Source organism: Homo sapiens, chromosome 1, assembly GCF_000001405.40.
Source record: "Homo sapiens chromosome 1, GRCh38.p14 Primary Assembly".
Classification (NCBI taxonomy): Eukaryota; Metazoa; Chordata; class Mammalia; order Primates; family Hominidae; genus Homo; species Homo sapiens.
The window spans coordinates 176,845,952-177,422,667 of NC_000001.11; the positions used below are offsets into that span (position 1 = coordinate 176,845,952).

Consider the following 576,716-nt stretch of genomic DNA (forward strand, 5'->3'; position numbering starts at 1 on the left):
ATATGATCTGACAGGCAGAAATGGGGGTTGGGAGAGGAGAGTCCAGGCAAGGTAAACAACATAGTTGAAGCTGTGGAAGTAGGAATGGGATAGGCTGTGCATTATGGAACATCAGTGAGGCATCCAGCTTAGCTGGAAGATAGAACTAAGCTAGCATGTACCATACATTTGGTAAATACAGAATCTTACTTAATTCTTACAACAGATCTGCAAATAGCATATTCTCACTTCACAAATAAGAACGCTAAGCCACAGTCTGGTAAAGAAAGTTCTTCAAGGTCATATGAAGGGAGTTAACCTGGTTCTGTGGGACACCAAGATGTTAGAAGGAAAAGAAAAATGGTGATTAATAGGATGGAGAGAGGTGAAAAGAAATGTCAAGGGATGATGCCTCTGCATTAAATACACAATCTGAAAGCTTATCAGCCCTAACAGAAGAGGGAAGCTGGCAGGAGCAGGCTTTTAAAGAAAGAGTATTCATTTGCTCTTTCAATAAACTTGGGTTGAGGGCCAGATAGGAAATGCCATCTAAAGCAGTGTTCAGAACCCTAGAGGAGGCTTCTGCAGTTGGGGCCGGTTTGCAGAGTTTTCTGGCCACACCAGTCACCACCTGGCTACTGGAAGGGCTGGGCAGATATCTCAGCACACCTATGAGCCATTTGGAAAGAACTGTGGAATGGACAGTTGGAAATGTGAGCTTGGACTTGGGAGACAGGTTTGTGGTTAGAAATAAACATTTGAGAGAGAAAAAAAGCATTTTCTTTATGGTTTACAAAGTGCTTTCATATGATTTATGGCTACCCACAGGTTAGGCAGAGCAAGGACAGTTTTGTTTTGTTTCTTTTCATTTTACAGATGAAGAAACTGAGTGTCTGTGAGGTTATAGGAAAATTTAAGTTCACATATCTAAGTGCAGGTTGGGGTGGGAATCCAAGATCTCTGTCCTCAAATGTAATCTTTTCTACTGCACAGTGTTCAGCCTGCTAGGCCCAAGAGTGAACCCAGATCCATTTGCAGTGGGAAAGTTTAATGTCTTTTTACCGGTTTATGTTTCAAGGTGCTCATTGCTTTCCTTATGGCTTTCTTAGTAGCTAAGCCTATTTTCTCTCCTGCCTGTTGTACATAGCAAATGGTAGGAAAACTGAGGGCAAACCTTCTTGAGCACCCTTCCAGGGCCCTCTCCTCATGCCAGGCCCTGAGTATAAGCAGATGCCCTTGCACATACCAGTTAGGCCAGCTGGACAGAAATGTCTGGCAAGGCAGCTTTTTCCTTAATAGCTTCCCTGGGGAGAGTCCTGGACAGAGACTTTGGAGCTCTGGTTTCCATTGACTGACAAACTTAAATGACATGATGAGTCATCTGTCAGCTGGGAGACTCTCTCTACGCTTAGATTCAGGCCATCCAGATGATGAAGGGCTTAGGGTAGGGTTGGGTGAGGTAATGAGAAGGGCTCCAGGGCATCTCTGAAGCTGACTTTGGGTCATTTCTTTCTATGTCACTCCAGAAGGACCACTGAAATACTTTTAATATTTCAAGTTTCCCAGTGGTTAGCTCAGAAGAAAAGGGTGGTGGTGGTGAGAATCTCGTATCCCATAACGGTCCATGCCCATAAAAGCTTCTACATGTGCCTGGGATATTTGGCCTGGCAAAATACAAGACTAGTTTAGAAAATAGATGGTTATTCTCAAATCTCCCATAGTGTGAGCCTACCTGAGACTGAGTACATCTTTTCTAGTCAGAATTGAGTCTGGTAGTTAATGCACTATGGTGTGTGATTTGCCACATTTGGCTCCTTGCTGAAGACGGTTGGTTTTTCATTTTTAATCTGGTCCTGCCACTCAATCTTTAGGTTACATTGCTATGAGTTAGCAATGATGAAGTACATTCTTGAAAGAAATCTACAAGTCAAATTTATATTCCAAGTGAGTATAATAAAAACATCTCTAACCCCTGAAAGATAGTTCCGAGTAATAACAATAGTTCACATTAATTGCAATTTGCTAATGTTCTACAAATTCAATGTTCTTCTAAGGATAATTTAATAGGGACAAGCTTCCTTTCCTTTGTCTTTGTCTACACAAAAGTCAAATATTCAAATGTAAAGAAAAAATAAGTTAAAAAAGGGACAGTGTTGACTTTTTAATGATTACCAATTATGTTGCGTCAATGTGACCTTCTGAAGGCAATTGCCAGTTTAAAAATGTTTATACACATAAAAGGCTGTTAAAGTTAGAGAATTTCCCCATACCACAATTTAATACGTGCAACTCAAAATGCTTCCTGAATAGTTAGGCAAGTTATCTTAGGGTACAAAGGACTTCCAAGTAATGACTTTGTAGGTAGCGAATCAATAACTATTAGAATAATCTGTAAGAAAATTTCTATAGCTTTTTAGAATATCCAAGTGGTCTTCACAATGGGGAAATATTACTTATTAACTCAACATTGTTCATGCTTTCTCTACCTTGATAGGTGACCTGGCACAGGGAGGCTGGGGGCAGGGATGACTGAGCCTGGACCTAGAAAGTCAGTATGTAAGATGTATTGGTGACTTGTGATCCATGGGCAGCAACATAATGATCTGCAAGGATGACAACTACAAAATTTCAAGGCTGACAAATCTGAGTTTGAATTCTGGGTCCATTACTCACTAGATAAGTCATCTAGTTACTGAATCTCTCTGGGCCTCAGTTTCCTAAATATCTACTTTTGCAGCCCCATACCCAGCATAGTGTTTAAGAAGTGCCAGACAGAAAGGGGTTAAAGAGTGATTGATGGAGATTATATGTATAGATTATTCTCTCAAAAAGTTTGCAGTTGGGTGTGGTGGCTCACACCTGTAACCTCAGCATTTTGGGAGGCTGAGGTGGGCGGATCACTTGAGGTCAGAAGTTCGAGACCAGTCTGGCCAACATGGTGAAACCTCCTCTACACTAAAAATACAAAAACTGAGCCAGGCACGATGGCACACACTTGTAATCCCAGCTACTCAGGAGGCTGAAACAGGAGAATCGCTTTAACTTGGGAGGCAGAGGTTGTGGTGAACTAAGATTGCACCACTTCATTCCAGCCTGGGTGACAGAACAAGACTCCATCTTAAAAAAACAAAACAAAACAAAACAAAACAAAAGTTTGATGGTGAAGAAAAGGAAGTCAGGGGGGTGGGGGAGTGGAATTGCCCTTTTGTGGCTTCGAATTCTCAAACACCATGCTTCTCTGACATTAGAGAGACTAAGATGTGTGCCATCATTAGTTACGTTCTCCAGGACAGTTAGAACAGATGGAGACTCCCAAGTGGTTTGGCTGCCAGGAGATGTTCTATCCCACTGATTCAGAGAGAAGCAAAATGGATCTGTAGGGTAAAGGTGGTAAAGCATGGAGCTGAGGAAAAGGAAGCGGGCTAGGGGAAAATTTTGGAGTTGGCGGGAATGTTGGTTAACTCAGATGGAATATGCCTGTAAAATTGCATTAGCTATGTGGAACACTGGTTATTTTCTTCAAAAGACAATTGAATTGCTGAATTTATCCAGTTACACAATAGCACAGTCCAATGCAACTTTCAACAATGATAGAAATGTTCTACATCTGCATTGTCTGATGTGGTAGCCACTAGGTACTACAGGTTGCTATCTAGCCTTTAAAGTGACCAATAAGACTGAAAAACTGAACTTTAAATGTTACTTAATTTCAGTGGTTTAAATAGCAACATGTAGCTAGTGATGTCACCGGCCAGTACAATTCTAAACTATTACGCACATATATAATTCAATTTGCTTTTTAAATCCTGCTACTTATATCTCATGGCTACTGTAATGTTACATCATGCTTGGGTGGATATTTTGGGTTATATTATTCTAGTTTGGAAAAGTATGTTTAATAAATCATCTACAAATTATACACCCAGACACCTGAAACCATAAATTAAAAAAACAAATAAAAAGATCTCTTACTGGCTTGTAGCTTTCATAAAGCCATTTTTTAGTGGCTGAGATAGGTAGTCATGCCTGGGACCCTAACTTTGGGAGGTCAGACAGTGACTGGAGAGCAGTGCAGCACTTAATATAAGTGAGACATGAGAAATATTGAGAGAGGCACAAAGAAGTCCAAGATGGAACATCCAGTAAGTGGCAGAGCCAGGATTTGGACCCAGTAGTCTGGTTCTAGGGTTTGTGCATTAACCCACCATGCTCTATTACGACACTCCATTTCCTGAGAAACCACACGTATAAAGCACCATACTTAGTTTTGCAGGTTCTTAGGCTTGAAAGGGTCTCCAATAGTCCCTTATTATTCACTATAACATTCCTTCCAGTGAATTGTCCTGCTTCATTATGAATTCACCTCGTATCAAGAAACTCGCTATCTCCCAAAGCTGTGTGTTTTATATCTGGCCTTTTCTGACTTTAATGAAGTTAAAAATACTCACATAGCTGATAATATCATTATTTTAGCCAATATATTTTTGTTGAACAACTATTACATCCCAGGCATTAGGGATACTGTAGTGAGTAAAACAAAGTTTCTGTCCTCAAGAAACTTGAAGTTGAAGGAGACAAATAATAGGCAACAAATATGTATGCCAGCTGTTGAAGATTGCTATGGAAAAAAAAATGCAGTAAGTTGGGGTAAGGAGTTTCAGGGCTGGAGAGGAGCTAGTTCACATAGGGAAGGTCCATGGATGCTTCTTGGAGATGTGAAGGGAGTGAGGAAATGAGCCAAGTGACACCTGGGAGGGAGAATGAGCCAGGCACAGGGAACAGCAAGTGTAAGGTGGGAGAGACCTTCGTGTGTGTGAGGAAGACCACTGAGACTGGTATGGCTGGAGCAGAATGAGGGAGAGAGGTGAGGTCAGAGAAGTATGGAGGGGTGGAGGGGACCATGGAGGGTCTTGTCAGCTATGGTAATGACTCTGGCTTTTACTCAGAGTAAAATTGTTTTCTACAGCAGTTTCTCTGTACTTGTACATAATCCATGCATATCCTTCACGTCTTTCACATCCATCATCTTCCTTTCCATCTGCTGTGCTCTCACTCTGGCTGGGGCTGGCATCGCTTCTGGAACGGGCCATGGTAAAGTCTCCAAGCAAGTCCTCTTCACCTGCCTCGTCCCCCTCTGATCCATTCCAGCACAGTGAGTCCACACTGTTCCTCTGAAAGCACAGGTCTTGTGGAGTCACCCATTACTCATGGAAAGAGTTTGCTGTCTCTGTGTGCCCTTAAGGTTTGAACCTTAACAGACCTTTTACACTGCACAGCCAACCTTTTACACTGACCTCCCCCTACTTCTGAACAAATACTCCATTCCTTTGCCAAAGGTGATACATCCCCAGTCCCTGAAGTTCCCACTTTTGTGCTCATGTTATTTTCTAACCTGGAGCGCCTTCCCTTCTACCTTCACATGGCAAAAAACTTGCTCATTTTTTTCAATTGCTTCTCACACATCTCTAATCTCATGAAGACTTTCTTCATCTTTCTGTTTGATGAGATTTAAGGTTCCCATAACCCCTATTGTCCTCTTCTAGGATAATCAATATATTTGACTGATATTTTATTAGATGTGTGTTCTTGCCTTTCCTCACTATTCAATTGTAACCTCTTTAACAGCAGGTGAACTTGGGGCTCCACTAGGCCATTTGATGCCTTTTGGGAGAATTGGAAAAAGGCATCCTTTTATCTGAGTAAATGCAAGTCAGCATCAGAGACTATGGCTTGACAATCCAGGTAGCAGGGCTGGATTTCTGGACATATTCACTCCTTGGACCAGGCAGCCTTGGGCAGGACACAACCTCACACCTTTATGTGGTGGCTCTGAAAACACTGTATTACCCATTTTTGGATCTCTGGTACTGCCTTATATAGTGTCCTTTCCTGCCCTAAATAAAACCTTGAAATATGTTGAATTGAATTTCAACTCTGATTTGATGCATGTGAAAACCAAAAGAAAAGAGCATGTTGTATTTGTGCATTTGGGGTTGATGGGTGGGTTCATCTGTGGACACTAGAGCTTCATGTTTTGATCACTTCTCGAGCAATAGTTCAAGAATTGATGGTAGTGCAAGGCCAACATAGAAGACTGTGGATTTGGAGTACACAGCAGCAAAATGGCTCATTTTCAAGTTGATCATTGTATTCTGGACTTGAAGGTCAGTTTTATGTTGAGGCATGCTTTTGCCCAGCTAATAGATTAACGGGTGTGCATAAACATGTCAGGTGTAAGTAGTTCACGTGGATGGGGAAAAAGTAGCAACTGTCGATCAAGCAAGATAGAGGGTCTAAGAGGCAACTTGTCCTGAGATCAAGTTGGGAGATCTTGAGCAAATTAGTTAATGGCTTAAGACTCAATGTTCCCATCTGTGAAATGGCAAGATATTAATAAATTCACAACTTAAAGAATTGTTATGCAGACTTACTACAATTAATGTGAAGTGCCTATCCTGGAGCTGGCACTTCAAAAATAGTTGTTCTATGTATCAATACCCTAAGTAAACAGAAGTATCCCTGGTACAGAAAGAACCAAGAAGAAACAAAGTAGTGGAGATGGTTATTGGTCAGTTTTTGAATTCCTGTGCACTTTCTGTCCTGGGATATGCATTGTTTTAATAGGCTGGTTAATGTTTCTCTCTCTCTCTGTCTCTCCCCCTCTCTCACACACGTGCAGGCTCACATACAATTAAGTGTTCTATGAACTTTTGGCTACGCTTTAAGTATAATTTCATTTAAAGCCATGCCATGTTCCAATTTGAGGCCCCAGATTTAATAGAATGTGACCTTGATTCCAAGTTTTAAGGGAGGAAAAATGTTTTACAAACTATGCCAGCGAGAGTGCAATTTCTCCACCATTTTAGAGGGTCACGCTAATGCCAGAGCATGTCCCGGGGCTCTGCCTGGGCAGCACGCTCACTAATGAGCAATCCATAGCCACCCTTCATAATTTTAGAGTTAGACAGTTTACCTTCATGTAGGGAAGAGTGCCCCAGGCAATGGTCATTGCTTGGGGAGAGTAGCAGAGCTTCTCTCTGGGTATAAATGAAGTCCCTGGAGGTAACAAGGCATTTTTGTATTTCAGGCCTTGTCTCTCTCAAAGTGATCTTTGGTAGACATTGCAGGCACTTATGTATTCATGTGTGCTCATCCAGGGAGTACAGACTTCAACATCAAGACCTAGTTGGAATCCTAGCTCAGGGAGATCTTGAGCAGATGACTGAGTCTTTTAGGGCCCATTTGTAAAGTTGAGGGATAAGCTTAAATTTTCTGGGATGTTACACATATTCAAATGGGCAATCTAGTCATCCTTGAAGGCATCTGGCACAAAACTCTCTGCACAAGATTCTTTCCCTAGTATAGCTGGAGCTAAAAATATACTTATTAATACATATTTGATTACATTTTAAATTCTTAATTAAATACTTAATATTTGATTACATATTTATTAATAAATGGATTTTGTTCCTTCTTCTTCAGTGAAGTACCCTACATCACCTTATTAGCATTTCATAAGTGCTCAAAATCTCACCACTTGTTTCTAGTTTCCATTCATGCCACACGTTAGACATGAGTTCTCCTCTAAGCTAGTTAAGGCTTAGGGTATGATGAAATGGGACAGAAGAGTTAGTCTGGAGAAGGGAACTTAGGTAGCAAGACTCGGTGGTGAAGTGAAGTTGAGATTTCAGCAGTATCTGTTTTCCAGGCTCTTCAGGGGGCCTCCAGATCTCCTTCCTCATTGGCCTCCTGGCCAGCAGCTGATCTCACTGTTACACTCTTATCAGAGTTTCTAGGAATCTCCTGGCTAGTGAACGCTTTGTTCAACCACTGGGCTCTGACACCCGACTCTGCCTTGACCTCAGGCTTTTTTGTACTCCCTAAATCCAGTTGCCTGTGCCATGCCAGCCCCAGTCCTTCCATGTATTTATGGTCTTGTCCTTTCTGGATCCAGCATATTTCCAGACCTGCCTCTTCAACTTACTGTCATCTACAGTCCCACTGCTAACATATGTCTTCTGTTTGATCAAACTGTGAGGTCTCTGAGACCCCAGGGCCATTGCCACAGTGAAAATACCATCTTAGAGGAGGACAGGGAGCAAAGAGAAAGCCAGAAGTAAACTTCTGCAAGGAAGAACTTTCAAAGTCCCTTCTCATACCCTGAAGAATGTGAGTGTCAGAGTTTTTAGGGAAAAAAATAATTTGTAGATCAAGTCTCTTTTGGCTCTTTGAGGAGTTTTCCAAATTTCTTCTGGGAGGCCCCAATTTCTGTGGCTGGAGTATGGAAACCCACACCTGGGAGGCCTGCTTGTCTTTTCCGTGGCTGTCTTTATCCTGAGCATTCCTGAGAGGTACGGATAGTCCCCGCTAGTGGCCTGGCCCCAGGTTCTGTGGGAAGGAATGCAGCTACACTCAGACATTCCAGTTGCTGCTCAAACCCAGTGGCACTTCATTAAGTCCTGGGCCACTCCTCTCTTTTGAGTGTTTGCTGGCTTGCCGTGGCAACCAGATACCCTTTCTTTATGTTCCCCCCACTTTGCCCTACTCTAGTCAGCTCCATCACCAACACCTCTATGTGGGCATTTTCTGATCTCCTAGTTGCCAAGGGACATAGAAGCTACAGGGTGAGGATCCAAACATCTTCCTTCATCGGATACCCAAAAGTGAAACTGTCTGGAAGATGCAGAAGTCTGAAGTGCATTACACTGACCTTCCTGGTCAGGAGTTACCATGGTGTACATCTAAGTGAGTGTGGTAGAATGTGTCTGTCCTCTAACTGTATAGACATCCCAGTAGCTGGGATGGTCTGTCTGAAAATATGGCCAGGCCAGGATGATAGTTACACATTGTAGGTTAAGCCAGTGTAGGTTAAATTTCAGTGAGCTCAGAGATGGGAGGAGTTCTGGAGTTTCTATTTCTACCTATGCCAATAAACACATATCACCAGGAGCCTTGAAAGTGCACAGGCCCAGAGCCATAGTTGCACCTCCTCCATGGCAGGGACTGCCTCTGTGCTAATGACCCGGATGCAGCAGCAAGGCTGGGAAATATAAAAAAGATTGCTATGTCTTGTTTGTTGGAAGGCTTCCAGTTTTGCTGTATGCAAGAACTGTGTGCATTGCCCCCCTCCTCCTAGATTACAAAACAAACAAAAAAAGCATTTAATCAAATTTTGCTGTTAGTTCAGTTCACTCACCATGTTGAACTAATGTAGAAAGGAAGGTGATTTCAGTGAGCAACATGGCAGCATTGCAGAGTGGTACAAAGGGGATATCCTAGCCTCCCATGCTTAACGGGAGCTCCCAGCTGTATGGTCTTAGACCAGTTAATCTAAGTCTGACAAAAAGGAACTGAAGTTTGCAACATCTTATCTGTAACATGTAGATAGTGGTAGTATCTTTTCATAGGGTTGTTCGGTGATTTAGACAAGAGATACTATGCAAAAGTGCTTATATGGTGCTTGGTACATAATTAGTCATCAATAAACATTAGTTGCTGTTAAAAACAATAGCATCTTCGGCAACAAAGAAACCTCACATACAATAATCAAACCTCTTAAAGGAAGTTCAATTTCAGATTCAAAAGATCTTTGGCACATAAAAAAATGATGAGCAATGGAAACTTGGAACATATTTTCTTGCTACCCTATCTTGTTACGAAGAGAAAGCAACTGGGGAAGGATAACGTTGGTGAAACATGTGGTCTCGTTTCAGTGTCTAAGGAACACTGAAGGGGATTCTGGAGTGATAATATTAGTTGAACACCTACTAGGCATATTCTTGCCACTGCACTAAGTAATTTCAAGAGTCTTATCTTGTTCCATCTTCAGACTGCTTGTTGCAGTTAGTAAGCTACTGTGTCATGGCTGAAACCCATCCTCTGTCCTCTGCTTCGTGATGCTGCTTTTGGAACACAACAAACCAGTTCCTTTTTATCAGTCAGTCCATGTTAGATTTTGTTGATGGGGGCATCAGAGGGAGACTGGAAGGAAGAAGGGAGAGGGGCTGGTGCCTTCCTGTTGGCTGGATGTTCAACTCAGCAGCTTCCAACCAATGGCTTCTCACAGGGGTGACAGCAGTGTATTCCTGTCTCTTTCATCTTTGTGCATTAAAGAACCAGCCTGTGCCAGGCACGGTGGCTCACGCCTCTAATCCCAGCACTTTGGGAGGCCGAGGCAGGCGGATCACTTTAGGCCAGGACTTCAAGACCAACCTGGCCAACATGGCGAAACCCTGTCTCTACTAAAAATACAAAAATTAGCCAGGCATGGTGGTGCCCAGCTACTCAAGGAACTGAGGCAGGAGTATCACTTGAACCCAGGAAGCAGGAGTATTGCTTGAACCCAGGAAGCAGAGGTTGCAGTAAGTCGAGATTGTGCCACTGCACTCCAGCCAGGGCAACAGAGTAGGACTCTGTCTCAAAGATAAATAAATGAATAAATAAACAAAATAAAATAAAGAACCAGCCTCACTATATTCTTCCAAAGAAGTCCCAGCACCAGGCAAATGACCCCTCCTTTTTGAGGGAATCTAGTTTTTAGTAAACCAAATTCCTCCCTTTGCTCTCCCAGCCCTAAAGGTTGTGGCTGCATCCTGCAGTTATATTAATACCTCTGTAATTTCTCAGTGTTTCAGATATTTTTGCTTTGTTTGGCTCTCCAGAACCTTTTCACCAATTCCTGATATTAAATTCTCTCTGCCAAAGTCTTGACTGGAGCCTTACTGATGCATTGCTCAAGTGGCAGAAACAGATGGAAACTGAAATTTTTCATTTTCTGCCATCTAAGATACCAAATCAACACTGTTAGGACTTTTAAAAAAATACTGATTTACAAATAAAAATGGCAGCTCAGAAAACATAAGGGAAATGCCATGAAATTGATGTGTAAGTAGTGGGGTTAGCAAATCTCAGACATGTAGTTTGTTCTCACTCTATTTCCATTTTCAACATGTAATTAACTTATGTTCCCCTTTGTATATGCCATAAGTTATATACAATATGTGATGCATACATAATAGATTTTCCTAAATAGTCTGAACTTTGAGTATTCCACACCTATTTTGGCCCTATAAATTATGCAAGACAAATGCATGGCACGTATCTTGCTATTTGCCATTTCAATATCTGTATGAAGTATTGATCATGCATCTCATCACTCTTTCTGGCCAGGTACAGATCCATTCTCAGAATCTTTTTCAAGTCAGTTTTCCAGGCAGCCACTGCTGCTTGATCAAATTTAGCACTCAAGTGGAAACCTATTTGTCACCCCTGCAATCAATCTTAGAATTCATAAAAATGTACTTACTTTTGGCATAAAATTGTTATCTTCCAGATTGTTTTTCAAATCCTAAAGAGTTACAAAATTTCTATGTCAGACGATATGTACTAACTTTTAGTTTGAAGTATATATTAATCAAGACCTAGTCAGGAAAGCAAAATACATTTTAGGTAATTCCACAGAGGAAGTTCAAGATGAGAAACCAATTAGGAAGACTTTGGGATTATAGAAGGACAAATAGGAGCAACCTATCAGATTAGCAACATCAGGGCGCAGCTCCTGCTTTGAGGGGATGGAAGGTCACACGGAGGAGACAGAGGTCATGAAGGAGATGCTGGAGATGCCATCTGAGGCAGGGAGAAGGGGAAATACCCTGGCTGCCGTCTTCTTCCTTTCCTCCAATCATCTACAACTCCTCTGACTGTCCCAACACGCTGGAAGCCTGTTGACAAAGGAGTGTGGGAAAAGTTTCAATAGTTTATAAGAGTCAGCACTATGTGATACAGAACAGAACAGTGGAAGGTTGGAAAATGGATGTGAGAACAAAGAGGCAGTGGCTGATTAGGAGTATGTGCTTTACTGTTATTTTCAGTGGTCATCAGGACAAAACGGCATGTAAGGCACATTCAGCCTTAGTTTTATCTGTGGGCACTTAAGTCCTTCCAAACCACAGGGACAGGGCGTGAGTCGGTTTCATCTCTAAGTTGGTATTTCAGAGAACACTGCCTGACTCATTGGACACCAATAGCCTCAGGGGCACTTGACATTTGAATTATTTGAAACAAAGGAAGTTGCTCCTAATTATTAAGCACAAAATATGGCTAAAGTTCTCCCACTGAGAAAGATAGTAAGGAATCCATTACACTAATTTGTACTCCCATGTGAGCAAGCATATCATAGACTCTAACAAAAGGCAGATTTGGTGAAGAAACATGATGTCAAAACCTGTCTCTAGGGGAATCAATCCAATTACAGCAGACACTGCAAACTACCAGAACAAAGAGTTTTATTTATTTATTTTCTCACTTTGGAATAGTGCAGACATGAGCCAAGTCCTGGACTCCCACATATGTCCACAGAAATTGTAAAATTTTATTATATAATGTTGAGGTTTCATTTGAAATCAAACTGCTCATTAACTGCTCACTTGATGTGACAATAAAATAGGAGTTGCTGGTGGGAGCAGGGTTAGGAGGCATTAGGTTATCAAAACATATCAAGCTATGCTGTCCTCAGGGCAGTAGGCATTTGTTCCCCAAGTTCTCACCCAAGCATTGAGTGTTACCATGGATGCATGCAGAAAACAGAGACTGGCACAAAAAGAACCATTAAAGCATAGTAAAAGGCAACATTGAACATACGGAGTGAGAGTCACAATTTCTTGGCTCTGAATCATCCTCACGTGACAGACGGAAAATAAAATAAAAAACCCAAACCAAGCTAAACAACTAAACAAACAAGAATAGACAATCTGCTCAGCTTGTGAAGGTAATCTATGTGCCCTAAGTTGATTTCCTAAAGGCATTACTGGGTTTGCACTGGCCAACCACACTCTCTCTTATTGTCTGACATGGGGTAACTGGGCTGTGACTTGCAAAAATCTCAGTGGGACGAGTCTTTCCCTTGTTAGAGAAGCAAACTCATTAATCATGATGGCAGTATAGTGTAAGGGTTTGTGTCAGACAGCCCTTGGTCAAAATGACTGGACTTCCATTTAACTGTGAACTTGGGCAAGATATATAAAGATACTGAGACTCTGCTTCTTCTTTCTTAAGAGTATTTACTTCAGACTTGCAATGAAGATTGATGAATATTATGCAGTTCAAGTGTTTAGCACAGTGCCTGGCACATAATAAGTATGGGGTATGCACATTTGCATCCAAAAAGTTCCAAATACAAAGGGACAGAAAAACAAAGTAAAATTGGAAGAAACCCTTCTCTTCCAATGTTTTTTCCTTGTCCCAAATTGTCCACTCCCTTCTCTGTCTTTCTTTTCCCAGCTCTGGAACAATTCTCTTCTTCTCCTGGAATTCCTATCTGGGCTCTAAGGTTTACCCCCTCAGAAGTATTAGGATACAGTGCCCCACCCTTCTTCTTGCTCCCCTCCATGGAGGCAGAGACCCACTTCATTGGTGATGGGGACATTGTGGATGTAGCCCAGCCTCCATAAGTTCTCATCTCCTTTCCACAGTGAATTCATGCCCAGGGCAGGGCTTACCTAAATATTCTGTCACTGAGTGGATGGAAAGGCACTGTTGACCCCTGACTGGATTATTTTTATTTAAAAGACCCCTGGCCGGGCACAGTGGTTCACACCTGTAATCCCAGCATTTTGGGAGGCCAAGGCAGGTGGATCACCTGAGGTCAGGAGTTCGAGACCAGCCTAACAGGGCGGAACCCTGTCTCTACTGAAAATACAAAAAAAATTAGCCAGGCAGTGTGGCAGGCACCTGTAAACCCAGATACTTGGGAGGCTGAGGCAGGAGAATCACTTGAACCTGGGAGGTGGAGGTTGCAGTGAGCCAAGATCGTGCCATTGCACTCCAGCTTTGACAACAAGAGCAAAACTCCGTCTCACAAACAAGCAAACAAACAAAATCCTTAGTGGCTTAAGGCAATAACCATTTTATTATGTTACATAATTTGGTGAGGGGGACAGATATTCAGGAGGAGCTTGCAGGGTGATTATTCTCTTTCATGTGGTATTGGTGGAGGTTGCTTGGTGGTATGCAACTAGGATACCACCAGTCTTGGGGTCTCAATACAGCTTCATTCACCTGTTTGGTTCTTTGGCATGGTTATCTGAGCTGGGACTGTGGACCAGAGTGCTGCCATGTGACCACTCCAGCTTGGTGGTCTCAGCACAGTGGCCTTGAATTTCTTAGGTGGTGGCTCAGAGCTCCGAGAGCAAGAGTTCCAGAGAAGCAGGCAGAAGCCCTAAGGCCTTTTACGACTTAGGCTTGAAAGTCACATAGTGTCACTTCCATTACCATCTGTTGGCCAAAATAGTTATAAACCTGCCCAGATCCAAAGGGAGAGGCAGTAGATCACACTTTATATGGGAGGGGTGTCAAAGAATCTGTGGCCATGTTTTAAAACTGCTACAGTCATCATCTTCTTTTAATTGCCCCTGCTTGGGCAGGGACTTGGATTCTGATCATTACTTTTCAAGAGGACCTATTAAGTCCAGGCACTTACCACCTGATTGTTGAAGAATTTAAATAGAATCACATATTTTGATGGTAGCTGAGATAATCTCTATTTAAAGTGGCATTGTAGAGAGAAAGAAAGAGATTACGTATTTTGGGCTACCCACCATGAAGCATTTCATAAGTCAGTCTTCCTCAAATGCTCCTACACAGTGCAAGACAGGAATGTGTCTGGGAGGGCCTTTTGCAACATTTTTCTTCAACATTTTTCTTAAATGGCCAAAGTATAAATTTCAGCAGTTCTCATAGCATCCTGTGCTTCTTTATCATAGTCCTCCTCACCCTTGTGGTGACAAGTTCAATGCCTAATTTTCCCCATAGGATGCCACGCTCTCTGATAGAGAACAAGCCTGTACCCTCTGCATCATTCGTAGTGTCTAGAATATAGCAGCTGTGCAACAAATACATTTCACCGGCTACTTATTTGGAGAAGGTTGTAGAGAGAAGATGGGACTCACTACTATTATTTAATGATAAGTTTATAATTTGCTATGAAATATTTGATTCTTTTTTTTTCCAGTTAGAATGATGACTATAAGGCCCATTATGTCTGGAATCTGAAGTGTAACCTTTAAAACCTTAACAAGTTCCCTGATGAGTCTAACCAGTTCACTCAGATTACTGAAAGACACAACATCCACATACCCAATGCTTACTAATAGCTTTGTTTTATTATTCAGTTAATTATTTCATCTTTTATAATCATACAATAATTCTCTTTTAAACAACACTGTTATACCTGAAGATGGTCATATTATATTCTTTCTTCCTTCTGCAGTAGTAAAGTGTTTTTCTTCATACTCAGTTTTTTTAATAGAACATTTGAATATCAAGAAGTGTAGTTAACTAAAAAATAATGAACGGACCAAACTCCATGGAAAACGATTGCACACTCAATTAAAAGTCTAATGCTATTACAGTGGTTCATGTACATTCAAGAGGAAACTCCAGAGGTCTTGGGGACATGGGAGCTGGGAGAGTGTTGGTGGGATATAAGCACCTCCCTTAAGACCTGTTTGGCAGCTTGAAAACTCAAGGTTGAATACCGGTCCAGTACCATCACCCTTTCTAGCCAGGATGGGTTCCTTCAGGTAAGCATTAGGAAAAGTCAGCAGGTTGAGATCAATAGTGTCTTCCAAGGGGAAAAAATCCTCCAGTCAATTGTACAACCATCCTAAGATTTTCCCCTGCCCTGTTCATATCAGCCTTTTTAACTTGAATGTAAGTAGGAGCCAGTCATAGGAGTTGTGTGCATTGTGTGTGCACACGTGTGTGTGTGTGTACATACATACACACATTCAGTGGGGAGAACTCAACGAGAAACAGGAGGAAGAAAGTCTTGGGGAAAGAGGAGGCCAAAAAAGGAGGGTCACAGAAAGAAGAAGTAAAAGACAAAGATAAAGAAGGTAGAGGAACTTGGGAGACTGAGGGAAAGATAGGAGAGAGGAAGATAGTGTGCCTAAAATAAAAACAGAAGGAGAGGGTACAGAGGAGTGACTCTGATACCTGCTTCACCCTCTCCCTGGCCTGTCAACTCCCACATCATCCACTTCTGGGCAGGAAGGCATCGGCAGCCTCACCCTCCTTTCACTCAAGCTTAAAACACCGTGTTCTGCACAGATATGAATAGAAGGATGGCAAAACAGTAGCAGCAAAGAGATGCTCTGGGCCCTGTCTGATTGGCCTGTCACATCTTCTCTGGCAATGGTGAAATATTTGCCCCTTGAGGCACTTTAACTGAGGCTCCAGCATTTGCCACAGGTGGGACAGCCAATTTTTCTGCTGATCTTTGCTTTGAAAGTAGGGGAATCTCTGAGGCAGGTGCATTAGAGAGTTTGAAATAAATCCTTCAGTGTTTGGAAAGAAGGAGAGAGGAGAGTGAAACCACCCTGTGCTTTATCTCAGCCTCATCACAGGCTTCCTTCCCAGTCATGAGGGTGGGGAGGAGGGCCATGTGCAGTGGAACTAGGGGTCCCAAGGGTGCTCTAGCTCCAAAGGCTAAGGGCGTACTTTCGCCCCTCCTCCTTCCACTGCACAGAGGACATGTCCATGCCACAGATGCTTGGGAAAGGTAAAGCTCTCTGGGCAGGTTCCCTGTGGGGCTGAGAGCTTGGACAGTTGTGTGCCAGATGATACTGAAAACAGAACTGGGTATCCCAGAGTAGCTAAGATCCTGTGCCCTGGAGACCAACAGCCTGAAATCACACTGAAACTCAGTGTGAGTTACAGTGCACAAGGGATTTGAGGCAAGTTGTATAACCTCTCTTTGCCTCGTTTTCCTCAACACTAAAATGGAGACAAGAATAGCACTTTCCTCAGGAGTTGCTGTGAGAATTCAATGATACCTAAAGTGCTTACATCAGCGCCTGGCATACAGCAAGCACTCAATAAATGTTATCTGTCACTACTACTATTTAGAAAAAAAACCAATATAGCTCAATGACTAGCCTTATAGGTCTTGCATCTGTTTGCTGACCTTTCTCATATGTTTCCAGATGAGGAGCCCTGGTCAAAGGCATGGTGGCTGAAGGTGTGTGTTCAGGCCACTGAGTTGTGTGGGACAGCTAAGGCCATTGCTAGTCAACAGGGCCTTGCCAGGCTCTTTCTGAAAGGCTGGGCTTCCTGTTGGCTGGGCCACCATTCATGACCATGCCAATGCTTGGGCAGTGGGATGGAAACAACACTCTAGATGTTAACTGCAATCAGTGGTGCTTCCCTACACAGAATCCCTGTGACTGGATGGGCAGTGACCATGGTGGAATCCTCCTGCTTATGGTCATCAGAGAAACGATTTGCAAAACTAGCAACACAAGCAAATTTAGCAAGGTGGGGATGAACAGAAGTTTTTTGTGATCAATAATAGCTTTAGTTCACTGTAACACTGATATGAAAGTGTTGACCCCTCCTGGTCCCAATCAGACATCGGCCAAGCCTTACCTGTCCAAGGTAAGAGGTGTGGGGGTTAAAGATAATCCAGGCACATGGATATATATTGGTAGGCTGGAGAAGTCTATCCAAAGGAAGCATGGTTTTTTTAAAAAACAATAAACTCCAAGTCTCCTCTTGAATGTGGACTGCTAACTAGTCTCCCAGGTAGACTTTTCTGAAGGTGCAGTTGACAGATGGCATCTTGTTCCCTCTCAAAGATCATGTTGTTCAGAGGAAGGGACAGAGATCTGACAGAGGGAGATTTAATCCCAGTCCTGGCTTAAAATAAGGAAGGATCTCAAAACCCAAGTGGCCCACTGGGGCCTATAATGAAAGCTGGTTTCACCTTTCGGGTATGGAAATAGTGATAGCAAGGCCTAGGAAGAAAACCAGGAGACACAGACAAGGGCCACCTTCCTCAATTTTCTATTGTCTCTCTCTGTGAGCAGGGCCAAGGCTCCCAGAGTGAGACGCTTCCTGAGGAATGCTTGAGGGTGGGGCCTGCGGCAGGCCTAACAACTTTCTGGCCTCACCTCTGCTCCCAGTTGCAATGGATTTAGGAACTGAGTGAGCACAGGGTGCCTACTTAATAGACTTTTCATGGGGAGCACGGCAGAGCTCTTGAGCATTTTGGTAAACTTCTCAGGGAAAAAAAAATGAATGGAACAAATTAATGGCAAAGCAAACCCCAAAGTAATCCTCTAAAGAAATATGGCACTGCATGAAGCCACTGGCTGGCAGATTTCCCAATCATGCAGATGGAGAACATCATACTGAAGAAGTTCTGCAGGGAGCAAGGATCACTTTCTCCCTGGTTTCGATGTTGCTGTGGAGGTTTTCATGTTCCATTAAAAAATATTAAAAATCCACAGACCAACCCAGATGGATCCCTCCTCTTTCCTACTTCATTCTGGCAGCAGCTCCCTGGCCTTATGGTGCTAGATCTCTTTGCTGTCCCCATAGTCGTTGTAGGGGATACTCAGGGTCTGCTCCTCACACGTCTTCCTGAGGTCCCGGCTGAGCTCCGCCCAGTCAAGTCCGTAGGGTTTGATCTCGCTGTAGCGGCACCCCAGGTACTTGAGTGAGCTGCGCCGCAAGCTTATCTTGGGTTCCTGAAGGAGTCCATTGCACCAACTGCTGAGGTCCCCAAGCTGGGAAAGGATGAGACCAGCTTTCCTATGGATCAAGCACAGAGGATACTTAAGTTAGAAAGAAGAGAGGGTCTGGATGAGCACAGCTACTGTTAGTGTGAGACTCTAAACTTCAAGAGGGAAGAGTGTGGTGTGTTTTGCTCCCTATTTTATCTTTGGCACTTGGAACAGTGAGTCCTCCAAAAATATCTGTCAAGCAAATGAATGAATAAATGAATGAATGAATGAATTGGATAAATGTTCAAAGTGAGCAAGCACCAAAAAGAAACAGACAAAATGCATAATATTTTAGTGGAAATGCATGGCTTTTAAAAATCATAGAGTTGGCAGGTTTGAAAGACAAATCAAATCAAGTTTCTTTAAAGCTAGTCATTTATCATCACTAAATGACAAATAATATGCTTGACTGGATATTTCCCTTTCCAATGCCGCTTCTGAACTGGTAGAAGCAGCCGTTATGTTGAACTGAAAAGGATATTAGATGTGACCAATTATGCCTGGATGGAAGTAGCCATAGTGTAATAAAGGCAAGGACAATAATGCCCTCAGTTCATGTTGACACAGGATTAGCCTTTGGGAATATGCAGACTGTCAGTTGCACACATCACCTGATTAACCTCCAGGTGAGCTCATGCTCCATTTCTCCACCTCCCTCAGAAAGTCAGGAGGCCATTATCATTGTCACTTAGCCCCAGTCAAAGGAGAGGGAAAACAGAGAAGGTGATGAAGGTCACCTGAGCCATTGCAGATTCCTGAGAGAGAAGGGAGAGAGGACAGCAAGGTGCCCCAAGTTGTACACACTGGAAAGGAGTGAACCCCCTGGGCCAGAGTGTGAGAGCCTCTGGCATCCAGCTTGGGGGAAAGGACTGGCAACACCATGTCACTGGTGCAGACCAGTGGCACTCACTTCTGGTGTCATAGATAAAGAAAGTGTAGAGCCAGTTCTTAGACCTACTGGATTTGACTCTGAATACAGGAAGAGTAAAAGATCAGGATCCTCTCATTCAGTTGTGTTTTTCTTATTCTTTAAAAATGCAAGTAACCAGAGACCCATGAAGGAAGACACTCTCATTTGAACAAGGTCTTGTGACTTGGAAAACTCAATGAAGACTACTGACTTGGAAACCTCAATAAACACTATTCTTTGCAGCATTTATTGACTGCTAGTCTAACTCATGGGCAGAACCACTCTTTTCTAGTTCCATCAACAATTTGTATTAGTCCGTTTTCATGCTGCTGAGAAAGACATACCTGAGACTGGGCAATTTACAAAAGAAAGGTTTAATTGGACTTACAGTTCCACATGGCTGGGGAAGCCTCACAATCATGGTGGAAGATGAAAGGTACATCTCACATGGCAGCAGACAAGAGAAGAGAGCTTTTGCAAGGAGACTCCCATTTTTAAAACCATCAGATCTCATGAGACTTATTCACTATCACAAGGATAGCATTGAAAAGACCTGCCCCCATGATTCAATTACCTCCCCTGAGGTCCCTCCCACAACACATGAGAATTCAAGATGAGATTTGGGTGGGGACACAGCCAAATCATATCACAATTCCTTCCAGAAACTGAAATTTTATTCACCTTATTCAGAGGGAGGTTTCAAAGAACAATAGCCACATTCCTTTCATTTCTCTTCTACTGTTCTGGCAGAGAGCATCATCAAGAGATGACCTCCCTGCATTTCTAAAGGGTGAGCTGGGAGAAGGGCAGAGATTGCCACTGGAGGAAGGATTTGAGCTTCAGCAGCAAAGTCAAGGGCTAAGAGTAAAGTGAGGTCATGGGAGGGATAGTCATATTTTCTCCAACTTCAATGGTGGGTCAGAAGAAATCAAACACTCTGCCTGCTGACTAAATCATCTGGGGCAGATGATCTGTACTTTCCCTAAGAGCCTCTGCAGTTTGGCCAAGCAGGTTTTCCAAAAGTTGTCATCAACAAGAACTCTGGTGTCCCTTCCTCTCAGTCTGTCCTACTGTATGCCATTAGTTGTTGACAAGTTCATGGGAGGTGAAGAAAGAGGGAGTGGCAGAAGAGGGAGGGACAACATCAGCATCATCTTCAAGAAATGAACAAAGAACTTACATCATCCTTCCAAAAGAATGAATTAAATTAGTCCACACAGCCTTCGTTGCTGCTTTCAGTGCTCACTTTAAATAATAATAATTAATTTGGGATTGCCAAATTAATTTTGGAGCCTGTGACTTCCTTTCTAATTAGTGGTGCAACCAATGTTTTTCTCAAACTATTTTCAACCCTCAGCTCAATCTGGAGGCGTCATCAAGTTTTAATGAAATTGGGTTGTGGTGAACTGAGGGAATCCTCTGTTTGCTCAGAGGAAGTAAGTAGCCATAGACCCTTTTCTACTCATCTTCACAATTAACCCCAAAGTGGGTTGATGTATTTCAACACAGAGGATTTTTCCTTTCCTGTGGTTCTCTCTGAGATCCATGACACTAAACAGCCAAATTTTATTTCCTGCAGACTAATGAAACTACACAATGTTTTCTAATATATAGCCATGAAAGACTAGTATTACACATGAAGGAACCTCCTGGGAGGAGAGTGTGCAGTCAGCGGTGGCCTTACTTTACAACAAGATCTACATTTCTTCCCCTGCTCACTTTCTTCATTAACCAATTTTCTTTCTGACTCTTGAGTCACAAAAGAGAAATTTTAAAAGCACTCCAAATGCCCTTAGAAATCAAGATGATATATGCAATGTTAGTGCCTTTCAAATTGTGACATTTATGTTCCCTGAAAAAGAACGGTATATATACACTCAATAAATGTCAGAAGAGAGAAGGGAAGGGAGAAGAAGAGGGGAGAGGGGAGCAGAGAGGAAAGGAGGGGGTGGAGAGGGAGGTAGAAGGGAGTGGAGAGGAGAGGACAGTTAGAGAATGGAGTTGATATTAGGAATGAGTAAGAATAAGGTAAAGATAAAGATAGAGTATGAAGTGAAGACAATATTTCTTAACATGTATCTACTTTCTAACTCTGGGTTTGTCTCTTATCAAAACTGAGACAAAACAAATTAAAAATCCCTTACATTTTTCTCTCTGGTCTGTAGTGGTGGCTCTCTTTGTCCAAGAACTATCACCCTTTATAAACAGGAAATTATTTATGGATTGTAGAAAAACCCTGCCAGATCTTACACATAAAATCATTTTATTTCAGGAGATAAACCTAATTTTCCTCTTTCCTTCAAAAGTAAGAAAATAGAATGTCCTCAATGATGGTCTTCTGGGAAAGTTTATAACTGCAAGTCACAGCAGGCCAAATGAGGATGATTCTCTCTCCAGTTTAGTCAGAGGTCAGATGGATGGGATGACTTTTGTATGGTACTTTCATTCTGCCCTGTTGGCTGGAGTGAAAGAATTCTTTAAGGGACAGAGGATTCTATAGTGTTGATTTTCTTCATTTCCTTCCTTCCTTCCTTCCTTCCTTGTTTGCTTCCTTCTTTCCTTCCTTCCTTTTAAATTTTTTCCTTCCTTCTTCATTTTCTTTCTCATTCATTCTTTTTTCTATTCTCACAGCTCTTCCCCTATTTTTATTTTTTCTTCATGAGCACCTAAATAATTTGGGGACATATAGGTACCAACATTCCATATGAAAATCCTTTTTATCATATCTATCCAAAAATTTCAGTCTTTCCAGGGAAGTCTGTTTTCTCAAAGCAGCAATATACAGTTATGATTAACAGAACAAAAGAAAAGTGATACATCTGCAGATTCTTCTCATTTCTTACTTTCCAAGCACTCTAATCTGTCTGTGCAACCTAAAAGCAGTGGGTGTGGGTATTAGGCAGTCATGGCCCCTGGGGCCAAGAGAAGTTAGCACACACTATGCGACCCTAGCTCCGGCCAAGATTGATGTCAAGATGGGTCTTTGGCTACTCTCATGTTGCATTTCAAGAGATGTGGAATTTAATTCAAAATAAGTATTTACAATGGATGTAACATATGAAAAACCTAAATGCAAAAAAAATTTTTAGATATCCTCTTTAATAAAATTCCAAATTTCCTTTCACAAGACCATGCTTTTGACTCTTTGAGTTTTAGGGTTTGGAATGCAATGTCAACATGATAAAAAAGGAGGGCAAAATAGGTCAAGAGCAAAATTTTTTTTCAGAGTTCAGGAAAAGCATTCATGGCTGGACTGCTTAAATAGAGCTTATCCAAAACTAATCTGCATGGACTGAACTGTCTTAAATCAGAGGACTGACTTCTCTGATTGCCTAAGCTCATCCAGGAAATCTCTACAACTTCATGGATGCAGTATTACGGCACAAGAGGTACAAAATTTCAAGAAGTCTTTAAAAGGGTTGACTTAGTTTATTGATTACCTGGGACCTAACTCATCCTCACATCGCCAGGTGAATTCCCCAAAACTCTCATAGTGCTGGTTATAGTGGTAGAGGACCCGGTGTAAGGTGGGGGAACCCAGATCCAGGAGGGTGTTGTAGGCGGTCTGCTGCTCCTTCCCACTAGTGTAGCCATTGAAGAGATTGTAGATCTTGTCTGCTATTTCTGAGGAAGGAGGAAAAGGAAAATAAGTTATTTACATATATATAATAATGTATATATATACACACATTATATATGATCTATATCATATAGACATATCACATATAAACATATGTAGATCATTTATAATGTATATATAATATGCATATATATCATATAGTATATACATACACATATATGTGCGTATGTCAATGTGTATGTATATACATATATGCATGTTTACTTATGTGTGTGTGAGTATGCTGTTACAGAAAGAGCATTGAACCCAAGGCCTGAAGAAAGTGATTTGAGTAATTCACTTTGTGTCTGCCCCACCAGGCTTAAGTTTTCTATTCTATAAAATAAAAGGCTTTGACTAGACTCTCTCTAAGGTCTGTTTCAGTTACAATATTCTTTCTTTTACTCAGGTTTTCTAAAAAGACCTAGCTTGAGGAAAAAGCTCATATATTAACACTTTTTTGGAAAGTGCAATCCCAGAGAAGCAGGAGCGAAGATAAAGGGAAATGAAGCAAGAAAGAAGAGAAAGTAAATATAAGGGAGAGCATGAAGGAGCTGGCCATGCCTTCCTGATGAGCTGACTGCTACATTTTGCAGGAGAGGATGTATGAACTGCTGGATCGCCACTGGGTCATTCAGGGGTAGAAGGAAAGAATTTATCTCCAGCTTCCATCCATGATTGGTCTGAGTGTGTTCCCATGGGGCATTAACAACCCTGCACTTCTAGGTGGCATGTGCTTGAATACCAGGGTTCCTGCCAAAGTAGCAGGGCAGCCCTGGCAGTGGGTGGTGCGCATTCGGCTCAGAGATGAAGTGAGGCACTGTCAGGCAGTGCTTGCGAGTGATGTGAAGAGTCTGGAGTGGCCTCAAGACTGTGGGAAAGCAGAACCCTTGTTAGGACCACCTAGACCAGGTGCAAAGGCAGATCTGTGGAGACCCAGAAATGGAATCTAGTGTAAATGAGTAATCTTTCCATTTAATTTATGTCTCTGATATTTCTTCCTCAAAGGCATAAATTACTAAGTCTGAAGTTGGTGATGTGGCAAAGTGGAAATGATTTTGTATAGACTTGGCATTTTTTTCTTACAGAGCTCAAAGTAGTTCATCATTAAATATTTTCTCTTTTAATTTGTCCAAAAGGAGATGTATTTACATTTTTCTCTCTAAACAGCTTGGAAACTAAGATCTGGAGAGCAACGTTTTGTCTTGGATGCAGTGTTAATTCTGGGCATGAAGAAATGAAGTCCACAGGTTCCTAAGCCACAACTTGGCCAGTGTGACCATCTGTTAGCTCGCAGCCATGGTAGCTTGATTCCTGGTCAAACTTCCAAGTGACTTCAGCACTGCTGGTCATGACAAAGTCATCCCTGTAGCAGTTTCCAGAGTTGGAATGAATAAAGTTTCTACCTCTATCCTGCCCAGACACTGCAATTATTTCTTTACTTTTTTGTCTTACCTGTTGCCTATGAGGACAGGAGCCAGATTGTATGCCCTTACTATCCTGAGTGGCTAGCACAAGGCCAGACAATCTAGTAGATCCAAAAATGTTACCTGAATGAATAGAACTTAAACCTTTGGAAACAATTTAAATTTACTTTGGGGAAGAGTTTCTCACTGATATCTCTTGATACCAGGTGACACCAATCCTGTAGCAACCAAACTTGCAGCCAGCATATTTAGCTGCATTGCAAATAACTTTAGTATAGAAGTCCACTTAGATTTTCAGGTTGTTAAAATTCTCATATTGTTAAAAATGGAATTAAGAAATAAAGAAGATAGTGATTTAGAAAATAAATATCTATGGTATCTCCAGTTGTTTATCAAAGGCCTATGATTGCCAAGAACTTTGCACATGTGATTCCCAATCCTTACACTACCACTGAAAGATGAATACGAATGTGCCTGTTTTATAAATGAGAAGATTTGGGAAAAGGCCAAGTTACCTACCTGCCCAAGGTCACACTGCCAGGGTGAGATGGAGTCAAAACTGAAAACTATGACTATCTGCCGTTGCTATTGTGTACTGATGTGTGGGAATAGATGATGTATAATCAATTTAAGGTACAGGAGGCAGAGTCATGGGATGGAAAATCTGGGATGACTCTCTCTAGTCATGAGCATTGCACTGATTGGGCCCCAGATGCCAAGAAAGAGGGAATCCTAGTAGCTGTGCAGGGGGTCTGTCATTTCTGAAGTTGAGACAAGAAGAGGCCAAGGGACTCTTCTAAGAGCTGTGTTGTATTCCATGGGAAGCAAGGAGCGCTTGCTGAGAGAAGAATGACCGGGGGAGGAAAAATGCTGGTGATAAGACCAGAGCTGAGATAGGCAGATCTGGACTTCCTCTCCCACCCCTGCACTGGTGCCAATCTGTGCCTACTTCTTGTGATAAGAAAGAACAGTCCACACGCCAGGCCCTGGTTGTGGTAGTCTTTGCGGAGGAGCAGTGATGGCTGAGGAGGTGCCTATCATTCTCATAACATAGTAGTCATATCCAGCTAGGGAAGACTAAGGGCTCCCAGCTTTTGCAGCACGTGGGATGAGACCAGTTTCCACCACCAATCTCCTAAAACCACGATATTCTAGCTCTTGGGTGTGCTTAAGAGCCCACATCAGTAAGTCAGACGCTGTCTTCAGAAAGATCTATGCTCCAGGCTCCTAGAGCATGAATATTTCTGGCTCCTCCTATTTCCACAGAAAGAATTGAGAGAATTTATTTTGTTAGTCTTCATAGCATCTCAAGAATTCACTAACTTAAACAATGGAAAATAGTATAGGTATTTTTAGTTATAATTTTACTCAATTGCAGGTTCACAGAAACCTTGAGTTATTCAAGACAGATACCTGTCTTCTCTCTCTTTAACATTCATGATGTTCAGAAATAGATAAGATGCAGGTGAAAATATGGCAAAGAGCCTGTCTACACAGCCTCATCATAAAAAACATGATTAGAAAAGAACTGAGATCTCTCAGGCAGCCGGGTAAATTGGCTGAGACTGAGGCTCTCAGACCCAGACACCATGGCATCAAATGGAGTTGGGCCACACCAGCTGTGTGGCCTGGGACAAGTTACTTAACCTCTCTGGGTGTTAGTTTCCATGTCTGTTCAATGATGGTTAATAATACATACCCTCCAAGATTCTTGTGAGAATAAAAGCTATATTAAATGTCAAACCTTTTTTTTTTTTTTAAAAAAAAGCACAATGTTTGGACATAGTAAGCTTGTATTTATTGATTTATCAACTAAAATTGTTTTCGAGTGCTTACTATGTGCCTGACAGTTTTCTATGTACGTGCACTACGTTGGACAAAAATCCTCACCCTTATGGCACTTACAGTCTGGTGGTAGGAGACAGTCAGGTCAGGTAAGCAATAAACATAGTAAATAAGTAAAATATAGTGTGTTCAAAAGTGGGGAAAAATAAAACAAGATGAAGTTCCTCCTTTCACAGCCTCTATATTTCTGTGAAATCTATTCTCCAATAATGAAAAGGAGAACCGAAAGGATTTGCCAATGGGTTGGATGTAGAGCATGAGAGCAGGCAGGGGCCACTTCACAGTCCATCATGTCAGCCCCTTGCTCACAGTCCTCCAGGGCTTCCCATTCCAATCCCAGGCAGAGTACAGTGCCCTATTTTGATGACCAGGCCCTGTGGAATCTTCCCCACACTCTTGGAGCTCCTCTCCTGCTCTTCTCCCTCCCACTGTTCCTCCTTCCTCTTCTTCAAACATGAGCCAAGAATCTCTGTACCGCTGCTCCCTGATCTGGAACGATCTTCCCCTAGATTTCTGCACGACTTTCTCCCTCACCTTCTTCCCAAGCCACTCCAGTTAAAATTCTACCCTCTGCACCTCCTATCCCACAGCCCTCCTTATGTATCTCCATAACACGTATCGCCATCTGAAATATTATACACATTACTGTTTTGCTGTTGTTGGTCATCCTTACTAAGATATAAGCTCCATGAGACAGGAGGTTTGGCTCCTACTGCCTAGAACAGGTATTTAGTAAGGGCTTAATGTGTATTGAATGACATAATGAATTCATGAAATAGGATTATAAAATTCTTGAAAACAGATTTTGATTCTAATTGCTTTTGTGTGTAGCATCTAATAGCAGGGTTCGATAAATGGCTGTGGAAAGAGCAAATAAAGGGATGGATAAACATTTATGTCTGCATCAGGAAGACAGAACAGGCATCAGGGAGGGGTGGATGAGAACTAGCCTTCCCTGGATGAAGCTTCATGAAGAACTCTCGGAAGGCCATGGCCTGACCTAGAGTCTAGCCAAGAGGGTTGATCTCATTACTCACATGAGCTTGAACCTACTGGGGGAAGGCTGGTTTCAGCAAAACATCGGTAGAAACTTATTTCCACAGTGGCTTTAGTGTCATGATGCAGGAAAATTCCTCAGAGAAAGTATCTAGTTTAGGATAAATCTTCACATAAGGGATGAAGTCTGGCTTTTAGGTAGATAATGAGGAGCTGAAGTCATGCTCCAGGTCACTTAAAAGGTAATTCCCATTTGTTATTGGATTTAAACTCAGACCTGAGTGCTGCGAGATCATATTTATGATCACCATCTGGGTGTGAGGAAGACAAAGCATATGGTATTTTGGTAGAACTGCTAGAACTGTATTAATTAGCAAGGATACCCTCAATTAGTCTAAGTCATTAATTCTGGATTTACCTGCACAGGACACCTTCCTGGCTGAAGGATAACAGGCCCTGGGAGTGTTATTTCACTGTCTCAACACTAAATTGGCTCTTCTGCTCCCAGCTCGTCTGCTGGGATTTCAGAAACTCCCTTTATTAAGAAGCACAAGCAGGCAGAGCACATCTTGATGTACTCTGGAGGGCTTGGGTTGACCCGAAGGAGCCCCGCATGGAAAACTGTGTAGTTGTCTGCTCCCAGCAAACTTCCCTATATGGGCCACTCTTTATTCTAGAATTACTTTCTACCTATCCATCCCTGTAGGTAGCATCATGCTGCATCCCCTCCACCTGCTAATCACCTCCCTGATGTCCCACCACCTGCTGCCTACTCCCTGATTTCCCACTACTCACTGCAGGCTGTACTACCTGCAAGGACACCAGCAAATGCTCCAACACAGGAATAGCAGAGGCACCTTCTCGCTACCTGCCTCTCTCTGGCTTAGAGGAAGAAATCAGCAGACAATGAAATAAGGGTGTCATGGGTCCTCTGCAGACAGTCTCTCATCTGGGAGTTTTCAATGCCAGTTTTCCTCATCAGGGAATTGCAGAGACCTTCGAAAGTCATTCAGTCTATACCCTATAAGCCAGCAGCACTCACTCCAGAGGGTCTAAAAAGGGAGAGTTTCGGTATGTAACTTGAACAGTCTTTTAAAATGTGAGCCTTTTCTTCTTCACCAGTATTTAAAGACAAGGGGGAAGGGCTTCAGTCTTTGACATAATAATTCTCTAACCATTTTTTGGTAACATGGACAAAATGGGAATTGGGTAAAATAACAAGTGTGAGTGCTGGTTCTGCCAGATGCTTTGTGATCTTTATCACTTTACTTACTCCACTCTGAATCTCAATTGCTGCATCTATAACATGGGGGTATTGTGCCATTCCTTCAGTAAATACTTATTGACTTCCTAGTAGACAGCAAGCTCTATGGTTGGTTACTGATAATAATGGCAGCTAACTTTTACTGAATATTATTATATGCCAGGCACTGGGTGGTTTTTTTCTATTTTAAATTAATTAAGTCATTCAATTTTCACTAGAACTTCATTAGCTAGGGTACTATCTCCCTCATCCCCAGTTTACCAATAAGTAAACTGAGGCACGGGGTGAAGTAACCTGTTGAAGATCAAGCAGTTAGATGGGAGGCAGGCATTTGAATTTGGGATGTTGATTCCAGGTTCTCTGCAATGAGTTGGTCAACCATGCTGCCTCCCAGGTGTTAGTGACCTAACAGTGGACAAAAACAGACTGGGATCCTGCTCTCATGGAGCTCACTGTCTAGTGAGGTAGAAAGGCATTGAACATATCATTATAATAATAAATATGATGAATGTTCTGAAGAATAAAACATGGTACTGTGAGGATACCTTATTATGGCTCCTGGCCCTTTCTGCCCTGAGGAAGGAACACTTGATCTGAGATTTGCAGAATAAGAGGTGTTCATCAGTTGACAGGGTAAGAGAATTCTAGGTAATGGGACCAATGTGTGCAAAGGCCTCATGGTAGAATGAAAACGGTTTTGGAAGAACTGAGGAAGGCAGTGAGGCTGGAATGCAGAAATTGGCTAAGGGAGGGGGCCGAAGTGCTGGAGAAGTGGGCTGGGGCCACTCCATTTAGGTCCTAATTTACCTGTTTAATATTTTTGTCACAAGAGGAATGGCAATACATGAAAGAGTTTTAAGAAGGGCCCTTGATATGATCAGGTGTCTGTGTTGGAAATAACCCTACCTTTAACATGCTCTGCAGATTAAAGATGAAAATCTTTTCAGATGTTGCATAGTGCTACAATATTAGTGGTTTTAATTAATGGGAATCTAGGTCACTCTTTCCCCTGTGATTTTGCATCATCACAGTGTCACCCCTTGGACATTCTGGGATTATGTCCCTCCTGTCAATCTAATACACCTGGAGTCAGGAGCCATATATAAGATGATTTAAGGGATGTCAGCAAATCAGACTGGACACAATATTTCTCTTACTGAAACTTGCACAACCTAAAACTTTCAGCATCAATGTCTTTGTTAATATGCAAATGCTATCCGTTCAATACTACCACATTAGTGGTTGATAAGATTACTTAAATTAGTGCTGGAGCCCTGAAGAAGTGGTGACCAGGATGATTAAAATTCTGGTTATAAATAGGGTGTAAAAACCTTAGAACAGGGGATGATGTCAAGACCAGCCCGGTATTGTCATGAGGAAAAGGTAAGCTTTGTGCAATGGATGTTGACTGAAGTCAAGTTTTTCTTAATTAACAGGGACTGATCCTGCAGGGGAGTTTGTACTAAAGACAGCCAGCTATTTATCAAAGAACTGGCCCACAACTTCAAAATATACAATTAAAAATTTTGATGTATTTTTGCCAGGGATGGGAGGATTTAGCAATTAACTGCAAATCTGCAGCCTTGCTGTATATGTTAATTCAAAATAATCTTTCAGATGTACAAAAACCTATAGACAGAGTGAGTGACCCTATCAGTATCCTGAGGGCAGAGATCACAGGTACTTCACTACATACGTCAGCACCTGGCATACAATCGTGTATGCTAGGGGGCTTCATCAGTGTCTCCTATGGGCTCCCTGACTTAATGACTGTGTGGAGTAATGCAATACGATGAGGACTTTTGCCAGCGGCTGAGTATTATTTCTGGAAAGGCAACGCTCCTGTACTGGGCCTTGAATTCTCCTTCCCTGCTGAACTCCAGGTTGTTCTATTCAACTCTCTTGGTCCTTCTGTCCTCATAGCAAGTGGTGGGTACCTGGGGCATCCCTTCAGAAACACTGCTAACTTCGATGTCTCTTACCTTGAGCCTTGACATCATCCACCACGGGGCATGGGGTCTTCACGATCACGTCGCTTGGCCTGGAGCGCCGTCCTGTGTTGTCCACTCCCCACAGCGTGAACCTGGCAGGGAGTGGGAGGGCATGGTTAGCAGAAACAGTGTGGCTGGAGGCTAGATCTCTGTGGCCCTAGCTCATGGCCCAGCTCTGCCTGAATGGGTGGCTATGGACCCAGATACTCTCGTCATCCTGGGTCACGTTTACTGCCACCATCCCAGGCAGAAAGATGAAGCCTAGAGCCTCTCACTGCTTCCTAGTGGGTCTTGGGTTGTAATTTGCTGTCTTGGGTATATTTTTTGGCAGAAAGCATCTGGCATCAGGCACCGGTTCTCAAAGTCGGGCCCCCAGACCAGCAGGACCAGCATTACCTGGGAACCTGGGAGCAGCAGACCCTAGCCCAGACCCACTGAATTAGAAACTCTAGGGATGGGAACCAGACCTCTGTGCTTTCCCGGGTGTTCCAGGTGACTCTGGTGCCTGTTAAACTTTGACAACCACTCAGGGGAAGAGTTTATATCTTTGGAAACAGACAGTCAGAACTTGGGTCTGAAGCCACATAGTTATAGTGAATGCCTGTGAAATGGAGATGATAATAAGACTACTTGTAAGCCACTGTGAGAACGAAATGAGACAACAATGTACAGAAATACCTGAAAGATAATATGGTTCATGACATTGCATATATCACACTAGTTCTCTTCAGTTCCTTCCCATGTGCAGTCAACACCTCTATGCAAAGGACCGGGGACAGCTTCCCTCTTTAAAGTGAGATGCAAAACAGCCCTAGTGGAGAGTCTCTTGGCTTGCCTGTGGCTAGACTCTTCATTCCCCACATACAGCTCACTCTGTTCCTCTGAGATACTGCCCACTGTGGACCAGGAATCCAGAGTGGAAACATCGCAGTCTCCATGACAATGTGAAGACATGATTCTAAGGAGCCCCTTCCTAGAAGAAAATGAAAACCTGGCTATTAAAGGCTGAAAGTAAAATTTCCCCTTGGGTGATGGAGCTAGATGGAGAGGAAGAAGAGGAATTCTAGGTTCTGCCACTGAAAAGGGAATCTGAACACAACCATGGCAATCAGCTCTGGTGTCTGTGCCAAGGGCCTCTGATAACCAACCCAGTCGGTCTAAAGAAAATCATTAATGTCGCCTTTCTTGTCACTTTACTTTCTGCTGTGTCACCACAGGAGGCTGCATTTATTGGCAATTATTTTGTTTTCTTTTGGCACAGTTACAGGGAGGGAGAGAGGTGAAAAGGAGAGAGAGGCCCCAAGACACAGTGGTCCAGTTAAATGTCAGCTTGGCATGGAACAGACGTGCTGGTGAAGTAGAAAAGATATAGATAATTGCTTAATGATTCTGGCAAGAAATATGCATTTCTCTCAACAGAGAAAAGACAACCATGGCCCACCACTCCCTCCCCACAAAGACATCCACAGAATGGTCAGTGTGAGAGCCTGTGTGCCCCAATACGCCATTTGCCTTCCCTCTACCTTCTCCAAATTATCATGCTGAATTACGGGGGCCTCACACAGGCAGCCCCCATACCACCTGAACACTGGTCTGCTGGGACTCAGAATGTGACGATCTGCCTAGATTCAGGACACAGCAGGTTGGGCCACACCTGCTGGCCTCCTGCAGGACTCCTGCCCCTCCTTGCTGTCAGACCAGGACCAAGTGTGCAGCCCTTCACTCCTGTCTACAACACGGTGGCTCAATCCACTTCACTGGCCTCTGCCTCATCCCCTGTTCCTGAGTTCTTATAAATGGTCTTACCTTGTACTCAACCCCAGCCTGACCCTGATTCCAAACTCAAGGTCTTCTCACCCTTGTCTCCTTGCCATTCCTCTCCTCTAAGCTCAGAGGGGAGCCCCTACAGCTTCTCGGTGGCAATGCTAGGCTGGCTGGACCCCTAGCAGTGGCAGTCATGAAATTTTGCATCATTTGGCCCCACATGCCATATGCTGATGTTTCATCAGCTTCTGGTACTGTTTCTAGAATTGTGAATGTGGCCACCAAACCCAGCAGCTGGTGTATCTGACCAGCCCCGTGTAGAACTAGCTCTGTTCCTGGTTCAATCCCACAATCCAGTCCCAGGTCAGCACCAACTCCCTCCTCTGCCCACCTGCTCTAGACCATCTTGACCTTCCCTTTCAAGAAGGCGCCCAAAGGTACCACTCTGCAGATTTCAGACTTGTACCTAGTAGTCTGGGACTCCCACAAGGCGAAGTTCCCCCTCATACCCGTGTTTCCTCCATAAAGTAGCAAGTGAGAAAGCCCCAGGATTAACAATGTCATACAAACCTCGGTAGCACTGCCCTCTAGGGGCCCGAGTGAGCCCCCTTCTCCCACAGAGGTCCTGACACCAGGGCTCTTGTGCGTAGGAAGTCCGTCCTCTGCCCAGAGGTGGAGTGGCTTTATCCTTGTTGCAGACTGTGCCCTAAGCCCAGTTCTGGCTATCAGTTCTCATCAGTGTCAGGAGATAGGAAGTCCTGTTCTCTCCCAGGCTGATGCTCTCAGGCCAGCATGGTCACAGGGCTGGGGCATGGGCCTGACCCGGTCCTCTGGTCCTCGCAGTTCGCTCTCCCTCTTCCTACAGGGCCTGCACCCCTGACTGTGTGTCTGAGTCCGTAAGTCTAGGCCCCTGTTCTGGTTTCCATTGCTGAGGTCCTGCCTGCCCAGTGCCCCATCCCCTGTCATTCTGGCCCTGCTCTGCCTGTTCCTGCCTGACTACCAGAGCCCTGAGCATGGTGTTGGAACTCAGGTCAGGGCTGCAGTCTGGCTATGTGCAGCTCTGGGCCACATGATGCTGCCTGCAATATGTTAAAATGTCACCTGCCCTAGACCGTCTATGGCTGCATTCCAGCCACCTTTTGTAGCCCACCATTCCTTAACCCTGGACCCTTAATTTCTAAGTGTCCTTGGACTATAATGAGAAACATCCTACTTCGTTGTCAGATGGACCCCTTCTCTCTCAGTCAATCCCCACCTCTCCCCCCGCCCCCAAGCTGGCCCAAGCTCTGCCCTGTGGCCTGCCTTGCTGTAAGTTCCAGCTAAACTGTATTGGATGCTGACCTAGGATGAAAATACCTGTCCTCACATTAATTCTCACATTACCCCAATGGGGCAATCAGTGCAAAATTTAAGTTCTCCAGCTCTTTCCACTTTTAGTAGTGTATTTTATTTTTAACATGAAGCAGGTATTAGAAAAGGAGATACTTCACTTAACCTTCTGAGGAGGGTCCAGGCTTGACCTAAGGGCCATTCCTCAGTAGTCCCAAATCCCTCAGTTTTGGAGGGCCCACTGAAAGAGCAGTCAGTTTATTTCATCATCATGGCCGGGGGAGCACTTTACACATTTCATGTGGAAATGCCATGTGCGGTCATCTCAGAAAGGCCTCGGCTTACCGTTAGCGTTATCGTTTCTACCACTGAACACTCAGCACCCTCAGAGGGTTAGATGGGATTACTGGGCAGAAGAGATAAGCCCTGCTCCCAGTGGGAAGGCTCATGTGTTAGTATATTTACTGCTTTGTCCAAAACTCCTGGGCTTCTTCCACTGCTGCCTGGCTGGGATTGTTCAGCCCACAGCTAGAGACTTGGTGATGACCCCAACGGAGGCCTGTGTGAGTGCGCACCGACACAGAACAGCTCTGCTTCCAAAGGTGGGTCTTAAAGGCCTGAAACTTGATGTGAGTGGAGGACTCGTAAGCCCCCTGCTAAGGACTGGCTCTCTTGTCTGATACTTTCCCACTTTCCTTCTCCAGTCATGGTGGTTTCTGCCCATCCCTCTGATCTGCCTCCCTTTTTTCTGAATTATCTGTCTGCTGTCACACGTCCGGAAAGAGAGCAGCTCTCCTGTGAGCATGCATTGTGATGATGGGGCAGTAGGTTGAAAGGCCTGTGAGTCACCTCCCTACCCTGGCCTCAGTTTCTTCATCTGTAAAATGAAGAATGCTGGACCAGACATACTTTAAGGTCTCTTTCAAGTAGGAGTTCTTCGCTGTTTTTGGGCCATGGATCCTTCTCAGAATAATGTTTTAAAAAGCATTAAATAAAATATAAAAAGTGACAAAGGAAGCCAGCTAAGCAGAAATGCTGTTCCACCTCTGTGGATCCCAGGTGCAGAGCCAGCGCTCTGCTTTAATATGAGGTAATGAGGTCATGCTCTGAGATTCTCACAGTAACCTAGAGCAGCAGGGAGTTAAGATGCAAGGCTTGCATACCCGAAGCAACTAGCTGTGTGATTCTGGGGCGGTTACTCCGTTTTCTTGCACCTGTTTCCTCAATTAAAAAATGGAAACAATACCCCTAATCTCACAGAGTCAGAGGGGATTCTCAGAGTCAGCACTCCATTAATGAAGGCCGCCCTCCTCCCAGTTTATAGAAAGAAAACTTAGTTGGAGAAAGTTTCAGTGTCTTGCTTACAGCCATTTAGTGGTTAGGAACAAAAAACCAGGCTTGCAGCCCATGTATTCTTAACTCTTAATCTAGGGCTCTGTCCCTATCCCAAGGGCTGAAGCGCAGCTCTCCTGGATCCTTCCGGGAGAGGAATGTCACTCCTGGCCTCCCACACGGCCCTCTTCTTGTGATCTGCAGCGCCACCTGGTGGAGATTTGCTGTTTCTTCCTTAGCCCCCTGCATTGGCTCCAACTTCTCAATAAACAGCATTCACAGTTCGCATTTTATAAGATGTAGGAGGGACATAATGGGAGATCAGCAAAGACAGCTGGAGTGAGAGACGGTATTGGCCTCGGTCTCTGATCAGAAACGCAGCCAATCAGGCCAACATGAGGAGGGTCGCAGTGTGGGTAATGGCTGCACTCCTAATACCACTTCTTGTACATTGGAACTTTGGAATTCCTAAGTAACAGTGTGATTTAGTCACAACTGAAGGACTACTGAGCCTTTACTATAAATGATAGTTCAAGTTTCACTGAGTTTGAGATGCCTTACAGCAGGTTAGGTGGTCTGCACTCCCAAATCCTTGTTCCTTTCACCTGCTCCCCTCCAATAAAGGGCCACAACTGCCCCCTATCAAAAGAGCCAACGAGAATCATGGCATTGGTGGAATCACCCAAAAAGTGGACCAACATGGTCTTAGTATTCTCATCTGTGTCTATATATACTGTCGAAATCCTCTAGAATGTCACTTGTGTTTATGTACTTTACTTTCATCATGCATAGCCCATAGCAACATCCCTTTTTCCTATATTGAAGACATTCAGCCTGAGCACTGAAGTTCATCTTGCAATCAATGCCACTCAAATTTCTAGTGCTTTTCATCTCTGAACTCTTTAACTGTGGAAATAGACATGATTTATTCTGGAAACCTTGACTCTATTCTCGTGATCTCCTCTGCAAACTGTTAAATGTTTTTCATACTGATGGGGTCACGAAGTCCTACAACGACATCACTATGAATTCTGCCTTAGCACCCAAATTTTTCCATCATGATTTAGATTCTATCATTATCTCTCCTTTTCTGGCATCTTTTACATCTCTGCGTCACAAACATTTTACAATTGTTTCCAGAGCACAGGGAGAAATGGGGAAGAGTTCGCAGAAAGAATAGGGTCATTCCAATGGCCATGATATAGTTCGCTGCATTTCTTTGAAGAAAAGTGCTGCCCATTTCTAACATTTCTAAATTACTTCAATGCCATTGGAGCTAGCTAGCTTTCTAAAGCAGAGTTCTTGGTATTCTATGCCTTTCCTCAAAAATGACTCCTTGGACTTATAGCATTCTATCTTTCCAGTCTCACTTTCTTCCTTTCCCTTTTACTCACCGTCTGCCTCTGCCCTACTAGACTACTTGCTACTCACCTTCATGCTTCTTCACCTTTGCCTTTGCAGCTTCCTGAGCCTAGTATACCTTTTCCAACATGACTGTTGGTTGAAATTCTACACAACACAGTTTAGATGACATCCACTCTAGTTAGAATTAATCACTTCTTTCTTCTCTTTTACAATTTTTTTTTTCATTTTTTGCTTTTCTATCTACATTTATTTAATTCTGCCTTAAGTTAAAGTTAGTTTTTTATATCTTTCCCCTCTATGTTGCAAACTCCTCAAGGGACAGGACCGTATTATCTTTCTAGATCCCCCCATTCCAGTGTCTAAGTACTCGAGAACATTCTCTATAATGCCACCTGGGATAAGACTTCAGAGACTCAACATGTTTTGCTGAGTCTCTAAAGGAACTCAAGTAGCAAGAAGAAACCGGTAAGAAGCCTTGGGACTGTCAGGGTAAGAAGTCACTAGGTAGGTGTGTGTTACTCACATGTAAATGGTGTCAGGTTCCAGGCATCGTATGATCAGAGAGATGGTGGTGAGCTGCTTGTCCGGCACCTGAGATGGCATTGCACAAGGAGACTTTGCTCCAGAGATGATGTCGTCCACAAAGCTCAGCACTGTTTCTGCCCAGAGGAGAAGGAATGGAAAAAGCATGAGAAACAATGACGGCCAAGCAATGAGGAGATGGAGTCAACTCAATGAGAACTTAACATGACAATGATTTGGTCCTCAATCTCTAGAGTAGAGAAGGAGACTTAGAAGGAATGGCCTTTTCTATTTCATATTTAACCACTCAGAGCTGTCTAGAGTTAGTTCAGACACAACTAGGGCAAGGGATACACATCACACCTGAGAGCTTCTTTTTTTTTTTTTTTTTTTGAGACAGAGTCTAGCTCTGTCACCCAGGCTAGAGTGCAGTGGCGCGATCTTGTCTCACTGCAACCTCCGCCTCCTGGGTTCAAGCAATTCCCCTGCCTCAGCCTCCCAAGTAGCTGAGATTACAGGCACATGCCGGGGTTTCACCATGTTGGTCAGGATGGTCTCGAAATCCTGACCTCGTGATCCGCCCAGCTCGGCCTCCCAAAGTGCTGGGAATACAGGCGTGAGGCACAACGCCTGGCCTGGGCGCTCCTTTATAAAATTTTCTTGGCATGGACAGAGATAGCATTCTGGTCAGTGGTCCCTGCCGTACCTCAGCAATACCTGTGCGCATCAGGCAAAGGGCCTTGGAAGAAGCGGTAGGCAGCTCTCTATGCCTGAAGCAGCAGCTGCGTATGTCTCTAACCCTCAGTGGCAGGCTCACCAGTAGCTGTTTATTTTGAATTAGATTGTTGGTGCCATCATCCTGCTGGTGACCACATCCCATGCATAAGTTTTTGGGATTATGAATGTTGACCTTTCACTGTGTGCAGGTAGTGAAATACTAAGGCAAGGAACATTTTTCATGGGGTGTTTCCATTTTGTTAAGGCTTCCCTCTTACTAGCTGGACCTGAGAAAAGCAGTTTGCTTCAGGAAAAGACATGGGCCAAACACATCTGTTTGCACATGCTTTTGCCTGGAAGGGGGTTATTAGCAAAGGAATTTTTTTTCTGTAATCATGGCAGTGGTTAGCAGAGAATTGTTTCCTAATTGTGGGCTAGGATAACTAGTGTATTGTATTGTTGTTTCTTTGTGAGTGTGCCTAGAGGCAATGAAATGGACACCTCTTTTATAAACAAAAAACAAAATCAAAACAAGGCTTTGTCAGATGCTCACCAGGCAAAAACTCTTAAATGGACAAGATGGCTGCTGCTTGGAAGAACAGCTGCTTCCTGGAGAAGAAGAACAGCTTCTTCTTCTCCCTGCTCCTCCTGCATTGCCCTGGGATACTGGGGACCTGGAGCAAAGCCATGAGGCAGGGCATTTTTCTTTGTTTTAGTTTTATCACCTTGGATCAAGACAAGCCCATGAAGTAGAAGGTGCTCACCTGTCTCCACTTTGGAGTGGTCCATCCTGTCAGTGACTTTCTCTTGACGGAGGAGGTAATCTACAATCTGCACCCCGATTGGTGGCTCTGAGTGTTCCCACTCCAGGACCACAAGAGTGCTGCTGGGCTCGTGAACCGTGGAGAGTCTCAGCCTGTGTGCAGACAGGAAGGAACATGAAACAGGGACACAACTGTGACTCACTTTGGGCACTGACTACCTCAATTGTGATACTGTAAGCTTTTCTTTCCCAACCAACTACAAAAATGATCTCTTTGAGGGCCTGTCTCTTTCAAAAGATAGTAATGTTTTTGAGGACTCTTGAGATCTATGTTTTATGTATTAAATGCCTGTTACATATTATAAACTCAGCCAATAAGTGTAAATAAATAAATCAGTAGGTGAGTCAAAGATTAATGAATGTCTGCATATTACATGGGTCAGAGGATAGGGCTTTTGGAGTAGTACCATTTTATATGGCTGGAAAATATCATAATTTCTAGATTTTCTCTTGAAAAATATCAAGAGAGTGTGTGTATACTGCTCATATAAAGACGTATTGAAGGTGATGTCCAGAATCTCAAATTAATAAGGCCACAGTTGGTTTGGCTTCCATAACCTTATCAGGATCTGCCGTGCTGGTGGGGGAAACCCCAGCTTCCCTTCTTGCTATGGGAACTAACCTATCCTTTTCTCCAGGCCATCTGCTAGCTGGACCTTGGAACAGGTTCAGTTTGGAAGTAATATTCATAGGGGGCTTTACTGGACAAGAGAAAGTTGGCCACATGTCAAGTTCTCCTTGGAGTGATGTCTTCTGCCTGCTTGCCCAGATTCTGATTTCAGTTTCTGTCTTTGCTCTTGGGTTTATATGGATATCCTGGTTCCTGATTCCAGCCTTTCCTTGCTTTTCTCACTTCATACTCTCCTTATTCTTTACAAGTTGTCCACATTTACCACTGTCTTGCCTTGCCAGCTCATACCTCTCTGTACCTCGCAGAAACTTAATAATCCTTGTTGGCATTCACTGGTATGGATCTCTTAATTATCCACGTGGTTTCAATTCACAGCCACCTTCTGATTTCTTGTATGTGCCTCAGGTTTCCCCTCTTTCTTCCAATTCTGTGTTTCTTTCAAGATGACTGGATTCTGGGAATGTTCCCCATTCCTGCTCACTCCAGCCTCCCTCCCTTACAAGTATCCCTGCCATTTATCTCATCCTTGGTTCCCAGATATCATGATCACTCATATTCCTGGCCCTCCTTTTCTCTGCTTGGCTCACAGGTGCCTGTCGGTCGTCTCAAGGATCACTGTGCAAGGTACTAAGAATGAATGACACCAAACCATCTGCAATCTTCAATTTCAATTCAACAGATATTTGTGAAGCATCCATTTGCTACTGGGGATGCAGTGGTGCACAAGCCCATCCCAGTCCCTTCTTTAAAGGAGCTTAGTGAGCAATAGAAGCATATAATTATACATGTGATTATAATAATATGTGATAAGAGTTTCAAAAATAAATTATAGTAGACTGTGGACACAAAAGTAAGGAATTCAACTAGTGGGAAAATAATACAAAACACATGCTCTTCTGTTAGTGAAGGAGTGCATAGTTTGCATATGACATTGAAGATGGAATAGACCCAAAACTGTGCAGATATTGACAAATTCATTAATTAGAGTCATATGCAGAGTGCTGTTTTGAAAAAAAAAGCATTAGGAACGTTAAATAAGTTAGATTTCTGAGAACACAAATTCTGTGAAAATATGGACTAAACCCGGCCTCTTCTGAGAAATAGAAGTGTATATGATTTACACAGACTTGTGTAAAACTAAAGTATATTTTCGTTTCCCACTGAAACTAAGGTTTGCTACTGAAGGAGGTGATCAGTTGTCAAGAAAAGGAAAGTCCTTAATAGACATTTACTGTTTATGAAAATTTAGCCCAATTTAATCTTTTGCAATAAGATTTAGTAAACACAGGTTTAAAAACAAAATAAGCCCTAGGACATTATGGCTGGATCTTGTGTCCACCTGATAACATTTGGTAGCTTCAGTATTGTTTCAGAGGTAGCTCTCTTACCTGGTGAATTAGTGTAACAGCAGCAGTTCTCCTAGTGGCTCCCTTTATACTAAATGAAGGAACTTTTATTAATAATGAGCTTGATTCTCTTTTAACTCAAGAAGTCCAATCATGACTATGAAGAACAGGAAGCCAAAGGCTAGTGTATCTACAGCCAAAGGCTGTAGGTATCTAAAACCACCTACAGAGAGAAGACAGACTGTGGACAAGAGAAGAAATTGGCTTGTAATGACCCTCTAGTGCTGCATTCTCCTCCTTCCTCTGATTTCTTCTTGCTCTGTCCTGGCCCTTTAGTGCCTACCCGCACCTGCATGAAACAGGCCAGAGGGCAGCCTCTCAATTGCTGCTTTCCTAAGCGGTCTGTTGCTCCTGCCTACTCAGCCTTTCACTTTTGCAGGCCCTGATCTTTACTTCAGGATTTCTTTGCCTTACCAGCCCCTGGGGTCACTCTCTTCCAGCTTGTCATGCCAGCAGTCTTTATTAGATACAATATTCCTGTGGCTTCAGTCCCATGGCAGATGCCATATTAGAGGCTACAAGGGATTCTTGTCTCAGGTCCTGGCCCTCAGCTTGGCCAGTTCTGTTTCGTCTTCCATTGAGGGGAAGGAAATTGGGCATGTCCATTCTCAGACACCTTTGTAGCACTTCATCCTCTTCACCCCTCAAATGCAGACTCTCCTATTGTTCATCCCCAGCCCTCTGCTCTTCCCACTTGATTATTGTTCTGGAGCACTCTTTCTAATAGCTGTGGTTTCATCTCCCATTTCTCTGGGGTTGACTGAAATCTCATCTCTAGTATTTACTTTTTTGCAGAGCTCCATCTTTCTTTCTGCACACTGAACATCCCCACACACTCAACTACCCCATGACAGCTCCAAGGCAAGCCCAAATGAAACTGGCTTCCTCCTCAAACCTGCCTATCCTTTGATTCTTCTTTGCTCACTGGTGGCCTATTCATCTTCCCAGCCACCAGGGTCAGAAGTCTTAAGTTCACTTTCCACTTCTCCTTTCTCCTCACCACTACTTCAATCAGTCACCAAGCCCTGTTGGTTCTGCCCCAGATCATCTCTCAATTTTATCCTCTCCGTACTATAATGGCCAAGAACATGCCTCTTAACCAATTCTGCTTCCTGCTCTACCACTTTGGAAAATCATTCAATCCATTTGAATGCATTTTTTTTTGTCTATTAAATGAGCAGTATCTAACTGCTCCATACAATGCCTGGCACCCAGTAAGTGTTCAATGAGTGGTTATGTTTTTGGTCTAGTTAAGCTCTCAGTGTAGATCTCTAACTTCTTCCATTACAATGGCACTTTTCTCCCCATTGTCTTCTAGTTATGCTGTCCTACTTTCTCCACCTTCAAGGAGAAGTTCAAGCGCCACCTCCTCCACAGAGCCGTCACCATGGCGTCAGTTCAGACTTGACCATTCCCTCTTCACACTTTCTTTAAATGCCTCTTGTTAACACTTGTCACACCCTTTCTCTACTAAAACCATCTGTGCTGCCTCCCTTGGTAGATTGAAAGCTCTCTAAAGGCAGGTATTGTGTCATATTTTTCTTTGTTTCCCAGTACCCAGCCTATTTCTTTGCAAATAGTAGACGCTCATTATCTGTTTCCAGAGTAATGCTGAAAGAGAGAAAGAGAACCATACACAGGCTGTGGGAGAGGCGCACAGGTGGGGAGTCCATCAGCTCCAAAAGCAGTGGAGTCACATCGACACCAGTCCTCGATGACATCTCCAGTCCCTGAGCACCAGAGAGAGCTCATGGTAGCCTCCTGCAAGAGCTGCATAAGAGAACAGGGAAAAGATTGAGTGTTGAGAAGCCAGGGCTAGGCCATCAGAATCAAGAGGCAGAGTGTCAAGGATCTGCATGGCCCTAAATTACTTCCAGCAGCAGGTTGTGTCGCCACTTTATCATTGTCTCAAATTCTGATTCCAGGAGATTGTTTCTGGGAAGCCTGAGCCTCTTAGAACCTCTAGGGTGTCCATCTCCCTTTACCGTAACAGTTCCTCCTTGTGGTAATGGGCTGCCACTTTGGCAGCAAGTCATATTCCGCCCTCCATCTGTCTCATATACCACTCCATCATTCCACAACTTAGGCTCTAGAAAAAAAATTACGCCTCTACCACACATCTTCTGGGTGGCTACTCTTCCCTCTGCCCAGAGGCATTTGCCTTTTCCCAAATGCTTCTCTGTGCATCCTTATCTACCTGCCCCAGTATTCCCTTTGCATTCCTTCAGCATGCTTTCTAACCTGCTTGCAATATTTTTGCAATGCTGCCTTGGGTTGTGACTTGGCATTAGGCATTTCTTTCTTAGTAAATCATGAACAGGAGAAGCAATGTGGCACACAGGCTAAGAGCTGGGCTCTGGAGCTGTCAGCCCTGAGTGAGAACTCCTGCTTTGCCAATCACTGCCATGTGACCTTGGGCAAGTTACATAAGCTCAGTTTCCTCAATAATAAAATGGGATAAAAATAGCACTTTCCTAATAGGCTTGCTGTGATAATTAAATCTAATAATATGTGCCAAATGAAATAATGTATGCATAGTACCTGGAACACATTAGTCACGAATAAATGCCAGCAATTATTATTGCCTTTGAATAACAGGGTTGAGTCTTAGATAGAAATTTGTAACCATCACAGAACCTAGCAGAATTCTTTACATGCAGAGGGTTCATAGAGATATTTACTATTAAGTAAAAGGACAGAAGAATAAAATTAGACCAGTGAAGTAACAGAACCCGTAATAGGGCCAGTCCCTGGTGGCGACGTGGATCCTGATGGAGTACTGACCCTTCAGTGGGGCGCTGCTGCCTCAGCCCTATCCCAAGGGGAGGGAGAGGGTGGGACTGGCTGCAGGGAGCATGGCTGGTCCAAGCTAGCCAAGTCAGGACTTTCTCTCTGGGTGAGCTCAACATCTGCAGCTTTGGCTGTTTCTTATGATTCTCTTCTCTTTGTTTCATTCTCACTACATTCACACCTAATCAGTAAATTAGAAAAGTGAAACCTGGCTATCCTTGAAAATTTTAGACCAAAGAATTCAAAAGAAAAAAGAAAAAAGAAAAGAAAAAGAGACAAACGGAAAACAGGAGATAACTCTCCAAAAATCAGAATGTCTAAACCTAAAGCCAGCAGCCTATGTTCCATTCTTTCAGAACTTTACATTGGCCACCTTAGGTTAGAATAGTTAGACTAAGGGTCCATCCTGCCCCCTCCCCAGATCGGAAGCCTCTAGGAAACAGAAACCAATGAATGATTATAACTATCATTTGTGCAGAGATTTATAATTTACAAGGCCCTTTTTGATGCTAACACTTTGATGAATGGTTATCATGATTTACAGTGGAGAAGACTGAGAGTCAAAGAGATGAGGTGACTTGCCCAGGGTCATAGGGTGGTGAAAAGGGCAGTGCCAGAACCTGAGTTCAACATGACTCACTGGACAACTCAGGCTCCCAGCATGAAGCCTGGTGCATAAGTGCCCACTTTATGCTTTGCCTGACTGATCCAAACTCAAAATTAAAAGGTGCATTGCTTAAAACTAGGAAAACAGATGTCCTTTGAGATAGGTAGAATAAAGGCAACATTGTGACTACTGCCTTGCAGAGCCTTCAATCAACAATTATTTGCTAAGCACCTGCAAGGGGCCATTTTCTACGTGAAGCATTAAGGATACGAGGATGCACAAGACACCTGTGGCCCCTGTCTGCATAAATCTTAAAGTCAGATGACAAACAAACTAGCAAAGTTACAATAACCAAATCACCACACCTGTGGTTAGAACCTCAAAGGAAAAGGTTGAGCTGCCATGAATGCATATGGTGGCAAGAGAGACAAGGAAGGGTAGATAAGCTTACAGAAGGGTACGCGGAGGCCTCTATGAGGATGCAACTTTTTATCTGAGCTCTGAGGGCTGGATCAAAAGTTATTTACTCATGAAAGTTGAAGTAGTGTTCCAGGTTGAAAAAACAATGTCAACAAGACCAGCCTGGATGGAACTTGACTTCTAAAATCAATGGAAAAAAAGGTGGGTCTGTCTGTAAAAGACAGCCTGAGGGAGAAAAGACATTCTCAGCAAGTGGGAGGGAGACAGGGCTGAAACACAGAAGCCTTGTGGGTTATGGTGAGGCAGGGGGCCACATTTCAAGAGCGCTGGTAAGTAATTGCAGTATTTAAAACAGTGGAGCAACATGATCAGATTTTCAATCCAAAAGAGAAAGGACAAATACCTGTGATGACAAATAAGCTAAATGTCATTTTGCAAAAGCTGTCACTTTCCATCTTCAATTCACACCACTCCATAAGAGTTCCTACTCTGGGCAGGGTATGGTGGCTCATGCCTGTAATCCCAGCACTTTGAGCGGCCGAGGCAGGAGGATCACCTGAGTTCAGAAGTTCGAGACCAGCCTGGCCAATGTGGCAAAACCTCATCTCTACTAAAACTACAAAAAGTAAGCTGGCCATGGTGGCGGGCGCCTGTAATCCCAGCTACTCAGGAGGCTGAGGCAGGAGAATCTCCTGACCCTGGTAGGCAGAGGTTGCAGTGAGCTGAGATCATACCACTGTACTCCGGCCTGGGCAACAGAGCAAGACCTGTCTCAAAAAAACAAAAATTAAAATTAAAAAAAAAAAGAGTTTCTACTCTCTGAATCCTGGGCTGCAGGTAACTGCAAACTGTTGGATGAGGATAGAAGAGAGGAATTAAGAAGGAGCCCATTTGGAAAGAAAAAGAAAGGGAAATTACATTTGTCTGAGTATCTACAATGTACCCAGCATTGCATAGGGAATCCACATTTGTTATCAGATTTAATTCTTATTCCAGGAAAGAAATAAAATTTTCCAATTTTTGTTATTGTTGTCTCTAAGGAGAGTGGTTGAACTTCAAGCTAAATTCATCTATCCATTCATTTATCTATTTATGCATCTATTCATTCATTTATTTAGCAGAAAATGAACTATGCATCAGCCACTTGCTAGGCACTGGGATTCTGGAGAAGAAAAACATCCTCATAGTCTAGAGGGGAGGAAACAACTATGTCAACAGCTGCGATAATAGGTGATGCATGCTATAAAAGATGTAGATACAAGCCGGGCACGGTGGCTCATGCCTGTAATCCCAACACTTTCGGAGGTCGAGGCTGGCGGATCACCTGAGGTCGGGAGTTCGAGACCAGCCTGACCAACATGGAGAAACCCCATCTCTACCAAAAATACAAAATTAGCTGAGCATGGTGGCACATGCCTGTAATCCCAGCTACTCGGGAGGCTGAGGCAGGAGAATCGCTTGAACCCGGGAAGAGGAGGTTGCAGTGAGCCAAGAACATGCCATTGCACTCCAGCCTGGGCAACAAGAGCAAAACTCCGTCTCAAAAAAGAAACCCAGAAAAACAAAAACAAACAACAAAAACATACAAACAACAACAATAAAAAAAACAAAAAGATGTAGATACACACACAATGGGAATTACATGAAGGGATACATGGGTTGGCCTAGGAGTGTAAGGAAGGGCTCTTGGCAGCTGGTGATCTTTGAGCTGAAACTGAAGTAACAGCAGGACTTTTCCAGTGGTAGAAATGTGGGCAAGAACATTCTTGGGACAGAGAGTTTGAAGTCTGAAGGGCCATAAGCATGAGAAAAAATGTGTTTGGGGGGTAGAAAGAGTTAAATATTGGAGTGCAGAGTATAAGATATAGAGTGGTAACAACCTAAGTAAGTGAAGACAAAATTGGATCATGAGCTGCCTTATAATGATGTTCTGAGGACATTAGATTGTATTCAATAGATTCTGTGGAGCCATTAAATTACTTTGATGCCAAATTATCTGAAGTTCATATTAGATATATAATTCTGGGTGGTCTGTTAGGGAGACCAGTGAGAAGATTACTTTAATGGGATAGTAGCCTGATATCACAAAGGATGCTGGAAATACGTTGTGATGGGGGTATCATAAAAAGAGAATGAATTCAAGAGGTATTTGTGGCTCTTGGTGATAAAATGGATGTTGGGAATGATGAGGAAATTCTAGGAAGTGGCCCTAGTCTCCAGTTCAGGCAACTTAGTGGAATATAGTGCCATTCACTGGCATGGCCACACAACAAGTATGAGTTTGTGCTGGAAGATGATGAGTTCAAATGTGTTGGGTTTGAGATACCTGGTTCATTATATGGTTTGACCTATTTGCTTGTTTCTTTATGATATTCACAGATTAGACTGAAATATAGCATCAGAGATTATTTAGTCCGACAGGAGGACAATGAGACCAACAAAGGTCAGAAAATGGACCCAATGATATGCCAGAGGTAGAAATAAAAACACACATTGAATTATATTCTAATGTTATGATTTGGCACTCCTCTACTCTTAGCTTCTTCACTCGTCATCTCCATTCTTTAGGAAAGGGCAAAATTAGAAAGAAAAACAGAACAGCGGATGGCAAAGACAAAATATGTCTAAGGAAGAAACATGTGACAGTGACTGAACTCCAGCTAGGGCCACTTGTCTTTGTGTTTAGAAATTAAAGAGTTCAAAAGATGGCCAGATGGAAAGCATTTCTCAACCCATCTCTTAAAACTGGTGCAGGGAGAAAGGGAAGGGGCTGGGGTAGGGCCAAGTAGGGGATCCAGAAAGGGAGTTGCCAAAGACAAACTTCCTTCAGCTTCCCCATTTTGCTTGCAATCATACAAAGAAAGCACGATGTACTCTCTCATCTCCCAGCATGCTTTCTCCATTCTGGAGCTCTGCACGCCCTGTTGCAAGGATGGTTTTGCATGAACTCTCTGATCCCACTGCTCCCAGGCAAGTGGCCCGGGAGCTCTTAGGGTATCAGCAGCAGCAGCCTTGAGACAAAGAGGGGCAGGTAAGGGAAGAAGAAGAGGGCTGGGCATTGGCTTAAAGACACTGCAGCTCTGGGTCTCTATGGTGACCCAAGCCCTCTGCCTTTCCTTTATCCTTTCAGACCCATCCTTCCGAAGGTCTCTTTTCTACCACTCCTCTTCCTGTAGCCACCTTTATCAGATTGAAGACAAACGTGTAGGCCACGAGAACAATTTATCTTTTTGCTCCTGTGAAAAACCTTATTTTCAAACACTCGGTGAAATATCTGTGGCTGAGGCAGGTAGGCGAGAGAAACACACACACCTACAAAATCCCTCCTGTTGGTCTGGGCATTACCTATGAAACAAACACCAGGTGTTCCTTAAGGAGAAAACAGAAAGCAATTATCACCCCACCTGGATGGGCACACCTCTCAGGCAGGTAAGCAGCTCACTGCTGCGACTCCTGCTGCCTTGTCCCCAAGGCTGCCTTTGCCATAGTTCCAGAAGTCCCACACCCGGCGTCTCCTTGTTTTTACTTTTGTTGTTGTTGCTGTTGCTACTGCTTTGTGTTTGGACTCACTCTAATCTCTATGTCCTTGAGGACGTTGGAGAGCTAGGAAAGGGGCTGAGCTATGGCTTCTGACACAGTTCTCCAGCCCTTCTTTTTGGTTCCATCCATTTTCTCCTGGCATCTTTGGAAAGGGAGAGGCAGAGGCAAAGGAGGAGTGGTTGGGAAATGTCATGGCCCAGCAGCATAATAGAAAGGCAAAAAGATTTGCCTGGATGTGGCGTTTTGTTCTTAGAGCCAGAGTGATAGGCAGAAAACCAACCCCTTCCAGGCTGAGGCTGCCAGATCCTTCCCTTTGCAACCTGTGCCTGATATGCTCCTTCTAGTCCAGCTGCAGCTGGGCCAGGCTAAGGGATCAGCGAGGGAAGCTGGCCCACCTCCCAAGCCAACCAGAGTGAGGCAGAACTGAGCATCCTCCCCACAACTGTCCCCAAGGCACGAGGGTTCTCTGAACAATGATTTTGATGATGGCAAATGTTGTGCCTCCCTACTTGCTTTCTTCCAGCCCTACACAGGTGCTCAGTTGTGACTCCTGAATCATATTATCGTGGGTGTTGTAGATGCAATGATTTGAATTAATATGCAAGCATGCAAATTTAAACAAATTAGGTGCCCAGATTAGCTAAACAAAAAGCCTCACTATCCATATTCTAGCATGGCCCTCAACCACACCCTGTCACTTCCTCACACCATTTGGAAAGCCTTCTGTTGTGGTTGACGCCTCCCAGAGCCAAGAGTCCCAGGCCTCTTACCCTCTGGGTCTGGTTGTTGGTCACTAGTTCATAGATGGGGGCTGCTTTGGTCACCTCCAGCAGAACCGGCTCAGCAGGGGTGTCAGGGCTGGATGTCACATGACACAGGGGGCAGGACGAGGGGCATCGTCCCTTGCTGTGGCACTCCATGCGGACTCCAGCCGCCATGTGCTTGGTGCCGGAGTCTGACAAGCTGGTGATGTATTCTGGGAATGTCAGCACCTTGGGGTCTCTTTCCCGCTCCTCAGACTCATCTGATGGGGAGTTGCCTGCAGACACAAAATGGAAAGAAACAGTGAAGGAGTCAAAAAAGTAAGGACTATCATGACCTCGTGGCCCCTGAGTGCTGGGGTCCAATCTTTGGGATCAGAAACAGCCACTGAAGGGGTAAGAATGTGATTCTGCCATCCCACTTAATTTGGGGCACCCAACCTCCCAGCGACACACAGAGTTGGAAATGGCCCTTTTCAGTGAGAATCTAGGTTGTTCCTTTTCTGAGAATCATCAGCTCCACTGAATCTCTAGAGGGATCGGGCTCCATGCTGATGACCCTCAGCAAGAATACAAACCATAACAGTGATTGTTCTATGACTCAATTTCTTCATCTATGAAGTAAAGATACGAATAGTATCTATGTCTAGCATTGGGTAATGAATGAATGGCAATTCCTTTTATAAAGCACATAACACAATGGCTAACAAATGGCAAACCATCATCATAATAGTTTTAATTATAAATATAGCTAAGATTTAGGAAGCCTGTACTATAAAAGTGAGATCCATTCAAGGTCTACTTTAACCTTTATGATAACTCTCTGCATGGCGTTCTATCATTATACTCAGTTTATAGATGAGGAAAATGAGGCCAAGAGCTTCAAGGTCCCACAGCTAGTAGATTGTGAGAGCTGGGATTTGAATCCACTTTTGTCTGATTCTTAAGTCTTTTAGGTCAGAGAGGAAGAAGAATAGAACTCTGCTTCATTATTAATCAATGTATTGAAGATGGGAAGGGAATTTTGACTTTTTCAAAAAGATTTGCACTCCAAAACTTGAGAGATGGGTCCACATCAATTTTGTTTGTTGAGTAAAGGATAGTTAAAGAATCTTTTGGTCTACTTTTGGTGACAAACATAGGAATTGCCTACCAGAGAATAATGGTTTGTTCTTTATACAAGAAAGCACTGCTTGGCATTTCTCTTCCCAGTCCTCATGATTCTCCATTTAACTTATTAATTCTAAAGGAAGATTGAAGTAGTGTTTGCTGACAAAAAAGCACTGGGTTTCTGAGATTCATCACTTCTTTTTGCACAGTTGTAGTCCTGAATGTGAAACAGCTTCAGAGAGACCACTAAGCTTTTGGACATCCTGGATATATACAGGACATTCATTCTGGCCCTCTCAGACTCATGAAGAATGCAATGGACAATGGGCTGGACCTTTGGAGGCACTGGTTGGAAGGATTTTTAAAGTGGTACCCGAAGGTGATTGTAGATATGACTCATCGACTTTATAAAAGAGTTCTCTCTTATGGGGTCCAGGGAGCTCTTTGTGATTCCCTTCTTGTTTGCTATGTAATATGAGCCCATTTAGAAACATCACGAGGCATTTCAGCATTGTTGTTTCCCAGAGGAAACAATGAGGAAGTTTTACCTAGCACGTTAAGGCAAAGGACTCTATGACTATAAATATGGCATATAATTCATCGCATACTTGCATTTTGTTTAATAATCGACCCAGAGCCAAGCTCAAACCCTTCCTTGATTATAAGAGAACTGTATAACTACTCAAACCAAAAATAAGAATGACGGCTTCAAATAGAACTAGCCCTCAAATCACTTCACCCATGACTAAATTTTCACTGACAGGGAGGCTTACGCAACCCAGTCAACTGTGTGGCTACGGGTATTTGCAAAGTGGCCACAAGCTGACCCAAGACTCCCCCCTCCTCCAGCCCCTCACCAGGCCCCCAATCTTTTTCAATATACTGTACGGATTGGGCGGAGCGAGTGCGGGTGGGGTGAGGTCTTTGATCCTTGGTGTGATTTCTGGGCAAACAGCCCTTCATTAATGCCTCATGGCATTTCTAAATGGGCTCATATTACATAGCAATCAAGAACAGAATAGCAGAGAGCTCTCTGCACCCCATAAGAGAGAACTCTTTTTATGAAGTCGATGAGTTGTAGCTCATAATCACCTTCTGGAACCACTTTGCAAATCCTTACAACCAGTGCCTCCAAAGATCCAGCCTATCAAGCATCACATTCTGATGAGTCTGAGAGGAACAGAATGAGTGTTCTGTGTGTGTCCATCATTCCCCAAAGCCCAGTGGTCTCTCTGAAGCTGTTTCATGCAATGTATGGAAAAGGGCTCAAGCATTTCAGAAACCCAGTGCTTTTTTGTCAGCAAACTCTACTTCATTAAGAAAGTAAGTAAAGGGCGGACGTGGTGGCTCACTCTTGTAATCCCAGCACTTTGGGAGGCCAAGGCGGGTGGATCACGAAGTCAAGAGTTCGAGACCAGCCTGGCCAACATGGTGAAACCCCGTCTCTACTAAAAGTACAAAAATTAGCTCGGCATGGTGGCGCACGCCTGTAATCCCAGCTACTCGGGAGGCTGAGGCAAGAGAATCGCTTGAACTCGGCAGGTGGAGGTTTCAGTGAGCCGAGATCACGCCACTGCATTCCAGCCTGGGCTACAGAGCAAGACTCCGTCTCAAAAAAAAAAAAAAAAAAAAAAAGGCAGTAAGTAAAATCCCGGCCCCCCCACCAAAAAAAAATCAGTAAAGATACAGTTTCTTTTCAAAAAAGATTATTGAAATTTCGCCATGCAAGTCTTGCCAGAGGGCTTGAGGGTCTCCTGGTTGGCTCTTACCCACCTTCTAATTATACGCATTTCCTAACTGACCCGCAGCCCTCCTTGTTGAGAATTTGTTCGAGTCTGGGAAAAGAATTTCCACGACATGACCGCTAGATGGTGATATAAGTCTAAAATGACTTTCGTGAGCGGGAGGAAAAAAAAATGGATAAATCTCACTTTGGCACTGTAGAAAATAAACTATGAAAAAGTAACACACGGCTACTTTAAAAAAATGTTGTGGAGGTACAATTTTTCTTTAACCGGAGAATAAAAAATTAGAGACTAAAACAATTCCGTAACATTTACCCGACAGAGAAAAATATAGAGGGGCATAGATGATGACAGGATAATTAAAGGAAAATTAAATTCCGAAGGGAAAATAACCCCTACCCCCAATATCCTTAACATGGAGTAAACACTACTTCAAAGGGGAAGTAATATGCCACCAGTGCCTTTTCTCGCACCTTAAATCCCCAAATACCCAGGCATGCTCCCCACGCCCCCTCCTCTCATTACTAAGCATGTACCGTGCTCATGACAAATGCGGCCACTAGAGGGCGCTGCGACCACAAACACTCCGGAGCTGAGGGTCCGAGGGCCTTCCTGCCCTCCAGCTGGCCATCGCTGGGTCCTGTCATAGCTGTAAACATCTGAGGGGTTGCTCCCCTTGCTACTGTTTTCTGGCGATCCCAATTAAAATCAAGATGCAGCGAATCCCCCTCAAAGCCCTTCAGTTCTAGATACCTAGCAAGATTAGGGAGTAGAGAGGAATGGGAAGGATGTAGAAATCCGTGGAGGGAACCCACCAAACTCTTGTTTTAATTCAGAATCATATTTTCTGTCTCCGGAAAACCTTCAGGTCCACATAAAAAGAGCCCCGCCGGAGGCCAAGACCCACTGCCTTCTGGTCCCCTCGCCAAACAGGATGGGGCTGTCTGGAGAGGAGCTGGATTTGCACAGGAGTGATGAGCAGCAAGCTCCCAAAAGCTATCTATTCAGTTTCCAGCAAAGAATAGAGATGTGTGTGTGAGGGAGATTTTTCAAAGAAGAAATGCATTTCCTATGTTCAGTTAAAGATACAATTGGGAAGTACTCTTTAAAATGATGGAGTCCAATGGTGAAAGCCCAGATAAATCTCCCTTAGCCCAAAGAGAGCACCTATAACCATCACGTCTGTGGTAAGTGAGAGTCGTTCAGGTCCTAAAAGCTTCAGGAGAGGCTGATCTTTGACCGTTGCTTTTAACTCCTCCTGTGTGGGAGTGAACAGTGGGGGAGGTTTGTGTGTGGAGTGTTGCAGAAGAAGACCCTGCCTTACTTCCTTGTGAATCAATGGCTCACCCCCTCCACTGCCCACACCTATTACAGTTCTTTAGGGCATCTTCCCTCTTCTACCCTCTAGAGTCTGAGTAGAACTGCTCTAGAGGTTGGAGACACTATGCTGTCTTTTAGCAAAATAAATATTCTAGTCCAATAAATACACTGCCTCTCTGGACAGAAGAAATAAGCTACAATTAAGGTCTCAAAATCTTATAATTGACAAAGGTGCCTTTTGATAAAGAATACCCAGGTGTGGCTCCCTCCCACCTCTGTTTGCAGAATTCACTCCACTGTTGTCAGGGAAGGTCCGGAGTCCAGTCAGGACACTTCAGTTTCTTACAAATAGAAGAACATCCAACCTGGAATGTAGTTAACAATCCTAAAACTGCAAAGCATTTTGCAAATACAGCTTGCTATAAATAAATGTCATTTGCTTTAGGCTAAATCTGTATCCTACAGCATACAGTGGATGAGTTTCCCCAATAGAATATTGTGGTATGAGAATATCGCGTCCTTAAAGCTCAACATGTCATTGTGGATGTGCACATGGCCTTAGGCATGTATATAGTGGCCCACCTAAATTCAGGAGCACATGAGGGTGACAAAAGTGACCGGCCCATTCTCATGCAGGGTCTGCTCTTCTGGTGGTAACTGACAGGCCATGAGGTGAATTAGTTGTTAGGAAGTAAATTGGTACAATTCCTATAGGATTCTGAGGCTGCTTAAGAATCTCTCTCCTGAGTTGCTGCCCAAGGCAATGAGATGCTAATGACATCACGGCTAGAATGACAGAAGCAGTTCATTAGGCAGCAAAGAAATCAAATGCAAGCTAATCAAATCCCAGCTTTTGGAGACAGCTTAGGATCTACAGGAAAGAAGGCTTGATGTGGGGCAAATGAAGCACAGCCACCCTGAAGCCCACCAAAACCCTGCATTCCAGGATCTACCCCAACCCCCACCCCAGTCTACTGCTCAAGCCAGATGTCCTCGAGTCATCAAAATTCACACAGAAGTCTATCCACCCAGTCTCTAATCAGTCTCTTGGGATGTACAATCATGTCTTTGGACAGAGAGATCACTATGGACTTAAAATGAACTGCTAGACCTGCCATGATGACATACTCTCTGAGCTCAAATAAAACACAATGCAATGGATTAATAATTAGGGAAAAGAAGATAGGACATAAACTGACCATCTTTTTCTCCACTTCTACATGAAATAATAAGTGCCTTGGGGTCAGGAACTATGTCTTTTTTACCTTTGAAACGTCTTTGCCTAGTTTAGTTCTACATATCTATCTCCATATATCCATGAACATATTGGAGTGAATATATTAAGTCATGATCTTAGGTTCACATTTTTACAAAAAGTCAAACACAAAGAAGAAAACCAAACCATTTGTAAACAGTTCTCTAGTCCTTTACTAACACATCAAACAGTAAAGAAGAAAGGAGAAAGCATTATTCTGATGACAGCCAAGTCTATATACCTGGCCAGGATCTCTCCCACAAGTAACAAAACCTCAATATGCTTGCTTGGACATCTACTTATATGTCCTACAGACACCTCAAACTCAACATGTCCCAAACTGTGGTCGTCATTTCCTCCGTACTCTCCTCAGCAGCTATTCCTCGTCGTGCAGGTCCTAACTCAGCAAAACGCACTGCTAACTTCCTAGTTGCTCAAGTCAGAAATTACAGCTTCCTTGCTGGTGTGTTTCTCTCTCTCTCTCTCTTTCTCCCCACCCCATCAACTAATCTTATGAAATTTACATTCATTTTAGCCCCACACCATCCACTTCTCTTGCTCCATGCCCACGGCCACTCAAGGGCTGTGTAAAGTGTGTGGCCTGAGGCAGACTGCCTGGGTTTGATCTCTGACCTTACCAGTTGCTAACTGTGTAATTTGGGGTGAATTTCTTAATCTTCCTGTGTTTGAACTTTCTCATACATAAACTGGAGATAATAACTGAACTGATTTAGTAAAGGTGTAGGAAAGGCTAACTAATATAATTCGCAAAGACAGTTTAGAACCGAGCCTGGGATATATTGAGTGCTTTCTAAATTTACTTATTCTCTCAATGCCTGTTCACTTACCTGCCCTGCTCACCACCAACACCATCGGATGGCAGGTGCCTTGAAGGACAAAATTATGCCTTGTTCTCCACTATAATATCCCACATGCCTTATATGTAATACACACTAATGTATTCAACAATTCATTAAACAAATATTCATTAAATGACTACAAGTGTTTGTTGACTTAATAAATCATGTCTAAAGACTTGCATACAAAATGACTACACTATATATTCTGCAGGTACAAACTAGATAGGATGGGTTTAAATTCGTCTGGGGCATTGCTGTTCTGGGTTCTTTTGAGATGCTCTGGGTTCTTTTAAGAAGAGGGGCATCAATCCAGAGTGGGTTCTACTACTTTTGGGTGCAAATAGGAATTCTTCAAAGATAACCTAGTTGCAGAGATTTGGGGAAAGACTGCAAAAAGTTCATTTTGCAAATTTTCTAAAACATACAAACACATCTCAAAGATCATTAATTCCCTTGGGATGTGAGCACTTAAGCTTAAGAAAGGGAGCAGCCAGGTCTTGTGCTGAAGGGCAGACAGTGTGGTTCAATATGGTGAGAAAATCTGGGAAACTTGTAGCCAATAATGTCACAAAGTGGCAAAAGGGTATATCTGGTGTCCTGGGTCAGTGAAACCACGGGTACCAAAGAGCAGCTGGGGTGAAAGGTAAACTTCTCCCTGTGGGAGCAGTTGGATGTAGCTCCGGGAGGAAAAGTACTTGCAGTCATACTGGGATTTGGCATATATGCTCTCCATCACCAGCAAAAAAGGCAGTGGCTGTGGTAGCAAGAGAGTGCCAATCTGAACCCAAGGATGGTCATGTGATGGAGCATGAAACCCTGCGTCTTCTGCAGTTTTGCTATGCTGCCCAGTCTCAGTCTGCACACAAGGAGCCCTTCCCAGTCTCCAGCCTCACATTCAGCTACTCATCAACTCAGAGTAAACACACCTTTCTTTGGGATTAAATAATGGAAAAACTAGTGGTTCACAACTGTCCAACACATCCAGAAATAGTCCCGAATCCAAAGGGTTTATGTTCTTGTCCCTTCTCACAAATGAATTTGCACAAGTTGAAAACAAATCTTTTGTCAGAATGTACCAGTACTTTTTGTTCCAAAATTAAGGTTACTATATGCTTCAGACCCTGTTCTTTGGTAATTGTTCAAGAAGTTTCTGGAACTAGCAAGAAGTCTTTGTCATAATCATGCCCTGCAGCCGGTCCCTCAAGAGCAGTATCTATAGGTACTGTAAGGTCCACTGAGATAATTAGCAGCCATCAGATACCCACAGGGCACCTCCGCAAAATGTCATTAACTGGAATGTTCGAGAAAAGATGTCTTTCGGAAAAATGAATTTTTTGTTTAATTGATACTTACCCAGAAAATGCTTACGTTCCCTCCAATCCCTGTTGACGTTTTTCTTTTCTAAAAATGCAGTTTTCCAATTTCCTGCCTGCCTCATGAAGCGTTGCCTACCAAACAGCATTAAACCTTTCCCCAGGGAGCCTCCAGGTGATGGTTTTATTCATCAATTATGACTATGCGGATTTGGAAGCTGTAGGAAAAATGGTATCTATACCCCGAACAGCTTTTTAAAAATTGATCGATAACATACGGTGGTATTTTCTGAAGATTTTCCCTCTTAATAGGCATGTTGTCAAACAAATAACGGTCTGGTTGAGGTTCCCGGCTAATTAGGTTTATGTTAAACTGAGGTTTTGGTGTAGATGCCGTGGTTTGCCTTTGCCAAAAGGTGTTAGTCAGCATTGGCATGGAACAGTGAATTTAATAACGAATTGACTAAACAGCCTCCCGTATGCTTCTTTCTGCTCAGTAATGGTCAGTTCCATTTGGAATGAGAGGTTGGGTCAAAGAAATGATGGGATAGTAGAATTTTCTAAGAGATTAATAAAACACAAAAACAGCCTTTGAAACTTAGCTGTGACCCCAATTGCATCCCTTTATGAATCACAAACTTAGTGTAAAAAATAAAGAACAAATTGCTCAGCGAGGCAGACACCTCTGTAAGGATTCCTGAGATCCAGCTCTACACAGCCCATGCATCTTAAGAGGAACAAGAATTAAATCCAAGAACTGCTGGGAAGCCCTAAAGCTTTCACTCCTCAAAGGAAGTCTTCTAATCAGCTAGACTGTTAGTTCCCAGTGGGCAAGAAGCTGCCTTATGCTTGAGTTGCCATGGTTCTCACCCAGTGCTTTACACTTGGAAGCATTCAAGAAATACATCAGGATGGAGAGAAGCAAAGGGGATTTAGCCTAAAATTCCTCAAATGACAACCCAAAGCCTCATGACAACTCACCATAGGCAAGGCTGGGAATGTAAGGCACCTCCATGGGATTTTCCTAAAGCATCTGCTAAGCACATATACGTGGGGGAGTATGGGAGACCAAGCTGACACCATAGCTGCCTCCACCTTTGCACACCCTATAAAGTGTTTCCTTCTCTCTCTCTCTCTCTCTCCCCATTTCTTCCCATATATTTTTTGAGAGCTACTCTGCTCCCATCATTCCTTGCAGAACTAATTCTACTGGTACTTTGTGCCTGAGTCCAGAGGAGCCCGGACCTCGCTGTGCCAGTGCTTGGCTTTATGGCCTCTGTCCCACTCACTCCCAGGGCGAAGTGAGGATGTACCCCTCTGCATGTCCTTAGAGCCTAGCACTCGGTACTCTGCAGGAGCTCCCTCTGTCTCAGCTGAATTGTAGTAAATTTGTGTGTGCATTATCTTATACCTACATTTTGAAACCTTTCGTATGGCAATTTTAAGTGTACTTGATTCCGTTTTTTCATTTGCCTCCTACACTCCTCCTTTTTGATTCACCAGATGCCTTTCTTGTGACTCAGAGCTAATCACCAAGGCTCTTGTTCTTATCAAATCCCTTCCTCTTAGTTTCCTAGGGCTGCTATAACAAACCGTCAGCAATTGAGGCACTTAAAACAACAGCATGCATTCCCTTCCAGTTCTGGAGTCTTCAAGTTCAAAATCAAGGTGTGGTCAGGGCCATGCCCCCTTTGAAAACTCTAGGGAAATATCCTTCTTTGTGTCTTCCCAGCTTCTGGTGGCTCCCAGCTGTCCTTGGCACTCCTTGGCTTATAGCTGCCTCACACTAATCTTGGCCTCAGTTATCACGCGGCTTTCTTTTCTGTGTGTCTGTGTCCAAATCTCCCCCTCATTTCTCTTATAAAGACACTAGTCGTTGAAGGTAGTCTAGGGTCACCTCATCTTAATGTAATTACATTTGCAAAAACAGGTCACATTCTGAGGTTCCGGGCAGGCATGAATTTGGAAGGACACTGTTCCAGCCACGACAGTGTCCATAGCCTTTAACATTGTGGCACTGGCGGGAGAGCCCTTCCCTGACCCACAGCCTGTGAGGACTCACTTATTGGCCATGTAGGGGCTTGCAGTCCATCCCCTCAGCTTCCTCCCAGGGCTTAAGGGCAGTGGGAAGTGAAAAGAAGTTCCCGGCTCCATCGGCGTCCTGCTGTCCTGCTGCCGAGCAGCAGCTGTGTGCAGCTTCTTGTCAAAGTCAAAATAAACCTGACATAGAGATTCGGAGTCACAGCTCCGGGATGTGGAGATCTGTGCTGGATTATCCCTGCTGTGTCGCCACAGACAGAGCAGCATGGGGAGAGGGAGTGCGGGGAGAGGACGACACTGAGAGAGAGGCGAAAATGAGGAACACCTGCGGGATTTGCTATTTCCAAATCTCCATTAGCAGAAAGACAACGTGAATGAGTGGGCATGCTCAGCACGCTGCCAGGAAAGAGCCTCCCGTGCACTTGTCTGGAGATTAAGGCTTCCTCCGCGCCCCCAGCCTTGTTCCTGCTTGGGAGGCTGAGCTGAGAAGCCAAGTGTGCATCCCCAGACCACTCAGGAGCAAATGCTTCCCATCTTTCCTGGTCCTCCCAAAGAAGGAGCCTGGAAAGCTCTCAGGAATAGCCCAGGACACGGCAACTGTGGCAGAGCAAGACCGAGGCAGAGAGCGTGCTGAGGAAGGGGCGCCCAGCATCAGCCTGGACCTCGGCTGATGTTGAAGGCCCCACTGAGCTACAGAGTGGAATTAGTGCTGCTTTTCTCTATCTACCCTGCGGCATTTATTTCTCCAATAGGGAGTGCACATGAGTCCCTTGAGTTTGGGCAGAACCATCAGCCCAGCAATGCTCTCTTTATGACTCCATTTACCTCTCAGAGCACCCCTGCGTGCTTATCTGTTCTCCACCTCTCCTTCCCTATAAGATCCAGCTCCTGCCTCAACATCTCTCTTTTCTTCCTACCTTCAAATCTGGACAAGAAGAGCACAGGGCAGGGAACACCTGGATAGTTCTACAAAGGGTAAAACTGACAAACTGCCATTACTTGCCCCAGCTCCACAGTACAAACACTCAGCTGAATGTTACAACATGACCTGTGTCTGTGTGAGGGTGCCTGATATGAGTCTATGCAGGCGGGTGTCTCTCACAGCTTAGGCAGCACCATAGCGGAAAATTCAATGCCTTGCTGAGATGCTGCAAAGGCTGGCTCATAAATATCTTTAACTACCAAATGGTCTAGAAATTTTTAATAAAAATATTATTCAATAATAATACTACTCCAACCGGCAAGGGAATGTTGTAAGAGTCTCCATTTTCCTCTGGACACTCATCTGGCTTCTGTTTTTAAAATGGATTTGGATGTTAAATCCTCTTGCTGCCCTGACCAATTTATTCTGCAAATTAACTATATCTGACAGAACTTAAAGTCTGTTACCATTTAGCTTTGCCTCACTGAAATTTATGCTGCTTCCCTGCCTGCTGGAGCCACAGGCCCAAATAGACATGGCTCTTGGTGGCGATTTGGGATTCTGCACGGTTCTCTCACCGCTTAGTCCTCATCTCTTGAGTTTTAAAATGTGCTGAGTGGATCAGGCTCTTTTCACCTCTCGGTGACCTGTGCCCTCTGTTTTAAAATACTCTGGTCTCTGCAGCTGCCTCTCCCAGCCTTAATGAAGCTTTCATTACGAGATGTGGTTTCACCCAGAGCTGCAACCCAAACTGGTTGGTGAGGGAGATTCATGTGGCTCTGACTGGGTTGCAGTACCATTCGCAAATGGTACAGACAGCTGGACATGGGAGGAAACAAAGGGGACAAAAGGAAGAGACCAGTGATGTGAGGGCCATGGCCACTAGGCCGAGGGATGGATCTCAGATTGAATTAAAAGAGCCTGGTGACTAAGGTGACACAGAGAAATGGTGCTGTGGCAAGCCATATACCAGCAGTTGGTTTACCTCTGGGTGCCTCAAGCTGAGAGTGACTCTGGCAGTGAGGATTGTAGGGCATCTGGAGCCAGTGCTATATGAACAATGGTTGAAGGAACTGGGGGAGTTTAGAATGGATACAAGGAGACTTGGAGACAGACTTAGCAGCTGTCTCTTTAAATATTTGAAGGGTTGTCACATGGAGACAGGACCACATGAATTCTGTGTATTTTCAGAGAGCAGAATTAGGATCCAAAGAGAGAAATGATGAGAAGAGTTTACTGAGCCACAGGTTTTCACTGAGTGCCAACATGTGTCAGAAACAGTGCTCAGTGCTCCATAAGGAAAGTACTCTGATAAATAAGAAATAATGCTCATTTTCCAGTTTGCAAGGCGTGGGGCAGACAGAAGAGTAGACAATGATATGATAAGAGGTGTTATTAGTGGCATGGGACAGGGGATTTTGCTTACACAGGAGGAAGTATTAAAATCTACTTTGCGATGGGCCTCGTGGTTCATGCCTGTAATCCTAGCACTTTAGGAGGCTGAGGTGGGCAGATCGTTTGAGGTCAGGAGTTCAAGACCAGCCTGGCCGACAAGGTAAAACCCCATCTCTACAAAAAATATGAAAATTAGCCAGGCGTGGTGGTGTGTGCCTATAATCCCAGCTATTCAGGAGGCTGAGGCAGGAGAGTCACTTGAACCTGAGAGGCGGAGGTTGCAGTTGTGCCACTACGCTCCAGCCTGGGTGACAGAGTGAGACTCTCTCTCAAAAAAAAAAAAAAAAAGAAAAAAATATTCTACTTTGGTGGGGGAGGTAGGCTAAAGGAAGATGTGTGATTTCTTTCAGGATAATTTTTGTGATAGTTTATAGCTGGTATAAATTAGGAGAGATGCCTTAGAGATGGTGAACCCTTGACTAGCACAAGTATTCATGTAGAAGCATTCATATAGAAACCAGTCAATCACTTGCCAGGGATGCCAGAGCAGAGGGAACATTCCAGAGAATGAGTTCTATTTTCCTTTTAACAGGCAAATGTTAAAGTTCTATTATTGTATGACCTGATCTGCTCAGTATTTCCCTAAATCCATGGAGCTGGAGAATCTGCATTTTATCAGGCACTCCAAGTGATTCTGACTTAGGCCATCTTCAGATAACATGTTGAGATCCACCACCCTGGACAAAGGTAATTTATTAAATATGGTCAGAACGCTTTTTATAAATCTTATAAATAACCCCAATATGTAAGACAGATAAAGGGGGGAATATACTCCTTAGGCATTTAATATCATTACTGTTTGGTAAAAAGAAACAACTCCATTGTTGATGCAGCTATTCCAGCATCTACTCAAATCCCCAGGGTACAAGTGGCCTGATTTGAAAACTACTGACGTTCGTCTGAACTGTCCTACAAGTAACCAAAAGTATTACTTCACAAGCACTTTGCTTCTTGAATTTTTCTAGACAAAAAGCACTGTTCAGTCAGTCCTGCTTTAGGGGGAAATAATGCAAGTCAGAAAACTTTTATATACTTGACCAAAGAATAGATCTACATAATCATGCAAGTTCACCTTCTTGTCAAGAAGGGACTTCCTGGAGAAGTTAGAGAAGAAGGCAACACCCCTGTAGACAGCCCCATTCAATGGGATGAACCCCTACAACACAGAACACAGGGAGGGGCAGACAGAGAAGCCAGATCTAATGCTGTCCTCCAGACAATGGCTGGAAAGGCATGTATGAGTTAAGAGATTACAGTATCAACTCATCCCATTCCACTGCCATGAAGAAAACTTTATCATTATGTCCAAAAGAAGGTGCTGTGGTTTTAGGTCACCTTCCTGCACTTTTAACAACAGTAGATATTAAAACAATTACAAACCTAAAACAGCATAACTGCGTGGTCCCTTTACAGGCCCCTACTGAGGAAGGTGGAAGCTGTTATGATCATAGGAGGGCCCACTTGGCAGTTACGATCACCAATAAAGATGGCTACCTTGTTACTTTGCCCTCTAAAGCTTCTGCCACCAGGACTTCCTTTAATATCTAACTCTCTTATGCAACACACACACACACACACACACACACACAGAGTTAGCTTTTTAATTAAAGAAATTACTGGATGAAGGTTGACTAAGGAGCAACAGCAGCAGCCATAGCAGCAAACAGACAGCCAGGCAGACATACAGACCTGGCCCTGCTCAGCCAATGTGCCAGCAGAGGCTCACACACCCACTGGCAAATAAGGACATGGTCTATAAGAAGACCAAGTCTCTGAGACTCCTGAGTTTGGACAGCAGGTGATATCAGGAAAGCAGACCCACATCTGGCCCTAGAAAGAAAGGAGAAGGCAGGAGAGAGATGCAGCAGCCCCGTCATGTCTGAGTAAGCAGCCAAGGCAGAGGCTATAGCATATCATATCCCAGGCCAACCCCTCAGCTGGCAAAGATGTCTTCACCTGGAATTCCTTATCTCATGGCACAAGGCAGTCAGCCTTGGGTTCACATTCAAAGCTCTGAGACATCATAAGATGCTTAATCTCTTTGGCCTTCAGTTGCCATATCTGTAGAATGGGTTAATAACAGAACTCATCTCACACTGTTATTCTGAAGGTTAAATGGGATAATACATGCCAGGCCCTTAGCATGGCTTCTGGTATGTAAGCTTTTGATGGTAGGAGCCATTCTTCACCATTTTATCCTTATCACCTAGTACAGTCTTGGCAACCAGAAGGTATAAACGTGTGATTAATTAAAAAAAAATAGCAATGCTCAGAAAGAAAACAAGAATCTCTATACACTAGACACTGAACAAGAACATTTAGTAGTAAATAAAGGCTAAATTTGTAGGCTTCACGTCTGCAAGAATGGAGCCCACCAAGGCTCCATTGGCCAGTGAGGCCAATTCCTGCATAATAAAGGGGCCAGAAGTCTCCTACAGTGGTGGTGAACCAAAGCCAAGCCCAGAGGGTGAAAGTAGGATTAGGAAAGTCTCCACCACTTGCCCCCCAAAATGTGGCTGAAGAAGTCTTCACCCAGTCCAGGTCTCTGACAGCATCGAGTTGGGTGCCTGTGCTGGCAGGAGGGAGCAGACTATGGGCCCACATGAACTCTGCTTCAGGCCTGGAGCCACACAGTCCCCGACAGCCTCACAGGTTGAGAAAGAGGGAAGGAAAAGATGATGTTAAATGCATAACTAGTTGGTGACAATGGGCTTCCATGTAAAGTTTTGATGCATGAGATCTATCAGAAGATGTGGCTATTTTGCATAATGGTGGCATCTCAGACATTCTCATTGTTGCAGGCATGCTTGTTTAGAATGACATGATGCCTGTGGTTCCAAAGGGACCCTCAAGGCTGGCAACCATTCTCTCTAGGAGTTGGGTGATCCTTTAATTTATATTAAGGGGAAAATGGGTAAAAAAGATGCTGCTGATCATCCTGAGCTTTAGCTCCTTCAAATAAAAATGCAAAACTAGCAGAACAGAATTAAATTTTGGTCCCCCAAGCCAACCTTTTTTGTTACAAAAGATTTCTCCCTGAAATGTAACACTAGTTGGATGGTGCTCGCATGGGGTGAATGGTATATAAATGACAGCCTCTGAAGACCTCCATCCTAAATCTTGAATAACTATTTATGATACTTAGCTGTTAGTACTGAGTGCCAAGATTTCTAGATTCTTTTTAATTTTCACAGAGAAGAGAAAAAGCCTATCCCTCCTAGGTATCAGTAAGACCCTGGGCGTATCTTTCCACTGTCTAAGTCTGGAATCACAAACCCACAGAAAAATACAGAAAATAAGCCACTCAGCTACATTATGTCATGAACTCTATTTCCAAGGCTTGTAGCGATATAGGATTTTGTATTTAATTTTTCATTCCTACAGTAACAAGCCTACTAAAGCCTAGTCTAGAGTCAAACAAACCACACAATGGAATGCCTGCCTCTGCATGTATGTTTGTGCATGCAACCATCCCCCAACAAAACACCCCCAATTCCAGGAAATTAAATGGCGTTGTGAAAACTGAGAGAACAAAACCCTTCTAAATGGTTGATAAGAAAATTCACTGCTATATTTCCAAATTTCTGAGTTGCATCTAACATTTTATTTTCAGAAGCAGTAAGAAGCGAATGTTATCAAGAAGCAACCAATGCTGGAATTTTGCACGTATCCTGGTAAGCACCTATCTCAAGCTTGTTACTATTATTTCTGTTTTTGAGTGCACATCTTTTTAGGCCTTTCTTGTGCTTCCGTCCTCAGTCTCCCAGGGCTTTGTTTCCATCAAAAAGTTTGTTGACAGCAGTGAAAAGTCAGAAGACCCTAACAAACCCCACTCAATTGGGTAGAGCAAATACAAAGTTATTGAATGTCCACTCACAAGATACGATGCTGGTCTTCCAAATATGCCAATATGAATTATGTGTAATCTCTACATTCAATGGATGTAATATCTTGTTGAAGAGATAAGACAGACACTCAGAATATAAGCACAGTCACACATTGCTTAATGACAGGGACACATTCTGATAAATGCATCATTAAGTGAGTTCATCATCAATGCGTACATCACAGAGTGTCTTCACACAAACCTAGATGGTATAGCCTGCCACACACCTAGGTATATGGTGTAGCACAGGGGTCCCCAACCCCCAGGCCATGACTGGTACCAGTCCATGGACTGTTAGGAACCGAGCTGCACAGCAGGAAGTGAGCGGTGGGTGAGAGAGCATGAACACCTGAGCTCCACCTCCTGTCACATCAGCGGTGGCATTAGATTCTCATAGAAATGCAACTCTATTGTGAACTGCACATGCAAGGGATCTAGTTGTGTGCTTCTTATGGGAATCTAATGATAAATGTAATGCTCTTGAATCATCCCCAAACCATCCCCTCTGACCTGTCCATGGAAAAATTGTCTTCTATAAAACCCGTCCCTGGTGCCAAAAAGGTGGGGGATCACTGGTGTAGCATATTGTTCCTAGGCTATAAACCTGTACAACATGCTACTGTACTGAATTCTGTAGGCAATTGTAACACATGTAAGTATTTGTATGTCTAAACATAGAAAAGGTACTGTAATAACATGGTATAAAAAGATAAAAAATGGTCCACCTGTAAAGGGCACTTACCGTGATTGGAGCTTCCAGGACTGGAAGCTGCCCTGGGTGAGTCAGTGGGTGAGTGGTGAGTGAATGTGAAGGCCTAGGGCATTACAGTACACTCCTGCAGACTTTAGAAACACTGGACACTTAGGCTACACTAAATTTACTTTTGTTTTTCTTTCTGCAATAATAAATTAACTTTAGCTTACTATAAGTTTTTTACTTCATAAACTTTTTAATATTTTAAATGTGTTCACTCTTTTGTAATAACACTGAGCTTAAAACACAAATTGCACAGCCATATGAAAATATTTTTTCTTTATACACTATTGTATATGCTTTTCTCTATTTTTTAAATTTTTATTTTTTTATTTTTTTTACTTTGTAAACTTTTTTGTTAAAAACGAAGACACAAACACATACATTAGCATTGTTTTCCACCTCCATATCTTGTCCCACTGGCAGGTCTCTAGGGGCAGTAAGATGCTTGGAGCTGTCATCTCCTGAAATAACAATGCCATCTTCTGAACTACCTCCTGGAAGACCTGCCTGAAGCTGTCTTACAGTTAACCTTTAAAAAATGAGTACACTCTAAAATAATGATAAAAAGCATAGTATCAGAAATATGTAAACCAGTAACTGCCATTTATTATCAGGTATTACGTACTGTACATAATTGTGTGTGTTAGACTTTTATACGACTGGCAGCGCAGTAGTTTTGTTTACACCAACATTACCACAGACATGAGAGTGACGCATGATGCTGTAACATTACAATGGCTACATCACTCAGTGGCAGAAATTTTTCAGCTACATTACGATCTTATGGGACCACTGTCATATACGTGGGCTTGCATTGACCAAAATGTTGTTATGTGACAAATGATGGTGCTCTTTAATAAAATATCAAATAAGGACCAGATTATATCAGGAGACGTATGCAAGGGAAGAATCATTGAGAAGGAAGCTTTTGGGATAGGCTCAAGGATACAGGCATCTTTAATAACAAGAGCTACCATCTATGGTGGAAGTCAGCAAACTTTTTCTGTAAAGAATCAGATAGGAAATATTTTTGGCCATGCAGTCTCTGTTGCAACTACTCAACTGTGCCTTTGTAGTGCAAACACAGCTATGGGTATTATGTAAACAAATGCACATGGCTCTGCTTCAATAAAACATTATTTATGGATGGTAAAATTTATTTATGATGTTCATGGCACATAATATTGTTTTTCTTTCTTAGTTTTATCTTTCAATCATTTAAAAAGGTAGAACCCATTCTTAGCTTGAGGGCCATATAAAAACAGGTAGCAGACCAGATTTGCCTGCAGGTCATAATTTGCTGACCCCTGACTGTTCATTAAAAATAAATGCTTTAGTATACCCATTCTCATTGAATTCTTAGACCTGCTCTTTGAGGCAGGTATACTCATTTCCATTTTCTAGATATCCAAGATGAAGTTTAGAGAACTTAGGTCATACAGATTTCAAAGGCCTTTCTTTTAACCACTAAGCTATACTACCTCCCATAATGGTAAGGAACACAGGGGGATGGTGGAATGAGTAGGTTTTCTTTAGCCAAAGGAATTTAAAAATCTAAAAGTAGTTTTAACAAAGAATATGAGGCTTGCTATCATGGCTTTCTCATAGCAAGCTCATTTTAGATCTCTGCGATTACTACATTCTCTGTTTTCACAAGTCAAGCACAGGAAAGATATAATGTTAATAAGCTCTACTTTTCAGAATATAATATTCCCCCATATTTGAAGAAAAAAGAACAGCCTTCTAGCATTTGTTCCAACTTCTCTCCACCATCCATGATCCCACGGAAGGTCGTGCCCACCCCTGCAGGTAACAGGTATGCTTGAAGATCTTGCTCTCCCCTGCTGGAAGATCAAATTCTATCAAAGTTGCCCATTTCTCTCTTTCCTTCTCTCACTGATTTAAGCAACAATTCTCTCTTACTTGGCTTCCTTGCTTTCTTCTTGTTTAAAGGTAATTTTATGTGTCAGAGAGAATGGAAGGAAGACAGGGGTTGCCATGTTCTCTCCATTACCTATTAAGATTACAGGAGGTGGTGATTTCAATTCTTCTTTGGTCCTCTTCTTTCTCTAAACACAGCTAAAATGTCCTTTATACTGTCTGTGGGTTTTTTCACAAATGTAGGATCACATTGGGTTGTTGGCTTTCTGATGCTATTGATAGGTTCATCAGTCAGTGCACGTCCATGAATGCATGTGCCCAGCATTGGGCTAGGTACTGTGGGAGCTGTAAAGGTAGGATTTACAATCTATGTGGGATACAAGACTAACAAACATGTGATAATAGTAATAATAACAGCTGCTCACTATTAAAACATTTTCTATGCCCTGGCACTCTGCTAAACACTTTGCATGTATTCTGTCAAATAAAAAACAAACTTGGATTTAGAAGAATTTTATTCTAAGCGATTATTGCTGGGGCAGGGTAGGGAAGCCATTGAATTTGGAAGAATGCTCTGATAAAGTCTGCAAGCATCTCTAGAGTTGAACAAAAAGAGTTTTTAACTTTTATAGACAGAAGTGAACAAGGCTACAAAGAATCTGGTGTGGAGAAGCATCATGATTGGAAAGTAGATAAGAGAATGTTTTACCTGAAACCAGCCTACATTCAGTAGTCACTATACACAGCTCAGGCTAAGGGTGAGCCGAAGCTCAAGGGCTTGGGGGAAGAAGAAAAGTTTAACCAACATTTGGTTCACAAGCATTTTGTTGTGATTGATTAGAAGAGACAAACAATTTAGCTAATGACTTATAAGGCAAACAACGGGAATTTGAAGAGTGTATCTGGCTATATTTTAGGTAAACAAGGGGGGCATCATGAGTCTTATCTAAGTCTCATGGGGAAGGGTGAAATTCAACATTGTCAGTTCTCTATATGAATCTCAGTGGTTGGTGCTAAAATAGTTCCTATTTCAGAGATGACAAAACCGGGCAACAGAGAGGTTTATTACTTTGTCCAAGGTCACAGAATTATCAGTAGAAAAGTTGGAGCTTATATTCAGATCTGTCTGACTCCAGGGTAGTCAATCAGTCCTAAATTCTATGGTAGAGACTATAAGTGTCACAGGACTTTGGAGGAGAGAGGACATGAGTGAGGCCCAGGGGAGTCGCCAAAGGCCTCATGGAGGAATATGTTCTGAAGAATGGGCAGGCTTCGCTGACTAGGTAGTTAGAAACAGTGTAAATTATTCAGGGCAGAGACAATAAGGTCAAAGAAACAGAGGTGAAGGTGGCCACAGAGGTCATTACAAAGCTTAACTCTGTGTTATGGAGGTTTTAACTGGATAAAGAATAAGCATTAATTTACATAAATAGGCTAGGGTCATACCGCATGGGGTCCTGAAGAACCAGTCCAGGAATTTTGAGCCTGAAGCAAGTTAGGAAGCAAGCAGTGCCTTGCCTTGGTCAGAAGCTACACAGGAATGGCACTAAACCGAGTTAAACTGAGTCAGGCAGTGAAATGACTTACAACAAATGAAAATTTGAATGAATCGTAGACCGGAGGGAAAAATAGCCAAAAGGCTGTAACAACAATGCGACCTTGGAGGTCTGGGAGTCAGACTGGGGTAGCAACCGTGTACAGAGAATGAGGGACAATCCAGGGGGTATTTTAGAAGAAATGAAAGGATTTGGTGCCAGATATGGATAGAGGAGGTTAAAGAGAAAACTTTCCTCTTATTAGAAGATGCATAATAATAAAAACTCAGAATCTTTCTAAGTAGGTTTGTAGAACTTTTGTCTTTTAGGGTCCTTTAGTATCATTACTCAAAATCACAAATAGACAAAAAAATTTTCATGCTCTGATGTAATGGGAAAATCTAAGTTAAAATTAGCAGGTTTCCTGTCAACCGTTGAAAACCATTAAAATTCTAATATTTATTACAAGTACCCAAGGAAAAAATATAGCATACAGTGTTGGTCAAAAATAATTTGAACATAAAAATCACTTCTTGCAGATCATTTCATTGAATTAGCGTGCTACCGAGCCCACTTTGGGAAATACCCTAATAGTTACATTACTGAGGACCTACCATGGGCCAGGTGTTCTACCCGCCTTATGACTCTTAGTCCTTACAATATTCTCATTAACTTGTTTTGCAGATGAAGAAACTAAGGCTTGGAGGCTTTAAGTCATCTGTTTGATGATCAGGCAAGCACTGAGTATCTAACTACCAAACCCTCCTCCCCTCCTTGCATCAAGCCTCCTTCCACATTACAGATGTACAAGATCTTCAAAAGCAGACTTTCCCAGCAACCTCCAGAACACTTGATTATTGGATTTTTCACAGTTGTTTTCAACAGTTTCTGAAATCCTTTCCTGGATGCAGGATATCATGCATCCTGGGCCTGCTGACACCAGCTTCCAATCTATTGGCATTCACCTGCTGTCGTACACAGCTTCCGGTGGTATCATTCGGATTTTAGATTACTCCTCTCCCTTTGTTCCCCAGAACCCAACATCTATAAACATGAAAACACAGGCAGGAAAGGGTACAATGAGCAATCTCCAGCTTCTTAATGCAGGCGGTGTGATGCGGGGAGGAGAGGGAGGGCACGATAAGGTCCCGATGTCTCACATGTCCCTGGAATTGACATGCACCAGGCTAGTGCTTGCAGTCACTACCATCATAGACCGTTTAGTGTTAAATTTAGAATTAAAACCAATTAAAAGATAACAAGAAAACATATGCTTGGAATGGCAAGAATCAAACATGACTGCTAGCTACTGCAGGGAGGTATTAGAATGTTTTACAAACCCGAAACTTGCCCATTCTCAGTCTTTCACCCATGTCCCTGGTTTATCTCCACCCAAATGGCTTTCAATGGAAAAATCACTGGGATCTTTACTACAGTGAATCTGAAAACTGGAGTTAGAAAAGACTCACCATTGACCCTTTCTCTTGTGCTAGGTCAGATGACTGAGTCCATCTGGATTCAAGGTTGTGTTCGAATAACGGCTGGGGCTAGGATTGAGGTGCTTCTCCTTGGGGTCATGGTCAAACACAGGTTATTTGTGAGATAAGGATGCAGATGAGTATGTAGGTTCCCCATTCCTCCCTTATATCTCAGGAAGGTAGGTGTGCCTGCAGCTCCAGAGTTGGGGGTAGACACCCCAGAAAGGTGAGTGCTGCCTTTGGCATCCCCAGACATGTCAGCATCCAGAAACAAATTGTACTGTCAAAAAAGGCAGTAATTCTGCTGCTCAGTAATCCAAGTCAGCCAGTTTAATGTCTGGGTGAAAGATCTCTACATTCTTACTTTGCCATCATTGAGGGGGGTCCCCGCAGAGCCCACAGGTTTTCCATGTATGTCTCCCTAGGAGATTTCCACGAGTGTGCACTGCTATGGCTCAACACACCCTCACCCTCCACATCCAAAGAGTCACCTATTGGCAGTATTTCCTAAATTAACGTCATATCAACTTTCCACTAGACATTTCTTCCCTCTTCATCCAGACCCTCAGCAGCTCCCACCTGGTTTACTCCAAAATTTTCCTGACTGGTACACTTCCCTCTCATTTTCACATCTCCCAAGCATCCTCCACGCTGTCATTACATGTATGTTTCTAAAGCACAATCAGAAGATGTCTTTTCCTGCTGAAATCCTTTAGTAGCTCTCAAGGGACTTGAAGGTAAAATCAGGCAAGAGGGCATGGCAGGCTGGCCCTTTGAACCTCTGCCTCCCCGCCCCGCCCACAACCAGCCTCTCTCCAGCCTCACTTCCCCTACTTACCCCACATTAGCCAGGTGGACAGCACTTTCTCACAACCCAGGGTTGTGCTTTTTTCCTTTTTAGAACTCCTTTTTCCCAGAGTCAGCCTGAGGTTCCCTCACCCTCCTTCATTCAGTGCGGTAGCACTCCTGCTAGGAAGGTTCTCTTCAGTCCTGCCCCATCCAGATCTGGAGCCTCCTCTTTGGTGCTTCCTTTCCTCAGGTCTCTGGTAGCCCCTGTCATACCTCATTGTAATTTCTGGTTTCCTAGACTCTTCCCAGAGACTTGATGAACAACTTGAGGGCAGGCATAGTTCTTATTCATCAATGTATTCCTAATGCTTTCCATAGGGCCTGGCACTCAATCACACGTAGCTGTAGGTATGTGTGGAATGGAACGCTTCCCAGGGTGGGGTGGCACGGTGAGAACTGGGCAGAGTAAGGATTTTCTTTCGTTTGCTGTCATGTTAATATTGACTAGTAATAATAAAACTGTTCTGTGGATGACCATGCTTCATCTGGCACCCCCGTGGGAAGACGTGCTTATCCTGGGGCAGCAGTGTGGGCAGATCCAGAAGCCAAAGACATGCCCGGGCAGTGGGACAAGCCTCTGGAGTTCTCCTGGTTTTTAGCAGAAGGGAAAACAAATGCATTGCTTTGGGAGGGAAGGATGATGAATTATGAAGCCTTGGGTTCCAGTTTCAGTTCTGCCCTGTAGAGTAAGGGGTGCTGGGCTACCAGCAGGTGAGAGAGAGGGCCGCAGTGCAAGGACACAGGGTCTGTGGACAGATGTCCTGTGTGCAGACTGGTCCTACTGCCAGCATCCTCACATCTGGGACAGCACACTCACCTTGGAGACACCTCAAGGGACAAAGCTGTGTTCTGCAAGGTGCCCTTCAGGACTGGGCACAACTCACCACGTGCCTTCACCAAACACAGTCACAAATTGTAACCTACCTTCTCACTTCACAGGGTGGCGAGAAAAACAGTATATGTCAAAAATACTAATAATTTTAAACTCCTGCATATCTATTTCCATCATCATTATTTCTCAGAGCTTTTGCAGTTATAGTACTTTATTATTCTCTAAGTGAACTTGGCAATAATTAGTAGGCTTGACCTACTAATCTCACTCTGCCTCTCAGCCACACAACACACAGCTACTCACTCCTTTTGTCATTGCAGCCCTCCTGTGATCCTCCTAATTCCTGACTGTTTCTTCGTAGTCTTCTTTGCGGCACCCCCTACCCCAACCTTTCCTCTGTCTTACTTCTTACAGTGGGAACAACTCAGGGCTAGGTCCTGAGCCTACTTCTCTTCTCTGTCTTCCTCCTTAGGTAAGCTCATCTATCCCCAGGGATTTAGGTACTAGTTGAATTCACCAGAACTCACAGATTTGCATCTCCAGCTCTGACTTCTCCTCTGAGCTCCAGACTTGCAAATCCAATGGCCTCCTTCACTTTTCCCCTTAGATATCTCTATGGTAGCTCAAAATTGACAGGCCTACATGAAGCTCTTTACTGCTCACCCCCCGGCAACATGTTCCATCTCATTGGCTCTGAAATTATTATAGTAACTGGCACTTCTACATCATCAACTACTCAAGCAAATATCTAGGAACTCTTTGGTTCCTCTTCCTCTGCTCTTCCCTCCCCAAGCCCCACTCTATTGCCAAGTTTCTCTATCCCCTAAACAAACCTAGATCTGTTCTTTCTTCTCTGTGTCCTTTCCTTTCCATTGCCCAGATTACTGCTTTAGTCAATAAATGGTGTCCCTGTGTCCACTCTGGCTTCCCCTGAAGCCATTTTCCATCCAGTGCAGGAGGGATTCAAAGAACAAAAATCTAAGTGGTGCATTCCTCTTGGTGGCTTCCTACTCAGTAGCCTAGCTGGGGTCTGTGTGGCCCTGCATGGCCAATCTCAGCCTTCCCAGCCTCCAGCCAGGCCCCTGTTCCCTCACTTGTCCTGCCCCAACCCCACCAGCCTTCTCCACCACAGGTTTCTACACTGGCCATTTCCTCTTCCTGAGACACCTGTCCTCTGGCTCACCATCCACATCTTGGCATAAGTGCTACTCAGCCAAGTTTTACTGACCACCCTCTTTAAAGGGGGCCACTGCCCCTGTTACCCATCCTAGCATCCTATTCATTACCCTCATAGCCCATCCAACACTCATAATATTTTGTGGATTCTTTATTTTCTTTTTAATATTCTGTCTCCTTCACACCTACTCTAACAAAGCAGGGATTATGCCTCTCATGCGGTGTTGTTTGCCCCAAACCTGCACACATTAGATACTCAGTACATGTTCACTAAATGACTAATAAATAAGTATAAGCATTTTAAGAAAGAATAACTTATTGAATTACAAAAGAGATTTTCTTCAGTTTCATTCTGCCTTTATGTTTAACTGTAGATCATTAATGATCTCTACCAGCCTAAAGAATGCAGGACACGTGCTCAATACAGATCCCAACATATTAATTACCCCCGAAGAAAGAGTGGTGTGGGAATTTTGAAGGAATCACACTTCTTTTTTCTACTCTACCGTGTAAAAGAATTCAAAGACCAGTAAAGGTTGGGAGCTGGAATTTCCTGATTCTCCTCATCCACCTTACCATGGTCAGTGTTGAATATGAACCCACTGTGAGCAGAATCTATCACACAATACCCAGAGGGAGTTGTAAACAAGTAGAGACAGAGTCCCTGCTCTCTAAGGGAAGAAGTAAAACAGACCAAATAAAAATACAAAAAGCTGAAAATGCCCCCCAAACACATCAATATATATAGAACCAATTACCACAGTAATCGACTAGGTTTATAATAAACTGACAGGAGGGACCAGGGCAGCCTGCATGGGCAATGGAGGCACATATAAAGAGTGACTTTATAAGCCGCCTCTGCGGAATAAACCTGACTGAAGAAAAACCCCAAGGACAGAGAAGAATGTCAGGGGAGTGCCAGCTGTGGTTTTACCCTATTATGCTGGTTTCCCCTGGTACTGGCTCTCACATTTCACCTACAAAGCACATATTTTAACTGGCAGATTTATCGAGAAATTGAGCTGGAGAAATGCTTCTTTCTACTTTTCTTTTTCTTTCTTTCTTTTTAATAGGCAAAAGCAAAAACACTTTAAGGCTCGCTTGAACCTGCTTAGTTTTTGCAATTGCTCTAAACTGAGGGCTTTTGTAGTATTTAATTCTAAATGAGTGGAATGGTGCTCTCCCTTGCCAGACTTAAACACGCTGATGGGCTTTGTATGGTTATGACTTAGTGGAACCATCTCCTGCTTTCTAATTATGGTGGGCTTTAGGAGGAGATAAGGGTGACTGCTTTCTCAGCCCCAGGGTATGAACTCTGTTTAGACAGGTACTGTCCTTGCTCCAGCCTCAGTGGGCAGCCAATGGACCTCTAGCAATCTATGAACAACCCTTCACAAAACTGCAAGGGAGTGGTCCAGGCATCCCACATGACCCGGGGATGGCCTAATCTAGCTGGCCAAATCCTCTCCCCAGAAATGCTTTATGTTGCAAGTTCTTTCATTCAAAGTTCCCCATACCTCCCCACTTGTTTCCCCTTACAGTGCCTTTCGGGGTCCCTCTGAGGGCAGCTGCCTTTGGTATAGGCACTTTGGTACTTGAAAACCAAATCTTGCCCCGGAAAAACTTCCCAAGAAATGGGATGAACTATGAATGTGGGGAGTGTGTTCTGAGTCTTACAACAGTTTTTCCTGCTTCTCCCATGGGTTCCGCTGAGGGCTCAGCCACACTGTCCTATGGACACTGGCTTGCCAGCTGTCAGCTTTGCCCTCAACATCTAAAATTCCACAGTGGGTTGCAAGTCTTCTTTTATTAACCACTGCATTCCTAGTACCTAACACTGTGCCTGATCTATATATAATAAGCACTCAATACACCTTTTTGAATGAATGCATATACATCATTATTGCAAAGGAATTCATAGATTTCCCTCAAGGTGCTGCTAATTGAGGCCTATGTACCAGTGACTCTGCAGACAGCAATATGTCAACAATAAAGACAAAGTTTATCTGGAAATTTCCAAGAGAGAGAAGTTAATCAGATTGGAAAACTGTCTACTTATCAGTAACAGAGACTGAAATGACGTATTCTGGGACCTTTGACTAGTGTAGCGTTAATCACCTTCATTTCGTAGAGTAGATGGCCATTAGGGCCACATTTGAAAATGATGTCACTGCCCTCATTTTCAAAAAATGAGTTACTTACCTGATTCATTTCTTGCTGATTTCCTTAACATTAGATTTTTCTTATATATTTGTATTTTTCCTTTAACTTATATCTTCTATTAATTGAACCAACTTTCAAAGAGTTCCATGAGATTCAGGGAAACCTTGTCTCTGACAACAGAGGAATGTAAACTAGAAACGGAAAGAAAATGGCTAGTGGCCAAATGAACAAGAGCTTAGATGAAAGGGGTTCCATTATTTGTTGGTTTAGGTCAAAGTATTTTTGTGCCTTTTGTTTCAGTTTAAACACAGGTTGCATGTTATACCTAATACATACTCCCTCACCTTCTGCAAAGAAAACTTTCCTACTCACTTTGTAAAAGAAAGGAAAATACAAAAAAGGTAGTAAAAGAAAGACTATTGTTGACTCCTACAACATTAACTGGTAGCTGGAAACTTACAATAACAATCACTAATTGGAGGTACACAAATGCATCTAACCCAGGTCCTAATAATTAATTCTGGTCTCACCTTGTGTTTAATCACTTGGTTTTTATGTCCAGCCTGTTCTTTTAATGCCAAATTCCCAGACATCACATTATCTATCTCCCAACCCCAACCTCACCTCACACATACAAAACAGCAAACATGGAGATATGAAAGGAGGGATGAGAAGCTGGAACAAGACTGCCTTCAGCATGATAAAAGGGTGAGCTGGTGCCAGGAGGTTGCAGGGGAGGGTGTTTGGGGAGACACTCTCTTAAACAATATGCTATCATTTCTAGGAAAGGGAAGAAGAAGAGAAAAAATATGACATTCACTCGTTTATTCAAAAAATATTAACTGACTGCTTGCTAGATGCTGTACATGGTAAAATGCATTGCAGAAGATGGGGTAGGAGTAGGAAGAGAATTCAGAGATTTGTGAACATGGCCCCGACCTTTCAACAATTGTTGACCCCCTTATGCCCCGGAGAATATAAAAGTGTTTCTCTAAAGCAGGATTGTTCATGAAAATCAGGACAATAAACAAGCCTAACAAAAACACAAAACTACTAATGTTATCTCTCAGCCCCCATTTGCACTTCTGTTGAAACTGGGTTGTTAATGGAGCCAGAGTCCCCCTTGTGAGGAATCAGAGTTATCTGCACCTGCATTTGTATGCAGCCTGTGGAACCAGCCGTGCAGACTTTGAATCGTAGGTCACAGGGAAGCTGACACAGCTGGGCACTTTTATTTTTCCCACCTCTGGAGGATGTGCCTGACAGCTCCTTTGCACTTAAAAGGGAGTAACCCCCAGGCTGCTTATCAAAAAGCTTCCCCAGGGAGGCTGAGATGGGAGGATCCTGAGGCCAGGAGTTTGAGGCCAGCCTGGGATTCTTTTCCACAGACAGCACATTCTTACAGTGTCCACTCCAGCCCCCACTGCAAAAAAAAAAAAAAAAAAAAAAAAATTCTCACATGGGTGGGAGAAGTGGTATTTGTTTCCTGATCTTTTCCAATAAAACTGTCTACGACAAGGTCTGAACATGGTTGGCAAAGGAGGTGATCCTGATCCTAATTTTTGGAATGGAGGTTTGACCCTGCTGTTCCACTAACCACAAGTTAGTAGACGATTTGTGACTTCTGAAATATACATCAGTGTTGTACAAACAGTGAATTTTACCCAGGGCAAGTTTTACTAACATCCTTTTTAAATTTTTATCATTGCTGTTTTGTTCAAAAATAGGGAGATGAGCTTCAAATTTCATTCAAATAATGCTAATAATAATAGTAATGTAGTAATAATAATATGAGTCCCAATGCACTGAACACTTAAAAAATACTAGATATTGCGCTTTATGTATAAACCTTGTATCCAATCCTGGTACAACCTTTTAATATAAGTATTGCTAGCCCCATTTTACAGACATGGAAACTGAGGTTCACAGCCATTAAGTAAATTTCTCAAGAACCACATCTAATAAAAATTTTGATGCAATTCTGTCTAATACTAAACCCTTGCTACAAACAACTACATTCAACTACTTCCATTGCAATATCAACCAAGTTAACCTATTTAACCTTGAGTCAGGCATTATTAAGTGGTTGCATTCCCTTATCAGAAGTAGAAATCATTTGCCGAGTTTATAGAGTCACAGAACATTAGAACTAGAAGAAACTCTAAGTATAATCTAAGTTCATTATTATACAGATAAGAAAATTATTTTGAAGAGGGTTAACAATTTACCCTAGGTCAGCTGACTGGCTACTGGCTCAATTGAAACAAAGAACCCAGTTCTCCCAGATCCCAATCCAGTATTCTTTCCCTCAACATGTTGCCTTAGAGTAGAATGGGCAATACAGCAGGCCCCCATCATCATCAGTTTTGTTTTCTGCCACTTCAGCTAATTATAGTCAACTCCAGTCCAGAAATAAGTACAATAAGACATTTTGAGAGAGAGAAACCACATTCATCTAACTTTTATTACAGTATAATTATCCTATTTTATTATCAGTTACTGTTGTTAATCTCCTACCGATTTATAAATTAAACTTTGTCATAGGTATGTAGGTACAGAAAAAAAAAACCTAGTATATGTAGGGTTCAGTACTATTCAAGGTTCCAGGCATCCACTGGGGTCTTGGAAAAGATTCCCTGCAAATAAAGGGGACTACTGTATAGACATTTTATTGCTTAGGACATGAAGTACTCATCCCAAAAGATGTGAAAACTCCAATGATGTCAAGTTCAGATTCTCACATCTGATGTAGAATCTTCCCTTCCCTTATCCTTTATCTTGTGATTTTTTTTTCCTCAACACATTTCCTGCAGAGATAATTAGTGGTGGACTGGAGCCTATAACTTAATCAAGATAAAATGCCTGGTAAATATATGTCTTATACTATTTAGCCTCTAGCCATATGCTTACTTCTCCTGGGTCTGAATTTCCATGGCCAGCCCAGTTGCACATTGAGCTACATGTTGGATAAAAGAAAATGCGCTAAACAAATTGGCCCCATTTTAGCTTGGCCATAAATAGAATTTCTTCTCTACATACCCCATCCAGGGATCTAGGCTTCTCTTTTTTCCACAGTCATGTTGGTTATCATTCTGATATTTAGCAATTATCTCCTATAGGTCCTACATTATTCTAGGAGCTATGGGAATTCAGAAAACAATTGTCAGGGTTTTGTGTTTGCTATTTCATCTGCCTGGATTGTTCTGTTTCCCATCTCTGCATGATCAGCTCCTTATCTTTCAAGTCTCAGCTCAAAATCACCGTCACTGAGGCCTTCTCTGTGCTGGCCATCTGGATTTACTTCAATCCTTCAGTCAACCTCTGGTACATCAACTGGCTTCAGTTTCCTCAAAGCATCTATCAGTATCATAAATTATTGCCTTCATTTATTTGTTACTTGACATTTTCTCTCTCTTCTCACTAGGATATGAGCTCCAGAAAAGCAGGAAAATTTTTTGCATCATTCATTATCATATCCCCAGAGCCTAGTCCAATGACTAGATATAGAAGGTGTTAAATAAATGAACAGCCCATCCCAGGAAGCAATCAATCAAGTTCTGAAGACAAAGTTTACATATCTGGAGTAGTTGGGAATAGTCCAGAATATGATAAAATTAACTACTAAATTGTATGGTAGAGACAATATGTTACTATTGTCAGGCTCATAATTATATGAAAGGAGCTTTCATCAGCACTAGAATTTTCCCATCAACCAAAATACTATCCAGGTTAGGATGCAAAACTCTTCAAAAACTTTCTAGAGGGAAAAATGAGGTCCTCATCTGAATACTGTTTTAAGCAACCTAGACAGAGCTTTCCTGAGATAGTAAGATTAGGAAAATGTTGCCTAGAGTAGTACAAAGCTATTAAATAAAAAAGTCAGCTTATTGCCTTTAATACTGATTTTTGGTATGTTTCCAATTCCTTCCAGTGCCTGAGGGCTTTAGATAGTTCAGTTCTTCAATTCTGCACATAAACTATTTTCTGCACACAAGCCTAGTGATCAATGGCCTAATCAAAGAAAAGCCTTGGTCCAAAGTGAAAACCACGCAGGATAGGCCTCCTGCCTGACACTACTCTGTGGAGTTGACATCAGGACATAACCCCGGAGACCACCGTGCCATGGCTCCAGTGTCGAAGTTTCTGTATTAGACAGGATGAGAAAAGACAGTAAGAGAACACACAGCCTTCAGGTCTTCAAGATAAATATATAGACTTGTTATACAAAATGTGGTCTTGGAACTAACAGCTTTGGCATCATCTGGGAGCTTGTCAGAAACGCAGAATTTCAGGCCCCACCCAGACTTACTGAATTAGAATCTCCATTTTAACAAGATCTTAGGTGATACATATGCGTATTACATTTTAAGAAGCACTGTTGGATAAGAGACAAAAACTATTCCAACAACTGTGTCATCATTATGGATCATGGCCAAAATAAATCCCACAACACTCAAAAATACAAAAAACTAAGAGTTAATGGCAGTGGATCACCATGAAATCTACCCAGGGTTGATTTCTGGTCCGTGGTGGGTTTACCTTAGACCAGTTTCCTGGCTTCAATTATTTCTTATTCTACCTCATTTTGTCCACGAACTTTTCTACTTTGATCTGTTCTTGTGCAATTGGCAGGCTAAAAGGCAAGAAGTGATTTCTAGTTCATCTCAGTAGGTAAAGGCATTCTTTTTTTTTTTTTTGAGGAGTCTCGCTCTGTCACCCAGGCTGGACTGCAGTGGCACAATCTCGGCTCACTGTAAGCTCTGCCTCCCGGGTTCATGCCATTCTCTTGCCTCAGCCTCCCGAGTAGCTGGGACTACAGGTGCCCGGCACCACGCCCAGCTAATTTTTTTGTATTTTTTAGTAGAGACGGGGTTTCACCGTGTTAGCCAGGATGGTCTCGATCTTCTGACCTCCTGATCTGTCCGCCTTGGCCTCCCAGAGTGCTGGGATTACAGGTGTGAGCCACCGCACCCAGCCAAGGCATTCTTTTTAATCCTGACTCTATTACTTACTATTTCTGTGACCACATGCACATCATTTAAGCTCTCATTATTATTATTTCGTTATCTATAAAATGGGGAGGGTAAGACTTAAATGATATGTATGTTTGAAGATTAAATGAAAAAGGCGATATAACATGCTTAGCAAAGTGCCTGCTCAAAAAAAAAAAAAAAAAGGTAGCTATTTGGTAGTAGTATTCTTAGTAACTTTCTCCCTCAACCTACATATCTAGTTTACTCTGGACTCATTGCATCAGAGCCTAGGGACCTGGAGAAGACTCAAATTAAATCCTCACACATATGTTTAGGAAAGCTTTAGAGTGTCTTAGGGAGGCTCTGTCTATGACACCAGTGGGCTTCGCTGTGGCAGCACCTTCATCAGGCCTGTCTGCCTGTGAATGTTGTGGAACAGCTGCCTTCTCTAAATCCCCTCTCTGCTCACTACAGGGCTTTGCATGTAACAGGCCCTCAGCGAACATTTGTTGAATGAATGAATGAATTAATCATTTAGAGAAAATAACTGTATGCCATAATTGCTTTTCTACTTGAGTGCTAACTTTGTTGTTGTAAATGCATATAGAAAGATCCTTTGGAGCTAGTTTGCAACCTTGGGGTTGTAAAACATAAAGCCGTATAGAAATTTGTTGACTCTTCATTGGATTTCTATAAATTTGTGTCATTTTTATGCCATATGTTACAATGAAGCAAGTTAGCCTAAGAACTACATCAGCCTGAAATACACAAGGACAGGTCTAGGCTGTCCGCATTCACAGAGCAGGATTAGAAGGCTGATTGCTGATTCAGCTGTTGTTTTTGGTTCAGCCAAAGCAGAGGTCTGTTTACTATCCTGGGAGAGGAACCAATTTAGTCTTCCTGGGCTTTATCCACATAAAAACGTGGAAGACATGACATCTTGTCTGCTGGAAATACAATGCCATGTAGGTGGTTTACTCCTTTCTTTGACTCTGATTTACCGCTGCTTAGAGCCTGAGCGTCACCTTAGAGGATGAACTCTCAGCTTGTGCCTCAGAGGGACAGCAAGTCATTCTTCTCAGCTTTCCTGATGGGAAGGAAGCAACTGGCCAGGACAAAAAAGGTGGATTATGTAGAAAAAAAATGTGGATTACGAACGAGAATGTGCAGTGGAAAGGAAGAGCTTGCTTATTACAATTTGTCCACCCAGATAACCCCGCTGATATGCACCAAAAGTAATAGCAAGAAAAGGCGTTGGCAAAGGTCAGATCTAAAGCAACAATGAAAGTGATATTGGAAAAGGAAGGGAAGAAAGACCCAAGGAAATCCACTCCTGAATGAAGTATAAAGAAAAGAAAAAGAAAAAAAATGTACTGTGCTTAGTGCATCAGGTGAGGGTTACAATTAAACCCCTGAAAGTTCTAATTTAAAATCAGTTTCCTTTTTTCTTGGTTATTTCTCTGGGATATACAGATCTATATCTTTTTACTGGCTTCTTCTGAAGTAAGAAAATATAAAGGATCCATTCCTTTAACAAAATGTGGATGTTAATTACATGCCAGGCACTGTGTCAGGGATGAAGACTCAAAGATTAACAAGACGTGGTCATATCACTTTGTAATTCCTCCCAGACTTTGGTCCAAAGCTCAGCTTTCTGCAGATAAAAAGTATGTTTTCCTTTGTTATCAGTTACCTCAGTGATACAGTTAACTCAGGATAACATAAACTTTTCAGAATATTCTTTTCAATCTTTTAAAAGAGTTTTATTATAACAGTGGCAGATGCTTGTGGGAAAAGCAATTTGGAAGTTTTCAGTCCAAAAAATAAAAGTCCCTCATCCATATCTCTAATCTTGGAGCAAACAGATAATTTATTTTGAGATTACATGTACATGTTTCTCTATAAATATGCATGTTTGTATGTATGTGTATATTATATATATGCACAAACTCATATACATATATAATATATATTACATATAAATATCTATATTTTGAGAGAAAGGATAAAATAATTAAATATATATGTATTTATAATTTTACAGAAAGACTAGACCCTAGAATATCTATTCTTCTAAAGCTTGCTTTGTTCACTTCCATTGGCTAGGAATAGACTATCTCTGGATGGATAGACAATAAACTGGTAGCAGTGGTTGCCTGATTGCCTCTAGGGAGTGGAACAGGATTACTGGGAAATAAGAGTGGGAAGAAGATTTACTTTTCATTTTATTCTGTTTTCTGCATTTTGATTACTTTAAATAAACTTTTGAAATTAAAAAAAGAAGAGAAATATGGTAAATACTGTCAAGTCTATTATTATGGAAGACAGTTATGCAGGGAAATGACAATCCAGGGAAATGTGGAGAGTGCTGCCAAAGGATCCATATAAAGAGCTGTGAGAGCATAAAATAGGCAGCAGAGAACCCTGTCTGAGTGTCAGGGGAGGCTTGGTGGGAGTGATGTTGGAGCTAGCTCTTGCAGAGTAGGAAGGAGGAGATGGTAGAATGGAGGGCAATTTAGATAGATTGAGAATCACATGCCCCAAGGCTTGGAAGTGTGAAAAACCTTGATGCCCTCTTTCAAACTAGGGAAGTCTTAGTCCTGGACCCATGTTGGGGCCTGACACTTGGCAGGGTATTATTTAATTATTTAAGGTCTAGCAATTTATAGACCTTTAGGAGGCAATGCAAAAATGCAAGCAAGAAACATAAATCATAGCCAGGAAGACTAATGTGTTGATCGTCAGGGCCTGGAAAGAGAGATAGATGCCTCCAGGAATTAGGCAACAGAACAGACACAAAGGGACAAGAGAGTTTCAAGTGGAGGACAAGAGAAGCATTCAAGAGAGAAAATTTCTGAGTAAGACAGAGTAGTGGTGGAGACTTTAGAGAGCAAATCTCTGACCTTGGACTTAAGCAGGAAGGAAGTCTCTAGGGACCTAAACTGTACAGAAGCAAATGAAAAGGTTTTGGATTGACAGAAGATAACCTTATGTCATCAGAGTGGAGGGTACTTGGGGTAGGTAGCAGTCAGTGATGCAGTGGCTGGAGAGGTGAGAGGGGGTGGTAGGCTGAAAAATGGCTCCCATAGTCCTAATCTCTAGAACCTGTGAATGGCAAAGGAGAGCTTGCAAATGTGATTGAATTAAAGTTCTTGAAATGGGGAGATTATCTTGAATTATCTGGGTGGACCCAATGCAATCAAAAGGGTGTTTATAAAAGGGATGCAGGAGGAGTCAAAGTCATAGAGAAGGCTATGTGGCTCAGAGACTGGAGTGATGCACTCTAAAGATGGAGGAAGAGGCCGCTTGCTAAGGAATGCAAGTGGCCTCTAGAAGCTGGAAAGGACAAGGCAAGGGATTCTTCCCTAGAGCTTAAAGAAGGACCGGGTGATTCCTTGACTTTAGTCCAGAGAAACTGAGTTTGGACTTCTGGCCCCAGAACTCTAAGAAACATAAATATGTGCTTTTTTAAGCCACCAAGTGTGTGGTAATTTGTTACAGCAGCCACAGAAAACTAATACAGGGAGTGCAGTCAGCTGTTCGTGCTGAGAAGGCAGAAAGGAGTTACTGAAGGATTTAAAGCTGAGGAGTGATGTCATTAGATAGCATTTAAAAATGATAACAGACCGGGCACGGTGGCTCACGCCAGTAATCCCAGCACTTTGGGAGGCCGAGGCAGGTGGATCATGAGGTCAAGAGATCAAGACCATCCTGGCTAACACGGTGAAACCCCATCTCTACTAAAAATACAAAAAATTAGCCAGGCGTGGTGGCAGGTGCCTGTAGTCCCAGCTACTCAGGAGGCTGAGGCAGGAGAATGGCGTGAACCCAGGAGGTGGAGCTTGCAGTGAGCCAAGATCGCACCACTGCACTCCAGCCTGGGCAACAGAGCAAGACTCCGTCTCAAAAAAACAAAAGGATAACAGATGGTGAGTTGTAGAATGGAGTGGAGTGGCAGGAAACGGAAGAGGAAGAGATACACACGAGGGAACGATTGCAATAGTTTTTGAAAACCTTGAAGAAATGGAGAAGAGGAGACCCTGTTGAAGACATACTTAGGTGGTGAAAAGGACTTTGTAATGGTTGAATGTGGAGAGTAAAGAGGAGGATCAAGAAGGAATCCTCACTCCACACTGTGACCCATCAATGGAGTTCACAAATCTACCACAGTGTAGTACTTACAGGGAAGAGAAAAGAAAGCATCCATCATTGAGGTGCCTGGAGAATTTCCTGGTAGAAATGCTAAACACTCAAGAGCAAAGGAGGTTTCAAGCCTCAGAAAAAAGGAGAGAATTAGGAGCAACAGCAGAGGTAGCTGCAAAAGGACAGCGCCCAGCAGTAGGAGGGAGAGACTCACTAAGGACAAAACCCCATGAAATGACCAAGATGTACATGGTTTCTTTAGAGGAGTATGGGCAAAAAAGAATGAGAAATAAAGGCTAAAGATTTATGAAAAGAATCTGGACAGAATTACATCTGGGGCATCAAGAGAAGAGAGGATTTTCAAGAAAGCTGCCCTGGTAAAGAGGGACACAGTCTTCTGCTGAGATACATGGGATGGTCACAGGATTGACATCAGGGAATCTCTAATTAAGAAGCTGTAGGGTAGGCTTCCTTCTCCAGCGCTGTTTTTGTAGAGTAAAACAGCTGAAAGTGATAATTTGAAGAGTGAACTGGAGGTGAGGAAGTAGAGAAAAGAGGTATAAACTACCCTTGTAAGAAATGAGGTGCTAATACATTGAAAAGGTACAGCGGTAAAGAGGGGCGTGTGTTTATAAAAGGATTATTTTTTAGGAAGATACAAGTTTGGAGAAGAGAGAGTTCAGTGACTGAAGAGGTTGTGAAGATTAAAATGGAGGAGGGTAATGAAGGAGTGAGGTCTAGAGGAAGCAGGGAGGGATGGGCGCCGGCACGCAGGTGGAGAAGTTAGTCTGGAAACGAAGAACCTCACGACCTTTTCTGAGGCATGTGGGCAAAGAACGATGGGAGAAGATATGAATAAGGTTAGACATGGGGACGGGGAGGTTGAAAATTTCATTTCTGAAATGTTTTACTTGCTCTGTAAAAACAAACTAAGAAAGAAGCTGGGCACGGTGGCTCACGCCTGTAATCCCAGCACTTTGGGAGGCTGAGGTGGGCAGATCACCTGAGGTCGGGAGTTCGAGACCAGTCTGATCAACACGGAGAAACCCCGTCTCTACTTAAATACAAAAATTGGCCAGGCATAGTGGTGCATGCCTGTAATCCCAGCTACTCTGGAGGCTGAGGCAGAAGAATCTCTTGAACCTAGGAGGCGGAGGTTGCGGTGAGCCGAGATCACGCCATTGCACTACAGCCTGGGTAACAAGAGCAAAACTCTGTCTTTGAAAAAATAAATAAATAAACAAATAAATAAATAAATAAAAAGGCTTCATCAGACTTACCTTGAGCAAGATGATCCTCAATGTTGGTATGGCAAACCACATAGTGTTAGCATGATAAATAAGTGCCTGTTAAATGGGAGGCTGCCTTCTGAAGATCTGGCCCAAAACACTCATCTCTGAATTTTCCTCAGTCAGGCATAACTAAAGCAAGTTACATATCTGCAATAAAACCCACATGGAAGTCACCACCTCAGGGGAACTTTTACACCATTACTACCACCATCACCACTGTCCGTGACAACAAAGCAACAGCAACAGCAAACACCTTGAGTGCTTACCATGTGCTTGGCTCTGTGGCTCTTGGAATTTAAAGTTGAATAAGGCAAAGAACCTACTCATGAGAATTCTATGACTTTGTAGAGAGAAGGGGAGACTTTTACCAAATACCTAACCTGAGAATACATCCTATGTAAAGGAAGATTCATAAGGATTCCTAAACTGTCGGGGCTGGAGAACTAGAGAGGGCATTACAGATGAGGTCCAGATAAGTGATTGACTAAAGCAATATCACCTGGATGACTCTAGACTTCCATCCTTAAGTCCTGTGCTTTTTCCATTTCATTTCACACTGGTAAACTTCCTTTCCTATTCAATCCATACGTAATTTTAGGTATCTAGTCATAGGTACAGAAATAAGAAACAGAGAAACTCATTTTACTAGAAGGGTTTTCAAGTCAGAGTAGGCAATAACATATAATCAAAGGACTCAAATCCAAAAATAGTGTCCCTTGCATGTCACAGAAGGTATAGCCCTTGCAGCACACTTGTCATTCCTAGGGTAAAGTTCCGTTCTGTATCAGCCCTCTCAGAGAGCAGGACAGAAGAATATCTCCCTTTGTCTTACGCACGTATCATTCTTTATCAGTGACATTCCCTTTTGCTGCATTTTGGAATGAAAGGAAATTGATAACTAAGGAGGAGAAATATATTTAAAGAACCAGACTAAAGAGGAGAACACATAAACCCTATAACTTAGAGGTAAGTTTTAGGAATTAACGTGGTAAATAGAGATTGACGTAGACCTACTAAAATGTTTGAATGCCTTTTAAGATTAGTAACAAGCAAGGAGCTTAATATAGACCATATTTCAGAGAACCAAAGTCAACACTTAGACTGTGGCAAAACTAGCCCCTGATTGGCAAGAAAGGCTTGCAATCAAGATAAGTAGGGCATAATGCCAAGACCGTGGACAGAATTCCCTCTTGGATTCAGTATTTAACCTTAAGGACACTGCATTGCTTGGGAGAGAGGCAAGGCCTAGAACTAGGAGCTCTTGGTAGGGTCAGACTTTTATCTCCCAGAAATCTGAGACCCTGGCAATCCTTGAACCACTGGCAAACAGAAATAGAAGAGGATTCAGCCCTCTGGTTCAGTCCTCAGGCTCTGGCATGAAAACATAAGAAAGCTTTGCCAGCTGGAACTGGTAGTATCTACATTTGCTTATATTACATTGCTCTCTTGGCAAATTGGAATCAGAACAATGTTAAGATCCTAAAGTTTGAAGAGATAGCAGAAGCCTGTGGTTTTGTTTCTGAGTTCACAGGAATCAAGCCTTGAGGGGAATGAAGGACTGCAGCCACTGTAGCCCAGACACAAATCTCTTGTTTCTTCTGGGAGAAAGTGCCCAGCCAGAGGAGAGGCCATCATAGCTCTGCTACCTCTTCAGCAAGGCAAAACAGGAATTTGTGTGGAGCTCAGAGAACCAACAGCACCTCAGTCACAGAGACATACTTGCCCCTGTGGCAGTCCTGCTGACAACAGAGGTCCCTTGTCTCAGAGGAGACCTTCCTTGGTCATTAAGTCTTAAGATGGCCCATTTCTTGAGTTTTTATTGTGCTAATTCATCACTTGCCCTTTAGCAAGTCCCATATCTACAACTTGGCCTCATCAGAATGCCATGTGGATAAACTCAAGAGAAATTCCATGAATGGCAATTCTAAAGCAGTCTTGGTTGATCAGATACAAATATACTGGCCACTATGCCTGCTATACCAGAGGGTGAATCAAGAAGGTATAAAAAATTCCAATTTCTTATACTTACTTGAACTGAATACTAACTTGCTGTCAAGACAGTAGACAAAGATTTATTTGTGAGGCTGTTATTCAGAGCTATATAAACACTTGGCCAATAGAGATTCCCTCATAACACAAATCAGTCGGAAAAATGAGCCTATGCAGAGGGCAGGATGAAGCAAGAAGGGGTTTACTATGTATGTAGCTGCTATAAAGGGATTCCAGGCAGAGTTGGGTGTGACTCCTGGAGACTGAACCACGCTCACTGCTGCTTCTCTCCTACTTTATACAAGCAGTCTGATACTTTGTCCTCCCTAGGGTAGCAAAATGGATGGTGGCTGGCAAGAACCTTTAGAGGACTCTGTCTGTGATAACTAACATAGTAAGCTTACAGTGTTGACCCCATTCTGCATCTAAAATTCCCTAAACATTTTGATTTTGAGATTTGGTTTTTGCAACCAAACCTTGGAAATGTTACAGATGGGCACAGAGCATTAGGGGAAAATCTGATTGAGTCGTTACTACAGACTCCTTAAAATGGGTCTTATAGATTGTATGCAGGTAGCCAGTACTGGCATGAGGTATGGAATTTGCCAACAAGCATGCCACTCACCTTTACTGATGTCTTCATACTCCAGCCAGAGTCGCCGCTGGACCTGCTTGTTTGGGTACCAGATAGAACAGGACTCCTCAAAGCCGTAGATAGCTTCCTGGATGTAATGGTTGCCGAACTGGTCCAACAGCGCCACAAAATCTGCACGAGATGTAGCCCCATCCAGCGAGTGGAGAGCATTGCTGAGGGCTATGGAGAGGCATCACCCAAGGGTAAGAATGAGGGCTCAGATTTTGGGTATACGGATTCCCAGGCAATTCAGTCCCAAACATGGAAGTGCCTGTGTGGCTCAAAGTGATGTGGGAGAGCTAGCTAGAAGTGTCTGGTGAATGTTTCCATTTAGCTAAATGAGACATTTCAGTTCCTAAGTGAGTATCTTTTAAGCCAGTTGGTTGTATTAACTTTGTGCCAAGTTAAGCAAAACATTGCCAAACCTCTACTCCTGTCCCCTTTAAATCAATGTGTTTTTTTTTTTTTAAATCACAGGTCATGACATTAAATCAATTTAGTGAGTTCAAATAATAGCATTTGAAAAAAGCAGAAACAATTAGCATAGTCTAAAACAGAAACACAAATACCAGCCGAGAACATTTCACATCGTGAAGATAAGTATCGCTTCATGAAACTTCTGTTGTGTGCATGTGGGAGTATGTGTACGCGCAAGGTCACGATACAAAATGTATTCTAACTGTGGGTAGTGATCAAAAAAGGCAATTGCAAAATACTGCCTTCAGACGTAGACATGGGCAATAAGAAGACAATGACAGAAGAAAGGAAAGAAAAGTCACTAATACACTCCTATTTTATTGCAGAAATTCTAAAATAAAAGGACTGGGAAATGACAAATGGAAGAGAAAACTTGTTGGCCTCCTCTCCCCCAACCCTGCAGGCAAATCTTCTTGGATTTGCTGTCTCTCTTTAAGAGAATTACTGTATATCTGTCTGAAAGATGGCCTATGGTAAATTTTCCAAATCCAATACCTTTTGGATCTAGCTAGCTTTTCACGGTCTCCTTTTCTACGTACCTGTCTCCTATTAAGGCAAAGTAAAGTCTAGCTCAGCTTGAGACCTCAGGTGCTGAGATCCACATCACAGCGACACCATTGTGTGACTTTGGACGGCATGTGGCACCAGCGATATTTGATTGTTAACTCCTGATATGCACAGCATCTGTGCTGGGTGCACATTGACTATGTAAATGGAGTAAAGTCTCTAATATCGTATTTTCCTAGAATGAAAAGTAGCTTAGTTCTTTCTAGATGTGCTGCACCAGAAGAGTTTCTGTCAGTGAGGTCCCCATCCTAATCACTTCTTGCCAAGAACTCTTTTGTGTTAAAAAAGAAAAAGTTCTGGGTCCCCTGTGTCCTATGAAAATGTGCTATATCCTCAATGCATTATCTTTATGCACAAAACTTTACCCTTTGTGAGTTTCTGTCTCACTTAACTTCATAACTTTTCTATTTGTCCTCTACCATTTATCTTCCTCCCATTGGCCCTAAGGCTCTACCTCCCTATTGCTGACTCTGAAACCCTAAGTAAGTTTAGAACTCACTGCTGCTTAACTTACTAGCTATAAAGAGAGGGCTAATATCTATTTCTCTCTCTCTCTTTCTCTCTCTCTCTCTCTCTCTTTCTCTCAATCTCTCAGTCTCTTTATTTCACTCACTTGCTGTTTAGGAGCGTTAAGCTGCTTTCTGGTTTTCCGTCCCCCCTCTTTCTTGCTCTCTTTTTTTAGTTCATTGTATGGAGTCTCTAAATTATGCTCTTTGCATTTGGAATGCTTAATTCTCTCAATTTGTAAAAAATCTGCTTTTATGTATCCTCTCCACATACTGGATGAGCCCAGGAAAAATTATACCTTCAATGGCTCCAGTCTTGCCCTTTCCCTCTCTTCTGTAGTCCAAGATAACACATGCAATGTAATCTCTACTTAGAAAAGAATTCGATTCTAGCCATCTGCTCTTCTGGATAAATCTGAGTAAATAGCTCACACATCTCATGCAATAGCTACATTTTAGGCTGCATCTTCGACAGTGGGACCAAAGGCTTCTCCCCTTGGAAAGGACTTCTAAGTTCCAGGGAAGGTGGGCAGGATAGCCTGCAGCAGTGCTCACCCTGAGAGATGGCCACTTGGTTGAGTTTGATGTGGTACATCACAGACCGGACCTTCCAGTGCTGCAGCACAGGGTACCCAGACACTTCACTGAAGTTCACCATCCCTAAGGACAGAAGAGATGTAAGCTGAGTTCTGATACTGATTCATAAGTTCCAAATCAAAAAGCATGACCCACCTCTATGAGGCGAAGTGTTGTAATTGTGAGAAAATGATTAAATGTTCTTTGATGAAGAGAATTTCTGGAACCATAGTAACAACAGTTATCATTTATTGAACCCTTACTCCATGCCAGGCATTTTGCTAAGCACTTTGCATACATATATTAAGCCATTTGATCCTCATGGGACAGTTGTTATTATTTGAATTTTATAAATGAGAAAATCGAGGCTCTAAGGCTGGCTATGTTACTGTAGTAAGTAGTTTCAGAATGATAGTCACTTTCACACACAATAACTTCTGGTTCTCAAAACCTGACTACACTCTCTCTGGCTACCTGGCAAATAGGTTTTTGGTGCCCAGTCATTTTGTCTGTAAAGCGAGAGGCTTAACTGAGATGACCCCTTGCTTCCTTTTCAATTCGGATTTCTACCAGCTGTATGGTTTTGGGCCATGCAACTCATTTGTTCGCATTTTGATATCTGAAAAGTGGGGATAATGGTATTCATCCTATCTACTTTACAGGCAGGTTGTGAGAACAAATAAAATTGGGGGCGTAAAAGTACTTCAAAAAAAGATAAGGTCCCTAAGACACCAGGTAAGCCAGGATGGGGCTCCAGATGAGTCTGAGGCCAGGCGGCAGTTCTTACTCATTCTGCTATAATATCCCCATAGCAAATTTATATTAAACTCTAGGCTTACTGTAATACACCTGATTTTTACTCTCTTTAATGGTTGCAGTAATTGACTCAGCCCACATACCTGATAACATTGATTTTTCTGTCTCATTTAACTGATTTGTGTTCAGTATTTAAGTTTCAATTTCTCTCAGGCAGATAATGCTTATTTCTTCTTTACCAGAAGGAACAGTATCAGGGTGACTAAATCATTAAGGGGCAGGAACAGCCAAATATTGAGTGCCATCTCTGTGCCAGACATTGTGATAGTCGTGTGCTGTCTCCTTCTTACTAATGGAAAAACTGAGGCTCTGAGAAGTTAAGTTAGTTGTCCAAGGTCACTCTCAATAAACACAAACTTACAGCCTCTTAGTGATGTTATTAATGGGCTATTCTTCCTTGAGTACCTTGAAGAAAGAGTGTCACCCTGTTTGAATTCTAGCCATTACTATAAATATAAATGCTACCGAAACAAAATAATTAGGCCATAGGAAAAAAAATTGCCTTGCTAAGTTTAGAAAACCAATTTTAGCTTTATTTCTATGCTTAATCTTTGCTATATGTGTAAGTTATAGGAATATATACACACAATTGCATATGTGTGTACATATTTATATATATACAAATATAAGGGCAATATATAGTAAATTTATATATATTATGCATAGAATGTGTGGTGTGTGCACATGTCTACAAATATAATGGCAATAATACATATGTAGTGAATTATCCTGCCATTTCGACCCATGTTTCTTTCAGGCTAAATCAACTAATTTAATGCTTAAACTGGATGAAGAGTAGGTAGGATTAATTAGCTGCTTGTCAACCCTGATCAAATTAGGTGAGTAATTGCCAAATTTTCATTTCTGTGTGAATCATATGGGAATAATTTTTGGTAAGGCAAAAAGAAAAAAGGTCAGGAAAGGTGCTTAGTGAATCAATTGCTTAAATTTTATCTTAGGCAATCAAAGGTAAGCTACCTGAAACTAAGAGAAGGTTTTTAGTATTCTTTTCTTTCAAATATTCTTTCAGGGCATTAATCTTTGTGACTACCAACAGTCATACTATTACATACTTTGGCTTTTAACTTCTACGTTAACTTCAAAAGCATACAAATGGAATTCTAACTTTACAAGTTTAAGACTTCAGTCACATGCTTTAAAGGTATATTTTATTAGAGCATAAGATGTGCATCTATGTAGAACTATTTAATAACAAGTATTGTCTAGTTAGGTCAGCTCAACAGCTTTGCTTTTAGTTTGAAAAGTTTATTTATAAAAAAATAACAAGCCCACTAAATAAAAATTTTTCAAATTATTAGGCAAAGCCACCTTTAATTGAATGATTTCCTAGGGGAAAAAGAAACAGGAAAGGAATCACAAAGCCTGAGCTCTAAGGCTGGCTGTGTTGCTGCAGTAGGCAGTTTCAAAATGACAGTCACTTTCATACCCATAACTTCTTGTTCTCGCAACCTAACTATCCTCTCTGGCTACCTGGCTCAGGGATCTTTCAGTTCCCAGTTGTTTCATCTGTAAGGTGAGAGTTTTAGGTGAGATGATCTCTTGCTTTCTTTTCAGTTTGGATTCCTACCAGTCATATGACTTTAGGGAGGCCACTCATTTACTTGTGTTTTCATATATGAAAAGTGTAAATAATAGTATTCATCCTATCTGCCTTATAGGCAGGTTGTGAGAACAAAATAAAATTATGGGCATAAAAGTTCTTTGAGAAAGCTGGGCGTGGTGGCTCATGCCTATAATCCCAGTACTTTGGGAGGCCGAGGCAGGCAGATCACTTGAGGTCAGGAGTTTGGGACCAGCCTGGCCAACATGGTGAAACCCCATCTTTACTTAAAAAAAAACAAAAAACAAAAAACAGCTGGGTGCCTGTAGTCCCAGCTACTAGGGAGGCTGAGGCAGAAAAATTGCTTGAACCCAGGGGGCGGAGGTTGCAGTGGGCTGAGCTCACGCCATTGCACTCCAGCATGGGTGACAGAGCAGGACACCATCTCAAAAAAAAAAAAAGAAAGTTCTTTGAGAAAAGAGAAAGTATCATAGTATCATACACATACATGGCCTCCACAATGTTATCATCTTCACCCTCCCTACCTCTCTCTCATCATACCTAACTGCGTAAACTTGGCATTTCTTAATTGGTGCTTTTGTTATAACTTCCTCGGCTTTTAAGTCCAGAACAACAGAGGGAAGATAAAATAAAGAAACAAGCACAGATGTTGGGTGGGGAAGAGGGGAGGGATAACAGTGTTCCATATCCATCCAGAATGGGCCAAACAACCGAACTCCATTACTTAGCTGATCAACATTTCTCCTGGATGCATTTATGCCACACCATAGTCAGGGAACACTTACATAACTGTTAATGCTTGGAAGTGTTTTTCCATGCCTGCGTACAGATAATAATTCCATTAGTTAAAAAGAAAGGGGTATTTTAAAAGATATATATTTTCTAGGTGAGCCATATGACATACTTTCTCAAGGTGCCCTTGACAGGCAGTCAGGTTCAATTTTTTAAAAAATTTTTATTATTTTGGGACACATTTCTGCTGAATGACTTTTTTCAAGCAGTATCTCTGACTATGTTTTTTCAAGAAAAAACATTAATTTTTCCTACCTATGCTTGAAAAAAGAATGACTGAACAGACTTTACGGGCAATATTCAAAGCAAGAAAAAGAAAGAATGAGGAAGAAGGAAGGAAGGAAGGAAGGACAGAAGAAAGGAAGGAAGGAAAGAAGGAAGGAAGGGAGGGAGGGAGGGAGGGACGGAGGAAGGGAAGGAAGGAAGGAGGGAAGGATGGAGGGAGGACACTAGCTTTTTCTTGTTATTTTATCTGAAATGTCAGGGATATATGTATATTGCCCCAAAGTTCTGAAGCCAAGAGTCCATCCCCTTTGGATGAACTTTAAAAAATTCTGAAGAGCCCAGAGGTCTAAACCTTCACACAGATTTAATGACTGTGTCACCCAACAGGCCTATGAATGCAGCCAGCAGCCTCCTCTACCTCCTCTGGACTTCCTTCTCTTTCTCAGCTGAAAGACTGAATATACAAATGGACAATGGCCAGATTATACATAAAAATAGAACTCTGACTCACAATCCGCAGCAACCAGCTCAGAAAACCAACCCATTATCTAGAGTAACCAGCCTAGGAAGCCAGTCTACTATCTGTAAGTCAGACTTATAGGAAGTCAGACCACTATCCATAACAAACAGCCCAAGAAGCCAAAAAATAACCACTATAACAATTGACACCAAACAACCCGGACTTGATTAATAGCTGACAACTTCCCTATTTTTTTCCCAGTTCCACTTAAGTCCAACCAGAGAAAGTACAATATGCACCCCTAACTAATCACATAGGATGCTCACTTCTAGTTAAGCCACCTACAACTTTCTCAACCGACAGCCTCCAATATGGGCATACTTGAAGCCTTTCCTTTTTTCTCTCTAAAGCTTTTCCACTCCTCTGCCTGCCTTTGAGTCTCTGCCAAAATACAAGTGATGACGGCTATAGCAAACCTCCAAATAAATAGCCTTTGCCTGTTCTTATTTGCTTGGTCTTTGTTTATTTCCATACAACATATAACACCAAAAAGTCCTGTTATTTTGATGAAGAGGGAAGCCAGCAGCAAGATAAGACATGTAGTTCAGTATTTTCCAGTGTGTTCTTCAAACTGATAATTCTGCAAGATAGAAATAGGTGTTATGTGTGAAAATGATTCTCTAGTTAAATAGACTCGGGAATTGCTGGCTTAAAGTGAAAAGGATTTCTTTACTGCAGGGCTTCTAGGAAACTTCTCTAATGTCGAGGTGTTGTCTATTGCTGAGAGGAGGAGACTCTTTCCAAACATCTTTGAAGGCAGAACCTGTTTATGAATGGAGCTCTGACTTTTCATAAGAAAAACAACAAATAAAAACAAATGCTTGGAAATGATGATATAGAAGATTCTTAAGATCACTTTAGCTCTAAAATCCTCTGAGCTAAATTTATGGGAATTATGACCTATAATAGTAGATACAGTGAAATGATATAAGATTCCCTATGTAAGTCTAGGAAAGATATAATTAAAATGTTCCCAGAACTAGAGATAACATGGGGAAGATTTGGCCAAGTATCTCTTTAATAGATTCCTCCAGTTATTCTCAGCTTTAAAACAAACCCAATCCCTGCTTACATCAAAGGAAATATGTGACCTTGGCTTAACTGGTACCACTTCTTAACAAAAATAGGTTAAAAACAAACGCAAGGTAGAAAAGTAGCCAGGTCAAGATTCCCATAGTTTTAGCTTAGAGGATTTTAGGGCTAAAGTCATCTGAAGCTTAAATTTGACTGCCTCGGGATCATCAAAATAAAAGTGTCCCATCTGGGCATCCTTCTATTCCTTTTGCCTCCAATGGGCCAAATTAGGAGGTCCAATGGCATGTGCAGGAAGTACTTTCTATCGTGAATGAGCACCAGGTTTGGATCTTTCCTTGTTCCCACAGAAGGGGAGTCAACCACATGTTTTTCTGATGTTTCTCAGCTTTATCCACCCTCTCCTCCCCAAAAGCTTCAGGTAACATCCAGGACTTTTCTGGCTATCTCATAACTGAAGTAAAATCTCTTCTCTCCACCATAAGTTATATTGTGAGAGAGGTGTCCTGCAGATCTTTAAACAGAGCCACGTATCTTATTACTGGTGTGGTACCTACGCTATTTGTATGTGCCACCTCGCACGTCTTCAAGGCATTTTACACACACATGTGGAATGTGTCTGCCCAAATGGTGTGGCAACAAGGAAACTAGATTCCCTAATGCCAGAGATGCAGGCTTTAGGGATATGTCCGGAAGCTGCAAGTTAATTTCTTCAGGTGTGTGTATGTGTGCATGTGCGCGTGTGCATGTAATATTTCATAGGGCAACTGATTTTGAAGAGATTTATTGCTGGTCCAGAATATATTTAATTGTTTTTTCTCTTGCTCTTTCTTTTCTATAAGGTAGATATTACTTCATAGTTTTCATACTATTTTCCTTTTTCTTTTAAATATTTATTTATTCAACACACATAGATCCCACTATGGGTCAGGAACTGTTCTAAAAACTTTACAAATATGAATTTATTTATTCCTCATATCAATCCTATGAGGAAGATAGTATTAGAATGCCCATTTTTACAGGTACAAGAAATTGAGGCACAGAGAAGTTAAGTAATGTGTCTAGATCACACAGCCAGTGAGGAGCTAAGCCCTGCTGCCAGGCTCCAGAGCTGAGGCTGTTAATCACTATGCTATATTATATCAGACAGACCTACATCTCTTCCCATTCAGGTCTAAACTCACATTTTTAACATAACTTGATGTCTGGAAGAGACCTACCCTTAGCTGAACTCATTCTTCAGAAAAGGAGGGAAAAAGGAGAGGAAGGTGTGAAAGGAAAATATCTTGGGCCCCCCAAATCACTAAGCGAAAGGGAAAAGTCAAGCTGGGAACTGCTTAGGGCAAACCTGCCTCCCATTCTATTCAAAGTCACCCCACTGCTCACTGAGATAATTGCATATCTGATTGCCTCCTTTGGAAAGGCTAATCAGAAACTCAAAAGAATGCAACCATTTGTTTCTCACCTATCTGTGACCTGGAAGCCCCCTCACCTCTTAGAGTCTTCCTGCCTTTGCTTCCAGTTGTCCCACCTTTCCCAGACCAAACCAATGTACTTTGTGTGTGTGTATATATATATATATGTATATATATATATATATATATATATATATAGATTGATGTCTCATGTCTCCTTAAAATGCGTAAAACCAAGCTGTGCCCTTACCACCTTGGGCACATTGTTGTCAGGACTTCCTGAGGCTGTGTCACAGGTGCACGTCCTCAACCTTGGCAAAATGAACTTTCTAAATTAACTGAGACCTGTCTCAGACTTTCTGGGTCTACAAAGGTATTGAATAAGGAAGACAGAATGAATAGGGAGAAGTGTAACAGAGAAACGTACAAAGCAATCAGTGGAATTGAACTCATGTCTAGTCTTCTAGCAAGTGTTGCCAAATCTCAGTCAGCCGCCTCTCATTAGTCCATGGGACACCTTGAAGTCTCTTCCTTGGTCCGGGAGGTGCCAGCTGGGGGTCTTCAGAGACACAGGCAAGCATACCCAGAGATTCCTGCCTCTTCTAATTAATCTGTGTGTTTGTTCCACAATGAGTCTGAAGGAAGAATACTGCTGGGCTCAAAACAATACTGAGGGGCAGGCATTATTATCCCCATCTTATGATGGGGGACCATGAGGCCACATGAGACTCTATTGTCTAATGGCACACAGCTAGAAAGTAGCAGAGATGCAAACCCAGGGTCATGTGACAACAAAACTGTCATTTTCTATTTCCTCGTGATGCTTGGTAAATACTTGCCAGGAAACCCAACAGTAGCAATGATGGATATTTAGGTGAGAGTAGCAATCTAGCTTCTCTCTCTGCCTCTGTGACCTGGTCACTTCCTCTAATCCCCCAAGAACTCTAAGCAACCATTATCTTATTTGTTTTCAATGCATCTCTGTGAAACTAACAAGAAAATACACTATTAGGACCACTTTGAAGGAGATTATATGATAATATCAACAATTTTATTGAAAAATAATCCTACTAGCATTCAGTTTTATGGCTGAGCTTTTATTGTGTATGAAGGAAATCACTGGCTTAGAAACCAAAATAAGTGAGGTCAAATCTTAATTTTATGAAACTGCAGGGAGCTGCCTGTTTGTGCCAGTTGAATAAGGTTGAGAAGGCACACTCACCAGTCAGGAAGTCAGGGTCAGGGGTGGGCTCCGAGATCTCCTCTAGGCATTGATTCTCCAGGGGCACAGTGGCCACCACAAGACCATCTGGCAGTTGCTGGTCTAAACCACGAGCAAAGTTGTTTTGCCTAGAAAGAGGGTAGACCTTCATTTCTGAGTGTTCAGGTGAACCTGACTCCTTACTGAGCATTTTTTTTTTTTTTTGAGACGGAGTTTCACTCTTGTTGCCCAGGCTGGAGTGCAATGGCAGGATCTCAGCTCACCGCAACCTCTGCCTCCAGGGTTCAAGCAATTCTCCTGCCTCAGCCTCCTGAGTGCTGGGATTACAGGCATGTGCCACCACGCCCGGCTAATTTCAACCCACAATGTAAAATTATTATTTTTGTTGGGACATTGTCTCACTCTGTCACCCAGGTTGGAGTGCAGTGGCACAATCATAGCTCACTACAGCCTTGACCTCCTGGGCTCAGGTGATCCTCCCACCTCAGCCTCCCAGGTAACTGAAACTACAGGCATGTGCCACCACACCTGGCTAATTTTTTGTATTTTTTGTAGAGATGGGGTTTCACCATGTTGCCAAGACTGGTCTCAAACTCCTGAGCTCAAGCGAACCACCCACCACCTTGGCCTCCCAAAGTGCTGAGATTATAGGCGTGAGCCACAGTAAATGGCCTCCCAATGTAAAATTCTTTCTGAACCAAGAAGTTCCCCTCACCTGAACCCCACTGTAAATACATGTCGGAGTAAGACGTAATGGGTATGATTGGTGGGGTGAGGGCTGCGGAAATGGGAAATAAACCAGCTGAAAAGATCTACCAAAAGGGTAAAGACTATGCTTTCCTCTTTCCCAACTCAGTCCCTACTTCCTGACCTCCTCTCGACAAGATCTAGGCAGAGGCAGTCTCATTTCTAGACTACAGTGAAGACTTCAGCCACCACTAGATTAGTGATGACACCTCACTTCTTGCCTTTGGCAAACCAATTCCCAGGCTAAAAGGGGAAATGTTAGTAATGTCTCCTGTCTACAACAGAAAAAGCAGCTGATTCCAAAAACTGTCTTGAAAATTGACTATCAGTTTGCTCATGAGGGTCTAGGCCCAGGTTGCTGTCAACTGCTGGTCCATATCATAATACTGACATCCTCCTCCTCTTCCTCCTCTTCCTCATCATCATCTCCCAGAAAATATTTTCCCATGGGTTCTAAGAAGATGTATTTAAATAGTCCAAGGCAGAACAGGGACAGGCATTGAATGGAGAACCACCTAGAAATATTCTAAATCAATGGTTTGAAACATTTTATTCTCAGGACTCCTTTACACTCTTAAAAATAATTGAAGGCCCCAAGTAGCTTTATTATATTTATATAAAAAGGCCCAATTATGTCTATCAATATGTACAATATTAGAAGTTAAAATAGAAATTTTAAAAATTTATTAATTCACGTAAAAACAATGAATTCATTCAATATTAACATATTTTATAAAACATGAGAGAAGTAATATTTTATATTTTTTGCAAATTTAAAAAATATCTAACAATTGAAGATAGCTGGATTCTCATATCTGAATTCAATTTATGGTAATATCTTGTTTGGGAAGAAAATTCAGCTTTTCTGTAGTTGGAAAAGGCAGGACCTTGGATATGCCCTAAGAGGGTTCCTGGGACCCTTAGGTATCCTTGGATGACACTGTGAAGACTGCTGTTCTAGACTGACTCACACACTGATGCTTCCATTCATAGGGAAATGGAGCTTGAGCATTTTCGTGTGGGCTTCCATGCAAAATCTTCCAGTCCCTGCCTGGGCAAAGTAAAATCTCATTTAACACTTTACTGTTAATCCAAACTAAGCATGGTTCTTGGATTCTGGAAGAAGGAATGTAGACTTGGAGAAGACCAAGGGTAAGAATGTAGTCTATCCCTTTAGACATATCATATTTACCCTGCTCCAACATATAAAGCTTTATGCTAGTGCAAACTCTTTAGAGAAAGTCCACCAACAGTCTTGAACAATCAGTTCTATGTATATGAGGTTTACCTGAATGTTCCTTTCAGCACCTGTCCGGCAGCCACTTCCTTGGAATGGTTGTTGTAACCAAAGAACATCTCCCCAAAGAGGGTCTGGTTCATGGGAAGCTCCCTGCTTTCCCCACAGTCACTTCCCTCTGGACAGGTCTCCGTGATGAGTTGGCAAGAGCGTCCATCCACACCAAGCTTGTAGTCCTCGATGCACCTAGCACAGAGGAGAGCTCAATATAAGAAGTTATTCCATCAATGACCCATGCAGGCAAGTCAACCCCGTATATTGGGAGGAAATGCCTTTGACAGCATGTTGGATCACCAAAGATTAGATTTCCAAGTTATATTCCAATTTGATTTTGACTCATTGTTTTTTTAAGCCTGTAAACTGAGGCTCCTTTCATCATGTGATCAGACTAAATCTCTCACCTTTGCTGTGCAGAGAAGTGCTGTCAGAACTTTAGAGTAGCCTCTCCTCTAATAACTGTACAGTTACCCAAATAGGTCAGGGTAAGAATCACTGAAGATAAGCTTGCAAATGAGTTAGCACATTTAAATCCAAGATATTCTAGAGCTTTTCTTAAGAACCATCTACATGGTCAGACCCTGCATTTGTTTGAAGGGTAATAAGGCAGCAAAAGGAATGACACCATGCTTAAGAAATTAATAACTTTCTAATCTGGTCCTGTGATAAGTCAACTAAGAAATTAGAAAGATTTATCATCTCCTGGCACTGTACTGTTTGAATGTATCCAAACACAATATCAACCCATAAAAACTCCTCCTCCATTAGGAGTAGCCTTCCTGAACTAAATAGACCCTAGGGCACACAGTGTGAATGCCATGTGCACCATTAACCAACAACTGCTTCCTTGGCATCCTCCTCATTAGGATGGAAAAGCAACATCAATGTTAGTAAATATGGGTCAGCAACTCATAAGTCATTAATTGGACCTTATTTGTAGTTATAGTGAGAAGAATTTACATTTTTTAGCTAAAGTAAGAACTTTTCTCATAAGGCTGTCATTAAAAAAGAATATTGATTTAATCTGGGTCTCTCATTGGGCATAAACCAAATTTAGAATTTAAAGATGCTCATGATATTAAAGCACATCATTTATTCCTATCCACAGTCACTGTTATAATAAGATAAAGAACTCTGTCTTATGTAGAGGAACAAGGAATAATATAGCGAGAAGCAATATTGTAATAGCAGTGACTTTGTCCTTTACATGGAAACCTTGGGCCAGCTGATTAACCTCTCTGAGCTTCAGTTTCCAAAACTGTAGAAATGGGAAAAAAGTAGCTGCTTCACTGGGTTGTTGAGAAGATTGAGAGACTGCATGTAATGAGCTTATGCAGTGCCTAACACATAGCTAGTGTTCATTAAATATTACTATTTGTAGAAGTAGAGGTGCAAATGAGGCCCATGTTCATGCACCTTTAACTGCTTTTTCCATTTACCATTTATATATTTGTGTGAACAGGTGTGATTAGAGCTCTTTAATTATAAATGTATGTGATTTGGTCTTTATATAAGAATCTCAAATCAAGGACTTCTTCGGCACGCTATATATAGTACCTTAGATAGTGCTAAACACACGTGTGTCTGATTCTTATTGAAACAGGAAAGAAATCCAGTCCAGGTCCTACTACATTAGTCCAGGAAATAGATGTGACTCAAGATTCCCAGAGGATTCCATGACACCAGCTTAGGTCTGGGACAAGATAGTGAAGTGGTTCCTTCCTTGAGCAATAGCACAGTGTTTCTAGGAAGAATTCTGAAGCTGGCTGGTTCCCTCTCAGTCCACCTTGAACATCTGGACAGCTTCCCCTTTCACACTGCCTCATCTTCCTCATTCTCCTGACCATGTGTCCCACTGTAAACTCCTTTGAGGGGAAAGATCAGGTCGGGTATCCTGTTCTTTTTCCAACACCTGACACCCAGGGTTCTCTGTGCAAAGTAGGTGCTCAAATATATGTTTATTAAATAAATACATTTATATAACTTTGGCTGAATTGACCTCTATTAATTGAAATGGGTCAACCCTAATGATAACATTACAGAGAATATTAAGATATAGAGCAAGCTTCCATTTATGGTATGAGAGTTTACAAGAAACTGAATGTGAAAATGGTTCAATTACAAAGAAATAAAATGAAACACAATAAAATAACATTACATGATTATTCAGCAGGCACTGGCTTTGGGCAACAATCCAGCCTAGTTTTATGACTATAAACATTGATTATCATTGCAAGCCTATCAGACTGTGAGATCCTTGAGGGCAAGAACTATATGTTATTTATCTTTGCAGCTCAGTGGTCGGCACAGTTTGTGGCATAAAGTAAGTTCTGTCCTTAGCAGGTCGGAAGAGAGAGGGGAGGGGAGGGAGAGGGGGGAGAATGGAGAGTGGGGGAAGGATAGACAAGCTAACTATGGCTGTAGAAGAATAGCTGAATCTTTGTTTACTTTATAAATATAGCATAAAATGTCTTTAAATATAATTCCAGTCAGCAGTATAAATTTAAATTTCCAGAGAACCACAGAACTTTTGAAAAATCAGGGAGGGCCTGAATCCAGTCGTAATCTTCTCACTCACCATCTTCCCAGCTTTGAGGGAGTCACTTAACCTCACTGTGCATTAGTTTTTCCATCTGTAAAATGGGTTTGCATTGCTTGCCCTGCTCCCTCACAGAGTGATCCTGAGAAGAGATGAACTGAGGTGGGTGGGAGAGCCTGCCTGCAAGAAAGGGCTCTTCACACGGAGGAATCACTGTGCCTCAGGAGGAGTGGCTGCACACAGTGCTGGGACTTTGGGGGCAGAATTTAGAAAAGTTTCCATTTGTCCAAAGACCACCCCCCTTTTTTGAGAATTGACTAGTTTTGCACACTCTTTCCCGAGTTTTAAACAATAAAAACCTTTTGTCACAAAACACTTAATTAACATAGCCTTTCAAAACACAACTTGGAAAATGCTGGTTTAATTGGAGAATGATTTAAGTAAACCATGTAGTTAACTTCCCCTTGCAGGTAAATTCCCCAGACTCAGTTTCCCCATCTATAGGGGCTGGACTAGACTTAGGTCCCACACAACTTTAAAATGTTCCCCCTCGACTTTAAAAATGTTCCCCCCCAAGTCCTAGAGGCTCTTTCCTCAGAGACTAAGGGATGGCCTAGGGTGACCTATTCACTCACATTTCCTGGATTTAGCATTGAAAGTCCTGCGTCCTGGGACAGATGGACGCCAGGTGGCCTCGCTGGCAGCTCAACTCACCCACAGAACATGAGGATGTTATACAAGGTGGGGTCGTCCGGGAAGGGCGCCATCTGCTGGAGGCACAGCTGCTCACAGCCGCCGTTGAAGCCGTCGGAACAGTCCACCCCGATGTGGCGGTCATAGCAGCCAGAGCTGTCCTTCATGGGACTGAGTCCAGATGGGCACTGGCACAATCAGAAAACATCCACATACGTGGGTGAATCGGGGAACTGAGTTCTCTGGGAACTGAGTGTAACCACTGACACCAATTTGTAGCACTCAGCCTTGAAACTATTAACATTCGCAAGTAATCCATGAATTTCCTACCACAGCAGACTTCTTTTAAAAACAAGTGACCTTTTTTGACGTCTTTCTTCTTCTCTCTAGACACTGATCACACACATTTGCATTAAAGACACTTCCTCCAAAAAGGCTGGAAGAGAGCACTGTAGCAAGACACAGCCGAGGTGTACTGGCCTCCCAAATGGGCCTCTGGCTGGCAGGAGAGTGGAAGTGATGGGCCAGAATGAAAATGCATTTGCAAAGATTCCACTGGGCTACAGGAAGGAAGTGCTGCTCTTTGGCCTTGGTGGTACTATGAGTTTTTTAAGTGTCTAAAGCCCTTTGTCAACAATGGTACCAAATAGCAGTGTTGGGGGGAATGGACTGAGCCAGGGCTTCCAGCCTGAAGGAGGAAGTGAACATTCCCTGTAAGCTTAGAGGGGGGTTGCTCTCATAGTGGGAGTAGCTGTGTCATCACCTCCCTGTGTCAGGGATGCTCTTTGGAAGACACCTAAGACACAAGGGTACCTACTATATGGTCACCCACAGGTGCTGCACTTGGATTTGGCTGGATGCTTTTAATGCAAAATATTTAGCTTTTCAGCACTACCTTGTCCTCAGTAATATACTCCCCAAGAATTATAGCAAAGAGAATATCTAAGAAGGGATGTCTTTTCCCAGGAGAAGACAAAAGGACTTGGTGAGCAATTACAGCACTTACCCATCACCTATTATATGCCAGGCCGTGGTCTAAGGTGCTCACTAACTCATGTGATCCTCACAACACCCCCAGGAGGTAAGCAGTATGATCATCCCCATTTTGCATATGAGGCAACTGAGGCACAGAGAGTTTCACTTTCTTAAAGTCACACAGCTGCTCCTGGCAGAACCATGCTTGAACCCTTTGTAGGTTGGCTGTGGAGTCCGTAACTTAGCTGCTTCATCATTAGCACACACCACACTTAACCGTTTACACAGTAGTCACCGTTTACTGAACACTTATGAGGAGCTTGGCACTATGCTTAAGTACTTTAGGTATTTTATCTCACAATACCCTATATTATCCCTATTTAGAGGTAAGGACACCATTAACATTGCCAGTTAATTCACAAACTCTTCTCACTGCACTGGGCTCTGTTTCAAAGTCAATGACTTTTTTTCCCCATCCTGCACCTTCTGCTTGTGCAACAGATTCTGTACATTTGCATTAGAGCTAATCCTTTCTAATAGGCTGGAAGCAGGTAAATAACTTGCACAAGGTCAAGCAGCAGGAGTCGGGCAGAACTGGGGGTCTGTCCAGATCTGACTCCAATGCTGGGGCTTTTAATGACTATGCTGTATACATATCGCCAACAAGTTAACACACTCCTCCAAAACCAACACCAAACTAAAGCAAAACTTTCTAAACTCAATGAAACACAGTGTTAAACATCTCCCCTCCCTCCCTACTGCCTGGTTTGCACTTTCTCTTTGCTGCCAAGCACCTTGTCTTAGTAGCCCACAGCTGCTGCAGGTGTGCCTCTGAAAACTCACCTCTCCTTCCTCCTCTTTCTTAGTTGAAGATCATCACCAGGCAGGATATGCACTGTTTGCTAACACTAATTCTGTAACTTCCCAAACAAATGGCCCCCTGTGGGCCTGCCAGGCTCCCAGCCTGGTCCATCTCCCTTTCTCCCCATGAAGGCAGCTGGAGTGCTGGAAGGTGACAGCATTTAAAGAAGTTTCCAAGGGCTGCCTCGTGCTGTGCAAACCCAGCTGTTCCAGATGATGGTAAACAAGCAAATGAGGCAGCTGAGGATTGCCCCCCATGTTTTGCTAGCCTCCCACTAATCATATTCCTTGGCCACCCAGCTGTTAGGCCAGATGTGCCACCAGAAGGGAGCTGGCTTCAGCACTGTGCGGCTGCCCAGGCATGGATGCAGGATAGAAACCTGGAAGACATGGAAGTTTGATTGGAATTGAATGGGCTGCACTGGTTGCCATGAGTTTGGTTTATTTTTCCCTCCTTCTAGACAGCTTGCTAGAAGCCATTAAGCAGATAAAGTCAGTCCTTCTTTTATTCCCACCTCATATGGTTTCAGCCCTTGTACCACCTAGCTACCTCAGTCACTAGCCAGTAGTTTCCATCTTTCCAACCACCCGCTTTTTTCAGAGTTCTCCTTCAAGCATGATTTTTGACAAAGACTTTGTTGAATGAAACATGAGCAGGCTTTGTTTCAGAATTCCAAAACCACATCTTGCCTGGCTTTAACGTCTAGATGACCACTGCTATCCCAAATTGGACCAGCTGAAATTCATACTCTCTTAGGCAACTTGCAGAAAAGACAGTTAGCTGTCTTGTCCAGGTTTTTTATTTTTTTACTTATCAATAAAGCCAAAAATAGTATTAATAGCTATCAGAAATTAAGCAATTCTTTGTGTAGAATGGTCTACATATGTTATCTTCAACCCAATAACACAGGTACATTTCATCTTCTACAATTTAAAGATGAGGAAAATTAGACTCAGAAAGATGAGGTAACTTGTCTAGGGTCCCAGTGGTGGAAAATGGCATGATCAGACTTCGGGCCTAGATTGTCTGTCCTGAAAGCATGTGTGTTTTCCATCTACTCCGCCATGCTGCTTCTCTAGTATGATAAAATCTGGATTCATGAGAATCCCTAAAGAAACAAAGTCAATGTGTCAACAAAGCAAAGCAATCCTGTAGATTTGGTGATTGCTTTAAGGAATTCCCAGAGTGTGTTCTGGGGTCAATTATGGATTTGTAGATTCAGCCTAGTATTTTCTTTCTTTCTTTTTTTTCTCTCTCTCTTTTCAAACACACAAACACACACACACACACACGCACATGCATGCATACACACACATGAAGTACCAAAATACTGAGTGTAAATATTTTAGGACAAAACATTATAAAGTGTCCAGAGTGACGACCTTGATGGCGAGTCAAGATCCTCAATCACTGAAAAAGATGCAATTATCCCTACTGCACTGGAACTTGCTTAGGCTGCAGTTCAGAGTAAAACATTTTAGAAAGATTTCCAGAAAAAAAAAAGGCTAAAACCCAAAATAATTTTCTTCTTAACCTTTGGGAACCCGAACACACATTCTTTAAGGAGTTTCCTAAGGTATAAATTTGTTTTGTTTTTTGCCTGAATCTTCTTTCTGCTGTTGCATCCACATTCTGGGTTCCCTCAAAATCTATAGCTAAGTACAAAGAAACCAGAGTCTCCAAACCATGCCCTTCATCCTAGAAGTGTTTGTTGCCAGAGTCCTGTTCTCAGAAAGAAATCCTGCCTCCAGGAGAAGCATGCATTTTCTGTTTGCAAGGGCTGGATATTCTTTTCTCCTGGCTCTGGACAATGCCTCCACTTATTCCTTGAAAGAGAACTGTTTGATCAGGAGAGACCCCCAAGGTCATATATTAACCCTTCTTTGCATAGGTTATATTTAGCATTCCTAGGGACTTTATAAACTACAGGCTTAAGAAGAAAACTCCATTTATTATGGCAACAGCCCTCCCCTAACAAAAAGGTTGAGCAAATGAGCTCATATTTCAGTGACCCCTAAAATACACAAGGTTAATCACCTTTCGTGAGATGCTCATGGCTTCTTGACTTATTAGTGGTATAAGGCATAATTGGCTAATGAGATTAAAATGATTTTTCCCATTCAACTCCTTTTCTTTGTCATCTTTCCCCTCTTTTCCTACCAGTGATTTTTAGTTGATTAATTACTTAGGAGGCTGGTCAAATCTCAGGAAGACTCACTAAGATGCATACTTCCGTTCCAGATTATGAAGTGGGTGCTCTGTTGGGAGATGAGTATGAGAGATAAATACATGAACATATTCAGGGCCTCTGGGAGAAAAGGGATAGATTCTTGCAGCTGATCCTGCCTCACCTTACCTTAGATGATTCATAAGACATGCAACTATAATTCCTATTAGAAATGGGTTCTCTTTTACTAAATGGCAACCTCACTTCTTTTACAAATAATGATTCCCAAACTTTTTGATGGGCTCTGACATGCAGGCTCAAGCCATGCAGGACTTCTCCCAAGGGGAAAAGTTTGATGGAGTCAAATTTATATTTCAGCAGTGATAGCTTCCTGCCTCCATTTCTCTGGAAGCCTCTGAGGCACACTCTTCTGCTTACTGTCCTACAGAGAGAGAGATGGTAATCTGTGATGGTCTCCGCACATCTGTGCTCCAGTAGAGGTGAAATGACACATTTCATGGGAAACCATTGTAGATAGCATGTGGAGGGAAGGGCGGCAGGGTCACTGGGTAATTCAAAGCTCATTAGAGCATAATGCTCTGGCAAGGAAGGTCGTGTGTTCAATACATGAGAAAGTGGGCACCCGATTTCTCCCCTTCCATGGCACAGGCTGCTCACCTGTGTACATTCTTACGTCTTACAAAGCTAAGGCATTTTTTGGCCACTTTCAGAATGAGTGTGAAGTTAAAGAAGGAGCATTAGAGCATGGGTTTTCCTCTTTTTCATTGCATTAGAAATCATTTTCAAAGATTCAAACAAAATTTTATATGAAACCTCAATAGATAGACTTGATAAGGGTGAAGATATCCTGGCTAAAGCTCAGAGCAGGGAGGCTGAAGTCCTGCCAGCCAAGCCTGCTCCAATCCCCACTGCCATCTCCCATGGCTGCTCCCTCCAATGATGTCCCTGGCATAATCCTAGAAACCTGTGAAGATATCACCTCACATGGCAAAAGCGACTTTGCAGATGTGATTAAATTAAGGATCTTGAAATGGAGACATTATCCTGGATTATCTAGGTGGGCTCAATGTAATCACAAGAGTCCTTGAAAGCAGAAAGAGGAGGCAGAATTGGAGAGAGAGGGGGATGTGCTACAGAAAAATGGTCAGAAAAATGCACTGTTGCTGGCTTTAAATATGGGGAAGAGTCATGTGCCAAGAAATCTGGGTGGACTCTAGAATCTGCAAAAGGCAAGGGAATGGATTCCCCCTAGAGCCTCCAGAAAGAATTGCAGTCCTGGTGGCATTTTGATTTTAGCCCAGTGGGAACCATGTTGAATTCTCATCTATAGAGTTGTAAGTCAATAAATATGTGTAACTTATAGCCACTACATCTGTGGTAGTTTGTTACAGAGGCACTAAGATTATAAGTACTCTTGAAAGACCCTATAGGGCTCACTCAATAGACCAGAAAACTGCTGCTCTTGTATATCACCAGTAAGGAACACAGCTCTTACCTTGCACACTAAGAACAATGATTAAGAGCTGGTCATCAGCAGTGGGTAGCTGACCATGATGCTTGGAACCCTCATGAAATTTCAGCAATCCGTGGCTACTGGAGGGCCGTCTGGCTTGGAATGGTGTGACTGTGGTTTGTACAGGTCTGTGCCTTTCACAGATATTTGTTTCCTGTCCTCAGAGACTATATGAACAATAGGGCAATTAACTGTGTAGCAATTAACCCTGTGGGAGTCCATGCATAACTGAGAAACATGTCCTGCTTCCTAGAAAGAATGAAGGTTGAGCAGCCTATGCGGACCAAACAAGAATCCCACCTGTCAGGTTTGAATTCAGCCAGGAAAATATAAGGGTATATGCTCTGCCTCTGCCTACATCTCTTCTCCTTCCTTGGGTTCCTTAAGAGTCAGCGTGTTCTGAGTTTCTTATCTCTCTCCTTTCATAAAAATAGGCCTTTCTTGGGAAGCCTTTCAGTTCAGCACCCAGAGGACTAAAGGTAAACTTTACGTGGAGAGGAGGAAGGCGGGCCAATGCTCTGCAAACTGCAGGTGGTTCAGCTGATACATTTGTCCCTGGTCCACTTCCAGATGACAAGGGACCACTCTGCTGATATATCAGAGCTTTAGGACAGCACCGATGCTCACTGGAGATGGGTCAGGCTCAAGGTCAAGTTTCTGACCTTCTCAGTGGAGTCACAAGTGTCATGATGGGAATCAGCTCTCACCCATCCATCCTCCTGCCTCAGGAAGCCTATGCTTCACCAGCCAATGAGAAAAAGGAAATCGAGTGTGTCTGCCAATCCGCCTGCCCCTCCTTCTCCAGAAGCCACGTGGTCCAGTGGCTTCAAAGTGTTATGCTAATACCAAGTACTGGTATAACTGGGTGACTTTCTGCAGTGGCTCCAATTCTAAAATGCAGCAGCCTTATTGCAAATGCATATTCATCAGAACTATTCCTGCTAGCTCTGTCTCACAGACCAGTGTTAAAAGTACAAAAATCCATCAGCATAGCTACGTGCCAAGTAAAAGGGGCTAGGATCACCAACAGAAGGCATCTGACAGGCAGACCCTGAGGGGCTCAGGAAGGGACACAGAAGTGGCAAAAGAGGGAGAGCCTAACCCTGTGTTTGTCTGCTAATGCATGTGCATGCTCAAACCCATACTGCAGTGGCTACAGAGAGTAGGGAAGGAGGTGCACATATGAACACACAGTGTTTCAGCACTTAGAATGACGCCAGACAGTAATAAGAAATGAAAGGCTCAAATCTGGATGAAGAAATATAAGCTGAATAGCTTTTTTTAAAAGTGTCTCAGCTGGGAGCTCCATTAGATAGTGAAATTGTCTCCTGAGGATCCCAGCTGGGAGCACATTGCTTAAGACATTTGAGAATGGACCAGCCAAAGGGAGGGTGGCACTGTGGGACATCAACTTCCCCCTTGGCTGCCTTTGGGAGACGTGACCTAAAGAGCACTGTTCTTTGCATTTTCCTGACAGACCTTCCTGTTCTTCTTTCCCCTCCTTATCATGGACCCACAGGTTCTCCTCCTACTTGCCCCTCAGTGCTCTCTCTCTCTCCCTTTCTTTTTCTTCATTTTCTCTTCCTTCTCAGATGAATCAGCCTCCTGTCAACTGCTGCCTCATAGGTAAAAGTCTGGGGAGGCCTTAGGGCTGGGAGCACTCCACCCTGTACCAGGCACATATCCGTCTTTGATTGAGAGCAGCTCCCTGAACAGAACAGGTGCTCAGTGATGGGGAAGAGGGGAGAGGAAAGATGGCATCAGCGCAGCATCCTCACAGCTTGTCTCTGCTCTGGGTCCTCTCACAAAGCACAGCTGTCAGACTGGAAAGAGAGATGGGGCACCATATCCTCCCCAGAGCTGGAAGCTCCTGCTCCAACCGCCAATCCAGTAGAGCTACCAGTGAATCATCTCTTCCTCTCCTCTGCTGTCAATCTGAATGGCTTTCCTCCCTGCCTCCCCTGACCCATTCCCTCTCCTCTCTTGAGGACTACATCATTCTGCCTTCGAAGAAGGGAGGGATGGAAACAGACAATAGTGCTATGAGTATAAGAATGGCCCACACAAAGGAGCCAGCAGCTAAAGGCTTCATCTGCTCCTGCCTCCATTTCCCTGCATGGCGCAGTTCAGTCTTCACATCCATGATGTGGGAGATAGCTCAATCTACTGTAGCCCAAATTGTCTTACTAGTTAATAGTATCACATTTTTTTTAAGAGACAGGGTCTCACTCTGTTGCCCAGGTTGAAGTGCAGTGGCAAGATCATAGCTCATTGCAGCCTTGAACTCCTGGGCTCAAGGAATCCTTCTGCCTCAGCCTCCAGAGTAGGTAAGACTATCAGCATACACTGCCATGCCCAGCAAATTTATTCCATTTTTTTTTTGTAGAGACGAGGGTCTCACTATGTTGCCCAGGCTGGTCTCAAACTCCTGGCTGCAAGTGACTCTCTCATCTCGGCCTCCCAAAGCACTGGGATTACAGGTGTGAGTCAGCCACCATAAACAGAGTCCATAGGGCTGATAACGAAGTACTTTAGGAGCCCAGCTTTGAAGAAGCAGGTGCTCATTGCTGTGGTCACAGAGGGGACAAAGTTTTTTTTTTAATTTTTATTTTTTCACTACCATTCCTGGCATAACTTACTTCTTTCATCACTCTAGCTTTAGGTAGGTTTCTCCTAAAATTTTCTATTACATTTAGAATCAATGTCATACAATTAAGCAATTATTTAGTTCTTATCAACTAATTTTTTCTTGAATAGTTATAGTGCACATAGTAGGTACTCCATAACAACTTCTCGACTAACTGATTCATGATTACCTTCTCATCCTTATCAAGAGAAAATCCCTAATTTACACTAAATGGTGTTTACAACTGGGGATCACAGCACATTTTTCCCTATGTATCTGTATTGTGTCTTCCCCCGTGCCTTTCCTCCCCATCCTCAAACAGAAACTACTAGCTTGCAGGGCAGACCTACCACGCAACCAGTGGAGTCCAGCTTGCGATCTGAAATACAGCGGAAATTCTTACTGCAGCCCCCGTTATCTTTGCTGCAGTCGCGCACCGGCCCAAAGGAATCTAAGAGAACCTCCAGGCTGTCGAAGGAGGATGAAGTCATCAGCTCCTCTCTGTGGGGAGAAAGAGTGGGAAGCAGGGAGGAGTCAAGGAGATTCCAGATGCAACAAGTGGCATTACATTCCATGCTCCTATCTAGTCAACTGAATTGTGTCTCACTCTGTCTTATAAAAATTGAAGATCAACTATACTCCAAGCCTTGAACTAACAAACGATGGGCATTCTCCGTATCTAGGAAATGAGCCAAGGCTGTAACGCCTGGTCAAAGAAAGAGGTCTAAACTCAGGCAAGGAAATTAACATTTTATTGCTTGTCAGTCCTTAGTGTATGTGAGAAGTGCTTACAAACTCTAATTTTATGTCTTCTTCCAGTGAATGAGCCTTGGGATGTGCAATATTGACCCAGATAAAAAGCAGACCCTGGCACAACATAGGGGGAATTTGCAGGCTGCCTGCCAATTTTTCCTTTTAGCTTGTTGGGACTCCTTCCCCAGCACCTAAAACCTACAGGTAGTTTCTCATTCTGCTTCCCAAGCCAATTGCAGGCCTCAGTCCTGAAGCCAGACTCACCTGACCTCCACAGCATCCTCCATCACAGTCATGTCCGTCTTGCACTTTGCTGATGGATTGATGGCCAGTTCGGCTGGTGGAATCACAAAGCTCTTGCTGAGGGGCAACCACATGCCCTCCCCAAGAGTGTAGGTGAATCTGCAGGGACACCCAGTGCCAGGTGGTCATGACTGGGGGCATAACCACTCACCACTGGGGGATCTAGCATTCCATTACCAGTGCTTTCTTCTCACCCTTTGTAGTCCTTTTCAGAAAGACTGCCTTTTTATGGGTGCAATGACTAAGTTCTAAGGAGGCAGAGAGGCCAACCCTTGCTCACATGGCCAGGCAGCTGGAGAACTGATTATGGTGCCTACTCAGTAGTTGTTAGAAGTAGTTTTTATCAAGTCATAAAAAGCAAGTTCCAGCTTTCTTCGGATTTGAAGCTGGGCTTCCCCTGTCTTGAGTCAGATATAATTGGAAGCATTTTAATTGAAGAGAGATGCCAACCTCCCACCGTCCCCATCCCATGGCTGCACACCCACAGTGGTGGCAATGGCATCTCTCTGTGACTGGAGGAACCCTAACAAAGAAAATAAAGAAAGAAAGCACCCCTTTACAGCTTCTGTGTGATGGGAACAGAAATGACTGAAGCCAAGAGCCTCCAGGGAGGAGAGAAGAGCAGATGAACAAATGAACAAAACAGGCCCAGATTTATTCTCTGCACTCCTACCCACACCATTGGCTAAAGGTGCTAACCCTTGGGATACAGGGAAGATTTTTTTTTTATTCTTACAACAAGGACTAAAAGGAATAAAAGAATCAATCGGCATTTCAAGGGAGAGCTTAAGAAAACCATGAGAGATTATTTGTTTATTTATTCATTCATTTCATTTCAAAGGCATTCAAATGCTCTGTGTTCATAGTCAAAAATAGTCTGTGGGATGAAAGCCAGTGTGGATGGGATATGAGGAGGCTGTGGCAGTCTGGCATCCCCTCCCCACTTAATGTGCAGGGAGGAACAATGGAAGGATGCTTACAATTAAACAGAACCAAGCGCTGGCTCCATTAGCATGCTGCTCGTACAGCACCATTTCAGAATCCTGCTCCTTTCTCTTCCCATACACAACCCTCTCCCCTCCCCAGGTTGCCTGAAATTCTAGGAAACCAGATTGATGACTTCAGATCTTTTATTTAAAAAAAAAAAATGTAGCCCTCTCCAGTAAGCTGGCCACAGAGCAGACCCATTGACTAGGGCTCCTGAGTTAGAGAGCAGCCAAGCCACATGATTTCTGCCTACACCCTGAAAGAGAGTCCTGGGCCCTAGAGCAGCTGGAGAGGTGTGGGACATGTGCCAGCTTAACGCAGGGGATTTCCAGGGGCCAGGCAGAGCCACTGGTAGGAGGGAAGTGGCCAGGATATGGGGGATTTTCTCCCATTTCCACCCTGACTCTTGGGCACCTACTTCTCTGACCAGTTGGTGAACCTCTGCATTAAGCAGCATTGAAATGTCAGAGATGCTTCTGACTCTGAAAGAGTCACTCAATTCTCCCCACTCACAGGAGTATCAAGCAGTAGGTCTGTGCAGGGAGGTGCCTGCACCAGGGGAGGAAAGCTTGTTACTTAGGGGACAATAGAAGATCATCACTTCATTCTTCTGTGAAGCAGTTAGCAAAATTGGAAGCATGACAGCCCCTTCACTCACACACACATACACACACACACTCACAAACACAAACACACAGTTACACACTTCATCTGGTAAGATTAAGGAGCCCATTCAGGGCTGATTGCCTCAAGGTACCTGGAATCCGGGACTTAAGGATAATGTAGGTTGAAGAAAACAACCTCCAAGAATTTGTATAATTTCACTTTGCATTTCATAATGGACATCCTTGAGTTAGAAACATCATTATAACAGGCAGGCTGGAGTGGGGGCACCTCCGCTATTATACCATTTTAGAGAGAATGTCTACAAGTAGTTTGAATGGTACCAAGGAGGAGGCAGCTTATTGAACATAGAAATAAAATTTTGTTTTCTATTTTGATTTCAAAATTACAATATCTGCATTGATGCAGAGCAACAAATCTGTGACCTGTGGTTTACAATTTATGTAACTGATTTTAGGAAGCCGTTGGCAGTTCTGATACATTTCTGATGGTTAATTTTTCTTTTGAAAGACGAGGCTCCATGCCCATCCATCTCACAGTTTTCTCTTCCTCTTCTGAATACATTAATATTTCTAAGAGAAAAGCAAATCACATCTTCCACCAACTTAAACTGTTTATGGCACCCTGTACCTACAGAATAAAGTCCCAGCCTCCAAAGAGGTCATCCCTGATAGCTGATGGCTTCTTCTGCTTCTTTTTTCACCAAACCCTGGGTCACCCTCTGCCCTTACAATGAGACCTGACCATAGTTCCTAAAGTTGTCCCGATTTTCTCACCTCTTTGCTTTTGCTCCTAATAGTCCTTCTTTCTGGATTTTCTTCCCTCTCTTCTTTGCCTGACTTCTAATCATTTGCAGACTCAGGTAAGATCCTACCCCTTCCAGAAAGCTCCCCAGGGCCTTCACCCTCTACCCTCAGGCTGAACAAGGGGCTGAGCCTGTGCACCTGACTCAGAGCCCCTTGTTGCTCCTGAAATGATGAGTTGTGCCTGTCTCTTCAGGTATCCATCACCACTCAGAAGAATGTGCTCTCTTGGATGGCAGAGGACAGTTCTTGTCATTTTTGTATCCCCACTGCCTCACACAATTTCTGCCCCAAAGACGTCACTCAATAAATATTTATTGACCGATAAATAACGATATTTCATTAGGTTCTTTAGTTTGCACAAGTTTCTGGGGAACATAATCTCAATGTTCAAATTTAAAGGTGGAAGCAAAGGTGAAGATTATCCTCCATGTAGAGCAGGCTATAGGTTAAACTCTGGGTTTAAACGGATTTAAAGGTTAAGGTGGAAATGAATTTGATATTGTGAGAAACCTCCTATGTGCAGAGCAGCTCCTGAGACACTGCACTGGACCATGTTAATAAGAAAAGCAGCCTCTGGTAAGATCAAGGTGAAACCCTGTAGGGGAAGCAAAGTCAGGTGTTGGGTGAGACTAACCTTTGCAGAGAACTGCAAAGGGGCAGGTGCTCTGTAGCGTGGCCTCATTTATCCTTACAACAGTCCTCTGAAGCTGGTCATCTGGCCCCATTTTACCGATGTATCAACTAATTTTTAAGGCTAGTAACCTCTCCAAGGTCACCCTCTGTAAATGGGAAAATTGGGATTGGTCTGATTCTCAGGTATGGATCCCAGCAGCTTTCTAGTTCATGCTGGCTCAGGCCTATGGAATTCTAAAGTTTTCTTTCATCTGCAAAATCTACTGAGTAACTCCAAAAACCAAATATAGAACAAACTGTCAGAGAAAAGCTGTGTCCTAAAATCTCATCTGTCCCTCATTCATGCAGATTTGGCAGGAACAACTTCAAAAAGCTACCCAAGAGAAGCTGGGTGAGCATCTAGAATGCTTTCCCAACTCGGGCCTTCTCTGGAGACAGCTGGTGCTGACCAGTGCAGTTGATGGCTCAGCTGTGCACTGAGTCCTGCACACAGCCCTGTGTTCAACTAGAGCTAGAAATTCCTGTCCAGAGGCAAACACTCACCAGAGAGTGCTCTCACAGAACAAGGCTGTGGTCTCACCATGGCTTGCCATTAAATGGAATGTGAGGAAACGGATCAATTGCTCTTGACCTGGCATCTCCACGCTTCCTCAGAGCAGGCTATTCCAGGACAAGGAATTATTCCAAAGGATGCAGGCACTCACTTTGAGGGAAGGTCTCTGTGGGATCAATTTGGTCTGTACCAATCCCTACCCCCACAGTCTAGTGGAAAGGAGTGATCCTAGCCACAGTGGAAAGGACTTCTTGGACACTGGAATGGGTTTGGTGGGAAGATTCAGTCAGTAGGTTCAGGGTCCTCTTAGATCCTTTGAGTCTAGCTTTGGCCCTTCCCAAGTTATTTGGGATTGCAGATTATCAAGGTTAGGTTGAACATCAAGGTCTTTCCTTACTCTGGGTTCAAGTTTTTAGGAAATGCCTGAAATGATTATCTACATATATCTATTGAAGGCCTGCTGTGTTCAAAATTGTATGTTGGATGTTAAATATTTAAAGTGATATAAGACACCACTCCTTCCCTCAAGAAGAACATCATTTCATTGGGGAAAAATAGGCAGTTGAAAAATAAATATTAAACAAAATAATTGACAAATACATATTAAAATCAGTATATTATAGGCATTTGCAGGGGTAAAGTCATTGCGGATTGGTACAGTGAATTGGAGACATTTTAGAGCAACATTCTTCAACCTGGCTTCAGGTTAGAATCACCATGATGCTTTTAAAAAACACTCATGCCCTCGCCACACCTTCCAGAACTTATGAATTAATTAGTTTGCTCTGGGTATGATCATCGGTCATTTTTAAAGCACATTGGGGACTCTCATAGACAGCCAGGGTTGGAGACTGCTTTTTGGATGAGACTGTAAATGCTTGAAGTCAGAGACTATCTTGGTCATATTTGTTTGGTTATATGTGTAGCATCTGAAACAGTACCTTGAAATAGTAGGTGTTCAATAGATGCTGAGTTTGGTGGAGACTTGATTTGGACGATAAAAACTGGTAGCATTTATATTACGAGAAAAATGTGCATTCTTGCTAGAGGAAAGGGTATGAGCAAATGAGCAGAGTGGGAGATATTCAATTTATTGCAGATATTGGATCACTTAGAAAACAGATTCAACTAAGAACAAAAGGTTCTCTAGAAGAAGAGTGGCTCATTTAGAGGAAATTGTATGTTGGCATTCAATAGTAAAAAGATTTAAATGGAGGAATTTAAATTCTATTTCAGAGTCCAGAGAGATGTTCAGGAGCTTGGAATTCAACAGGACACTAAATCATGAGTGAGCATAGTAGCAAATAAGTAGCCAATTACAGTCATTGACCAGGTCATAGAATTTTTTAGAGTGGTCGTTGGTAGGTGGTTTACTCAGATGCCAGAGTGGTTTCTATTAAAGTTCCTGGTACCTAAAATAAACAGATTGTGACCCATTGCTTTCATTTGAGAGGCTAGTTATTTCCATGTTAGGGATAAAAATTCTTAATCACTTATTGATTAACCCACTGGCTCCTGAGATATCTGACCTCATGGGTCAAACCACACAACTGGCCCCCACTATAGTGCTTGGATAAAACATCCGGTTGGCAGCCAGCAACTTTGAAAAGAACATAAATGGTGCTTGTGGGGATAGAAACAGTTTTTGTGCAGGTTTTGCTTGAATAGCAATTTTATTAAGGCCCTTGTTTTTCAAACTGTTAGTTTCTGACTTTTAGGGAATGGGGAACTTATCCATGTCAATCAGCCAGATTCCACTAGGCTCCTCATCTGCCTTATCTTTATCACGCTTTGAAGTCCTGGAAGACCAGCAATAGGAAAAAGAGAAAAAGTCAGCCGAATGATAAATCCTTGTTGGAAAGTTTAATGCCCATGTCACAGTCCAAGGAATGGAGCTGACATCTCTTGCAGCACAAATCCTCAAAAGCGGCCTGTAGCCAACGCCATTAGCTTCCCTGGGACAGACACTCAGGAGAGAAAAGGACAAGGGAAAGTCCTTTGAGGAAGTGGTTCTGTGAATCTGCACTCTAGGTAGGAGCACGCCTAATAGAACACTGCTATGGCTAAGCTGAGTCCACCCCGAGCTACAGGAGGAGCAGTAGAAGCTTTGCAAAAGAGTGAGCTCTAGGAGGCAAATGCAGGAGCAAAAATTAACACCTAAGCCAGGAATGGCTGACAGGGATGGTCTAGGAAGGGGCTTGGAAAGGTGGCAGTGAAGAAGTGAGACTCAGCAAACTGTATGGATACAAGTCTTCCATTTGTCCTACGCTGCTCACCATTTGTCCAGAAAAGGCATGCAGTAGCTGAATTCATCAGCCGCTTATGCAGGACTACTCACTTCCTCTACTAGAGGACTTACTCAAGGAGGGACATGTATTCACGCCCATACTGTCAAGCCAAGCACTTAGAAGGAACTCAGCAAATGTATGTTAAGTGAATGATAGATTGACAAAATGAATGGATGGTAAGATCTTATTTTGGAAATAAACTGTTTCAGCTAAGGCCTAATATGAATTAAACTTTATGATAATTGAATCCTTCCTGGCTGGCACTCAAATTATTCCTCTGCTGTGGGCCTTTCTAATACGTGCTATTCCCAGGTATGTAGGTAGAAATTTGGGAGGGAGTAGAAGCATCCAATTTGATCAGCAAAGTAGTAGGTAAAAGAAAATAATAATGAGGTAGAGTTTAGAAAAGGGGAAGGCAGGGGCGGGAGAGATTCATTTTGAACAACTTAAGACTCTATGAGGAAGGTGCAAATTAGATGCAAAATGGAGAGGCAGAAACTGACATTAATTGCCTACTCTGTGCCAGTTTCTGTGCCAGGGACTTTCCCTGCATTATCTCATATATCCCTCACAATAACCCAGCCAGGCATGTAATATAGCCCCATTTAACAAATGCAGAGTCTGGTGGCTTCAAGAGGTTGAGTAAATTAGTGAGGTTCCCAGAGCTGGCAAAGAAGGAAGCCAGGGCCCAAACAGAATCTGTCTGACCTCCAAGTCCTCCATATTGTCCCTGGGCATGACTGGGGGCAAACACTTTTGTTAGCAGGTGGTCGTGACAACTCAAGGTGTTTCCTATTTTATACTTTACCAACTAGGAAAGTCAGTTCGGGGGAAGCGGAACACAGGGTTTGCAGACGTACATAAGCAAGTCCCTAGACAATCACTTACCTAAATATTTTATCAGAGGGCTGCTCTCCCAAAACCAGGTCAAAGCCTCGCTGAAATATTGTGTAAGGCCATGGCCTAAAAGAAGAAACATCATTCAATTAAATTCAACTCAACAAATACTCACTGAACACCCACTTCGTATCAGGCACAGTGCTAGGTGGTAGACACCCAGCCATCCAGGGCATAGCCTCTGCCCTCAAGAAGCTCACTAATATGAGCTCACACATGACCTTGAATCCTGGGACCTGACGAAGAACACGATAAATGTAAAAATCACTGAACTACTAGGAAAATGGAATTTAATAGCCATGACAATTGGAACTACATATAGAGTAAAACTATATGAAGATAGATGTCACATATTCATAATTCATGGTCCTTTAGATATAGATTCACAGAAACCTAGCTTGGGCTCCCTTAAGAAGAGCAGCGTGATTTCTTGGGAATCAGACAGTTCTGGATTCAAACCTCATTCTCACATTTGAATCAACTGTCTGACCATGGACCGATAATTTGCTTGCCAGTCCTAATTTCCTATAGGGTCAATAAATGATAGCTACCTAACAGACCATTGTGAAGATTAAGCAGACCTCTTAGGCCAAAGACTGCAGCTCATATAGGATATTCAACATGTTTTCTTTTCTTATTCAAAATGACAAGAGGATTCTGGGTCTTTGATAGGTTTCAGACATCTTCAAACGTTTTAATGTCACTCACTCAAACAGAAACAATTGAAATCGTGTTTGCAAATATTTCTTAACTGTAATTCCTTCTAGTGAACATCTAGGTATTGTCACATGTATTAGAAAGTAACAAGACTATTTCTTTTAAATAGTGTATATCTTTTCACTAACCCAGATCTCTAAGCCCATTATTTAATTATTAAAGCAAGACTTAGCAAAGACCAGATCTTGTGAGTACTGAGCTATTGCACACACTAGGTGGATTTAGCCCTTACACTTGTGCAACTTACAGTCTCATAATGAACCCAATTATTGACAATTTTACTGTAGACATTCCTTTTGTTTTCAAGGACTACAAAAAGTCAGGAGAATAAATTATAATTATTATTTGGGACTAATTCTAATACTAGGAGTTAATCTAGTGGTTTTCAATGCAGAGGGTATCACCCCATAGAGGGCATTTTGATAAATGTATGGCAGTTGTTCTTCAATGACACAATGACTGAAGGTCATTATTGCCCTTTAGAAGGTGGGGCTAGGATGGCTAAAATAGTGCATTGCTCAGGACAGTTCTGCAGAACAAAAATTTCCCCATGTCCTACAAGCTTTTGAATGTCATGCAAGACATTTATTTAAGTTTTGAAAACCTGCTTCTAATGGTTTGAGCATAGATGCTAATTCCATTGACACATAAGCACAAAGTACAGTTTCAATACACAGTGAATTTTCTAGGTCCATAACTACTTTATAATTTGAGCGGAGGTTACACATTGTATAATCACTTTGAATCACCAATACAGCACATGTGTATCAGTCTGTATTGCTCTCACGCATATCATAATACAGTATTGCATATTATATTATATATTATATTATGGTGAATCTGTACTAGGTACAAATGTCTATAAAATTTATTATTTATTTTATTGTAATGGAGCATTAAAATATTTATTGTAATTAGCATAGGAAGATATAATTATTAAATATTAACAGTTATATCATTATAAATTTTTCTTATTTCTCCCTTAATTAATATTGAGACACTATATTTGTTAAAATTTTGTAGATACAGGTTTTATTATTTATAAATTTTATTTACACATAATAAAAGGGGTTAAAAATATTTGTTACAAAATATTGATAGTGTTGGAAATCACCAACTTAACCCAACAAGCTAACAAATTAATTACCCAGAGTCTTTATTTGTTGCTAGGGAAAGCCATTGGAACTATATAAGGAAGTGGCTAGGATGAATGTGTTCCTTATTTAAGCTTACTATTCATAAATGCATTATTCCTGGGATTTAATTTGGAAATACCTAGAGGCAAGAATTGGCTCCATAAAGTATCCAAACAATGTACTGTGAATAACTCTTGCATCAAATAAAAGGCCCCTCCCCAGGTGTTTTTTATGTTTGTTCATCATTGTAGGTGAACCCACAGAGTAGGGTTTGAATCTGATTCTTTTTTGCTGAACAGAAAAAGGTGGTTTATGCACAGCTAAAAATATCTGTTAATTCAAGAAAAAGTCTAGAAATCATGAGAAAAAAATATTCCCTATAATCCCAGACACCTAGAAAGGGCAGTAAAAAAAGAGGGACGTGCAATTTTATTTATCTCTATTTTGGGTAGGATCATATTTTATTTACTGTCAGTTTAACATTTTAAATAACATACATTTTGCCTTCCAGCCATTTCTAGCACTCAAAACTGATACAATGTGTAATTATAGTTAATTGTTGGCATAGTTTCTAGGTTGTTTGAAAATATATTTTCAGGAGCCAAATGACTGGCATTAAATACTGTGTGAACAATTAGCTATGCAGAATGACACAAATAAATCTGTATTCAAGCCAAAGCCAAAGTTAAGGAAGCAATGAGCTTGGACATATTTATTAAGCACACATCCACTGTTGCTAAGTAGTTTAGGTCAAGGAGACCTCCTGCTCTTGAGGGGCCTGAAAATTAAGAAAATCAACTCAAATTGGAAGGATGTAGAGGAGTGCAGCGTAGACCCCACCCTGATCACATTTAGAGGCAGGAGTGCAGTGTAGACCCCACCCTGATCACATTTAGAGGCAGGAGTGTAGTGTAGACCCCATCCTGATCACATTTAGAGGCAGGAGTGTAGTGTAGACCCCATCCTGATCACATTTAAAGGCAGCAGGGCACAGTGGTTTCAGGACATGGATTCTGGAGTTAGCCTGCCTATTTCAAATGCCAGCTTAGCCACCAATCACTGTGTGACTTTGGGCAAGTTCCTTCATCATTCTGTAACCCCATATCCTCATCTGTAAAATGAGGCAGATGGTAATAACTGTATTTATTTGACAAAGTTGTTATGAGGAGGAACTAGCTAATGTAATTAAAGTGCCTAGAACAGTGCGTGGCATTTAGTGAGTGCCACACATAGAATCATTTGTTAAATAAGTTAAATTGATCAATTACATGCATCAAATATAAATACTATAAGGAGTGTTTCCCAAATTTCAATAGAGGAAGATGTGTCTTGCCCTAAGGTGCAAATGCAATGCCAACGCCAGGCTTTAACTCAGATTATAGATGTCTTCACATAGGCTGGAGAGGAGGCAACATGAGTATGGAAAGGCCAAAGCCCCGACACCCCACCTCCCACCTCCCACTTCCCACCCAGTGGTCACTTCACTGGGCAACTCACTCTACAGCATTGACATTAAACACAAAGAGCAGGGAAGTGCATATTGTGAAATGGCAAGAGAAGTCAGCGAGTAGCAAAATTGCACCAGCAAAGGAATAAAGGGGAATTTACCTAATTTCTTCCCTCTAGTCCGGAATGATCTGTCAGAGAGATGAGAAATCTTACTTGATTTATTTAGCAAATATTTGTGGAGGCCTATTGTGTGTGAACTGTGATATTAGGCAACAGGAATTGGGATAAAGAGATTCCTGCCCTCAAAGGAATCTAAGGTCTTTGTGAAGAAACACATATAGACCCAGACAAACCACTGAGAATGTTAAAAGGGAAGAGGAAGGGCTTTTTAGGAAATAAGCTAAGTGGTAATGGCTGGTGGTAGAGTTGCCATCCTGGGTGCAGGGAAGGCTGGTGTTGGCAGTGCATGGAATGACAGTGGAGGGTCTGGCAGGGGAGCTTGGTGCACACAGGTAGAAAGCCATAGATGGCCATACAGGAAAAGGCGGGGCAAAGTAATGAAGAGCTGGACGTAAAAGCACTCATAACGCTTTGAAACGGACTTACTTGAGACCCACTGAAAGAGGAAAGGCCTCTGTATTTGGGCTTTTTGAGTGCAAGTGAAAGTAAGAAACCCCCCCGCCTCCCCGCCAAAAAAAGCCTATCATGAAATCTTGTACCCAGGTTTAAATGGAAGTTGCCTCTGAGATGCCTGTAAGCAGGGTCTAAAGGCCCTTCTATGTGTCTCTCGCCTCCCTTTGCTCTGTTTCTCAGACTATGGACTTCATTCCAAACAGCTAAGACACATGGTGGAGATGGCCCCTAGCCGTATGGGCCACAGAGGAAACACTTTGTCTCCTCATTAGGAAAAAAAATAATCTGTGGGAGAACTGCCTGACATATTTTGAGTCAGATGAGCAACCTGGACCAATCTCTCGGCCGGGTAAGCAGAGGCTTCTAAAGAGACAGCAACTCCTATCTGGTTTTCTGGGCTGGAGCTAGAAAGGAGAGTGAGTGGCAAGCCTCAGCTTCTGTCTGCTTGTAATGGTAAGAGTGTTGCCTCAATTAGAAGTGAGCAGCATTATTGAGCAGACTGTGCCAATATTCATTTTGTGGAAAGGGCACTAGGCCATCGAGGAGCCCATGGATGGTGTCAGGTCAGATGTGGGGCAGGAGGTTGAACCCTGCCATCGGAAGGAACTTTCAGTCTCTTGTATCCACTTTGATATGTGGTCTCCAATATTCTCTCAATGCAGGGCAAACCACTCACATCTTTTTAGTCAGAATAGAGCATTTTTGTTTGTTTGTTTGTTTGTTTAGATCTTCATTCTAACAAATAAAGACCCTGAAGATTGTCGTCCCATGTGGGCAGCTACAGGTGGCTTCCATTCAGGCACATCACAGGAAGCACCGCAGACCCATGCCCATGCAGGAACATAGCCTGTGCCACAGAGGAGCCCATTGTAACGGATGCACAGCAGCCAGCAGGCACACATGGAAACGCGTATGCTGAGAACTAGTGGTAATCTTTTATTTGCCTTTTCTTTCTTCCTCCTGTCTCACACAATACCCACAGTCTATTCAGAGTCTTCTCTAAGCACTGGCAATTTTCAAGCTTTTGGTTTCTCTCCCAATTCTCTCTCCTCCCCTTTAGGACATATCCACTTTTGCAGGGATTTTTCCCTTAGTCTAGGTGATGTGTTGGGCCAGAGGTTGGCTGTGGCCTTGATTTGACTTGATGCTTGTCCTTCATGCTGATAGCTTGGGCATTTCTTTCACTCTGTAACCTAGTGAGTGAGTAAAGACCCTGCGTGACCAGCCTGACTGGATGCTCCCTTCATATGGGCTACCTCAGTGCAGCAAGGGACTACTCTTGCCTTAACAAGGGTCCTTTAAATTCACTTTTTGATTAAGTGCTAGTCCCAGCTTTCCACCTAACTGTGGCACTTGGAAACAGAGCTCAGAAGCTGTTGGCCAGCATGTCTGGTGATAGGATTCCTTGTATAAGACTTGCCATCCAGGGAAAGGGAGAAGAAATAGAGATAGGTAGGTAGGTAGGTAGGTAGGTAGGTAGGTAGATAGATAGATAGATAGACAGACAGACAGACAGATAGATAGATAAAAGAAAGCAAGAAAGAAGGAAAGTAGGGAGATAAGCAGAGTGAGAGAGAATATATGTATGTATATATGTATCTGTGTATATATGAATGTGGGTATGGGTGTGTGTGTGTGTGTGTGTGTGTGTGTGTATTCTCTTTGATATAGTCCAGCATAGATGGGATATTTCATTCAGAAGCAGTGATGAGTAGGGCATTTCATTAAGGGCTTTAAGAAACTATGAGCTTTTTCCGGACTTACATATTATTCTACCTGTCATAAAAGGAACATTTTACAAATGGAAATATTTGTCCACAGTTAAATGAAAGCACATCCTTTCAAGCCTGCTTCTGGCCCACATTCAGCTGAGTTTCTGGTAGAAGCATGGTTTCCAAAGTTTCTGACCAGCTACTCACAGCACTTCGGGGTCCCAGTATGGGATATTATATTTATATGTAATGTGAGAACATTTAAACAAATATTCCTTTTCTAAACTAGGTAAATAAATTGCAAGAAGGGTGTAGTGAAACAGAGAGAATAGAAGCTCATTTTAAAAGTGCTTCTGGAGAAAGGCAGTTTGCAATATATACAGGAGAAGGGTGAAGAGAAAAATGGCAAAAATGAATTTTTCTGCTATGCAATTGGCTGAACCATCACATGCCTCAATTTATCCTAATGATAAGATGGGGAGATTATTACATGTCACTATCTTCACAATCATTACTAGTTCTGGGAAAAATAAGTACTTGGAATGACCAATCCCTAGATTATCTGGTAAACCTGTGGCTTTATCAGAAGTTAGTAAGAATAATGATGAATAATGATGCCTAAAGTTTACAAAGGATGCTATAGGGCCTTGAGGCCTTTGCAGATGTTGTTTCTCTACCTGGAATACCACCCCCGACATATCCCCTGTCCCTCAACTGCTATTTACTTGGACAACTTATACTATTCTTAAAGTCTAACTTAAAAATGACTTCCTAAAATAGGCCTTCCCTGGCACTCCTAGACTAGGTTATATTTCCTTGTTATATTCTCTCATGGCACCCTGCACTTTCCTTTATATATAGTGACTATTTTCTGCTCACCAGATATAAAGGACCTTGACATCATGACTACTATACCCACAGTGCGCACAGTAGTATCATTACATAGCAGGTGCTCAAGAAAGAGCTCCACTGTGTTGCAAATGAGGTTGAGGGTTAGACAGAGCTGAATTTAAGCCCTGGATGAGGCAATCATTGAATTATATGACCTCAGATAAGTCCTTTAATTTCCCTAACCTCAGTACAATCATGAGTTGCTCAATGATGAGGATACATTCTGAGAAATGCATCATTAAGTGATTTTGTCATTGTGTAATTATAGCACATTTACACAAACCTAGATAGTATAGCCTACTAGACACCTAGGCTATATAGTATAACCTATTGCTCCTAGGCTATGAACTTGTACAATATGTTACTATACTGAATACTATAGGTAATTATAATACAATGGTAAATATTTATCATCTAAACATAGAAAAGGTACAGTAAAAATATAGTTTTACAATTTCATGGGAACACTGTTGTACATGTGGTCCATTGTTGACTAAAATGTCATTATGTGGTACATGACTGTACTTACATCTGTAAAATGCAGATAAAATGGTGCCTCGAGTTATTACATGTTGATCAGCCAGCAGTATTCAGAGCCCACATGAGGTTAGCGGTCAGGGATATTAAATGAGACCGATCAGTGTGGTGGCCAGCTGCAGTCATTTGTGCAAACACAGATATGGAGCCACAGGGTTGTTGAGTTTAACCAGTGTGGAAGTGTTTCAATGAATAAAATAAAATGGTGATAGAAGAGTGCCTACAGTTGCTAAATGAACTACTACTTTTTTTTAATTTTTAATTTTTTTAGAGACAGGATCTCACTCTGTCACCCATGCCAAAATGCACTGGTGCAATTATAGTTCACTGTAGCCTCTAATTCCTAGACTCAAGCAATCCTCCTGCCTGTGCTCTCCAAAGTGCTGGGATTACAGCTGTGAGCCACCATGCTTGGCCTCAAACTCATATTATTGTTTACCATATAAATCTCATGCAAAGAAAAATTAAATATTGATATGACTGTACTATTTAATGTCTATTAGTAGAAAACAAACTTATTTATAATTTTTTATACAGAAAAATAACACACTTGTCAGTAATTAGAAGAGTAGTTCGTGTAAGTGCAGGAGCCAGACTGAGTAGGTTTAAAACCTGGCTCTATCACTTACTATCTCTGTGACCTTGGATAAGTTCATTAATTCATGCCATGAGAGTGCCCTATCCACTTCCCTCCTTGCTACAGTCATACCTATACTGCTCTGCCCCCATCTTCCCTCCTCATTTCAGATCCTGGATCACTGTCCTCTCCCAACACTTCTCCATAATTTTTGGTAACTTAAATATTCACCAAGATCAAGTCACTCAGCTCTTTGACCTTTCTCCTCTAATGATCCTATCTCTACCCTCCTTTTCCCATGGTCATGTCCTAGGTAACCAATATCTGCAACCCCTCCCTGGTCTCAATTTCAAGAATCCCAATATCTAAGCATCATCTCCTACTTTCCCAACTTATTGTTTCTAATGCCACAACAACTTTCTACCTCCTGGATGCTTAGAATTTATTCATTCTACCACTGTTTTCCCGACCTTCACCCACCTCATGTATGTTCTTCCTTCTTTCTTCACATTAAATTATGTCATTCATTATTGTAATCATTCCCTTTCATGTAACCTCAACTCCCACGCTCCTCTATCACTTCATCATACTTGTCTGAAACACTCCAACACTGGTTAAACTCAATGACCCTGTGGCTCCATTTCTGCGTTTGCACAGATGAATGCAGTTGGCCACCACACTGATTACTTTCATTTAAAATCCCTGACCGCTAACCTCAAGTGGGCTCTTGAATACTGCCCAGTGATCAAACCACATTTTCCTCGTTCATTCACTCTCCCTTTCTCCAGATCACCTTTTCATACCTTCTTTCTCTCAAACCTCTGACACCTCCTCCCCAATCTTCTCCCTCAGCACATGATGTGCTTCCTCAATAACTGAGAAAACAGAGGTAATCAAGATGCAAAGCTTTCACCACCACATCCACCTGCCTGCCTGTCCATGCCTATTATTCAGGCCTCCTTCCAGTAATTAGGCATGAACAGTTTCCACTCCTGACTAGAGTGCTGCCATCCCAGCCCACTCCTGGCATTTCATAGGCAATGGGATATAAGAAGGGCCCTCCATGGAAGTTACCAGTGCAAACTCCCCTTTGCTCCTATGTCCTCAGGCAAATAAGAGCACCACAGATCCTCAACTTCTTCACATGTAAAATGGGAATCCTGAAGTACAGTATATGCCACAAAAACATGATATTGTTGAACACTGTGTATAAATAAATTTCAAATTCTTGATAATCTTTGGTTATTAATTTTTAATCATTATTTTGGGTAACTTCCATTCTATATTTTATGTATATGTGCACACAGGTGCTTTATATAAATTATATCATTTAAAGATAGAACAATAAAAAACTGACTTGATCCCTTCCTTCTGTGGCTCAATTTTCTCAACTATAAATTAGGGATAATAATATTATCTACCTCATCAACTGCATAGGGTTGAATACTTTTTTAATATGTGCAAATAACTTTCAATAACCTTGGGATGCAGTCAATTTTTAATAAATATTAACTGTTATTATACACACATTAATAGGAATTTTGATTCTAAATGTTGAAAAGAATTTTTTTTTTTTTTTTGAGATGGAGTCTCGCTCTGTTGCCCAGGCTGGACTGCAGTGTCATGATCTTGACTCACTACAACCTCCGCCTCCCGGGTTCAAGCGATTCTCCTGCCTCAGCCTCCCAAGTAGCTGGGATTACAGGTGCCCTCCACCAGGCCCGGCTAATTTTTGTACTTTTTAGTAGAGACAGGGTTTCACCATATTGGCCAGGTTGGTCTCGAACTCCTGACCTTGTGATCCGCCTGCCTTGGCCTCCCAAAGTGCTGGGATTACAGGTGTGAGCCACCGCACCCAGCCTGAAAAGAAATTTTATAGATATATCAAATGATTTTGAAACTGGTAATAGTGAACAAAATGTTGTACCTTTTCTTCTAGATTTGGAAACTCAAGGGTACAACCTTGCCCCAAAACATGGCAATAAAGACAAATACACATATACACACATGTAAACATAAATGTAGTGTTCACACTTGAACTTTTTGTCATCACACTCGGCCTTTTAGCCAACAAAGAGCAAGTCAGAGAATAAGAAAGTGAGGGGCACTGTCATAGGCCCCAGTTATTCAGGAGGCATCCATACCTTGACTCCCAGCACCTGTCTTAGAGGGAGAAGGGCTAGCTGCTCCTTTGATTTAAGGGTCATCATAGAAGGCAGAGGCAGAGTTCATCTGTCCCCACATGGGAGAAGCTTAGCCCAGAGAACTGTAGTTTCCCTGTATATTTTGGGATCAAGAATTGTATAAGGCAAAGGGAAGAAATCTTGAGTGGGTCAGAAAAAGCTGGTAATAGCAGCTGCCATTTATTGTGCATTTCCACAAGCCAGGCAGGTACTCTACTTGGTGCTGTCCATGTGTCATTTCACAGCTACTTAGAGAACTCTACAGCTGTGTTATTATCCCCAAGTGGCAAGGGTGAACAAGGGTTCAGCAAGGTCACATTAGTAGCCCAAGGTCACACTGCTAGTAAGGGGCAGAGGGGAGGATTGTCACGGAGCACTATCCTGGGATTTCTCCCACACCTTGCTCTGCTCTTCTCCCCATCATGGGCATAAAGCTGTTGGAGAAAATATACAAAGGCAGCATTGAGTCTACATACAGGGCTGTTGGTTGGGCATCAGCTTAGCTTGTCCATCACTGGCCTCCGGGTATAAAGTAGTGGGTGGAGCAGAAGTTATCTGTAGTGCATAAAAAGAATTACCTGTCCCCTTGCCTGTGTTTTCATGGGGCATGTATTAGCATACACAGTGTTGTATTAGAGTCACTTACTTATCTTCCTTTATAAATATTCTCTCATTAGAATAGCTACTGAATCTCATTTACCATGGCATCTCTCATAAGCAGAATTGTTCTCAAACTTTGGTACATCAGATTCACCCAACATATGGGTAAACTGGTCCTCAAATTTTGATGGCTCTCATTTCACCAATCTAGGGTTGGGTCAAACATCAGTATTTTTAAAATATTAGGTGGATGATTCTAAAGCACACAATAGGTTGGGAATTGCTGACCTAACATGTATACATTCACACCTTAGCTGATCTTTATAGATGAGTTTGGCATTCTGTATAATATAATTGCCATAGAAACAGAAATTGCAATCCAGCCTAAGAATTCACTGGAACCCATTTTTTAAATTTCTGGATAATGAGAGGTGAAGCAAATTGAGTTCCTTCCTGTCCCCTTTATTGATGAATTAAGATATCCCAAATCTCATTACAATTATATGAGATGCATATTCATTTTTGAAAAACTGTCAATCATTTCTATTTCTGAGGATCAACAGTTCCATGAAAACAGTACTATGCAGCATTGAGATTTTCCTACATTCAGAAATGCATCTACAGGTACAGATGCCCCCACCTATGCACACATACACACATGTGGTCGTGCACATGTGACACACACTGACAAACACACATGTCACAGCTGCAGCATTTTCTTTGTGGGTAGGGAGTCAGATGGCTGGTGAGACTCACGACTGCTCTCTTCCTCCTCTCTCACCCTGCTAGCAGCTGCTGCAGACACTGAAAGCAGTCAGGCAGAAAGAGCATGCTGAGAGCAGGGTCCGTCGCTGACCAACACTGACCCTGCAGTCTCCCATACAAATCACCCCAAGACAGTCTCACCATGGCTGGGGTTTTGTGGGTTAGCTCTGAAGTCAGATAGATCTCCATTCAAGTCCAAGTTCTGGATTCAAGTCTCTTGCTAACTTCATGCAACTGATACAGCTAAAGATATTTGACCTTTCCAAGCTTCAGTTTCCTTTTTCTGTAAAATGGTGATAATAGTAACTACTGTCTTCCTCCCTCCACTTCTCTCTGGTTCTGCATCTCAAGGCTCAGTTGACTTTTACCCTGGGCTCATATAGCCAAGGTCTCAAGTTCAGTGGTCCTGAAAGCTTGTTCAGCTCGCTTACTCCCGTCAATGGGCACAGTCTGCCATGTGTCCCCGGACACCCATCTTTGCTCACAAATGAACAGGACAAGAGCTTGGCAATGGACCTGTGCAAATCCATCCCTGTACAAGAAAAACAGTTTAACACATATTCACGACTGAATGTTACATCCCTGTACTAAGTACGGTGCAAACCTGGGGCCTCCTCCTCCACCACAGACGCTCACATTAAATTCCAGTGACAAGGTAGGAGAATGAACAGTACTAGCACAAGAGACAGTGAATAATAAGGGACAGGATGTACAATAGAAAACATAGCTTCCTACATTTCTGTGATTTTATGTCAGGAAAAATTGACAAAATAAGGAAACCGGGGAAGAATAAAATATCCATTAAGGAACTATATTTAGTATAGAGCTTTTATCCTTTTCCCAAAGTCTTTTTCTATCTACTAATCTGTTTAAATTCAACATATATTTAGCAAGTTTCACTATTAATTCAATCACTCATTCATTTCTTCATTTATCTGTTTACTTAAAAAATATTATCCAGTTTCCATATAAAAAAACATTTGGCTAAATACAGTCAAGGGACACAGAAATGATTAATACACATTTTCTGCTATGAAGAATGTCATTAACGCACTGATTCATTCCTCAAGTGTTTATCACTCACCTCTGATGAGACAGGTGCTATGGAGAGCACTGGGCTACACAGATAAAAGGCCGGGTCCTTGTCCTGGATCAGGAGCCGATGAAACAAGGATGGCAAGTAGAGAAACTATGGCATTTATTTTGTCAATTTTGATGATTGAACAAGTAAAAGCTATTACTTTTTATGCATTTATACTAGTCAGTGAGCCAAGTACTTTTTTTCACTTAATTCTCATAAGACCCTCTGAGGCACAGCTGTTATATTAGTCTTATTTAACAGGTGGGGAAAGTGAGGCCTAGAGAAATTAAATAACATAAGCCAAAGTCTCATAGCTAACAAGCAGCAGAGCCAGGGCTCAAGCCCAGAGCTCTCAGACACCAGAACCCTGGCAAAGACGTCTGTGAGTTATCAGTACCCACTCCTGCAGAAGAACTAAGGAGAGTCACTGGGCTGCACTGGCTGAAGGCTAATGACTTGGGGTGACATCCTCATTTCCAGGCAGGGTGGAAGAGATCGCAAGTGAAATGGGAGTGAGTGGGTTCAGAGGAAGAAGAAATCACATCCTGTTCAAGGGTCATGGAAAAGGCTCAGTCAGGAAGAGCTATTTTAGATAAGCTTTAAGCTTCGAAGGATGCACTGAGTCTAGGCATTGAAGGTGCAGAAGGAAGGGAGGTTTGCTGCAGAAATAATAGTATGACCAAAGGCATGGAGGTGGGTGGATGTGATGGAACATTACAAACAGCAAAGGTACCAGTTCATCTGAAATGTGGGATACACAGGGATGGAAAAAATAAATTAAAGCCATAACATGATGGTACCTGAAAGCAAATCTATACTTGGGTAGCGAATGGGGAGCCACTGATGGGCTTTGAATACAGGAAGATAGCACCAAGATTTTGCTTCTGTGAAAGCAAGATAAATGGGAAAGAGAAACCCAGAGGGAGAGGAACCAGTAGAGAAGCCTTTTGCAATCAAGGTAAAATGAGTACTTAGGATCTGAATTCAGTGGGAAGACGTGGATTTGGAAGAGAAGGGCAATTCTTAGGCAGAATTTCTTGGAAGATATTTTAAGCAGTGGTCGAGGAAGAGGAAATAGTGTAAGATGGCCTCAGAGTTTTGAGCTAGAAGGACTAGGAGAATGATTTTGCCATGAATAGAAACAAGTAGTTCCAGAGGATGATTTTATGTGTGTGGGGGTAAGGGGAGGGTCTAGTGGGGCAAGAAATGATAAGGTTGAACTGAAAAGGCTGAGTGTTATCTGTGAACGTCTGGCAAGGTGTGCGGCAGGTAGCTAGCTAAGCAGAGCTGACATTTAGAAGAGAGGCAAGTACAAAGATAAAGACTGGGAGTCAACATAAAGGACACAGAAACAGAAGACAGTAAAAGCAAGTCCAGTGACTGATCACTTAATATTCCTATTGTATAGATAAACTCACTGAGGCTCAGAGAGGCTGAATTGCCAAAAATCATACCTAAGAGAAATGAGGAAATATTCACTCATTTGTTCAGAAAATATGCATTCAGCAGCTGGCATGGCCAAGCTCTGTACTCTGGGGATACAGAGGTGAACAGAAGCAAAACTGATGGGGGTCTGTTAAAGGGAGTTCGTGAATATATAACCACACGTTGAGGAAAGTGCTCTGAAGAAGGGAAACAGTCCTGGAGCATGTATGGTGAAGGGGAGCCTCTCTGAGAAAGTAAGGGTTAAGCCCTGGGCTATAGGGGGATCATGGAACTTCCATGCTTTAAATCCTCACCCTGGTCATCAAGACTCCTGCATGCTCTAGCCCTTGCCTACCACACCAACCTTGCCCATTGCCTCTCTCTCCCTGTTATGATGATGTAGCAATGGTGGCTATCATCTATGATGATAAGAGCAATGGTGGCTGACAGTCCCTAGAAGGGGCCTGGCTTTCTCCCATTCCAGGGCCATCCAGGGTGCCCTAGGCCTGGAAAGCTCTTTCCCTCCCTTCTGACCTGGTTGGTCCTTTCTCATCTTTCAGTGTCAACTTAAACACACTGCCTCAGAGAGGCCCCGGTTCCCCCATTTCAGGTTAGTCCACTCCTCCCTGTCTTTTTACCCCCTTGTATTTTTCACAATCTGTAAGTACTTGTGATGTATTTATTTAGTTGTTTGTTTCAGTGACTCCCTTGCCAGAGCGTTAGTCCCTCGAGGGCAGGGACCCTGTGAGCCTTCTTGTCACTGTATTAGCAGCATGCGGCAGAGTTCAAAACACAGCAAAGCCCTCAGGAAAACAAAACAAAACAAAACAAAAAAACAAAGCCAAACTGTTTAATGAATGATTCTGGTGATTATAAGTTAGCAGAAGTGTGTGATATTAGTGTGATATTAGAAAAATTTCCATGAGTGTGCTGTTTGTATGTGTGTGTATGAGAGTTTGTGTGTGTAAGAAAGATGAAAAGAGGAAGAGGAAGAGAGGGAGAGATTGCCAAATTGAGTCTAAACTTTCAAGGTAATAATTATAACACCAGCATCAACAATCTTTAAGAAATTAACTGGTGACAAAATTAAAGACAATAAGTGTATGTATTTTTCTTAGGAAGTACAGGCAGTGAAAATAACTGAGAAAAACCATGTGGAGCGTTAAAGGGTCAAGGGATCACTTGACATTTGAATAAGGGATAGAGGATGTGTAGGTATGACCATAAAAGCAAGAAGTGGCTGACTGGGGGGCAAAGATTGGAGAAATTGAGGAGTTGAAACAACAATTTAGGGTGGAGAATTTAGCTGTGACATGAGAACACATCCACTTCAAAGAAAGGAGTGAGAGGGGGTGAACAAGAGGAGAGGTGACAGGGAGTAAGATGACAGGAAGGTGAGGGAGCCAGGTTCCCATTTCACTAAGTTAGATCTGAGGTTTGAGGCTGACAGGGAGGGTCTGGGAAAGAGCTGAGGCCTGAGGACAGTGGACAGGTTTTTGGCACATGACAAGAAATGAGTAAGAAGAGTTCGATGCTGCTGGAGTCCATGGCTGGTTTTACAGAATGCCTACCCACAGCCCGTTTCTATGAGACTCTCCCAAACTCTAGGAAGCTCCAGAGCAGCAGAGACACACACAGAAAACCAATGCAAGGCTGAGGTTGGGCCAGGCAGGGTGGCAGAAAATAAAAGGGACAGGGATTTCGAGGTGAGATCTAGGTTGAGTGGGGAGGAAATGAAGCCAGAAATGTGCCAATGGACTTGATGACACTGGGAAATAAGATCAAAGAGAGGAGTTTTGGGTGGGATGGAATGGGGCAAGGAGAAGCTGAGAGACTAGGAAACTTCAGGTTCAAATGCTAAAAGGTGGGATGCTTTTAGGAACATGACAGCCTTGGTAACTACCTAAAATAAAGAAGAATTTGAAGATATTGAAAAACTGAGAAATCTGTTAGAAGGGTAATTAACATGTATGCTTCTCCTTTCATTCAATCAGCAAACAATTACTGAGGGTTTATTATGCGCCAGATACCACAGTAAGCACCAAGGAAATAGGCTGGGAACGCTGGCTCACATCTGTAATCTCAGCACTTTGGGAGGCTGTGGTGGGTGGATCACCTGAGCTCAGGAGTTTGAGACCAGCCTGGCCAACATGGTGAAACCCCATTTCTACTAAAAATACAAAAATTAGCTGGGCGTGGTACCAGGTGCCTGTAATCCCAGCTACTAGGGAGGCTGAGGCAGGAGAATCACTTGAACTCAGGAGGCAGAGACTGCAGTGAGCCAAGATTGCACCACTCAACTCCAGCCTGGGTGACAGAAGGAGACTCTGTCTCAAAAAAAAAAAAAAAAAAAAAAAAAAAAAAGGAAGCACAAAGGAAATGAAGTCAAATAAGATATGGTAACTCTCCTTCAGGACCTACAGCTTAAGGAAAGAAACAAGTAAGCAGATGATTATTACAGCTGGCAACATGAGTTGAATTTTGTCCCCCCAAAAAGATATGTTGAAATTCTAACCCCTAGTACTTCAAAATGTTACCTTATTTGGAAATAGGGTCTTTGCAGGTGTAATTAGTTAAGATGAGGTCAGCCTGGAGTAGGGGGTGCCAAAATCCAATATGACTGGTGTCCTTTTAAGAGGATGGCCACGTGAGACACAGACACACACAGGGAGAATGCCACAAGAAGACGGAGGCAGAGACTGAAGTGATGCATCTCCAAGCCAAGGAATGCCTGTAGCAATCAGAGCTGGAGAGCTCCAAGTGATATTGAGGGAGTAGAGCAATCATGATGTGGTGATTGATTGGATGTGACGATGAAGGAGAGAGAGGAGTCTGGCATGATTCTCATAGTTCGGCTTGAATACCAGGTGGTGGTGGCTCTATTCAGTTCACTGTGCTAGGGAAGGGAGGAAAACATTTGAACTAAGAGTTTCAGTCGTTTTAATGAGGCAGCATAGTTAATGTATGTATCAAATTTGAAGTGAAGATAACATTTCTATATGAGAAATGTTATCAAGTTTTGGATTGTTATGCTGGGTAGGAATTAGCTTCATGAGAGGCAAAGAGGTGAAGATTGGTGCCTGTTACATTGTGCCAAATAAAAAAAGGCTTGCGAAGTCAACAGGAGGTAACTAACTGGAAGGGGAGGTCAGCAGGAAGACAGAAGAGTCTTAAGCATGCAGAATTCAGTCAGTAAAGGGGCTTTTACAACTAAATGTGCCCAAAGCTTCCAGCTGCAGAATAAGCAGGAGGCTGTGTCTCTGCAAATTTCCTTCTCCAGGGGACTGGCCAACCTGAAGAAAAGTCCTGTGAGTTATAGGGTTTGTTATTAATTGATTCCTGTGGGAAAGAAATAGGGGGAAGACAGAGAATCAGATTCCAAAGCCATGGCCTTAGCAACTGCATTTATCCTGGGAAGTAATGAGGGCTATGCAAACCGAGGGGCCGGTAACTCAGGATGAAGGGAATGCCTTTATGGTCCAATTCAGGGATGGCTTATTGGACGCCTTTGCTAGAGCAGCCATTCGCAAACCTCGGCGTGCATCACCTGGAGGGCTTATTAAAATGTGAATTTCTGGGCCCCACCTCAAGAATGTCTGATTCAGTAGGTCTGGGGTGGGCTGGAGAATTTGCATTTATGACAGGTTCTCGGGTCTACAACCTACCACCCTGAACGTGCTTTATCTCACCTGATCTAACAAGTTCTCCGGTGATGCCATGCTGCTGGACTGTGAATCAGACCTTAAGAACAGCCATACTATCACTGGGCACCAGAATCACCTGGAGAACTTTTGACCTTCAGAAATTTCTGATTTAGTATGTCTGATATGGGGCATGGCCATGGGTATGTTTTAACGTACCCAAAGAGATTCTAATGTGCAGCATAGAGAGAGAACAATTGCTTTACTTTGTGCCTGACCCTGTGATAGACAACCCAGGAACACAGAGTGAAAAGACCTAGCGTGAGCCTTCAGGAGTTCATGGTCTAGCAGGGACAATTATATGTCTGCACATGTTTATGTAAGGTAAGGAAGGTAAGGAATAGAGGGATGGAAAAGGGCAGTGTGAAACTAAGAGGAGGCAGGGAAATCCACAGATGATGATTGAGGGGGGATTTGCAAAAGGACACTGGAAGACAGAAAAGGTCTGATGTTTCCAGGTATGCACATGAGTAGGAGAGCAGCTATGATGTTGGGGTGGGTGAAATTCAATGATCAAAGAGGGAGGGTCCAGTCCAGGAAGGGGAGAGCTGAAGAATGTGTGAGAACATGGTTTGTTTGGATAATGTAAGTGGTTCAATGTGGCAGATGCACAAGGGTCGTGGAAGGCAGAGGCCTGGGATGAGGCTGGACAGGTTGGCAGGTTGATCTGGGCCATCTAGGGAGTCATGACAAGCCCCTGGAGATCTCTCCACACTGTCTCCAGCACTCCCACTGGACTCCCTTCCCTGCCTCGCAGCCACAGCCTCCCCCTGAAAATTATCACAAGTTTCTCAATTTTCTTGTTATTTTCCACGTAAAAGACAGATAGGAAAAAGCAATTCAGCACCTTGGTCTTGTTAGACTCGCAGTAGATTTCAATCCTCTTTACTTATTTATGGACATATTTTCCCCAAATGCTTCTTTTCCCTGGTATATTTGTAAACACCATTTTTATTCCACTTAATCCTTTTGGCAGCATTAACTCATTCTGCACTCACTTCCCTTATCTTTCCTAGGGAAAATATTCACAGACATAGTTAAAATTCACAGGGTTGTTTTCTGTTCTCTTCCCAAACTTGTTCTGATTTGGGGTGTGAGGATGTTTCCTTGCGTGGGCCATTTTTTTGCTGAAGGCAACTCACTCATCAGCTCAAAATGTTTTCTGCTTTTTGCATCTCAGTGCCCCTGTACTGTGCATACCAGCCTCTTTCTCTCTCTCAAGCCTAGAATGTATTCGCGCTGACCTTGGACTTGGGCACAGTGGTTGGGCAGCCTCAGGCCTCTGCACTAACAAAAGATTTCTGATTCCCATGGCTGATCCTCATGCATCTCCCACCAGCCTCAATCCACTCATACAAATGACAGATGCTGGGCCTGCCACTGTTTAATTGTGCTGCTGTAGAATGATCCAGCCAGAGCCTAATCCATTCTGTCAAGCCGACTGCAAGAGGAGACTTCAGGAAGTCCAGTGATTGTAACAGCCCAGCCAGAGGCAAGGAAGAGAAAGAGACAGCAGTGGAGGCTGTCCTCCATACCTCATCGATACCGTGAATGCTTTGCAATTTCTTGGGCCTCTTAGCATTCTGCAAGATGGGGCCTTTATTCTCTCTCCACACCGCTGGTGCAGCAGGCAGCAACAAAACGCTGAGGTTCAGTAATTGTTCAGTACAGACAGCAAGAAGAATGGAGTGTTGGAAAGTGCCATTCTGCAGTACATGGCTTTTGATTTCCTCTTTCTCCAATTTTAAGTGATGGGGGATGGTAAGCATTATTCTGGGAAAAAGGAAGTGGAAGGACTTTACCTCCATTAGAACCATCTAAAAACAAAAATCAGTGCCTTGTAAGGTAGTGAGGTTGCCATCGCACTGAAAGCTCACAGGCTGGACCCTTTTGCTTGTGGAAATGCTGTTGAGATGACTACAGCCTCCAGGGAAAGACTAGACTGGAGGAGATTATAAAATCAAAGGACTTAGTGGCTACAACCTCACTGCAAACCTACTGCCATGTGTCCACCGAACAGTCATGAGCCTCAGTCCCCACATTTCTTCTTCTAGGGAAGACCATTCTATTTTGAAATGGTGATAAGCAATCAATGTTTTTCTGATTTGAGCTAAAATCTGCTTCTCTCTAACTTATACTTCTTATTTTCCAGTCTGCCTTTCTGCGACAAAACAGGGCAAGCATAACTTCCTTGCTATAGTTATTAGCATGTCCTCCCTTCATTTCTTGTCCATAATAAACATCCCCTGGTGCTTTACTCATTCCTGCCAAATGACTGAGCCATCTCTGCTCACACTTGCCTGAATGTTCTCCAGTTGTCACTGAACTGCCTGGACTTAAACCTTGAACTCTGAGTGATCAGACCAACATGCCATAGAGCAACTATGAGCTACTACCTGTACCCACAAAGCTCTCCCTCCCCACAGGACTCAAGCCCAGCTTCTAAGCAGTGGTGGGAAAGCAACTTTGTGCCTTCATGTCCCATAAGTTCTCTTCTTCTTCAAATGCAGGGACTTTTACCCTCCGAATACCAGTCTGCCTTGTGGGGAGAAGTCACCTGTTCCGTGTGCACTGAAGGCCCTCTGTCACTTTCATCTGCCAGGGGTAAAACAAAGCGTAGATAACATGAAAAGTCTTTTCCTATGCCAAGGAATTATCAGTGAGGAAGACCCAGAGTTTCTTCTCCATTGACCTGTGCAGGACTCAGTCTCCACCCGCACCTCTGTGGTCTTTGAGTCCTCCCCCAGCACTGCCCCACTGCCCATGCATTGACACTCTCCTCTCCTCTCTCCCCCGCTTGTCTCCCCTCTTACGAGTCCTCAAGGTTTTTGGAGCTTCTTCTGTTCTTTGTCCCTGCTCTTGGCTGTCACTGCACCCCTCACACTCTTTGCAACTTAAAAAAAATGGAGCCAATCAAACAAAGACTCCAGGCTAAATCAAGTGGATCAGAGTGCCTGAATGGCAGGGTTCTGCTTTCATTATTCCCCTTTGCTGTTTGCTGCTACCTGGTGGCTCCCTGGTACCAGCTCAAAGCCAAGGAAGTGGGTCTGTGGGTGCAGATCCCTCGCTGCACCTCATTCCTCTGCCCAAAGCTCCAGTCCCAGATGCTAAAAGCCCCTCTACCTGGACAGGCATTGACCACTCCATCCTGTCCTTCTGAGGTATAGGTATTGAACCCTGTTCTCCATTAAGTAGGATTTTTATTTTATTTTCAAACTGTCATCTTTAGTCCTAGCTATTTTATTGGTTCTCTCTCTCTCTCTCTCTACACACACACACACACACACACACACACACACACACACACACACACACACAGACAGCCTTTTCCTCCCATCTAGGGTATTTTCTGAGGTGGCCAGCACCAGCATTCAGGCTGAAACCCTGATACACTCAGGTGGCCGGTGAGCAGGGTGAACTGGATGACAGGCTTCCAGAGGGCGCAGCTGAGAACTGCCTCCTGCGCCCGCCTCTGAAGCTGCTTCTCCAGCCTGCTCTTTTGTCCCTAGAAGCATTGTCTCCCTTTATGGACATCTTCCAGCTTACTTCATTTTTTTAGACTCATCTTCAGCCCATTTCTCTTCACAACATTTGCACTCTTTGTGGACAGAAAAACCAGGAAGATGACAGAGCTATTGCTAGGTCTAAATAAGAAATAACTGCAGAAAAGGGGTTCTGATCACTCCAGAGGTGGGAATAAGAAATCACTACTTTAAAAATGTTGCAGAGAGGTAATGATTATTAACATCAAGAGAAAAGCAACCATCTTGAGCATCCAAAATACAGGTGCATTATGCCAGATTGACGTACATTTCTGCAAGGAGGTACATGTGGCTAAGGAGTATGAGGGTAGTTGGATGTAACACCTTACAGGTACAAAGGGATATGAAAAGATTATGTGGGTGTTTGTGTTTAAAGGGAAGTAAAAGTGATTTGGAAGTGGGGGGAAGGAGATAACTCAAAATGTCTATTTTTTACTACTCTCATATTCATTAAGCCACCAAGACATAGCAGTTCCTTTTTCTTGTCACTCAGTATAGTCTCACGGTTAAGCATGTGAATTCAGGAGCCAGATGATCTGAGTTCAAAGCCTGAATTTGACACTTATGAGCTGAGAAATCTTAAGTAAATCTTCTCTCTGTGTCTCATTTCCTCCCATGTAGAACAACGATAATAATGCCATTCACCTTATTGGATACTAATAAGAAAATAATAGTCACCTTATAGAATTCTTAAAAAGATGAAAAGAATTAACACGTGTTAACTGCTTATAGTGGCAGGCACATGTTAAGTACTATATAAGTACCTGTTGTTATTATTCTCATCATCACCTGTTGCAACTGTCCCCTAAATGAGCTAATCTCACTATAATCAAATGCAGTGGTTTACAATGGGGGCAAGCGTGGATTTTGACCCCCCTCTTAACTAGGCAATATCTGGAGACACTTCTGGTTGTTACAACTGGAGGGTGGGGTGCTACATGTACACAGTTGAGGGAGTCAGGGACACTGCCAAACACCTATAAGGCACAGGACAGCCTCTCACAACAAGCAATTACCAACCCCAAATGTCCATAGTGCTGAGGTTGAGAAACCCTGATCTAATGCAGGAATCATGATACTTTTTTGGTAAGTGGCCAGACAATAAATATTTTTGGCATTGCAAGCCAAACAGTCTCTGTTGCAACTACATAACTCTGCTGCTGTAGCACAAAAGCAGCCATGGCCAATATATATATGAACAGGTATCACTGTGTTCCAATAGAACTTTATTTACAAAAACAGGTGACAGGTCATATTTGACCTGAGGGCAGTAGTTAGCAGAACCCTGATCTAATGCCTCCTGTGCTTTCCTATAATACCGTATTCATCATCCCCTCTCCTGCTTAAAATATACTCTATAGCTTCCCATTTCCTACTAGGTAAAATCCAAGCTTCTCATTTGAAGTTCAAAGCCTTCTGGCCACTGCCTATATTTCTACCCTCACCCTCTCTGCCTCTCCTGTCAGGATCCATTGCCCTGTCATGCCCACTATTCCCTGAATAAGCTATGTGCATTTCTTCTTCTCCCCTTGTACTCTGCTCATGGTAACTTTCCTATCAGGCATATCTTCCAATTAATTCCCAGGCTCTTTCTTTCTTTTCTTCCCTTCCATCTTTCATTTCAACAGATGTGCCTAATGGCAGTGAGAGCAGTTAGGAAGATGTTATCAAATTTTAAAGGCAATGGATTGTCCTAGAGTAAGAATAGCTTTGGGAATAGCAAGAAGCAGCTAGGTTTGAGAGACACATCTGAGGTGAACAAAGAGGATTTGGCAACTAACAGGATATGTGTGAACTCTGGACAGAGGATAGGGTAATTTGGGGGCAATTATGGAGAATAACCCCAAAGTTTCTCATCTGGAAAATGGAGTGGCTATTGATGCTATTTATACAGGTCAAGAATGATGGGAGTTAGAGCAGGCATCAGGGTGGGAACAGGTCTCATGTTCAATTTTGAACAAGTTAATTTGAGATACTTGAAGGAAATTCATGAACAAATATCCAAGAGGTAGTTGAAAATGGAGCCCTGAAACCCAGAAAAGAGATTAGGACTGGAGATAAAAATTTGGCAACATAATCATAGAGATCTGGGAGATGGGGAGGTCACCCAGGGGAAATGTGTTGTCTACTAAAGAAGGGAACAAAGGACCCTGCCAAAACTCCAGGAAGAGGTAGAAATTGCAGAGGATATATTGGGAAAAAAAAAAAAAAAACCTTTCCTTTTAGATCCCCAAATGTTTGAACTTTGTCCAGGACAGTTTTATTATGAGAAAAGCTGAAGGCCAAGGTCTCACTTTGGGTTATTTGCAAATTAATAGACATGAGGAAAAAATGAACTCTTATCCCTAGTTATAGTAACAAAGCAATTTCCAAATGAGTTTCTGACTCCTTCAAAAGAACTTGGCTCTGGGTCTAAACCTACATTCTATCCAAACATAAATGTGTTTGAGAGTCTCCAACTGATGTTAATTCTACCCTTGAATATGAAGCTCGGAGGCAGCATTTATTCCTTGAAAGAAACTAAGAAATACAAACCCATTTGCCTTTCTCCACTCTTCAAAGGGATTTTGGTTTAAAGATCTTGGAAACTTTTCAGAGCTGTGTTTAATAATTTTATGTGTATTCATATGCCTGGCATCTGGTACCAGGTCATGGCTATAAGTACAGGGGAAAGAGAAATAACTCACTAATGAAGGAAACCAAGATTCAGCATTAAGATGCATAGCCTAGATATAATTTAATGTTTCTACATATATACACCTCCTGTCTATTCAGATGAGGCTAAAATGATTGATTGTAAGTATAAGGAATATTGGGCTGCAATTGTCACCCATTTGTTAAAATTGAAAGGCTTTAAACAATGGAATTAGTATCAAGTCTAAATTTATGAACTGTTGACAATTATCCAGGTTGATACTTCACAAATGGAGAGGTCTTAAGTAATTAATAGGCTGAAACCCAGGAGTAAAAAGGGGCATTTCCCAACTTTGACTTAGCCCTAGATCTCTATAAAATTGGATTCGGGGAAGTAAAGTAGATTTGCCACTGTGTTACTCACATGTGATTATAAGTGTGATGGGGAAAGAATTCTGACAGGATGATTCATTTTGGTGTTTGGGATTTGTGATAACTTGTGACTGACTCCAGGTTTAGGCATTCAATTTATTCTTATTTAGCAACTTTTTATCCAGCTGTCAAAGGCATTAGATCTAATCACTGCCATTTTCTTTAGAGAACAGTAACCTCTGCAAGGAGATATTTTTTCTTCTTTTCAGTGATAGGAAAAGAGCCAATTAAGCTTCGTCCTGCAGAGGTACAATGGCCTAACAAACAAAACATAAACCTGGCAACTCCATTAAACTTTTGCATTCGTATCCCTAGAAAAACAAAATAGGGAAAAATGATGTCAGCCACTTCAGGTCCCAGAGGTTCACTTTCTTTTTTTAAATGAAGAGTATGTGGGGCTCCCTTTATTTCTTCTCCCTTCCTATAGAGCTTTATTTCTTTAGTTATTCTCCCTTCCTACAGAGCTCAGAGAGAAGACGAAGAAGAGAAGAGAAAATAAAAGAAAAGAAGGGGTCCGGCAGGGCCATGACATTTTGCTGATAATGGACGAATAATGGCTCATTCCAGGAAGACAGAGAAAATGGGCTAAATTAGAAAACATTTCATAATGTTGAGCTTCAGTATCAAGTTGAGCCAAACTCAATCCAGCACAGCAATTTCCCACCTCCCAACTGTTTCTGCTTGTGCTCAAAGCTCCAATTATCCAGCCTGAATGCTTCTTATAAGACTACTACTCTTGTCCGCCCTCCCCCTGCCCCCATCTTGAGCTCTTTCTGGCTCCAAAAGGGAGTTCTGACTCTCAGTGGATTTGGGTTCCCTCCCCTCCTTCAGCTTTCTTGGACTGCCTGTCTTTTCTCCAGTGTCCTTTATTAAAAATGCTAATACTACCATTTTCAGCCTGGATTTCCAACAAATGCAGTAAAAAGGAGCATTGCTGAGGATGGGAGGGAACATGAGAGCCTGAGATGATCTGAACCAAGGAGCGGCTTTTTATCTGGCTGTCCCTCAACTGATGTTCACAGCCCAGAAAGCAGTGAAAGCACAGCAGGGGTGGGGGGGTGGGTGGGGAGAAGAGGCTGGATTTTTTTTTTCCTTTTAAAATTAAAACCCCTAAAAAGAGAAAATGCTGTCCTTGTAACTTTGGCAGGGACTTTTAGCTTTTGTTCTCTTTGTCAGAGTGGCAAAATTCATCTTCTATTTTGGAAGAAGAAGGAAGAAGTGCAATGGCCTGGAAACCTGGAATATACCAGGTACTAGAGGAAGACAAGGAGGAAGATGAGAATGGGGGAGAATAAGTAGAGAAAAAAAGAAATCAAGAACGAGTGTGAGGCAGTGGGGGCAAAAGGAAGTAAGAGGGGGAAAAAGGAAGGAAGAGGCTGGCTGGATATAAATGAGCAGGAAGTGAAAATAATGGAAAGGGTAAGTAACACAGTAGAAGATGAAAGAGAAAATATGGCTGTTAAAGGACTCTAAAAATCACAAATAGGAGAACCTAGGTAATCCCCCCAGAGACTGGCGTAGTCTCCCCCCAGATATTTCCCAGGGTGCTTTCTCCAATCCAACTTTACATAAATCAGGCAAGGAAAGCCTTCCACTGTCCCCATCCTTCTCACGCCCATCTAATAAATATCAACATCACATTATCAGCCTAAACGTTTCTTTCTTCTTCTTATCCCACTTCCTGGCTATATTCTCTAAACAACCTCTCTTCCCTGGTCTATGACTTTTTATCATTTAGATATTAAAGATGATGGCCACATCTCATTTAAGTATGTTTAATCCAAATTATACATTGCATGTTTGTTCTTTTCATCTCTCCCTGTAAGCCAATCCCTTTGCCCTCATAATTAGCCTCGCTGCTCTTCCCCAAAGTCCCTCATTTCTCTGTACTTCAGTTAATAAAACATCTTCAACACTTAACCATAAAAATTATAGAGCCGGCCGGGTGCAGTGGCTCATGCCTGTAATCCCAGCACTGTGGGAGGCTGAGGCAGGCAGATCACCTGAGGTAGGAAGTTCAAGTTCAAGACCAGCCTGGCCAACATGGAGAAACCCCGTCTCTACTAAAAATACAAAAGTAGCCTGGCATGGTGGCACATGACTGTAATCCCAGCTACTCAGGAGGCTGAGGCAGGAGAATCGCTTGAACCTGGGAGGCGAAGGTTGCAGTGAGCCGAGATCATGCCATTGCACTCCAGCCTGGGCAACAAACGCTAAACTCTGTCTCAAAAAAAAAAAAAAAAAAAAACCAAAAAAAAAAAAAAAAAAAAAACCAACAACAAAACAAAAAGAAACGCTATAGAGCCATAATGAGTGGCTGTCCAAAGCTGGAAAGAAAGAGAATTAAAACGGAGATGAAGTGATGTAGAACCAGGAGCCAGGCGACCTGATCGCTCGATAATTCGAACACTAACTAGCTGTGTGACCGGGCTAGATTGTGAGCCGGGCTGGATTACTGCTGAAGCCTGCTTTGGCTCTGACAGTCTAAGATCTAATCTTCATAATCCTGCAGAAGGGCAACATTTTAGAAGAATAGGTTTCAGAGACTGACTATCTTGGGTTCAAATCTTGGCTCCACCACTTACAAGCCATTTAACCATGTAGTCATTCATTTGACCCTCTGGTCCTTGGTATCCTCAGAGGTAAACTTCAGAAAATGATGTCAATCTTATTGAGGGCATTAGACAAAGAGAGGTTCTCAAACTTCTTGGATCATAGTATTCAAAGTGACTCACTAATTTTCACAGCTCCCCTAGGCCAAAATAAGTATCTACTAGTTTTATGTATTAAATAGTTATGTCTGAACAATGTAATAAGTCTTTACATCTGAAAATGTATTAGTAGATAATAGAAAAAATACAATAAGTACAAATTCAAAGTCGTTAGTATGGTATCTGACTGATATTGCCATTTCTGTTGACAATTCAAAATATCTCACAGTGCCCCTGTAAGATTGCTGCCATCCCCCAAGTCCCTCAATGCAGAGTTGGGAACCATGGAAATAAAGTGTAAGTAAAGTTCTTGGTAAGCAAAAAGCAGGGACCCAACAAATGGCAGCTATTTCTGCTACCAATAGGAACATTTCCCTGGCATCCAACACAGGACCTAAATAAATAAATTGAAGTTATTTATCTGGATTCATTTACTTCTCCACAGTGTTAATTCAAGTCTGGAGGAGATGAGCGAATATTGAAGTGACCTTCTGGGTTGGATCCTGCCCTTAAGAAAAAAAAAAAAATTTGCCTTGAACGTTGTAAAAAAAAATGAGTTGAGAGACAATGAGAATTCTGCTTCTAAACTCATTAAGCACCCCCAATTGGGCCCTTGTATCCACTGACGTGAAGAAGCAAGCTAGATGAGGATTAGAAAGCATTCTCAAGTCTAAACTGAAATAGCAAAAGAAGCTCTTGTCTCCCTTCCTTTCTTTCCAAAACGACTTGGCATCTCTTCTAAGATGATTTTTATTGCAAAATCTCTCATTAGCTATTACTTGGTGGAGAATACAGGAGTACACAGAGACTCAAAAGGGCAAGAAAAATTCATTACTCTTCCCTCTCAGAAAGTGACTCCAGTGGACCCATCAATCATGTAGCACTATTTGGTCATTGATTCTATCATTGATTTAGTGTTTATTGAACAGTGCTGTGGGTTGAATTGTCACCCCCGAAACTCCACCCAAATTCCTATGTTGAAGACCCAAGTCCCCATGTGACTCTATAGAAGCTAGGGCCTTTAAAAATGTCATTATGGATAATCAGGTTATAAGAGCAGAGCTCTAATCCAATAGGATTGGCTTCGTTACGAGAAGAGGAATAGACAACGCCAGAGCTCCCTCTCTGCCATGTAGGAACCTGGCAAGAAGGCTGCCATCTGCAAACCAGGAAGAGAACCCTCAAAAGAACCCAGCAGTGCTAGTGCCCTGATCTCGACTTCCTGCCTCCAAAGCTGTGAGAACATAATGTCTGTTGTTTAAGCCACTCAGTCTATGGTATTTTGTTATGGGCAGGCTGAGCTGACTACTACAAACAGCTACTGTATGACTTAGAGAGTAAGGTATCACAAACACAAAGCCAGAGAAGGTATAGTCCATGTCCTTAAGGAGTTTACAGTCAAGTGGGAAAACAGACAGAACACCAATAGTTATACTGTCTTGAATTTTCTTATTTGGCTATATGTGGGTGCTATGGAACTCCAGGGAGAATCTTTTAAATTGTGACAGCAAAAACAAGGATGAGAACAGAAGCAAGTGTTCTGGGAAGGCTTTCTGGAATAGGAGTTAGAGTCAAATGGGAGCAGGAAGACATTTATCCTTAATCCCTCAACTCCCTTACCTCTACAAATCTAGTATCTCTCCCAAGAACATCCTCCTTTCAGAAAAACACCTGCTATAAAGTCTAGCTGCATTCATCTCGCTAATAGACACTTGAGTCACCTAATCAATGTCAGTGGAGACTCTATTAGCTTGTCATTTTGCCATTGAGATACTCATTGCCCCATACGCATTAGTACTCTGGTAATCTATGGGGTAATTTCAGGACTATTCTATTTTCTTCTACTATGTATATCTAAATCTCTCTTTAGGATGCTCCCTCCTCATTCATTTATTCATCCCAACTCATTCATTCATTCACTCATTCATTCAGTAGACATTAACAGTCAGCTTTCAACTTTCTTATATTTGACTCTCTTGTAGCCTACACTTTCTGCACTTTATACATTGATCTATGTCAAATGTGAATTTTTCATTATAGTTCCGATGGAGATTCCTCACTTCCTCAATTGAGGTTGATCCATATCAGTGACTCATTTAGATGTGAGAACTGTGTGTGTACGTGTGTGTGTGTGTGTGAATGTGGTGAATAGCCTCCGCTTCGTTCATTCTGATATTATGGAAGTACTTGAAAGTTTTCACCCCACCCCCCCCGCCACCCACCAATGAGAACTAAGAGACTGGAAAGAAAATAGCAGGTAAATTCCTCTCCCTTCCTCCCTAACCTTCACTTTCTATGGACTGTTTAGTGGTAAAAGTTGCTGTAAGGCCTGTTTATAGTACGTCCTGTGGATCTCAAACAGTCTTCTTGTAAAGCTATGGTCAGCTTCCTAATGCAACACCCTGCATTTACTTTTCCTCTTTCCTGTCTCAATTATCTTTTCCCCTCACTCTTGCTGACTTGGAATTATACTTTTTTTTTTGAGCTGTTTCCCAGACTGGAGTGCAGTAGCATGATCTCAGCTCACTGCAACCTCGCCAGGCTCAAGAGATTCTCCTGCCTCAACCTCCCAAGTAGTTGGAACTACAGGCTTGTGCCACCACACTGGCTAATTTTAGCATTTTTAGTAGAGATAGGGTTTCATCATGTTGGCCAGGCTGGTCTCGAACTCCTGATCTCAAGTGATTCGCCTGCCTTGGCCTCCCAAAGTGCTGGGATTACAGGTGTGAGCCACCTTGCCCTGTCAAGGATTTTGCCTTCTTATAAATCATTAGCTATAACCTTTGTTTCTAGGGTACTTCAGCTAAAACGGCCTTTGTGCTTCAATTTCTTCACCTATAAAGTGGAGATGGATAATGATAGTTCATATTCATAAGGTTGTAGTGAAGATTAAATGGGTTAATACTAGATGCTTTGAACAGTGTGTAGCATGTAATAAGCCCTAAATGATTGTTGGCTATTATTACTCATCTTTTTTTTCCAGGTACCTAACACAATCCCTGAGACACAGAAAGTCATCAATAAATGTTTATTAAATGAATAAATGATGGATGTATTCTACTACAGTAGTAGGTGGAACACAGATGATTTACCTCAGTAAAGAACACCATGCCAAATGTTAAATATAAAAATCTGATTTCTCTTTTGTGGATTGAGAGACCTAAGCACTGGGGAATGCACTGAGAAAGTCAAGCAGAGATTTGATAGAACTTGCACACATAACCTTATATGCAACCATTCGCTGATTCATTCAATGAACATTTATTCAGTGCTTAATAATGAATGTGACAGGAAATGACATAGGGTTACAAAGATAAATAAGACACAGCCCTGAACTTGCAGCTTGGGATAGTATGGGCAGGGGCAGACCAGTGAACAGATGATTATAGTTATCAGATCATTATAATCACAGTTTGAATACAATGGCAGAGATATGCAAGGATGTCACAGGATCACAGAAGAGGGCCACTTTATTAAGACTCGATAGCATCAGATGGGTATCTCAGATGAGACTATCTGCATGCAGATTTTAACAGTAAGTAGAAAGTAATCAGATAAGCCTGGGATGGCAGAGGGAGCAGAGTAGGAAAAGCCATTCTAGGCACAGCACACTCCTGAGCAAATGCACTGAAATGTAGGATAGCACGGCACACACAAGGGCTCTGCAAGAGATTCAATGTCATTGCAACATAAAATTTCAGGCAGGGAGGGATTGGAGATGGGGCAGAGAGGGTTGGCAGGAACCAGGTCAGGAAGCACTTGTAGTTCACCTTAGGAAACTCCAAATTTATTTTCTGTAGGGCCATATGGGTCATTGGTGGATTGGGGCAGAGGGTAAAATGGACATAAATTTTAGATAGATCTTTTGGTGGCTAGAGAGGAAGGACTTGGGGATAAATCAGGGGGCAGGAAGCCAGATGAGAAGACCATCATGGTGGTAGAAGTGAGAGATAAAATGCCAGCCCAAGAGCAGTGGTGATGGCAGGTGAGTCTGTGTACATGTGTAAGGGCAAATGTTGCAGTGATGAAGAGGAGATGCTCCATGCTGGACCCTGGCAAGGGCCCCTGAGATCTGGATTCAATGCTGTCCCCCAACTTAAGAATTCCATAATAGAACTCCACCAACTGGCCTTCCAAAAATAGAACAGGTTAGGTTAGTCTGGTCCTTGGACTTCAGTGCTGGCATCAAAAACCTAGGTTCACGCAGAAATTTAAAATCTGGGTCTAAGTAATGGCTTTGTTAAAAATTATTTCATTCACAATAGCCACAGAGCTTCAAAGGGACCAAGAAACTGAAAGTCAGGACAAAAGGAGGCTCCCCAGTTCCCAAGGTAAATGGCAAGTAAGAGACAGAGTCATATATCCTCTCTCTCTCTCTCTCTCTCTCTCTCTCACACACACACACACACACACAGAGAGAGAGAGAGAGACAGAGACAGAGAAAGAGAAAGAGATTTCTAACTTTATAGCAGATTCCTCACAGTAATTATCAAGTATATATCCAGAACTTCCCAGGCAGTTTCTTTCCCTTCCCAACCCCCATCCCATGGCGCCTTAGATTACCAACTGTAACCTCACTATGCCCTACATTCTGTACTGCTGGCCCTAGGAAGTTTAATTGCTAAATTGGTTGAAGACTGAAAGAATGGGGAGAGGTTTTGCGATAGCATCACCAGCCCTCTCTCTGGGCTTCAGTTCAAAGGAATTGCAGTTCAGGGCCAGAGGAGAGAACAGCAGACTTAATACACGTGTAGGTTTGCCTCTTCCTCCCTCTGCAATCCTCTGGTGCACAAGGGCACATCAGGGGTTGCTGGGAAACAGAGTCTTTGATGATGTGCTCTCCCTGCTGTGAAGACTAATGACTTCAAAGAGGGCATCCTGCCACGCTAGGGGCTCCCATGGAAAATCTGACTGCAGTGTAATTAGGCAAGAGGCTGGAGTTCAGGTTAGTGTGTCCAATACCACCCTCCCCTGCCCCATGGAAAATGCAATTTGAGGAAGGGAGACACAAAGCTTTAGAAGAGCAGAAGTGTGTATTTGATGCAGACAGAGAAAACGAGAAAAGTTAAAACCAAACCAATTCAAACAAAAAACAGCCTACCCAGGGACTGTTGGCCAGTGGTCAGCTGAAAGGTTTTAAATAATGCATGCAGGACTTCCCTCCTGAAAACCAATTCCCTGACAGGGGTTACAATGCATGATGCTGAATTTCTTGATTCTTACAGAAATAATCATCTGATTGCATTGCCACCTGGTATTACCAAGCACACTCCACAAGCCAGGCACTCTCACTTTCCATAATTCTTTTGTTTACTCCTCACTGCAATCCAATGAAGCAGGTACTATTGTGATCCCTAGTTCACAGGGGAGGATGTTAAGGCACAGAGAACTTATGTAATTTGTTCCCAGCAAAGTGAGTAGTTAGTAAGAGGTACAGCCAGGATTTGGACCCAGGTGGTCTTCTTATAGAGTTTTAACCCTTGTGTTCTGCTGGCTTGGTTCCCTTCAGATTCAAGTTTCGCATCTCAAAAATGGATAAGACCCTAGAGGACTATTGTGAGGATCAAATAGGGTGTCTGACACAGAGGATATCCTCAGAGGAGGTGATGGGTTGTGAGGATATCCTGTGAGGATATCCTCCGAGGAGGACACATCACATCACAGAGGAGGTGATGTGATGTGTCCCTGTGAGTCCATTTCTCATGACACTAGAAATCTCACCAGTAGCAATTATTCTATTTTTATTGAGCACCTACTATATGTACTTGAGAATGAGACTCAAAAATAAGCCCTTGCTCCAAAGTTATGGTCTAGCACAGGTCAAGACAAGGGATAGAAATAAGACAAGGCACGCTGGGACGATTGCCACAATAGATAGTCACAGGCCTGAGGCATCCCAAAGGAGGAAGAGAGGGCTTCCAATTGGGGAGTTAGAAAAGGCTTTATGATGGAGCAGGTATTTGGGCTGGGTCTTGGAGAATGAACAGAATTAACCAGGTAGGGTATTAAAGGGAAGGAACTGGAGGGAAATAAATGACCTGAGCAAAAGTGGGGAGGGGGTAAAGTAAAAGGCAAGTGTGATCAAGAACAAGCAGTTCAATCGGGCTTTGAAACAAATGCTGGGTCTGTCTTGCTAGGAGTCTTGAGTGCCAGAAGGAGTCTATCCTAATAGCTCACATGGTTGCCATACTTGTCTTCATACATCATGCTGAAAGCCAGGATTTGGAGCCAGACTATTAGGGTCACTCTATCTCCTTTTATTCCTACTGTGACTCTCAAGCCAGTTATTGCACCCCTCTGTACCACAGCTTCCTCATCTGTAAAATGTGAGGAGCAAATAATATGAATACTCATAAAGCATTTACAAATAATGCTTGTCACATGGAAAGCACTCAATAAATATTACCTAGTATTATGTAAATGAGGCAACAAATTTAAAGCACCCAGAAGAGTGTCTGACTCATAAAAGAAGCTTATGGTATATTCATCTCCCTCCCGCTCTTATACAGACCATGAGGCACCCCAAATATTTTTCCAAATGGACTTCACTGATGCCTGAACAAGTTCATTCCCCTGGGGTAAGCTCTACTTATCTTCGGGCTTCTTTCCAAGGGCAAAATCTCCTGGGACCTGGGTGGAGAGGTGGGGGTGGGGAGCTCATTAAGTCACTGACAGTGGAGAGAAGATCATTACACAACCTCTCAAAGAAGAAAAATCAGAACACCAGGTGGAGGGCAATCCTCTAGAGGGAACTTCACCCACCCGACCGCTGTGCACACAGTGAGCTCAGCTGTCTGACTCACATTACCCCGCATTTCAAAGGAGGATGTGAGAGGGAGAGCAAGACATAAAATGGGGGCCTCTTGTCACCCACAAAACTGCTTATCCATAGAGTGTACTGCCTTCTGTGCCAGGCGGCACCGTGACGGTTTTAGTGCATGGACTCCAGTCAGAATGCCTAGGCTTGAATCCCAAATGATGCCACTTTCTATGGGTGTAACCTTTGGGCAAGGTACCAAACTTCCTTGTGCCTTAGTTTCCTACCTATAAAGAGGGGATAGCCTCACATAGTTGTGGTTAGATTAAAATATGTAGAACTCTTAGAAGTGTGCTAGGCACAGAGTAAACTGACAGTAAATTATTACCTATTATTATTGTCTTCACCTTCACTTATCAAATAAAAAACTATTGAGGGTCCTGCCATCAGAACTCCTTTTAAAGCAAGACTCTAAATGACATAAAACTACATGGCTTAGAGAAAGACAAGGCCTAAGAGACACATGGAGACTGTGGAGGCAAAATCTCAACAGCTTTGCCTTCTCCAGAGAAAGAGGATGGATCAATTCTTTAAAACAATAAAGAATCCAAAGATGTCTAGGAGCTACAATCGATTCACTAACAAGACAAAATCCCAAGCTAGGGCCATGGCCATTTATGGAGACTTCTCCAGGTTGGCACTGATGTCATCTTTGATTTTTAGAAAAGCATGCACTAACTGGTTTAGAAAATGTATTAAATGCCCCTTCTGGTCCAGACAGGATGAAATCTTTGAAATGGACTAGATGGAAATATGTTCAATGATCATCAGTATACTTGATGAATTCATGTGGAATTGAACAAGCATAGCCAAGAAGTTTTGAGTAAGGGGTTAAGTTCAACCTTCAGGAAGATCTCTAAGTGAAGCAGGGCTTGATCTTGCTTTCTTTAACAATTTTGTCAGTGACTTCGAGGTGACTGAAGGTGATATGGTTTGGCTGTGTCCCCACCCAAAATGTCATCTTGTAATTCCCAAAATACACACATGTCAGTATGGGGAGGGACCCGGTGGGAGGTAATTGAATCATGGGGGCAGTTTCCCCATATTGTTCTCGGGATAGTGAGTGGGTTCTCACAAGATTTGATGGTTTTATGTGTCTGGCATTTCCCCTGCTGGCACTTATTCTCTCTCCTGCCACTGTAAAGAGGTGCCATCCACCATGTTTATAAGATTCCTGAGGCCTCCCCAGCCATGTGGAACTGTGAGTCAATTAAACCTCTTTTTGTATAAATTACCCATGCTCAGGTATTTCTTTACAGCAGCAAGAGAATGGAGTAATACGAATGTATGTTAATTAAATTGGCAAATTACATAAAGAAGAAGGGATAGCTAATACATGGGATCACAAAGTCAAGATTCAAAGGATTTCAATGGGATAAAGCTAAAATTTAATATGATTTTATATAAGACCTATACCTAGGTTAAGAAGACAATTGACTTCAGTCTTGAATACACTTTGCCTTTTTGACAACAGTTCCTGCAGGAAAGATCTTTAATTGACCACAAACTTACTATAAGCAAACGTCATGACTTTTCTTAAAGATCCTAGCACAAGCTTAGCTTAGAATTCACTAATAGAAAATACAGGGGAAGAAACAGGCATGCCATATTTTACATAGTGATTTGAACAGTCCTGGGCAACATAGTCTAAAAGGCATAATGACAAACTAGGGACATGCAAAAGACAGCTAGTAGGATCTTTAAGAGACTCATAAAACTTATGATCTAAAGAATAGTTGAAGGAACAAGCTCTATTTAGAAGAGAAGAGCCAGCAGAGACATCATCCTATACACAATTATCTGAGACATTAACATGTAGCCAGCCTGTATATAGTGGTCCTATTTGCTCACAGACGTCTATCCCACACTTTACAGTAGATGAGTATATTTTTCTAATGCACACAAAGGTACTATATATGGCAGCAGTCCTGAGCGTAGAAGTAGGAAATCAGCATATTCTTTATTGCTCCAAAGGACGGAGCTGACCAAACAAATGCAAGTTACAGGAAAACATATTTTTGCTCAGCCTAAAGAACTGTCTAAGAATCTGCATTACAATGATGGAATGAGTTGCCTCTTCAAATAATGTAGCCCACATTACCAAGAGTGTTCAAACAGTGGTTGGGCAGCCATCTGATGAAATGGCTGTAGGAGGGATTTCTACAATGGGTGGCAGATTGGATATTATGACCTTGAGGTGGGCTTCCACCTCTATGTGTCTAGAATTGTCAGCGATTCAGCTGGTATTCCTACTCTTACTTCCTGAAATTAGGGAGGTGATTCACCACTCCATGAGATAATTTAAAGATCCAATTAGGTTCAGAAAACAGAGGTCTGTGGATGTTCTGCCCAAACCACCCCCAGACTTGGTAATACTTGAAAGGTGGTAGCTACTATTATTCTTAGGTATTGCTTATGAAAGACCATGGGAAGACAAACACATTTCTTATTTAGCAAGTACTTCTGGAACATCCACTATGTTCCAGACAGTGTATTAAGGTATGACAGTGCAATTTTACATAAGAGACATTGTTTCTGCCTTCATGGAATTTACATTCTAGAAGTAGGTTACTCTAAACTCAAATGCCAAATTGACATTAAGGTTGACATCATTTGGTGAAAGTTCAAAGAACACAAATGAGGCTGTGACCAATGCAAAGCATCATCAATGTGAACAGGCCATCACTTATTGAGTACCTACATACTTCATGTAATATTATTGAGCACAACTCATCTCATTTAGGTTTTTAAAATAATCTTTATAACAAATCTATGAAGTAGATACTATTATTCTCATTTTTAAGAAATAAGGCTCATAAAGGTTATGAGGCTAGCCAAAAACACAGGGCTTTTAAGAAGATGAAATGAGATTTGAATCCAAGTCCATCTGATTCCAAGGTTGTGTTCTTCCCATTACGTTCTGCTGCCTCTCTTAAAGATACAAATGTGAGCAGGTGAACGTTAACCCTCTTAGAAGTGAGGTGTATGCAATCTCTTGAATAAGATGAAATAGGTGGTTACTCCCACACCTGCAGGGCAGAGTGTAGGGGGTGCTATAATAATACCAGGCATGCAAAGTACAATGGCTCACTGGCATTGATGTTAATTCAACTCCTCATAGGTTTTTCCTAGTGTAGAATATGTTTCCACTTGTGACCATCCAACAATGGTGAGCACTTGTTCCTTTCAAAGTCAGCCTTCTTTTGTGGTTATACACAAGGGAGTCTGTTCTATGTCACAATGGAAGACCACGCTTAGAACTGTGGTCTGGACAGCCCCATGAGGGAATTTCACCTATAGTGCTAATTGAGTTAATGCAGTCTTAGGGCCTTGAACAACTATTTACAGACCCACAGAAGTCTAGGGACCCTCTGACATCCAAGAGTCTTAAATCTAAAGGCCAACACCAATTGGCAACTCTGGTGTTGCCTATATTTCTTCAAAATAACAATGCTAGTCTCAGTGTGGAAAACCACACAGAAAGGTTAATAAACTTGTTGAGAAGGGCCATAAAGGAAGGAAAAAGTCACCCCAATTGTTGAAGTTCATTGTGGTTTAATGAAAAAAGCCTAAATGTTGGCATCAGACCGTTCTGTTCACTAACTGTGATTCTGGTCAATGTACTACCGACCCTTAAATAATAAAATGTGCCTTACACACAAACACACACACACACACACACACACACACACACACACACACATGAACAAATCAAGAGACAGAACAATACAATGTTATTTTGTTAACAAAAGTATTATAGCTAAACAAATAAAACCAGGAGTATGAGCACTCTCTAGGGGATGGTACTTTGGGTGGCTTGGATTTTCTTCTTTTTGCTGTTTTGTTTTTTTCTAGATTTTTTATCACACGCATTCCTTTTGTAAAAAAAATAGATAAAGTAGAAAACAAGATACGCAGTGGCAAAATGTTTGCTCTTAATTTTTGAAATTACATAAAGTTTAAAACTTAGGAAAAATGATTATAGTATGAGTGTTTGAACAAGAATCCATTGTACTGGCATAGGAAGAATAAACCTTAATATTATTTTTATTAGCATTGTTTTTGCAGAAATTGTAGGTGAAATAAATATAATTAATTACTCACCTTTTTTTAAAATATCCAGTTCGACCTCTATTCACACAAACTAGAAAATCTAGAGGAAATAGATTCCCGAAGACATACAACTCCTTTAGCTTGAATCAAGAAGGAATAGAAACCCTGAACAGACCAATAATAAGCAGTGAGATTAATCGGTAATAAAAAAAAAAGGCCAAAACGAACAAACAAACAAAAAAAGCCCAGGGGCAGATGCACACATATTCACAGCCAAATTCTACCAAATATGCAAAGTAGAATTGGAACCAATTCCACTGAAACTATTCCAAAAGACTGAGAAGGCGAGAATCCTCTCTAACTCATTCTATGAAGCCAGTATTACCTTGATGCCAAAGCCAGGAAGGGACATAACACACACACACAAAAACTGCAGACCGATATCCTTACTGAAAATAGACGCAAAAACTCCAACAAAATACTAGCAAACCAAATCCAACAACACATTAAAAAAAAAAAATCACCATAGTCGAATGAGTTTCATCCTAGGGATGCAGAAATTGTTCAACATATGCAAGTCAATAAATGTGATTCATCCCACAAACTGCATTTAAAAACAAAAGCCATATGAGCAACTCAATAGATGCAGAAAAAATTTGATAAAATTTCAGCAACTCTTTATGATAAAAACTCTGAAGAAAATAGGCATAGAAGAAACATAGCTCAAAATAATAAAAGCCATATATGAAAACCCACAGCCAGGCCAGGTGCAGTGGCTCACGCCTATAATCCCAGCACCTTGGAAGGCCAAGGCAGGAGGATTACCTGAAGTTGGAAGTTCGAGACCAGCCTGACCAACATGGTGAAACCCTGTCTCTACTAAAAATACAAAAAATTAGCTGGGTATGGTGGCAGGTACCTGTACTCCCAGCTACTCGGGAGGCTGAGGCAGGAGAATCGCTTGAACTTGCGAGGCAGAGGTTGCAGTGAGCCAAGATTGCCCCACTGCACTCCAGCCTGGGCAACAAGAGCAAGACTCTGTCTAAAAAAAAAAAAGAAAGAAAGAAAAGAAAAGAAAGGAAAACCCACAACCAACATCATACTGAAAAGGGAAAAGTTGAAAGCATTATGCCTAAGAACTGGAACAAGACAAGTATTCCCACTTTCCCCACTTCTATTCAACATAGTATTAGAAGTCCTATCCAGAGCAATCTGGCAAGACAAAGAAAAAAAGGGCATCCAAATTAATTGGAAAAAAAGAAGTCAAACTCTCTCTGTTTGCTGATGATATTATCTTATATCTAGAAAACCCTAAAATTTCCTCCAAGAGTCCTAGATTTGATAAACGAATTCAGTAAAGTCTAGGTTACACAATGTATACAAATTATTGGCACTGCTATAAACCAACAATGACCCAGCTGAGAATAAAATCAAGAACTCAATCTCTTTTACAATAGCGACAAAAAAAAAATACCTAGGAAAATACTTAACCAAGGAGGTGAAAGATCTCTACAGGGAGAACTCTACAAAACACTGCTAAAAGAAATCATACAAGACACAAGCAAATGGGAACACCTCCCATGCTCATCAATTGGAAGAACCAATATCATGAAAATGACCATACTGCCCAAAGCAACCTACAGATTCAATGAAATTCTGTCAAAATATCAAGAACTTTTTTCACAGAATTAGAAAAAACAATTCTAAAATTCATATGGAACAACAACAACAACAACAAAAGCCCGAATAGCCAAAGCAATCCTAAGTAAAAATAACAAATCTTGATGCATCATATTACCTGATCTCAAATTATACAAGACTATCATAACCAAAATAGCATGGTACTGGTATAAAAGTAGATATACAGGCCAAAGGAACAGAATAGAGAACCCAGAAATAGAGCCAAATACTTACAACCATATGATCTTTGACAAAACACACAAAAACAAAAACCAAGGAAAGGACACCCTATTCAATAAATGGTACTGAGAAAGCTGGATAGCCACATGCAGAGGAATTAAACGGGATCCCTATCCCTCACCATACATAAAAATTAACTTAAGATGGATTAAAGGCTTAAATCTAAGATCTGAAACCATAAAAATTCTAGCAGAAAACCTAGGGAAAACCATCTGGACATTGGCCTAGGCAAATAATTTATGACTAAGACCCCAAAAGTAAATGCAAAAAAACCAAAAACAAATCAATGGTACTTAACTAAACTAAAAAGCTTCTGCACAGCAAAAGAAACAACCATCTTATTTCATAATCAAGAGTAAACAGACAACCTACAGAATGGGAGAAAATATTTGCAAAACATGCATCTGCAAAGGACTAATATCCAAAATCTACAAGGAATTCATATAAATCAGCAAGAAAAGAAATCCCATTAAAAAATAGGCAAAGGACATGAATTGACATATTTAAAAAAAATACAAATGGCCAGAGAAACATGTAAAAATGCTCAACATTATTAATCATCGGGGAAATGTAAATTAAAAAATGAGATACCATTTTACCCCAACAAGAATGGCCATTATTAAAAAGACAAAAAACAACAGATGTTGGCATGGATGTGGTGAAAAAGGAATGCTTATACACTGCTAGTGGGAATGTAAATTGTAACAACCTCTATGGAAAGCAGCATGGAAATTTATCAAAGAATTAAAAGTAGACCTAACATTTGATCCAGCAATCCCACTATTGGGTATCTATCCAAAGGAAAACTAGTCACTATATCAAAAAGACACCTGCATGTATATGTTTGTCATAGCACAATTCACAATTGCAAAGATATGGAATTAATCTAAGTGCTCATCAACTGATGAGTGAATAAAGAAAATGTTTTTTATATATATAATACATATTCATATATATAATGTGTGTACACATATATATAAAATGTGTGTGTGTGTATAGTAGTGTTCCATGGTGTGTATGTGTATGTGTGTGAGTGCTGGGATTACAGGCGCCCGCCACCATGGCACCCGCCACCACGCCCAGCTAATTTTCTGTATTTTTAGTAGAGATGGGGTTTCACCATGTTGACCAGGCTAGTCCCAAACTCCTGATGTCAGGTGTTCCACTCGCCTTGACCTCCCAAAGCGCTGGGATTACAAGCGTGAGCCACCGTGCCCTGCCTAATGACAGCAATTAATTAGCATTATGTGAGGGATTACTCCAAGTGTTCAGTGACATTTAAGTTGTAATGCATTAAATATGGTGTTGAATGTGCAGGATGCTAGATGGTGTTCCTACAACCTCTTATTATACACAGACTTACAGAGATGTTTATATTAAAGGAGTTTCACCTGAATGCTAGGCCCTGGGCTGCTGTCTTCTTTCCTCTAAAAATAGCTTAAAATTGAAGGTTTTAACTTTGGCATTAAGAATAACACCCTCAAGGAAAAAGTTTTGAGAAAAATAATGTATCACAAACATACTTTTAATGCTTCTTTATACGTTACCCTATTTTGTGATTATGAGAGAGAACAAAAATATATACAGAATTGAGGTGGGGGTTAGTAAAAAGCAAGCATTTCATGTATAGAAACAGAAATTGGGAAGAAACATGCCAAAATCGTAATGGCAGTTTTCTCTACACATGGGATAATGAATGTATTTTTTTCTATTGATTAAAAAAAAAAAAGATAAATAGCCAAAAACTCCAAAGCCAGGAAAAATAATAGCACTCTGAAACCTAGTATTTTTAGACTGAAACCCAAGATGAAAGTCTAGGGAGCATTCCTAGTGGAATGCCCATGCATGCAGTAGAATATACAAATGCAGGACACTATCTGGAAAGCATAGGCAAGACATAAAACATTCATTTCTATAAAATTGAAACAATTTATCTTCCATTCTTGAGCAGATGAGAGGGTAAATTGAGGTTGATTTTTTTTCACCCTGTTGGACTTGTTGGAGGAAATATGAGTGTTCCCGCCTCTGGCACTGTTTAAAATAAGTCTCTTGGTGCCGTGACTGGACTAGTCAGAGACAACAGCTGACAGAGCCTCCCCCCTCCTCTGGGGGTAGACAGCACTGTAGGTGGACTCTCATCACCACGGGGAGGAGGTGGGATGAAGATGTATCCCTCAGTCTTGGGAAAGCGGGATGCAGAGAAGCAGGCTGTCAAACATAGACTGTCCATCTCCCATCTACAGCTGATCCCTGACTTTCAGAGTATTATATGCTCTTCACATTGCTCTCTCTTTTAAATCTTTATTTAACCAACTGACTTGTCTCCAACACCCAGCGGTTACTATGAAGCTTGACTACCAGCTATGTGACCTTGGGCAAGTTACTTTACCTCTCTGGCTCTCCCTTTCCCAATTAATAAAAGGTGCCAGGTGCGGTGGTTCACGCTTGTAATCTCAGCCACTTTGGGAGGCTGAGGCGGGTGGATCACCTGAGGTCAGGAGTTTAAGACCAGCCTGACCAACATGGAGAAACCCTGTCTCTACTAAAAATACAAAATGAGCCGGGCGTGATGGCACATGCCTTAATCTCAGCTACTCAGGAGGCTGAGGCAGGAGAATCCCTTGAACCTGGGAGGTGAAGGTTGCGTGAGCCAAGATAGCACCATTGCACTCCAGCCTGGGCAACAAGAGTGAAATGCCGTCTCAAAAAAAAAATTAATAAAATGCAAGGATCTTTAAAGCTGCACTCAGCCACTTGTCTACAAGCTCATTCTTATTTTCATTGGAAAAAGTTAACTGATAAAAGGATGCCTTCTCGAGGCGTCTGGAGACTCCATGTCTTGCTTAAGAAGTGTTCTTAAGTCTGGCTGTGCTTCAGAAACATCTGTGGGAGCTTGTCAAATGTACAGATTCTGGGCCCTCTCCCAGACTTGTGAAATTTAAATCTCTGGGGGTAGACGTCTGAAATCAGAAGATACTTAGGTAGCTGCTCTATGAACCGGCATGCACGAGTCACTCATTAGGGCACATTTTGTTCTTTTATCATCCTGAGTAACCAAGGTTACAATTGCCTCTGAGAGGGGAGCAAAGGGCATCATTCAAAATGACCACAGTTCAGCACTAGTTCATCAAAGGCCTTTGTGCAAATTAGAAAAAAGTACCCATCTGGACAGATGTGCCCCTTCTCTCAGAGTTGGCTTGTCTTAGCAAGCATGGGTTGGGTTTTAGCCTTCCATTGCTGGAGAGATGTCCTCTTAGCCTGATGTCCTCTACAAAGAACAGTGTATCACTGTATTCAGCTGACTGACCACAAGGGTTTTGTGAAAAATCGGTCAAGTTACATGTTTTCGCTTGAGAAAATCCCTGAGAAGGAGGTGCAGAGTTTCCCAAGCCAACTGGAGGGGACGATTCTGTTAAGTCTGTCTGTGGAGGAAATCCTGGTAGATGGAGATTTACTTTCAAGCACTCAGTTCCTGCCTGCTCACCCAAGGAAGGGTTTTTTTGTTTTTTTCCTTTTAAGGGACAATGTTTCTGCTAGAATCAGGTTTCAGCAGGGCACCTCTAGAGAGAAGAAACAGAACTTTAGGTTTAATTCCAAGAGCCCCTTTGGTCTGTTGGACACAGAAAAACGTAAGAGAAAAGGTAGTGGCATTTTCATTGACTCCTAGGGGAAGAGGAGAAGATAAAAGTAAGAGAGAGAGAAAGAGAGGAAGAGAGAGAGGAGAGGAAGGGGGGGTGGAGAGGAAGACAGAGAGGAAGAGGGAGAGGGAGAGGAAGAGAGAGAGAGAGGGAGAGGAAGAGAGAGAGGGAGACAGGAAGAGAGAGCGGGAGATAGGAAGAGGGAGAGGAAGAGAGAGAGGGAGAGGAAGAGCAAGAGAGGGAGGAAGAGAGAGAAAGAAGAAGGAGGAGGAAGAGAAGAAGAAGGAGGAGGAAGAGAAGAAGAAGGAGGAGGAGGAAGAGGAGAAGGAGGATGAATAAAATAAACTGCTGAATGAATATGCTGGAAACCCTTATTAGCAATAAGTGATAATGATGAGAGAGAAAGAGAGAGAGAGGAAGAAGAATTAAAAGAGAGCTAATGGGAAGATAATCCCATTTGTGGATGGCAAAGCAATGACAGAAGCTGGGCACAGACAATGAAGTCTGGGCTGGAGGGCAGGAAACGAGGGCACCCAGAGATAAAGAAACAGCCATAGTCTGGCCAGCAAATCTTGTTTGAGAGGTCGGATGAAGGTGAACGGGACAGCAGTGACATGGAAACCAGCAAAGGGATGGGAGAAGTAACAGCCAGATGATGAGCTAGAAATAGGCAAAGAGTCAGAAATTTCCTATGTCACAGCAGACTGTCTGACCCCACCTGAGTCACCTCAGAAAAGACTTTGGGCTGGTCAAAGAAACAAGACATGGCCTAAGACCTGGGCTTGGAATCACAGCTACAGCTCAACATGCCAGTCACTGCCCTAAGATGGTCTAAGCATTTACACTTTGATGACAGCTGAGAGGAGGTTCTTGCTCAGTTTTAGGTGGACAGGAGAAGTCAGGATTGATTTTGGATCTTTTTGAATAATTAGTGAAGGCTGGTCTCACCTCATCCTAGAACTCAGAGGCAAAGGTATCCTCTCCACCAGATGTGGTCTTTGTCTTTTTAGTGGTCTCTAAGGAACTGTTAAGAATGACATCCTTCAGGCAGGACAAAATAAAAACACCTCCTGTCAAGGACATGTTTTGAGCAAGACAGAGGAGCTGAGGCCAGTCATGATGAACACAGTCCTCATTCTTGGCTTCAAGTGGGAACTGGCTCCTATGGTTTGGGACATTTGCTCCTTATAAAGATATAGATTCCCTAAGCAGTCACTCCTGAGCGGGTGAGAAGTAGGAAGAAGTTGCAGAAATAGAAGGGAAGACAGTATGCACCTGGGACAATGAGAATGACATATTAAGGCAGCATGGGCCATGTATGAGTAAGTGAATGTGTGTGTGCCTGTGTGCACCTACTTGGCATGTCATGGTAAGTGCATTGCCTCCAGAGCAGGCAGTGTAAGGAAGAAGTACTCTGATGGGCAGGACCATTCCTGACAACAGCTTCTAACACCTTGGAGAAACACCTGTTCATTTTCCACAGCAGGTCACTTCCCATCTCATGAATGATCGCTCTGTCTCCATCCTTCAGCATTGAAATCTAGTGATATTTTATATCTCTCTAGTGGGGAATCTCCTTGGTGTTGCCCTCTGTATCTGAGATGCCAGAATAAGAAATCAGGCTATTATTTACTGGGAATCCTCACATGCATGAATTTAACCTAATTGTAATCTTCTGAAAATTGTATCTAGAGGCCCTTGGGTGTACTTTTAATTTAACAAAAAAACATGATTGTAGTCTTTCGTAATCATTTCCAAAGTAGCTACATAAATCTGTTTTTCCTCCTCTAATATTTTCATGTAAATCAATCTCTCTTGCCTCCTCCACCCTTGTTTATTGTTTTCAATTCTCTTCTGTGAAAATTTCCAATTTGTCCTTGTTGTCCTAGCAAACAAATATCAAACACAGACTTTAATAGTCTGTGTTTAATAGTCTGTGTCTATGCAGCCACAGGGATAGCAGGCCAAGGAGTTATTCAGTGAATTCATACAGGGGAGACAGAAGACAAGGTAAGCCACTGTGCAGGGCTAAGACCTGTCCACCCTGGGTCCTGTGCCTGGCAGCAGGGTCACAAGGGATGTTGTGGCAGGGAATGATTGATTTTGTTGCCAACCTCAAAGACCAAGGCTGTAACCTCAAACATTCCATGTTCTTTTAATAACCCATTAGAAATCTGTCATCTGTGACTTTGTTTAAATCTTTCTGAAGCTATTTTTACTCTTAGTGAATAGGACCTTCTTGTGCACTGAATTCAATGATCTTGTAATTTGCCATCTGGACCCTGTCACCTGGCTGAGCTGAAGTGACTAGCTTCACCACTAAGACCAACACACAAATGTTTCAACCTGCCTCATTTCTGCCTGAGCAATTGTGGCAGAACTGGAGTCACCAGGAAATGATTGCAACCTCCTCGATTCACATGCTTTCTGCATATGGTCTCCAATTCTCTGCCATTCTTGGCTGTTTGGTCTTGACTTTTATCTACAAGACAATTTTAGGAATATGTTTTACTGAGATAATCCAGATAAATAAAAGTCTAGCTAACCCCAAGAGGTTTCGTGTTTGTTTCTTTGCTTTTTAGGATCATTTAAATTTAATATGAAAGGTCCCAAAAAAGTAAAGTGTAGTGAGAGTACACCTGGAACGTCTCCCTCCCTCCTGCTAGCGGGTCTAGTATGGGAGCTTTAATGTCCACAGCCTCAGTAAACAAGACCTCTTTGCTATCTAGTCTTTTGCCACCTTACCAGCCTCTTATCCTCTCTCTGTAAAGTGAATTCTTATGCTACATTGAGCTTTTTATTTACCATTCCTGAAAAAACCATGTTTCTCATGTCTCCGTACCTTTCTGCATGCTAGTTCCCTTTGCTTAGAATGATCTTTGTTATCTGGCAAGTAGAACAGTTCACAATCCAAATTCTCCATGAAACCCTATTCCATATTTTTGACCTCACATAAGTCACCCCTTAAATTTCAATCCCACAGACTTTCGCTCACATCTTTATTTTAGTAAGTATTAGATTTCATTGCAATTACTTGTTACTCTTTCAACTGTCTACGTAGACTGTTAGTTCTTCCAGAGCAGGAACCCATCTTCTTCTATAAATAACAACCTAGCATACCCTGGACCATAATAGGTAATGGGGTGAATATCTGTTGAAAACACAAATGAGTAGGAGAATAAATGATGGAGTGGTGAGAGAATTACTATAAACAAACTGGCTTCCTGTCATGCACATACACACACACACACACACAAACACACACATACCATACAATCACACATATACCACATGTGCACACATAATGCACAGGCACCACTCACACACACACACACACCACACACACACATGCATGCACACACACACATACACCACACACATGCATACACACATGCACACACATGCGTGCACACACACAAACACACACACATGCACATTCAGGACCAGGAAACTAGAAGGAGGCAGAGGCTGGGTAAAGTTGCAGGTGCCACTCCTCCACCTCAAAAAAAAAATCAATTTGTAACTTCTTATATTAGTGTCCTTGATCAATTTTCTTCCTTGTCTGAAAGTCATAAAGGCTTATTGCTACTTTTCTCCTGGTACATTGACCTTGATACTTCACTAAAGAATTTGTTTTAACTATTTGGCCTAGGATTTGGTTGTTCTACTTCAAAGGAATGTTCAGCTATTTTAATGTACGCAATACAAGAATATGAAGTGAAAACCATTCACACATGGGCTGCTTACCTCCACTTCAGGAGAATTAAATAAAATATTCAGGAAAATCAGACATACCATTGATTTTTCCATAATACCCCAATATGTATCATTAGTTGGCAATCTGTCAGACAGTTTTCAATTCGAGTGACAGTCTTCATGTTCAAACAAATTTCGATTAATTTTGTGAGAATCATTTAAAGAAACATGGCATCGGATCCCTGATTTAAATCAAGATGTATGGCATCTTATACTTTTCACTTACCTTGTCATTTTATGAGGAAAAATACAGTCATTTGTCTGGCGCTTTTTTAATACTGAGTACATATAAACTCACACTGCTTATCACTCCTGGTTCCATTATCCTCAAGGTACTCACTTTTTTCCTCCTCCTAACAGTTGCTCCATTATTTTATTAGTGTCCAAAATGAGACCTCATAGACAGTGATGATCATAGAATAATGGAAATTAAAGATGGAAATGACAGATTAGGTCTTCTTGTCTATTTCCTGGGGCTAATGTTTCTGTCAGTCTATAACTCACTGCTTTAGCCTGTCTTGTTTTAAATGACACTTATGCTGGGACCTCAAACATTTCCCCTGAGACTCTTGTCTACATCCTAAGACTGTCTCTACATACAGCCAGAGGGAATGATGAAGGCTTATGCAATTATCAAGTGAAGTCAGGCCCATCCTCACATGATCTGTCTACAAGGCTAGAGATGTGGAGGCTTGAGTGATTAACCACCAAATCCAGTCACTACAGCGAGCCAGCCTGGATCACTCAGGGCAGAAGTGAAATATTTTGTCATTGTTTTCTCCAGCAGCAAGTCAGCAGCTAAGAGACAGAGATTGGTTATCCATCACTTTTTTACACTATTTTAATCAGTAAGAACCACAGTCCACCGCAATTCTTAGCCATCCCATTAGCTAAAATTTTGGATCCCCAGAAACTATGCAAACATTTCAGAGGCAAAGATGGTAAGGGGACTCCATAGAATGTAAATAGCCAGTGGTATTACTCATTCATATCCCACTGCACATCTATCAGCCAAACCTTCTGCCCTTCTCCCCAATCTTTCAATAACAGGCTGCCTCATATGTAGCTGCCCTTCTACAAACACCTTCCTCTAAAATTTGTGGGCTCTCTCTGTGATATGATCTCAAATTCTGCCAAAACTGAGCAATCCTTCATTTTCACGAACAGAAAAATTTCATGGCGTTTTGACTTCCCCAAGTTTTCTGACCTGTGACTCAGATTTCCTTTCCCCAACTGCATTTTCTCTTGTCCTTATCCCCCAACTTCAACCTGTTCCAGAACATTTGCCCTCTCCTAACATCTATGGGCATCTATCATGCCTTGACTTAGTCATCAGCTGGCTAAGTTCTCAGAGTTGAGTTCTTCTATCCCTTTATCATAAATCACTCCCTTGGGCTCTTCAATCATTTTTATTGCTCTTCTCCAAACGCTCACCCATTTGTCACCATATTTATTGCTTTGAGAGTCCAGAACTACATTCAGTATTCTAGGTTTGGTCTCATCAGAATCACACGGAAGGGGCAGATCATTGACCTCAGGGATGTGAGTCCTCCATGGCGATGTCTGAAATGACATTGGTTTCTTTTTTCCACCTGTCAAGCTGCAAACACATATCTAATTTGCAATCCAAGCAACCATTCTGAGATGGCTTTTGCCTTGATTTCTTTCTAGTTTTTCCTGTTCCATTGATTGCTATTATTAGTTCGCATTTATTGATCCCCTTCTCCTCCCACCCTCCTTCAGGACCCAGCCAATGCAGAAAGTTAACTCTCAACATCTAAAGGAAACTAAAAAGTTGCTTTTAAAAAGTAATAGAGGGCAGGGCACAGTGGCTCATGCCAGTAAACCCAGCACTTTGGGAGGCTGAGGTGGGAGGATGGCTTGAGGCCAGGAGTTGGATGTTACTGTGAGCTATGATCATGCCACTACACTCCAGCCTGGGCAACAAAGCAAGACAATGTCTCAATTAAAAAAAAAAAAAAGGCAATAGAAAGTGAATAGTGGGATGCTTGCATAATGTGAATTTACTTAATGCCACTGAATTGTATACTTAAAAATGGTTAAATGACACATTGTATGTTATATATTTTTTATCCCAATAAAACATTCCAAAATGTAAAAAATAAAAACAAAAAAGGAATACATGAGATAACTACTTTGTCCCACTCGTGTGTGTCTAGGGGAAAACAAAAGTCTCATTGGGAAATGGTAATTGGGGATCAAGCAAAAATACTCTCTTATTCAATACAGAGTACTTCCTGAGTCTCTGTATGTCACCCCTGCTGACAGTCCTGGTGAAAACAAATTTCCACTCATGTCAGTCTTGCAAAGCTCATCAGGCTCTGGGAGAGCTACATTGGAGTCTCTGTGGCTTCATGTGTCTCCAACAAAATCATCAGCTAAATTCTGCCTGTGGAATCCTCATGGCTGGTGGTGGTGTGAAAAGGAAGAGAGGGACAGCTTGATTTTCAGATCCCAGCTGGAAGCTGCAGGGCTGCGAGTCAGAGGCTCGTAAATGGAGAAAAAGATGATATAGACGTCACTGGAATGGTATAAATATGGAAAGGCATAGTGACATTTTTACCCATTTGCTGTTCAGAATATAGCCACCCTTTAGCTCTATTCCTCTCCATGCAGTTGCTCCACGTCATGTCTGTGTAAGGAGCAGTGATATGTGGGAACCAGCTAAGTCGTCATGCCCTCACTTACCCCTGGTTTGTCCCCCATTCGTTCCGAATGCAAAGGTGCTTATGTACTGGATCCTTCATGTAGCCTTCATAGCAGAGGCATTCCCCTTAGAAGCAGGGTAAGGAGGAAGAAAGAGAAACATGAAGGAATTGATTAACATGTCTGTGTTTGTAAAAATTAACATGAAATAGTCAGGGTAAACTCTTACTCTGATATTAGCATGAATGAGACAGTAAGTTCCATTATGTCATATACTCCCCTCTCCACCACTCACATAAATGAATACTCCAACCAATCTCTCCCTTCTCCAGTGTGTGATACTTTTCATAGAAGAGGAATCTAGTATTTAGAAAGCATCTATTATATATGTTCTGTAAGCACAAAGACCAACAATTCTTTGAGGAAAAGGACTTTTTCATCTTTATTTTCTCAATGCCCAGTATACTACAAGGCACACAGTAGATGAATAATAATGTTTAAAGACTGCATAAGTGAATTATTTCACCAAATATTTCTAGGAATCTTGGAAAGTAGGTATTATTGGCTATGTTATGCTAATGGGAAAAACAGCCTTGAGAAAATTGAAGGCTTGTAGACAGCTTGTAAGTGACAGAGTTAATGTTTGAGCCTATGTCTGTCTGACTCCAGACCTTTTTCTCCCACCATGCCAGGCTGCTAGCTCATAGAACAACTACTATATGCACAGGAGGCCTCTTACATCTATTATGGTTTTAAAGGAACTCTGGGTTTTAGCTTTTAAGTAAAAATGATTAATTATCTGGGAGTGGGTCACCAGAAGAATCATCTACAATTCCACATTTATTTAGGATATCACTACATTTCATTATAATTTGTTATTCCATTAGTATACCAAGGGACCCATGAATCTTCTGGAATTTCATGCAAAACTGTATATGTGTGTATATGCATTTTTTTTGAGGCAGGGTCCCATAACATTCATCTTATTTACAAGTAAATCCAAGATCCCCAAAAGATTAAGAATCATTGCTCTATTTACTACCGATTTTGAAGAAAATTTTTGCTGCTTCATTATGTTAATAATTCTTTATGCAATGAGATGTAGCCCAAACTACTGAGGCCAGTTACACTACAACACTAGTTCCTACTATTTAAATGTCTGCTTAATTTATACCTTGTGAAAGAACAAAGTGTGACTTTCCAAAATTTGTAAATAACAAAGGTGCCATGCCCTAGTGAAATGATGGGCATACCATTTCTTTATCTCCCCAGAAAGAAACACTTTAAGATGATATAAATAGAATAATAGCTTTGAGTGCTATTTTCTCTTTTCTGAAGATAAAATCCAGTAAAAACGAAGTGAAGGGGCCTCACAGTTAAGGGGGAAGGTATTGGATAGGGCCTGAGCAAGAGCTTTTTTTAGCATCTTAGCTTAGCCATTCATTTCAAGATTGACCTACAAGCGGCTGTCCATCAGAGCCTCACTACCAGATCACACCATTTTTGTCCCCCACAGCAGTTCAGCTCAATGTTCTGAGAAGTAGAGTGAAAACCTCTTCATTTGTAAAAAAAAAAAAAAAAAAGCCCACAGGGAGTATTTGATCAGGACATTGTCTCCTGCATGGTGAATTCTGGCTTCTACATGGGCTGGATCCACAGTAGGTTCAAGTTTATTGGCTTCAGTGGTACTGAGCTATATCTAGAAATGGTCAGGGAGCTCTGAGCCAAAAATAGAAAAACACAGCTTTAAATTAGATGGTTGACGATAAGGTTTGTGGATGAAGGCTGTTTATTTGAGAAAAGGAAAGATAAAGAAGGCAACTACTGGGGAGGGCAAAAGAAGAGAGTACCAGGAGCCTGGCTTCATTGAGAAGGCTTCACACCTTCTCAATTCCAAAGAAAGCACGGATGCTAGACTATAAGATACATAGGGCAGAAACAAGGAACGAGGTTAGTCTTCCCCCATATGAGTAGGTCTTTGACAAATACTGTGCAGTAGAAAATAAATTAATTAAAGGATTTGCCCTATATTTACAGATATTTACACCTCACCCCCAAGATGCAGATATGTAAGCCAGTTAATAGGTCAAGGTCTCAAATATACTTTTCCTTTCGGGAAAGACACTCTCCTGGTTGTCCTTCTGTGGACAATTAGCCATGGGCATATTTAGAAGCAGGAAGTAACCTTAGGAGTTTGTCAAAGCCATCACTCTGACTCTTAGAATGGTCTCGGCTAGACGCCTTGCCTAGAATTAGGGATTGACAAAAATGGGAGTTCTCTTTCACATTTGATATCTAGTTACCACAAAACATATAAAAATAAATGCAGTAACAACTCAAAGTTCAAGCCGAGCCTTATTTTCCTAATGACAGCAATACCTACCATTTGTATAGCACATTTACCTTCTGAAATTGCCTTCGTAGTCATTATCTCCTTATGAGGCTTCCGTCACTCATTACAATGTGGGGACATACTGCCGACAACCAATAAAGCTTTCCTCCACATAATGGCAGATGCAGCCCAAAGTCCAAGAAACAGAGAAATTTTCAAACACATCATGCTAGGTTTTGGGGATCTCCAAAATTTGCCTCTCACAGGATCCTTATTTCTGGAACCCACCAAGCATTCCTCGTCTGTATTCCTCCACAAAACCAGTTTGGCCATCTCCAACGAAAGGATTTCAGACTTGATGGGGGAAGTTGCTATGGCAACCAACTGCTAAATCTTGACTTTAAGAGGGGTTTCGTGAAAGCACAGGCTCCGACTGTTAGCTGTGAATTTTAAAGACCCCACAAGGGTGTTGGATGCCCTCCTAAGCTAGAAGTGTTACAGTCTCTGCATCTGCTGTGACAGATGGTGGGAACGCATGAGGCGCCGACTCCATGGTGGTGTACATAGGACTCCAACGGAGAGACGTGTCATGGTACGGAGGAGAGCCCAGCCAGACAGAGTGTGCCCTGCAGGAGCACTCATGCAACCACACTGTGAAAAAGAAAAGGCCCTGAAAGGTAGTTGGTGCAGGGTCTGGAGACAGCTGCACTTGATCTGTGCTTGGTACCCTGACAGTAGACGCCTCGAGGTACCTTGGATGATGGACAGTGCTTTTGGTCACTTCCCATTCTACAGCTGAAGGACTGAGGCATAAATCTCATTCAAAGATTAAAGAAAAACCTTGAAGCTAGGGGTCCTCAGACATGGCTGGGCTCACCATAAGTTCTCCATGAGGAAAATGCAGATTAAGGCCAAATGCCCTCAACCGCTTCTATGCTTCAGGAAGGGGTTGGCTTTTATGAAATAAAATTGGGTGTGCTCCTTCTAAAAAGGGAAATCTTTGTAAGATATCTGACTTGGGTATTATCTAATTGTTTGATCTCCCTTCCCAGCAGAGACATCGAAAGGAGGCAAGTCCAGGGTCAAATAGCCCCAAGCAACTCTGGGAAGGGAGTCAGAGGGAAGTGTGCCAAAAGAACATCCTAAAGGAAGGTGCTTTAATGGAGTTACAGAACGGAGTGTAGCATGTGTTAGCAATCCAGGTATCAGGAACAAAATCGGGACTGAGCTACCCTGCCAAATTAGGTAAAAATCCAAACCAACCAATCAGCCAACCAACCAACCAACAAACAAACAAAAACAGGGAAGGTTAGAGAGAGAGACAGCGGTTCAGAGCAAGCAAAGAAGAGGGCAGCTGGTTTGAGTCTGGGAAGTGGGTCGAATGCCCCTCAACAGGTTTACACATTTCCACATGGTTGGGTCTGGCCTATGGAAAGACCTGGGACAGAAGAGATTTCAGTGAACGTCTTGGATAAAGATTAAAACTTAATTTAGCTGGGAAGCCTATGCTCCTTGCAGAACCATAAAAGCTACATATCTTGAAAAGGGCAATGAGGGGTCTGTGGCCAGGATTGATGGGGGCTGTGAAATAAAGCAGGTGTGTGAAGCCAACAGCTGTCCATATGGCAGAATGAAGGCCAGGGAGAGAGGAAAGAGAAAGGTCACTGAAACCAGGTAGTCTGTGTCTCCATCAAAAACACAAAACCAAAACAATCAAACAAACATACAACCATAACAAAAAAACCCTTGCAAAGCGCAGGGAAAGTCAACCTCTGGCTGGATCCAGGGAGCATTAAGCCATGCAGCCCTAGTGTTTTGCTGTTAGCCCCACTTAACCAGAGGCACACCTGGGGTTACAAACCTGGGGACATATGGGAGAGAATGTCAGGGTGCAGTTGGCAAAGGGGGCTAACAGCAAAGCATCAGGGGGCTGGGGCTCTGCTGCAGCCACATAGAAGTGAAACAATTCTAAGCCTTCTGTCTTAGTTCCTTTCCTGCAGCTTGAGCAGTGGGGACAGGTTTGAATAATGGTCAGGAGTGTGAGTTCTGAGTCAGGCAGCCTGAGTTTGAAGTCCAGCTAGGTCATTAACTAGGTAAGTGATCTTGGGCAGATAAGTCAACAACTCTGTAAAATGGGAATAAGAGTACCATCTACTTCATAGTGTTACAGTGAAGCTCCAATTACGTAATCTAAGTAAAGCACAATGCTTGACACACAGTGAGCTCTCAAACATCACCTATCCTTATTTTTACCGAAAACCATTTTTTTCCTAGGTATTTCCCACTGGTCTCCCCTGACCTGGAAGGGCACACAGTAGGCTTTCTGAAATTGTCAATGCAATGAACCTAATTTACATGCATGCTGAATTACCAGACAGCCAAATGATAAAAACATAAATTGTTATAGAATGAGAACTGTTAGAAGAGGTCACAGTGCTCAGCAGAAGATTGGGAATGGCAGGCATACCTTGGGGTACCAGCCTACCATTTCTCAAGTGCATCCAAGTTCAAATTGGAAAGCCTTTGGGCACTTGATGATCTTAAGAACAGTTGCTAGTGCTGAGTATATCCCATGCATTGGGCTGAGTGCTCTAGGTATATTACATCCCTCCCAGGTAGCATGTTGCTAGAATAGAAATACAGAGGGAGGCTGGAATGAAAAACAGATCAGCAAGTATTCTCCAGCTCCAGTTCTTCCATAGATTCCTGATACATCTTTGAAAAGTCTATAAATTGCACAAGGAGGATATAAAGAGGGAGCAAAACAATGCTTTTTCTTTCTATTTTTGTATTGTCTTTTTATTCTATTTATTTATTTATTTGAGACAGGGTCTCATTCTGTCACTGTGGCTGGAGTGCAATGGTGCAATCTCGGCTCACTGCAGCCTCGACCTCCCAGACTCAGGCAATCCTTTTGCCTCAGCCTCCTGAGTAGCTAGAACTACAGGTGTTGCACCACCATGCCTGTTTAATTTTTTGTATTTTTATTAGAGATGGGGTTTATGCCATGTTGTCCAGGCTGATCTTGAATTCCTGGGCTCAAGCAATCTGCCTCCCTTAGCCTCCCAAAGTGCTGGGATTATAGGTGTGAGCTGCCACGCCTGGCCTATCTTTTCTCTCCTTCCTTAGTGTATAAGTTTTCTATTCCTACAGTAAAAGCATACCACAAAGAAAGTGGTTTAAAACAACATACATTTATTATCTTACCAGAAGTTTAACATGAGTTTCACTGGGCTAAAATCAAGGCGTCTATAGAGCTATGTTGCCTTCTGGAGGCACCCGGGAGAATCTATTTTCTGTGTTCTTGCCTTTTCCAGCTTCTAGAGGCTGCTGACATTCCTTGGCTCATGCCTCCTTCCTCCATATTCAAAGTCTGTAATGGCTGCTTGAGTCCTCCTCACATCACCTCACTCTGACCTCCTTTTCTGCCTCCCTATTTCACTTCTAAGAATGCTTGTGATTACATTTTGACCACTCAGATAATCTTCCCCCCAAATCTCCCTGTTTTAAAGCCAGTTGTTTAGCAACCTCCATTCCATATGCATCACTAATTCTCCTTTGCCATGTAACGTGACACATTCACAGGTCCTGGAGATGAGAATGTGGACATTTTTGGGAGTGCATTATTGTGTCTCTCACACCTGGTGTTCTGAAGCATGGTGCAGGTGACAGGTAAACAGAGACTCACTTGGGGATGCTCTTAGGAAGGATGCCTGAGGAGAGCTCTGGCACCAGGAGGCTGCTCCTTTGCAGTGACTGAGCATCTGTGTTTGTGTGTTTGTGTGTGTGTGTGTGTAAAAGTACACAAGTGCACTGCACAGCTCCATGCATCCATATGGGCAGACCCCTCAGTATGGCTGGGAAAGCACATGTCCCAACACTATGACATTTCCAAGTAAGCTAGCTAGAGGATTTCAAAAATAACGTCGACTTGACTTGAAGCCAATTCCCACACTCAGCTCTTTGGAGAAAGGCTCTGGGATAGAGTGTGGGAGGCGATAAAGTTTCTTACTGATGAGCATGTGGGATGACCACATCACCAATGCTTTCCAATTCCAGCATTCATGAAAATGAGAGTCTTTGCAGTATTGTTTCTCAGCTGCTATCCAAAATGAAGATGCTGCACCTTAGTTTTGTCTTGGGGTTTGGGAGATTATTTTTAGTCTTCCTCTGTGTCTTTCCAATAGGAAATTCATTCATGGTCACAGACATTGAGAAGCTATTAGCAGGGGAGGGGCTTCCCAAAGTCATTTTCAGCAGGGATTAGAAATGAGACATCTGGAAGGGACTGAAGAGTTGATGGGAGAGCTTTGCTGTAGACAAGCAGCTTCCTGGCACATGGAACAGTAATGCTTAGTAATGGTTGTTTTTTAAATAGTTTTGAATGACAACTATGTTGGATCTGACATGTCTGGGGAAATTAAGCAACCTTTATAATCCCACCTTTGCAGATTTCATGATAAATAAAACACAGACTCTGCTTTAGGTAGCTGTGGGACTTTGGGCAAATCGTGTAACTTCTTAAGGAATTCAAATGTGAATGTAAAGCATAGAGGCAGTTTATCATTGAGACCCCTCCAAGCCTAAAGCACCAATCCCTTCTTTTCACATGTAACTGAAGGTGTGCTTCCTTTTCTTTAAAATCCAAGTAGGAGCATCCAAAGCTCCCCCCGGGGATCAAGCTTCTCTCAGAAGTGAGTTTAACAACTGAGATTGTCCCAAATCCTTCCAATCCAAGCCAGCTGGAGAACTAGGGTACCAGAGACTAGCTCAGTTGCATGGAGAGCCCCCACCTCTGAGATTAGCTCTTTTTAATTTCTCCCAAGCATACTAGCTTTTGGGCATGGTACACAGCCCATCTGTTTGGTTTGGTGTTTGCCTGACAGCGTGGGAGGAGCAGCAAGTAAGCACAGTCTTAGACTTCAGATGTTTAAAATGTTGTACTTTCTCCTCCATATGGGGGCCTAGAATCTCTGTGATGGGCCCACATAAAACAACTTTAACACCTAAGATGGTGAATTTTAGATGTTTCAGTTACCTGCTACTCTCCCAGAGGGATCTAGTCATAGATTATAACAGAAGTAAGGGCTAGATATCTTAGACTCATCCTCTATTAAGATCTCTCTACCTCAGCACCTGAAGAAGATGCGAGTGTGGTGGGCTGGGGTAGAGGGGGTTGGCGGGGGGTGGCTGCACATGCTGTACAAAAAGCTTCAGGGTTTGGGCCCCAACTCCAGCAACGTTTAGCTTGGGAATCTTAGATATCACTTTAACGCTTTCCTTTGCTCTAAGGGATCATACTACTTTGGGAAGGATCTATTTGTGGTACTCAATTTACCAAAAACAAGCCATCATAGAGACTACTGTAGGTGAATGTCTTCTTCAGTGAAAGTGCAAAGCAAACTGAAATAAGAGATCCATGCTCCTGGCTTTGTTGGAACCCAAGGAGCAATGGGAGAGCTCTAATTCATGCCACACTAGAATTTGAACCCTCCCTCAGGGAAACCCCAGCTCCATTTGATAGTATAACAGACTTGAAGACGTTCCTACTCTTTGACCCAGTACTCTCTCACTAAGATTTATCTGAAGAAAATAACTTCAAATGTGTCCAGCATTTATGTGTAAAGATGTTCATTTTAATAGTATTTATAAAAATAAAAATTTAAAGCATCCTAAATGTCAAATAATAGGGGACTGTTTAAATGAGCTATGATATAGACATACAACGGAATACCAAATGGCCATTAAAATTATGTGTTTGAGGATTATTTAATGATTCTGGAAAAGTTATGATGGAATGTTAAGTGAAAAAAGCAGGAGAACTCTACTAGACTTAGTATGCTTCTAGGAAGCCCTTAAAAATCATGCATAGTAAAGAGACTGGAAGGGAGGACATTAAAATTTTAAAAGTGACTTATCCAGGAGATAGAAATATTGATGATTATCATTTTCTTCTATAAACTTTTCTAATTTTTAAAAAGTTTTCTACAATAAACATGCATTAATTTTATCATCATAAAATGTCTAGCCCCAGTATTTAAATATCCCCTGACTATGGGATAAATGGGTTATGGAAGTCATCCTAAAACTGAGTTTTCTGGCTTGGGACTACAGTTAGTATCCTTCCAAGTCTTCTGCCAGAAAATGACCACAGTTTTAGCCAATAAGCTCTGCGGCCCAACCACATGCAGGCAGTCCGCATGGTCTAGGCTCGAGATGGCAGTGGGACGGGGAGTTGGGAGGCATGGTCTGAATTTCAAGGGAGTGATTGCAAGAGGCATGATCTCTCTGACAGTTACCCGCTGCCCGGTGCTCCCGCCTACCAGTTTCGGGGTCACATTGGTGTTCACAGGGGTCCAGGAGCCGCCGGGCACAGAGGTCCATGGCCCAGGGTCCGCTGGAGTTCTGCTGAGAGAAGAGAACCACTTGGGCAGGGTTCAGCCAGTCACTGGCATCCAGCTGGCTCCCCTCCAGCAAGATGAAGCGGCTCCCTGCAGGGTGAGAGAAAGGAAGCATGCCTATATGTGCAACACAGCACACGTCCACAAGCCACCGAAGACAAGGAAATCCCAACCTGAGAATTAGTACCAATCAGAGATCCTAACTCTCACCATTCCTAGCCCATCATTAGCCCCAGAGCAAGGGATCAGCAGACAGAGGCTGGGCCATCACTTGGACCTCTGTGAGGCCAGACATTGAACTCTCCAGCAATGGAGTCCCCTGCTGCCTTGCTCCATTCCGTCTTTCCAGGGAGTTCCTAAGGAACACAGGGACAGAGGAGCCCTGTGATGGCCATGGCATGGCTCCATCAGACCCAGCCACAGGCACTGGCACTCCTCCAAAGAACAGGGGCTGCTGCCTGTCTTCACGTGCTATGAGAATTGCAGGCCCTCTAACACTGCGTGAACAGTCCCCACCTGTTTCCAGCCTTACAGCAACTCAGAGAACAGACATTAACAAGTCAATTAGGTGCTCTGGGCTTAAATGATTCAGGGACTCTCAGAACCTATATTACTCCCTCATTATATTGGGGTCCCCCTGGATGAAAGTAAATTATTACTTCTGAGTTCTAGGCTTACAGCAAGTTACTGCAATTAGGAATTTCTCACCCAGGCATACAAAACCAAAGCATGGCTAATTCTTAAACACCTCTACTACTCCACTTAGCTTTTTCCTTTTCAAAGGCTAAGGGAGTCTTGGTGCCTTCCTTCCTCTAGCCAGTGGGCTGTGCATTTCTCTCAAAGACAGAGACGTATTAAAAACAAACAAAAATGGGAGATGGCATAGAGAAGAAGAGGTGATCACTTTAGTTTATTTTTTAACCTGTGTTCTAAGTTCATCTATGGGCAATACAATTGTATCCTCATCCTTACTTATTTCAGTTTGGTTTTCCCCCGGTAGAGTAATAGGTAACAGTGACTCCTGTCTTCTCTAGCCTTTGCCCAACCAGAAAACTTTCCTTTTTGGGGGGCAAGGTCGCATCCTCAGAAGAACAGGCTCACCATCAGCAATCAGGTGCTCAGGGACATGCAGGGTGATCTTGACAACGAGAGGGCAGTTGACGTGAGAGGAGCACACGAGGCCAATCACACAGCTGGTGATGCTGATCAGGGTCAAGGTGGTCTTATTCACAGGACTTCGGGGAGAACCCACTGAAAGTGAGACAAAAGCAAGATACATGGTGGTAAAAAGCTTGGCATTGAGAGTCCAACTTGGCTTTTTGCCAATCATCCTGGCAAACAGGGGAGACAGTTGGCAAAACTAGCCCATGGAGGGAACTGTCTCTGGCTGCATGACCTCAGTGACCTTCTTCCTCACAGACACCATGCCATCAGTTGGAGTCAGAGGGGACTTGGCCAACTGGTGGCCCTCCAGGTCAATAATAGTCTGTTGGCCATTTTCACTCTTCCTGGGCCAAGTTCACAGGAGAAATCATAGAGGGGGCATTCTCTTCCCTAGTCGCCTTACTAAGCTCCAGGCTTTTGCCAAGGGTGGGCGGGATGCTTTAATCCCACACTATACCTCCCATCGCTCTTCACAGAGGGCATTCTGCACAGAGCAACTCCACCCCCATAGTGCACACTGCTGCTCCAGGAGGAACTTCCTGAGCTGGAAGAGCTTGTGCTTACTCTATGGGCAAGACTCCTACCAAGTGACTCTTACTCTGTGGGACCTGGAATGAGGAAAATGAGGAATGTCTGCTCTGTATGAGCAGACAACATTGTCACACCAGGATGCTCTCCACAGTCCTGGAATCATTGGAGGAAATAATCATTGCTGAGGATTAAGAAACACTCCTGGGGAGGTGGAAATAGGGATAGGGAGGGAAGAGTGTTTTGTTTCTTTATTTTTTTTGTACCATTGTTATTTTTTTTTAATTTTTTGTTTCTTGGCTTTTTTTTTTCCTGTTGGGGAGAAGACGAAATGCCATTAAGCAGGGGAGCCTTATGCTTATGGAAGCAGAACAGATGTGGGAAAGTAAGAAAGCAAGACGACAGAATGTGTGGGTCTTTTGGAATTTTCTTCTGCTCTGTGTTAATACTTATTATTGATAGCAATAAAAGGTTTCCATTAAGGCAGACACTGTGCTGAGTTTTTTTACGTACCTTATTTTATTTTTAATATTTGCTTTCTTACAATAAGCCTATGAGTCTGTATGGGAACCACCCACTTTACAGATAAGGAAAATAGATCTGTAAGAGTTGACGCTCCTTGTGGCAATTAACACTTATGAAGTGATGATTGTGTGTCAGGCTCCAGTGCTCAGGGTTTGATGTGGCTCGCATCATTGACTAGTGTCCCCAGTCTTAGGAGGCAGCTCCCCTGGAGGAATAGAGGGTTAGAGAGGCTGGAGAGCATGCCTAGTCCCAGGAAACTACTAAGGTGTGGAGCCAGATAAAAATGCAGATCCAGGTGAGGTTTCAGGACACAGGAACAATGCACTACTCAGTCTTTGGGCCCAGTGGTGCCTTTGGAACTGATGTCCTCAGGAACACAGGGATGAGTTTTTGGTTTATGGATATACTTGTCCTTTAGGGGAGCAGTTTCCTCTGGGTGCATGTGTTGGCAGTAGCTGGAAAGGAGAGACTTGAGGGCAGAAGGTAGTCTCTGGGTCCTCTGTCCTTGATAGATGGAAATATTCTGTGCATGTTACTATCCTTTCATAATACAGTCTATTTTCCTACGCTTACAGGTTTCCAGCCCAGCCCAGGCCTCAGATGCAGATCCACCTTCTCTCAAAACCTCACTACCTCCTCTCACCACCTTCTCTCAAACCCTGCTCCTCCAACTACTTCCATTGCCCAGCCAATGGCACTGCCACACATTTGGTTGCTCAAATTTAAAAACTCCATTATATCCAACTCTTTTCTCTTGCTTACAAGCCACACCCCCACCCTGCCCTCACCAATGCCATTAAATCTTTGTCTCTTTAGGGTATGTTCCCAGCAGTGGGATTGCTGGGTCATATGGCAGCTGTATTTTTAGTCTTCTGAGGGACTTCCAGACTGTTCTTCATAGTGGTTGTACCAATTTACATTCCCACCGCAGTGTACAAGGGTTCCCTTTTCTCCACATCCTCACCAGTGTTTGTGATTGCCTGTCTTTGGATAAAAGCCATTTTAACTGGGGTTAGATGATATCTCATTGTAGTTTTGATTTGCGTTTCTCTCATTTTGTGTCCAAAACTTATCTGGCCTCCATTCTTTCCATCCCTCCCTACCCATATCATCTTATATCTAAACTGAAGCAGAAGCCATCCACCTGTTCCCCTGCCTCAAGCTCACCCTGCTGTCACCTATCCTGCATGTTGTCCCTGGGAGGATCCTTCATGGAGCAGAGCAGACCAGGATGTTGCTCTTTTGTCAGGTCCAAGGCCCTTGGAATCAAGCTCATGTACTTTCTGGCTTCTGCTGATCTTCTAACATTATTTCCTAAGAAAACCACAAACCTGCACCCTAAGCTCTATTCTAGTAAACATTTTACTGCTCCCTGACAAGACCATCATAGTTTATGTCTCAGTGACTTTGCACAGATTATTTCCTCCTCCACAGAAGGCCATTTTGTCACCTTGTCAGCCTGGTATACACCTACTCTTCAAGTCTCAGCTCAAACAACATCTCCCTGTAAACACTTCCCTGAAACCTCCAAGAACAGATTCTCACTGATTCCTTGGTGTTCTAGCCCTTGGTGCTATAAGGTGTGATAAGAGCTGTTAGAGCTCTTATCACATAGAATCATCACTGTTTACAGGCAATTGCCACTGCTCTCATGTGATTTCAATGACTTGCTACGGATATTCCTGACTCTATGGTCTTTCTGCATCATCGACCCATAATCCAGCATCTCTACCTGGTTTCAGAACCTCCAATGGTTCCTTACACCCCACTGAGGCAAGCAGAAACTCAGTCACATGGCATGTGCATGGTCCTTTGTTAGCCATTTTCCAGCCTCATCCTTACCATCTCGTGTGCGTATATATTTATAACTTGATGACAGCTGCCATATTGAACGACTTTTACTTCCTTTAAAACACCATGTTCTTTTGTCCCTTCAAGGCTTTTTATGTGCCATTTTCCTTTACTGAAATGCCCTTATCCTAGACTTCTTCTCCTCTTTTGAGAAACCCAGTACAGTGTGTGTGTGTGTGTGTGTGTGTGTGTGTGTGTGTGTGTGTGTGTGTGTATGTGTATATATACATATATATAAAACCTAGTTCTAATTACTTTCTCCTTTTTTGCCTCCCATTGCTTTCAGGTAGGATTAACTGTCCTCTCTTCTGAGTACTCTCTTCACTTTATTTATATTATTAAATTAAGCCTTATCACTGGGCCATATTTTCATGTTTCTACCACCTATCACAAACCTGACCCACAGCAGGTGGGTTATAAAATGTTTTTGCTGCACTGATGGATATATCCAATCCAATTCAACAAACACTTACAAGCATCTGTTACAGGAAAAATCCTTCACTAGGCACTTTGGAAAAATAAATTAGGCATTCCCCACCCCTAAGAAGCTTACAGTCTGGTTAATAGCGTAAAAAGTTGATGCATTAGGAGACCTTGGTATTTAAAAGGAACAGTTTCATGCTGTCGAGAAACTAATTCATTACCATGGATTTTTCTGAAACAAGACTTTATTAAAGCAGGACACACCCTGCTTTGATTAGGCCTGGATTAGCTGGGCCTAGGTTGGGTATCCACTGTCTAAAATTTGTAATAAGTATCAAGGGAGATTGGGAGACCCTAATCCACATTCTCGCCTCACAGAACCTGGCCATTCAATATTAGAATACCCAGAGCCACAATGATCTCTTGAGAAAAATGATGGAAAAACTTTTATTATACTGATAGTAGTTAAGCCTATAGAAACTGGAATTTATAATCAAAAGGGCTTCTTCAAATCTCTGGGAAGAACACCTGTTATGAAGGGAATTCAAGTGGAGGTACGAGAGAATAAAAATGTATATGTCTTTCAGGAGACACTGGTTGACTATTGGTTGAGGAAATTGTTATGGAATGTATTACAAGGAGATGCCACTCAAATATCCTCTACTGTATCTTACAGGGACGCTGCCTAAAATTCTTTAAGATGGGGCACTGTATAAATATGGGGCTGCATGATGGAGAGTTCTAACAGCAACAATAGGGATTTCATAGTGCTTTAGCAATCTCCAAAAAGGCACATTTTAATATAATTTAATCCTGATAAAGCTCTATGTTCTACGCACAAGGTATTGTTAACTCATTTGACATGTGAGTAAACTGAAGGTCAGAGAACTTGTTGTTCTTATCCAGTACCACACAGCAAATAACTGGTAAAGCTGACCGGCGCTTGTGCTCCGAACTCCGCTGGTGTGGTGGTGATACAAGTGAAGTCAGAGGCAGTGGGAGCTGTGGCCGGAATAGCCACAGTTGAAGCCACTGATCATGACAGTGAAGTGGCACACAGTGGCTGCGTGGAAGGACAGCTCTGTCCACGTGGAGGAGAATGGATTAGCCACCTTAACCCTGCCAGGGGAAAGGAAGGAACTGGGAGGCTCGGGGTCCTGTGATTCTACCAGGCAGGGGCTTAAAGGTCAAAGACAATTACACAGATTTTCAGGCCATAGATCATTCCTCAACTACACTGCCCCCAATCCTTGCCTAGCTCAAACCCAAGGCCAATGTGGTAGAGGAAGCAGGGGTACATATAGTATCCATCTTTTCACATACAACACACTTTATTAACTTTGTTTGTCTGAACAGCAAAATATGACTCCTGAGTCTTCCAGAAGAAATTGAGAGTCATCTGACCAAGAAATAGCCTTTCAAACAATTTGGAAACTTGTTTGAGAGTGCCATTATCTGGGAGAGATGATTCTCTGAAATTTTCCACTCTAGGCTCTTCTTTCTTCCTTAGGAGGAAACACCAGTTGTGGTCCAAAAATTCTTCTTGCAGAAACTGGTTTTGTTCCATAGAGCCCACAACCCAACCCAACACCTCTTCGCCTTCCCCCGCCTCCCTCACTCCCAGATCCTTTACCACCTTCTGCCACCTCTATCATTCCTACCTCTACTACGCCTCCTGCTCCTTGAAGGATCCGTGTAAAAGGTCAGCTGGGGGTCGTTTTCTGCCTCTGTGCCAGAATCCCCTTCAGGGTTCAAGAAGGCGGAACCAGCTGTAATGAAAGCAGCATGGTCAAGAAAGCGTTTTCAGTTCTGGTTTCATGACACCAAACCTTTGGGCAAGTTCAATGGGAAAATCAACAAAAATGAAAGTAAGCTGACTGATAATCTGGGAGAAATAGCCAAGGGGGTTGGGGCTTCCTCATACACGGATATGTTGGAGAAGTAGACCATTGGGACAGCAATCACTGGAGCTCTACCCTGCCCCACCCACTTCCCTCTGACTAGGGCCATTTCTGGCACCTATCTGCCAGAGAGGACCTCCAGGGAAAGTGGGTGGAATAGGAAGAAAGGGAAATTTCCCTCATTACAGGTTATGATTCTGTTAATATGAGACTATCTAAGAGGTATAGGAAATTACATCTTTGTGTTTTTTCTGGCTCTAGAATTATATATATTTAATACAAAAAAGACAGAATAGAATAAAGGAAATGCACAAAACTATGTAAAGGGAACAATTCTAATGCCCTCTAAATCCTTTAAATCAGAGATAAACTCTGCTAACATTTCATGTGTATACTCTCTGGCTTTTACTGACACAGAAACAGGTAAAGGTTTTTTAATCTCTCTTTAAAAATGACATTATGCTGTATCTTCTATTTTATAACTTCATTTTTTTTCCCATTTAATAGATGGGTGGGCAACTTTCCATATTAACAAATATAGATCTATATTGTTTCAAATGGCTGCATGGTAAGTGCTGGACAGCAGACAGATGTGCTAGGTAGTTAACCAATTCCCTGTTGATGGACATTTAAGCTATTTCCAATTTTTCACTTGTTTAAACAATGCTGTGATGAACGGCCTTTTACACACTTCTTTGCACACTTGTCCAATTATTTCCTAAGAATAGACTCTTGTTGGTGAAATTACTTGGTCAAAAGGTTTGCACATTTACATTTTTTTGGTAAGTAGCATTTAACTGGCCTCCAGAAAGGCTGTGCCAGGGCATACCCTCTCCAGCCACGCATGAGAGAATGGGTAGAAGATATTAATGGCCCTGCCTCTACCAATATGAAGGAATCCACCCACGAGCCCTAATGTCAGACATGCATACCTCTTGCTTTGTTGTTGATCCGCTTTCTCTGGCTGCTGGAGGTGTGAGAGAGAAGGGTGGCTTGCTGGTGGTTGGAGTCCACAGGGCTAGTGGCTATAATATTATCTTTATACTTGTTCATCAGTGACAGCTTGGCATTGTCACTTCCTGTATAAGGAAAAGACGAGGCAAAAACTTTAAGAGAAAAGACCAAAAGAAAGGGAGAAGAAGGAAATCTGCATAAACCAAGAAGATAAGGTCTCACAGAATTGAAATAAGACACCAGCAAACTGAGAGACTGGCTGCAAGAAACTGAAATACTCCTTTTTTATTTCTGAGGGACTGCAAAGTTATGGGAGAAGCAGTGAAGTCAGGGAACTACAACTGAAAATCCAATTCAACTATTATTATATTATGTATTATAATATTCTGTATTGATAAGGTCAGCACTTGTAACCCTTTGGCTAAATACAGACTGCAGATTTCTTTATTTTTGGTCAGCACAGAGTTTTAAAAGAATTTGAATTTGTGTGCATTCAGGCAGAACATGCCCCTTCTCTTTCATCACAGTCTGCGCCATTCTGTATTGTCTGACCTCTTCTCTGCTTCAAATATCTGTGTTATCTGTTGGCCTCCTAAAGGCATTTGAGTTGATAATAACCCCTGAGTACCATATGTCTACTTTGTGGGCTTAGCACTACACCAGGTGTTATGGTCAATATGAAGAGATGTTGATGATATGTCCCCCATATTCTCAAGGAATTTTCAGGCTTTAAATCTCATTAGAAATTGGCTCTTCATGTAGAATGTCTTGTAGAGAACAAGCAGAATAAAAACCTCTATGTGATTCCACTTTTTCAAGCCCCACTGAAAGTCTATATATAGTAAGCAACATTCAGCATCAAACATGTCTTCCTCAAAGATAATTGGGCAGTTCTTTGAAGGATCACTGTCAAGGGTTTATCTATGGAGATTTGCTGATTCATAGAAGTTTTAAAGAGAAATAGGCAGATTACTGTAAAGGAAGAGTGCAGTCTTTCTCTCTCTGCAGTTTTTGACCCTAATCTTGTTCATCTGGATTAGTTCTTCCAGTCAGTGTCTCCATAGATACACAATGCATCTGGGGTCTGATACCATGATTGCAATCCTTCATTTTCTTTGAAGAAGTGCATCCCTTGTAGAGAGCACAGAGGCATGAGCAAGATAAACATAAAGAAAACACCCCAGGCCCAATTCTCAGGAGTCATAGGAAAAAGCAGATACCACTGTCCCCTCCGCTTCAATGGAGAATTAAATTGCCTAAGCAAGTATAAAATATACAAGAAGTCATATACACATGTTCATTTTTCTTGCTATCTCATTTCCCAGAGGGTTGCTCATTACATACTAAAATGGCTCTAACTCACTCCTCTGTTGAACGTTAAAGTATGTTGCTTCCAGTGCCTGGTGGAAGTGAAAGAAGATCCAATTTACACGGTTCTTCTGGTTTTCTAGATTAGAAAACAGCTCCCATCATCTCAGGAAACAGGTTATTCTTGCCTATCTAGGGAAGGGCACTGCCACATCACACTATGTAGGACAACCAGCTGTTGTCACACAGCTGTTCCTACCCACTCCCCAGCTCCTTGAGATGAAGGACCAAACAGCCCCTTGCCTTTCTCCCATCCCCACCTGGTGTGAGGTCCATCCCCGACTTTTCATTGCAGCCCTGCAGGGAGTCGAGGGTGCGCGTGACCTGGCTGGCAAAGTCCTCCCCTCCGTTCATGCACTCCCTCTGCAGATGGTGGCGCAGATCAGTGATGTCATACTCATAGCCGTCCAGGATAGGTGTCTCCCGGATGCTCAGGGTGCCACTGGAGTTGTGGCCCTGCACGCGGGCATTGCGCAGGCTCTCCCGTCCGTGCCCGCCGATCAGCACAGAAGGAATGTAGTGAATCTCATTGGCTGCCTCAGCACTGGCACTCTTCTGGGGCTGCGGGACCCGGCGGCGTTTGCACCAGCGCCGGCGAGTATACAGGATCATCACCAGGCACAAGATGGACAGCAGCAGAGCGATCATGCCACCCTAGGAAGAGAGGACCACAGATGGATGTGGGAAGATGGGTAGGCTCTTCCCACAAAGAGTCACTGCTCCTTCTGCTACCACCATTCATCACTTATTTATGCATTCATTCATTCAGCTGTATTAAGCATTTACAGCAAGCATCATTCAGCAGCAAAGGGAAATTCTACTGTGACTGGTATTTAGGGTGAGAGAAAAATGGAGCTGGGATGACCAGTGCATCATTTCAAGTGATCCAGTTGCTTCGGGCTTAGCAAACAATTTGAAGAAACAAGTCTGTGTGTGTGTGTGTGTGTGTGTGTGTGTGTGTGCGTGATTTCAGCTGCAAAAACAGGGGAGAGCTTTTATGTATTAAGTTAAATCTGCCACACATAACGCTGGTTTCAGGACTTTATTTTTTTTAGCAATATGGGGTGACATCTGGTTTCTTCCTGTCTCACGTCTAAACATCAATCATAGATTCTAACAGTGGTTCCACCAATTATCAGTGGGTCCTATAAATTCTAAACCTCGGATACGTCATCTGTATAATGGAGAAGACACCACTTAACCACCCAGGGTGGTTGTAAGAATTAGGTTAGCTAACTATGTAAAGTGCCTAGCATAATATATCTCACACAATCAAAGCTGTTCTCAGCATAACCTTAAATGTCTCCATCTGAATAACTGGCCCAGCAGGAAAAACCATTGACAAATCTGAATAGAAATTTACATCCATCAGGAATTTACCACCAAGTGTGGGGAGGAATCTCATCATCTGAACATGACTTTTGGGTCACAGCTTTCCCTTAACCACACAGTCCTGAGTGATGTTCCGTCTTCTTACTAAAGCTCAGGGGAAGGGATTGAAACCCAAGTCCTGGAGTCAGGCTGGTGGAGGAGTTACCTTCTGGTGCTCAAAGGCCAACACCTCGAAGGTCATTCCTTACAAATCAGGACACCACTCTGTCGACTGCCAGAGGTGAGGATGCAGAACTCAGTGAGACTGAACACATGGCCTTGACATCACCGGGGCAGCATTTAGAGGGACAGCCTTTAAGCTTGGTGCTGCATGGCACTCGGTGGGCATAAATCTTCCCGTGCACAATCTCTATTCACTCCCTTTATTTTGGTCAATATCTTTCCAAACCTATTTCATTAGGCCAGCATGTGCCAAATGGTTCTTCTCTCAACCTTAGGCTTCAATCATACCTCCCTATCAAATAAGCTAGAGATAAAAATCCGCTACTAATTCCCAGAGGGCCCACCCACATAAAGCTAGGTCAAGAGTATGCCTCCAAATACATTAAAGGGGGCTTTTCCAGTCTCATAATAATTATACCTTGGATTTATAAAATTTCTTTCCCTGAAAATCTTCCTATTTATCCTCCCCCTCTCACCATCGCTGTGAGCAAAGGAACACACACACACACACACACACACACACACACACACACACTGCCACTTTCAAGCAGGCAGCACAGAGGAGCAGAGACACGAGGCAACAGAGTCAGCTGCCAAGTGACAGCCTATATCATGTGGCTTGTTGGGGACAGATGTATGCTGACCTCCTGGTTTTCAATTATTTCTTTTTTTGCAGAACCCTTTCTCCTGGTGCAAGCTCTTATGCAAGTATAGAGAAAGAATAAACATGCTCAGGTTCCATTATGGGTATGAGTCCAAAGCCAAGTATTCTAGGTCCTTGCTAACTGCCACCTCCACTCCCATCCATCCTGGCAGCCCTGCAGACACACACACAGAGCTCCTGGGACCCCCCAGAACACTGCCTAGAAGACACAGTGCCTCCACAGTGCATGACTAAGCCCTGTACCACTCATTGACAGCGAGTATTTGTGTCCAACCTGACATTTTTTTTTAGCAGAACCTGTATCTCAGAGTCAGTGCTATCTTTTCCTTCACCCCAAATTGAAACTGCAACAATAGGTAATTAAGCCACACAGAAGGAATAACTTCCCAACTGAGAGAAGTTGTCAGACATTGAATTAAGCTAGTGAAAACGAGAGGTAATTTTATTCCCTAAGGAGCTGTAAGAGTAGCGTAAGCATCAATCTCTAAGGAATGGCTTAAACACTATGTTTTTTGCTCATGTAGGGTTTTTTAGGAGCTCCTTCCACTGTTCCTCTCTAATTCTCCTTTCAGATGATCACAACAGGGTTATGATGAGGTCTGAGGCATAGACTCATTCCCTATATTATGCAGTAATAAAACAAGATTAGCTGTCCATTATCATGCTTTTACCATGTACCAGATACTTGTTCAAAAGGTTCCTCACTTTTAACTCAATTCCCCATTTTACATTTGAAAAAGATGAGGCGCAGAGGTTAAATAACTTGCCCAACGTCACACAGCAAATGAGGAGTGGGACTGGAATGAGACCACAACTCTTATTTCACAGCCTATATTCTTAAGCACTAGCCTGCAGTCACCCAGAATGAGCATTGCTCACTGGAGAGACATCTACACCCTGGCATCTATCTTGCACAACATAAGAGGACAGAATAGGAGAGTATGGATGAATACATCCAGACCCATTGTCAGTTCTGGAAGAAAAAAAGAGTAACTATTCAAATACTCAAATTTCAAATATTCAAAATGCACATCTAGCTGACAGTGGGTCAAAGGAGGAGCTATCATAAACAAACGACCTTTAGTAAGCACCTACTAAGCATCCAAATCCAAGATTAGTTGGTAGTAAAAAGACGATACTCACATTTCAAGTTATCTGTGTTTAAACAGGACTATTTGTGTCACTACATGCCTGAGAGATACCATTAGGCCTTCAACTGAGCTGAATTTAGATGAGAAATGTGTACTTTCTTTCAACTTAGGGACCCATTGCATATCTATCTCTAGGTTCAGCCCCTTCCTTTTCTGATGAAAAAACCAAGGCTCAGAGAAACTACAGAACTAGACAGTGCAGAACTGGCTCTAGTCCCAGATCTTCCTTCACTGCTCTTCTCACAGGCCATTTTGGTAAGTTCATCCAAAATTCTCTTAACCATGTGTGGAGCCTAGACACTCAATTAAGAATATTTTATGTTCATTTTTCTTAAAAACATAACTTATAGGGAGCTAGAACAGAAGATTTGTTTTGCTAAGCCAGTATATTTAGCTTCTCTAATTTTGCTTTAGTAAAAAACGCTTCCTCTGCTTAGAGTCAGTGACTCTGGATGGGATGACCTCAGCTTTCTTTTTTTTTTTTTTTTTTTTTTTTTTGAGATGGAGTTTTGCTCTTGTTGCCCAGACTGGAGTGGAGTGCAATGGCACGATCTTGGCTCACTGCAACCTCCACCTCCCAGGTTCAAGCAATTCTCCTGCCTCAGCCTCCTGAGTAGCTGGGATTACAGGCATGCACCACCACGCCCGGCTAATTTTGTATTTTTAGTAGAGACGGGGTTTCTCCATGTTGAGGCTGGTCTCAAACTCCTGACCTCAGGTGATCCACCCGCCTCAGCCTCCCAAAGTGCTGGGATTACAGGTGTGAGCCACCGTGCCCGGCCGACCTCAGCTTTCTAATAATCAGTTACCAGGAATAAGCTTCAGCCAATAGGTAAAACTCAGCACAAGCATTTGAAAAAGGATTCTCAGGTACTCAAGTTGTGGTATGGGTTCTCTGCTTCTGTAACTCAAATTGGTGACAGATGTCAAAATACTTTGCAATGGCTTACTAATTGTGGACTATTACATAAATAATAATATACTGTAATGTGATGTGACATTAATATGTGACATTATTTAATAATATTTTGTAATAATTATTTGTAAAATCACTACACATAAATTTCTCTGAAATGCTCTACCTGCTTGAGCAGGTAGCACGTAGGAAGAAAATATAGGCCCACCACTACACTAGGAAAAGGCAGGGGTCTAGCCACTTTGGTAACTGTCCTTCTACAGTGAGGACTTGGCTCACATTCAGTTACTGTTACATTTTTCAATAAACCATAGGTCTTGGATAATTTCTTTCTTTTTTTTCTTTTTTTCTTTTTTTGAGACAGGGTCTCACTCTGTCACCCAGGCTGGAGTGCAGAGGTGTGATCTTGGCCCACTGCAACCTCCATCTCCCATGTTCAAGTGATTCTCTCACCTCAACCTCCCAAGTAGCTGGGATTACAGGCATGCACCACCATGCCTGGCTAATATTTGTATTTTTAGTAGAGACAGGGTTTGACCATGTCGGGGAGGCTGGTCTCTAACTTCTGGCTTCAAATAATCCACTTGCCTCGGCCTCCCAAAGTGGTGGGATTACAGGTATGAGGAACTGAGCCCAGCCAATTTCATTATTTTTAATCTTACTACTTTTGCAGAGAATTTTAAGCAGTTTCAGTAAATATCATGGATACTGTAGGATTTTCCTTTCAAAGAGTCTAGCGAAATGAAAAGGGGGCAGATGGAATGGAAAGAAACCCTAGGCCAAAGACTATGGCTGGAAGCATCCTGATAGCCAAGTCGAAAAGAGAAAGGCGAGATGCACATATCTCACACAGCTTATTGGGAGCAACAATTGTCCTCTGGATTCTCAGCTCCAAAAAGACCTCTACTCAACATCTGCTCATGAGCACACTGAGAAACAGAATGGGCAGTTATCACACACACAAGGCTTTACAGAGAGCATACAGAAGTTCTTCACATGCACATGTCTTGCTTTGAGTTTCTGTTTTACCCTAGCTGTGTTCAGAAAGTATTCTTCATTTATTTGTGTTAGCTCCAATTTTTATAGCCATTGGAAAAACAAAGACAAAACATTACAGTATATCTGGATTCAGGCAACAAGTAACAAGTTGTAAACTCTGAACATTAAAAAAGAAACACTGACTGTAAGCACTGGCTGCAAAACATGGAATTGCTTTGCTCATTATTCATCTTTGCATGAATTTTCTGATTATTCTATTGATTTTTTTCTCAAAACTGTTAACATTTGGTAACTAGAAGTGTGTTTGGGGTATATGAGAAACCCACATCTATTAACGAGTTCCTTGCAAAAAAATGTGGCATTTTAAAATACATTTTTCTTTTTAAAAATCAATAAATCATTTCTACTGGCTGTAATAGATACCACACAAATGAAGTCAGCTTTTATTTTATTATGAAATTGACATTTTCAGCACTTACTTAAGAGAATAGTATGAGATTTGTCAGATAATTTGTAGATTTTAGAATTTTTATGTAACAATGTGTTACATAACATTTTTGGTAATTGCCGAAGGATGGAAAATTCTAAGCAGATCTCTCCTTTATGCTTATCCCAGTCCTCTGGACCAACCACAAGACTGTCTCATTATCTGACCTGTATATTCATCCTGGGTCCTGGGTCATACCTCCCTCCTTCAGCTAACTCCTACTCATCCTTCAAAGTCAGTTCAGTGACACGACTTCAGCTAACCCTTCTCTAGTCTCACTGCACTTTCCATAGAACCCTCCACATAACTCTAACCACAAGTACATTTACCTTTGATTTTCTTGTCTATCTCATTTGCTAGACTATAGGGGGCAGGGGCCATGGGGCAGAGGCCATGTCTAATCTATCTCTTTTATAGCTCCAGGTTAAAACGCAGCGCCTGGCATAAAGCAGATGGTCAATAATTGTGGGACAGAGGAAGGAAGGGAGAGGAGAAAGAAGAAATAAAGAGGGAGGAAGGAAAGAAGGAAGGGAAGGAGGGAAGCAAAGAGGGAGGAAGAGAAGGAAGAAAAAAGGAAGAAAAGGAAGAAGCATCATCAACTTTCAATATATTTCAATATGGTCATCTTCTCTGTGCCTACAAGCTAATCTTATATAAGTCAGCTGCTTGGGTGACTCATTTATTCAATTTATTACTAAATCATTCAATAAACACTTACTGATACCTACTTTAGCAAGGCATTTTTTTTCAGTGGTCACTGTTATGAAGATAATGCGGTGAATAACACACGTATGGTTCCTGATCTCATGGAGTTTATATTTTAGTTAAAGAAATTAATCTACATAATTTGGTTTTTAAAGATAAACACAGGCATAAAAGGAAGACAAAAACAGATCACAGGTGCTGGCCCATCATTACTTCTCTTCTTCAAACCAAAGAAACTGGTAGATGAAGATATCTTGGGCTAGAGGTAATACTCTGGTAACACCCCCATGGACCAGTGGAATCCTTCTCAAATCAGTGTCACATAATCAATAAATCTTCGAATAAAAGAATCTGGATCTATTAAATGTCACCAAGTTTAGAGAGTCACCTGGGCTTTCTGAACCCTTGGCAGAGAAATGGAAAAGCTGAGATTATGCTTCCAGCTACCATCTGTCAAGAGACTACAGCCAATCAATCAGCTCACATTTCAAAGCTTACTTTTACCTTAGGAGTAAGAAGAAGAGGGAATCTGAGACAGAATTAATTACTCCTCAAGGCAACTAGACATACTGAATTCAAATTATATTCCTTGAGGAATTAAATAGTGGTTACAAAATAGGAATCACATACAAGAGTTTGGTAGCTCATGTCTCCTGTTTTGTCTAAATACCAATGACCCAAGGTCAGGGGTAAACACCCTCTCTCTGATACAGCAACAATCACTTATATGTTTTTCTGGATATCACTCATATCTTTTATAAGAGGCAGAACAAGAACAGAAAACTGTGCAAACCCACATGGAAACTCTGGGCATATCCTAATCTAGAATCAAAATGTTCCAGGGATAAGGAATGGATAAAGCAGTTGGATAACTTCTCAAGGTCCCTTCTGATCCTGTGATACTACGGAGCCTACTGGAAAACTAGACTTAAATTACTAGCAACATGAAGAACCCCAGTAAAATAACAGGGCTAAACAGCTGTGTAATTGTATGCAAATTGCAGAGCCCCTTTGAATCTAACCCAAGCCTTCATTGATAAAATTCAGTGATTGTAAGAAATGCATGACTCTTCCAATCTGAAAATTTTCTGATTGTAACACTGATCCCTGTCAAACAGGAAATGGCTCTACATTGGTAAATTAAGGGTAGATAAAATGTGCATTCTTCCTGCCCAGCAAAGTCACAAACCACAGACCAAGGAGATGATGGAGCTGGCCCACTAGAAGCAGGTCATCAACCCCAGTTAGCCAATGATCTCCTCACAAGCAGATCCGCTCTTCCCCAATTGCACACAAAGACCTCTGAAATGAGTGGATGTCATGAAAATTGTGTTAACACATTATTGACCATGAAGATCCCTTTCCTGCCAGAAGGAGTTGCCCAAACTGGAAGAGAAAATGCCCTTGCTTCTCTGGCAGGTTCTCTTTTCTGTGGTAGTTGGTGAATAGAAATCCATTATCCCCTGCCCATCTCCTTCGCAGATGAAAGGCAAGTGAAAACACTTTAAGCATATTAAGTAGCAAGTTTGATTTATAAATTATTAGGAAGATTACCTCCTCTTGGGGGTTTTCTGAAGTCTTTAATCGTGTGGAAAGGCTTTCCAGTTGCCACGGGCCACTAAGTTAATTAAGAGGCCTCAATATGTCTTCTGGGGCTCCTGGTATGAATTGCATGCCCCACTGGCAGGGCCCAGCCCGCGCTGCCTTGTTAACCTCTCACTGGGGCAGTTACTACTGCTGATTGCTGCCTCAAGATGCTTCAGCATCCCCTTCCCCCATGCCCCTAGGACCAAGTATCCAAGGCTTAGGAAAGAAATAGGATATTCCCCCAACTCTGTCTCAATAAAATGCCATTGGTGGGTAAATATAGGGACTAGGCAACCTTCCACAAACAAGAGGCAAAGGCTAAGACCAAGAGTCTTCCAAGGTTAAGTAGGTTGGTATTTGAGTCCTTCCAACCTAAAGAGGCTATGTTCTTCTCAGGAGGAAATTCAACTCTCTAGCTTTTTAATTACTTTTTAATTTAATTGTGTTTTATTTTGCTTCTCCTAGCTCTAAAAGTTTTAAGACCATTAGGTTTGATCGTCTTTCTTCTTTAATCTGGAAAGTTTGTCTTCAATTCCTGTATGAGACTTTAGGAGTTTCGTCTAATGAGAGCCTGAAGCCCTACAGGGACAGTGGTTGGAGGCTAGTGTGCTGGAGTCAGCCTGGGCTATTTCAAGTTGTACTCTTTCAGATTCTGTTTATAGAACTGCTTTTTTCCGTTCTTGAGATTTTTTTCTTGCCTCAGACCCTTGACTCTGTCATCCCAAAGAAAAGCAAAGGAGTGCATTTGTCTGTGAGCTGCTTAGAGATCTCTCATCATTAGTAGCTACAGTTACCTGTTGTTTGCCTTAACGAGAATGTTAAGGCCAAGCAGGGCTGGGTGAAGCAGGATGACAGAGAAGCAGCTCATCAAGGGCTGGGTTTTCAGCCCATAGATCCCTAATTCCAAAGACTGACCTAGACCTCTGCAGTGTAGGAGACCAGTAAGGAATCAGGCTACCTGGGGAGAGCTCAGGTCCTTCATCCCTCTGGATGTAGACGTAATAATTTTCTGAGAGATGACATCATGGATGGCACCCCAATCAGCATCATGTGTTAAGAGGCTGGCCCCACATATAACCCATGTGTATGGATATCAGTGTGCATGCACACGCACAAATGTGTGTATTATGTACAACAGATAGGCTGGAAGATAAAAGGGTCCACAAGGAAGCAGAAGCACTCCAGGTCTCTGTCTCAGCAACTCATGGGCAGAGCTGCATGAGACAGGCTCCCTCCATGGGCTGTGGGCACCAGCCCTTCAAAACTTCACAAGCCAAGCATGAAGCCAATAAATAAATATCGCCAGCTGGATAATGCTCAATGTCTATTCTGGGCCACGTTCCTTTCCTCCTTTCTTCTTTGTTTTTATGCAGTAGGTGATCTTGATGAAATAAAATAATAACAATAATCTACTCCATTAGGATCAAACATTAAGGGAATTATTGAACAAGTAACGGAAGAGGCAGCGGGTGCAGTATATGCTAATGACCATTAGACTTTATCCCTGTTTTTCTCTGATCATAAAGGAGTTGTTTAATCCCTCTTTCTCCCATTTCCTCAAAGTCAGGCAGCCCAGCTTAATGGGGGAAAAGAGGTTCTCAGAGAGCTGATAGCTCCATAGGTAGCAACTGGGGCTGAGTACATGAAAATCAACAGCATTAAAAACTAGTCACTGCAGGAAGACCTTATGCAGGGCATGTGTAGGAATTCCAGTGACTTCAGATGTAAACAGCCTATAACATAGTTAGTTGGGAATAGGAGGGGAAAGAGGGTCAAGATGTCAAGATTTCTCTGAATTTGGCACATATTCATCAGTATCACTATCTGAACCAGGGAAGACCCTGAAGATCCATTTCCTCTCCAGCTAACACTGAGATGGATCCTTAAAGGCTGCACTATTCAGAGATGCCTGAGAGTCGGGGTGGAGGTAGAAGGCCTTTCACATGGAGTGTGGCCTTGATCATATTCTTGTCCCACATATAGAGGTACAACTTGATTTTCATGAGTGCCGTGAGATCTGGTGTGACAGGATCCAGTCAAGTATTCAAGGATCCTGCCCCGTTCTCTTTTACAGTGGGATTTCCAGCAGCACAGTCCCTAGCCTGGGAGAGGTAAAGATCACACAGCTGATGGTTAGTTTTGTGATGATCTCAAAGTCCACAAACCACTATGAAAGAATTAAGCATTTCTCACCTTCCTACAGTTAATCCCATTACATGTGCTTAACTCTTCCTCCAAACTCCTGCCTCATTCTGTTAGTCTATTCACACATTGCCTTATTCCTAGAATACTGGTACAATAAAGAAGTAATACTAATGATAACTACTGTTTATTGTGTTTACCACATGCCAGACATAGCACCTAATGAATTATACTCATTATTTTATTTAGTCCTACCAATAAGTATAAGTAGTAAAAATTATAATTTCCATTTTTAGAAAGTAACTTATCCAAGTTTACATAGTAGTATGAGGCCAAACTAATACTCAACCACTGACATTAATGATGTTGTTTTATGACCGTGTCACATAGAAAGAAGCCCACCACTGTGGTCTGGGCTCTAATCACTCAACTTCCCATTTTCTTTCAATTAAACCCCAGATTTCCTTGCTTCTACAACTAACTCTCAAGGTTATGCAAGTGAGGATCCCTAAATGTCTACACTTAGTACTGTCTACACTGCCTGTCCCAGATACCTGCAATCTTCTCCAGTTAAGCTTGATCATTGGATTGGCCAAATACAACATTTTAAACAATAATTTAACCAATATGGCCAAGGAGGGTCACACTTGTCAGGTTGTCATTTTGACACAGGCAGCAAAAATTCTGTGGAGATATCTGCAGCCTTGGGTAGATGTAAAGTGAAATCAACTGTCCTCAGAGTCTGAGAGTACAGACACTCAACCATTTCCTTGAGAACAGTCTGGCACTAATGCACACAGACTCTGGTCTGTTTGTTCTCTGTAAGCCCTGTTCTGGGATGGGAGACCTAAGAAGAACAATAAACATTTTCCACAATATAACAACACACATATAAACAGACTGGGGAGAAATGTCAGACTTAACTTTCAGGGAAACTAGGAACTTCATTACAGTCAGGTCACACAAAAAACACTGTGCTAGCTGATAGATTTGGAGAAGACAGGAGAAAGCCCACGGGCCATGTTTTGCATTAGAACCCAAAAGATGACAACGGCCATTCCCAGTGCAAGTCATTTAATGCTAGTCGAAAACAGAGGTTAACAAAACTTGTATACATTGCTTTGTGCTCATAAGCTTCCTCCAACTGGTAACTGATTTGACCCACTACAGAAAATTCTAATCACAGGCCCCAAATTCTAATCAAAACCCTGGGAGAACAATGGGTAACCATGGTCTTATCCCTTGTACCATTCCAGCTGTGACTCAATCTTGGCATCCAAGTAAGATGCACATTAGAGCTCAAGAATTGTAGCAAAGGGAACAGAAGAGGAAATTAAGGGCTGAGAGGAGACGCTGACGTACGAACACGATTAGAGCATCATATGCCAATATCCCTTCCAAGCCCTTCATTCCTTGCCAGCAAGCTTTGTCTGGCATCATACAGGGGAAGGAGGAGAAACCCTGGCAGTCAAAAAAGTCTTCTTTGGGGCCCCACACCGAGTGCTGTGGCTCTTATTTCTCCCTCTTTAAAAAATTATTAAATTGAATTTTTTTCTCTGGAACTAATCAAGCACAAAATCTGAAGAAGAGGCCTGGTTTGTGAAGGCAATCACTGAATGAGGTACTGATATTCTCATTAGGACGGGCTTCGTTAAGCCACCAGCTCCAACACCAGCAGCATATTGTCTTTAGCTAATTACATTTTTTGCTGGCAAAGCTACTGTACAAGTCTTCAAATCCTTCCCATCATTAATTTTAAGAAATGAAAAAAAAAATACACACACACACACACACACACACACATACACACACACCCAACTGCCCTGTCCTACCTCCTCTCTCCCTGGCATCCCACCCACCCATAGCCCCAGGCTGTCAGCCTTGTTTTTCTGTTTTTTCAGGCTTCCTCTCTTGTACTGGCATTTGTTGTTGTTGTTTGTTTTGTTTTGTTTTTTTGAGGTGAGGATGGGGGTTGTGATTGAGTGGGGTGCAGGTAAAGAGTCTGTTACTTAGGCCTGATTTCTTCACTAGCTGACCATGGCCCCCTCTGTTCCCAGCAGAACAGCCAAATGCTGGTTACTCCCGCCAGGACCTCGGGCGCAGGCCTGGCGCTCACCAGCCAAAGATGGGCTGTAGCAAAGGGAAGTTGGAAATTGAGCGGCAGCTCTTCCCCACCTGCCAGGGAAAGTGACAAAAGGCTCAACTCTGCTATTGTTTGTCAGGTTTTGATTTGCTGATGAGTGGCTCGATCATGCAGGGAATCCATAGGTCAGCCAGAGACATTGGAGTGATACAAAGGCAGTCAGGGGTTCTTGCTTCCAAGGCAACTGACAAGGCCGACATCATCCGCTGGGCCAGTTGCCTAATTCTGTACCTGTTTTCCTGAACCCATGGGGTCATTCCCAGCCAATCTGCAACATCATTATAAATTAATTCAAATCATAGTGTTCACAGAGTTTCTTCTTTCTACATTTTAATAGTTGTGATTTATTTTTTCTATTCTTAACATTCAGTTCTGTTGTAAGGGAGAGAGGGACAGAAAGAGAGAAAAACAGGGGAGGGAGAGGAAAAGGGAGAAAGAGCAGGCATGGGGTAATAGGTCTTTTTTTTTCTGCCTATCCCTGAACCTTTGTTCTCTCATTTCCCTGAAACGTCCTTCTTTATATCTCCCCTACCTATGCCCTTTCTGTGCTTTCAAGTCCCAGCACACATCTATCTCCTTCCTGAAACCGACTTTGATTACTCTGATCCATAGACATATCATTCTATTCCAATTCCTAATGCATATGTGGACATTTCTCAATTAATCCTTAATCCCTAATTCTGTTGCTCCCCATATCATGGCTCTGACTGGACTTGCAGGCAGAGACCACATTCTAAATTCCTTCCACAGCCCCAGCCTTAGCAGAATGTCTAGCACGGGGCTGACACTCAGTGAATGCTACATGGCTTGATTAACTCCAGGGAGGCACATTCCGCTGGCTTGCTAAGGTTGACAAAACACAAACAGCATTACGTTCACACTATTGGTCAGTTCAGACTGAAGACCTCCATCTGAAAATCCCTCTTCCTTCTTTTCTGCTGGCTCCTAGATAGCTCTGAGGGGCACTCCCTTGGTCATGGAGTCCTCCCAGGAGAAAGTGAACTACAGTCAGGTGGTGGTTTCATTTCCCATGAGGATGCTCAAATGCAAGGTGCATGATACATCACCCAGAGGATACGGCTATGTTTTTAGAGCGTGTGAGGACTTCTCTTCACCCAACCTCACTCTAGCTCCTACCTTTTGGTGTCTTTAGCCAGCATTTGTGAGACAGCTGAAGGCTCACTTACAGTGACAGATTTTTTTTCTAGTAAAATAAACTAACCTGAACGTTAATCTAACTGTTCCTGCTCCACCCCTTAGAGGTCTGCAGGAATAGAGTATCATCACCAGAGAAGTCAAAACTTGTAATCACATTAAAAATGTCTATTTAGAATCTAATTATATCTACAGACATGTAGCTGCTACAGACACATGCTTTACAAAGTGAATGGGGTAAAAATAAAAGTACCTTCTCTTTGAAACGAAAGTGCTAATTTTGCATTTATATTTCTGTTTCTGCAGAGTGACTACAGGTAGGATGGAGAAGTTCTTCTTAACTTCATTCTATAATTGGGGAAATTAAATTTGGCTTAACAGGAGAACCAAACACTGTCAGGACCAACACTTTTCCATAGTTTTTTCTGCCACCACACCATGAGAGATACAGGCTACAAACCGGGTAGACCCCATTGGCACACTGAAGGCTCAGTGTTCCCCTGGCACCAGCTGTAACTCCAATTTTTTCTCTCTCTCAGTCAGCAAAGTATAACACAATGTAAGTTGAGTGAGAATGACCTTATTATAGGTCATTTATAACTTTGACTCCACTCTAATGGAGAAAAGAAAACCAGTCACAATTTTCAGCACTTTACCTATTATTAGTATCAAATGCACTTGGCACATCTTACAAATGATGCAGACAGACCAGCCATCGTGACACTGTAGTAGAAGTGTGAAAGCAGCCACTGAGGACAGGAAAATGAGGAGCTGTTGGCTTTGCCCAGAAGGCTGAGTCAGGGGCTTCCTGGACATTCGGGCTCTGGGAGGGGCCCTCTTCATTACAGAACACCATGTGGTCCCATCCCACCCTTTATACCATGCCTCGTGACACTCAAAACTAAAGTTCCCACTCTGAAAACCTTTTATAGTAATTTTGCTCAGTATCAACTTAAAAAATTATATGTATACATGCACACACATGCAGAGGGAGAGTGAGATGGCCTCATGATCTAGCCACTTCTGGTGTGTGTGACAGCCTTCCCCTAAGGTTCCTGTTCCATGAATATGTGAAGGGAGGAAGAGATGTGAGGGTTCAGTGGAGAAAAGGGAGCCACAGGACCAGAGACGAGGCCTGAAGAGAACATTTTGCTGAAGATCTTACAGGACAGAGGGGAAAGTGCGCTGACTGATCACCTGCTCCCCATCCCAACAGTGCCACTGACCAGCCATTCAGCCATTTAACCTCTTTGAGCCTCAGCTCTCCATATTATCAGACTTGCTCAGCCTTCCTTGCAAGGTTGTCTGTCCATTCCCAAAGTCCCTTTAAGCCTTTTAGCAAAAGGCCAGGCCCTTGGCTAGGATCCGGAGAAGCATAATCCCTCCCAGCAAGGAGCTTACACTCAGGGGAGATAGGCTTATGCACAGGTAAGGATGATGCAGAAATATGCACCAGGAATTGCATGAAACTTCTTCACCCAGCCCAGAGAGAAAAGGGGGTCAGAAACACTTTCCTAGAGGGAGTCATGGGGCAAAACTGAATTTTAAAAAGAGTAGAAAGAGGTGGCCTCACTCAGAGGAGAGGAAAGACATTTTCAGCCAAAAGGCCAGCATGAGTGAAATCATAGAAGTATTAAATAGCAAGGGAGGTCCACAAAATATGACAGGGAGGTCCAGAAAATATGACTGATTGTCAGGGTAGCTCACAGAGGGGAAGGCAAGGAGTGGAGGAGATGAGGGTCAGGCATGAAAGGTTTAACACCCTGGAAGTTAGCCTTCTGAATGGAGGAACCTACTCAAGGTTTTCCACTAGGGAGAGGACATAGTTCAAGCTGCATTTTATTAGATTCAGCCTGATGGTGGTTGAAGGGAATTTTTTTAAGGGAAACAAGGCAGAAGACAAGAGTGAAGAGGATGGAAACCACCGTATCAGTCCAGTGAGAGGTGAGGGGGGTCTGCACTCATAGTGGTAGTAGAGAGGGAAAGAAGAGAGGTATTCTGGAGATGTTTACAAAATAAAATGAGCAGAGCATGGTGAAAAGGAAGGCACAAGAAGAGGATCCCATGGCCATGCTGGGCATAAGGACAGTGAGTCTGCAGGTACAGAAAGTGGAAACATGGGTAATAAGAATGAATGGGAAGACTGAAATCCATCTGTCCCTAAATAATGAAAATGCGCTACTTGTTTAGAAGACCTTCAAGTGAAGTAATTTTCCTTTGTTCCTTCTCTTCAACCCTAGTGACCTGGAACGATCAGCTAGGTAAGGCAGCATTTAACACAGATGCCGATGAAAATTTCTGGATGCAAAATACAGGCCTTTGAATGCACTTACAGTATTATACAGGAATATCTACATGGCCCACTTCCCACTCTTAACTTTTTTCATTAGATGAAATCAGGTGAAAACGAACTTCAGAATCAAGCCTGATCAAAGAGGCAAAGGAACTCTCAAAGGGCGGCCGCCAGAGGGGCTCAGGATGTAGAAGAGGAAAGCAAGAAAGAGGTAAAGGCGCTGAATCTCCAGTACCTCGGACGAGCCTCTCCCTCCTAATGGCAACATGGGACTGACTTGTCCTTATCTTCCCCTGATTCAGGGACTCTCCTGAGAACCAGTGAGGCTGGCCCAAAAGGGGAGTCTGGGAGATGCCCTGCAGGTCCCAGCATTGTTAGTCAGCAAGGCAGAGTCCACCATCCTACCAGAAAGTTCCCTTCTAAAGTAAATACTTTTTCCCCCTTAAGGCATAACTGTTATCCTGGGAATGGGGCAACTGAAACAATCACTTCCATAAGAAAGAATTATATTATATAAAGGCTGGCTGGGCTAGACCTGCCAAGAATCACTCTGCCTCCGGCTTTACCTGAGTCATTTTAGGGAGGAGGATAAATGTCTCCTTCCGGGAGTATTCAAAGGCCTCCAGAGGCAATTCTGGGAGATTTCCCCTTCCCAAATCCTCCAAAGCTGGAGGCTGAAGGCTCTTCCCATGGCTTGCTCCCTAATGTGGGGGAGCCACTCCATCCTAAATCAAACCCAGGAGGCTCCTAGAGTACTTCATGCTAGCAGAGGCTAACAGTATGTCTAGAGAGACTCGCTGGAGACACAGAGGAGCAGAGCCAGCTGAAGGCAATGGCTCTGAACCAGCAATTCACAGACCAAAGGCACCTGCAGAGAGCCCCCACTGGGCCATGTGAAGGGTTCAAAGTCACCAGGCTCCCTCCAACAGAGCAGCCAAAGATTCACAAGGGGATGTGATAGCTCCCTCCCAGGATGGAACTTCTTCCTTTCAACTCAACCTGTATACAAGCCTGCCAAGCCCAGCATACTGCCCATAGACCATCACCTCATACTCGTAAATGGAAAAAAGAAAAGCAGAGTTGCTGCAGGGAATGGAAGAAAGTTTTTTCATGCATTTCTTTCTGTGTCAACCAGGGATTGCTAGTGTCCCATATGTCCTTCACTTTCACATTCCTAGAATGTGGGAGCTGAAGGCAACTTACAAGTTCAGCTAGCCCAGGACCCCCAAGGCACAGGACATAGCCCACCTATGTGCTCCTGGTATGGGTGTGCCAATTGCTGTTAAAGGGGTGGGACATGTTTATGTTATCATTTATTTGTATAAAATACTATTTGCCTAATCTGTATTGAAATAATCAACTATAACATCAAACCCCTGATTTTATTGACATATTTCTCTCAGATAAGTTTAAATTGAAAAAGCAAGTCAATTTAAATAAAAATATTCAGATAATACTAACAGAGGTTGCATAAAAATATGCCAATAAAACATGAACGCCAAAGTTTTGAGAACACTTATCTCATTCCAGCCTCTCCTATGTAGATGAGCAAACTGAGGCTCAGGAAGGTCAAGGAGCTTGCCTGAAGTTTCACATGTTTTTGAGAGAAAAAGGTCCACAATCAAAGCTTCCTGACTTCAAATCCAGTAGTCTTATCCCAACATTAGGCTGCTTGCCTCATCAGCAAGCTTTCGTCACAAGTGAGAAGAAGAAGATGTAATGCAGTCTGTGTGACGATAGCTGGGCCCACGTCACTCTGCTTTGAAAGCTACAAGCAGAGCCCTGGCTGGGACCTGTTGGTGTTGCCTTATCCGAACCCAAGGTGGAGTCCAAGGAGGGTGGTCCTGCCGTGGAAAGACTGGGGGCCTCAGAGGCCGAGGCTGTTCACTCTGAGCCACGGAGCATTGAGGAAAGAGGGGCTGGGGATGGTCACAGCCAGCTGAAAGCCCAGGGATAATGACTGGGATGTATACATTCCATGACACTTAGGAAATAAAAAGAGAATGAAAGATGGATGCTTTAACATCATAGTTGGGACACAGAGCTCTTCTAAGTTGGTTATGTGTGATAGTTTACCTCACGTAAGAATGTATCTGAAACCCACAAATGCCAAATCATGAAATGTTCACTCTTACAAATCCCAAGGGCCTATATATCTAAGTCCCGAATCCTTCCCACTTCTTCCTCAGACAAGATGCAGACATGGAGGAAATGAAGGTTGAATCCTTTCATAAGCATCTGATGATTGATATCCCATATGGATCTCTCATATAGCCCTATCTTCTTTATGGTATTAGGGTAGCAGAACTCACCTCTCAGGCCACCTTAAGCAGTTATACAAATCCCAAATGTCAGAATTGGGAGCCAAAGCCCAGCAGGCCCCAGATACGATTCTGTGAAGCACCCACTACTGTCAGCCATAGTACAACATATTAATAAACTGACATCTGATTCATCCCAAGTTAGAAGGCTACTTGACTCATCCTTTGCTATTCAGGGACATCAGCAGCAGTGATAGAGGTATCATCAGGAGAGAAATCATAAATAGCAAGGCAGCAGCAAGAGGCACCTGACTTTCCTAGATTTATTATAGAGAGAGACCCCTTGCAATCTTGGGGAAGGCTACTGACATCTGCCTCTCACACAGGTAAGCCATTTAACAAACTTTAGCAGATACTTAAATGTGTCACAGCTAATTTTATAAGGCAAGGCTAAAAATGCTTTGTTCACCCTAAACTTTATCAGCAAGACCAAGAGCTACCATAAACTCTTAAAGATACGTAACAGTCCTCACAAAAACCAACTTTATTATGACATCAATGTCTGGAAGCATAATCCTGCTTCTATTCTTACATATTTATATGAAGCATTTTTCTACAAGGGGGTATTTTAGCATATCCAGGCATGTCACACATTTCTACTGTGTACTCAAAGTTGAAACCAAGCAGGAGCCATCAGACTCACAGGGAAAAAAAACAGCATATTTGCTAATAAGTATCCTGTTTATACTTTTCTTGTCAAGTCGAAGCATAGTTTTGTTTTCATTAACATCTGTCTTTGCTAAACTCATCAGTGTCTCTCAAGAGAAGCTAATGTGCTTGCATTTCACCTGAATTTGTGAATACCACATGTCTTGAATTTCTAGCAAGAACAATTTTTGTCAGTGCCTTAAGTGACAATTATAATCAATCTGTGGGGGTCTGGCTAAAACTAGCAAATTATTGTCTTTCACACTGCAAATAGAACCCTAAAGCTTCCACTCAGTTGTTAGGTTGTAGTCTTTATGTGGGTTCTGCAGACAAAATGAGGAGAATGTACTAGATTGAGGTCAGCAAACCTATGGCCTCCAGGCCAAATGTGGCCCACTGCCTGTTTTTGTAAATAAAGTTTATTGAAACACAGCCACGTGCATTCAGTTATATACTGTGCATGGTTACTTGGGCACTACATTGGCAAGAGATGAATAGTTGAAAAAGAGCTTGGATGGCCTATAAAGCTAAAAATGTTTAACATCTGGTCCTTTATAGACTCCTGGCCTAGATAATTCCTGCCATTGTCCATATTAGGGTTTTCTCCATGGACACATGGCTGGCTACATTTACTATACCTAAATCTAATTTGTCTCCAGCCAAGGCCCATGGGTATGAGTTTGTGATCAGATTTAAAGATGACCTCGGGTCTGTGAGACAGACCCCAAACTTATGAGATGGGCAGAGGGTGGGTGAAAGATAGTGTGATCTGGAGAAAAGGTAATGGCATCAGGACTCAGAATCTCTGAGTTCTTACATCAGTGCTGGCCATGAGCATCACCCACTACTCTAAGTCTTCTTTTTCCCATTGTGAATGAGAGTAATAACAATCTTGTATGTGTGGATACCTGGGCAGTGATGGAATTCCCTAAATGACATCACGTGGTTTGATTAAAAAATAAATTAATAAATGAAGTTCTTCCAGAGAAGTTGGAGCTGAAATTATCACCCTAAATCATAAGATACCTGGTAGGTATCAGATGTCAATTATGAGATCAGACCTCAATTATCATCCTAAATCATAAGACGCCTGGTGGGAAACCCTGTAAACAATGAAACAGAAGTGACATAACAATTCCCTGAATGGACATGACTGCATCCCAGCTTTGTAATGGCCCTATTCTATTGTCCTGATATCCCTAATTGCCTCGGTCTTTTCCCTAAGCACAATCCTCTAGGACTCCTCTGAGAGGCTGCCATGATCACAGATGCTTTTCTGACTCTCTAAGCTGGTGGCCCCTGGGTCACACATTGTATGCAAGATTGTTACAGGCAGCTTGCATGGCCCCCCAAGAGTTTACTGAGCTAATATTTAATGGGTACTTCCCTATAGGCCAGGCACTACGGGAAGTGGTTTATAAGAATCATCTCATTTAATAATTAAAACAGCCCTATAAAGTAGGATTTATTATTCCCATTTTATGGATAGGGAAAGTGAGTTTAGAGTGATTAAGCAATTTGTCCAAGGTCAACAAAAAGATCGAGTAAATGGCAGAACTAAGATTTAAATTGGTCTCTCTGAGAGCAAAGCCCTTGCTGTAAACTGCCTCACTAAAATTCAATACCATACAACTATAGTCTTGGTTGGTTCTCAATGACCAGCATCTTCTCAGAGCCAATCTCAGGCTTCTTTGCAATATTTGGTCTTCTTGCCCGATCCAGCTCTTCCTTTACCTTTTGAAGCAGCTCATAGACCTCACCATGACAGCATCTTGTACCATTCTCTATGTTCCTTCCTAATCTTCAAATAAAGGGTTTCTACTGTACTAGCTAAAAGAAATAAAATTATTCCATAACCTGGAAAATTGGAGAAACTGTCCAACTCTAATACCACCAAGTAGCAGAATTGTGTAGCAGAGTCAAGTTTGGAGTCAGATACACTTGCCTTAAATCCTGGCTTCCTTTCTTACAGCCTATGTGACTTTGGGCCTATAATTTACTTTCTCTCAGTCTCAGTGTTCACATCTGAAAGATGGAAGAAATGATAGCTATTTCAAAAGGTTGCTATGGAAATTGATTGATAGTATGTATGCAAATGATCCCATACAGTGCTGGAGACACAGTGAGGGCTTAGTGAGCAATAGCTTTATTACTATGAATATTACCAGTTTCTAATATTGATTGAAACCTCATGGAAATTATGACTCCTGCTTTCAAAAGGATCTTCAGGGATTTCTGAAACTGAGTAGTTGAAAGTAAATTGCTAGCTTCTATATCAAGTGAACTAGATTGCTGAACAGAATATTACATCAACTTGTTAAAAAGACATCAGCATCCTTTTGAAAATTTGGCCTCTTAGCTATTTTTCTTGCTATCTGCAGAGATGAGGGTAGCATAAGGCCTCTGTGAACTTCAGGAAAGAGAAAAACAGATTTGCAAAGAAGATGTAAAGACTGAAAAGGAGTGGAAAAGATGATGGAAACTCTACTTGTCTCTCAGTTCTGCCAAGGGCCCTCTTCAAATAGTAAGCATTAATAATGTGATTAAATGCTCCCTGAAAGCAGAACTTTGTCTTATTCATTTCCTATCTACTTAGTAGCTAAAAAAATCTGAAGCCTGAAAACAGTGTTAAATAATCAATATCTAAATGAAGGAATGAGTCAATGATTTTAAAAAATCAATATGTCAATAATGCTTTGAAAATACTTTTCTAGTTTCTAAAAATTTCCCGCAAAAATGCAAAAGTTTGTATATGAAGAAGCTAAGTTCATTGTTACATGACTTTCACAATTTTAGAGTTAGAATTCCCCAACTACCCTTTTCCCTTCCCTGCCAATAAACCCACCACCAGCTGTGAGGTGGTGTGACTGAAGCCAAGGTTAGCAGGTGGGATTAGCCAAGCTGAACAGAGTCTGAGCTTCTGGGGTTAGCTGCCTGGTGTAGCCACGGAAAGAAAATTTGTGTTCCATCATGGTTGTTGGTCCTAGTGCTTGTAGCGTTATTAGTGTCAAAGTAAAAATGGAGTAAAGTGTCAGATGAATCTCAGCAGTCAAAAGTCAACAAAACATCAAAAGTTGGTGAAATGACACATACTAAATATATATTGTGTGCTCACTATGGGTCAGGAGAGGAGTGCTTCTCAAAGTATAGTATCTGGACTCTGTGGACTGCCTTGATTCAATTCATAGTCCTGCAAACTAATAGTTGTTTACTTTTAGATAAATCACATAGCCTGTTATGCTCAGTCCCCTTGTCTGCAAAATGAGTAATAACAAACCCTACTTTATGGTGTGGTAAGAATAAAAAATAAGTTAAAATATATTGAAAGCACTTGAAACAATGTCTAGCACATAGTAAGTGCAAAACACAATTTTGATGATGATGATGACAATGATGATGGTGTCTATGTTATATTTTGATTCTCCTAACATCTCCTAACATCTCTATAAGTTAGGTCTTAGTCTGTTTGTTGTACTGAAAACAAGAAATCGTGAAATCAGTTTTTCAGCCTCTGCTAAAGGAAACGGCTCTGACCTGTGCGTGGAGCAGGAGTGTACCACATAAGCCCACCTCCCCACTAAAACCACCAGGGGAAGGCTAGGATCACATTCACCTGTGGGATAACCTGATATGAAAGCTTTGAACAAACAGGGGCTATGGTAACAAATTAGATACATCTGCTTCTTTCACTAAGGAGTTAGAATAAGGGAGGAAGGCAGGACATTTAACAGCAGTGGGAACAAAGCTGGAAACACTGTGAAGCTGTGAAAAGTCAGGACAGGTCATGAGTGAGGTGACTTGATGAGTAAATGGAGTGTCAAACACATAAAAGCTTTGCAATTGAGAAAGATTTATAGAATAGACTAGACAAAGAAGCTAATTCATAGCAAGAGGAGCAATAGAAACAGGTGTGAAAGAGCCAAACCACAAGCTATGGAGGCTGAGGGCTGATAAAATCACTCAGATCCTCAACAACTTCCCAGTTCCAGCCTTTGTGAAAATCTGCCCTTTGAATATACTTTTTAAAATCAGGAGAGTGTTGTCTCTTTTATCTCTATATAAATTTCTGCAGTACAACTCTATTACAGAGAAGGCCTCAGTGGATCTTCATTCTCTAAAACTAAAAAGCCTGACCAGTGCATTCATTTTATAGGTGAGATAATGAAGCTTCCAAAAAGCGCAGCAAATTACCTAAAGTGGTAAAGCCAGCATATGAAGTCCACTCTTCCAACTGTAAATCCAGCGTGTCTTTCTGCTACATCTCAGCTCTCACTTTACTAGAATATGAAAGGGCACCAAACAAGAACAAAATAGATGAGCAACCCAAATGGTGAATGAATTCATGTATACCTATGCCCGACGCATCTTGACAAGAGATGCAGGGCATTCCATGGTGCCAGGTGAGGGATGTTTGTAAGCCAAACCTTAGTTGGCACTTGACATGGTCCCCAAATGGACCCTGGCATCTCCAGGCTTTTGCACATCAGCGTTTCAGAAAGAAACAAAGAGCAAAGAGGTTTTGTTTCAAGAGATCTTACTGATTATCTTAGGAACTGCCCACAGCTTTCCTAATGGAAGGTAAAATACACAGTGATGGCCCTGGCATGTGGGCAGTATGACCAGTAAGTCGGTTCAGCCCCATGAAGGATGGCTTGAATTGCAAGAAAAGTCTTCTTTGAACTGAATCAAGACTTGTCTTTTTGTACTTTCCGACTTATTACTCTATCTCTGTCCTTTCTGGTAACATACAATATGCCTAAATGTCTCCATTTGTTGCTTAAAGATGAGAAGGACTGGTCCTGATAAATTAGAGCATCCTAAGTTGAATGAAAAAAATACTACAAATTGACCATAAAGATGCAAAAGTGACCTTGATTAATGAATTTGTTAATGAGTTTTTGTAACAGATCTGCTGAAGGCAAAAGGCGCTGACAAAAAAGACATCTAGCCCTCTCTCCTGTGCCCACAGACACTTAATAAGAACCTAATAGTGTTGATGACACACAGTGACTGCCACACTTGGAACTGCTCCTCTCTACATTGGAAGCGGCTGTGCTCTAGGTATGAAATGAGGCACGGCTTCAAGCAAACTCACATGCGATGCTCAGGCAACTGGACTGAACTTGAATGTAACAGTAAGGGCAAGGATGAGGCTTTGGTAGAAAGTTGTTATGCAGCACTGGAAACATGATCCTGGAGGCTCCCATAGGTGTCTTCTGTGGGTTCTGTACTGACTCAGCCCCAAATACTACTTTTCCACACTGGAACTTTCCCACAGTGCCCATTTTATTTGCTGGACTCTGGGACTGTATAATGGCACCTGCCTCTTTTGTCTCCAAATCTTGTTCCCAACATTGTTTCTCCCAGGAGTGAACTCTGTACCTTGGGTTCACCTGGAGATCCCAGAAACAGGGAGCCTGGGGGCAGGCTAAGGCCTCTGATGGCAGCCAGCAGTAGAAGGCCATGGGGGCCTCCAGATACTGGCCAAGGAGCCACAAACAGCTGGGGCTACTAAGATTTTTTTCCCCACAACAGTGACTAAGAAGGCTGAACCACAAAAGATATTCTCTACCAGTGGGAGTTATCAATACAGAAAAATTTCATATATATATATATATATATATATACACATATCTCCAAAGAATTTTAGAAAGGCTACTTGCTGTGAAAAATGTACTTAACCAATCCATATGCATATAGGAAATCTATTAACACTGCCATCTTTAATTAAAGAGATGAAATATATAGACAATACATTTAAATTCTACTGTGCACCATTAAACTCGTTTGCGTACTTTAAGAAGAAAAATGTACACTGTATGGTAAATTAGCACAAGTACAATAAGAAAATTTAAATCCACACAGAGTCTGAATATCTGACATGAAGTCATATTGAAACCTGGTCTTCTATGGAGTAAACCATTTGCCTTTTAACTGACGAATTGCTTGACTTTTGGTTTAAACTCACACTCAGTTTTCATTTGCTGATTCTGCTTTCATTTGTTGAAGAGTTTGCAAAAGAGTATCTTTGTGTACTTTCATAGTTCTGAATGTCAACTATCTTGCAAAATTTGAAATAAATCTCTTCAGCCAAGTTTGAATCATGCAAGGAGGTTAAAATACATCATTTGACCCTCAAAGCAATAATGTAAGATTTCAGAAGGGAAATCCAATTATTCTATGCAAGGAAGAAATGGTACCTCTTTGGAAAAAATAATTCAAAAATTTTAGGATGTGATTGAAAAATAAGAAAAGCAAAAGGTTTTTCAGTTTTAAATTGCCGAGCTCCCAGCTGGGGAATTGGCTTTCTGCAAGCCCACAATTTTGCTGATGGTCGATTTATACTGGGCATGGTATAAAAGAGAACTTGCAAATTCTCATTCATACAATGCCATAAGGGTCCAAAAAGGTTTCTTTTACTTCTCATTCTCTAATTTCTTATATTTTGTGTTAAAACAAAACATAATATATGCAAAATATAGAAATAAACAGTGGTCTCTGCATTGAGGAAATATGGATAAAAAAGTATACATACAAAATGAGAGAAATGTAAACTTTAAGGTTTTCATAAAACCATTAATTCCCTCTTGCACATATTGGAAATAGTTAGGATTATTAGTTAAGCTTTTAATTATACATTTTCTTAACAGAAGAGGTTGGATGTATTCATGTTTCGATAATCGCTTTATCTTTTCTCTTTTTCCAATTATGCTATTTTGATCTAATTTGAAAACTGTATCAATATTGATCATTAGAGTTAATGAAAAAATAGTCTTGCTATTGTTATTTCATAACTAAAGGGGTTTTGGTAATAAGATTTAATTTAAGTGCATTTCACTTCTCAATATTGTTACAAATCAAAGAATTTTGCTATCTTCTGGCTTTTGTAATGCTGTCATCCAGATGCCTCAAATAGCTGCCTACCTTTCCTCCAAAGGGTATGGTATAAAGTGTGTCAAATAAAGTCTACCACCACTTGAGTCTCTTAGGAGGAAGCCATCAGAGATTCTAGGAACAACATCTTCAAACAGGATACCCTCAGGCTTTATTTCTAAGCTGAGGGCAGATACACAACTTCAGACTTTGAAATTGTTTCTAGAATAGAATCCTAAGGATGAGAAATGCAGTGTGTGGGGTGTGTGTATGGAATGGGAATTGAGGACAATGAGACGGCTAGGTGGGCTGCAGTAGGCTCCACTAACCAAACCATCTTTGACAGGGAAAGGAGCGGGTAGGGAGGAAATATTTATATCTCCACTTCATCCTGAGATTCCTGTTCTGTGGAAGTCAAAGGCCTTCCTGATTTTTTTATGGAGATGTTGGCCTGTCCACATACAAGAGGCCAACCCAAAGACAACACAAATCTTTTGCACCCTTACGTTTGCCTATGCCCTTTTGTCCTCTGTCTCTTTAGCCTGGTTAAAAATAAAAGAGAATAAATTAAAATTAAGCTGAAGGAATAATCTCTTCCATTTTATTTGAAAAATAAAATGTCATAGTGGTCTGCCATTGGTGACAAGTAGCATATGAAGGAGAGGTCTCAGAGATAAGTTTAAAGTTGACTCTTGTTCTTTCTCCATTTCAGTGTCCACTGTCCACTAATTCTTGCTCAGGGGATCTAATTTGAAAAAACACTATAATGTAGGGTTTTTCATATGGGTTGTTCTATTTTAAGGGCACAGCCTATTTCCTAAAGTCTTTGGCATTTTTGATCAGCATATATATTTTTTAAATTTTGTATTTCCATTGATTTTTGGGGAACAGATGGTGTTTGGTTACATGAGTAAGTTCTTTAGTGGTGATTTGTAAGATTTTGGTGCTCCCATCCCCCCAGCAGTATACCCACCCCCACAAACATACACAAACAAACACACACACACACACATACACACACACTTCTCTAGAAAACTTATTGAGCACCTAATTCCAGGGATAGATGGTAGGGTGCTTCCTACACTGAAGATACAATGTGGCAACAAGTACAAGCTTCAGGCTGTTTATCTTTCTGCAGATTCTCGCACTATGCCCCCAGCCCTCCCTAGACTCCCCTTCTGACATATTGTTTGTCTCAACTTCTTCTATTTAGGGTCCTTCTTTAAAATATAATCACAATATTTATTTTTGGAAATCTCTATACACCTTTCTTTACCTTAAACATTTTCATCAGTGTGACAAAGACTGGTTCTTTGAAATGGTCTCAGGCCAAAACAAAACAAAACCACCCATGACCACCATTGCATCCCACACTGATGGCAGGATGTGGATGGCTGACGAGAAATCCACCATTGTGCCCTTCTTTTTAGTCAGACCATATTATAAATTTGAAGACAATCTGGCCTCTAAATTCGTCACTCCAGTCAATGCCAGGGCCAATTCAGCTGACCTGCCTGAATCCTACCACTCTCTGGACACTACAAGCTACAATAAAGAAGACAACCTTCTCACAGAGGAAAAACACTGTTCTTTAATAAGAAGATGCAAGTACTGGAACTCCCATGCTATAAACCTTGATTAATTTGTAAATGTAAGTATTAGCAACCTCATTTACCTGCCTGACATCTGACCTTATGTGGATATTAAGGCTTAACATTTGCAATTCAGGAACTCTTTTCTCCACCATATAATTTAAACAAAGTGCCTCGTGTACATGCAGGTAACCTATCAAGCCAGTTTACTTACGGGGACATGGGTTGAGGAAGAAATAGAAGGCTTACATTTTGAGATTTTATCAGAGATTTTATAGAGAGATTTTCCATCTTTGGATAATAGGCATTCTTCTATGTCTAAAATGCACTCAGTTTCCCTCAGTCTGATACACAAAACTAAATAGCATGTAGTGATGGTACTAGAGCAACAGATGAAATAAGGTTTGAACTAAGACTCAAGCTGCTTCTGAGTTGAGTTTCCTAACAGTGAAATAATCTACACCCTCCCATATACATGGCTTATAAATAATCAGTCAAGTCTCAACCTGCTATTAGGCTACCCTAAGAGCAGACAATGTATTTGTTTACCAGTACAATATCAATACATAAAATACCAAGTGTGACAGGTTTTATTCATCTCTTCACTGGGAAATTCATTCACTTATTCCACAAATATTAATTAAGTATCAACGATGTGAATGCATTGTTCTAGGCACTGGGGACACATCAGTAAAAAAAACAACACTAAACAAAAACCCTGGCCTGCCATCATAGCACTTACTTTCCAGTGAGATTCTAGAATACAAGTTCCTACAATGTTAGAAAAAACCTTCCAACTTTTTTTGAGGCTTCAAATTTCTAAGTAGGAGAAGGAATGTTAATAGTAAAGGATCTGAGTTGAGCTAGAGAGAGGTGCAAGTGTCTACCCACATGCCCTCTATTGTAAGAGGAGAGAAAGCCAGTTTACTGGCTTCCTCCTGGCTGGGAGAAGAGAAAAGAGAACTTGGTAGTGGCAAGCAGCTTGGAGAGTCAGTCATTTAACAAACATTTGTGGAGCAACAACTTTAAGATTCTCCAATACACTAATTGGATAATTCCCATCTATGACAATCTATTAGCCTCATCTAATTTTGTTGTTGTTTGAGACAGAGGCTCACTCTGTCACCCAGGCGGAAGTGCAGAGGTGCAATCTCGGCTCACTGCAACCTTCACCTCCTGTGTTCAAGCAATTCTCAGGTCTCAGCCTCCCAAGTAGCTGGGACTGCAGGTGTGCCCAGCTAAGTTTTGTATTTTTAGTAGAGATGGGGTTTCACCATGTTGGCTAGGCTGGTCTTGAACTCCTGGCCTCAAGTGATCCGTCCATCTTGGTTTCCCAAAGTGCTGGGATTACAAGTGTGAGTCACTGTGCCTGGCTGCCCTGATCTAATATTATCTCTGGTTTGTTAAAGTTTCTTCATATCTGAGCATGTTCCTAGAGAAAACAGTTGGGGAATGGTACTGTTAGAAATAGTTGCAATTATTACTTACATCACAGGTGGATGCATTTCCCACAAATGGGAAATTTACTTATTAACATGATCAATGATCATTACAGAGTTAGGTCTGATAGAGTGATATCTATAATACCAAGACCCTTAATGTCAAGGTAACATAAGCTATGGCCTGAGAGGCTAAGGCTGTTCTGCTCTTACCATGACTGAGATGTGGAGGATCCTCAGCTCCTCTTCTGCCGACTCATGTTGGGGTTCTTCAGTGGGGTCTTGTCCAGGAAGGCTTGGGGCACCATCTTGGTGATGAATGTGAAAAAGCAAAGTGCCATTCTCCAGCCACTGCTGCCTCCAGCGCACCAAAGGGATATCCTCTGTGTTCCCTGAGATCTCTAGAAGATGAACACCAAAGGCACAGGTGAGAATTAGGATGGGACCAAGTTTTTCATCTTCTTCCTCGCCACTTGTACCAATTAGCCAGTTTCGTCTGAAGCCAACAGAAGTTTCCAACAATGTATAGTTAGGTCAGATTTTACTGCTACTCCAAACCACAAGGAAGAGGAGAGACCCTGAGAAGAAGACAATTATCTCCCGTAGGTCTTTCCACCATAAATCTAGTGAACCAGGCTCTCACCCATCGAAAAAAATATCAAGGTGAAAATTCAAGTTCTTCCCCTTATTTCTATGATCTTTTACACAGCTCAGTTTGAATACCTGATACCTCCCGAGGTAAATACAAGGTTGTTTGCCTCTTGTAAATTTGAAAGTATGAGTTCCCCAGCAATTATTCCTAGACATACCAGTAAATTTACCAAGGAGAGAGTTGGTAATTACTGTGAAGACAACTGGCATTTATGGAATAGTCCTGGGAGGTTACTGCAGAGCAACTGGGGCTGGTAGGTTATTTCTAAAACCACAATCACTTGCTGCATAGTCCACTGGAGATGTTTGCTAACTTGCTATGACAGGTAAAGTAATGTTATAATTCCTTTTAATTTTGTTTCTTCAGTTTTGCAGAGCAGAGTTGGTATACATGAAGAAGACAGTGAAGAATCAGGCCCTTATCACAGACACACTCACTTGATTCTCAGGGATGGAGACTGAGGCACGAGACTAGCATCAATGACTTAATAGCAAAATACGAAAACTGACTATGCCCCTAGCACTGTAGTTGGTGCTAAGGTAGTACTGCAAAATATGCCGTGTGTATGTTCCTCTCTTTTGCATTCTCAAGCAATATTATATCAAAGCTCTGAGACATAACACAGTAGAAAAACCTGATTAACTGAGTCTCTCCCAAATTTCTAGGGAACTAGTATTCTGCTGAACATGTGTTTAGTAAACCATTGCTTTACAAAATTTTTCTTTTTTTTTTTCTTTTTTTTAAGCAAGGGTCTTGCTCTGTCATCTAGGCTAGAGAGCACTGGTGCAATCATGGCTTATTGTGGCCTCAACCTCCTGGGCTCAAGCAATCCTCCCACCCCAGCCTCCCAAGTAGCAGGGACCACAGACACACCACACCATGCTCAGCTAATTTGTTTTTTTATTTTTTGTAGAGACAGGATCTCCATATGTTGCCCAGGCTGGTCTTGAACTCCTGGTCTTAAGCAATCCTCCCACCCTGGCCTCCCAAAATGTTGGGATTAGAGACTTGAGCCATATGGCCTGGCCTTTTTTTTTTTTTTTTTTAAGGCAAGGCTTCTTCTCCAAAAATTTATTAACTTTGGCCAAAAAATAATAATAATTTCACAGACATAAAAGAGATTTAATAAGACACACTTAGAATGTATTCTCTCATCAAGTACCACAACCATAAAAAGGAAAACAATTTTAAGTATTTATGGAGCTTACAAATATATTTCACTATTTGTGGGAGGGCACAACTGATGTTATTTATTTATCGATTGGTTTGTTTATTCAACAGGCATGAATTGGCCATGTATTATGCACAGGCACTGTCCCAGGCACTCAGATACTAATCTAAACGAGATCCTCAACAAATTCTACAAAGCAACCCACCATGAGTGAATGTGACAAGTGTGACACCAGTGGCAAAGCTTTGTGGGAACACAGAAGAAGAAAAGAGTAATCTTGTCTGGGTAGAGGGTAGAAGAGGGGAGGAAAGTAGCCTCTGAGGATGATGATACTGGTAATGGGTTTGATGGGCAAGTGGACTTCCTTTCAATAGGTAGAGAAGTAGGGGAAGTATGTTCAGGCTTTGATAGGGGAATAAGGATGAGGAAAAGGAAGAATATCAGCTGGTCCGCTAAGGGTAGGGCAATTAGAAGGTTTTATATGAGCCACAGGTCATTAGCCTGTCTCAAAAGACACTGATATGATTCTCTGTCTTGTCCTACCATCCCACAGATGAGGGATAAGGTACAATTAAGAGTGTGGGTCAGGGCTAAAAGAGAAAGGGATCAGAGCCCTCTTCCATCCTTGGCCCCTCCCTAACCACCTAGAGGACTCAGTCATCCCATTGGGTTGCTAAGCTGTCCATGAACTCAGACAAAGCATCCAGGAAGCTGTAGTGGGCAGAGGGTGTGAGGACGGACAATCCCCTGAACCCCAGTCCTGGCTTTCTATAAGCATGGCCTCATTTATTAAGCGAGGCTGTGACACAGACTTCTCCAGGAAAAGAGTCCCTCTTTCTACTAAGGAGGCTTCCAGATTTCCATGTGGGGAGAAACCTGTGGGCATGTCTGTGGGGGTGCATGGTTGGAGCAGCAGTTACCCGCAGCTCTTCAGAGGAGGCCTGACAATCACAAACTCCATTCCCCACTTGGGCGCTTATCCTTCCAACCACTACTCATGCCTTCAAATCAAAGCCCCAAAAGCTCCTCCCAAGAAACACACTCTCCTCCTGTGAGTGCCTGTCCTGTTATTGCAGCGGAAACCAAACTCTGTCTCCTAACCCTGGACATAAAAATCACAAGCTGTCATAGCTCGTAACAGAGCACCTGATGACGGAATTAAATCACCCACAGCAGGGCACCTCCAGCCTCCTGCCTGCACCCATTCCACCCGAGGGCAGGATTTATCTCATACACATCTGAGTGCCACTCAGCCCTTCCTGTAACTATTCCGAAGGATCTAGCACCTCATGCCTCTAAAGCACTTGGCAAACCAGATTTTTATTTCCCAGGAGATCCTCCTCAAGTAGGTCAGGCTTATTACCTCTGTTTCCATTGTGGAAGCAAGGCAAGGTTCTTAGACCAAGGTCACCCCAGTCTGACACAGAACAAAGGCTGATGTGGATGAACAATTTGTCCCCTCCACCCCACAACACACGCACCAGACAACATCATCTCAGAGCATGCACAGACAGACAGCACACTTGAGTAGCTAAATCCATGTAGTCATTTAGGAGCTTTTATGCTGCAGTCTTTTAAGTTTTTATACTAGGTCTTCGTATCCCATGATTTCTTTGAAAATTGAGATATAATTCACATACCATAAAATTCACCCTTTTCAAGTATATAATTTGGTGGTTTTTAATATATTCACAAAGTTGTGCAGCCACAGTCTAATCCCAGAACACTCCATCAGCTCAAGAAGTTCCATACCTATTAGCAGTCCAAGGCTTTTCATGAGGAAGAAGGTCTTCTGCTCCAGGGTCCTAGGCATGGTAGCACCAATGGAAGAACAGGTACAGTGAAGGTTTGACAAAGTACTCCCATGGGGAGGTGGGCTGAGAGCACAGCCTCTGGCCTCGGCTTCCAGGCCAACCCTCAGAACCTCTCTGTGGGTTATCCATGCCCATCTCTACAGACAGTGAGTTCATGATTCTGCCTGGACTAGACTCACCATAGAGGGCAAAGGATGGAAGGAAGAGGGCACCATGCCTACCAAGGGTGCCCATCATTTTTCAGTTTCAAGATAATTACCTAATGATAGCTTCTTCCTTGGCTTTTTTCTTTTTCCTGGCAGATCTGGCACAGAAGTGCTACAATGCTAAACCAGGAATTTATTTATGTATGCTACATCTGGCCTGGGCCAACCAATGAAAAACCACACAGGGCACAGTAAGTGTCTTGTGAGTTTCTTAACTGATAGGACTGAGATCAGAGCTTGGAACATCAATGTAATCATACTGGTCTGGATCCCAGCAGAATATCTCAAGAAGAGGAAATGCTCAGAAATTGCTTTACCAATGCAAGCCTGCCATGAGGCTCGCAAAAGCAAATTTGGGAGGTGATAGTTACGCCTGCCCAAGGCCAGCTGAGGGTGTCGAGGAGGCTCAGATAGAACCTTTTTCACAGTGTACTGAATAAGCAAAGTCTCAACGAGATCCTACTCAGTCATCTCAAGATACCACAGGTGGCAGGAGCACCAATGGCATCATCACGCTGTGGGACTGAGACATCAAGAAAGGGAAGGTATCCTGATTTCTGGTGTGTCCATTCTTCTCCTCCACAAACCTCACATCCCTCAGCACCCCCTAAATGTCTGGAACTTCCCAGAATCTATGGAAACCAGGGTGCTAGTTATTCTTGTATACAATACATATTTTTGGAGCACACTATATTTGCCACATTCAGCAAATTGTGTTACATGGTCCCTATTCTCAAAGAGGTTTCAATCTAATGGGAAACTTAAGACATGATCATGAAGAAGTACTCTAAGCAGTAATAGCAGTGCTGAATGCAGAGCGGAGCTTGGCAGGGCATAAATGGATGGGAAGGAACCAAATGGGAGAAAATGTTGGAGAGGCATTCCAGATGAAGAGAACAATGTGTACAAAGGAACAGAAGGATAACACATGTTTGCAGAACCACAGGAGGTCTTGTTAAGCTGCAGGGGGGATGAGGTGGAGAAGAATAGCCCAGGACAGCAGCAAAAAATGCAGATTGGTGACAACTGTGAACGTGGTGAATGCCCATTTAAGTAGTTCAGAACTAATGGAAAGTCACCTATGGTTTTATAAAGCAGAGGAATGAACTAGGCCACAATTTAGAATGATTACAAAGACCCCGAAAGAAAATGGCAGGAAACCAGACTCAATAAGATCTTACTATAACTCTAATCCTACAGTCTATGATGACTAAAACAGTGAGTTGAGGTGGAGGAGGCCTAGGTATGGTACGAGTAACCTTGAATGAGTTGCCTTGATTTGAGTTTTCTCGTCTGAACAAGGAGGATCTGTGTCGATGAACTTGAAAATTTTGTTGTAACTTTGACATTCTATGATTCTAAGTCCACAAGGGTGTGACTCATATAACCACCTATAAAGAAAAGTTTAATATCTCAAACCATGTCAAACCTTCTCCAAGTCTAACCCAAACTCCACTTCTCCTTTCCCTCTGCACATAGGGTGGACAGGCTTGGGAGGATTTGATCAGAGCCTTCCAGAGCCAGGCCATGTTCCCACTGGACCTCAGGCTGGTGAGAAGGGCTCTCATTCATGCTGGTACAGATGCATGGTTTCTAAGAAAGATAATTTAGAGCTTCTGCATGCAATACAGAATTGGAATAATGAGATCTTGGGCAGGGAAAGTCACAGCAGAGAATAATCAGGGATAGGGAAAGGCAGTGGGAAGAAGAGTGAGATGAAATCACTTTTAGATTAGCCTTAGTCATTGTTCTAATGTTAGCTTGTGGATTGTGAGCTTGTAGCACTTTTTGTGGGGTTAGATTAGGACACTGGAAACTTTGCTTCAAAAATTCCTCTTCCAGGGATTACAACTTCCCTATACCATCCAAGTGCCCTGTTCCCTCTTTGGGCATTCCTTCATGCTGGCAGTCCCTGAACTGAGCTGCTAAGAAAACACATCATGTCAGGATCAGGATTTCTCCCAAAATACAACCTCATTGAGGACCAGCTCCATGATGCCCTCTTTCAAAGAATTTGACAGTTTGAATTCAAATATGCATTTTAACCTGGAAAATTGTCAAAGAACTTTAATTCACTGGATGGCTTAGAGTGGCTTAGAGCAGTCTTGGTATTCTGGGACCCTTTCTCACTCCTAGCAAGGCTGAGTGCAAGCTGAATCCAGCTGAGTACTAATGAGGCTGCTGTGATTGCTGAAGTCAAGGCAGGAGGAAGCATTAAGTAGTCAATTTTTAGCCTCATGTTGAGGGCACCTGATGAACTAACCCTGCAGTCTTTCAAGGTTGAGGTTGACACTCCCTGATGGCTATGACTGACTGTTAAAAGACTTTGCTTAAATTAGGAGTTTCAAAGTTGCTGTTAGTCTAAGAACGCTTATCCAAACCAAATCTAGTATGGTTTCTGAGGGGGGGTTCACAGAGCAGAGTTAGGAAAGAACTGGATCAGTTGGAGGACAAATAAGATGCACTCCTATGAGGGGATAGGATAGGAGGACAAATAAGATGCACTCCTATGAGAGCCTTATAACCTCTATGAAAGAAATACAATGGAAAGGAAAAGAGGCATCTCTAAAAATAGAATCTAGCTACACCTCCACCCTCTGCTATCTCAGCAGCCATTATGAGCTTCCCTATGTGATAAAGATTGAGCTCCGGACTTTAGTAGTGATAAACCTACTGTCAAACACTAAGAATAACAAATGGGTCTTGTCTATCAGATACTTACTATCATTAAGGTAACCAAAGATAGGCCTATGATAGAAATACCCCCCTCTTCTGTTCTTTTTTTCCTTCTAATTTCAGAGTTTGAAAGATATTGATGGTAGGTCTAGTTTCCCACATGGTTTCAGAATGGTCTTCTCACTGAAACTATTAACAGCGGTATTAACTTTCAACACCTTTGTAAGAAAATAACCTGCTTAAGTCAGGGGTTAATAACAGTAGGGGATCACTAATTATCCTGCAAATCTTCACCTTAGTATCAAGCGTGACCCAAGTCTTAATGTCTGTGGAAAGGGATCCTCTAAAGACCCCAACTTGTTTCATAAACATAATGACAGGAGCACATTAATGTCCTGGCCATCTGTGAAGGAAGATGAGGGACAGATGAAAAACAGACAAAGGAGAAAGATGCAGAGAGGAGGAACAAAGTCAGGAAAAGTGAGGAAATGAGACTAACCCGGGAAACAATGGCCCTTGGACTGAGCTGGCTGAGCCTCCATGCCTCTCGCCATAGGGACCATCTGGTACGGAGTTCTTAAGTGCTAAAATCCCGCATCCCAGATGAGAGCCACAGAAAACAGGACACCCTGCTCGGCCTGAAGTCAGCCAGCACAGATGTCAGAAACATTGATGGTTTGCCTGAAGTTTGTGCCTATATTGGCCTGGCTAAGTGAACAGCAATATGGAAAACAGCATAGCCAGGAAACTCTTTTGCGAAGATGTTCAGAGAACAATTGGGAAAGGAGTTCTCATTGTGATTCCTGTAGTTAACTCATTGCCGTAGAGCTGCTTCCTCTCATCTCATTCTCATTCCTCTTTCTCCAAACAGGCTTGAGCAATGGCCACAGAACTATGTGGAACAAAAGCTTTAGAGCAAAATAGCTTAAAATTTCAAAAAGCTCTCATCCAACAGAAGCACAGGAGGTTCATTTTTCAAGGAACCAAAATCTTCTTGACTTGCTGGGATTTGGAATAGAAATATCCACTTGTGACTAGGAGAAGGATAATTGAATTTCTATTTCCCTGCTTGGTGACATTACCCTTAAAGGCAAAAACAACAGAGCCTCATAGCATGAGTGATTCAGTGATGAGAAACAATGGCAGGTTAGAGAAAGCACTGGACAGGAAGCCTGGAGAATGGGAGTGTTGTAAGCTCCCTGGAGCTCACTTTCTCATCTTCAAACCATGGGACTAGATTTCTCTAGGAATTGTCCAGCTCTAACCATGTTATTCAATGACACAAAACCAAACATGACACTTGGCTCTAGTTAGGCCCCAAGTCAGATGCACGCTGTTTTTTCTGTATGGCACCTGGATAAATGTCTTTGCAGAAATTTTTAGAATCAGACGTTTTCTCTTGGAGTTTGGATTTTTCTTTTTTTCCTTCTTTCTTTTCTTTTTTTTTTTTTTTTGAGATAGGATCTCACTCCAGTGCCCCGCTGGAGTGCAGTGGCATGATCTCAGCTCACTTCAGCCTCTACCTATGGGGCTCAGATGATTTTCCTACCTCAGCTTCCCAAGCAGCTGGGACTACAGGTAGGTACATGCCACCATGCCCTGCTAATATTTGTATTATTATGAGACGAGGTTTCACCATGTTGCCCAGGCTGGTCACAATATCCCGGCTCAAGCAATCTGCCCACCTCAGCCTCTCAAAGTGCTAGAATGTTTCAGCTCAATCCAGCCTATCAATTTATAAGGTAAGGAGTGGCTGTATTGAAACTCATGAGAGTGACCTATTGAAACTCCAATCAACAGTCCCCAGTAAGAAAAAGATCACCCACATATAGATGCTTCCAAATAATTTTCAATGAATTATTAACCTTTGATCAGTTTTGTTTCTGTGGATAAGAGTAGCCTGATCTCTCTCTCAGTGGCTCCCCGCTTTGTAGAACTAGACTCTAAAAATCTGCAATGTTAACTTCTTTTGAAGCTGCCCATCCACCCGCTTCTCCTTTGCCGAAAGGCTAGGATGGACTAAAACGAACCAACTGAAGAAGCAGGAGTGATGAGAGAAAGGAAATAAGCACCCTGGAGAGTCCATAGTTTGTTGTCTCTGGGGGCAGTTGGGGGTGGGAGCTGTGGGAAGCAGAGGGTGGCTTTTTAAATCAGTCTTGATGGAAAGCAGTGAAGCTTTCTATGGATGCTGCTGGAAGTAGGTCACTCTACGCTACTCTGTACTGGCATGAATAGCAATCGAGCAACTACATGAACATTCTATTTACCTAGCCATGGAGATGAAAACATTCCTGTGGGGGAAAAATGCAGCCAAAAGGTTCTGACACAACCAGACAGATGAGGAGGCATTCGAATGACTTGTGATTTCATCCAAACTGATTTGCTTGTTCCTACCACAGTGTTTCTCTGGATCTTTTCAAACCTCTGCAAAGAGTTTATCCACATGATACTCATTAAAGTCTCATTTGAAAGGATAAAGAAAAAAAAAAAAGCCCAAAGCTTTTTGAAAAAGGCAGGGTTATCTGAGCTGCAAATACACTGGTAAAAGGATTTTTTACTTATATCTATTTCTATTCTCCACTGCCACCCGACTGACTTTTGTAAATTGAGATAACAGCAGGCATTTAATGGAATCTGACATCAAGTAAGGTATGTAATAATATTTAAACTCCATAATGTTAAAATATGTATTTACAGATCATTTCATACATTGTAATGAGAATAAGTCATTTTGAAGCCTGAAGTTTCACGACTGGAATTCTGATTTGAGCTTTGCAAGTCCTTGAGGGCCACTCTCCTGCAGTGATGTGTTGGGAGCAACATGGATGCCGGAATTTTGGAAAAAGTCAAAACACTGGTCACAGGGTGATTGTAAGAAAACTGTATACTAGACCCAGTGAGAGATCTGTTCATTCCAAATCCTCTGTCTTATACTCCTGGTCTTTCATTAACAAAGAGATTAGTATTTGCTATAATTTTCTGATCCTAAACGATTTCAGTAAGGTCCTCTCTATGGCTCTTGCCTTATAAAATGAATGGAAAAAAGAATTGAAAATGACTAAATATCACCTGTAAATGAGTTACAAAAGAATAGCCTGTTGCCTGTCCTAAACTGTTTTCATTCATCTCCATTTCTAATTAGTTCTCATCCACTTGTATTTCTGTTCTTATCATCTAAGATTCAACTCAACAAGTAATAATGTATGCACTGGCTCTGCTAAGAAGCCCTTTCAGTATTCATGAACTAACTTAATACACAATGACCCTTTCGTGTGAGTATGTATATCTGTATTTTAGAGATGAGGAACTTGAGTTCCAGAATAGTCAACCTACTTGACCAAGTTCACCCCGTGAGTAAATATTAGAATGGTAGGGGTGGGAGTGGCAATTGAGTGGGGAATCTTAGGTCTCCTGGTTTTAAGGCCACTGTTGTTTTTCACTATCTCAACGTTCATTCCCTCACTTTGCAAATCTCAGTCTTGGGATAATACAAACAAAGTGCTTAGCAGTACCTGGAGTTTAACACTAATATCATCATCAATATCATTAATACTGTTTGTTGTCATTATTACTATCACTCACATAAATCCTAAAATTGAGCAACAATCTTTGACAGAATTAAGCAAATTATACCTTTAAATAGCTTCAGCTGCTTAAACGTCTTCATAAGTCCAGGAACTATAAGTCCAGGAATCAGCTCAGTTCCAGTTGAGAAGCCCAGGGCAAGTCGTATTTGTACATTTCTGTAAGTACTCATTAGCAAATTGAACAATCTTTAGATGTCTCTGATAAAACTCCACGTACACTATTTATGCTTTAAGACTTGGCTATGGGGGCTTTCACAGAGGGATGCCATGCTATCTAGGCCCATTCTAGGCTGGCATGCAAGGCCAGCCCCAGGGAGCTTGTTGTCAGGCACTTAGCAAGGCACTCATGAATTCAAATGGGCAGTTCCTTCCAGGACATCAGGGTGGTGATTGTGGTCAGGGAAGAGGGAAGGAGCAAATGGATGCAATATTAAAATAACAGTTATGCTTTTATCAGTAGTAAACTGAGTCCTTCTCTGTAGACTAGTCTGTGTGAGCACCTGTCATCATAAATGCCAAGAAGTACTGCACTCAAGTACAACCTTCCATTCTCATCCTCATTCTAGGGAACAGGCTTTCCACCCCATTCCTACAGAGGCCTAAGCTTACCTTGCTGACCCTGAGCACTGCCTTCTTGCACATACAAACAGCCAGGGAGCCCAAGCTGGAGGGCCAGTCATTTCTCTTGGCTCTTCTTTATAAGCCATTTTCTCCTACAGAAAAGTGGGCATAAGTGACCTGTAAAGCTTCTTCTCACTCTAAACCTTTCTGGTATTTTTTGTCTCTCTGTGATTTGCAATTGCCATAATGGGGGCTGGACCTCAAGTTCCTTCAGAGTAAGGCTGAGACATGATAGTAATCTTAGGTATCTCTGTGGCATCATTCAGCCTGAGAAAGTGGAGTGTAGAGGGAATTCCACAAAGACTCAAGCACGTGAAGAATACCTTATTATCATCCCTGTGTTACAACTTGCAAAGGCCTTTCTTCTAAGGTCCTCTCTTCATTCATCATTTCTGTGTGGTAGGCTTTACAGAATTAGAAACCAGAAGGCCAATGAGGGTAAGTGACAATTTCAAGGGTTAGAGCTAATAAGATGGAGATAACAGCCTTCTGACTCCTGGCACAGTGCTCTTGCTACAGACTGTGCTGTCTACCAAACCGATGTTTATTTACACTGAGAAATCATGAGCCACTATGCTTGTATTTCAGCTTAATGAATTAGGTATACAGAAGATATACATCAATAGTAAACACTGTCAGGAGTTTGAAGAGTTTGGGCTTATAGATCCAAGACTGAAATTGAGTTATTAACCTATTCACACTAGTGTACAAATCATATGGCAATCTGATGTGATTTCATTGTGACAGACTCTCCTGAAGAATCACATCTGCATAGTATTTGGTTTGTTACTGGTCTAAAGACTCTCCACACTGCCTTGGGCCCATTTCTGTAGGCTAATTTGTGTAAGGTACTCATCACTGAAGGGGTTAAGATGACCTCTAAATGACCTGACAGGCATAGCTCCATGGAAACGTTGATTTAGCCATCTAATCCCTGCTGGGAGAATGATTTAAAAGAAATACAAGGTCACTTGATTGCTAAGGTATCTTGTTGCTCAGCTGAGAATAACATACATTGACAGAACAGTTTCTTTATTATTGCCCCTTCTGTATTTTCTATCTTAATTCTAAAGCCCTCCCTCCTCTACAAGCCCTCCAAACAAAATACACTTTAAGGGGCTGGTAATAAGAAACAGGAGCCATGCATTCTACATGAATAACGTCTTTCAGAAAATAGATGAAGTCTATGCACCATGTGGCACCCATCAGTGGTGCCACTCCTCACACCTACGTGTGCTGGTCACTGTAGTGCTGCTTGTGTTTGAATGTCTGTGTTCATATTCTCATACTTCACGGTAGCACTGGCCCATTAGTTTGAGATTTTAACTAAAACAATGTTAGTTGCGTTTTGCAAAATGAAAAAAAAAAGTGCTGGGTTTTCTTCCTCTGATGTGTAAGAGCACGTCCCAAAGGAATATGGCTGTAGTTTCACATATAAGCTAGATTGTAAACAAAAGTGACAGTAACTGGAATGAATGGATGATTCACCTTAAATCAGGACACAAAGACAGAAATTAGGGAGAGGTATACAGCATTGGTAGCTTCTCCATCTACTCCTCATTCTGGAGCCAAAAAGGCACAGAGCTGGAAGGTAATTCTGTGCCAGGGGACATTCATCCTCCCAGACATCAACCTTAAAGCTGAGGTCAGTCTTAGCTACTTGGCAACTGACTCTGTCTCTTTCATTCATAAACTGTTTAGTATTTTTTTGTTTTGTTTACTATATCTGTATTTTGCGATTGTACTATACTTTGGGAAGCAAGTTTCATATAAATCATACCTTCAGGGTTAAGCAGTACTTCCTTTCATTTGCCCTAAACTCATCTTCCTTGGGTTTGAAAAACTTTGAGTCCTAGCAGTTGAATATTTGGTGAACAAGGTCACATATACTTTAATGTGATAAGCCTGGATCACATTCCTCTCTTAGTCTGCCTTGTATCAGGAGACTCATTCATATTTCTTTCATCCTTATTTGGCTATTGCATCTAGTATGTGCCAGGCTTTTTATTCTACCTTCATAGAACCACACCTACTTCCTACTGATTATTACACTTACTTTTCTGTGCATGTTCGCTGGGTTCATTAAATACATTCCCTAGAGCAGAGTAATGTGGCACTGCAGAAACAGGGAGGGTTCTAATATCAGGAAACCGAAATCTGAGGCAAGGCTCTTGCACATACTACCTCTGAAAACTTTATGCCTCAGTTTCCCTATCTTTCAAAAAATGGAGATAACACAAACATCTATCAAAGGGCTGTTAAAGTGAAAGTGCACATGGAAATGCTTAGAAATATGAGTTACCATTATTAGTAATATTAATATTATCATTAAAGATTAGTGACAAGAATAACCTTTTTTAATTCCTGGTTAAAAAAAAAAGTCAATACAGCTCTACATAAGGGTAGAATACTATTGTGTTCCTCACATCCTTCATAAAGCCACTTGTTCCCCTTTTTTAGCCATGACTTCATGTAGGGTCAGTGTTTTCAGAGAATGATTTTAATGAACTCTAAGTTATTTCCTGAATCATTAATGATATGACAAAGATCCTTTTATTTCATAACTATAGCTGGAGTCTTTACCTGTGAGGGCATTACCTTGAAGTTGGTCACAGGAAAATCATCTCTCCTTTCTGCCCTCTAACACTGATCTTCTTACAGTCTGTCTCCATTGACTTGACTTTTTAGTATAAGGTTCAGTATCATCTATATCATTTATAAAGATTGTTAATCATATTGCTTTCATAATAACTGAGTCTCCATGCCCAACAAATATAGTAACTTACCATTTTTTCAAAAAATAGATCTTAAAGGGAGGATCTATCAAAAGCTTTTTAAAAATCTAAGTCGATCTCCTTGATCACTATGTATGGCACACCCCTACAGGACACTCATTCAGGCTTGGTTTCTCTGTACAGATTCCCACTGTTACCATGTCCCCCTTCACAACTGTAATCCCTTACACTCATGCTAGGTTCCATTTACAAATCTCATCTGTTGTCATCAACTTTAATGGTCTGACTCATTGAGGGGACAGAGTCCTTGCAGACAAGAATCTTTTGCTGGATAAGGTTGAATTAGATACTTTGATATCACCTTTCCTAACTTCTCTGCAATTCTTCATGATGCACGTATGTGTTTTATGCAGCACCAGGAATTTAACTATTTTTATCTGGTTGCCTGATTTGTGGTATTCTCAGTATTCATTATTACTTATTTTAGTACTTCAATTTCAAGAGGTAACATGCTTGTTGAAATATCACAAATTCTTCAATAAAAACTGAAAATAATTATTTCATCATTATTTTTCTCACTTTTTGCCTCTGCAGTAATAAAATAATTTGGTAGTTTCTAACTGGCACCATTTTCTCATATCTTGTGGGATCTCTTATTGGTAACCCGGGTGGTTACAAATTAATTTCTATCTCACACCCATTGCTTTATATACAGTTAATTAATAATCTATTAAATTCTTCCAATTTCTTGCTTTTTTTTATTTTGAGATGGAGTCTTGCTGTGTCACCCAGGCTGGAGTGCAATGGCGTGATCTTGGCTCACTGCAACCTCCGCCTCCCAGGTTCAAGCTATTCTCCTGCCTCACCCTCCTGAGTAGCTGGGATTACAGGCATGTGCCACCACGTCTGGCTAATTTTTGTATTTTTAGTAGAGATGGGGTTTCACCATGTTGGTCAGGCTGGTCTCAAACTCCTGACCTCGTGATCCACCCACCTCGGTCTCCCAAAGTGCTGGGATTACAGGCATGAGCCACTGCGCCCAGCCATTTCTTGCTTTTTTAAAAGAAAAACTTGACTTTTAAAAGGTTTCATTCATCAAAAAAAAAAAAAAAAATACTAAGTAGCTTTGCTTTCTTTGCTGGAGGTTTCCTTAGTCATTTAAAGGAAGAATGATATCCCACTTTGTGTTGTCTTTGGTTTTTTATAACAAGCTGAACCTGAATTTGGAGGGAGAAAGCTTCAGGCACGAAGATTGCTTTTCTTTTTCTGAGCAACATTTTTTCTTTCTTTCTTTCTTTCTTTTCTTTTCTTTTCTTTTCTTTTTTTTTTTTTTTTTTTGAGACAAGGTCTCGCTCTGTTGCCCAGGCTGGAGTGCAGTGGTGCATTCATAGCTCATTGCAGCCTTCAACTTCTGGGCTCAAGCAATCCTTCCATCTCAGCCTCCCGAGTAGCTGGGACTACAGATGTGCACTGGTGAGCCTAGTTTTCATTTCTTTGTAGATACAGGGTCTTGCTATGTTGCCCAGACTGGTCTCAAACTCCTGGCCTCAAGTGATCCTCCTGCCTCATCCTCCCAAAGCACCGTGATTACAGGCATGAGCTCCCATCTGTGAACAAACCTTTTGATCTCATGTGAGAGATCCTCAAACTGCAATAGAAATCCCTCATACTGGTAGAACATGGTGGCTCACACCTGTAATCCCAGCACTTTGGGAGGCTGAGGCGGGTGGATCATGAGGTCGAAAGATCGAGACCATCCTGGCTAACATGGTGAAACCCCATCTCTACTAAAAATACAAAAAATTAGCTGGGCGTGGTTGCACGAGCCTGTAGTCCCAGCTACTCGGGAGGCTGAGGCAGGAGAATCACTTGAACCTGGGAGGTGGAGGTTGCAGTGAGCCGAGATTGTGCCACTGCACTCCAGCCTGGATGACAGAGCGAGACTATGTCTCAAAAAAAAAAAAAAAAAGAAAGAAAGAAAAAGAAAAAGAAAAGAAAGAAAGAAAAAGAAATCCCTCACACCATGCACCGTCCTCACAGAAGCAAGCCAGAAAACCTACCCTGCCTTGTCTGTGATGGGAAACAAATGAAGGGGGAAGTGCATCCTTGGTCATAATGAAGGGCCAGTCATTTGAGGAAGGATGGGAAAAGAAAAGACGTTTCTCTGCTAGAGTTGCTTTTCTTTATCTTTTCTTTTCTTTTTTTTTTTTTATGAGATGGAGTCTCACTTCATCACCCAGGCTGGAGTGCAGTGGCAAGATCTTGGCTCACTGCAACCTATGCCTCCCAGGTTCCAGTGATTCTCATGCTTCAGTCTCCCTAGTAGCTGGGACTACAGGCCTGAGCCACGATGCCTAGCTAATTTTTGTATTTTTAGTAGAGACGAGTGTTTCACCATGTTGACCAGGCTGGTCTTGAACTTCTGACCTCAAGTGATCTGCCTGTCTCGGCCTCCCAAAGTGCTGGGATTACAGGCGTGAGCCACCACACCTGGCCTTAGAGTTTCTGAGACTGCGTTATAGATGATAAAGCTAAGATGAAGGGACTTTGAGAAGTAGCTCACTCTGCCTCTTTAATTATCCTGTCTAGAAAGAAAGTCTGTCATCAGGGCCGGAGACTGGCTCTGCTGCAGATTGATTGGAGTTAGAGACTTTTTCGCCCAATCTCAATTGCTTCAGTTTTCCTGGAATTGAGGCAGGCCATAAACCTATCAGTGACTCAAGAAAATGGAAGCAATTAAGTCTGCAGGTGTGCGTATTTGTCATATTAATGATGGATCTGTGTTAATATAAGTCACAGAAGCCTTCTGCATGCCGCGTTCACTTCTGCTGGGGGTGAAACCACCTCGAGGAGGTGCTGCAACTCCATCATGCAGATATCAGGGACTTTCCCCCTCAATCTCAGCGTGACTCCCCTCCTTCCCAGTACTGGCTTGGGATGCTCTCCCACTGCTGCTCCAATTGCAGTCACATTTTTCAGGGATGCCTAATTTGACTCTGGTGACGAGCACGCTAGTTAGTTAAAGATACCTAGTCAGGTATAGAAGGAGTATAATTTGCCGGTATAATTTTGGAGTCAGACAAACCTGGCTTGACTATCAGCCTTTCTACTTCATACTAGCTTGTCTTGAACGGGTTATTTAAGCCCAATAAGGATTATAACATTTACTTTATAAAGTTGTTGTGAGGAAGAAATAAAGTAATAAATGTAAAGCTCTAAATTCAGTGTCTCCTGGTTATGGTCACTTTAACGATTTCTCCTTTTCTGACCTTGAAAACATTTTAGCTCTTAAAAAATTAATTTCCAGTCATTCCTCATAAGCTGCCAGACAACTTCAGGGTGAGGAACAGTATTAGCAAGGTTCATGAGAAGACAGTAGGCCAGTGCCTCGGATGTGTCAATCTTGGTGACTGTCAACTGCCCTCTCTGGGGTAAGCTGCCTCCTCCTTTAAAAGCCAGCCAGCCTTTCCTGAGGCCCTTCATTTCACATGCCCCCCTAGAGGTGGGCACCTCACCCAAGGGCAGCCGTCTGTGGGATGGGCAGTGATCCACAACATGGTTTGACACAAAAAGGTGAGTCATCAGATTCTCACTCGTAGGAATGTGAAATTGGGAATATGGAACAAATCAGGCATAAATAAGTGGAAGCAGAGCTCAGAGAGATGCACAGGGAAAGCACAGATGGGGAGTCTGGGCCATAAGAGCCACTTCAAGCTGGAGAGACAAGGAAATAGGAAAAAGGTGAGTAAGCAAAAGCTCTGCTGTAGAGAAAAAACATGTGGCATAGAAAGAGAAACACCAGGTACGATGGTAGGGAAAGGAGAGGAAGATGTATGATAGGAGATGGGCACATTACTGCAATGCAGCCCAGGAATCTCCCAAAGCCCTACCCCAGAGCCCCAGCTGTCCTGGATCCAGGTCCACCTGCCTTGAGGGTTGGCTGACACACAGCTCCTGTGCCTTCATCCCTGTGGGGTCACTGCCTCTCACTGACCTGTCCTCACAAACATTTCCCACCATTGAGCAACTTGGGCAAGTCACTGTGCCCTGTAAGCAACAGTGCTCACCCACTGAGATGTGAACACCCTTTGGGAGATCTGGAATGCTCAGAGAATTCTGAACTCGGGCACCTCACTAGATGGCCTAGATCATGGAATCCCACAGAGGGCTCTTCTGATCCTCTGTCACATATTATAGGGAAGTCTTTCCCTCAAAAAACAACAAGTAAATATATGCCACCCAACGGAAAGAAGTTATAAAAAATGCTTATTTAGACAATGAGAGAGTAAACTAGTTCCCAGATTTCTTCATTATTGTAAAGTCTAGGTACGGCCCTTTTTTCAGTCTGCAAAATGGGAATCATGATAGCACCAACAACGTCAAACCACAATATGGTGTATCTGTAAGGTCATAAAAACACACCAGCAGATAATGATGCTGGAAAGGACATACATTCTTTTTTATTATCAAAGAAAAGATTTTCTTTTGCCCACTCACATAACTTAACAGTCAGCAATAATGAGGAAGGAAACAAAAAATGCACTGTACATGACAGCCAAAATCAGAATTTGATAAAATATCCTACTTCTAAAGGGATACTGTCATGTAAAAAAAAATCAATTTGAGTAGAAAAAAGTCTGGTTTGTTTATTAGTTTTGCTCCTAATGCCACCAAATGGACCTCAATCTGAAATGGCTTTTGAAATCAAATTTGCTGTTCTCCAATTCTGCAACTTACTCTTTATGCTAATTTGTCTGCACCTGCAGGGACAAAGAAACTGGCAGCATTGAGCATGAGATCCAGGAAGAAAAAGCAACACAAAGATTCAGGAAATGAAACCAGGACTAAATCATATTAGGTGTATAAAGGCTGGACTTTTATAAAACAAGGAAAGAGTGGATCAAATGTCTGAGAGAGTGTTCTGACTGTAGAAAATGCTAGAGCCTTGGTGAGGAAGCTGATGTCTTCCCAGGTCCCAGAAGAAAGAATGGCAGTGTGGGGTTTGTGGAATCAGAAAGGCCAAGTGCTGGGACCAAGCGGGGTCTCTTTCAGCCTGCACATCCCTTAATTATGAGAGTTATTACAAAATGTCTTAAAAGTTTCCTGCTCAAGAACTTAGACCCTATGAGTTGAGGTTAATTCTTCCTTCCAACTTAAAAAATATATTTATTTAAGGCTCTCGTTTGAAAGAAGAAGTACCACAATTTCAAGGAACAGACTGCCATCCTTTTCCCATTGTTCTCTGTTATGTGGGCCCTCAACTCTCTCCTTTCTCCTGCTTCTTTCTGCCATGCCATTGGGTGTGGTCAAAGAGTATCTGGAGCCCAAATCTAGTATCCCAAACAATATAAAACCTGAGAACACAAGTACTACAAAGACACTTGAAAATACTGTCCTCACTTTACAGATGCCCAATTCCTTCACAACATGAACTCCACACCCCCACTGAAAAGATAACAAAAGCTCAGAGAGTTAAGTATTTTGCACAAGGTTATACAGAACGTTCGCTCATAAACAATCCAGAGAAAGAATCCCACACCAGGTCTCGTTCTGTTATTGCCTCTCAAAATTCAGAAAAAAAATTAAAAATGTAATTCTTTGTATTTCTATGTTGATTCCACTTTGAGTATTTTCTCTATCACTCTGTCCAGTATATTTAATTTTAGACTTTTTACATTTCTATATTATAAAGCACTGTTAAAATTCAAGTTCTGTCAACAGCTGGTAGCTGTTGAGATACAATGAATGCTGTGAATGTTATGTGTTTAATGCTTAAGCAACAATGTCAATTTTCACCTTGGATTTATTAAACTAGGGAAAAAAATCAATTGGGAACGTAAGATGTTCAACAGCCACCCACCTACTGTCCTTCCTCTTCCCTTCCTAAGTGTCTCTTCATTCCTCCATTTTTTTTTTTCCTATATCACCAGGCCAAAAAAAAAAAAAAAAAAAAAACCGGTATCACACTCTCAACTAAGACTTTGTTTAAAACAAAATAAAATGAGCATCAGGCTTTTGTCCACTGTTTGATTTTCATTAGAGCAGCTGCCTTATGTCCTTTAGACCAATACTAGTTTCTTGTAGAAGTAAGAGTACTGTTATGGTTAGTATTAAATAATTGCATAAAATGCATTTCTATAGCAAATGACACAAACTTATTTGTGAAGTAACTCTTTTCTGTTAACTGATAAGGAAAGTCTGTGTTTTCCGTATTTGTGAATATGAAGAATTGGAAAATATGAGGTTAATTGACTTTCTCAAAATCACGCCATGAAACAGGATTAGAGTTAGAGTTCATAGCTCCTGCCTCTTCAGTCCAATTTGTTATTGGAGTCACAGAGGAATTTCTTTTAGTGAAACTTCTTGAGATTTTATGTCCCTAATTCTGTTCTGTTTCCCTAGGGAGGAAGTGTAGTGAAGGGGAAAGAGAATGGGCTTTAGAATCAGACAGACGTGGTTAGACTCCCAACTCTGACATTTGCTAGTCAGATGATCCCAGGCAAGTTACATAACCTCGAAGCCTCTGGGTCTTCATTTGTTAGGGTAGATAACAGCACACACTTCAGAGGGGTGCATGAGGCTTAAATGAGACCACGTATGAAGCATGCTGAAGGCACTCAATACATGTGTGCACCCTTCTCTCTGTATTATTTTTCTCGGACAATTAAAATATAATTGACTCACGAGAGAGATAACAAGCTCTAGAAATTGGGGACCCATTTTCTCTTATTTTCAATTTGCTTGTGAGTGCTAACATTTCAACCTGAAAACAAGGTAACTTTTATAGAGAAAATGCATTGGTGGTACCACTCTAAAAGCCAAGGCCTTCTCATTGGTCAACACAGAGTAGAAAAAACATAACCTGGAGGAAGAAAGGTCAAGGAGCTCTTGCTTGACTTGATCACTGGTGGGCTATGTGAACTTTCTTTTATTTGGTTATTCATTCATTCCTTTAAAAAGTATTTTACTTTTTATGAATTGTATTTCATGCCAATTACTAAAGATTACAAATATGAATGAGCTTGTCCATAAGAAATTTATATATCAACATGGGCAGGGGAAAAATCAGTAATGCAATAAAGGGTCAGTTGCCAAGAATACACAGGATGGAGTCAGGGTATAAAACAAGAGGGTGTAAAACACTCTTATAAAACAAGAGTGGCCCATCTTCTTAAGAAGAAAGCATCAGGAGAGCTGAAAAGAAGAGGCAATATATGCATGAAGTTTAAAGATAAGTGAGCTATATCAACTAGCAGGGTGTGGGTGGCAAGGGGAAGACACCCTGGCCACATCTTGGCTAAGTTACAGAGTCATGCAGTGATGGCAGGGTGCCTTCTGAAGACACCAAGATGGCTCTTGGTAGGTTGTACGAAGATGGGGAGCTCACCAGAGGCCAGGTTAGAGAGGATATCATGTTCCCTGTTTAAGAGTTTGAACTTTACTCTACAGATGAAGGGGACTGAAAGACATGGCTGAATTTATGCTTTTAGAAAGATGGCTGAATAATGTAGAGTCAAGCTAAGAGTGGTTTAAGGGTTTGCTCTTGGAAAGAAGAATGGAAAACGCAGAGGAGAAGTGAAAGGGGAGGAATTAGCAGAGTAAGTCACTGCTTGGATGTTGGGGTTAGGGGAAGGGAAGACATGTGGACAACCCCAGAAGGCTAGGTCAAGGTTTATGCTAGAGAGGAAACACAGCCTGGAGGAGCAAGATTGGCTGAGGGAGCAGAGGTCTGGATATGCTGAGTTTGACATCCACATTGGATTGTCAGATAGGAAAATTTAAACGGACCTTTCAGACATTTAAATGGACATGTCAGAAGTGCATAGGAAAATTCTTGTCTAAAGGCATGCACAAGTGATGGTAAGTGGAAGCCATGGTCATGGGGATGGACGAATCTACCTATGAGTGTGCAGTATGTAAAGATGAGGACCCCAGGATGATAGCAGGGACAACACTATCTGTTAAGGGAAAGGCTTCTCTGGACCTGAGTTTCCTCCTCTATTAAATGAGAGGGATGGGCTCCATGCTTTCTTAGGCTCCTTTCACCTCTAAAATGTCTCATTCCATGCTCTTTTATTTGGCTCCAGTTTTCACTCCCATGGCTCTCTTTTCTTTCTTCCACCTTTGTTATTTTTGGAAAAAGCTGTTTGAAGCTTAAGCTCTTCTGAAGTAGCCCCTTGATCTTTCTGTCATAAGGACACTCACACAAAGGGTACAGCATGGAGACTTTGCAGAAGAAGAAAAGGCAAGTGAGAATCAGGGCAGGTCTCAGCGCCAGGATGTGGCCCTTCGCATGCCTTCAAAGAAGCCACAATAGCATGGATTTCCCTCCCACTCCTCAGTTGTTCAGGGGAGATGTTTTTGATACAAACCAGAAGAATAACACTGGCCCCTTGCATTAAATACTCCTGGCTTCCCTGTAATACTCTCCTTCCCTATGCTGGAGGGAGCTCTGCCGCCATAGATTATGCCTAAGGTATTGGTAGCTCATTACTTGCTAGTAGATTTAAAAATTACTAGGATCATAAAATTTTCATGGGCTATATCTCCATTTGTCATTTTACCCACTCATTTCCTTATCAATGCACAATATTTCCTATTTTTCTACATCCTGTCTGCATAAGGCACATGTGGATGTTCTCTGTAGAAAATACACCCAAATTCCTATTAAACCCAAGATAAAAGAGACAAAATTCAATTTATTTTTTGTATACTGTCAGTTTCTCATTAGCCTTGACTTCTTAAGCCCTCGGGTTATGGACCAGTGCTTATTTTCATGGCTGCATTACTAGATTTTATTACATTTGTACCGAGAGGCAAGATAGTCTCATTTTATATCTGGAGAAATAGGTTTAGTGACCTGGTGACAGCAACTGGCCATGGATCAGTATATTTTCCTCATTATGTGAGTCTAGGGCCATATGTTTTTGGTTGTCTGGGCAGAGTATAAAACCCACTGCTCGTCACACACAAATTCAACACTAGTGATCTATCGCCCTCTTTCTGGAACCACCCAACATCAGGAGATGATGGTCCTCAGGATTACAATTCTGGAAGGGAATTTGCTGTTCTGAAAGCAACATTCTTTTCTCTGTGCCAAATCAGGTCATGCGCCATTGAGAAAAAAAAATGCTTCATCTCATCTTTAAAAATAAAAATGTTGATTTTAGGCTTTGGAAGTTAAGAATTCCAAGTATGAAGTCAGAAATTAAAGAAATTGCAGCAACTGGGGCTTTCCCTCTATAAAGCTGTGACTAAGCATTAGGTTTCTAACCCCTGGAATAAAATACTTTTCCTCTTATAAAGGACCTTTACACAACAGGCAAGCAATAGAAAAATCTTTTCATCCTCTTTTGTAAGGATAATGGAATTCAACAAAGTACCCAAAATCCTGAATTGTCAACACACTCTCATAAGTGGACAACTACTCTCAGTGGTAACCACCTGGGGTCAGGAGATCAAAATTATAGATTAAATATAGAACTGCCAGGAAGTCCTAACACCACCTGGCCCAAACTCCTGCAGAAAGCACTTCTGCCTTTCAGAGAGAGTCAGAGGTCTCTAGGGATAGACGTTCTACATCCTCCTCCAAATCCTTTTCTGCAGCATATTTATCCTAACTTACTAAGATATTTTTCTTCTTTTGTCAGAGTAAATTCTCCCTTGCTGTCATTTAAGCCTGTTCCTTCTGGCATTGTCTTCTGTGGAGATGGAAAATAACAAGTTTGGAGGCTCCTTATAATATCTGCAAATACATGACCACCTCCCTTTGCAGTGCCATCCGCCTCTGACTCCAAGGCACAGTGCTGCTCCAGCTCCCTACTAAGTAGGAGTTAAATTCTCAGAGCCATACTTCCAAAACTCCATCATGGAGTGAGTGCTTGCAGGTACCACAGTTCGGACTTGGGAGGAAAGAAAGGCAAATGGCCACACTGAACAAGGGCAAGAGACCCATCTAGTTTTGCTTTACCATGACCCCAGCCCCTACATGTCTCCCACCAAAGGCAGAAGGCTGCTATGTGAGCTCTAGGGGTTTATGTACCTTCCCAATCACAGAGGTGCCAACGAGTGTGTCCCCCCACAAAGAGAAAATCTCCAGAGTGGATATATTCTGAGCCTAATTATTGCCTTCATAACTCAAACCTATTATCCCAATCCAGATCTATCTATAAAAAAGGTGAACTCTGTTAACTTCCTTGTTTTTGACTTCAAGATTTTTTCATTTCTTCACTTTTCATTTCATACTCTTTCCATCTTAGAGGGAAATCTATTTATTTCCATGGTTAACCCCTCTACCTGTGCCCTTGACCCCCTCCCTCACTTGCTACCTCCCGTGATTTTGCTCTATTTTTGTGTCTCTTTCAACTTCAATCTCTCTTTCCACTCTTTCTCACGGCTTGGTCTAAAATAATGATAAAAGTAATTCCCACCCCATCTCCTTACAAAATACTTTTGACCTTAATTTTAGCTTTTCTTACTGCCTTCTTTTTTTTTTCATCAATTGTCCAACCCTTAAAACATAAGCTTGTGAATTTGTTTTTTCTCTTCATGTTCCCATTCACTTCTTAACCCACTGACATCTGTTTCTGCCTCAAACAATGTAGGGTGTGAAAAGAAGGGCATTGGCGTAAGATACTGTGAACTTCTAACTGGACCAAGAGCCTGCTGAAGACATGGGTTGAGCACAACAAGTGAATGTTAAGGAATGGAGAAATGAACCCAGGAAAGGAATGGAATAACAGAAGGAAAGCATAAGAAATGAGACTTACTAAATGGCTGGTACTAGTCCATACCAGACACTATGTTAGGTGTTATAAATACTTGTCTCACTTGATTACAGATGACATTTGTTCCGAATTCAGCTCTGCTCCTAATCATCTAAATATCATTTAGCTTTTCTGGACCCTAGTTTCTTACCTATAAAACAAAGTAATTGGACTAAAGGATTTCTAGTGCTTCCTGACAACTAAAGAGATGAAGGAAAAGTATCTGGTTGTATATGTTGGAGTAGACGTTAGAAAAAAAATAGCCCCATGGTTTCTAGAGCATTTTTATTTTAAACCTGACAAGGATCCTTATATTTTGTCTTCCTGTTTACCCAGCGTTTATTGGGTAAGGATTCATGTTTTTATCTCTTTTTATTCAAAGACATATATAACTGGATCCCCTATGGTCCAGTGACAAGATCATCTATTTGAAGCTAGGTAGCATGAGTTTAAACCCCACTTTGCCACTTACTGGCCATATGACCCTGGGCAGGTTCCTTGATGATCTGAGTGAACCTCAGATCTCTCACTTGGCAAAATGCAGCCCAGGTGGTAACATGCACCTGCACAACCCCTGCCTGCCAGGGTTGTTGTCAGTTGGCCAGAATAATGCATCAATGGCCTTGTTCACACAATTGTTGGCACAGAGGAAGCATGCGTACATGTGTGGTTCCCTGGTTTTCTCCTTTTCTCTTTCTTCATGAGCGTGGGCATTGTCTTCGCCAGGTTCGTACTTTCTTGGAGGCTCCTAGGTAGGCTAGTGCCTTTTGTGGGAACTACAGACCTACACCAACCTCCTCATTATAGGATGACATAACAGAGTTTAGACACATGTCCAAGTCCATTGGGTTAGTGGCAAGGTCAAAATTAGAAATTAAGTTGTTGAACTCTTCATGGGGTTCTCATTCAAGCTCTCCACAATGCTCCTGGAAAGGGGTCTGCAGAGCCCATTTTATGTTCCCTGTGGGCCCTCAGAAAGGAAAAAGTGCTTCAAACTCAATAATTATGATCTGATCCAGGATTTCTCTGCGCTATTGGAATTGCTGGATGTCCTGGTCTTTTATAATAGCAGAGAAGCCCTCTCTCTCCCCACCCCACCACCCACCCCCACCTGCTGCCTTTCCCTAGTGAGCTTCTTTCCTCTTTCTTGTCTCTCTAGTGGCACTTTCTCTGTAGTGTCATGAATCCATTTAAAAAACTCCTTTTTTCACCTTTTAACTTTCTTCTCATTGTCAACTAGTGTTAGACATAAACTCAAGTTTCTGAAGAAGAAAAAAAATAGCAATAATCCCAAACTAAACAAATAAACCAAACAACATCAACAATTAAAGTTTAAACATATATTTATTGTGGAAAATAATTAGCCTAAAAATGTTCCTCTTTGGGTTAAACTAGCAGATGCTAGAATCCATTTAGATGCTCAGCAGAAGGGATGGATAAATGATGTTATGCACATATGATGGAATACTACGTAATACTAAATGCCAAAAACCATCACATGTTTCAAAGAACATTTAATGACATGACAAATCACTCACAAAATAGAGTCAAATGATTTTTTAAAAAACTTTTTTAAAATGTGCAAAATATGAGCTCAGTTTTTTAAAAAGAAATTATATATGCATAGAAAATTGGCAGAATAATGTTTATAGTTTGTTTCTAGAAAATAGATTTGTGGGTGATTTAAAAATTCTTCTCTATATTTTTCTGCTTTTTTCTAATTGTTCCATGTTCAATAAATAGTTTGTAATGAAGAGGAAATAATAGTTTTAATTTTGAGAATATACATTGTTAAGTATCTTTTATGATAACTAATATGCATACTTTGGGTGTTTTGTTTGTCAAACTCAGAAAGTTATTTGCATGGATACAGACTATCATAGCTACAGAGAACTAGAAAACGGCATCTATTCTCAAACTTTTTTTTTAGAATTTTTTCTAAAGAAACCTTACAGAGATGCTTACTATATCAACAAAGATAAAGAGCTGTTCTCCTCCTGGCAGGGATAATGGGCACTGAGTCCTAACATGCCCCTTCCTCCTGGCAGCTGAAGCATGTTAGTGAAATCCTTTGGACTCTGAAGAACATAATTTGCAAAGATCCTGATCTGGTACAATACCTCCATGACACAGATGATGAAGGGTCAGGCACCAAGAAGCACCGTGACTTGTGTAAAGAAAGCAGGTTTCCTGGCCATGCCTAAACAGAAAACCCTAGTTTTCAAACCCCTAAGTTGGTTGCATTAGAAACTTGCCTAAATGTGGAAATCGTCTTTCAGTGACATTCTGGAGATCCAAAACCAGTAACAGTACCTGTGATGCTGACCATGAATAGCCATCCTCAGCAGAGTGCTCAGCAAGCCATATGCTGAATTCTGCCCGTTCAGCAAGAGCCTGAACATTATTTATTATTCAGAGGTGACCATGGCCTCCTTTACAACCTTCATACTTTGTGAATCTCCTCTAATCCCCACCTCCACCCTCAGGCTGCCTAGGTTTACAAGAAATACTAGTAAATCCTTTCCCCTGGTTGCAATGAATCAATGTCCCCGTAGTCTGCTAGTCCGCAACCGTGTTTCACGCAGACCAACTTTTGGATGGAAGCATAAAACCCCAAATCTTGCTGAAGCTATTCAGAGAGCCCAAGGTGCTTGTGGGAGTTGGGGAGTGTTAATCCCCACTTGTGAGGCCGGCTCCTACTCTGGTAATTACATTTTGCCTTGAAAAAGCGTCCCCGCTGCTGCTGTTAGATGCAGTCTTCATTTTCACCTCACTGAGTGAAGTTCGGAGTTAAGGTCTCTCTGAGGGTGGCTTGCTGACACCGGAGGCTGCTTCATTCAGGAGATGGCTGCATTTCAGCACCAGCTCAGTTGAGCTCTACGTCCTGGGATTTACTGAGCTGTTTGCAAAGAGCTTTGGATTAATGAAGTTGTGTACCTGTAAGGTATTATCATCACCTAATCTTTTTCTACCTTCAACTCCGGTGATAGTGATGGGGAACCAACTTCATGTGCCTCAGAGTTTCCATTTAGTGTAGGCCTAAAGGCTTAGATTTTGAAAATATATCTGAATGCCTCAGATGTGACAGAATTGGACTGGAAATCCATTTAAGCACCTAAAGAGAATGGAAGATTTCCCACCTTACACGTGGGGATGCTTGCGTGCCTGTCGCCTCGGCTACCTTGGTGAAGCCAGACCAAAGTTCCATTGCCAGAGTTGAATAATATTCACTCCTAAGGTGCCCAGCCAAGCTCTCTTGGTGCTCTGCATTCCACAAAAGGGGAAATCGAGGCAGTTTACTTAAGCTGGGAAATCAGGCCAATAATCCAAAGACATACAGGGGTTGAAATAGCCCTGACATTCACCATGTGCCCGACTGGATACTTCCCTGAATGTGGCTAGCGTCATCCTCAGTAACAACAAAGAAGGCAAAATGTTCACAAGGGAAAAACACACTTTTTTTGTGAGTTATCAACAACCAAGAGATGCTACTTAAACGTTTTTGAAAAATCCTACCCTCTTTTGATAGAATACTACTTTAAAAATTATATTAAATATATTTAAAAACATGGCATGCTCATTCTAAGAAGGCACACAGCCCAGAGGATTTTGAAGCAAAATTTCTGCCCCTCTGCCTTCCAGTCGTACTCCCAGAATAAACTAATATTCAAGCTTGAAACATATCTTTACAGTGCTTTTTCCAATTCATATAAATATATGCAAACACATATGGAGTTTTCTTTGCTCTCTTCTTTCCTCCCTTCCTTTTCTTTCTTCCTTCTTTCCTCAATAAAACAGGGTATTAAAAATACCAAAATGCTTTCCTTAAGGTTAATAACAGTAATATTCATCTGATATGAACTACTTCACCTGGCTCGGGGGCAGGGAAAGTCATATCCCTACTCGTATTTCTCCTCTCTCTCTTCCCAGCACACTCCTCCCCTTTATGAGCAGGACAATGGCAGACAAAGGTGGTGAGCAAGCAAGAGAGGACGCTGATTTTTCTTGGCTATATAACTAGCTACAGCCAGTTATTTGCCTCAAAAGCAGAGGAGGTGACCCAGAAGCTGACGCCCTAATCTCATCAATGTGCAGGCATGGAGCAGGCTGAGCTCTGTGATGTATCAGATGCCAAGAGTCTTTCTGCTCAGCAAGGAGCTCACGATAGAGGGTAGTCCCTGCAAGCCCCTTGAGAGTGTCTGGATTATTTTTGAAAGAGGCCAGATTTGAACTTTCTAATAACAAAAGCTCCTGTGAGGGGAAATTAAAGCCATTGTTATTATTTGGTTAATGTATTAATCTCTGACTCATAGCTATAACTTGAGGGGGAGGGAGAGAAATAGAAAAAGAGAGAGAGAGACGCACTGGGACATCATACCCTGAAAATGTTTGCGACAAATAAGATCAACGTTTGCTTCTCAACTCTCAGTCCAGTTCACCAAAAACTAGAAACCTTATGCCAGCCAGGGTACACATGTTTGCACACTCATGCCATCCTTTCTCTCGCACACCCACTGCTCACACCCAGACAAATGCATGAAGGGCTGTTTTGTCTTTGTCCCCATTCTAAGGCCTCCTCCCGCACTGCCCCAGCCCCTAGCCTGCCCACCACCTGCACGTCACCCTCCCTTAAGTACTGTCAGGCATGCTGGGTCCTCTGGGTTCTTTCTCAACCCTACAAACTCCATCAAAATGGACTCTTAGCAAAGGGCTTGGCAATAGAGACACGAAAATAGAAATGAGAAGTCACTGACATTGGTCACCTTTTCTAGAGGTATGATCAGTCAGAGGTCTAGCAGTTTTTACTTCAATTAATAAAATAGGGCATCCTCTTCGGTTCCAACATCAAAACCATCAGTTGTCAATATGTTAATCTGGCCTTACTCACATGAACCTACATGTACACACATGTAAAACACACACACAACACACACACACACCCCCCTCAATCAGTGCCACCGTCATCAATACCATACAAAATAATATAAAACAAAGACCCTAGCAATTTAGAAAGGTACAATTTATATACAATTATATTGATAATCTTTGTAATTCAATTTTTACGAGAGCCAACCACCACAATATGATAATATCCTGGAATGAGGGATCTCACAGACCAGCAATCAGTTACCCACACACAGTACCCTGTTTATCTAGTATAGAGATTCACTGTATTTCTTACTGTCTGTCTTCCCTAATTTGAAAGATCCTTAACATTAATTGAGCATATGCAACATGCTAGACATAGCTATAGCTTTACAAACATTATATCATTTAATCCTTAAAATAACTCCTTGGTATTGATATTCTTATTATCCCTTTTATACTGTGAGCTTCCTAAAGAACAAGATCCATGAGAGAGCCTTATGTTTCCAGTCTCTGGTAGAGTGTCTAATGGATAAATAAACCATCAGAATTGCTTGGCAGATAATTAGCATCATAATGAAAGCTTAAAACTAGAAAAGATTGCAAAGATCATATAGACCCAATACCCATTTGATAATAAATTCCACCTAAATGGTCATTAACCTTGTGCTAACATAGCTCAGCTGACTCTCCACATTTGGATGAAGGCCACACATCTACAGAGAGCTCAGTTGAAATGCTCTCTACATTGAGTCAAAGTACCTCTTCTCTGAGGCTTCAATGTGTAAATTCCTTGTTCTACTCATTTTTCCTTTCCCATGTCTATAAGAAAACCTTCAAATATTTGAAGTCAACTCCCAAGGCTCCCACATTTTTTTCTCATCAAATAAAACTAGTTCATTCCGTTGTTCCTTGTCTTTCAACATGCTTTGGGATTCCTTTACCATTCTGTCTACATGACCTTGTTTTCTAGATGGGTGGGGGGCTGGGGGGCTAAACACAAATATTTATAAGAAGCTGAAGGGTAACATGCATATGTGAGTCTGGTCCTGCTTGATAACAAAGGAGTGATGAGGCTGGTGAAAGGGGAAGTCCTGCCCCACCAAAATGCTTTCAAATGAAAAAAAATAAACTTCTGAAAGCCAAATATGTATTTGGATTAGGTGCATGTACTGAATTAGATGCTTCCTGAAACACAGCAACCAGAACTGACCTCAAAAGTCTAGGTGTCATCTGACCAACTCTCAAAAAAGTGATGTTAATTCCTCATTGGAGTAACTATACTCTATTAAATATTGCAAACATTACATTAACCTTTTAGTACGTGACATTCTGTTGACTCACATCAGGCTTCCTGTGAACTAAAGCCTGGAATTATTTTTATAGGGCTGTTATTAGTGGTTTTTCTTGAATGCAGTTTTAGGATTCCATGTTTATTTTTACTAAATTTTACCTTGTCAGATTCAGCCCATCTTTCCAATCTGTCAAGATTCTTCTGAGTGCTGACTGTCATCTTTGCTATCCAATGCAAATACTCCCTTTGCTAGCTTCACGTAACTTATAATTATGATAAACATGTCTTTTTAATTGAGATATAATTTGCATACCATAAAATTTACTCTTTTAAGATGCACAATTCAGTGATTTTTAAAATATTCACAAAGTTGTGCAACTATCACTATTCTCTAATTCTAGAACAGTTCTATCTCCCCAAAATGAAACACTCCCATTAGCAGTTCCCATCCCCCAGCCCTCCATCCTCTAGCAACCACTAATCAACTTTCTGTCTCTATGTATTTGCCTATTATGACATCTCTTATAAATGGAGTTCTATAATATGTTTCTGATTTCTTTCACTTAGCACAGTGTTTTTATGATTCATACATGTTGTAGCACGTATCGGCACTTCACTTTTATGGCCAAATAATAATACATTGTGTTGATATAACACACTTGTGGATTGTCTCTTTTTTTTAATATTATGAATAATGCTACTATAAAATTTTATGTATACTTTTTTTGTGTGAACAGATATTTTCAATTTTCTTGGTTATGTACCTAAAATAAAATGACTGGGTCATATGGTAATTCTATGTTTAACTTTTTGAAGAAATGCCAATTGTTTTCTGCATCAGCTGAACCACTTTAAATTCCCACCAGCAAGGTACAAGATTTTCAATTTCTCCACATCCTCCACCACATTTATTATTGTTCCCATTTTTGACTGCACTCACCCTAGAGGCTGTGAAGTTGGAATCTCATTGTGGTTTTGTTTTGCATTTTCTAATGACTAAGGATGTTGAGCATCTTTTCATCTGCTTGTTGGTCATTTCTGTATCTTCCTTAGAGAAATGTCTGTTCAAATCTTTGACCAATGCTTAACTAGAATACTTGTCTTTTTATTGTTGAGTTGTAGGAGTTCTTTATACATACTGACTACAAAACCTTTATCAGATACATGATTTACAAATATTTTCTCCCATACTGTGGGTTGTATTTTTACTTTCCTGATGGTGAATTTTGAAGCACAAAAGTTACAAACTTTGACGAAGTCAAATTTACCTAGTTTTCTTTTGTCGCTTTTGCTTTTGGTGTCATATTTAAGATCCATTGCTTAATCCAAGATCACAGAAATTTACACCTATATTGTCTTCTAATAGTTTCATATTTTTGGCACTTACATTTAGGTGTTTGATCCATTTGGGGTTCATTTTGGTATATGGCATGGGGTAAAGGTCCAACTTCATTGTTTCCATGTGATAGGCAGTTTGCAGTTGTCCCAGCACTTTTTTTGACAAAATTATGATTTCCCTCATTGAATTGTCTTGGCACTCTTGCCAAAAATGAATTGTCTGTAAATATAAGGGTTTACTTCTAGGCTGTAAAGTGATATCTCATTGGGTTTTTTATTTTAGACATTCAATACTAACCCATTTCTATATATCTGTGCTTATGCTAGTACCACACTGTTTTTATTGCTGTAGCTTTGTAGGATAAACATGTCCTTGACTGTTAAAGAAGTTAGTTATAGAAATGCTGAACAAGACGGAACTGAACAGAGAGCTCTGTGCCACGACACTAGAATATAAGCTCCATGAAGTCAGGGGCTTCATTTCCTTTGGTCACTGTGCATGACCAGTACCTAGAAAAAAGTCTGGTACATGGTAAAGCTCTGAATATATATTTGTTGGCTGACTGAATGAATGATTGAATGAAAAATATAACTAGCATCCCTTTCACATTTCAACCACATAATCTACTTAGTTGGACTAGCATTCTGCCTTCTCCTTTCATCACATCTAGAAAGCTAGTGCAGAAGGCCTTGCCAAATGCCTTGCTGAAGTCCAAAAGACATTTGTTTTCAGCCTCAGTGTCAGGACACTGTACGTGATATCCATAACGTTAGAGTCATCAAAAGAATTTGCCCATTTCTGGCACAGGCAGGATTTCACCTGGTAATTTAAGAAGGAAATAGTCTATTACCCATTCCTCTAAAACCATTATTTTACCAACCTAAAAAAAATTGCAAAATTCTAGGGCACCCATACTTACTTCATTTGATCGGTCAAAAGGAACAAAAGGGCCACTATCTAGAGACTTAGTACTCTGAGGTGTCACTTTTGCCCTTTGTGTAAAAAGGGTAAGCCTGGAAAGCAACAATACAAAATCAGGAAAAAAGATCCTGCACACACCCTCAAGACTGGCTCTGCCAGGGCTTTTCCTGCTTCTGAACAGGGCCTGGGTGAGTTGAAAAATGACACAGTGTGCACATTTCATCAAAACACAAAAGAAATATCAACAAAGAAAAGGTTAGATTTCAATCATTTCCCATTGATTAATGATTCAGAGTTTGTTTTTAAAAATTCAGTTGTTCTCTTAATTGTATGTGGAAGAAGACTCTTCAATTATGTGTGTATACATGGGCCTGTTAGGTCACTGCATTTAATTGAGGGTTTGTGTTTTGGGGCTTATGTTTTGGGTTCAGATCTACATATAAATACTGATACTGATGTTGGCTCCCAAGAGCTCCTGGCTTATAGAAATGCCCTGCCAAAATTTCAGGAACTTCCAGGCAACTCCTGCAACTCAGATAATGACTTCAGCCTCATGTATTAGTGCTGCTTTTATATTAACAAATGATCACCATTGTCATTTCAGATTGCTACACAATTACCACAGATTATCTCATTTAATATTTTCAAATGAGATAGATATTATCCTCCACTGTACAGATGATAACATCAAGGCTCACAGACACTAAGAAAATTGTGAATTCATAATTAGAGGAGCCAGGACTCAAACTCAGATCTGTCTAACACTGAAGTGCATGCTCTTCATCACTGTGCCATCCTGACTCTTAAAAAGAAATAATGCCTCATGAATATGCACAGGGCAGTTTTAAGTGAAGGGAGGCTGCCTATGCACATGATTGTTTTCTATGTATAATCCAATTGCTCATCTTCCTCCAGTCCCCTGCTTTGGGCTTAGGATTAGTGTTCTAAGAAAAGAGGCTCCAAAGAGCTGCCTTACCCCTTTCACCATGTGGAGACACAGTGAGAAGCCACCATCTTTGAACCAACTTACCCAACACCAAATGTGCTAGTGGCTTAATCTTGGACTTCCCAGCCTCTGGAACTGTGAGAAGCAAATTTCTGTTGTTTATAAGCCACCCATTGTATGGCATTTTGTTATAGCAGCCCGAACAGACTAAGACAGAAAATTGGTACTGAGAAGTGGGGGTGCTGTTGTAACAAATACCTAAAAATGTGAAAGTGGTTTTCAAATTGGGTAATGAGTAAGAGGCTGGAAAAGCTTTGAGGTGCATGCTAGAAAAAGCCTAGATTGCTGTGAAAAGACTGTTAAGGGTAATTCTGATCAGGGCTCAGAAGAGGTGAGTGGTACAGAAAGCCTTCATCTTCTTAGAGAATACCTAAGTGATTGTGAAGAGAATATTGGTATAAATACAGATGATAAAGGCCATTCTGATGAGGTCTCAAATAGAAATGAGAAACATGTTATTGGAAATTGGAAGAAAGGCAATCCTTGTCATAAAGCAACGAAGAACTTGGCTTAATTGTGTTCGTGTCCCAGTATTTTGTAGAAGGTAGAATTTGTGAGTGATGAAATTGGATATTTAGCCAAAGCTATTTCTAAGGAAAGTATTGAAGGTGTGGCTTAGCCTCTCTTGAGTGCTAAGAGTAAAATATAAGAAGTGAGAACTGACTTAAAAATGGAATTGTTAATCAAAAGGAAAGCAGAATTTAAAAATTTAAAAGATTCTTAGCCTATCCATGTTGGAAGAAATGAGAAAGCCTTTGTAGGAGAGAACAAGAGTGTAGCTAAGCAACCTTTTCATAAGGAGATTAGTATGGATCTGCCATCTCAATAAAAGTCTGCTACTATTTGTTGAGATAATGGAAGAATGACCCCAAAGGCATTTTAAAGATCATTGGGTATGCCCCTCACAATAGCAGCCCAGAGAGCAAGGGCCTGGAGGGAAGAACAATTTCAAGGCTCCATTCCCCACCCTGTAGTGCAGTATCCTCAGCTGCCCTATGTGTGGCTGCAGTAGGCTCAGGGCCCTGTGGTAACCCTTCTGGAAGGTACCAGTGGTAAACCTTGGCAAAATCAGTGTGGGGACATCTCCCCTATATGAAGTGCATGAGCTGTGGAGGCATGGCTACCTCTACCTAGATTTGAAAGATGGAGACCTGGAGCCTTAGCATCACAAACCAGGCAGAGGTCCACTGTGGTGATGGAGGCACCTCAAAGACTCCCCTTCAAAGAGTCCCCACTAAGACAAGGCCTAGTGGAGCTATGGGGCAGGGCCACCCTTGCAACTCCAGACCAGTAGAGACACTAGATTGCAATTCCAGTCTGGAACAGCCCCAGGCAAGTGACTCCAACCCAGGAGAGCTGCCTCATCAGCTGTACCCAGCAAAGCCATGGGGGAATGGCTGCCAGGAGTCTTAGAGAACCAAGCCTAGCCCCAGTGTTTTCTGAAGGTGGAACATCAAGTCAGAAAAGACTATTCTGGAGACTTAATGTTTAGACTTAAAGATTTATGTTGTTTCCCCTATTAGGTTTTGGCTTGCTCAGGACTTGTCACTAGATTCTTCTTCCCTATCTATTTCTTTTGGAATGAAAATGTCTATCCTATACTTATCCCACCATTTGTATTTTGGAAACACATAACTTGTTTGATTTCACAGGTTCACAGCTGTAGAGAAATTTGCCTCAGGTTAAATAATACCTTGAGTCTCACCTATATCTGATTTAGATAGTATTTAGATGAGATTTGGACTTTAAAGTAGATGCTGGAATGAGTTAATACTTTGGGGGCTATTGGGATGAAATGAATGCATTTTTCATGCAAGAAGGACATTTGGGGGCCTAGGGGTAGAATGCTATGATCTGAATGTTTGTGTCTCCCAAACATCATATGTTGAAACCCAATCATTAATGTGATGGTATTAGGAGTTGGGGTCTTTGGAAGATGATTAGGTCATGAGGGTGGAGAACTCAAGAATGGATTAATGTTTGATATAGTTTGGCTGTGTCCCTACTCAAATCTCATCTTGAGTTGTAGCTCCCATAATCCCCATGTGTTATGAGAGGGATCCAGTGGGAGGCAATTTTATCATGGAGGTGGGTTTTTCCCCTGCTGTTGTTCTCTTGATAGTGAAAAAGTCTCATGAGATCTGTGGTTTTGTAAAGGGCAGTTCCCCTGCCACATGCCCTCTTGCCTGCTGCCATGTAAGACGTGCCTTTACTCCTCCTCCTTCACCTTCTACCATCATGGTGAGGCCTCCCCAGCCTTGTGGAACTGTAAGTCCATTAGACCTCTTTTTCCTTATAAATTACCCAGCCTTGGGTATTTCTTCATAGTAGTATGAAAATGGACAAATACAATGCCCTTATAAAAGAGGCCCCAGTGAGCTGCTTTGCCTTTTCCGTCATGTGAAGACACAGCATGAAGGCACCATCTCTGAACTAAGAAATGGCCCTCACTAGACACTGAATCTGCTGGCACCTTGATCTTGGACTTCTCAGCCTCCACAGCCATGAGAAATGAATTTCTGCTTTTTTTTTTAATAAGCTACCCAGTATACGGTATTTTGTTATAGCAGCCTAAATAAACTAAGACAAAAACCCAGTTTAGAGCAACCCATACAGAGATCTTAAGTGGTTTCCTCATTTCTTCCCCAGGCTCAACAACACTTTCATCATTTTTACTCATCACTATCATTTATTGAATTATCACCACTGCTAGGAAGAAGATGCTGTGAAATTTTCAGGGAAAGATCCCATTATTATTTTTTTCTCCAACTGCCAAATGCCTTCACTTTATTTCATATGATAATTTTTCAATATAGGTTCAACCTAATGATTCCAGCTCCCATGAACACTGAGGTTAGAACCTGGGTCTCGGGTTAGAACCCGATTTAAACTCCAGTCCCACCGTCTATTGACTATATGTCTCTATGCAATTCATTTAATAAAGTTAAGTATCAATTTCCTCATCTGAAAGTGGCTATAATAATAGTACTACGATATCATGATAAAATAAAAACTATAGAAATATATCTTTCGTCTTTATCTCTGTTCCTGGCATAAAGCTCCTAAACCCTTGGAATTTCCTTAATGATAAGGGTAAGAGGAGGAACATCTTTTGCTATTCATAATAAGGTCCTTTCAACCATCCCGGAGTTTATGCTAATGAGATAAATGGGGTAGGGGAGTTAGTTGCCAGAGTAACCAAATTGGTGATTGAAACCTTGGAACCTTCAGCCCCACCCCAGACCTTCAGTGAGAAAAAAAGGGCTGGAGATTGCACTAATCATCAGTGGTCAATAATTTAATCGATTACGCCTATATAATGGAACCTCCGTAAAACCCCTAAATGACAGGGTTTAGAGAGCTTCCATGTTGGCAAACACATTCAGGTGCTGAGAAGATAGCACGTCTAGTGAGGTCATGGAAGCACCTCACATCTTCCCCCACCCCATACCCTTCCATATCTATCTCTTGACTATTTCTGAGTTGTACCCACAATAATAAACTGGTAAATGTAAGTAAAGGATTTCCCTGAGTTCTATAAGCTGTTTTAGTAAATTATCAAACTTGAAGGAGAGGGTTGTGGGAAATCTTCCCACTCTCAAATTTACAGGCATTTGGTCAGAAGTATGAGTAGCCTGGACTTGCCATTGGCGTCTGAAGGGGGAGCAGTATTATGGGAATCTGTGGGGTCTCATGCTAACTCCAGGTAGTTAGAGTCAGAACTGAATTGAATCACTGGACACCCAGTTGGTGTCCAGAGAGTTGGCCAATTGGTTGTTGGCGTGAAAAACCCCACACATTTGGTGTCAGGAGTGTTGTGAGTAGGAACAGATCATCATAGCAGCGGGAGTACCTATATCAAAGGACTGTCATAAAGATGAGATAAAATAATACAGTGCCTGACACTTAGCAAAGCTGACATGTTAACTATTTTTATTTTTTCTTATTTTCTTTTCTGAACCCTCCAGATCAGTCACCTTGCTTTGCCTAATAGCCCCTTTCCATACAGTGACAAAGTGACTTCTCATTAATTAGCATTGGATGTGTGGTGGTCAACACAACAAATGTTGGGTGCAAAGAAGGAAGCAAGGAGAAACACTAAGCATATGGAAGAAAAAACGAAGGGGAAACAGAAAGATGAGGTAGAAAGCAGAAGGACAAAGTAAACAATGATTTGAGAAAAAAATATCGGTTATGATCTTCTGTGATAAACTAATCCCCATTCCTTCTCTCCATCTGCCTCAGGATAAGGAAATTAATATCATCTTGTAGATCATGAGAAAAATAAAGGTGAGAAAGCTCCTTGGTGACTTGTCGCTAACTGACGATCGACTGATCCCAAATCTCTTCAATAACCCCATCTGTGATTTAGGTTCTAAGAGGTCAGGAAGGAACACAGATCATCTTCTATTAATGTGAAATGAGCCTGTAAGTGCACTGCAGGCAGCAAATCAAAACTACTCTCAGCAGCTACTCTAATTCATGAGGCTCTGTCTCTTAAAGGACCAGCTGTCCTTTCATAAAGACCATTTTTTTCTATGAATAATACATATACTACTAGGGAAGAATATACATTCCCATTAAGCAACATCAATTCTCAACACACTGGATATAATCTCTTATACTGCTATAATTAAAAATTAAGGACAAAGTATTATGTTGAAGAAACTCCAAAGCTGATTTTTATGTACTCTCTTTTTTCCTCCAAAAGCATCATTCTTACCAGCTTTTTAATATAATTATATTCCAGAGAAAACAGGCTGGCAAAAACAAATACATCAATACATAATCTTTTTTAAAGTCCTCGCTTATATTTTATGATCTGTACAGGCGGTTAAAAAATCAGGTCTGAAATTTTCTATAATGAACATATCCTAGCTCCTTTTTTTTTAATTTTAGAAAGGGAAAGCACATAAAATATCAGATCAGTTGTGATTTTGGACATAAGAGATAACCACAGGCATTCATTGACTGTGAGGGCTTCTGTTAACCTATTTCTTATCATAAGTGCCTGCATTATAGCTGGTGCTTGATGAATTTTTCTGAATGAATAAATATTAATATTAAAAATTAAAAACTAAGAAGATATTTGAGGTCTGGAAAATTCAGTACTTTGCCAATATAGTTGCCTAGCAGATATTCCCCTCCTGTGCTCCACTTTCTTTGCTAAAAAGAGAGAGCAAGCCCACAGAAACTGCCATTGAGAAGCTGGAGGATTCTTCCTATTGGTCTTAATCTACTTAGTAGGAGCATTCTCATCTTGTTTATCTAAGAAGGCCCATGAAAAAGCTCAATGACATCAGAGAAGTGTGAGCATCTATCTTTCTAAGCTATGGAGAAAAATCATATATTTTATTAAAAGGAAAATTTGATTATATGCATTTTCATTGATGTATCAAAACCGCTAAAAATTCAAAGCAAAAGATTTTTAAAGCTGGATGGGCTCTTACACGTCAGGGAACCCAACCCCTCCTTTCAAAATTGTGAATGCTGAGGTGTTAAGAGTTAAGTGATTGTCCCAAGGATACAAAGCTAGTAAATGGCAGATAGGACTTATTCCTAGGCACCTAATTCCAATTCTAACACATGTTCCATCACACCACACTCTACTATAAACCCCCTAGTGCTTTATGGGCAGATAATAAAAAATTAGTTAATACAGATGATGACAATAATGAAATTTCACTGTACTGAAAACAGAAATGTGGTGAGTTATAATAGTTGGTATTTGGTGATGCTTATGTTAAGCTAGAATGTCTATTATTTTCCATCTCTCTCTGCATTTAAAAAAAGCCTATGTCCTTTGCCTTAAAAAAAAGCCTTAGGCAACTAAATATCATTCATTAAAACATTTAAGACAAGTGACAGCTCCTAGTCATACATTTCCAGAACAGAACAAGCAGGTTAAAGATAGCTTAGAAACTGCATACACATAGAATTCTTCCACTGATACCCCAGTCCCCTGAAGCCAATTTTTTAAAGTGGGTTTTTACTGTACCATAAAAATGAACAAGCTGAGGATTTGACATCGAGAGAAAGGTTGGTGCCTCCATGGAAAATATTTTGCCTTCAGGAGTTTAGGATGAGACAAAATTACCACTGGGTAAGGGTAAACTAACTATTGTGATGGAACTCAGATATTGAAATTCCACTTGTGAGTGGCACAAAAATTACAGCGCAGGGAAGATGACTCCATTTCTAAGTATAAGTTGATTACTGATGCAAACTTGGTTTCAGGATCCTTTCACAATATTACCACTAACATAACCGTTCCTTTAAAAATGTGAAGACCGGCTGGGCATGGTGGCTCGTGCCTGTAATCTCAGCACTTTGGGAGGCCGAAGTGGGCAGATCACCTGAGGTCAGGAATTGTAGACCAGCCTGGCCAACATGGTAAAACTCCGTCTCTAATAAAAATACAAAAATTAGCCAGGCATAGTGGCGGATGCCTGTAATCCCCTCTACTGGGGAGGCTGAGGCAGCAGAATCGCTTGAACCTGAGAGACGGAGTTTGCAGTAGCTGAGATTGCACCATTGCACTCCAGCCTGGGTGACAAGAGTGAAACTCTCTCAAAAAAATAAAAAAAATTTAAAAAAGTGAAAACCTAGCTTTGGAGCACTGTTTGGCAGCAACTGTAAAACCTAAGTACTTGCACTCACAATAAGCCAAAATTCCACTCATTATTATACATCTAACTAAAATGCATTTATCTATAAGTCAAAAGACATGCATAAGAATGTTCATAGCTGTCCTGTTCAAAATAGACCCAAACTGGAAACTACAAAAATGACCATCAACAGTAGGATGGATAAATACAGTGTGATTCACACAATGAAATGCTATTTTTCAGTGACAATGAACAACCTACAGCTACTCTCAATAACATGAACAAAATTTCATGAAGTCCATACTGTTGAGTAAAAGAAACCATGCCCACAAAAAGTTTGCTTTGTAAGGTAGCTTTACATAAAATTTAAAAATAGTCAAATTAACCTATGGTGTTCAAGTTACTGGTTTTCCTGGGGGTGAGGTGGCAACTGGAAGGGGCACAGGGAGGACAGGGGTGGCTGGTGCTGTTTTCTTTCTTGAAAAGGATTCCAGGTACATAGGCTTGCTATCTTTGTTAAAATCCATTGACCTATATGCTTGTGATATGCTTTACATGAATGTATGTATATGTCATTTAAAAAAATTGGAAGCCCTAAAAACTATTCTCTAAAAACATGATAGGGAGAGAGTGACAAATTAGTAGATGTCCTATCAGTAAGGCCAAGAATAATTGCACCCATAGGCAGCCTTTCCTTCCCTGCCCTTGTCTTCCCTCATCATTGATTATGAAACTGGTTACAAGCCTGCAAATGAGAATCCCAAATGTATAAATGTCACATTCTCATGCAGGAGCCAAGGCACTCACTTCTTTGTGCCCCAAGGCAAGATTGGGTCTCAGTTTTCATACACTAAAAATGGATCTATTAGGATAATGAGTGAGTTCACACCTGTCATTTTCAAATTGATTGCTGGCAGTCTGCAGTATCTGAAATGGGTCCCACTAATTACAAAGAGAAATCAGACACATTCAGGAACATACATCATTTTGGGACATGGACTAATTAGGCATTTATCCTTTGTGCTCCATCTATAAGCTCTATTGAGAGTACACAGAGGTCTATCCTCAAGGTTAAATAAGGGGAGGGAGGAAGGGGAATAAACTTTGTTAAGTATTATAAGTCAATACAGGGTTAAACATTTATATAACCTTCACAAAATCTTTTCAAGGTAGGTACTATTGGTCTATTTATACAGAGAAGGAAGCAAACTCTGAGAGAGGATAAAACCTATGCAGGTTATACTGCTAGTAAGGAAAGAAGAATTCAAATTCAGGACCATTTGACCCATCAGACTCTTTCCATTCCATCACACACCTTCCTACTGAGGTCAATGACCCTTTGCAGAAATGTCTGCATTCCCCATCAAGGTAACTTTAAACTTCACTCCAATTCTAGCCTAATATCTGGGAATATTCCAAATGCAGGGAAAAAAAACACAACCACCATCTTTCCTAATAAAATAAAACAAAGTAAAATTAAAAAGGCTTAAACAGCTGGGATAATGAGGGTGTAAAATTATAATGGACATAATTGGGTCAGACTACTTTCTTAATTCAGACTAATACTCTTTTATAAATGATGGTATCCAATGGGTAGTCTATGAGAGACCTTCCAAAAATCAGGTCTCAAAAGGTTAGGTATCCACCTTCAATGTGTCTAATTTCTTTTAGACCCAAGAATAAATTATTCTTAACATCATAGAACTGGCCAACATCCAAAGAGGAAAATGCCAGTGGTGCCAACCCAAAAGACTTCAGAGAAACCACAAACCAGATATATTGCTTTGAGTTATCAGAACTCAGACTGGGAACAGGCTATTCTCTAACCATAATGGCTGCTACTAGAAACTGAAATACGCATTTGATCTTTTATGCCTCAGTTTTCCCATACTGCAAAAGGATGATAACAACACCTACCTGCAACTGTGTGTGTTAGAAAAACTAGCTAATGTCTATAGAAAGTTTTGATGGTAAGAAGCACTAAGGAAGTGCTAAGTACCATGTGAGCATTAGTGCAGAAAGCACTGAGTGATGCAAATTGGTGTTGGTCTTATACAGACCTCACATGTTCACAGCTCCCAGCAGAGAAGGTTGGAAAACAACTTCCTGACTCATAATGAGATGCTAAGGCAAATAGATGATGTGAAGTTATATTTGGGGACTGAATAGATCTAGAAGCCAGAAAAAAACCTTACAGTGAAATTTGCCAGGCTAGAGGAGATCTACAGTCAGCCTTGCCCTTGCATACAAAATCACAGGATGAACATTTGTCCTCTGAACTCTCTCAGGCAGGATTAGCAGGATAGGGCACTGGGCGAATTGACTGAAGCCACACTGGGGAGGCTGGTAAGGGGAGAGCACCCATGGAGACTCTTTGACCTAAAACTGGATTTTACATGGGAACAGGGGAGAGGATACACTGAGCTACAGAGAAGGAACAGCAGATACTCAATCATAATCATGCAAATATAGCAAAACAATAGATAAATCAAACTTAATAGCTGGCACATGACTGGGTGACTCTCTTCTCTAAGGCTTCCATCTGGTGTCAAGCAGAAGTGAATAATAACAACCTCCTAGACCCTGAGTTAGGTTGTTTTACATGTTTATCATACAGTCCTCGAACCAGCCCCTGAAAAGTGGGTATTATCATTTTTAAAGAAATGAGGGTTAAAGTGACAAAGTAACTTGCCTAAGACAGTAACAGGCAATCACTAAAATATAGGTCTGGCTGACACAAGAGCCCCTACTGATTAAACTGGGTCCTTTTGTCTCTTTCACAGTTATTTACAGTGTATACTAGCTCTGAGCAGATCCCTAGGCCAACTCAGTAAGAAATCCAAACCATGGTGCTGCTTGGGAGTTAAAGGGTATGGCCTGGCGTGCAGTAACGCATCCAACAAGCACTTGTGGGGCCTGCTATTGGCTAGGCTTGTGCTAGACATGACTGATGCAGAAAAACAGTACCCTCGCCCTGGCCTCTGCAATGCCCACCAACATCCTAACAAGCAGAGCATGGCAGCCATCCTGGGCAAGTTCTCCCCAGCACAGACTTCAGTCACAGCTGGCAAGACATGGAAGCAACCACAGAGGTTACAGCCCCCTTGAAAGCTTTCAAGGACCCCTCAGCAAACAGAGCATACTCTTTAGTCTGCATTTTGACAATTCTTTATTAGTCTCCTGAAGATTATGGCTAAGAAACTGCTGCATATTCCTTTACTTTTAATTATCATCCTATGATTGGGTTTGGCTTTTTAAAAAACCAAACTAGTAAAATTACTGCAAAAAGAAAAAAAAGTCCCTTAATAATTTATTCATAATGTTATTAAAACAAAGTCATGTTTTATTGGACCACATGTGTTTGTGCTGTGACGCAGGAGTCAATAAAGAGGAGATAGAGTAGTGTATAATATCCATTAATATTCCCCACATACGTTCACCAAACAGTGTCTCAGCATCAATAAATAATTTCAATAATTAAAAAGTGTGATTTTCGCAGTTTAACTATTTCCTGCTCAAAGACTGCCACAGATGCTTAGACCCAAGCTTTTCCTTCCCAGCAAAAGCAACTGCACTATGTGCAGAGAATAGTAGAGTGAAATGAATGCTAGTCCAAAAAAGGGACTTGTCTCAGCTCCGACACCAGCTGCCAGTGACCTTGGGGTCTAGACCGTTCCTCCTTCTTCTATCAGTAAGAGGAAAATATTTAGATGAGATGATACCCAGGTCTTCCCACACTTTACAACTGTGAAATCACAGTCCTCTGGGCCTTACTGTTATCCTTTCTTGATCACCACTACCTTTCATGAAGTATCATTTTGAAATGAGTTCCTCTTTTCACAGACGGGCATTCCTCTACGACTACTTAGCCTGGCTCACAGAGTTAATAGACAGCGTGGAGACTCACTGCCTAGGGAGTCAAGTGGTGGTTCTCTCTCCAATTTGCCATTTGCCCTTGAACAGTGAGTCGCTTAGGAATTCTAGGCCCATCATTTCCTCACTGATGGGGGATTATATGACAACACTCAGCTACCACGAAAAGAGTGAGAGAAGATTAAATAATATGCTTGTACGGGATTTAGCCAATACCTTATGTCACACTGGATACTTGGTAGTAATTACCTTTTGAGTCTCACAGAATTCACCTGAAATACCTTCCAGATTCAAGGGTAAATGATTCCTTAAAAGGCTTTAGTTTCTTTTCACTCCCCATGGAGAACTTTGCCCAAAAGTGAAAACCTTGGTATGACAATGAAATCATGGATTTCCCTCACCTTAACATCTTCTTTCTCTTCTTAGAAACACTAAAGAATCATGGCCCACTGTACTCTACATTCTAAAATTATTTTTCCCATATTCCTCTCCAGATAGATGCTTATGAAGCTGAGAGCACAATTTGGAAATGTTCTGTGGCGATTTCAACACTATTAAGACCCCTCTTTCCCACCATAACTAACATGGTCATCCCACTGTAAATTACATTTTCACTAGGCTGGAAGAGACAATATGGCTTCATGGAAAAAAAAAAAACCTCACATTTATGCAGAAAATAGAACTTGGTTAAATGATAATAATTATTGCTGCACTGATTGAGAAATTGGTATATTCTCGCTTTGTTCTCAGTGATTTCCACTTATGAACACCTTTATTCTTCAAGACAACTCTAGGAGGTTGCTTCTATTTTCATGTCCATTTCACTGTAAAAAAGAACACACAGCACTAGCTGGGTGCGGTGGCATGTGCCTGTAGCCTCAGCTACTGAGGAGGCACAGGGTGGGAGAATCACTTGAGCCCTGGAGTTCAAGGCTGCAGTGAGCTATTACTGCACCACTGCATTTCAGCCTGGGAGACAGAGCGAGACCCCATCTCTTAAAAACAAAAACGAAAACAAAAACAAAAACATGCAGTACAGAGAGGTTATGGGCTTCTTAAGGCCACGTTTCCAGGAACTGGTGCATACCAGATTTGAGTCAGCCAATCTCATTTAGAGGCAGCACTCTTCATCATTATGCTATTCTTCCCAGAAGGTGTGATGATTTGAAAGAGTATGTGTAGAGAAATGGCCACATTGCAAGCACTCTGTAAATAGTATTTTTATTATTTAGGTTAAAATAGCTACTTTCTTAAATGTTGTTGCTTTTCCCAGTTGATGATGACACAAATGTATCCTTTATATTCCTCTCCTCTTCCTTCCCATATTTTTAACTCCACTGGCCTCATCGCTGTCTTAGCCTATGAATGCAATGTCCCAGGGGCATCCATAATCATCCCAGATATTCTATTTTGTAACTTTTCCTAAGTCCTGGCTTTCAGAGTTCTGCTGCAGCTTACAGTCTGATATAAAGTTCAGGAATAAGTCATTCCCCACCTCTGCTATACTATTTCTACTCTTTGTAGAGGCTTAAGCCTCTGCTAAACTGGTCATTTATTTTGTAAGTGCTGCTTATAAATTTTGCTGAAAGTCCATTAAACAATAGGGCCAAAGATATGTTAACATACGCAAAAATTTGAGTCTATGATACCTCACCCTGCCAAAAGGAGGTTTACTCTAAGATTATAGACTTCTCATTTCCTGCAATTCACAGATCCAATCAACAAAGCATCATCAGCTTATTTGGCTCAGGTAAACCTCAAGCTGAATGGCGTTCAAATGATAGCAACAGTGAGGCAGATAGGACTTATAAGACACCATTCTCAGATAATCATAGTAATTTGCTGTCCTAATTCCCTCCCAAGTCCAGGAAAAAGAGCAGCAGGAAATCATATACAGAAGGCAGAAATGTTGAGGCTTGGAGAAGCACATGGTACACCTGAATCCTGGGAGCCAGTGGCAAAGCCAAGAAGTAATGAAATAGCAGATGGCAGGCCATGCAGCAGTGGGGTGGACCATCCCACTGCCTCACCTAGCTAATTTGGGGCAGCTGGCAGTTTATCTAAAGACCATTTTTAAGTGGTTCAGGGCCTTGCTCTTGAAATTCGGTCCATGGACCAGCTGCATGGGCGTCACATGGGAGCATGTTAGAAATGAAGAATCTCCCCAGACCTGCTGAACCAGAATCAGTCTTAGGAACTCATCATCCCTGAGTGTAGTATTGACAGGTGCTGGTAGAGGGTTCATAGCTCAGGTTAAGACTGGCAGGTTCAATCTAGCTATACAATAATACAATACACTCCATTCTTAAAACTTGAGCAAATAAACAAGTAATATAATAACATAAAACCCAAATTAGAAAAGAAAAAAAGCTGTGCTCAGGATAAATGTGGTGGCACCAAAGTGGACATGGCAAGAGATCTATGCATAAACCTAGGAAGGATAGTCCATTTGCTACTCCAGGATTGCCACCCACTTTTTTTCTCCTTGCTCTGTGCTGAGGGAGGATGACTGGTATGGAATTCTACATGGGTCTCTTGCCATTTGGCTTCTGACTGGGTTCCCAGGAGAGCAGAGGGATGAAGAATAGTGAGATTCCCTGTGGGCTGGCCTTGAGCTGGCTGTGTCTCTCAATGAGAGTTACAGCTCTCCCCCAGACAGCCCTCACCAGCTCCGGGTTCTAGTAACTGCCTCCTTCTTCACCTCTTAGACCTAAGTCTGGCCAGAGCACCTTGCTGTTATCAGCCTCTGTATACTGCACTATTCCTTCCTGAACTTCTGTAATGATCCCTCAATAAACTCAATATATTCAATTGGAGTATATCATCTGTTTTCTTCTGGGACCCTGACGGATGAATGTAGATGAAACTGTTCACTCAAAGGAAAAAAGGAGAATGGAAAGCAATAACCTATTGTTGGGAGGATACTTTTTTTTTAAGGGATGTTACAAAAGGGAAGAAGTTGCAATCAATTTAACCAACAGTTGATGCTCCACAATGCTATGAAAAATATATTCTGAACATGTATAAAAATATGCTCACCCTTCATCTGTTAAGAAATCCTAATTATCAGCCAGGCGTGGTGATTCACACCTGTAATCTCAGCACTTTGGGAAGCTGAGGTGGGCAGATCACAAGGTCAGGAGATGGAGACCATCCTGGCCAACATGGTGAAACCCCATCTCTACTAAAAATACAAAAAATTAGCTGGGCGTGGTGGTGCACGCCTGTAGTCCCAGCTACTCCAGAGGCTGAGGCAGGAGAATCGCTTGGACCCGGGAGGTGGAGGTTGCAGTGAGCTGAGATTGCACCACTACACTCTAGCCTGGTGACAGAGCAAGACTCCGTCTCAAAAAAAAAAAAAAAAAAAGAAAAGAAAAAAAGAAATTCTAATTCTCTGAAGGGGATGTGTGTATTTGACTACTCTAGGTACCTCATATAAGTGAAATCATACAGTACTTCTCCTTTGTGACTGGTTTTTTCCACTTAGCATGTCTTCAAGGTTTCTCCATAGTGTAACATGTGTCAGAAATTCCTCTTTGAGGCTGAATAATATTCCATTGTGTGTGTATACCCACTCCCTGCCCCAACACACATATCTTATTTTCTTTATCCATTCATCTGACAATGGGCAGGTGGGTTGCTTCCACCTTTTGGTTATTGTGGATAATTGGTGATGTCATTTATTGAGATAAGAAAAACTGAAAGAAGAAGTTTGAAAGGCAAAGGGAGAAATGAAGAATCCAGCTTGGGGCATGTTAAATTTTAGTGACTGTGAGATAGATAAATATTCATATTCAGGACACAAATATACACATATAAGGCTCCCAAGCTCAGAAAAACATCTGGACTGAAGTTATATAGTTGTAGGCATTTAGGTGGCAATGGAAACCAAAAGAATGGATGAGATCATCTAGGAAGAAAAGGCAGAGAGCCTTGGGATGCATCCTGAAGAACTCTGATTTTGTAGCTAGGTAGAGAAGGATAAGCTGGAAAAGCACGCAAAAAAAGAAAAAGAAAAAGAAAGAAAGAAAATAATCAACAGAGTGCAGAGTTATCTGAGTCCGAAGAACACTTAGAATAGATAAAGGGATAGAGAGATTTTCATATATACAAGGATGTCAGTCCTCATCAGTTTGGTAAAACTAAGACTGAGAATATATATAATTTAAATGTATTAAATTATGAATACTGGATTTTTTGTTCATACGGTATACCAAAATTAAAAGAATCTGCTTGAAGCTTTGCAGGAAATATGTAGTAAACCTAAGAAACCCATTTGTTCAAAGAATAGAAGACTATAAATACCTACTAAGAAAGTGTCTATAAAATCATTGATGTTACATTTGTGATAAATTGTTAGAAGATGTTTGAGATGCACCTGATGAAACTTCAAAAGTGTTTTAAGGGAGAGAAATCACACTTACACACACACACACATACAGAGAGAGAGAGAGAGGGAGAGAGACTCACCCACAATATCTCAAGAGACAGACATTCCATTGCCGTATTGGATATAGGGATGTTCTAGGATGGCATTTTAAAACTGTGGCCCTTAGCAGTATATTATCTATAAAATTAAGTGTTAAACAAGAAACACAAGACTTAGGTTAGATTTCAGAATGAGCTCTTTGTGACTGGAAATTGTTAAAAACTGAAATGCTGATTGGAATCAAGAGACCATGGAATATCCTCCTTTCACATTGTTTAAAAGCAAAAATGGGTTCTCATCTGTCTGGAACTGTCCAAGTATGAGCATGCCTCAAGATAAAGAAGACAGACTTGAAGATCTCTCATGGGTCCTTCCTTTCATAATAGAGAATCACAATTCTCTCCACTGTTTTACTGCTTTGGGTGGAAGAGCTTTCATCTTTCCAATTTCCAATCTTCTAAAATAGATAGTTCAGCCAAGTTTCTCAGACTCACTGATTTTTCTATTCCTTGAAAAGTTCAGCTGAAGGCATCTTTCATCTTTAATTATACTTCTGAATATTTTCCTCTTATGCTACTTAATATTATTCACTCCTTATTTGTCCCCCTTTCTCCATCCTTTCCCTACCTTATTTATCTACCAATAAAACACATTAATATTTGATTCTTTCTCACGGAAGTGTGAAATTTTGAGAGCTCAAAGTTGGTGGGTAAACATAAACTATACATGATGTGTGAAAAAATATTAATTGGGATTTTACTAGGTCAGAATTTTATTGCTTTTGGCCAAAGGCCATCATAAGACATAAAGAGGAAAGATTACATGCAAAAAGACCTTTAAAATAAGTTATAAAGATCAAACAAGGACTAAGTTAGAATGAGTTCCTAAGTGTAAAAATAAGTAACATTTCAAAGTTAATTTATTGAAACGAGTCATAAGACCAATACATCATTGTACCGTTTTGGCTGGAGTGTCTAACATAACATTAGCTCTGAATCTGAAGCGGCCAGTGAGTAAGAGTATCAAAAATAATGCCTGTGTCCCTGACACACAAACCTGTCTTTTCCAGCGATGCTCTAGAATAAAGATTAGATTATCCCCAGAAATGGTTAGAATTATTTCTAGATACAAAGGGGGAGGAAATAAACATGCATGGAGTACCTACTATGTGCAAGGTACATGGGCCGTTTCAGCTGAATGTAACTTTTCACTCAATCTTCATTCACAATGACCCAGGAGATAGGGATTTATCAGCTGCATTTTCTAGATAAGGTATAATCCCAAAGAGATTAGACAATGCCTCCAGGTCACACATTAGTAAATGGCAGAGCCACAGTCGGGACTCAAGATTGTTTAAGCCCATACCCTGCGCTGTTACACCAAGGTCCACTGTAGAAAAAAGAAATGTGAAAAGTCCTCCAATTTCAGGTTACCTCTAATATAGGATCAATGGACCAGGAAATAAACCAGTATCTTACCTTTAATTATGAAGTGGGCTTGATTTAGAAAAAGATTGCTGTGAAAGCCTGGCTGAGTTTAACAGAGGTGAAATCAAACAAGCAAAGTGAAATTCTATGTAACCCTCCTACAGCTCTTCAAAACACTGGTTTCTGTAAAAGCTAGCCTCTTGGGGACAGTGGCAGGATATTTAATTCAAAAGTCCTTTAACAAGAAGACCTGGTAGTTGGGACACTAACATTTGTTAAGCCCCTCTTCTTTGCCAAGCACTTGATATCTGAGCTCACTGAATTCTCACAACCATCCTGGTGTTTCGATTTTACAATGGAGAAACTGAGTCTAAGAGAAGTTAGAATTTTTTTTTACATCATTAAGTAATGGAGCTAATTCTAGGACTAATTCCAAAGACTGTTTTTTTTTCCAAAATGCTGCCAATTGAGAGAGGCAATACCGATGTCACCTAAAGCAGTGCTTCTCAGTCTTTAATGTGCATGTGAATCACTTGGGATCTTGTTAAAATGAATGTCTGATTCACCAGGTCTGGGGTGGACCCTTAGATTCTGCATTTCTAACAAGCTCCCAGGTGATGCTGATGCTGTTGTTCAAAGACCACTCTTAAGAGTAGAAATCACTTATTTACTTACAAACGAAGCCCTTCCAGGGTATGTCTAAATACACACTCTTCTGCCAGGTGGCTTCCATGGAAGCTTAGTGCTTTCTGTTTGATTATTGCTCTAAATGATGAGATGATAATCTCTGATAGAGCTGATAAGATATAGAGTTGGAACACACAAAAGACTGGTACGAGAGTTTAAGTGCATCATCTATGTATCACCTCAATCTCTCACCTTAGTTTTGCAAACATCTAGACAACTGCTGGGCATGGGAAGGACTCTACAGCAGGAGAAAGCAGCCCCCTTTTGTATGGTGGGCTTTTGGTATGTCTCCTCTGATCTTAAGAGTCGGTAGCAGCCCTTACAATGACCGTGAATCCACCCAACAGGCCCACATCCACAGGGGTCGGCAACACTGGGCCTGGGGAGAAGGATGGCAGCTTAGAGGTGTTTGGTGCAAAGTTGTTCTGTAGCCTTTCTCCAAGTTCCCGGGTTCTGCTTTCCATTTCACACTCCTTTTCCCCCAGCTCCCTCTCAAGTTCCAAGGAAGGTTTCAAAGAGCATCCTTATCAGAGCTGAATGGCAAGTGACCCTCCTCTATATGTGCAATCTGGGTTCCAGGCTGGCTGCCATAGAATGTTTTGCTTTTTCAGTGGAAACCAACTTCATAGCAAATTGCTCTGGCTACTGTTGGGGTCACTTAGGTGTTTGCATAGTCTGTGGTAATTGCTTTATTTCAGCAGGAAAAAAAATACTTATTACCATGTTTTTGCTGCTGACAGTGGCTTTTGTGTAAAGAGTCCTTCACATCAAAGGAAGAGGGAATATGTTGAAGGCACACAAGCCAGTTATTTCCAGGACCTCTCGCTCCTATCCGCCACGCCTTCTCTGAGCACCTGGTGGAGGCTCTGCCTGCCACGAGGAGGAGTTCCTAAAGGATTCTGTGTATTCCACCCGTGTTGGGCGGGGTGGGTGCCACATGGGCAACAATCAGACCGGGGACATTGACTCAAAGGCAGATATGGGTAATGAGGTCTGATGGGAGAAATGGCTTCAAATAAAGCTTTCTGTGGTTCATCAATATTTCCACAAGGAGTAGATTTTGCTCCCTCCCAAACAGGCATCTCTTTTCTCTTCATCTCACATCCCTAATGCCTTTGGGCTTGAGATTTTAGCCTAGGAAGGAAGGTAGGGGAGAAAAGCATGCAGCGCAGACATCCCCCATTTCTAATAAGATGGCTGAGTTACCTTTTATCTGTGCCTTTCACACAGCTTAGACAGTCCCTGGTAGCCCAGAATCCTTCTCTGTTTCCCTTTTTTCAAGTCAGTCTGTTATGCCCAGTGCTCTTCTCATTAATTTTTTCCCCACATCATCTCCCGCTTCTCCCTCTGCAATGACCTCTCTCTCCTGTGACTGGTTGTGAAGGTTCTCTTTCATATTCACTGTAAGGCAATCTTTGTAGAGCTAACTTTAACTAGCTAGACCAATTCTTTCCCAACGCTGAACAAAGCATTCCATGAAAAGAAACATAAGCATGCACAGAGCCGACCTGCATGAGGTCAGCAGCCCTCCTGACTCTCCAGCCTTCTCTGCACACACTCGGCATCTTCCCAGCAATCCCCTGAAAACTGCCTCTCATGAACTCACATGGAGTTCAGGCTCAGGGAGGCACGGGGGCAGTCAATTCACCACAGGAAACAATAACTCATAACCACCACACTTGCTCCAAACCAGGCACAGACACCTAAGGTTGTTTCCAGCTTCCATACAGCAGGAAAGAGCCCACTGTCCCCCCAACCCCCAGAACAGCTGGTGGCTTCTCATGGGAAGCATATCCAGGTTGAGCAGCCCTTCCTTACCTGAACTGCTTGGAACCAGAAATGTTTCAAATTGTGTATTTTTGGATTAGGGATGTTCAATCTGTATGAGAATATGAGCTGTGGAGAAGGTGTCCTCAATACTGTCATCCCCTTGACCTTGGATTTGTTATCCTCCTTGCCTTCTTCCACTACCACCTTGTTTCCTTTAGATGTGTCAGTGCCTGAGCTGGGCTCATTTTTGTCTTTACTTGTTCTATCTTCCCCCTGCCAGTGCACCTAATTGGCACACCCTCCTTTTTGCTCTCACCTACAGTGGACTTACCAAAATATTGCCCCAGTTCCAGAAGCTGGGCTGTGCCCAGATTGCCAGTTTTGGGGCCCTCCGAACCTTGCTGCAGTCTCCCAAGTCTCGCCACAGGATTCATCAATAGTCAGTTACATGCCCTGCACAAACAGCTTATGGAGAGAAGCTCTACCTAATCTTGATAGTTAATTAGTGGGTATGGAGAGAGTGAGGAGTCTCCCACAGAAACCTAAGAGAAAGAGTTCAATTTTAAAAGACATATGTCTCTACATAGCAGGGAGTAAACTTGATATACTAGCAATAGTAAAACTGGCTCATAATAAGTGTAGTAGTTAGATAAACTCATAGGGGACTGAGCTTCAAAGGATGAAAGAAATGATGACTGGGAGAAGTCAAGACACTGCTACCTGTCTGACTTAAATATCATTCAAGGCAAACATGTTGCCTGGCAGAGCTCAAAGGGAGTACAGCATATTGACTAGATGCACAGGCTTTGGAGTCAGCTGCCTGGGTTGCTTCCTCACTTTGAAATTACTAACTGGGTGGGCACCAGTAAGCTACTTAAGTTTATTAAACCTCCATTTCCTTATGCATCAAAGGAGGATAATAAAAATACCCATTATAAGGTTGATGAACTGATTAAAAGAGAATAATATATGTAATGTGCCTAGTTATCATAGTGCCTAACATGTAATAATTTCTTAATAGATTTGTTTTAAAACCATTTGTTTTTCCTATTAGAGCAGAATCCTAAGCCACATGGGCAATGGATTTCACATGACATGAATGGTGCACATATATATATATATAGTTTTTTAATTAAATTGTTACAATTTTAAGATAATTATAGATTTATATGCAGTTATAAAAAGTAATGTAGAATTATACCATGTATCCTTTACCCCATTTTTCCCAATGGAAACATGGCAAAACAACAGCACAATATTACAACCAGGTGATAGACACTGATACAGTCCACCCACCTTATCCAGAATTCCTCAGTTTTTCTTACACTTATTTGTTTCTGTGTATGTGGTGCTGTGTGTGTGTGTGTGTTTAGTGCTATGCAATTTTATCACATGTGTAGGCTTGTGTATACACCATCACAGTTAAGATACACAACAGTTCCATTGCCACAAACATATACCTTTTTAAAATCAATGTTTTAAATGTCCTAATTTTGGTGGCCACAGTCAAAACTCTCCTTTTGCCTTTCCTCTGGTTCCTGTTGCATTTCATCAATGATGACCATGAACTTTTCCTGACCCAGCTCTTCATCCTCCAGTGCATATGGTTCAAAAGCAAGAGAGCATGAGACCATTAGGAGAAGCACTGTTAGCCAGAAGAGGAAGAGCGCAGAGAGCAGAAGCAGGAGGAAGAGGAGGAGAAATGAGAGGTAGAAGGAAGAGGAAGGGAAAAGAAGGGGGTAGGGGACCAAGAAAAGAAGAAGGGGCAACAGTCACGACAGCCCTACTCTGTTCAACAGACCAGGAGGAGCACCACCACCCATTTCACCCACAAGGATACATATCAGATAAACAGTTGTGATTTGCTCTAGTCCATAGTCTAAATGGAGCCTGTTCTGATTCAATACTGAGGTGTGGTTGTAATCACAGGGCCCAGGGGTTATAAAATTAGCCCCCTCCAAACTCAGACCCTATTCAGAGTGAAAATTAAATGAAAAGATGGATATGAGAAGATACATGTGCAATTATACTTTTGTGATATTTAAGTTGTGGTTTTAAATAATTTTATAATCATGAATGTCTGGTGCGATGGCTCACACCTATAATCCCAGCACTTTGGGAGGCCAAGGCAGGTGGATCACCTGAGGTCAGGAGTTCAACATGGTGAACCCCTACCTCTACTAAAAATACAAAAATTAGCCAGGTGTGCTAGTGCACGCCTATAATCATAGCTACTCGGGGGACTGAGGCATGAGAATTGCTTGAACCCAGGAGGTGGAGGTTGCAGGGAGCGAAGATCATGCCACTGCACTCCAGCCTGGGCAACAGAGAGAGACTGTGTCAAAATAAATAAATAAATAAATAAATAAATAAATAAATAAATAAATGTCATGAAAATAATGTATGCTCATTGTTTAAAACTTGGCAAGTATATAAAAATATAAAGAAGAAAATAATAATCTCTCATAAACCCATTCCCATAGATAACTACTGCTAATATTTCTGGGGAATAATATTCCTTCAGGTCTTCCTCTATGCCGATGTATCTACACACGCAACATTTAATTTTATAAAAATTGTATCATACTCCATAGAGATTTGTAATCTGGATTTTCCATTGAACACTTTATTGGATTTCCTCCATGTTTTAGAATACGGTTAATATCTTTACATGATGAATCTTCATGAAAATCTGGAGGGTGAGGTAAAAGGTCCAAAACCTTCTAATGTATCTCAGCATCTAGGATTCCTAACATTGTCATGAAACCCAAATTCTAGAAAAATCAAGTTCTCATCCCATCTGACCTGATTTTCTCTTGCTTGGGACTCCATAGCCAACACCGAGGCAAATGGTGAGACAGGCACAGACTGCTATATTACCACTCCTTTGACCACACAGCATTTACAGAAAGAAGCTCTGTTTCTATGGCCAGAAACTGAGACTGCCAAAGAGATAATTATTAGCAAGACTGAATATTATCTTTATGGGCTGTATTTTACACTATTATATTAAAATTGTGCACAGATGTATTATTTTATGTGTAGATGACAACACATGTTTCATAATACCTCTTTTCTCAGAATCGAAATACTTTTTCTATACTATGGACAACAAATAGTTTATCACTAAATCTTTAGGTAACAGTTTCCTTCCCATTAGCTCGTAAACATACACCCATTCATAAAAAATAAAATGTCTTTCATCAACTCTGATTTCCCCTGAAGGTACCTCCTCCCTCTCTTTTCCTTCATTGCCAAACTTCTTAAAGAAGCATTCTACATTTGTGCTCTATTTTCACATCCAGCATGTGCAATTTCCTGTAATGCCTTCTGCCTCCACCATTCTACTGAAATAATACTAGTGCCTTTTGACTACCTAACCCAGTGGGCTCTCACCAGCCTTCACCTCAACTATACTGTTACTGCTGGTCACATCCTCAGTCAGAACACTCTGTTCCTTTGACTCATTTGACCCTTGCTCTCCTAATTTTAATCCTGACTTTTCTACCATTTTTCAAGCTTTTGTATTTCCCACCCATTAAATGCAAGCTTTCCCCAGATTCTGTCTTCTACCTTTGTGAACCTTGCTTTCCACTCCTCCCCAGGGGACCCGGGCTTCCACTCCCTTACACTGCAATTATTACCTCTATCCTAATGACTCCCACCTTCATAACTCTAGTTGCATGTCTCACACTGAGCTCTACCTGCCAATTTTCTCTTAAAGTAGGTGTCTACGTGCATTTTTCAAGGCACCTAAGATTCAGCCAGTCTAGAAGCAAAGCCATTATCTCTCTCTCCTCCGCCCCTCCCCACCCCCACCGAGTGGCACCTCCTCTTTGGAGTTCTGCATCTTGTTAATGACAGTCTAGCCAGTTATTTATTTCTAGACACACAAGGAACATTCACTCAGTGACCAAGTCCTCCAGCTTTCCTCAGTCCTCCCATTTATAGTTCTGTTCCATTCTCAGAGTCACTCCCGGCTTCACTCCCACAGGTATTCTTTACAGCTACTGGAATCATTTGCTAGAATCTCCTGCATGAAACCCTTCCAGTTCCCTAACTCTCACATTATCTCCAGAAATAAGTTCCCAAAGCCCTGGTAGAATCCCACCCAACAGATATTTACCGAGAATCTACTGCGTGCCAGGCACTGGGTTGAGCTCTTGGGGTATATAAGTTAACAAAGCAGACAAAAAGCCTGACCTAGCGGAACTTAAGTTCTGCTGGGAGTAAACAGTGAACGATAAACATAATTGCAGCAGCTCCTTCTTCAAGCATCATCAGTGATTGCTCACTTCCCACCCACCCCCTAATAAAGTTCAAATTGGTTAGCATGGCATTCAATATGTCCCAAAATTAAATGCCCAATTTCCAGGTTTCCCACACCATACTACTCCCTGGACCACTCACCATTTCCCAGATAACAACCTGTAATATCCCAACTCCCAGACTTTGCCTGGGCTGTTTCTTCAGGCTGTACTGCCCTTCACCTCTATACCTACTAAAATATCAATCACCCTTTGAAATTCTATGTAAATGTTACTTCCTCTATAAAACTTTTCTGTCCTGCAAGCCCTGGATGCCCATCAAAATGAATCATTTCTTCTTTGCCTGTTTATGACATGTTTATTTATCCTATCAATCATTTTACACTTACAAAATGTGTTATGTAAAAGGCATAGTGCTAGATTATATGTATATATATTTGTATGTATAGCAATTGCTTCATTCTGCTTTGTATCATATTTATTTATACATCTGTACCCTCCCTTCCACAAACACAGTAAATTGCAAGATTCCTGGAAATAGGACTTGTTCTTTTTGATATTTATATTCCCACCACAGTACCTTCAACATAGTTGTTGGATGAATGAATAAAAGAGTAAATATATATTAGTAATAATATTGGTTGTGATGACAATCTGATTATTTAGTGAATCTAGGTAATAACAATGGTCTTTGAATAAAAGTGTACAATCACTTGAGACAATTTTCTTCTTTAAAAATGACAGGTGTTATTTTTCAATTATCACGAATTAACATGCACAGAGTGTTCATGGGATGACTGGCATTGATCCTAGGGGGGCTGTGGAATATGACTGAGGTGGGCCTCACTCTCCCGTGCTCTAAAAGAAGTAATTTATCTTCATATTCTTGGTGTCAGTATGCAAATTAGTATATCCCTAGAAGCATAAAGAAAGCAGTTAGCAAGAGTAAAGACCACTAAGGTAGTTCTGAACAGGTAGGCCCCTCTTCAAATAAGCCATTAACACAGCCAGCCAAACTAATGGTGGGATTTCTTAGGGAGAAAGTTTTCTAATCCCCAAACAAAAGTCTTTCCAAACGTTTAATTTCAGGCTGTCTTTAAAAATCAGGCCTGTCCACCCTCTCAGGCTCCATGGCATTTGGTTTGCCAATATTACATGTGTATATAATGTTAGAAATGCAGGTATATAGGTAAATGCCCCAGGAAGGCTTGGGAAATGCTGTTGGTCCACTACATCAACCAAAAGTGGTAATGCTGTAGCCACCACCTTCTAGTTGGGGGACTGTGGCTGCAAAGAGGGCAGACTTACTGGGTGGGAGGCCTTGGGAACACGTCAAGAAACAAAAATCATAATTTGATTTCTTTTATGCTTAATGATGTTATTGCCGCAGGAATTCCCTTCTTCTTACATTTTCCACCTGGAAAACTCCTACTCACTCCTTTTTGTGAGTTCTTGAATGTCATCTTCACTGGGAAGCCTTCCCAATTCCCTGCCAAATTAAGCTGCACCCACCTCTGTGCTCGTGAAACACCCAGCACCTAAATCCACTCATCTCATGGCATGGTAACTTTTTGTTTCTTTGGCTGTGTGTATTCCCCCACACCTTATCACAGACAGTGCCCTCATCAATGTCAACGACTGTGCCTCATTCATCCCTTTATCTTCATTACCTGTACAGTGCTGGTGCCTAGTAGGTGCTAAATAAATGTGCAGAATTCACAGCTTTTTAATGTCAAGGAAGAAAAACAGCATTTGCTACTGAATTCACAGATTGTTACATACCTCCATGTGTATATACTTAATGTTAATAATCCAGGAAACAAAACTTCCCCTATAATATTCTCTGGTTCGGTAGCACTAGCTCCGGAGTGGGCTGTCACAGCCCTGCAGGCTGCAAGTGGGTTGCCATGGTAACAAGGTTCTGGATGGAGGAGGCTCTGGCTAAAGAGCCCTTCTCAACTCAAAAGAAGCTGCAGAAATGCAAAGTGTATTTTGGTTTCCCTTCCTTCTCTCCTTCTTTCCTCTCAAACCTCTCATCCTTCAAGCAACTTGAGGGCCAAAATGAACTAAATTCTGGGAGAGATTTTTCCTAGGACTCCGTATACTCCTGGAGTGGCCTTGACCACTACGGACTAGTGTGAATGTGTTTAATGTCTCTGTACTTCATTTTCCTCTCCTCCTTCTGCCTTTTGTTGCTTTTGTTATTACTTCTCTTTCCTCTTTGCCTCATTCCCATATGCCCACAGAACTGCCCCAAGGATGTCCCTTAACATCCCCCTCTTCCAGATGGCTATCAACCAGCAGAGGCTGCCCCCTCAGTCCTGAAATAGCAGAGGAAGAAATGGGGCAGACTGGGGGAGAAGCTTCCCATATAGAAGCCAGGTGCCTTGTTGCATGGTCCACTAGAGTGTCAGGCTCAGGAACTTGATAAAGAATCCAGGAAACAGCTTCCTCCTCAATCTTAGCAGTAATGTTTGGCTCATGTTTATTTGTTCCACTCTACACAAAATGAAACCACAATGTGGCATCAGAGCCAGAAAATGGAGGAGCAGTGGAGCTCCTATAGCTGGTCTCAAGCTCAGAAGGCCCCTAGAAATAAGTTTGTTTGATTGTTTGATATTTAATCAAAGTATTCAAACGCTGAGCTGCAACAATCACACTCACCTTAAAACATCCTCAACTACCCCAGTGGGTTTGAATCATTGGGAAGTTTTATGTAAAAACACTACAGAAATCAAGCCTTGAGCCTGATGGGCACTGTGAGCCCCACTGATTACAAGGACACCTGCTTGCCCTCTGGTCACAGAAAGGCTTTCTCCTCACCTCACGCATCCCAAAGGGGTTTTCTTCATCTAGATTCACACAAAGCTAAAAATCCAAGGCAAAGCCCTGACAGAAACTTACTTCCACAATCAAATTGAAAAGCCCTTCCTAAGGCTAGTTCCCAGGAGTTACTTAATTCTCCCAGCTTCTGGGTTTCTTTTCCCTTCTCTTAAACAAGCCGATTCTTTTGATGCAATATTCATGACTCCCAGACACAAGGAGGGCCCTCCATTGCAAAAAGACAGCACTTTCTTCTATAATGAATTTTTGCCCTTCCTATCTCACTCAAACAGGCTGTCTCCCGGTTTTTCTGCCTACATTGGTATTCGCCTTGGCTATCCTCTGAGCTGCTGGGATTCTGAGGAAGATATCTAGGCACTGAGTCCAGGCACCAGAAAGGGGGCATTCACCTAACTGGACGATGTGCTGAAGCTGCACTGGATCCCTAGCAGCAGCCTAACTCTCTCTTCTGAACTGGACTTAGAGATCTAATACGGATATTGCCTCTGATCATCCTATTGCTTGTATGTTAGATTATTGTGAGCTGAGGTTTGGAAATGGAAGATGCTTAGAAGCATGGAGTATTTTCATCCTAGGGAAATCAGATCTGCGAATTAAAAGCACCATAGGCAAGCTTTTGTTTGCATTTTGTCTGTTGTTGCTATTGCTGCTGGTGATACATATATATATATATACATGCACTATGTAAAGTCCATGTGAGTTCTAGAAGAAGGAACAAAAGGTTTTGGGTTTCAATAGACTAAGAGATAGGACACCAAATATCATCATAATCCTACACAGGATGAAAGGGAGTGCCGAGTGCTTTATAAGATGAACACTGGGTAAAAGATGGAAAGATCTATGCCCCTAAAAAAGCTCTGTGACCTTGAACAAGTGATACACAAATGATCCATTTTCTGTTTGCTCAGCAGCAAAATGGAACGAGGGGCCCTGGGGAACTGTAAGGCAGGAAAAGGGCATTTCATGGGAGAAATGTGGCCCTTGACATCAGACAGACCTGGGTTTTCACTATCAGTTCTGCTCCTTGAGGGCTATATGATGGCGGGCAAGTTACTGTCCTCTTTCTATAGATGAGAATCCTATAGGTTTCTCATCTATAGGATGTCTAAAATGTCTAATAATACTTACGTCTACTCTTTCTGGAGCTTGGGGTAAAATAAGGTATAGAGCATTTTACTACCATTAGCACACAAAAAGTGATTTGTAAAAGTTAGCATTTCCTCCACCTCCTTCTTCCCTTCCTCCAACTTCTTTAAGGCTCTGTGAGCTCTCACATTTCACAATTCCATGATTTGCTGACCTGAGGGCCCCTAAAGTTAGTTAAAAGACCCACCTATGGAGTATATTCCCCAGGTCCCTGCCAAGAGTCTAGGTTTTGTGATGAGAACCTAGATGTGATCAGGGAGGTGGGTAACATGTGTCCAGAGTGAGGCTGAGGAAGTACTAATGGAAGAACTGAAATGGTGGCCCTGCTGGCAGTGCAGAACAGCTCAGGGATGTTGTCAACAGGATTGAAGCAGATGCAAGAAAATGAGAGGCCCTCTTGACCCACTTAGCACAAAACTGGCAGTTTCATTTCTTGGCTCGAGCAGAAGGAATAAATGCTGAGAGAAGGAAGTGCTGCCACTACCCTGGAGCACTTTGGGGTTATTGGGTTAAAAAAGAGATCGATGGGGACCCTACTGTTACCTGCCAAATCCCATTCTCCTCATGCCAAAGTGGTTTTAAAATGAGTTGCAATAAGGAAGTAGCGAGGGTAAACTTTGTGTTGCAGAGGGACTGAGAGAAAGCCCAATGAGTTAATGTGGAAGGCGGGAGACTCAGAGCAGGAAAAGACATGGGTCAGAAGTGACAGGAGCCATGTCTTGCCTGTTCTTCAAGAGGCAGAGCACGATGCCACCCAAAACAAAACCCAGAGAGTAGAACTGTCTTTACTTCCTGTCAACCTGATGAGTTGTAATATCTGAGGACACTGGAGCTGAGCAGTGATGGCTCAAACGTACTTGATTGCTGCTGGAATGTGGCAGTAGAGAAGAGCCTCAACTTCCAAGGTCAAGGATGCTAGAGGGAAGATTTTTAAGAAGCCAAATGGGGACCCTCCCTTTTCTCTCTTCCCTATCCTGCTGCGCCTCACCACTCCAGGATACTACACTCAGCTCAGACTCCTGCTCACAAGACTAGGGCGACAGTCCCGTCCTGGCAACCTGGCTGCTCTTGTCACCACCCGCGGTTTTCGCATCTGGCCACTCCACACTGCTTCTCACTTCACAGTGGTCAGCGCTCTGTCCAGACATTACCTAACTCATCAGACACACGGCCTTCCTGCAAGAGAGGTGACAGGAATTATCCTCCTTATTTCAAAGAACTGGAGGCAGAAACACCCAGGATCTAAAAGGTCTTCTCAGTGACTTGCAATAAATTATGGAAAGGCTGACAGAGAAGAGCCCTTGAGATAGTAAGCTAGGATCAGAACAACAAAGTGCATTGCCCCTTTTGGAGGCCTCTACCTTCTTCTCTCTAGGGATTATCATAACTGAAGCGCTTCCTGAGGCATCAGCCCCTAGCTCCAAGGCCAAGGCTCCTCTCAACACTCCAGGGAGTGTGCAGTGCAGCTGGTTCTGCCTCGTTTATTTTAATACCACACATAAGCCATATGCAGCGGCACTTGACCACAGGGTCAGGTGCTAGTCAGGGGTGCAGAAACACATTCTTCTGCAAGGCTTCAGCAAGAGAGTCAGGGGAACCAGTGCATGCTGAGTAGAATGGATTCATTATTAGTGGTCCCACGCAAACCCTCTCAGTACAGGTGATGGCTTCATTCCAACAATCAATCAATGGGAAATATGGAAGGTCAACACAAATTTGCACAAAAAATGTTAAGGCATTCATTAAGAAACAAAAGGAAAAACTCATCAAGTAACAGTAATTATCAAACTTTTTGCCCACACTAATGACAATTAATACCCAACAACTGCCTAGCACATTTTGTGGTTTATTGAGTTCTCAAAAATATAATACCTTAGAGCATCTGTTCCTCAGCAAAATGCCATGAAGGAGGCACAGTAGGTACTATTTTTCCCTTGTTACAGATGAGGCAGGCAACAGAGTCTACCAAATATATAATAACCCTGACTCAACACCCCAAAGATGGTGACCACAGATCATGGAAGGTGGAACCTCACATTCCTATCTGGCTACCCTAACCTCAACCCAGTGGGCTACTGGGTGGCCCCTGGGCTACTTCTTTATGCTAGGAGTTCAGGGTTCTCGATAGCAGACTTTCTCTACAGACAGCAGTTACTTACTGCAAACTGCCTCTTTCCCACCCTGGCTCTATGAGCTGATTACATTTTGGCCAGTGGTGCAGCAAGAAATTGGCATAGCCAAACCTTTGGGAGGCCTCAGGATCGATTTGTGAGCTAACCCCAGGCAGGAAGCCGAATTCAGTGGCCGATTAGCAAAGAAAGGAGAAGTAAAAGAACTAAGCCCCAGAATGGCAAGTCTATTTCCATCTTGCCCAGGAGGAGGACTGGTCCATTGTGTAAAAGGTTTGATTTAAGGGCATTTAATTCTGTTCTCTCTGATGGAGCCGTTTTTGAGGAAGACTTTCAGCCACACTTTTGATTATCACAGGGCTTAGGAGCTGCTTCCCATGGAGGGCTTGACTCTTGCTTCCAGGTATACCACATTTCTCTTTCTAAGAAGTACAGGGTGCTAGCTCAGCATCTTTTCCCCACTAGGATGAGTACATCAGCTTCAAGCAGGTAGCCAGCATTTGAAATCCCAGTTAGGATCCTCAGCCTGGCAGTGGAGCGTCTACTCTACTAATTTACCCAAGCATTTCTTATATTTTCATCTCATTTCATCCTCACAAGAAGCATCTGGAAGATAATGAAACTGAGGCTGATAGAGTTCAGTAGCGCATTTGAGGCCAAATTATTCAAGTCATTCTCACTCCAAGTCTTTCCTCAGGCCTCTACTGCAGATGAATCCTCTCCCACAAAATTCTCACCAGGAGGGATGAGATAAAGAAGGCCTATATGAGAGATTTAGTAAGGGCGTGAGTGTGAGCTTCATGGCGCTTTGGCTAAACACTGTATCATCTTAGATTTTAGCTTGGGAGGAACTTAGCCATGATGGATTTCTATGTCTGATGTATATCGCCTGAAGCATTTTGCTAACAGCTACCACAGAAGCCACTGCCCAGAGGAACAAAGAAAAAACACAGGAACAGAAAATTCTCTTCTTAAAAATCAGGTAGGAGATTAAGTTCTCTTTATTATCAATTAGTAGGTCTTTAGGATTCACCAGCATGTTTTGATAGAGGAGGAGGAGTGGGAGTAAGTTAGCACCACTAAAAGGGGCAATAACTTTTATTACTCTCAGTGAAAATTAAGGACTGCTTTCATTATCCAAATGCAAAGAGAAAGCATTTTCACATGGGGCTATAGAGAGCTGCCTACTATCTCAAGTCTGCTTGTGTGGTAGTCCGTGCTCTCCTCTCACACGCCAACCCATCACTTGGCAAGTGTTCAGCCAGCATCAGCTAAGTGCCTAGCATTGTGCCAGATGCTGGCAGAAGATAGCAGTGCTGTGAGACCTCACTTCTGATCTTAACAGGGCTTAAAATATAGTTAGAGTAATATGATCTATGTATAAACAAAGTGATTAGCAACCAATTCAAGACAGCATAAAACAGTATTTATGAGAAAGACAATAAATGCCAAATGATTTAAAGCAGTGAAAGGCCACAAGGAATGAAGTAGTTAGAGATTTTACGAAGAAATGGGAATTTGCCTGAGTCTTTTGGTGCATGGATTGGATAAACAGAGAGAGAAGGCAATCCAAGTATAGAGATTAATTTAGGCAAAAAGCTAGAGTTCAGAATGAGTATAATGAAATTAATGTATATTATATTTGTGTTTCAAATGACTATGCAAAGATTAAGTGGATTGATTGCCCATTTAATCCCTCACTGGTTTGTAGAGGAGAATTAAATGCTAATAGATGAAGTATTGACAAAGGCCAAGTAGTCTTTAAAGTGAACACCATTCCTTTATAAGAATGTAGGTTGCTTACCTAGATGTAGAGGCAAAAATTCTGATGCATCCTTCACAACCCCTCACACCTCCCTTGTGGGGAAAAGTCCCTGAAATTACTATGGATATTAATGATAAAAATAGGTATATAAAACACTGTATTGGCTCAGACCAATGATCCATTCAGACCAGGATTCAGTCATTGAAAATGACACCAAGTATATTACACGAAGGACATTACTGTATTTTGGGACCTCAATCTCAAAAAGTTAGCACTAGTACCCTAAACACCCTTAATTTCCTCATAGTTGCCGATTATGGCTCCATAAAATATGAACTTACCTCGATTATTCTTCAACCAATTTGTATTTTCTGACAACCTCTCTTCAAAGGATAATATATTCTATGTGTTTACCACCCACTATATTAAGTAATAATAATACTCTCTTTCATTTCTCCCAAATTAACTCTCCTTCAAGCTTCAAAGGATGCCCTTTATTTCTAATATTCCAAGATGTTATGAACAAATCTATATCCATTTAATTAGGACTTCTCTTGGCCCCCACCTATCTAAACTGAAGAGTGTTTAATCTGTCCTTACATTAAAAATGTCTTCCACCTATTTGGTTATTCTTGCTTGCTTCCTCAGGTGCTTTCTTGGCTCATTCCTTGCTGTCAGTGCTTTTATTTTATCATCACCATCATCATCATTATCCTATCAGATATATCTTAGGACCATCATCTGATTGCCTTGGGCTTCCCACCTCTGAGACCCTCAGCTGCTTGCTCCATTTTAGCTGCCCTTAGTAACTGATGAAGTTGACCTGAGCCAGCATGGCTTTGCTGCTTAGGAATAGCTACTTGACTGAGAGTGACAGATCCTCCTTCCCTTGGCTAGAGACATACACCAGGCTAACAAGCTGTACCCCTTGTGTCTTAGCATCTCTTGCAACTTCCAGATCAAATGAAATGCGATACTCTAGGGTCTGAGATCTGGCTTGCTGAGTGGCCACTGCAGGAGCCAGGTGATGCAACCCAGTAGCACAGGAGAGTTAATAAAGGACGAATGGAAAACAGGAAAAAGGAAGGGGCCAAGTGGATAAACAGTTGCTCCTTCCTCTTTTCCATGGACGGCCCCAAAGAGTGGGATACCTCTGTCCAAAGATTTCCCATTTGGCAAAGCAAATGTGCATACTAAGTGACTTGCTAAGTCTTCTTGCTGCCATCCTGAAGCAAAGGCCATTATGATAACGTGTCATCATGCATCACTTCTCATTATTTCCTTGCTCACTGCTCATTCTCTTCATTTTTGTGGTCCTTGCCTTGCTATTAAAAGCAACATAATTTAGTGCATGCCTCAAGCCCTGTTTTCTAGGGAACCTGGGCCAAGGTAATGATCAAGAATACTCCAAAGGTTCATTGATGATCCAGTGCTTTCTGGGCTCTGTGGTAGATTCTGGTGATACCAGAAGGAAAAATACAATGTTACTGAGCAGTCAAGATGTATATGGAAAAAGATAAATAACATTTTGAAGCTAACATATGCCCCCATGCCAAGTAGACAGCATAAACAATAAGCATAAAAGGCTTTTAGAGGGTGAGCAATCATTGGAACAGTCAGACAAATCTTATGCAGGTAGGTCACACTCACATGGGCTGCAAAAAATGAAGTTTTATTTTTTTTTAAAAAAAGAAATTATTCTTCAATTCTCTCATTTAAGCTTCTCTGATAGTTCTGAAATTTATTTCCATTGGCTTACATTCCTGTATGTGGAAGACTTTAGTGTCGATTGCACACTAAAGAAATTTCATTATGACCTCTCTCTTCTATAAAAATATTAAAATGTTAAATTAAAAATTTGAAGTAGTGGTTTCTAGAAGACCCCACGGTTAATGCTTTTTATTCCGAGAAGCACTCATTTATTCTCTTCTTTGGCATCTACACCAGTTTTTCACCCATGTCACAATACTTTCCACTATTCCACCCATGCCCATGCCTTCTCCATAACTGAGCAGCTACCATACACCTCACCCACCACGTCCATTGGGGTCTGAAGCCCAAGGCTCTAACCACCATGCTATCTTTCCACTCTGGCTATGGTTTGTGCCCATTCAGTGGTACTTTCTTGGTTAGTGCTTCACCTCTGTCCTTCAATGGAAGGTGACCTGAGGGCCCAGAGGTCCCCTCTGAAGATCCCTGGGTATTGCCGATACTTGTGCAGGGCAGCCAGTGACTCAGGGTTCTCATTCAGGAGCCATCTGACATATTTGGCCCACAGTGTTACAATTTTACTTTCAAACTCTTTCTAAACTGTTGGATGGATGGCATCGCATTTTGATGATTTATTTAAACAGTTTGTCAGGTCAACAGCGTCCTGTACGCATATGATGCAAAACGTAAATGTTTGCTGTAGATGTAATTTTTCATGTCAACTTATGCAGCAACAGAAAATGACCTTTATTCCAGAGAGATACAATTTCTTTACAAATAATAACTTACAATGCCCTAGTGAAGCAATCATCAGGTTCTAATAAAATAAAACAGTAATAATAATAATATAAATGTAAGTTTCCATTAACTAGCAGAAGTGGTTTGGGGGGCTTCATCTTTTCTTAATTACAACCCTGTATAGGAATTTAAAGGTTATTCACATAATTTTCTGTCTTTAGATGAATTAGGGAAAACAAGATAATTTTGAAAAGGAGTCATAACTTAGAAGCACTGTATAAAAAAAGAAAACAAAAGAGTATCCATTTCTTTTTCTCACAAGCCTTTCTGAAGATTATTTTTTAGCTTCATAGGCTATCCTCACCCCAAATTTTCTTATTATGCATCAGACAGACTCTACGCCTAGTATTAGACTTTTTATGGTGAGTTCAAAGACCCAAATTGCATTTAATGTTTGCTTAATTGAATCAAAATTCTAAAAGTCAAAACATTATTAGAGTTAAAATTGTTACCCTCAAATTCTCCATATATTTCTTTCAAAAGTCAAATGAGTTACTTTTGAACAAGCTCACAATTTTAAAAATATTCTTACCCTTCATTTGGAGAACTAACAGTACTACTGCTATTTTTGAAATTGGTGCATGTCTGTTCATGTGTATGCACCAAATATGAGATCTCTAAGTGACTCCCAAATCAAAATCTAGAAGAAACATCTGTGAGAAAATCACTCTTCCCTTTTTTCTGTGATTTCAAAAGTGTGTTTATGGTCTTTGGGTATTAGACAAGAATCTAAAAGACTAATCTCCTATGGGGCAACTGAGGGAAAGAGTTGTTTAATTTTATAGAATGCATTGAAAAGAATTTGGAGAAGTCGGTAGAATTAGCAACCTGACCCAGCAAAGCCTGGCTCAGCCACTGGCCTGAGGAGATAGCAATCACTTATCTCCACTCTGTATATGACATGAGCATTGAAATTTCTTATCATCCATGACATAGGAATATGATAAACAGTCAAAAAAGAAGTATGAATGTAAGAACAAAGAGGGAAGTAGCCTGTGGTTGTCAAAGGTGCCAACGAGCTCCAAGAAAGGATGGTGTTACCATCAGGATTATTTTAAGAAGACCAGGTCAGTATTCTAAACCAGACCAATAGATGAAGATGATAAACCAGACTGATAGATGAAAGAAACCAGACCACATTTCACCATATAGTGGAATTCATCTTATTGGGAAAACAACAGACGAATACACTCCAAGCAGTGTAAAAATTTCCCAGTAGGCATATGTAAGGGATAAGAGTGTCAGTTCCTGGGCTATATAATCACTGCGTTCATAGAACAAGTTGGCATGAATTCCAGGTGAGAAACTGGGGACCACTCATGAATGGAAGAGATCATTATAGTTTCAAAATCAAACTACAAATAAGTGTAAGGACAGAGGAAAGGCTTGGGGAGGTGAAATGTGAAGAAATAGGCAGCTTGTAGGTCGCAAGGAACCCACCAAGCAAGGAAGCAGGAGGCTGGGAGGGATCAATGCCACCGCCAGATCTAGAAGCACTGTCAACTCAAATCTTCTTCAGCCTGAGAGGCTGAATATCTTTGTTTAGCTTCTACCTGAGAAAGAGAGTTGAACAGAAAGAAAGGAATGGGGAAAATAATAACCACTTAAAAAAAGAGAAAAATGCACTTAACATTCTTGAGACCCAGTGACGTGCTAAAAGTCATGCTATATTCTCTTCCTTGCATTCCATCTTCTAATGTTAACAAGAACCCTTCGCTGGAAGTGGTGGCTCACGCCTGTAATCCCAGCACTTTGGGAGGCCGAGGCGGGCAGATCATGAGGTCAGAAGATCGAGACCATCCTGGCTAACACGGTGAAACCCCGTCTCTGCTTAAAATACAAAAACTAGCTGGACATGGTGGCACGCACCTGTAGTCCCAGCTACTCAGAAGGCTGAGGCAGGAGAATCACTTGAACCCAGGAGGTGGAGGTTGTGGTGAGCCAAGATCTTGACACTGCGCTCCAGCCTGGGCAACAGCGAGACTCCATCTCAAAAAAATAAAAAAGAAAAAAGAATTTAAAAAAGAACACTTCAATGTGAGTATTATTACCTGCATTTCACAGATTAGAAAGCTGAGGCTCAGAAAAGTTAACTAACTTGCCCCAAGTCACAGAGCTTATGAGTGAACAATCCCTTTCATGGCTAAACCTTACTTTGTAAACTCATCTACCTTTGCAAATATAATTGACATTTTCTTTTACTATTATTTCTTCCTGTTTAAATTCCTTTTACAAAACAGCCACCTTGTCTCAGTCAACAAAGAAGGCCAGAGATAAAACTAGGCTTTGGCAGTGCATGGCAGGGTGGTCCGTGTGACCCTGGTTATGAGGTTAGGATATCCTCCCAGAGTAGTGAGCAAGTGTACCCTCCCGCCGCAGACCTATCGTATTTCAACAGGAGGCTTGAAATGAACAACAACAAAGTAAAACAGTCTAGGATGATGACTCTATGGTATGAGAGGTGGCATGGCACCTACCTAATGTTGATACTCTTAAAATCGCTCCTGGAGTGCTTCTTTTCTAATGATTTAGGTCCAGAAAAATACCGTGCTTCACCTCCCCCACTTAAAAGTGTCACATTGCAGGTCACTGGATGGTGCGCTGTCATTTTCATTGAATCCCTGAGCTGTAATCTGGTTTTCTGCACCCACCAGAGTTAGCCTGGGTAAGGGCCACACCCTTCAAGTAATGCTCTAAACCCCCAAGTTGCAGTTCATCAGGGACTCCAGCTTGTTAAGGCCCATCGCACACTGTCAAGGGTAATTAAATCAGGAATTAGTATCACCTAGAGACTTTGGCATGAGCCTGGTCCACGTTAAAGTGTTTGACACTAAGTGGTGGAGGCAGACAAGGTTACCATTAGCTCCTGGCATGCAGCATTCTCTCTGAGGTTTGCAGAGGCTGGTTGTTAGGTCCCTTGAGAAGGAGAAAGCTTTATATTTCAGTTTTCCTAAAATGTTATTTTTTCTATCCTTAGACCAAGTTTGCACTTATTGGATTTTTTAATTAAAGGACATGACAAATTTCACTCTTCAAATCCTATTAAAAAGCACCTTCCCCTCAAGTCACCAGAAGCTGCTCTTGTCTATCCTCCCAGATGGATGGAGCTGCCCAAGTGGTCCTTACTGCTGTATTTACTCCCTGTCTGCCTGGGCTACAGTGAATGTGCCTCTCATCCACTTCTGGTGGAAATATAAATTAATACAACCCTTCTGGAAAGCCATTTGGTAATATGTTCCAAGAACTTTAAAATGCTCATACCCTTTTGACAGAGTGTGTAATTGTACTTCTGGGAATCTATCCCAAGAAAATAATCAGAAATACAAAAAGAACTCTGTTATACCATAGATGTTCACTGCAGCATTAGGTATAATTGCAAAAAAAAAGTGAAATTTCAGTATTATCCAATAGAATACTTAACATCCATATGCTAGAATATCATTGTTTATTTTATTCAACAACTATATATTGAGAGATTATGTTGTGTCACAAACTGATAGGAACTGAGAATTTAATAGTAAACCCATCTGCTGCCTTCCCAGAATTCATAAAATTACATTTTTTTTTTAGATTTTTATAGGATGGAAATTTGTGTATATTAAATTTTTAAATGAAAAACCAAGATTTTTAAAATACACAGACAATAGGTAAAAATTAGGCTTTAAAAGAGGAAAACATACCTACGTGTCAGAAGGGTTCTGTCAGTCTGTTTAGTGTTGTATAACAGAATACCTGAGAGCAGGTAGTTTATAAAGAAAAGAGACGTATTTGGCTCATGGTTCTGGTGGATGGAAAGTTCAGGACCGGACATCTGCATCTGGTGAGAGCCTCAGGCTGCTTTGTCTCACAGCAGAAACCAGCAGAAGGAGAGCTATCGGTGAGAGAGGAAGCCAGGGTGATGATGGGGAAGCACGAGGCTCTTTTTAACAATCAGCTTCTGTGGGAACTAATAAGGTGAGAACTCACTCACCCTGGAGGAAATGTATAAGGGATCTGTCCCCAAGACCCAAACACCTCCTACCAGGTCCCACCTCCCAACATTGCCACATTCAGGATCAAATTTCAGCATGAGGTTTGGAAGGGACAAACATCCAAACCATAGCAGGTTCCCTCTGGTTGGTAAGGTTATTAGTGATTTTCCCCTTCTTTATTCTTTCCTATCATTTCTAAAACCAATACTGTGAACATATATTACCTTTATAATTGAAGGAGGTGAGGAAAGTATTGCATTTCTAAAAACATGTGAACAAAGACAAATAACAATCTAATCAATTCCTTTCTCCTGAGTAGGACACAAGATTCTTATCTTGGCTAAGAAGATTCACGTCTGCCTTTTAGGTTACCAGTTACTATCTTCAATTTGGACTTCGTCACCAGTAGAGATGAGTAGGTACCAAATGAAGTCATCATAGAGGAATGATGGCAGTCTGCTTTTCTCATCCTGTGGCTTCATTCAGGTAACTTTGTGATTCTGCAGCTGAATTTTTGCATGCCCTTTCCTGAACCCAATATCTCCTAAGCCCACTCATCAGGAGGAAGGTGCAGATATACCAGCAGCAGGGTCTCCTTTCTGCATTAGATAATCATGTCAATGGAACATCCCAAGTCTGGAAGCTGTAATCTATAATCTAGAATCCCTCCAAGTTTTGAATACCAACTGGGTAATGGCTAGGATCTACCTGGGACTGAACTCCAAAGGCCCTGACAGAAAAAACAGAGCTAATAAAATTCCACTCTGCAAGCCACCTCGTATCCTGCCTTGGTATACCTTCTAGCACTTGCTTAGCAAACTGCCTGTGTTTAGCAGGTCTAAACTGCTATGATGCCAGTAAAGCTGTTCACTGAAGACCTGAAATCACACACATTTGCTTATGCATTTCCCAAGTAAAATGATGTGTTAAGGGATACTCATACTCAGAGTGAGAAGGGGGTAAAAACATGAGGGAGATGTTCCAATATTGGTGGTTTCCCTCTCCTTGTGATCCAGCATGGGTCAGATTCTCCAGAAAAAGAATTCTTTTTGGTTAGTTCATAAATCACAATGATTCATACACTATAATTTTAAAGATAGCCTTTAAAGTAGCTCTAATATTTCGACATAATATCTGTGCCTGTCCAGCTGAATCCTGCTTTTATCACATGTATCACCTTAGTTATCTAACTAAGATATCTGTAAAGATGCCTCTAAGCATTGACCTAAATAATAATTAGAACTGGAAGAACTATTAGGCAATAATTGTGTGCAAGGCACTTTGCCATTTATAAACTTCTCAGAGGTCAAAAGAAAATCGAGGATCAGAGTAGTTGAGTAACTGGATAGCAGTCACTCACAGACTGAATTCAAAACAGGGTCTGTCTAGATGCAAAGCCCAAGCTCTTCTTCTCTTTCCACAACATCTTGTCACCTTAAAAATATTAGGTTTTTTAAATAGACTGAAAGAATTCTCCTCTGTATCAAAAACACATGGCTCAAAGTCCGTGTGCCATGTAAGCATGAATGCCCCATAATCCCAAACTCATCAAGCCTTTCTCTTTTCTTTAGGTGGTGATAGACCAAGATGGTAAAAGCATCATGATGGGGCAGGAATGGGGTTATATCTTGTCATTAATAATACTTGCACACTGATATCATCAGAGCAAAGGCCATTATTTTACCTATAGTCCTGCTAATGTAAAGACCTTCTATTATGCATCTAGCAATAATTTGCAGGTAAGCATCTCCACTCATCCAAAAGGGTGGGAATAAACAAGTTCACAGTTTAGCCCTGTAAAGGTCTAGTTTATTTTTATTTTTGAAGTGGGGAAAATGAAACTCAAGAAGATAACTAATTTTCTATAGATTGTATGCTTATGCTCTAGATCGCATGCTATATGAGGGAAGGAACAGGTCACATTTGCCTAAGCACATACATTAATTCATTCAGACATTTATTTATTCCAGTAACTTATCTTGAATATTTACTATGTATCAGATGCTAAGGAAACAAAATTATCTGGAACTAGAACTGTGTTATGCCTACAGTAGTCACCCAGGGAATGTGTGTTGAAAGCATTTATCGATTGCAAATAACAGCAGCAGAAATGAGGGCACAGATCTCTGGATCCACAAATCCCAATCCATTGTGCTAACATCTACAAAATTCATCATTCCATGTACATAGCTAGCCCCCATGCTTCCAAGGAGCACTGAGATCCACAGATTAGTAATGGATTGCAAATACAGGAATGTCATTGCATCAACACTAAATGAGTTACATTTTCATTTCACTGAGTGCCTTTTTGCTTCTGAAATGCAGGCTCCCGAAAGCAGTAGTACCTAACTGACCTCTCCACCACTCATTATCTACTCCTGCTCCATTGCACGGGTCTAATCAGCTCTTACAGTTCTGATCTTGTTAGAGAACACTGATCTTCCACCCCTGGAGTCCTGCCTAATGGACTACTGGGAGCAATCTCACTGGAGTGGAGAATCACAAGGTGTCTGGATTTTTATTCTTGATGTTGGTCTGTTCCCCACCAACCCACTGGAGTGGACTTAGGCAAAGACCACATCGCTATGCTTCAGTCTTACTATTATTCAGTGGGGAATGAAAGGGGCTATCCTCCTTAATGCTTTAAAGAGATACAAAGGAGATTCATTGTCTGATGTCTGCAAAAATCCTCAAAGAAAAACTCCTGTGAAAAACAATGCATCTTTATTGCTTAAAATATCGATTTTTCCTCCAAGTTTTAAAAATGGCTTCACTGTGTGCTTCTACAGAATGCAAAGAGGAAGTGGTAAAAATGTATACAGGAGGGAGAGGAAACTTCAGCAATAATGATCATCCTGTGAGAAGAGGTATAATCATTATTTTCAGATAAGTTTTGAGAAATGCCTTAGGAATTCCCAGAGGGATGTCCAAAGCTACCCATTTTGGTTAGTTATAACAATGACCTGAAAAAGAACAGGATGCCAGGAAAGACATTATAGCAGATGAATAATGAAGAGGTTCAAGTGAATGAAGGCACAGGTCTCCTCTCTCTCCTTCCTTCTCCTGTCCTCAATGACCTTCAATGCAATATTAATAGAAATGCCATCCCTAGGATTCTAAGAGAAGTTTTTCTACATGCAGAGGGGCAGGTGGATGTGCTTACTGCCATGGGACGTTGCTTTTGCTTTGTTGCCTCATTTCTCAGCAGCAAGAAATGTCAATTCCCATTAAGCTCTGTGCATTTCATCACATCAGTAGTGGCCCTGAACCAGCTCGATGGGTGCTAGAATTCATTTGTGACCAAGGTTAGATCCTAGTTAATTCATATGTTGAGTATATTTGATACTAGATCCTAGTACACTCACCATATGAAGACAGTACCTGCTAATCCAGCCAATACCCCACCAACAGTCCCCAGCAATCTTCTGCCCACCGAGCCCTGCTTCCTGCATTCTCCAGATTCACTCCCTGGAGGCAGCAGGAAAAGAGCCACAAGCAACGTGACCATGGGCATCCAAATGACAGAGGCATGGAGGAAACGACAGCCCCAGCTACAGCAGAATTCACAGGGACTACAGCCCCCTCATTTTTAAAAACAGAAAGCCAAGGCCCAGCAACAGGAAGTGGCTTGCCAAAAATTGTGCAGCAAAGTGAAAAGCTGGGGGGTACGGGAAGAGGGGAAAGCAGGGCAAGGGGACAGGGCTGGGCTTGGATGTCTGTTCACCATGCTCTGTCCATGACTGCTCTAGAGTCTCCAGGCCTCAGTTTCATCATTTGTGATACACAGGCTTGGACTAAATGACCTTTAAAACACTTTCCAGCTTAAATATTTAAAAACTTTGCCACTCAAAGTGTTCTCATGACCCAGTAGCATGGAGCTTGTTAGAAATGTGGCTTCTTGGTCCCCACCCCAAAAGTACTAAAGAGACTCTGCATTTGAACAATATCCTCAGGTGATTCATATGCACATTAAAATTTTACAAGCATTGTTCTAGAATATTTTATCACAGGTTTATAGAGAAGCACCAGCTCTAACTTGAGAATTATAAAATGAAGCAAAACAAATGTCAAACTAGATGACCTCTCTTCCTGAAGAAAGTAGTACCACTGCTCATTAAGAGAGCTTGACACTGTGCTAAAATTTGCCACCAAATGAAAACCCATCCTACTGAATAATTTGCTCTTTGTTTTCACTCACAGTAGGCACCCCTATGCCTCACAAGTCACTGTGACAGACTTTGTGGCTACTCTCCTGTGGAGTGTCCTCTTGTGAACATATCCCAGCTGGATTGCCTTAGGGTCTTCAGTCTTACTGCATTTGACTAAATATCCCAATAGAATAGTCTCTACATGTTTCAAAGTATCATGTGAAATATCGTAACTGTGTTTTTTGTTTTTTTATTTTTCTTCCTTTTTTTTTTTTTTTTGAGACAGGGTCTCTCTCTGTCACCTAGACTGGTGTGCAGTGGTGCCATCTCAGCTCACCGCAACTTCCACCTCCCAGGCTCAAGTGATTCTCCTGTCTCAGTCTTCTGAGTAGCTGGGAGTACAGGTGCACCCCACAACCGCCCAGTTAATTTTTGCATTTTTAGTAGAGACAGGGTTTCACCATGTTGGCCATGCTGGTCTTGAATTCCTGACCTCAGGTGATCCCCCTGCCTCGGCTTCCCAAAGTGCTGGGATTACAGGCGTCAGCCACTGTGCCTGGCTGTGGTTTTAGTCAGACCTTTCTATCCATCTTCCTGGCTGTGCTCTTATAAGATGGCACATGGCTAAATTCTATCACTGAGCCATGGTAACTCTGTTCACCTACCCAGGGGCTAGTTAGTCAAACAATAATAAGCAATGTCTTTTCTTTCCTGTTGTGCAGCCCTGTGCTGCATTCTATTCACATGGAAATAGACATATTATACTTGGTTTCTGCTTTAAAGAAATTAAAAATAATTTTCCAAGGGTTTCCCAACCTCAGCATTATTGACATTTTGAACCTGATAATCCTTTGTTGTGTGGGCTGCCCTACACATTGCAGGATGTTTGGCCGAATCTTTGGCCTCTACCCACTGGATGCCTGTAGCACCAAATGTCTCCAGCCATTGCAAATGGGAGGGGGTGGTAAAATCATCCCTGGCAGAGAACTGTTGGGTTAGAAAACACTGGTATGAACAAGCAGGAAAGTATAAGGAAGAAGTTTATGGGGATGTGGTTCTAAATAGTCACAACACAAATGCTGAACAATTATATAATGAAATAAACAGAGAGGTATTAATAACACATGCAAGGAAAGGGCTGGTGAAGACAGGAGAAAGGATCAAGACAGACACATGACTCAAAAAGGAAAACATAATTGGAACAGGCCATGTCTAATTCCAGCCAACATCTCTTCTTGAAGAGAATAGGTCCTCATCACAGGCTTTTCTCAGCCATAGACATTATTAACTAAGATGAAAATAATGCAAGAGACAAAGAAAAGAGTTCAAGGATATCAGACAAGAAGGGTTATTACAATAGGAAAATATTACTTTGAAGTATTAATTCCCAGAGGCAGGTCTGCTGAACATAGATTCATAAAATCTGCAGCTAGAATGAGCATTAGATTCACCTACTCCAATGCTGTAATTATACACATAATCCAGAGAGGTAAACGCACTTGTTCAAGGTCACAGTTACCTAGAGGTGGAGCTAATTCACAAACTGTCAAGGTCTGTGAAGGCTCAGCCTTGGCATTAACTCTTTTTGGATGCCCAGCACCCAAGCTAGGCCTGGAAAATACTGAGGGCCAATGATAGCTGTCCAGCCAAACTGAACCTGGGTCTCCTGCCTCTTAGCCTAAAACTCTACCATGCCACTCTGCCTGTTGTGATTTATGGTGATTTTTATAATATGGAAAGTCCATTAATAAAATGCTAACTAAAATAGCATCCAGTGTATTGGAAAACATAAAACATGCATTTATGGGTCTTAGAATAGAAAATGATGAGAATAGGGTTCAGAATGAGGTTAAAATATCAGCACTTAAAGGAGGGAGAAGGTGCCATCCAGGGTACCAAGGGCAGGAAATACGGCCCTCTAGAGGCTGGAAGAGGATTATAATAGGGTACTGACTTTTCCACCCACCCCCTTGCCAATAACCAAAACAAGCTCCAGACCTGGTGCTCAGATCAACTCTCCCTAGGGGAAAAGGGAACCCAACCATCAGGGAGAAAGAAAGATGCCACTTTTGAGCCAACATATCCTATCACCTTAAAAGGCTAAATTTGGTTTCTATTCAAGGTCAACCTTACAGCCAGCAGATTGGGACTGTAGAATTTTCCTGCCCCAGAAAATCTCTCTGCTTGCTGATGCTAGAGATCTCTTATCACGGGACCATAGACATAAAAGGCCTACAATATAACTGCTGGTTGGGATAATACACTAGCTGAAACTCATTCACATTCAACTACAATCAGTTAATCAAAGAGCATTAATTACATCGGATACTTCCGTTTTTGTGGTAGGGTGGAGGGGAAGCCATTGAGGAATCTCTGGTTGCCGAGGAGTGGAAGGAAAAGGGAAAGCACAGAAAGGAGAGGCTGCTGACCCAGATATATTTAGAACACTTGGTCATTTTGCTGAGCCAACATGGCTCCACCTTCCACTGGACTGGGACAAATAGCTGTGTCCTGAGGTGGTTTTGCCATGTTAATGTACCCGGACAGCTCTGCTTCACAAGATTTAGAAGAGGTTTTGTGAGTTTGTTTGCACCAAGCTGAGCTTCCTTAGAAAGCTTTCATTAATCAGGATATCACTGAACAGAAAAGGAAAGAGTGCTTGGGTGCTACCTGAGTGAAGGCACAGGACAGGGTGCAGCCTGGGTGGATCTTATTGGTGCCGAAAACTGTGCCAGCTTCCCTAAAATATGATTTCCTGCTTTCTTGTGAGAAAAGTACTATCTCTCCCATACAGATGAGACAACCAATGTTCAGGAGCTTTGAATAAAACTTGGCTGTGGTCATTTAAAATAAGTGGTGGATTCTCTGACACCAAAGCCCATGCTCTTTCCACTCCGCCATGCAGAAAATTGAGGAAGGAAAAGAGAGTCCATTGAAAAACCTTTCCTGGTGTGAGTTAACAACAGAGCTCAGGATTTAGTGAATCTCAACAGATGAGAACTCATGCATTTATTCTGTAACTATTCATTGAGACTTTTAGATGAGCATAGCATTGGGGATCTAAGGAAGACAAGGGTGCTAAAAAAAAGATACACACAAGATGGTACCTCTTATACATGAGCTTACCTCTATCTGGGAGGAAAAATAAATGCAAAGTGAGCAATTAAGTAATATGAAATAATGTAAGTTAGATAACAAAAACTGTGGGACTTTTGATATAAGGGATATCTATGTGAGATAGGGCAAATGTGAAAAGTACTTATTAAAGAGAGGGACTCATTCTGGTCTTTGCAGAAAATCTACTATTTCAAGGGGCAACGAAGGAGAAAAGAGCATTTCATAAGGAAAGACATGTTGTAAACCAAATTACGGCCAATGCATATAAGTCCTGAACAGAAGCATATAATTTAAATCAAGGAAGGTACCTTGGATGCAGTGATGAAGGCAGCCTTGTTAGAGCACAGTCATTGTGGAAATGCTTGAGAACTTTGAAAATCAGGCAATCTATTAGAAATAAGGGCAAAACCTAGTGGATTTTTAGTATTTATCTGATAGTAAGTATTATTCTAATTTTAAAGTGGAAGACTCAAAGTGTTCATAACTCCAGTGACTTTGTCTACAGAGAGCATCAAGAGGGTAAGACAAGGTGAGGAAAACCTTCACTAATCTTTCTTGCTTTTCTTCCAGGGGCCCCACAGAGAAAACATTCCCAACCGGATGGGTCATAGATCTCTGGCTTGTCCCATCTAGATATCCAAGGCACTTTCACTGCTTTCTTTATTAGGGTATTTTTATCATCTACAAAATCAATCACTGTAAGAAATTTTTTCTGTATATAGCTGATAGATGTTTGCATTTGGCATAAAAAGAAGAAAATCTATTTGCAAATAGGCCAAAGCTCACTAATCACCAAATGAGAGACAGCATCCCCCAAACACCACCATTTTGAACTCAAAAATGTCCAGTTGGCCCCAATCTGAGAAAATCTTAAAAAATAAACATATGGCTTCAGAGCCATATTCAAGCATGTAACTGAATGAATGAATGAATTCTATCATCAAAGCGATGCTACAGGAAGTCAAATGCAGTGAATGTATTTTTGAGAAGAGGAAGTTATAATAGCCGAAAATAGCTCTGCCAAGAAGCCACCATGGTTGAAAAGACATTATAATCTTTTAACTATCTTTCTTTTTATGGGTATGTACAGGACCTCATAGTCCTGGATTATATGAGCATTATTTATCCCATCAAAGCATCCTCCTAATTTAGCCCTGAGCCTCCTGTAACAGAATGGACCCCTGATAAGTGTTTTATGGATGGATAAGTGAATAAAATAATCTTCTAAGTATAATGTGACCCAATTTACCACTTTATGGGAAACAAGGCTAACTTCCTTTATCCCGCATGTATCAGCTCACAGATAAAGAAAATTTTGAAAAAAAGCCTGGGTACATTCTGTTATCCACATTATAAGTGCTTATCCTTGACCTATAAGTAGATTCATTGGGTGTCCATGTGTGTATAGCTAACTGTAATTTGCAATCATTCCTTACTATCTATTCTCTATAAGGGTTCTCTCATCTAAGCCAGGATTATTCTCCCCATTGGACACAGTAAAAACAAGGTATAGAGAGATAAGGTACCAGAGTGCATGTTAAGGTGAGAAGTGCTATTAGAGCTGAGACTTCTGAGACCTCATAGTCCTCTAGTTAAGAGCAGAGGCTTTGGGGTCAGGTAGACTGAAGGATGTATTTTTTTCTCTCACTTTCTTAGCTGTGTTATCTTGGGGAAACTATTTACCTTATGAAGTCTTAGTTTCTACATTAATAAAACAGCACTTACTGGCTGGGCTCAGTGGCTCACGCCTGTAATCCCAGGACTTTGGGAGGCCAAGGCGGGCAGATCACAAGGTCCAGATATCGAGACCATCCTGGCCCACATGGTAAAACCCCATCTCTACTAAAAATACAAAAAATTAGCCGGACGTGGTGGCAGGCACCCGTAATCCCAGCTACTCGGGAGGCTGAGGCAGGAGAATCGCTTGAACCTGGAAGGCGGAGGTTGCAGTGAACTGAGGTCGTGCCATTGCACTCCAGCCTGGGCAAAAAGAGCAAAATTCCATCTCAAAAACAAACAAACAAACAAAAAAAACAAAGAGCACTTACTTCCTAGGATTGTTGTAGTACCTGAGCTAATAGAGGAAAAGTACTTAGCTCAGGACCTGGCGTGCAATGAATGATGGGGGCTTGGGGAACTTCTCTTCTCCAGGATTCATGCTTCCATATATAATAAGTCTCCAGTAAGGTAGCATGCTGGTCTCTCTACCCTTGTACACATTGTTAAAAGAAGAGAAACAGATCTGATTGATGAATATGGGGGAAAAAAAACTGATCTGGCAGCACTCAGCCCTTTTCATTCCTCTCTGTATTTTTGGTATCTTCATGCCTAAATAAAGTGTTTTCTGCTCTGCTGTCTAAACTCTGTGGGGACTTGTAGGGCCAGCTCTATTTCCATGGAAACCTGATATTTGGAGACATAAGTTTAGTTTAAAAGAATGTTAAGCAAGCATCTTGACCATACCTAAGCCACAACTTCCAGCATAGTTTGATCAGTAATAAAAGGGATATTTTCATTTCCAACTGCCTGGCTCTTATCTCTGTCTCTTAGCTGGTCCTGAAGCTAGGTGGAGAAAAGAGGTGACATTCATTGGGTCTACTCAACTCCAACAATAAGTATTTTGGAAACGTCACCTTGGAGCAAAACCAAAGCATAGTTATGTGCTATACTTTCTTACTTGACTGGATGAAATAGCCCAACAGTTTTGTTAGTATTGGTGTCAGTGGTTAGCAAGACATTACAGTCCACATGAAGTATAGTAGCTCCCATCTGCCAAGTTAGAATGAATAAATGGCCCAATTTACTGGATGCCCTTCATGCATCCAGGGGGTGGTATCAGTCTCTAGCAGTATTAGAAAAACTACAGGGAACTACATGTATCACTATACCATGAATCCCAGCTCTAATGATTATGTAGACATGCTCTGAAGATGGCTCCCTCTGGTCATATTTTTCTGAACTTATTGTTATTTGAGGCAATAAAAATAATAATTACACATTGTCAGCAAATTTACAAATTCTAGGCAAGGTGGTCAGCATGTGGCTCAGTGGTCAAATTGCTGTTGTTTTTTTTTTTAATTATGCCTGTAGTACCAGCAGTTGTTACATGATATGCAAACTCAGGAAATAAAATCTAAAAATAAAGTGTTAATAAACAAAATCCAATGTAGAAATAGAGGATTACGTTAACCACAGTTCATGTGCTTGACATTCAGAAATCAGAATACTTATCCTATTATTCCAGAGCACCCCAGGACTTGGAAAAAGTACTTCAGAATCCCAGACAACGTGGAGTAGTTTGGAAAGCCAGGCAAATATAAACAAGAAAAATACAGAAGACTGTCAAGTAGTAGCTTCCAATCAAATGGTTCTTTATACATCACTGCTACTCTTCACATTCAAAATGTTACATAAAAAAATGAGGGAAAGGAAGAGGATCTTAAAAATCAGTAGACTGAGTCTACTTTCACTAAGAAAGATTCTGCTTTAAAAAAACTTCCAAAAGCATATCCTGTACCGAAAAACACTTTGCTCTATCTGGAAGTCATTATTTAATCCAGCAAGTTCCTGATTTCTATAAGGACAATGAAATTGTGGTGACCTGAATTCCACCTTCATTCACTAACAATGAGAACATGCATGGGAAATCAGGATTCTTTGAGCCAGAGGAAAGGAGCAAGGAGGAAAAAAAAAAAGGGGGGGAGGGGTGCTGAGTTTCAAGAGCCACAAATTATTTTAAGTGCCTTTGAGTCCTGAGTGAGGAGGAAACACTGAACTTCATAAGGCAGATGTGGTCAGCAAATTTATTCCAGATTAAGCAGGAGTCCTTCTAGCTATCTGCACAGCCCTCATGGCCATCTCAACCCCTAAAGAGCTACCTTGCTCCGGAGTTCTTAGCAATCATCTCTGCACAGAACCTGGGAGGACATAAAACTGCCAGGCGACAGCGTGATTTACATGGTGACTTCAAGATGAAAGCAGTTTTTGCATTTATGTTGGAGAAAACCCATTAACTGGATAATTTACATTTCCCTCTCAAATCTCCCTCTAGTACGAACATTTCCAAGTTGTTGTCAATGCCCAGTCTTTGGAAGAACATTAACTTCCATCATCACTACCATAATCATCAATCTACATTGTAATGTGAGAATTATAGGGAAGTCAGATTTGCTATGGCCACGCGCAGGGACTTTATTCTGGGCTGAACCATCGTGGATGGAGAATGCAAATCACTGAGAAGTTGCACCCTGAAGTTGTAAAGACCATCTTGGGAAGCCATTGTCCTAGGAGCCTCTACCAAGGTAGTAAGGGAAAGGAGGTAAGTTCTTAAAATTCCTAAATCACACATTTATGTTGACAGAGATTCCGAAATGTCATTCAAATAATATCTTCATAACTTAATTTTGCCATGTCAATATGCCACTTGAAATGAAAGTCACTTTTATGTTTTTTAAATAAAATTTACTTTAAATAAACTTTTGCTTAATCTGAACTTTAGAGACAAAACGAATGAAATCATAGGTTTCATATGCCTATATTTTTCTAATACATATATTTTCTAATATATGTTTAAATATTATAGTTTTAAAACGATACCTCAAGTATCGACTAAAAATATTCTCATACTGATGCTAATTTCTTAGTTTTCATCATCGTACTACAATTGGCAAAATGACAATTAGGAGAAGCTAAGTGAAAGGTAGGTGGGAATTATTTGCATTATTTATGCAACTTTTACATAAGCCTAATATTATTTAAAAATAATAAATTACCATTTATTGGGCAACACTGACAGTGAACAAGTTTCCAGAGGTAAACAAATGTCTTTTCTTTGCCTTTAGGGTTAGCTAGAACTTTATCAAATCCATGTGGAAATAATGGCTATTACATGTTTTCACATGCTCTAATTTGTGCGGATGTCATAAGAGATTCTGGAACATGATTTTTTTTTTTTTTTCCTGCCAGGTTACTGGACTAAATAGGAATAGTCCCTAAGGCTACTACCAAAACATGTCCGGAGATGAGATGGAAGTGGAACTCAATGATTTTTTTTTTTTTTTCTGAGACGAAGTCTTGCTCTATCGCCCAGGCTGGAGTGCAGTGGCGCGATCTCGGCTCACTGCAAACTCCGCCTCCCGGGTTCACGCCATTCTCCTGCCTCAGCCTCCTGAGTAGCTGGGACTACAGGCACCAGCCACCGCGCCCGGCTAGTTTTTTGTATTTTTAGTAGAGACGGGGTTTCACCGTGTTAGCCAGGATGGTCTTGATCTCCTGACCTCGTGATCCGCCCGCCTCGGCCTCCCAAAGTGCTGGGATTACAGACGTGAGCCACCGCGCCCAGCTGTGGAACTCAATGATTTTAAGTTATCTCTGAGCTTGTTTAACATACTAGATAACAGCCCCAGTGGTTTAGAGGTAATCTGGTCTAATTTAGAGGAACCACAGCTTTAAAATTTTGGAGAAGGTTATTAGTGATTTCTTACTACACAAAAGGAATCTACACAGTGTTCAATGAGATTGCAGCCCCCTCCCACACAGATGCTTTAGACTAGAAAATGATTTCCCAATAGATATGCCCTAGCATCCCAGTCTGCTGCAAATAGATTCAATGTGCAGCGATATTCACTCCCTGCCTTCGGGGTAACTGGTGGGATCTGGCGTAAGCCACGAGTCCCTAAAACTCATCACCTCCAACCGTAAGAAAACACATGATTTACTCCAGGGAGATAGAGAAAAATCATCATTTTTAGGGATGTCTTGTCATGAAAAAGTTTGGGAAGCATTGACCTAGCAGTTTTCAGGGTGCCTTAAATCTTTAAGTCTCTGAGTTTCTTAGTGTCTGACCCCAGGATTGCCTAGCCCAGCAAAATCTCTAAGATTTTGAGAAACTCAGATAACTCTCAGATTCCTTTAACCTGCAACCTCAGAAAAATCAACTTTCAGCTCCGTTCCTCTGGAGGTAAATGAAGGTAAAAACATCTTGGATTTAGGTGTGCTGTCTTAAAGTAGCTCATACTTTTCCAAGTGGCTCTGTAACAACAGCTATCTCCTACCCTTTAATACCAAGGCCCCTGGGAAACATGCCAAAGTTGCTTTAAATGTCAGAGTGTCTCAATTGGTCTCCCCTGTGACCTTTAAGTAACCATAACAATGTGCCTTCCAGGCTCACTGTATGTCCAAAACCCTCAAGATAGTGGCAAAGGAAAGGACCTCTGAAAATCTCTTTAAGTTCCATAATTCTGAAATTCTCAACCAAGCACTCTTCCTTTCTGACCCATAGAAATTTCCCATATGGCCGAAGGGAATGGAAGCTGAAGGCAGCAAATCTAATTAGAAGAGGTTATTGTGTGTGTATAAAGCTCTGTTCTCCATAGGACCCACGGGACTCTCATAACAGTTCAGGAACAAAAACAGACCTGGGGGCAGAAAGAGGAGACCAGGAACTCTTATTCATTCACTCAGTCAGTCTGTCAGTCAGTCAGTCTGTCTGTTCATTTATTAAACACTGAATATCAGGTATCCATCAGCACCAAGTTCACAGGCAGACAAACTAGTATGTTATTCTGTGGGAATGTTGTAATAGAGATATAAACCAAGTGCTGCTACATTCACATGCAAGACAATTAATTCTCCCTGGAATATCAGGGTCAGTTCCCAGCTGAAGTACCATGGGAGTTAGGTCAGCAGTTCCCAAAAATCTTGGCCTCTGCAATCCTTTACACTCCTAAAAATTATTGAGAATCACAAAGAGCATTTGCTTATGTGGGGTATATCTACCAATGTTTACCATATTTGAAGCCAGAACTAAGAAATTTTTAAAATATTTACTAATCCATTTCATTACAGTAATAAGAAACCCACTGCACGTTAACATAAGCCATATATTTTATTAAAAAAAAACCTATATTTTCCAAAACGAAAAATAGTGAGAACAATAACAGTGTCCAACTTTTTTTGCAAATTTTTTAAATACTGGCTTAATAGAAGACAGATGGATACTCATCTCCACTTCTTTAGCAAATACACTACACCATGTTATTTTGGATGAAATCGATGAAGAAAGTCCTGTTTCACACAGATATAAAGTTAGAAAAGGAAGTAATATTTTAATAGCCACCTCAGATAATTATAGATATTCTTTAATACAACGCCAAAACTCAAGCATTAATTTCTTAAAGGTGACTGGCAATGTGGAAACAGAAGTCATACACTGAATATTTTGTACACTCTTTATTAAAATCATTGTCCATGTTGAGACTTAAACTTTTTTTATACATGCACAGTTTTGAAACATGCATTGGTCACTTAGAAAATATTAGTTCATGGAGTTACACAGATCTTCCAAATGCTGGTACATTTCATTACACAATTTCAAAAACCCTTACCCATTAATAGCATTACTGATTTCATCAGAAAAGTCTTCAAGTATTGGAAAGCTGTCAAGCTCACTACGGCATTTACAAGTTTCCATAATATGTTAATTTTTCTCTTGAAAGCTTGAATTTTATCACTGGCAACACACACTGTCAGTTGTTTTCCGAGATCACTTAGTTCACTTTCAAAAAAATTTCAGCCAAATACTTAAGTCTGAATAATTATAGTTAGCTTGTCAGTTGTTCTTTCAAGTAAAAATTGTGTTACAAGACAAAAGTCAATAGTTCAGCCTGCAACTCAAACAATCTCACTTTAGCTTGCAGCAAAAGTGCTTTCTGTGTGTACCCCCCATTTTTTCACTTGGAATATTAAGGGGACATGTACTCAAGGGTCAATTTACAATAAAGCAATTGTTACTGCTTTATTTGGGTTATTCTTAAATGAAACTGGATTTTTTTAAAAAAAAACAGTGAGAGTGGTGAAAAGTACAATGACTGCTAGTATAGTTTGGTGTTGTTTTATTAATTCCTGCTAAGACACCAACAGTTTTTCCCACTACTGTTTTGCACCATGATTGTAAATACCAATTCAGTGAAAAAGACAACTGATTTCTTAATATTATGATGAAAATAGTTTTCACTACAAAGACACCCTGGAAAGGGTATCATCGGTCCCTGGGAAGATCTATGGAACACTTAGAAGGCTTCCCAGGAGTTAGTCTGTTAAAGTTCAATGGTACCAAGCTCAGCATACATTCACTAAGTAGGTACTCCATGCCAAACAGCACTGTGCCAGAATCTGTGGACACAGATAACTAAGAAACTGTCTGCCTTTAAGGAGCTTACAGTTGCAGGGGTAGGCAAATAGAGAAGAAAATTATTTTAGAATTAGAATATTACCAAGGAATATGAGTGCATGGAGTGCTGAGAATACAGGAGTACAAACAGCCTTCAAAAGATTCCTAGAAGGAGATTGTACCTAAGACGTATAAGGCAGAATGAAAAGAATTAGAGGGAAAAATGAAAGAGCCAATAATAGCCCATTATTCCTGAAGTATGAAGTGGAGGAGAGTTGTTGAAGTAACTTTGAGGCTGTCACTTCACCTTAGTGCTTGCATGGGTAACTTCAGCTCCAGGAATGGACTCTGATTAGCCCAAGCTGACCAGTTATTACATTATTCTTAACACAGAGATTGGTCCAAGGAAGAGTAGGCCTAAGTCAACTCATGCCAAAAAGTAGCAAGGAGTAGCTTGCAGGAGTCTGCTAGGAGAAAGACACCTCCTTCCTTTTAGGAGAGCTCTCTCATAAGCAATCCTGACTTCCTCTGAACATTTTCCATATGGAAGGGATGCCTGAACTGTTGCAGCTATCTTACTACCAGCCTGAGGAAGAAGCTCACACCCAGAGATCAAAGTCATGAAAATTGCAGAGACCCACAGTTGGAGCCCAAATAAAGGCAAGCTGGACCACACCTTCATTGACCTGAGCCTATGCATCTTCTTTATCATTTACATCACTTTTTGTTGAATTTTGTCTTACAATCGAAAATTTTCAGGCCGGGTGTGGTGGCTCACGCCTGTAATCCCAGCACTTTGGGAGGCCGAGGCAGGCGGATCACAAGGTCAGGAGATCAAGACCATCCTGGCTAACACGGTGAAACCCGGTCTCTACAAAAAATACAAAAAATTAGCCGGGCGTGGTGGCGGGCACCTGTAGTCCCAGCTACTCAGGAGGCTGAGGCAGGAGAATGGCGTGAACCCGGGAGGTGGAGGTTGCAGTGAGCCGAGATCACGCCACTGACCTCCAGCCTAGGTGAAAGAGCAAGACTCCGTCTCAAAAAAAAAAAAAAAGGAAAATTTTCAAAGTAATATGAGGTTAATTTGAGATAGTGCTAGAGAGGTAGGAATCAGTCATAGAGTCTTTTTATGCCTTGCTAAGAATTCTGGGTATTCTTGGGCAGGTTCTAAGAGTCAAAATACCACAAGCTGGGAAATAACTAGGCCTTTGAAGGCACCCAACTGATTTGGCAAGGACTCTCTTTTTTCTTCTTTTTTTTTTAATGCACTAGCTTTTTTTTTTCAGTTTTACAAGTTATTTTCCTTCCTATAAAGAGATGGTGCATTACCCAAGAAAAGAAGAGACCAGTTTCAAGGAAGATCAACAGTGACAAATGCAACTGAAGGCCACTGAGATGATGATAGAAGTTTCTTGGATTTAACATTAGAGGATCAATGGTGACCTCAGTGCAATGAAGCACACAGAACTGTGACTGCTATTATGAATGGGGAGACTGATAGGATGCTTGGTGAGAGGGTACACAAGTAAGTAGAAGTTTCTTTAACTTTTTAAGACAAAGGAGAGCTGAGTATGCTTATAGGCTTAAGGAAAATATCTAGGAAAAAGAGGAAGAGAAAAGTAAATATCTAGAAGAGAGGAAGGAGATATATATATATATAGTAAATATATATATAGCAAATATATATAGTAACTATATATAGTAAACATATATATAGTAAATATATATAGTGTATATATAGTAAATATATATAGTGCATATATATAGTGCATATATATAGTGTATATATAGTAAATATATAGTGTATATATATAGTAAATATATATAGTGTATATATAGTAAATATATATAGTAAATATATATATACTATATATAGTAAATATATATATACTATATATAGTAAATATATATATAGTATATATATAGTAAATATATATATAGTATATATATAGTAAATATATATATAGTATATATATAGTAAATATATATATAGTATATATAGTAAATATATATAGTATATATATAGTAAATATATATATAGTATATATATAGTAAATATATATATAGTATATATATAGTAAATATATATATAGTATATATATAGTAAATATATATAGTATATATATAGTAAATATATATAGTATATATATAGTAAATATATATAGTATATATATAGTAAATATATATACACTGTATATATATAGTAAATATATATACACTGTATATATATAGTAAATATATATACACTGTATATATATAGTAAATATATATACACTGTATATATATAGTAAATATATATACACTGTATATACATAGTAAATATATATACACTGTATATACATAGTAAATATATATACACTGTATATACATAGTAAATATATATACACTGTATATACATAGTAAATATATATACAGTGTATATACATAGTAAATATATATACAGTGTATATACATAGTAAATATATATACAGTGTATATACATAGTAAATATATATACAGTGTATATATATAGTAAATATATGTATATATATATAAAGTTCCTAGAAGAGATCAAACTCCTGGTTCTGTAAAGACAGGATTATGTCTGTTTTATTTCTCATTGTCTTCCAGAAGCCTAGTATCATGACTGCTACTTAGAAGTTGCTCAAAATACATTGGAAATTGGAGGCAAGAAAGTAAGAATGATTCCAAAGTGGGTCTACAAGTTTGTGTGTTGGAGATGTATGAAATTGGAGATAATATGCCTGATAGCCTCAACTACAAGGCAACATCTTATGCTAAGTGTAAAGACAGGAAATTCAGTTGGGAGCTTAACTACCTTATTAATGGTTTGAAACAGTCACTTGGGGAAGTGAGAGGAAGGGATGACCAAAGTCAATAAAAAGTAATAAGCAATTTTCAGGACCAAATGTAGACTAGAACCCAGATAACTATGGTACCTTGAATGTACACAAACAGGAGAATCTACACACAAATCTCAGCATTCAGTCTGGGGGTAAAGGTAAAGCATGTAAATTTGGGAAATTGATCTACCTCTGGACATTTGACTGGTAGATGCTGTATAATGACAAGAAGCAGCACTGAAATTGAGGATTCTAATAAAAAGGTAGTTCAGGTAAAGGAAAAGATGTCAGAGCATTCTAATAGACATGGAGAAAATAAAAGTGGCATTGAAACTGTGAATTTCCAAGGACCAATTATCAGGCAGAGTGAAAGAGTATGAGAAAGCTGGAAAGAAGAATTTGTGGTTCGAGTAGGGCCAGTTTCAGCGTTGAAGAATTTTTAGGGATGAGAAGGGTGTGACCCTAGTTATGGGTAAGTAAAATGGAGTTATGAAGGCGGAGTTGCAGGAGTCAAGGAATTATAAAGTAGAAAGCTGAATGTGTTGTGTACTTCAGGGGTTGGCAAAATACAACCTATGGGCCAATTGCTTATTTTTGTAAATAAAATTCTAATGGAACACAGCTATATACATTAACTTACATATTGTCTACAGTGGCTTTCCTCCCAGTATAAGACATATTGAGTAGTTACAACAGAGACCATATGGTCTAAAAGGTCTAAAATATTTAATATCTTGCCCTATAACAAAACATGTTTTGATACAGGCCTATATAGTTAATAATGCGTTCTTGTGTAAAGGCAGGAGTTGTCATAGCAGAAAATACAGAGGGGCAGTACTAAGCACATTGGTGAGTGGCCTGGAAGATGGTAAATACAGGTAGTTAGGAGAGGCAGAAGATTACCAAGCCAAAGATGTATATTTTCAAACAGGAGGTGTTTCCTGGAAGGAGAGTGAAATTGTATGGGCCTAGAAGAATGATTTTTAATTTTTTTCGAATCCTTATGGTAGGGACTGCTATTTTTCAAAAACAAAACAAAAAAAAATCTATTCTCTCTTTCTTTCTAGAATTTAAGTTGAGCACATGACTACCCAGATAAGACTGCTTTTCCCAGTATCCTTTGCTGGGATTTCAGGCACGTAACAAAGTTCTTACCTATGGCATTGGAGTAGAAGGGATGTGTGCAACTTTTGCCTTACTTTCTTAAAAAAAAAAAAAGAGAGAGAGAAAGAAAATTGTTACCCTGAATGACTGCCCTTCCCCTTCCTGTGAGTGTAAACACACATACTGGTGACTCTGCAGAAGAGGACAAGGGCCTGGGGAATGGCAGAGCAACAAGGTGGAAGAATCTGGGGTTTCTGAATAACTTCATGGAGTAGGGTCTTTCCAAGCTGAATCACTCATCACAGAATTGTTGCCTGAGAGAGAATAAGCTTTTCTTCTTTAAGTCACTTCCTAAGAACTCTTTATTCCAGAAAAGAAAAAGTTCATCTCTATGCCACTTACAAGACCTTTTTAAAAATATGATTTAAGTTGTGGACCCTCTTTTCAAGAAATCGCCCTTATGCATAAATTTTATACTCAATTAACTCTGTAGCCCATATGTGGCCATGAAGCTAAGAACATGTGGTGTAGAAGCAGCAGTGGAGAGAAAAAGGAAATAGCCACTCCTCCCATGTGTTTGTACAGAAGGAACTTTTCAATAAAGCAGCCATCCTTTGCCATTGTGCTTTTTTAGGTTATGTCCTTGACTGGTGGTAGACTGAAAGAGCCAGTCAGAGAAATCAGGAAGGACAGGAGAGGGCATATGGGAAAGATAATAAGGTCAAGGTACAGGATGAGACTATGTTGGGAGACATGAGTAAGAAAAAATATCAGTTCTCAGAATTCATATTTGGGGAAAGGTAGATATCCCAGGGAGAGTAGGACAATCCAAAGCCATCAGTCAGGACCACAGAAAGTGCACAGATTTGCATTGCATAACTCCAAAAGATGCTACATGTACACAGGTTCCATAGTGTGGCAGATTCACCATCAGAATTTTCTTGTATTTAGAACTTAAAACCCACCTAGAAACTGATAACAGTAAAATGATTTCACCAGGTACTGCTGTGGTTTACGTGTATAGCATCACGTTCCCTCAACCAAAGGTAGTCAATTAACACACAACATTAATAGCTTTCACATACAGAAAGTATAATCCTTTGGAAAATAAATAAATAAAAAAGGAAACATTCCTTTTACAAAAGCACAAAAAGATAAAATACCTAGAAGTAAATCTAACAAGAAATGTGCAAGAACTTTATGAGAAAAAAAAAAACTTTAAAATTCTACTAAAGGGCAGTCAAGATTTGAACAAATGCAAATGTATAAATTTCTTAAGTTGAAAAATTCAACATCTTAAATATTTAATTATTTCTTAATTAATTTAAAAATTTAACAAGGTTTATGACTAAAAATACCACTAGCTTTTGTTATTCTTCTTCTTGTTACATTTTTAGAACCAGATAAGCCAGTTAAAGTTTATACGGAAAAACGGAATGGATAGGAGAACTCTAGAAAAGAATAGCAGCAAAGGGTGACTAGCCCTATGAGATATGAAAACACATTACAGAATTTTAATAATTAACACAATATGGTATAGGCACATGAATATATAGACATAGTAATAGAACAGAATAAAAGCTCAGAAATAGACCCAAATGTATTATGGAATTTATTATATGATAAAGGTGACATCTCAAATCAGAGGGGAGATTATGAGCTATTTAATAACTGGTAATCAACCATCTGAGTAACCATGTGGACAGCTGCTACAGTTTGGATGTTTGTCCTCCCACACCACTTATTAAAATTTGATCCCCAATGTTGGAGGTGAGGCCTAATGGAAGGTGCCTGGGTTGTAGGGGTGGATGCCTCATGAATAGATTAATGCCTTCCTTGGAGGTAAGTGAGTTCTTGCTCTATTAGTTCCCTCTAAGAGCTGGTTGTTAAGAAAAAAACAAATCTTGGCACCTCTGCTTCTTTCTCTTGTGATGATATCTTACCAGGTAATCTCTGCACACTCTGGCTTTCCTTTGTCTTCCACCATGAGTGGAAGCAGCCTAAAACCCTCACCAGATGCAGATACCCAATCTTGAACTTTCCAACCAACAGAACTGTGAGCCAAATAAGCCTTTTTTTTCTTTATAAATGACCCAGCCTCAGGTACTCCATTATAGCGACACAAAATGGATGAAGACACCAGCTAAAGTTGGTGCTTCATATAGCATACTTGGATAAAGCCATATATCAAACTACATACCACAATAAATTCAAAATATACCAAGTATTTAAATGCAAAAAATAAAGCTATTAGAATATTCAGGAAAAAAATGATGAATACTTCTATAACTTTAAAGTGAAGAAGACCTTTCCAGTGAAGACATAAGGTACAGAAGTCAAAAAGAAATAATTAATATCTTCACTTACATAAAATCCAAAGACTTCTGGAAAACCAACCAAACAAAAAACAAGCAAACAAAAACATAGGCAAAGTCAAGAAACATACAATAACCTGGGAAAAATGATATTTGCAACTCATTTTACAGTCAAAGAGATAACCTCCCTCGTATCTAAAATGCTCCTAAAAATATGAAAGGAATAACAATTAGATGTCACTTTACACTCAGTGGATTGACAAATATTAGAACACTGTACAATGCCAAGTGTCGGTGGGAGTATGAGGATTTAGGAACCCTCAAATATTAATACTACTGATGAGAGTACAAACTGATCCAGCCATTCTGAGCACAGTTTGGCAGTATTTAGCCAAATTAAATATGCATAATCTTTATAAACCAGCAATTCTGCTCCTGCTATGTATCCCAGAGAAATTTTCACAAAAGTCCTTGAGGAAATATGTACTAAAATGATAACTGGAGTATTATTTGTAGTGACGGAAAGCAGGAGGCATCCTGGATGTCCATCACTGAAAGGACTGGCAAAATGTAATAGGTGACCATCATGGAATGTTCTGCAACAGTCAGAATCAATGGATAAGATTTGTGTTGTCCAATAAACCCTTCTGCAATAGTGGGCATGTTTTATATATTCACTATTCAATATGGTAGTCACTAGCCACATGAAGTTATTTAAAATTAAACTCATTAAAATGTAAACATAAAAATTCAGTTCCTCGGTCGTACTAACTATATTTCAAGTGTTCAAGAGTTACATTTGGCCAGAAAGTACCATACTGGATAAGGCAGAACTCGAATATTACCGTTATTACAGAAATCCCTATTGGACAGTGCTAGGCTATATTTATACTAAGTAGTATGAGTAGATCTTAAAAATATAGTGCTGAGTGAAAAGAGTAAGTATCAGAATAACAATATGACACCACCATTTCCTTGAATTTAAAATACATTAACACAGAACAACTATTGACTTATTGCAAGAACACATACCAAAAAAAAAATAATAAGCATTAGGGAGATTAGAGTATTTTCCTATGGGGAACAGTGAGTGAAAACTGAGAGAAGGTATAAAGGAAAAGAAGCAAATAGGCAAATCAATAAACGACTGGAAGGAGTAAGGGCTTTCAGAGACCTATAATAAAATATGCTGTGAATTGAGGAATATAATTAAGTCAAATCTCTGCATGAGATTACAAAAAAAAGAAAGCACACAAAAATCTGCATACTAATGTTCATAGTATTTTTATTCATAATTGCCAAAAACTGGAAACAACCAAGATGTTTTTCAATAGGTAAATGGACAAACTATGGTACTTCATGCAATGGAATATTATTCAGCAATAAAAATAACTGAGCTATCAAGCCATGAAAAGAAAAGATGTCAATAAATCTTAAATGCATGATATTAAGGAAAAGAGGCAAGTCTAAAAGGGCTACATACTTTATTACAACTATATGGCATTCTGGAAAAGGCAAAACTACATTGATGGTAAAAGAGCAGTGGTTGCCAGAGTTTGGAAGTAAGGCATGGAGGATTAAATAGATGAAGGGTAGGAGATTTTGTAGGGTGATCAAACTGTTCTGTATGATTCTATAACTGTGGATATATTACACCATACATGTGTGAACATTCATTAACTTTAGGGAACAAACGGCCAACTTTATATGTGCAAATTAAAAGAAAAGAAATCATTTAGGAGATTGAGTGATCCCAGGATGAATGCAGAATATGACAAATACTAACTATATCATAAATGTATGAACAACCTCACTGGAAGGGGTTGGGGGGAAAGTGTTGGCCTAAGCAACTTTAGAGTAATCTGCAAGACTAAAGACAAAAGAAATTGTACAGAAAAACTGCCCTACAACTAATAAAGTTGTTCCCCATGGTGGTATGGGCAAACAATTCCAATACTGTAATAAATTCACAGTGAAACTGAAAAATTAAATACATGGATGGTAGATGGTGGGAGTCAGGTTACTCATTGTTGGAGTAGGATAAGCAAGGGGAGGAAGCAAGATGATTCACGAATTAGATGAGAGCTAATGTTAATTAGGTAATGATAATTAGATAATGGATTAAAGCTGGAGACATCAGTATGAACTCATGATTAGCTTAATATAGACACATATGGTTACATATAGAAATATTTACAGATAGATATATACATATGTTAGTAAAGACACATATTTCCTTGCTCTGTCAGCTGAGAGAGCCTAGAAGCAACAACACTCCTGTAACAACAAGCACACTTAGTTCCCGGATCTTGGTTTCTAACATCATCCTCCAATTAAAAGAATGATGGGGGCCAGGCATGGTGGCTCATGCCTATAATCCTAGCACTTTGGGAGGCTGAGGCGGGCAGATCACAAAGTCAGGAGTTTGAGACCAGCCTGGCCAATATGGTGAAACTCCGTCTCTACTAAAAATACAAAAATTAGCTGGGTGTGGTGGCGGGCACCTGTAATCCCAGCTACTCAGGAAGCTGAGGCAGGAGAATTGCTTAAACCCAGGAGGCAGAGGTTGCAGTGAGCAGAGATTGCACCACTGCACTCCAGCGTGGGCAACAAGGTGAGACTCCGTCTCAAAAAAAAAAAAAACAAAAAACCCAACAACACCATATGCTGCTTGGAGAAATAGCTGATTCTAGAATAGGGGCAGGTAATATGCAAGATGACCCTGGAGAAGCTTGTAGTGACAGGAAGTAAAAAGGTGCTCACAAAACAAAAACTCACATTGACTGGGGTATATCAAAGTCTCACAGGAGCCAACTGAAAGAGCTCCCATTAGCCAATGCTGAGACAAACAATTTGAGCAATAAAATCAATAAAGTAGTACTGAATTAAAACGCAAAGTATAAAATAAATATTCATGAGTCCATAGGACATAAATAAATAAGTAAACAAATAAATGGAAGAAAAGAAAAAATTCTCTTATATAGCATAATTCAAAATAATTTATGTAGATACTCAGCCTTCAAGAAGGTGGACCATAGCTCCCCATTCCTTTGGAATAGTCTGTGCACAGTGACTTCCTTCAAAGGAATGGAGAGAGGGTAAAAAGGTAACTTTACAGTGGAGAAACCTGCCAAATACAACCTCAACAAAGTGACTGAGGTCAGCATCAACAGTGAGAAGTCAAGTTGATAGAATGTACCCTTGATATGATCTGATGAAAATGACACTTTATAGCTTCCTTCTCCAAACCTTAGCTCCAGTCTAATCATGAGAAAAACATCAGACAAATACCGATTGAGGAACATTCTACAAAGTACCTGACTAGTATTCTTCAAACTGTCAAAGTCATCAAAACCAAAACAAGTCTGAGAAAGTGTCACAACCAAGAGAAGCGTAAGAAGATGTGATGACTAAGTGTACTGTGGTACCCTGGGTGAGATCCTGGAACAGAAAAACAATGTTAGATAAAAACTAAGAAAATCTGAATACAGTGTAGACTTTTGTTAAAAATCATGGATCAACCTTGGTTCTTCAATTGTAACAAATGTATCACATTAATATAAGATGTTAATAGTGAGAGAAACTGGGTATGGGGCATATGGAAACTCTCTGTACTATCTTCCCAATTTTTCCATAAAGCTAAAACTGTTCTTTTTGTTGTTGTTGTTGTTGTTGTTGTTTGTTTTGTTTTGTTTTATAAGGTCTTACTCTGTTACCCAGGCCAGAATGCAGTGGTAGGATCTCCGCTCACTGCAACTCCGCCTCCTGGGCTCAAGCCATCTTCCCACCTCAGCCTCCCAAGTAACTGGGACTACAGGCACACGCCACCATATCTAGCTAACTCTTGTATTTTTTGTAGAGATGGGGTTTTGTCATGTTGCCAAGGCCTGTCTCAAACTCCCAAGCTCAAGCCATTCACCCACCTGGCTTCCTGAAGTGCTGGGATTACAGGTGTGAGCCACCACACCTGGCCTAAAACTGTTCTTTAAAAATTAATTTGTATTTTTTTTTAAAAAAAAGGAAAACAAGTATCAGGAACTGCTAGAAGCTTTGAGGCCCTCTTTTTCACCCTCTCCCTTCACACAATCTTCCCTTTCCACAAGAGGTAACACTCGTATTTTATTTTGTTTTTGTTTTCTTGCTTTTCATAAAAATTTTGCATTTGTATGTATTCTTAAACAATATGTTATTTTGAATTTATATAAATAAAATTGTACTATTTTTTTCAGCTATTTTCTTATTTTCACCTAACATTACATTTGTGAGATTTACCCACATTGATATATGTAGCTACAACTCATTTATTCTCCTGGCTAGATAATATGTCATTGATGAAGGTGCCACCTTGTATATTTCTAGTCTCCTGATAATGATTGCTTCCAGGTTTTGCTATTCCCAACAAATATTCTCATGTATACATGTAAAAATTCCTGTGTAATGAAAAGCTAGAAGTGGAACTGCAAAAGCATCAGGCATATACATTTTCAGTTGTACTATATAATACCAAATCGTTTCACAAAAGTTGTCATGTCAGTTTAGATTACCGTCAACAATTTGATTGTTTGTTCCTTGGAAATCTAGAGATCTGTACAAATACTTTGGGTTTTTTATTAAAATTTTAAAGTGTACATGATTAAAAACAAAATATCAACTATTTCATATTTTTAGTAGGAATAAAATGGTGATAGATGACCATGTAACAAAAGCTATTGAAATAATTTTTTTAAAGTAATTAATTTTTAAGAATAATAAAATGATGATAGGTGTCAATTTGTATAGTACATTCGAAATTTCCATAGACCTTAACTTGTCCTGGGAGATTAACTTGCTCATAACAGAGCTCTTTTTGCCATCTGTGTGCATATACATGAACTGGTTTAACAGTGAAGAAATGAAGACTTCGTATGTCCCTGCTGAAAAGTTGCCAGGTTTGTTCTCATAAACTGGCCCTGATGTGAGAAACTACTAGCCTTTTAAGTTTAATTACATTTCTAAGAAAAGAAAGAAAAAAGTACGTGTGTGTGTGTGTGTGTGTGTGTGTGTGTGTGTGTGTATGATATATATGTGTATATATAGTGTGTCTATAAGACAAGACCTCAATCTTGCTTCCTAAGATGAATAAAGAAACTAAAATTGGCTGGGCGTGGTGGCTCACGCCTGTAATCCCAGCACTTTGGGAGGCCGAGGTGGGTGGATCATTTGAGGTCAGAAGTTCGAGTCCAGCCTGGCCAACATGGTGAAACCCTGCCTTTAATAAAAATACAAAAAAAAAAAAAAATAGCCGGGCATGGTGGCGGGTGACTGTAGTCCCAGCTACTCAGGAGGATGAGGCAGGAGAATTCCTTGAATCTGAGAGGTGGAGGTTGCAGTGACCCAAGATTGTGCCACTGCACTCCAGCCTGGGCAACAAAGCGAGGATCCATCTCAAAAAAAAAAAAAAAAAAAAATTAAAATTTTATTTTTTCTTCAAAAACTCTAATTACTTGAATTCAAGTCATATCAACATATCTAAAAAAGCAGTTAAAATGTTGTAAAATTCATCATTCATATTCATAATTCCTTTGTTGTAAAAATCTAAATTTCTGTAGAGAAACAGTAAATAATAACCCTCTCAATACTATAAATGAGCACATTCTGATAGCATGAGTTATATAAGTGCTGAAGAACCTACCTTAGGATTGCTAGCATTCATCTACTATGTCTTGGATAGGGCTGCCAATCTATACAAATGCATTTACTATTAACCTAGGCAGCTCACTGTAGTGGAGAGAAAAAAGAAGGAAAAGAAACATATTTTAAAGTTTCCCCTCAAATGGGAAGATGGAGAGATGTGTGAAAAGAATTGGGGATACCTGGGTATTTTAACTGTTTCCTATCAGGCCAAAGCTCACCCATAAGTAACATTATGTCCAATATTACCTTTGAAGCCAATTGAAAAGCTCAGTAACTGCTATTTAAACAGCTCCACTGAGCTCTCAAAATAAGTTCTAAGCACAAGACCACCCAATACAAAGATCACTGGCTTTGGACAAGTAGCTAAAACCACATTACCTTCTGGATAGCTCCATTTAACAAGGGAGCCTTCTCTCTGGGACTCTCAGTTTGCATTTCTGTAGGACCCTCCTCAGGAAGAGCACTGAACATATTACCTTCATCCCCAATGCAGCCTACCTATCTTGTTTACCAAGACTGTGAGTCCCATACATGTCACCACAGGAACATGGAAACATGGCTACCTGAACCTGAAAACTATAAATAAGTGAGAATTCCCAAACTCTTCTTAGCAAAGTATATGTACTTAGCTAACTATTTTTTGATAAAGTTATTAAGGCTGGTGTGAGAAATCACTCAATGGGCAAGGATATTCAAGAAGTATTTGCATAAAGATCACAAAAGACTCCTATATACAAACTAGGTGAGTGTGCTTTCCCTATTTTAACCATTTTCAGGGCTCCTTTTGTTCAACCATGAAAAAGAAACGATTTTGAAAACTTTTAAGGCATGTAAAATAGTAGCTCAGAGAAAGGCTTAAACATCATATTGACCTGAGTTCGAATGATGGATCCATCAACTGTTCACTAAGTGACCCTGAGTAAGTTATTTAACTCCCCCATTCTTCTGTTTTCTCCACTGCTGGAATAAGTAGAAAGCCAGAAGTTGACAGCAAATCTGTCTTCAAAGCCTATTCTTTTAACCGCCACACTTGCCTGCTCCAGACACTTTAAACAGCACCTTGCATGTGGGAATTTACTACATCTCTGCAGGCTGATTGATTTATCTTCAGGAATACCTTCTTCAATCAAAAGCCATGACAGCTAAAGCAAAATGCCAAGGCACAAGAGAAACATCTTTCTTCACTAAGTTGTACATATGCAAAAGCTCAACAGTTGGGTGAAATAGAAGGGTTTCTCCTTCAAATAGTAATGAGGCTGATATAAAAATATATTCTATTTACAGCACAGAAAACCTGGAAGCCACACTTCAGGTTAACTCCTTATCTCCAAATCAAATATGCTCCAAAGCAGGAATGTCTACTATTTTGAAAGCTGAAATATGAAATTTTAGTTCAGATATGAAATATTAGTTGACTAATTTGGCAAATCTCTTAAATCTCCTGAGAGGATGCTAAGGCTCATGTGCCTAAATATTTTAAATTAGAAATGACAGTTATTTTGCAACACTTTTGAGGCTTTCACCACACATCTGAAAGCAGGGGTTTAGGTTTAGATTACATGGCTTAGAGTTGCCAGGTAAGTACTACGAAGAAGTATATTAGGCACAGAACCATCAGTATCTGTGAGAAGTATAGCAATCTAGACCTAACTAAAAACATTCATATTCAAAGCATTTTAAAAACCATATGTAGTCAAACAAAACATACCTAAAAGTCATACTGGGCCCTTGAATCACAATTTGCAAACCCCATCTCAGAGAAAAGGAGATATTGACTCCTGTTCTCTACTTGGAATTATACCACACGCAAAACTGCCAAGGCTGATGGCTGAGATAACCTCTGGGATCCAGACTTCAATGCTTTCTATGTCAAGTCAGCCCTTTCTGCCTAGTTTTGAAGTGGAGAGCCACATGCCACTCTACAGAGCCAGGCCCAGTCCCCACTACTGTCATGTCACAAGGCTCTGTCCAGGCAGGCCGATCCCCACACTATGCCATATGCATGCCATTTCCATATTCACTCCCACCACCAAATGCCTTTGCTCATCTTTTCTCCATGACCTTAAATGTCTTCACCTTTCCTAGTCCAAGCCAAGCCTAATCTACCTTTAATTTTGCACGTTTGTGAGTGTTTTCTGTTTTAATCCATGCAAAGAGCACAGAAATGGGATAGAGGCTTCATAGAGAGATGACTTGTGCATGGTTTAGAAGGAAGAATGGATACCACCTAATAGAGAAAGGGCAAAGAGCCTTCCAGGCAGAGTAGCTACATGTGCAAAGTCTTGAAACAGTCCAGAAGGCCATGGCAGGCTTGGAGGGATAAAGGGCTGGAGAAGTTGGCTGCAATCAGAATGAGAAGACCCTAGTTAGCCTCAGTGAAGTGACAGGACTTGATCCTAGAGGCAAAAGGAAGCCAAAGCTTGTTTTTCTTGTTGTTTGTAATTTTTTTTTTCACTCAAAGGAGTGACAGGATCTGATTTTAGCCTAAGCTTCTGGTCCATGATTACCATGGAATCTGCTCTTGTCATGCAAGCAAATCCTTCCACAGCATCCCTATACCCCTTAACAGCCATACCACACAATTAGGTAGGTACAGCTCTTACAGGTATCTTTGTGTTTCCAGTGACTAGAGACCACTTGAGGGCAAGAGACTTTTTTTTAACTTCTGTTTCCTAGTAATGCCTCTGAGTGCTGAGCAGGTACAACTCAATAAATTTCCAGAATTGACTGATTCAGATTCCTCCAGGAGATGGATTAAGTAAACAAGGTTCCAAAGATAGGAGTAGGGAAATCTCAAAACCAAAGTCACTACAGCCCTCACCATTGGCCAAGAGCTGCATGATCAAGACCACAAAAGTTAAATTCAAAACTACCTTTGAGTCTATCCTCCATAAATTTGGACTCCTCTTCCTTTCTGCCCAGATCTGTTTAACCACCCACCCAAACTGAAATTCATTCCTTCTTCCTTTGAGCATACTGAGTCAGAAAGAATAAGTACCAGCCCTTCTCTGGTTCTGAGCATACCCCACTGACTGGGAGAGTGGGAGATAATCGATGCATTTAAATAGTGCATCTGGCCCTGAAGTGAGAGAGTGTGTCTGTGTGCCTGTGTGTAAATGCCAAGTTGCACCAGATTACCATAGCAACCCCAACAGGACACTGCAGTGGGCAGCTTTGCACAGAGGTGCAGAAAACCCGTTCTTATAACATCTGGGCTTTCACTGTGCACATTGGTTCCTAGTAGGCACATCACAGCATTAGGCCCTGGTTTTGGGATTCTGCAAAAAAGAAATGAAATGTTGAATACCTGCTAGCCCTCCCTTTTTTTAAGCACCATGCTTGTACCTCTTCATGCACAGTAAACACTACAAGCAGAGTGCAAAACAGCCTCTTTAGAAACACATAATTCCCTCTACTCACTTTTATATACTATGATGAACAGATTGTACTTTGCATATCAGCATGACTTCAACGTGAACTTTCCATCCTCCAAATAACCCAGTAATTGTACATTTTGATGAGCGGCATATCCACAATGCTCCCATTTCCAGCTAGTCCCCAGTTTTTATTATGTTATTGGTATTTTTGAAAGCAAAAATAAATAATCCTATCAAGAGCATAGGTTGGGTTTAATGGGTTCAACTGAGCTGCACTCCGGGAACTATAAAGCAACTTTTCAAAGGGCCAGGCAATTTTTGAAATTGCTTTTCCCTAAGGGTTGGGGAGTAGGGGTTTATTCACTCACTTCCTAGTGTTTTCAGTGTGAAGACATCTCCTATGAAGGAAGAGCAAGAGGGATGTGTTAGAATTCCACATGTGGCTCTAGCCTACATGTGGCCATCAGGAAACCATGTTTCTGCAAATGGAACTGTAGTTGGTAGGGTATCAAGTAAATGGAACAGCCTCCTAGACATTTTCTTTTTTTCTCTACTTGGATCTAGAGACTGAAGTGTGGTTTTCTTTGAATTTCTCCTGGGCAAAATAAGAATAATTGGCAACATCACTAAAGAAATGGATTGCATGGTAGGCATGCACAGCAAGGTGAGAGCTCCATCTACACATGGAGAAGTGAGGGGAATTTGGCAAAGTAACATGAACTTGTGGTGCTTTGCAAGATACTAGAGCAGGACCACAAAACCTTTGCAGCTTAGTAGTGGAAAACAGGGATGATTTGAAGTAATGTATGGGTTCCAGTACCTGAAGTGACAGGAGTTCCACTACCTGAAGGTGACCTAAGAAAATTACAGTGGGAGTACCAAAAAGAGAGAGATGTAAACAAACAAAGGAAGGAAGAGCCCCTTGCCTAGAAAGGTCATTCTGTGTGCAGGAATGCCTACGCCTATCTAAGGTGGCCCTGGGAACAAAGAAGAGACCAATACTAACAGACTACAGTTGTATAATATCTTTAACCAACTGTGACGTGACATGGATGTGTGGATGTGGTTGAATTAGGGGGTTGTGACATCTAAGCATGGAGGTAGGACTTCCCAGAATGAACAGCTGGGGGATAAGAAACTTGAGTGTTTGGAAGGGAGGGTGTCAGTAGCCTGGTGACAGATAAAGGGCTCTCCATGAATGAAGACTAGAATCTGGCTTGCACATAGCTGGCAAGGTGATGACAGGATACCTGTTTCTAAAGCCCCCAGGAAGTGCTGTAGGTGGGTGTGGGTATCCAGAGTGAGTGAAGCAAAGAGCTGAGCATGTGGCTAGGGAGTGGGGAGAAGGGATTATGGGAGTTGAACTGGTAGCAGACAAAAAGTGCTGTGTGGATGTGCTCCTGAATCAAAGCTGGGAGGTCAAGGCTGGGAGAGGTTTCAGAGAGACTCATGCAACCTGTTTCTTTGAGGCAGGGCAGCTGAGAGGAGGCTCAGCATCCAGGTCGGATTTGGGGAGAAGTCAGGTGCACAGAGGCGCTAGTATGCAAGTGGGTGTGGAGAATGGTCCGGGAGTGGGGCGGATCCGGGAGGTAGGAGTGGGGGAGGGGAGGTCGTCGGCGAGTGGGTGTGTAGAGCGAGCTGGAGTGGGGGGTGGGGGCGCCGGTCCAGCGCCTCCGGCCGCCTCGACCTCCCCCGGGACTCACCCAGCACGAAGTAGGGCAGCTCCGTGTTCTCCAGGTCGTCCACCACGACCATTTCTCCCGGGAAGTCGTTGCGCACCGAGAAGAGGAGCTTGGGCTCCGAGGCCGAGGGGCTGTGCATGATGCTCAGGTCGTTCTCGCGCAGGAAGGGCAGTGCCGACACCGTGATGCTTTTGAGCTTGCACTCCAGCTCCTTGGATGGATCCACGTCGCCGGCGGCCGTGGCCAGCACCGCCGCCGGCCCCCAGCAGCAGGCGAGCAGGGCGCAGAGCCCGGCTAAAGCCATCTTGAGCCCCGGCCGCCTTCCTCCTAGCGCTGCGATGGTGGGGGAGGAAGCGAGCGGGGAGGGAGCGAGGGAGCGAGCGCGGGAGGCGGGGGAGGTTAGGGAGGGGATGGAGAGCCGGGAGAGCCCTGGACCCCGGAATGAGATGCCGCTTGCAGAGTCCTGGGTTTAAGCTCTGATGTCTGGAGAGCCCCGGATTCTTTGTTTCCCGGAGCTGCTTATCTGGAGAAGGGAAAGCGGGGGAGGGGGGAGAGGAGAAAAAGGGAAGGAAGGACGTCGAAAGGAAAGAGGAAGGGAGCTGAGGATTCTAGGGAATCAGGTCAGCCCCCAGCTGGCTGCCGGTGCTCCTGCCTCTCTCCTCCGTTGCATCCTCCAACACGAGCAAGGCTCTTGGCTATGAACTACCTGCACGGCATTTTTAATACATTGATCTTTGCAATGTAAAATCTTCCCTCTCGCATCATCATCCAGAAGGCTTGAGAGAGGCACACACAGACATACACCTTAAAGGGCGCTTCTGCAAAGCTGCGCGGTGAGGGGAGATGAAAATTCCCCCAGTGGTTTTGTGGATGTATTATAGCTTGTCCGAATCTTGCTTCCACCCCGCCCCGTCCCCCACTAGTTGGATTTGTACATAGGATAAACGGGAGCTGGGAATGCACATGTGCATATTTTTACTTAGCACTAACTTTGCAAAATATTTAAAGAAAATATTTGTTATACTGGTTTAGATGGATGGATAGATATGCACAACAGAGTAAGGTGCACAGTTAAGCAGGAGATCGAAACTTTTACTCGCAACTTCTCTCTGCTTCATTTCATTTCTATCACAAATTTTATCTGTAGTAACCAATAAAAAGATGATTTGGGGAATATTATAGCTGATAGAAAAAAAGTAGGGTTAGCTCAAATAAATCTTGAAACTTTAATTTTAGACAATCTAGTAAATAGGACAAAGCTGGAAAGAAATTGTGAGAAAAACCAAAGTTCCTAAGCATTCTTAACAGATGGAAAAGTAATAAAAGAATATCCTTGGGTATGAGCTAAGTCAATCCCAATCCAGTCAAGAGTACAACAGGGAAGATGTTCAGCACCCTGCGTAAGTATTCTGAAGAATAACACCACCACCACCACCACCAAAACCCATGTAAGATCTGTTCCCAGTAGTGCTCAACAATGTTGCCTTTTAAAAATGATGACAATATGCAATAAACAGTGGTAGAAAAGTGACATTGTGTATTCTGAAATCTGACATTTAACTGAACTTTCTCTCACATGATAACCAATAACTTATTTCAAAAGTGTGTCCCTCCATTGTTATTGGGTCAATGCTAACTTCAATACTAGGTGCTGTGAAGACTGTGTTATTTGTAGTTCTCACTCTAGAAATTTAATGCACTACTGTTCTAAAAGAGGACCCCTACTTAAGAAACAATTACATTTTCATTCTACCTGGTGTCAGTTTATTGGCATATGTGAAAATATGTTCTTTAAAAGACAAAAAAGCTTTTGCCATATATTTTACAAAGTTTATCTAATTGAATAGAGAAAATAAGCCATATTTAAGGTAATGTTTAAGTAGTGAAAGATCATTTACCACATATGCAAAGAAAAGAAGAACAAAGACACTTTATTAGTTGAGTTTTTATATGTAACTTATCTGGGAATTAACCCCAAGTTATCTTACCATGCAGCATTGCAAACTACTGTAAACTACTGTAAAAAAGATGTACCAGCTAACGACTTTTGAAAACTCATCCTGATCGTCATTGCTCCCCTAAGAGATACTGAGTGAGACAAAAACCCCATGATATCTCTTTCATTCTGTTATCCCTAGCATAAACAAAAATCTAGTATTAAACTTACTTATGCAAGGTTATTTGCCATTGAATAATTATAGTGGATGTCAGGAACACACCCTTGATACTAGAATGTGAGAAATGGCATGTAAGTACCTGATCATGTATTCATCCAATCTCTCACTTAACAGATAAGGAAATTGAGACCCATTAAAGAGTGATCTATCTTCTATGGAGCTAAGACCATGAACAAGATTTCTTTGCCCACTGCTCTTTCCACTATATGGTTATGGTACACTAGGGTGCACCCATGGATAATCACTGGGCTTTATGGACCACAGTAATTAATTCAGCAAATGTTTGTGTACCTACTGTATCATAAGCATTAGGCTAAGCACAGCCAGAAAAATACTACTCCTGCTTTTGAGTAGCATATAATCTACTGTCACTTTGAAATCTTTCTTTCTAATTTTCTGAAGATTCTTGAGTCATGTTAGAAAGCCCAAGTAAACCATTTAGGGTTGATTTTCCAATAAGTCAATATCTAGTCTTCTTAAAATGTATATTGAGTTGGGCATAGTTGGTAGTTGGTATCTCAAGTCTTTCTAGACCTCTCTAAACAAAACCAAACAAAAGAAACAGTAGAATTTTTTAAAAGAGAATATATTATTCCAGAGTACTTGATTCCTGTAAAAATGGAAATAATGTCACATGGCCCTTTCTTAGGGAATTAAATACCTAGAGATGTGGGTAAAGGTTGAAGTACATGGAAACCAGGCCATCTCTAATGCATGATGTTTTACATTTAGAGGAGATGGGGGAAAATGTTATGCATCTCAATCATCACCTTTGTGTAGAGGCATAATGATATAGTGAAATAATAGAACTGGATTCAAGACTTAACTTCATAATATTCTTATTTGGAGATAAGCTTGGACCATTCTTGTCTTTAGTTCCCCATCAACAAAAGGGGCCAATCATCTCCGCTCACCCCTGCTGGTCACAGAAAATGTTTCTGACTTTCATCACCAAAGAGTAATGTTACTTGCTCTTGAATTTTATAAATATAGAATCTTAGAGTATATGCTTTTTTGTGTCTTAATATTTTCACTCATCATTATGTCTGTGAGATTTATCCATGTAGTTCAATATTGTATTGCTGTGTACTAGTCCATTACATGACTACATGGCATTTATTCATTCTCAGAAAATTTCTATTCTTTAAAACACTGTAAAACAGCAAGCGCTGTTATCTCCAATCTTCACTTTTCTCCTGAGATACACCTTCCTGTATTTAAGCACCAATGGCCTCTTTCCTTGACTATTAAAATAGATTTTGATTCCTTTTCCTCCTAGCAACGCATTCTGTACACAACTACCAGGTTGATCTTCATGAAATCTAACTTTCATTATGTCATTCTAGTTTTTCTTTTTCTACATGATAAAGCTGAAAACCCATGGTTTAGAAATTTTAAAACTCTTCTAATCTCACACTGTTTTTTAGATAGTTTGCTCACTGCACTATATCTCTATCCTCCCACCACACATGTGCACACAGACACACACATCTCTCAATCAAATTAAAATCTATTTCCTATTTTCACTCCTCCCATAACATTCTGTCCACCTGAAGTGCAACACTCTTTATTCTTCAGATTGTCCCATCTCTCCAAGCTAATCTGCAGCTGCACCTATGCAGTGAGAACTTCCATCACTTCCCTTCTTTTAGCTCCATTCCCTGGGCATTTATTTACATCTCCCCCAACATCTACACATATACATACACATACACTCAGGAAAGCAAGAGCTATTTCCTAATACAAAGTCTTAAATTCAATATTCTTATTTGCAAAACAGGAATAATACATAGTTTTGGGGGTGGTTGTGAGGAGGAAATGAGATTATGTATGTAAACAATGTGACACATTTTAGGCATTTAGTTGGCACTCAGTAGCGATAGCCTTTGCCACTATCACCTTATTCAATTATTTTGGCAAGATAATAGGCTTCAGAGTCATCTTCATGAGATTTTCTCCAGTGTAGTAGTCAAAGCAAATTAAGTAATGTATAGTCCTTGGTGTTTTCCCAGAGGAAATGATTGCATACATCCACCAAAAGACAAGCACAAAAACATTTATAACAAGTTTACTTATAATAGCCAAAAAACCCCAGAAACATCCCAAATATCTATCAAGAACAGAATGAATAAATGCCATGTAGTCATGTAATAGAGTGGTGCACCGCAATAAAACATACAACTACATGGATAAATCTCAGAGACAAAATGATGAGTGAAAGGATCAAGACACAAAAGAGTGTATACTCTAAGATCCTATATTTACAAAGTTCAAGAGCAAGTAACATTAATCTTTGGTGATGGAAGTCAGAATATAATTATCTCTGGGGAGTGGAGGGTTTTGACTGAGAACGTTCACGAACATGCTTCCTGCAGTGCTGGAAATAAAGTGAGTAATGGTTACATTGATGCATATATAGGCAAGAATTAAACTATACACTTGTGGCAATTCTTAATGTATATTCTGCCTCTTTAAAATTTTTTACACGGCTTCAGACTTTATAGGAGAAGAAAGTACAAGCAAGTTTTCTTTTTCAAGTTGTCTTCTTATCTGCCATCACCTCTTTCCTCTCTCTTTTACAGATTTTGGAAATTTTAACTTTCTTTCCATTGAAATTAGCAATCCTTTGTTCAACCTCTCCCTCTATTTACCCACTCCCTTATGCTATTTTAACATTTCAGTATGTTGTCACTTGGGACAAGTTCAGTGGGTCTCTGCCTCTAGAAATCACAAAAGTAAATAACTCAGCAGTTGGGTAGCAATAGATTTAGGCTCTCAGTGGTTCTCTTGGTTATTTTATTCTAGAAAGAGAGCTCAGGACCCTGTGGGACCACCATTCTCTGACATGTTTTGTAGCTTAGGCAAACAGATACTTGCAGTATGCAGAAGGAAGTTCAACGTTGTATAAGATACAGAGAAGAAAATATAGGTGAAAGTGATAGATGTGTGAGTCTGAGGGGATGAATGAAGAAAATTTCTAATTTTTCTTTATTCATTCAGAACTTACGGCTACTTGATGCAGTTTAGCTAATCTCCATGTGTACTTCTTACACATTCATTAAATCTCTACATACTTTTTTTTTCTAGTTCTTTACAAAATAATCTCCGATGTTGCTCTCCATTTAAGGAAACTAAATTGAAAGACTCCTCTCGCTTTCTGACTATATATTTATCTTCTTCATACTTCCCCCACCACATGACTTAGCATGGATCTCCCAAGTTCCTTCCCCAGCTCCAGCCCCCAGCTCTTCCCTTGAATTGGATTTTTCTTCAACTATTACTCTTTTTCCTATGCTCCTGCCAAAATCTAGTTTAGTATGCTAGTTAGCGGGACATGTTTCAGTTTTGTACCCTCATTAGGATATCAAAAATATATACTTCACACTTCAATGTAAAGTTAATATTTTCTTCCCTTCTCCTTTCCTCCCTTTTCCCTCCACCTCCCTCCCTTTTTTCCTCCCTCCCTCTCTTTCAATTCACAGGCCCAGCAACAGCACCTGCTTCACAGAAACAAGGCTGGTCCTGTTCTGATTTCTCTAGTCTTCCTTTAAAAACTAAACGGAGATGCACAGTCCCTCTTCCTGACACACACAGAAGTGAAAGGAGACACACAGAGGGAAAACACCACAGGCAAAACAATTCCCTTTTTTGGAGGGACATTTTTGAAACTTAATCTCTCCCCAGAAACCTGAAGTTCTCCTCTTTGCCTTTGTCCTTACAGTCCTGGTGTGGGGGCAGAATGTTTCCTGATTTAGCTGTCCTGGCCTCTAAATCTGTTTCACTCTCTAGCCATCTTACTGGGTTCTTGCTCTCTTTTGCCTCTCTCTCCTCTTGGGTCTCTGGGGTGTGTGTGTGTGTGTGTGTGTGTGTGTGTGTGTGTACTATTTCTCACTTGGGGGCTCATTTCTAATTAAGTAATCCAAGAGGCTAAAAAATGCACAAAACAACCAAATGAAACCTCAAATTAGATGGAAAATGGCTCAGATGGGTCCCAATCTCTGGGAGTTCTAGTTAAGCAAGCAAACAAAATGGGCTGGGATAAATGATTATTGTAACTCAGGAAGATTAGAAGAAAATGTAATTAGCTCCCCAGCTACTTCTTGTTCCCCAGCCTTTTTAAGAGTGTCCAACGCCCCACCCGTGAATGTACCCAAGGCTTCCTTATACACACCAAAAAGTCCCCACTGCAACGCTGGGAGGGTTAACAGAGCTGGTACCCCAGCCTGCCAGCTCACCAAAGGAGAGAGCGGTGAGGCTCAGAGCCCGCCCCCTGCCAAGCCGCCCAGCCAATGGGCACCTGTGGGGAGTGTGGCGCTGTGTCCCATTGGCTGCCAACCTACATGCATAAGAAAGAAAGAGAGAGGCAGGCAGGGCAGCATTGTTATCTTAAGACACTCATCTGGTGTCTGAGTCTGCAGGTGACACTGCTTAGGTACGGAGCGCGGAGTCGGAGCGGGGACGCGCCGGGCTGCAGCTCTGGGATGCAATCCGCCTGCCTCGCAAGCTGCTCGCCGCTGCGCTGGCAGCGCTTACGCTGAGCTCGGAGGATCCCATTAGGACTTGCCCGGGGATGTGCACCTGCCGTGCGCTCCGAGGTCAGTGGCAGGTCTGCAGGCAGCCGAGGGAGCGGTGAAGCCGGAAGACCTGTCTCTGCCCATGTGCAAGGCAGTGATTTCGGGTGAGAGAGCGGGTGGGTGAGTCTCTTTAGAGTTGGAAAGAAGGCAAAATCTTGGGTTTCTCCTCGGCGGAGGGACAGGGGACTCCCCCAGTTGGGTCTTGCACTTCCCTTACCTCTCCCACCCCGCGTGCGCCCCGGCCCAGTGCCGAAGCCCCACTTCAAAGATGCTCTGGGAGACCGGGATCCTGGCTGCTCAGCGGGAAGGCAGCAGGCAAGTGGTCTAACGTTGGCGGCGGTGGCGGTGGCGGCGGCGGCGGCACCGACAGTAAAGCGGGGAGCAAGAGAATTTGAAAAGAGACATCCGCTCCCTCTCACACGCTGAGGGGGAGGCATTCGCGTTTCCCCAAATGAGAAAGAACCACAAGAAATCATGAAGTAAAAACTTTGGAAAGCTGCCACTGGAGATGTTGCACAAAAACCTGGAATCTTTTAGGAGTCTCCTCCCAGTCGTTGAAGGTTTGGGGAGCAGCTGATACAGCAAGGAGGGCTCTTGCAAGGATTCAAGGTAACAGTGCAGGGTTTCGGTGATTTTTCTCCCCTTTTCATTGTCCTTTTTGGTGTGTCCGTTGGTAAAGGGACCATTTTGCTCTCATACAACCCTCTTGCCCTGGTGCCTGGCAGTGGCAGGCAGAGGGAATGATGCCACCTCTCCTAGTTTCTGTCTTGTGGAGTTGAGCAATGGACTTTGGGGTTGAGCTAGAGATTGCTCTGGTATTGCCTCCTGGTGTTGCATGGCTGTCAGAGGGTTTGGGCTCCCTGCCTGACCTATATTGCTTTTGCCTGGTTTAAGTCCTCAAAGTTAGTGCAACTCCTATTAGCTTCAGAAAATTCAATAGGGCTGCATAATTGCAGAAGATGACGAGGACTTTTGCCTGCCCAGCTGACGCTGGGAGGTTCATTATGTTTGGGAAGGAGCCCAAAGAGCTGAGGTTACAATGCACGATATCTATATTATCGTGCTCATAGAGCCCTATGGCATGTTTCCCATGCACATGCAGTCAGGAAAATAAAATTCCAAACAGTGAACCCTGTAGGTTGCAAATAGTCTCCCCAGGGTGGTGGCAGAAGCCCCATTGATTGACTTGAGCCTGGCAGAGCACTGGAGACACTAGGGAAGAACATTGCTGTGCTGAAAGGTGGGATGTGCTGGTATCATCTAGCAGATCTCTGTCTCTGTTTTTGTGATCATCTGGGTACACTGTCGAATGCTGCCTGTGGTGTGTGTATGTATGTGTGCTTGTGCTCACAGCTGTATGCAGGAAACAGGCTGCCCACAGAAGAACCAAGCATGTCCAGCACCCTGTCCAAATCACGGATGCCTGGAGTGTTCCTGCCTAGTAGGAACACGAACTTGTGAGCTGTTGTTCCAGCCCAGAGGACTCTTCTCCTCACCAAGCAGTCCCTCTGCATGGTACATATTTATCCAGGGTATATAGACCTAAGCCAAATGTTAACCAATGTTCAAGCTAATGCACTGTAATGTGATTGAACAGACCCCTCTGTAAAGAATTGTGTGTGTGCTCTTTGCAGCCCTAGGAGCAGGGTGCTATGAGCAGAAACAAATGTTTTGTTAAAAGGATAACAATTATAAAAGGTCAAGCTTATAGTTGGGTAATCTAGGCCTTATTCAGCAGGGACATTGTTATGTCAGCATAGACCAATCAGAGGGATAAAAGGTATATTATAAGTCAAGTATTTCTGCTTCTGTCCTTCTCCAGACATGTGCATGTTGAAGTGACTCTCTCTGACCATGCTCGCTAAAATACATGCAATGCCAGTATTAACCAAGCAACTAAAGTATACCAAATCCCCCGGGGGGCAGTCTGATGACATCAGGCAACAGCAAAGTGATGCTGGAGTTTGTGTGCTTTCCCTCCTGACTCACACAGTTGTGTGTATGTTATTTGTTTAAGGCATGACCCTCTGGAGTCCCCCTTCACCCAGAATAAGTTGCTTTGCAGCACTGAGGGCATGACCGAGACATGCTGCCACAATGATCCTGTCTTATCAATATCAGAGCTGCTGCCTACTCTAGGAAAAGATGCATGCCTTGCTTCTTTGAGGAGGATATAATTTGAAAAGGCACAGAGCATGTATATTGTGAAATATTTGAGATAAAGGAAGCAAATGTCACACCATAGTCTCCCCTTCTGGAGGTCAGCTGGCGCCAAAGTGTTTGACAGCTGGGCTGCAGCCATGGAGAAGACAGGAGCATTCTTGACTCTTACTTCCCCTCTTCACCAAAAATGGAGCTGGCTTTGTCTCCCAGAATGGAGTGATGTGTGCTGCAGTGTGGGCACAAGAAAGGAGGTGAGGAGAAAAGGGCTGGGGAAGGAGGAAGGTTCCTGCTCTGTCAGCATGGGGCTGGTCTCAAAGATGGGGAGCATCTTCCCTTTTTGGCCCTCAAAATTATCTTCTACGTGCTCCTTTCTGGCCTCCTGACAGGTTGTTTACTGAACAAGGCCAAAGGGCAAAGAACAACCCTGTGTCATCACCTTCTCCTGATCCCCTTTCCCAAGACACAGGCTGGCCACTGGAGAGCATCACAGAAAAATGATACACTCCCTTGAGGCACTGCTCTGAAATCCCTCCCCAACTCACAAACAAGAGGTAATCTGGAGGGACTTGAGACATCTGCGTGGGCACTTTCTGCTGACTGGGATGCTTAGTTGAGGTTTCCTGGTTAGTGTTTTGTTTTCCCCACTGCGCAGTGTATTTTTGGTGATTCAACTCTTTCTCTTAAATAATAAGACCTTGTATACATTTTATAATGGCATCCTCTTCCAAAGGGCTGACAGCACTTTCCAGAGCTCATCTAATTAATCCTCACACGGCTTATTGTCTCATTTATCTTTGATTACCCTAAGAAGTAAAGCTAAAATGATTTTAGCCCCCTTCTTGGAAAAGGGAGGGCAGAGAACCTCAGAAAGAGGAACTGCTTTATGCAGGGTCACACAGCACTTAAGGGACACTGTGGAATTGGATCTGGGTCTCACTGCTCCTGAACCAACCCCAGACTCCATGGGCTTCTTCTAAGGAATGGTTTGATTTTAGTAATTATAATCTGATTTAGTTGTTCTGTACTTTGTAAGGATGGAGATGTTACAATGACACAAGGTTTCTCCTCCGGGACTAACTTAAAAGCAGTGAAGAATAAAAGTCTCATAGGCCTTTGCCCTTGCCTTCAGTGATCTTGCAGTCTAGTTAGGAAACTAGGCTCCCATCTGACAAAAGGGAAATGATGATGTAGGTTCTAAACAGCAATTCAATACCAGAGAATTCACAAGGCTGACCTAGTTCATCTGCGATTGATTCGTACAGATAATGAGAACTATCAGTATTCAAAGGAAGGAGAATTTGAGTTGAGCCATGAGGGATGCGGTGGGATTTGTTTGGATAGAAAGAATGAGGGAAAGGGTTCTAGCTGACAGAAATAATAACTGCAGCACTGTTGGGAAGTTTGGAAACTTCGAGGCTTGCTTGATTCCTTGGGGTTTACCCTGGGCTACCTTTCTTTTCTGCATTCTGGAAATACCATACACCTGGTTAAATTATTTTAAACATATATTGGTCTACAGGAAGTTGCCCTAGAACCTAGGCAGGGGGCTCTGTATTATGCTGGGCATCTCATTAGACATTGAAAATTATCTGGCCTTCCACCCATCCTCAAGTCTAATCTATATATTGTGGGAAAAGTATTGCTCAACCTCAGAGAGCTTATCAACATGATATCAAAAAATCTGAATGAGGATATTGGGGGTAAGCAAGCAAATTTTAAGAGAACACACACACAACTTCTCATATTTTACAATCAGAATCTCCTAAGAGAGAGCCTTGATTTTCCTTCATTTCTTATTTCTCCACCCAAATGTTCCTCCTGGGGTTTTCTTAGAGCTGGCAAAATGCCAAAGCCCTTAGGCATTTAGCAGCGAGCAGGAGATTTTCAATCTTAAGATTCTTGAGCATGCCCATGTACATAACCTCTTGTCTCCCCTTCTCTCTCCCTTTTAATAAAACATACACTGTAGCAGCCACTAAGGAGGAGACCATGGAAAAGCGGGGTGGGGGGGGCAGGATGCGGTGTTGCCTGAAGCTGTACCACAGGGCACTGTGCTTGCTCAGCTGGGCAGGAGAGGGGAGAGGCAGCCTGCCAGCCTGGGCAATGCCAAGGAAGGGCCCACCAGGAGAGAGCTGTGACCAGCCAGCTACACACATTTGCTCCCACAGTGGGCATCTCTCCCAGAGGAAAGGTCAAGGCAAAGCGCAGGGCCTGTGAGAGGACTGGTAACACAACAACCCTAGTCACTGGTCTTCACGTGGTTTGGGATGTTTTTCATGCTGCAAGTCACCGGTGGCTTGGGTGGCCCCATTCCAACATAGAGGAAGTTCCCATTGAACATGAAAGTGGAATGGCTTACCTAAAGTCACTCCATAATTGCTTCCAGGTCAAAAGTAAAACCCCCAAGAACCCAGTCTGTTTGTTTGCTTAGCCCTAGGAGTTTATTCGGGGAACAGGTCTCAAAGGACATTACTTTCCCTTGAAAATCCTTCCCTGGACCTTGCTGTCACCCTTGTTTCCTGTCTTAAATGACTGTGCAGCTGGACTGTGAGCATGACTCCTTTTCTCTTTACTATTCAGAAGCATCCACTGCTATGTTTGGGGGCTGAGGTAGAGATCTGGGCCCAAGGGCATGTGGTTAAGGGTTGTGAATTAAAGTCTCTTCTATCTAGAAAGGAAGAGACAGACAGCCGAGTTATGCTTCAAACTGGGGACTATGGTGAACCAATCTCGTCTGACCAATTAGGATGCAGGTCAGCCCCTCTTTAAATTGTCACTCTGCCATAGACAGAGAAGTAAAGTTGAGTAGCATCAACACAGCATGGAATCATCAACAGCCAGTCCCATTATTCCTCTTACTGAGGCTCACATGAAATGCAAACTTTTCTGGAATTCTGGATTGGGCAAAGGGAGAAGACAATTTGATACCTCACAGGACTAAGCTCTAGGCAGTTGCCAATATGATAGCATATTGGCATCATGTGGGTCTTGAGCACTTGAAATGTATGCTGTAAATGTAAAATATGCATTGGGTTTTGAAGACTTGGTTTGAAAAGAAAAGCAATGTAAAATATCTCATCAATATTTTTAATCTTCATTACATGTTAAAAAGATAATATTCTGAATACATTGAGTTAAATCAAATATATTAAGATTAGTTTCACCCATTTCTTTTTTATTTTTTAATGTGGCTACTAGAAAAGTTAAAATTATGTAAGTGGCTGGCATTATTATTATTATTATTATTATTATTATTATTATTATTATTTTTGGATAGTGTTAACAAAGGCCCTGCAAAGTAGTGACAGGTTAATGGGGAAAAGGTGCAGAGGCATGAAATAGGAGGAGTTGGTGACATAAAAAGAGAAAGAACATGGAGGGAGGGGTCAGGAGCAGCCCAGAGTGAGCCTTAAGGCATGTATTTCTAAAATTTCAATTCAAGAAGGGCACAAATAGCATACACCAACCTATATTTATTTGAAGAGGGACCTTGTTAACTGTAATTAAGCCCACCCAAAGCCTTTGGGAAGCATTACAGCTCTCAGCTCACATACAAAGAGTGAGCCGGTGGGTGGCTTGGTAATTTTATCCTAATATTTTCGAGTTTTTGAATGACAGTAGAAATAACCGAGTAACTAATCTTTAGGGTCTTACTCCAAAGGGTGAGGACACAATAGTGGGATCAGCTGGGTATGTTTGTCTTTCAAATTTCCTCCTTTCTTTTTATCTCTACCACATTATGATCATTCCTTGTGAGAGCTTTCTGTTTTCTTATCAATATGTTGATAGTGTGGTGGGGAGAAAGAAAGGCATGGCCATGTATTAAAGATTATTTTGTGAAATAATTAGCTGGGCGTGGTGGTGCAAGTCTGTAATTCCAGCTGCTTGGGAGACTGAGGCAGGAGAATCGCTTGAACTCAGGAGGTGGAGGTTGCAGTGAGCCAAGATTGCGCCACTGCACTCCAGCCTGGGCAACAGAGCGAGACTCTTTATAAAAACAAACAAACAAACAACAACAACAACAACAACAACAACAAAATTTGTGGACCTACCAAGAAGAAGAATGGGGAGAAGACACAATAATTGAATTTTTAAAAATTACAGATTGGAATATTATAACTCATTCATTGTCATTATTGTCATTCACTGCAATAAGTTTGGCCACAACTTGAACTCATATTTGCTTATCATTCTATAGTTCACAAAAGGTTTTCACAAGCTTTCTCTCACTTGATTCTCACAACCCTGTGGGATGGTTATTAACTCCATTCAAGGTTTTTCATAACCTGCCCCAAATTACCTTTATTACTGTATTTTCTAATCCTTCTCTTTCTATTTACTTCATTCAATCTTGCTTAATCAAACTACTCTACTTACTGTTCGTACATGTTAACCACGTAAAAGGGGGATTATTACCTCTTGTATTTTCAGTTTTATCATCTATAGAAGTAAAAAATAGTAATGCTAGATCTCTCAAAGGGTTATGCTAAATGTTAAATAAGATAAAATAAGTAAGGTGCCAAACATAGTTTCAGGCACATTGTAGATGCTCAACAAATGTTAACACTCTTTCTTACTAAAGGTCTTCACTTTGACATCACCAAGATTAAAATTCAAAACTAAAATCAGTGTGCACCAATTCACATCCCAAGCTATTCCTTTCCCCAAATTCCTGCTTTGGTTAAAGGTACCAAAATCCACCCGACTTCCAAACGAATAATGAAGAAATGTAAATTGTCCTGGGCTCTGCTTTCTCTCACACTGCCCCTACATGCCCCTCCAGGCTTGACAGGGTCTACCTCCTAATGATTTCTCAAAGCCATCCTCTCCTCCTCACCCCTCGTGCTACTGTCTGATGCCAGGCTCTCACCCTTCTCTCCAGCATCTTCCCAGGACTTGATCTCTGTATCTCTTCCCTTGAAGGCTAGCCAGTCCAGTCTCTTCCCTGCAGCCAGGATGATCTTTCAAAATAGTAAATTTGACCATGCTTTTCCTCTTACTGTAATTCTCCAGTGACTCCCCACTATTGTCAAAATAACAATTGCTTAGCATAACAAACAGGAGCTCCTTCATGAGCTGGTCCAATAACCTCTCTGTGCATCTTTCCTACATCCCGCTTCTCACAGCAGCCACTTCAAACACCAGGCAGCTCCCTCAGCACTCTGGAGCCTTAGAGGTCTTGAGTTGTTTTCATGCAGAATCTTCCCCTGTCCTATTCTCTGCTTCTTGAAGGGTTACTGAGCTTTAAGACTCTGTAAATAGTATCCCTCTATGAAGTCTTCTCTGAAACTCTGGGACAGAATTAATTGCCTCCCCCTCTAGACTCCTACACATCTTGTTCAAATTCTGTTTTTGCTCTGTACTCACCACACCATTCTGACTTGTTGATATGGCCATCTCCTGCACCAAGCAGCAGGGCTGGGATCGAGGCTCGAAGACATACTTCTCTGAAAATACTTATTGAGTATATTATTAAGAGTGTGTAGTGCTGGGTCATATTCCTAGGCACTGAGGATTCAGCAAACAGCAACACAGATAAAAGGTCTGCCCTCAAGTTGCTTCCATTCTAGACAGAAGGTATGATTATAATCATGATAATCATGGTTATTATGGACATTGCCGATAATAGCTAACACCTTAATAGTACTTAAGTGTCAGGCAGACACTGTACTGAAGTTTTACACAAATAAACTCATTTGATCCTATAAGGTAAGTAGGTTTGTTATTTTATAGACGCTGAGTTGAAAGCCCAGAGAGGCTAAGTAACTTGCCCAAGACCACACAGCTAGTAACTAGGGGAGCTGGCATTCTAATCAAGTTTAGACCCCGAGTCCACATTCTTTATTACTATGGTATCCAGAAAAATAACAATATAAACAAATAAATAATTTCAAGTGCTGATAATGAAGAAGATAAAATAGAGTATTGTCAGACAGAGTGACTGAGGCATCGGTCAGGGAAAGTCTCTTAGAGAAAGTAACATTCAAATTGAGGTGTAATTTGTCAATTGAGAAAAGTAGAAATTCTAGAGTTGGATCTGGGAATCTAAAGAGGAGAAAAATTGTTTCTTCTATGTAACCAAGACACTAGCTGCTGTGATGTTCACTTGTCACTGCTGGAGGTACCACACTCAAGCCTGGGTGGCCTTGGGGTACAGCAAATAGCCCAAATGTTCCCAAACCTATCCCCTATCAATCTATTTGTCCCTCCTGTTCTTTTGGGTTAAGACATATCTCAGAAGGTGTCCAGTATGCTGCATCCTACAAGGGTAGGAAGCATGGCACACACACACTCTTTCTCTCACACACACACTCTTTCTCTCACACACACACACCTGTTTTGCTGAACCACTTTATTTCACTTCTCTCCTGTGAACAACGTGTCACTCAGAACCTTAGCAAAGTGACAGACAGAGGCATAGCAAAAGGGCTGGGGACAACCCAGAGGCATGAGTAAAAGGGGAAAAGAAAATTATTTTTTAACAAGATGAGAAGTGAATTGGACTGGAGGGAGAAATGGGAATTTGATCAAGGAGGGGTATGCAGAGGGGGTTGATTCTGAGATGCTGGCAGTGTTCTGTTTCTTGACCCGAGGGCAAGTTTGCTCTACAATTTTATGTATATACACACACATCTATACACACATATGTACGTATGTATTCACACACACGCACACCCCGTATATACACATGCATGCATCTATACCTTCTGAATGAATATCTCTTATAATAAAAGGTTAAAGAAATGATTTGGCGAGCAGATGAAATGGGTGGGACAAGTTCATACATATTTAATATACTCCCAATGCCTATTTTATGATAAAAATTGTACTAGGTTCATTTTTACTTATATTATCTCATTTAATTTTTATTACAACCTTATGAAGTAAGTGTCATTCCTGTTTTGCATATGGAAACTGAGGAAGGCAAAGCATAGAGGAGCAACCAACATTCAGACTCTGGGCTCTTGCCCCTGCACCATGCCCTCTGCCTTCCACCCTGGGTGGCTCTGAGGTTCAATGGGGTGGGTGACTTTTGGGTAAGACAAACCTGGGCATCAATCTGGTCATAGTCACTTACCCACTGTGTGACCTCTGCTATGTGTGGCTTGTATCAGCCTCAGTACCCCCACCTAGTAAAATGGATATTACACCTTATGTTGCACAAAAATTGTAAAGATTAAAGACAATGATTGACAAATAGCAGAGTTGAGCATCCTTAAGCCTGGAGGAAAAGGTTTCCCTGAATTATACAAGGACATATTCACAGTGGTTTTCATCTCTCAAAAAAGCAGTGGAAGACTTTCATCAATAAACCCTTACCTAAAACCCCAATATATAAAGCAGATAAAAGGGGAGCTCTCTCGTTGGAGCAGGCCTAGGGGGTCTGGAGCTCCGCCACCTGTTTCTTCTCTTTCCTCACCCACAAGTGTTCCCTAGGGCAACTCCTTGGAACCTAAAAGTATTCAAAACACATTGAAGACCACTGCAGAAGTTCTTTAAAAAGCAAAACTTGTGATTCATTTAAAATCACAGGTGATATATTAAAATTGATTTTAAAATATAAGACTTTCACTCACCCAGACACATCTGCGAAGTTCTGTGAGACTAGGACCAATCATTGTTGTTCTCCCTCGTTCTCAGTAATTGAAAATGCAAGGAGTTCAATGTCTATGAATGAGCGCCTGCTGTGTGCCAGGCACTATACTAGATGCTGAGAGTATGCACTGTAAGATCTCTTTCAAGTCTAACAACTCTCTATGAAGTAGATACTATTATTCTCGTTTTGAAGATGAAAAAATAAAATGGGTACAGAGAGGTTAAGTCAATTACCCAAGATCTCACATCTAGTGAATAGTGGAGTTGGGATTCAAACAAGTGTTGCAGGATGAATTAGAAAGCCAGAATTTTGCCATTAACTCCTGCAGCCTCTTCAACAGTGGACTGGGAGGAACAAGTGCCTTGCTCAAAGTTTCGTGCTTTTTCCCAATACTCCTCAGTTGTGATTTTTTTTCTTCTGTTTTCATTAGGGTACCCAGGTCTCCCAGAACGAAGGCAGCGGTCCTCCCTCGCGGGGAGCCCCAGCTCAGGGAGGGCAGAACATCAGGCCCAGCGGCAGCGGGTAGCTGGTGACTGGGGCCTGCCTGTCCCTCACTCCGGTTCATGCCCCATCCCCACCACGAGGCTGCCGGGCTGAGAGCGCGGAGACTCCTGCTAGGCTGTAGTCTGGCAGGCCGGGGGACTGGGTTTACTGGAAGAGTGTGAGGTGGGGATGCAGAGGGAGGTCCTTGAAATCCCCTTGAGACATAGAAATAACTAAGCACGCAGTGAGGACTGTGGGGGCAGCTAATGTCTGCCACCCCCTCACTCGGTGTTCAGCCATTTATCATCAATACGTCGTTAGGCAGGAGCAGGGGCAGGTGGCTGACGGGTGTGCCGGCGGCTGGCGGGGTCTTGGGAGGCGCCCTGCACACGCCTCTTCTTTCTGAAATCTCCGACCTTTCGGATTTGAGCCGCGAGGGACCGCGGAGCAAGGGCAGCCTCCTCCGGAAGCCTCGGGTCACTAGAGACCCCTAGAGGCGAAAAGCTGTGTTACAAGCCCCCGGCCGCAGAGGCGCAGGCGGGATTCTTGCCCCGGAGGTTGCCGAGGAGTGGCCGGTACCTTTCCTAAAACCCTTATCTGTAAGTACACTCCGGCAAGCTCGAAAGGGACAGCAGGGGAGCCATGTGTGCGTGCGCGTGTGCGGAGAAGGAATGGGGAGGGACAGTTGCATTTGCAGAAGCAATCCTGTCTGGAACTAAGCTGATTAGTCCTGGTGCCGTCCCTCCCTCCCTGCCCCACCCCTCCCATCCTCCCTGCCCCACCCCTCCCATCCTCCCTTAGCTCCCTCACTCAGCCTCACTCAGCCCCTGCAGCAATCCAGAGACTGCCCTCTTTGGCAACTCCCCACCACCTCCATCAAGATAATATCCTTCCCTCAGGGCCCTTCACACCTCTCAGTAACCTGATCAACTAATTTGTGTTAAGGTATTAATGACTAATAATGATTTAATGTGCTGCCCTCCCAATTAACACTAGAACATTTCAAAAGAGAAATTCACAGATTTTAACCCAAGTGAGACATGGTGCTTTTCCTTGTTGAGAGGAATTGTAGGCCCTTCAAAACGAACCATACAGACAGCTGCTGATTCTTTACATACGCTGCATCACTCCTGAGCTTAGCAATGTTTGGAGGCTTTATGCAAAGGCTCAAGCAGAATTTCCCAAAGAGGGCTGCTCTGAGCTACAACCCTTAAAGAACGCACCAGTACAGGCTTAATGAAGAAAAGAAACCTGGTGCCGCAATATCATGTCTTTAGAAGTTTCGATGGTTTTTTTTTGCTCTCGTATGTGACGACATGGTCATTGAGAGAAGAGGCTCAGGCATGGTGAACTTGGGTTCAAGTCTTTGGCAGGCTCTGCTACGTACCATGTATTTGATCTTGCCAAGTTACTTTACTACATTAGCCTCAGGATGCACATCTGTGAAATGGATGTGGTACAACTCACAGGGTTAGAGTATGAAATGAAATAATGCAGAATTAGTACTCATCAAGTCTGATATGTAGAATGCTCCATAAATGACAGTTCTTTTTCTTAAACTTAGGGGTTTTGTTGTTGTTGTTGTTGTTTTTCTTTTTTTTTCTTTTCTTTTTTTTCTTTTTTTGCCCTGTCTCAAACTCTCAGTGCAGGGCAGCATGCAAATGCTGTATTTATTTATTATTTAAAAGCAGGATGAAGCAATCCAGCCTCCTAGGCATGGTTGGTTTGGTAATGAACTAGATTTCTTTCCAGGTGATGGCAGTGTGTGAGCTTTTTTTTTTTTTTTTTTTTTTTTTCTTTTTCTGCTTCGTTTCTTTAGATGTATCTCACAAATGCAGTGAGCAAAATGGATTTGGCAGTGACTTAAAAAGACTTCATGTATTTTGGAAAGAAAAAAAAAAGCCACAACAAAAACTGGTTTGTTTTTGTGATATATGGTTCATGTGATATGACAAAAATCCATTTTTATGCTTAGGAAAATTGGCTAATTTTAAAACAGTTGACACATGCCATATGCATATAGAGTAATGATGGATTTTGCTCAGGCAAACAACAGAAGAACACAGGGCCAGCAATATCTTTGTTAGGGCTTTAGTTGCTTAAATTCTTATTTGATGGGCAGATCTGCCCCACGTAGGAGAGGAGAGTGACAGGAAAAATGGACTCATCATGGCCTCAGGTAATGGAGTCAGATATTTGATCATAAAGATACTAAGCTTAGGACACAGACACTGTGTTTTCATTAAATCAGTGAGAAGAGACTTGGGAATGTACCAATGTAGCAAGCTTATATTCAAGAAAGTAAACAGTTTATGAAGATATTTTCTGGATAAAAGGTGTGGATGGTGCAAAGGATACTGACGTGGTGAACCATCATATTAAACTTACCCTGGTCATTCTTCCTGTTGGAGACATGAATGATTTTTGAACTTCAAATACTGTTTATAATGTGCTTTGGGTTCCTCTGGTTTACAGTTCTGCATAAATCACACTGAAAAGGGAATCCCACATGTTTTCCATTACTGCTAGATAGGGAAAAGAGACTGCATATGAAAGTAAGATGCTACAAAGATGGGACATTCAATGAGAAATAATTATGAAAACTTTTTTAAAGAGAGAGATAAGTGCTCTATTATCTTGATTTCCTTCCACTTTCAGTTCCCCATACACATCGACCAGATACCCAGCTCCTTATAGGCCGATGGTATGCAATCTACTTGACTCATAAAAGCATTTGGCTTTTATTTTACTTTATTTCTTTCAAGGCAAGATTTAATTAGTGACTGCAGAGAAAAAAAGCTGAACAGCTTAGAGGAGGTTTATGGTTAGGTTTGTAGGACTCAGCAATTTGACATTCTAATCCTGTCATTTCTCACCTTAAACTGAACAGAGTCAGCAGGGTTTTTTCCCCATAATTCATCCAGTTATTAGGTCTCCCCTCCCCTTACTTTTCACCCTCATCCTTTGTTTCATCTAACTTTTTGTGTATGCAGTCCTCTACTACATGGTTCTCCCCAACCCCACCCCAACTCTCAGGATAGCAACAAACAAACAAACAAAACTGATATCTTGGTGGCTCATTCATGACTGAGCCATCTAGAAGATAAATTCTTTCTCTCCCTACTTTAATTCCTAGAATGTGCCATCTATCTCTCATGTGAACTTGACTTCTAAGATGACTGCAGCCAAGGTCCTACAATGATGCGAAGAGGCCAAGTAGTATGTCTACTTCCCTTTTTAATTATAAACTATAAACATTTTGAAGGTAGAGCCTGAGTCTTTTTTTTTTTTAATCATTTTTTTCCCCAGATCCCTGGCTCAATACTGAGCACAGGGAAGACTTTTATGTTTATGCAGTTAAAAATAAAATAACAAAAACCCCAATACCTCATCGTCTACCCCACCACACCCATTTCCATTAAAATATGGGTTACTAGAAAGTTAACAAGAATCTTTCCTATTAAGAATATTTAGTGTTCAGGATTTCAAATGTATATGTTACAAAATTAGGGATGTGTTTCCTTTAAGGCAGTGGTTCTCAAAATGCAATGTGCACCTGGGGAGCTTATTAAAATGCAGAATCCCCAGCCCCTCCTCCAGAGAATCTGATTCTGTAGGTCTTGCATGAGATTCAGAAAACTGAATTTTAACAAGCAGATGATATACAGACCGCATTTTGAGAAATACCATTTTAAGGCAATCCAAATGAAATGTTACCCATACTCGGTTTGGTAGAATATTAACGTCGCCTAAGTGGTTAATGGTTGTCATGTTGGAAAAAAAAAAAGGTTCTGCGATTAGAAAAGTTGGAGAACGTGCCCTCCTTTCCACCCATCCCCTCATAGGCACTCGGAGGTTCACAATGCACTTATCACATTAGACCGGTCTGGAAAGGTCTACAATAAAGAAACATGTTTTATCTTTGTTTAGCCAAGTATTTCCAATATATCTTGACCTTGAAACTTTTTTTGATCTTATTACCAAACACCTATTAAATATGTGTTTAAATAAATTTTCTATGGAAAGTACTGCCGTAAGGGAGAAGGAACCACCTACAGGAGGAGGGTGATATTGCAGCCCAGCCATATTATCCCTATTAAATTTCCAAAGGAGAGAATGAACAAAGTGCATGCGGAGTTAGGGGAAAATCACTAACCATGTGGGATATCTTACAGCCTGGAGAAGTATTTATAAACAAACGTAATCATTCTTTATTGAGCATTTAATATTTATCAGGCACTAGTCTATGTTTTTAATATGTATTAACTCATTTAATTCTCAGAACAATCCTATAAGTCAGACACTTGTATTATTCCCATTTTACTGAAGAGGAAACTGAGACACTGAAAGGCTCATAATTCCCTAGAGATTACAAAGGTAGGAAGTGACACAGTGGAATTTGAACCCAAGCAGTGTGCCTTGAGAGCCTACCCTGTTCACAGCTCTATCAGACAGCCTCTCCTCTAGTAGCAGTGTTCTGGAAATTACTGCCAGTGAGGAATGAGCTCCCATCAGACATAACCTGTTCAGGAGCTATGCTGTCCCAATGCCGCAGGATACTCCTTTATACATGAAGGCCTGTGATCATTGCCCTTTATTCATCAGATAATTTATTATAATGACTGCCTGAACCTCTGAAAGATTTTGCTGTACTTAAACACAAAATATGCTTAGCAAAACAACCTGACAAGGATGATTCATGGATAGCAATTAAGTGCAGAATCCTGTGCCTACCAAATCCTAAATTGGGTTGAAGATCTGGCCATCCCGCTGACAACTTGATATGGAATACAGTAGGCTGGCCCTTGTCAGTCCACCCCACTCTCAACCCTCTCATTGCTCCTGGGCATGGGAGGTATCCCTGAAGGGGCAAGCTCTATGGATGACACAATTCCAATTCCAATTTTGGCCTCTGGCAAGTTGCTTCACTTCTATGGCCCTGAGTTTCCTAATCATAATACAAAAAAGAAAAAAAGGAGGATAGACTAATGATAACTGTTAGGTTAGTGCAAAAGTAATTGCAATTTTTTGCTACTGAAAGTAACGGCAAAAACTGCAATTACTTTTGCACCAACCTAAAACGTTGTAAGCCATATATATACATATGGTTTATTCCAATGTTTGCCACAGGAGCAGTGTTTGGTCTCTTGTGCTCTTAGGTCCTGAGGGTGAGATCGCTCCTTGTCTGTGCCTTCAAAGATACTTATGTAGAGGTAATGGAGGTCAAAGTTAGGACCCTGGGAAGTGAGAGGGAATTGAGGAAGAAAACTCTTGGCTTCCAGATCCTGGATCTCTTCCAAAATGCATGTGGGATTTGGGTCACTGGGCCTTATAATACAACCAGGATTCCTGGTTACTTTAATTTTCTCCTTTGTAAAAATATGAATAATGCTAGTTGTAGGCGTATCCCACTGGGAACTTTGCATCTTGTTCATTAACAAATGCTTAAGAAGTATCACATCACACTAAGCAGGCATTTCTCAAAGAGCCAACACATTCCAGGCATCATTTTAGACACTCCACAAATGTGAACTAAACAATATGCGCCTTTTAATGGCAATTTAGGCAAGTTAGTTCTTGGCCTGAGGTTACACAAGTGGGAGAGGCAAAGTCCAAACCTAAGTCAGATCTGTCTGACCCAAACTGCCAATTTTTCCTCTCAACCACTTAGAAAAGGTATGAGGAGGGGAAGTGACAGGAGGGACAAATGAGGTCTGGCTCTCCAGTGACGGAGTTTTAGAAAGAACCATTTCAAAACCTATCAAGATCTTTGGAAAATCAGCCTTCCCAGTGCCTTTTCCCCTTCTACCCCAAATTTTGTGGCTTCTCTAACTCAACTGTTTCCTGCCCTAGCATATTGTGCCCCCCTAACCCTCACCCTGCCACACCTAACAGAAAATGCTTACGGCACATCCAGGCTGGCTGGCCTATCATCAGTCACCAGTTCCAGAAGCCCAGATTGAACTATCTGGTCTTGGTCCTTGGTCTTCATCCTTGGCTACTTTATGAACTTGTTGCTCTAGACCCAGACCTTTTGGCAATGATGAAGAAGAGCACAAGTTTTTTTCTTCCCAAACTAAGCACATTCACTTACCAAAATGGGTCCTTCTTATGCCATTTTCCTTTGGATCAGACCTCACACATCCTGTGCACAGGGTCAGGCATGGAGTGAGGATGGAGCCTTGCAGCTTCTGGGGCTTCATATGAAGCCTGGAGGATCAGCTTGCAAGGAGGAAGAGAAGGTGGAGTTTAGCCAAAGCAGGCCTCATGAAGGCCGCTCAACCACTCATGTATGTCGGTATGTCGACTTCCGCTCTTGTTCTGCTCTTGAACAGTGAATGTTGTATTCCACTTATTTAATGATATAGCAAGTAGTTAGGACTATGAGCTCTCAAAACCAGGTAGGCCATGGATTTATCATTTGTTGTTTGAAGCTAAGTGATAGGTATAGAGGAGTTAACCATATGATTTTTTTCTATTTTTGTATATGTTTGGAAATGTTCTGTAATTTAAAAGATTAAAAAATAATCCATGGATTCTGGAGTGAGAGAGTCTTGATCTAAAATTCCAGCACACCTGTTCTCTTGCTGTGTTACCTAGGGCCAAAGATTTAAATTTTCTGAGCCTCTATTTTCTTATCAATAGAGATAATATCTATCTCAAAGTATTATTGTGAAAATTAAATGAAATAGTGAAACAAGCTATGCACAGTGACTGGCTCATAATTGCTTGATAAATAACAACTATCATTCTTGCTGTTATTATTGTTATCTTTCTAGTTAGCATCATTTTGTGACTTCTTTACAGCAGGTACTGTAACTTACTCAGCTTCATATTTATTCCATCTAGTTCAATTTCAAGCTCATATAACAAAAATAACAAATATTTATTGAGCTCTTTCGAGGTGCCAGGCATTTTCTAGGAGCTAGGAAAGTAGCAGTAATAAAGCAGACAAAAAAATAGAACCCGTGCCCTTGTGAAGCCTATGTTTTAGTTGTGGAAGACAAGCAATAAACAACAACAAGAAAAAAAACATAATTAATGAGTTGTATTTGTTGTTAGAAGGTAATAAGTTCAATGGAAAAAAATATAGCAAAGAAAATTGGAGCCCTGGAGAAGGGTTGAAGGATTAAATGGGATGGTCAGGGTAGACCTCAAGGAAGAGGTGACATTTAAGCAAAGACTAGAAGAAGAAGTTGGGAGGATGAGCCATGTGGATAACTGGAGAATTTCCATGGAGTGGAAAATTAATACTTTTTTTCTAGTAACTGCCCCATGACACTCTTTGATATCTATTTAACTCTTATATTACTTCAGCTTCTGAGGTACACGTGTTTTTTCCCACAGTAGGCTTCTTGAGAGCTGAGAACATGTATTACACTTGACATTTATGTTCATTCACAGAGCTCCCTACTCAGTATTATGCGTAGGTTAAGAATTCAGTAATTGTTTATAGAAAAAAACCCACACCTATCTTTCCTGAGAGGTTTTTTTAAAGAAGCAGAAACTGCAGTGTATGTTTACAGTAAAACTCACCCTATTCACCCATACCTTTGTAAAACACTCATATTTTCTAAGTTTCATTAGCTTGATATTTTCAAGTTAACTCAGGACAAGGTACACACTAATAGTAGAGAAATCGGTAGCTCAAGAGGGTTCTTGGAGAGGTAAAGAAGGCCAGGCTACAGGAAGATGAGGGAGAGACACACGTAATGTCTTTAATGCAGTCATAACTATGATAAAACATTTTAAAGATCTTAATGCAATTAGGACTTATGATTATACATTGTATGATCTTAATTGAAAGCAATAGTTCAAGTTAGACTTGATTCTGAAAACTCCAAAGACCAAAAACTGTAAGTAAGGAAGCTGAAAAAAAAAAGGTACTTTGGATTTTCTTATGATGCAGTCTATAAGATTTTCTGCCATTGAGTCACTTGATAGGTGAGACTTGTTTGTCAACAAGGTCCATTTGGTAACTGAGACCTTCAGTGACCAAACCTCCCAGAATAGGGTTCAGGACAGTCCTGCCTCTGCCAAGCCCCTGTCCACAGTGAATGTTGTAGAGAGGTGACAGAATGATTCATTTGGTCGCTGCCACTCTCTTCCAGAAAAGGACCATAGCCAACGATGGCAAATTACCTCTGGGGTGGCCATTTACCCTTAGACTTGTTACAGATCCAAACAATCAGAGTACTAATCTGTTCTTCTTAACACAGACTTACCCTGTCTGGAGGTAAGACATGTTTTGATCTTTTACCTCCAGCAACTGTGTCAATATAAATACTTCTCAACTTAGAAACTAGGTAACATTGATAATTACTTTAAACAGAGGCCTCCACATTGAGATGTTTTGTCCTCATAGAGCCTGATGGAGTAAGACATTGTGCAGCTGCCACTCTCCAGAGAGACTGTCACTAAAGCAGGTTGTCTATCTCCTGTCTCCTAAGGCAACCTTATGAATAAACCATCTTAACGTTAAGTCATGTGCATAAATAATTTAAAATTGGCTTGCAAGCAAAAAGGAAAGGGGTGTATGTGGGACACTGATCACATCATCAGTGTGCTCTCAGCCAAGACTGAGGAGGGTCCATGGAGCTTGGTAACAGGTGGTGAATCTGTAAGTTTCAACTGAACGGAAATTCCCTTACATCTCATTGTCCTCCTTTCTGGAACTCAGTTAACAATGGACAGGGCCTGATAAAATTCAAGCTTCCTCAGAATACCCTCATCTTTTCTTTTCTGCTAGGCTGACTCCAGACTAGAATGATAGGCACGTTGCCTTCAGAAGTAAATATGAGTCCCTAACTCATACGGGGCAACCCTCCATAAGTCTCTCCAGACTTTCAGCGGAAAGGCTGCAAAAACTCTATGGAGAGGAACTTGCTCCTCTTGTTTCTGAACCTGTCTCTCTCCTCACTCACTTTTCCTCACTAGGCTGGAGTTATGTGGCATTTAAAACATGTCCTTTCAAGACTATTTACCCATCTGTCCCCTAGAGCAGTCCCTATCCCTCAATCTTTCTCTCTTCCACATATATTTCAAGTTTAGCTCTTTCTGCTTATGTCGCACTTCTCTGCAATCTCTTTCTCTTGTTCTTTGTCAGCCAGCAAAAATCTCCTTCTTCCCTTCTCCAAAACAGCCCACATACCATCTGTTGAGGTTGGCAGTCTCCCGTTCTCTCCTCTCCTTGTTCCCCTGGTGGGAGTAAGTAAAGGGGGAGTTAGATCCCTCTTTGGAGCAGCTATAGGCAAACTGGACCCTGCTGATAGTTCTTCACTAATGGACCTTAGTTTCACAGGACAGGAAGTGAGCATTGGGTCCCAGTCTGTCTGCTTTGATTCAGGCAAAGTGATACACAGTTGGGTATGGTTAAGACAACAGACTCCAGGGTCAGATTGCCTGGTTTCAGTTCTGGGCTTCATTAGTTGTGTGATCGTGGGTGAGTCATATTAACAGATCTAAGCCTCTTCATTTAGAAAATGCAGATGATCTTTGTGTATCTTCCTCATAGGGTTATGGTGAGGACTAATAATACAATTTAGGGTTTATCACAGTTGCCTGGTCTATAAATGTGAGTCCTTATTATTACATCATCCTTAACCAATAGCATAAAGCCCAATATTTCCCTCAATAGTCAAGAGAAATACCCCAACACATTCATATTGCAAAGGGCCCTGGCTGTGTCATCAACTCTCCAGAGAGCGTTGTCCTTCCAGGAAGTATGATGTCTTTATTAGCTTCTCAACTGCAGAGCACTAGTTTACAAATCCAGGATCTCAATGCTAAAAAGCCCTCTCGAAACTTGTGTTCTAACTGAATAAGTGGTGATTTGCACATAGAGCATTTCTGAGGCTAAATTTCAAAGGACAGCTAAGTCTTGGTTTGGGAGTGCTTTCTAATGGCAAGCTCTGTAATCCAGTGCTCTTCCTCTGGGAAATCCATCGCTTAAGACATCTCAAGCTAAACTGAATAAAACTCTGGAGAACATGAGGATGAGGATGAGAACAAACTGTAGTAGCCCTTGGGGAAAGAGGACTTAATGGCCTGGCAGTCCCTCCCTCCCTCCTCTTTTTTCTTTCACTCTTTCGCTCTTTTTTTGTTTTGAGATGGAGTCTAGCTCTGTCACCCAGGCTGGAGTGCAATGGCAAGATCTCAGCTCACTGCAACCTCTGCTTCCTGGGATCAAGCGATTCTCCTGCCTCAGCCTCCTGAGTAGCTAGGATTACAGGTGTGTGCCACCACACCTGGCTAATTTTTTGTATCTTTAGTAGAGATGGGATTTCATCTTGTTGGCCAGGCTGGTCTCAAACTCCTGACCTTGTGATCCACCTGCCTCGGCCTCACAAAGTGCTGGGATTACAGGCGTGAGCCACCACGCCCAGCTCTGGCAGTCCCTTTCTAAATCTGGTTCATTTGATTCATGTGTCTTTCACCTCGAATGTGTGCAGAAGGGACCCAGACTGAAAACACCAATAATGTGCAGTTCTCCAACAACAAATTTTTAAGCTAGAAATTTACAATGAATCACCTTTACAAAGAGAAGATCTATTTTCTTTGTTATATAAAACATGTATTTCTTCTTGTGTTTTCTTTAATACATATCTTGATTTAACCTCAAATTAAAAATAAAAGAATACAATGAAAGACCATATTTCTTTCAAATAGGTTTAAAGGTGGCATCAATCAGTTGGAATAATGAAAATAATGGGAAACATCTTTAAGTGTGGGATTCATGTTCACAGTGGAGCGATTATTCCAATAATTGCTCTGCTATGAGCAGACATAATAGGGGTCTCCTGTAAACCTAATTTCCTCTCGTTACTTTTCATCTTTGGTGGGAATCTTCATCAATCTCCTAAAGTTAAGAGTGTTCTGATTTGAATCTCCTTTAAATGGAAAGGGTTGACTTTTTGTGGTAGAGACAAGAGACCCGGGTTTTTTAGTTGATGGCCCACTGCATATCTCATCATGTCTCTCAGTGTACCAGGTCATGCACACTTCTGCTGTAGGTGAATGGGTCTGGTAATTATCAAAGGATTAGTCTAAGAAGGAAATTATTTACAGAAATATAGGTGTGAGATTAGGGAAACCCACTGTGAAAGCTGTTTGGTTTCCAACTCTGTCTAACTTATTTTTTTCCCCTTACTACTGCCTGGATCTGTGCATACATGTTGGTTTGTGGGAGGAAATGAGCCCATCCTAGCTCTAGTCTTATTAAGAACATCACTCATCTCCCTGGTATAGATGAGTTTCAACTTTTATTACTACCAATGACCAATGGCTACACCTTAAGCTTAATTTTGGATTATTTACAGTGTGAGTGAGAAAATGAAGAAATGTAACTCTCAGAACATTTAAAACTTATTTTACCCAACCCTTTCTACAAATATCTAATTATGAGTAATGAACAAAGGCAAAATAGATCAGGTTTTATCCTGCTCTGCCAATATGCAGAAATGAATACGCAGTCAGGTAGTTGAAAACATAAAGTAGAGAAGCCAATATCTCAAATAACTAAAACACAGACTAGATTTAGGAGCTATCTAAGATTGAATAACACAAGAATAACTAAGATTTGACTGAAGTAGGAGCCAGCCTGCAAAGACCGTATGGTGAATCCATTACACTGAACATAACAACCTCACAATAGCAAACCACTACCCATGAGGGGTAGAGGAACTTCAGAGGAGGAAACCCACCTGGGTTGTGAAGCGTAAACTGCTTATGGATCCAGTTTTGTGTCTACAGGCAGTGTGGTAAAAACTGGGGCAGGTTCTTTCTTCTCCCTTTCTATCTGTTTTAATGATGAGGATCTCATTACAAACTATTTATTTCACCTACCCTACAGTCAGAAGCCACGAGCATGTGATGGGTGAAGGGAAGAATCAAAATTTCCCAATAGCACTGTCATGTTTCCAAACAGTTTTGATCAGCAATAATAAATGCCTGCATTTGAGCAATTGCAAGCTATTTCTCAGGCTGTGAGGGGGAGGGATTAGAGAGACAATTAGACAAAAATCATCTGTGTTATCTTATTGAAAGCAAATGTCTGCCTTATGTTAATGGCATTTATAGGATCTAAAGAGGTAATACTAATGGAATTATAGGGGATGTGGCCAGGAATGCCCAACAGGCACCTGTGGTAATTCAATTAGAAGAACTTTCAGGAACCATATAATTGAACGAAATTTTAGTTTCCCCCTTGTTGAGTGATTTGACAAAATTTGTACCTGTCTCTCTTAGCATGGAGAAGGAAATAAAAGAATGCCCTTTCTTGAATTTGAGCCATGCCACTAAAGCGTTCCTCAGGTAGAATTTAACAGAGAAAACCCTGCCTTGTCCCGCACATGCCCTTACTGCAGGCTGAGGTCTTTACAGCAGACACTGTTGGGGCATTTATAGACTCGTATGGTTCTGTGCTTATTTTTCCCATCACATGGTGAAACTGTGTTTAAAAAGGCTATTGGTGTTAGGAGGAGACCCAGCTATGATCTGTTTCAATCTTCTCATTTTATTCAAGAGGAAACAAAACTTCAGGGGAATAACTCATTTAGGAGACGGACTTGCTCAAGGTCACTGAAATAGTTATCAAGAAAATTGACAAGTAGAATTGGAACCCAGTTCCCATTCTTTCTAATCCATGGCCCTGAACTTTTACATAGTATTGTTGCAATGGAAATGTTGGTATTAGCCCTAAACAGACACTGACATACAAAGATGCTAATATATCTATGAGATGTTTGGCTGTATTTATTATTGTTTGTATCATGTAGAAAGGAAACAGTGAAATTCTTCTCCCTTAATTATTCTCCATATAGGAGAGACTATGGGAGGCTTTTTGTTTTCTGTTTTTCTCACTAACATTTTTAAAGCAACTTGTAGGAAAACAAATTTTCTATTCCTCCCAACACCTTAAAAATCTTTTTACATGACAGAATCTTAGTCCTGGTTCCTTCTATGAATAGGATATTTCACTTTGCCATTGTTTGTTATCCACCATCCAAGGAGGATAGATAATGGAGTTCTTTCTGCCAAGCAAATGTTTCTGAGAACCTGGGTCCAGACGAGGACACTGTGCTCTATCTTGGACTCTGCCTGAAAAGGACATCCATGTTTTAAATGGACAGAATCACAAAGATGAGAAATGTTCATTTGCCTGGTATCAGGAATGGGAATGAGATGCATTCTTAATTTGCAGGCAAAACCTTGTGTCTAACCATTTAGTGTATCAAATCTCCTTCTATCCCCTTTTGATTTTAATAAGCCTTCATTTTTTCCCTCTCCTGAACAGCTTCCCATGACTAAGAAGATTTAACTCTCTTTCCGTACATTTATGGGTGTCTCATACACATTTGCATATGGATAGAAAATGTAGGACTCTTAAGTGGCGAGGCTGTGTGTGTGTATGTGTGTGTGTGTGTGCACATGAGTGTGAAGCATACTCATCAGGACCTGCATGGCCCAGTAGTCTCTGGTCCCCTTAAGACGCTCTGTACTTTCTCCAGTGGTATTCTACTAGTTGGAACATTTTTGGATTTTCTTGTTAAGACATCACCTTCCGGGCCTCATAACAAAATAACTTCTACCCATTCATTAATTTTCTCATTGTTTCACCAAATACCTCTCGATCATCTATTGTATGGCCAGGAAGATGGCAGAACCTGTGGGTATAAAATTTAAAAAAATGATATGCTCACCACTCTTAGAAAGCTCACAGCCCAGAGTTTTTTCTAAACAAAGCCCACTTTTCTTCACTGTCCTGTTTCTTATTCATTGTATTTGGTTCTAAATGACATTTTATCTAAATATAAATTATTCTCTCAAAGGACAAATATTTGCCACCATTAATTGTATTTACAGGAATGTGCTTCAAGTTTTGGAGGCACTTCCAAAAATATTATTGGGCCATTGCCATATCCCTGTAATAAAACAGTGTACCTAAGGGACTTTTGTGATAAGCAAACTTCTCCTTTTGGATGTTTCAGTTCTAGCATATTTTGCAAAGACTGTTACTATTTTATAGCCTAATCTTACGCTCACATACTCAGGAGCAGCCCAAGGCAGACACGCTAAGGACAAAGCACGAGTCCAGCGCCCTGCCTTTCCTTTCAGCATTTTTCTCCCTCTTCTGTGACCGCTCTCAACCTCAAATCACCAAGTCCTCCTATGCCGTTTCTTACTTCAACTGAGTTTGAATCTTCAACTGTCACTCACTGATTTTATGGCTTTAGGCAAGTTATTTAACCCCTCTGGCTCAAGCAAAGTCAAACCAACACCAACGCTGGCAAGTGGGGGGGGAATCAATCCCTGAAAAGCAGCTGACAGACAGCCAAGCCAATCTTGGGATGTCAAGGGGCAAAGCAGACATCATTGAGCAGCCGGAGAACAAAACACACCAAAAGCCAAGTGGAGAAAAACGTGTGGGGCCCAAGTCATGGATGAATGGCAAAAATGCCCTGTAGGTAGCATTGTTGATAACAGATAGGCCAAGAGCAAAAAAACCTGGCACATGGCATTTTGCTGATTTGTTGCTTCTTTTAAAAGGGTTTGGTGTACTCCCCTCTCTGGGCTGTTGCCTCAAAGCATTTGTAAAGAATAATGATACCTTCCTCCCTGGGTTATTTTAAGATTTTGATGACACGCTGAATATGAAAGTGCTTTGAAAACTGTAAAGTGCTCTACAAATGCTAATTTCTCTATTTACCCCTTTTCAAAACTGCTCAAAGCTGGCAATTTATAGTAGGATAAGAGAAACAAATTCATGGTCAGGACAATGACTGATAATGTTGAATGAAGTGTGCATTTTAACGGATTGCATTTTCCTAACTCAGTTGGTTCAACCCAGATATACCTTAGAATCACCTAATGAACCTTGGATGCTTACCAGTGCTCAGGCCCTAGTTCCAGAGATTCTGCACTGACTCGTTTAAGGAGGGGTCCAGCTATCCATGTGGCTTAAAAGGTGATTCTAGGTGCGGTGGCTCACGCCTGTAATCCCAGCACTTTGGGAGGCCAAAGTGGGTGGATCACCTGAGGTCGGGAGTTTGAGACCAGCCTGGCCAACATGGTGAAACCCCATCTCTACTACAAATACAAAAATTTGCTGAATGTGGTGGTGCATGCCTGTAATCCCAGCTACTTGGGAGGCTGAGGCAGGAGAATCACTTGAACCCGGGAGTCAGAGGTTGCAGTGAGCTGAGATTGCGCCACTGCACTCCAGCCTGGGCAACAAGAATGAAACTCCATCTCAAAAAAAAAAAAGAAAGAAAAAGAAATGCAAATTCTTAGTTCCCACCTCAGACCTATTGACTCAGAAGCTCTTTGAGTGTGCTGTAGTTACCTGTTTTAATATGCCCTTTGGTTGATTCTGATGTACACAGATGCTTGAGAATCTTTGCAGTAGGGAAACTGAATCAGAGGTTAAGTAACTTGCTCAAAGTCATTTAGAGACTAAATAGCAGAAGGATTCAAACCCAGGCAATCTGGCTCAGAGAACTCACTCTTAACGTCTGTGCTGAAAAGAAGAAAAAAATCCTTCCATCCTGCTATGAACTGAATTGCTCCCCCACCCCAGTCCCCCCAGTTCATATGTTGGATCCCCACATCTCAAACGTGACTGTGTCTAGAGATAGAGTCTTTAGGAGGTAATTAAGGTTGAATGAGGTGAGAAGGTTGGGCCCCGTATTAGTCCATTCTCACATTGACATAAAGAAATACCTGAGACTGGGTAATTTATAAAGAAAAGAAGTTTAAAAAAAATTGGCTCACAGTTTTGCAGGCTGGATAGGAAGCACAGCGGCTTCTGCTTCTGGGGAGGCCTTAGGAAGCTTCCAATCATGGAAGGCAAAGGGGGAGCAAGGTGTCTCACATGGCAGGAGCAGGAGCCAGAGAGAGCAAAGTAGGAGGTGCTACACACTTTTAAACAACCAAATCTTGCAAGAACTCACTCACTATCATGAGAACAGCACCAAAGGGAGTTAAACCATTGATGAAGGAGCCGCCTGTATGATCCAATCACCTCCCAACCAGGCCCCACCTCCAAGATTGGGGATTACAGTTAAACATGAGATATGGGTGGGGCACAGACCCAAATCATATCAGATCCTAATCTGATAGGGTGTGACTTTATAAAAAAAGAGAGAGAGAAGCCATGTGAGGACATAGTGAGATGGTGGCTGTCTGCAAGCCAGGAAGGGAGACTTTGCCAGGAAACAAACTGTGGTAGGCCTTGATCTTGAACTTTCCAGCCTCTACAACTGTGAGAAAATAAATTTCAGTTGTTTAAACCACCCAGACTTTGGTATTGTGTTATGGCACCCAAGCCGACCAAGATGCATACCCACCAAAAAGGAAGAAAGATCATATGCAAAAGGGCCAGAGAAAGGAGAGACCATGGAATTTACCTGAAGCCTTGAATGAATTGGATGGGGAATAAGGTGTGTTGGATGAAGAGCAGGTGATCGGGTATGAGGATGTGACAAGAATGAAAGTTAGAGAGAGTGAAGGTAGGTCCTAAAGGCCTTGAAATCAAGAGAAAGGTGTTTCCACTTTTTAAAATATGAGTGATGAGGAGCAACTCAAGGATTTTAAGCAGATCAAATTTGCATTTTAGAACAATAACTATTAGAGAGAAAAAGATGGATATGAATATGGTGATTTGCTGAGGGGGGAGTGCGACAGTGGTAAATTGATAAGCTAGGAAGCTGTTGCATGATCCCAGGTTCAAAGCAAAGAAAATGTGAACTAAGGTCATAAAAGTTTGAGTCTAAAATATGAATATAAGATGCATTGGGATTAAAAAGCCTATGGAAAATGTATGTAGAAATGTTCACATATATATTACATCTAAACAGACAAAGGTATAGATTTGTATGAGTATGGATGGAGAAAGTTGCATGTCTTTAGACATGTATTAAGCTGTTAACATTTCTTCTTCAAAGAAGCAGAACTGGAGAGGAAAGGAAGAAATAATTACTGTTCCCTTATGCCCTTGTATTGTTTCACTTATTGCAATGAGCATGTGGTGCCTATTTAATTTTTCAGCAAATTCAACGATGATTGTATATGCACACACACACCCAGTTCTGGAGGTCAGATGTGAGACCTTGGCTTGAGATGTAAAATTGGGCGACAGTGCTGTATGGGTACTAATGAATCATGTGGGAGTTCAGAACCCTTAGGAAGTCCTCCAAATATGGCAGGCTGGGGTCCACCTTTTTTAAAAAATGGGCAAAGGAAAACAGATGAGCATAGAAGAACTAGCCAGAGAAGAGATGTCAGAAAAGAGTCCATTATCCTGAGGAAGCTGTTTCTTCATCCCTCATTGTATTCCCAGTTCTTGACATATAATAAATGCTCACTCAGTCATTCCACAGTTCTTGGATGAAAGAATGCATTTCAGGAAGAGCAGTGACTCCAATGTTACATGCTGCTAGAAAAGTCAGGTTAGCTCTGCAAACACCTTTTGAATTTGGCAATTAGGAGGTTTCTGAGAGTCAAAAGAGAGAAGAGCCACTTTTACTTTTTACACCTGTCTCAGTCATTTCTCATATCTGATGTCTCCCTTCCTAACCCTGAAAAGAAATTATACTCACAGATACATGAACACACACACCATACACATAAGCTTCATGTAGACACTGCATTCTATTTTTGTTCCTGAGGTAATATTTTAGGTAAGGAAAAAAAGCCACCCTTCAAGATTTTCATTCATTGCAAGATGGGAGTAGGAGTCAGGGGAAGCATATGTAAAGATCTTTGACCTATTTTAAGATATTTCACCTTATTGCCCCCAAATGGTTGCAGTCTTAAACCTTTAAACTTGGCAGCATGATAATTGTCTTAGAGAGAGGAATTGTAGGCCAAATTTGAGGAAAATCAATGACCTATTTTCAGTAGGGTGGTGGTTTTGGTTTCCAACTTTGGCCGCATACACTAGAGCACTTTTGTTTGACTTTTTAAGGACAACTTTGCCCCACATGAGTCCAGCAGAGAGGATGATTATCTGATAACATTTGGTCATCAGTTCCTTCTGAGGCCCAAGTCACAGAGATGAAAGGAGAATGGAGAGGCCACCAACCCTTCCCCAAATGTCCCAGGCAGACTGGAATTGAGAACTATTTTAAGGATTCATTCCCATATTTAGTAACTCACAGCATCTGATCTAGATTTCCTTTGTATTCAAGAGGAGTCCGTCAGGCTACAGCTGAAGTCCTTTCTTTTCCTTTCTTTAGTGAAGATTCAGAAAAGGCAGACAGCATTTTCAGGGTGAAAAGAACTTCTCAGCATTCTAATTTTAAAATTTTATTTAGGTTGAGAAATTTGAGATTCAAGCACGTCCCAAGATTGTTTTGTTGATGTACAAAAGCAGGACAGGAAAAAAGTAGAAGACTTTTTAAAAAATGCACTCAGTTATAGAATATAGCCAAACTCCTTTCTTTTCCTTATTCTTCTCAAGCAATGCATCTGCAGATATTCATGGCTCTATGTGCAAAATATGTAGAGAATCTGACCACTTTGCACCATCTTCACAGCTACTGTCCTAGTCTAAGCCACCATCATCATTTACTTGGTCCATTATTCTGACCTCTGAACTGGTCTCTACTTTTACCCATGGTATCCTAGAATGTATTCTCAGGCCAGGCGCCAGGTGTGGGACACACCTGTAATCCCAGCACTTTGGGAGTCTGAGGCAGGGGGATCATCTGTGGTCAGGAGTTCGAGACCAGCCTGGGCAACATGCTGAAACCCCATCTCTATTAAAAAATACAAAATGAGCCACATGTGGTGGTACATGCCTGTGATCCCAGCTACTTGGGATGCTGAGGCAGGAGAATCGCTTGAACCCAGGAGGCAGAGGTTGCAGTGAGCTGAGATTGCGCCCTTGCTCTCCAGCCTGGGCAACAGGAGCGGAAACTCTGTCTCAAAAAAAAAAAAAAAAAAAAAAAAAAAAAGAATGCATTAATGCATTATCAACATAGCAGCCAGAGCAACATAGCAGCCACAGTGAACCTTCTACAGCACAATGTCACACTCAGATGAAAATCTCAAGTCCTTACAGAGTCTTGCAAAATCTGCTCATCGCTGCCCATCTGACCCCATTCCTCCTGCTCTCCCACTCACTGCTTCATCACCACTCCAGCCTCCTGGCCATTCCTCTAACAAGTAAAGCAGGCTCCTCCTACCTGTACTCATTCCTCCCTCGGCTTGTCATACTTTTTTCTTCCAAATGCCGTGTTTGGTTTCTATCTCATTTGCTTCAAGTCTTTGCTCTAATACACCTATTTCTTGAGTACTCTATATAAAGCAGCACACCCCGTCTCTCCTTGCCCTGCTTTCTTCTTCTTCCTGGCATTTATGATCACTTAATACTTTGTGTATGTATTTATTTGTATGTTTACTGTGTATACACACCTACCCACCAGAAAGTAAGCATCATAAGATTAAATAATTGATTACTGCTTAACATGTAGCAGTTACTCAATATTTTTTGAAATAAATATGAGATAAAAATAATATTTATAGTGCTTCATTATTTATAAAACAGGTATTGTAAGTGAAGTAACTCAGGAATGGAAAACCAAATACCGTATGTTCTCACTTATAAGTGAGAGCTAAGCTATAAGGATGCAAAAGAATGATACAATGGACTTTGGGGACTCAGGGGCAAGGGTGGGAGTTGGTGAGGGATAAAAGACTACACATTGGGTACAGTGTATGCTGCTCAAGTGATGGGTGCACCAAAATCTCAGAAATCACCAATGAAGAACTTATCCATATACCCAAACACCACCTGTTTCCCCCAAAACTATTGAAATAAAAAAAAGAAAAAATAAATAAACAAAACAGGTATTGAATAGAACTGGACATCTAAGAGTTTCAGAGGTCTAAACTGATGATGGCACAGCTATGCCTTTAGTTTAATTTCTTCTAACATGTTTCTCTTTTAATTGGCTTGGACAGGACGCTTCAGGCAATTTTGGCTTCATCTATTGTGTCATAAAGGACTATTTCTTTAATAAGAGAGAAGGTACACTATTTCTTCAGTTTTCTCTTGAGGCCCAAAAATGAGTCCTTGCCTGTCACTGGAAGTCAAAGATTTTGCCTTGTACTTTTTGTCAGCCTTCATAGTAACAAACACTTTGCTTAGATATAGTTAGTTAACACTGAAAATTTTTTGCTTGAAGAATTAAAATTTGTTGGATATTTAGCTGGCTGAAGTTTGCCTGTCTCAAAGCCTATGTCATGAATGGAGCTCCCTGTGGTTGAATCTGGACTGAGGATCTGGATTGATACACCTTGATCTCATCAAGACCCACTGGGTATCAGGATGATGCTGGCCTCTTAAAATGAGTTAGGGAGGATTCCCTCTTTTTCTATTGACTGGAATAGTTTCAGAAGGAATGGTACCAGCTCCTCCTTGTACCTCTGGTAGAATTCGGCTGTGAATCCATCTGGTCCTGGACTTTTTTTGGTTGGTAAGCTATTAATTATTGCCTCAATTTCAGAGCCTGTTATTGGTCTATTCAGAGATTCAACTTCTTCCTGGTTTAGTCTTGGGAGAGTGTATGTGTCGAGGAATTTATCCATTTCTTCTAGATTTTCTAGTTTATTTGCGTAGAGGTGCTCATAGTATTCTCTGATGGTAGTTTGTATTTCTGTGGGATCGGTGGTGATATCCCCTTTGTCATTTTTTTATTGCATCTATTTGATTCTTCTCTCTTTTCTTCTTTATTAGTCTTGCTAGCGGTCTATCAATTTTGTTGATCTTTTCAAAAAGCCAGCTCCTGGATTCATTGATTTTTTGAAGGGTTTTTTGTGTCTCTATTTCCTTCAGTTCTGCTCTGATCTTAGTTATTTCTTGCCTTCTGCTAGCTTTTGAATGTGTTTGCTCTTGCTTCTCTAGTTCTTTTAATTGTGATGTTACGGTGTCAATTTTAGATCTTTCCTGCTTTCTCTTGTGGGCATTTAGTGCTATAAATTTCCCTCTACACACTGCTTTGAATGTGTCCCAGAGATTCTGGTATGTTGTGTCTTTGTTCTTGTTGGTTTCAAAGAACATCTTTATTTCTGCCTTCATTTCATTATGTACCCAATAGTCATTTAGGAGCAGGTTGTTCAGTTTCCATGTAGTTGAGTGGTTTTGAGTGAGTTTCTTAATCCTGAGTTCTAGTTTGATTGCACTGTGGTCTGAGAGACAGTTTGTTATAATTTCTGTTCTTTTACATTTGCTGAAGAGTGTTTTACTTCCAACTATGTGGTCAATTTTGGAATAGGTGTGGTGTGGTGCTGAAAAGAATGTATATTCTGTTGATTTGGGGTGGAGACATTTATGCGGCCAAAAAACACATGAAAAAATGCTCATCATCACTGGTCATCAGAGAAATGCAAATCGAAACCGCAGTGAGATACCATCTCACACCAGTTAGAATGGCGATCATTAAAAAGTCAGGAAACAACAGGTGCTGGAGAGGATGTGGACAAATAGGAACACTTGTACACTGTTGGTGGGACTGTAAACTAGTTCAACCATTGTGGAAGTCGGTGTGGCAATTCCTCAGGGATCTAGAACTAGAAATACCATTTGACCCAGCCATCCCATTACTGGGTATATACCCAAAGGATTATAAATCATGCTGCTATAAAGACACATGCACACGTATGTTTATTGTGGCACTATTCACAATAGCAAAGACTTGGAACCAACCCAAATGTCCAACAATGATAGACTGGATTAAGAAAATGTGGCACATATACACCATGGAATACTATGCAGCCATAAAAAATGATGAGTTCATGTCCTTTGTAGGGACGTGGATGAAGCTGGAAACCATCATTCTCAGCAAACTATCGCAAGGACAAAAAAACCAAACACAGCATGGTCTCACTCATAGGTGGGAATTGAACAATGAGAACACATGGACACAGGAAGGGGAACATCACACACCAGGGACTGTTGTGGGGTGGGGTTAGTGGGGAGGGATAGCATTAGGAGATATACCTAATGCTAAATGATGAGTTAATGGGTGCAGCACACCAACATGGCACATGTATACATATATAACAAAGCTGCATGTTGTGCACATGTATCCTAAAACTTAAAGTATAATAACGATAAAAAAATAAAAAAAGAAAACATTTAGGACAAACAAAAAGTAATCCTAAAGAAAACAATATGAAATAAAGGAATGAAAATAAAAATTTAAAAAAAAAGACCCACTGGGATAAGGCAAGATTCATGCTGTCATCTGAATGCACTGGTATGAAGTGGGGACCAATAAACCATAACCAATTCACTTTTTATTGATTTAAGGAACATTTTTGAGTGCCGCTTATGTGTTATTTAATATAAAAGATGCTAGGGATAAAACGGACCAAAAGAAATAATATGCAGCCTTTTTGGAACTTACTGACTAGCAGGGGAAACAGAGTTTGACCAAACAATGATCCAAACAAATATGTACAATCATAATTGAAACGTGCTATGAGTAAAAGAGAGGTGATGTTTCAAGAGGCTATAATCAGGAATTTGACCCTGACAGAGAGATTCAAGGAAGGCGTCCTTAAAGCCCTGATGCTGGAACTCAGAATTGTGGGCTAAGAGATAAGGGGACAGACCCCGCATAGGAGTGCCAATATCAGGAGCAAGTGCCCTGTGGTTGAAGGCACCAGATCCCTAGCTTTTTAAACCAGAACATTTGGGGATACAGACATTGGTGTGTTTTATGGCTTTCCAGATAATTCCAAGATGCATCCTACGTTATAAGAACCACAAGAATAGATGTATTATTTTGCCCTTCACTGTGATAGAAACCACTCGAGATTATGAAGCTGGTTGGGTATATTGAATTTGAGGCCGTTTTGAGACACCTAGTTGAAGTAGTCAGTTAGGTAGAACACAAATCATGTGAGTTCAGGAGAGGGCCTAGGGTGGAGGTGTGAATCTCATATGCTCTGTGGCTAACTGCCTTGTGAAGCCATGGATGGAGGTGAGGTCACCAGGGGGTAAAGTATACAGCAAGAGAGAGAAAAGGCCTAGAGCTGAGCTTTGAGAAACTCCAATTGAATGACTTGATGTAGAAGGATGAGTTTATAAGGAGTGGCCACAGAACAAGCAGAAAAAAAAAGAGAGTGGGGCCAAGAAAGCTAAGAAAATATGTTTAAGAAAGAGGCAATGATCAATGGTGTCAAATGGGCTTATGCAAGTGGGCTGGTAACACCAATGCCCGGCTCTCTCTCTAATAAAGAAGGTTAAAAATTTCTGATTACTTTTAATTGAACCCCTGAACTACCATCTGAAACTCTTTCTCTTTTCTTGTCTCATTACAAAGGTAATGAATGTAAAATATAGGAAATTTAGGAAAAACAGATTAGCCAAAATGAAGCAAATTTTAACTACCCATAAACCTACCAACCAGTGATAATTACAAATGATGTTTTTGTGTGTGTATATAGAGTCTTTTTCTAAGCAGATATACATTATGTTTAATGGAATAAAAACTTGCATTCTATTTTATAACCTGAATTTTTCACTTAATACATCCTAAATAATTTTTCATACCACTAAGTGTTCTTGTATGGCATACTTTTAAATGATTGTATTATACTGTATCATATGTATATGTCATAACTTGCTCAAGCAATCTATTATTTGATATTTAGGTTACTTTGGATTTTCCACTATTGTAAATATCATATTATATAATATAAAATGTGTTTAGGAACGTGTGGGGGAAGTGTCAACAAATAGCACTTCTTTCTTCACCTATACTTTTTTTGTTTGTGTTTTTTTGAGATGGAGTTTCACTCTTGTCTTCCAGGCTGGAGTGCAGTGGCATGATCTCGGCTCACAATCTCCACCTCCTGGGTTCAAGCAATTCTACTGCCTCAGCCTCCTAAGGAGTTGGGATTACAGGCACCCACCACTATGTCTGGCTAAATTTTGTATTTTTAGTAGAGACAGAGTTTCGCCACATTGGCCAGGCTGGTTTCGAACTCCTGACCTCTGACCTCAAGTGATCTCTTTCAGTGTCCCAAAGTGCTGGGATTACAGCCGTGAGCCACTGTGCCTGGCCTCCATTTTTCTTCAACAGAATTTCAGTTGAGGAATAAGACGCAAGTAAAGATCAGCTTCATTCCTGAGAAGAATGAGTACAGATCCTAGGATAACCTTGATCTGGAACCAAATCAGGCCAGACAACACAAGCCTTCCCATTGCTACTTCCCTAAATGTGTGGATTTAGCAGGCTGACCACACAGGCAGGGCCTGCTATGCTAAGTTTATTGGGTAACAGAAAACAGGCAGAATGCCCATCCACTGCAGGCTGTCTAGCTGGAAAAGAGAAAGAAGTCTAGAACTAACAGGTCAGTGTGAGCTCTGTGCTTCTCTCAAACTCACAATACCAATAGTTCTTGGTGAGGAGAGAGACCAGGAGTATATTTCATGGTGAAGTCTTCTCCTATGTGACAGCTAGGCTTCAAGATGGCCTTCAATACTCGTTAGTTCCTGGTATTCGCACCCTTGCATAGGCCCCTCCCATAGCGTATCAGTGCTGGTCTATGTGACCAAAAGATACAGCAGAAATGATGATGTGTGATTTTCAAGGCTAGGTCATGAAAGTCATAACAGCTTCTGCATTGCTATCTCTTGGCTCACTCTCTCTGGGGAGGCCAGATTCTGTGAGACGTGAGATGTTGTGAGAATACTTAAGCTGCCCTGTGGAGCGGGCCACATGAAGAGAAATGGAGACCTCCTACCGACAGCCAGCATCAACCCACCAGCCTTGACAATGAACCACCCTAGACCTGAATCCTCTTTCCCCAGTCAAACTTCAGATGACTGAAGCCTTGGCAGGCATTATGGCTACAACCTCATAAGAGACCCAGAGTTAGAGCCACCCAAATTTCTGACCCACAGAGATTAGGTGAGATAGTAAATATTTATTATCATTTCCAATCACTAAATTTTGTTATAAGGTAAGAAAATAATTTGTTACACATTTGTTACATAGTAATAGATTGTTAGTATATTCTTTAGAAACAAAAGGCCAGGTAAATGGTGCTTTCCCTCTCCCAACTAACATCCTTGTAGCTGAATCTTTGTGTACATCTTCAAAATAATTGTCCAGATGTAGACTTGCTAGGTGAAAGGAGATGCAGAACTCTGATGTTTTATAGCTAAATCTTACGTGTATTATTTTAGATATCACAGCATTGGCCTTAAAGCACGTGGTCATGTCACCACTACTCTTGCCCCACTCACACACATGCCTGAAGAACTGTGTGGAGACAGTGGGACAAGAAGAGGGATAAGGACAGCCAGTGATAGGAGTCCCCAGATGTTAGTAGGAAGCATGAAAGGCACTAGGACATGTGCTGACTTATGGATACTCAACGTGGCTACGTTGGCAAATGAGGCTTCAGAGAGTGACAGAAGTATTTTGTGGGTGAGATGGAAACACACTGATAGATGGAAAGTTAGTCCATCTATCTAAGACATCCACATCTAAGACATATGTGGATAGAAGAGATTAGGGGCAAGAGTGAAAGAAACATACAGCCCCAGAGCAATAGATAATACATATGGTGTTAGAGTTAGAGGAAAACATAACAACCACAGGAGAGGGAGATTTCAGCTAATGATTCCACACATAGCAAGCTGCTTCTGTTTATGGGCAGGAAGCTATAAAGCTGCAACACTAGCACATCAGGCCTTTCAAAGGCCTATTTTTAGAATGCTCCTGATAATGCCTCAGGAGTTGCTAGATCTGAATTAAAAACTCCAGGTCTCTACCTCCCCTCCTTTTCTAAGTAAAGGGTTATTGATTTACTAATGGCCTTTGTATCCTGCTGCAAATAAATCCTATAGAAGAAGAAAGATGTTACCTAGAGCCTGAGTGGCTAACAGCTTGGAAAAACCAAGCTCACAGGTAGACAGATAGAAGGCAAACTTTGAGAAAACTTTGAACCTGAGGCAAAGGGAGGAATCATGCAGGGTGGGAAGGAGGCATTTAAGGGGGAAGAGTAGGGTTGCTGAAAACAAGTGTTGTCATAGGATGCAGCCATGTAAGGGCGGGCATGTGGAAGTCCTGTGTGGATAACAGAGTCCTGCAGGCATTTGTTGGAACCAGAGATTTGTCAGAGGAGTGGGGTGCAACCAAGGGTCTCTGGGCTGAGTGGCAAATACATGCCTCGAATCTGGTCCCAGCTGTACCATTAGTCGCATATGTAAGTCTAAACCTCAGAATCTGGATTCTGCATCTTTCTCTATGAAACAAAGGGCCTTTGTGATGAGTCTAGAATTCCAGATGTCAGTTGCCGACATGGTGGCCGTTTTCCTGGAATATTTCTCTGGCTACATTGGTTACAGTTTCTCTCTGGTTGCTTCCCTTTCCCTGCTCCCTCAAAAAAGGCTGGTTCCTGGGGCTGAGAGTTAGAATAGGCCCTGGAGGTGGAAGGAGGTGAAGTGAGGAAAGTGAACCAAGAAGCTAAATCTAGACAGGAGGCAGGAAAAGCAAAATAAAGACAGAAAGACAGAAACCAGGAAAGAGAAAAGTCAGGCCAGAGTGGCCAGCAGTGCCAAACGCCGCAGACAAGTTAGGGTAATGGGGGAGAAGTGGATTGAGGGGTGTAGAACCTGGTGGTTACAACCTGCACTCTGGACCCAGACAACCCACTCTGGCCATGAAATGCTGCTTTAGAAATTAATCTCTTTAGCTCCTAATTTCCTCATCCATAAAAAGAATCTAACAGTAGAACACAAAGCTTTTTATTGTCCTGTGGATCAAATGAGACAATGTATGAAAAGCAGTAAGAGCAATGTCTGACACCCAGTCATCGCTCAGTAAGTACTAGCCACAGGTACTAAGATGCCTCCCAGGCTTGGAGACTGGAAAGTTGCCGCAGGTTTTGCAGAAGTCAAGCTTAAAGATGTTTGTGGAAAGACAGGCAGGCACTGTATGTAAGTAGGTTAAAGAACAGTGTTGAGAGGCAAATTTGGGAAGGATAGTTTTGTGTTTGAAACAAATATCCAACAAATGAGAATAAGTAGATAAGTACTGTCTTTTAAAAAAGTGTACTTAACCATTTCCCCACTCTCCTTATCCCCTGGTGTGGTGACGGCTGTAACCCACTAACTGCTGGTAACTGCCCTTCAGAGAAATGCATCCCAGGTGCTGAATCTGTAGAGAGTGTGCATTATTCTCTGGCCCCTTCTCCACTACATTCTACATTTGCATCATAGCCACAGATTTTTTTTTTCTTCATCTTCTTCTTTTTTCAGCTGTTGTCCTTTAACTGTTATTTCCTTAATGAACAGGTAAGATTTGATTTTAACACAGTTATCACAGTAAGTGCTGAAAAGGAAGGTGTCTAGGAGTGACACTGACGTGTTTGGGTCCCAGCCTCAATAAGAATCCTTTGAAGGCACAAATAACACAATTGGAGTTTATCAAAACGCATTACATATTTGAACCCTGGCAAGCCACCTCAGGGTACTGTACTCCAGGGGTGTGTTGATGGTACCCAGAAATGTACGTGATCAGGCAAATGTACTTTTCTTCTTTTGTTTGCCTCTTGGGTCGTCTCTTGCCTTTATTCCCTGCACCTTTACAACTGTGCTGCATCACCAAGAGTGAGGCTTGTCATTCTGGAGTTTAAGAGGTAAAACACAGAAGTGGCAGGGCCCTGTGTGTGACCGCATGGGTTGTGTTCCGCTCAACAACACAGGGTGCCATTCACTTAGGCTACAGTGTGAATGGTGCCTCTTGGTGTTGTGCAAGGACAATCTGCATCACAGTATGTGGTGGCCCTGTAGGGGAAGCAAGGGGTTCTAAGTTAGGATATTTAAAAAAAAAAAAGAAAAAGAAAAAAAGATCTGAAACCATCTTTAATTGAAACTTCAGGGATCGACAAGCACAGAAAGCATATGGGTAATTTCTCCCTAGGCCCTCCACACCAGCTGAGATGTCAGGAGGGCAGCTGCAGCCTTTGGGCAGCTCATTAGGGCAGAGAGTGAGGATGGATGGAGTGAGACAGAAAGCCTCTTCCTGCTGAATCACCAGCACCAGTTCCAAGATCTGCCTGGGCCATCCTCACAGGCTGCTTGGCCAAGGACTGACTAAGCACAAGGCTGTAGAACTGGCAGAGAGTCAAGAATGGTGGGGCTGGGCAATAGCTAAAGGAGTGACATTTGTGAATGAGTGTGATGAATTGTTTCTGTTTGTTTAGACTAAACCCCAGCTCCGCCTCACGCAAGTGGAGCAACCAAGTGTGAGACACTGAGATCCTGGAAATGAAAGGATTGTCTGACCAGCTGTTCAAATTGGTGGCTGAAGCTCTCCGGTAAGAACAGCTAACACTCAGGTCTCACTCAGAGTCTTATAGATAACAAAAAAAAAGAAAAAAAATGGAGATAAAAGAGTATTCATAATACCTTGTTCTAATTTTTTAGTTAGAAAAAGAGCTTTTATGATTATAAAAATAATTCATCGCTTTATAGAAAATTTGGAAATACATAAAATCCTAACAAAGAAGGTAAAGAGCATCCATAATTTCAGCACCTGGCAACAATTATTAATATAAATTCATTTGCAATACTTTTCTTTCTTGAGAGCATAGCATTTTGCTGACATTTTCTAATTCATTCTGTGGTGTAGATGTGTGAGGGTTGTTGGAATAGAACAGTGCGTACTTTTATTATCATTACAGGAGAGAAGTCAAAATAGCAAATTCACTGACTTCTCCAAAGTCAGAGAAATTTGTGATGGCAATATCTTCTGTCCTCTGCTTCTGGTCTCTAAAAATAAAAACAGCCTAACAAGTTAATATTTATCTAGTGCTTTTCAGTCATATAATCTTTCCCTTGTGGTGCCATTCTGCTGTGTGCTTTCTATATTTACTCACCTAAGTTCCAGAGCAGAGACAGCCATGGTTCAAGAGAGTTTAACCAAGCAGTTGGAGGTGGAAAATCAGGAGCCAGGCCCTCTGATTCCTTCACTTGTCTAGAACCATGCTTCACTCAAAATCTTTCTGCTTGAGGCAACAAAATGAAAAGAGTACACTGCTCTTCATAAAGTTACAGTACATATTTGTATATAGGAATGGAGTGAGCAATGTACATGCACAACAATAAATACATAGAAATATATAGGAATGGATGAAATATAGACCTGTCCAGCCCTGTGTTCATTATGATAGCCACCAGCCACATGTGGCCATTGAGCATTTAATATATAGCTTGTGCAACTAATTAACTAAATTTTAAGTTTTTATTTTTTTAAGTTAAAAACATACTCAGTTCAGATGTTAGAAAAAGTTTAAGTATTCTTGGAGTAACTCATATAGGTGAATCTATTTTTTAACTATAAATTATTTGACATCTAAATAGAGAATCAAAACTTTCCGATGAAAAATTATTATCTAAACTGAGATGTGCAGTAAATGTGAAATACATACCAGATCTCAGACTCAGTGTGAAAAAAAAAACTCAGTCATAATTTTCTTATACTGATTACATGTTCAGATGACAATATTTTGGATTAGGTTAAATAAAATATTATTAAAATTAGGTGCATTTATTTCTTTTTATATTTTTAATATAGCTATTAGTAAATTTAATATATATATTATGTATATATATATTATGTACATGTATATATATGGTTTGCATTATATTTCTATTGCACCACCCTGGATACAACCAGATAACAAGTCTCCAGTTATGTCCATAAAGCTTTAAATTATGAGGATCTGTCTTACAACGTCTAAGGTATTCCTCATGTGTTTCAATAAAAGAGCATATATTTTAAAATTGTAGATTGGTAAATAGCATAGATGTCAAAATTAGAACCAAGATGTCAATGTTGGCCCCATCAACTGTGTAAATATATATAACTTTATTTTTTTCATTTTTCTCCTGTGTGCTTCGTAGTAATTTCAGCTCTACAGGGAAGTTATGCAAGACTATAAATAACTCTCATGGGCCCTTCACCCAGTGACCCTTTCAAGGTTTACAGCTGACCCAGTAACAGCCTGTATGACAAAAGATCTAGTTCAGGATTGTACATTGCACGTACTTGTCATGCCTCTTCAGTGTCCTTCAATCTGGAACAATTTGTTCCTCCGTCCTACTTTGACCTTCATGACCTTAATATTTTTGAAGATTACAGGCTTGTTATTTTGTAGGATGTTCCTTAATTTAGATTTGTCTGTGATTTCCTCGTTCTGTCCAGCCCTGTGTTGTTCATTATGATTCAAGTTATGGCTTTTTGGCAGGACTATCACAGAAGTGATTCTATGATCTCACTGGATCCTATCAGCTGGCACATGATTTTTATTTGGGTTATTACTGGTGGTATTAACTGACCACTTGAGTAAGATGGTAGCTGTCATGTTTGTCCACAGTAAAGTTATTTTTTTTCTCTGTATAAGTGTTTTGAAGAAATACTTTAAAACTGTGAAATATCTCATTCTACATCAACTTTTATCCCATCGTTTGGCAGTGATTTATGTTTCTTACCTCAATGGATTATCACTGTGATGATTGCTAAATAATAATTCTCTAATTCCATAATTTTTGTGCATGTATTAGTTGACATTATATTATAAATAAAAGGTTTCTTTTCTTTCTCTGTTTGAGTATATCAATCAATCTACCTACCTACCTATGTGCCATCTGTCTACATATCTCTATAGACACAGATAGATAGATAGATAGATAGATAGATAGATAGATAGATAGATGATAGATAAAATGTGGCCTCATAGATTAGTATTTTACTCACTGAAATGTAATCTATTTGCCATTGTCCTGGAGTTCATGAGGGGAGCCCTTTCAAGGTGGCTCTGTGTCCTTTTGACATACACCCATTATTTTTAGGGTATTTAAAACATTTAGGCCAGGCGCGGTGGCTCACGCCTGTAATCCCAGCACTTTGGGAGGCTGAGGTGGGCGGATCACAAGGTCAGGAGATCGAGACCATCCCAGCTAACACAGTGAAACCCCATCTCTACTGAAAATACAAAAAATTAGCCAGCCATGGTGGCGGGCACCTGTAGTCCCAGCTACTTGGGAGGCTGAGGTAGGAGAATGGTGTGAACCCAGGAGGCGGAGCTTGCAGTGAGCTGAGATTGTGCCCCTGCACTCCAGCCTGGGCGACAGAGCAAGACTCTGTCTCAAAAAAAAAAAAAAATTTATTGGTGTGCTGGAGTTGGTTTCACACTAGCTTAGAAGAGCCCATTGTAAAATTTTCAGGATATTTGTGAGCTAATCCTATCAAGTCAGTAGCTTGGAACCTAGTATGGTAAAGGTATTTACATCACAGAAGTCTGCACATGTTACAATCAGAGCTTTTTCCCCCAGCTCTGGGTGTTAAAAATTCACCAGCACACTACTGTTTGTCACACACAAAAAAATGTTCCAGGCTCATATTATGCTTTAATTGCCACAGTTCTATAATCATCCATTTCTCCAAGGAGCACTAATTCCTTTTAGTGGAGAATAGCACTTTGGAACCAAGATCTTGAAGCTAGGTGAGCGCCACTGGGCACTACTGGGTATAATACCTACCTTGGTGGAAATAAAGTGCTTAGCATAGTTCCCAAAAGAAAATATGTGCTTAATAAATAGATATTTTCTATTGGTTTTATTGTTGTTATTGTTATGAAGGTCCTATTAAGCATGAACCCAGAGGCCTAAAAGGAAAAGATGTGGAGATGTGTAATCTTTGATCATTTGTTCCATGATGTGTGTTGGCAAACTAGACAAAATGAAAAACTTCTCTAAAGAGTTGGTCTTACATTTTTCAGAGACATTTTATGAGTCTTGATTCATTAAAATTTGTTGGCATAAATCAGCGTTTCTCGATCTTAGCACTACTGACATTTGGGGTCACGGAATTATTTATGGTGGAGAGTTGTCCTGTGCATTATAGGCTATTGAGAAACACGCCTGGCCTTACCTCACTAGTTGGAGCACCCAGCCCTCATTTATTGCAACCAGAAGCGTCTCTAGATATTGCTAAAGGTCTCCTGGGGGCAAAATCACCCCTTCTCCTTCCCTAATTGAGAACCACAGGAATAAATGGTTGGCTCTGTCTTAAGTAAATTTTCTATTATTCACCATGTTCAAGAAATAAAATAATTTGATTTTTAAAATACTGAATAATAAAGTTACTTTATACTATTTTCTAAAGAATTGACTGAAAACCACTGATGCAATTCAAAATTAGGCTGAAAATAATTAATCTGTTTTGATTCAGAAGTGACTGATTTGAACCTCTATTATCACTGAGTCGTGGACGTGTGCAAGTCCTGGTCAGCATGGTCTTCTTGATGTGACTTTGGTTAATAGGGCTTGCTGCAGGAGCATTATAACAAGGATTTTCACACAGCTTTCTTTCAAAAAAACTAAATCATTACATTTCAGCCTTTTCTCCCATCTTCCCTTTCTTCTATTTTATGTCCTAGCTAAATGGAATGTTCTTTGTCTAATAAACATTAATTGGATGAATGAGTAGATATTTTTTTAACTTTCTTAAAAGGAAAGAAATGGGAAAATTATTACCACATTTTACAAAAGGTTTCATTTGTCAAGAATAGTTTAGGAAGTCAGCAGCAGTCTGAGCCAAAATTAAGTCAGGTTTCTTTAGAATTACTCAAGTTCTTCTATGGGGGGGCTCTTAATTTTGCACAAGGACCTTCAAACAGTGTCCAAATTGCTTCAGTCTAAGTCTACAGTCTCACTTTCTAATGGAGAAAAAACTTGATGTTAAAGAATTAAAGGCCGGGTGCGGTAGCTCATGCCTGTAATCCCAGCACTTTGGGAGGCCGAGGTGGGTGGATCATCTGAGGTTAGGAGTTCGAGACCAGCCTGTCTGACATGGTGAAACCCCCATCTCTGCTAAAAATACAAAAATTAGCCGGGCCTGGTGGCCGGAGCCTGTAATCCCAGCTACTCGGGAGGCCAAGGCAGGAGAATCACTTGAACCTGGGAGGCGGAGGTTGCAGTGAGCCGAGATCGCACCACTGCATTCCAGCCTGAGCATAAGAGCGAAATTCCATCTTGGAAAAAAAAAGTTAAAGAGGAATACAACAAACAAATAAATAAAATTGGAAACAACATAGCAGTTGCAATAAATTCCAAATGATGAACACAAGTAAAACCTTAACCCTTAGGACAACATTGAAGTTTTCCTGAATGCCAAGTACCCTTCATTTGGCACCAACACCAGGAGTGGGGATTTCCGTGATTTAGGCAGTATGATGGGAGTTTTGCATCAGTGACCAGGATTACATGGCAACAAACTTTGGTTGAAGGCTAAATGAGAATCATCAGCAAACTCTTACATGGGGCTGATTTTAGTGTATGAATACCAACTTTTCATTATTTTTTAGGATTTTAAAAATTACTTATTGACAAAATATAGCTGTATATATTTATGGGGCAAAAAGTGATGCTATGATTTTTGAATACAAGGTGGAATGATTAAATCAAGCTAATTAACCTGTCCATAACCTCAAATATTTGACATTTTTGTGATCAGAATACTTGAGATTTACTCTCTTAGTAATATTGAAATGTATAGTACTCAATTATTAGCTATATTTAGCACACTGTGCAATAGATCAAAAAAAATCAAACTTATTTCTTCTATCTGAGGCTTTGTACACTTGGACTATCATCTCCCCAGTCTCCCCAGTCTTCAGCCTCTGGTAACTTCCATTCTACACTCTGCTTCTATGAGTTCAATTGTTTTAGATTCCATAGTTAGTTGAGAATATGCAGTATTTGTCTTTCTGTATTTGGTCTATGTCACTTAGCATATTGTTCTTCAATTCCATTTGTGTTGTCACAAATGAGAGAATCTCTTCCCTTTTTAAGGCTCAATCATATTCCATTGTTTTTTCTATATCTATGAAAAATGACATTGGGATTCTGATAGAAATTTTACTGAATTCATATGTTGCTTTGAGTAGTATGGACATTTTCACAACATTTATTCTTTTAATTCATGAACATGGGCTATCTCTTATTTATCTGAGTTCACTTCATTGATTAAATTTACTCCTAATTTTTTTATAGCCATTGTAAATGAGATTGTTCTCTTGATTCCTTTTTTAGAAATTCTGTTGTTAGTGTAGAGATACATTACTGATTTTTGCATGTTGATTTGTGTCCTGAAACTTCACTGAATTTGTTCATCAATTCTAACATCTTGTTGTAGATTATTTTGGGTTTTCTATATAGATAATCATATCATTAGCAAACAGTGACAATTTCACTTTTTCTTTTTTTAAAATGTTTATGCCTTTTACATATTTCTCTTCCCTTATTGGTGTAATAAGGAATTCCAAAACCATGATGAATAGACCTGGCAAGAGTGGGCATCCTTGACTTGTTCCAGAATTTAGAGGGAAGAGTTTCAATTTTGCTTTACATATTTAGTGGCTCCACTGTGGGGTCATATGAATTTACAATTGTTATATCCTCTTAATGAATTGATTATATAATGTCCTTTTTTGTCTCCTTTTACAGTTTTTTACTTAAAGTTTATTTTGTCTAAGTATCACTGCCCCTTCTGTCCAATTGCAAAGAATATCTTTTTTTTATTCTTTCATTTTTAGTATGTGTGTGTCCTTAAGGAGAAGTGAATCTCTTATGTACAGCATATACTTGGACCTTGGATTTTTATCTATAAATTCACTCTATGTCTTTTGATTGGAGAATTTAATTCATTTATTTTCAAGGTAATTATTAATAGGTAAAAACTTACTATTGCCATTTTGTTAATTGTTTTCTGGTTGTTTTGTGGATATTTTCTTTCTTCCTCCATTTCTGTCTTTGTAGTTTGATGGTTTTCCGTAGGGTATGTATTTTGTTTTCTTTTGTTTTGTGCATCTCCTATAGATTTTTGATTTTTGGTTGCCATGAGGCTTACATAGAACATGTTACACTTATAATAGTTTATTTGAGGCTAACAGTTTAGCTTTGATTGCATACAATAACTCTCCAGTTCTCCCCCATTCCAGTATTTTATGTTTTTGATGTCTGAATTGTATCTTTTTTAAATATGTTTTACTTGACAATTTATTTCAGTAACTGTTGTTATTAACAATTTCATCCTTTAATGCTTGTACTAGGGATAAAATTACTTTGCATACTACTATCACAGTCCTAGGCTATTCCACATTTTGCTACATAAAACTTATACTATTAGGTTTTGTACTTTCATAAATTTTATGTTAATAATTAGCATCTTTTAGTTTCAGTTAAAAGAACTCTCTTTTGCAATTCCTGCAAGCAGGCCTAGTGATGATAAACTTATTTAACTTTTGTTTGTCTGGGAAAGTTTTTATTTCTCCCTCATTTCTGAAAGACAGATTTTCTGAGTGAAGTATTCTTGGTTGGTAGTTTTTTTTTTTTTTTTTCACTTCACCACTTTGAATATATCATCCAATTCTCTCCTGGCCCGCGGTGTTTCTGCTGAGAAGTTTGCTGATAGTTTTATTGGGACTCCTTTGTATGTGATGTATTTCTTATCTCTTGCTGCTCTCAGAATTTGTTCTTTGTATTTAATTTTTGATAATTTGATTATTAAATGTCTTGGTGAATTCTTTTTTGGTTAGAGTTTTATTGCTGACCTCCACATTTTGTATACCTAGGTGTTGGCTTCTTTTCTTGATTAGAGACGTTTTCATCCATTATTTCTTTAAATATGTTTTATGGCCTTTTTCTTTCTTTCTTTCTTTCCTCCTGGAATGCCTATGATGCATAGGTTAGGTTTCTTGTTTGATGATGTCCCATTATTCCCATAGATGTTCTTCATTCTTTATTATTATTATTTACTCCTCTGATTGGGTAATTTCAAATTTTCTGTCTTCATGTTTACTGATTTCTCAGCTTGATAAAGTCAGCTGTTGAAGCTTTCTATTGCATTTTTCAGTTCAGTCACTGTAATCTTCATTTTAAAAATCTCCATTTAAAAAAAAAGTTTCTATTTCTTTGTCAAACTTCTCCTGTTTGTGTATTATCTTCGAGATTTTATTTAATGTTTAATCTGTATCTTCTTGAAGTTTACTAAACATTTTTAAGAGGATTATTCTGAATTTTTTTTTCTGTCCTTTTATCGATATCTTTGTCCTAAGAGTCTATTGTTAGAGCTTTGTCACTTTCTTTTGGAGGTGTTATGAGTCTTTATAATCCTTGTATCCTTGTATCGGTGTTTATGCATTTGTGGAGACAGACAACTTTTCTGGCTTTTACAAGTTTGTTTTTTTGGCAGGGATAGAAATTCACTAGTTAATCTACCCCTATGATTCTGGATGGGTCATTCTGGATGAGTAATGATCCTGGAAAGGCAGGCTTGCTTTTAAGTTCTCTAGATGGCTGGGCTACTGCTTTTACCTGGAATTTGTGTGGGGCAGCTGACTAGGCTTTGCTGTTTGGCAAGATCACTGGCTGAGCTCTACTACTAGGCTGAGCTGCCATATGGATGCTGCAATCACATCTTGTCTGGCAGGGCCACAGGGTGTAATTCCCTGGCCAGGTACTGCTATTTGAGTTCAGGAGTTGACCAAGGTTGCAGAAGAGGCCCCAAAGTTAAGTAGGTTGGGATGAATGGACTAACTGCTATGGTCAGTAGAAATGCATGACTGAGATTTGCCTTCCTCCATGGGTGAGGTGTGGGGATGGGCTTTGAGGCCAAGAGAAGAACTGATTAAACTCCCAGGTGTGGCAGAACTAGTGCCTGCTTTTTGTCAGTATTTGCTACAGTGATCAGCAGTCTCCTTGGGCAGAGTCTAGGGGTAAGCTTTAAGGCTACAGGGAGTGTAGATTAAGCTCCTGACTGTAGCAGATCTAGTGCCTGCTTGTTGTGGAAATTTGCTGCAGGGGGTCTTCTCTTACCTAGGCAGGACCCTAGGGTAGGGTCTGAGGCTGGCCATCTAGAGACTCAAGCCATGTAACCCTTCCCACCTCTTCTGGGAGTGACCAGCTCAGCTCTGTGGGTGAGCTACACACCCACAGATACCTCTGATTGAGCACGACTAGTGGCAGGTGCACTGAGCTTTTACCAAAATCTGTGATGTCTAAATTTGCATAATTTTTTAATATGTTTCACTTGACAATTTATTTTACTGTTCTCTGTGGGCTCCACCTCCTGACTTTGTTTTTACCTGACCCCAGATAGTCTAGTCATGTGGTTTTCTCCTCCATTCCCCATTTCCAATGAGGTGAGAATGGGGTGAGTTGCCTGGGAAGCACCTCAAAATGCTGGGAAAGTTGGATATTTGCTTTCCCGCTGTAGAAACCATGGGCCCTAGGGAATTTCCTCTGTGTGGCACTGTGCTGACTTAGGGGAGAGAGGAAGGGCAACGTGGTCAAAGCAAAACCATTTCTCTTACCCCTTCCATGTGGAGTTTGATTCAGTTCCATGGAATACACAGGTGACTCAGGCTTATTCCCACATTTTCACCAAGGTGTTTTTGACTGGATAGTTGATGTTTCTCTGGGAGGAGTGAAGCCTGGGACCCCTTCTTCCACCATCTTGCTGATGTCACTTCAACTTGCCATTATCTATTCTATTCTTGCCACTATCTAATCTATTATTAAATAGATTGCTAATATATAAGCTTTGGTTGTCTGTAAAAATCAATCTAAAGGAAGGAGAGTTATTTGGCTTAATAACTGAAGAGAGAGCTTGCAGTGATAGAACAGCTTGCTCCCCATCAGTAGTCCCTTGCAAACTGCCAGTGAGCCTTGGACCATACTTTTAGAAATGATGCTTTGTGGTCAGCAATTCCAAAAGGTTAATTATGATATTCCAGTCTACTTGTGGAACTTCCAAGCTAGCTCCTGCCACCACACATCATTTCCTCAATGCAGCAGCTTTATTGATTGCACCCCGTTGTCTCCTTACTTCTGCTATCCCCCTAGCTTTCCACTAATACCAGTCAAAAGCCTATGGGGGCCTAAAGAGAGAGCCCTTTATCAAACAAACAAAGCACTTAGTGGTGGGTGTCTTGGACTATGCTACAAAAAGGTACAATGATTCTTTCTCTGTGTACTTATTGACATTCATTGAGCGGCATATAGTTTATTTTAGCTAGAGTTTGTGATGTAGCATCTATATTTAATTCCACAAGCTGTCAGGCAACTCATATATTTACAAACACAATCCTGGAAACAATGTGATTGCTGGTCACAGCTGCATCTGTAACATCTCAGGAGCTCTGTGCTGTTTAGCACAGCTCAGGGCATTATCATTTTACATTCTGGTTTGTGCCAAGGTCCAAATAGGGCAGAGCTTGGGCTAAAAGTTCAGATTCAATGACAGGCCTGGCAGAAAGCCAAGAGCAAGAGTAACATTGAGGGCTGCAGGTCATAATGGAGAGTTGCTTATCAGCCCCACCTCAATTTTTCAGCCTACATAGTTATGAGCAATTTCTCTGTGATTGGCTTGGGTTTATTTTGGCTTCCCGGGCCTTAAACCACCCTATGTATATACAGAGACTCAGCTGGGAAGTGAGCTGGGGCTTAAGCAACAGAAGCCAGTCTGCTGGGAGGAGGCAGGGACAGAGAAGGGTCTCTCTCTGGAGTACGAAAGCAGCTGTCAACAAGGGATTGAAGTAGATGACTAAGCCAGCTTCAGTAGCTAGATCCAGGGAGATGGGCAGGCCATGCCCAGGGGCAGGGCCAAATGGTTTGATTCAGGCAATCTTGGTAACAGGAGGTCCAATGGCTAGAATATATAAAGAGGAACTCTAAGAGAGGGTGCAGTCCAGAAGCAGGTAAAAGGGCAGGAAATTCCTGGGGGCCTATCTATCTACAGCAGGAAATGGGGGAGTGGAGAGCAGGAGGCACAGAAGCCAAAAAGGGTGTGGTGTAATTTGGATATTTGTTCCCACCCAAATCTCATGTTGAAATCCCCATTGTAGGTAGGGTGTGGTGGGAGGTATTTGGATCATAGGGGCAGATCCCTCATGAATGGCTTGGGTCATTCCTTTGGTGATAAGTGAGCTCTCACTCTGAGTTCACGCCTATCTGTGGTTTCAAAGTGTGCAGTACCTCCCCCACCTCTCTCTCTCTCTCTTGCTCCTGCTTTTGCCATGTGATGTGCCTGTACCCCCTTCACCTTCTGCCATGATTATAAGTTTTCTGAGGCCTCTCTAGAAGTAGAGCAGATGGGAGCACCACACTTCCTCTAAAGCCTCTGGAACCATGAGCCAATCAAACCCTTTTCTTTAATCAATTACCCAGTCTTGGGTGTTTCTTTGTAGCAATGCAATAACGGCCTAATGCAGGGTACAAGCCTCTTACACCTTAGATGGACATGCGGAGACTGGGCAGAAAGGAAGGGGATGAGGAATCTGGGCACAGGCTCAGTTGGGTTTGGGGATATGAGGGAAGAGCACTGTAACTCAAGGGCATGCAAGAAACCAGGAGTTGTGGATTGGCCCATGGTGGAGGAGTACGCCTAACCTGTGGTTTTTGAGACAGCACAGGTGAAATACCACTGGGTTCTTATGAGGCCATGCTGACAGGCCATCTAAACAGGAGCCACACAGCTTCCAAAAAAGCAGCATGCTTATCTAAGCTGGAAAAGTGATTGTAGGTGAATCCTGCTTGTGTACTTTAAGATTTTAGACTTTTCTTCAATCTTGCAATTTTTAAAATGAAAATGACCCAGAGGAATCTAGGATAACCTCATGTGAATACAGCTATCTTATTCAAGTCTGTAGCTGTTAGATTTATAGGTCATGTAAATAGTATTAAGGACTCCCCTTGGGAGAACATTATTGGCTTCTCTGTTCCTGAGTTTTCTTCTCTGTACAATGGGCATAATAACAGCATCAACCTTACAGGGGTTTGTGCATAGTAAATAACGCATGGAAAGTGTTTAGATTGATGTTTGGTACACAGTAACTAATATGTAAACATAATTAGAGGTGATTATAATGGCAACTCTGGGACTCATGGGTTTTGAATTTTGAAAATTTTACCATTGACACACATAAAACGGAGACAGACAAGCTCTAGGCTTAGTGTTAAGAGACCCAAGTTCAAGTCCTCACTTTTCCCCAAACCAGTGGTGGGTCTTTAAATAACGTATTGCACTTCTGTGACTGAAAGTTTTCTCACTTATGATACAATGTGACATGAATTTTATCACTGGATCCCATCAGAATGTTGCATCAAAATCTCCTGGGAGGTTTTTAAAAAATATTCAAAATTATAAAAATATACCCCAGCCCCATATCTCAGTTATTTCCCTCTTTCCTCCCTTCCCTATTTCCATTCCACTCCCTACCTTCCCCACATACACACACTACCACATGTGCTCCAGGCTGCTGAGAACCACTGGGTCAGGTAATCTCCAGGATCCCATCCCTTCTCCCCAGTTCCAGGACACGATCAGGTGGAAATTAACCAGGGAACAGAGGCTGTAGGAAGCCAAAGCAACCGCATAATCAATGCACAGAGCTTTGAAAGGCTTCTTGGAGAAAATGAGGCTAAAAGATGTGAGAGACCACAGTAGACTCACAGAGAGGAAAGGCAGGAGTGAGTACAATGGCAGGGCTCATAGCCAGACAACTGGGGAATCAAGTGACCACAGGATGAAGGTGAAAGGGCCCTGGGTTGAACCCATCACTACAGTCATCAGCTGCAGAGGACTAGGGATGGGGGACTGGTGAGGTTATTCAGAGTGACCTGGAGAAACCTCTAAAAGGCTAAAATGAGGAAACGCCTTTTAACAGAAATCTTACCTTTTTAAGCTTCAGTTTTCTCACCTGTAAACAACAACAAAACAAACAAACAAAAACTAAGATTGGATGAGTCTATGAACTGTTTTTGGACTCTTTTTAGTGCTAATAACCCCTGTTGGAGCAATGGAAAAAATAATGGTGAACACACAGCACTCACCATGGGCCAGACACCTTTTTTTCTTTTTCTTTTCTTTTCGAGATGGCGTCTCACTCTATTGCCCAGGCTGGAGTGCAATGGCACGATCTGGGCTCACTGCAACCTCCACCTCTCAGGTTCAAGTGATCCTCCTGCCTCAGCCTCCCGAGTGGCTAGGATTACAGGCACCTGCCATCATGCCCAGCTAATTTTTATATTTTTAGAAGAGACAGGGTTTCACCAGGTTGGCCAGGCTGGTCTCAAACTCCTGGCCTCAGGTGATCCACCCACCTCAACCTCCCAAGGTGCTGGGATTACAGGCGTGAGCCACTGTGGCCGGTCAGGCCAGACACCTTTTAAAGGCTTTACAAATATTAACTCTTTTAATCCTCACAATCCTATGGAGTAGCACTATTATTGTTATCTTAAAAAAAAAAAAAGAAAAAGAAAAAAACAAACAAAAAAACAGATGAGGAACCTGAGGCAAAAGTGTTGGAACCAACCAAGGAAGGCAGGCAGCCAGGTTCTGCAGTCTGTTCTCAAAACCACTCCACTTTGGAACAGCCGATCAGGGGAGCTCAGTGACTGGAAGTGGAAGGCAGATTGGTTCTCAGGGCCGCAAGGAGTGGCTGGGGTTTCTTAATGATGGAGGAGGATGGAAATGGTTTTGAGGAAGGTTGATCTGCAAGGAGATGAAGTTGTAAAGGCTTTGGGATGAGCGACTTTTTATTTAGAAGTACTATTTGATCAGCAGTGCCATCTTTCTATTTGCTAGTGATCCCCCTGACTGGAAGGGAGGCTCCGGAGTAGAAGGGTCTCCCTGGTCTGCACATTCGGCCCCTGGCTTTATCGCTCAGGGCTCTGGGCAAGCCTGTCAGTTAGTTTGTCTCACCAAGGAAAGCACCAAGGACACCCGGCAGGCAAGTATGAAGCCTCAGCAACTGACAGATGAATCTGCCCTTGTTAAGTGAAGGGCTGGTTATCACACAGAGAGACCTATAAATTTGGGGCCTCAGAGGAGGGATCCTACTAGGTCTAATGTCACTAAAGCTGTACATGTGTGTGAGTGCTGTGTGTTTTTGTGTCTGTGTACCTTTTAAGCTCATTACAGGATCCTAAGTCCTATGTTTTGTTCCTGCCCTATGAAAGCAAAGGCTGGGTCCGTCTTGTTCATGAGATTTACTCCCATCCCTTGGGACAGTCCTTGTGCATAGACATTACTTAATAACTGATTGACTGTTTGATGAACAGAGGCAAGTGAGGTTAAGGAGAGCTGAGTTATAGGTCTCAGAGTCAGAATATGCGAGTTTCACTTCTGTTTTATTGTGGAGTGATCTCCAGAGGGTCTCTTTGGCTCTCTTGGCCTCCTCTGTTAAAGTTCTTAAATTAATGTAAGAATATTTAGTAAACAGTAATTATGATTAGCTCTTACCATTGCATAATTATTAATATTATTAACCTGATTCTATACAGTGAGGATATCTATACCCTCACTGATTTTAAGTCATTCCTGACCAGCAGTGGGGAAATGCATCACCTATTGCTTGCCAGTTCCATGCCAGTCCTGAGGGTGACACTGAAGGTCGAATCCTGGAGCCTGGGGAGGGCAGTGACAAAATGTGTCACCCCTGCTCAGGTTCAAATGGAAGAATTATGGGACCTGATGAGGCTCTACAAAATGAAACCAGGAGCACATCGTCAAGGCAAAAGCACCATGGTTAGTCTCTGTTGAAGTTGACAGCTTATTGCAACAAGAGGGAAGAATAAAAGCCACAGATCTGAGCTGATAGCACCCCCACATCCACCCTTGCTCTTAAGAATGTCCTGTCATCTCTCCTATCTACCCTCCCTTTCTTGTAAAAACAGGAGGTTTTGCATCAAGATATTGCGGATGACAAGAACAAATAACAATTTCTGTGATTTTTTTTTTAACAACTGACACCCTCAGATTTATTCAAGAAAACATCTCCTCAACAGAGTTGGCCAATTAACCACTTATATGGCTTGAAAACTTATTTAATGTCACTGCCCAATCACTTTATGAAATGTCACTGCTCCAGCAGGCAAAAATTCCTGCTTTATACCCTGCTTCTTTTATGTTTCAGTCCCTTTCTGAAAAACAGAGCTTCCTTCCAAAGAAGACTAAAATCATAATGCCTCTCCCCTTACATATGTGCCCCTTATATTTGCATAGAATTATGGAATATCAGCAGCAGGTGGGATCACCTGACCTCATAAATCATTTAACCGATGATACAGTGAAGGTCCCAGAGGGAAGTGACTTGCCTGAGGGAGCCAACTTGTAAGTGGCAAAGGCTCCTTTTTTTTTTTTTAATAGCTGTAATTCATATAACTGATGCTGTGAGGTATAAATACTATGGGATCTAGGATAGGTAGACCTCAATCTACCACTGAAATCTGTGACCTCATGCAATTTAATTATCCATTTCTGCCTTCTGCATTCTCATCTGTTAAAAAGAGTGATTTTATTGTTTGTGCTTCATAAGCAGTAACTACCTCACAAATATGAAATGACTTATATTGGTATTTATTAATGATAATTAACATTAACAACCTTGTTACCTACAATATTACTCTCATACCTATTTTACCTTTTCTCCAGGCCTATAACCATAGCTTAGCCATATCCTTAACTCCCCAAGATATAACCCCTCCTTGGCAATAATTTTCAATGAAGAAATATCTATCTCAATTGCCAAGATCTGGTACACCAGCAGCTAATGCCTCAAATCCTGAGTGTGTCGTCTTTTGACATGCCTAGCATAAATGGATATTAAAAACAACAGGAGGATGCAAAAAAATTCCCAAGAAGTCCTCAGCTGGGTAATAATCTGAGAGTGGTAGAGACACGATTCCTATAAGCTCTACCATTTGAAGACTGCACTGCTTACTTCTCATGTGACTTCATCTATATATGATTTTTTCCATTGACAAAGCTGTGACCCATTTACTCCATGGCTTAAAGAACAGATTTGAGCTGATGCAGTTAACAAAGGAAAACCCATGACTTGGTTTACCTTTACGTTTTGTGCAAAGCTAATTTATTATTTCTTTAGATGTAAAACCGTCTTAAGTGTGGTCTAAGTAAGTGAAATGATTTGGCTTTCACTAGTAAATTTATAATTCTTTTCATAAAGGAACTCACTTAGCCATTACTTTAATATCCTAGCATATAACATGGAGGCTTACTTATGCAGTCAGCTTCAGGACAAGAAGGAAAAACTGAAGCACGATGGGGAAGGTACTAACTATTTTATTTTGCTGCTTATTAGCAGTTCCACCAGAAGTTGTGAGGATTTAGACAGTTAAAATTTGCTTGACAGGTTGCTGCAGCAAAATTTCTAGTGATATTATTTGTGGAGCATAAACAGGAAATGGCCAAAAGCTGTTCCCCTTAAAAAGCCTGATTGTAACACAACTGTCAATGCAGCAACTATTTTGTCCATTTTTAAAAGGTAAAGGAACATGTTCTAGGGATGTTTTTAAAAGAAAGTTTTGAAACCTGTTTAAAACTTCTCTTTCTTAAAAAGAGATTTCTTAGTCAAAATGTCTTCAGATACTGAGAAAAATCAGTGAAGCGGAAACCATATGATTCCAAGGCCAGGTTTTTGAGAGGAGCAGTCGGCACTGAATTCAGGCATTCTTGCTGTGCTCAGCAGACTTGGCCCAGCAATCAGAACTGTTTGATTCTAAAGCTGATACTCCTATAACCAGGCAGGTTCTAGCACATTGTGAGTTCTGAAAAAGCATAATTACAAACAAAGAATAACAAGAAGCACCCGTTGACTTAATATATCTTTCTTCTCTCAAAGAGCACACAGGTTTTTCACATGTGTGCTCTCACCTGTCCTTAGAAACCTTCTCCTGCTAGGTGAGGGGGTGACTACACCACCATATTGCAACACAGGAGATCAGTGCACCAAGGGGTGAAGTAGCTGGGCCAAGGACACATGTTTTCAGTAGCTCACAATGACCCCACAATGAAATGCATGGAATTGATTCATCAAATATTTTTGAAAACCACTTATGGTCTCTGACCTTAAGGGGTCCATAAACTAGGCAGGCAGGGTGTGATGTGACTCAGCTGAGTTAGGGAAGATTATCAGTCCCATTCTGCTCAAGAAATTGCCACACTGGCTTCTTCTCATGCAGACAATAACAGCTGGTCTTCAGGGAGCATGAAGAACCCCAACTAGGCCAGGCCTTTTGCAGAATGGGAGAGCCTACAGTTATCTTTTATGTGTCTGCATTATTTTTCTATTGCTGTGCAACAAATTACCACAAACTTAATGGCATAAAACAATACAAAAGCATTATCTCAGTCTCTGTGGGTCAGGAGCATGGGTACAGGTTAACTGGGTCCTCTGCTCAGGGTGTCACCAGACTGAAATCCAGGTGCTAGACAGGGAAGCAGTCCTTATCCAAGGCTCTGGATCCTCTTTCAGTGTCACATGGTTACTGGCAGAATTTGTTTTCTTAAGGTCATATGACTGAGGTTCCCATTTTCTTGCTAGCTGTTGGCTAGCAATTGCTCTCAGATTCCAGAGCCCATCTATAATTCATAGCCATGTGGCCCCCATAAGCAGTTCACCATATGGCTGTTTGCTACTCCCCAGGCCAGCAGAAGCTTGACGCTTCACTGTCTTCTAAAGGCTCACCTGAGTAGGTCAGTTCCACCCCGGGTATTGCTCAAGGTTATTCAGAAACCTTTGTCCTCACTGCCACCACCATGATCTAAAATATCTGCCATCTGGACTTTCAATGCACTCTGCAGTCATTGAATCGTAACTCAAATTCAACTGATTAGCAACCAGATCATGGGAGTGACATCCCATCATACTCACAGGTCCTGCCCATACTCAAGGGGAGGGGACCATATAGGGCATGCACAGAAGGGTGTGGGGATCTTGGTCATTTGGGAATTCTGTGTTCCAGTGTCTTCCCACCCGCATCCACGCATTTCCACCTTGCTGTGTTGGCTGCCTTGGCCTCCAGTATCAGGTAGCTGCAGTCTTCGAAATGAACATTTCCCCATCCCTTTTGTCATTATGCCTTTAAACAAAATAGAACAATATTTTATAAAAGGAATTAATTGCTAATGTTAGAATTTCAGGTAATGTAATGAGCACTTGCTTTTGTATTGTCAATGCTTAGCAGAGTGTCTGGCACTTAGGAGCCCTCAATTTATGTTTCTTCAATAAATGAATATGTGAATGATTACATGAGAAATATTTTGGGCATCCTCATCAGATTGCATCCATTTAAAAATGCCTACACCCTCTATGTACAAAGCCGATTCCTCTTTTTAGTTTCAAAAGAGTTTTTTTTTTTTCATGGTAATGCATGCTTATTATAAAACATTTGAGGATTTTCCTTCTTTCTATGATTTTATTTTTTATATTTAACTTTTTATTCCAACTGGAACTAATTTTCCAATATTAGGTATAAAATATTCCATCCTCCATGCAATTAGTGTCTGATGCTTTTTTTCATATACTAAGTTCTAATATATAAAAAGGTTTATTTCTGAGCTATCTATTCTATTGCATTGATCTGCTGTCCAATTTGTGTGCCAGTATCATCTGTTTTAATTATTGGAATTTTATCATGTTTGAAGATCTGGTAGGGCAGGAGCTGCCTCATTATTCTTTCTTCTTTCAGCCCCCACCTCTAGTTCATTAAGCGAGGTTCTGTCTTACCGCCTGCTCTAGTTCCTTAGGCTGTACTACATTCTTTATCAAGGTCTGGTCATGGAGCCAGACCTAGGCTCGTATTCCACTTCTGCAGTCTCTTAGCTCCACTATTCTGGGTCTCAATAAAATATACTAATAATGGCTATTTAACAAACTTTCTGTGAGAACTATGGTAACTTCTAAGAGCTGTCCAGCACATGGGAGGTGGTCAATATCCACCAGCTGGAGTGAAGGAATGACGCTGAACGTCCAGCCACTCAAGCTGTGTCCTCCATCCTTCTAAGCAGGGGTTGCAACTCTTCTGAAAGCATCCTGTATGAATGGTGAGGCACGGATCTCTCAGACTCAGGCCAACCTTTAGGCTGGGAGAGTTCCAGAATTAATGTTTGTTTCCAGCCTCTGTGCAGCCCCTTTGGGATTCACACTGATCCGATGGAAGTCAGGTGGTTTTCTGAACTGGAGCCAGCCCAGAGTGCCCTGGGGGACTCTGGCAGGGGGCATAAATCAAGTACTGAAGTCCACATTGTCTGCCCTTACCAGAGTCTGGAACTGCCAGGGAATTAACACTCCTTGCCTCATCCCCAGGGAGCCTGTCTCTGGGCTTTGGCAGTCAGAGAATGTTCTCAAGCCATGAAATACAGGTGCTGGAGGTTGGAGGTCATTCTGGCACACACCGAATTGGTGCTGACGAGGGGAGATGGGCAGATTCTGACAGCATGTGCTAGGAATTAAAGATTGAGGAAATGATCACAATTCCAAGAAGCCCCACAGTACTGAACGGTCCTGTGCATTTGCCCAGAGATTTAAAAAGGTGACTCGCTGTTCTCAGACCAAAGAGTAGGCACTGGAAATCAGAGACCTGTGGTGAGTCACAAAGCAGCCAGGAATTTTGAAGGCCAGAATCTTACTACTTTCTTGGCATCTTCCGTCTAACTCAGAGAGGGCAGGGCAGGCACTCATTCATTCCTTCAAGAATGGTGTGTGAAGATCTGCTCTCAGGAGCTGGTATAGAAAGATACAGCAGTTATTGCTCAGCCCTGCCCCTCGTGGTGCTCTCAAGCTGCATGGTGAGGTGAGAGGATTATGGATATCCTTGAGAGCATGATCCACTCCGATGACGCTATATGCAATATCTGAGTACCCCATTCCAACTCCATCCCACATGACCTTCAGTAAAAGAGTAGATCAGATGTTCAAGGCTGGAAGAGGTCTTAGAAATTAACTCTTCAAGGCTGTCTATATACATTAAACCCAGAGAAGGAAGTGATTGCCCACAGTCACTCAGCTTCACAGCAGCAACGGAAGGAACTTCAGTACTTTTCTACCTCACAATTCTCCACCAGAAAAATGGGTTGCTTCTCACCTTACATCAAACTTCGAGAGGCAGCCCACAGTCTGAGGCAACTGCAGAAACAGATTGAGCATTTTTGGAAGAGGAAGACAGAAATGGATGGTGTCGAGTGGGTCAAGGTAGGATGCATGGACACAACATAACATAAGGGTTAAGAGTCAGATCCCCTGAGTTCAAACTCTGGTTTTACCACTTAATAGCTGTGTGAACTTAAGCAACTTTCTTAAGTTTCTCTCTAAGCCTCATCTTCTTATCTGTGAAATGATGGCAATAGTGTTTCCTCACAGGTTGGTTTTAAGGATTAAATGAAATGATGTACCTCAAGCACTTAGCTAAATGCCGAGAACGAAGTTATGTTACTAGCATAAAGGATTTCCGGAATGGGCCCAACCCAATTATGTGTGATGCTCACAGGCCCATGGGGTAACAGGGTGCTCAAATGACAATGCCTTTTGTACTTTTCCAGCTCCGAGCCCTGGAGGAGCAGCACGGAGCGGGAGAGCGTGGCGAGAGAATGAAGAAACCAATCGCCCGGGAGAAGCATGAGGTGGCAGTGTGGCACTCGGTTTAGAGGGCTTCGGCCGGCGGTGGCCCCATGGACAGCCCTGCTGGCACTGGGCCTGCCTGGCTGGGTGTTGGCTGTCTCAGCCACGGCGGCTGCTGTGGTCCCCGAGCAGCATGCCTCCGTAGCTGGCCAGCATCCCCTGGACTGGCTGCTCACAGACCGGGGCCCCTTCCACCGCGCTCAGGAGTATGCTGACTTCATGGAGCGGTACCGCCAGGGTTTCACCACCAGGTACAGGATTTATAGGTAAGTGGGGGCCTCCACTGAGACAGGGGCTTCCCTAAGAACCCAACCTGCACAGGCCCTGCTGGTGTGCTGGCCCAAACCCCTAAACAGGCTGGAATGCCCTCAAACTGAGCTAGAGGTGAAAGCTGGAGGAACACCAGGCAGGGAAAATAAGCCTACCATGTTAGTTTTTAAAAAAAGAAAGAAGAAAACACACACAAGCTGGAAAACCTGCTGATACCTCCTGGGGAACTTAGCAAAAGGGTTTCTATTTATAGGTTGTGCTGCTTATAAGTTGAAGACAAATCAGGCAGCATGGAGTCAGCGTGTGGCCCAGGCTGCCGTAGGAGGTCAGAGTCAAATGCTGGGGCCAGGTTTTAACTAATGGGTTAGTTAATTTCATGAGTTGTAATTACTTAAACATACAAACAAAGGAAGGGCAGCTCCAGCTCCTGCCTTAGAGGTCTGGGGAGCCCTGAAGGGTCAGGAACAAACCTGTCCTTACCCTTGTCAACACCCCAGGCTCCGCAGGCCTTGTGGGAAAAAGGGGTTAGGCCCTTTAGGCCCATCCCCAGAAGCATCAGAGCTGAAAGTCAGACTCCTGAGACCTGCCTAATCCATCATCAGGTGGAATAAGCCAGGCACATATTCCTGGCTGCTGGACCTGCACTTCAAAAATAGAGTGCTCCTCCACGTGCTCACCTCCAGGGCTCCCACAGTGCACCAGTGAACTCAAAATTCTCTTTGATCCCTCTGTCCACTTGCCCCCTTGCCATTTTTCCCCTTACTTGTATCTTTAGATAACCCTGGGAGCCTTGCTGATTTTGTTTCTTTGTTCAAAGATACTTATTTTCTAATTAAAATTAGTTTTTCATGCAAAAAGAAAAAACATGAAAAAGCACAAAAGGAAACAGAAACACAAAACCATCCATTCTTTTGGCAACTAAAGGTTCCTGTTGTTAACATATTGGCTATGCATTTCTAGTCATATGAACACACTAATGTTTTTGGACCTGTTGTTAGATTTATCAACTTGCATGCCTTATATAAAGTAACTCCAACCCTATGTTGGAAAAACAGTTGTTTTCCCCATTTTACAGATGGGGAAATTGAGGCCCAAAGAAGTTAAGCAACTTGCTGAAGGGCACAAAGCTAGTGAATAGTGGAGCCAGGATTAGCTCGCAAGTAGGCAGATTGCAGAGTCTGGGTTCTGAAAATATATTTAGAGACATTTTCTTTTTTCTGGGAGTTCTTTTTTAACATCTGCAGTAACGAGGCAACCAGTTTAGATTAGTAAGGGGTCGCAGAAGTATGGTTTTAAGAGTATTCAGTACAGTGTCAGAAGATTCCCAAATGGTAAAACAGTGGCCATTTATAGAGGCCATTCACCTGCTTCAAAATTCCCACACTTGGGTGCAGACAAAGGAGCAAGGTCAGAGATATTTGAGGGGCTGGTACTTTGTGGACCCAGAGATTCATAGAAACAAAATCCTACTCTTAGGAATCACCTACCCAGCTCTCCTTTCAGGCCATTTTTCTCCCACTGTGCTTAGATGCAGTCTGGTCCTGGAAGAGACTGCAGTTCACACTCCCTGCTTTGGTGACTCTGGCCCTTGCCATCTTCCAAGGGCCACAGCAGAAATTCACATAGCATCACCGAAGCAGAGAGCACCAACTCAGGCTGGGAGGGGCTGAGTTTACACCTGCTCAGGTAAAAGCAGATGAGTAGAAGAGGAACAGAGTAGAGGGTTAACTCAGCTGTCAGTAAACACCTAAGAATCTCAAAGATGCCTCCCTACACTTTCTAGATGGCAAATTCAGGGTGACCTTCCCTTTATTAAAGAATTTTTTTCAATCTTTCAAAAAAATCAGAAAATCCACTCTAGAATGTGCTTAAGCAGAGAATCCCTCCAGTCCAGTAAAATAAGATTTAATTTACCTTAGACTTTTTAGTTTATCCCAAATCTCACAGAAGCACTGTTATCACCAAAAATAATTTTTAAAAAGTGTATTGGAATTGAAGTCAGGCTGGGAGTCCTAACACCACTCTCCACTTCAAGGAGCTGTAGAAACTAGAGGGAACAAACTCTCAGCTTCCTTATCCCCTCAGGAGAGTTTTCTTCCGGACAGCCTGGTAGCCACTTAGCACCTGGGCGGCAGCTCCAAGTTGGCCCACGGGGAGTGTCTGTAATCATTTCTGCACCATCAACTGTTCTATCAGTTGGTAATGGTTTTCTGATCATTTAATGTGACAAGCTCTTACACTGTGCCATTCTGTTTCTCTGGGGTCAGTTATTGCACATGAACCTGTACTTGAGGAAACAGTAACCAGTCATTCTGACAGGAGTGTAGTATTCTGATTTGTGACCTTTTGGTGGGGCAGAGAGAGGATAGTCACACACCGCTGCTTCAGGAGCATTCCTCGAGTTTTGCCTTTAGTGATGAAGCAAAATGGTGGCTCATGCGCACTTGTAGGGCTCTACATTATCCCAGTGGGAATTCATTTTTGTCCCTTCCCACTTTGTTTCTAGTGGCAATTTCCTCTGGCAAATTTAGGACCTTGCTGGATTGACTAAAGCAGGTCAAAGAAAACTGGTAAAACATACATCGACAGTCATCCTCAAATTTCTCTCCTATAATCCAGAAGAGTAGAAAGAGGAAAAAAAAAAACAACAGAGAATATCAGAAATGCTTTGAAGGGGAAATACTGGGTCTCAAACAGAATTAAGGTTTTGTTTCACCCTTTAAGGAAGCTTTTGGGGCATGGAAATCAGATAGTAGCCACATGTGTCTTCCATTTATAAGCGGATGCACTGTGGTAGAGAATAATAAACCTATGATTCAAGGGGGTCAGTATATTTGGTGCAGAATCACTTGAAGATTTCATAGGAAAGAGACCCTCCTTCTCTTCTACCTGTTGAACAGATCAAAACAATTGTACAGCAAGTTTCTAACATTAAACTACAAATTATACCTATTCTTATTAGGATGTTGGAGTATGCTCTAACTTTGAGATGACTAGTCATTCTAGAATAGCTGCAGCCTCTCTAATCACGGACCTCCAGAGATTGTTTTTCTCTTCATTACAAGTTTGTATTCATACAGACATAGGTGCTTAAGAGTGAAGGTCCTGGAGCCAGGTGACCTGGGTTCTAATCCTGGAGCTGCAACTTTCTACCTGTATAATATCGGGCAAATTACATAGTTTTCTTGTTCCTCAATTTTCCTATTTGTAAAGTGGGGACAGTAATAGTGCCTATCTAATGGATTAAGGTGAAAATTAAAGGAAGTATTTGATGTAGGCACTTAGGATAGTGCTTAATAAATACTGCCGATTTTTATTAGGTTGTTCTCTAAAAATTAGCCTATGCAGGAAGGATAATGAGATAAGAATCATAGGTGTTTTTTGCTTTAATGTCTGCTGAGGGTCTAGCATTCGACAGCCTATATTAGAAGGGGGAACACTGTTCTCTTGCTTTCCTTTTTAAAGCACGTTAACCTTTACCCTTCAATTCAGCTCTTTGCTGGGAGGGGAACTCAACTGAAGAATAATTGGATCTTCTCTGGGGCACACTCTTACTGGCCTTGTGGGCTACCAGAGGGAGCAAGATGGTTTCCAGCATATGTTAAAGTTGCCATAGGTCAAGCCCTTGTGTCTAAAGTTAAGGATGGCTCACTGAGCAGGCCTTTCTTAGGCATGTCCTCCAGTGGCCGGTGACTGCAGGCTCCTTTGTTCCAGGGATGAAAAGCATAGTCTTAGGATACACCATGAAGAGAACAGAGACAATATGCACTCTGGTTAAGCCCTCCTAGATAACAGGATGGGCTTGGGCATTTCACCCAATTTTTGACAATCTTGTAAATTGAACATTGACCAACCTCTCAGCATGTCTTTGAGCCTTGTCAAAACAAGATCTGATCTATTAGCCTCCTTCTCAGATCCATCTCTTAATAGGCTCATGGTAAGAGCTAGAAGAACAGAGGTCCTGTTTCCAGTTCCATGTGTGACTTCCGGGCTCCCCATACCTTGCTCCATTCCATAGCCCCCACTGCAATAAACGCTTAGAGACCAACTTTTCACAGCAGCCTTATGATGGGCTACTAGGGTCTAAGGCATGTGAAATGCACTTGTTCAAGGTCAGAGAGGTAGCCAGTCACAGCCAGAAATAGCACTCAGGGCTCCTGACTTGAAGTCTCCTGCTCATTACTCTAGACCATGCCACCTCCCTTTGACTGGTAAGTGCATCTTCATCATAACACGCACCTACTCAGGCACCTAAATTGAGCTGATGCAAATGTAAATATGGTTTCTTGAAACAATCTAGTGGTAATGTTCCATTCTCTCTTTGCTACAAATCAAAGTAATGAGCAGTCTGTTTTTTTTTATTTCTTTTTTGTATTAAGATTTTAATAGAGAGATAATCATGGGATTGGACAAAATCCAAGCCACTATGATGAAACACTTAAAACTCGGAAAGAATACATTAACATTGAGAGAGAAAGTTGGAAATCAAATAGAACGATGAGTGGTTGGGAGGAAAGCAATGCTGAATGGAATTCCAAAATATTGACCTTAGTCATTATCACATCTACTTCTAGCTACCTCTTTTTGGAAAGGGATGGTCTGGGGATACATTAGAAGCCACATGTTAGAAGTCAAAACAAAATAGAATTAAATACATATCTTTATTGACTAAAAGGGACATCATAGTCTTATCATATTGTGGGATATGTATGCAGATTTGTAGAATGAAACTGAACACTAAGAAGCTGTAGGGCTACCAGGGATAGAATCAGGTGATTGGTGAATGAGGCAGTAAACAAGGCACCAGAGCAACAACCCTAAGAAAGAATATCTGGAATTCATCAGGATAAACAATAAGACTTGGCAATAGCTTAGACGTGAAGGAAGTGCTCACCCAATTTTTGGCAACCTTGTAAATTTTGCTGACCAACCTCACAGCATGCTCAAAGTGCAGTCTTTGGACCCCCAGCATTAGCATCACCTGAGAGCTTATTAAAAATCCAGAACGTCAGGCCTCTCCCCAGACCTAAGGAATGAAAATCTGCATTTTAACAGGATCCCCAGGTGAACAAGATGGCATCAGAGCTTGAGGAGTACTGCACTTGTCTATACTAAGTATTTGGAGATGGAGACGGGAGCAAAAATGAAGAGGGTGGAGAAGCACAGAACGTGTACTGGAAAGACAGCATCCCCCATGAGGCATTTGCAGCAGCGAGACTATTTACAGGAGGCATTGCAAATAAAATAAAATAGGAATCCAGAGCGGGTAAATCTAGGAGTTATTAGTGCCAAGACATATGAACTCATAAGAGTAGGTACCGCAGCTGGGAGAAAAGTTGAACAGCAGAAAAGGCTGGAGGGCCTAGAAGCAGCCTGTGGGTGCCTCCCGGGAGATGGGGAAGTGAGGAGGCAGATAGCAGCTGTGGAAGCAATCACAGGAGGAGCTCCAGAGCTGATTTATCATCCGGACCACGTCTCTCTGACTAACAAATACTGATTTGGATAAACAGCGAACCCTGGGAGAGGCACCATCTCCAATTAAGAGATCACAGTCCATATAAATAAACAGCAACCAAAGACAACTTCAGTCTGCCTGGGTAAATCCCAGTGATTTCCAAGGTGTGCATTACAGCCACTGAGGTAGAGAAAGGCTACATTATCACGCGGCTTCAGGGCTCCAGAAGGGAAGTTGTAGTTCTCAGGTGGATGGGAAAAAGGAAGGAGGTTAGCTCTTCCGCATAAACCACCAGGCCCAAAGTAAAATGGTTGATCTCTGAACTTTTCACTGGGTTTGCGTTTTGACCATGAGGGAGTTTCTTGACGTGGAAGGAGATGAAGGAACGGTATACAAACTGGTATTGTGATTTAAATTAGAGCAAAATTAGAGGCAATATGGCAACAGTGAGCCTGCAGTTCTGGTTACAGGCACTATTTCTCAGTCCACAGGGGTGAGAAGGTAGGAGAGGGACAGAACAAAATGTTTAGAGGTTGCTTTAGCGAAGAGACCAGTACTGCCTAAACACACAGGTCCTGTAACATAAATACCTAACCTAAATAGCAGACGCAGCACAAGGCATCTTAGGCCTTCCGCCCAAGGAATTTTAACCCAGAAGTATCTGGACGACGAGCCCAGCATGTCCTTATCTTTGGGCAGAATTCTATTTCCACTTCTGGCATAGAAACATCATACCACATCAGTGCAGCAGACCTATATGGAACCCTCTTATGTGCATACAAATAACTGAATAAAAAAGCATTCTGCTGTCTTGGAGCAAGGAGAAATTTTACATAAACAAACAACTATAATTCTAGAACATATATAGAGACATAGTCATTCATTCAACACCCATTTTTGAGGGCCAGCTTGGTGCTTATTATTGCACTAGATTCTGATAATAGACTATAAACAAGGTTGACAGGGTTCTTGATCTGATGGCACTTACAGATAAGTAAGCAAGTGCTACATTGCTCTGCACAGAAAGGTCAAGGAAAGCTGGAATAAAAGGTAACACATAGGCAAAAACCGATGGATGACTGGAGACTCCAGGTGGAGGCTTGTGGAATGGTGGTGTAGATACAGGAGCAGTGTAACCAAAGTCATGGGAGCACTAGATGTGGTTTAGGAACTGAGCAGCCAGTCCCATGTCAAGAAGTGCATGGTGATGCCTCTCCTTTCCCTGTTCTTCCCCACTGGTTATTTATGCCATACTTTGTCTCTCTGAAATGCCAAAAGTGTCTCTTAGACACTGATTTCTTCCAGGGTGCAACTAAAAAAAAAAAAAAAACTCCCACCTGAAGAGGCATGTCATTTTCTAGCATTAGGGGTAAGTAAAATGAAGTAAAAATCACTGCATGTGTAGAGAAATTAGGACCAAAAGCAACTTCTTACATTTCTGCTTTGGAAAAATGAAGCGTGAATTCTCAACTGGTGAGGAGATGGTACATAGTACTTTAAGGTCCTGTTAGACTACTGGTTCAAATAAAAATTGACATGATTTATGCTCGAGCAATTGGATTCAGGGTAAGGTTACCACACCATACTTTTGCACACTTGATCCTCTCTCAAGTATTTATGGAGCATCTCCTTCGTGCAATGCATTATTCTAGGCACTATAGCAGAATACGAAAGACAGACAAAACAGGATACTACTGATTTCTGGGAGATTAGCAGTCCAGTTTGAGTGACAGCATACACATCAGAAAACACATTGGGATGCATCACCTCAAATGCTAGAAAGAAGACATTTAATACATTCTCAGTGATTGATGGACAGATTTGGTCTATGGATGCTGTGTCAGAATGAATTCTTAGGATGCCAGTCCCAAGCATCCCCAGGACACAATGGCTCTTGCCACACATTTTCCCATGTCTTTGGGGGCTATACCCAGGTTAGCCACCCTGGCTTGAGATAAGATTGCAAAGTTGATTTGTGAAGAGAAAATGTGAAAATAAAAATTTGGAAGAAATGAAGGGAGCATTCAGGATGGCCAAGGGGGGAAGGGAAGATCAGTTTTGTTTTCAGATGAGATTTGGTAAGAGATCTTGAGTCAGTCAGGCAAAGGAAAAGAGGATTAAATTTTGCTTCTAGAAATAATTAATTTTATTCATGAATGAATTGCTTCTTAGAGACGTGTGTGTGTGTAGAAAGGAGTGAGGTAGACTTCATCCGGAAACTGTCACGACACAGGTGCAGGCCGACAGGGACGCTGTCGAGTCATATGGTCTTTTTTTCTCTCTCTCTTTAAGAGAATAGCTTTTTCTAGGTCAAGGATTCTCAATATTTTTTTCTTTATTCAGCTTCTGCCACATTTCTCTCACCCCAGAGCTTCCCACATATCCCACAAGAAAAGCATTTCAGTATATGGAGCTTAGAACAGTGAGTGGCACAGGGTGGGGTGTTTCTTCATTCAGCCCATGTTTATCCAGGATTTGTATGTGTTGGCCACTCTACAAGGGCTGGGGACAGACCCTGAAGGAGACAGAGCCCAGGCCTCAGAGAGTTCTGCTTTCCAGGAAGACCCACGTATGCAAAGGATTAGAAGTGGGCGAGGCCTGTGGTATAGTAAAAAGTCTGGGTGAGAGGAGCTTGGCTCCCATGCCAGTTACCATCTTCCCCTCTGGGAGTAGAAACAGTGAGTCTGCTCACAAGGAACTGAAGATAAGTTGGGCTGCAGATGACAGCTTGGACCTGAGTCAGAGCTGGCAATGCCAGTCCTACAATCCTGCCTTTGCCCCAAACTAAAGTCAGCTGGGTTTGTCCATCAGATTGGTTTGCCTAATCCTAAGTGAAGCAACTAGAGAAGCCATCACTGGATTGTGGGGATGGGACAAGCCAGAAACCTCAGAGGGACAGCTCTGCCAAGTGAGCTGACTGTGAGGAGGGGGAGATGATCAGAAGCGTTTCCCATTGCAGGGCTTGAATGTCCAAGAGACAAGAGCCTTTTGTGAGCTGGGGTCTCAATCCATGAACTCTACACAGTATTGAGAAATATGGATGATAACAGCAGGCTCTCGCCAATCTCCCCAATTCTCCCATGGGAAGAAAAGAGTAAAGTGACAAAGAAAATAGATGGTCTGAAAAAATAAAAAATAGTTGGTCAAAATTTCTATTTAACTTAGGGAAAGAAAGCATTCTCTCTGTACTATGAGATATTAATGACATTAATGAATACTAGTAGCTAATATATATTAAATGCTCATCATATGCACATTTTACTAAGTACTTTATTAACATTAATTAAAATTATCCTAGTAAGAACCCCACAAGGGTCTGCTATTTGTACACTTATATAACAGATGAGGACACTGAGTTTTAGAGGGTGTCACATAACTGATAAGAGGAAGAGCCAGCACTCAACCAATAAGACAGGGAACCTGTCCATTAATGATAATTATTTAATGAAATAAATCACTGAGCCTGGGCTACTTAATGCTCTGAGAGAAACAGTGTCTCGGGTTGTCACTGGGGCTCTTTGTCCTTCTTTCTTTAGGCAGCCCGGTAGGTCTTTGAGATGCAGAAGACAGGCCTCAGAAGGCTGGAGGCTGACCCATTTCCCTCAAAGACCCTGTCATTCGTTCTCTCTTTCCACAAGAGTTTTCCATCTGTGCTTAGGCTCCGGGGAACCCTGAGTGGGAGGAAGCCACAGATGGATCTTCCTGAAACAATGCACCCACAGCAAATTCTGTATGTGTTGGTTGTGCACTGCTGGTGTGTTTCTACAAGGGTGCGATGTAAATCGAATTTCTGTAAATCGAATCCTCTCCTGGAGGAACACTTACTGCCATTGCCAAGATGCAGTATCTTACTTCTTGCCTGGCCATGGCTTATAAAAATTCAGTGTTAAGTAAATCCCTACCACCTGACTTTAGAATTAGGTAGGTACTGATTTGTAAACACACATGTCCACTTGGAAATGTCTTATATTTCAGGGAGTATTTTCATAAAGGCAGAAGAAACCTTTGGTGTTGCATGCAATCTCTGCTTATTGGTCTACTTTGTAAATTTGAATTTTCTTACAGTGATGAGATTGGTGTATGCTCTGTTACAGTCCCACTTGCCTTCACATTCACAGCACACTAGGCACTCAGGTGAAGCAGTGAGAGAGACATAGAGGCTGAGGCCCCTGAGTATATTTTAAGATTTCTAGGTATAGCTGTGCACAGATTAGGGCTGTTATATGTTTTGGGGAAGATGCAGGAATCTGGCAGGAGTTCCCAGCCATGTCTTCTCCATTGTACCTGTTTAATGCTCTATGATCCTGCCACCCTGCCAAGCTCTCCTCTGAGCCCAGAAGTGTGCCTCTTTCCTCCTCCTCTGCAAAGAGCAAACAAGCTCTGGATGTGACAGTGAATCAGAGTGAGTAAGAAGTCTTACTGGCTGGGCAGGAGGCCTGATGGGATAAAAACGAGGTAGCCAGAACCACTGCTCACCAAGTTCTTTGTTATGAGCCCCAGTGCCCTAGAGAATTCTCATTTTCTCTGTCTCCCAGGAAAGCCTCTGCCTCACTTGGGGACACACTGGTGACGAAGGAGGGATAGGAAGAAAGTCTCTTTGGGGAGTGAGTTCTCCTGGATCCACAGAGGCATGTAAACACCTAATGATCCCTTGACATGAGTTACGTAGTTGGTTTATTAGTAACAGCGGTAAACTTTAGCATCATAAGCCAGCCTCTTGCTTGGCTGGTTCTGTGTATGTTCTAAATTGTGAGTCTGATAAAGAGGGCATTACCCTTATTTGATCATTACATGCTGCATACATGGATTGGAATATTACACTGTACCCTATAAATGTACAATTATTATATGTTGATTAAAGAATAATTTTAAAACTTAAAATTCAATGAACCATCCCTAAATTAAAAAGAACAACACTAAAAAAGAGGAGTCGAGAGGAAAAGAGGCTGTGAGAGTCCCTGAATGTTGGCCTGGTTCATTGAGAAACTCAGGAACAAGTGAGACTCCGTAAAAGAAATGTGACTGGAGGCTGAGAATACATTATTTTGTCTTCTGCAACCACTAGGATAGATGTGTGCATGTTGGTGCCTACATATCACAGTCAGGCTAGAAGATGAAATCTGAAAACCACAGGGCTTATTAGCCTGGGACAAGAGGCCAAAGCTACACAGTGTTTGGGTGTGGAAGGAAGCTTGACAATGTGGGACGGCCAATCAGGGCTAAGTGATGCCAGAATCTGTGAGTTAGAAGGAAACTTAACATCACTTATTTCCTAGCCAGTGAAGACAACCAGTCTGCAGACAGTCAAGAAGGTGGTCAGTGGGTCCTAGCTTGAACAGTTCCAGCCATGAGGTGCTCACTGGAGCCAATATTTTTTTTTTTTTTGAGATGGAGTCTCGCTCTGTCACCCAGGCTGGAGTACAGTGGTGCGATCTCAGCTCACTGTAAACTCCGCCTCCCGGGTTCATGCCATTCTCCTGCCTCAGCCTCCCAAGTAGCTGGGACTACAGGCATCCACCACCATGCCCGGCTAATTTTTTGTATTTTTAGTAGAGACCGGGTTTCACCGTGTTAGCCAGGATGGTCTCAATCTCGTGACCTCGTGATCCCCCTGCCTCGGCCTCCCAAAATGCTGGGATTACAGGCGTGAGCCATTGCGCCCGGACCACTGAAGCCAATTTTTATTCAGCAGCCTAAAACATTATGAAGATCTTTTGGAAATCGAATCATAGTCTTTCTTCCCATAACCTTCCCTTATTGGTCCTGATTTTGCTTTCTTTTATTTCTCTAGAATAAGTCTAACTTCACAACAGGGCTCTAGATTTTGAAAACAGTTATTACTCTCCCCAATTCCTAGACTCGTTAGCGCTTTGTAACTTCCTTCCAGAGGTTCTTTCCTCCTCCTTCCCCTCCTCTCGCATTCTCTTCCACAAGCTGTCCTTGTTTGTTTTTCCCCAACTCTCCCTTTTCCATCTTTCTTCATGAAGAAAATACATGAAATTTATTTTGACATAAGGTTTTCTTCCTAAACCAATTCTGACTCCTAGGGAGCTTGCTTGCTTGCTCACATTTCAAAGTACTCAAGAATTTTGTCATGGATCAATATCAGTTTTTCATTTTAGAGTTTCTCAGGTCAGGCATTTCCCTCTCCCCAGACTTCTTTGACTTCTTGCTTTCTGTGCCATTGTCGAAGACTAGCGACAGTGGTGCCAGGTCACAGGCACACCTCAGGACACAGGGTGACTCTTCTGGAGCTGAAATCTCAGTGCTTCGAGGAACGTTGGAAATGTGCTGGAGTTGTGTCTAGAGAATACAGGTTTCTCATCCAAGTTCAAAGGATTACATCCAGCTGTTACTGAGTTTGATTTTGTATACCTAGATTTAGTTTTTGTGGTAAAATCATAGCCAGAGTTGAACTCATGAGGTCCTAATACACTTGTATCTGCTACACTCTTTGCCACCTGTATGAACAGCCGGTATGAACAGCCACCTGGCTACTGTCACTCCTGCCTCTTCTCTATTCTCTCCCCATCTGAGTTTTGTAGATTCTATCGCAGAACTGTCTTTCAAATCCAGCCTCTTTTCTTTTCCCCTGGCTTCATTGTCTACCATTCGTACTTTCCTCACTTCTCTAATGCAACCTGCCTAAGTCCTTGTTGGTCCATCTGTCCCCCAAAAATAAAACCCAAACCCATTTTCTTAGCATAAAACTCACTTCCAAATCCATTCATTCACTATTTCAACAAATAGTCAATGAATACTGACCCTCTGCCATTGATTGTGCCCCACCATTTCTTCCTGTTTTTCTTCTGTTCCAGTCCCGATGAACACCTCCAGATTTGCCCACAGAAGGCCCCCTTGATGTCCTGTGTCTTTCCATAACCCATTCCCTCTACCCCAAAAGCTCTTTATCTCCTCTGAGCTCCTTCTCACCTTTCAAACTCATCTAAATTATCATCGCCATATGAAGTCTTCTTTGACTCCTACAAGAGTTGGTTACTCCTACCTATGATTCCCCATCAGTTTATTCATATTTTTACCATACGAACTTATTTTTGTGCACTTGTTTATTTCTCTTTGCTCTTCACTAGGCTCTGAGCTCCTTCAGGCAAAGAACATGTCGTATTTCACCTTTATATCTCCTGACCCCAGCACCATGTCTGCCACACATAAGGGCATAATAAGAGGATGAAACCATTCAGTAGGAGTAGGATGTTCTGGGATGAAATTAGATGAAGGCGTAAACAAGTGGTTGAGACTCAAGGCTCTAGAATCAGACTGACTGGGTTAAATTGCAGTTTAAATTGCAGAATCAGACTGACTGGGTTAAACTGCAGTTCTGCTGCTTTTAGTTGTGTAAATTATTTTGCATCTCTGAGCCTCATTTTTTCTCATTAGTAATATTGGTGGAATAATAGTACTTTCGTTATAGGATTATTTGGTGATAACTGAAAAAAAAGATTTGGTTTATTTCTAGCTAAATGCTTATTCATTTTGTGAGGGGTCGCCCATTAGTAAATAAGAAAAAAAAAAGAATGAGAAATCTAGAGAAGAGTACAGGGAGAAAATAAAGAGAGATTAATTGAGAAAGAAGAAAGAATAGGTAGTCTTACTCTACCAGACTCGTTTTATGCATAGAACGCTGTACATTAATCAGATTTATCACTTATAGTCTACATACTGCTCTCCTTAACTGTAGCTTGAGTTAATCTAGCCACTGATTTTATAGTTGTAGATAGTTCAAAATAAATCATTAACAGTGACAGGTATTCTCCCTGTAGAGCACGACTCACACACCAAGATCCCACAGCATAAAAGACAAGGCCTCAAGACCAAAACCATCTCCCCCTAGACCCAACAAGCAAGAAGAAGGGAGACCACATACAGGTTTGTTGCTGAGCTGAGAAGAAATGGGAGCATGGCTACTTGACCACAGGGACAATAAAAACAGTAATTGAACCCTTATCCAGCTAGGCAATACAGTTAAGAGATCAAGAGCCAAGATTGTTTCATCAGGCTAGAATATTGGATAGATACAATCAAGACAGTATTAGTCAAAATAGGGTAACTGCTGAAACAAACAGTCCTCAAATCTGAGTGACTTAATGAAAGTTTATGTTTTTGCTCATGTCACACTCCAATACAATTTATGAGAGACATAAAAGGAGATTGCTTCATGAAATCATTCAGGACCAAGACTCCTACCTCATCACTGCCATTCCTTAGGGCCTCAGAGTCCTGGATCCTGGTAGACAAGGGAAGAGAAAGAGCATGAAGGATTTCATGAGAGGTTTGAAGGACTAGACCTGGACTCATATTCCACTGTAGAATTCAGTCACATGGCTATGTTTAAATGCAGAGGAAGCTGTGGGGGTGGGGGTGGGAAATTGTCCATCTGTGAGCCCAGGAGGAAAATGGAAACATCTTTGGAAACAACTTTCCAGCCTCTGCCACAAGGAGTGGAATGCAAAAAGAGGGCGAAATGTAAAGCCCTAAACTGAAGTTAAAAATGTCAATGTCACAAATATCAGAGACCTGACTTGGCTGTGATACTTGTGAAAAAAATTTCTGGGGCTGGAAAGAAATATGGGATACTGGCTGATGATATGATTATGGTTAGCAAAGAATATTTTTGTCTTTAAAAAATGAGTGTAATATTCAAGTACATTAATAAAGAAAATATATATAGCAGCAACAGCATACACTGCCTTCACGTCTTACTTATCTTTGTGTCCTTGTGTGTGTCCTAAATTATCTGAGCCTCAACAAGCTTAGCTATAAAATAGGACTAAAGCTTGTGGTGTGTGTCATTTAACTATTGCTACAATGATGCATACAAAACAGCAAAATTCAGTAGTTTAAAAATAATTTCTTCCTTAGCTGGGCGTGTTGGCATGTGCCTGTCGTCCCAGCTACTCGGGAGGCTAAGGCAGGAGAATTGCTTAAACCTGGGAGACAGAGACTGCAGTGAGCCGAGATCATGCCACTACACTACACTACAGCCTGGGTGAAAAAGTGAGACTCCATCTCAAAAAAATAAAATAAAAACGAAATTTATTCTTACTCATTCATGTGCAGGTTCGCCGGGTTAGCTTTGCATCACGCTGCTGGTCTGCAAGGAGGCCATTAGGTGTTTCTTCTAGTGGTGTTTATTCTGGGGCCCAGGCTAAAAGAGCAGCACCTGCAGTACCTGGAGGAAGCAGTTCTCATAGTAAGGGCAGAAATGCAAGATGGAGAGTAGAAATATGCAGTATCTATTGAGGTCTTGGCCCCAAATCAGCACACAGTCCCTTCTGCCCTCATTCCTTTGTCCAAAGCAAAGTCACAAAGCCAAACCCAATATCACTGAGGGAAGGAAATAAGCTCCCCTCTCACAAGTGAGTGATATTGCAAAGTAACATGTCAAAGGGCACTCTAATACTGGCGAGAATGATGATTCAATCAACCACACTGACATCTGTAGGATTATAGTGACAATTTAAAAATATATAAAGTATCTACTTCCATTCCTAGAAACAGAGGGTCTCACTAATAACTGAAACTATGATAATGGTCATAGTGATGGTGATAATGATGTATTCAGATCTTGTATCCTAATGTACTCTCAGTGGCTCAGAATATATCTACCAGATTGTGTTCAATTTTGGTTTCCATCTTTAAAAAGAAAGAACGTTGACAAGCTAGATTGCAAGCAGAAAAGGTGGAGCATGTAGGCCTAGGAATCTGGAAACTGTGTTGAAGGAACTAAAACTATTTAGTCCAAAGAAGAATGGCCTATATAAAAATTAAATGCACCAAAATACCAGAGGGGCTATTTCTTTGCAAAAGGAATAAACTTGTAGAATAATGGAAGGAATTACCAGTCTGTGGGAATTCTCTGGGAGTCAAGTAAATAAAGGAAGCTCATGAAGACATCTGATGGGAGAAGCATTGCATGGGCCACTTGCTGAGCAAAGACAAGCACAATGGGAGGCAGATAGTGGTGAACAGAGCTATGCTGTCCACAGTTGAGCAGATGAGATGCTGGGGAGCAGTTTGGGATGTCAGGAAAGATCTGACAGTTTGTGCCTGGGAAGACACAGGTCTCAGCTCCCTCTTCAAATCCTTCTGGTCACACAGATTCACTGGGCCCTCATTCCAGTGGGTCTGTTGTCTTTCATGTTGATTCTATAAACACACCACTCTCAGTGCCCTCCCTATGTCCCCAAGCCCCACCAGGGCAGTGTGAGAATAGCCAAACAGTGATCTCCTCCTCCTCCTTTAAGCTTGACTCTCCCCTCCCCCATTTCTCCCAATCAGCCTTAATTAAACTGTTTGAAAGCTGCAGCTTGATTTTAATTAGAGCAAAATTGGGAAGATTAGAATGAAATTGGCCAATCATTGTTTACGGGCCGTTGTTTGAGAACACAGCAGGCTGCTAAATTACCTCCATGCCAGGCTTCTTGAATTCTCCCAGACAGTGAAAAGATGGAGAGCACCAGGACATCAGGGAAGAGATGGCCTCATTTCTGTTCTTGTGTCTCTAAGAATTGCAAGGGCTGAGATATTACTTAACCAAACAACTCCTGGACTGAAGCCTTCCTGCCTGGGGATCTCTCCCAGCCACAGTGGTAAACAAGGCAAAAGAATTACCTGGGAAATATGACAAAGGTGGACAGTACTCCCTGAGCTTGAACACAGGTCACAGACAAAGGCAGAAAATCATTGGTAGTGTGGTCTAGGTTCTAGTCAAACTCTACCACTAGTCAACTGAGACTTGGGGCAAACCATTTCTCTCAGTTTCTCTGTCTCCTCATGTGTTAACATGTAAAAGCTTAATAGTTGATTAATGATATTTTCTCTCCCTTTCCCCCAAGGTCCCTGTATAGATAAAATAAGCGTGTGTAAAAATTGTGTGCAAAAAACAGTTTGGATATCAAGACAACTGTTCGGAGAATAATAGCCTAGTCCCTTTCAGCACTGTAGTCCTTTTGAGCAATAAAAGTTGGAGGGGGTGCCCCCAAAAGAGAGACTACTGGAAATAGATCAGGAGGGCCAAAGAATAGAGAAGGTCAATGTCCCTACCATGATAGCTGACTGCTTCTGTCATTGTTTGCAAAGTGGGTTCCATTGCTGCTTTAAGACTTCCCCCCAATCTCTCAGGAAAGCACTACGCCAATATATGGGATTATGATTTTTATTATCGTTTCGTTTTATAGCTCAGATTAATCATGTCTTATTCATTATAGCAGTAAAGTCTCTAATAGCCAAGTACATTACAGTAATCTGTTGTTGAGATAGAAATCTCCTGGTCATGTGATGTGTCTGGAAATACTGCCTCTGTATTGGAGCCAAAGTATGATATATCCTTAAGCCCCTAAAATGTCCAGCTTGATAGAGAATGTGAAACTATCATAGCTGAGTCACTGGGTAAAAAACTGGCATCACTCAGTGTACATGTTGGCTTTGGCTATTCTTGTTCATGTGAGTTTTTCAAGATGAAAAATGTGAGTCCTATGAAAAAGACAAAATGGTGATGTCATCGCTTGGTGGACTGAGTTCTGTGATGGGAGCAGTAGCCCTGGATGTGAGGTATATTGGTAGAAAGATGAAGAAAGAGAAGACTTCCTGTGTCTGAAATTCTTTAGGAAAATCAGCAGTGTGAAACTCAGTGGTACTTATTGATTTTCCTCTGTCCAGTTGGCAAGTCTCAAGCTAATTGTGGAAAGGCAAATCTCCAAGACAAAGGCTCTGAGAACAAAGACAGTTGAACTTACCCAGAACTGGTTGGTATGTGAGAAAATTTCCCATGGGTCATTGGTTGACAGTTTAAGTAGACAAAGTAAAGTCCCAGGAAAAATGACAAGAAAACTATGTCCTTGGCTTGAGGCCAGTCTCTTTTGCTCCAGAGTTCTTAAATATTTTATTCAATAACATGTCCTCTGTTTATCTTCATTTTTCAGGGAAAACCAGTTTGGTTCAAACTGGAGAATAATAGCCCAGTCTCTTTCAGCACTGCAGTCCTTTTGAGCACTAAAAGTTGGAGGGGGTGCCCCCAAAAGATAGATCATTGGAAATAGATCAGGAGGGCCAAAGAATAGAGGTCAATGTCCTTACCCTGACAGCCCACTCCTTCTGTCATTGCTTGCAAAATGGGTTCCGTGGCTGCCTTAAGACTTCCCCACAGTATCTCAATTCTGAGAAACGCAGAATAGTGAGCAGGCGGTGATTGGTTGGCTCTGCTGGAAGCAGCATTGATTTCCTCCTCAGTAAACCCAGCCTGGAGTCTAATGCAGGAGGAACAAATGTCTCCTAGTATGCAGGGGCACACTGACACCAGGATAGGTTGGTGCCAAGCCTGCAGGGGTGCCACGGTGGAGGGGGGCGGATAGAGCTGCATGCTTAGGATACAGGGATGTGACTTTCCAAATGACAGCCCTATCTGTGGACTTGGAAATGGGCCGGAACATGCTTCCCCCGCAGAGGTAGAAAGATGAAAGATCTATTAAAAAACTGGAAACAGAATAATCCGGCTGTTCGTGTGAAGTTATAGCACAACCACCCACATTGTAGGCTACAGTATTCATTACAGGTTGAGTATCACTTATCCAAAAAATGTTGGGGACCAGAAATATTTTGAATTTTTTTTCAGATTTTAGAATATTTGCATTATACTGGATCAGCATCTCTAATCTCAAAATATGAAATTCTAAATGCTCCAGTGAGTGTTCCCTTTGAGAATCATGTTGATGCTCAAAAAGTTTTGGATTTTGGAACATTTTAGATTTCAGATTTACAGATCAGGGACACTCAACCTGTACTTCTAGATTTCAGCTTCACTGAGGTACAGTTTGTGTGTGTGTGTGTGTGTGCGTGCGTGTGTGTGTGCGTGTGTGTGTGTGTGTGCGTGCGTGTGTGTGTGTGTGTATTTTTTTTTAATACTCTCCCCCTTAAGGCTGCATAGGGAGGGAGGCTTCATAGGTAGTGACTCTTCACAGGGGCCAGGTCAATGTTCTCAGTTTATGAGTCTGGAAACTGGTGCTTCTGTGTGCAGCTGCTGGAAACAGCACCTGGGCTGGAAGACCCCAGCTGTGCTCTTTCTGAGTCTTTCATCTTCAGGCACGAGACCCTGCAGGGGGATTCTTGCTGGGAGATTTCTTGTTGACCTTGTGTAACATAGTGCTGCAGGTGGCTGCTGACATAAGAATCAGTAGCTTGAGTCGGAGGCAGCACTTTTTATTTACATCTTTTGAATTAGGAACATTTGTAGCCATTTAGTATTCTCATCGGAGACCCTTTTGCTTCAAACCCAGAGCTGGCCCAGTCTCAAAACCCTGCTGAAGCTCCTGTGCCTGAGATCTGGCATGGCTATGGTTCAACTCTCTTATTGCAGGGCCCCTTTGGATTTTAGGGAAATCCCTAAACTCATGTACAACCAGAAGCATCATTTTTTGGCAATCTGGACCACTAGTGTTATGCAATTTGGGATAAAGATAACTACAATTACTTCAGCACTGATTATTTAGATATCATTATATCTAAAATATTCTGAGTGTCGGTATGCTTGGCTGATTTAACACATTGGATTATACCTTCCAGGCTGGGTTATCCCTTTCCTGGACATTGTTTTGGTTTTTATTAATGATTTTATGTGTATGTTCACCCTTTCCTGGAAATACATATTGTTCACTCTAGGCTAACCTAAAGCATGCTAGAGGAAGATGGAAAATGGACTGAATTTTTGTTAATTATAGCAGTTTACTGAAGTACCCTTTATATGTGCAATGTGAATGCATTTTACAGGCAAAGTCCACAGGGAAGGGCTCTCTTTACCCTTTGGCTCAACCTGTCAGCCCTGAATGCAGTGGCCACTCCTATTCTAAAGACACTTTACATAGGGACTATAGGGCTGTTAGAAATGTTTGCTTTCTCAGACTGTTTACTGTGTAACAAACACAGTGGGAGAAGATTTTAGGAGAAATGGCTAAATTGAAATGGAGATTTACTTGATATCTTAATTGAAACAAAGATGATGGCTTAATTGAAGCAGTGTGTGTTAATATAATTGATATATAGAAAACATCCTTTTCTTAGTTTAAAAAAAAGAGCCTTGATTATTCTATTACTGGGGGGAAAAGCTGCTAAATGAAAAATCAGAAATGAACATTTCTTCTTTGAATAGCTCAGGCTGCCTTCCAGTATTGCCTCTGAGGTTTGCAGATGCTGGAAAGAACCAGGTTATTAAGTTCTGTAAGCACATTTTTACCACTTTCTGGCTCAAACACCACTCATAGATGTTTCTCTATTATTTTGGTTCCATGAAGGGCCCCAGAGGGCAAGGAAGAAACTTATTGGGGTAGAAGAGAAAACCACTGGGAGCCCCTAGAGTCTGAACCTTTCTGTGGCTTAGTACTTATGCCTAATGTTTCTTTTTTGAGACAGGAGTCTTGCTATGTTGCCCAGGCTGGACTCGAACTCCTGTGGCTGAGGCCTTATGCCTCATAATTTTTGAGACAGGGGTCTTGCTATGTTGCCTGGGCTGGACTCAAACTCCTGGGCTCAAATGATCCTCCCACCTCAGCCTTCTGAGTAACTGGGACTACAGGCACTAGCCACCATGCCCACTTGAGTCTAATTCTGAGTTGATAGCCCACTGTAATTTGTGATGAAAATAGATTTGGGTTTTTTTGTTTGTTTTTTGTTCTTTGGCAAATGTAGCCACTTGTGTGCATTCTTTGTTTGTTTGTTTGTTTGTTTGTTTGAGATGGAGTCTTGCCCTGTTGCCCAGGCTGGAGTGCAGTGGCACAATCTCGGCTCACTCCAACCTCCACCTCCCAGGTTCAAATGATTCTCCTGCCTCAGCCTTCTGAGTAGCTGGGATTACAGGCACCTGCCATTGCGCCCGGCTAATTTTTGTATTTTTAGTAGAGAACAGGTTTCACCATCTTGGCCAGGGTGGTCTCGAACTCCTGACCTCGTGATCCACCCGCCTTGGCCTCCCAAAGTGCTGGGATTACAGGCATGAACCACGGCGCCCGGCTGCCACTTGTATGCATTCTTATGGATTCTTTCTCCAGTGAAATTCTCCAAATATAGTCCCTATCCTTATAATCCCTATATGGCACTATTGAAACTCTCTCCCCACATGCACACACTTCTACTCCATAGCACAGTTGTTCCTCAGAGTTTCACAGGTGGAGGTAGTATAGCCTAGTGGCAAAGGCTGTGTGTACTGGAGTCAGACAGTCTGTGTTTAAATCCTGACCTTGCCACCTACTAGCTTTTAACTACTGAGCAAATTAACTTATTTGTACCTCAATTTCATCATCTATAAAATGAAGATAATTATATTTTCCCCCTTATATGGTGTTTTGAATATAATATTAACTAATCCTTGTAAGATGCTTGGAATGCCTATCACATACTAAAAATTCATTAAATGTTAGCCATTATTTTTTATTATTTGCTCATAAAAAGCTTCCTTAGACAGTATCATTCCTTTTTCTAGGTCATTCACTATTCTGTATTATGATTTATTTAGCAGCCACAGGAGCTGGACTTAGGCCTTTATCTGTGATTCCTCCCATGTACTCTCTGTATGGACTTGGCTTTTTGAGGCATCTCAATTTCTTCTCCTGCAAATGGGCAGGTTAAAACTGGCTTAATCCAGGAACATTTTGCTGCGGTGTAAATGTTATGCTATGTTTTGAATATACAATTAATCCATGTTTTGTGTAGAAAATGTAAAAAGTGGAATGTTCTGGGTAATAAAAATATTTGTGTTAAAGGATACTAAACACCACAAAAAAATTAGAATGCAATGAAATACACTTAACATTTAACCTTATCTACTCGAAGGAAAACAGTGCTATAGAAACAGCAGTATGATATTGGCCTGGGTTTTAAGCACAACTCTGTCATTTACTAACTGTGTGACTTCATCCACACTACTTTCTTAATCTCTCTGGGTCCAAGTTGTGACTATTGTCACCACCATCATAGTTGCTGTTAATAGCATAGAAGGAGGGCCAGGACACTAGCTTTTTGTTCTGGTTCTATTATCAACTGGCTTTATTGCTTTAGGTAAACCACTTACCCTTTCTGTTTTATGAGAAACATAAGGAAACTAGAGGATACTAGTTCCCATCCAGACCCAGTGTCTGACTGGGCCAGACAACAGACTACCAATTTTTATTTATTATATTTAATTAAAGTGGGGCCCACCTCTATGCTAAGTTGGCCTTTCCTTTCCGTGAGGGGCTTCGACCATTATAAGAAACTATGGAAATTGTAATAATGTCTTTTTCCCCTAGCAATGTAGAAAAATAATAGATTAGAAATTATTAGTTAATGAAGTCTAGACATGCCCTATCCCAAAGCAAGGGGGCTGGGTTTGATGACCCTAAGGTTTTTTGTTTGTTTATTTGCTTTTAGTAATCTGATTTTATGATTCATCAATGTAATTATCAACTAACCAGTGAGAGGATTCTAGTTTCCATCCAGCCAATTAGAGATGAGATTAGGCAACTGTTCTTTACCCTGCAGTGGGGTTTGGGATAGAAAATACTTTTGACAAATACTCTGTACTTTAATTAAAGCTTAGCATTTGCTGCACAAAGGAAATAACTGACAATATATTATTATGAACTTACCTGCTTAGATAAATAAAGCTACACAGCGGGAATTTTGAAGACTTTGTTGGAACCATGAATTATTAGTCACCCGCTTTTCTTTGTTTCCCTAGTAACATTTGACACATGCTCCTCTCTCAGTCTCTACAGTTAGATGGTGGGATTTATGCCTCAAATGTGGCATGGATTTTTATTTATTCATGTATTTATAATTTTAATTTTAAAAATTTTGTTTATAATTGACATATCCGGCACAACAGTGTATTGGTGTGATGTTTCAATACATGCATACACCGAATAATGATCAAATCAGGGTAGTTAGCATATACATCACCTCAAACATCTATCATTTCTTTGTGGTGATAACTTTCAAGATGCTTTTTTCTAGTTACTTAAAATCTACAGTACATTATTATTAGCCACAGTTACCCTACTATGTAATAGAGCACATAACTTATTCTTCCTAACTATAACTTTGTATCTGTCAACCAAGCTCTCCCCATCTCCCTTTCCCACTACCCTTCCTAGCCTCTGGTAACCACTGTTCTAGTCTCTAATTCCATGAGATCAACTTTTTTAGACCTACATATGAGTGAGGTTATGTGGTATTTGTCTTTCTATGCCTGGCTTATTTCACTTAACATTACGTCCTCCAGGTTCATCCATGTTGCTGCAGATGATAGGATTTCATTCTTTTCACAGCTGAGTAGTATTTCATTGTGTATATCATCAGTTTATGGACATTTAGGTGGATTCCATATTTTGGTTGTTTTGAATGGTGCTGCAATAAACATGAGGGTGCAGATATCTCTTTGATATACTAATTTCAGTTCCTTTGAATATGTACCTAGTAGTGAGATTGCTAGATCATATGTTAGTTCTATTTTTAGTTTTCTGAGGAATTTTCATGCTGTTTTCATAATGACTGCACTAATTTACACTCCCACCAACAGTGTATTAGAGTTCCCCTTTCTCTGCATCCTGACCAGCATTTGTTATTTTCTGTCTTTTTGATAACAGCCATTCTAACTAGGGTGAGGTGACATTTCACTGTGCATTTGATTTGTATTTCCCTGATGATTAGCGATGTTGAGCATTTTATCATATACCTGCTGGCCATTTTTATGTATTCTTTTGAAAAATGTCTATTCAAGTCTTCTGACCATTAAAAAAAATGTTCTTTTGCTATTAAGTTATTTGAGTTCTTTACATATTCTGGATATTAACCCCTTATTGGACTCATAATTTGCAAATATTTTCTTCAGTTCTGTAGGTTGTCTCCTCGCTCTGTTGTTTCCTTTGCTATGCAGGAGCTTTTCAGTTTGATGTAATCCCATTTGTTTATTTTTGCTTTTGTTGCCTGTGCTTTTGAGTTCTTATCCAAAAAAACTTGCCCACATCAATGTCATAAAGCTTTTCCCCTAAACTTTATTCTATTAGTTTTATAGTTTTGAGTCTTATGTTTAAGTCTTTCATTCATTTTGAGCTGATTTTTGTACATGGTGAAAGATAGTTTTATTCTTCTGCATGTGGGTATTATGTTTTTTCAGCACCATTTATTAAAGATATTCTCCTTTCCCCAATGTGTGTTCCTGGCACCTTTGTCAAAAATCCGTTTATTTATTTTTAATTATTTTATTTTTATGCAACTCTATCATTTGCATTTCATGGACATTTGGGGAAGGTTAGACCAAGATTTGGCACTGTTATGATGAGCAGATTTGGGATGGGTGAAGAGGGTGTAAACACTTTACATTTTGTTGCTTCCTAAGGCAGTGGAGCTGGTTCTTACCAGTATAATTTGGGGGACAATGGAAAACTCATTTTTTATTAATGGATATGATTCTTTAAATTTCATCCCAAGACAAAGATTTATAAACCTGTCCCCTTTAAAATGCAAACATTCCAGTGAGGAGCAAAGCATGAAAATTAAAATCTTCAACAGGATTAGAAAGGAACAACTTTGCAATCTTCTAGAATAAGGCTTCTCAAAATATGGATCCGCTTAGTCTATTTCAGAGTGTTCATGTTGACATTTGCACTGAAGGTACAAAATAAAACTGCTGGTACTTTAATTTGAATAAAAGCAGTCATACCACATAACACTAAGAGTCATGTATTCTTCATCATTACACACTTGCACCTAAACACATAAGCACACATGCACACACACACACACACACACACACACACACTATCTTCACTTAAGAATGTCCTTAAAGCAGTAACATTTATTACTTTTATTAAATCCTGACCCTTGGGTACATGTGTTTTTAATATTCTGTAAGATGAAATGGGAAGTGCACATAAAGCAAATCTGAGGCTACTTAAGTACTATAATTATCTCAAGGAAAAATACTTTTGTGGTTGAGTTGCAAGCTGAACTAGCCACTTTTTTCATGGAACTCCATTTTTTCTTGAAAGCACAGGCAACAAATTGTGATTATTCAGACTTGAGTGTCTAGCAGGTGTTTCTCAAAAAAAAAAAATGAATTAAGCCAGACTCTGCAAGGAAAACAACTGACAGTATTTGTTGCCAATAATAAAATTTAAGCTTTTAAATGAAAATTCAAAGTTTAGAAAACTTGCATTCATCCTCATGAACTTGACATTTTCCTAATATTTAAAGACGTTGAAGAGATTGGTCATGATATTAAATAGTGAGATGTTTTAATATTATATAATGAAAAGTGTCAAAATGTGGAAGATCTGCATAACTTGGTGACCTGATATTTTCCAGATGACCAACACATGATGTTACAACATTATGCAGGATAAAAAGATCCATTCAAATTACAATATAGAACACTGGATTTAATGTAACAAAGCATGAAAAGTTCACTGATATGATTTCAGATTCCATATTGTAACTAACCTTTAAGAAACTACCATCTGTTTAGTTTAGTGTAGTACCAAAGATGAAAATCCACAATTATGAAAACAGATTGAATGTAGAAGCAAATATGAGAGTGCAGCTCTTTTCTGCTAAGCCTGATATTAAAGAGATTTGCAAACATGCAAAGCCATGCCACTCTCCTTGCTAAATTTGTTTTGTTTCAGAACATACAGTTGTCATGAAAATGTTATGTTATATGTAATGGGTTTATTAATGTTATCTCTAAATGAAATAACAAATGTTGATTTTCTCGGTTTTGATTTCTAAAATGGTAAATCTCAATAGCTCTAAGCCACATGTACAAATATGGGGATTCAATAATTTTTAACAGTATGAAGGGGATCAGAGATCAAAATATGAGGGCAGTGGTTCTAGAGCAAGCTTCCTGACTTCACAGGTGAGTAACTGAGGCCATGAGAGGGGATGTGACTCATTCACGGTAAGACAACTGTGATTAGATCACATCTTTGCAAACCACTGTTCCAATGTTTGTTTTTTCTACTACTCAACACTGTAAACCATGACTTCATGTGAATAAGCTAATCAACTACTGTCTGATGAGAAAGTTGGCTGGGAGAGGCTCTGATGTAGATCAGTGGAGACAGAGCTTTCTTACAGCATGTGAATGACAGGCCAGGTGAGAGGCCAAGGGGCCTCTTCCAGGCTCTGGGCACCTCCAGCTGAGGGGATGTGGGCTGAGAGGAGATGAGTGGCTGCAAGTGGAGGAAGAACATTACCTACTTCAGATTTTATGCCTCTTGCTCTGAAACGAGGTCAGCTTTTCCTTATCCCTTGGCTTTTCCCCCAGGGAGTTTGCCCGTTGGAAGGTGAACAACTTGGCTCTGGAAAGGAAGGACTTCTTCAGTTTGCCATTGCCTCTTGCCCCAGAGTTTATCCGGAACATTCGCCTCCTTGGAAGGAGACCCAATCTGCAACAGGTTACAGAAAATCTGATTAAAAAGTACGGCACTCATTTCTTACTTTCTGCCACCCTTGGAGGTAAGCAACATCACAATCCCAAGCTAATTGGTTGCCAGACCATTGGAAATAACGTTAAGACTCGTGTAGCGTAGCTCCAACAGTCTTATCTTCTTCCGGGCCTTTTATTGCCTGAGAAGTCTTTCTGGTGCATTTGAAAACAGTGCAGTCTCTTGACATCTCAATTTACCCCAGAACATCTCTATTTAATTATTCCCTGAGGAGGGGAAGTTGGGTATGGCGGTTGGAGGTGGACAGGCTCCTAACAAGCACTTGCCAGCAGGGGGCACTCCCAGTTTTCGCTCCGCTGAGTCACCCAACCCCTGAGGCTTCGCCACTTTCTAATGTTTGCTGTGGCTACAATGGTCAGACCCACAGGCAAAAAAGTCGAAGTCCCTGGAGTCCCTGACCCCTCTTCCTCTCTATAACGATTGGAAACTGTCCAAACCAACTCCAGTAGTTCTGGGCTGATGAATCATCCTCTTGTGGGGCGGAGAGTGGGGGTAGGGTGGAGCAATGTGGGCTAGGACCCAGGGCAGGATCAAAATCTCTGAAGATGCAGAGCTCCCTCTGCCCTGGGAAGAAGGAAGCAGGATTTATTATAACATTTAGCTCACTGTCCAATCGACTAAAACAAGCTCTCCCAGGGCTCGGGCCAGCTGTCGGCACGCGGCAGGTGTTGAGTGTTTGATGGGGAGGAGGGAGATGCCCCTTCAAGGCTTTTGCCCTTCCTGAGGGAGCAGAAAAAGCCACGAAGACTCCTCGTAAACAACTTGAGAGAGAGAATTGTGTCTCCCCTATGAAGATGGATTGCTTGAGACAGAGTTCAATAGAAGATGTTAAACAGATAAGCTGAGGGCAGGGGGACTGAGCTTTGGAAGAGGGCCTTTCAGGCAGCGAGGCCGCTGGCCTGTGGCTCCCTCTGATGAGCTTCTTCTAAAGATGGTAAGGGCTGGGGGAAGAGCTTGGCAGCAGGGGCTGCACTCTCTCTCAGCTGTGTCTATCTTGGCCAAGGGTTTTATGTTCCTATTGGTAGGGGATTCGAGAGCAGAGAGCGTCACCAATACACTCGTGTTGTTCACCATAGGAGAAGAGTCCCTGACCATTTTTGTGGACAAGCAGAAACTGGGAAGAAAGACAGAGACAACAGGAGGTGCCTCTATAATCGGGGGCAGTGGGAACAGCACAGCTGTGTCCCTGGAGACCCTGCACCAGCTGGCCGCCTCCTACTTCATCGACAGAGAGAGCACGCTGCGACGGCTGCACCATATCCAGATAGCCACGGGGGCCATCAAGGTAATGACCTGAGAGGTACAGGGAAGGGGATGGGGGAAGCACTGAGGAACCAGGGGGAGGCCAGAGCCTCAACCATCTCTAGGTCAGCTGGGCCGACTGATGGAAGAGGAAAAGAAGCTTTCTGATGAAGACACAGCCAGCCTTCAGACACGATGGGGTCATTCATTCCACTGCAGACACTCACAGAGCACCCACTCTGAGGCAGGCTACAGCAGAGGCACGTCTGTGAATGGCAGTCAAGGTCCCCATGCTCACAGAGGTTGCACTCTGGTGGAGGATGGAAAAACAACAAAGTTATTTCTAATGATAAATAAAGACAAGACAGAGTCATAGGTGTACATTTCCTGGGGCGTGGGGAGGGAGCAGCTCATACGATTATTATTAGATTGATCATGGAGGGCACTTTGGGGTTTAGACTTTGAGCTCTGAATGATAAGAAACCAGCTGTGTGGAGAAGTGAGCGGAAAGTGTTCAGGCAGACAGAACAAAGTACTAAGTACTTGTTCCAAGTAAGTACTAAGGCCTTTTAGCAGGAACCAGCCTGGTGCCTTGTTGGGGCACAGAGAAGACTGCTGAGATGATGGGGAGGTGAATAACAAAGAGAAGATGAGGTTTGGCTGGAGCCAGGTTATGTGCCATGAGAAGGAATTTTAATATAAGTGAAAGTGCAGTGAAAAACCACTGGAAAGATTTAACAGGGGAGTAACATGATCTCATGAGTGTTTTTAAGAGATCAATAGTTATTGTGACTTTAATAACTATAACCTTCATCATATCTTCTCTACTTACACCTAAGAGGTTTCTAGTAAAGTTCATGTTGTTTTAGGGAAAACCAGTGAAAATACTGTACTTGAGAATACAGTTTTTTAAAAATTCTAAGCAAAATGTTAAGGTACTGAAAATACTTCAAAGTTGTCTTATATCCTGCTTTTATCCCATGTGAAACTCACAAGCAAATTTTGTTTATTTATTAATTCATTCAATAAGTATTTACTGAGCACGTATTATTTGTCAGGCACTGTTTGGGGTCCTGAGAATACAAGAATGAACAAAAGCTGTAAAGTTCCTGCCCTGATAAAGCTTGAATTCTAATAGCAGAGAGATCATTCATAAATATACAGGCAATAGCTCATTTTGTTATGGTTTGCTTCATTGCATTTTGCAGATACTGTGGTTTTGTTTTTGTTTTTGTTTTTGTTTTTACAAATTGAAAGTTTATGGCAACGCTGTGTCAAACAAGTTTCCTGGCACTATTTTTGGCACTATTTTTCCAACAGCATGTGCTTACTTCGTATCTCTGATAATTCTCACAGTATTTTAAACTTTTTCATTGTTATTTTATCTGTTATGGTGATCTGTGATATGTGACCTTTAATGTCACTTTTATAATTGTTTTGGAGTGTCACAAATTGCACCCATATGTGATAACAAACTTCGTCAATAAATGATGTGTGCTCTGACTGGTCCACCAACTGGCTGTTCCCCTATCTCTCTCACTTTTCTCAGGCCTCCCTATTCCCTGAGACACAACAATATTGAAATTAGGCCAATTATTAACCTTAGTGGCTTCTAAGTTTTCAAGTGAAAGAGTCAGACATCTCTCACTTGAAATCAAAAGCTAGAAATAAATGATTAGGCATAGTGAGGAAGGCATGTCAGAAGCTGAGAAAGGCCAAAACCTAGGCCGCTTGCAACAAACAGTTAGCCAAGTTGCAAATGCAAAGAAAAAGTCCTTGAAAGACATTAAAAGTGCTAGTCCGGTGAATACAAGAATGATAAAAAAGCCAAACAGCCTTCTTGCTGATATGAAGGAAGTTTGAGTGGTCTGGATAGAAGATCAAACCAGCCACAACATTCCCCGAAGCCAAAGCCTAATCCAGAGTAAGGCCCTGACTCTGGTTAATTCTCTGCAGACTGAGAGGGGTCAAAAAGCTACAGAAAAATGTTTGAAGCTAGCGTAGGTTGGTTCATGAGATTGGAGGAAAGAACCCGTCTCCATGATATACAAGCACAAGATGAAGCAGTAACTGCTGATTTAGAAGCTGCAGCAGGTTATCCAGATCTAGCGAAGATCATTGATGAGGGTGGCTACACTAAACAACAGATTTTCAGTGTAGATGACACTGCCTTCTCCTGGAAGAAGATGACATTGAGGACTTTCATAGCTAAGGAGGGTAAGTCAATGCCTGGCTTCAAAGCTTCAAAGGACAAGCTGACTTTCTTCTTACAGGCTAATATAGCTGGTCACTTTAAATTGAAGCCAAGACTCATTTAGCATTCTGAAAATCCTAGGGCCCTTAAGAATTATGCTGAATCTCCTCTGCCAGTGCTCTATAAATGGAACAATCCAGCCTCGATGACAGCATATTTGTTTACAGCATGGTTTATGAACTATCTTAAGCCCATTGTTGAGACCTACTACTCAGAAAAAAAATTCTTTCAAAATATCACTTCTGATTTACAATATACTTGCTCACCCAAGAGCTCTGATGGAGATGTACAAAGGAGATTAATATTGTTTTTATGCCTGCAAACACAGCATCCATTCTGTAGCCCATGAATCAAGGAGTAATTTTGACTTCCAAGTCTTATTTAAAAACGTTTTTATAAGGTAAAGGCTGCCATAGATAGTGATTCCTCTGACAAATCTGGGCAAAGTAAATTGAAAATCATTTAGAAATAACACTATTCTAGATGCCATTATGAACATTTGTAATTCATAGGGGGATGTCAAAATATCATTAACAGGAGCTTTGGAGAAGTTGATTCCAACCCTCATGGATGTCTTTGAGGATGTCTTTCCTCAGTGGAGGAAGTAATTGTATATGTAGTGGAAATAGGAAGAGAACTGAAATAAAACGTAGAGCCTGAAGATGTGACTGAATTGCTGCAATCTTATGATAAAATGTGAATAAATGACGAGTTGCTTCTTATGAATGAGCAAAGAAAGTGGTTTCTTGAGAGGGAATCTACTCCTGGTGATGATACTATGAATGTTGTTGAAATGACAACAAAGAGTTTAGAATATTTCATAAACTTAGTTGATAAAGCAGTGGCAGGGATTCAGAGGATTGACTCCAATTTTGAAAGAAGTTCTATTGTTGGTAAAATGCTATCAAATAGCGTCACATGCTACAGAGAAATCTCTCATGAAAGGAAGAGTCCATTGATGCAGCAAACTTCATTGTTGTCTTAGTTTAAGGAATTGCCACAGCCACCCCAACCTTCAGCAACCACCACCCTGATCAGTCAGCAGCCATCAACATCAAGGCAGGACACTCCACCAGCAAAAAGATTCCAACAACTGACTGATGGCTCAGATGATCATTAGCATTTTCTAGCAATAACATATTATTTAATTAAGGTATGTACATTGTTTGTTCAGACATAATGCTATTGAACACTTAATAGACTACAGTATAGTGTAAACATAACTTTCATATGGCACTAGGAAACCAAAAAATGTGCATGACTTGCTTTATTGTGATATTTGCTTTATTACAGTGGTCTAAAGCTGAACCCATAATATCTCTGAGGTACACCTGTATAATGCCAGGTGGGATGAATGGTATGAAGAAATGAAGCCAAGTAAGAGGATAAAGGGTGATGGGGATGTGGAGTTTAGGGAAGACCTGTCCAAGGAATGCCACTTAAGCAGAGACCTGAATGAAGTGAGGGAGTAAGCCCCAAACATCAGAGACAAAGGACAGAACAGGTACAAGTGCCCTAAAGTGGCAGGGCAGTGTACTTTGTATGATCCAGGACCACCAAGAAAGGCAGTGAGGCTGGCATGCAGGCAGGAGAGAAATGAAGTGAAAGATGAGTTTATAGAGGTTGCAGGGGCCATATCATGAAGGCCTTACTGATTAGGAAGTAGAAAGAAAGGGGGATCCTGGAGACCAGTGCAGTGGCTATTGCAGTGGTAAAGGTAAGACATAATTGTGGCTTAGACAAAGCTGGTGTCACAGAGGTGGTGAGAAGTTGGCATATTCAGAATATATTTTGATGATAGAGCCTATGCAATCAGACAATAGATTGGAAGAAAGGAATAAAGATTTACTGCAAGATTTATGGCCTGAGCAATCAAATGAACAGTGATTCCATTTACTGAGAAGGACAACACTGGGAGGAGGTACAGATCTGAAAGAAATAAATCAAGAATTTGGTTTTAGACATGTTGAATGTGACATTCCTATCAGACATCTTACTAGAGAAATCTAACAGTCAGTTGGACACAAACACCAGGATTTCAAGAGAAAGGCCATGATTGAAGATGGAAATTTGGTGTGCAAATATATACACATGTGTAGTGGGTATTTACAACTATGGGAGAAAATGAAATGAGATCACTCAAGGAGTGAGTGCAACTAGGAAAGTGGCCCTAGGGCTGAGTTGTGAAGCACTCTAATATTCAGAAATGGGGAAGAAGAGAGGATCCAACCAAGAAGACTGAGACAGAACAGAGAGTATGAAGAGAACCAAAGCGGGCTCACAAAGCCACGTGAAGAATGTTTTTCACAAAAGAAGTAACTGGCAACTGTGGCTGTTGAGCAGTCACTAAGGTGAAGATTGAGACTCGACCTTCAATTTGGTGACATGGAGGTCACTGGTAACCTGGAGAAGAGTGGTTCAGTACATGAAGAGTACAAAAGGCCAAGTGAAGAAAACTCGAGGAAGGAAGCAAAGTGAGGAATCAGATATGAGTAGAAATAATCCTTTTGCTATGAAGGCAAATGGAAAAATGAGTGATAACTGGGGAGCGATGTGGGGTCATGGGAGGGTGTGTTTTTGTTTTTAAGATGGGAGCTGTTCCAGCATATTGATATACTGATTAAAATAACTCCATAGGCCAGGCACTGTGGCTCATGCCTGTAATCCTAGCACTTTTAGAGGCCAAGGCGGGTGGATCACAAGGTCAAGAGATCAAGACCATCCTTGCCAACATGGTGAAACCCCATCTCTACTAAAAATACAAAAATTAGCTGGGCAAGGTGGTGCACCCCTGTAGTCCCAGCTACTTGGGAGGCTGAGGCAGGAGAATCACTTGAACCCGGGAGACGGAGGTTGCAGCGAGCTGAGATTGCGCCACTGCACTCCAGCCTGGTGACAGAGCAAGCCTCTGTCTGGAAAAAAAAAAAAAGCCTCCATAGAGAGGGAGAAAGTGATGATGTAGGAGAGACAGAAGATAATCATAGGAGCAAAGAGGTTGTTCTTACCCAGGAACTTGAGTGCTTCATCCTTCCTAACAGGCGGCAATGCAGAGGGCACAAAGACAAATGCAGCAGGATATTAGTTGCATGGTGAGATAGTGCTGTTGTTTTCTTTTGATTGGCTTCTTCTTCTTGATTTCCTAGGTTAAACAGAAGGAAAGTCTTTGGCTAACAGGAAGAAAAGGGAATAGTTGGGAAAATAATCTATGAAATGGTCTTTTGAGAATAAGAGCTAAGAGTGTTGGTTGGCTAGATAAACACAGTAGATTTCTGGGTAGCACTGAGAGCCCGCTTCGGTGGCCATAATTATAACATGAGACCAGTCAGCATAGTCGTAAGTTTTATCAGCTACATTTAGCAGTTCATGTATAGGTAGGCATGGAATAGACAAAGAGTTGGATTTAACAAAGATGTGTGTATATACGTGGCGAAAGATAAAAGAGGGAAGAGAGTTGAGAATATACACAAAGGAGTGATTACAGTAATGGACCATGGAATATAATTCAGCCAAGGAATGAAAAGAAGCCTTTGAGGATGCTAGAAAGTGAAAAGTTGGTCAGGTATAAAGGTTAAAAGTCTAAGTAGGTTTGACAATTCATTAGGGAAAGAGACTAGAGCAAGTATGAGTGGGTGATGCCTAATATTGAGATTATAGAAGGAATACTATGCCCTGGAACCTAATTTTATTAGTAACTGCATTCCCTATGTAATCACTTAATGGCAATGAATGAGGGGGAGTAACAAGAAAAATAAACTGCAATGAGGACAGGTAGTGGGTGCTAAGAGTCCAGTGGTTCTGGCTTCAAAGGAGCCAGAGATCATTAGAGAGGATGAAGGAACAGTGTTCAGGATATCACAAGGGAGCGCCTTCCTTACTTCCATGCCCAGGAGCATGAGGGGTGGGAAATGAGATGGCCACTGCTAGAGAAGGCTGCAGGGGAAACCATGTCCTCAGGGTCAGCTATATCGTGGTTAGAACCGAAAGGCAAAGTGCACTCTTGAGAAGTAGTTGAGATTATATGGGATTTTGCTAAGAACTGATCATGAGATCCACAGAGCACAGTGGAAGTTAACTGAAGAGAAGAGGTGAGATTAGGGGATTTACAGAGTCTGGAGTGAGAGTAGAAGAGATAAGGATGACTTTCTATTAACAGGGAGGTAGGGTATATTTGAGAGACTAGTATCTTAGACAGTTTAAAATGATTTAAAAACTCACTGATGTGATTTTTTTACTCTTAACTCTCTTCCCTCTTTTATCTTTCATCATGTATACACACACATCCTGGTTAAATCCAACTCTCCATCTATTCCATGCCTTCCTGTACGTGAACTGCTAAATGCAGCTGATAAAACTTAAAACTATGCTGAGTGATCTTATGTTATAATTATGGCCATGAGTCTCAAGCTGGCTCTCAGTGCCACCTAGAAATCACTGTGGCATGGAGTAGGTTTTACCAAGAAGACAGAACTCTGTGAAAGCCTCTCTCCCCATTTAGTCCTGTAGGGGACTGTGTCAAAGTTGGAGAAAAATGGATCATATCAGAAAATGAAAGGTAGGCATTGGGTCTACAACTTAAAGATCCCATTTATGTTCCTTCCTGTTCCTTGACCTGACCAACTTTACACTTTCCTCACTCTTTAATGGCCTCATTTTCTTAAATTCCTTGATTCATCACTATAATCTCAATAAACTAGGTACTGATTTAACGCATCTCACAATAATAACAGCTATTTATGACAAACCCACAGCCAATATCATACTGAATGGGCAAAAGCTGGAAGCCATCCCTTTGAAAATCGGCACAAGACAAGGATGCCCTCTCTCACCACTCCTATTTAACTAGTACTGGAAGTTCTGGCCAGGGCAATAAGGCAAGGGAAAGAAATAAAGCATATTCAAATAGGAAGAGAGGAAGCCAAATTATCTCTGTTTGCAGATGACATGATTGTATATTTAGAAAACCCCATCGTCTCAGCCCAAAATCTCCTTAAGCTGATAAGCAACTTTAGCAAAGTCTCAGGATACAAAATCAATGTGCAAAAATCACAAGCATTCCTATACACCAATAATAGACAAACAGCCAAATCATGAGTGAACTCCCATTCGCAATTTCTACAAAGAGAATAAAATACCTAGGAATACAACTTACAAGGGATGTGAAGGACCTCTTCAAGGAGAATTACAAACCACTGCTCAAGGAAATCAGAGAGGACACAAACAAATGGAAAAACATTCCATGCTCATGGATAGGAAGAATCAATATCATGAAAATGGTCATACTGCCCAAAGTAATTTATAGATTCAATGCTATCCCCAACAAGCTACCATTGACTTTCTTCACAGAGTTAGAAAAAACTACTTTAAATTTCATATGGAAACAAAATAGAGCCCGCGTAGCCAAGACAATCCTAAGTAAAAAGCACAAAGCTGGAGGCATCATGCTACCTGACTTCAAACTATACTACAAGGCTACAGTAACCGAAATAGCACGGTACTGGTACCAAAACAGATATATAGACCAATGGAACAGAACAGAGGCCTTAGAAATAAAGCCACTCATCTACAACCATCTGATCTTTGACAAACCTGACAAAAACAAGAAATAGGGAAATGATTCCCCTATTTAATAAATGGTGCTGGGAAAACTGGCTAGCCTTATGCAGAAAACTGAAACTGGACCCCTTCCTTACACCTTAAACAAAAATTAACTCAAGATGGATTAAAGACTTAAACCATAAAAACCATAGAAGAAAACCTAGGCAATATAATCATTCTCTTGCATATGTCTTCAAAATGCCCTTTGTCCCTTCTTCATGCCCACTGCCATTTCCTTAATCTAGGACTTCATCAACTTTTACCTGATTTTCTTGCATTATCCTGTTAAGTAGTTTTCTTATTTTTATTCTCAGCTCTTCTCCCTGATTCAACCTCTAGGTTGCTACCATGAGTGCAAATCATCATATCATATTGTATCATATTGCTCCCTGCCTAAAATGCTTCAGTGGCTCCAAACTGTACATGGGACAGAGCCCAAACTATTGTTCCCCATCCTGGGTGGCAGTGTGATGCAATGGAAAGAACATAGGCTGCAACCCAAGAGTCTGAATTCTGCCATTGCTCATGGTGGGGCTTTGAACAAGTTGCCAAACTTCTCAGAACCTCAGTTTACTCATCCTAAAATTGTTGCACAATTAAAATAATTTCTATCTTGAAGTTTTCCATGAGGTTTAATAATAAAGTGTAGGCCAGCTGCGGTGGCTCACACCTGTAATCCTAGCACTTTGGGAGGCCAAGGTGAGCGGATCACAAGGTCAGGAGATGGAGACCATCCTGGCTAATATGGTGAAACCCTATCTTTAGTAAAAATACAAAAAATTAGCTGGGCGTGGTGGCAGGCGCCTGTAGTCCCAGCTACTTGGGAGGCTGAGGCAGGAGAATGGCATGAGCCCAGGAGCTGGAGCTTGCAGTGAGTGGAGATTATGCCACTGCATTCCAGCCTGGGTGACAGAGTGAGACTCCATCTCAAAATAATAATAATAATAATAATAATATTAACCATAGCACTGCTGGAGTGTGAAAAAGATTAATTCCTGTTCTTAACTAAACGATGTGACTATTGAAAATCTGTCTCTGCTGTCTTTCTAGTTTCATTTTTAACAAGTCCTTTGGTACTTTTCTCAGCCCCCTTACTCCCTGCTCTACTCTTCACCTTCCATTCATATTGTATAACCCAATCATACCTAAATATCAGGCTTTACTCAAATATGTCATATTCTCATATCTCACTTTCCTGGCACTTGCTGTTTGCTTTACTTGTAATGCTTGTCTGTTCACCTGAATGGCTCCCCCTCACCCTTTGCTCAGCTTAAAAAGGTAACTTTTGGCTGGGCGCGGTGGCTCACGCCTGTAATCCCAGCACTTTGGGAGGCCGAGGAGGGCGGATCACGAGGTCAGGAGATCAAGACCATCCTGGCTAACATGGTGAAACCCGGTCTCTACTAAAAATACCAAAAAATTAGCCGGGCGTGGTGGCGGGCACCTGTAGTCCCAGCTACTCGGGAGGGTGAGGAAGGAGAATGGCATGAACTGGCGAGGTGGAGCTTGCAGTGAGTCGAGATCACGCCACTGCACTCCAGCCTGGGGAACAGTGGGAGACTCACTCTAAAAAAAAAAAAAAAAAAAAAAGAAAGAAAAAAAAAAGTTACTCTTTTGTGAAGCCTTTCCTAACTCCCAAGGTAGTCAAATGCCCCTTTAGGGTTTCAAACATATGCCTCTTTTATAAGGCATATCATTTGAACTGTAAAACTGAATGTATGTCAGCTAACATGATGACTTCCACGTGAGACTATGAGGTCCTTGTGGAAGAGGCTGGGTCTTGTTCAACTATGATTTCCCACTAAAAGTACAGAGCTTCCCATACTGTGGGCAGTGGGTAAAGGTTTGTTGAATTAATGAATGAGTCCCTGGACATGGCATTTTCCACATAGATTAGGCTCTTCTGCTCAGTGTGTATGCAAGTACATATAAGCATGCTTAGTTGAAAGAAACAGAGATCTACTCAAGGTAGCTTGAATATAAGAATAGTTTATTAAGAGAACTCTGGTGAAAAATATCACAGCTCTCCAAAGACTAGGCACTAAATCTAACCTAGGCACACGAACTTGGAAAAGTATGGTCATACTCCCAGGTTATTCTTTTTGTTTTTTGTTGAAATACGTGTCACTACTTTTTCATCTCCATCTGTGTCATCTTCTTGCTTCCCTAGTTGGAGATCTTTTATCTATTTATTCCATACTTTTCTGTACCTCGATGACTTCAACTTACATGTAACTTTGGCTTGCTGTGGAGTTGACTCTGGCTGAATATTATCTTTCTATTTTATCTCTTGGTCAATGCCACCATGGCAGAGATCACTACTTTGTTCATCGCCATGTCCTCGGTTCCTGATATATTTTAGGTGCTTTATAATTCTTTATTATTTGAATTTTATGAGTATCTACAATCACCTTGTAAATTTTTTCTTTCAGTATCATAGTTTTCAATTCTCTTGAGAAAGAATCTGGTTCAAAGTCTACCCTTAGTTTAATACAAAGAGTTGGGCTTGCATAGTCATAACTATGGCTTTCTGGACCTGCCTCTTAAGCAGTCTGTGGGTGGTGGAGTTAAAGGTGGTTAGACAGCCCAAACTACATTTTTTATAGTGCCTATTAATGCACTTTCCAGAATTAGAGCCACTGCCCATCTCCTCAAAAGAGGTCACCATCCTTGGAAACCACTTTTTGAAGATTCTCTAAGAACACATTGAAAGTGAGATGAATATTCAGCTTCCACTGGGCTGACTGATCTGGGATTTTTTTCTGTCTGGGAGTACAATGGCTTCTCCCCCTAGGAAGAAAACCATGAAAAAACAAGGATGATTTTGTTTTCCCCCACCTTCTTCTCTTCAAGTTTTCACATTTACACAACTTAGCAAGGTCTAGAGACCTGATGTGGCCTGTTCAAGGACCCATTGCTAGACTAAGGAGCAAAGTTGTGTGTTGGCATCCCACCCCACAGTTCTGCTCACTTTATGGGATTGACATGCCCATTTTGTCCTGGCAGTAAAGTTGTCTGCCAGGGAACATTACTTTGCTCTCACACATTTAGTACTTACAGATCCATACAGCAAAGGCCAATAGCCTGGATATACACAGCAGCACATCCTTGCTAGCTAACACTCTTTTGTTGGTGCTACGACACCTGCCACCTACCTTCCTCTACTCAGCAGCTGGCTTCCAGCACATTCATTACTCTTGAGAGAGGTGGATGGAGTTGGGATGGGGTATTCTGCTTACCTACTCTGCCTTGGTGGAGGAAAAGTTCCCCAGCATATCTGCCTGTTTCTTGTTCCCCTAAGCAGATGTACATTTACTACCCTTACTTAGCAACTTCTTTGCACTAACATGGACATATGCACCTTTTTGTTTATTTAATGTATTCCTTAAGACCTCACTGAACATCCCCCTCTGTTGGAAGGTTTACCCAAATTGGCACACACCTCTATTGCAGAATTTGTCACTTTACATTGAGGATGTTTACATGCCTATCACCTTCCTGACACATACACTCACCAAGACACTAGGTCTTAGAGCAGCAGAGACTCTGTGGCAGGTACACAGCTCCAGGTCCCTTTAGAGTATTGTCTGGCATGTGGCAAGATTTTTCATAAAATACTTGAGAGGTGAAGGCAGACTTACATGGTTTAGTGGGAAACAAACTTACTCAACTAAGAAGACGGGATTGGTTTTGGCCTTGATGCTGTCTATTTCTATGACCTTGAGAAGTCATTGAACTCTATTTCTGTCATCCACGATGCATATTACCAACTATCTGACTCACCTGCACACAGGGCTTACATTCAGCTGATGTGGTTACATCAGTTTTTAAAATATTGAAACACTTCTATACAGCCAGTGAATAGTCTTCACTCCAACCCCCATGTACTACCCTAACCACATATACTCCTCCCCTGCAGCCCCCGGATTTCCTTTTGATGGTAACCAAAGGGAGAGTATACCTGAGGAGGCCTCTAGAGCCCTGCCCTGGCACTAGGGCTGCCATCCCTTCTGATGAGTTAATGTGCTTCTGTTCTACCTGCTGATAAATACTGTGAATATCACTCTTGGCTCTGCCATAGGGTTGGGGTATCACCAAATGATACAGAGCACAGCAAGCACTTTGCACACTGTGAAGGGTTGTATACATAGACATCCTGTCCATAATTCCCCAGAAGGGATTAGAGCCACAAAGAAGGGAAGGAGCTTGTTTCTAAATTACAGCTCACCCTCTATTTAGTTGAAGGCTGAGGAAGGACTTGGTGGGGAGGGCTTGACATGCTCACAAGCTGACTGAAGGGAGTTCACACAAAAGTTCAGGTGGACCCCAGGATGGAAAAAGAGTTTCTCACAAAACCTCCTTAAAAGTGACTTGTCCGAATTCCTCACTGCAGCAGCCTGGGATTCAATTTGCAGCTTTTTAAAGCACGTACACCATCAGCTCTGTTCTCCCATCCCTCTGATTGCTCACAATTAGAAGCCCATTTCACTCTGCTCTTAGTTTGCAGGTGTCCCCTTAGGTAGGACAAGAGCAGCCTGAAAGTGGACGGTGGAGGGTGGGGAGAGCAGACTGGCTGGAATGAGGGTTTGCATGATCTGGTATTTATGGAAAATTGGAAGTGCTAATGAACCTGAGATCCATCAGGGCTTTCTCAAGGCAGGATGGTCTCTGTCAACAGACCAATTAGCACACAATTATTAGCTCTTTCTGAAAGCTTATCTGAGGCATTCTTTGAACAGTGTGTGCCTGAGTGAACTGCACTCTCCATTACCTGTATAGGCTCTCTTTATAATCTGCCAAAGCTGTCTGCCTCTTCTACAAAGAAAAGTGCAGGATTCTCTTGAACAACCCTCCAGAGATGCTGAGGTTTTCCTCACTTTGGGGCAAGGGGTGGGGGGGGTGGTTCTCAAGCTATTCTGCTTACTCAAGTCAGTACTCAGGCAATAACTGCAATGGGACCCTCTCCAGCTCCCTCTATTCTTTTCACCTCCTTTACTTCTGAAGGGAGAAGACAGTGTGTCAGAGCAGAATAGCAATGAAAAGCACTATGACTCTGGAAACTAGTGAAACTTGAGTGGGCCTTTCTCACTCTGTGGGTTTTTCACTCTAACAGGAAATGAGCATGAGGATCATGGTCTTTGTCTCCTAATTCCCATCCTTGTGCCACAATTAAAGTGAAGTTACTCACACCCTTTTAATGACTTACCTAATTGATTGTCCTCTTGTGGGACTGACCTTTAGAACAGCAGAGTAAAGGTCAGAAAATTGCATCAAAGATAGCCCAGCATGATGAACAAGATGATGGTGGGGGGCGGGAAGCAGATGCATTGGTGGCAGGCAGGGATGGGGGAGGGAGAAGTGGGGGGAAAGGAAAGCTCCTATTGTGGCTATTCTCTAGCCTGTCCTCCTCTTTGGGTCACATCTTATTCCCACTTAAGGCTTGTTAGCTTCCTTCTTTCCTGGACCTGGTTGGTGAGTGACCAAGTCAGGAGTAAGTGGATGGAAAAGCCAGTGAAAAACCCAATGACGACGGAGTGGGCAGCTTACCTGTAGGCAGGGACAGGCAAGCCTCCAAATACCATACCCCTGTGTCCCACCTCTGTCCTTCAGCCCACCCTACCCTAGAGGGGCAAACTTCCCCAGAGTAGCTGGGACAGTTATTGGCCATGGCTCTTCATATGGGGAATTCAACACTATATAGAAAGTGAAGACTTCACCTTGAAATGAGGCTGCCTCTGCTTCCCCAGTCCAGTCTGACCAGTAGCCAATCACCCACTCACCCAATAAAGAAACATGATTCAGCACCTGTGTCCACATGTGGAGGGAGGCAGGCTCATGTGTAACAGCCAGAACACTGGGGTTGTTTAAGTACATTTCCACTTGTCTCTAAGCTCCTTACTGGCCATGACTATGTCTTATTCATCTGCGAGTTCCAAATGCTCCTTGAATATTTGTTAAATGAGCAAATGAGTAAATAAAAGAATGAATGAGTGAACCAAATAAATCTTATCCTTGCAGGTGACTGTATGACCTGGAATAAGTCATTTAACTTATCTGAGCCTTGGTTTCCTAATCTGCATTGTAAGGATAATCAAATTGATCTGAAGTCAGTACAATTTGTTTTGCTCAATGTTAACATTCTGAGGAGAGAAGAGATCACTAAAATATGTTGGGTGGACTGGTCTGTTTAGAATACTTGTGTTTGACAGTGATGGCATGTAAAGGGTTTAGACTCTATTTTCTGCAGTCCTTTGACCTACCTGCTCAGGAGACAAAAAGGTATTGAACTGGAGTCTGAGGACTCTAAAGTTAGAATCCTGTTTCTGCTACTCAACAGCTCTGTGGTCTCAAGGACTGTAACTCTGAACCTTACTTTCCTCCTTGGAGAGTGATAGTAATGAGATTTGTCCCAGAGAGTTCTTGGGAAAGTTAAGTGGGATGCTCTTGGAGGAAGAATTTGGAAAACTGTAGAGAAGCTGTCCCTGCCCCTGGCGTGGCCTCGGTCTAGTTCTCCCTGCTGCCTCTCATGCTCTGTGTCTATTGCTACCCCTTGGTATTTGTGTGGGGTAGCACAAAAGAAATACCTTTCTTTATTCAATTTCCCCTCCCTTCCCTGCCACCCCTACTCATTCTTGAAAATGAATTCATGGCTTACTTCCTTCATAAAGCCTTCGTGGACTACTTCAAGCTACAGGAATCCTTCCTGCCTCTCTCCCGACTGTTTTTGCTCAGCATCACACAATCTCTCACTTTATCACTCTGCTCCATGTGTATTTTTTAAACCTAGGTCTACTAAACTCCCTTGAAGAATGTCCCTTACACTTTCATATTCACCATGGTAACAAGGCAGGGTGCTAGACACATGCACTATGCACTTCCAAGCTGTGTGCTGCAGAGATCACACTGTCCCTTCTCCTTTTCCTTGTAGTACATTTCCTCTCTTCCCACCTGTCCACTCCCTACTTCTCCTTAGGAACCAACACAGATGGTGCCTCTTCTGCTACTTCCTCTCTTGTTTCCCTTTGTTTAGAGCTGTGCTTCCTTAGAGCTCATCATGATGTGGGCTTCTACTGTGACTTGGATGTCTATCAGTCAGCTGTGTATGCACCTACCTGCCCCACAGGGTGTGATCTCCTGGAGGATGCAGTACACAATGTGTACATTGTTGCACACACCTCCCTACCCTGAAAAGCCTGGAATGTATTATACATGCATTCTCTTGTTTATTGAGTACCTACTGTGTGCCAGAAACTGTGTTAATTGCTGTCGACAACATGGTGAGCAAAATAAATATGAGCTTCCCTCTTTGGAGCCTATAGAGTGTAGGATTCAGACATGGATCACATACTTGCAGAAAGGGATGCAAAACTGCAACTCCTGTGCCTGCTGCAAAGCAGGGGGGCCTGAAGCCAGAAGAGGACGTCAGAGGTATCAGAGTGGGCTTCACGATTAACTTCAGGAAAGGTGCACTATAAATGTTTGAAGAATTGTATGGAATTAAACAGTGGCTGCTCAATAAATACTTGTTGATTGATTGTTGGCAAAGACTTCAGAGATCCTGAGAAAGGGCCGCAGGTCCCCATCATTCTTATTACATAATTATTTTAGTGCATTTAAAGCTTCCCATTTTTCATCTTATACTTTAAACATCAGGGAAAACTGATGGGCCAACTTTATAATATTTTTAAATGACTCTATGGTGTTTTGAAATATTACATGGCTATAAGAGTTTATGTATATTTAATATACTTATTAAAATATGCAGTAAGCCCATAGCTGATTTTCTCTAAGGATGTCTCAGTGCCGAGGTGGGACTTAAATGTTTAATACTAATACTAATACTCATAACTCATATTTCTCTAGTGCTTTTCATCTTTAGGATCCGTAAAGTCTGTGAGTACCACATCAAGTGGATGCAGCTGGGCTTTCCAGCAGGCTGACAGGGACCACATATGGCCTCTTGCCTTCCTCTGGAGGGAGAAGGGGTGACTAGAGCTTAAGGTTTCACTCCTTCTCCAGCATTCTCCGCCTTTCCAGACACAAATTCCCTTTAGCTCTCTCTGAAAGGCTCTTACTTATATATAACTGCTGCTGCCAGCTATATGTAACAGATACTCACTGCCTCAGGCCAAGGAAGAAAGTGACTTTATACCTCTGGAGTACGAAAAGGGACGTATCACTTCTACAGCTGGTCAAGGACAGGATGTGGAACCTGAGATGGAGCAGCTGGAGAAGGGAAGTATAAAGGGAGTCTCCACTTGTTATCTAAACCCACTCCCTACTCCTTCCTTCTCTAGGTCACCGAGACCAGGACCGGTCCTCTGGGCTGCAGCAACTATGACAATCTGGACTCAGTCAGTTCTGTCTTGGTACAGAGTCCAGAGAACAAAGTACAGTTACTTGGTAAGCAGCACTATGATGGTTTTCATACCTTTCACACCTGATTTAAAAAAAAAAATTCCTAGATCAAATAGCGGGAAAAAATTCTGCCTGTTCCATTTGATCAAACCTTTCTTAAGACAAGAACTACCACAAGTTCTGGAACCTGTATTTAACAACTTTCCATCATGTTTTAAGAAACCTTCTGGTATGGTTTGTCCTATACCCCAGACCCATTGCTTATATCACATGACACCTCAATCATCCCACTTCACATTCCATCTCAAGTCCTCTGTCACAATCCTATAAGAAACAGCATACCCATCCTTATAAGAAGCCTTTACCTAGTTCAACGATCTTCATTTCCCAGAAAACCCTCTGCTTTATCCTAAAGACACATTGAGTAATAGCTGGCCTTTACAGAGTGGTTAGAAGACTACCATCTCCAGCTCAACTAAGATCTGTACAAAGTGGGGGACCACTACTTACTGGAACCACAGTTTGAAGGTGGCCCCTGCTTTCTGTTATTTGTCTGTGATCTTGCACATGGGCAATTCAAAGTCAGGAGATGAGTTTGAGAAGAATAAGACTTTTGATCTGAGACAGAACAAGCAAAACTGTGAAAGATAAAGGAAAGAAAACCACACTAACCCTGGAGGCTGAGGGCTAAGGGGAGACGTGCATCTCTTGCTGTCTGTTCCCTGCAGGCATCCTGGGGGCAGGGCTATGCAAACTGATTCAGTGGGAAAACTTTATTTTTCTCAAGGCCTAACTGAATTGTACTCTGTTTAAGATATTATTGTCTCAGCATTACAAAATCAATAACCCTCACTCAGGATCTACGATTACAAATTCCAGGCAACCTGAGTCAAATGCGACCCAGCAATGCTTTAGGAATTAAGAAATATATAAGAAAGAGGACTAAAAACTCGTTTATTTAGAGCTACCTAAGGCAATTAGCATTCCTCTTCACTGATGTCCCTGGATGGGCTGGGTTTGTGTCTGGAAAGTAGCAGTGAGTGAAGTTCAAAATGTCTAGTTGTTCATTTGGAATAGTTTATGCTATTTAATTTTATACCCCAACACTCATGCAGACATTTGTCGGGGCACTGATTTTATAGCATGGGAAGTGTTCTGGTGAGGAGGAGGGAAGTGATGGGGGAGGTGAAATGAAAGGACTTGGAGAGGGTGAGTGTTGAAAGCAAGCATGTGGATTGGGTGTGTGAGGGGAACCACTCAAATGCCACAGTAGGCACAGTGCCAAGGAAGGAAAATTTAGGGGCAGTACAGAATTGGAGGTAGACCTCAAGAAAGAACAACAAACACCCACTGCTGCTAGCAATTTTAAGTTATATTTTGAGGTCTGCTGAGACTGGGATACATACTTTGAGTTCTCTGGTTTCCTGCCAAGGACAAGGTCAAGGGCCTAAAAATAAAGAGCTGGCAGACGTTTGAGGAAAGAGGAGCTCACCATATCCAGAAGTTCTCATATTCCTCACTTTCCTGGCACAAGGTCTCACAGTGTCGCTACTGGGGAGCCTCCTGCAGATCTGACCTCGAACGTGGCCCAGACTGCATCCAAAGGCATGCCTACCCTTTGTTCATCCTTTGGTAAGCTTCCAGCAGCCGCCTTGTGAGTGGCTTGAAGCCAACTAGGAGTATGTTCTGCTGTAGGTAAACTGGTAGTTACTGCAGTTGGGTGAGAAAACTGAAGCTCAGAGCAATTTAGTGCATTCTATCCAAGATCAGAAGTTAATTGGAAGAGAGCTGAGAGCCATTCATATCTATCCAGGCATGACTGATCTCAGGGCATTGACCACCATCCCACCTTCAAATCTTCTTCAGAGTTAAATCCTATTGAAATAGGACAGCCAGTCCCAGTTATATAGTATTAGCTGATGAGACAAGGGCAGGATCTGACACTAAGCAGATTCTATGAATGCTGTGATTTGGGCAGGTCACTGTGGTCTTAGGACTTGGATTTCCTTACCTATAAAAACCTCAATATGAGCACAAATGTTATTTGCAATCATATATAAAAAGTACTCAACATAGTACCTGGGCACTGTATCCCCACAATATCTGTTCCTATCTCTTAACCAGGACAGCTTCCTTGGTCATCAGAGCTAGGGTGGGGAGGCCCAGAAGGGTCAGAATTCAATAATGTCCTAGGATGCCTACTGCTAATCTCAGTTAAGCTATAAACAGGATGGCTACAGGAGGCAGGGCAAAAAGCCCATCAAACCTTGTTTTCTCACCCAAGAGGGCTGTAAGCTCTTCTTTTATCTGAAACATCTTCCTGTTTCCATCCCAGAAATGCTGATGTGTAGCCAATAAGCCTGTTCTTATGATATGCACGCTCTCAATTTGGCTGATCTGAGGGGTTTAGCTAAGCCTTGGGCTTTGATTTTCCCATCTGCATTTTCAGATCCTCCCCCATCTGTCACTGGGGCAGTAGTAGCCTTCTCCCCCAACCAGCTCAGCAGGATTAGGCCCTGTGGTGCCCATGCTTGGGCCCAGGATGCACAAGTCAGCAGAACTCCAGCTGGGATTCCTGCAGGCTTGGGCATGGGAAACTGAGTCCTCACTGGTTCTTCCCAGAGATTCCTTGACACATCCTTTCCCCAGGCCTTCAGGTGCTGCTGCCTGAGTATCTGCGTGAGCGCTTTGTAGCTGCAGCACTCAGCTACATCACATGCAGCTCTGAGGGTGAGCTCGTCTGCAAGGAGAATGACTGCTGGTGCAAGTGCAGCCCCACCTTCCCTGAATGCAACTGCCCTGATGCTGACATCCAGGCCATGGAGGACAGCCTGCTGCAGATCCAGGACTCCTGGGCCACTCACAACCGGCAGTTTGAAGAGTCAGGTGAGCAGCCAGAATTCCTCCCTGTCAATGAGAGGTGGCTGTGAGGTACAGAGCAAGAACATGGGGAGAACAAAACTTGAGAGTTGAGGATCCTCATGGGGATCCTGACATGACCACTTAATTGTGTCTGTGACCTCAAGCAGGTTATATCACCACCCTGAGGCTCAAGTGGTTTCATTTTTTTCTAGGACATTGGTATTATGTCCATTTACATAGGTGTGTTTTAAGGACTTAATAAACAAAGATAAACATAATTAAGGGCACAGACCTTGTTTGTCTTTTTTGCTACTGCTTCCACAGTGCCTAGAGCAATGCTTGCACATAAGGTTCGCTATAAATATCTGTTGAATCAATGAAGTGCATAGAATGGTTCTAGATGACATCCAATACAATTCAGTTGTTGTTTGTTGCTGTTAAAGCTAATATCAGTTACCTTGAGACCTAGATTCAAGAGAACTGGTTTTGCATCCTTGCCTGGTTTGACAAGCTTTATGACCTTGGATTAGCCGTGCAGCTTCTCAAGGTCTCGAGTTTCCTCATCTGAAAAAGAGGGAGAGTGATAATAGTGAATGGAAGGCTCACATGAGATCATGTAGATGCTCAATGTATAAAGAACTCTGCATGGTATATTTGCACATTTCAACACTAAATGAATGATATTTATGTGGATATAGTTCAAAAACATGATGTTGAATAAAACAAAGCAAGACAAAAAGGTTACATTATATATATATTTATATAATGTCTTCATATAATACTATAATTTATTAAGTATAATACATATGTAATACTATTTATATAATGTTTACAAACAGGATACCCAATACATGGTATTTTTATGGATAACTACATTTGTTGAAAAATAAAAAATATGTGATAATGGAAAAGAAGACATCAAGAGAGTGGTTACATCTGGATAGAGAGAAAGGGAAGTTTAGGGCCCTCACATGCAGTATATTTGGTTTGCTTTATTTCTTAAAGAAAAAAAAATCTGAAGCCAATATGGCAAAATGGCAAAAACTAATGGCAGACACATGGGATTTGTCTTTTTGCTCTGCATGCTCTTCCATACACTCAAATGTTTTACCTATGCACATACTAGATGTTAGTGCCATTACTAGGCATGATTCTCCAATCTTCTGAGGAGATGAGGAACCAGGTACATGAGAAATCAAAATGAGCTGAGGCCCCAGGGGTTGCCATTTTAAGTCCTGGACAAGGCATTCGGTAGCGAAGGAGAATATCACATTCCAGTCCCCAGGCTCATGCTTTGGGCTATGGTGGTGGGTTATGGTCCATAACATGACTTTGGGCCTTTACTACTATGAGTTACTGCTGATGAATAAATCAGGGCTCTCTAGACCTCTACCAGGAGACCTGGTAGCTGCAGGTCCCAAGGAAAAGCAGAGCAATGCACAGAAACCTGAGCATGAGTTCAGAAGCCATGGTGTGCCCAGGAAGCTCTAAGGAGAACCTAGACTCAGCAGGAGCTTAGAAGCAGAAGGCAGGTTGCTTCTAAATTTGCTGTAGGGCAGAATGGATATCTGTCCAAGAGCTGAAGCTGAAAAGAGAAGAAGAGTATCTTAGTCAGAGAGGAGGACATGGGTGGGAGAGGCTGGTCTCAGGGACTGGAGGATTTATAGAAAGATTTCTGAGCTGGGTGCTGCATCTCCTCTGTGCCCACATGTGCCAGTCTGGGTGCACACTCACCTTCATGAGGGCCCCACATGTTCCATATGGGTTTTGTGGTGTTATTGAAGAGGATTGGCCTTGAGATAGTGTTGTGGATGTCTTAGAAGGAAGTATAAAGGGGGAAAGAGATGCATCCAAGGTCATTAGCAATAGCAGGAACTCTGGCCCCTCTGAGGGTGGCAGAGATCTGTTTTGAAATTCAGAGGCATAGGAGTAGAAAAGATGAGAAAGTTCCCGAGGCCATATTTTACAACATGTTAATTATTTCTCAATAAAGGTGTTGATTTTTTTAAAAAAGCACCCAGGGAAATGGGTGTGCAGCCTCCTTTCTCATGCAGTAACTTTGAAGGGCCCTGGATCTGGGCAGCGTCCACTTGCCCCTACCAGAGTTCTGCATAGCTACCCGTCAGCTCAGGTCCTGTGTTCTTGTCCACAGAAGAGTTCCAGGCCCTGCTGAAAAGGCTGCCCGATGACCGGTTCCTGAACTCCACAGCTATCTCCCAGTTCTGGGCCATGGACACCAGCCTTCAGCACCGCTACCAGCAGCTGGGAGCTGGCTTGAAAGTGCTGTTCAAAAAGACCCATCGGATCCTACGCCGGCTCTTCAACCTCTGCAAGCGCTGCCATCGCCAGCCTCGCTTCCGCCTGCCCAAGGAGAGGTGAGCACCCCCTGGCTGCTACAGCCAGAGCTCAGCACCTCCCCTGACAGCTGCTGAGGCCAAGGAGAACCCTCTGTCCAATGTAGGGGATCAGGGAGTGGTGACTCACACATAGCCTTCCAGTTATCTTGACCTACTCATGTGTGTCATTCTCAGCTGTGAGTTGCGTCTGAAGTGAGAGAGAGAAAAAAAGATGGGCTGATTTTACTATTATCTAAATTATAGTTGATTCAAATGTTATTCTAGTAATACTCTAATTCTCATTTACTGATTTCCATTTTAATAAGTCTTAGAAAAAAAGGGATGGAGTTAAATTTCATCCAGCAATTGCATCTGATGAAAAACACACACACTGGCTTGTGTCAAACAAATGATTCTGCTCTGGGTCACAGGAGGAAAAAAAGTGGAGACCTGCACCCTCAGGGATACAGTGGGGCTGTATCATTACAAGTATCCACTTGTTCATCCACTGATTCATTTATTTATTTAACAAGTTTTTGAATCCGTATTCCATGCCTTACTATTAAGCTGCAGGGGTATTCATGAATTGGAAAGATTTAACAAACAGAAACATAAAAACTAGAAAATTATAACTATGTGGCAACCACTTAAATTTATGGTGGTAGAACATAAATCAAACGGATAGTCTCCTAGAGGTAAAACCAGAAATGAAAGCTTCCTTGGAGAAGAAAATCTTGGCCACATTTTGTGGGAAGAGAGGGAAATGATCTGGTACATGTGAGGTAGGACAGTCTTCCAGGCAAAGGAGCTGCCTTCACGGCCAGCAACCCAGTGGTACAGCTCTATCAGAGGCACAGGTAAGAAGAGAAGCATACGAAGAAGTGGTTTTGAGAGGAGTTCATTTATTCTTCTTTCAACAAATAATGATTAAAGGCTTACCATGCACAGAAACAATTCTCATTTCTGAGAAGCTGTTGGTCTCAAGACAGTGTTCCTTCTTTCATGGTATTTACTAACAGGGAAGCCGTTTATAAACAAGTAAACAATAAATAAATAATTTCAGCTACTGATAATTTTCATGGATTGAATAAAACAGGGTTACGTGATGGAGAATGAGTGTGGTGGTTCTTTCGGCAGGGACATCAGGAAAGACTTCTTTGAAGAGGTAACATAAGAGCTAAAATCAAAATTTTAAGAGAATCAGCCATATAAAATTTCTGTTCTTGGTGGAGGAGTGAGAGGAGCAGAGAGAATAGAAAGGACAGAAACCTTGAAGAGGGAATGGAAGTTGGCAAGAAGTTAGAAGATTTGAAGAACCATCTTATTTAGAAGGCTGAAAACAGATTTGACACAAAAGATGCTGGAGATCCTCTGTAGGTTTTTGAATAAGGGAATGAAGTAGGACTTGGGAGAGATGAGCCTTGTTGCTCTCAGTACAAATTTGGTGTCCAGTATTTCTGGTGCTGACCCATCAGACACAGAGCTCTAGGCTTTGCTCAATCAGTCCAAAGTAGCAAAGTAGAGTTTCTGCCACTCAGAGATCTTGGGGATTTTATTTTCCTCATTGCCTTCCACGCCTAGTGGTCAATGTCTTGCTGCCCTTAAGAAGGGTGTCAGTGTGTGACTTCTTTTGACTCTTACTTCATTTTATCTCTGCTCCCCAAGGTCCTTGTCCTACTGGTGGAACCGAATCCAGTCCCTCCTCTACTGTGGGGAAAGCACCTTTCCTGGCACTTTCCTGGAACAGAGCCACAGCTGCACCTGCCCCTATGACCAATCTTCCTGCCAGGGCCCCATCCCATGTGCCTTGGGCGAAGGGCCCGCGTGTGCCCACTGTGCTCCAGACAATAGCACACGCTGTGGGAGCTGCAACCCGGGCTATGTGCTGGCCCAGGGGCTGTGCCGGCCAGAGGTGGCCGAGTCCCTGGAAAACTTTCTTGGGCTGGAGACAGACTTGCAGGACCTGGAGCTAAAGTACCTGCTGCAGAAGCAGGATAGCCGCATTGAGGTACACTCCATCTTCATCAGCAATGACATGCGGCTGGGCAGCTGGTTTGACCCTTCCTGGAGGAAGCGCATGCTGCTCACCCTGAAGAGCAACAAGTACAAGCCTGGGCTGGTGCACGTGATGTTGGCCTTGTCCTTGCAGATCTGTCTCACCAAGAACAGCACCCTGGAGCCTGTCATGGCCATCTACGTCAACCCCTTTGGGGGCAGCCACTCTGAGAGCTGGTTCATGCCTGTGAATGAGGGCAGCTTTCCTGACTGGGAAAGGACTAACGTGGATGCAGCTGCCCAGTGCCAAAACTGGACTATCACCTTGGGGAATAGGTGGAAGACTTTCTTTGAGACAGTTCATGTTTACCTACGGAGCCGAATCAAGTCCCTGGATGACAGCTCCAATGAGACAATCTACTATGAGCCCCTGGAGATGACTGATCCCTCTAAGAATTTGGGTTACATGAAAATTAACACCTTGCAGGTCTTTGGCTACAGCCTGCCCTTTGACCCAGATGCTATCCGGGACTTAATTCTCCAGTTGGACTACCCATATACTCAAGGTTCCCAGGACTCTGCACTCTTGCAGCTCATTGAGCTCAGGGACCGGGTGAACCAGCTTTCTCCACCTGGCAAAGTCCGACTTGACCTTTTCTCCTGCTTGCTCCGGCATCGGCTTAAGCTGGCCAACAATGAGGTGGGCAGGATCCAGTCCTCCCTGAGGGCTTTCAATTCTAAGCTGCCAAACCCTGTGGAATATGAGACCGGCAAACTCTGTAGCTAATGGGCGGCCCACTTCAGCACTGGGCAAGGAGGGGATCCATGAATCTGGGGTACAAAGATAATCTAAGCCCTCACCTTAGTGCCAACAGGGTGTGCTCCCACGAGACTTTCAGCATCCAGTAGATGGGACCTCGAGGCTCGAGCTGAAGCAGGCGAGAGAGAAACAGCTACTGCGTGCGTGCGCGCACGCATACACACACACACACACACACTGGCACAGGGAGGCTACAACTAAGCAGCCTCAGATCTGTAAAGTTGATTGGTGCTTTCTAAAATGAATGCAATTGAAAGAAAGGAGCCAAGGAAGAGATTAAGAAAAAGAACCAGCTGAACCATGAAACAAACAAAAATCCTAAAAGTGATTCTTGTCATTCAAGAAAGCAAGAGGGGACAACAATGGGAGGGGTCGGAGCTCTTCCTTCCCCTCTGTGGAGTCACTTTTGTATTCTTTTTAACCAGATTTCTTAAAATGTTGTTGTTTTGTGAATCCTGACATTGGTTCTTACTTTTGTATGCTGCCTCCTCTGTGCCCTCCCAGACGCTGACTGGGAAACACAAGAAGTACAACCAACAGGAACCAGCGCCAAGGGCAGGCAGCGGCCTCCTTGCTCCCCTCCCTTACTCCTCCCTCTGCTGCCTCCTCCCCCCACCAAGTTTCAGGGCCCTGGATTGTTCCCAGTTCCCATTGTGGTCCCTTCAGAGCTCCTTTCCAACAGCATCTCTCTGTCGAAGAAAGAAGCTCTGTCAAGTTAGAGAGAGACAATGTGTAGGAAATGTTCTTTTTTAAAAAAAAATAACAAAAACAAAACAAAACTATTTATTTTGTGATTGTTTTCCTTGTTAATCTGCTCCAACCACCTGAACATCTAAGTAAACATTTATCTGGTTTAATATATTTTTGGAAAAGGCCTTTTTTAGGGGGAAAAATGAGAGAAAAAAGAAAAAAAAAAAGAGAGTATAGTCCCCTGGGTTACCTGGATTTTTCTTTTTAATTGCTATTTGCATGACACAAGAGTGTCCATGAAGCGGGGATAGTACTGTGTGGGAAGCTGGTTGATTGACAGATACACAAGTTACACAAGTGAATGAGTGCCTGTGTTGACTGGGCTGTGAGGGGTGTATGAGAGAGAGAGGTTAAATGAGAAGCGAGGTAGTACTATCCCAGAGTTATCTCACTACACTCCCATCACCTTTTTTTTCTCCCTGGGTGTGAGGGCTAACATGGGTCCTAAAACCAGGATTTCCCACATGGGGAGAATAGTTAAAAAGGTCTTGCTCGTAAGAGGAACTGCAGTCTTTGCACTGGGCAAAGTCCTGCTAAAGGGGCTCCTCTTTGTCGACACTGCTGCAGACATTAGGAGAATTTCCCATATGCTGCATCTTATGATCTGGGATCACCCTTTGAGAAAATTGGGAAAGACAGAAATGTAGCATCGGCTCCCTCCATTCTGTCTGATTACCACATTCCCAACCCAAATAGCAGCTTTGATGTATACAACACAGAACAATGCATCCTTTTCTCCTAGTGCCTCCCTCCAGGTGGTATGAGAATCACTTCATAGCATCTCTTTTGGAGAATCACTTCTTTGTCTATGCTTCACATTCCAACCACAATGCATAGGCATGACAACCCCCATTTTGTTCAGGAGAGAGTCACCACATAAATATGAAATATTTCATTTCCTACCTGTGGTATATCTCAGTTGGCATAAAGTGAAATGGAAGACAATGAGACAATGATTATGTCTCTCTGCCCAGGGGCCTTCTATGTTTATTATTGCATGCAGAAGAATTTGACATTATATTTAATCATTGCATGGTCTTTCAACGTATAAGAAACTGAAATCCTTGGTAGATAAGCAGCCTGGGGCATTTCTTTCTTCACCACTTTCCTGAAGGCTTCCAGGGTAGAAATACAGAGTGATAGGATGATCTGGGGTGAGCACGGTTATTGGCTGTCTATTTCTAGTTAAAGTCACTGCTTGCTTTGGGAAGTTTGTACAGAGCTCCTCACCCATGGGAGATGGAATAGGCAGATGACATCATCAGCAGGAGTGTTGAGATGTACCCGATGAGGATGCTTTTGGTGGGAAGGGGTTGACAAGTGGTGGGAAGGCTTTGATACCTTCCAGTGATGGGGTTTGAGTGGTAGATACCAGAGTCTGATTTTAGCACTCTGAAAGTGTATGTCTACAGGCAGTAGGAGTGGATGGACAGGGACTCTTACTCATTAATTAAAGGTGCACCTTTAGCAAACTGTCAACTGCCAGGCACAGCAATACTCAGAGTGGGGAGGACAGCCATTGAGAATGTACAGTGCACAAAGCAGTGTGGAGCCTCAGTAGCACAAGCATGACTGCCCCAGTGGGAACAGAGTCATCACATGAGGGCTCACATCCCACCTAGGCCAGTCCCACAGTTGTGGTGAGGGATGGGAAACCTCAGCCTTCTGTCTTTGTATCAGCAACCAGACTGGGAGAAAATCGCACCTATGGAATTATTAGTAAGGATGCTGTGTCTCTTTATTTCAGAGATATGAGATCTCTTGTCTTGGGAGGTTTTCAGGAAGATGATGGCGTGATGTATTGTGGTTCTAGGGAATATATGCATCCATTTACTAAGCTTTCCATATCTTGCCTATCTGGAGGTTTAAACTATGAAGCTTAGTGTACCAACTCCATCTAAAAGTACTACTACACATTGGTAAATATTTAGTGGTGCCTTTGATTCCAGATGCAAGTATCATATTGATAGACGGCCTAACCAATATGAATTACAGAGGTAGAAATGTCTATATTTGACCTAGTCATCTGTTACCTGTGATAGATGTTTGATTTGTCTGTTCTGGGACAGTGATAGGGTGCTTGGTGTAGAAGAACTTGTGTCAAAGGAGCAGGCCAAAGACTTTGCTTCTAGAACACAGGTGGAAGAAGAGGGGGTGTAAGGGATGGGTAGCATCCTTTAAGAGGCTTTCAAAGGCTTGAAACCATGAGTTTAGCACAGAGTTTTTCAGAAAGCTTGGCTAAGAAATGCCGTAATAAGAAAAGGCTGTCCTCAGTTGAAACTGTCACCTTTAAAGTCCATAATAATCAAAATATGTGAACCACCTATCCACAGACACAGTTGCAAATAAAGAATTGTCATTAATTAGTGCTGGATTGTCAATGTTGGTGAACTCATTGTGGAATTAAGAGCAAAATCACAATATAGTTCCAACCGTGCATTGGATAATAACAATTAGGAATTCAAGTTTTAATTGTAACCCCAAAGAACGATACATCAAATGCTAATCTGCCCTAATGCTTGAGACTAATACCTCTAATACTAAATAATATATTTAATACCTGCTAATAAAATATTGCTATGCTCTGCAAGCACACTCATGCATCAACAGCCAAAAACATAAATGAATATCACTTCCAATACTGGGTATTACAATAGTTTAGTTCCAGTTCTTCTGTGTTTTTTTTCTTTATCAAAATATAAAAATAGTGGTCATGATAGGCAGAGCTGCCTTGTAAGTAGACAGAATATGTTGCCGACATGATGTCCTGTCCCAAAATACCACTTGAAAGTCTGCAATTTCATCAGATGGGTCGATTCTCTTGCATTTCAGAAAAGTCTCTCTCTTTTTTTTTTGCCATTATATTCTGCATGAAAACTAAAATGCCCTGAAAAAGAAATCAGTCTTAGAAGTTAACCCAATGGCAAGATAGAAAATTAGATTTTTGGAGTTGGAAGATTTTTAGAGGTCATCCGGTCCAATCTCATTTCTGACATGAGGAAAAAGAGGTTAAAAAATTGAGAAGTTGGCTGGGTGCAGCAGCTAATGCCTGTAATCCCAGCACTTTGGGAGGCCAAGGCAGATGGATCACGAGGTCAGGAGTTCGAGACCAGCCTGGCCAGCATGGTGAAACCCCATCTCTACTAAAAACACAAAAAATAGCCGGGCATGGTGGCATATGCCTGTAGTCCCAGCTACTTGGGAGGCTGAGGCAGGAGAATTGCTTGAACCCAGCAGGAGGAGGTTGCAGTGAGCCAAGATCGCACCACTGCACTCCAACCTGGACAACGACAGAGTGAGACTGTCTCAAAAAAAAAAAGAAAGAAAAAAAAGAAAAAAACTGAGAAATTTGCCAGGCCTGGTGACTCATGCTTGTAATCTCAGCACTTTGAGAGGCCAAGGCAGGTGGATCACTTGTGATCAGGAGTTCGAGACCAGCCTGGCCAACATGGTGAAACCCTGTCTCTCTACTAAAAATACAAAAACTAGCTGGGCGTGATGGTGTGTGCCTGTAATCCCAGGTACCAGGGAGGCTGAGGCAGGAGAATTGCTGGAACATGGGAGGCAGAGGCTGCAGTGAGCCGAGATTGCACTGTAGCACTCCAGCCTAGGCGATAGAGCAAAACTCCATGTCAAAAAAAAAAAAAAATTGAGAAGTTAAAGAACTTTCTCATGGTTGTGTCTAGTATCAGAGCTAGGAATAGAAGTCTCATCTGGTTCCTTCTCTACCTCTCTTTACCAATAAGTGACATTTGGGTCCTAGAGATGACAGGGACCCTGGCCAGGCCTTAGGAGTGTGGGGATGGAGGAGAGAAGGCAATTTTCCACGGAGAAGAAGGCTTCTATGAGATGGAAGTATCTTCACACTTTTCCCTGTAATTGATTTTAGCAAAAATAATCAGCTACTGTGACAAGTGAAGGAAAAGGACTGATGTTTCACCCCTTAGAAGCTTGAAGCACAGAGTAGGCATTTTTCCATCTAGGCTGGAAATAGAGTGATTAACTTGCTGGTTTCCTGATGACCACCATCTCAGCTCCATGCTTTTTAATTGCAACATCCTGCCTTCAATTTGTTGCTATTTTCTATAAACCACCAATTGGAGAGTTTGAATGTCATTAAAAATTTGATAATTTCTGAAAACATCTTCCATGTGAAGTCTAGAGGTGACTGGGTCCCACCAGCATCCAAAGGTCTCGCACTGTATAGTTCCTGTGGTCTGAATCTAGGGTCATGGCCAAGGAGAGTAATGAAGTGATACTCTGCTGTATACTAAGAGTCCTGGCTCCTACCGACAGCAAACCACAAAGAGCAAGGGCCAAGGGAGTCATTTTACCCAAGAAACAAAACTGTGGCTTGCACTCCTGGCATGCTTTCCTTCTCTCTAGAACATGCACTACGCATGTTAAGGAGGAAGGATAGATTGGGAAATTTAGGTAGTCTGATGGCATTAGACACACAGATTTCTTCTGGTTTCTCATTCTGGTACTGCTACCAGCCAGCTCTGTCATCGTGAGGAAGTCTCTCCACTTCTCTGACCCCCAGTTTGCTCCCCTATGGAAGAGGAAGTTGGAGTTCCCATGCAGGTACTAATTGTATTTCTGTTATCATTTCATGATGTTACAAGCAGTGTGGCACAGGCACAGGAGACTGTGTAAGATGTAAAGTCAGATCTGGATTTGCATGTTGGATCCATACTTACCATTTAAGTGACCTTTATTCTTCATTTGTCTCATATGTCACTCAACTGCTACATCCTCACCTCCCTAAAATTTTTCATTCCCTTCTCTTTCTGAACATTTACCTCCTTGCATATGTTTGCTCCATACTCCCCAACATCCAGAATGTGTCCCTTCAATTCCCTAAAATTCCATCTTCCTTCCTTCCTTCCTTCCTTCCTTCCTTCCTTCCTTCCTTCCTTCCTTCCTTCCTTCACTAAGTGATAGGCACTAGGCTAGGTGCAGGATATTCAAAACTCTACACAACATGTTTCCAGAACATAAACAATTGTGCAATATGATGTGGGGTGGGGAGCAGGCAGTGGGATGTATGAACAATTCAGAGTGGAGCATTCTTAGTAGGGATGTACAAAGTACTGATGGAACATAGAAAGAGAGCATGTGACTCCCTGGAAGAGACTCTAATGGCATTTGTTGTGAGGCTTCTAATAAAGCTGGAGCAATGTTCCAAGTGTCCAGATGTTTTACATCTCAGTAGAGGGAAAGATTTAAAATATAACATGTGCATCCCTTCTCAGAGAGCATAAAAGAGCAATAAGAGCAGCAGAGCCCCATTGAAGCCACACACTATGTGTTTGGTGCCCTAATTTCTGACTCCTGAGCATCAAGTTAGCACTTGTTACTCAGTTCAAGGAATACTTGTGGGACTTCCATGGGAGCTCTGTTTGGTAAATGAGATGCCTCCACTCCTTAAGGTGCAATGTGTGTAACCAGTGCTTCCCTGACTTTAATTAACCTGCAGATTCTGACTCACTAAGTCTGTAGTGGGCCCCAGATTCTGCATTTATAACAAGCCCCCAGGTGATGCTGATGCTGCTGGTCCATGGACCACACTTTGAGGAGCAAGCTCCTGGAGAGCATGCCTATTATATTCCTGCAGTACTCAGGGCTCGAAAGTAAGAGCTTCCTGGGAAGGACAGAGGCTAAGAAACCAAAGGGTCAATTGCTGGCTCTGAGGTAGTGACTTCACTTATGAAAATCTTGGTGCTTTACTGGCCTTTATTTTCTTAACCAATTAGAAGCCAAGTGTCTGACCTATACAAATGGAGTGAGAATAGGAAGCTGAGAGAAAAGAAAGGAAACTTAACTAAGTCAAAATTCTGAGGGCTCTGAGCTAGCTGGCTTATCAATGTGTGTTTACAGATAAGCAGCCCCATGGACCAGCTGAATCATGCTGGCTGAATAAAGGTCTTTTCCCCAAAGCATATCAAAGCAAATCTGTTCAGAAGTAGAACAGCGAGTATCTGTCATTCTACAAAAACATACATCAGACAAGGTGATTAAATCCACACCAACAACGTACAAGCACCCAGAACTCCCAGACTTTAGACTACTTAGGTGCCAGGTACCTAAGTGCCCCTAGGCACCCCATGTAAAAACTGAAATGAATTATTTTTGTTTTCAGTTCTATCCTTCTCTCTTCCAACCTGTGTGATTACCACCCTTGCATCATTAATAAAAACAACTGCCAGAATTTTTGTAGGGTTATTCTTCCAAAGATTTCAGGACTTGGAAGAATGAATCAATCCAAATTACTTATTAAGCATTTTCAGCTAGGAGGTGTGGGAAACAAAGCAAACATGGGCTTAGTATGTACATTTTCTTAATTCTAAAGGTTTGCAGATGACTTAGAAAATGAAACTTGTGGGAAAGTGCCATAGCTAAGTAAAAGAAGGAACGGGATTTAGTGTGCTTTCTGGAGTCAGGCTGCCTTGACTCAACCCCGTCACTGCCACTTACAAGATGTGAATGGCTGGGTATGTCATTTAATTTATTTGAGCCTCAGTTTGCACATCTGTGAAAGAACAGCAATGAAGTATGTATCTCATAGGATATTGTGATGGTCAAATAAGATAAAACATATAAAGAGCAGGGGCAGGCTTAGAGCACATGCTCAATAAGCATAGGGTTTTTCATTCTGTTAGATAGTTTCTATGTTTGAAGAAGAGGCAAGGGAAGGGAAAGGGAAGGAAGGAGAGGGGAGGGGTGGGAAGAAAAGGAAACATCCATGTTATCTACCTGCAGAAGCAAACTTCCTGGAAACAAAGAGGAATTTATCATCTGGGCCGTTATATAAGAGTCATCGAGTAATGTAATGAAAAGGCTCTTCAATTACAGTTTTGTGGAAGACACAGATAAGCCACTGAAATAGATATTTTTTATGTAGACCCTCTATAAAAGCAGAGAATATAATATTACAGCATAACTCATTGCTGAAATGAGTTAGGCTGTGCCCTGCTGGGTCATGTGGCCTAGGAACATTGTTTTGATGATACAGCTTATTACAGTGATAGAGCTTGGAGTGTCTAAGAAAATGGCTAGTTAACATGCCCATTAGACTGCCTCTTTCAAATAGCACATCTTAAGAGCACTTACGGCAAGTACCGGATTGCAGTCAATCCCTGGTTGAATTCTTTGATGAGGAACCAGGGTGCAGTACTGCCATAAGGCTTTTAGATACAGACAGAAGGGAAGCAGCATTTATATTCCTGTTATAATAGAAGTATAAGAAGTGCATAGGCTGAAAGGTGAAGGATAATGTTCCAAGCAATGGGAGCACCTATGTCTAGGCACAAATTCCTAGACACAATGATAAGTCAGCCTGATGTTCACATTCCATACCCAGCCTCCTGGGCCAATGCCTTCCATTTCATTCCTCTTTTATAAATAACAGCTTTATGGATGTATGATTCATACACCAAAAATTTCACCCCTTTAAGGTGTACAATTCAGTAATTTTTATTCAAAATGTTGTGCATAGATTGCCACTATCCAATTCCAGAACATTTATATCACCCAAGAAAGAAATCGTATACCCAGTAGCAGTCATTCCCCATTCTTCACCAGCCCCCAACTCCTGGCAGTCTCTATTTCCTGTCTCCGTGGATTTGCCTATTTCAAACATTTCATATAAATGGAATCATATACTATGTGGCCTTCTGTGTCTGCTGTCTTTCTCTTAGCATAATGTTTTCAAGGTTCATCTAGGCTGCAGCAGGCATCAGTATATCATTCCTTTTTATGACTGAATAATATTCCATTGAATGAATATAGCACATTTTTGTTTATTTATTCATCAGATTATGGTTATTTGTATTGTTTACACGTTTTGGCTATTTTCAATAATGCTGCTATAAACATTTGTGTTTTCAGTTGTTTTGGGTATATGCCTAACATGGAATTACTGGGCACCGTGGAACTCTATAATATTTTAAGGAACCGTCAGTCCATTTTCCAAAGCAGCTGCACCATTTTACACTCCCATTAGCACATTCTTTTCAACATATGTCATTATCTGTCTTGATTATTGCCATCGTAGTGGGTGGGAAATGGTATCTCATTGTCATTTTCATTTACATTTCCCTAACAACTAGTGATATTGAGCATCATTTCATATGCTTATTGGTCATTTGTATACCTTCTTTGGAAAAAATGTCTATTTAAATATTTTTTTCATCTTTTTAAATGGGCTACTTTTCTTTTTACTGTTCAGTTCTAGGAGTTCTTTCTTTATATATTCTGCATACAAGAACTTTATCAGATATATGGTTTATAAATATTTTCTCCCATTGAGTGAATAGTTCTTTTACTTTCTTGATAGTGCCCTTTGGACCATAAGTTTTAAGTTTTGATGAAGATCAATTTTTCTACCTTTTTGTTGCTGTTTATACTTTTGGTGTCATATCTTAGGAAGCATTGCCAAATCGAAGGTCACAAAGATTTATGTCTGTGTTTTATTTTGAGAGTTTCATAGTTGTATCTCTTAGTTTAAGGCCTTTGATCCATTTTGTTTTAATTACTGTATATGGTATAAGATTGGGGTCCAACTTTATTATTTTGCACATGGATGTCCAGTTGTCTCAGCACCATTTGTTGAAAAGCCCTCTTCCCTTGTGGAATTTTCTTGGCACATGTATCAAAATCGATTGACCATAAATGTATGGCTTGATTTCCAGCCCCTCAATTCTATTTTATTGATCTATGTGTCTATTTTTATACCACTACAAAAAAGGCATTGTCTTTATTGTTGTATCTTTGTAGTACATTTTGAAATCAGGAAACGTATATCCTTTAACTTTGTTTTTCCTTGTCATGATTTTTTGGCTATTCTGGGTCCCTTGCATTTTCATATAAATTTTAAGTTTAGTTAATCAAATTCTGCTAAACAAAGACAGCTGGGATTTAATAGCAATTGTGTAGAATCTGTGAATCAATCTGGGGACTGTTTTTATCTTAACAATATTAAGTTTTCTGATCTGTGAACACAGAATGTCTTTTCATTGATTTAAGTCTTTAATTTCTCTTGATAATGGTTTATAGTTTTCAGTATACAACTCTTATACTTCTTTTGTTATATTTCTTCCTAAGTATTTTATTCTTTTTGATGATACTGTAAATGAAATTGTTTCCCTAATTTAATGTTTGGATTGTTCATTGTTTATGTATAGAACTACAATTAATTTTTGTATTTTGATCTTATATCCTGCAACCTTGTTAAACTTATTAACTCTCATTCATTAGGGCTTTTTTGTATGTGAATTCCTTAGAGTTTTCAATATGCAAGATCATATCATCCCCTATTATAGATAATTTTGCTATGCCCTTCATATGTAATGCCCCTTCTTTGGCAAGTATATTCTGGCTCTTGATTTCAGAGCAGGGGGAGGACAAATTCTTTCTTATATTCTTACTAGAAGTATCTGAGATAATTGTTTTACTGTAGAGTCAAACTGGCTTACGAAAAATATTACTCTCAGCACTATCTGTTGGTACATAAAGGCAATCAAAAGCTAATATGGTAAAAGGATGAGAACAATTAATAATCCAGGGTATTTATTCAAAGATCTTAACCCATCTCCAACATTCTTAGCTATCCCCAAGGACCACTGTACACCAGCACTAAATGAATCAGGCTTAGTAAATGGGAATCCCATTCATAGCCTCCATCCTTGCCATGTGGCTATGTAGTTCACGCACCCATTTTACCAGTACCAGAGTTGCCAATAAAAGGGATTGGCTTTCATCAGCTGACCAAGTCATTACATCTAGTTGTTTAATACCTTTTCTGTAATAGATGTTCTCTGGTGGGCACTACCATGCAATTCAAAAACCTTCATACTTCCTGTCCACTTCTATAGATCTATCCACGTGTCTCTTTCCCAGACCTCCTTGTCTCTAATCATCTAATCTTTCTTTTTCCATGTTCTTGACCAAACAACCAAGCCATTCATCCTTGCCCATCAGTTCATGTATCTATCTTTCTGCCTTTGGCCACTGTTCTTTCAACACAAAGTTGATGACCAATGGCACACCACATCAGATTTCTTCCTATTGGGAGGATTTCCCTCATCACTATCTGTCAGAAGCTCACTATAAATAAAGCTTGGTCATTTTACCTCTCTTTTAGGTGATTGTCAAGGCTCTTCTATTAAGCCATATGTGTGAGCTTTGAAAGAAATGCTAGTACAACAGAGAGGGATGGCATGGCGCTGTGTGCCACCTGTTGCTTAGCTTACTTATGCTCTCCAACCCTGCTTGTGCCAAATCTTGGCTGTACCATGTCCATCTTAGAATGGATTGCTGCAAGGCTGGCCCCAACTTATGACAGGGTGGCTTTGACTCACCTCACCTAGTAAGAGGGAGCTCTGGTGCCCATAAGGTTCCTTGGTGCTTTATGGTTAAAAGCTCTGTATTTACTAGGGCCCAGTATCACAACAGGAACTACTTTTGGATGGTGTATAGTTCTTTGTTATAGATGGCATGGACTTTTTCCAAAACCCCAGAATTCCAAGGCTTTCCATAAACTCTATACATGATGCTTCCTATCATTGATGTCTCTACTACTATAGGGGCTCCTAGGTTACATGGCTTAAGTGTCAAGACCATTTTTACCACAGCCTTGTCCTTCTGCTGAGAGCTCTTTCCAGCTCTGAACAATACTCAAAGCTCACAGACTTTTGTGTTATCCATCAAATGGCTCACAGTAGTATTCCTTTATGCAAAATATGCTGCCTTCAGAACCAGAATAAACTATCAATATTTGTGCTATTTTTTTTAGTAGCAAGAGGTGTAAGGTGCAACAATTTTTAATTTAATTTGGAGGGAATATTCTGGTATTCTCCAGAACTGTGGACCCTGTCTTAGTCTATTTTATGCTGCTATAATGCAATACCACAGGCTGGATGATTTATAATGAATATAAATTTATTTCTTACAGTTCTGGGTGCTGGGAAGTCCAAAATCAAGGGGCCCACATCTGGCAAGGGCCTTCTTGCTGCATTATCCTATGACAGAAAGTAGAAGAGCAAGAGAATGTAAAGGGAGATGGGCTGAACCCATTCTTATATCAGGAAGCCACTCCGGCAATAACCAAAGCACTCTGCAGTAATGACATTAATCCATTCATAAGTGCAGAGCCTTCATGACATAATCACCTCTTAAAGGCCCTACCACTCAACACTCTTGCATGGGAGACTATGTTCCCAACAAATGGATTCATGGGGGGACACATTCAAACCATAGGAGACCCTTAAAAGTGTTATTGATGTGCTGAGTTATGAAGCTTTAATCTCCACCTCCTGCAGCATATGTGCTTTGGCCAGACTTCCAATACACTTGCTACTTTTTGCTAATCTGATCTGACTACCATGATACTGGGCCAGTGTGATGTTCTGAAGAATGCCAGACACCCCATCTCCCTTCTAGTAATATTATGACAGAGTCAAAGTGTTAACATAACCTGAGAGAAGATCATAATTGTATACTCTTGTTCTTATCACACAAGTGTGAACTGCTTCTGATTCTCCTTTCTGATAGGGATGGAAAAGAATGCACTCACCAGATCAATAGTCAGGCTAGAGACTGGCGGCTTCAGTAATCAGCTTTCGTAAATGTACATTTGGCGTAACAGCTACAGTTAGGGCCACTATTTGATTAAGTTTGCAGTAGTAATTCATTCAGCTGTGATTCATTCTATTTTAGTAGGGTCCATTCTAGTTAATTGAATAGAGATTTGATACAAACCATCGCCTTTGAATTCTTTGCACCTTTTAAATTAGCACTAATCTCTACCATTTTCCTTGGTTGCAGTATTAATTTTTTTATTTCCTGTCTTAGTTTGATTGGGGGCACAGATTCACAGGCATCCACTTGGCTTTCCCTACTATAATATCTCTTATTCTTCAGGGTAAGAAACCAATGTGAGGTATGTTCCTTCAGTGCCTAATCTGTTAACCGTTTTTATCATGAAGGAATATTGGATTTTACTGGAGCTTTTTCTGCATCTTTTGAGGTAATCATATGGTTTTTTAATTCTGTTTATGTAGTGAATTACATTTATTGATTTGTGTATGTTGAACCAGTCTTACATCCCAGGAATAAAGCCTACTTGACTGTTGTATATTAACTTTTTGATATACTACTGGATTCAGTTTGCTAGTATTTGTTGAGGATTTTTGCATCTATGTTCATCAGGTATACTGACCTAAAGTTTTCTTTTGCCATTGTGTCTCTGCCATATTTTGGTATCAGGCTGATGCTGTCTTTATAGAATGAGTTAGGGAGGAGCCCCTCCTCCTCAATTTTTTGAAATAGTTTTAGTAGGATTAATACCAGCTCTTCTTTGTATGCCTGGTAGAATTCAGCTGTGAATCCGTCTAGTCCAGGGCTTTATTTGGTTGGTAGGTTTTTTGTTACTAATTCAATTTTATAACTTGATATTGATCTATTCAGGGTTTCAATATCTTCCTGATTCAATCTTGGGAGATTTTGCATTTCCAGGAATTTATATCTTTCCTCTAGATTTTCTAATTTGTGTGCATAGAGTTGTTCACAGTAGTCTATGAGGATCTTTTGTATTTCTGTGGGATCAGTTGTAATGTCTCCTTTGTCATTTCTGGTTGTGTTTATTTGGTTCTTCTTTTTTTCTTTGTTAATCTAGCTAGCATTCTATCAATTTTGTTTGTTCTTTTGAGGAACTCTTGGTTTCTTTTATCTTTTGTATAGATTTTTTGATCTCACTTTTGCTTAGTTCTTCTCGAATTTTAGTGATATCTTTTCTTCTGCTAGCTTTGAAGTTGGTTTGTTCTTTTTTTCTAATTCCTTTAGGTATGAAATTAGATTGTTAATTTGACATCTTTCTAACTTCTTGATGAAGGCATTTAGCACTATGAACTTACCTCTTAACACTGCATTAGCTGCATCCCAGATATTTTGGTAAGTGGTGTTCCTGTTTTCATTAACTTCAAAATTTATTCTTTATTTCTGCCTTGATTTAAATGTTCATCCAGGAGTTATTCAGGAGAAAGTTTAATTTGCCTGTATTTGCATAGTTTTCAGAGATCTTGATATGAATTTCTATTTTATTGCACTGTGGTCTGAGAGTGTGCTTGGTATGATTTCAGTTTATTTTAATTTATTGAGACATGCTTTATGACTGAGCATGTGGTCAATCTTAGAATATGTTGCACTTTGGGAGGCCGAGGCGGGTGGATCATGAGGTCAGGAGATCGAGACCATCCTGGCTAACATGGTGAAACCCCATCTTTACTAAAAATACAAAAAATTAGCCAGGCATGGTGGCGGGCGCCTGTAGTCCCAGCTACTCAGGAGGCTGAGGCAGGAGAATGGCGTGAACCCAGGAGGCAGGGCTTGCAGTGAACTGAGATCGCGCCACTGCACTCCAGCCTGGGCAACAGAGGGAGACTCCATCTCAACAACAACAACAACAACAACAACAAAAAAAAAAAGAATATGTTCTGTGTACAGATGAAAAGAATGTATATTCTGGTGTTGTTGGGTGGAGTGTTCTGTAGTTGTCTATTAGGTCCAATTGGTCAAGAATCCTGTTTACATTCAGTTTCTTTGTTAGTTTTCTGCTTCAGTGATCTGTCTGACACTGTCAGTGGGGTGTTGAAGTCCCCCATTATTATTGTGTAGCTAAGTCTTTTGGTAAGTCAAGAAAAAAATTGTTTTATGAGTCTGGGTGTTCCAATGCTGGGTGTGTATATATTTAGGAAAATTAAGTCTTCTTGTTGAATTGTACCCTTTATCATTATTTAATGCCCTTCTTTGTTTTTCTTAATTAATATTTTAAAGTCTGTTTTAACTGATATAAGAATAGCAACTCCTGCTCTTTTTGGTTTTCTGTTTGCTTGGTATATCATTCTCCATCCCTTTACTTTGAGCCTGTGGGTATTGTTACATGTGAGATGGGTCTCTTTTATCCAGCTTGCCATTTTATGGTTTTTAGATGGAACATTTAGCCCATTTACATTCAGAGTTAGTATTGATATGTGAGAAAGCCATCTATGACAAACCCACAGCCAACATCACACTGAAAAGGCAAAAGCTGGAATCATTACCCTTGAGAACTAGAACAAGACAAGGATGCCCACTCCGGTCCTATTCAACATAGTACTGAAATTCCTAGACAGAGTAATCAGGTAAGAGAAATAAACAAAAGTCATCCAAATAGGAAAAGAAGAAGTCAAACTATCTCCCTCCTTTGACAATATGATATAAACCTAGAAAACCCTAAAGACTCCAACAAAATGTTCCTAGAACTGATAAACAACTTTAGTAAAATTTCAGGATACAAAATCAGTGTACAAAAATGAGTAACATTTCTATACACAAACAACACTCAGGCTGAGTGAAATCAAGAACACAATCCCATTTACAGTAGCCACAAAGAAAATGAAATACCTAGGAATACAGGTGGCCAAAGAGAACTACAAAACACTGCTGAAAGAAATCAAAGATGTCACAAATAAATGGAAAAACATTCCATGCTCATGGATTGGAAGAATCAATATCATTAAAATGCCCATACTGCCCAAAGCAATTTATAGATTCTATGATATTTCTATTGAACTACCATCATCATTTTTCACAGAATTAGAAAAAACTACTCTAAAATTCATACGGAACCAAAAAAGAGCACCAATAGCCAAAGCAATCCTAAGCAAAAGACCGAAGCTGGAGACATCACACTACTTAATTTCAAACTATACTATAAAGCTATAGTAACTAAAATAGCAGGTACTGGTGCAAAAACAGACACATAGACCAATAGAAAAGAATAGAAAACTCATAATTAAAGCTGCACACCTATAATAATATGATCTTTAATAAGGCTGACAAAAACAAGCAATGGGGAAAGGCCTCCTATTCAATTAACTGTATTGGGATAACTGCCTAGCCATATGCAAAAGATTAAAACTAGAACCATACTTTTTACCACACTAAAAAAATGGCTGAAAATCATCATAGATTTAAATGTAAGACCTCAAACTAAAAGAAAACTTTGGAAATACTCTTCTTGACATGAGCCTTGGCCAATAATTTTTGACTAAGTCCCCAAAAGCCACTGCAACAAAAACAAAAATTGACAAGTGGGACCTAATTAAACTGAAAAGTTCTACACAGCAAAAGAAACTATCAACAGGTAAACAGACAACTTACAGAATGGGAGAAAATATTCATAAACTATTTATCTGACAAAGATCTAATATCCAGATAATCTGGTCTATGAGAAACTTAAATAAACAAGCAAAAACCAAATAACCCCATTAAAACATGGGCAAAGGACATGAACAGACAATTCTCAAAAGAAGACATAAAAGCAGCCAAAAACATTTGAAAAAATGCTCAACATCACGAATCATCAGAGAAATGCAAATCAAAATCACAATGAGATACCATCTCACACCAGTCAGAATGGTTATTATTAAAAAGTCAAAAAACAACAGATGATGGTGAGGCTATAGAGAAAAAGAAATGCTTATACACTGTTAGTGGGAATGTAAATTAGTTCTGCTACAGTGGAAAGCAGTTTGGAGATTTCTCAAAGAATTTAATACAGAACTACCATTTGATCCAGTAATCCCATTCCTGGGTATATACCCAAAGGAAAATAAATTCTTCTATCAAGAAGACACATGCACTTGGATATTTATACAGCACTATTCACAATAGCAAAGACATTAAATCCAATAGGTGCCTATCAATGGTAGATTGGATAAAGAAAATGTGGTACGTATACACCATGGAATATGACGTAGCCGTAAAAAGAATGAAATAATGTCCTTTACAGCAACCTGGAAGCAGCTGGAGACCATAATTCTAAGTGAATTAACACAGAAACAGAAAACCATATACCACGTGTTTTCACTTATAAGTGGGTGCTAAACATTGAGCACACATAGACATAAACAATGGAGCCATGGACACTGAGGACTACTAGAGCAGGGAGGGAAGGAGGGATGTGTGGGTTGAAAAACTACCTTTGGTGTACTATGCTCACTACCTGGATGATAGACAGGAGCATTCACACCCCAAACCTCAGCATCATGCACTATATCCATGTAGCAAACCTGCACATATACCCATTGTGTATAAAATAAAAGTAGAAAGAAAAAAATAGAAGAAACCAATGTGAGGGTTTCTGTCAAACCCCAATATCTAATCCAATTATACAAGTAAATGGCCACCAGGTAGGTCTGTGGGCCCATTGCACCCACTGTGAGTCAGACCTAAGATTCTAGGATTCCATTTACTTTTTGGCACTATACAGCCCCACTCTGACAGCATGGCCATTATAGATATTAGGTCTCATATTGGGTATCAATGTCAATTCTGCTCCTATGTCTGACAATCATTGAAAAGTCTTGGCATTCTTTTCCCCAAAGTATTCACTTGAGTAAAGGGCTATATTCCCTTGGGGAAAGGACAGAGGCATTTCAACTGAATACAATTGCTATGTAGTTGCAGGATTCCTTTTCATACAAAACTAGCATCTCTTTCTGCCGCCAGTGTCCTGGGTCTGCCAACTGACGCAAGCCTGGAAACTGGACCAAAAAAAAAAAAAAAAAGAAAAGAAACTGTAAGTTTTAATTTGAGGGGCTTTTTCTTTTTCTCAGCCTTCTTAACATTCAGTCTTGATATATATTGTGGTGTAAACTAAGCAATATTCACTTTTACTGCTCTTCTAATTGTCTATGGAAACTCCAAATTCCATTAATACATCCAAAGTTCTTTGAAGGTATAGGCCATTCCTCTAGCGCATCTGAAATGCCACTTGAATTTTGCCACACGTTGTGATATCTGTGGTCACTTTGCTTCATTACAATAATTGCAACTACTTTGATTCTAAGGACTGAGTACCTCTAAATGGACCTTTATTGTTTGGGGGAACTAATTAGGCTCACTGTGTTTAGGAAGCCCTGTTTTGTATTAGCCTCTGCTAACATCAGCCTTGGCCTATAGAGAACAGCCATCATTGAGCTGATCCCACTCTTACCAATACATTGTTTATTGTTTTTACAGTTGGAATGTCCTTCAGGCCCTCCCATGGAACATATTCACTGATAGGTTTCCAGCCATACATAGTATACGCACTCTAGCATGCCAGCTCCTCTGAACCTTTTCACCTCTCCTTCACTATCCTCCATGGCAATTCTGGCACTTCTGCTTCACATAGTGTGGGCCTTTGCTTTTTCCAGCATCAGACAGCCCTTCTAACAACTTATTGGTATCATTTCCTGAGTCCTTGTCCAGGTGTCGAGTTATAAAAAGGAGGCTTCTCCTTTCTATAACTTACCCAACCTTATGTTCTTCCCCTCTTGACCATTATCCCAGAAGCTAGTACCATGCATATGCTACCAGCTACTACCAATGCATAGGAGCCATACTCTGCAGATCCTTTGATGTATACTCTCTCTCCTTTTACAGCAGTCTCAGCACATTGCTAGTCTGGTTGTATAAGCAGGATTTGATCTTCCTTATTGGACTAGTTGCCAGGGGGCAAGGTAGGGGTAGATCCTGAAGCTGGCAAATATTGTCATATAAAATGTATACCTAATTTGAGGTTTCTGTACCATCTTCAAGCAAGGGGAGGGCTATTATCTTCTAACACAGGAAAGGGGGCTATCGTGGTCATAGTGGGGGGTACTACTGAAGGCCCAGCAAGTCAAGGTTCTTAACTGCATCCACTCAGATTACCCTATTTCAAGTCTCAGTGCCCTTACTCTTTCTCTACTAGGACCCAGTAGTTGGCATAGGAGACTTATTGAGGCTCAGAATTCAATCCTATCTGCAGCTCCACTACTTTAGTGATTAAGTCCTGAGCCTTGTTTTCTGTTCTTTTGGTATTTTGGCTGCAGGAAATTAGGATTTCCTTAAATGCTGCTAAGGAAGCCTTTTGGGCTTTTCACATTTTGCCTTGAAATGGTAATTAATCATCTGAGCTTGTCATTATTTATCTTTCACAAATCAATGGGGCACCATAATAGCCACCCAATTCCATAACCCTTGTAATTACCATTTCCCTTATGCCTCTCAAGCACAAGAAACACTGCAGCAGGCCATGTATCCCCCTCTAAGGATATCTCATATCAGTCTACCCCTGGTGAAAGTCTTAACAGTTGCACAGCAAATTCCCTGCTTTTAATAATTACACTGCTGCAACATCTTGGAGTCTAGCTCTACTCTACCCACTACCAGTGATGGGGTTTACAATTCCAGAGAGCCAATGATTGGCCCTTCTCCAAAATCTCATTTTAAAAGTCAGTTTCCTAAAACCACTCTTAGTACCAAAAAATTCTTAGATGTGAAGTCGCACCAGAGGAATTCTTGAGGGATACATATGTAAGGAAGTAAAGAAGGCAGGTTTGGGCAGAAGGAGAAGCTGAATTAAAATGAGGTTGTAACTGAGGCCTAAGCTGATTCTCTGGGAGTTCTGAAGCCTGCATGGCCCCTATAGAGTTGTCCCCAAATGAGGCAAGAGTGCCAGGCTTTCAATATCCCTAACTAGGAAGCCACTGGCCATGGGCTACCTCCCTAGGGGGAGGCATAATTTTGTATCAGGCAGTTCCCTGTGACTGAGGGCAATTCCTCGTAAGAGGCATAGCTACAAGCAGGCAGCAGTCCAGGAAGCTAAGGGATGTGTGTGCCAACCCTGGAGATGGGAGCCCTGTGGCACATCACGATATCTGTTAAAATGACCATTTCTGTCATAACTCCGCCAGTACCACTGCCTATTTTCCACAATGGAATCCCCACACCTTTGCAGATAATGCTGCTTATTCTGGACAGTTGCCTTTTAAAGCAAAAAGAAAGCACTCTTCCACCATAATATCGCTCAAATGATCCACTAAGCTTGGCTGGCAAGTGGGGGCTGTGGGTGACAATGTGGTATCACTTAGTGAGGGGAAGAGCAGCCTAGAGGTCTGCTCTGTTGGCACTCAGCTTGCAGCACCTTCTGTTGGCTGAGGAAACTGATAAGATAGGTTCATAAAACAGGAGAGAAAAATTTAGTTTGTCATTACAACTGCTTGACCATCACGTTGCCCTGATTAATAATCACCTTGCAACTCCAGGGCATCACCTTCTAATTAATGTTGCCCCACTCTTGCAGTGTCCTGACTCTCAAACCTCTAGGGTCAAGTCAGAGCACAAAAAGTCTATCTTAGTCTCATCAGCAAGCAAAAAAAAAAAAAGAATGACTGGGGCAGATTGACTAGATGTTCAACAAACGTTTTCCCTGTTTCTCCTTGGCACATAATTAGTCTATATTTGCCAGCTTGTCTTGGAGTTGGATGCAGCCATGTGCCTGAGCTCTAAACAAAGGAATTGGTCAGAGGTGAAATATCACCTGCTCCCAGGCCTAGTCTGTGGATGCTCACATATGCAATTCTCCTTTTCTTTGCCATCCTAGGAGGAGACAGAAAAGGGCCCTGAGGAATAAAGGTTAGTAAAGATTAGAGCCCTGATATGGAAAGTACAAGGTACCTGAGTCTGGGGAAATCTGTCTAAGGAGAGCTGCTCCTCCATATCAGACTGCTATGCAAATAATCATTTGTTATGCAATCCCTGTGGAATGTTGGGGTTGTTTGTTACAGCAGGTAGCTCACACTGACTAATACAGAGGCAGCAAATTAAGGTAAGTCAGAGGGATCCCAAGGGAACCTGAGCTGTGCTTCTCACCAGCTCTAGGCCCTAATTACTTGGTAACTTTTTCAGATTCTCAGCACCCACCCAGTGACTTAGGCTGCCCTGAAAAAACATTTTGAAAATAAACAAATATTCATCTGAAAGTCACCTTGGTGAGAATAATTGGAGATAGGCAGGACTCCCTCGTGCTCAGAAGGACCTTAATGCAGCCAAGATTTGTATCCTCTATGTTACTTCTTGGACACCCTACATAGACACTTCAAGGAGTAAAGAATAAGCTGTCTTCCCTCCTCTTTCTGCCAGCCTCTCTCCTCAGGATAAGCAGCTCTGTCTACAGAGCTATGTCCTGCATCTACTTGGAAATGCATTTTTTTCTTCCAGGCAACATAAAAGCCGTTGGTCTGTGCACAGGGGTTTGGCTGGGGGCATTTCCCAAGAAAGCATGTGCACATCAACCTAAGTCAAGGAATGCAGGCTCTGGGGAAACATTCTCGCACTGAGCCATGCCAGCCTGGCACTCCACAATGTTCACACTCCTGCAATTAAGCTGTTCAGTTCTCAATCATCTGGAGCTGCTGCCAACTGCTGGCTGCTGATAGTCAGAGTGGCTGCTGCCTGGAATGTCAGCAATTCTGCTTTCTGCCTCTCCTGGACTGGCTTCACTGTACTCTCCCAGCCTCCCCAAGACAGTTAGGTGCTCATGTCCCTTTACCTAGGTGATTTTGAGAGAGAGGCCTGGGAAGGTGCAGTGGGGCTGCTCTGTAAGACTTCTAGTGCCCACAGTCTATGCCTCCTGCTGTGCCATTTCAGTGCTTTAAGCTCCACCTCACCCAAGTGGGATGTTAATTCCTGTTCCCGAAGAGAGCAAACAGCCTGGGTTGGGTGGAATGCCACTGAGCACGCGTTCCCTACCAGCCTGTGCTGGCTGTCTCATATACATGATCTCAAAAAAATCTTTACGTGGCCCAGGAAGGTAAGTGCTATATCACGATTTCACAAAGACACTAGAAAAAGCTCAGTCACTTGACAATCTAGCACCTTCTCTCCATTCCCACTACCAACACCCTGAATTAGAAAGGTATCATTTCCCCTTGACTCTTATAAAGCCTGCCTCCATGTTTTAGCCTCTAGATTCCATCTTGTAGGCCTGCATTGTTCCACATTGTAGCCACATGTGGCTATTGAGCACTTGACATGTGGCTAAACTAAATTGAGATGTGGTATACATGTAAACTGCACAAAGGATTTTGAAGATTTTATACAATAAGAAAGAATGTAAAATACCTCATTTAATATTGTTTGATGTTGATTACATTTTGAAGTGATTACAGTGATTATATTTTGGATCTATTATGCTAAATAAAATATGTCATTAAAATTAATGTTTTTTAAACTTTTTTAATGTGGCTACTAGAAATTTAAAGTTACGTATGTAGCTTTTATTTGTAGCTCACTATATCTGTGAATTGGACAGGACAGTGTCTAGAGACTGACCAGAAGGTTCTGTTTGAAGCACCAACTGCCTGTGTCATCTTCCTGCTTCCCACAACCAGGAGGACAAATTCCAAGCCTTTAATATGGCTGAGAAGACCCTTTGTGTTCTGTACCTTGTCTCTCTCATATCTCCCAACTCTCACCTTTAATGTGATGTTTCTGCCGGCTCCCAGTTTGGGAATTCTTCACCCACACCATCATGTTTCTATCACCTCTACTTTGGTTATGTGCCTCCTTCTGCCAGAAATGCCTTTCTCCCTAAGAGTCACTGCACAACACCTTCTTGTTCATCTTCTCTGACTTGAGGAGTCCTTCTAGAAGCCTTTTCTAACTCTTCTCCTCATCCCAGGGCAAGCACTAGGGTGAAGCAGACAAGGCACCTAGGATGAGAATTTAAGGAAGCACCTACACAAACCTCTGAGTGGTGCCTCCTTAAGTTCTGTGCCTCAGGGCCTCGCCTGCCTCCCCCTGGTCTTGCCATGCCATCCTCTTGGGATATTCTCTCCATGCATGTAAGGCCCCACCTATAAGTCTATGGCTGCTTTTCAGCAACATTATATTCACTGTCATTGTCTCCCACCTTCTCCCAGAAAGCTATTGTGACACTCATGAAGAAAACTGCATCCTGAGGTATCGATCTGTTGTTTGTCAGGCAGGGTTCTATGTGCAAGGATTCAATGATGCCATCATTTCTACCCTGAAAAAAATATCACAAATCTTTGTTATCTGCCTTCTGCTTTCCTACTTAGAACAGAAATGTCCCAATTTTGAGACATTGATTAGCTGTGCAGCCAGTTGAGGTACAGATCCCCAGACCCCATCCTTGCACCTCTGATTCTGTGGGGCCACAGGGAGGCCCTTGGGGACCAGCACCTGCCAGCTAGCCTCAAGGCTGCTGTTGCTCAGTCTCAAACAATCTCCCTTGTTTCTCATAAGCAAACACAGGGTAACTTTTCTCTACTACACCCATTCATCCACACGTTTATTTGTTCATTTGACTATTATTGCATGCCTATGGTGTAAGTCTTTGTTCTAGGGGCTGTCAAAGAAATAAAGGTAAATCAGAACAGAATGTCTTATAGGCTCTTCTAGTTTATGAAATGTCTCCATATGCACAATTTTGTTTGATTTGTGGACTAAAAAATATCTCCCTTTTAGAGATAGTCTGATTTGCCCAAGATCACACCTGAGCAAGCATTAGGGACTGAAATCAAGATCACATAGTAAGTAGCAGGGACTGGAACCAAGCACAGTTATGTCTTCCAACTTGACACAAGAATTTGCCCTGAAGAAGGTTATCTTGTGAGTGGTGGAAATTTCATACTTAGGAGTCTGGAGCCAGGAGAAGGAAAAGGGAGGAAGAGAAAGGAAAAGGATCATGGAAGCCAGAGTGTGTAGATGAGAGGTAGAAAGGGCCAACTAGTCCTTGGAGTGCCTGTTAGCTAGCCTCAAGGCTGTTCCCAGTCCCAAGGTGGCAGAGGCCAAAGGAAGGATTCCCTTGCACCTCTGAGTCTGGACTGAGCTCTGGAAGCCTCTGGAAATCTTCCCCCTCTTCCTCATTTCCCTAGCTGTAAGGAACCTCTCCTGTCCCAACAAAGGGGGGTGTCCTGCAAAGGCCTGATTTATCCATAGCACAGCAGCTTTGTACCCTGTGGCACCTCTGCTCCATGATGACTCGTGGAATAGAGTGGGTCCTACCGCATACCCTGCGCCCCACCCCTAGGCTTGCTGCTTAGCCCTGGGACTTGCCCTGACAGGCTTGAGCTTGTGGGTGTGGAGGAAACTCACTATGTAGTTGTGTGCAGGCTGGCAAAGGCCCCCCACCCCAGACTGGCCCTCACCTCTTCCTCCCCTTACCAGACCCCCTGGGGCTCTGGAGAACAGGTTGTCAGTTAAGCAGACCTGACAGCTGACAGCTTTCCCGAACAGCCGGAGCACGGTTAGCTTTCCTTCTTTTCTTTTTCCTCTTCTTCCTTTCCCCTGTTGTTGTTGCAAGACTGGAAGCCTGACTGGAATTTAAAGCAAGGCTTTGGCGTAAAAATATATGCTAGCACCAAGCCCCACTTTCAGCTTCCCTCTCAGATTGGCAGCTGTCCACTTTCTGGGGTCGAAGAAGAGAACAGCTGCAAATTGTTAGAGGAGGGGTGGCAGCGGGGGGTGTGGGAATGGGCTCTCTGATGCCCCAGTAACCTTCTCTGTCTGGACACTGGTCTTGTTTTATTTGGGGCGCAGGAGGGGCAGGAAATCCTCCAGGGAAGCTCTGTAATCTGTCCTCCTGATGCTTATCCTCAGGTCCCTTTGCTCTCCTGGAATCTGAGATGCCACGAGGCTCCCAGTCTGCTGCTAATCCATCCTTCTCATGTTATCTGTCTGTTCCCCTATCAGTCCCTGCTTAAGGCAGATAGATAAATAGATGGATAGATAAGAAGAGACTCTAAGCAGCTTAAATAAACTATCCTATTTACATCTCCAGGTCCAATCTATCAATCCATCTTCTGTCTATTGTGAGTGTATTCTCTCTCAATCTGCCCCTTCAGCCTCCATTAACCACTCATCTGTCTTCCTTTTGCCCTACACTTTCCCTTTCTACTCTCCATTTCCCGACGTCAAAATAAATCCAAACCTGAGACACAATGAGGCATGCCTTTCCATTCCAGTTATCCCAGAAGGGTAGCCACAGTGGCTGACGTTGGTGGCTTCCTGTGACTGTCCTCAGGAAATACACAAATGTCCTTTATAATGTCAGGGGACAAACAACAAGTGTCAGATCTGCTGGGCTAGGCCTGTGTTCACAGTTTTACAAATAGAGTGAGAGTTTCCCAATCTAGGCTCTCTTGGGATAAGGAAGGTGATGGGGAATGGCAATGGGCTGGGGTGGAGGAGAAGAGGCAGGTAAGCTATTTGAATCAATGAGGAGACCTAAGCATTGTGCATTTGTACACAAAATAGTTTTCTTACTTTTCAAATGATTTGGACTACTGGTTGAAGTGAAGGAGTAGGAGAAGAGAGAGGAAAAGGTGGGGATTTTCTAAATTTCATAATTCACACTATCTATTGACCTTCAAACAGTTAATTTCTTTAGATCCTCTGAACTTCAGGTTTTACTGCTAACAGCATAAGGGACTATTTTGAATAATGACCTTCCCAGTAAATGAAATGAAAATTCATGATATTAATCATAAATGAAAATATCAACAATTTGAAAGAAAGAGAGGAAGAAAAGAAAAAAAGAAAGAACACCAATTTCATCAAATCAGGAGCGTTTTCTACTTGTCAGACACACGTACCAAAAAAGGTAAGTCATCTTGCCCTTTCCTTGGGGCCACCAGCATCTAATTGTGTTCATCTTGGAAAATACAGCAAATCTGTAGTTTCTCATTGCCCTTATGAAGACCACCACAATCCTAAGCCATAATCTATCCCCAGACTTCAGTCCCCAGCTCTTGGCCCTGATACCTTCTCTGATGCCTACACATCCCTTCTGTTGACTTCTGGATAAATGTGAGCAAAAAAAGACATCACCTTCATCCAGAGACTTTTAAGTGGAAGAACATAATGAGACATGGTAGACCTTTGTTAAAAGTGGAACATAGAAATTCTGTGATTGGCATGCTCCTCTGACACAGAGGATGTGACTCGCCACAGGAGGACAGCACCATCCTTGGGTCCTGTGAAGTCTGAGTCCAGTAACCAAAGGAAAAGGGGCAGTGAGGCTCCCAGCTGCTGCACCCCTACTCCAGGAGATCCCATGCCAGCTTTCAGAGCTGCCTGAGGACCTGCCTCCCTGCCAATGTTGGAGACTGCTGGTGACAAATGATCAGAGCATCCCTGGAACAGAGGCAAAGTAAAGACAGGAGAAGCAGGGCTCAGAGGCAAGCACTTTTACCCTCCAGTGCTGGAGAGGCTCTGAAAACAAACAAACAAATAAACCACTTGAGGTCCCATTGCAGCCTAGGAAAATACAGTTAACATTTTACTCATCCACCACTTAATAGGCATTAGCTAGCTCAATTTGGGGCATGTGATACTTATTTATAAGCATAGGATGGTGAGTGTCAGAAGATGTCAATAAGTAATTATGAGTTCTGTAGAAGAAAAGGACCATTCTTTAACCCAGTCAGACGAATATTTGAAGGTTAGTATTTTTGAAATTGGAGAACATTGGTCTCATGTACATTATTTTAGAATCAAAAATTCTGAATAAATATTACCTTAAGAAATGAAAGGGGATAGGAGCTAGGAAAACTAGGCCTTACGTGTCCTGATTCTGCCATCGGAAAAATCATTCAATGCTCCTGACTTATCTAGATTATTTTTAATTGGGGAAATGGAGATTATGTTACCTTACACTTTAGAGGACTATGTTTCTCAGGGATCCTCCCTAAGAAATGATTCATAATTCTGAGGCATTCAGTGATTCATCATTTAGGGGAAGAAATGCTTCCTCCTTACTTTAGAAATAATCCCTAAAAAAGAGAAAAGCCAACAGTAAAGCAGAAAGACAAGCCATCCTATATCTCTACTTACTCAAGACAAAAAAGGAGAAAGAAAGAGGCTTTAAATCATGGAGTCTGTGATGACAAGGGACCTCCTGAGAGGAAATGCCATAGAGTAAGTAGTAGGTACACAATGTATGAATTGATGGATGAGTAAATGAATGATTGAATGAGCCAAAAGGGGCCTGTGGCTGTCTCACATGACCACTTGGTACACAGCACATCTCTAGTGAAGGAAGTTGCAAGAATTTCAGGAAAATCTTTAAAATAGATTGCTTAGTGTGATATTTTAGGAATGGTTCCATATGAAGGTGGTGGGAAAAGTTAGATCAGTGTATGAAACTGCTCTATCACATCACCCAGGGAACTTCTTAAAATGCAGATTCCCAGGTCCCATCTCAAACTCACTGAATTAGAATCCCCAAGGTGATGCTGGCAACTGTATTTAATGGGCTGCCAGCTTCTTCTCATGTAGGCCAGGATTTGCAGGTCCCTAAATTAGCATTTGGGAGCTATTATTCTAGACAATATCACAAGGGCCCTTCCAGCCCACACATTCTGTGATTCTGTGGAACTGATAAAAGGGAGAAGAGATATAGGCAAGGACAGTTCATTCCTTTCACATTTATAGAACACATACTAGGTTCAAAGAATTGGAAATATAACAGTGGATGAGAATGCACAGTTGTATTGCTCTGGGCTTTTGCTGTGAAAGAACAACTTGATCTCCAGAGAAGAGGAACAGAGATCTACCCCCTATCACCAAGACAATCCTGTAAGACATGAACTTTTTTTTTTAAAAAAAGTTATTTTTCACACAATAAAAATAATTTCTTAGGTTGTATAAAGTTTTCTTTTAATAAAGCACTTTTACAGATGGTATTCACATGACACAACCAGGTAGGTGTGGTTATTACCCTTACTTCATAGAAGAGAAAACAGAGGCTTAGGAAAGTTGAAATACTTTCCTGGGATCATGTAGCTTATATGTAGGGGGACCAGGAATCCAATCCAGGTTTTGAAATTGTAATATAATGCTATTTTTTACCATTCCCTAGAGATTCTTCACCTGTGGAGTCTGGCTTAGGTGTCCTGTGAAATTGCTGATATTTTTTCCTAGTTTATCTCTGTGATGATATCATCTCCTGAATCAAGGAAAGTGCCATCTGCTTTAGTCAAATAAAATCCAGATCCGCAGAGAGAAGGGCAGCTGGACTGATTGGCTTTGACTTTTCTCCAAGACTCATCTTCTCTTGCTAAGATTTTCCAAAGTGTGTTCCTCAGAATGCAAATCCAGCAAAAAGTACGTGAAAGGAGAGTTGCTTTGTCATTGAGGCTCGAGAAACACTCTGTGACTCTCAGCTCATCCTAGAGATCCACAGTACTCAGAATGTATTAAAGGCTAGGGTGGGTTGAACAGTGGACCTGTGAAAAGATATAAATCCCTGGAATCTCTGAATGTTACCTTAGATGGCAAAAGATATTACGACATTGAGGGTCTTGAAAGGAGGAGCTTATCTGGTATTATCGAGTTGGCCGTAAATGCCATCACATGTGTCATTACAAGAGGGAGGCAGAGATTCCACATACACACTGCAGAAGGTGACATGAAGATACAGTGGACAGAGATTTGAAGATCCTGGCCTTGCAGACTGGAAGGATGTGCTCACAAGTCAAGAAATGCTGACAACCACCAGAAGCTGGAAGGGGCAAGAAGCGGAGTCTCCCCTAGCCCTCCCAGAAGGAGCACAGCCCTGCCAACACCTTGATTTCAGCCCCGTGACACTGCTTTCAGGCTTCTGACCTCCAGAACTGTGAGAGAATAAATTTATGCTGCTTTAAGCCACCAACTTTGTGGGAGTTTATTATGGTAGCCGCAGAAAACTAATACAAAGGCCTTGAGAAGTATTACTGGGAATAAACCTGTTTAAATTGCTTAACCCAATATTCCCCAAACTTATTGGACGATGGCCTGCTTTGCCCCATAAGGCTTAATAATAGTCCAACAGAACACACATAATATACAACCCACTTTGGAAAATGCTGCCTGAGGGAAATCTTTTGCTAATTACTAGGGCTACCACTGCTGCTCTGGGGACAGAGATACTCCTATTTAGAGTTCTGAACAAACATGAGTCAGGACCCTGTCCTGCCAACCCTATAGCACAGCTGAGACCAGGGGGAATATTTAAATAAGATTTCCTGAATGCTGGGGGTAACAAAAGAGAAAACCCAAAAGGGATATAAAGATGCAAAATAACATAAAACTGGATAATTCTGATGCCGAAGAACTTTTTTGCAGTGGTTTTGATTTGGGGAGAGTATAGGGATGCTGCTTTGGCTACCCCTGGCCACTACCATGTAGTCCCAAAACATCTCTAAACCCCCACACCCCAGAGCACATTGCAATGACTCTAGGCTTCTCTCCAGAGAGCAAGACCCAACTGTGAAAGAACTCTTTGTCTCAGATGGTTTTTCTCAAATGACCAAGATCTGGACAATGGCCTTTTGAGCCTCTGTAGAATAATTGTGTCCAACTATAGCTGGGTGACTCTGGTATTAGTGCAAAAGACAAACATAATAGAAGGCAAAGAGGCCAACTTCTTCCCTTCGCCTGAGTCAGGATGACAGCCTCATCCTCACCATGCAGCTGTGCACAATTAAGGATCACATCAAAAAAGGGGGCACAGGGTTAGTGCAGGTTTCCCCACACAGGCAGGAAATGCATCACACTTGTTTCGCAGGAGTTACACAGAGAATCACATTAATGGGAAAGATCATTTCATTGTATTCCCCCATTTCTAGCCTTCCTTCCCTAATATCTACTTGTTGTTATGACTATTATCATTATTTTACATACCTTTTTCACATGAATGGTTGGCTATAAAGCAGTACTTGTTTTGCTTTATTGCCATTTGCCTTATGTAGGCCATTAAGACTTTACCACTCAAGCAAAGAGGCTTAATTTTATTTTTAACTAAGAAGGTTCTACAACTTTAAGACATTTGTAAACTCCAGCTGAAAGGTATTTAGTCTTTCTATGGAGAGAAAAGGACTCAATGGTCCTGGCTATTGAGCAGGGGGTCACAGTGACATTTCAAAAGTCCCTTGAAGGGTTAGCCTGGCTGTGGATTCTTAGAAAAAGCACAGAAAAAGAGCAAGAGAGAGAAAAAGATAACTGCAAGATGAAAAGAACATTTAGAGAAGAAGGAACTCATGAAGGATATGTGACAGACACACACAGAAAAGTGACTGCCAGCTCAAGAGTCCAGGTTTCAGAGTAATTACTTGATGCTAGACTGCCCACGCTCCTCACTGAGCTGATTCGTCTTGACAAGGAGGGAAAGGGGCTGGGGAGGGGAGCCGACTTATTGTCTCCACCACACTGGTGAATATGGTATGAATGCTTCTTTATGATAGGGAGAATGGTGATGTGAACTCTATTGATATTCATAATATGCCAAAGCCAGCCTCCCCGTAACAGACTCTAAGAGCATTCACAAAAGCTTTAGTAAGGGGCACCGAGAGAGGTGTGTGTCTCTTCATGGGATCTGAATGGAGCCCTTTTTTTCTAAGGGCGACCACAGGCTCATACCAAGCTATCTTCCCCCCTGAAGCTACAGAGTTGCTTTATTAATAAGCTGAACAGGTGAGCCAGAAGGAAATATCTTTAAGGAAGTTTCTATAATTTCTATTCAATGATTGAAGAGGATGCCACCTCCTCCCACCAGGGCAAAGGATAGCAAGTACTCCCCAGGCAGCCTCAAAAAGGAAGGTAAATGCATTCTGGGGATTGGCAGGGTGTTCAGAGAAGGGAAAATGTCACTCTGAAGACTGAGCAGCAGGCAACACCCTCCCCTCTGGCTGAGCCTTCAGCAGTTTGTGGATGCTCCGCAGAACTGTGACAGCTGGAAGCAGGTGAACTGGTGCAGATAAAAGAACCCACCCCCGCCTTTGGAAGCATGAAAACAATCTCCACTAACCTTTATATGAGGCATTTATTCTCTTCCAACCATTGTCTCTGCCTTTCCAAAGCCCTGGATAGAGCCAGCGTTGTAAATACCAATGTGCCCATTAAAAATGTATGGATGCAAGCCCAACTGTGCCAAAGTCCCTTGGTCTTCAGTGGGACAGCAATCGGGGGGAAAGAATTGAAATCAAATGGACCCACTTGGGGATCACCTGCCTCTACACATTGTTCTCTGCAATCATCGCTGACCCAAAATGGAACCATCTGACGGGGAATGGGCTGTGCGGTCCAGACAGAGTCAGTGCCATATGGAAGAGGCATTCCAATTGCCCATTGCAATACATAAAAACAATTCAGGATTCTAACTCTATTTCCTTGGCAATCGAGTTTAACTATCACCAGGCTCACTATAATCAAATTCTGCTGCTGTATTTATTAAATATAAGTTGATAAACATATGGCTCAAGAGATGGGAAATAGGATGGGCAGTTGGTCTTAGCAGGGTTATTATTCTTCAGGTCTGCCCCCTGGTATTTAAGGCCAGCAGCAATTGCTAGGCCAATGGCTGCCCAGAGGCTATGAAGAATGGATCTTCTGTCATGAAAGCGGGTTCCCTTAATAGTATATAGTTGGTTAGAAATTATGACTAAAGAGGTCAAGACCGTGGGTTCAATTCTGGGAACATATAGCTCTTGTCTCCTCTTTATTCAGCCAACATTTTACTAAACACCTACTATGTACCATGTCCAGCACTAGAACTCAAAGATACTGAGCTAAGTAAATAATGAGCAAGATACTTGCCTAGAAGCAGCTTTGTCTAAAGTAAAGAAGAACAGAAGAATATAAATTTAGTGTGGTTTGTGCTGTGAAATAAATGGGCACAGATTGATATATTTGGAAGCTAAGATGGGGGATCAACTAAAATAGAATGGTTTCCAATATTCATGCAAAAATTTACAGTTTATATAATAGCTAAGCCTCAAACAGAACTGAGAAGTAGAGATGTGTTTATTTTCACAAGGGAGGTAATGGAAGTCAGTCTCTAACTATCCAAGGTTATAAAGCCAATGAGTGACAGTCCTGGGAAAACACACTGCTCACCCAAGCCATGCCAACCAGTCCACACATGAGATGCTATCCCATCCTGAGAGCCCATTGGCAGATCAGGGCAGTGCCTTCCCAAGACTCAGAGCTCAGCTCCCTGACTAATGACTCTGCCATAGCATCTTCTATTTATTAATTATGTGGACTGTGGTCCTCATTATTCATGGTTCATTGCACAGAACCCAAAATCACTAGAAATGCACTGAAAAGTGTTCATTGTAAAGAGTGGCAGATTTTTAGACATACCTGTGCATTTATGTATCCTTCCCAAACTCCAAAAACATGACAAAAAAGAGATTTTTTTAAAGCTACATACATTTATAAAGATAAAGAAAAAATGAAAGAGGAAAATAGCCACAGAATTTTAGAGCTAGAAGAAGATGAGCAAGTGATAATGAACTTAGGAGTATTTGTGAAATGTCTATATATGAATATATTAAGCAGATAGGTTCTCAGATTCCCCTCTACTATTCTGCAAAACTAGGCAATTGTCAGCTCCAACCCTAATGGAAGACTCCTAAGAGGTACTTCAGGCTCCCTGACATGAGGCTCAGCAGAGGCCATAGCATCTGCTGAAAGCAGTGGGGATAAGTGGAAGTTGGCATAGTGAACCAGAAGACCTGGGTCCCCTTACCCAGCTCAGTTCCAAGAACTCTGGTTGCCAGGTTTATACCCTCAGGCAAGAGACTAAGCAGCCCAAGACCTCCTGCACTTGGGGGCTATATAATGAAATGTCCAGCAGAATACCTACAGAGAAGCCCACCTGCCAGCAAACCAATGCAAACATGCAGAGCATCCTATCAGCATTTTAACTCCTCACTGTTAAAATATCATGAAATGTTTCAGGAATGCCTCTAACATGAAAGAAAGAGACCCAAACAAACACCTAACTACAAATAGGAAAAAGGTGCAGAGACGAAGAAGGAAGGAGAAAAGCATTTAAAAAAAATTCCTGTAATTACTATATTCAGAAAGAGGAAAGGAGCTACTGCATGTATAATAACAACAGTTGACGTTTACAGAGAACTTTCTATGGGCTAGGCACTGCTCCAAGTGCCTTCATAGCAGCTTACTGAGTCTTCACAATAACCCTACATGAAGTGGATGGTATTATTATCCCCATTTTACAGTTGAAGAAACTGAGCCACATAGCATGTAACTTTGTTGTCAAATGTCACACAGCTGGTTAAGCAGTTGAGCTGCAGTTTGTACCCAGGAAATCTGCTTCTTCGGTTTATAATCTCAACCTCCATGCAAACTATGCTGCTCTAATGCAAATAAGAGGCCATAAAAAGGAACATTTAGAAAACAAGAAAGAGTTACTGGGAATTAAAACTACAATTGCAGAAATGAAACATTCATTCTTGAAAAATAAAGTTGAGGAAGTATTTCAGAAAGCAAAACACACAGAGAAAGAAAGAGCGAGAATAGGAGGGAATATATAAAAACAAACACCACGCCCTTGTCCAAAAATCTACAGGATCAACCCAGTGGGTCCATCCAAAAAAAAATAGGTGTTTCAGAAAAGAAAAGATATTATGAAGAGGAGGAAACTACTACAGAAGTAATTAGACAATTTCGCAGAACTGAAAGACCTGAGTTTTTAGAATGAAAGCACCCACTATGTGTCCGGTGTTATTAATGAAAAAGAATTCATAGGCACAACATTTTGAAATTTCAGAATGCTGGGAAACTGAGAATATGCTAAATGTTTTCCAAAGACAAAAAAAAAAAAACAACCAACAATCAAAAATAAAAGATTGGGATTCAAACAATTACACTTTCTCAACAATACATGGAAACTAGAAGACAGTGGAGAGATGACCCTAAGGTTCAGAGAGAAAACTATTTCTATGGGCAGTTGATTAGGGAGAATAAAATAAGGATTTATAAGAATAAAATAAGGTTCCTTTTTAAGGATATAAGAGTTATCTAAAATGTATCTCTGACTCATGCACCCTCTTGGAAAGCTACTGGAAGATCTGAGAGTAAATCGATAAAGAGAGAGAAATGGGATCTAGAAAATCAGGGAATCCAACACAGAGGCAAATGTAAGGGACCCCTGAGGATAAGAGTTCAGGAAGATCCAAGAAGCAGGGAGCTGGGAAGCAGACCTAGAGAGCAGCCACCAAATGTCCAGAGAGATGAAGGCTTTGAGAGAGATGTACCAAGAAACAAAGGGGAGTCAGTGGGTTACCTGATGTGTTTTGAAGATGTTGAGAGGAGACCTAGTTTGGAGATGAATTAGAGATAGTCGCATGTATAACTCAATTAAAAAGTATATAGGCAAATTAGGAGTTAAATTATTAACTCCAGGAGAAAAATGTACAGGAAAAAAGTTGTAGCGCTACCTATGACTCAGCAGTGTAGGTATGTTATTTATAACCCCAAAGTAATATAAACAATGCAGAGTATTCTAATAAAAAATTGTGATATAACTATAGTGGGAAAATGTGGGCAAGGGAATGTGGATGTGTGTGCAAGCAATCTCAAGAGGCTGTGTATGTATCAGCCCAATGTTTATTTGTTTATAGTAGAAAACTCAATAGATTATGCCTAAAATAGAAAAACTAGTAAACATGTTATTTAAAATTATTGAGGTAACCACCAAAAGAATAATTAAAATAATTGAAAGCAATTGCCTCTGGGAAGAACCCGGGGTTGAGGATAACTGAGAGTTTTATTGTAAGCCTCATAGAACTATTTGAATTATTTGAACTAGGTACACCTTTTCAAAAATTGAAATGTTGAAAAAGAGAACTATAATTGTCTTACTGAAGGCAGCAGGCAGTACACACTAAAGGGTCCTTTTTGACTGGACTAATACAGCTCCTTAAAAGTGGAATCTCACTTATTAGGTTGGAGCTGAGTAATGAGAACTCATGGACACATGGGAGGGATCAACACACACGCGGACCTGTCAGAGGGTTGTGGGGAGGGAGAGCATCAGGAAGAACAGCTAATGGGTGCTGGGCTTAATGCCTGGGTGATGGGTAGATCCGCAGCAAACCACCATGGCACACATTTACCTATGTAACAAACCTGCACTTCCTGCAGGTGTGCCTCGGAACTTTAAAGTTGATTTTTAAAAAGTGGAAGCTGGGCCCAATCAGTTATAGAGGAAGGGTACTCAGCCTGCTTGTGCTAGAATTCAACCCTCAGTGAGACGGAGCTTTTCTGGCCAGGTGATCTCGTTTCTGCCAGCCACAAATGCCGAGAAACCCATTGTTAATAGATCCTAAGGGACGCAACAGGAAGAACTAGGAGAAGCAGGATTTTACTGTGTGTGAATCAGACCGAGCCCAGTCTGCTTTCCCAAAGGATAAAAGGCTTTTTTCACTCTAAGTAGGATTTTTTTCCCTTATGTGCCAGTTGTTTCTCATAACAGCACTGTTTACGGAAGGAGAATAGAGGTTTTGGACGACATAAGGAAGAGGTAACTTTTCTCATCGGCCTCAAATTCTCAAAGCCAATGTTGAATAGATTTGTTCTTAACCTTATTAATCAGCAAGTAAAAGAGCAAAAATTGAATTTGTGTAATGGAACTAGACACTATGGGTAGATTTAAAAGCAACCAATGAGGTTTACGTACTGGTAGAAGAGATAGTCAATGCACATATGTCAGGCACATACCTGTGTGCATAAATTTTCTTCAAGTATCCAAATGAAGGGACCATTATTTGAGTAAGCTGTCTGGCTTCGCCTCTGGTACCCAGGGGAAGAGGAATGACTTCTTTGGTTGGTGGGTTCTGGAGAAGGAATTGAGTGTATACAGATCAGCCCCTTCTTTTCTCTCTCTGTTTGGAGTGGCAACTTGCTCATTGGGAAGATGCGTTCTCTGCTTTTCTTGGGGGTAAATTTTAGATGAAGAGCCCATTGGAGTGGCTGGTATCTTTCAATTAGGCCTGGGTTAGCAAGTTTAATTCTGAGGCGCATTAGCAAGCCTACTTACCCAGAGATCTATACCATGTCCTCTAATCTAGGTTTCTTTTCGTTCCAATAATAGAGCTGCCTTTCTGATCTCCAACTGCCTGTTATCCCCTTGTACCTCAACGGTATCATGTGTCTCCCACCAGGCTGTCCATTTCTGGGACATGCCAAGCTATTTCTTCCTCTGAGCCACCACATCTGCTATCTCCTCTGCCTTTGCTGATTTAAACCACAGTCCTACAACTTTGTATGACTGGTTCCTCACTTTTTTGTTTTCAAACATTACCACCTCAGGGAGGCCTTTCTAGATTATTCTATCTAGAACAGGCCCATATCTGCTTGCTTTTTAAATCAATCACAGCTCCCTGTTTATCGTATTTATAGCACTAATCACAGTTTAAAGTCAGCCCTCTGTATCTGTGGGTTATGCATCCACAAATTCAACCTACTAAAGAAAAGAAATATTTGGAAAAAAATTATAGTTGCATCTCTACTGACCATGTAGAGACATTATTCCTTGAACTTATTCCCTAAACAATACAGTATAATACCTATTTACATAGCATTTACATTGCATGAGATATTATAAGTAATATAGAGGTAATTTAAAGTATACAGGAGGATGTGAATAGGTATATGCAAATATTACATAATTTTATATAAGGGACTTGAGCATCCACAGATTTTGGTGTCCAAAGGGGTCCTGAAACCAATTCCACACAGATAATAAGGGCCAATTTCATATTCTCATCTATTTACTAGTTTATTGTATTCTATCTTCCCTCTCTAATAAAAGTTACATGGGGGCAAAGACTTCATCTTGTTCTTTATTTTATTTCCAGCACCTACCATAATGTCTTGCACATAGTAAGTATGCAATAAATATTTATCCACTCAATTAATGAGGTTATTGTTTTCTACAAAAGAAACTTAATTCAGATTTTATTCATTTATTTTTTTGAGACAGGGTCCTGCTCTGTCACCTAGGCTGAAGTGCAGTGGTGTGATCTCAGCTCACTGCAATCTCCTCCAAGGCTCAAGCAATTCTCCTACCTCAGCCTCACGGGTAGCTGGGACTACAGGGGTGTGCCACAACTCCCTGCTAATTTTTGTATTTTTTTGTAGAGATGGGATTTCACCATGTTGGCCAGTCTGGTCTCAAACTGCTGAGCTCAAATGAACCACCCCCCTTGGTCTTCCAAAGTGCTGGGATTACAGGTCTGAGTCACAGTAACTGGCTTAATTCAGGTTTTGAAGCATAGAATAGCTCTATTGCTAATATTGGCAAATAGCTCAACAAATGATACTTCTTCAAAGATCCCTTTCCCTCTGTTTCATTAGTTCACCAGTTGACTCCTGGTCAGCAGTAAGCTGATAGCACTGGGGCTTCTCTTACCACCCTGGTAGGTGTACCTGGTTCTTACTTGGGATATTCTGCCTTATCTACCTCCTCTCTCTAACCTGTGACCTGAGTCCTCATTGCAAACTATATTTAGCTGCTGGATGCTTTTGCATCCAGCCACCATTTTGGTTATTATTTGCTGTTTCATTCCATTAAAATCTACCTTTTGGATTGTTTTCCTATTTCACTCCTTTTTTCCCATTTTCACTCTACATTCAATCTTGTTTTTGTAATACTGTCTCAAGAGAGTCTGTGCCACTGCATTTCAACTCCTCCTCCAATCTGGAGATCATTTTTTCCTTAGTACTTCTCCTTCATGGCTTCACAGCACTTTATATTTAAAAATTAATATCTATATACCTTTAAAGATTTTTAAAAGTCATGAAGACACTATATGAAATCATGAAGCTACTACATTTATATTTTATTAGAAATAATCTTCATCCACAGTCTAAGTGGCATCCCTCGAATTTCTAATCATAGTTCTAGAAGGATTCTATGCTATCCCTTGAAGGGCTTGTGAGTCAAACTCTGCAATTGGAAGGTAGAAAATGGGTCAAAGGGCTCCCTCTGGAGCTAGAAGTCTCTATGGATCCTCTACCTTAGATGTTCCAGTCAGAACAAGGACAAGGCAAATCACAGCAGATTTTGTTCTCATGAGATTTTGAGTTCAACCCAACTAAATGTGACCTATAAGGCTCCTAGGTAGTTCACAGTCATTTTTAGACATTTCTGAAACTAATGTGAGATGTAGAGTTTATAGAAATTTACCCGTCATGACTCATTCGTGTATATCAATATATGGCTGAGTGTGTGTGTGTGTGTGTGTGTGTGTATAAAACTTATTTAAGGCAGAGCTGTAAATGCCCTTGAAAATAGAAAATTAGATATCCAACTGAAAGCAGGGCTCCAAATTAGAATATACTTCATTGGGGGTGTTATCTTTGATCTTTCTTTCCTAAGAGGAGTGGTCTAGAAATATTGAGAGGTAAAGCCAGCTGGACTTCCTGGGTCGAGTGGAGACTTGGAGAACTTTTCTGTCTAGCTAGAGGATTGTAAATGCACCAATCAGCACTCTGTAAAAATGCACCAATCAGCACTCTGTGTCTAGCTAAAGGACTGTAAATGCACAAATCAGCACTCTGTAAAAATGCACCAATCAGCACTCTGTAAAATGGACCAATCAGCTCTCTGTTAAATGGACCAATCAGCAGGATGTGGGCAGCGCCAAATAAGGGAATAAAAGCTGGCCATCTGAGCCAGCAGCGGCAACCCGCTTGGGTCCCCTTCCATGCTGTGGAAGCTTTGTTCTTTCCCTCTTCACAATAAATCTTGCTGTTGCTCACTCTTTAGGTCCACACTACCTTTATGAGATGTAACACTCACTGAGAAGGTCTGCAGCTTCATTCCTGAAGTCAGCAAGACCACAAACCCACCAGGAGAAACAAACAACTCTGGATGTGCCATATTTAAAAGCTGTAACACTCACTGTGAAGGTCTGCAGCTTCACTCCTGAAGTCAGTGAGACCACGAACCCACTGGAAGGAAGAAACTCCAGACACATCTGAACATCTGAAGGAACAAACACCGGACACACCATCTTTAAGAACTGTAACACTCATTGCGAGGGTCCGCGCCTTCATTCTTGAAGTCAGTGAAACCAAGAACCCACTGGAAGTAACCAATTCCGGAAATATTTTGGCAACCATGAAGGGACCATCACCAAGTGGTGAGTACCATCAGATCTCTTTCGCTTGCTATTCTGTCATATTTATCCTTAGAATATCCTTAGAATTCGGGGGCTGAATACTGGGCACCTGTCAGCCAGTTAAAAGTGACTAGCGTGGCTGCCGGACTAAAGTCATGGGTGTCAGGCTTTCTGGGAAAGAGCTCTCTAACAATCCCTGACTCTTTGGAGTTAGGAGCATTGGTTTGCCTGGAACCAGTTTCTGCTTTTCTTATACTTCTGGGCTGAGCCAAGGGTTGACAGAGAGGAAAGCCATTCAGGTTCGGGATCCCGACAAAAAGCTGGTTGACCCTGTAGCCATGAGCAGAACTCTCAAAGTCACGTCGCCCAAGCAAGACTCACCCATCTATCCTATCTATCCTGACCCTTGCCTCCTGGGTCCTAATGCCTGTCAGACAAACTTCCTTTTGCCTTTCTTCTCCAAGGCTAGTCCCACTTCTAAAAACTACTCCCTCTCTTGGTGCTTTTCTAGTTTCTCCTATAAGAATGATTTCTAGTAAAAACTTCAGGACTCTATTCCCTTCTTTAGTCACCTGGGCTCACCAATCAGAAAGACATAATTTTTGCCCAAAGCCCTGTTGGGGGTGGAGGGGGACTATCTTATCTGGAATTTTGGGATCCCTCCTCAGACTAGCAGGCCTAACAAAAGCTATTCCTGAAGCTAGGATATGGGGAGCCTCAGAAATGATATCCTTCCTATTCAAGTGAGGACAAAAGGTGTCACTCTTCCAACCCTGGAGTTCCCTTCCCTCCCTCAGGGTATGGCCCTCCACTTCATTTTGGGGGCATAACATCTTTATAGGACAGGGGCAAAGTCCCAATACTAACAGGAGAATGGTTAGGACTCTAACAGGTTTTCGACAATGCGTCAGTAAGGGCCACTAAATCTGATTTTTCTTTGTCCTCCTTGTCTAGGAGGACAGGCAAGGGTGCAGGTTTTCGAGAATGTGTCGGTAAAGGCCACTAAATCCAACATTCCTTGGTCCTCCTTGTGGTCTAGGAGGAAAACTACTGTTTCTACTGCTGCGTCAGTGAGCACAACTATTCCAATCAGCAGGGTCCAGGGACCATTGCGGGTTCTTGGGCAAGAGGTGTTTCTGCTGCTGAGTCAGTGAGCACAACTATTCTGATCAGCAGGGTCCAGGGACCGTTGTGGGTTCTTGGGCAGGGGGAGAAACAGACAAACCAAAACCACAGGCTGTTTTGTCTTTCAGATGGGAAACACCCAGGCATCAACAGGCTCACCCTTGAAATGCATCCTAAGCCATTGGGACCAATTTGACACACAAACCCTGAAAAAGAGGCAGCTCATTTTTTTCTGCACTATGGCCTGGCCCAATATTCTCTCTCTGATGGGGAAACTGGCCACCTGAGGGAAGTATAAATTACAATACTATCTGGCAGCTTGACATTTTCTGTAAGAGGGAAGGCAAATGGAGTGAAATACCTTATGTCCAAAGTTTCTTTTCACTGAAGGAGAATATACAAATATGCAAAGCTTGCAATTTACATCCCACAGGAGGACCTCTCAGCTTACCCCCATATCCTAGCCTCCCTATAGCTCCCCTTCCTATTAATGATAAGCCTCCTCTAATCTCCCCTGCCCAAAAGGAAACAAGCAAAGAAATCTCCAAAGGACCACAAAACCCCTGGGCTATTGGTTATCTCCCCTTCAAGCTGTAGGGGGAGGGGAATTTGGCCCAACCTGGGTACATGTCCCCTGCTCCCTCTCTGATTTAAAGCAGGTCAAGGTAGATCTGAGGAAGTTTTCAGATGATCCTGATAGGTATATAGATGTCCTACAGGGTCTAGGGCAAACCTTTGACCTCACTTGGAGAGATGTCATGCTATTAGATCAAACCCTGGCCTTTGATGAAAAGAATGTGGCTTTAGCTGCAGCCTGAGAGTTTGGAGATACCTGGTATCTTAGTCAAGTAAATGATAGAATGACAGCCAAAGAAAGGGACAAATTCCCTACCAGTCAGCAAGCTGTCCCCAGTATAGATCCCCACTGGGATCTAGACTCAGATCATGGGGACTGGAGTCATAAACATCTGCTGACCTGTGTTCTAGAAGGACCAAGGAGAATTAGGAAAAAGCCCATGAATTATTCAATGATGTCCACCAAAACTCAGGGAAAGGAAGAAAATCCTTCTGCCTTCCTCAAGCAGCTACGGGAGGCCTAAAGAAAATATACTTCCCTGTCACCTGACTCACTCGAGGGTCAATTGATCCTAAAAGATAAGTTTATTACCCAATCAGCTGCAGATATCAGGAGAAAGCTCCAAAAGCGAGCCCTAGGCCTGAACAAAATCTGGAGGCATTATTAAACCTGGCAACCTTGGTGTTCTATAATAGGGACCAAGAGGAACAAGCCGAAAAGGAAAAGCAAGATCAGAGAAAGGCCACAGCCTTCATCATCCTCAGACAAACAAACCTTGGTCGTTCAGAGAACAGAAAATGGAGCAGGCCAATCACCCAGTAGGACTTGTTACCAGTGTTCTTTGCAAGGACACTTTAAAAAAGATTGTCCAACAAGAAACAAGCTGCCCCCTCGCCCATGTCCATTATGCCAAGGAAATCACTGGAAGGCGCACTGCCCCAGAGGACAAAGGTTCTCTAGGCCTGAAGTCCCCAACCAGATGATCCAACAATAGGACTGAGGGTGCCTGGGGCAAGCGCCAGCTCATGTCATCACCCTCACTGAGTGTTACCATCAAAGGAATCCTGGGATGGCCTGTAACCAGGTATTTCTCCCACCTCCTCAGTTGTAATTGGGAGACTTTGCTCTTTTCACATGCCTTTCTTGTTATGCCTGAAAGTCCCACACCTTTATTAGGGAGGGACATATTAGCCAAAGCTGGAGCTATTATCTACATGAATCTGGGGAACAAGTTACCCATTTGTTGTCCCCTGCTTGAGGAGGGAATCAACCCTGAAGTCTGGGCATTGGAAGGAACAAACTCAAGCTCCAGCCTTAAGCCTTCCCACAGGATGAAACTTCTCTTTATACATCACAGAGAGAGCAGGAATAGCTTTTGGGGTCCTTACTCAGACTCATGGGACAACCCCACAGCCAGTGGCACACCTAAGTAAGGAAATTGATATAGTAGCAAAAGGCTGGCCTCACTGTTTATGGGTAGTTGCGGCACTGGCTGTCTTAGTGTCAGAGGCTACAAAGAAAGGATCTCACTGTCTGGACTACTCATGATGTAAATGGCATACTAGGTGCCAAAGGAAGTTTATGGCTATCAGACAACCGCCTGCTTAGATACCAGGCACTACTCCTTGAGGGACTGGTGCTTCGAATATGTATGTGTGTAGCCCTCAATCCTGCCACTTTTCTCCCAGAGAATGGGGAACCTATTGAGCATGACTGCCAACAAATTATACTCCAGACTTATGCCTCCCAAGATGATCTCTTAGAAGCCCCCTTAGCTAATCCTGACCTATATACCAATGGAAGTTCATCTGTGGAAAATGGGATATGAAAGGCAGGTTATACCATAGTTAGTGATGTAACCGTACTTGAAAGTAAGCCTCTTCCCCCAGGCACTAGCGCTCAGTTAGCAGAACTAGTGTCACTTACCCGAGCCTTAGAACTGGGAAAGGGAAAAAGAATAAATGTGTATACAGATAGCAAGTATGCTTATCTAATCCTACAGGCCCATGCTGCAATATGGTAAAAAAGGGAGTTTCTAACCTCTGGGGGAGCCACCATTAAATACCATAAGGAAATCATGGAGTTATTGCATGCAGTGCAAAAACCTAAGGAGGTAGCAGTGTTACACTGTCAAAGCCATCAAAAAGGGGAAAGAGAGGGGAGAACAGCAGCATAAGCAGCTGGCAGAGGCAGGGAAAGACCAGCAGAAAGGAAAGAGAGAAAGAGACAGAGAGAGAGAGAGGAAGAGACAGAGACAAAGAGGGAGTCAGAGAGAGAGAGAAAGAGAGAGACAGAAATTGAAAGAGAGAGAGGGAGAGATAGACAAAGAGGGAGTCAGAAAGAGAGAGGACAAAGAAGAAATCAAAGAGAGAGAAAGAGAGAGATAGAAGTAGTAAAGAAAAAAACAGTGTACCCTATTCCTTTAAAAGCCAGGGTAAATTTAAAACCTATAATTGATAATTGAAGGTCTTCTCTGTAACCCTATAACACTCCAATACCACCTTGTTGTCAGTGTAAACAAGGGCATAGCCTGAAAGTACTGAGGCCACTGACAACCCATAGCCTTCCTGTCAAAAATTCTTAACCCAGCAGATTTCCTAACAGGGGATCTAAATCTTAATTAGTTACCATACGAAGGTCCGACCAGACCTAGGAGGAACTCCAGTCAGGACAGGACGATAGATGGTTCCTCCCAGGTGATTAAAGGAAAAAGACACAATAGGTAGACAGTAAGTGATAAGGGAACTCTTGTAGAAGCAGTTAAGAAAATTGCCTAATAATTAGTCTGCTCAAACTTGCAAACTGTTTGCACTCAGCCAAACCTTAAAGTACTTACAGAATCAGGAAGGAGCCATCTATACCAATTCTAAGTTAATATGGACTGAACGAGGTCTTATTAATAGCAAAGAATAATTGAAATCCCAAAGTTACAAGGTTTTCTTTTTCTTTCTTTTTTTTTTTTTTTGAGACAGAGTCTCACTCTGTCACCCAGGCTGGAGTGCAGTGGGGTGATCTCGGTTCACTGCAAACTCCGCCTCTTGGGTTCAAGCGATTCTCCTACCTCAGCCTCCTGAGTAGCTGGGAATACAGGTTTTCAACAAAAGTAAAGTTTGCTACCAAAACTGCTGAGGCCTAGGCCTCCTCACTGCTGAGAAAGGAGACTCTGCACCTTCTTAGGGGAAGAGTGTTGTTTTTACACTAACCAGTCAGGGATAGTATGAGATGCTGCCTGGCATTTACAGGAAAGGACTTCTGAAATCAGACAATGCCTTTCAAACTCTTATACAAACCTCTGGAGTTGGGCAACATGGCTTCTCCCCTTTCTAGGTCCTATGACAGCCATCTTGCTATTACTCACCTTTGGGCCCTATATTTTTAACCCTCTTGTCAAATTTGTTTCCTCTAGGATCGAGGCCATCGAGCTACAGATGGTCTTACAAATGGAACCCCAAATGACCTCAACTCACAACTTCTACCGAGGACTCCTGAACTGACCCACTGGCCTGTTCACTGGCCTAAACAGTTCCCCTCTGGAGGACACTACAACTGCAGGGCCCCTTCTTCACCCCTATCCAGGAGGAAGTAGCTAGAGTTGTCATTGCCCAATTCCCAACAGCAGTTGGGGTATCCTGTTTAGAGGACAAATTGAGAGGTAAAGCCAGCTGGACTTCCTGGGTCAAGTGGGGACTTGGAGAACTTTTTTGTCTAGCTAGAGGATTGTAAATGCACCAATCAGCACTCTGTAAAAATGCACCAATCTGCGCTCTGTGTCTAGCTAAAGGATTGTAAATGCACCAATCAGCACTCTGTAAAAATGCACCAATCAGCACTGTGTCTAGCTAAAGGATGGTAAATGCACGAATCAGCACTCTGTAAAAATGCACCAATCAGCACTCTGTGTCTAGGATTGTAAATGCACCAATCAGCACTCTGTAAAATGACCCAATCAGCTCTCTGTAAAATGGACCAATCAGCAGGAAGTGGGCAGCGCCAAATAAGGGAATAAAAGCTGGCTACCCTAGCCAGCAGCAGCAACCTGCTCAGATCCCCCTCCATGCTGTGGAAGCTTTGTTCTTTTGCTCTTCACAATAAATCTTGCTGCTGCTCACTCTTTGGATCCACACTGCCTTTATGAGATGTAACACTCACTGCGAAAGTCTGCGGCTTCACTCCTGAAGTCAGTGAGACCACAAACCCACTGGGAGAAACAAATGGCTCTGGACATGCCACCTTTAAGAGCTGTAACACTCACTGTGAAGGTCTGCGGCTTCACTCCTGAAGTCAGCGAGACCACGAACCCACTGGAAGGAAGAAACTCCAAACACATCTGAAGGAACAAACTCCGGACATACCATCTTTAAGAACTGTAACACTCACCGCGAGGGTCCGTGGCTTCATTCTTGAAGTCAGTGAGACCAAGAATCCACCAGAAGGAACCAATTCTGGATACAATATCATGTTAACAGTAGACTTTCCTGGATTTCAGAAAAATCTCATTCTTTTTACCCTCAGCTGCCTTGGATGGACATGGGCAGCCCAGAGACTTAAGTGGGTGCTTGTATGTAATATTCTGATTTGAAACACAAGCGGGCCCATATGGTATATCTAGTAATGCTTAGAAAGTCCTAAACTACTTGTTTAGTTTATGCCCTACACTTGGAGAAAACATGTGGCAAGACAAATATATTCTGTTATCTTTTTCTATTTTGCCTTGATTTTAATCTCTTTATCCTGATATCTTGTGAACTGAGCATACTTCTGTTATGTCCTATATTACAAATAGGCAAAAACAATATATATATACACATATATAATGTATTATGTATTTATGTATAGTATATGCACATATGCATACATGTATAACATATGTGTATATGTATGTATATATGTATGAATATATGAGAGATAATATATGTAGAGAGATTATCTTATAATAAATGCCTAGATTCAATAAAATGTCCTTAACATGACAATTTGATCTGACAAAAATACTTTGAATCTCCTATCTATTAAGACTTATTAAATCTTCTGGTTATAAATGTTGTTTAAAAATGTTCTGTGGTAAGAGATACAAGGCTTATGGAAAACAATTCTTGAAAAAAGAATGTATGGCTGATGATATGCATAAACTAAAGCTGATGCTACAGGCAACCTGAATCACTGATTGCAAATAAAGTATTGATCAGAAAGAAATCTGAAGGACTTCTCAAGAAAAAAAATGGATGGCAGAGAAAACTGTCGTAATTGCAGGGGAAGTGGTGTTGAGGCTCATTTATGTGATTTTCCTACTCCCTCTGTGTCATTCTAGGCTATAGGAGAGAAGACACAGAGCTCTCATGAAGAACAGAGCTGAGACCCAGGGATTTAAAAGACAAGTGAAATCTGTTCCTCTAATTCAAAAGGAAGTTGGATCTTTAGTACTAAACAACTAGAGACACAATCAGGACTCAGGATTCTGACCTTCAACCACTCTTCTCTGGAAAATTTCCAAGGAATTAGAGCCTAAGTACCCCTGTGCCTGCAATAGAAGTTGGGCAAGCCACGTACTCAGCCTTCTCAGAGCAGTCCATGATCTCTTTAACTGAAATCATGGAAAAGAGAGGACTTAAAAGGAAATATCATCCCTAAAGAGATAGACTATCTCAGCATCTGGACCCCAAAAAATCCCCTTAACTTTCGTCCATTAATAGCATCTCTTCTTCACTATGAGATAGGGTGGGTAACTGTGGGTAGGAGGGAGCAGAGGGAACACTTGGATGTCCCTGAGCCTTGCACCATAGCTCAAAGCTCCAAACAGGGCATGAGATCAATAATAATTGGGATGAAGGAAAAGAAGTCTCTGGATCTCTGGCAAGGAAGGAAAACCCCCAGAGTGGCTGCTGTGCCAAAAAGGCTCCAAAGTGATGTGACAGTGCAGTGGAGCCATGCCAAGATGGGATTTGGAGTTCATAACAAAGGAGGAGGTAATTTTAATCAAGGTACGAGGATAAGATGAGAATTAGATTAGCATAATTTGTGAGAAATGTTCTATAATAGCTAGTAATTTCTGATTAGGTGCATCGTCAATGAATTAGAAGTTGATAGTATAAGGTTTCTACATAAAAGTAGCAATAAATATATGCTTACTTTCATGTAAGGCAAAATTATCAAGGTGTAAGTAGTATTGTTTTCAATGTTTCTGGCACATGGTAGTTCAACAAAATATGTTGAATTAATTATTGAATAAGTTATTGTCCACATTTTTTAACTTCATGGCCTTATCTTGCATACTGCCATTTAGTGGCAGCATCTCTAATTGTAAGCAAAGTACCAATTGAAAAGAAATTCAATTATGAAGTACTAGTACATACTATTGGGAAGGGGTTTGTGTGTTTGTTTTGTTTTGTTTTTATTTGTGTAAGTTTTTAAACCAAGGAGTACACTAACAATAGATTGTATACATGTTTTTATTGTTATCTTAGATGATTCAGGGGAGCCAAAAAATTCTCAGAAGTCTTATCTTTTTTTTACCTGGAATTTATCTTAGCCTTTCCAGAATTTTCAGAGTTAGACTGTGAAACAGTAGAACTCTTCTAATGTTTCTAATGTCTCTTGACTCATAAGTCACAGGGGAACTGATGAGTTAACATTCTAAACATTTCAAAAGAGTTTAAGGAAATGTTCATTCTCCAGAAGCAGGAGATGAATGCAAAGGTCCAGAGGGCTTTGTGAGCCACCTCCTCACCGACAATGATGGACTCTGTTTCTACCTAGGAAGAGAACATAGGGGGCTGACACAGCCGTTCTATTTTTTACTGTAATGAATGCTATTTTCATTTACTTTAGAGAGCAGTCCCCAAGAAGACTAGTGACAAGATGAAGGTTCACTGGCTTCCTTTGTCCCTGACAGGTTCAAAAGTGCTGTGCAGGTGGCAAATTAGACTTGGCTTCCCATTAATTGATAGGAAGAAACTTTCTTTCCTGCTGTTCAGATTGTCTGTGGATCCTTTAGCACACATGAGGTTTCATGGAATTGTTATTATATTTATTATTGCTGCTGTCAATGCTGTAGGCAATATCTTTGAGAAAATGATGAAGGGCTAACAACAATTAGAAGCCTCTCTGAATAAATGTCTTAAAGTAGCAAGAAACTTGAGATTACTCTTGGTGGGGTGAGAAGCACATCAATTGATATAAATTCTGGTTTGGGGTAGCTCTGGGTCTGGGTAAATAACTTATTCTTTATTATCTTTAAAGAATTAGAGAAAATAATAATATTGATGATGATAATTATGATATGCATCACTTTTCAAACTCCTACAGTGTTCAGGCAGCATGCACAGTGCTTTACATGCATTTGGTCATTTAACCTACAGAACAATCCTAAGAGGTGATTATTCTTTGAGCACTGGAGAAGTAAGGGATTGGCCCAACTTCACACAGCTTGTAAGTGGTAAAAACATCATTCCTCCTCAGTTTATAATGGAAGAGCTACAACCAAGCAAACCACAATAATAAGAGTGTAGGTCTTTCCTTCCTATGACATTCAAGCAAACAGAAACAAAGACTGACATGCAAGAAGGATTTAAACCCAAGGAGGACAACTAAAGGAAGAAAAAGAGAATGTGTCTTCTCTAAAGCCTGGCAGCAATTTCCATGAAAGTCAGGAAAGAGGTTTTTTTTTGTTGTTGTTTGTTTGTTTGTTTGTTTTAATAGATCAGCCCTACATGTTTTGTGGGATAAAAGCATGAGCGTGAATCAGAATGATATATGTAAGTATTGAACACTGTCATGGATTTCTGATATGTTAACAAGGCTAAGATAACCTGTATTCCCCAGAATCCCCTTTCTAGAATGTTTCTGGTTAAGGTGGGCTACCAGGGAGATTCTTTCAAGAGAATTGAAGTATCAAAGAGGGACAGCAGCCAATCTATAATACATACAACCTTCTCCCAATTATTCAATCAAATGCTATTCTAGGTGCTACTATAAAGAAATTTTGTGTGTACAATTAAAGTCCCAATCAGTTGAGTTTGAGTTGATCAAAAGAGAGATTATCGTGGGTAGACCTGACTCAATCAGGTGGATTTAAAGAGGGACTAAGCTCTCCCTGAGTATGAAAGATTCCAAGCAACAGAGGAGAAAGAAATTATAAAATATTTCTATATTCTGGGGCCTCCACACTCACCTCATTGTTGCAGACCTGCTGATTGACCTCATTGGCATGACGCAACAGTTGGAGCTGCAACTCTATTCCCTCTGGATCCTTCCTTCATGAATGTTTACCCTGTGGACTTGGGGCACACACACCCACACACACGCACACACACACTTCCCATTGGTTCTGCTCCTCTGATAAAAACACTGAGAGAGGGTGAAACCATAGCACATTTGAAAACCAGCCTACCAAATAAGTAAGCTTATATAAGAGATTGTTTTTTTACAATAGGAGGGGCCACTGACTGGTACAGCATTCTAGGCAAAATCACATGCAAGGAAAATTAATATAAAGTCATATCCAACTGCGAAGAAGAAAGAGCTCTTTTAATGGAGCAACACATTTTATTAATCAGCCTGGGCTTCTATAACAAAATACTACTGGCTGGATAGCTTAAAGAACATAAATTTGTTTTCTCACAGTTCTGAAGGCTGGAAGTTCAAGATCAAGGTGCTGGCAGAGTTGGTTTCTGCTGAGGCCTCTCTTCGTGGCTTTCAGGGAGCTGCCTTCTCACTGTGTCTTCATATGGCCTTTTTCTCTGTGTGTGAGTGGAGAGAGAAAGAGATCTGGAATTTCTTCCTCTTCTTATAAGGACACCAGTCCTATTGGATTAGAGCTTCATCCTCATGACCTCATTTGTCCCTAATTACCTCTCTAGTGGTCCTATTTCCAAATATAATCACTTTGGGGGTTAGAGTTTCAACCTATGAATTGGGGTGAGAGGACATAATTCATTTTATAACCATATCTAGCAAACAAAAAGAAGAAAGAAAAATGTTTATAAAACTAGGGAATTTGAAGTGTGGACCATTCCTTCCAAGAATTAGCTAGTTATTGGTAGAAAGATAGCTTCTGCTCTTCAGGTGGTCACTGGATACTGCAGCACATTTTTTACCCACTCTCCCTCCTGCTGCCTGCTTCCCACCAACCAGGTAGAATGTCCTCATCTTATCTTTACCAGATTATATATCAATACTGGCCTCTTCACTGTTTTTTAAAAGAAAAAGTTCATGCTTTGTTAATGGATGTACTGAAGAATCATAAGAAAAACAGAAAAGAGAGTTTACATTGCACATCCCACAGCAAAGTATTTCACAGTTTTGCAGCCAATATAGCTCCTTGTATTTTCACTGTAGTCTCCCTCCAGGATCCTACATCCCAAGTTAGTCTTTGGTTCCTTTACTGTCCCAAGTAATTCTGCCCCTAACCTGAATACTCCATCAGGCTACTGTTATTTAACATAACATACATTTGTGGTCCCATCCCACCAACCCAAGTGATACATCAAACAACACACAGTGGGCTTCCTCAGGGGAGTTCTAGTGAGACATGCCTTTCTTTATCTTGCTTCAAGAAAAACGGAATTGCTAAAGGAGTTTGAGGCTCAGGCAAGACAGGCAGGTGCACCAGCCAACAGCACGCTACTGAGTGGATGACCGTGACACACCAACTCTTTAGTCATCGTTGTAAGGTGGGCTGATTTGGGTAGGGGACAAAGACAGAGGGAGAGGTAGGCTTCAAGTCACTAAAGTTAAGCAGATATTATTTCCCAAAGACCAGACTAAATTCCCCAAGAAAGAAGAAATGGAGCAAACCTAGTTTCATTATGGTCTCCTGCTCCTAATCATGAAAGAGGAATAGGCATCGTCTTGACAGCCGGTTGGGACAGTTGAGCTCATGGAAGATAGTGCAGGTCCCCCTGAAGGAACTCTGTCTGCTGCTCATAAAATGGCCAATTTAACACAGCATCAAATTAATAATGGAATATAGCTTTGCCACAGCCTTGAAGGCCTCACGTTCATCAGCTGCACTGTTGGAATGTGGCCTTTCTGTGCTCTTCCCTCATCTCTTTACACTAACACCTCTTTCTGGGACTCACCTGTGAAACTCTTATACTCGGGTGCCTGAAAAATGTTTTCGTGATTTGGTTTGGAGAGGCAACATGGTGCAACAGGGAGAGTTTGGGGATAACGTGTGTGAATGTGCTTTGTTAAGGGTGAAGATAACACATAAAGGTAAGCATTTCTTTTACAGTCAGGAGACCAGAGTATTAGTACCCATTCTGCGCGTGACTTTCAGCAAGTCATTTTACCTCTTGAGAATTCAGTTTCCTTCTTTGTAAAATTATGCTATTCAACTAGATGCCCTCTAACATCCACTCTGGATCGATAATGGCCATCATCATAATGATGACTTGATATTTGTCACACGCTCAATATGCTTCAAGGCACTCTTATAACTCTTCTAAGGTGCCATCTCATATTTTTCACAACAATCCTTTGGAAGTATTATTTTCATCATCATCTCTACTTTTCTAACCCAGGTAATTGCCTCTAGTGCCTACACCCAGGCACTATGCTATATTGCCACTTCAAGTATATTTTAATGATGTGTTCTACAAGAAATAAAATCAAACAAACAAATAAAACCTTCTGAGACTGCCAACAAAATATCCATTATTCAGCTGTGGATTTTTTCAATGGTGGTGGCAGATTTCTCCTACTTCACTTATGTTCTTATCCAGGATTGTTATGACCAACATGGAAGAGTTGGCCCAGAGTTAGCAGCACAAACTCAGAGTGAGAAACAGGCAAAGTTGACTGGCTGTCCCGGGATTGAACTCATGACCTTGGGCTCTTTATCAATTGGAAATGTTTCACTTCCCAAGTTTTTGCATGTGCTGTGGCTAGAGAACCAGGTTTTAACACCACTGGCACGGTCTGTATTGACTGGCTGCGCACGGACAAGTGTCATCTTGCCACACCTTCACCTTGGGGGTCTTTGGAGGGGGAAAAGCAAAATTCAAAAAAGGTAGCCTTTCCCTTAGTGCTTAGAGATGGCTCGGAGCATCAACTTTAGGTTAGCTCTGAATTCTACTGCCCAGCACAGTCACCATACCACAAGTGGCCTTCTCCTTCTCCCTGCTCAACCCAAACCCACTCAGCCTTCCAGAACAGCTATCCATATTGGCTTCCCTCACCTCATGTAGCATTGTCACCTCTGCCCTAAAGTTTAGTGCCCAGTTGTGAGCTTTGTCCTGCTGCTTCATGACTGTTTCATATGTTTTTAAGTCTTACCAACAGAGACCCTGGAGAAAATGAAGCATTCATTTTCCTCTATAGTACTCAGGTCAATGGTAAACTGAATTCGTGCTTCCGTTACCACTAGCCAAACACTTGCTGAATTGGATTGAAAGAAGGAATTGCATGCAGGGCCCCCCTCCTGAATAAGAGCCCTCAGGATCCAGGGGTGTTTGTGGAAATGAGAACCCCTGATCATGACTTGCGTGTAGACTCTTTTGGGTCTAACCTCTTACTTGGCATGTCCACCACTGACATTCTTCAGATTGTGAACATCAACAAAAGTTTCTAAGGAATACATATCTGGGAAGATACCGTGAACTGCTATTGACAGCCATCAATATCTAAATTCCAATTACACTGGTGGAAAACCAAGCAGAAAGTCAGGTCCCCATGGGAATCATGCTCAGGAATCAGGTCTAAGGAGGGAGAGTCAGCTCCCAGACAACAAGAATACAGGAGGTGAGGATGGCAGGGTAAGAAAGGCAGGAAGACCATGAAAAAGGCAGTGAGGCAGCCCATGGAGATGTCCTATGATGAGGCCAGCATTTGGGGAGGCCTCCCAAGTGTATTTCTGTGAATACAAGAAAGCAGGAAGGATACCTGCACAAATAATATCTCATCACTTTACAGTCTAAGGAAGCCCAGGACTTTCCTAGTGTTGCCCTTTATTTGTTTTAGCATTCTAGGAAGAAATGGAGTAAGGATGATTTTTATTGATATTTTATTTTGAAGAAACTGCTTTTGAATTAGCTAGCTGTTTCTGTAAAATATAACCTTGGTTCTCAATAAAGACTGAGTTGAAGGGGGTGTGAGCATCTTCCCTTCACGAGGCTTCCTATGGGGGTAGTGGAATATCTAATTTGCCTAACCAAGTATGTATACTCAGACTCTCTCTTAAGTATGTATGTGCTCAGGTCAGGGTAGGACAGAAGAGAGAGTCTTTATTGTTTCCATCAGAGCATGTGCGAGGTTGACTGTGAAACAAATAGAGGCAATTCTGAGCCAAATGGCCATCATTGGCCAAGGCATCTGCAAATCACATTTGTTTTTTGGCTGCAAGGGAAAGGGCTTGGCTATCTCTGTCTTGTCTTCCTCTACTACCTTGATCCCCTGAGCCAGAGGAAGGTGTTGCTATTGATGTCTTTCCCAGACATGGCTTGTTGTTTTTCTTTATAGATTTTATGCATTGGCAGCCAAAAACCTTGAGTAAGGAAATGGTGCTTTAGGAACAAAACAAGCTCTTTTGTATGTGACATTTAGGACATCAGACAAAACGGTCTTTCCAGATGAAGCTGGCTGGCAATAGGAAGAGTGGTGTCTGTGGGTCATAAAGCACAGTGTCTGTACATATTTCCTGCTGACAGGCACTTACTCTGCATGCCAATTCCATGTGCTAATGTCATTCTATCTGTCTCCACTGGGGTTTAGGTCTTTGCTGAATAACTGCTTCATGTAAGGTCTTTGGTCGAGCTAGGAAGAAAGAGTACGCTGGCCTCAACACCTTCTCAAATGATTTTATGTTTTTGTTGGCTGTTTCTAAATGTTTCATTTTTTTCTACAAAGTAAAAAGAAAGTAGAACCAAAGTAAATAAACAACAACTAGCTATCCATTTCTTGACTGGATTCAAAACTTGAAATTTGATTACATGTTGAATCTAGCCCTATAGCCTAAGTTTAATAAACTTTAAACAATGTGACAATTTCCCTCTAGAGCTGGGAGTCCCAGTCCCCTACAGTACCAGAAGTGTCACAGAACAAGGGAGCAAATATTAGCCAAGTCCTAAGAGAGGAGTGCCTTGCCAAAGTGGCTTGACTGTGTTCAGAGACCTTTGCTTCTTTCTGTTAACCTTGTCATATCTCCCAAACTGTTTCATATTGTTCTTTTCTATGGACATTCTATAATCTTTCATAGCATGAGAAAATATACACATGAATCATCTCCTTAGGCCCAAACTGGAATTACCTTTCAGGGATTTGGAAAAAGAAACAATGTTTAATGGGGATGGGGAGCAAAGGTCAGAGGAGGAGAAAGCAGTTTTCTCCCCTCTGCTGAGTCTTTCTTATAAGGCAGGGTGGAGGGGGGAAGTTGCAGACAGGTGAAAAAAATGTGAGCTTGTGTAACCAACATACTAGGCAGCTGTAAATCTTGATTGGGTAATGAGTAAAAGGAGTCAATTGCTTTCATTGATTTGCATTAAGTAGAATATCATTATGATCGGTGAATTTAAAAAATATCCTATTAGTTTTTATGTGCTTCATAACTGTAGGTTAGATTTTTTTAGAAAACTGAAATGTAGGGCAGCAAGAGGAAATTGAAAATATATGTTTCCATTCTTAAGTGAAATCAATGTGAATCTTTAATAATATTTATTTCAAATATGTCACACTGGAAAAAAAGGATCTCTTTAAAAGAGTTTCTCTGTGATGCTGTCCTCAGGGTCCATAACTCAGAACTGCTTCAGTCTAAAAATACTTCATAACTCTGATGCTAAAAGGACAGAGAATTTAGTGTGAGGTAGAGAATTCTGAAGAAAGATATATACATTTCTTTCAATTATAAAGACTACTATTACATGAAGGATAGTGATTGCATGTTCTCTATTCCTAATAAGACAATGAAAAAAACTGAATAAAGAAATACTGTAGTTAGATACAAGGAATAACTTCCTAACAGTGAGGCTTGTTAAAAATGAGAGAGTATTTTCTAATCTCTCTTCAAGAACAAATTTTTTTAGCTTATAAGATACCAATTGACTAGAGGTTGCTTATGGGAAGTTTCACCTTAGTGTAAGGGAACTAGCTCTTCCAACACACAAAGTCTAAATGACACACATACACACACACACAATAGTACAAGTGTTCACAAACTTTGATGTCAGGAAAAATTACCTGGAGAGTTTTTTAATAGATCCCATGGTCCATTTCCAGAAATGGTGATATGGTAGATCTGGGGTGCTATCTGGAAATCTGCATTAATTTTTGAAGCATGTGAAAGCTTGCAAAGCACAAATGTGTTAAGGCCTCTGACCAAGGTGCCAGCAGACTGGGCTCCTCCCCTAGTCTGTCACTAATTCATTAAAGGATCTTGTCAAGCTGCAGCTTACTTGCCTAAAAAAATCGATATAAAATCTCTTGCTCAACCTACTCCACTTGGTCCTTCTATCCTATTAGATAAATCTGTGAAAGGTTCTTCAAAGTAGAAAAGCACTTTGCAAATCTGATGGCACATTCTTTTTATCAAATTTTACATCCCTCATTAATCACTCTCCCAAATTAATCAGAGAAGGTCTTCTCTTCTTCTAGCTAAATTTGCCCATGGAATTTCAAATCCACAGATATTACTTAGGAGCCTGCTCTGTGTGCAGACCTGCAGGACCCAGTTCTGCTACTTTCCACCTCTATGATCCTGGGCAAATTATTCAAATTACCTGAGTTTCTATATCCTCATTTGTGAAATAGGGATGCTTCTACCTGTCTCCCTGGTTGGGTAATGATAAAACCTGCAAAGTCCCTGCTGCTGTTCATGAGCCTGATTCTTCTGACCCCCAAATCCTTTCCCTTATTCAGGCACAGTTTTCTTCCCCTACAATTGAAAATGACCATCTTGCAATAGATAGTATTTGGAAAAAGCTAGGCTAGTAGTTTACCCAGAATGAACAGAAATAAGTTTCTTACTTTCTCTGAAAGCTCAACAGAGTTCTCATTAATAAAACATATATATTTACAGGAATGAGACAGCCAGGCCTGTCCCTGGGTATGCAGTGTGGGCCACCGAATTCCCTTGGGGCTTCTGCAACTTCAGCTTTATTGAGAACTCAAGGCCCCTCAGCAAACAGAACTCATGGAATTTCTGGAGGCTGGCATAATGATGATTAAAAAAACAGCAAACAAAGACCTGTTCAGTGGGGTCTTTTCTGGCCTCAGCTCTGGCATGTTTTTTGCACTCATTCTGCTAAAAAGAGACTGAGGAGAGTAATAGCTTGTTGGATCTGCAGAGTAAGTGAGAGAACGACACCTCATGTTTTGGGTGGGACTTTAAGAAATGAAGATATGGAACATTTCATCTACAAAAATCTCCAACATCAAGAGAGAGCAGATATGGCAGGTGCCTTTGGGAACACGAGTTTTCTTTTTCTTGGTGGGTCCTTGTTTAAAATATATCAATGTATCTGCAGTCCGGTGCCTAACTGCAGTTCTCAAAGAGCATATAACAGCCAATCAGAAATTGCCAATGATTTCTCTTTTATTGCAGAGAAGTTCAACACAATGGGGGAAATGTCCTTGAACCCTCAACCAGAGTGTCTTCATAGGAAATGGTGGCATGGCCACCTGACAATCAACTGAGTGCCTGCACCATTGTTTTGGTGCCACCCTCATACCCCAAATGCTTAGTGGCAGAAGTGATGTGGCGGCAGAAGCTGGCCAGTCACTTCCCTAAGTCTGGGGTGTGACACGTCATCAGACTGAAGCCCCAACTCCCAAGATTGTCTCATGAGGCCTTTCCTGAGGTGCTACTGGCTGGCCTCCCCATCATGTCCTCATGCTGTCCCCACCCCCCACAACCCACTGCATCAGATGCAGCTCTGTGTGTTCACAGGAGGAGGGGCCCTGCACCATCCTCTGCACACACTCACCTGGCCAATGCTTACCTCTCTTTTAACTCTAACCTCCCACTTCACTTTCTCCCAGAAACCCTTTTTAACTACCCTGATTCCCTTCCCTCAAGCAGGATAGGAACCTTCCCTCTGTGCTCCATCGAAGCACTTAACTCACAGATGTGTTTGTTATATACGTGTCTTTCTCCCTTATTAAACTGGGATCTCCTGAAGGCAAAGTTTATGCCCTATCCATCTCTATTTCTAGCTCTAGCACTTGTTCAAAAGGACTCAATAAATGTTAACTAATTAATTAAATGGATGAATTAATGGATGGATGAATGAATGAATCCTTTTAAACTGCTTCTAAAAAGTAAAGATCCCCCAGGCACAGTGGCTTATGCCTGTAATCCCAGCACTTTGGGAAGCTGAGGCAGGCGGATCACCTGAGGTCGGAAGTTTGAGACCAGCCTGACCAACGTGAAGAAACCCCATCTCTACTAAAAATATAAAATCATCTGGGCGTGGTGGCACATACCTGTAATCCCAGCTACTCAGAAGGCTGAGGCAGAAGAATCTCTTGAATCCAGGAGGCAGAGGTTGTGGTGAGCCGAGATCGTGCCATTGCACTCCAGCCTGGGCAACAAGAGTGAAACTCAGTCTCAAAAAAAAAAAAAAAGTAAAGATCCTAGCCTCTCTACTCGCATCTTCTCACAAGTCTACATCTCTACATTTTGGGAAGTAGAGCTATTTCACTTTATATATTTTAGATCCAAGATCATTGAAGTGAGGAGCATTGCTAAGAAATAATCCTTTGTGTTGATCTGAGCTAAATTCTCTAATCCCATTCCCTAACTGGCCTGGCCATCTTCCTTTGAAGGCTTTTAAATCTGCTAAGAACCTGGCTTCAGCTGCCTGGGCAAAGTGTAAGGGCAGAAGGCCTGGATCCTGCTCAGGTTGGTGGCTAAGCCTGGCTTCTAGGTTTCAGCACTGAAAGGAGGGAAGGGTTTTGGAAAGCCAACCTGGTATCTGTTTGCAGTTTGCAAAATAGTCATTAAAATGGAGAGAAAAAATAGGGAAAAGAATCCTGTAGGGGATTAAAGTGGAAAACATTGAGAGAGAGTGAAAGTCAAGGAGCTTATTTGAGGTTTATAGGAGAGGCATTCTCTTAGGTGATGTCTTTAAGAGTTGTTAGGAAAAATGGCTCGGGCCCACAGCCATTGGTTGAGGGGCCAGGAACCCCTTTGCTAGCCTTCCCTGACACCAAACCGCACCTTCCACTTGTCATAATACTCGTAGTAATCCAACAATACTTTATGGTGCATTCGGCATTGTGTAAGCCTTATAGGCCATATAGAAAATGTAAGATACACACTTGTGTACCCAAATGGTTTACAATCTCACAGAGGAAACAGGGTTGATTCATGTGCAAACAGAGCATGAAAACAACAGAACATAATACCAGACGGCACAGCTTAGGAAGCACTCTAGACGGTGGTTCTTTGCTGCATATTAGAATCGTTTGGGGAAACTTAAAAATCTTGAGCCCGGGTGGGGCGCAGGGGCTCACGCCTGTAATCCCAGCACTTTGGGAGGCCAAGGCGGGTGGATCACTAGGTCAGGAAATCAAGACCATCCTGGCTAATACAGTGAAACCCCATCTCTACTAAAAATACAAAAAATTAGCAGCACGTGGTGGTGGACACCTGTAGTCCCAGCTACTCCGGGAGGCTGAGGCAGGAGGATGGCGTGAACCCGGGAGGCAGAGCTTGCAGTGAGCAGAGATCGCACCACTGCACTCCAGCCTGGGGGACAGAGCAAGACTCTGTCTGAAAAAAAAAAAGAACCACAAAAAAAAAAAAAACTTGAGCCCACGCCATACCCATATCAATGAAATCAGTGTCTGTAGAAGTGGGACCCAGATATCAATATGCTTTAGTTTCCTGGGTGATTTCAATGAATAAGTTTGATAAACTATGCTAAAGAAAGAGCATTAGCTTTGACTGAAAAAATTGGGGCTGTCTACTCATGAGCTCTGTAACCTTGGGTTAGCCAAGGAACACCTTTGGGCCTGGCTATTCCAGAGATTTTTTAAGCCCTGTGAAGACAACTTAGATCCCCAATGCTCAGCATAATGTTTGACACAAATAAGGTATCCAACAAAGATGCATTTATTTGAATAATATATAAGAAAGTTATTTAATAAGCCTGCAAATGTAGTTATTAATAATGGTACTATTTGTACAAACATAATGTCAGTAATAATGGCCATGGTGATCCAAGCAAGTTCCAAGGTATACAGTAAAGACAGTCCTAATGTTTAACATGGTGGCTGTACATAATGGTGCTCCATACATGTTTGTTAAATTAATAAGCGGCTTGGGTGGATTGGAAGAATCAAGAACAAAGCTTTTTAGCTCACCTTGGGAAATTGCCTACCCTATTCCTGTGGTCTCCGTCCATCTGTCCATGCACCACTGAGATACCAAGCCAATAAGCCCTATGGCAGAGGTTCAGAAAACTGCAAAGGAAGTGAGAGAGAGACAGAGGGAGAAATAAAAAGAGGAGGGAGAAGAGGAGGAGGGAGCATGGAAGGAGGAGGTAAGAAGTATCTTAGAAGGGAAGGAAGAGGAGGGTTTTGACGATGACTAGGAAGAGATGAGGGAGTGGTTGGGGGCATGGAGAGTGACTGAAGAGATAGTAAAACACTGGATGGGCCCAACAGTTCAGCGAAATGAGATGACAATAAATGTTTTGTCTTATGGTAATTCGGAAATCCCAGGAGATGGGGGCAGAGGAGAGAGGGGGTTGGACTAGTAAAAGGGGGCTGATCAAACATAAGAATTCAGAGAACAGGAATATATAGCCCACCAAAAGCATGTCAGGTTTTACTTTTCTGACACTTTGAAAGTCTGAAGGTTGTTAAATTGCCTCCCATTCCTGAAAAAGCCCAGGCAGGCAGCTCCCTCTGGGACTTGCATTAACCCTAGTGCTCCATTGCCAGAAACATGAGCTCATTCCACTCGTGCGTCTGCAGTCCTAGCAAGCACGATCAAACTTTATGAGGCTTGTTACAAGCAAATTACATGGGAAACTGCAAAGGATCGGAGGGAGGGAGATGGCAGTTGGGGGCCGCGTACACTGCCGGGAAAGGGAAAGGGGAGCGGGGTAGGGATGCTGGGCACAGCCCAGACTTGGAATGCATGAGAGCCCATCACTGAGTAGCTGGCAGCTCCTGCCTCCAGGGCCCAATTTTCCAAGTGATGACTTGAGTGTTCACACCTGCACTGGCTGCCACCGAGTCCCTCCCTCCACAGAGTTAATGGGGCAGACAGAACCCAGGAAGGCTTTTGGCCATGGCGACAATTTCTGTCCTCCTTGGCCCCACCTTCTCTACTGGCAGAGAAGATTCCTCTCCAGCTCTGGTGTGGGCATCACCTTCCAGGCCTCCCTGCTGCCGAGGTGTACAGATGCCTCAGGCAAGGCAGCCTCAGAGAGGACCGCTCTGAGACACAAAAGAATCCCAGCACTTTTTTGCCTTAGGTGGGTAGCTAACCTCCTTCCCCATTACCTTCTTCCTCCCCTTCCCAACGAATAGATCCCAAAACTATTTAAGATTTAGCCTTTTTTCCTATGAAACTCAAGCTTGGACAATTATCATTATTATTATGACTTTGGTTTCCCCAGTGCTTTCTGCTGGAAACAAACTGGAAACGGAATAACTGGTAATATTCCAGGATCTGGGATTGCTGTGGCTTGGGGTAGCTCCTACAGAGAGAAGCAAAAAATGCATACAGATCATTTTCCTTGAACACTTATTTTCCCATAGCAATGGCTGCTGGGAGAGCTCATAACCAGGATTCCCCGCTCTTCGCTTGCTACATGCTTGTGTATGCACGTGCACACACACACAGGTGAATCTTGCTGAAACAGAACCAAATTAGAGTGCCCAGATAGATCTCATGCTTTGGGACAATTTAGGAGATAGATGCAGGCTGAGTTCTACCTGAGCAGAGGTTTGGACAGATGCCTTCAACCAATCAGAATGCAGGAAACCAAAGAACAAAAGGAAAGATGCTGTGTGAATGTTATTATATAAATTTTCTCTCCCAGCATAGCTCGGGGTGGTTAGATGCTGTTTCCATCCAATGGGAGCTCTGTAAGCTCTCCTACTAATGCTGGAAAAACATTCACTTAACAGGCTTGTCCAAACAATTCCCTTGTAAATTCAGACATGATGAACTGCAGGGGGAAAGCAGAGCCTCAGGGCTGTCCGCCTCAATACCATCACTCCTGACAGGGCACAGAGCCACACGGTTCACCTCAAGAGTCCATTAAAAAGCCTGATGGAGAAACTGTGTTTATGGTCAGGTTACAGAACAGGCAGCAAGCAATTAATGCCTTCCCAGTTTCCCTGTCCTTCAATTTTCCATCCCTCCCAACAGCCACACAGGACACGCACACAAACCCAATTCTATCCCTTGCCTTCTCTTAAATGCTCTTCCACAAGCTCCTTCCCTGACACCCACCCACTTCCCTGCTCATGCTCCTCTGTCTTTACAATGGGTATCTCAGAGTGCAACTTGCAGGAGAAACCAGCCTCACACACCTATTCAACACTCACACTCCCTCTCAGATCATGGCTATACCCACAGCCTCTTTCTTCTTTCCATCCACATTCTTTGTAAACACATTGATTTTCCATGTCATGTTCCCAGCCTTGAACCTGCTCCCGTCTTCCTTCAGAAAAAGAAAAAAAGAAAAACATCTCTGCTTCTGTCCCTTCTCCAGACCCTAGACTCCACCATTGCTCACATCTCCCTCCACTCTCAGTGGCCAAGTCAGCGGCCCCCATCCTTTCTGGCACTCAAAGAAAGCTTGTTCGTGAGGCACTCTTATAACTACTTTATTGTTCTGTCTCTCTGTCAATATATTCCTGTCCTTCCAACTGAACTAGATTCCCCTGAGTTAAAACCTGACTTTGGATTATGTAACAAGTTCCTTCGGGAATATATGAGGACTCAGGCAGTCACTTAGAAGTAAAGCAAACTGCCAAAATAAAAATATACATATATTTCAAAAAATGGCTAGTTTACACAGGAATCTAATTAAGGAAAGATCTAGTTGGTGGAAAGCAGTGGAGATAAAGACAGTTCTAGGTTGGGTAATGTTAGTTTCTTGTCCAGCAGTCATTTTGCAAGTGCTAATGGGATAAAAAATGCCATTAGGGAAAACACACATCTGCGAATACCTAGTGTGTGCTTCAGGTGGCATAGGGCTTTGTGAAATATGATAATGTTCACAGTAGCAATACAAAATATATTTCACAAATGTAATTAATTAGCCAGACTGTCAATACCATATGACATAAAACATTCACTATTATGATAAAATAGCATTGCATATCATACTGATTAATACAAATTTAATCATTCAAATATGGCTGTGCTGTGCTTATAGTTTCTTTGTAAAATACGGAAATCAGTGTAACACATTTTACAAATATTTCTATCTATAACTTTTTCTGTGATATTTCAAAAAGTGGGATGTAGTTCTCATGTGATGGTACAAATAAAAATCTTGTGTACATTGAGTTCAACTAGGGTAGGCTGGCTTACAAAAAGAGCAGCGAGAGATGTGTGTGGAGTTGTGCAGGTGGCTGAGGGGCAAAACAGAGCTGGAGAGAAAGTGGGAAAGGTCCTTCTCTACCTGCCTTTGCAGCTGTGGCCCTGGATTTATCAGAAAACAGACACAATAACAAATAATTGCTAAGTGCTTCTTGTTGGGGAGGTTTAGACTGCTAACCCAAATTTACAGGCCAGTGTTTAAAATACTGTCTGGAGCAGGGGTCAGCAGATAGTAAATCTGCCAGGAAGGGGCAGACAGTAAATATTTTTGGCTTCGTGGGCCATATGGTCTCTGTTGCAATTGCTCAACTCGGCCTCAGCAGCATGAAAGCAGCCATAGGCAATCACCAGTAGGTGTGGCTGTGTTCCAATAAAACTTTATTTATGGACGCTAACGTTTGAATTTCATATAATTTTCACATGCCACAACATATTCTTCTTTAGATTTTTTTTCAGCATTTTAAAAGCAAAAACCATTCTTAGCTCATCGACCATACAAACATAGTCAGTGGGCTGAATTTGACTCATCAGTTGTAGCTGGCTGACCCCTGATTCAGTGTTTTACTGAAGGCGTCTACTGACTGTATGAGTTCTTTCTTGACCTGCCTTTTCCTCCTTGCCCCCTTAACCTCCTTTCTCTCTTTCCTTTCTGCACCCCTCAGCTTCTACTTGTCACCACCTCCAATAGATTTCAAGGGCTTACCAATATACCAGATGCACTCTCTCTGTGATGAGAGTCCATGTTTTTTGTGTGTGTTGTTTTTGTTGTTGTTTAGAGTGGGAATTTCTGTTATTTCCTCAAGAAAATGCCACTAAGAAAATGCCTTTCTGTACACCCTCATCAAAAAAGCTGCTTCTTGCCTCCAGAAGAATTCTTTGTTCTTATTTGGAAACAACAATCGCAACCAGCAAAGTGGGAAAGGAGAAAGAGCCTTCACATAACTGATGTTTTAGCTTGGAGATGTTTCTTTAAATTCTTCTACAATACAATCAGAGCCAACATTTTGAGGAGTTCGTGGAGGGAGAAAAGGTTAGTAATTTGAAGCCCTGAATAGGGTATCACAAAATATAGGGACTAACAACCACCTTTCGTCACATACCAATTCCCTGCTAGGGACCCCCGGAATTTGCTTCAACATCCACTCTGCGCTTGGGAGTGGGAGATGGCTTAGTCAGTGTTGAGCTGCTACAACAGAATACCTGAGATTAGGTCATGTATAAAGAACAGAAATTATTGGCTCACAGTTTTGAACTCTGGGAACTCTAAGATCAAGGTGCTGGTACCTGGTGAGGGCCTTCTTGCTGCACCATGCCATGGCAGAAGGGCAAGAGTGCCAGAAAGGGAACCCACTCATAGAACCCCTGTGAGCCCTTTTCATAATGGCATTACTCTGTTCATTACCTAAACAGCTTCCATTAGTTCCCACCTCCCAACACTGCCACATTGGGCATTAGGTTTCTGACACGTGAATGCTGGGGGACACATTCAAATCATAGCAGGAGGCAATAGACAGTCATTCAGAGGTTAGCTGTATCTCCATCTCCATGTTTCTTCCCCCACAAGCACAGAGACAAATTTGGAAGTAGACCTCTAAGTCTGTTAAATAAGAACATTGCATGGAATATAATTTTGCCTCAGGTCAGCCCTGACTTCTATAGGCTATCAACATGTATAAAAGCTAAATGATATGCAAGAGGCCACACAAGGTGTTATATTATCCCCAATTTACAGACAGGGACACTGAGGTTCAAAGTCAGAAAGTAGTGTACCCACAATTGGAATGTGAGATCCAGCTGCAGCAGAAAATCAAAATGACTTCTCTGTATTTACCAGTATTTTGTCTCTATTACCACAGTCCTACGTGAGTATATGTGATTTTATTTGTCCTTAGGTTTCTACAGCCATAATATTTGCCAAAATGAAACTGCACTGGCTAATTTAACGTCATACTCTAAGCATCGCCCACATTGACCCCCAGATCCTAGGGGTGGGAGAAATTAGACTAGATCTAAAACAAGCAAAACTATAGAACTACAAATAAGGGCACGTTGTACGTGAAAAATGCAAAGTGTTATTTTCTGCTCTGTGTTCGTCTTCTCCCCGTGACCCATGATCCCTACTGAATGATCCCTGCCTGCAAAGAAACCAATCAGCAAGGGGAGGTTTATGAGAGCTGGTGAAATTTTGAACAGGTCCATGCATTTTAAATTTATCTGCGTAGTCTAATATCACTGCAACACCACACTCTGTCTCCAACTAGTTATTTTTTTTACCACGTCACCAAAACAACAGCAGTATAGCTATAGCAATGGGCAGCCTGAAAGGGCTAGGCCAATCACCAAATATCTTTTTTCCTGGCAAGCAGACAAATAAGGCATTCTTCCAGGGGCCTAGAATCCACATCAGTGTTAAATAAATTGGTCAGGTCTACTAGAACAGTCGGAAAACAACAATACCATGCTACTTTGCATTGTAATGGCAAAAGGATCAGGATGGATTTGCTAAAAGTTCACATTACATGGGCAAAAGGCAGGAGTCAAGATAGAAAATAAATTGATATGTGGAAAGGGATTATGATCAGCCAGTGTCTAGTTACTCTGAATCAAAACAACACGGTCATGCAAAGAGTAGCTGGGACTGCTGAGGACTCCATTTAGAGTATGTAATTATATTTCTCCAAAGTATGATTTACATATTAAGCAAACGTTTTAAATGTTCCATGAATCAGGCTATCAAAAGCCAACTGTTGACCTTGTGTGTTACCCTTTAGAAAGAGCCAGAACATATGGTTGGTCCAGAAATCTAGGATACTGGAAAAGAGGGATGGATATACTCATCATACTCATCAAGACAGACCTTGCAAGATAACCTGAACAAAATTGTGCCTAACCAACTCTTTAAAGAAATAGCTCTAACATTTGAGTCCCAAAGTAAAATACTTCATAAGCTCCTCATGGTAACTATTTCAATTGATCCCAACTCTTCAGAGCCAGTAATAAAGAAAATGAGGCAGTCAGAGTCATCCAGCACCCTGACCCCAGGAGGAATGTATTATTGATTACTACAGATATGCCCAGTTTTCTAAATTCATGTATTCTTTCATTTAGCAAACATTTATTTTAACATCCACTCTGTGCTCTATAGTAGAGACTGGGAAACAAAAATAACAACAAAAAAAGACATGATTCCTGACAGACATAAAAGTAAACAGTTATAGCACAATTAGATAACATCTATGAAATAAAAAGATGTATAACAGAAATAGTTACTATCTGTGGCAAGCAGACTAGGTGATTTAGGGCCAGATTATTGACATTATTTACATACGATAAAAAAGAAGTGAGAGCCAGGGACAAGTGTCTTAATATTCCTGAGAAGCTGAGGGAAGACTCTTCAGAGGAGATGACATTTAACTTTTCCAGAAAGGCGTGCGGGGCTGGGAGGATCTCATACAGAGGGGACCGCATATCCAAAGGCATGGAGACATGAAAAAATATGGGGCATACAAGCAAATACTAGTAAATAAGAGGCTTCTTGAGGAACTCAGCAAAGTGACAAGCCTGATAAATAGCACCTCCCACTAAGGAGATGACAAGTGATTCTATAGCCCTCTGCCCTGATTGCTCTTCTCCAGCGGGAGGCATTGATGGCCCAGCCCACCTCCTGCAGATCTGTATGTAACCTCCCCACACCTCCCTTCCTTCTGTGCGTGTTCTGCATCCCTCCCACACTGATGATCCATCCCGATAGGAGTGACAACCTGCACTCCAGCTTTCCAGCCAGTGACCAGACCCAGGCCAAGCAGCGCTGCCACAAGATCGGTCTCCACTTAGACCCTGGACCACAGCCAGCCAGGAGTAAACACCCTCCAAGGTCCAAAGGTCCAAGCATATTTCACTGCTGCTATGTCTACCTTACTCCTAGATACTTATGATTTCTGCTGACTAGAAACACAGCATTTTGAGATATGGTCTGTTGCAGTGGAAATAACACTGAATTAGAAGAAAGAAGACCTAGGGATCTCTGAGGGTCTACCCTTAGTCAGCCATGGTACTTCTTCCAGGTTTCTTAATCTCTCTGGACCTCAGTTTCCACGTCATTAGGATTAGAGTAGGTGACTTCCAAGGCCCTTTCCAGCTGTTTCTCTGAATTATTGCTACTCAGGGGATACGATGGGTAGAAGCTGCTACCATAATTACAATTCAGCCAGACTGTGTGTCATGGAAGATTATTCTAGAATATGAGCTGGCAAACTACAGTCCATGGGCTATATCTGGCCTGCAGGCCATTTCTATATAGCCCGCAAGCTGAGAATGGTTTCTACATTTTTAAAAGGATTATAAATAAAACAAGAATATGTGGCAGAGACTATATGTGGCTCACAAAGTCGAGCATGTTTACTATCTGGCCCTTTACAGAAAAAATTTGCTAACCCCAGTTCTAGAACACTCAGAAACTGTTCAGATTGGAGGCCTTAGCTATTTGATACTCTGCAGCAAAACATTGTTTACTAACTCTGCATAGGCAGATTAAAGAAGTTTTATACATTCTTCTCATTGAGGGGTGAGCCTGTGTCCCTTCCTCTTGGTTCTGGGTAGGCCCTGGGACTGCTTTGTCCTGTGGAATATTGGAAAGTTGTATTCATCCAGTTTTGAGGCCCAGGCCTTGAGAAATGGGCAGTTTCTCCACCATGTTTCCTGGAATACTGTCTCTGGGAGCCTCGAGTTGCATCCCCAATATGGAGACAGACATGTAATGTGAAGCCTTCTTGGACCCTTCCAGACCAGCTTGTCTGCCAGCTGAATACTTCAAGGGGCCTCAATCAGCACCACATGGAACAGAAGAATTGTCCAGTTATCTTCTGCCCAAATTTCTGACCACAGAATCTTGAGATAAAACAAAATGGTGGTTGCTTTGAGCCTTTAAGGTTTGGGGTAGTTTGTTACACAGCATCAGATAACTGGGCAGGATCACAGTGTGAGGTATATGTGAAATAGACACCAGGCACTCCTCTGTCTGTCGTGGGTGGAGCCCTAGATCTGAATTTTACTAAGTGCCTCTACATAATTCATAGTTTCAAACAAGACTGGGAATGCGTCTTTATCCTGTCTTGGTTCTTGTAGCATGATTCTCCAGGACATGCGTGGGATTGTGGAAAGAGCACCTAAATTCTTCCATGGTACCTCCTAGGAAATCTAGGCACAATCGGGATCTGCTCATAGCCTACTCCCTAGTGCTATTCGCCCCCCAAATATGAAGCTTCTTCTTCAAAAAGAACACTCCTAGAGTCACTGTAGGGGCCAAATTGATTGTGAGATATTTGAAGGCCAAGGTTCGGTGGTATTCGTCATCATATCCCTAGCACCTAGCCAGTCACAAAGTAGTTGTTCACTACATGCTTATGATTGAAAGTAAATAATGATAATAGCCATAAATTTAATGATCCTTTACCTCACATTAGCATAGTAGTAAATGTTTTGTATGGATTTTCTCATTTACTCTTCACAACAATCCCAACAGGTAGATGCCATTAGTCTTATGTTAGAAATAGCAAAACTGAAGTTCAGGGGATGAATCTGCACAAGGTAGCTGGTAGAGCAGGTATTCTGTTTGACTTGAGTGCTTTTAACCACTCCACGGTACTCCCTCTCACAGGTGAGGTATCCATAGTCCCTGCCTTTGAGGGGCTCCAAATCTGGGGGAGCCAGAACACAACTGCACACATGAAAACATTTTGCAGAGCAGATTATGTAAGTGGCTCAGCTCTGTCAGCAGAGTTCTGCAGGGATCTTTGAGAGCTATATTAGTTTACTATTGCTGCATAGCAAGTAACTACAGACTCAATGGCTTAAAAGAAATCCATTTATTAGCTTACAGTTTTGTAAGTCCAAAGTCCAAGCACAGTCTGGGCGTGGTGGTTCATGCCTGTAATCCCAGCACTTTGGGAGGCCAAGATTGGCAGATCACAAGGTCAGGAATTCGAGACCGGCCTCTCCAACATGGTGAAACCTCATCTCTACCAAAAATACAAAAATTAGCCAGGCATGGTGGCACATGCCTGTAATCCCAGCTACTCAAGAGGCTGAGGCAGGAAAATCACTTGAACCTGGGAGGTGGAGGTTGCAGTGAGCCGAGATCGTGCCACTGCACTCCAGCCTGGGTGACAGAGCAAGACTCCATCTCAAAAAAAAAAAAAAAAAAAAGTCCAAGCACAGCAGGACTGGGTTCTTTGCTCAGGATCACCCAAGGCTAAAATCAAGGTATTGGTCAGGCTGCTTCCTCATCTGGAGCTCAAGGTCTTCTTCCTAGCTCATGTGATTGTAGCAGAATTCAGTTCTTTGTGGTTGCAGAGCCAAGGTCTCTGTTTCCTTGTCAGCTACAGCTGGGGGCTGCTATCAGCCCCTAGAAGTCACCCATATCTCTCATCCAATGGATCTTCCATCTCCAAAGCCAGCAATGGAGAATGTCTCTGGGGTCAAATCCCTCTCACACTTCAGGAAGAACCCAGTCTCATTTAAGGGCTCACCTGATTAGGTCAGGCTCAGCCAGGATATTCTCCTTAAAGTCAACTGATTTGGCAGGTGATTACATTTGCAAAATTCCTTCATGGCAGCACCTAGATTAGTATTTGCCTGGATAATTGGGAGAAGGTGTGTGTGCCCCAGGAGGTGGGAATCTTGCAGACCATCTTAGAATTCTGCCTACCATGAAAGCACAGAGCAAGGACTGACTGACAAATAGAAGCTGCTCCACAGGTTTGTTCTCTTGCAGAGACTTTATCTGCTTCTCTATTCAGAGGCCCCAGTGGAGAGGGATGCGTTCTGGAACCTTAAGGCAGATGATTATACAATACATCTTAATCTGAGAGTGGGGTTTGGAGAGGAGGGGTGCAAGGCCCATAAAACAATGACTCTGCATGTTAATGTGCTGTACAAAGGTAGAGAGGCTGCAAATTGTGGTACCCCATGCTGGTTCCCCAACTTTCTCCTCTTAATAAGGTCTCTGTGGAGAGGATTTGCCCCAGAGGGTGCGAGCTGGGCAGGGTCTGGGTTTGTCTTTCTCCACAGCCCTATGTTCTCAGCAGAATCTGCTGCTTTTGCAATCGGAGTTGATTACTGAATAATGAATTATCATTCTTTTTTCATTTTCTAGCCCTTTTCAGAAGTGTGCTGCTATTTTTCTACTTATTGAGTCTCAAAATGGAAAGCAAAGAAGATTTTTCTCTTAGAGGCGGGGAAAACACAATCTTAACAACCCCATTTTGGTCCTGCAGGTGAGAGTAATAATTGTTTTAATTAATTCAGTTTCTGATTTGGAGTAATTTAATTTCTTCCTTGACTGGTCAATAACATGTCTAATGAAGCGAGTTTCTTTGGAAAATACCAGGCAGGGCCACTTGGTCAGATCAAAGAAGTTCTTGCCTTCCTGGAGGGCTGCTTCCTCCCTGCTGGGCAGGGTGAGGACATGAAGGGGTATCTGGAAATGGGTGTTCCACTCAAGGAGAATAGAGCCACACCTGTGTCAGAGAACAGAGGCTTGCTCCAAAGCCTTCATGGGGTTGCGCTGGAGAGCTGCCTCACACATCACAAGTCGTGGGAGTTCTATAATGTGAGATTTGTTTTCCTGGGAAGGAGGCTGCATCCAGCCTGCCTCTCACATCCACTGTGAAAGAGGAGGTCAGTGCACTAAGGGCAGGTGGCCACAGATGAGAAAGGACAATGTCACTGTGTTAGTCAGCTGTATTAGGCTCACTAACAAAGTAGGGAAACAACAGAAATTTATCTTCTCACCATTCTGAAGGCTGGAAGTCCAAGATCAAGGTGCCAGAAGGGTTGGTGTCTGGTAAGGTCTCTCCTTGGCTTGCAGAGGGCTGCCCTCTTCCCGCGTCCTCATAGGTCGGCCCTCTGTCTGTGTGTTGTTTATATCTTAAACTCCTCTTTTTATAAGGACCCAGCCATATTGGACTGGGGCTCTTCCATATGACTTCATTTTGCCTTAATCACCTCTTTACAGACTGTGTCTCCGAATACAGTAACATTCTGTGGTAGAGGGTTAGGACTTCAGTGTGTGACTTTTTTTTTTTTTTTTTTTTTGAGGCAGGCAGGGGAAACACAATTCAGCCCCTAGCAGTCACCCCCACAGACACTGGAATGAGGAAACCTAGAGTTCTTGGACAGCAAAGTAAGCAGAAACAGCTCGGAGGTTACTTCCTTAAAACTGACCTGTGACCCAGCAACAGGCCTTAAGTTACCACATTCCAAAGTGCCTGTGGGGAGAAACGGCGCAGCTGGGACTCTGTGCTGTGGCAGCCTAAGCGAACCTCTTCACGGGCTAATGACAAGTAAGAAAGGAGAGTGGAGCCTCTGCTGCTGGGATTTTAGTGTGTTTGTGAAAGGGTGTGTCTGTGTGTGTATGTGTGTGAACAAGTGAGCATGCATGTAGGAGAGTGTGTAAGGAAGTGTGAGTGTTGTGTGTATAAGGGTGTGTGTGAAAGTGTGTACATGAGTGGTGTGTGAGTGTGTGTGTGGGTGTTGTGTGAATGAGAGTGTTGTGTGTGTGCTGTGAGTGAATGTGAGTGTTATGTGAGTGAATAAGTGTGCATTGTGTGTGCTATGTGAGTGTGAGTGTTGTGTGTGAATGTGTGTGAATTGTGTATGTGCTATGTGTGTGTTGTGTGAATGAATATGTGTGAGTGTTGTGTGTGTGTTTGAGTAAATGAGTATTGTGAGTGCTGTGTGAGTTTGTGTATTGTGTGAGCGTAGTGTGAGTGAATAAGTGTGTGTGCATTGTGTGGGTGTGAGTGTTGTGTGTGTGACAGAGTGTGTGTGTGTGTGTGTGGTGCTAGGAGGAATCGTGACAGTGGCCAGGTTGCCTGAATTACCTTTCCACCTTTACCACAGATTACTGGGGAGGGCAGGAGGCAGGGCAAGGCATCTGCAATGAGGAGCACCCAGGTGTTCATGTGAGAGAGCAACACAGGAAAAAAAAAAAAGCCTTCAGTCCCGTCAAGGGAAAGAAATGCACAGATCTAGATGCTAATATTCAGGTAGAAGCTGCAAGATTTTGATATTGCAGGCAGTTTGCAAAATCATTTATTTTAGATAAACATTTGCTCATTCTATTGCTCACAGACCATAGGTTCTTCTGAATCTCTCTCACTGGAGGGTCAATACCAGATTTTTCAAACATTAATGAGTACTATCTAGATCTCATGCTTCTCTCAAATTTATTCATCCCAAGTGTATCCCTCCATTCCCTTGTCCTGAAATTTTATAAAATTCCCCAGGAGAAGGAACAGCTCATTTACTCAGCACGTATTTCTTCACATCCCTCCTCTAGGTGGGCTTGGGTTTTCTCCTTGGCACTCATCACTGGGTAACACAGTATGTTTTTACTATTTATCTGGTTTACTCCCTGGCTCCCATACCACCGTGTATGCTCCATGAGGGCAGATAATTGTCCCCCATGGTGTTTCACTGCTACATCTCTAGGGCCTTAAATACTGCCTGATACAGAATAGATGATTTAGAAATATTTGTTCAGTGAATGAGTGTATTTAATGAAAATCTAATATGCTCTAGACATTCTGCTAAGGGCTAGAGAGAAGAAAATAAATGAGATCTGGGCCCTTTCTTCAATTCCCTTGTTGGTGGTAGGATCAGAACTGCATGCAAATGATGGGAGTACAGGTGATAAAGAGCCAGCAGAGGTCTATGAGGTCTTCGGAGAGTGATGTGGGAAGGGGAGGGGTGTGCTTTGCATTGAGCCAAGGAGACAGCAACCTAGGAAAGATGTCACAGTAAGCCGGTACTTTCAGGACAACTTGAACTTTCCTGGCACAAACAGAGCTTGCAGGTGCAAGAGTGAAGTAAGGGGAAGTCTGGGAAAGGGCACGGGGGTGTGAGGGCGCTGATGTGGAAACAGTATAGCATCAGCAAGGAGCTGCACAATCTAGTGTGCAGGACGTTTTGTGTATAGATCAAAGGGGAGAAGAGAAGACACCAAAATATCAGGGCTGAATGTCAGCTAGGGATTGGGAATTTTGTTTCATAGGAGCCTTGGAAGATTTGTTTTTAATATTTCAAGCCTATTAGTAACATGATCAAATTGGGAGTTGTGGTAGAATAAAGGAGAAATGGGACAGGAAGAGACTAGAGGCTGAAATGAGTTAGGAAAGCCCTGCAATAGACCTAGAAGGGCAGGGGAGGGGGAGAAGTGGGCATGGAGTCAACACTGAGAAAGCAGAAGCGACTGATCCGGTGATTAAAAAAGGCAAAGGAGAGAAGAAGCCAGTGGGGATTAGGAGGAATCTGCACCTCCAGCTTGAGCAACTGGGTTAACAGTGGCACCATCCATTCATACGCAGAATGGAGAAAAATGGGAGGTATAATAGGACGCAATTTGAAATGCGCACACACTGTTGAGGGAACCACGTGAGTCTTTAAGAAGTATTTCCTGTCCTTGGAGTCTGCAGAAGCCTTGGGATTGTCATCATCTCCAAAATGAACCAGGAATAATATCATTTTTTGCCTCAATCATCCTTTCCTGCCTCTCAATCCACCTTCCTCTGTACGTACCAAACTGTTCCTTCTGCTCTGCCTTTTCGAGTTGTGCTTGTTTCCCTGCTGATCATGTGTACCCTTACTATAAAGCTAGCATTATCTCCACATTTTGTTGCTTCAAAACTGAACACAAGCATAGCCAAGGCACCAAGGAGACACCACTAGCTGTTTGTTGACTTGAACTACACAGAGCTAAAGATTCAAAGGAGAGAAAGCCTTTCTGTAGTTTTTGTATATATTTAAAACTTTCTTAGCTTAGTAGCTGTTGGGAAGTTTAGAAACACACACACACACACACACACACACACACACACACACACACAGAGAGAAATAAAAATAAAAGCAGGGCGGCTCCTGCTTGGGAGAGACCTTGCCCTTCTCTTTTCTTTGCATATTTAGCTAATTGTCATTATTAGAACCCCACCTTCCAGGCAAGCTGGTAGCAGCACCCAGAGGTTTAAAAATTGTTGGGAAGGTGGGGAGACGAGATGGCATCACTCTTCTGTGTCAGACAGGGACTCTGAGTAAGCACAAGTAACAAGGAGACCTTGAGATCAGGGCAGCTTCTGTGAAGAGTGGGCAGGCAAGCTCAGCCCTGGCAACACCTGGGCACATGACTCTTTCCTAAGTCATAGGAGGCTCCCACTGAGAGAGAGACTGTCTTCTCAGATGGTCCATTACTGCAGGATTACAATCGTAAGAATTAGCTTAGATCCCTTATGAGAGGGACCAGATTGAAGACAATATGCTGCTTAGTTTCCCTAGTTCTCTTCCGTTGCAAACAAGGCTCTAAAAATGCTCTGCAGAACTAAGTCATGAATCATGTAGGAGAGAGCAGGAAAGTCTAGGATGAAGGAGGAACTGCTACCAAAAAAATGAAAACAAACCACAGGATGGGGACTCAATGGCAGGAACTGAAGGGTAAAAGATCCTGTAGCAGGAGTCCCACGGATGTGTACAGAGAGATGAGGGAAAGAAGTCTGAGAATGGAGAAAATTGGGGAAAGGAGCAATAAGAGTTGCCAGAACATTGTCCTATGAATTGTGAAGTAGTCCTAAGACAGGTAGATTCACACAGCTGGTGGATTCACATACCTGGGTGGGCACACGGAGAGTTATTTGCAGACATAGATCAAGCTAGTCTCTAGCACCACCCCGGCTCCCCGACCTTCCCTTCTGGCACTGAGGTCATTGGCATCCCAGAGAGGACCAGTGGTCTCAGTCTTCTGACTTGGGATCACAAAGGCAAAACTCTAGAGGCCTCATGCAGGTTATGTAAGTTGAGTGAACCCAACTAGGTATAGGAAAAATCATCCACCTGGATCTCACTATTGATAGAAACCTGGATACAGAAAAATATGTCTTGACCATCAGGGAATCTGCAGTGTGAGGGGATGACAAAAGGGACTGGCAGTCAACCACAATGTCAGAAGACAATGGGGTGTGGTGGGCTAGGTAGTACACAAGGGGGTCTGTGCCAAGCTGAAGGGTAGGGTCACCCTCCTACAACGCATCATCAGCATTGGAGACTGCGTGTCCAGTGCCTGTTACATATGATTTTTGAGAGAAGCTATACTAATTTTTATATGATGTCTGCCAACTTAAAAATATTCAGATTTTTAGATGTTACAATTGATATACACAGGCACGTTGCATTCAGCCTGCAAGCAGTCAATTTAAAATCCCTGCTCCACTCCAATCTTTCTCATTTTGTATATGGGGAAACAGGCCCATAGAGATGTCTTGCCCTCTGTTGCACTGTGAATTGGGGCAAAGACCACATCTAGAGCCTAGGTCTCCCCAAACCCAGGCCTCCTGCATCTCCTATTGTTTCAGCTTGTTTCTCTGGTTTCCTCAGCCTTACTCCCCACTCTCAGAATCTGTTTTGGCCTCGTATGCTGCCCCCTGGTCGTCAATAACATCACTGCATTATTCCACTCAGCATCCTGTGTACCACACATGTACACCTGCCCCCAAAAAGTCAACAAAAAACTTAATCCTTCAGGACCTGTAGTGAGTTGAGTTGTTCACATTCCCACAAACATGTTCACATCCTAATCCCAGAACCTGTGAATGCTAGTTTATTTGGAAAAAGAGTCTTTGCCGAGGTAATTAAGTTAAAGATGTCGAGATGAGGACGTCATTCTGAGTTAAATGAGCAGGTCCTAAGTGAGTGGTGTCCTTATAAGAGGAAGAGCACAGACAGAAGAGGAGGAGGTAATGTGCCCCTGGATGCAGAGATTGCAGTGATGTGGGCATAAGTCAAGCAAGTCAGCAGCCACCAGAAGGTGGAAGAGGAAAATAATAGATTTCCCCTCAGGGCCTCCAGAGGAGGCACAATCCTGCCAACAGGTTGATTTCAGACTTCTGGCCCCCAAAACTTTGCAAGAGCTAACTGTTGTTTTAAGCCACCTGGTTTATTATAATTTGTTACAGAAGCCACAGGAAACTAATACAGAATGCTTTCTTCTGCTAAGGGATAGGAATTTCCTGTGAGAGTAATAACAGTAATAACTACCATTTTGGGGACATTTCATCTGTACCAGGTCCATATGTTTCCTACAGTCCTCATACCATTTTAAAAAATAGATGTTATCTCCTTCCTTACCCCTCTGCCCACCTATTACAGAAACAGGGAAACAGACACCTAGAAGCCACATAGCTCCTAAGCAGTAGAGTCACGATTTGAACCCCAAGTTCTTTATTCTCACTACATTACCCATAGGGAACTCCCTCAAGTAAGCTTATATAACAGTGAACTTGCAAAGCTCCGAAGAGTGGCTCTTATGGTGGAAGTTTCCGTTCTAATAGGTCACTGTAGACATTTTTGTTTGACGATTACTACACTTCTAAGATTTAATATGTTAAGCTAAATTATGCCAATTAATATTAACAGAAAGAATCATGCTTGGTGCACAGCTCTGTGTCCTGGGCTCATGGTTGAGGCAGAGCTGTGCTAATGCACATGACTTTCAGTTGCAGGCATTGTTGGGCTGTGTCCTAAGGTGAATCAACATAAAGAAAAGCCCTGGCTGCTCGTGCACTGATAACTTCATCTTTTCGGACATCTGGGAACTACCGCCACAATGTCTGGAAAAAAAATGACTTCAAACTAATGCAGCAGAGGCAAACCATGGTTTGGCCAAAAATGGAACAGAATTTACAAGGGAAAAGGGAAGTTCCTGGAGTAATATGGTGAGTAGATTCTGATCCAGAAAAATAAGACTTAAGTATGGATTTTAAATGTTAAGCTTGAGTAGTTAGAGAATTAAAGTTAATCCCTTTAAGCCTCAATTTGCAAATCTGTAAAATGTAAAAATAGAAATAATATGTACATATTATATGGAACAGTTTCTGGCACATATTTGGTTCTCAGTGAATAGTGCTTATTAAATTATTGATGCTGTTGCTATGAATTGTGCTGAGCTCACTCTCTGCCTTATTATACAAAATTTTGACTAAAATATTCTGTAAGAGAATATCACAAAACCATCCCATCACTAGCTTATTTTTTTCTTTTTATAGTTATATTAAGAATTGCAATCCCACACCAGAAATAAGCACCCTTTCAAATTATCCTTTAAAATAACTTGTTGCAAGCATACATAAATTCACTTCACGTATAATATTTTTTCAATTGACTTAGAGTCTGTGAAATCAGACTTGTTAGAGGAAAAAAAATCTATAAAGGCTGCATTCATTCATCCACCAGATATTTATGGAGGAACATCTCCAGAATCAATGCAAAGTGCATAATTGCCCTAAGAGCTATGGGTAAAATGCCATGGGATTATAAACGGAAAAACACAGAGAAGTTGGTTAATTAAAAAATTAAGTGTAAATTCAGAAGAGAGAGAATTACTCTTCAGTAATACATGAGGTTGGGGAGGGAATAAGAGAAATGACAAAAAAGCACAACACAAGGGGAGGCTGTGTGAAGGCGGCTGACTTCTGATTGGATCCTAAAGGAGAGGTCATGTTTCATTGTGCAGAAAAAGGGCTTTCTAATCAAAAAAGAGACAGAAAAATTCTACATGTCTAGGGAAAGCAGCAAATGAGTCTGCTTAATGGGGTAAAGGGTAAATAAAAGTGGATATTTGATTTGATATTGGAAAGGTAAGTAGGAGAGGCTTCAAATATAACCTGAGCATTGTGATCCTTAGTTGCTAGATTATGTGTGTCCTTAACAACCTTAGTCAATGACAGATATGATCAGAAATGGGTATTTTGCAATTTAAGTGTGTAGTCTATGTTGGTGGGAATGAAGGCAGAGAGGATGGTTAGGAGACCATTTTAATAACCTAGATGAGAAGAGAATGAATGTTTAGTTGGGTGGATAAGAAGGGAGTGAAAGAAAACAGAGAGTTAGCTGAGAGACCACCGAATGATTAGATGTGCCAGGCTGAGGGGGAAAAAGTCAAGGATGACTCACAAGTTTTAAATCTAAATGTCTAGGAAAATCTTCTGATAGTAACCTGAATAAAGAACATTGAACAGTGGCAAACTTTTCTGGAAAAACTGATATGCTTAGTTTGGTATGCATGAAGATGCCCATCATGGAAATAAAAAAAAAAAAATGAATTTAGAGAAAGTTTGGCCCTGAAGATTGAGAAGGATAAAGCTCTACATAAGATAATAGTAAATAGCCTTGAGTGAGCTTAAGATTACTAGGAAGAACATAAGGAAAAAGAAAAGAAGGAGACATAGACAGACTCTTGAGGGCAACATCTAATTTCATGTGGGTAGAAGTAAAATATCATGCTGAGAAAGGGCAATCTGGGAGTCAGGAAGAAAATAAAATTATTCCAAGGGCTCTGTATTAGTCAAGGTTCTCCAGTGAAAAAAAATCAATAGAAAGAAAAGGAAAGAAAGAGAAAGAGAGAGAAAGAAAGAGAGTGGGGGAGGGAGGGAGAGAAAGATAAATGAGGAAGGTGGGAAGGAGGGAAGAGAGAAAGGGGGAAAAGGAGGAAGGAAGGAAGAAAGGAAGGAAGGGAAGAGAAGATAAGAAAGGAAAAAAGAAGGAAGGGAAGAAGGAGGTAAGGGAAGGAGGAAGGGAAAGATAAGAAAGGAGGAAATGAAGGGGAGAAACAAGGAAGGAAGTTAGTTAGTTATTAGGGGAAATAACGTACAAGATTATGGAGGCTGAGAAGTCTCACACAGACCATCTGCAAGCTGGCGACCCAGGGAAGCCAGTAGGATGGCTCAGTCCAAGTCCGAAGGCCTGAGAACCAGATGAGAAGACAGTGTAACTCTCAGTCCAAAGCTGAATGCATGAGAACTGGGGGCACCACTCATATAAATTGCAGAGTCCAAAGGCCATAGAACCTGGAGTTCTGATGTCCAAAGATAGGAGAAGAAGGGTGTCTTAGTTCCAGAAGAGAAAGAGATAATTCATCTCTCCTCTGCCTTTCTGTTCTATCTGGGCCCTCAGCTAATTGGACGGTGCCTGCCAGGTTGGGTAAGGGTGGATCTTTCTTACTCAGTTCATTGACTCAAATGCCAGTCTCCTCCAGAAACACCCTCACAGACAAACTCAGAAATAATGCTTTAACAGCATTTACGATGTTTTCAGAAACAAGATATGACTTGCCGTTCAGTTAGTTGTTCCTAGATGGCAACTTCCAGCCTATAGCAAATCCATATACTTAGTATTGTTGTCTTCATAAAATACATTAACAGAGTAACAGTAATATGGCTGCTGGAAGACGCAATGCCTAGATGAAGTGTTCAGAAGATTTTATGGAGTGAAGCAATCAGAAGAAGAGAAGTAGCACCTTTGCCCTTAAAAAATTTCAATGGAGTTTTTATATTAATTTCATATTTAAAATTTATTAAAAACAGAACTATGTGCACAAAATATAATCTCACTTATGAAAATGACAGCCTAAAATCCTGTTTAAGAACCAATTTTCAATATATGGAAGTTGTTCGTGAGCATCTGAGTCATATTAGGATATTCTTGTTACAATTACTACAGTTTGTAGAGAAAATTAACTTTCTGAAGTATTCCATAGGTACAAAAATGATAGGCTTTTTTAAAGTGAGCATTCAATTTTCTAAAATATATTGTTGGGTTTTCCTCATACTGTATTGTATATTTAAATATAATATGCCTTATGTATACAATGTATATAAATTTAAACTATATACATTTGATTAAAAACATAGTATAATAATTGTATATTACATATCTGACATATCAATTTCCTTACATATGCATCTTTCTCTCTGGGTATTTAAAACAAAAACATTCAATAGTGTTTTATTAACATATCTCTAAGAAGAAAGAGGCAGAGGCAACTGCCTTCCCTGACAAACAACTGCTCTCACATTATTTTCAAATTTTCATCATGAAATTGCATTTAGGAAAAGAAGAAGCCATTGGGGTAGGTGGGTGAATATTACAAGAAACTAAGTGAAGAGGTAAAAATAAAATCAGAACCCAATTATCAATTTGAGGAGCAAATATAAGGCGAGCTTCAATTTTTTTTTAATAATCAGGCAGTATCTCAACCTCATGCATTGTTCTGGATGTAAAGATGTGGCTTGGAATATCTCCCTTTCCTAATACTGCACCAAAGAATCAATAATATATGTCAGCTTCCTCAAACCACAGTGGGGTTGGCAAAGGGGCAGCAATCCTGCAGAAGGGAGAGTCAGGTTGGCAGTCAGTAATTGTGCCATCTGCACTTGAATGGTCCTCTCTGCTGACTTCCATTTTGTAAAACTATTAACGGTCAACAGACTATGTATAAAGTACTTACTGTGCCTTTAAAACTTTTTAAACTACTAAGAGCCACTTACACATTTGGGAAGAATTCCATCTGCAGAGACCAAGCTATTACATTAGTTGGGTGAACATGCATTTTAAGGATTACATGTTAATGAAACCAGGTAAAATTTGGTCATTTGAGCAGCTGACCAGGCTTGTGAATGCTGGGACTCTGTACAAAAGAAAGTTCCTATTTGGGTCATTGATTTGCATAATTGAAGTAATTACCTTGGTGCTCTGCCTCACTCTGTCTATAAAACTCACCAGACCAGGGAGGAGTGTCTGTTTGTCAATCAGAATGATGACTTACCTTCACCCTTCCTGTGCCCCAGTAGCATTCCCTGGTTATCTGGCTACCTGCATGGTGGTAAGGGTGTGCCCGGTATGTTTGATCATTGAGGACTTTTCTCTTAGGTTCAGTTGAGGGAAAGATAGCATCAGAGTCATTATTTTTCACAGTCCGGATTTCTTGAATTTAGCTCAGATAAAGAGTATGGTGAGAAGGCCAAAAAGGTGGATGAGGCAGAAGTTAGAACAGGTTTCTGATCTCAGCCTTGTGGCTAACTCGTTGTATAACTCTGATGGATCATGTCATCTCCCCAGCCCTCAGAACACCCCCAGTTAGAATGACAAAGGAACCAGGGTCATTCTAGAGAAAGGGGTCTGGGTCAGGTTAGGTAAAATCACTTCCTCACTGTCACCTATGTACACTGTGAGCTCACTAGCCCCAAACACTCAGATAATTACTTTGATGTTCCATGTCATTTGTCCCCTAGACCTTTCCCTTCTGAGTGGGAAGAAATATAAAATCATGAGTGCCACGTAAAAATCAAACAAAAGCTTTCCTACAGCTGTGTGGCCCTTGGTCACTGGATTGGGGAACTAAAGTAGAGAAGGGCTTTTGTATAGGTTACTTAGGGCAGCCAGACTTTAAACCAGACTTTGCAACACTAAATAAATAGGAGACCCCAAGAAATTTCAAGGAAGAGTAGAAAACTGAGGAGGAAAAATAGATTTGGTCCAGAGTTCTTAATCTGCTACAGTTTCAAACTTTATTTTTTTAAGTCTCAAGACAAAGAAAGTGATACATAGCAACTATCAAAAAAAAAAACCTCAATTTTCTTTTCTATTTCTTCTTTCTGAGCAGAGGTGGAGGTTCAAATGGCTAATTTTAGACTAGGCTGATGAGAAAAATAATATAAGTTAGCTCAATTAACTAGATGTTATCACATAGTGCAAATGTGACCATGGACACAGTGGAGGAAGAGTGATCACCATGGAGATGTTAGCGCCCTCAGGTTCAGAAATTTGTTGTAAAATTGTTAGAATAATCATGTACAATGCATATAAAGATTTAAGGAGAGATCAAGTCAGTGGACACAAGGGCTAAGCATACTGATGTGTTGTCAGATCAATGATATGTATGTTGTCAAAAACATGTATGTTCAAGCAATGATTATGGCCTTTATACCCTAGCACATTATTTCCAAAGAAGAATAAATCACACAGGTTCCCAGAAAGGAGACAGGCTTGGGCTTACGCATTTTTCTCTGATAATTACCATGTTACTTAACTTTTAGGCTTCAATTTCTTTATCTCTATAAAATGGGAATTAATGGTAATGTCTACCTCGTAAGTTGTGAGGATTTAATGAAATAATGCATGGAGAGCACTTAGCTTTAGTAAACTTTGGTAAGAGCTCAATTACTCATAGCTTTCATTATTGTTACCATTCTGTTTTCATGGAAATACATATTAAGAAATCTGCTCAAGCTATGGGCAGTGTGATTGGTTTAGGCAAACTTGTACTTCTTAACTCAGAGTCATGAACAGGTAAGTGGAATATAGATGTTGGTAAATGTTGTTCTGTGGGTTGGTAATAGCTTTAGTAGATGAATCCAGAGCTCTTTTGTCCTAAAGCACAATAATTTAGTGTGTTTGCACAGCCTACAACACATTTTGGCAAACTAGCATCCATTTTGGCCTATTACATTGATGAATGCTCTAATGAAAGTGTGATGGTTGTCAGTCCTACATCTTGGGTGAGTCTCTTTTGAGACAGACAGCTTTGTTTAGTGTACAGCCAGAATTAGTTGTCCCCAACATCTTACATAGGAATGCAAATGCTTGCCAAGGAGAAAAGAACAGGATAAATACCTCAACACAATCTATTGGAACTCCTAGAAAGGCAATTCAGTGTCCAAACAGTATACATGCAGTTCTGAAAAGAAAAAAAAGGAGGTTCCTCTCCTGTTTTCCGTCTAGTAAGATGGAAAGAATAGGGAATTCTCTTTTCAGGGACAGTGTTATGACACCAAAATGTTGTTCAGCCAACACTGTGAACAGAGGTCTCAGAGGCGAGACCATAATACTCAAGTATTTCACAAGGAGAAGGCTTACGATAAGTTAAAGAACATTTTGCAGATTATAAATGCATTTAGACTATTATTACTTATTTCACAGATCAAAATTCATTAAAGTTAAATGAGTAGTTAATGGGCTACTTTGTGGTTTATTCTTGTATCATTAAATTTGAGTGGGTACATGCATTCCCTTAAGTAAGCTGGAAGGCAAGATGGTTTCAGTTGTTTTCATATTTATTGTTATTGTTGTTTCATTAGTAGCTCATAAATTATTCCTAATGAATTATCAGAAGCACTAATTATATCTGGGTTCCTCTTTTCCACTAACTAGCACAAGTGTGGAAGATTTCACATTTTCTGGAAAGCTTGTTTTGTTTTTGTGTTTTTAAATAATTTCTCTGTCCTAACTTTACCTCTGCTATCTCCAGTGTAGGTCAGATGAGGATGGAACTGGTGAATGAGCAGAAGAGAAGGTTGGAAGAGTGCAGTGGTGATGACAGCCCTCCGCTGCTCCTTCCCCAGAGGAAGGAGCTCCAGTAAGTAAATCAAATCAACACCATACCTCCTATTCCTTTGTCCTTTCATATACAGCTGCTTAAATTAGCTTTAAGTTCCCTGAAGGTAGGAATAGGTTTATTTTCAAACTGTGTTCCGGATCTAGCACCTTGCTTAATCAATGTTAAATAGTAACAGTGAATTTTAATTGGCTTATTTTCAGAGCATCAGATTAAATTATTCTGCTAATTAATTGGTTGATCTCATATTTCACTTATATTGTCAGGTTATTATTTTTCCCTTTGGGGCTCAAGATGCCACTGACAGTTCCAATACTTCTTCATTAGTTACCACATCTTGGATTTCACATAATTTTATTATAATTATTTTGATACCATATTTATTGAGCACCAGCATGTATTCAGAGCAGTTAAGAACAGAGGATTGGTTGCAGTTCCTTCCACTATATGCACATCAGTTCATTGCTTAAAATCCAATAGAAGGTGTACTTGGCTTGGCAGAGCAGAGACTTCAATTAGGTTTAATTGGTCAGACACTAAACTAGTTTCATATAAGTGATCAATAGACATTTTATAACATTGGATCAAGTTTCTTTTTCACCAGCCAAATGTTTCCTGTTAATTGACTCATCTTGTCTTCCCTAGATAGCTGTGATATATAACTAAACCAATCCCTACATTTTAAGAGGAAACTAGGCAAACTGGTAGTTTTCAAGAGAAAAGGAAACAAAAGAGAAAAGGATTTGAAAATCTCCACAGGTCAAATGGTTAAAGCAACTGTTAGTGTTTCGCATGGAAAACAAAAAATGTAGTAAGGCATAGAAGCTCCATGCAACATTTAAAGAGCTTACATAGATAGGAAATGGGTTAATTTCATGTAAGTAGAAAGAAAATTTTGCACAATGTATGAAAAAACTAAATAAACTCTTAATATATACATTGGGGACCTTATAATACAGATAGTTCTTGTCATTAAAAGAGGCATTAAAAATGCTACATTTTAAAAATTTTAACACATAATTATGAATGCCCTACTCTGCAAGACATTTTTTTTTAATAAGTAGAAATAAATCAGACAAAGCAATGGCTGCAAAGAGCTTAGTTTTTAGTGTGTTTTCGTGTGTGTGTGTGTGTGTGTGTGTGTGTGTGTTTGTGTGTGTGTGGTGGTTGGGGGCAGTCACAGAAATAATCAGTCATGCAATTATGCCCCAGGTAGTAATGAGTGCTGAGCCGGGATGGCAGGCAAGCGAGGTCAGAGAGGTGGGTGAAGACCTAAGCAGGTCACGGGCTTATGGGGAGGCTGGAAAGTTAAAATTTTAATCTAAGTGCAGCCGAGAACCTTCAGAGGGTTTTAAGAAGAGAAGACATTATCTGATTTGCATTTTTAAAAGATCACTCTGTCAGCTGTGTAGAGAATGGATTTTGAAGGAGGAGAAGAATGGAAGCAGAGAGACCAGCTAGGAGACTATTAGACTGAGACAGATAACAGATGTGGGCAGATAGATTTGGAGAATATTCTTTAAGTAGAGTCACTGCTAGATAAGAAGTGAGAGATGAAGGAATAGGTGGAAGGTGGTAAGCACCTCAAGGGATGCTTGAAACAAATTTTTGCTTTAAATGCGAGGTTGGAGATAATGGTATCTGAAGACTCTCCTCTGAAGTTGTGTAATTTTATGGTAAACTTTGGGGGTGGCAACTCTATATCCTACAACAAATTTCTGCTAACACCAGAAGCACATATGTGAGCATCAACATTGATTATAGGACTGGAAGAGATTACAGCATCTATAAAGGCAGAGATGTTCTATTGTTTTCTTCACTACTATTCCCCTAGTGCCTCGTACACTAGACAAATACTCAGAATCCAATAATTATGTGATAAATGCATAAATAAAAGGATGAAAAAGCTGTAAATGTACATTTTTTATACCTGTAGTTGACATTCAAACTAAATTATCCCCACTCAACCCACCTTGCTCTTGTTGTAATGTAAGAGTTGTACTTGGTGACAACACAAAGAATTAACAGTAACTTACATATGCAGGTTTCAAAGCTTAGCAGTTGAAATGGATCAGAATGTTCTTCTTTCTCCAAATCACAAGTCTAGAAGTTGTCTTTTTTGACGCAACTATGCCAAGTCTTCCAAATTAAGAAAAATAAAAATAAGGATATATACTAAGCTAATGTTAAGTAAAACCATTTGAATATACTTGTGCTTTAAGGATGCATGTGATATGTGGACACTAAGGAAGGTTTTTGCCAAATTGTACTGTTAATCATAGAGCCTTGCTCTGAGTAGGCCATTAGTAAATGTCAGTGGATCCATAACACCTAAGTTCATTGAGGATGAGGAAAACATATGAAATGTGGTTATCCAGTCTACCCTGAAGAGATTTTCAGCACTTTCTCTGGAGTCCCCTGTTCTTATGATTCTCGTAGGAATTGGTCTGTCATGTCAAGGTCTTTATTTACCTGCCTTTAAGTTCTTCCAGATAAAGTAATTCCTGGTTTTAATAGCTTTTGTGAAATGCATAACTACTCCGTAGCCCCCAAAGACCCAACAGGGGCCTTTCTAGAGGTTTTCTGTTCTTCCTCTTTCCTCTTCCTTCACTCACCAGATGGCTCCCTTCATTTTGCCTAATCCACAGAGTTTATTCACCCCTCTTTTACCATGAGGCAGAGGGAAAACAATGACAAATACACAGTAAACTTCGTTATCAACAAACAGAAGTTGTTACCAAGGCAACAGAACAAGAGCATCCCTGCATCCAGCCATCACAGTGTGAAGTGAGTTTCAGATGAGGAGATGCCTTGAGGGGCAAGGAGACCCTTCAGGAAAAAGCTGACCTGATAAAGGAATCAAGGAGCTGCCATCCCAACTGATGTCTTTTTTCCCTTTCTCAATAAAGAGAAGAGCTTGCAAGAGCCCTGAAAGACAGACAGGCTGCGTAAACTACTTGGGATTTCAAAGAGTCCTGTTCAATTAATCTGACTACAGATAGACCAGAACGGTTCTACTTCTGGGTATAGGCAGAGGTGAGACTTTGGGGTGAACAGATACAAGGAAAGGGGACAGGGCATTAAACACCTCTGAACTGCTGTGTACACTATAAATAGAAATGAGATCCTGTATTTATACAATGCCTTTTGTCCAGAAACCTGCACTCACAGCACAGACATCACCTGCCTAGGCTTCCAAACACCCCTGTGAGTTGAGGATCAAGGACAGGGATTATTTTACAGATGGGAAAACTGGCACTTAGAAGCAGTATATGTGCCAAGGCCCTTCAGAAGACAGCAGAACAGCCAGAAACAGGATGCAGGTAAAAATACCAACAATAAATTCTTTTTATTTGTTCTTAACATCTTCCCTGCTGGATCAAGATCTTTTTCACAAAATGACATTAAAGAGTCAAAGTCTTCCTTTCTCCTCAACAACAGGGAGCTTGCATAATCTGAATGTGCTTGTTGCAGCCCCTGACACTATGGATGGAGGGGGATCAAGGGTGGGCTTGTGGATTACACTTATCAAATTGAAACACTCTAGGGAAGCATTGTAGCTGCTCTTGAATTCACCTTCTTGGTTTAATGGAAGTACTTTTAGGAGATTTATTTTGATACCTCTCAACCATGTGGATTCTTAATCTGGGGACCTCAATCAATCAAACGAATGTTTATTGATTGACTACCATGTTCAGATCTAGTGCTATGAAAGAATAATAAATATTACCTATGGTACTCACCTGATAAAACTACTGTGTATCTACCATAATGCTCTCTAAAGAAGTACTGAAAACATATAGTAAACAATGAATGAACAAAATTAATACACCATAGATGGTGACAGGAGAGAGTGTGTTAGGGTTCTAAGAACAACAGGGTATGGTGACCTGAAGTCAGAGGAGCCTTGACCAAGGAGAGGGATCTTAAACCATTTGTCAAAGGTTTTATCTGTGAATGTAATGAGATGGTGCTATCCCCAAATAAAATAGAGCTAGACAAAGACCATAAATACCATATACTCTAAAATAGAGTATACAAAGCTCTAAAATAGTGCTAGACATATACCATTTCACAGCATTTCTTCATTCGTGCTTCAGAGATAGGATGCTTAGCATGCTGTGTTGTAAATATTTATTTACTTTCCCATTGTAGCTTCCTTCACTAGATTGGGTCCTTCTGAGTAGGAACCATGCTCTATTCATTGCTGTATTCCCAGTGCCTAGCACATAGTAGTTGATCAGCAAATGTGTGATTAACAAGTGCATCAAAGAATAAAGAAGTGACCTGAGACAATCATAATAGCATAATGATAACATCTAATGCAGTCCTCCATGCAGCAAGAATTCACAGCTGATGATAAATAAGGGAGACCTTTAAGTCCCCACATATTAGAGAAGGTCAAGATTTTGGAGGGTTTGAGTCTTGGCTCTGCCGCTTACTTCCCTGTAGCCTTAGGATAAGGCTCGAAGTCTCTGTTTCCTCATTTATAAAATATGGATGAAATGCTTATATTTATCTCAGTGGTTTGGGTGAAGATCAAATTAAACAATACATGCAAAAATACTCTGCAAAGTGTAAAGCAGTGTACAAATCTCAGTCCTCATTGCCATCAACAGTATAATTAATATATCATTAATTTATGTTACCCAACACATACAGTTCTCACCAAAGTACTATTTTAAATCATAGACCATTTAAGGCTGGAACAGCCTCTTCTTAAGATAAATAAGCTAGGGTTGTAGCAAACTTATTTTTCTTAAGTTCCAACAGCCAGGAGTGGAGCCATGTATCAGATGCCTGGCTAGTGCTACTTCTACTGAATAGCTGCTGGAGGCCCCATTTGGAGACTAGTCTTGTGAGGATGAGAACTGCTTGGTTGCCTTTCTCCCCTCTCTGTTCTCATTACTCAGTGTCACCCCATCAAAGCAGAATTGAAATCATCTCTTTAGTCATTTCCTGTCTCTCTTCTTACCCAAAGCCAGATGCTACAGTCTTCCTGAGGACTGTGGCAGCATGTGGCCAGTTCCCAGCTCAACTACTTCCTTCTCTAATCCAATCTGGACTCCATAGTTAAGTTGTCTTCCTCATACATCATACAAGCAGGTGACTGCCCTTTTCAGATAACACAAGAAGCTTCTGTCAAAGATGAGGTGGTCATATGTGTGTGACCTTATTTCTGTAATCTCTTTTCTGTTCCATTGATCTATGTGTCTGTTTTTGTACAAATACCAAGCTGTTTTGGTTACGATAGCCCTGTAGTATAGCTTGAAGTCGGGCAACATGATGCATCCAGCTTCATTCTTTTGCTTAAGATTGCCTTGGCTGTTAGGGCTCATCTTTTGTTCCATATGAATTTTAAAATAGATTTTTTTCTAGTTCTGTGAAGAATGTCATTAACAGTTTGATAAGAATATCACTGAATCTGTAATTTGCTTTGGGCAGTATGGCCATTTTAATAATATGGATTCTTTCTATCCATGAGCATGGGATGTTTTCCATTTGTGTCTTTTCTGATTTCTTTGAGCAGTGTTTTGTAATTCTCATTTTAGAGATGTTTCACCTCCCTGGTTAGCTGTATTCCTAGGTATTTTATTCTTTTTGTGGCAATTGTGAATGGGATTGCCTTCCTGATTTGGCTCTCGGTTTGGCTATTGTTGGTTTAAGGAATGCTAGTGATTTTTATACATTGATTAAGTATCCTGAAACTTTGCTGAAGTTTTTATCAGCTCAAGGAGCTTTTGGGCCAAGACTATGGGATTTTATAGATATAAAATCATGTTGTCTGCAAACAGAGGTAGTTTGACTTTATCTCTTCCAATTTAAATGACCTTTATTCCTTACTCTCACCTGATTTCTCTGGCTAGGACTTCCAATACTATGTTGAATAGAAGTGGTTAGAGAGGGCATCCTTATCTTGTGCTGGTTTTCAAGAGGAATCCTTCCAGCTTTTGCCCATTTGGCATGATATTGGCCGTGGGTTTGTCATACATGGTTATTATTTTAAGGTATGTTTCTCAATACCTAGTTTATTGAGGGTTTTTAACATGAAGGAGTGTTGAATTTTATCAAAAGCCTTTTCTGCATCTATTAAATAATCATGTGGTTTTTGTCTTTAGTTCTGTTTATGTGATGAATCACATTTATTGATTTGTTGAACACACTCCCATCCTGGAGATGAAGCCTACTTGATCATGGTGAATTAGCTTTCTGATGTGCTGCTGGATTCAGTTTGCAAGTAGGGCTTCTTGAGAATTTTTGCATTGATATTCATCAAGGATATTGGCCTGAACTTTTCTCTTTTTTTGTTGTATCTCTGCCCTGCCAGGTTTTGGTATCAGGATAATGCCAGCCTCATAGAATGAGCTGGGGAGGAGCCCTTTCTCTTCACTTTTTTTTGGACTAGTTCAGTAGGAATGGTACCATCTCTTCTTTGTACATCTGGTAGAATTTGGCTGTGAATCCACTGGGTCCTAGGCTTTTTTTGGTTGGTTGTCTATTTATTACTGATTCAAATTCAGAGCTTGTTATTGGTTTCTTCGGGGAATCAATTTCTTTCTGGTTCAGTCTTTGGAGGGTATATGTATCCAGGAATTTACCCATTTCTTCTAGATTTTCTAGTTTATGTGCATAGAGGTGTTCATAATATTCTATGATGCTTGTTTGTATTTCTGTGGGGTCAGAGGTAATATCCCCCTTGTCATTTCTAATTGTGTTTGTTTGAATCTTCTTTCTTTTTCTTTATTTATAAAGAGAAAAAGGCTGCATGCCTATGACCATCTGATCTTCCACAAAGCTGACAAAAAACAAGCAATGGGGGAAAGACTCCGCATTCAATAAATGGTGGTGGGATAACTGGCTAGCCACATGGAGAAGATTGAAGCTGGGCCCCTTCCTTACACCATATACAAAAATAAGGTGGATTAAAGACTTAAATGTAAATCCCCAAACTATAAAAACCCTGGAAGACAACCTAGGCAATGCCATTCTGGACATAGGAACAGGCAAATATTTCATGGCAAAGACACCAAAAGCAATCGCAACAAAAGCAAAAATTGACAAGTGGATTCTAACTAAACTTAAGACCTCTGCACACCAAAAAGAAACTGTCAATAAACGGACAACCTACAGAGTGGGAGAAAATATGTGCAAACTATGCACCTGACAAAGGTTTGATATCCAGCATCTATAAGGAACTTAAACAAATTTACAAGAGAAAAACAACCCCATTACAAAGTGGCCAAAGAACATGAACAGACACTTTCCAAAGAAGACATACATGTGGCCAGCAAGCATATTAACAAAAGCTCAATAGCACTGGTCACTACAAAAGTGTAAATCAAAACCACAATGAGATATCATCTCATACCAGTCAGAATGCCTATTATTAAAAAGTAAAAAAATAGATGCTGACAAGGTTGTGAAGAAAAGGGAACACTTATACACTGTTGGTAGGAGTGTAAATTAGTTCAACCATTGTAGAAAGCAGTATGGCAATTCCTCATAAAGCTAAAAGCAGAACTACCATTCACCCCAGCAGTTCTATTACTGTGTATATACCCAGAGGAATATAAATCATTCTACCTTAAAGACACATGCACACAAATGTTCATTGCATTCACAACAGCAAAAACACGGAATCAACCCAAATGCCTATCAATGACAGACTGGATAAAGAAATGTGGAATATATATATGTTGAATAGTATGCAGCCATAAAAAAGAATGAGATCATGTCTTACATGGGAACATGGATGGAGCTGGAGGCTATTATCCTTAGTAAACTAATGCAGGAACAGAAAACCAAATACTGCATGTTCTCACTTATAAGTGGGAGCTAAATAATAAGAACTCATCAATACAAGGGAACAATAGACACTGGGGTCTACTTGAGGGTGAAGGGTGGAAGGAAGGAGAGGAGCAGAAAAGCTAACTATTGGACACTGGGCTTAATACTTTGGTGATGAAATAAACTGTACAATAAACCTCCATGACACAAGTTTACCTATGTAACAAACATTCACACGTACCCTTGAAACTAAAATAAACTTTTTTTTTTTAAGTTGCTTCTCCTAAAACCTTCTTCATGAAGTTTGAGCCTCTTAATGCATCCCCTCCCACTCTTGCAGAGCCTCAGGTTAGGTGGCAGGCAAAACTATGTCAGCATTACCATTGTATCTACTAGCTCTTGGCATAGTACCAAGCCCATAGTAGATCCACAACACAATTTTATTAAATTAGAGAAACTATATTGAAGCCTGCTAAGCAACCACTCTTCCAATCTTGACTCTCAGTTGTTACATACAAGCTCACAACTTCCCAGCCAAACCTTACATCCACAAACTATATAGAATATATTCTATGATACAGGCAGCACTTCCAATAGTGGGTGGTCATTTGTGATATTTCTTTATCTTCTCCTTCCTGTCCACTGGCAGCTGTCCTCTTATTAACCACCCCCATTCACCTTTTTTGGCTTGGTAGAAGGAATCCCTTTACCTACAACCCTTCTAACCACATACCCTGCACACAATATCACCACGTTTTTATAGTTTACACAATGTACTTGCCACGATCCCCATAGAACTACTCTCCCCAGTCTTCTCCAAAAATCAGGTTCTTCTCCCACTTAGAACTGTGTCCAGGGTCCCCTCAGCCTGTGGTCTATTTAGAAATGGGGTTCTCTTCTACAGCAGGGAACAGGTATTGAGTGGCTATTATAGACAGGTCTTAGTAATCGGTGTCTAGGAAGCTGCGTCGTGTGTAAGTTTTAGCTCCTGCCTTCTGGGACCTTACAATGTGGTTGGTGATAAAAGAAATATGCATAAAATAGTACCATGGCCTGCGAAGAGATCCTTATACTTCCAGGCATGTCTCTCCCTCCCTTTCATGTGATCTATTATACAGTAGAGACAGCTACTCACTGGCTGTTTTCATATCTGTGTTCCTTTTACAGTGTGCTTGTTTGTGAATGTTTCTCAGAGTGTGGCACTTATGCTCAGGGATATTTCTGCACATATTTCTTTATGTGTGCTCAGGCTCCCACACCAGAACATAAGCTGGATGGTCATGGCAGTTAGGTCCTTTCACTCCACAGACTGCTCATATGCAGTGGCTTTTAGGAAGTGGTAATGATGGAGCTGAAATTGGTCATCTGGCCCAGTTGCCACTGTCACACACACACACACACACACATACACACACACACACACACACACACACGCACACACCCAGAGAGAGGGGAGTGGGGGCTGGAGGTATTTAGCTCAGTTAGAATCGCAATGCCGTCTCTTCCAGAGGAATGTTCATGAACGCATATCAACTTCCTTTTGACCAAAGGACCACACGCCTAAACCTTAACATGATAATAACTAGATGAGACATGAATGTGTATGTACCAGGTGCATAGGGTCACAAAGACTTGCCAGACCATTCCCACTTCACCAGTTCCACAACTCTATTATAGTACCTTAATACCCATTTTTCCCAATCCCTTCTAAATTTCTTTGGAAATTGCTGTCTCTTTTATGCTTTTTGCATGTAACATATGCACCTCTTATTGTTAATTAATTGATTCATCTATTTAAGATATGTTTGGTGAGCATGTCTCTATACTTTACTGAATGGTGGTAACACTAACAGTGTACTAGTCAGTCTCTGCTCTTAACTATCTTACTGTCCAATGAGAGAAATATTATAACAGGAAATCATGAAGTGCAAAGGTAAAGGTCAGAAAAGGCTTTGGTGAAAGTTGGTAAGAGCGTTAGCTCAACCAGGAAGGAGGGATTTCCTTGAGAAAGTAACCTCAAAATTTGACCTGAGGTGTTTAGCGAGAGAAAGGAGGAAGGAGGAGAAACTCCTAGAGATGTAAGGACCTTGTAAGCTACATTACTGTCTTATACATATTTCTCCTATCACCAACTACATTGTAAGGTCCCCAAAGGCAAAGACTAAAATTCACATACCATGTGGCTTCCTTGGCACCTGATGCTAAGATCTGCATATAACAGACACTCAAAACTGAGTGGCTGTTGCTCAAGAGAGTCCCATTTCAGTGCGGTGCAGTTGTCAAACTCTGAAGAAAAACACTAGCCCTCAGGTGGGATATCTCACTAGTCCACTTGCTTAGGTGACAAGAAGGCAGTGCTAATGTGCACATAAGGTGGTATTCCCCCATCCTGTTCTTCCAGTAGTCTAGTTATGAATTAATCCTCTTACCTCCAACTACAGTTTTATACATTGTAGATTTTGTGAGCTCAGGAGATGGTGAGGGCCAGGAAATTTAGACATATCAGAAGGTGGGGGTAACCACAGATTTTGCCCTTCTGGTAGGCCTCTACTGCCAGCTGCAAGGCCTAACAGTTTGAAAGAAGCCCCTAACGGGTACATCTGCTCCTGTCCAGAAAGCCTGTTCATAGTCACCTCTGCTATAGACAGTTTCTCCTTATTCTCATGACAAGGGAAAGAAGGTGGAGTGGTGGGGATCATATGCAGATAAGCTGCTCATATGATCTTCTCCAGGAAGGGCAGAGATACTGCTCACTGAGGAGAAAAGAGATGTAGATGTGGTGTCAGAATGCTGCCCCTGTTCTGTCCACTCAACCCTTACCACCATCAGACCAGAGGAAATGCCTGGGAGGCATCTCTCTTCCATTCCCAAGCTACCCAGTGCTAACCACTCCAGTGGGTTGCTTATAAGCCAATGGTGTAAACTTTGGAGACAATTGATCTTAAAACATGACTTTTCCAAAAGTTCCCAGGTAGCATGAGCTGTAAATGACTAACACTCAGCAAGTGCACCATGCTGTCTAAACAGCAGGATTTTGGCTTGTATTAGTCCGTTTTCACACTGCTAATAAAGACACACCTGAGACTGGGCAATGTACAAAAGAAAGAGGTTTAATTGGACTTACAGTTCCACGTGGCTGGAGAAGCCTCACAATCATAGCAGAAGGCAAGAAGGAGCAAGTCCCATCTTACATGGATGGCAGCAGGCAAACAGAGAAATAAGGAAGATGCAAAGGTGGAAACCCCTGATAAAACCATCAGATCTCATGAGACATTCACTACCACAAGAATAGTATGGAGAAAAACACCCCCATGTTTCAATTATCTCCCACCAGGTCCTTCCCACACACGTGGGAGTTAATGGGAATACAATTCAAGATGAGATTTGGGTGGGGACAGAGAGCCAAACCACATCACTCCCCCCGGCCCCTGCCAAATCTCATATCCTCACATTTCAAAATCAATCATGCCTTCCCAACAGTCCCCCAAAGTCCTAACTCATTTCAGCATTAACTCAAAAGTCCACAGTCCAAAGTCTCATCTGAGACAAGGCAAGTCCCTTCCACCTATGAGCCTGTGAAATCAAAAGGAAGCTAGTTACTTCCTATATACAATGGAGGTACAGGCATTGGATAAATACTGCCATTCCAAATGGGAGAAATTGATGAAAACAAAGGTGCCACAGGCCCTATCCAAATCTGAAATCCAGTGCCAAAGTCAAATCTTAAAGCTCCAAAATGATCTCCCTTGACTCCATGTCTCACATCCAGGTCATGTTGATACAAGAGGTGAGTCTCCTTGGTCTTGGGTAGCTCTGCCCCTGTGGCTTTGCAGGGTACAGCCTCCCTCCTGGCTGCTTTCACAGGCTGGTGTTGAGTGTTTGCAGCTTTTCCAGGAACATGGCACAAGCTGTTGGTAGATCTACCATTCTGCGGTGTGGAGGCCCTCTTCTCACAGCTCCATGTGGGGTGCTCTGACCCCATATTTCCTTTCCAGACTCCCCTAGCAGAGGTTATCCATGAGAGATCCACCCCTGCAGCAAACTTCTGCCTGGGAATCCAGGAGTTTCCATACATCCTCTGAAATCTAGACAGAGGTTTCCAAATCTCAATTCTTGACTTCTGTGCACCTGCAGGCTCAACACGACATGGAAGCTGCCAAGGCTTGTGGATTGCACCATCTGAAGCCATGGCCTAAGTTCTATGTTGGCACCTTTCAGCCATGGCTGGAGTGGTTGGGATTCAGGGCACAAAGTCCCTGATATGCAGGCTGCACACAGCATGGGGGCCCTGGGCCTGGCCCACAAAACCACTTTTTCCTTCTAGGCCTCTGGGCCTGTGATGGGAGGAGCTGCCATGAAGACCTCTGACATGCCCTGGAGACATTTTACCCATTGTGCTGGGGATTAACATTTGGCTCCTTGTTACTTATGCAAATTTCTGCAGCCTGCTTGAACTTCTCCTCAGGAAATGGGATTTTCTTTTCTATGGCATTGTCAGGCTGCAAATTTTTCAAACTTTTATGCTCTGTTTCCCTTTTAAAACTAAATGCTTTTAATAGCACCCAAGTCACCTCTTGCATGTTTTACTGCTTAGAAATTTCTTCCACCAGATACCCTAAATCATCTCTCTAAAGTTCAAAGTTCCACAAATCTCCAGGGCAGAGGCAAAATGCTGCCAGTCTCTTTGTTAAAACATAACAAGAGTCACCTTTGCCTCCAGTTCCCAACAAGTTTCTCATCTCCATCTGAGACCACCTAAGCCTGGACCTTATTGTCCATATCACTACCAGCATTTTGGGCAATGCCATTCAACAAGACTCTAGGAAGTTCTAAACTTTCCCACATTTTCCTGTCTTCTTCTGAGCCCTCCAAACTATTCCAATCTTGGCCTGTTACCAAGTTCCAAAGTCGCTTTCATGTTTTCAGGTATTTTTCAGCAGCACCACACTCTACTGGTACCGATTTACTGTATCAGACCATTTTCATGCTGCAGAGAAGACATAATTAAGATGGGGCAATTTACAAAAGAGAGAGGTTTAATTGGACTTACAGTTCCATGTAGCTGGGGAAGCCTCACAATTATGGTGGAAGACAAGGAGGAGCAAGTCACATCTTATATGGATGGCAGCAGGCAAAGAGAGAAATGAGGAAGATGCAAAGGTGGAAACCCCTGATAAAACCATCAGATCTCATGAGACTTAATCACTACCACAAGAACATTATGGAGGAAACTGCCCCCATGATTCAATTATCTCCCACCAGGTCCCTCCCACAACAGGTAGGCATTATGGGAGTAACAACTCAGGATGAGATTTAGGGGGGGCTACAGAGCCAAACCACATCATGGCTCTTAGCAGATTCTACCCAAAATCTCCCAAGTCTCCTAGGGTGAGATTCTTTGCAAAGTCATCCTCAACTAAGCTAGAAAATCTATTGAGAGAAATGTAAAACACATATAGAGTGGCATCTGGGTTAAGAAAGCCCCTCATTTTTCTTTTGTTAATGTGGGTTCTCAACATCATACCTGCCCCCAGGCTGATATTTTGTTTCATCGTCACAGAACATGGCAAATGGTGAGATGGAAATTAAAAGAAAAAAGAGAACAAAAGGAATTTCTAAACAGATAGACTAGAAAATAAAAGGCCAGAAATCTTTAAATTGAGTTAAAATAGTTACACAAGGAAAAAGATTAAATTTGGGCTCAATATTTCACATCATTAAGAGTTTAAAAACAAAGCAGAAAAAGAAAAAGGCAGAGTAAAACAACTTGTTAGAAAGCAAAGAGAAGCTCAGTGCTATCAAGGTAAGAGGTTGAAACATGGAAGTTAAAAGATGTAAGATTATGATAAAGCTAAACCTAAAGATAAAGTTAGAGCTCTGGAGAAATGGGGCTAAGAACCAATATCAAGAAAGACCAAGGGTGTGTATAGAGGGGTGGGTAGAAGGAAGAGAGAAAAGGGAAAAAAGGAAAATGCTGGTAGAAGCTAAGAAGAGAGGGTCTGATGGAAGAGTCTAGAACCCTCTGGCTTCTGAGCACAGAGTGGGCTTCTCTAGCCATAAGTATTCCTGCTTTATGGTGAAGACAAAGGCATCCACAGTCATGTGCAGCCATTTCTATCTTGGCTTTTTAGAGCATTTCTGGAGATTTCTGCCCCCATAATCAGCCTTTATTTTCACTCTGCCTCTGAGAAAGGGAAAAGAAGGATAGATCCTCCTGAGCTGGGCTCTTCAATTCCCACAGATATCAAGAGATTAGATGTTACCTTTTCCTGGAGTCTCTGCTCTCAGGCCCCCATCGGTCCTATGGAAGAACACTGGAGTGAGAATCAGGAATCTGGTGTTCATGACCCAACAATGCCAGTAGAGAGCTGAGTGTTTATTATGAATCCCTTAAGCAATCTGGCATTTACCATCACCTCTGATAGAAAAGAACTATTGATAGCCATGATGGTTAATACTGAGTGTCAACTTGATTGGATTGAAGGATACAAAGTATTGATCCTTGGGTATGTCTGTGAGGGTGTTGCCAAAGGAGATTAACATTTGAGTCAGTGTGCTGGGAAAGGGAGACCCACCCTCAATCTGGGTGGGCACTATCTAATCAGCTGTCAGCGTGGCTAGAATACAAGCAGGCAGAAAAATGTGAAAAGAGAGACTGGCCTAGCCTCCTGGCCTACATCTTTCTCCCATGCTGGATGCTTCCCAGCCTCAAACATCAGACTCCAAGTTCTTCAGTTTTGGAACTCAGACTGGGTCTCATTCCTCCTCAGCCTGCAGATGGCCTCCTGTGGGACCTTGTGATTGTGTGAGTTAATACTTAATAAACTCCCCTTTACATACATACATACATATATGTACACATATATGTAAATATACATATATATGTGTACATATACGTGTGTGTGTGTGTGTGTGTGTGTGTGTGTATTTTCCATTAGTTCTGTCCCTCTAGACAACCCTGACAAATACATCAGCTAAATGGTTCCAAACCCATCAAAAATTGTGCTGGGCCATGCAGATGTCACTGGGTGGAAAAATCTGGATTTGCCTAGGTCCTGTGTCCCAGAGTCCCAGGTGTTTTTCCCCCTATATTCTCCCACTCCTTGCTCCTTTTTACCTCTGGAAGCTGATTTGGCTTGTCTTATCCTCTCCCAGTGTCCCTCCCCCATCCTTCTATCTGACTCTGGCTTTTGGATCATTGACTGAACTCAATGTCTTTCTGATTCTCTGGCACAAACCTTGATGTCCCCATGGTGTTGATCTTACTTCTCTGTAATGCTGAGCATGACAGCTTCTGTTTTATCCAGTCATAACATACTCTGATGCTAATTCCAACCAGCTATTTTAGACCATTGGTCACAAGGGAGATCAAGAGAGAGTCTTTGTTTGGTTCCACATAAACCCATCTTGACTGCTAGAAAAACAAAGCAACACACATGCTGTATAGACTGTGGGTGAGAGCATCATGTTCCTGCATGAGGGGCAACTGGATTCATTTTCTAAAATCAAGACACTTTGGGCGAGGCAAATCTCTTATATTCCTCTTGTTCTTTTTTTTTTTTTTTTACATTTATCCATTTTATGTTATTCTTTTTATTTTTTTAAATTTTATTTTAAGTTCCGGGATACATGTGCAGGACATACAGGTTTGTTACATAAATAAACGTGTGCTGTGGTGGTTTACTGCACCTATTAACCCATCACCTAGGTATTAAGCCCCACACGCATTAGCTATTTATCCTGATACTTTTCCTCCCCCTACGCCCCTCCCCTGACATGTCCTGGTGTGTTATTCCCTCACTGTGTCCATGTGTTCTCATTGTTCAGATCCCACTTATAAGTGAGAACATGGAGTGTAAATGGTTTTCTGTTCCTGTGTTAGTTTGCTGAGGATAATGACTTCCAGTTCCATCCATGTCCCTGCAAAGGACATTATCTCATTCCTTTTTGTGGCTGAATAGTATTCTATGGTGTAAATGTACCACATTTTCTTTTTCCAGTCTATCATTAATGGGAATTTGGGTTGATTCCATGTCTTTGCTATTGTCAACAGTGCTGCAATGAACATATGCATGCATGTATCTTTATAATAGAATGATTTATATTCCTCTGGGTATATATCCAGTAATGGGATTGCTGGGTCAAATGGTATTTCTGGTTCTAGATCCTTGAGGAATCCCCACACTGTCTTCCACACGGTTGAACTAATTTACATTCCCACCAACAGTGAAAGAGTGATCCTGTTTCTCCACAGCCTCACCAGCATGTGTTGTTTCTTGACTTTTTAATAATAGCCATTCTGACTGGCATGAGATGGTATCTCATTGTGGTTTTGATTTGCATTTCTCTAATGATCATTGATGTTGAGTTTTTTTTTTCATATGTTTGTTGGCCGCATAAATGTCTTTTGAGGAGTGTCTGTTCATGTTCTTTGCCCACTTTTTAATGGGTTTTTTTAATTGTAAATTTGTTTAAGTTTCTTGTCGATCCTGGATGTTAGACCTTTGTCAGATGGATAGATTGAAAAAATTTTTCCCATTCTGTAGGATGTCTGTTCACTCTGTTAATAGTTTCTTTTGCTGTGTAGAAGCTCTTTAGTTTAATTAGATCCTATTTGTCAATTTTTGCTTTTGTTGCAATTGCTTTTGATCATTTCATCATGAAATCTTTGCCTGTGCCTATGTCCTGAATGGTATTGTCTAGATTTTCTTCTAGAGGTTTTATAGTTTTGGGTTTTACATTTAAGTCTGTAAACCATCTTGAGTTAATTTTTGTGTAAGGTGTAAGGAAGGGGTCCAGTTTCTGTTTTCTGCATATGGCTAGCCAGTTTTCCCAGCACCATTTGTTAAATAGGGAATCCTTTCCCCATTGCTTATTTCTGTCAGATTTGTCAACGATCAGATGGTTATAGATGTGCAGTCTTATTTCTGAGATCTCTATTCTGTTCCATTGGTCTATGTGTCTGTTTTTGTACCAGTACCATACTGTTTTGGTTACTGTAGCCTCTTAGTATAGTTTGAAGTCAGGTAGCATGATGGCTCCAGTTTTGTTCTTTTTGCTTAGGATTGTCTTGGCTATATGAGCTCTTTTTTGGTTTCATGTGAATTTTAAAGTAGTTTTTTCTAATTCTGTGAAGAATGTCAATGGTAGATTAATGGGAATGGTATTGGATCTATAAATTACTTTGGGTAGTATGGCCATTTTCACAATATTGATTCTTCTTACCCATGAGCATGGAATGTTTTCCCATTTGTTTGTGTCCTCTTATTTCCTTGAGCAGTGGTTTGTAGTTCTCTTTGAAGAGGTCCTTCACTTCACTTGTTAGCTGTATTCCTAGTTATTTTATTCTCTTTGTAGCAATTGTGAATGGGAGTTCATTCATGATTTGGCTCTCTGATTGTCTGTTGTTGGTGTATAGAAATGGTTGTGATTTTTGCCCACTGATTTTGTTACTGAGACTTTGCTGAAGTTGCTTATCAGCTTAAGAAGCTTTTATGCTGAGATGATGGGGTTTTCTAGATATAGGATGTTGTCATCTGCAGAGACAGTTTGACTTCCTCTCTTCCTATTTGAATATGCTTTATTTCTTTCTCTTGCCTTATTGCCCTGGCCAGAACTTCCAATGCTATGCTGAGTGGTGAGAGAGGGCATCTTTGTCTTGTGCCAATTTTCAAGGAGAATGCCTGTAGATTTGCCCACTCAGTATGATATTGGCTATGGGTTTGTCATAATTGGCTCTTATTATTTTGAAGTATGTTTCATTAATGCCTAGTTTATTGAGAATTTTTAACATGAAGGGATGTTGAATTTTAGTGAAGGTCTTTTCTGTGTGTATTGAGGTAATCATGTGGTTTTTGTCTTTAGTTCTGTTTATATGATGAATTACATTTATTGATTTGTGTATGTTGAACCAGCCTTGCATCCTGGGGATGAAGCTGACTTGATCATGATGGATAAGCTTTTTGATGTGATGCTGCATTCAATTTTCAGTATTTTATTGAGGATTTTTGCATTGATGTTCATCAGGGATATTGGCCTGAAGTTTTCTTTTTTTTGTTGTATCTCTGCCAGGTTTTGGTATCAGGATGATGCTGGCTTCATAAAATGAGTTAGGGAGGAGTCCCTCCTTTTCAATTGTTTGGAATAGTTTCAGAAGAAATGGTACCCGCTCCTCTTTGTACCTCTGGTAGAATTCAGCTGTAAATCCATCTAGTCCTGGGCCTTTTATTTGTTGGTAGGCTATTAATTGTTGCCTCAATTTCAGAACTTGTTGTTGGTCTATTCAGGGATTCAACTTCTTCCTGGTTCAGTCTTGGGAGGGTGTATGTGTCCAGGAATGTACCCATTTCTTCTAGATTTTCTAGTTTATTTGCATAGGGGTGTTTATAGTATTCTCTGATGGTTGTTTGTATTTCAACAACAAAAGGGGATAAAGGTGATATCCCCTTTATCATTTTTCATTATGTCTATTTGATTTTTCTCTTCTTTATTAGTCTAGTTAGGGGTTTATCTATTTTATTAATTTTTTTCAAAAAACCAGCTCCTGGATTCATTGATTTTTTGAAGGGTTTTCATGTCTGTATCTCCTTCAGTTCTGCTCTAATCTTGGTTATTTCTTGTCTTCTGCTAGCTTTGGGGTTTGTTTGCTCTTGGTTCTCTGGTTCTTTTAGTTGTGGTATTAGGATGTTCATTTGAGATCTTTCTAGCTTTTTGATGTGGGCATTTAGTGCTATAAATTTCCCTCTTAACACCGCTTTAGCTGTGTCTCAGTGATTCTGGTACATTGTCTCTTTGTTCTCATTAATTTCAAAGAACTCCTTGATTTCTGCCTTAATTTCATTATTTACCCAAATTTCATTCAGGAGCAAGTTGTTCAATTTCCACGTAAGTTTGTTGTTTTGAGTGAGTTTCTTAATCTTGAGTTCTAATTTGATTGCACTGTGGTCTGAGAGACTGTTATGATTTCTGTTACTTTGCATTTGCTGAGGAGTGTTTTACTTCCAATTACATGATTGATTTTAGAGTGAGTGACATATGTCACCAAGAAGGATATGTATTCTGTTGTTTTTGGATGGAGAGTTCTGTGTATAACTATCAGGTCCACTTGATCCAGAGCTGAATTCAAGTCTTGAATATCCTTGTTAATTTTGTGTCTCACCAATCTGTCTACTATTGACAGTGGAGTGTTAAAGTCTCCCACTATTATTGTGTGGGAATCTAAGTCTCTTTGTAGGTCTCTAAGAACCTGTTTTATGAATCTGATGCTCTTGTGTTGGGTACATATATATTTAGGATAGTAAGCTCTTGTTGAATTGATCCCTTTACCATTATGTAATGCCCTTCTTTGTCTTTTTTGATCTTTGTTAGTTTAAAGTCTTTTTGTCAGAAACTGGGATTGCAATTCCTGCTTTTTTTCTGCTTTCTATTTGCTTGGTAAATTTTCCTTTATCCCTTTATTTTGAGCCTATGTGTATCTTTGCATGTGAGATGGGTCTCTTGAATACAGCTGATGTGTCTTGACTCTTTATCCAGCTCGTCATTCTGTGTCTTTTAATTGCGGCATTTAGCACATTTACATTTAAGGTTAATATTGTTATGTGTGCATTTGCTCCTGTCATCATGATGCTAACTGGTTATTTTGCAGACTTGTTGATGTAGTTGCTTCATAATGTCATTGGTCTTTGTACTTCAGTATGTTTTTGCAGTGACTGGTAACAGTTTTTTCTTTCCATATTTAGTGCTTTCTTCAGGAGCTCTTGCAAGACAGACCTGGTGGTGACAAATTTCCTCAGCATTTGCTTGTCTGAAAAAGATTTTATTTATCCTTTGCTTATGAAGCTTAGTTTGACTGGATATGAAATTCTGGGTTAGAAATTCTTTTAAGAATATTGAATATTGGTACCCAATCTCTTATGGCTTGTAGGGTTTCTACTGAGATATCTGCTGTTAGTCTGATGGGCTTCCCTTTGCATATGACCTGGCCTTTTCTCTGGCTTCCCTTAACATTTTCCTTCATTTCAACCCTGGAGAATCTGATGATTACGTATCTTGAGGTTGATCTTCTTATGGAGTATCTTGCCAGGGTTCTCTGGATTTCCTCAATTTGAATGTTGGCCTGTCTTGTTAGGTTGGGGAAGTTCTCCTGGATGATATCCTGAAGTATGTTTTCCAACTTGGTTCTGTTCTCCCTCTCTTTCAGTTACCCTAGTCAGTCAGAGGTTCAGTCTTTTTACATAGTCCCATATTTCTCAAAACTTTTGTTCGTTCATTTTCATTCTTTTTTTTTTCTAATCTTGTCTGCCTGTCTTATTTCAGCAAGATAGTCTTCAAGCTCTGAAATTTTTTTCTCTGCTTGGTCAATTTGGCTATGGATACTTGTGGTTGCATTGTGAAGTTCTTGTATTGTGTTTTTCAGTTCTATCAGGTCATTTATATTCCTCTCTAAACTAGTTATTCTGGTTAATGGCTCCTGTAATGTTTTATCGTGGTTCTTAGCTTCTTTGTCTTGGGTTAGAACATGCTTCTTTAACTCAGGAAATTTCACTATTACCCACCTTCTGGAGCCTACTTCTGTCAATTCATTCATCTCAGCCTCCACCCAGTTCTGTGGTCTTGCTGGAGAGATGTTGCAATCATTTGGAGGAGAAGAGGCACTCTGGCTTTTTGAGTTTTCAGTGGTTTTTTGCTGATTCTTTCTCATCTTCATGAGTTTATCTAGGTTTGATCTTTGAGGCTACTGGCCTTTGGATGGGGTTTTTGTGGGAACTTTTTTGTTGATTCTGTTGTTGCTGTTACTTTCTGTTGGTTTGTTTTTCTTTTAACAGTCATGCCCCTCTTCCATAGAGCAGCTGTGGTTTGCTGGGGGTCCATTCAAGACTCTATTCACCTGGGTCCCTCCCATACCAGGAGGTGTCACCAGTGGAGGCTACAGAACAGCAAAGATTGCTGCCTGCTCCTTCCTCTGGGATCTCCATCTGAGAGGGGCACCGACCTGATGCTAGTGGTAATGCTCCTGTATAAAGTGCCTGGTGACCCCAGTTCAGGGGTCTCACCCAGTCAGGAGGTGTGGGATCCGGGGCCTGCTTAATGAAGCCTCTTGGCAGAGGGGGTGCACTGCACTGGGGGCAATCCCACTCATCCAGACTGCCTGGATTCCTCAGAGCCAGCAGAGGAAAGACCAAGTCTGCTGATCTATGGACACTATGGCCATCTCTTCCCTTAGGGGCTCAGTCCCAGGAAGATTAAAGTTCTGTCCCTAAACCCCTGGCTGGAGCTGCGGAAATTCCTGTAGGGAAGCCCTGCCCAGTGAGAAGGGATGAGTCAGGGTCTGGCCTAAAGAGGCAGTCTGCCCATGATCTGCCACAGCTGCTGAGCTGAGCTACGCTGTGAGGAATTCCTCCTGGGTCCAAACCTTCCAGTCTCCCAGCACTGGCATAGGATAAAATGGTAGACTGGAGCTACAGTGATGGCTGCCGCCCCTCCTGCAGGGAGCTCAGTCATCTTAGTCAACAGGCAGCTGCAGTGAAGACAGTGGCCCCTCCCCCTGGGAACTCAGTAGTCTTTGACAGTCTCCAGGCCAGTGGCCTCTGAGAATCTGCACAGCTCTGTGCTTAGGACCCAAGGCCCTGGTGGCATGGGCTCATGAGAATGATCTGATCTGCAGGTTGAACAGATCCATGGAAAATGCATGGTTTCCTGGGCAGGGTAGCATGATCACTCACCACCTCCCTTGGCTGGGGATGGGCACTCCCCTTACCCTGTGTGGCTTCCAGGTGGGCCATCACACCACCCTGCTTTTCCTTGCTCTCCATGGGTCACGCCAACTGCCTAGTCAGTGCCAGTGAGAGAACCTGGATACCTCAGTTGTCAGTGCAGGATTCACTAACTATGTTCATTCTTCTTTGTGGAAGCCCCCAACCACAGCTGTTTCTAATTGGCTATCTTGGCCCCTCCCCACTCCTCTTGTTCTTTACATTCAACTAATTCTTTGAAATTTAAAGACAGCACCATAAGAGCAATCATCCTGGTATCATTAACACAGAGAAATCCTCGGAAACAAGAGAGGTTTTTGTTAACATTGAGGTGATGTCCATTCAAAGCTGTTGTGCCTGACACTGCTTCTTGTCTCTTTATCTTAATAATGAGCTTCCAGATATCAAATGAGGACTCCCTGAGTAATGCAACAGGAGAAGCAGTACATCTGTGATGCTGCCAGTGATAACACAAACCTATGATGTTCATGTGGCTTAAAGCACACAATATACCATTCTTACAGCACAGCAGTTCACAAATCAGCACATGAAAATGATGCTGGAGGAGGATATTAACTGGAAAGTATTAAATTTTCCTCTTGATAAACTAAACTTTCAGATAGAGCAACTAATTAGGTCTCATGTGCTGGATCCAGAGGGACTCCAATTTTTTTTTTCCTGGATGTCCTGAGGCTGGAGAAAGAAAAGTAGAATTTAATGTAGACAATTGTAAAATATTGTCCTGGGGCAAGGAATCCACGGAGTGAGCCCAGTGTGTGAGTGCCAACAGCTCACAGAGGGAGCCAGGCAAACCATGCCAGTGCTTTGCTCTGCTGGCTGGGACACCATAACATCCTTTTGATAAATGCTGACTTCCTCTGGAGATCTAGGTCAAGGTAGTAGAGGGAGTATCTTTTGTTCTTTAATCCCAGTGCTGCGCATTTCCCCTGGGGCTGGATTAGTGTCCTTTCAAAGAAAGAACCAGAAAAACAGTAATCAGTGTGTCAGGTTATCCATTAAGGGCTCACAGCTTTACAATTCAACAAAAAGCAGTTACCCAAGGGAGGACTTAGATAGGGATGCAGTCTCTTCTAAAATCTTCACTTTCCTTTACCCAGTAGCATGTGGTCACATTTTATAGACAGCACATACAGACACTCAGACATTCAGGGAGTAGGCACTGTTGCCCTGTGTGGAGCTTATTTGGGGTCTGACTATATCCAAGTCTATAAGAGTTTAATTATTCAACTGAGTTTAGTACCCATGAAGGTGATGCATAAAGCAGGTTTTTGACAACACCTCCATTTCTCATTTCAGATTCTTCTCTAGATAATACAAGAGCTCTGTCTCTCAGCCTTAGTGACCAAGGAAGTGAACTCATTTCTGTTTTAATAAAACCAGAGCTTTTCAAGCCTCAAAATGACTCACCTCCTGTCTTCTCAAAACTCACCATGGACATGTCTCTGAATTCTGTCCACAAAATTTCTTTGAACCTTCTTTTTGTGGGTACGAGAAAAGTCAATACCTCTTCCATGGCTGTGTTCTCAGGCTTTTGTGAACATACTCAACATTTGCATCTTCTTTTACGAGAAGATGCATTTTTGACTTCTGTTGCGTTTTGACTCAGTTTTTCTGAAAAAGCACCTGAATTTGTTTTCTTTATAAATTTTCTCTCCACTGGAAATACTAAATGAGACTTTACACTTCTCCCCATAGGTCCAAGCCCATGTTCCCTTTATGTACAGGGATTTTCTTTTTAAAAAATTTTTGGGCCAGGCACAGTGGCTCATGCCTATAATCCCAGCACTTTGGGAGGCTGAGGCAGGCGGATCCCCTGAGGTCAGGAGTTTGAGACCAGCCTGGCCAACATGGTGAAACCCCATCTCTACTAAAAATATAAAAATTAGCTGGATGTGGTGGTGCACACGTGTAATCCCAGCTACTTGGGAGGCTGAGGCAGGAGAATCACTTGAACCTGGGAGGCAGAGGTTGCAGTGAGCTGAGATCGCATGATTGCACTCCCTCCAGCCTGGGCAACAGAGCAAGACTCCGTCTCAACAAAACATTGTCTTTATAGATATACGTACATAAATATATTTCAGATGAGGTCTTGCTATGTGCTATGTTGCCTAGGGCAGTCTGAAACTCCTGGCTCAAGTGATCCTCCTGTGTCAGCTCCTGAAGTGCTGGGATTATAGGTGTGAGCTACCATGCCCAGCAGGTACAGGGATTTTCTACTATCAGAATGTAATCTGGTCTCTTTTCAGCACAAATATTTTAATAATTTTGTTTCTCTTTTATGCCTACTGACCCAAAAGTAGTGAGGTAAAGAGTGGGGATTCTTAATCCACAAAGGTAATTAGTGGTTTGAGAGACTCACTGAATATGATAAAATGGTAAAAATAACAACAACAACAAAATTTGTAATACAGGCATACAATGTGTAACAATTAGTTCTAAGTAATTGGGATATTCATTCATTACCTCAAACATTTATCATTTCTTTGTGCTGGAAACATTCCAAATCTCCTCTGCTAGCTATTTTGAAATATGCAATAAATTATTGTTAGCTATAGTCACCCTACTGTGCTATTGAACACTAGATCTTATTCCTTGTATCTAACTGTATTTTTGTACCCATTAACCAACCAATCTTCATCCCCCACTCCCCACTACCCTTCCTTGTCTCTGGTAACCACCATTCTATTCATGATCCACATGAGATCGATCTTTTTGGCTCCCACACATGAGTGAGAACATGCAGTGTCTTTCTGTGCCTGGCTTCTTTCTCTTAACATAATGTCCACCAGTTCCATCCATGTTGTTGTAAATGACAGGATTTTGCTTTTTTTTTTTAAGACTGTCATATATTTCACTGTGTATATATACTATATATATATATTCATTATCCATTCATTCATTGATTGTATGCATGTATCAAAATATCACATATACACCATAAATATATACAACCATTATGTATCCATAAAAATTAAAAATTAAAACTGTGAATATGGAGTAAAGTACACAGAATTTGTAACGCTAAGTCAAACTCTACTTTTTAATTCTCCATATTTTCAATGTCACTTTCTTTTGTTGTTGTTGTTGTTGTTGTTGAGATGGAGTTTTGCTCTTGTCACCCAGGCTGGAGTACAGTAGTACAATCTCATCTCACTACAACCTCCGCCTCACAGGTTCAAGCGTTTCTCCTGCCTCAGCTGCCCAAGTAGCTGGGATTACAGGTGCCCATCATCACACCCCGGTTAATCTTTGTATTTTTAGTAGTGACAGGGTCTCACCATGTTGGCCAGCTTGGTCTTGAACTCCTGACCTCAAGCAATCCACCCACCTTGGCCTTCCAAAGGGCTATTACAGGCATGAGCCACCACACCCAGCCTCAGTGTCCCTTTGATATGGAGTAATAGGAAGAGGATGAGGTAGGTAGAATCAAGGATGGTGAAATTTTAGTTTCCCACAAGCCACACTGAGTTGATCATTTTAGAAAGCCACCCATTGGAATACATCAGCTGGAGAATGTTATTTTTAAGAAAAAGAAAGCAAATAAAAAACCAAGCAATTTAATTTATCTAGTAAGAATTCAGCTTGGGTAGCTGTGTAGGACAGGAGTATGTATTTTATTTTGAAATGAATGCATTATGAAAAGATTGAATATGAAAGCCATGACTGTTACCCTGAAAACATTCTTCTTAAAGGAGCCATTAGGGAATGAGCCATGAGCTGAATAATGGATATGTATGTTCTTCTGATGGCATCACTTATGGCCAATGTGATGAGGGAGAAAGTTATGCATACAGACTGCCTATACAAATGTTTGTATTCTAAATGTCTCTGTGCTCCAATATTGCCTGCCTGCCTTAAATCATCATTTCCTAGGTGTCCACTCTAAAGGCTTATCTCTCTTGCCCAACATCTAATAGGTATTCCAGAAAATGCAACATGTTGAGACTACTAGAACTGCAGAGCTGGAGAAAACTTTAGTGATGTTCTTATAACCCAATTCTTATTCAATAACATTGCTTTTTTCCTCAAATTATAAAATTAACATATGTTCATTTTAAGGAATAAGAAAATGAAACAACCTATAATTCAAATATCAGAGTTCTGAATTTCTTTATAGTATTTTTTGAGGGGAGGAGGATGAGTATATATATATATATATGGTGTGTGTGTGTGTGCGCGCGCGCATATCTGTATGTATGTATATATGCACAAACTCACATGTACATTTTTAATCTTTCAAAATTGAGATTATATTGTAAGTCCAGTTTTAATAATAGGTATGTGGTGTGAATTTTCCTATGTCAGTAAATATTCTTTAAAAACCATCATTTTTAAAAATAATGTGAGGTGAAATTTACATAACATAAAATCAACCATTTGAAAGCGAACAGTTTAGTGGCATTTAGTACATCCACAATGTTGTGCAACCACCATCTCCATCTGATTTCAAAACGTTCCTATCACTCCAAGGTAAAATCCCATACCCATTAAGCAGTTTTTCCTCATTCTTCTTTCTGGTAGCACTTGGAAACCACCAATTTGCGTCTGGTCTCTGGATTTACCTATTCTGGATATTTTATATACGTGAAACCATACAATATGTGAACCTTTTGTGTCTGACTTCTTTCACTTGGAATAACGTTTTTGCATTCATCCACCTTGTAGCATGCATCAGTACCTCATTCTTTTTTATGGCAGAAAAAGTATTCCATTGTTTGTATATACCACTATTTATTCACTCATTCATCTATTAATGGACATTTAGGCTGTTCCTTCTGACTGTTGCGAATAGTGTTGAACATATGTATACGTGTTCTTGTTTGAGTGTCTGTTTTCAGTTCAATTGGGCATATACCTAGAGTGGAATATGCAGGATCATATGGTAATTCTATTTTTAACTTTTTGAGGAAACACCAAATTGTTTCCACAGCTGCTCTGTCATTCTACATCCCCACCAGCAATGCATGAGGGTTCCAATTTCTCCACATCCTCACCAGAACTTGTTAATTTCCATTTGTTTGCTTGTGTTTTCATCATAGCCATTCATTACATCCATTACAGTGGGTGCAAAGTGGTTTTTAATGGTTATGTGATTCATCTGGTTTCTCTATATTGTATCTTTCATTCTCTACTCTATTGTTGACATTTAGGTTGTTTTGAAATTGCTCCTATTGTTACTAAACATAGGATGAAATTTTTACACAGTATATAAATCTGTAATTACATCTCATTATTTCCTCAGCAAAGTTCCTGGAAGCAATCATCTGGTTTTGCAGGTGAAGAAGCTGTGTTAATAAGAGCTGAAACCAGAGCTCAGGTTACCTATACCTTAGCCAGTGTTTTCCTTCGATTTTTTGATGGGATTGTGTCAGTGTTTTAGATGTAAGATGGATACCAGGTTAGATGAAACTCAGCTAAAAACAGTGAATTCTTTAGCATTGGGTCTGATACCCTGTGGAACACAAATGTTCCACAGTCCTTCCTGTCAAGTACTATGTCCACTCACTCTATTTTGTCCTAAATGGAAAAAGGGCTGCAAACACAGCAAAGCTCTGTGTTCACAAGCACTGTTGCACACTGTGTGCCATCAACAACTTTACAGGCATAGTCTCAACATAGTCTACCACAACTTCTTCAGTTCTGCATGGCCACAAAGTCTTAGTGAAGTAGGTTCAGGTCAGTTCCAATGGGTCAGTTGCCTCGCTGCAGCATTGTCTTTCTACCTGCATAGTATTTTGTGCTTGAGTAGGGGAATGACGATAGATTTGTGCTGTCATTGGTAGACCTCTATTTAAATGGTGTTTTCAATGAGGTTAGAGCTGGTAAAAGAGTGAGATCCAATGGTACATTTTGAAATTTTTAGTGAGATCCCAAAAAGAAATATACCCAGCCACATACAGTACATAAAACTACAGTCTGTTTCCCCTCTAATTGGTAATAAATGTAAATGTTTAGTTATGCCTGACTAGGGAGCTATGAACAACACATCTGTCTGACTGCTTTTTCAGTCTTCCCAAGGACTGCAGCATTTATACCATCTGTAGCTTGTGCAAGAAAGAGACAGAGAAAAAGTGAGACTAAAATTTAGAGAATGGATATTACTAGAAGTGCATAGGGAATTGATTCAGTCAACAAATACTTATTGAGCACCTATTATAGCCTATGCATGCCAGGCCAAAAAAAAAAAAAAAAAAAAAGATGCTGTTGAGTTTGAGGTTGATAATAAATCTCTCCCCTTCCTAAATTCTGAATCAATTGATGAGGTAGGGGGATGTTAAGCTAATGGAGATATAAATGTCAAGTTTATTACTGAAAACAAATACTGGTGAATGAGGCTTAGGCTACAATAATAATGGGTTTCCTAGGAGTGAGCTCTGGAATCAAACAGGCCCACCTGCCCTGACACAGACAGAGCGGACAGAGGATTGCAGGACTTACTCATGAAGGTAGAGCACAGACTACTTATCTGGAGGCCTGGTTAGGAGAAGGGCAGGCAGGCTCGCTGTAGGCCAGCAGGGCCCCAACAAGGAAGAGGAGGGGAAGGGGCTGGCTGCAGGCCAGTCTTGCTTCTAAAATGGGTCAGAGGAGCAATGGGGATGGAGAGGAGTAAGACACACACACAAATACTGTGGATCTCAGGCCTGTTTTTATGTTAGGGTTACCTGGGACTCCATCCTCATGCCTAGAGAGTCTGATTCCATTGACTACGATTGGGCATGGGCTTGGATATGTATTTTTAAAAACTTCCTAGGTAATCGTAGGTGTACAACCAGGGTTGAGAATCATTGTTCTAATAGAACATAGGTGGAAGGAGCCCCTGCCATCATCCCATGCACTCCACTAGATAAAATGATCAACGAGGGGAAGTTCTTACCTTCCAGAATCTCTCATTCTCCTGATAGAGAAGGCATGATAGCAACAGTGCTGTTTGCCAAATGCCACAGGCACTCAGAGGATGGAGAGACCAAAGGCCCAGGGTTCCAGAGACCTTCTCAGCACCATGGGTGGCCTGGGTTCAGAAGATCACCCTGGCAATTGTGGAAGAGGCAACATAGGAGAAAAGTGGATGTTTGTGAGGCCTCTTTTGAGATTGCAATAGATCAAGAGAGTATACAATAAAAAGGAAGCAAGGTGGCTAGGGACACAGATTGCTCATTAATTAGCATCCTTCTGTGTTCAGCCTTAGAAGAACAAGCCTTCTTCTTGAGAGCAGGCTGCCTGTGGTCTGCCTGGGCCATATGTGTGGCCTCCACTGGGGGCCATGGTTCTGTGTGGAGGAGCTCAAGTTTCTTGAGGTTGTGCTAAGATGAGGGGAGAGGATGAATATCAGGTGCACAGCTTGGCACCTGGCACAGAGTGCCTGCTTGCTAGGTGTTAGGTGCTGCTGCTGCTGCTGTTGGTTCTGAGAAGCACGAAAGCTGCAGCAGCACAGGTCTTTCCTTGGTTTGTTGGCTTGAGCTCTGACTCACCTGTGTGAAAGTAGAGCTTTCGATGATTTGTGTTGGGCTCACGGTTTTGCAGAAATGCCACAGATGTTTTACTCCTTGTTTTAGTTTAATCATCAGTAACTGGCAACAACAACAAAATGCTGAGGATACCTCAACATTCCATCTTAATGAGTTTTATTGATAGCTAGACCAAACCAGGATTCAAAACCAAATAAGCATTTTTTCATTTCCTTTAATCCTCATAACTACCTTGTGAGATACATTTTATAATCCCATTTTATAGATAAGAAACTGAGGTTAAGAGAAGTTAAATAATTTTTCTTATGTCAGCTTTTAAGTAACAAATGCAGGATGAAAACTCAAGGCTCTGGTTTCACATCAGGCTCTGTTTTGATTATACTTCAGCGAGATTACTGTGCTTTTTGCTTTTAGAGAGACAAGGAGGAAAAAAAGCATAATTCTCAAGTCCTTCAGAGGAACATGCCTACAAGATGTCTTTGTGATATAGAGAAATAGGGTTATACTAGTTTGAGAATTCTTTCTGTGCTCTATAATCTAGAATAGTCACTATTTCTCTTTTATACATGTGTAAAATCTCTTTTCTGAAGGTGACAGTAATTAACATTCACACTCTGCAAATTTATTTTTCAAGGGGTCTATACAATACTCTGAAGACTGTGAAAAAATAAGAACTTTTGGACTCAGAGTCATGTTTTTCGCAATTTAATTGTGTGCCATGTATCTTGGATCAGTATCCTCATTGTATGTTTTATGTTTCTCAGACAATTCATGAAATGACATGACAAATATTGGCCATGAATTCCTTAAATGTGCACTTGTGCCTTGTGTTTGACAACTGACTTTTGACTAAAGGAATGAATGAATGTTGGAGGAGATGAATACTGTTGAATTCAAAGGGTAACAGAGATGCTATGCAGTACGTAGGGAATACCCTTGGAGGATGACAGCCTTTGAGAGCTAGAGTCTGACAGGGAAAGGGAGCCTGAGAAGGGAAGGGAGGTGTCCTCATCTCCCCAGGGCCTGATGACAATGTTTTTTGCTGTAAGTGCTGGATGCCTTTACTCATCTTAATTTCAAATTGATTCTTCATTTTGCATCAGTTAGACATTGCGCTGTAGCAGTCCACACAATATCACTTGTCTTCTGGGCCTTCCTGGAGGTCATATCTTGGCAGCACTTCCAGCTGACTTGCAGTTATCTTCACTTTCTTTTTAAAGAGGCATTTGACAAGCAAGTTCACTGTAAAGAGAAAGAAATCGTTGCTACATATTTTTCCATGACTATCACAAACAAATTGGTGTCTCAATGAACCTCCTTTCCACTTGGCAGCCTCAACTCAATTCAATACACATTGACGGAGGCCATCCTCTGTTTCGGACATTGAGATGGACAGTCTAATAGTTTCAAGGCTAAATAAGCCCCAAGCCTTGCCTCCCAGGTGGAAGCATTGTAGTAGGGACTAAGAGATGTGCATAAATAACAATAGCACAATGGAGTCTCCATTGTTTAATAGCTATGCACTACTTTTAAATCACAGGAAACTTCATCATCTTGGCCTTGGACACATCTTGCCATCCATACTATTTAACATAGGTTTAGCCACAGATAAAAAGGTAAGAGAGAACATATAATTGCACCACTAACCACCCTAAGTCCCCCGAATTCTGCTGCTGGAGCATGATAAATTTTATTAGAAGTGTTTCTGAACACAAGATGTGAAATATCAGGAACTGTGAATGATGAAGAACTAGAAACACTCTTATTTTGTAATGTAGGGACATTCTGATGTTATTTTAGGCCTAAGAGTGCTTCATCTAGATTTAAGTTTCAGCCTCTTAAACGATCTTTCAGATCAGTTAATATTTATGAAATACCTACTATGTGCTTCCCACTTAGCCAGGTCTTAGAGGGGAAGTACAAAGATAAATAAGAGTTTTTTTTGCCTTTAAGGAACTTGCAGCCTTGTGAGGATATAAAAAACAAATAATTTCAATAGCTCCTGTTGGGTGCTTTAGATAAGAAATCATGCTGGGCCCTGTCTTGGCAGAAAAGAGGGGTTTATAGCCCAACTAGTGGGTCAGAAAGGCTCCCTAGAGGAGCAGCTGTTCCTCTAGTCCTTGAGGGTATTAGAAAGGTGAAGAAAGTTGAGAAGGGAAGTCCAAGTAGAGGGGAAAAGAAAAGGCATAGAAGACGAGTGTATGTGGTATTTAGGGAGAATTCTTGACTTTGTTTTCTTAGAATTAAGTGCGAGTCAAGAAAGGTTACCAGAGGGAGGTAGGTCAGGCAAAAGGAGGCTTCAGGTAGCATGCCAGGTGTTTGGGCTCCATCATCATGGAGCTGCACTGGAAGTCTCCATGACTGCAATGTAGAAAAGACTTAAATGAAGCAAGGCAGGGGTGGGAAAACAGGAGCCCAGTTCAGGAGGCTACAACTAAGAGGTTATAAAGGCCTGAGTTAGCGCTGTGAAAATAGAGGTGAAGAAACGGGTAAAATTGGCAGAGTTGAAAACTGATTGGATCTGAATATTAAGAAAGAAAAGGTCTAAAATGGCTCTGAGGTTTGGAGCTTGGATGACTGGATTGATGGTGGTATCATTTATAGGCATTGGAAAGAACAGAGAAGAGAAGGTTGGGGGAGGGAGAGGAAAGTCTAATTTGGGATAGGTGTTGAATAAGAGGTGCTTGTGAAACAACTGGGAAGGTGTTGACTAGGAAATAGGAGGTTCACATCTGAACTTCAGAGGAGAGGAAAGAGCTGAAAATACCAGCAGAGACCCTGTCTTCTTCTAGTCTGCCTCTCTTAGATCAGAGCCCAGGAAGAAGTAAGCAAGAAAGTAAATAATACATGTCTAAGATTGATTGACTGGGGGCTGTGGGAGGGAACTATTTGCTCTAAAAGATAGAAGAAAATCTTTTAATATTTTCTATGCCTTAAATTCTGCATTACAGAAAAATACTTCAGACCAGAACAGAAGTTGGCTGTTAATTTCAGCCTGAAAGCATTTTTTCTACTACCTATGTTTGGCGTCATTCGGTTTATTTTTAGACACCATTGGAACTAACTTTGGAGAGTCTTCTTTCGGAGTTTATCCAGGGGCAGGTGACCTGGATAGTGAAGTATATGGAAATTCTTTCATATGAGGATTAATTTAAATACTTGAAGATATTTAGTCAAGAGAAAGACATCATACACATACACAGAGATATATTGGCAACATAATAAAGGCTTCCTTCAAATATTGAAAGGGTTGTCACATTGAAGAAATAATAGACTTACTGAACATACCTCCAGCTGATCAATGAGTGGAAGTTATATGCAGGTAGAGTTCACTTTTACTCAATAAATGATCATTAAACACCCAGATTTAGTAGCCTCCTTTCTATGTATAGGACTCTAACAAGGAACAAGATAGATTAGGTCCCTGTTCTCCTGGAGTTCATATTCTAGTGATGAGGAGACAGATAATCAACAAGATAAATGACTTTATACACTGACAGGTACTGTGGGGAAAGGAATGTAGTATTAAGAAAGAGAATAAGACCAAAGGCGGAGTGTGAGGGTGGGGGCAGAGCTCTCTAGGCTGGGTGCTAGGGAAGTCCTTCCAAGGAGGAGACATTTTGAGACCAGAATGACAAGAGCCAGCCAGTTTTAGAAAGAGCTTTCTGGGCCAGGTAAAACTCAAGTGAAAAGGCCTTCACTCAGGATTAAGGCTTAGCTATTGTAACAAGAGAGCAGGGTGTGGCTGAGGGAAGGTGAATGAGAATGTAGTACCAAGATGAAACTGGATAGGTAGGTAGAGGAAGCTCAGACAAGGCTTTTTGGATTTTGATTGTGATGGGAGATTACTATGTACATTTTGCATGGGCAGGACTTGTTCAAGGAGCAAATTATCTAACTTGTACTTTTAAAAGATCACTCTGGCTATTGAGTACAGAACAGAGTATGTGGGAGTTTACACGGAACAGTATTTGAGAGGACAGAGGACAGTAGATTGGAGTAGGGTGGTAATGTGGCAGAAAGAAATGGATTGGTTCCAGAAACACTTTATATATAAAAATAACAGGATTCGCTGAAGGAATTGGATGTTGAGGGGGCCATAAGGAAAAGGGGGAATGAAGGAGGACTCTTAGGTTCTTGGCTTAAATGTTCCATTGGATGGTGCTGCCATTTAGTAAGATAGAGGAAAGAGTGGGTGGAACAGGTTGTGGACAACAGAGAGAGTTAACAGTTATGTTTTGGATATATTACATTGAAATTCCAATTTGACTCACACGTGGATATATCATGTAGGAAGCTAGATGCATGTGTCTGGAGCTCAAGGAGGAGGTCTTGGTTAGAGCAACAAAAATTGGGAATCATCAACGCATAGATGGGACATGACCCATGCGAGTAGGAATGGAAGGAAATAGAAGAAAGACCTCAAAACTGAGCCTTACAAGTGTTTAATATTTAGAGACCAGGTAGAGGAAGCAGAGCCAGTAAAAGATAAGGCCAATCATATACAATAAAAACCAGGAGAAGGTGGCATAATGAAGATCAAAAGAAGAAAATAATTAAAGAAGAGGAAGCCATTCGATTTAAGGAAAATTCTGCAAAATTTAGATTTAGCCTATCATGGATGGAATCTCACAGTCCCCTGTCAAGGGAACAGGACACATTATGTTTCACATCTCTCCTCTTCTAGATGATAAAAACAATGTATCTAGATGATAAAACAAGGTACACCAGCAGGCAAATGCCACCCAGGCCAGCACTAACTCGGAAGAAGGGACAGAGAGATGTCTATCAGTTGCTCAAGGCTTGTTCTCTGGACACTCTTGTTCCAGACATTACTGCATTCTTAGAGACTCCTTTCCTTAATTCTGAGTCCTTGCCTTGTTCTCAGGTCTTCAGAGATTTTACTGATTCTTGCAGTCAGATCTCTCAACCAGAACCACTCTGGTTGTCTATCGATGTCCTGCCCTGGCCTGAGCAGACTACTACTTCCAAGATTTAGTTAGGTCCTTGTTCAGTGCTACCTCTGCCTCCCTTGTCTTTTCACCCGTCATTACCACCATGGTTATTTCCTGATTATAGACCAATTCTCAGATACAGATCCATGCATCTTGTATGACCAGGCCCTTAACCTTTGCCCAGCACCATAGATCTTTCTAGATTCCATCAGCTAGTTGCATCTGGTTTGGGACAGCTCACAGCGCCAGAACCTGGTTCTGATCATCATAAGTGAACAAGCTTATGTGGGATGAACCATCTGGAAGGGGGTCCTACCATAAAGAGCAACTCTTCCATGTGAGAATGTTGTCTGGATAGCCTTTGAGGACCCTTCCAATGTAAGAATCTGGGGCATTTTCAAAAAAACGTAAAGAAATGAATATTGGTTCCATTTTAGGGAATCATTTAGAAAGCAAACATTTAATGAAATACAATTACTTTTCCTTTTCTCTAGCATATGATTATTCACATTCTGAAATTCTGTTTTTCTATTTCCCTCATATGTTTTGTTTTAGGTTGAGGGAGCTCTTATTTGCTGACAGGATATTTTGCTTCAGGCTAATATATTGCTAGTCAGGCAGAATTCTAAATGACAAGATTGTGTACAAGAATGTACAGTTTCTTCTGGTCAAAGCTGACCTCCTAATATTTTCTCATATATCCTAGGCACTCAGTAAAAACTGAATGAATTGAACTGAAGCCCTTTAAAAAGTGGATCCTTGGTAAAGCAATGGTTGGGCAATGGTTGGCGTTGGTGTTCATTACCAGGATCTGGCCTGTGATGGGAAGAGGAGTTTTTGTGAAGCACACTCTCTGTTTCTCTCCTCATCTATTCTCCTGTCAACGTTCAGATGGCAGGTTGATGCTTTCCTGTGTGTAACTAGAATGCTGACAAGAATCATAAATTATAGATTTTGGAAATCTCAAAATATTTCTACACTTTTCTAGTAAGCGACATCATCATAGTATGTGTATGTGAGGCGGAGGCATGTCATATTGCTTTGTTCCCTGTCCCCTCCCACAGACACACTTAATGCAGTAGGCTTACAAAGGCCTGAGTAGGGGAAGATACTTTTGTATATCTAACACAAAAGTCATTTGTAGTTTGCATATTTGTGTGGTTTGACCCAAAGAGGGGTGCTAAAACATTAAAGGCCAGGCATTCTCCAGTCATCATTCTTCTCTATTGCTCCTCACCTGCCTCATCCATTTTTGCTACCTGCTAGGCATATGGATGCCTTTAAATATATAAACCTGGTCTACAACATGCTAGACCAGGAATCACAGCAGTGCTTGTAAACTGTCATACGTAAGTTTTATTTGGACTGCAACAATATAAACATCACGATGTTTTAAGATAGAAACAAATTTAAACCATAACCAGTTTATTGAACAAGCTGGAATCAGCAAGGGGCAGGCAGAAAGCAACTTGACTCCTTCTCGCCCATTTATACTCCCTCTATGGAATTGTTCTTCCCCACCCCAGGATGGCTCTCAGGCATATCAGTACTTCTCCTGTCATTCTCTGTTCTTAATTTATATATACATATAATATATTATATATAATATATAATATATAATATATATAATTATATTATATATAATATATAATATATATAATTATATTATATATTATATATAATATATTATATATTATATATATAATATATATTATATATTAAATATATATTATATATATAATATATATTATATATTAAATATATATTATATATATAATATATATTATATATAATATATATAATATATATTATATATATATTATATATTATATATATATATTATATATATATAATATATATAATATATATTATATATAATATATATTATATATATATAATATATATAATATATATTATATATATATAATATATATATATATATGGTTTTTAAAGTATTTAGAAAGTCAAACCCAGTCTGATGTCAAAACTTCAACATCTCATCCAATTTCACTGCCCCCATGGCTTTGCTCCACATAGTTGCTGGACTTTCACTCAGGTCCGAGAGCCTGGAATGAGGAAGGAGGATGAGATTGATTTCTTTATTTTTTTTGCCTACTTCTGCATTTCTTCTCCTTCTCCATCTCTTTCTTGCTGTCTAAATCCTGTTCCTGGTTCCCTCTTGGGCTGATCTCCGGAGAACAGTGTTCAGAGAAAAGCCCACCATCTTTCTTTGCTGGTGTGTTTGTATCCTGGCACTGGGGCCCTCTGTGTACCATAGCTCAAATGTAGCTCTTTCCCTGATTGGTTGCTTTGTGGGTCCCTCACATGTCTCCCTGCTGGGAGCTTCCCATCAGCAGTTCCCTTATGTGGGAATTGTCCTCTCCAGTGGGTCTCTTATGGTTCTACTGACATCCCCTGGGTTCCAGCCCATCAATACAGACTCTCACTCTGGTGGTACCTCATCTCTCTAGAATATCCTACTGGGAAGAAGCCTTTCAAGAAATCTCAAGACTCACTACCTTTTGTCAGGTTTGTGGCCCACAGGAAAACAAAACCAACCAAAACATTTGGTCCTGGTGGCTTTGGAAGTGCAGGCCATTCCCAAAGAATGTTTGCCCTGCTGCCACTGATGACTCCTCACAGGCTTTCATCCATAGACATTTTTAGGTATTGTCAGGGAGGCAACAGTTTCTGAGTGCCCCAGCCTCCAGGGATAGAGAAAGCCCTCCTTATTGGCTTGGAGAGGGAGGAAAGCCCCCCTGCTCTCTCATGTCAGGAGGAGCAGCAAACTGACCATCTCCCAAGCCTCTCACTCACTACCAGCTCTCTCATGAACTCTTACATATTTCTTTTTTTTTTTTTTTTTTTTTAGATGGAGTCTCACTCTGTCGCCTAGGCTGGAGTGCAGTGGCACAATCTTGGCTCACTGCAACCTCCGCCTCCCAGGTTCAAGCGATTCTCCTGCCTCAGCCTCCTGAGTAGCTGGGATTACAGATGCACACCACCACGCCTGGCTAATTTTTATACTTTTAATAGATACGGGGCTTCACCATGTTGGTCAAGCTGCTCTTGAACTCCTGACCTCGTGATCTGCCCGCCTTGGCCTCCCAAAGTGCTGGGATTACAGGTGTGAGCCGCTGCGCCTTGCCTTTCTTATATATTTCTTATGTCTTATATTGCCTGAAGTTAACTGATGGGTTAAGGGGGCAAAACGTCTCTCTCCAAGTCTTGCCTAAATGGTGCACTGCCTGACATCAGAAAGCAGAGATGCTCCCATCTATGATTCTCAGCTGTTGGCCTCAGCAATTAAATAAGAAAAGCAAGCACTCTTTACATCCTGAGTTCCATTAAATAAAAACCCTCCTCCTACCAAAAGCCAATCTTTATTTTTTTGGTTCCACTTTGTTTTTTGTTTTTTTTTCTTTTATTATTATACTTTAAGTTTTAGGGTACATGTGCACATTGTGCAAGTTAGTTACATATGTATACATGTGCCATGCTGGTGCGCTGCACCCACTAACTCGTCATCTAGCATTAGGTATATCTCCCAATGCTATCCCTCCCCCCTCCCCCCACCCCACAACAGTCCCCAGAGTGTGATGTTCCCCTTCCTGTGTCCATGTGTTCTCATTGTTCAATTCCCACCTATGAGTGAGAATACGTGGTGTTTGGTTTTTGGTTCTTGCGATAGTTTACTGAGAATGATGATTTCCAGTTTCATCCATGTCCCTACAAAGGACATGAACTCTTCATTTTTTATGGCTGCATAGTATTCCATGGTGTATATGTGCCACATTTTCTTAATCCAGTCTATCATTGTTGGACATTTGGGTTGGTTACAAGTCTTTGCTATCGTGAATAGTGCCGCAATAAACATACATGTGCATGTGTCCTTATAGCAGCATGATTTATAGTCCTCTGGGTATATACCCAGTAATGGGATGGCTGGGTCAAATGGTATTTCTAGTTCTAGATCCCTGAGGAATCCCCACACTGACTTCCACAGTGGTTGAACTAGTTTACAGTCCCACCAACAGTGTAAAACTGTTCCTATTTCTCCACATCCTCTCCAGCACCTGTTGTTTCCTGACTTTTTAATGATTGCCATTCTAACTGGTGTGAGATGGTATCTCATTGTGGTTTTGATTTGCATTTCTCTGATGGCCAGTGATGATGAGCATTTTTTCATGTGTTTTTTGGCTGCATAAATGTCTTCTTTTGAGAAGTGTCTGTTCATGTCCTTTGCCCACTTTTTGATGGGGTTGTTTGTTTTTTTCTTGTAAATTTGTTTGAGTTCATTGTAGATTCTGGATATTAGCCCTTTGTCAGAAGAGTAGGTTGCGAAAATTTTCTCCCATTTTGTAGGTTTCCTGTTCACTCTGATGGTAGTTTCTTTTGCTGTACAGAAGCTCTTTAGTTTAATTAGATCCCATTTGTCAATTTTGTCTTTTGTTGCCATTGCTTTTGGTGTTTTAGACATGAAGTCCTTGCCCATGCCTATGTCCTGAATGGTATTGCCTAGGTTTTCTTCTAGGGTTTTTATGGTTTTAGGTCTAACGTTTAAGTCTTTAATCCATCTCGAATTGATTTTTGTATAAGGTGTAAGGAAGGGATCCAGTTTCATCTTTCTACATATGGCTAGCCGGTTCCCAGCACCATTTATTAAATAGGGAATCCTTTCCCCATTGCTTGTTTTTCTCAGGTTTGTCAAAGATCAGATAGTTGTGGATATGCGGCATTATTTCTGAGGACTCTGTTCTCTTCCATTGATCTATATCTCTGTTTTGGTACCAGTACCATGCTGTTTTGGTTACTGTAGCCTTGTAGTATAGTTTGAAGTCAGGTAGTGTGATGCCTCCAGCTTTGTTCTTTTGGCTTAGGATTGACTTGGCGATGCGGGCTCTTTTTCGGTTCCATATGAACTTCAAAGTAGTTTTTTCCAATTCTGTGAAGAAAGGCATTGGTAGCTTGATGGGGATGGCATTGAATCTGTAAATTACCTTGGGCAGTATGGCCATTTTCACGATATTGATTCTTCCTATCCATGACCATGGAATGTTCTTCCATTTGTTTGTATCCTCTTTTATTTCCTTGAGCAGTGGTTTGTAGTTCTCCTTGAAGAGGTCCTTCACATCCCTTGTAAGTTGGATTCCTAGGTATTTTATTCTCTTTGAAGCAATTGTGAATGGGAGTTCACTCATGATTTGGCTCTCTGTTTGTCTGTTGTTGGTGTATAAGAATGCTTGTGATTTTTGTACATTGATTTTGTATCCTGAGACTTTGCTGAAGTTGCTTATCGGCTTAAGGAGATTTTGGGCTGAGACAATGGGGTTTTCTAGATATACAATCATGTCATCTGCAAACAGGGACAATTTGACTTCCTCTTTTCCTAATTGAATACCCTTTATTTCCTTCTGCTGCCTAATTGCCCTGGCCAGAACTTCCAACACTATGTTGAATAGGAGTGGTGAGAGAGGGCATCCCTGTCTTGTGCCAGTTTTCAAAGGGAATGCTTCCAGTTTTTGCCCATTCAGTATGATATTGGCTGTGGGTTTGTCATAGATAGCTCTTATTATTTTGAAATATGTCCCATCAATACCTAAGTTATTGAGAGTTTTTAGCATGAAGGGTTGTTGAATTTTGTCAAAGGCCTTTTCTGCATCTATTGAGATAATCATGTGGTTTTTGTCTTTGGCTCTGTTTATATGCTGGATTACATTTATTGATTTGCGTATATTGAACCAGCCTTGCATCCCAGGGATGAAGCCCACTTGATCATGGTGGATAAGCTTTTTGATGTGCTGCTGGATTCGGTTTGCCAGTATTATTGAGGATTTTTGCATCCATGTGCATCAAGGATATTGGTCTAAAATTCTCTTTTTTGGTTGTGTCTCTGCCAGGCTTTGGTATCAGAATGATGCTGGCCTCATAAAATGAGTTAGGGAGGATTCCCTCTTTTTCTATTGATTGGAATAGTTTCAGAAGGAATGGTACCAGTTCCTCCTTGTACCTCTGGTAGAATTTGGCTGTGAATCCATCTGGTCCTGGACTCTTTTTGGTTGGTAAGCTATTGATTATTGCCACAATTTCAGCTCCTGTTATTGGTCTATTCAGAGATTCAACTTCTTCCTGGTTTAGTCTTGGGAGAGTGTATGTGTCGAGGAATTTATCCATTTCTTCTCGATTTTCTAGTTTATTTGCGTAGAGCTGTTTGTAGTATTCTCTAATGGTAGTTTGTATTTCTGTGGGATTGGTGGTGATATCCCCTTTATCATTTTTTATTGCGTCTATTAGATTATTCTCTCTTTTTTTCTTTATTAGTCTTGCTAGCGGTCTATCTATTTTGTTGATCCTTTCAAAAAACCAGCTCCTGGATTCATTAATTTTTTGAAGGGTTTTTTGTGTCTCTATTTCCTTCAGTTCTGCTATGATTTTAGTTATTTCTTGCCTTCTGTTAGCTTTTGAATGTGTTTGGTCTTGCTTTTCTAGTTCTTTTAATTGTGATGTTAGGGTGTCAATTTTGGATCTTTCCTGCTTTCTCTTGTGGGCGTTTAGTGCTATAAATTTCCCTCTACACACTGCTTTGAATGTGTCCCAGAGATTCTGCTATGTTGTGTCTTTGTTCTTGTTGGTTTCAAAGAACATCTTTATTTCTGCCTTCATTTCGTTATGTACCCAGTAGTCATTCAGGAGCAGGTTGTTCAGTTTCCATGTAGTTGAGTGGTTTTGAGTGAGATTCTTAATCCTGAGTTCTAGTTTGATTGCACTGTGGTCTGAGAGAGAGTTTGTTATAATTTCTGTTGTTTTACATTTGCTGAGGAGAGCTTTACTTCCAAGAATGTGGTCAATTTTGGAATAGGTGTGGTGTGGTGCTGAAAAAAATGTATATTCTGTTGATTTGGGGTGGAGAGTTCTGTAGATGTCTATTAAGTGCGCTTGGTGCAGAGCTGAGTTAAATTCCTGGGTATCCTTGTTGAGTTTCTGTCTCGTTGATCTGTCTAATGTTGACAGTGGGGTGTTAAAGTCTCCCATTATTAATGTGTGGGAGTCTAAATCTCTTTGTAGGTCACTCAGGACTTGCTTTATGAATCTGGGTGCTCCTGTATTGGGTGCATATATATTTAGGATAGTTAGCTCTTCTTGTTGAATTGATCCCTTTACCATTATGTAATGGCCTTCTTTGTCTCTTTTGATCTTTGTTGGTTTAAAGTCTGTTTTATCAGAGACTAGGATTGCAACCCCTGCCTTTTTTTGTTTTCCATTTGCTTGGTAGATCTTCCTCCATCCTTTTATTTTGAGCCTATGTGTGTCTCTGCACGTGAGATGGGTTTCCTGAATACAGCACACTGATGGGTCTTGACTCTTTATCCAATTTGCCAGTCTGTGTCTTTTAATTGGAGCATTTAGTCCATTTACATTTAAAGTTAATACTGTTATGTGTGAATTTGATCCTGTCATTATCATGTTAGCTGGTTATTTTGCTCGTTAGTTGATGCAGTTTCTTCCTAGTCTCGATGGTCTTTACATTTTGGCATGATTTTGCAGCAGCTGGTACTGGTTGTTCCTTTCCATGTTTAGTGCTTCCTTCAGGAGCTCTTTTAGGGCAGGCCTGGTGGTGACAAAATCTCTCAGCATTTGCTTGTCTGTAAAGGATTTTATTTCTCCTTCACTTATGAAGCTTAGTTTGGCTGGATATGAAATTCTGGGTTGAAAATTCTTTTCTTTAAGAATGTTGAATATTGGCCCCCACTCTCTTCTGGCTTGTAGGGTTTCTGCCGAGAGATCCGCTGTTAGTCTGATGGCTTTCCCTTTGAGGGTAACCCGACCTTTTTCTCTGGCTGCCCTTAACATTTTTTCCTTCATTTCAACTTTGGTGAATCTGACAATTATGTGTCTTGGAGTTGCTCTTCTCGAGGAGTATCTTTGTGGTGTTCTCTGTATTTCCTGAATCTGAACGTTGGCCTGCCTTGCTAGATTGGGGAAGTTCTCCTGGATAATATCCTGCAGAGTGTTTTCCAACTTGGTTCCATTCTCCCCGTCACTTTCAGGTACACCGATCAGAGGTAGATTTGGTCTTTTCACATAGTCCCGTATTTCTTGGAGGTTTTGCTCATTTCTTTTTATTCTTTTTTCTCTAAACTTCCCTTCTTGCTTCATTTCATTCATTTCACCTTCCATCGCTAATACCCTTTCTTCCAGTTGATCGCATCGGCTCCTGAGGCTTCTGCATTCTTCACGTAGTTCTCAAGCCTTGGTTTTCAGCTCCATCAGCTCCTTTAAGCACTTCTCTGTATTGGTTATTCTAGTTATACATTCTTCTAAATTTTTTTCAAAGTTTTCAACTTCTTTGCCTTTGGTTTGAATGTCCTCCCGTAGCTCAGAGTAATTTGATCGTCTGAAGCCTTCTTCTCTCAGCTCGTCAAAGTCGTTCTCCGTCCAGCTTTGTTCCGTTGCTGGTGAGGAACTGCGTTCCTTTGGAGGAGGAGAGGTGCTCTGCTTTTTAGAGTTTCCAGTTTTTCTGTTCTGTTTTTTCCCCATCTTTGTGGTTTTATCTACTTTTGGTCTTTGATGATGGTGATGTACATATGTGTTTCTGGTGTGGATGTCCTTTCTGTTTGTTAGTTTTCCTTCTAACAGACAGGACCCTCAGCTGCAGGTCTGTTGGAGTACCCGGCTGTGTGAGGTGTCAGTGTGCCCCTGCTGGGGGGTGCCTCCCAGTTAGGCTGCTCGGGTGTCAGGGGTCAGGGACTCACTTGAGGAGGCAGTCTGCCCGTTCTCAGATCTCCAGCTGCCTACTGGAAGAACCACTGCTCTCTTCAAAGCTGTCAGACAGGGACATTTAAGTCTGCAGAGGTTACTGCTCTCTTTTTGTTTGTCTGTGCCCTGCCCCCAGAGGTGGAGCCTACAGAGGCAGGCAGGCCTCCTTGAGCTGTGGTGGGCTCCACCCAGTTCTAGCTTCCCGGCTGCTTTGTTTACCTTAGCAAGCCTGGGCAATGGCGGGCACCCCTCCCCCAGCCTCGCTGCCGCCTTGCAATTTGATCTCAGACTGCTGTGCTAGCAATCAGCGAGATTCCATGGGCGTAGGACCCTCCCAGCCAGGTGCAGGATATAATCTCATGGTGCACCGTTTTTTAAGCCCGTCGGAAAAGCGCAGTATTCGGGTGGGAGTGACCCGATTTTCCAGGTGCCGTCCGTCACCCCTTTCTTTGACTAGGAAAGGGAACTCCCTGACCCTTTGCGGTTCCTGAGTGAGGCAATGCCTCACCCTGCTTCGGCTCGCGCACGGTGCACGCACCCACTGACCTGCGCCCACTGTCTGGCACTCCCTAGTGAGATGAACCCAGTACCTCAGATGGAAATGCAGAAATCACCCGTCTTCTGCGTCGCTCACGCTGGGAGCTGTAGACTGGAGCTGTTCCTATTCGGCCATCTTGGCTCCTGTGTCTTTTTGGTTCTACTTTGGATCTCATTCTCCGTTGACTTTTAAAGGCAACCTCTCCCCTCTTTTCCACACAATCTCTCCCTCTCTACTGAAACAGTCTTATTAGTATCAAAGAAGTTCTATAATCTCCTAATAGACAAAAAAAAGTGGTACGTTCTCCCTTGACCCCACATACTTCTCTAGTATGCAATATTTTTCTGCCCCTCTTCACAGTCAAGCTTCCTAAAAGGTTTTTCTAAGCAATCTTCCTCTACTCTCTGCATCTCCAATTTACTCTTCAACTAACGCCTGACTTCCGTTGCCATTACTTAACGGAAACTACTGTTGTCAAAGTTAACAACCTCTGTGTTGCCAAATGCGATCTACGCTTTTCCCTCGTCATCCCTCTTAGTGTTTCACCAGCAGTCAGCTTAACTGACAAACTTCTTACAGGAAACATTTTCTTCTTTTGTCTCCAGGATAACTCACTATCCTGGACTTCTTATTTCACTCTTCTCATTTCCTTCTTAGCCTCTCCTCTTCTAACTGACCAGGACCGTTAGATTTCCCCAGGGCCTCGTTCTGGAATATCTTCACTTCTCTAGTCTTTCCTGGATGATGTTATCCATTCCCACAGCTCTAAACACCCTCTGTATTCAAAAGGATCCTAAACTGCTAGATCTAGCCCAGAATTCTCCTCTCTCTGGTGTGGCGTATTCAAATATTTACTTAACGCGATGTGCGGAAGCCATCTCACAATTAAAATATTCAAATCAGAAGTAAATACTCCTATGAATGCTATTTCTCTCTCAGTCTTTCCCATCTCAGAAAGCAACAATGCCCTTCCTTCCTGTTGTGAAAGCTAGAAGTCTGGGAAACATTCTTATTTCTCCTCTTTTCCCAAGGATACAATATAATTCTGTGTTTATTGATGGCCTGTCATGTATCTAGCCCTGGATACCCTTGCTCCACTCTTTCCCAGCTCCTGCCTATTCCACCTGCAAAATAGAGCCCTCATCTGGTGATGTCTTTCCCTTTCACTTGCCACTGTCTCAGTCCAAACCTCTGCCATTTCTAGCTCAAGCATCTCAACTGCCTTCTAGTTAACCTCTCTGCTTTCATGCTGGCTTGACACCTGATCCATTTCCACCTAGCCTACAGAGCAATTTTTAAAATATAAGAATTTTACTATAACCCAAAATATTTCAGTTTTACAATTGAAAATATATATGTGTGTGTATATGTGTTGGTTATAACATATATATAATATACCATATATATACTGGTTTATAATTGAATATATACTGTGGATTATAATATGTATATAACCCACCTTGGGTAAGACCTGGATGCCCAGTCCCTGGACACAGAACCCACCTTCACTCACAGCTCTCTAGCCATGTAAGGTCTTTTAGTCCTAGGAGTCAGCCACCTTTTCTACCTCAGGGCCTTTGCACTTGCCATGCACTGTACCATACACCCTGCTCACTCTCATCCTTCAGGTCTCAGCATAAGATGATCTCTTCAGAGATGCTGTCTCTAACCACCTTCTATAAAATAATGTCCCCTGACATTCTCTATCTTGGTCTTCTATTATTTTCTTTATAACTCTCATTACAAACTTTCTTGTTTGCTGTTTGTGACTCTCTGGACTGTAAATTCCATGAGGGCAGATAATTTGTCTGGCTTGCTCACAATTGCATCCTCAGCACTTACTACAGGGATGCAAGAAGAATAAGTTACAAGAATGAATTGGTGAACAGGGGCACAGCTCACAAAGAGACAGCTCACTCCCCAATTGTCCTTCTTTTTTTTTTTTTTTTTTTTTACTTTTCTTTTTTTTTTTTAATTATACTTTAAGTTTTAGGGTACATGTGCACATTGTGCAGGTTAGTTACATATGTATACATGTGCCATGCTGGTGCGCTGCACCCACTAACTCGTCATCTAGCATTAGGTATATCTCCCAATGCTATCCCTCCCCCCTACCCCCACCCCACCACAGTCCCCAGAGTGTGATATTCCCCTTCCTGTGTCCATGTGATCTCATTGTTCAATTCCCACCTATGAGTGAGAATATGCGGTGTTTGGTTTTTTGTTCTTGCGATAGTTTACTGAGAATGATGGTTTCCAGTTTCATCCATGTCCCTACAAAGGACATGAACTCATCATTTTTTATGGCTGCATAGTATTCCATGGTGTATATGTGCCACATTTTCTTAATCCAGTCTATCATTGTTGGACATTTGGGTTGGTTCCAAGTCTTTGCTATTGTGAATAATGCCGCAATAAACATACGTGTGCATGTGTCTTTATAGCAGCATGATTCTCCAAGGCAAGGTCAGACACCCAGAAATCCTTTGCCCTAATGGCTGGAAATGGAAGTGTTTACGAATTAAGCTTTTACACTGTTGGTGGGAGTGTAAGTTAGTTCAACCACTGTGGAAGACACTGTGGCAATTCCTCAAGGATCTAGAACCAGAAATACCATTTGGCCCAACAATCCCATTACTGGGTATATACCCAAAGGATTATAAATCATTCTGCTATAAAGACACATGCATACTTATGTTTATTGCAGCACTATTTACAATAGCAAAGACTTGGAACCAACCAAAATGCCCATCAATAATAGACTGGATAAAGAAAAGGTGGCACATATACACCATGGAATACTATGCAGCCATAAAAAAGAATGAGTTCATGTCCTTTGCAGGGACATGGATGAAGCTGGAAACTATCATCCTCAGCAAACTATCACAAAGACAGAAAACCAAACACCGCATGTTCTCATTCATAAGTGGGAGTTGTTGAACAATGAGAACACATGGACGAAGAGAGGGGAACATCACACACTGGGGCCTCTCGGGCGGGGGGGTTGGGGGCAAGAGGAGGGAGAGTATTAAGACAAATACCTAATGCATGTGGGGCTTAAAACCTAGATGATGGGTTGATAGGTGCAGCAAACCACCATGACACATGTATACCTGTGTAACAAACCTGCACATTCAGCACATATATCCCAGAACTTAAAGTTAAATAATAAATAAATAAATAAAAAAGATTTAAATTCACAGTTGAGGTCAACATCTGGCTGAATTTAACATTCGCATTTGACAGTTTTACTTTCATTAAAAAATGTTTAGCATTTTTTTGAAGCAAAAAAATCATTTGAAAATTGTATAAATAAAAAAAGAATTAAGCTTCAGGTACTATTTCTAAAAGTACAGCCTATAGGCCTTGAGAGCTTCTAATATTTTATTTTTATATGGGTAGAAAATGTCCCTATGACATTTTAGCCAATTCCCATATCTTGATTACCTCTAATTCGACCTATAAAAGCCCATTTCTAACATCCATTATGCTGATTAACAAGCCACTAATTTCACAAATGAAAACCCGGTTTTGACTTCAGCATGCTAATTAGCAAAATGTCTGGTGTTGATCAGAGTTAAAGATAGCTGAAGTGCTTGTGGTAGCTGCCTCTGGAGGATGGCCTTTCTGCAACGAAGCCAGCTGTAGTGCAGATTCCTGATTAAAGCAACTCTCTGTAGCTTAAAGTAACTAATATACACTTTTGGAGCACACTTTCTATGTTATAGTATTATAAAGTAGATGACAACGTCACAAGTTGCCAGGTAGACATCCACACAGAGGCATCTTGGAGGTAGCTAGATACATAAATATGGTGCTCAGGACTGCAAGAGTACATATTTGAGTCTTTGGCATATTAATGGTGTTTAAAGTCACGAACCTAGATGAGCTCATCCAGAGAGTGAGTAGATAAGAGAAGGAAAAGAGGTCCAAGGATTGAGACCTGGGACACTCCAGCATTTAGGGGCTAATTAAAGAAGGAGGATACAGCCAAGGAGATCAAGAAACAACTAGTTACACAGGCAGATGACTAGAAAAGCATGTCGACCTGAAGGCTAAGTAAAAAAAAGTTTCAAAAAAGAATGATCAAATGTGTCAAGTGCTGTAAGAGACTAAGCAATGGGGATTGAGAACTTAACATTGCATTTACCCAGACTGCAATCACAAATGTCTTGATAAGGACAATTCCTATACAACAGTAGAGATGAAAACATGATTGTTGTGGACTAAGGAGAGAATGGGGGACAAGGAAATAGAAACAATTTGGGCAACTCTTTGGAGTTGCTTTCCTATACAGGGGAAGAGAGAAATGGAGCGGTAGTTGGAAAGTACCAGGGGTCTAAGAGGTCTTTGTTGTTGTTCTTGATGTTATGTGAGATATTATAGCATGTTTTGATGCTGCCAGAACTGATCCATTAGAGAGGAGAAATTAGCAAGGAGAGTGCCTCCTCCTGATGCTATGCCACAGAAGGGGGAGGGCCATGCTGCTATCTACGACGTCCACCCAGATTCTGTGCCATCAAGATAAATTTCTAACCTAGATTAGAGTTGGAGGAGTCCCTTAGTAATTCAATGGGATGGAGAAAAATAATTTACAGAAGAACTTGACTTCTAAAATAAAAGACTACCTAGGAAGACCCACCCCAAGCCCTGCATCTCTAGACGATGGGCTAGGAGTGAATGAGAGGCTTCTCCTCTGTTACTCACTGGCAGTGGGTTTTGCCTGACAAACGTTCTAATTGGCCTGAGCCGCAAGTCCCTAATCCATCCTGAGCAGGGATTATATCAGCCTCAGCAACTGCAGAAACAGCCCCTGGTAACAAGATCAGGAATCTGCCAGCATCTCAGTGAATGTGCAGAGAAGAAACAGCTCACCACAAACCAGAGGGAGGAACCCCATGGTCCACTGAGTGGGTGCTGAGGCTCTCCTTATGTCTTCTTAAGATCACAAGTCTCACATTATTAACTCAGAAGCCTCTGTGCAAATGATAAACACTGCAGACCCAGAAAAGCCCAGGAAGCAAGGAAGCTAATTGTGAACTATTCCCCCACCCCTCCTTATACCTGAAACCCCTGGCCCTCTGGCTCCAGGATTAGATATGTGCACTTCCAGCCTCACTCTCACTGATGCTGCTTCTGTCATTCCATCATCACAGTCAATTCATTCCTGTGTTTTAGTGACCCTGAGAAGGGATTTCAGGAGGAAATGTGATTTCACAAAGGCTCCTTATATGTCCCTAGCTCTGCATCCACATCCAGCTTGATTTAGCCAGGAACTTAACATCTTTAACCTGAAACTTTGCAGCTCTCTTCTTGTTGCTAGCCTCTCTGTTCTCTATACTCCAGTCTGTGAGGCTACCTCTTCCTGGAAGAAATTTAACCTCATATTCCCTGTCGTCAAATAAATACTATCATTTTTTCTCCATTGCCTGCAGACTGAAAACAAATACTTTGTAAGGGATGTGTGATCCTTCCTAGACTGCCCCCACCTCTTCCAAGCCCCCTTTCCCTCTTCCACTTTGCTCCCATGGAACTGGCAGCCCAGGCGTCAAGTGTGGTAGGCTCTTGCACAAAGGCACAAGCTGTTTCCTTCACTAGAAATGCACTGTTGACCCTTGCTATCTGGTGAGCTCTTATTCACCCCTCAACATCCAGCTCAAATGCCACTCCCTCTCTGAATTCTACTGCTATAGACATTGTTGGTTACCTACCCAGCATCTATTCTTTCTTTGTTTCACTTTCTATACCATGTACATGATTCCAGTGAAGTGTATTTCAGGGAAGGGGTCTTTTTTTTTTTTTTTTAACCAAAACCCATAATGATAATCCTGTTCCTTTACATCCCATGTGAATGCTGTTGTCCCTGGAGTGGGTATGTGACCTGTACTGAATGAAGGGAAATAAGTTTTCACAATTTGAGCCGAAGTTTTTCTCTCTCTTTTGTTAGACACAAACAAGAAAACTATTGCCCAAGGTGATGCTTCTGGCCATCATACTGCATCCATTAGGTGAGCTGAGGTCAAATTAAGCCGACACAAGAAGGCAGAGCTGAGAGGGGAGCAGAGAAATGGAATCAGAGCCCTGGTCATGCTGTAACTTTTGCCTACCATGACTTGGACATTATGTCTTGTGAGATAATAATTTTTACTTATTGTTTAAACCAGTTCGAACTGGGTTTTCTAGTACTTGCGGCTGAATGCCTCCTACCTGATGCATCCACTCTCAGTTACATAGCATCAGCATTCCTCCATGCTCCCCTCCCACAGGACTCGGTCATAGTACATTTATATTTGTCTCTCCATGCAAGACTGTGACCTCATCAATATCTGTGTATCTTTAATGTCTTACACAGTTTCCAGCACACAGTAGGTTGATGGGTGTAGAGGTTATAAACAAACAAATGGATGAATTCCTTGGTAATCCCAAAAAACCACTCCACTGAGTTATAAATTATTAAGAGGAAGGTAACAAAAAAGAAATAAAGGAAGAATCCTTTCAAAGAGAACAATGCTAATAACTACAGAGATATCAGTGTTTTGTATTAATTAGTATCTTCAAGTTCAGTTTCCTATTGTGTCCCTTCTTGCAACAGGGACAGGAAATTGCTGCAAAATTAAAGCAGATGAATCTACCTCAGAGCTTATGAAGTGTTCAGATTTCTTGTAGTTTTGAATCTTGTCTTCAGCATTCACCAGCCATTTGACCTTGAGCAACCTCTCTGAGCTTCACTTCTTTTCTCTGTGATTTGGGGATGATGATATCTCACAAGGCTGCCTGAGGTTTAAACAAGGTTAAGCCTGAAAGAACCTATTGTAGTTCCTGGGTCAGAACAAATAGCTAAGATCATACAGGTGTGGAAGATAGGCAGCCTGCTATATTTTTGTTTGTTTTAATTGAGAAAGGTTTTCTTAAGAGAGAATCTCTCTCAGCTGTCATTGTCCCAGAGCTAAGTTCCTTTATTTCCATCTATATTTGTGTCTGAGCTTAGCCTAGATACAACTACAGAGTTGAAGGCAGGACATCCCTTATGTTGTGACAGGAGCATTATAGTTTTCTAGTTAAGAAAATAAACTGGAAAAGAAAAAGTAGAAAAATTAAGTAGGAAGAAAGGATGGAAATGTCTATTCACTGAACCCTATTGTACCTGGGGTAGCTGTTTTCCAGCCTTGAATTCAGTGGAGTGTGTATTATTACCCCCATCTAAAAATGACACCTAAGCTTAGGGAGCATAAGAATTTATCCAAAACCACATGACTAGTCAGAGGCAGAGGTGCCAATCCAAATCCGTTTGGTTCCAGAGATGACGGGGAGGCTAGAGAGATTTGGGACAATGGCCAGTACATAGTAAGAAAGCCAGAGTCTGGGGTCCTAGCATACCTAGCAGAACCATGGGAGTTGAGATAACACAGCCAGCTTACTTGCATTTTCCCCTGAGTCCTGAGAGAGAATGATCCATTAGTAATTTAATTCATTCCCTGCAGTTGGTGCAACATAATTCCCTAACAAAGTGTATTCAGGCCAGTCCACAGGGGGACCAGAAAAAAATGAAGTAGAACTCTCAGAAATCATGTTCTTTACATGAAAATAGATCAGGCCGTGGGAGGGGGCAAACTGAAAATAGCCTGAGGGAGTGAGAGACAAAACATGTGAAACAGTGAGAGAGAGGCTGAGACAACTGTGATGTGGTGAAGAAAGGCCACTATGCAGAGAAAGGAGCAGAGGAAGGGAAGAGATGGAATGATTTTTTTTTTTCAGGATTCTGTTAAGCCATCCATTCATCCCCTAAGGCAAAATCATTCCCCAAAAGACAGAGTATTTTAAATTATGTCAACTTACTTAAAGTACCACTTCCTTGGTAGTCTATCTGCCCTTTCAGAAACATTCATTTTATGAAAGAAACAAATAAATATTAATAAATAAATGAGTAGATAACATTTTCCCCATATTCGAAATTGATGCATCTTTATTATATAAAGTTTGGAAAGTACATGAAAAAAAATCACCTATCCCACAGCATGAATATAACCACCTGCTCTGTGTTTGTGTGTGTGTGTGTGTATCTCCACAATGTTGCAAAGTAACAAACAGAAACAGAATCTCTCAGTTTCTAAACAGAGATACATGCCGCTAATGTTTCTGAGGTGTCCAGAATTACCTGTATTCTAGAGGACATCAAATTTTTGTCTTCTCAAAGACTTTGAGCGTTCATCCTTATCTCTCCTGCATCATAAAATAGACTTTAAAAATATTAGGCTGGGTGCGGTGGCTCACGCCTGTAATCCCAGCAGTTTGGGAGGCTGAAGAAGGCAGATCACTTGAGGTCAGGAGTTCGAGACTAGCCTGGCAAACATGGTGAAACCCTGTCTCTACTAAAAATACAAAAAATTAGCCAGATGTGGTGGTGGGCACCTGTAATCCCAGTTACTCAGGAGGCTGAGGCAGGAGAATTGCTTGAGCCTGGGAGGTGGAGGTTGCAGTGAGCCAAGATCGCACCACTGCACTCCAGCCTGAGCAACAGACTAAGACTGTCTCAAAAACTAACTAACTAAATAAATATATATATATATAATCCACATATCCCTCCATTTACCACTTCATTTCTCATCACCATCCTTTGAAATAATTGTCTTCATGGGCTGATTCCATTTCATGTCCAATTCATTACTGCTGTAAAATCATATATAATTTTACTATATACAGGTATGTAAAATCTATACATGTGTATAATTACTATATATGTGTATATATAGTAATTTTACATATGTAGTTATATTACTATATATAGCATATATAGTTATATTACTATATATAGCATATATAGTTATATTACTATATATAGCATATATAGTAATTTTACATGTTTTGTAAATATGTAAAATTATACCTAATTTTATATATACACATATATATATAATTTATGTTTATAATTATATATAATTACTAACTGCTTGTTTTAGAAATTTCCTTCATTTACCATGTCCCTCCATCAATTCAGCTCCAGTAGAGCACTATCTGTTGGTCTTTTCTCTGGGTCCATCCAGCTTTTCCAGAAAAGACTACCAATGTATTTTCCAGACTTCCTGGAGTTCTGGGAGATAAATAGGGAGTGGAGACTAGTGTTTCATTTTTCCAAATGTAGACTTTTACTTTTTCCTATTATTTTAACATTTGCCTCTCCTGCCCCTCCAGCCCTCTGCTATTCATGGGACTGGAGAGAGAAACCTGAGGTTCTAACTGCTCCTCACAAGACTTCCATGCAGCTCTCTCATGTTCAGGTCATCCTCTCAGTCCTGCTGTGGCAGTGCTATAGGCTGAATGTTTATGGCCCTCCAAAATTCAAGTGTAAAAGCTTAATCCCCAGCGTGATGGTATTTGGAGGTCAGGCATTTGGGATGTGATTAGATTATGAAGGCAGAGCCCTCCTGAATGGGAGTAGTGCCCTTATAAGACACCCCAAGGAACTAATTTGTCCCTTCCACCATGTGAGGACACAGTGAGAAGGCACCGTCTATAAACCAGGAAGCAGGCTCTTACCAGATAATGAATCTGCTAACACCTTGATCTTGCTCTTTCCAGCCTCCAGAGCTGTGAGAAATAAATTTCTGTTGCTTAGGAGCCACCCAGTCCATGGTATTTTCTTATAGAAGCCCAAGCTAAGACAGGCAGATTGTACTAGTGGAACTAATTCTTCACTCATGTCCTTTGCCATGTGACTCTGCAATTCCTTTCACTCAAGAGTTGTGGCCATGTGATTATTAGGCCATATGATTATTAGGCTTGGCCATGTGATTCTCTTTGGCCAGTAGATGAGGTATGAGTGACAGTGTGCCAGTTCTGAGCCTAACCCTAGCTTTTTCACTTGTCCTCCTGTGCCTCTGCCTTCCTGTGAGAAGGACATGATTGTGCCAGCTTCCTGGCCTCAGGGGAGGGTGAGAGACAAGCGCAGAAGAGTTGCCCCAGCTAAGGAGCTGGGCCAGGCCCAGCCTTGAGAAAAGCCCCCGCTGGCCCACAAATGCATGAGTGAACCAACTAGTCTTCTGAAGTTTGAATAACAAGGGATTATTGTATGCCCCCGAGGTTTTAAGATTGTTTCCCACCCATTATTATTGGAATTATTCCTAACCAATGCACCCTTTTCTTCCAATACCTGAAGTTTTCAGGGGGTTTGGAGATGGGTTTTCTCTTTGTCATCCCGCTTTTCAAACATTTACCACTTCTCCATCTAATTCAACTGATCATTTTCCAAATTTTGTTGATGCCTTTCTTTCACTGTCTTTCAACCTCCTATTCTCTTTGCCCTTTTCAACTTCTACGTATTTAAAACTCCCGTTTTGTCATTTTGAAGGCTTATTCCAGAGTCAGGGAAATAAGAGATAGATACATGTGGTTAATCAAAAGTCTCTCTTTTCTGAAACGTTGTGCTCTCTTGCATTACAGAGGCAATGCTATTGTTCACCAGATAATTTCCATTTTTCTTCTAGATGACTGGCTAGCAGAATGTAAGCAAAAATGATTCAGGCCACTTTTATAATTCTCTCCTTCTCCTATTGTCTTACATACAATGTATTGATAGTAATGATTAATTTAGTCTTTGCATTATATAATATCAAAGAGAATTTGGACTGTGCTAAGGAAGGAATGAACATTCTCCACAAGTGTATCCATAGGATTTTGTATCTCTAGGGGAGACAAACGGTAACTTTTTATTCATATAATACATGAACACAGCTCTTGGGTCATTGCATGCTGCTGATACTGTTGTTTAGAAGTTCAATATGGATAGAAGGGTGTATTCGGACACTGAGAATCCTAGGGGTGGACTGTATCAGATATTATTAAACTTTGTAGCTTTGCTGCCATTCTCAGCTCTTCTCTGAACTTGAGGATGTAATGCCTAAAATAACATTTTCCAGACTTGCTTAAAAGCCAGTTTCTAGTTCGACTGTGCTAATTAGTGGCACTACTACGACTACCCTGACTCCCTCAGGAAGTGGTAAAGTCCAGCCCACATGCTGTGCTAAGGAGTGGGAAGACACCACTGTAAAGGCATTGTTTCCTCCCAACTGGTGATTGGTACTCCAGTCAATCAGGTGACTTGAGGGAGCCCACATTAATTTTACCTTGTTCCCTGTGTATCGAACTTCTGAGGCCAGACACCTTGCTGTGTCACTATGTCACTTTGCTTACTCTGAGTGCAAATGCATGCATTCAGTGTCACAGAACTATGAATCTGGAACTGTATGGAGGTGGTAGGGTGACCCCAAGGTCCCTGACAAGATAACTGGCCTCAAGTATGGCACCGAGAGTAAGGATACTTCCAGAACAAGGAGACACCCCTTTTCTATTTGAAAGGAGATGACTGAAATCATGAGAGGCAGAATATGGATACATAGTAATTGAACTTGAATATTTCCAGAAGAATTGTCACCTAGGCCACTTAGTCCTTTGATGTGTTTCTCACAGGTGGTGACCATCTCAGCTAATCTGTCATGATGCTGGAGTTACTACTTTGTACTGAATGGGCTGGTGAAGAGTTGGTAGCCACTTACTGTATCCTGATAACACCAACGTTTTTGCCTACTTCTGGTGCCTTCTGGCAAACTCCAGTGAATTATACCACATAGCACCCCACCAGTGTAACTATCAACAATGAATCATAGGACTGGAGACTGAACAAGCCATGCAGTCTTCCTCTTTTCAGGAATCATTAGAGAAGGCTTGAGAATAATGCTGCAAATTTTAGTTAACATTTGGTCAACCCCTGGGCTACAGCTCCAGATGCTGCTGACATGGCTATACTTTTCAAACTGGAGAATATGCCCCTCCTGGTTGTTATTATGAATGGAATTCCCCTCAGTCTTCGGGTGAGAATGACCTGCCTCCTGGGGGTAGTCAACTATTACTAACCATCTTCCCATGTCTCTTAAAGTGATGTCAGTGACTGGTCTCATAGCTCTCAGGATTGAAATAGTATATATTTCTGACATGGAGGTATAGTGCATAGACACCACCTTTTGGATTCAGAAGGCAGATTGGGAGTAAAGGATTAACCTGTTTAAGACTCATTTCTTGTAGGACTCCAGCAAAGCTCCATGGAAACTGGCTATAGCCCAGGGCTTTGGTCAATAAATGCTAATCAATCAGAAGGCTTAGACCCCAGGAACCTGACCAGACCATGGGAGGGTCTAACGTTTCTCCAAACAATAATGCTGTTATAGAAAATCCTGCCAGTAAACAACCACATCATACAGTTGCAACTCCAAGTCTTAGATCTCAGTTCCCTGTTCACATCAGAAGTAGGACTGGTGCTTCATCAGCCATAAACATGGAGCTTGCAGAACAGGGCTAGAGCAAAGCTCCACCACTCAAATGCTGTTGAATCAAGGCACTAATTGTGTCAGGTGAAGGGCTGATGCTTCCTTGGTCAGACAGCTTAAAAGTCCCACAGACCAAGGGCTGTAGTTCAATATCTGTGCTTGTTAGATCCTGGACCTTGACCGGAAATGCAATAACCAATGGAGAATCTGAACATATGTTAAAATGCCTATATCCAAGAATTTTTCCCAAGGAATGATGGCCTGGCAAGCCTAGTGTAGGTGCTGACTTGCTGTCTGCCCTGTTTTGCTTTGTAGACAGTATTCAATTCTGGTATTTTTTCCGCATACACACTTTCTTTCTTGATGGCATCATCAATTTCCATGGCTTTAAATGTCATCTATATGCTGCTGATTCTCAAATATAAATTGTACTTGTACCTCTGACTTCTCTGACCTCAGGAATTACATCCCTAACTACTTACTTGACATTCCATCTGAATGTTATACAGACATCCCAGACTTGATATGTCTCAGACTAAAACACAATCTCATTTTCTCCACTGCTGCTACCTTTTCCATGCCATCCTTCTACCTGCCACATGGATGTCACCATCTCCCACCCTGAACACAGATATTTCTTCTTCTATCCTTACCCTCCTCTGCCCTGTTCTCCTTATGGTAGACAAAGGGATCTTTCAAAAATGTAAACCAGGTCATCCTATTCCACTGCTTATTGGTACAATAACTGCACAAGTGCTAAATTTATATGGCAAAAAGGCCCCCAACTACCTTCATGATGAAAATTGCCTCATCCTTCAAGACTCATTTGACAGTAATCTCTTTTTTTTAAGCACCTGTCCTTTTTATGTTGTCTAAAGGAAATTCTCATCCTTATTCTCATACCTTTCACAATTTTTAATTATGTAATTGGCTTAATTGTTTGATTTCTCTGTTAGCTCTAGAAAAGCAAATATCATATCTGTCTTATTCATCATTATTTTTGCAGATTTGGGACAATGGCCAGTACATAGTAAGTGCTCAATAAATATTTGTAGAGTAAAATAATAAGCACGTTTCTAGTTGTGTTTACTGAGCAGGTCCTTAGAGTATTACTTGATTGCCTTTTTTACTTCAGCTAATATTTGTCTCTCAGATGATGGCCTTTTTTAACAAAGAAATAATTTTACTTTTAATCACTCTAGGGGAGTTGAATGTGTACTAAGGTAAGGAAAACAGCCCTATCTATGCAGATGTAGATGGTGGGATAATAATATTCGCTTCCTAGCTCTGCAGCTCAACTCACCTTGCACCTTTCTACTTCAACACAATTGAAAACTGCTTCATAAGTCTTTGGATTGCTTAAGAACAGTTAAAACTATAAATAGGAAATCTATGCATGCAAGGAGTTCCATATGAAGTTTTTAATAAAGATTTGTATTTTAAAAATGGCTTCATTATGTCATTATTAAAACTTAGTTGGAGACTAAGTTCAATTAACTTTTTCATAAAGAGTTAGTTGGTGGTATATACTGGTCCTTTGCCTCTATGAGAACGATTTGAATTTGGGGTAACATTCCTTCCTCTCACAGCTACCACAATTCCAGATGTGGCTCCCTTGTATTCCAGCATTTATTATTGAAAAAAATTAAAATGTCTGTTGCCAACTAGTATTACTTCTTCTGTAGATAAGCTCTTCATTTGTTTTCTTACTTTTGTTGGGGGTACTCATGAGAATTTTTCCCCTTTATAATTCAAACCTTGTGCCTAACTATATATAAGTATCATTTTATTAATTTTACCTATTTGAGATCTTTTCTAAAAATCAAGAAATATTTTCATTATCTTTCCTAATTTAACCTGCTTCCAATGTTTGGAACACTTTTCAAAAGCATTTCTAATTATCTGATAAAGCTTCTGTGTTCTATCTTCTATATTCATAATCCTCTTTCACATTTTCTTATTTCCTCTGCATTTTTGAAGAGCTTCTCAAGTTACTCTTGCCAATGGTGATTTACGTTTTTTCTCAGCATCAATTCTGTTCCTAAGTACCTCTGATATAAAGTCAAATTCTTCCTCAGAAGGTCCTGACTTATAGTTGCTAGACTTGTACCTCCTCCTTTCCACAATTTTTATGATATTGCTTTTCAGGATGACAATAATGCTCCCAGATAGTATTAAGGAACATCTAATGACTGTGAATGATACCAACACCAATGCTATCACCATGCCAAGTCAATTATCACACTTGGTTAGCTGGTGAGGAGTATCCTGCAAACATACTTAAGCTGTGAGAATCTCATTCACACAAGCTCTATAGTGAGGCTCTTATTGAAATAGAAGGGAAAACAATGTTCTGAGGATAGGTAAAAGATGAGAATCTCCTCTGAGTGGACCAAGTAGAGAGAAATGCACTGCCTTTGGGCAGGCCTGGCCCTGCACATGAGCAGAAGGTACCTATGGGGTACATAGTCTCATGCCAAAGAGCACAGCTTGGGGAATGGCACAAGGGCTGGATCCCAGCTCCTACTTGCTCCCTTGGCTGGGCACCTGCGCAGTAAGCAAAATGTGCAAATGTACATTTTGGCAGCTCTGGTTCCTGTTGCTCCTAAGGCCAGCACTATCATTTCATGATTTGGTTTTTCGAGTCAATACATCTATCTTTGTTTGTTTAAAAGAATTTCATCACTTGCAACTGAATGAATTTAGTTGGTTTGTACATATGATATGAGTATTTCTCCAAACACTAACAGAAAAGATGCAGAAAGTGTTGGCATGAGCCATTTGCTGAGGAAGGATAGGATGTCTGGGAATAACTATTGTTAATACAGTCTCAGATGACATCATTAATGGGCATATAACATGGTAAGGAGAAACCTGTGAGCTGAGGTTACACATATTATCCAAGAACAGGCTATCAGGGCAATGAGCCCCTGAGCTACCATCTCATAGTACCTTAAGGCTGGGAATGAGGGCCATTTCCTTGGTTATAAGGACCAACTTAAGACAGAGTGCAGTGTATTATTTGTAGCATGTTGAGAATTCAGAAGGGGAAGGACTTAAAAACATGTTTTCTAGTAGACAGTAGAGGCCTTTCCTGGTTACTACTGAGACCCAATAAATCTATCCAGTTCCTGGGCTTCTGTCTTACCCCAATATAGATAGACCACCATGCAACAGCCCAGTCTGACCCTTTCTGTCAAGAAATGAAAAGGAAGGAAGGAAGGATGGAAAGACGGAAGGCAGGCAGGCATAAGATTAAAATACTGATATCAGGTTAAAATATTACTATCCTCAGAGATAGCTGCATTACAAATGTGGCGGGGTGGGGAGACATTACGTCAAGCTACTAGAATTAAGCTAAAAGTATAAACTCCTTGGACAACTGAATTTAGTTAGTATTTGTATCCCCTGTGCCTAGCAAAGTGCAGAGCATAGAGTAGGTAGTCAAAATATGTTTCCTGATTGGGAAAATCCATGTTGAATGCACGAGCAAGTGAGCTGGGAAGAACTGCAGCAGTGCCTACTCAATGCTCCTGAAACCACACCGCTTCAGT

At 41.5% G+C, this 576,716-nt stretch overlaps 2 protein-coding genes, 2 long non-coding RNA genes and 1 other non-coding gene across 13 annotated transcripts, besides 12 other annotated features; 2 read left to right on the forward strand and 3 right to left on the reverse strand.

The window, feature by feature from the left end:
• Nucleotides 11,370–318,761, reverse strand: ASTN1 (astrotactin 1). 7 transcript variants are annotated; one of them, NM_001286164.2, is made up of 23 exons: nucleotides 318,443–318,761; nucleotides 215,127–215,314; nucleotides 186,505–186,898; nucleotides 184,855–185,001; nucleotides 183,683–183,790; nucleotides 178,632–178,781; nucleotides 177,453–177,620; nucleotides 168,840–168,924; nucleotides 119,212–119,286; nucleotides 112,394–112,531; nucleotides 111,727–111,877; nucleotides 103,234–103,400; nucleotides 99,975–100,169; nucleotides 97,940–98,067; nucleotides 90,315–90,419; nucleotides 88,201–88,389; nucleotides 48,611–48,879; nucleotides 42,120–42,253; nucleotides 38,388–38,539; nucleotides 36,908–37,043; nucleotides 30,586–30,686; nucleotides 22,893–23,076; nucleotides 11,370–11,699 (listed from the first exon to the last, which is right to left on the reverse strand). In NM_001286164.2, the coding sequence occupies exons 1-23, from the start codon at nucleotides 318,723–318,725 to the stop codon at nucleotides 11,660–11,662; spliced, it is 3,687 nt and encodes a 1,228-aa protein (NP_001273093.1). In that variant the 5' UTR covers nucleotides 318,726–318,761; the 3' UTR covers nucleotides 11,370–11,659. The 7 variants fall into 7 exon arrangements, 5 of the variants coding, with proteins under 5 accessions (NP_001273093.1, XP_016856830.1, NP_004310.1 ...); XM_017001341.3 differs by having other exon boundaries at nucleotides 177,429–177,620; NM_004319.3 differs by lacking the exon at nucleotides 11,370–11,699 and adding an exon at nucleotides 15,116–18,570.
• Nucleotides 34,030–34,174: an enhancer, noted in NCBI's record as "145 bp enhancer 65 fragment used in the MPRA reporter construct; PK_construct_4449". NCBI's record gives its function as "activates an SV40 promoter by MPRA in K562 cells {active_cell/tissue: K562}" and the evidence as "EXISTENCE:reporter gene assay evidence [ECO:0000049][PMID:23512712]".
• Nucleotides 34,094–34,111: a transcriptional cis regulatory region, noted in NCBI's record as "GATA motif; enhancer activity is reduced when this motif is scrambled". NCBI's record gives its function as "necessary for full MPRA enhancer 65 activity {active_cell/tissue: K562}" and the evidence as "EXISTENCE:site-directed mutagenesis evidence [ECO:0005528][PMID:23512712]".
• Nucleotides 57,942–58,443: an enhancer, noted in NCBI's record as "H3K4me1 hESC enhancer chr1:176873029-176873530 (GRCh37/hg19 assembly coordinates)". NCBI's record gives its function as "activates a minimal SCP1, AML or CMV promoter by ChIP-STARR-seq in primed H9 embryonic stem cells {active_cell/tissue: H9 hESC(primed)}" and the evidence as "EXISTENCE:reporter gene assay evidence [ECO:0000049][PMID:30033119]".
• Nucleotides 58,444–58,943: an enhancer, noted in NCBI's record as "H3K4me1 hESC enhancer chr1:176873531-176874030 (GRCh37/hg19 assembly coordinates)". NCBI's record gives its function as "activates a minimal SCP1, AML or CMV promoter by ChIP-STARR-seq in primed H9 embryonic stem cells {active_cell/tissue: H9 hESC(primed)}" and the evidence as "EXISTENCE:reporter gene assay evidence [ECO:0000049][PMID:30033119]".
• On the reverse strand, nucleotides 183,412–183,494 carry MIR488 (microRNA 488). The gene has a single exon (NR_030163.1). It is a non-coding gene; the product is annotated as a microRNA 488 (primary transcript).
• Nucleotides 198,392–198,956: an enhancer, noted in NCBI's record as "OCT4-NANOG hESC enhancer chr1:177013479-177014043 (GRCh37/hg19 assembly coordinates)". NCBI's record gives its function as "activates a minimal SCP1, AML or CMV promoter by ChIP-STARR-seq in primed H9 embryonic stem cells {active_cell/tissue: H9 hESC(primed)}" and the evidence as "EXISTENCE:reporter gene assay evidence [ECO:0000049][PMID:30033119]".
• Nucleotides 202,569–203,269: an enhancer, noted in NCBI's record as "OCT4-NANOG hESC enhancer chr1:177017656-177018356 (GRCh37/hg19 assembly coordinates)". NCBI's record gives its function as "activates a minimal SCP1, AML or CMV promoter by ChIP-STARR-seq in naive and primed H9 embryonic stem cells {active_cell/tissue: H9 hESC(naive and primed)}" and the evidence as "EXISTENCE:reporter gene assay evidence [ECO:0000049][PMID:30033119]".
• Nucleotides 214,790–215,989: an enhancer, noted in NCBI's record as "BRD4-independent group 4 enhancer chr1:177029877-177031076 (GRCh37/hg19 assembly coordinates)". NCBI's record gives its function as "activates an origin of replication core promoter dependent on BRD2, P300/CBP, MED14 and CDK7 cofactors, and independent of BRD4, by STARR-seq in HCT116 cells {active_cell/tissue: HCT116}" and the evidence as "EXISTENCE:reporter gene assay evidence [ECO:0000049][PMID:35650434]".
• Nucleotides 219,402–220,036: an enhancer, noted in NCBI's record as "OCT4-NANOG hESC enhancer chr1:177034489-177035123 (GRCh37/hg19 assembly coordinates)". NCBI's record gives its function as "activates a minimal SCP1, AML or CMV promoter by ChIP-STARR-seq in naive H9 embryonic stem cells {active_cell/tissue: H9 hESC(naive)}" and the evidence as "EXISTENCE:reporter gene assay evidence [ECO:0000049][PMID:30033119]".
• Nucleotides 324,645–325,234: an enhancer, noted in NCBI's record as "OCT4-H3K4me1 hESC enhancer chr1:177139732-177140321 (GRCh37/hg19 assembly coordinates)". NCBI's record gives its function as "activates a minimal SCP1, AML or CMV promoter by ChIP-STARR-seq in naive H9 embryonic stem cells {active_cell/tissue: H9 hESC(naive)}" and the evidence as "EXISTENCE:reporter gene assay evidence [ECO:0000049][PMID:30033119]".
• Nucleotides 325,007–436,471, forward strand: BRINP2 (BMP/retinoic acid inducible neural specific 2). 3 transcript variants are annotated; one of them, XM_005245379.3, is made up of 9 exons: nucleotides 325,007–325,781; nucleotides 363,646–363,759; nucleotides 383,850–384,194; nucleotides 409,968–410,158; nucleotides 411,225–411,433; nucleotides 427,537–427,642; nucleotides 430,247–430,483; nucleotides 432,612–432,834; nucleotides 434,461–436,471. In XM_005245379.3, exons 3-9 carry the CDS (start codon nucleotides 383,926–383,928, stop codon nucleotides 435,575–435,577), a joined length of 2,352 nt encoding a protein of 783 aa, XP_005245436.1. In that variant the 5' UTR covers nucleotides 325,007–325,781; nucleotides 363,646–363,759; nucleotides 383,850–383,925; the 3' UTR covers nucleotides 435,578–436,471. The 3 variants fall into 3 exon arrangements, with proteins under 3 accessions (XP_005245436.1, NP_066988.1, XP_024304490.1); XM_024448722.2 differs by lacking the exon at nucleotides 325,007–325,781 and adding an exon at nucleotides 360,573–362,734; NM_021165.4 differs by lacking the exon at nucleotides 363,646–363,759.
• Nucleotides 325,235–325,823: an enhancer, noted in NCBI's record as "H3K4me1 hESC enhancer chr1:177140322-177140910 (GRCh37/hg19 assembly coordinates)". NCBI's record gives its function as "activates a minimal SCP1, AML or CMV promoter by ChIP-STARR-seq in naive H9 embryonic stem cells {active_cell/tissue: H9 hESC(naive)}" and the evidence as "EXISTENCE:reporter gene assay evidence [ECO:0000049][PMID:30033119]".
• Nucleotides 335,585–336,146: an enhancer, noted in NCBI's record as "H3K4me1 hESC enhancer chr1:177150672-177151233 (GRCh37/hg19 assembly coordinates)". NCBI's record gives its function as "activates a minimal SCP1, AML or CMV promoter by ChIP-STARR-seq in naive H9 embryonic stem cells {active_cell/tissue: H9 hESC(naive)}" and the evidence as "EXISTENCE:reporter gene assay evidence [ECO:0000049][PMID:30033119]".
• On the reverse strand, nucleotides 397,733–410,088 carry LOC105371625 (uncharacterized). Its single transcript, XR_922299.4, has 3 exons — nucleotides 409,901–410,088; nucleotides 398,718–398,843; nucleotides 397,733–397,898 (listed from the first exon to the last, which is right to left on the reverse strand). It is a non-coding gene; the product is annotated as an uncharacterized LOC105371625 (long non-coding RNA).
• Nucleotides 409,529–410,728: an enhancer, noted in NCBI's record as "CDK7 strongly-dependent group 2 enhancer chr1:177224616-177225815 (GRCh37/hg19 assembly coordinates)". NCBI's record gives its function as "activates an origin of replication core promoter dependent on BRD2, BRD4, P300/CBP, MED14 and CDK7 cofactors, with strong dependence on CDK7, by STARR-seq in HCT116 cells {active_cell/tissue: HCT116}" and the evidence as "EXISTENCE:reporter gene assay evidence [ECO:0000049][PMID:35650434]".
• A 69,163-nt stretch (nucleotides 436,472–505,634) lies between the features above and the next one.
• Nucleotides 505,635–520,507, forward strand: LINC01645 (long intergenic non-protein coding RNA 1645). The gene is made up of 4 exons (NR_126001.1): nucleotides 505,635–505,699; nucleotides 510,896–511,114; nucleotides 517,488–517,590; nucleotides 520,218–520,507. It is a non-coding gene; the product is annotated as a long intergenic non-protein coding RNA 1645 (long non-coding RNA).
• The last annotated feature ends 56,209 nt before the right edge of the window (nucleotides 520,508–576,716 follow it).

Bases quoted from the DNA above. Each gene is read 5' to 3' on its own strand.
- ASTN1 (NM_001364856.2), bottom strand. From the start codon at position 318,725: ATGGCTTTAGCCGGGCTCTGCGCCCTGCTCGCCTGCTGCTGGGGGCCG. The intron at 183,791-184,854 runs GTATGCATGTCT...CTTTCATTACAG, and splicing joins GATCAACAACAAAGCAAGAG to CTGGTTCCGCCTTCTTGAAC. The intron at 178,782-183,682 runs GTAGGAATGATA...TCTCACTTTCAG, and splicing joins GAGCAGGAGGCGTAGTAGAG to TGGGTTCTCCCCGAAGTCCT.
- BRINP2 (XM_005245379.3), top strand. From the start codon at position 383,926: ATGAGGTGGCAGTGTGGCACTCGGTTTAGAGGGCTTCGGCCGGCGGTG. The intron at 384,195-409,967 runs GTAAGTGGGGGC...CTTTTCCCCCAG, and splicing joins ACCAGGTACAGGATTTATAG to GGAGTTTGCCCGTTGGAAGG. The intron at 430,484-432,611 runs GTGAGCAGCCAG...TCTTGTCCACAG, and splicing joins CCGGCAGTTTGAAGAGTCAG to AAGAGTTCCAGGCCCTGCTG.